The following is a 576716-nucleotide window of genomic DNA, read 5'->3' as shown; positions in this document are numbered from 1 at the left end:
GTGTATCCTTCACACAAGTTCCCTCAGTGATAACAGGGTATAGAAGTATAGAACAATATTGAAGCCAAAATTCTGACAGGGGAATATGCTTAAAAAATAGAGATTTACATTAGGTCTATTGACTACTCCCTACTGTGGGAGCTTAAGTGAGGTGAGCATGACATTGCAGAGGAAGTCAAGGAAACTGCAGGGGTGTAGCAGGAAGGAGGGGCAGTGTGATGTTGAACACAGTTTGATGATTCAGATAAGGCATTAATCTTGTTGAAGCCCCCTTATTTTCTCCCAGAATATAATCACTTGTAAATTTAGGGGTCAGTATTTATCCTGTGCAAAAGGGAAAGTTCACTTCCACCGTGGCCCAATGGAGACAGTGGTGAATTCTTGACTTTGAGAAGGTTGGAATGAACAATGGGAAACTGGGCAATAGATGCCCCTCTGTTTTTCTCCCTCTGAGACATAATTCACATACCATAAAGCAGGGTCCCTGTCTTTGGGCCATGGACCACTACAGGTCTATGGCCTGTTAGGAACCAGGCTGCACAGCAGGAAGTGAACAGGAGGCAAGCCAGCAAAGCTTCATCTGTATTTACAGCCACTCCACATCACTCACAATAATGCCTGAGCTGTGCTTCCTGTCAGATCAGCAACAGCATTAGATTCTCATAGGAACGCAAATCTACTGTAAACTGTGCATGCAAGGGATTTAGGTTGCACACTCCTTATGAGAATCTAATGCCTGATGATCTGCATAGGAGCTGAGGTGGTGACGTTAGCTATGGGGAGCAGCAGAAAATACAGATTATCATTAGCAGAGAGGTTTGACTGCACACAGACCATAATAAGTCAATTGTTTGCAGACTTAGATCAAAACTGTATTAGTGAGTGGCAAGTGGCAATTAAGCTGCATCTAGTGGCAGGCATTATAGTAGCAAGTGAGTTGATGTACTTCAATTGTACAGTTGCATCTGGTGGCAGGCTTTAAGTCAGAAACTGACACTTATTTTAGTTTGTGAGTGGTCCACCCATTATTTTATTTACCACTTCCATCCATGCCTCTTTTGAGCACTGCACACTTGTCTCAGTCACAGTTTTGGTAAGCCCACAAGCTACCTCGAGCCAAAATGAGTAGAAAACAAATGTCACAGGAGAGCTTCTTTGAAAAGAGGAAAGACCCAATTATGAGATAGCAGAAGACTCTAAGACTGCCAACAAAAAGAAGGCTGCATTTAAAAGAAAATACAAGAGTCCTACTTAAATTACAGGTTTTTGGCAATAGGTAATTCACATTCTCCAAACCTGCTTTGTGTAATATGTGGTGACTGGCTAATCAAAGAAGCCATGAAACCTTCAAAATTGCTTTGCCACATGGTGATCAAGCACCCTGCATTAAACGACAAGCCTTTGGGGTTTTTCAAAAGAAAAAAAAATAAGAACACAAAGAACAGAAGCAATTATTGAAGGCTACCACTTCATCAAATGTGTCTGCACCTAGAGCATCATTTTTAGTGGCTAACCACATTGCTAAAGCTAAAAAACCCTTTACTATTGGTGAAAAGTTTATCTTTTCTTCTACTTTTTTGTTGTGAACAAAACCAAAAACATTTGTTGTGAACTTTTAGGAGAGGCTACAGTTCAAAAGGTGGCACATGTTCCTCTTTCACCTAGCATGATAACTAGATGAATTAATGAAATAGCAGAGGATATTTTTTTTTAAATGTATAATCTTTATTATATTTCTTCCATTACCATTTAGATTCCTTATACCTCCCACCCCCACCAATCATCACCTTGTTGTCCATGTCCATGAGTTCTTTTTCTTTTTTGCTTAATCCCTTTATCCTCTAACCTCCTACTTGTCACTAGCTGTCATCTGTTCTCCATCTGAGTCTGTCTTTTGCTTGTCAGTTCAGTTTGTTTGTTAGCTTCCACAGCATATGAGTGAAATCATAATATTCTCCAGGTTCACAAAGGGAAAATACTGTTGCAAAGGGAATATTTTGCTTCATTTTTAGGACTGAGAGTCAAATTCCACTGTGTAAATGTCCCATAGTTGTTTTATCCACTCACCTATTGATGGGCACTTGGGCTACTTCCATATCCTGGTGATTGTAAATAATGTTGTAATGAACATATGGATGCTTCTGTTCTTTTGAATTAGTGTTTTGGGTTCTTTCAGATATATTTCCAGGAGTTGGATTGCTGGGTCAAAAGGTAGATCCATTTTTAATTTTTTGAGCTGTATCCATACTGCTATGGCTGCAGCAGTCTGCATTTCCTCCAGCAGTGCAAAAGGGTTCCCCTTTCTCCACATCCTCACAAGCACTTGTTGTTTGTTGATTTACTGATGATAGCCATTCTGATAGGTGTGTGATGGTACCTCATTGTGGTTTTAATTTGCATTTCTCTGATGGTTAATGATGTTGAGCATCTTTTCATATGTCTATTGGCATGTGTATGTCCTCTTTGGAGAAGTGTCTGTTCAGGTCCTTTGCCCATTTCTTAATTGGATTGTTTGCTTTTTTCGTGTTGAGTTTTGTAAGTACTTTATTAATTTTGGATATTAACCACTTATCAGATGTATTGGTGAATATGTTCTCCCATTCTGTGAGTTGTCTTTTTATTTTGTTGATGATTTCCTTTGCTGTGGAAAAACTTTTTTAATTTGATGAAGTCCCATTTGTTTGTTTTTCCTTTTGTTTCCCTTTCCTGGGAGACATATCTGATAAAAATTTCTGAGCTTTCTATTCTGTTCCATTGATCTATATGTATGTTTTTATGCCAGTACCAGGCTCTTCTGATTAGTATGGCCAGGTAGAATAGTTTGCTATTAGGTAGCATGATTCTTCCAACCTTGTTTTTCATTTTCAGAATTGCTGTTGCTATGTGGGGCCTTATGTGGTTCCACATAAAGTCTTGAAATATTTGTTCTAGTTCTGTGAAATGTGTCATTGGAATCTTGATAGGAATTACGTTGAATCTGTACATTGCTTGGGGTAGTACGGACATTTTAGTAATGTTAATCCTCCCTATCCATGAAAGACACTACAAATAAAGAAAATTATAGGCTAATATCACTGATGAACATAATGCTAAAATCCTAAACAAACTATTAGCAAACCAAATATAACAATGCATCAAAAAGATCATATACCATTAGCAAGTGAGATTTATTCCAGGAATGCAAGGATGGTACAGCATTCACAAATCAATAAATGTGATTCACCACATAAATAAAATGAAGGATAAAAACCATGTGGTTATATCAATAGATGCAGGAAAAGTTTTTGATAAAATCCACCACCCATTTATGATCAAAACTCTTGGCAAGGTGGGCATAGAAGGAATATACCTAAACATAATAAAGGCCATATATGACAAACTCATTGCCAGCATCATACTCAATGGGCAAAAACTATGAGCATTCCCCTTAAGATTGGGAACAAGACAAGGAAATCTGCTTTCACCTCTATTTATTCAACATAGTACTGTATGTACTAGCCACAGACATCAGACAAGAAGAAGAAATAAAAGTCTTCCAAATTGGAAAGGAAGAAGTAAAACTGCCATTATTTGCAGATGACATGATACTGTACATAGAGAAACACAAAGATTCCACCAAGAAACTACTAAAACTGATAAATGAATTCAGCAAAGTAGCAGGGTGCAAAATTAATATTCAGAAATCAGTTACATTTTTATATGCCAATAATGAACAAAGAGAAAGGGAAATTAAAACAATTCCATTCACAGTTGATTCAAAAAGAATAAAATACCAAGGAATAAACCTAACCAGGGATATAAAAGAACCATACTCAGAAAATTATAAGACATTGAAGAAAGAAATTGAAGAATATACAAAAAAAGCGGCAGCAGAGGATATTGAGCCACAATTGTTAAAGAGGATTAATGAGTCTCCATAGTATGCAGTCAGGTTGATAAGTGTACCATTATTGACAACAAGGCAACAATACTTGTTTTTGTGTGATATATTTTTCAGGAGGATGTGCAGAGGTTATGTTATGTGCACTTTTGTTGCCAACCAACACCACAGCTGCAGAACTATTCAAGTCTTTGAGTGATCACATATCAGGAAAACTGAATAAGTCATTTTGTGTTGGTATATGCAAGGATGGAGTGGCTGCCATGACTGAATGGCTTTCTGGTTTCACTACTCGAGTCAAAGAGGTTGCTTCTGAATATGAGTCTATGCACTATGTCATACATAGAGAAATGCTGGCTAGCCAAAAAATGGCACCTGAACTTAACAACAGTTTGCAGGATGTGATTAAAATGATCAGCCACATTAAAGTACATGCCTGTAACTCATGTCTATTCATGCAGTTCTGTGAAGAGATGGAAACAGAGCACTCATGTCTTCTCTTGCACACAGAAGTGAGATGGCTTTCAAAAGGTAGATCAATTGCCAGAGTTTTTGAGTTATGGGAACCACTCCAGAGATTTCTTTTAGAAAACCGATCACCACTGACAACACATTTCAGTGACATGGAATGGGTTGCAAAACTTTCTTACTTGTGTCACATATTCTACCTGCTCAGCAAACTCAATCTGTCACTTCAGGAGAGAATGAAAACTGTTTTCAAGTTGGCAGATAAAGTGGCTTCATTCATAGCCAAACTGGAATCATGGGGGCGATGAGTGAACATTGGGATTTTTGACCTGTTTCAAACATTAGCAGAGATTTTGAAAGAGATTGAGCCAGGACCTTCTTTCTCCCAGCTGCTACATGATCACCTACCTGAGCTTTAAAAAGAGTTTGAGCATTACTTCCACCACAAAAGACCCTGAACTGGGAAGGAATGGATACACAACCCATTTGTGAATAAGCCAGGTGAATTGACTTTGTGCATGCTAGAAGAGGATCAACTGCTTGAGATCATAAATGATGGTGGTCATAAAAGTATGTTTGAGACAACTTCAGATCTCCATATGTTCTGAATTAAAGTCAAGGAGGAATATCCTGAGATTGCACAAAAGCACTGAAAAGCCTGCTTCCATTTCCAACATCCTATCTTATTGTGAAACAGGGTTTCCTGCAGTGATAGTAACCACTGCAGATTATGGAGTAGACTGGACATAAGTAATACACTTTGAGTGTCACTGTCTCACATTATCCCCAGATGGGACTGTCTAGTTGCAGGAAAATGAGCTCAGGGGTCCCTCTGGTTCTTCATTATGGTGAGCTATATAATTATTTCATTATATAGTACAATGTAATAGTAATAGAAATAAAGTGTATAATAAATGTAATGTGCTTGAGTCATCCCAAAAGCCTCCTTCCACCATCTGTGGAAAAATTGTCTTTCATGAAACCAGTTCCTGGTGCCAAAAAGATTGGAGATTGCTGCCATAAGATTTTGTATAGTTTTGAAGTACACAATTCAAAGGTTCTTAGTATAGACTCAGAGCCATGTAACCATTACCACTATATAAATCCAGAATATTTTCATCACTTCAAGGAGAAACATTATACTCATTTGCAGTCATTCCCCATTCCTCTGCCTCTGGCTTATTCCCAGCCTCTGACAACCTGTTTTATCTCTCTGGATTTATCTAATTTGTCTATTACTGACATTTCATGTAAATGCAATCATACAACATGTGACCCTTTGTGTCTGGATTCTTTCACTCAACATAATGTTTTTGAGGTTCTTCCATGTTGTAGCATGTATTGAATTCCTTTTAATTGCTAAATAATATTCTACTGGAAGTCTATATCATACTTTGTTTATTCATCAGTTGATAGACATTTAAAGATTGAGAGAGGAGACGGGAAAGAGAAACATCAATCAGTTGACTCTTGTAGGCGTCCTGACCAGAGACCAGACCTGCAGCCCAGCCGTATCCTCTAACTGAGAATCAAACTGTGACCTCTTGCTTTGTAGGATGATGCCTAACCAAATGACCCACACTGGTCAGGGTCAACTCATAGACATTTGGGTTGGTTTCACTTTTTTGGCTATCATGAATAATGCTGCTAGTGAACAAGTTTGCTATTTTTTAAAGTGCATGTTATTGACAGTTCATTTTAGTTGACAAATGATGATGGATAGCTGGTCAAGATCCATTTATGCTGGGCCTTACATGTGTCTGGCTGGTCCAGAGGCCACTGAGGACTGGAAGTAAGAAATAAAGGAATCTGTGTTTACTTTATTATGCATCAGGATGTAAAGAGAAAATATTTACTTGCTTGTCTCATTAGTTAAAGGTATTGCCAGCTGATTATTCATTGTCATGGCCATATCACAATTGCATTTCATAAATGTCTCCTTATGTGTAAGGTCATTTATAGTTTAACTTCAACCTAATCAGTAGCCTAGTGTTTCCCAAAATGAGTGCTGAGATGCTGTTGGGTATGGCAAGAAAATCATAGGGCACTGCAGAAATAAATAAATAAATAAATAAATAAATAATAAGTGTTTAATGTCACCCAAGGATACATTCATTGATTTGGAGAAAGAGGAAGGGAGAGAGAGACAGACAGACAGACAGACAGATATTGGTTAATTGCTACTTGTACTCGTTTCAACTAGGGATGGAAACCACAGTTTAGGTATGTGCCCTGACCAGGAATCAAACCCACAACCTTTACCTTTTTTGGTGTACAGGAGGACTCTCAAGCCAATTGAGCCACCTGGTCAGAGATACAGGAATATTTTATAATTCAAGTTCAAGGTACTCAAAACTAGATACTACTCATTAAGGATAGGTTACAGTTTCAGCATAAATAACATTCTATTAAAGTAATATCTTTGAGAAGCTGAGATTTTGGCAGTAGCTCTGATAAAAAGCAAGTGCTATATGAAAACCAATGTGGAACAGGAAGTGGGAGTGACTATGTCCAATCTGATTTAAATGTTTGAGAAGTTGTGTAGCGCTCAGCTGATACACATCCTCCAAATAAGTAATTATATTCATTTAAGAATGAAATAAAAACATGGTTTTTTTTTGGTTGTGACTTAATGGTATTTGAACTTACCAGTTTAATAAATAGAACTTTTAGGCTACTTCTTTTGGGCTCAGGGGTACCATAAAAAATTACTTAGACACAGAGGTTGCAATAAACCATGAAGTTTGGGAACCTTTGGTCTACTCCTTGCATGTGTCTCTTTAAATTGGGGTTCCCCCTCTATCTCCATTCTTTTCCCTGGAGAACTTTTCTTTATCCTCCAAGGCTCTGATAAGATGGCCCCTCTTCTCATACCCCCTCCTCTCAGAAGCCTTCCTGCTAGATGTTAACTGGTTGCTGAATCTTGAATACAAAAACAGTTCATTTGTTTTTTTCCATAAGATGACGCTATTAGCTCTTACTTGTCTTTAACTTCATTTGAAACTATTTTGTTATGTTATATTGGGACAGCTGTGCTATCAGCATGCATTTAAAAAAACATAAAAATTGGTGAATTTTTATGTAGCCATTTTAATATTGAAAGTGGAAGAATATACACATTTTCAGCATATTTTGTTTTATTATTTCGAGAAAGGTAGAAATGACTGAAATGCAAAAAAAGATTTGTGCAGTGTATGGAGAAGGTGCTGTGAATGATTGAACGTGTCAAAAGTGGTTTGTGAAGTTTCATGCTGGAGATTTCTTGATTGACGATACTTCATGGTGGGGTAGAGCAGTTGAAGTTCATAGTGATCAAACTGAGACATTAATTGAGAACAATCAATGTTATGCCACGCAGGAGATAGCCAACATACTCAAAATATCCATACCAATAAATTTATTGGTGAAAATGAAAAATGTATCTTTTATTTTATGGAAAAAAATAAAAGAATTTTTTTACCAACCCAGTAGTTCCTTCTGCTCTAATTAATGCCTACCTAGGGGCACTGTGCTGTAATCTCTCTGGATTACTCCACTTCCTCTTCCATTCAGAGTTTCACAACCACAGAGACCAGATTTTAGGACCTCTGTCCCCAGCACAGTGTCCAGCACGTTGTGAATGACTGGTTAAGTGTGGGGATGGGCTGAATGCTAATAGAAAATATTAATCAAGCTACCTACCACCTCTCCTTTAGCACTCATATTTATCACTGGAAAATTTACAGAGAAGCCATCTGAATACAAATTGTGGTCTTTCAATTTCTTGACTATAAACTCAAAGTGCATGTGACACACAAAAGTTGTGCTAGTGTAAGAACTTCATTTTAAATGATAGAGTTCATTTCTGGTTCAGCCTGAATTGGGTTTAAATGAAATAAAATTGATAACAGATGAAAGCTCAACAGGTTTCAGAATAATTATATACTTGTTATGATGTTCTCACTAATTGGAGCACTAGCTCAATGAACCTCAGCTTCTGGAACTTCTACTGGGATAACTGGCAGGCACATCTGTTTGAGACAAATCTGCATATTTGCTTGTTTGCCAAAAATGTAAAGTAGAGCCCTGAATTAGTTTCAGTTCACTTAATCACTTCCAAGCTGAGGAATCAGCTGAATATATTATAATGCTTTCCCCTACCCTAAACATGCCAAATTTCATCCACAAGTGAACATTCACAAAAGGCAACTTCAAAGCCGGCTGCCTGGAATGGTGACACACAGAGACGCATACATCCTTTGCATGTTATCTAAAAAGGAGCCAAGTGCTCGCACCAGAAGGGAGGCCGAGAATAGGAAGCTCTTTAGAAGCTCTTATTTTCAAGAGTAGGGTGAAACTTGTATTTTCCTAAAGGAAGTCTCCTTTAACTTGTATTTTATTCCCTTTGGCAATGTGTGCATTAATAGATAAATATTTGCTTCAGGTTTTCAAAAGTTGTGCTTCTAACAGAATTAAAGTTTAACCTTCATTAGTCCCAGTGGTGTTCTTTCCAAAATAACTTCTGTTACAGTACTTCAATGCCATGCTCATGTTACATTATCATGGTTCTTAAGTGATAGTAATCCTCCCATCCCTTGAATGCTGTATAAGCAAATTCAAATTATATTGTGTGTGGCAGACTCTGGTTATTTTCAAATACTCTACAAAAATAAATCTATCAATCTTCAGAGTAGTAGCCATCCTGCAGAAAGGAAACATGTTAAAAAGAAATGGCTTCTCTTCTTCAATAAAATACCAGTTGGAACAGTCTGCAATTACTCCTCTTGGCTAATATTTATGTAACTTTTATTTCAGAGCATAAGAAGTAGTGAGTTACTTTGGGTATAGAAATTCATTTGTAGGATCTCCTCACCTGCAAAGGTCCCTCCAGTGTGCTTGGCAGGGGGCCTGAAGTTCCTTCTCCCTAGGTCATTGCCTATTTCATTGAATTGAGCCATATATTAAGTATCAACTGCACCCCTACTATGTGAGACACTTTCCTAGAAACTGCATGTTTAGCAGTGAAGAAGACACAATATTTCTGCCCCTAGGAATTTATAACCTAATGAGAGACAAAGACTGAAAGTAACAATCTATAAAAATCAAGATCATTATAAAATGATAATATCCAGAGAAATGCACATTAAAACCTTAATGAGATATCACCTTACACCTGTCAGAATGGTGACCATCAATACATCAACAAACAACAAGTGTCAGTGAGGATGTGGAGAAAAAGGAATCCTAATGCACCATTGGTGAGAATGCAGTCTGGGGCAGTCACTGTGGAAACAATATGGAGTATCCTTAAAAAATTAAACATGAAACTCTCTTTCGACCCAGTGATTCCACTTCTAGGACTATACCCCAAGGATCCTGAAACACCAATACCAAAAAGTATGTGCACCCTTATGTTTATAGCAAAGCTATTTACAATAGCCAAGATTGGGAAATAGCCTGAGTGCCCATCAGTAGATGAGTGGATACAAAAGCTATAGTACATTTACACGATGGAATACTATACTGCAATAAAAAGAAGAAGCTCTTACATTTTGCAACAGCATGGATGGACCTGGAGAAAATTATGCCAAGTGAATGAAGCCAGTTAATGAAAGAAAAATACCACCTGATCTCACTTATATGTGGAATATAATGAACACAATAAACCAATGAACAAAGTAGTAATAGAAGCTTGAGATAAAACAGACAGACAGCTGTAGGAAAGGAGGTAGGGTGATGGAATGAAAGATGGTGAAGGGTTTAATCAAAGAACATTATGCACAACCCAGAGACACTGACAACAAGACGGGGATTGGCTTGGAGAGGGGAGAGGTTGGGCCTGGGTGGAGGTAGGGAAAGGGAAATGAAAGCAGGAACAACTGTAACAGCATAAAAAAATAAAAATTAAATTAAAATAAAATGTTACAGTTGAAGCAGGTTATAGGTGAGGACTAATTTATGGACACGAGTGCTGTTATTAGCAAAGGCTTGTCTGAGGATGAAGCCAAGGATGAGAAAGAGTTAGCCTTGAAGAAACCCAGGGGAAGAGCACCACAGACAAAGGGAGCAGTAAGTGCAAGGACTCCGAAGACTGATTAATGCTAATTTCTGTCCCTCCACCCCTCACCTCTGCCCTGTCTCCCACCACAGCTCCTAGGGCTTTGTTTCCTCATTCATCTTTCTTACAAGTAAATTGAACAAAGGTTCCATCTGGCAGACACCTCAGTGAGCCGAAAATGTCTGAGTGATCTAAGAAGTACTGTGTTCTCAGCCTGTGGCCTGCAAAGCACCCCCGTGGCTATGAGAAACCTAGCCGTCTCACAGTGGTTGTCAACTTCATCCTTCCTACTCCAAGGATATTTCCTTGGAGAAGAGGTAAAATGAGCACCAAGATGACTGTGGACAGGCTATCACCATCTCTCCACGAAAAACAGAACACAAAGATGGGAGGACTTTTTCTGTGGGAATGAGAATGGGCTGGTGATACTTTCCCATAAACATGAAGAATTTTCATTGTTGTTCAAGACCCAACCCAAATAACTTTCTATGACATTTTGCCCATGAACCTCATTCCCAGCCCCAGGGGCACCATTAGTCTGTGCAGTCTCTGTGCACCCAGAGAGCTTTGTACTTGCCCATCCCAGTGAACTGAAGTGCATCTGACTGTAAACCGAGATACTCATTTTGATTGTGAACCCATCTGTGTTGCTCCTTTAGCTATCTCCAGAGTGCATGCTTATTGTAAATGAATTAAAGAATGCATGGTATATGATAAATACAGCTCTATCAAAGCAATATTGGAAATGTTGGCTACAAGTCAGTAAGAGTAGCAGGGCCTGATGCACTATGACACCTGGAGGGGAGGGAGGCAACTTCTTCAGCAAAAGCCTGTTCTCAATGACATAAGGACCATCACCCACTTATGATTGTTAATCTTTTGTCCATGTAGACATTTTTACTTTCCTTTGGCTTTGGAAAATAATGTGCAGAAGGTGGAAGAACTGAGCTGTTTTTGATAAAATTATTGCATTACTTACTGGGTTATCCTGCACATCCTTTTTATTGTTGTAAAATCTTTTCAAAATGTATGTTTTGGCCTCTCCATTTTAGTAACTTACTAAGTGAAATATTCTGAACAAAGTTGAGTATCTCTTTGAAGGTTGAAGCTATTATAGTGTCTCAGACCATCATGACATCCAGAACCCTGTGCAGTTTTCTTCTGGAAAATCCACAAGAAATGCTGCCAAGTCTGCATTTAACTCAGGGCATGACCGGCACAGTACTTTTTTGAACAAATCTTAAAATAATCTGGTTTTCTTATGACCCATGTTTCCCCCTCCCAAGCCATGAACTATAAAAAATTCAGATGCGTTTATGTTTCTTGTTAACCAAGGTTTACTGTCTGCTTTCAACTTAGTGTCTCACGACATACAGGACACATTCTTTATTTGGAGCAACCCAGCAGCAAGGAGGTGAAGCTCATCACCAATGGGTGGTTGTACTCCCATTCCAGAAGAAAGACAATTCACAAACCTCTCATCTCAATTTATTTTTCTTTTGTTCCAATCAGACAATCTTCTAGCCTGATGCTATTAACAGATAGAAGTGACCTTCATAATATGGTCATATTTTTTTTAGTTGGTGTGCTCAGTAAGAAGTCTGTGGAAAAATGGATATGGAGATAGCAGGATGTATAATCTCTGCCTCCCTAGAATATGTCACAGTGATAAGTAAATGACGAATGCTGATGAGCTCTGACTGCTTTTTTAATCAAGTTCTGAATTCTGGTGTGTGTATGGTGGGGGTTGTGTTTTTCAGCTGCTGTCTAGACTATATTTTTATTATGAAACCATAGGAATGATAACAAATAATCAAAGAAATATATTGAAATGCCATCCGATGCATCACTTTACCCACCTACAATATTAACAACACGGTTTAACAAAACACTCCTGGAACACGTTTTGCCTTAATCATGTATCAGTGACAATAGTTGCCGAGAGATTCTGAAATCTCACTCCAGTCACAGGTGTGGACATGTTTTTATGAAATGAATAAACAAAATAATTCTCTTGACTAGCGACTATAGAATGGAAGTGGGGTTTATTTGATAATCATTCTATTTGGTATCATCCATATGGGAAGACAAAAGGACCTGGGCCAAACACTTATTGCCTTGGTAGTTTGTCCAGGTTGTTAACCTAAACTTTGGAAACCTGCCTCAAAGGCTTGTTGGGAGGTAAAGCTGGCCCTGGGGTCTGACCATCAAGCTTTACTTCTCATTGGTTGAATAACATTGGACAAAACACCTAACATCTCTGAGTTCCACTTTCTCATTTAATGGATATAGACAACAATGCAGTCCTCAGTGAGTAGTGGTAAGGAATTAGATTGAGATATTCCAATAAACATCACTGGAGTATAGGAAGTGTTCCTTGGGTGCAAACACTGTTCACCCTCTGAATAGGCTTGAAGAATTTCTATTCCTTATATAAGACTCAGATCAAATCACTCAAGTCAAATTGTTCAGTTCAATCAATAAATATTAAATAATGAGTTCCAGCCAAGATGGAGGCATAGGTAGAAACCCTTCATTTCCTCACACAACCAAAAGGAGGATAACAAACAATCTAAAATCAATATACAATCAGAAGTGCCAGAAAATCAAATTGCATGGAACTCTGACAACCATGAAATTAAAGAAACAGTCAAACAGAACAACTAGACTGGTAGGCAAGGTGGCAGACTGTGCAGGCAGGGCTGAGTGAAGGCAAAACTGAGACTCAGAGCTAACTGTGGACTGTGGCAGTTGCCATGGTGGGAGAAACTTCCAGTCTCACATGAGAGTGCATTGAAAAGTGGGCTAGGGCCAAGCAGGCAAGCTGCATTGTTCCCTCTCTGGCCTCAATCCCACAGGCAGTGCTACAGTGCAGCAAAGAGGGTTGCCCTGCCCTGGAAAATAAGTAGGGCCCCACCCCCTTACAACTTAACCAAAGAAATGTGGCTCAAATGAAAGAATAGAGAAAACTTCAGAAAGAGAGCTAAGTGGTGAGAAGATAGCCAGCCTATCTGATGGAGAATTTAAAGCTCTGGTAATCAAAATGCTCACCAGACTGATTGCACTTGGTAAAAATGAAAGAACAAATAAAACATACCCAAAGTGAAATAAAGCAAAATATTCAGGGAACCAAGAGTGACAGGAAAAAAAAAACTGGGACTCAAAGCAATGATTTGGAACAAAAGGGGAAAATGAACATCCAACTGGAACAGAATGAAGAAATAAGAATTCAAAAAAGTGAAGGAAGACTTATGAACTTCTGGGACAGCCTGAAATGTTCCAATATCCAAATTATAGGGGTACCAGAAGGAGAAGAACAACAGCAAGAAATTGAAAACTTATTTGAAAACATAATGAGGGTAAATTCCCCACCTGGAAAAGAAAATAGACTTCCAGGAAGTCCAGGAAGCTCAGAGATTCCCAAAGAAATTGGACCCAAAGAGGAACACACCAGGACACATCATAATTACATTAGCCAAGAAAGGTAAGGAGAGAATCTTAGAAGCAGCAAGAGAACAGGAGACAGTTACCTACACAGGAGTTCCCATAAGACTATCAGCTGATTTCTCAAAAGCAGCCTTGCAAGCAAGAAGGGGCTGGAAAGAAGTATTCCAAGTCATGAAAGGCAAGGACCTACATCCAAGATCACTCTATCCAGCAAAGCTTTCATTTAGAATGGAAAGGCAGATAAAGTGCTTCCCAGATAAAGAGCTAAAGGTGAAGGAGTTCATCATTACCAAGCCCTTACTATATGAAATGTTAAAGGGACTTATCTAAGAAAAATAAAATCAAAACTGCAAATAGTAAAATGACAACAAACTCACAACGATCAGCAAATGAACCTAAAAGAAGAGAAAAACAATGAAAACAAATCTTAAGCAAACAACTAGAACAGGAGTAGAATCAGAGAAATGAACAACACATGGAAGGATTTCAGTGGGGAGAAAGAAGGAATAGGAGAGAAAAGGTAAAAGGAAGAAAGAGCATAATTAGTAGGCATAAAATAGACAGGGAGAGGCCAAAAATAGTATAAGAAACAGAGAACTCAAAGAACTTATATGTACAACCCAGGGACATGAACTAAAGAGGGGAATGCTGGAGGGTTGGGGGTGCAGGGTGGAGGGGGGATAAAGAGGGAAAACTGTAATAGCATAATCAATAAAAAAATACTTTAACCCAAAGGCCATATATGAGAGACCTACAACCAACATCATACTCAATGGGCAAAAAACTAAAATCTTTTCCACTAAGATCAGGAACAACACAAGGCTGTCTACCTTCACCACTTCTATTCAACATAGTGTTGGAAGTTTTAGCAACAGTGATCAGACAAGAAAAGAAAACAAAAGGCATCCAAATCAGAGAGGAGGAAACAAAACTGTCACTGTTTGCAGATGAGATGATAGTATACACAGAAAATCCTATAGACTTGGCCAAAAAACTGCTCAACCTAATAAATGAATTTGGCAAAACAGCAGGATACAAAGTCAATATCCAGAAATCAAAAGCATTTTTGTATACCAACAATGAAACATCATAAGCAGAAATCAAGAAAAAAGTCCCATTTGATATAGCAAAAAGAAAAATAAAATATCTAGGAATAAACCTAACCAAAGAGGTAAAAGACCTGTGCTCAGAACACTACAGAACACTGAAGAAAGAAATCAAGGAAGACACAAACAAATGGAAACATATATTGTGTTCCTGGATTGGAAGAATTAACATCATCAAAATGTCCATACTACCCAAAGCAATTTACACATTCAATGCAATACCTATTAAAGTACCAATGGTATATTTCACAAACATAGAACAAACACTTCAAAATTTTATATGGAACCATAGATGACCCCCGAATAGCTGCTGCAATTTTGGGAAAGAAGAACAAAATAGGAGGGATCACAATACCTGATACCAAACTGTATTACAAGGGCACTATAATCAAAACAGCCTGGTACTAGCAAAAAAAAAAAAAAAAAAAAAACCAAAAAAAACCCCCACAAAAAACCAGACAGATAGACCAATGGAACAGAACACAGAGCCCAGAAATAAACCCAAGTCTCTATGGTCAATTAATTTTTGACAAAGGGGGCAGCAACATAAAATGGAGTAAAAATAGCCTCTTCAACAAATGGTGTTGGGAGAGCTGGATAGCTACATGCAAAAAAATGAACCTTGAGCACCAACTTACACCATACACAAAAATAAATTCAAGGTGGGTAAAAGATTTCAATATAAGCCATGACACTATTAAATTCCTAGAGGAGAATATGGGCATGAAAATCTCAGATATTTCATGCAGCAATATTTTCACTGATAAGTCCCCTAGAGCAAGGGACATACAGGAAAGAATAAACGAATGGGATCTCATCAAAATACAAAGCTTCTGCATGGCTAAAGCAAACAGCATTAAAATGAAAAGAGAACCAGCCATATGGGAAAATATATTTGCCAATGATACCTCAGACAAGGGTTTAATCTCCAAAATGTACAAAGAACTCACATGACTCCACTCTAAGAAGACAAGCAACCCAATTAAAAAAATGGGCAAAAGACTTGAACAGACACTTCTCCAAGGAGAACATACAGAGGGTCCAGAGATATATGAAAAGATGCTCAGTATCACTAGCCATCAGAGACATGCAACTTAAAATCACAGTGAGATACCACTTGACACCAGTCAGAATGGCCATGATAAAAACAGAAACAAACAACAAGTGTTGGAGAGGTTGTGGAGAAATGGGAACCCTAGTGCACTGTTGGTGGGATTGCAGGCTGGTGCAACCACTATGGGAAACAGTATGAAGTTTCCTCAGAAAACTGAAAATGGATCTGCCTTTTGACCCAGTAATTCCACTGCTAGGATTATATCCTAAGAACACTGAAACACCAATCCAAAAGAACCTATGCACCCCAATGTTCATATCAGCACAATTTACAATGGCCAAGTGTTGGAAGCAATCTAAATGCCCATCAGTAAATGAATGGATCAAAAAACTATGGTACATTTACACAGTGGAATTCTATGCAGCAAAAAGAAAAAAGGAACTCCTACCCTTTGCAACAGCATGGATGGAACTGGAAGGCATTATACTAAGTGAAATAAGCCAGGTGGTGAAAGACAAATACCATATGATCTCACATTTAACAGGAAACTAATCTGCAAAAGAAACAAACAAGCAAAATATAGCCAAAGACACTGAAATCAAGAACATGCTGACAGTGACCAGAGGGGAGAGGGGAGAGAATTTCAAGGGGAAAGGGTGAACAGTTTGCAAGAACAAGTACAAAGGACAAATGGACAATAACAAAGAGGGGTGGAAATGGGAGGGTGGGAGGGGTCGGCGGGGATGGGGGTAAAAAGCACAAAAACGTACTTGAACAACAATTAAAATAAAAATGAAAAAATACTTTAAAAATGATATGAAAGTATTCTGTCAATGTTCTGTTATTAATGACAAAATTTAATAATCAAGATACTTGCTCTTCCACGGTAAACCTCTCTAAAACTGGACACAACATATGATGCAAGTCTTTTCAGGCATTGAACAATACGCAGCACTGGTGTCCACCATCTAAAATGTTGTTTCATATATTTTGTTTGCTTTCTAGTTGTTTCAGGTGGGATGATTAATCCAGTCCATTTTACTCTATTGTGACTAGAAGTTGAAGCCTGCCTGTGGTCTGTGATGAATTAGGATGTATCTATTTTTTTAAAAAATATTAGAAATATAGCTAAACAACTAATACAAGAAATAAAATGGAATTTAAAAATTACTTAGTTAGTTCTAGCCACAGCAGTCAGACAAGAAGAAGAAACAAAAGGCATCAGAATAGGAGCAAAACTGTCATTATTTGCAGATGACATGATATTGTAGAGAACCCAAAGATTTCACCAAAAAACTACTAGACCTGACAAATAGAGTCAGTAAAATAGCAGGGTACAAAATAAATATTTAGAAATCAGTTTCATTTTTATATACCAATAATGAACTATTAGATAAACTACAAAAACAATCCCATTTACAATTGCATCAAAGAATACCTAGAAATAAATTTAAGCAAGAGGTAAAGATCTGTACGTGGAAAATTATAAGACGATAAAGGAAAATATTGAGGAAAATACAAATAAACAAAAGCATATACTGTCCTCATGTGTTGGGAACCATCCTGCTTGGTTTCAGAAGCTGTACCCGCCCCTTGGCTAAGGCTGAGAAAGACACCTTGGGACCATAAGCCACTAAGGAGACAAAGCTTATCTTCCTGGCAAGGGTACCGCCTCTGCCCCATTTTCTTTCACCCTGCTTGACCTGGACAGATGACTGGTTAGCCAATGACGGGTAAGATTCCTAAAGGGAGGAATGACCTAAGAAAGGCACAGTCCTGAAGGGGCCCTCAGGGAAGGACTTGGGGTGGCGGGCGCTATAGAAAAAGGGAGTGATGGACCCTCGCCCATCAGCTTTGACATAGCCTGAGTCCTCATTCTGTTTGCAAGAAGTCTTCTAATCTCTTGGCTGCCTTACTTCCCCTGCCTGACTAAAGTCTGAAACAATGCCAGAGGGTGGTGCAGCCCTGGGCTGGAATGAGCAGTTCCCCAGGGCAATCAGGCCTAAGAAAGAATGCATAAAATCCTGTGAAACCTGCTTTGCTAAGAATGCCCTCAATTTCCTGATAAGGGTCCAAGCATGAAATGAGTTTTTCCCCCAAGTTTTATGTCCCTTTAGCTAACTGACCCTGACTCAGAATAAGCCTTCACAGTTCTTTGAATGTCATCTATTGTTTGATCCTTACTGCCTGACAATGATGAATGAAGACCTTCCTTAAGGTAATGCTCTCAGAAAAGCAATAAAAACTTGTCCAGGCAAGGATTGGGTCACTCTCTCATTCAGAGAGTGGCCATACCATCCCTTCTTCTTCATAGGACTTCTGCAGTCCATGTGAATTTGTTCATCGCATCCACAACATACAGACCCCGCTGGGTGGAGTCTGTATCACTCATGGAAACAATTAACATTATTAAAATGTCCATATCACCTAAGCCAATCTATAGATTCAATGTAATCCCTATTCAAATACCAATGCAGTTTTTCACAGAATTAGGACAAATAATCCTAAAATTTATATGGAACCAAAAAAGACCTGGAATAGCTACAGTTTAGCACACCCATGCATTTTAGATCCTTATCTTTACCTAACACATTTTATTAATTTTAACACTTTGTGAATTGTTTATTCCTGAAAAGATTTTGCCTACCAAGTTATCTATACTTAAAGCACTTTAAAAGTTTTGGCCATTGCTTTACAAACTGCAAATATTTTCATCTTTTATAATACAAGTAAACATTTTCAAAAGTAGATGTACATTACATATGCAAGACCTCTATGCTGAAATTATAACACAATGCTGGGAGTAATTTAATAGGCCTACATAAATGGAGAGATATACTATGTTCATATTTTGGAAACTCAATATTGATAAGACACCAAATCTTCCTAAATTGATCCATATGTTCAACACAGTCTTAATTTAAAAATTCCAGCAGGCTTTGTTTAAAAGGGTGGAGTAAGTAGAAACCACATTCTAATTTAAAAATCTACGTGGAAATATGAAATAATTTTTAAAAAGAGAAAGCTGAAGGACCTAAACTGCTTGTCTTACCTAAGAAAATGATGTATGGGATATACATATAGAATAGAGTCCAGAAATAGATTTATATATATATGGTCATCTGGTTTTCAACAATGGTGCCTAAGTAATCAAAAAATATAATCTTTTCAACAATGGGCACTGGTTTATCTGGATAAAAAAACACAGAGCAACCCACACCTCACACTGTATGTAAAAAGTAATTTAACATGTATTGCCACCTTGAATGTAGAAGCTAACAAAGAGGAAAAAAAAAAGGAGAAACTCTTCATGACCTTGGGGTAGACAAATATTTCTTAGACCCAAAACACTGGCAATAAAAGAAAAAAATTCAAATTTGAATCTACCAAAATTAAAAATTTCTTTTCTTCAAAGGATACCATGAAGACAATGAAAAGGCAAGCCACATACTGGGAGAATATGTTTGCAATACATACATCTGACAAGTATCTTGTACTCAGAACTCAATAAGTAGATAAATAATTCTTTTAAAAATGAGTGAAAGATTTGAATGGATACATAAAAATGTCCAATAAGCATACAAAAAAATACTCAACTTGCCTAGTTATCAGGCAAATGCAAAATAAAATCACAAGATACTACTTCACTGAAGTAAAAAACTTGACAATACCAAGTGTTAATAAAGAGGTGGAACAACTAGACCCATCATACTTTGCTGTTGGAGGATACCATCATGCAACTACTTTGGAAAACCTTGTGCCAATTTCTTACACAATTAAAAGTAGCATTGTCTATGATCCAGCAATTTTACTGCTAGTTATTAACTTTAGGGAAATGAAAACATGTTCATGAAAGGATTTGTATCTGAGTTTTAATAGCAGTTTTATTCACAATAACCCCAAATTAGAAGCAACCTAAAAATCTGTGGACAGGATAATGTACAATATATAAAAACATAAACAATGTAAGTGTACATATTACATATGCCCTCAGAAGTCTCTGAATTCTCTTTTGGCTTTCTGTCTTTGTCACTTTTTAAAAAAAGATTTTATATATTTATTTTTAGAGAGGTTAAGGGAGGGACAAAAAGAGGGAAAGAAATATCAATGTGTGGTTGCCTTTTGAGTTCCCCCTACTGGGGACCTGGCCCACATTCTGGACATATACCCTGACCAGGAATCAAACAGGTGACTCTTTGGTTTGCAGGCTGATGCTCAATCCACTGAGCTACACCAGTCAGGGCTATCTTTGTTACTTCTTATGTGACTGGTGAAAAACATGGCTTTGTGGACCCCACTTTAATAGGCAGTGGAGAGCAGGGCTTCCCATGCCAGGTAGCTGAAGTAGAATCCATGAAGGAGGAGAAACTTCCTTACTTCTCTCTATTCTACCTCCTGGAGGGTTTTCATATCTTTTCGAGAGCAAGGGAACAATCTTGCTTTAAAAATAAGTTGGTGTACAATGGAATATTATTTAGCCATAAAAAGAAATGAAGTACTTATATACACCACAACGTGGATGAATCCTGAAAATATGCCAAATGGATGAAGCTAGTCACAAAGGGCCCATATTGTACAATTCAGTTTACATGAAACAACCAGAATAAACAAAGCCATCAGGATAGAAAGTTGTTGCCAGGGGCTGAGGAGAGGTGGGAATGGGAGCTGACTGCTAACAGGTATGAGTTTCCTTTGGGGGGTAAAGAAAATGTTCTGGAATTAGATTATGGTGATGGTTGCACAACCTTGTGAATATAGCAAAAAGTTACTGAATTGTAAACTTTCAGAGGGTGAAGTTTATGGTATGTGAATTATATCTCAGTGAAAATCCAATGGATACTTTTTAGTCCTTATCTTACCTTTCTATAGTATTTGCCATTCTTAGCAGTGCTCTCTTGATTTACTTTATTCTGTTTTTCATTGTGATATGACATTCTTCTGATTTTACCTCTATTTTTCATATTGTTCCTTCTTGATTTCCATTGGAATACTCATTCCTCAAAGAAACATTGTTGGTCTTCAGATGGCTTTCATAGGCTCTGTCTCTCTTTGAACATCTCTCCTTTTTCAGTTTTAGTGATTCTCTATGTCATAACTGATTGGTATTCTATACGTCCCAACCACATTCTCCACCCTGAGCCTCACACCTTATGTCCAATTCCCCACACTCAGCTCTCCTACAAGCTCTCAATCTCAATATATGCCAAAGAATTTATATGCCTTTGCCTCAAACAAAATTTGCTAGTTCTTTTGTTTTTCCTTATCTTAAAACACTAGGGACAACTCTTGACAAATCCACTTTTCTCAGGATGGTCTTTCAGAGAGGTTGTTGGCCTCCATCAAAACTCCATGGGTACTGGCTATGGCCCAGTTCTCACAGCATCCTGCCTGGAAGAGTGTCCAGGTGGCAGAGGGGAGGGGAAGCTACCAGTCCACCATGTTACACAGTTGCAGCTACAAGGCTTGGAACGCACTACTGTTTATTTCGAGAAAGGTCCTGAGTAGTCAAAACAAAATAATTAAATGAAAAAGAATCTGGTATAATCAGGAAAATAATTTAGTTTCAGTAATAAGTAAATACCTAATATTTAGCTTTTTGAAGATGAGAATAAATATGAAGAAGGGGAAAAATTGTCCAAACAAGTGGAACTGCTTAATTCAATTTCATTCATATTGTTTCATGGACATGATTCATGGATTTCCAAACTAATCTCAGAAAAGCGCAAGTTGTCTTGTTAGGGAAATATCATCTCATCCTGATCCATTCATCATTTCAGGGTGACAGAGCAAAACCACATCTATCTAAACATAAAAGGAGTTAGAAAGACTGGCTATAGAAATAAAAATAGCAATCATAACAATGGCATAACAAAAGGAACGGTAGAAAACTATCTGGTGGTGACAGCAAATAAAGAACAACTTTGGACACACATGGGATGCTTACAAAATACAAAAGAACTGTGAGGAAGGAGGCCTGAGACAGTTATGAAAATTATCAGGAGCAGAGGAGGAAATAAATTGGAGCTCAAGGAAGTGAAAAATGAATATTGCAAAAACTGTCTTCATAAGGAGATCTCAGACCACTGAACAAAATACAGATAAATGACAGCATGTGTTCACCAAAACGGTTTTCAAAGGCTTATTTCAGATTGTGAAAGAAACACTAGAGCAAGGAAGTGGTTCCTTGCATTTGTTTTAGAAAAAGGACAGAAGGAATTAAGATCTACTTCAGATCAAAAAGTCAATGTTCTCCAGGATCTATGAAAACAACTAAATAGTGCTTAGAGATAACAAAACAATTGATGCTAAAGGAAATGCATTGTCCAGTTTCCATTTTCTTCTGACTGGGTTTTAGAGCCAAGAATTGATATGCCATTTAGAGATAGGGCTAAATATCAAATTAAATACTAGATCATGAATTTTAGTCCTGACCTTATTACAGAAGGGGTCTTTGATCTTGGCTAAATCATTTCATTTCTCTGTCTCACTGTTTTAAATCTGCGCATTGATTTGTTTGCTTATTCAGTAAGCATTTATGAAGCCCTCATTGTGCACTAGGGCTGTATGACCTAGCAGATCTTTTGCTAGGTGCTCTACACTGCTGCAGGTTACCGATGAGGGGGAGCTAATTATTTAGGCTTCATGAGAAGTGGAAAATTCCAGCTAATGTGGAGTTAATGTGGAGTGAAAGTTTCTGTGCTTTATTTGGTAGAAAAAGAATATCAGCATTAAGAAGTTATTTCCATTTTTAAAATGCATAATAAAACCTCACTGCCTTCTGTTCTTCTGAAATACAAACCTGTTAAAGGAAATTAAATAAGCTAATAAGACTAGTTAACGTTTGCTGAATACACAATAGATGCAGAGGACACCGTAAAAGTTTTGTGTTCAGTACTCAGCACCATTCTGTGAGGTTGTTATGAGCTCCTTTTTTAGATGGTAAACAGAAGCCTAAAGAGTGTAGAAACTTGATGAGTTCATGGGACTGCCCACTGAGCTTATCCATGTAGCCCACTGCTTAACCTATCCTGAGGGGGAGAGATATGAAGGACCAGAACTGACTTTCAGTAGTCCCAGAATTTGGTCCCACCAGGGAGAGAGGCAAGGTAGGCATCCTCCCATAGAGTGACTGGCTGAGGGTTGGAGTCGGGAATAACATTGAGTTGTGAGGCCTGGGAGGGAGGAACAGATCCTGAAGAGGTCCTGGAGAGTCATAACCTGGGGAGCAACTAGACCTTCCTGACACTAAACCTCAGACTCAACGCTTACTATACCAAGGCCAGGGAAAAAGCAGGGGTCACACCTCTTCCCTTCATGCCCTCTGTGATGGGCTGTTTTCTTTCAGGCTGTCAATTCTATTATAATTAATACAAGTCACAATACATGTAATAATATAAAATAATAGAATATAAATATTTGGAATATTTAAATGTATATTAACACATTCTATAGATTAATAACTTTAATAGCCACCATTTATTAATGCTTGCTATATTCAAAGCACTGTGAGACATTTAAAAGAACATGTAAAATATTACTCCATTTTAGGAACTTGCCTAATTTTAAGAATTTACCTAATAAAGTCACTAGGACAGGGATGGCAAAGCAAGGAATTGAGCCTAGTCTACACAATCCCAAAGCTTTTATTTCTTAAATTTTGCCCTTCCTCATGGTCAAGGTAAGTGGAAGGATGCATGTCATTTGCATCACAGCCCAGGAGAGACTATGTTTCAGACCTGTTGTTAGCTATTAGCATGGGGGGACAAAGAAGCAATTCCCAGAGGAAACCTAGGCTTGACTGTGTTCTGTGGTATCTGCTGTCAGGCAATGGGAATCAGCATCAGGTGTTTTTTTAGAGATACTTTAGTATACCTCAGTAAATGATTGAATATTTGGATGTTAGTGGCCCTAGAGAGAAGATGTGCTTGGGGAATCCTGACACTCCCCAAGGTGCACCTGTAACCTTGACCCCTTCCAGGAATGCCCTTGATCCTCTAGACTGTCCATGGCTGCCCCATCTCTTTTGTTACAGAGGAAAGCACCAGTGATAACTGGTATCTGAAGGATGCTCTGGTACTTCTGGGAGTTAGGAGACTCAGGCTCCAGGAAAAGGCTCCTTTCTAGTAGCTTAGTGCAAACTTGGATGAGTGATATACCCTCCCAGAGCCTCCAGTAGCTACCAGTCAGAGGAAGAAGTTGAGCCAGGGAGTCCGGAATGATATTTCAGCATGGTGAAGCCAAAAGAGTGTTAACTCTATTTATCTGCGTGTGATCTTGTACTTTTAGCTTAATTTCTCTGGGCCTTGTTTTTTTCATGGGTAAAATGGAAATAATAATTTTTACCTAATAATGTTATGGTGAAGATTAACTGCTTGCCTATCTGGTTATTTTCTGTCCTGACATCCACCTCAAGCCAGAGGCTGGGGCCTTATTCTCCATTCTCCCCTCTTCCGCACAAACCCCATTCCTAACCCCATCTCTACCAGTCTTAAGAGACTCTCACTTCTCTCCAACCTCAGGACTACTCTTTCCCTGCCCCCTTCGTTGTTTACATTGCAGCCTGAGTGATCTTTCAAAGATCGAACCCGCAATGCAGGCATGTGCCCTGACAGGGAATCAAACTGGAATCAACTTTGAATATTTTTTAACAATGTTTTAGTAGCTTCCCATTGCTCTTGAGATGGAGCCGAGACATCCCAAGCCTTCATGCCCTCTCCACCTTCATTTCTTCCCTTCCCACCCTGAACATGCTACTTCTGCCCAACAAAGGCTCTGACTCCTTAGACCTTCTGTCCTCCCTTCCATCGCAGTCTTGCTTCTGTTGAGGGCAGCTTAAAGCCCTCCTTGTGCTCTTCTGTCAGCCCTCAGCATGGAGCACGAGACCCAGGTATGGTTAGGGGCCCTCAGTGTCCCTGCCTCAGCACTCCTCACACTGTGTTATAGTTGTCTGTTTACTGGTCCACATACCCACTCCCCGATCTCTGAGTGCTGCAGACTCACGGGTGGTGTTAGGGAATATCCCCACACTTGTGACACCAATGTGTATACTCCATAAATATTTAATTGAACATGGATATAAAATGCCCAACAGAGAATAGGTGCTAAATAAATGGTAGTAATTATTCTTAATTATTCCAGCTCTAATATCTTGGGATTATCAAAAACTGCCTAATTGCATAACTGGCATTTGGTTGGCACAATCTTACTGGGATGAGCCCACAAATTTGCACCATTTGGACAGCAAAAATATATTGCAAGGGCAAAGACTTTCCATTTACAAATGGAAACATGCCCATGGTGTGACAGATGGCTGGGTCTGGGGGCTGCCTTGACAGCTAACCTGCTGTGGCTCACACTGTGCCTTGTGGAACCTGTCTGCAGATGTGATGTGCTATCTAGCAGGCCTGCTTCTGCCTATGCCCTGCTTCTTCCTTCTCTCATTTTCAATCCAATGCTTTCTGCTCAGGAGCCTTTCTTGATTACCCAGCTGACTGATACTTCTTTTTTTTTCTCCACTCTCAAAGCACCTCCCCTGGTGCTTTAATTGATACTGGCAGCTAGAGCAAAGACAATGTCTGGGTACTGAGTTCCTACTAGTTACTCTACAGTCATGAACACTCTATGTCATGTATTATTGCATGTTATCCCAACAACAACCTCTGAAGGAGGTCCCCATTTAATAAATGGGGAAACTGAGGTTCAGAGACTTGCTCAGAAGTAGCAGAGCCCTGGGTATATCTTGAGCTAAATTCCATGAACCTCAGTTCCACCACAGAATTTTATTTATTTATTGTTGTTTTATCTTACTCAGAGGTAGTAGACTTAGAAATATATATATATATATATATATATATATATATATATATTTATATGTACACATATATTTCTATATATTTATACATACATTTATACATGCATTTAATATATTTTTTCTTCACCACCTGGCTTATTTCACTTAGCATAATGTTCCCCAGATCCATCCATGCTGTTGCAAGTGTAGGAGTTCCTTCTTTCTTTCTGCTGTGTAGTATTCTATTGTGTGAATGTATACCATTTTTTTTTGATCCACTTATTTACGAATGGGCACCTATGATCTCACCTAAGTGGAACCTAATCAACAAAACAAGCCAGCAAAATATAACCAGAGACAGTGAAATTAAGAACAAACTGACAGTAACCAGAGGGGAAGTGGGAGGGGATAATGGGGGGGAAAGGGGAAAGAGTTTTCAGGGACATGTATAAAGGACACATGGACAAAACCAAAGGGAGGTAGGATCAAGGGTGGGGAGTGGGGATGGCAGGGTTGGGGGGGTGGGGGAGAATGGAGACAACCGTACTTGAACAACAATAAAAAAATAAAAAAAAGAAAAAGGAAAAAACGAAACAAAAATGTGTATATAAATCTTTAACTTTAGAGTTTTTTAAAAATACATGCATCTGAAAATAATTTAATGTAGTCAAATCCATTCTCCCCTTTTTAAATGGCTTCTGGATTTTGAGTCTTTATTTCAAAGGCCTTTCTCATTTTGGGATAATAAAACAGTCTCCCAAGAGTTCTCCTAATCTTCTTATAAAGGTTTCTTTCTTTCCTTTTTTTTTTTTTAATGTTGAAATCTGTTGGATATCTAGAGTTTATTTTGGTGTAAAGGGAAAGTTAGAGATCCAAATTATTTTTTCCCCAATACCTCTTGTTGACAGAGACATCCATCTTGTTCCCCCACTGATATGCAATGGCACCCTTGCTCCCAACTAAATACTCATTTATATGTGGATTTATTTCTGGACTCTCTCTCTTCTGTGTCTATCTCCCTATCTATCCATATGCCAGTGTACTGTACTATTAATTATTGTAGCTGTGTAACACAATTAAATCTTTGGAGGGCTAGTTCTGGTTTTTAGATTTTTTCTTGTTATTTTTGCATGTTTATTCTGCAATTTTCTTAAAACTTAACTTACACAAATGACATACATGTGTACATATTAAACACATCAATAATTTCCCTGGGGGTTCATGAGCTGCTTGTAGGTAGAGAAGATGCTGTGCTTTGCACTATCTGGTGCAGACCTGAGTCTGCTTAACTGGGCACTTGATTAAGTTTCCAAGGGGAAACTTGGCAAAAGATAATAGAGTTAGAGACCAATACACAGTTGCTTAAGACTCAAGAATATTAGAGTCAGAAGTGCTCTTAGAGATAAACTTGTCACTTGATAGTTGAGAAAACTGATTTTTTTTGGAATTTAGATGGCTTGGCTAAAACTCAGGATGAGAGCCTCAATCTTCTGTTTCTCAACTGAATCTTTTCCTGTGACACCGTGTGTTACCCTCTCTAGAATCATTAGGAGGGGATTTTTTTTGAAATAAAATGGGGGAGACATGAGTTCCTTCTAGTCCCTCCCCTTTAAACTTTCCACATAATGTCCATATTAAATAAAATGTATTGGATCTGAAATTCTGTTAAATTTCTTCTTCATTTTAAGGCCACTTAGTAAGTTAGCAAAAGTTGAAGCATAAAAATGGGACTCTAGAATGTTTTTTCTTTACCCAGATTAGTAAGGGTAACTCATACATTTCATATGAATTACACATATTCTTTTGTTTTAGCTACATAAAAACTAATTTTATTTTGAAAAGCATTTTTTATTTTATTATTTTATTTTTATTTTTAAGTATATTTTATTGATTATGCTATTACAGTTGTCCTATTTTTTTACTCTCTTTTATCCCTCTCCACCCTGCACCCCTCTCCCACCAGCATTTCCCCACTTAGTTTATGTCCATGGGTCATACATAAAGTTCTTTGGCTTTTCTATTTCCTATACTATTCTTAACCATCCCCCCCCATCTATTTTGAACCTACCAATTAAGCTTTTTATTCCCTGTACCTTTTCCCCCCTTCTCCCCCTCCCTCCTGACAAGCCTCCCTGTGATCTCCATTTCTGTGATCCTGTTCCTGTTCTAGTTGTTTGCTTAAGATTTGTTTTCATTGTTTTTCTCTTCTTTTAGGTTCATTTGCTGATCGTTGTGAGTTTGTTGTCATTTTACTATTTGCAGTTTTGATTTTATTTTTCTTAGATAAGTCCCTTTAACATTTCATATAGTAAGGGCTTGGTAATGATGAACTCCTTCACCTTTAGCTCTTTATCTGGGAAGCACTTTATCTGCCTTTCCATTCTAAATGAAAGCTTTGCTGGATAGAGTGATCTTGGATGTAGGTCCTTGCCTTTCATGACTTGGAATACTTCTTTCCAGCCCCTTCTTGCTTGCAAGGCTGCTTTTGAGAAATCAGCTGATAGTCTTATGGGAACTCCTGTGTAGGTAACTGTCTCCTGTTCTCTTGCTGCTTCTAAGATTCTCTCCTTACCTTTCTTGGCTAATGTAATTATGATGTGTCCTGGTGTGTTCCTCTTTGGGTCCAATTTCTTTGGGAATCTCTGAGCTTCCTGGACTTCCTGGAAGTCTATTTTCTTTTCCAGGTGGGGAATTTACCCTCATTATGTTTTCAAATAAGTTTTCAATTTCTTGCTGTTCTCCTGGCACCCTTACGATTTCGATGTTGGAATGTTTAAAGTTCTTCAGAGGTTCCTAAGCCTTTCCTCATTTTTTTTTTAATTCTTGTTACTTCATTCTGTTCCAGTTGAATGTTTATTTCTTTCTTCCGTGCCAAATCATTGATTTGAATCCCAGTTTCCTTCCCTTCACTGTTGGTTCCCTGTATATTTTCTTTATTTCACTTTGCATAGCCTTCACTTCTTCCTCTATTTGTGTCTGCACTCAATCATTTCTGTGAGCATCCTGATTACCAGTTTTTTCAACTCTGCATCTGATAGGCTGACTATCTCTTTGTTGCTTAGTTCTGTTTCTGGAGCTTTGATCTATTCTTTCATTTGGGTCATATTTCTTTGTCTTGGCACACCTGTTACGTTGTAAGGGGCAGAACCTTAGATATTCACCAGGGTGGGGCAATCCACATTGCTGCATTGTGGCAATGTATGTGGAGGAGGGGCGAGAGAGGGAACAATTCCACTTGCTCAGCTCTTGGCCACTTTCGGTCACTTCATTTCCCTTGCTTCCCACAGGCAAATTAGGCCCTTTTGGTGCTGATTCCCAGGTGGGTGGGTTAGTGTATGTTCTAGGACCCTGTGGGTCTCTCCAATGAACTATCCTGTGAGGCAGAGAGTTTCTCCCACCACCAAAACCCCTACAGGTGTTTATAGCCATTGGTTTTGAGGCTTTAGTTTCCTGTGCTGGAACCCTGGGTTGCAAGGTCTGTCTTGCTCCCCCATTGTTCCTTCTGGCTTATCTGCACATGAATGTAGGACCATGCAGTCCACCAGCCACCTCCTTGTCCACCCTGTCTGTCACCTTGCCATGTGTTCTCTCTGCCCCAGCTGCCTGTCTCCACCCCTCCTACCAGTCTGGATGAATGTTTCTTCTTTAACTCCTTGGTTGTTGGACTTCCAGTATGATTTTCTGGCAGTTCTGGTTGTTTTTGTTTTTAAATTTGTTGTTGTCCTTCTTTTGGCTGCATGAGAAAGCCAAGCATATCTACATACATCTCCATCTTGGCCAGAAGTCCTTATTTTTATTGTTTATGCTGTTTACAGTTGTTCCCTCTTTCTCCCTTTCTTTATCTCTGCTTTTAATTTTTTCCATTGATAAAATATCCTGAACCATCTGGAGAGAGTTTGAGCTAGGCTTCATTTCCACTTCACAGCAATTATACTTTGGGCAGCAAGGAAAGGAGAATGAAACCTCTCAGGAGTAATCGATTCCTCAGCTAACAACTGCTAGGTCTAGAGATAACATATTTTTCTCTACAGTGATGGAGCAGAAGTTTGCAAGTAGATCCCTCTGAGAGCTTGCTTGGGGGGCAAGATTTCCCAAATGCATACTCACTGTACAGAAAAAAAAATTGGAATGATATTTTCAGATAGTTAAGAGACAGATAGCTTCTAAATTAAAATTCATGAAGAATAAGTGTGCAGCTCAGAGCTTATGTTGATCTTACAGGGTTAAATTTGAATAAAAATTAATCTCTGCTTTTATGCTCATTACTTGGGATATATATATATATATTTGTGTGTGTGCATATATATGTGTGTGTGTATATATATAATTACTGTATATATATGGTAATTATTTATTTTTATTTTTATTTTTTTCCTAACCTGGGGAAGGGACTGGGCCTCTGAGCTTCACACCTTGGGACTCTCGAAAAGTTGCTGGTAGGGTCCTTCCTGGTCTCGCCTCCTTGTCTTGCAGGAAGAATGGCAAGATATGAGCAACATAAGGGGTTTCTGTGTCTGTTGGGCAAGAGTTGGGGCCTCCCTGTGAGTGTATTTATTATTTTTTATTTATGTAAAAGGCAATTTAAAATGTGCTAAAATGTAAACTAAATGTATATAGGTTTCCTTCATTTGAGCCAATTTTTGTCCATTTTTCCAAAAATACATCTTATTCCAGGAAGAAGTCAAGATACACAGGCAGAGTTAAATATATTGGATATTCCAAGATTAATCTATTCATCAAAGGTATAATTTAGAATCAAAAGGCAGATAAAGTGCTTCCTTGTTGGGGGGCTCTGCCTACAAAGCCCCACCCCCATCCACCAAGGATGAGAATAAGTCTATCAAGACATGATCTGCTTGGAGAGGAAAGGTGGCTGATCTCTCACAGAAGAAGGGCCAGGAGCTTGTTCCTCAGTGGACTTTCATTGGGTTCATTTTGCACAGGAATATAGGTAAAGCTTATCCATTGTTGTCAGGCAGTAAGGATCAAACAATAGATGACATTCAAAGAACTGTGAAGGCTTATTCTGAGTCAGGGTCAGTTAGCTAAAGGGACATAAAACTTGGGGGAAAAACTCATTTCATGCTTGGACCCTTATCAGGAAATTGAGGGCATTCTTAGCAAAGCAGGTTTCACAGGATTTTATGCATTCTTTCTTAGGCCTGATTGCCCTGGGGAACTGCTCATTCCAGCCCAGGGCTGCACCACCCTCTGGCATTGTTTCAGACTTTAGTCAGGCAGGGGAAGTAAGGCAGCCAAGAGATTAGAAGACTTCTTGCAAACAGAATGAGGACTCAGGCTATGTCAAAGCTGATGGGCGAGGGTCCATCACTCCCTTTTTCTATAGCGCCCGCCACCCCAAGTCCTTCCCTGAGGGCCCCTTCAGGACTGTGCCTTTCTTAGGTCATTCCTCCCTTTAGGAATCTTACCCGTCATTGGCTAACCAGTCATCTGTCCAGGTCAAGCAGGGTGAAAGAAAATGGGGCAGAGGCGGTACCCTTGCCAGGAAGATAAGCTTTGTCTCCTTAGTGGCTTATGGTCCCAAGGTGTCTTTCTCAGCCTTAGCTAAGTGGGGTTACAGCTTCTGAAGCCAGGCAGGGCAGTTCCCAACACTTCCTAGGTAAGATCAAGTTATATGATTTCATCATCACCAAGCCCTTATTACATGAAATGTTAAAGAGGCTTATCTAAGGAAAAGAAGAGCAAAACTATGAACAGTAAAATGACAACAGACTCACAACTATTAACAACTGAACCTAGAACAAAAACAAAAACAAGCTAAGCAAACCACTAGAACAGGTACAGAATCACAGAAATGGAGATCACATGGAGGGTCATCAGCAGTGTGGGGGCGAGGGAGAAAAGAGGAAAAGGTGCAGGGAATAAGTAGCATAAATAATAGGTAGAAAATAGACAGAGGTTAAGAATAATATAGGAAATAGTAGGTAGAAAATGGACAGGTTAAGAATAGTATAGGAAATGTAGAAACCGAAGAAGTTATATGTGCAACCCATGGACATGAACTAAAGGCATAGGAGGGGGAGTGCAAGGCAGAGGTGAGTAAAGTGGGGTGGAGGAATGGGACAACAGTAATAGCATAATCAATAAAACATTAGAAAATAAATATATTGGATATTAAATCTAGGTATTGTACATCATGGCTATTTATAAAGTGCTTTATTTTTGTCATCTGTTCTCCATATTCTCTTGTCTCTTAGTCCATGTTCTTCTGTTTCGAAAATGCTAGCTGTGGTTCCTAAATTAATTTACAAGTCTTATTTATTTATTTATCTATATTAGGCTATGGTTCTTTTTGGATATTTGATGTCATTCAAGGACTATCTATGAAATTTCATCCACTTTGCACAACCCCAAATTGTTTTTGTTCTTTGCCTGAGTGGAATATATTGTGCATCCTCTTTTATTTGTTCCCTTCTTAGACTTGGGGGCTGGAGCTCTGCAGGGGTGCCAGAGGCCTCTCCCTGAGCTGGCAAGTAAGGAGGACAATCATTCTTTCTGATCCTCTTCCCAGTCCAGGCCTAACTACTTGTTGCTGGAGCAAAACCATACTCCTTAGAGTAGCTGCTTTCATCAAACTCTAATCCACTGAAATCACTAATTTTGGATGAATATGATTTTCCTAGAGATTAAAGAATATAGTCTCCCTACTTTCTGGATGGGGAAATGAAATTCAGAGATGGTAAATGGCTTGCAGAGGACACATAAGTATTAGTAGAATAGAATGATTTAATTAGTAGAATTTTATCTCATTTTTATGACAAATTTAGAACATATAAGTGAGAAGTATAAATAATAAATCTTATAAACCAAATACTAGTGAAACTTATGAACCCTTATTATCCCTCATGATATCTTGTATATAGGTTTGCTAGGGCTGTCATAACAGGGTTACTTAAACAACAAAGATTCATTTTCTCACAGTTCTAGAGGCTAGGGGTCAAGATCATGGTGGTAGCAGGATTGGTTTCTTTGAGTCCCTTCCCCTTGGCTTGCAGACAGTTGACTTCTTGCTAGTTTTTCACATGACCTTTCCTCTGTGTACTCATCCTTGGTGTCCCTCACCAAGGAAGTGTGTCAACATTTCCTTTTCTTATAAAGATATTAGTCAAATTGGATTAGGGCCCACAGTAATAGCTGCATTTAAAATTATCACCTATTTGATGGCCTTATTTCCAAATAGTCACATTCTAAAACACTGGGTGTTGTGATTTCAAAATGTGAATTTGGGGGGACACAATTTAGCCCAAAACACACTGTGAGGTCAGGATTATTAATGCCCCTGTTAATTGATGAAAGAATGACACAGAGATGTTAAATAACTTGCTGAAAGCTGTACAGAGAATAGAGCCAAGACTTGAACACAGATAATCTGACTTCAGAAAATGTGTTGAGTCTATTGTTAAGTGCTCAGAATTCTCTTAGAAATGTTTCATAATGATGCTATTAAAATGTTAGGAATCTTCCCTAAAAGGACAATTTTTATTCATTTGCCATGACTTTTTCCAGTGCATTTGGTTCCATTTCACTGTATGGAAGAAGGTCTGGAGTCTGTGTCACCCAAGGAGTCTACAAATACAGTTGTGTCACCTGAGACATGCATGAAAAGGAATGAAAATGTAAAGAAAATATCCAAAGCAGGTACAAATTTTTCTTTTGAATACCTAGATTATTCATAGCTAATTAAATTTGATATCAAGGGTATATGAATAATTAATTTTAATCCCAAAATTTCACTGAAGATATTTGACTGCACCTTCATTTTATAAGTTTCCTATAGTGTATTATCATAAGAAATGAACATGGTTCTATAATAGTCCTATAGTCTGAAGAAAATTTCCCAAGGAAATTCAATAAAACAACCAAATGAAAGTTAAATGCTTATTAAGGAATGATTTTCTGTATTGGAAGGCTGTAGATTCCTCATCATTACTGGTCATCCTTTCATCTAAGGCACAGGTAGCAAACACAAGGCCTGTGGGCTGAATCTGACCCTCCACCTTGTTTTATCCAGCCCTGCACCTTGTTTCTACTGGCCGCAGCACTGAGCTCTCACTTAACTGGTAAGGAGTATTTACATTTATAGAGTCCTAAAATTACATTCAGCCCTTTGGAGGCAACCTCGAAGCTGATGTGGCCCCTGGTGAAAATGAGTTTGACACCTCTGAAAAAGTAAGCCTGTCAACTCCCGACTTAGTTGTAATTTTAACATATTTAGTGACAAAAATAGCTGTCCTGACTTCCAAAGATCTTCCACAGGAAAAAATGACTTTCCCAGCCACAGCTATTTCAAAATTTTCACAGTCATTGTCAAGTGGATGGGCCCCTACAAGACAATGTCAGTGAAACTGCTAAAGAAAGAGTCAAGGCCTTTTTCCTCAACTAAAAGGCGGTCCAAAATTTACCCTCTACCTAACATCTATAAGTGAAACAAGATTGAACAAATGTGCATAAATTTATGCAGCAACAACAACATTTTCAAAATATTAAAATAAAGGAGAAGCTTTTTCAGTTATAAATTTTAAATCTGTCAGTGAATAAAGCAATTCACTTATAAATGTACTAAAATTTTAATCCTTTTACTCTCCAACTTTAATGATTAAATTCAACACTCTAGTCCCCTCTTATCCATGAGGGATATGTTCCAAGACTCCCACTGGATGTCTGAATCAGCAGATAGTGCCGAACCTTATATATACTCGTTTTTTCCTATACATACATACTTGGAATTAAGTTTAATTTATAAGTCAGGTACAATAAGAGATTGACAACAGCTAATCATAAAATACAACAGCTATAGTGATATAGTATAATAAAAGTTCTGTGAATGTGCTCTCTGTCACTGAGCTGATAACTGAGGTAGCTACTAAGTGGCTAAGGAGCAGGAAGTGTCTACAGCATGGATACAATGGACAAAGGGATAATTCCCATTGCAGGCAGGATGGAGCTTGAGGATGCATGGTTTCATCGTGGTACTCAGGAGGGAGCACCATTTGAAACTTATGAATTTTTTATTTCTGGAAATTTTCTTTTCATATTTTCAGATTGCAGTTGACTGTGGGTAACCAGAACTGTAGAAAAAGCAGCCACGGACAAGGGTGGACTATATTACACAATACAATGTAATAGGAAAGCTGTCAATGGTGATAAAACAGATGTTTAATATCCTTGTTAATAATTTTATAAAATAGTTTATGAAATACACTTTTGAAATAAATCAGAGTATGAGTAAATATAATATGTATCAATCTTAATGATTAAAGTCTAGAAAAATTAATCATCATCTTTTATTGCTTTCAATCGCTGGCTTCCAGTTTTTTAAATGTATTTTATTGATTATGCTATTACAGTTGTCCCATTTCCCCCCCTTCATTCCCCTCCACCCTGCAGGCCATCTACCACCCACATTCTCCCCCTATTTTCTACCTACCATCTATGCTACTTATTCTCTGTACCTTTTCCCCCCTCTCCTCCTCTCACTCTCCTGCTGATAACCCTTCATGTGATCTCCATTTCTATGGTTCTGTTCCTGTTCTAGTTGTTTGCTTAGTTTGTTTTTGTTTTAGGTGTGGTTGTTAATTATTGTGAGTTTTCTGTCATTTTACTGTTCATATTTTTTATCTTCTTTTTCTTAGATAAGTTCCTTTAACATTTCATATAATATGGGCTTGACCTTATCTGGGAAGCACTTTATCTGCCTTTCCATTCTAAATGAAAGCTTTGTTGGATTGAGCAATCTTGGATGTAGGTCCTTGCCTTTCATGACCTGGAATACTCTTTCCAGCCCCTTTTTGCCTATAAGGTCTCTTTTGAGAAATCGGCTGACAATCTGATGGGAACTCCTTTGTAGATAACTGTCTCCTTTTCTCTTGCTGCTTCTAGGATTCTGTCCTTCATTTTAATCTTGGGTAATATAATTATGATGTGCCTTGGTGTGTTCCTCCTTGGGTCCAAGTTCTTTGGGACTCTCTGAGCTTCCTGGACTTCCTGGAATTTTATTTCCTTGTTGGAACCACCCTGCCTGGTATCAGAAGCTGTAACCCCTCCGTGGCTAAGGCTGAGTGAGAGACCTTGGGACCAGAAGCCACTAAGGAGACAAAACTTATCTCCCTGGCAGGGGTGCTGCTTCTGCTCTGTTTTCTTCACCCTGCCTGGCCCCCAGTGCTTGATCAGTTAGCCAATGACAGTTAAGATTGCTCAAGGGAGGAAGGATCTAAGACAGGCATGATCATGGGAAGGCCCCAGAGAAGGACTTGGAGGGCTATAGCATAAGGGGGTGATGGACCCTCGCCTCTTGGGTTTGACATAGCCTAAGTCCTCATTCTGTCTGTGAGAAGTCTCCTAATCTCTTAGCTTCCTTACTTCCCCTGCCTGACTTAAGCCTGAAACAATGATAGAGGGTGGTACAGCCCTGTGCTGGAAAGGGAAGGTTCCCTGGGTTATCAGGCCTAAGATAGAATGCATAAAATCCTGTGAAACCTGCTTTGCTAAGGAATGCTCTCAATTAAATGATAAGGATCCGAGCAGGAAACGAGCTTGTTTCCCAATAGACCCTAACTCAGAATAGGCCCTCAGAGTTCTTTGTATGTTAATGTTGTTTGATCCTTACTGCCTGACAATGATTAATGAGTTTTACCTGTATTCCTGTGCAAAATGAACCTAATAAAACCCCACTGAGGAAAAAGCTCTTGGCCCTTCTCCTTTGAGAGATTGGCCACCTTTCCTCCCCAAGCAGATCATGTCTTGGTAGACTTATTCTCATCCATGGTGGCCGGGGGGTGCGGGGAGGCCCTGTGGGCAGAGCCCCCCACATTTCCTTCACCAGATTGGGAAGTTCTCCTTCATTATTTGTTTAAATAACTTTTCCACTTGTTGCTCTTCCTCTTCTTCTGGTATCCTCATAATTTGGATGTTGGAACATTTAAAGATGTCCTGGAGGTTCCTAAGCCTCTCCTCATTTTTTACAATTCTTATTTCTTCATTCTTTTCTGTTTGGTTATTTCTTTCTTCCTTCTGGTCCACTCCATTGATTTGAGTCCCAGTTTCCTTCCCATCACTATTGGTTCCCTGTACATTTTCCTTTATTTCACTTAGCATAGCCTTCATTTTTTCACCTAATTTTTGACCAAATTCTACCAATTCTGTGAACATCCTGATCACCAGTGCTTTGAACTGTGCATCTGATAGGTTGGCTATCTCTTTGTCACTCAGTTGTATTTTTTCTGAAGCTTTGATTTGTTCTTTCCTTTTGGTCATTTTTTTTTGTCTTGATGTACCTGTTACACAGTGTGGGGCAGAGCCTTAGTGTTCACCATGGCAGGGCAACCCAGTCGCTGTGTTGTGATGTTGTATATGGGGCAGGGGTCCAAAAGGGAACAATGGCACTTGCTCCACTCTCTGCCAGATTTTAGTCCCTTCTGCTTCTTCCCACAAGCAAATTAAGCCCTTCTAGTGCTGATTCCTATGTGGGTGGGTTTGTGTACATTTTAGGACCCTGTGGGTCTCTTTAACAAACTCTCCTGTGAAGCTGGGAGTCTCTCCTAGCACCTCAACTCCCACAGGTGTTTTCAATTGTTGTTTTGAGGCTTTATTTCCCTGTTCTGGGACCCTGGTTGGGTGTTATGAAACACATCCAACAGTTCACCTGGTTTATCTGTGCATGAATGTGGGACCGCCTGGTTCCACAAGCCACCTTGCATGCCAAGCCCCTCTACAATCTGCTGCCTTGCTGGATCTTCTGGCTGCCACTTTGCATGTCTGGGTCTGCCAGCTGCTGCTTTGTGCACCTGGGGTCCTCCAGCCACCAGTTTTTTGTTTTTTTTTTTTGGTCATGACCCCTCTCAGCTCAGCCACCTGACTCTGCCCCTCCTACCGGTCTGGATGAATGTGTCTACTCAAGTCCTTGGTTGTCAGACTTCCATACAGTTCAATTTTCTATCAGTTCTGGTTGTTATTTTGCTTCTAAATTTTTGTTGTCCTTATTTTGGTTGTGTAAGGAGGCACAGTGTGTCTACCTATGCCTCCATCTTGGCCAGAAGTCCAGGCTTTCAGTTTTTTGAGTGAAAGAATGGTACCTTCCTACAGACTCTATCACATAAACTTAAGTTCCATAGAGTCAAATTCCTGATTTGTTTGTGAGGAATCTGAGACCCAAATGAGTGTCCTCTGTTTAAATCATGCAGCTCCTGATATATGCTAGTGCCAGGACTAAAATCCAGGTCTCTGGCCTCCCTTGTCATCCCTCAGTCCACACTTGTCTTTCTGGAAAGATGGTACTGGACAGTGGTACAGAAAAACCTTCGCTGGCACAGAGAACGTTGTAGGGTCTTTTGCCCTAGAGAACTTAAGATAGATTTACTAAGGACAGTTTTATCTAAGGTAATGATATCATCTAGGTACCTCCATTAAGCCCAAATATATTCCCCTTGTTTCTAAAATTACATTCGCTAAGATATTTACAATTCTACAACCAGGTGCAGCTTTTGTATCATGCACAGTAATTAAGTATGGAAAACAGTCTGAAAAATCCCAAAGCATGCAGGTTTTACTGCAGCTGCAAACTTGTAAATATAGTGAATGAATGCTTAAGAACAATTGCAGCTGATTAGGGAGAATGCCAGCACACTACTTTCTAAAAAGGATTTGAAGAGTAAACAAATACCTGTCTGTGTAGAAACTTCTATGGAAAATAGTAAATTTATTACATTATTAAAATGGTGCCTTCCCTGATGAAGTAATCATGGGTAGATGAGGTCTCTGCACAAAACAGGATAGGTAGTTTTACAAAAAAAAAGTATGCTCTTGGCATAAAGCACTTTAGTGCACTAGTGATCTGGGTTGGTCTGAGAGCCCTGTGGTTGGGCAGAAAATCAGAGACAGACTAGCCCTTGAAATTTCCCCTGAAGCTTGTGCAGAGTGAGATGTTTGGTAAGAATGGAGAAATCTTACCTGATTGTCCAGTTCTGTTCAAGTATTGGTGAGTGTTCACAGGTTATCTGGTGAGGGGGAGCCATGTGCAATCATGTGCCATCACTCAAATCAACAAGTTATTTGGGTTTCAAAGGAAGAACAATGATCCTGCATGGGAGTGCTGGGGATGTATCTATATAGGTGGAGTTTAAAAGATTGTCATTAAAGATAAGTCTGAAGTGTTCCACATGCAGAGCTGTGGAGATGTTGGAAGAAGGGTGGAAGGCCTTTCAAGGAGTGAACAACTTGAACAAAGGCACAGATGTGTCAAAGTGCACGTCCAAGTCAGGGACTAGGAGAGTCATGTGGAGGAGACATGTGCACCAGGAGAAGAGAGTAAGGCTGTACTGCTCTTAAATTTCCATAGTGCATCCAGTGGGGAGGCATCGGAAATGATCCCATCAGAGATGTTTCAAGTCTGGTTCATGTCATCATTGCCTTTGGTTAAGTATTTATTTTTTCTAGTATGTAGGTCTGGGTGCCATTGATTATTTCACCAAAGTATGCTTGGACTCTGCAGTAACAGAATCACACATTTCAAACCAAAACTGTACCCAAAGCAGAAATTAGTTGTCAATGTGCTTTCTACATGATCAGACCCTGTGGTCAGTCTTCTGCAGAATGTACTTCCTTTACAGTTAGATATGTGTCAAGGAGATGAAATTATTGTCTCTATATCTTGAGTCCCCCTTACATTTCGACCTGGAAACCTGAATCTGTAGTCACAGAGAACACTGTGACAGGCCTTTTGTGACTCACACTGAGATGCCTAGTTCAGTAAAAAGTTGGGTGGTATGCATGGGAGTGTATACATTTTTGATATAATGCAACTATTTTCTGCAAATAATGAAGACATGGTTCCTAGTGTCAGTGAAGGGGCAGAGGAGTGAGAGTGTTCCTCTAAGCGTTCTTCTGGTGAGCCAAAGGAAGAAGGCCTGCAGGTCTGGGAAATATGTATGTCATCCCTGCACATGGGCTGCTGACCCCCAGACAAAACATTCTATAGTTATCTCTGAGCCCCAGACACTACTGGTCTTAAATGCTTATGAGTCTTGTAGTGAGAAAAGAATTTCAAGTCCTATACTTGAGATAGATTTTTAAAAGTTTTTTCTAGACATCCTAAGTCTTATATGGATTTGTGTTGTATTCCCCTCTTCTATACCCCCCAAAAAGCATACATTGATATTCTTATTCTGTGATGGCTAATTTTATGTGTCAACTTGACTGTATTGAGGGATTCCCAGAATGCTGGTAACAGTATTTCTGGGTTCATCTGTGAGGATGTTTCTTGAGGAGATTTGATTCAGTAGACCGAGTAAAGAGATCAACCCTCACCAATGTAAGAAGGCAACAGTCAATTCTTGAGCTGGTATGTCTGTCTTCTCATGCCTTCAGATATCAGAGGTCTGGATTCTCAAACCTTTGGCTTTGAACTGGGAATTACACCATGGGCTCCCCTGCTTCTCTGGCCTTTAGACTCACACTGACTTATACCACCAGCTTTCCAGATCTCCAGCTTGCAGATGGCAGATTGTGGGACTTCTTGGGTTCCATAACTATGTAGTCGAGTCCTATAATAAATCTTCATATATATAATTGGTTCTATTTCTCTAGAGAACCCTGATTAATACACCCTCAGAACTTCAGAATGGGACTTTATTTGGTAATAGGATCACTGAAGGTATAATTAGTTAAGATGAAGTGATACTGGAGAAAGGTGGGCCCTAATCCAATATGACTGTTGTCCTTATAAGAAGAGGAAATTTTAGCCCTGGCTGGCATAGCTCAGTGGATTGAGCACAGGCTGTGAACCAAAGCATCGCAGGTTTGATTCCTAGTCAGGGCACATGCCTGGGTTGCAGGTCATGGCCCCTAGCAACCGTACATTGATGTTTCTTTCTCTCTCTCTTTCTCCCTCCCTTCTCTCTCTAAAAATAAATAAATAAAATCTTAAAATAAAAAAATGCAGAAGTTACACTCTCACTGGTGTAGCTCAGAAAAAAAAAGAAGAGAAAACTTGGAGACACATGTGCACACATACAAAGAGTATTATGTGAAGATGAAGACAGAGATGAGAATGATGCTTCTATGAGCCATGAAATGCCAAAGGTGTATAGCAACCTTTAGGAGTTAGGTGAGAAGCATGGAACAGATTCTTCTTCACAACCCTCAGAAGGAACTAACCATACTGGCACTTTGATTTTGAACAGTTAGATTCTGGAACTGTGAGAAATCACAATTCTGTTGTTTAAACCACTTGGTTTGTGGTTCTTTAGTATGGCTGCCCTAGCAAACTAATCCAGGTCTCCACAACTGAGGAGACCCATACCAGAGAAAGCAGCCTCCACAGCAAAGGGTGTGTCTTGAAAAGAGGTTGCTGGAGAGTGGTGGTTATTTTTCCAAAGTCTTCAAAGGTTTTTCCCGTAATCACTTATAGGATTGCTGCCTTCTCTTTGTGGAATGTCTCCCAGTTACATTTTATCCAAATGCCAAAATTCTCTGTCTTATGGAGAGAGAGTTCGGCTAACAATCAAAGTCTGAACTATGATATATTTTTGGCTATTGTTTAATTTTCTGCTGCTGGTGAGAATCTGAAAATTTCCTCAGGTTTTCTAAACTAGAGCAGTAACCTTGAACTAATTAAAATGTTCACACTAGTTTATTTTTATTTAAACTGTTATTCATTGCAGATTTAACATATGAAATATTTTATTTCAAGTACTGTGAAGTACTATGGAAAATGCAAAGTTAAATAAAATAAGATTCCTGTCTTCAAATTAGTCTATAACAGAAAATACGAACTGTGAATCCATAATTAGAAAACAACAGTGTGGTGATTTCTGGGAAGAGGGTGTTGTAAGGAGACTAAATGGTAATGGAAAAAATACAATAAAGATTAAATCTAACTACTGCCAACCTTCTCCAAATTTTAAATTGATAAGGGCAATTTTATTTCTAGTAATGGTGGGCTAGTTTTTTATGGAAATAGTAAGTTATACTGGATAAAATGTTTTTGAAATGATACCTTAAAAGCATTAAAGAGAGGACAAAGTAGTGGAGAATTGTAAGGTAAGATTTGAGAGTAAGTGGAACACTGGACAAGGAAACATTTCATTTGTGAAGGTTTGGATTATATTCCTTGGATTTATCCTGGAACCATGAGCTGTGAGATACAGCTATGTAGAGACTACAAGGGGATACTAATCTAGAACGGAGCAATTAATAATAAGATGAAGAAGCTAAGATATATGGAGAAAGAGAAACCAAGTCCTGGAAACATTTTTGGAGCCCTAGATCAAATTGTGCCTAAAGTGAATGTTCAGTTACACAAGGCAATAAATCTCCTCTTTTACTTAAGTTAGTTTTATTTCCCTTATAGTGGAAAAATCCTGATATAGGAGCCACCTCTGTGATGGAGATAGTCAGGTTATGATTTGAATGGGTTGTTTTTTAAGGATAATGTCTAAAGTGAGACACCTGTCTGAGGAACACCTACATTCACAGTTAGCCTAGGAAAAAAGTCAGATGCTGTACTCAGAGACCAGGCTCCCTGAGAGGAGAACCAGGAGAATATGGCTTCTCCAGACTTAAAGGAGAAGAGAGAGATAGCAGTGTAAACTCATGCAGAACTTAAGGACAGTGAGTACTAAAATAGAAAATTGAGTTTGAGGACAGAGTGCTATTGATGACATCTGGGAGAGCCTTTGCAGGGGAGCTGTGTGGACAGAAATCTGACTTAGGAATACACCTGTGGAAATAAGTGGAAAAATAAACCAACCCAACTTTGTTTCATTAAGTCATAGAAAGATGGGACAGAGTGGTGAAGGGTACCAGCTATTGTATGGGTAGGCAGAGTTGAGGAAGTCAAAGATTGTAAGGAAGTTTTAAAAGAAGAAGACAGACTAAAACATTCTTTTATATGTAAGGGAAAGATCAGAGATGCAACATAGAATAATTTATTGGAGAAAATTCTAGAAATGGCTAAAGGAAATGAAACTGAAGAAAAGGAAAAATAAAGGAAGCCAAAATGAGAAGAGAAAGATGGACTAAGAAGCCATGAAAGGGCCACTATGGTCATCAAATTGGGGAAAGAACTGGTAGGAATGTATATGACGGAAATAGTAACTATAAGGATATTCATAAATGCATAGTAAATTCTCAATAAATGTAAAATAAAATACTTTTAGAGAAGAAAAGAGGAATGAACTATTACTTGCAGCCCCACTGTTCTTTTAACCCTCACCTGAGGATATGTTTATTGATTTAGAGAGAAAAGAAGGGAGAGAGAAAAAGAGAAACATTGGTATGAGAGGAACACTGATCAGTTGCCTTCTGTATAAACCCTTACCAGGAATCAGACCTGGAACCTAGGTATGTGCCCTGCACATACCTGACAATGCTCCAAGCAACTGAGCTACCTGGCCAGGGCAAGTCCCACTGTTTCTGACAATGGAAGAAAGGGCCTTGTGGAGCTCTGGGCAGCTGAAAGGGACTGATTTGCATGTCCTCAGGCTTCTGATCACTTTCAAAAGCCTGAGGAGACAGCCTTTTTCCCCCCAAGGTATCTTTGTAGGCAAGATCATGCTTAATCTTCTTGAAATTGTTTCTACTTCTACTAGTGTGCTTTGAGAGAGATGCTTAATATCACCTCCTTGTAATGGCTGCCATTGGCTGCATTTCTTTTCTATGTTCACTGGAACTTAAAATAATTCCACTGTCAGAACTAACTTGGACCTTTGTTCTGATAGGACACCCTCAAAGGGGAGGTCTGCCTCAGTGATTAAATGTAGGCCAACCTTGGCCAATCAACTTGGGTGGGGTAAAGGCAATAAGGACACTATTTCAAAATTCAGTCCCATGGGCAAAGTAAGAAGTCCTACTCAGATTGCAAGATTCACATTCAAGGAAGAGCTTATTTTTCCTGAGACAAGTAACAACCACTATCCATGTGCCACCTTCTGTGACACATGCTGTTTTCAGAAATGCATTAGGGTATGAGCTTTGCAGAATGTTTCTATCTACATCTAAAGTAATGTTAGTGTTTGTGTTTGAGCATCTAACTATGCAGTAAGTTTATATATATATATATTAGTTGTTTTAAAATTGTGCTTGGAGAAACCCCTTTGGGAGCTACCCCTTTGGGAGTGGGGAGAGGTGAGGTGTGAAGAACCTGGGGAAAGGGCTCTGTTGTTTCAAATAGAATTTTATTTAAACAAAAGTCTCCAAGAAATAAAAAAAAAAAAGAAAACCACTATTTTAAATCAACCAAAGCCTATTACCAAGCATATTGTTGGTAATTAGCAAGCAGACTTTTGAAAGGGAAGTTATTATCCTGGTCTGTAAATAAGAGCCGGTGGGTGGTAATAACTTAACAATGTTAATCCCACTAAAATAAACTGGTTTTCTTTACAATGTAAAACCTTAGTGAAAAACCAAAAGCCATTTTTTTCCATATGTCAAAATTCTACTCCTTTTTAGAAGATATTTTTTATCTGTAAGGCTTTGCATGAAACATATCTCTTCCAACAGCATACTCCAGATCAGCACCACTCCCACTGCCATCATCATTCATTTCTTCCTTCCTCATCCTTCTGTAGCATTTGTTACTAACAGTATTATACTTCAGGTTTCAGTAGACCCTACATTAGTTTTACTTGTGTGTGTGTTTGTTTTTTCCACAGTACTGTGGGCCTCTGGAGGGTTCTCATTCATTTTCATATTCCCCATTGCATCTAGGTATCAAGACTTGTGGAGAAGAAATCCTAGATGTTCATTTTCCTAAATTGCTGAGAGGTGGGTTTGTTGGGGATTATACTGCGACTAAGCACAGATTGACATAGCCCATACATTTGCACTAGGTCACTGCAGGTTAAATTTCTCAGTCATGCATTTTTATAGCAGTTGGTGTTAATCATCTATATATTCTCTTAGACTCTGAGTGTCAATGGGAAGAAACCATGTAGGTCTTGTTTAATGCGGTACCACTACCAAAAGGCAAGGGCCTGGGACATTATAGATGGAGGTCCTTTTATCCAGTGGAATGTGACGGGGTAGGCTATCATGTGACACAAACATGTTTATCTAGACTGCCCTATAAATAATTTTGCTTAGACCTAGCAGACCATAGATTGGACACTCCTAGTACGGAGTGCTTGGGAAGAACTTTGGGGCAATGAGTTTTCAGTATTAATTGAGGAAGTTCAGATCAAGTTTAGGAACATCAAATCCTAGGGCAGGACTAGTCCCACAGTATCTTTCCAAATCCAGAACCATTCCCGCATCTGGCAGCTTTTCAGATGCTGATTTGGTTCCCCAATAAGTTCCTAATTAAAAAGGGAGGGTCCCCTCTTTGTCAGGTATTATGTTTACTCCTCTCACACAAATCAGTGCTATATAGATTGGCTGATGCAATCCACTATTCAAATTGTTGATCAATGAGAGGTGCTTGAAAGAAGCAAGATGGAGTGAACTGGATGTAGGCTTTGGGGTATCCAACCTGCATCCTGCAGACCTCATGCATCCCAGGATGGCTGTGAATGTGGTCCAACACAACACTGTAACTTTACTTAAAACATCATGAAATTTTTTTTGTTGATTATGTGTTGTGATATATTTAATGTGTGGCCTAAGACAATTCTTCTTCCAGTGTTACCCAATGACACCAAGGTTGAATACCCCTACAGTGTAAACTTGAGCTCTGCCACTTCTAATCTGCTTGGTCTTGACCAAGTTGTTGAACCCTTAGGTGTTTCAGCTTCACTTTTTGTGAAATGGTTAAAATAGTATCTTCCCTTTAGGGCTACAATAAAGAAGAAATTTAATAATGTAAATAGAACTTCATTCTCTATCTGCATTCTCTTTCCTTCCTCCCAACTTGTCATTTATTGGCTGGTATTAAGGATTCTTAAAGGAGCAGATACAGGACTTGGAAGATGGTGGCGTGGCAGGAGGAAGCAGATTCCTCTTTCCCCTGCACATGGGAGAAAATCTGACCAATCTATGGAGAAACAGAGCAAAGGCCAACCATTTCACAACATTTATGAAAATTAGAGATAAAAAATTATAGCAGACACTGAAAAACCAGATGGTAAGGAGACTGCTTCAGGATAATAAGGGCCCAGAGATCAGCGCAGGGACCAGGGAGGTTGCAGGCCCCAGACCTGATACTCCTGGGTCTGCCTCAGGGCACTGGGAAGAGAGCTGGGTCAACCGCTCCCTCCCCAGCCAAACAAGGATGGAGCAGCACTGGAGGGCCTCCTTGCTAGAAGGCACAGAGAGGGGAGTGAGGACTGAGAGACAATCACACAGGGGCTGTGAGCACCCACACATAGCCCTGGGAAGAGTGTGTGCCCCAGCCTGGGAGACCAAGGGTGGCCTGGCTGTGTGCCTGCACCCACACCCTCAACCTGGAGAGAGTGTGGTTTTGTGGAAGACCCAGATGCCAGAGCCCTGAACACGGAAAAGGCATGGGCTCTCCACAGTACACCCGGTGCCCACAGTGGAGAAATCGGGGAAGTGCGTGCCCCGCAGGATCCCCAGAGCTCACACCGTGAACCCAGAAAAAGCAAGGGTGCTCTGTGGGATCCTGGAGCCCAGCGATGAACTTGGGGGAAGTGCGTACCACTTCCGGATCCTGGGGGCTCAAGCAGTGAACTTGGGGGCGGTGGAAGTGTGTGCCCCCTGGGATCCCCGGAGATCACACTGTAAACCCGGAAAAGGCGAGGGAGCTCCACACGACCTCGGAGTCCACGGCATTGAGCTCCAGAGAGCTTAGGAGAACCCAGACCCACACCCAGGTCCCTGAGGAGAGGCACCTGACTGGCTCAGGGGAGACCACGAATTTAGCTCTGGGGACAGTACACCAGAGACTGACTGAGGTCTGACTGGGAAGGGAGGAAAGCAATTCCAATCACCCCTCAGCCTGCTGAAGCCAGCAAGACCAGAAAAACTGGTTTGGCCGGTTAGAAATCAACAAGAGAGTTTTTTTTTGTTTGATTGTTTGATTTTTATATTTTTTAAAGTAATTTTTATTTTTAAATTCTTATTATTTTTATATCTCTCAATTGGTTATGCTTCTCTTTCTTTCACTCTATTGTTATTCCTTCCTTTCCAAATTTATCTACTCTTCATTGCATCTTCTGCTTTGTTTCCTTTTTTTGAACCTGCAAGTTATTGCATATTTGTATTACTTTTTTTCATTATTCTTATATTTTTTATTTTAATAGTATTTTGGCATTCCTCTTCTTTCTGTATAGTCTGCTTCGCTTGGCTGGTTATACTGTATCGCTTGATAGGTTTTCCCTGTTATGTCATTCATAGTGTATTGATAATTTACTGTCCTTCAGTTGTGTCCCATTAGCACACTACTCAAGGTCCTATAATCCTTATTCTGGTTATCTAGATCTCATAGATTCTGCCATATGATTGTTTCTCTAATATTACTGTAAATAAGACCTATTCCCTACAATTGTAAATGCTGCACAACACCCATCCCAGGTCTCAGCTCACTTCACGGTTTCCTGCACTCTATTACTGTAGTGGTTAATTCTATTCTTTCACACACTACACCTACTTACTATTCTTTACTCTCACCCTGCCTCAGAATCTGACCTCCCACAGCCTCACTGCTTTCTAGATCCAACTCACAATCCTTTCCTCCCCAATAAGAGTATTATCTTCTTTCCATCCTTTATAAAAAGTGGCTAGTGGGGTGGAAGATCATGGTTAACACAATACATATCCAAAGGATCTCCTATCTCTTCTCTACTGGCTGATACTGTAAATATCATAGAATACTCTCTTGCTGTCCTAAACCATTTTGCCTTACCCCTCCAACTGATCACAAAAAAGAGTAGGGGGAAGCTGTGAACACCAGGATACCCTAAAGAGACTGCACCACTGAATCTCACAGGTATTCTACCACAGAAGTTCACACCATAAACCCAGGGAACTAGAACAGATCAACTTAAGAAACAGGGGCTAACAAGAAGAGTCTCACAAACAATGAGAAGACAAAGAAACAATCCCCAAATGAAGGGAAAGGAGGAAGCCTCAGAAAGAATGCTAAATGAAATAGAGGCAACTCAACTGTCAGATATTGAGTTCAAAGAAATGATTATCAGGAAGCTCAATGAGCTCACAATGAGCTACCAGAAACTAGAGGGAAGCTACAACGATCTCACTGCAAACCATATAAACATGAAAAAGGAAATAGAAACTATCAACAAGGGCCAAGAGGAAATGAAGAATATAATTTCTGAACTGAAGAACACGGTAGAAGGAATGAAAAGCAGCATCGTGAATGAAGCAGAAGATCAGATCAGCGAATTGGAGAACAAAGTAGAAAAAAAAACACCCAGAAAGAGCAAGAAAAGGAAAAGAGGCTCAGAAAGAATGAAGAGGGATTAAGAGAAATGCAAGACAATATGAAACATAATAATATTCGTATAATAGGGATACCAGAAGGAGAAGAAGAAGAGTAAGGGATAGAAAACCTATTTGAAAAAGTAATGATGGAAAATTTCCCTAATTTGATGAGAGAAAAAGTCACACAAATCCAGGAAACACAGAGCGTCCCAATCAAGAGGAACCCAAAGAGGCCCACTTCAAGACATATCATAATTAAAATGGCAAAATTTCAAGACAAACAGAGAATCTTAAAAGCAGCAAGGGAGAAACAGGAAGTAACATACAAGGGAGCCCCAATAAGGGTGGCAGCTAATTTCTCAATGGAAATGCCCCAAGGCAGAAGAGAATGGCAAGAAATATTCCAAGTAATGAGAACCAGAGGCCTGCAACCATGACTACTTTGCCCAGCAAGGCTCTCAATTAAGATAGAAGGCCAAATAAGGAGCTTCCCAGACAAGAGAAATCTAAAAGAATACACCTTCACCAAACCAGCTCTGCAAGAGATGCTAAAGAGACTGCTTTAAGGAAAGGAAGGAAAAGAGAGAGAGAGAGGAACACAGGTACAAAAATGGCAATGGATAATACCTATCAATAGTAACCTTAAATGTAAATGGATTAAATATTCCAATCCAAAGACAGAATAGCTGAATGGATAAGAAAGCATGACCCACACATATGCTGCCTTCAAGAGACCAGCCTCAGAACACAAGACCTACACAGGCTGAGAGTGAAAGGCTGGAAACAAATTTTCCAAGCAAATGGACAGGAAAAAAAAGCCGGGGTAGCAATATTCATATCAGACAAAACAGACTTCCAAAAAAGGGCCATAGAAAGAGGGCCAAAAGGTCACTACATCATACTCAAGGGAAGAATCCATCAAGAAGACATAAGCGTAGTAAATACATATATATGTACCAAACAAAAGAGCACCCAAATACACAAAGAAAATCTTGGAGGACTTCAAGAAAGATATTTACAGCAACACAATTACAGTAGGGGATTTAATACTCCACTGTCAAAAATGGACAGATCTTCCAAACAAAATATCAACAAAGATATTGTGGCATTGAACAATACTCTAGATGAAATGAGCTTCACTGATATATAGAGAGCCCTCCATCCCAAACAAGCTAAATACACATTCTTTTCAAATGCACACTGGACATTTTCAAAGATAGAGCACATAATAGGATACAAAGCAAGCCTCAACAAATTCAAAGAAATTGAAATCATACCAAGCATTTTTTTGGATCACAAGGGACAGAAACTAGAAACCAACCACAAGGAAAAAAACCTGAAACACTCAAACTCATGGAGACTGAATATCATGCTATTAAACAATGAATGGGTCAAGAATAAAATTAGGCAAGAAATCCAAAAGTTCCTGGAAACAAATGAAAATGAACTCACAACAACCCCAAACTTATGGGACACAGCAAAGGCAGTCCTGAAAGGGAAGTTCATAGCGATACCGGCCTACCTAAAAAAGATAGAAACATTTCAAACAAACAACCTCACACCACACCTACAAGAACTTGAGGAACAACAAAAAAGAGAGCCCAGAGAAAGTAGAAGATAGGAAATAACCAGGATCAGAGCAGAATTCAATGACATGGAGACAAAAAGCACAATTCTAAGGATCAATGAATCCAGGAGCTGGTTCTTTGAAAAAATATACAAAATTGACAAGCTTTTAAGCAGGCTCATCAGGAAAAAAAAAAATAAGAGAAAGGATCCAAATAAACACAATCAGAATTGAAAGAGGAGAGATTACAAGTGACACCACAGAAATACAAAGGATTGTAAGAAATTACTGTGAAAACTGTATGCCAAGAAATTTGAAAACCTAGGTGAAATGGACAAATTTCTACAAAACTATAACCTTCAAAAACTGAGTAAAGAAGAAGCAGAAAGCCTGAGCAGACCAATAACAGCCGATGAAATTGAACCAGTAATCAAATAACTCTCAACACACAAAAGTCTGGGACTAGATGGTTTCACAGGAGAATTCTACAAAGCATTTAAGGAAGAGCTAACCTCTATCCTTCACAGACTATTCCAAAAAATCCAGAATGATGGAAGGCTTGCAAACTCTTTTTATGAGGCCAGCATCATCCTAATCCCAAAACCAGATAAAGACAAAACAAAGAAAGGAAACTTCAGGCCAATATCGCTGATCAACATAGATGCTAAAATCCTCAACAAAATATTGGCAAACTGCATCCAACAATACATTAAAAAGATTATACACCATGAACAAGTGGGATTCATTCCAGGGATGCAAGGATGGTTCAATATTCGCAAGTCAGTAAATGTAATACATCACATAAACAAAAGCAAAGACAAAAACCACATGATCATATCAGTAGATGCAGAAAAATCATTTGATAAGGTACAGCATCCATTTATGATAAAAACACTCAGTAAAGTGGGAATAGAGGAAGCATTCCTCAACATAATAAAGGCCATATATGAGAGACCTACAGCCAACATCATACTCAATGGGCAAAAACTAAAATCTTTTCCACTAAGATCAGGAACAAGATAAGGTTATCCACTTTCACCACTTCTATTCAATATAGTTTTGGAGGTTTTAGCCACAGCGATCAGACAAGGAAAGGAAATAAAAGTTATCCAAATCAGAAAGGAGGAAACAAAACTGTCATTGTTTGCAGATGACATGATAGTGTACACAGAAAATCCTATAGACTTGGCCAAAAAATTGCTCAACGTAATAAACAAATTTGGCAAAACAGTGGGATAAAATGTCAATATCCCAAAATCAAAGGCATTTTTGTATACCAACAATGAAACATCAGAAGCAGAAATCAAGAAAAATTTCTATTCAACATAGCAAAAAGAAAAATAAAATACCTAGGAATAAATCTAAGTAAGGATGTAAAAGACCTGTATGCAGAAAACTACACAACACTGAAGAAAGAAATCAAGGAAGACACAAACAAATGGAAACATATACCATGTTCATGAATTGGAAGAATTAACATCATCAAAATGTCCATACTACCCAAAGCAATTTACACATTCAAAGCAATACCTATTAAAGTACCAATGGCTTAATTCACAGACATAGAACAAACACCTCAAAATTTTATATGGAACCATAAATGACCCCGAATAGCTGCTGCAATTTTGAGAAAGAAAAGCAAAGTAGGAGGGATCACAATACCTCATACCAAACTGTATTACAAGGGCACTATAATCAGAACAGCCTGGTACTGGCATAAAAACCAGCACATGGACCAATGGAAGAGAACAGAGAGCCCAGAAATAAACCCAAGCCTCTACGGTTAACTAAAATTTGACAAAGGGGGCAGCAGCATAAAATGGAGTAAAAATAGCCTCTTTGACAAATGGTGTTGGGAGAATTGGACAGCTACATGCAAAAAAAATGAACCTTGAGCACCAACTTACACCATACACAAAAATAAATTCAAGGTGGGTAAAAGATTTCAATATAAGCCATGACACTATTAAATTCCTAGAGGAGAATATGGGCATGAAAATCTCAGATATTTCATGCAGCAACATTTTTACTGATATGTTCCCCAGAGCAAGGGACATAAAGGAAAGAATAAACGAATGGGATCTCATCAAAATAAAAAGCTTCTGCACAGATAAAGAAAACAGTATTAAAATAAAAAGAGAACCAACTGTATAGGCAAACATATTTGCCAATGATACCTCAGACAAAGGTTTAATCTCTAAAATATATAAAGAACTTACACGACTCCACGCTAAGAAGACAAGCAACCCAATTAAAAAATGGGCAAGGGACTTGAACAGACAATTCTCCAAGGAGGACATAGAGAGGGGCCAGAGACACAATGAAAAGATGCTCAATATCACTAGCTATCAGAGAGATGCAAATTAAAACCAGAATGAGATACCACTTCACACCAGTCAGAATGGCCATTATAAACAAAGCAACAAACAAGTGTTGGAGAGGTTGTGGAGAAAAGGGGACCTTAGTGCACTATTGGTGGGATTGCAGACTGGTACAACCACTATTGAAAACAGTATGGAATTTCCTTGGAAAACTAAAAATGGATCCGCCTTTTGACCCAGCAATTCCACTGCTAGGATTATATCCTAAGAACCCTGAAACACCAATTCAAAAGAACCTATGCACCCCAATGTTCATAGCAGCACAATTGACAATAGCCAAGTGCTGGAAGCAACCTAGGTGTCCATCAGTAAATGAATGGATTAAAAAACTATGGTACATTTACACAGTGGAATTCCATGCAGCAGAAAGAAAGGAGCCCTACTCTTTGCAACAGCATGGATGGAACTGGAAAGCATTATGCTAAGCGAAATAAGCCAGGTGGTGAAAGACAAATACCATATGATCTCACCTTTAACAGGAACCTAATCAACAAAACAAAGAAACAAGCAAAATATAACTAAAGACACTGAAATAGAAAACAGGCTGACAGTGTTCAGAGGGGTGAAGGGAGGGAATTTGAGGGGAATTTCAGGGGAAAAGAGGAAAGGTTTGCAGGAACAAGTATAAAGGACACATGAACAAAAACTAGGGGTGGGTGGAAATGGGAGGGAGGTAGGGAGGGCTGGGTGGGTGTGCTGGGATGGGAGTAAAACATAGAAAATTTTACTTGAACAATAATTAAAATAAAATTTTAAAAATAAATAAATCAATTAATTAATTAATTTAGGGAAATTAAGTAGTAATAAAATTTTTGCCAACAGTAGCAATTTTTTTTAAGTCAGGTCAAATAATGCCCTGCAATGTCATAAGAGGTACAGGTGCTATATTTTGGACTGCTGACCCCAAAATGTTTCAAACAAGATTCATGTAAATGTTTTTCCTTTACTCTACTCCATTCCTATAGCTTATATGTTTCAGTATCTCTGGATGATTTCATGAAGCCACTTGGCAAATAGCAGCTGCTTTACTCTATTTTTAAATTGACTCACACAATAATTTTAAACAGAACTGGATATTCAATGATATTTTTGGATATATATTCAAATTAGACTTAAGAAAATAAATGCTCATTATTGCCATTTTCCATACAAACCAAAGTTGGAAGAAATACCAGTGAGGAAGAAAAACATGAGCATAGAGTTGGAAACCTAGTGGCGTACTGTGGGCTTTGTGTGTGGCTAATTTCTGATGATAAAATATGCAGAGGAATTTCAGAAATAAAACTGCACAGCATTTCATGGGAGGAATCCTAAAATATTAATATAATATTTTTGTGACAGCATCTGACCTTTTATCAGAATAAAGCTTCCTTCCTATCTTATCAAATTTCTTCATCTTCAGCATCGCCAGACCTGGCTTATTGATGCCTAAACTCAACCTATAATTCTGTGCTTCCCAGTAACTTTTATGCTTGACTTTCTGCAGGCACCACACCACTTGGTAGAGTAGGGGGTAGTCTAGATACACTGAATGTAGGGATGGGGCAGGTCAAGAGGGATAGCACAAAAAGGACACAAAATAATCAATGTCTGGTTCACCTGTCTCTCTTTCCCTTGATCCCTCATTCTCAAACCATCACCACCAAGTGTGTTTCATTGATATGTGTTATATGCTGAATTGAGTTCTCCTCAAATTTATATGTTAAATTCCTAATCCCAAGTACCTCAGAATATGACTGTATTTGGAAATAAGATTTTTAAAGAGGTTATTAAGTTAAAATAAGGTCATTAGGGGGGACATTAATTTAATATAAGAAAGGGTATTTGGACCCAAAAAGAGACATCAGAGATGGATTCACACAGAGGAAATACCATGTGAGGACATAAGGAGAAGGTGGCCATCTACAAGCCAAGGAGAGCTGCCTCAGAAGGCTCAGAAGAAACGAAATCCACTGGCACCTTTATGTCAGATTCCAAAACTGTGAGACAATAAGCTTCTGCTCTTGAAGCCACCCAGCTGTACTTTGCTATGGAAGCTGTAGAAAACTAACACAGTGTGTTTAATCTAATCTTACTATAATATTTAATATTTTGTCCTATTTTTTCTATTAAACAGCTTTTAAGCAGTTTGTTCTAATCTAGTTCTCATGGACCCAGTCCATTACAAGCATAAATGGCAGCATATGCAAAGACACAGATATAACAGCCAGCAGGTTCAAGAAACTACAGTAGCTCAGTCTAAGACATCTCTGTCATAAGGTGAACCAGGGCAACCCCAAAGCCCTTAAGTGTGCAAGAGCCACTACAGACCACAGAGAGTCTGCAGCATTCAGTTAGTAATAATGTTTCCCCTGGATTCACACTAGCACAGTTTATGCCAATTGCATATATACACATTTTCAGTTACTGTTTTGAAAGGTGTTATGACCTGAGGTATTTCATTAGGAAAATTTATTGAATTTAGTAATGTCTTTACATTTTTATGTTAGAACAAATTCAAAATAAGAAATATCCACATGACTTCAATACTAGAGCAATTACCACAATATACACTCTTACAAATACACACTAATTAGTTCACAAATGTAGTTCAATAATGAGAAGCCAGAGATGCCCTAATCCTGAATGAGATGCATAGAGAGAGTGGAAGATCTACATTAAGAAAGCAGTCAATAGGTCATCTGAATTATGTGTAGATGGTGAATAATTGTAAAATAAAATGATAAAGCTTGCTGAGGGTCTTGTCTTGGCCAGATACTTGGACCAAGTGAGTGGAGGCTTAGATATTATAAATAGTAATTAATTCTCTATATTCATAGACCAATATATGCAATTCAGGAATATCTATAAAGGACACGTGGACAAAACCAATGCAGGGTAGGGATCAAGGGTGGGAAGTGGGGATGGCTGAGGTGGGGGGGAATGGTGGGGGGAAAATGGAGACAACTGTACTTAGACAACAATAAAAAAGGGTAAAAAACAAACACATAAAAGTAAATTAATATGTTTCTAAAATGTAAAGGGTAGGTATTAGAAGGAAAACATTAAAAGTTCAAAGTGAAAAAGAACAAAAAAATATAACAAATGGAGGACACAAAGCAAAATGTCCAGGATAGGACTGACCATACACTTTTTCACAGAAAAAGTTATTAAATTTAATTACTTACTTAAAATAGGAACACTAGAAAAAAAGCAAGTGATGAAGAATTCACAGTACACAGAACAGTTAAATGCATTGAAGGATTATACTGAATCAATGATAAAAATGACCAGGAATAAAAATATTAATAGCAGATAAAATAATTGATTAAATGGGACAAAGATATTTTACACTAACAAAAAAGATTCAATTCAGCAATAAGATAATACACCTAAAAACAAAACTTCATAATAAACTGTTCAAAATATTATGACAAAATATAAAATCCACAATAGATCTACCTGTCTCATAAACCAAGTTATTCATGTAAACTAAAATTAGGAAAGGTATAAAGTAGTTGAATAATATGACACATTTGACCTTGCAAAGTGAAGGGTATGAAAATATGCCACCTCAAAATATGCCTATGGCATGTATGTTATTTTGATCTAAAGATCATTGAGAACCAGCGAGTGACAAAAAAACTATTCTAAATATAGTTTTATATTTATATATTTATATATTTATATAAATATATTTATATATTTATATTACAGTCTATATGCCTGTCTTTATACCAGTATCATACTCTTGATTACCAGCTAATGCAACAACACAAGAAAAGGAAATAAAAGGTAGTCTGATTGACAAATGTCTTAGTTCAGGATGCTATAATAGAATACCATAGAGTGAGTATTCTAGCTTATAAACAACAGAAATTTATTTCTCACAGTTCTGGAGGCTGAAAGTCTGAGTTTAGGGTATAGCATGGTCATGTTCTGGTGAAAGCCCTCTTTCAAGTTGCAGAGGTCTGGCTGTCTTATCATTGTATTTTCACATGGCTAAAAGAGAGTTAAAGCACTCTTTATTGTCTCTTATACAAGGACATTAATCCCATTCATGAGGACTCCATCCTCATGACTTAATTAGCCCTCAGCACAATGGTGGTTCTCTTGGGCAGGGATCTGAGCAGGTATCTCTCCTTCCCATTGTTGACAGGAAACCCCAAAGGTATTGCAACTTCCACACCACGATGTGCCTAGTACTTGAATCAGAGATGATTACTAGGTTCACCTCCATGCAGCATGAAAAAGTGTGGCCAGCCTGGGGCTGACCAAACAGCACCTGCTCTGCCCCAAAGTCAGGTGAATCAAAAGCAGATCCTCGAAGGAGTACCCCACTTAGGCCCATGTATGTAGCAGGGAAGTGGAGAAGGGGTCAGAATCCTGGATGTTCAGTAATATTTGAATTTTAGATTGAATTTTTAGTATATCTCATGCCATATTTGGGACACACTTATACTTGAAAATGAGTCATTGTTTATATGAAATTCAAATGTATCTGGCCATGCTGTTTAATTTTTTTTTATTTTTGCTAAATATGGCAACCTTACACCTGGACACCAAGAGTTGGGGAAGTGGACCATAAAGAACAGATCCTAGATACACCATGGTTTTGGTAGGAAAGACTTGTCCCACTGGTTGTGATTTTTTTCAGCCCCTTGCCCAGGAGACCACTGTAGTTGGCGGCCCCTGCTCCACTGTAACCTTGTGTGATGAAAAGGTGGTGATCAGTAATGCTATGTTGGAGGAGATGCAACAGGGACTCTTGTTGAATGTACTACTAAGGTACTGGAAAAATATGACATAGAGAAGGATATTGTGACCCATATTAAGAAGGAGTTTGACAAGAAGTATAACCCCACCTGCCTCTGGATTGTAGGGAGGAACTTTGGTAGTTAAACCATGAAACATGACACATGAAACCAAATAGTTCATCTACTTCTGCTTGGGCCAAGTGGCCATTCTTTTGTTCAAATATGGTTAAAAGTGGACTGTACCACACACCCAGTGATCCATCCAAAAATAAAGATTGCATCCTAAATTCCAAATACCAGAGACTGAAATCTTCAGCCTTGCCTAAAGGAACACCTTGATCTTGAACCTTTATTTTGTTGTTTTGTACAGCACATTATACTTATTTGTTGTGGTTATAAAACAGTTAGCAAAACAGTTTATGTTTGTATATATTTTCTATTTCATATCTCTCTGCTCTATGTTTTTCCCCCTCAAAATCCATCCTTTTCCCCCAAAAATAAATCTTTTGGAGGAAAAAAAACAGATCCTGAGGAGGCAGGGAGGCTTGTGAGCCAATGCCTCAAGCTTCTGGCCCACACTCCACTGATGTCACTTAGAAAATACAAATTCAAATATAAAATTATTAATACTTTTAAAATGGAAGCCACAGAGCATTAATCTTAAAAATGGGGCCCTTCTGAGTATGGGATCCTGAGCAACTGCCTAGGTAACATGAGCAGGAAGCCTAGAAAATGAGCTCATTAAGCACTGTTTTTTGCCTTAAGCTAGGATGAGTTCATTTCTACTTGCTCACAAGAGGATTCTAATTAATATACCAATATTTATATTTTCAAATCAAAAGGCCAAATTTATGCATTTATAGTAGCAATGGAACTTGTAAGATACACAGTTTCATGATCATTTTTATTCTCTTCTCTACAGAAAATATTTCTCTCTAAGTAACCTAGAATTGTACTGTACTCAAGAAACTCTGAAAAATTCTTATTTTTCCTCATTCCTTTTCTAATCTCCAGGCAGAATATCATCCTCCTGTCTTGACATTAAAAAAGGTCACTATTAATTAAAACAAGTTTATCAAGTTATATTTGTATTACCTTCTTGAAAATTTTTTCATGTGATTTGAAAGGTTCTCTTCCTACTCTTTTCAGTAACAAATGATCTTTTAAGGTAATTTTTCTATTTTTATTTCACCATCAAATCCTAAGGGTACACACTAGTTAGGTGTACATCACTCTTGCACAAAATTTCATTTAAAGGAATTTGCAATTGGCAATCCTGCCTCCCCCATAGTTCATCTCACCAGAAATAACTATTTGAATCAAATAGGAAAAAATTGGGTTGAATTCATTTGTCACACAGACTTACAATGTTAGGTGTCAAATTCTGCAATAAACCAAGGGGAATTTTTCCCAGTTCACTAGCCAAGGGAATAGCATTATTTACTATTTAATAATTGTCCTTTCATTGCTTATATCCACTTTTAAGATGGATTTCCAGACTGTTGAAATCAATATACCCCCTTCAAATTTAGAAGGGAGTTCAATATCTGAGCCTTACTCATCACATGGAAATAATGACAGCAGAGGGTGATTAGAAAGTGGAGAAGGAGGGAGAAGCTCTCCACTTCCTTGATTCAATTCCCTGAGGCCTAAGAATTGATATTAAAATAACAAGAAAATAATGCCATGAATTTATAAAATTAATAAACTATCTCCAATAAATTTAATAGTTCTATTTTTAAGATTAACGAAATTTGTGAATAACATGAAAACAACAGATGTTCTCATTTGGAACTCTATTAATGTATCAAATATATTAACAACTTTTAAAAATTTACTTGCAAAATTATGACACTAAATGGTACTATTAGTCATAGAAGCATCCTGAAAGGACCATGGCTATACCACCAAAACAATTGGATGACTCATTAATTTGGAGAAAAAAAAACACTGTGCTTTTTGATATACTATTTTTGGTCATTGTTCAGTTTTTTATCAAGAATATTCACAATATCCACTTCATCATCATTCTCAAATATTCATTTGTGTGTATTATCCCTCTGTTCCCATTTCCACCTGGCTAGACAACCTCATTAACTCACTAACATTTTCCCTTGTTTTTCACTTACCAGGAATGGTTAAAACACAACACTGAGCAAGTCCAGCTTTACTTGAAAAAAAGAGAAGACCTATATCTTAATCAGCTCTGGCTACTATAACAAAATTCCATAGACTGTGTGGAACACAGTCATGGAACAATCATTTATGTCTCACCATTTCAAAGGGTGGCAAGTTCAAGATCAAGGTGTTGGGATCCAAGATGGCAGCAGAGTAGGTAGATCTTACACATACCTCCTCCCAAGACCAAGCTGGAATTACAACTAAAATATAGAACAATCATCCTGAATAACCAATTGAAGACTAGATGATCAGAAGTCTTATCACCAAGGACTTACAGAAGAAACCACATGGAAACTGATAGGCAAGGTAGAGACATGAAAAGGGCAGCCCCACTCTTGTGGGTGTTAGGTGAAATGTTGAAGGGATGTGTCAGCTGAAAAGGTTACCCTTGAGGAGCTGGGGTCTCAACCCCACACTGGACTCCCCAGCCAAGAACACCAGAGCTGGAAAAAGGCACCCCCATAACATTTGCCGTGTCAATCATCAAAGATTCTATCTGCCAGAAATAGAGGCATCCTCTTAAAGGACCAGTGCACAAAATCTTATTTGCAGTCACTCACCCTGGGCCCTGGTGAAAGAAAGGCAGAGTAAACTGAAGTTGCCTGAGAAGAGTCTAGGATTTATGTCTCTGGGTAGAGAGCTGGGGGAACAGCCACAATGATCCCTGTGCTGAACCATTCTTCTTTACTGCAGATGCCATCTTTCTTGAGTGGAGCTCTCCCCTTCATGTGACATGAGCCTGGGGGAATGCTCCACCCTTTGGACTCCCTGCCAACCCATGCTGCTAATCTCTCCAGACTGCTGAGGAGTCAGCTGTCTGGGCTGGAATGTAGAATTCTGGACAAACTCGGGAGATATCAGCAATTGAATGGTGTGGCTTTTGGGTAGGCACCCCTCCCCCTGCTTTCCTGTGGAGTTGGCTGGTGCCTCCCACTCACAGGAGATCCAGTAGCCCCACCTTTCTGGCCCCCACCAGCTTCCATCTCCCAACTCCTGGTGGTAATGCCCCGTCAAGGTCTGGGCAGAATCCAAGAAAGACTGAGTTGTGTGGCTCTTGGATCAGGTCATTTCTCCTGCCCCACTCCACCCCACATACCTGACTAGTGCAGAGTGTTCCCTTCAAACAGCCAAATCATGGCATATTTGGGCCTGGTGGACTCTGCTGACTTTACCCTGATGACTCCCTGAGGCTTTGCTCCACCACAAAGGTATGTGAGCACTCAGTGGATGGCATCTAGACTTGGTATACCCTGGGACATTTGCTGAGTAGCTTCAGACCCAGCACTGGCATTGAGTTTAAAATTGTATTAATCTGGTGAACACCACTTGCTCCTACCTGGTGACTCAATGAACACCTACCTCTTGCAACTCAAGTATTGCCAGAGGCTCTTACAATGACTGGGCTTATAGAGAGCCAGAGATAGAGGCAGATCTCAGAGTGCCTTGGAATTTTTGTTGACCTGCACCCAGGCCAGGTGCTGGTAAAAGCCAGCCTTAGTGTGCAGAGCTTGATCCTTCTTGCACAAACCCAGGCCCAGATGAGGCAGTCACAAACTGTACATTGGTCTGTAGCTTCAAACAGGTTGTCAGGGGCTAGTCACAAGCGGCGTCTGATATTGGCCTGAACCAGAGTCCCTCCCCAAAGGGCCCAGAACCAGCACACCCAGTGGCCAGCTTCAGACAACAGAGAGGGATCCAATTACTTTTTATAAGTGGCACACCCAAAGGGAGATATCAGCAGACATCATATTTTGTTGAGGCAAATTCCATTTCATGCGTTCAGCACCTTCACAGTAACTTACACATGGTGGTTGAGGTCGATCCTCAGAATCAGCCAGCCAATAGAAATCAAGATTCAATTACAACAGGTGGGCCCAGAAAATCCACATAAGAAATATTCCTGGAGCACCCAGCTCATATGATCAAGGAGATGCACCACTGGGTCCCACAAGACACCTACTATAAGTCCACCCTACCAAGACAGAAAGTCATAAGAAATCTACCTTATACATAGACACATACAGAAAACAGCAGCCAAAATGGGTGAAAAAGAAACATGCACCAAGTGAAGGAACAGGAGAAATCTCCAGAAAAAGAGCTAAATAAAATAGAGGCAAGCAATTTAACAAACACAGAGTTCAAAAAAATGCATGATTAAGAAATTTAGTGATAATGTCAACAAAAAAAAAGAACGAACATAATAAAAGACATAGAAACCATAAAAAGAACCAGTCAGAAATAAAGAATACAATATCTGAAATGAAGCATACACTGGGAAAAATAAACAGTAGGTTGAATAAAGCAAAGAATCAAATAAGCATTTTGGAAGAGAAGGTAGCAAAAAACACCCAATTATAACAGCAAAAAGAAAATAAGAATTAAACAAAAAGTGAGGATAGTTTAAGGGACCTTTGTGAAAACATAAAGGATAACAACATCTGCATTACAAGGGTACCAGAAGAAGAAGAGAAAGCAAGGGACTGAGAACTTATTTGAAGAAAAAATGACTGAAAACTTCCCTAACTAGATGAGAGAAAAAGACACACAAGCTGAAGAAGTGCAGAGGCTCCCAAACAAGATGAACTCAAAGAGGCCCAAACCAAGACTCATTATAATTAAATTGGTAAAGATTAAAGACAGAGAGAGTCTTAAGAACATTAACAGAAAGACAGTTATTTATCAACAAGGGAACTCCATATGACTGTCAGCTGATTTCTCAACAGAAACAATTCAAGCGAGAAGGGATTGGCATGAAATATTCAAAGTGCTGCAATGCAAGGACCTACAACAAAGACTGTTTTATCAAGCCAGGTTATCATTTAAAATTAAAGAACTAAAGAGCCTCACAGACAAGAAAAAGTTGAAGGGCTTTATTATTACCAAACCAGTATTATGAGAAATGTTAAAGTGTGTTCTTTTAGAAGAGGGAGGAAGAGGAGAAAAAGGAGGAGAAGGAAGAGAAGAAGAAGAAGGAAGGAGAGAAAGAGGAGGAAGAAGAGGATGAAGAAGTAAAAGGAGAAGGAGGAGGAAGCACAGGAGCATAGTTATAAAATTAGAATAGCAGTAAATATGTATACCTGTCAATAATCACTTTAAATGTAAATGGCTTAAGTGCTCCAATCAAAAGACTTAGGGTCACTGAATGGATAGGAAAACAATACCCATATATATGCTGTCTACAAGAGACCCAGAACAAAACAAAAGATATACACAGACTGAAAGTAAAGGAATGGGGAAAGATACTTCATGAAAATAAAAAAAGAAAAGCTGGGATAGCAATACTTAGATAAAATAAACTTCAAAACAAAGACCATAACAAGAGACAAAGGACACTGCATAATTCTAAAAGGATTAATCCAACAAGAGGATATATCCTTTGTAAAAATTTATGCATCCATCATAGGGGCACCTACATATGTAAAGCAAATCTTCATGGACATAAAGGGAGAGACTGATTTGGGAAGATGGCAGTGAGGTAGGAGAGAGCTGAGCCCAGTTCCCCCTGTGCCCAGCTGGAACACATAGCTGATCTTCTGAGGAACAGAGTGAACAGCCAACAGAAAATCCCAGCTTATATGAACTTTGGAGGCCAAAAATTGTAGAGGACATTGAAAACAGACAGTGAGGAAATTATGTTGGGACAGTAAGATCCCTGGGATCTACGCAGGGACCTTGGCTGCTGCGGCCCCTGGCCCAGTACCTGCTGCAGGATAGAGGGAGGAGAGTTATATTGCCAGATCCCTCTCCTACTAGAGCAAGGAGGGTAGCCCAGCACCAGGAGGGACCTGAATGCTGGAAGTCACTGGGGGGAATAGAGATGAAGTGGGAGACACACAGAGATGGTATACATCCGCTGGGACTATGGGCACTGGCATCAGAGAAATTGGCGAGTTGGGCAACACCTGGAAAAGGAAAGCATTGGGCCATGTTGGACCCTAACTCAGATAGTGTCCAGACTGGTTAGAAAGTTGGGCTGTGTGAAAAGCCATGCAATTGTTAAGAACAGCAGGCAGCTGCTTTGTAAGGAACCCTTGAGCAGTGGCTGGCACAACCTGAGGGTGATTTCAGCTGTGTGTGCCCAGAGACTGAGTGGCTGAGTGGAACAGTGTGCCTGAGCTTGACTTGTGCTGTGTGCCCAGAAACTGAGTGACTGATTTTAGCCCAGCAGCTCTCAGAGGAACTAGGCCGGAGACTGGGCAACTGTGAATATTGCAACCCAGACTTGGGCCCCATGCTCTGAAAACCATAGGAAGGGAGAAAAGCAAAGCCCAGCCCCACTCTTCCTGGGGCATCCAGGAACACCAGCATAACTTGCTGAACAAGTTTAAAGTCAGCAGGAGGCTTATTTTTTTCTTTCCTCTCTCTTTTTTTCCTTTTTTTTTCTTCCCCCAAGTGAGACAATAAGACGTGGAGTTATCAACGGTCCAGAGACAGATCCAAAGGGGATGAACAAGGCTAATATAGGAGACCGTTCTGTGTGGGGTGGGCCCAGCTCCCACTCAGAGATGCACAGGATACATGCCCATGGATAGGTTCTCCTGTGGGAAATCAGGCCTGCATTGTACCTAGACTGCTATGAGACTTGCTTTAGCTAAAACTCCTTCACCCTGAATTGAGACAGCAAGTGCTTACTGTAACTTCCTAAAATCCATGCTAAACCTTCCAAGGATGAATGTAACCAGTTCAACCACTTTTCCCTTTGCATTTGCAAATATCCTTCTTCTGCATTTGCAAATATCCTTCTGTGATGTGATTAGAGGCATCATTTCCTTTGTTTGCTGTAAAAGGTAACCACCTAAAGTGAACCTGTGCATAGTAAATGAGGACCATCATGTAACAAGCCCAGAAAAAAAATAAAGGCCTATAAGACAAGGGCCAAGCCTTTTTCTCCTCTTGAGAGAGAAGCCATTTTGTCCCTTTTCCTCCACCGGACTTGGTAGTCCATGTGAATTTCTTGTGCCTCACCTACAATGTGGCAGACCCCATGAGCCTGGGTCCACATCAGGCTAACCCCCAAAATTGAGAAACTGAGACAAATGTCACTTTGCTATCCCATAGAGCTAGCATTTTATTGTTTATGTGTATTATTATTTTTCACTATTTTTACTTCTTTTATTTTTTGTTTTTAATTTCTCTTCCTTGTGTTTAGTTTTCCTCATTTTATTTCTCTGTTTAATTGCATTGTTGGACTGTTTTCTTTATTCTCTCTTTACTGTTATTTTAATTTTCCTTCTTTCACTTCACTCAGTTCCAGTAACACACAACTCTTGATCAGGTACTTTCTATTCTGGTTATCCAAATCATATATTTCTCATCATATTAATGTTGTTCCAGTACTATTGTAAATAATTATTGTTCCATACAAGTGTACACAGCAACACTCCATGATCTTAGCCCACTTCACTTTATTCCTGAGCATTATTATTGTTATGGTTAACTTTACTCTCTCTCATGCTACACCTACTTTATATCTTTTACTCACACTATATCTCATCATCTAACCTTGCACAAGTGCTTTGTTTTCTGGATTAAGCTCACAATCTTCCTCCCTTCTAATAAGAGTCTTATCTCTCACCTTTATAAAAAGTGGCTAGTTGGGTGAAATTTCCTAGTTAATGATATACTTATCCAAAGAATCTCCTATCGCTTCTCTACTTGCTGGTACTTTAAATCCCATAAAACAGTCTCCTGCTGTCTGAATCCATTTTCCTACCCCCTGCCACTGATCACATACAAGAATAGTTGGGAGCTGTAAATATCAGTATTCCTGCAGGAAGAGAGAAACCACCAACAAAGGAACAACCAAAAGGTAAAATCCCAAGTACACCAAGAGAGCCCACACAAACAGAAAATGAAGGGAAAACCTAGAGCATCCAGACAAGGAGATCAAAAAGACCACACCACTGAACCCCATAGAAATCCTACCATAGAAGTTCACCCTACAAAGACACCTAGCAAAGTGAAACATCAGGAAGTGCAGAAACAAACAAGAAGAGTCACCTAAAATGGGGAAACAAAAAAGAGAACATGCAATCAAAAGGAATGGAAGACTCCCCACTAAAAGAGCTAAAGGAAATGGAGGTAAGCAAACTATCAGATATAGAATTCAAAATAATGGTTATAAAGATGCTCAAGGACAACACAGACAACTACAAGGAACTGAGTGAGAACTACAACAGTATGAAAAATGAAATAGAAACAATAAACAAAAACCATGAAGAAATAAACAATAAAATCTCATAAATAAAAAGCACATTAGAATGAATTATAAGCAGGCTGGATGAAACAGAGGACTGAATGAGTGAGTTGGAGGACAAAGTAGAAAAAAACACCCAGAAAGAGCAGGAAAAGGAAGAGACTTCAGAAAGGAGGAACAGGTGGTAAGGGAGCTGCAAGACAACATGAAATGTAATAATATCCATATAATATTATTATAGGGATACCAGAAGGAGAAGAAGAGCAAGGGATAGAAAATCTGTTTGAAAAAGTAATGATGGATGGAACTGGAGACTGTTACGCTAAATGAAATAAGCCAGGCAGTGAGGGACAAACACCATATGATCTCACATTTAACGGAAATATAATCAACAAAAGAAAAAAGCAAACAAAACATAATCAGAATCATTGAAATTAAGAACAATCTAACAATAGCCAGAGGGGAGGGGGAGGGAACAGTGGGGAGAAGGGATTTCAGGAAATACTATAAATGACACATGGACAAAACCAAGGGGGAGGGTTGAAGCAAAAGAGGGAGGTGGGTTTGGAGGAGGTGGGGGGAGGGGTGGGGAGAAAATACAGACAACTGTAACTAAATAACAATAAAATAATTTAAATTAAATAATAAATAAATAAATAAATAAGTAAATAAACAGTCATAATGGAAAACTTCCTTAACTTGATGAGAGAAAAAGTCACACAAACCCAGGAAACACAGAAAGTCCCAATCAGAGGAACCCAAAGAGGTCCACCTCAAGACACATCATAATTAAAATGGCAAAATCAGAAGACAAAGAGAGAACCTTAAAGGTAGCAAGGGAGAAACATGAAGTAACATACAAGAGAACTCCAATAAGACTAGCAGCTGACTTCTCAATGGAAACACTCCAAGCCAGAAGATAATGGCAAGAAATATTGCAAGTATTGAATATTCCAAGGGCCTGCAACAAAGACTACTCTATCCAGCAAGGCTATCAATTAAAATGGAAAGCCAAATAAGGAGCTTCCCAGACAAAGGAAGCCTCAAAGATTATACCTCCTCCAACCAGCTCTGCAAACGATGCTAAAGGGTCTGCTTTAAGAACAGGAACAAAAACAGTGAGAGTGAGAGGAATGCAGGTATGAAAAATGGCAATGAATAAGTACCTATCAATAATAACCTTAAACATAAATGGATTAAATGTCCCAAGCAAAAGACATAGAATAGCTGAATGGATAAGAAAGCATGCCATACATATGCTGCCTACAAGAGACCCACCTCAGAACAAAAGACCTACAAAGGCTGAAAGTGAAAGGCTGGAAACAAATATTCCAAGCAAATGGACAGGAGAAAAAAAGCCGGGGTAGCAATACTTATATTACACAAAATAGACTTCAAAAAAAGGGCCATACAAAGAGACCCAGAAGGTCACTTCATAATACTCAAGGGAAGAATCCATCAAGAAAACATAAATATAGTAAATACATACATATGTACCCAACATAAGAGCACCCAAATACACAAAGAAAATCTTGGAGGATTTCAAGAAAGATATTCACAGCAACACAATTATAGTAGGGGATGTCAACACCCGACTGTCAAAAATGGATAGATCTTCCAACAAAATATCAACAAAGATATTGTGGCATTGAACAATGCCCTAGATGAAATTGACTTAATTGATATATACAGAACCTTTCATCCCAAAGTAGAAAAATACACATTCTTTTCAATGCACATGGAACATTTTGAAAGATACACCACATAATAGGACACAAAGCAAGCCTCAAAAACAAAATGTAAGAAAACTGAAATCATACCAAGCATTTTCTCAGACCACAAGGGACTGAAACTAGAAACCAATATCAAGGAAAAAAATTAAAAAACACTCAAACTCATGGAGACTGAATATCATGCTATTAAACAATGAATGGGTCAAGAATGAGTTCAAGGAAGAAATCAAAAAGTTTCTGGAAACAAATGAAAATGAACTCACAACAACCCCAAACCAACGAGACACAGCAAAGGCAGTCTTGAGGGGGAAGTTCATAGCGATACAGGCCTATCTAAAAAAAAAATAAGTAGAAACATTTCAAATAAACAACCTCACCCTACACCTACACGAACTTGAAGAACAACAACAAAGAGAGCCAAGAGCAAGTAGCAGGAAGGAAATAACCAGGATCAGAGCAGAATTCAATTGCATGGAGACAAAAAGCACAATTCTAAGGATCAATGAATCCAGGATCTGGTTCTTTGAAAATATATACAAAATCCACAAGCCTTTAAGCAGACTCATCAAGAAAAAAGGAAAGAGGATCCAAATAAACACAATCAGAATTGAAAGAGGAGAGATTACAAGTGACACCACAGAAATACAAAGGATTGTAAGAAATCACTGTGAAAACTGTATGCCAAGAAATTTGAAAATCTAGGTGAAATGGACAAATTTCTAGAAAAATATAACCTTTGAAAACTGAGTAAAGAAGAAGCAGAAAGCCTGAACAGGCCAATAACAGCTGACAAAATTGAACCAGTAATAAAAATACTCCCAACTCACAAAAGCTCTGGATCAGACAGTTTCACCATATTTGGGAGAATTCTACAAAGCATTTCAGGAAGAGCTAACTCCTATCCTTCACAGACTATTACAAAAATCCCAAGAAGATGAAAGATCCCCAAACTCTTTTTATGAAGCCAGCATCATCCTAATCCCAAAACCAGATAAAGACAAAACAAAGAAAACTTCAGGCCAATATCGCTGATGAACATTGATGCTAAAATCCTCAAAAAAATATTGGCAAACCGCATCCAGTAATACATTAAAAGATCATACACCATGACCAAGTGAGATTCATCCCAGCAATGCACAGTGATACAATATTTGCAAATCAATAAACATAATACATCACATAAACAAAAGCAAACACAAAAGTCACATGATCATATCAATAGATGCAGAAAAAGCATTTGATAAGGTACAGCATCCGTTTATGATAAAAAACACTCAGGAAAGTTGGAATAGAGGGAGCATTCCTCAACATAATAAAGGCCATATATGAGAGACCTATAGCCAACATCATACTCAATGGACAAAAACTAAAAATTTTCCCACTAAGATCAGAAACAAGACAAGGCTGTCTACTTTCACCACTTCTATTCAACATAGTATTGGAAGTCCTAGCCACTGCAAGCAGACAAGAAATGGAAATAAAAGTTATCCAAATCAGAAAGGAGGAAACAAAACTTTCATTGTTTGCAGATGATATGATAGTGTATATAGAACATCCTATAGACTCCACCAAAAAAGTACTAGTCCTAATAAGTGAATTTGGCAAAACAGCAGGTGATACAGTCAATATCCAGAAGTGAAAGGCATTTTTATATACCAAAAATGAAATGTCAGAAACAGAAATCAGGAAAAAATCCAATTTTATATAGCAAGAAGAAAAATAAAAAAACTTAAGATAAACCTAACCAAGGAAGTAAAAGACCTGTATGCAGAAAACTACACAACACTGAAGAGAGAAATCAAGGAAGATACAAACAAATGGAACCATATGCCGTGTTCAGGGATTGGAAGAATTAACATCATCAAAATGTTCATACTATCCAAAACAATTTATAGATTCAATGCAATACCTATTAAAGTACCAAGGGCATATTTAACAAATATAGAACAAACACTTCAAAAATTTATATGGAACCATAAACAACCCTGGATAGCTGCTGCAATTTTGAAAAAGAGCAAAGTAGGAGGGATCACAATACTTGATATCAAACTGTACTACAGGGCCACTGAAATCAAAACAGCCTGGTACTGGCATAAGAACAGACACATGGACCAATGGAACAGAACAGAGAGCCCAGAAATAAACCCAAGTCTCTATCATGAATTAATATTCAACAAAGGGGGCAGAAGCATAAAATCAAGCAAAAATAGCCTCTTCATCAAATGGTGTTGGGAGATCTGGACAGCTACATGCAAAAAGAATGAAACTTAATCACCAACTTCCACCATACACAAAAATAAATTCAAGGTGGATAAAAGACTTAAATATAAGTCATGACACCATCAAAGTCCTTCAGGAGAACATAGTCAGGAAAATCTCAGATATTCCACACAGCAATGTGTTCACTGATATGTGCCCTAGAGAAAGGAACATAAGGAAAGAAAAAAACCATGGGAACTCATCAAAATAAAAAAAACTTCTGCACAGCTAAAGAAAACAGCATTAAAATGAAAAGAGAACCAACTGTATGGGAAAATATATTTGCCAACGATACCTCAGACAATGGTTTGATCTCCAAAATATATAATGAACTCACATGACTCCACTCTAAGAAGACAAGAAATCCAATTAAAAAATGGGCAGGGGACTTGAACAGACACTTCTTCAAGGAGGACATAAAGAGGGTCCAGAGACAAATGAAAAGATGCTATCACTAGCTATCAGTTTGAAATGCAAATTAAAAACACAATGAGATACCACTTCACACCAGTCAGAATGGCCATCATAAACAAAGCAACAAACAACAAGTGTTGGAAAGGTTGTGGAGAAAAAGGAACCCTAGTGCACTGTTCATAGGATTGAAGACTGGTGCAGCCACTATGGAAAACAGTATAGAACTTCCTCAGAAAACTAAAAATGGATCTGCCTTTTGACCCAGCAATTCCACTGCTAGGATTATATCCTAAGAATCCTGAAACACCAATCCAAAAGAACCTATTCACCCCAATCTTCATGGCAGCACAATTTACAATAGCCAAGTACTGGAAGCAACCTAAGTGCCCATCAGTAAATGAATGGATCAAAAACTATGGTACATTTACACAGTGGAATTCCATGCAGCAAAAAGAAAGAAGGAGCTCCTACCCTTTGTAACAGCATGAATGGAACTGGAAAGCATTATGCTAAGTGAAATAAGTCAGGCAGTTAAAGACAAATACCTTATGAACTTACCTTTAACTGGAATCTAATCAACAAAAAAAAACCCAAGCAAACAAAATATAACCAAAGGCATTGAAATTAAGAATAAACTGACAGTAACCAGAGGGGAGAGGGGGAGAGGGAGGGAATAATGGTGGGGAAAGGATGAAGGGTTTAAGGAACAACTATGAAGGACACATGGACAAAAACAAGGTGGGATGGAAACGGGGGGAAGGTGGGGTGGCTGGGTGGTGGAGAGGGGTGAGGGGAAAGGCAGAAAATTGTACCTCAATAACAATAAAATTCAAAAGTAAAATTTCAAAAAAGGGACAGACTGACCATAATGCAATCATCGAGTGTGACTTTAACACCCCAGTAACATTAATGAATAGACTTTCTAGACAGATAATCAACATTGAAACAGTAGCCTCAGATGAAACACTAGATCAGATTAATTTACTTGATATCTTCAGAGCATTTCATCCCAAAGCAACAGAATATATATTCTTTTTAAGTGCACATGGAACATTCCCTAGGATAGACCACATGTTACGACACAAAACAAGTCTCAATAAATTTAAGAAGATTGAACTTATTTTAAGCATTTTCTCTGACCATACTGGTATAAAACTAGAAATCAACCACAAGAAAAAAAAGCGAAAACCAAACAAAGACATTGAGACTAAATATCATGTTACTAGCTCTTGTTGTGGCTCAGTTGGTTGCAGCATCATCCTGTAACCTAAAGTTGAGGGTTTGATTTTTGATCAGAGCACATAATCTAGGTTGCAAGTTTGATCCCTAGTTTGGGTGCATACAGTCCTCAGTCCAGTCATGTAGAGGAGACAACCAATCAATGTTTCTCACTCACATCAATGTTTCTCTCCCTTCCTTTCTCTCTAAAAGAAATGAAAAAAAATGTCCTCAGGTGAGGATTTAATTTTTTTTAAATAAGATGTTACTAAACAATAATGGGTTAACAATTAGATGAAGAAAGCCTCCAAAAGATACCTAGAAAGAAATGAAAATGAAAACACAATAACCCCAAATCTATGGAACACAGCGAAAGCAGTCCTAAGAGGGACACTCACAGCATTATAGACCTACCTCAAGAAACAAGAAAAATGTCAAATAAATAATCACATTTTATTCTTTAAGGAAAGAGAAATAGAACAACAACAACACAAACACGCAAAAAAAAAAAAAAAAGCCAAAAGCAAGTGGAAGAAAAAATAATAAAGATCAGAGCAGAAATAAACAAAATAGTGTCTAAAAATAAAACAATACAAAGACTCAATGAAACTAACATTTGGTCTTTGAAAAGATGAATAACATTGAAAAACCTTTATCCAAACTTGTCAATAAAAAAGGAGAGAGAACCAGAATAAATAAAATCAGAAGTGAAAGAGGAGAAGCACAACTGAACCCTATGAAATACAAAAGACTGTAAGAACATACTACAAACAGCTACATGTCATCAATTTGACAAATCTGGAAGAAATAGATAAATTCTTAGAAACATATAATCTTCCAAAACTGAATAAAGATGAATCAGAAAATTTGAATAAAGAGATTACAAGTAGTGAAATTGAAGCAATAATAAGAAAAAAACTTCAAACAAAAATGTTAGATCAGATAGCTTCACAAGTGAATTTTACCATTCAAAAAAAAAAATTAACACCTATCCTTAAACTACTCCAAAAAATTCAAGAGGAGGGAAGCCTCCCAAGCTCATTTTATGAGCCTTGCATTATCCTAATTCCTAAATTAGATAAAGATACTACAAAAGATGAAAATTATAGGTCAGTATCCCTGATGAACATAGATACTAAAATATTCAACAAAACATTAGCAAACCAGATGCACCAATACATTAAAAGGATCATACAGCATGATCAAGTGGGATTTATTACAGAGATACAAGGTTTGTACAATATTTGCAAATCAGTAAATGTGATTAATCACATCAACAAAATGAATAATAAAAATCACATGGTCATATCAATAGATGCCAAAAAGCATTTAATAAAATACAACACATATTTACAATAAAAAAAAACTCTGAGCAAAGTGGTAATAGAAAGAACATACTTCTAAAATCAAGGCCATATATGACAAACCCACAGCCACCATCACAGTCAATGGGCAAAAACTAAAAGTGTTTCCCTTAAGATTAGGAAAAAGACAGGGATGCCCACTTTCACCACTCTTATTCAACATAGTACTGAAAGTTCTAACCGCATCAAACAAGGAAACATTCAAATGGGAAAAGAAGAAGCAAAACTGTCACTATTTGCAGATAACATACTATATATAGAGAACAATATAATTCCACCTAAAAGCTATTAGAACTGATAAATGAATTCTTTAAAGTAGCAGGATATAAAATAAATATTCAGAAATGAAAATAAATATTCAGTCTCATTTTTATACACCAATAGTGAACTATCAGAAAGGTAAACTAAAAGAACAATCCAATTTACAACTACATAAAAAATCACCTAGGAATAAATTTAACCAAGTATATAAAAGAACTGTACTAGGAAGATTATAAAACACTGAAGAAATTGAAAAAAGATACACATGAGTGGAAGCATATACTAGACTCATGAAGAAGAAGAATTAACATAATTAAAATGTTCATACCACCCAAATCAATCTATAAATTTAATACAATTCCAGTCAAGACACCAATGGCATATTTCATGGAACTAGAACAAATATTCCAAAAATTTATATGAAACCATAAAGTCTCAAGGCCCAATAGTCACAGCAATCTTGAGAAAGAAGAATGAAATTGGAGGAATCATTCTATCTGATATCAAATTGTACTACAAGGACATAGTAATCAAAAACAACTTGGTACTGGCACGGAATCATATAGATCAATGGAACATAATAGAAAGTCCAGAAATAAACCCATGCCTTTATGGTCAGTTAATATTTCACAAAAGAGGTAAGAACATACAATGAGGTAAGGATAGTCTATTCAATAAATGATGTTGGGACAATTGGACAGATATGTGTAAAAAAATGAAATTAGACAACCTTCTTACACTATACAACACTCAAAATGGAGTAAAGCCTTAAATGTAAGACTCAAAACCTTAAAAATTCTTGAAGAAAATATAGTCAGTAAAATCTCGAATAGTCCTCTTACCTCTAGATTTTCTGATATATGCCCTCAGGTAAGGGAACCAAAAGAAAAAAATAAACAAATGGCACTATATCAGACTAAAAGTTTTGCAAAGCAAAGGGAAGCGTCAACAAAATGAAAAGACAACCAAATGAATGGGAGAACATATTCACCAATGATACATCTGATAAGCGATTATTCAAAATTTACAAGGAATTTATACAACTCAATGCCAAAAAACAAATAATCCAATTACAAAATGAGCAAAGGACATGAATAGACACTTCTCTAAAGAGGACAAACAGCCCTGGTGGGTGTGGCTTAGTGGATTGAGTGCACCTGCCTGCAAACCAAAGGGTTGCCAATTCAATTCCCAGTCAGGGCACATACCTGGGTTGAAGGCCAGGTCCCCATGGGTGGGTGGGCAACAGGCAACCACACATTAATTTATCTCTCCCTTTCTTTCTCCCTCTTTTCTCCCTCCCTTCCTCTCTCTAAAAAAATAAATAAATAAATAAATCTTTAAAAAATAAAAATAAAAACCATAAAAATAAAAAGGACATACAGTTGGCCAACAGGCATATGAAAAGATGCTCAACATAATTAATCAATAGAGAAATGTAAATTAAAACCTCAATAAGTTGTCACCTCACATCTGTCAGAATGGCTATTATAAATCAGTCAACAAATGAGTGCTAGTAAGGAAGACAGGAAAGGGAACCCTTGAGCACTGTTAGTGAAAATGCAGATCAATGCAGCCACTTTGGAAAACAGAATGGAGTTTCCTCAGAAAATTAAAAATGAAAGTGCCTTATTACCCAACATTTCCACTCTGGGAATATATTCAAAGACACCACACTGATTGGTAAGGATATATACAACCCTACATTCATTGCAGTATATTTACAATGGCCAAGATTTGGAAGCAGCTAAAGTACCCATCAGTAGATGAGTCAGTAAAATAAAATTGTGGTACATTTACACAATGGAATACTAATCATCTACGAAAAAAAGAAAATCTTACCTTTTGCAACAGCATGGGTGGACCTGGACAGTATTATGCTAACTAAAATAATCTAGTCAGAGAAAGGCAAATATCATATGACTGTACTTATATGTGGAATCTAGTGAACAAAATAAACAAACAAACAAAATAAAAACAGACTCATAGAGAGCAGGCTGACACTTGTTAGAAGTGAGGGTGGTTGTGGGGCTAAGTGAAAATGGTGAAGGGATTAAGCAAAAATAAATAAATAACTCATAGACACACACAATAGTATAGCAATTACCAGTGGGAAAGGGGATTGGAAGGAGGTAGGAAAGAGTAAAGGAGGGATAAAGGATGATGAAAGGAGACTTTGGGTCATGAAAACACAATACAGTATACACATGATGTGTGGTGTATGATGTATACAAATGGTGTATTATAGAATTATACACCAGAAACCTATATAATTATATTAACTGATGTTACCCCAATATGTTAGTAAATAAAGATCAAGGTGCTCATTGATTTGATTTCTAGTGAAATCCCTCTTCTTGTTTCCAAAAAGCCACCTTCTCTTCATATCCTCGCATGGAGGAAAAATTCCTTCTTTTCCTCTTCCTATAAGAAAATTAATCCCATCATGGGACTCCACCCTCATGACCTCATCTAACACTAATTACCTCTCAAAGGTCTCACCTCCTAACACCATCACATGGGGGGGTAAGGTTTCAACATATGGATTTCGAGGGGACCCAGCCATTCAATCCATAACAACTTTTAACATGCTGAAATGGCCAAGTGAATAAAATATGTAGGTGTAAATCAAAATGCACAAGAAATAGGTTTTCAATAAAAAAAATAAAAATTGATTGATTTGTATACTCATTAAGATGAATAGATTCTATTAGAAAATACCAAGAATTATCCAAAATAGGAGACCTTGTCTAATAGGGAACCAATGGCATGCGTAAGAAATAAAGACTAAGCTCCAACACACAATTACCGGTAAATCCTTCCTTCCAAAAACTTTCTAAGATATTTTTGATTAGATATTTACCTTTCTTTATGAGCTTCAATGATTTAAATATACAAACTCATGTAGTTTAGTGGTTATTTAATTAGGATCTACTCCAATTTGAAAAAACTAAGTGTAGAGTAAAATTTATACTATCATAATGAGTCCATAGAAACCCAAGTCTAAATGTGAGAAAGAAATGATTTAAACTGCTTAATAGGTAAGAATTTTTAAAGCAATGGAGCAGCAATAGAGTGGAATAGAAGCAAGATACAGGGTTTCCCTGCCTGGGGAGCTTTTGAAGCACCTGAACAAAGCAATTGTAGAAATTTCTCCAGAATGATTTCATGAATTTCAGCCAGTCATGATAGCACATGTCTTCTTTGCCATTGGGGATCTTGAACATCCTATGCATGATGCAAACTATCAGCTTGATATGATGATTGAGCATAAAATCTTCCCAGTTTATTCTTCAGTAAGAACTGAAATAAAGTCTAAAAATTACATTGTGTTGTTTTCCATACCCAAATAGCAGTCTTTATTTTCACATGAGTGGTTCTTGGGTTTATTTCTAATTTTATCTACATTTTCCAGCCACTTGGAACAGAACTATCCAAGTCTGTAAATAGGAGATATTAAAATACATTATTTGTATTTTGTGTTTAATATTTTTGGAACTTTATAAAATTTGTTCTTGGCTTGGAGATTTCACTAATATTCTAAAATGAGTTACTTTCTAATTTATTTTTTTCCTAAAATTAAAACACTTTATTGTCACCAAAATGCTCTGTGTTAAGTCTCCACACTTCAATACCACAATATATTTTCTGAAGGGCTGCAACTGCTCTTTTTTTTTTCTACCAGTTTTTTATTTTATTTTAATAATTGTTCAAGTAAAATTTCCTATGTTTTCCTCCTATCCCAGCGCACCAACCATCCCTCCTCCTCCCTCCCATTTCCACACCCCCTAGATTTTGTCCATGTGTCCTTTATATTTATTCCTGTAAACCCTTCCAAATCTCCCTGAAATTCCCTCCCCTCTCCCCTCTGGTCACTGTCAGCCTATCCTCTATTTAAGTGTCTTTGGTTATATTTTGCTTGTTTCTTTGTTTTGTTGTTTAGGTTCCTGTTAAAGGTTAGATCATATGGTATTTCTCTTTCACTACCTGGCTTATTTTGCTTAGCATGATGCTTTCCAGCTCCATCCACGCTGTTGCAAAGAGTAGGAGCTCCTTCTTTATTTCTGCTGCACAGAATTCCATTGTGTAAATGTATCATAGTTTTTTAATCCATTCATTTACTGATGGGCACCTAGGTTGCTTCCAGCACTTGGCTATTGTCAATTGTGCTGCTATGAACATTGGGGTGCAAAGGTTCTTTTGAATTGGTGTTTCAGGGTTCTTAGGATATAATCCTAGCAGTGGAATTGCTGGGTCAAAAGGCAGATCCATTTTTAGTTTTCAGAGGAAATTCCATACTGTTTTCCATAGTGGCTGTACCAGTCTGAAGTCCCACCAACAGTGCACTAGGGTTCCCTTTTCTCTACAACCTCTCCAACACTTGTTTGTTGCTTTGTTTATAATGGCCATTCTGACTGGTGTGAAGTGGTATCTCATTGTGGTTTAATTTGCATCTTTCTGATAGCTAGCAATGTTGAACATCTTTTCATGTGTCTCTGGCCCCTCTCTATGTCCTCCTTGGAGAATTGTCTGTTCAAGTCCCTTGCCCACTTTTTAATTGGGTTGCTTGTCTTCTTAGAGTGGAGTCATGTAAGTTCTTTATATATTTTGGAGATTAACCCCTTCTCTGAGGTACCATTGGCAAATGTTTTCCCATATAGTTGGTTCTCTTTTCATTTTAATGCTGTTTTCTTTAGCTGTGCAGAAGCTTTTTATTTTGATGAGATCCCATTTGTTTATTCTTTCCTTTATGTCCCTTGCTGTAGGGGACATGTCAGTAAAAATGTTGCTGCTTGAAATATCTGAGATTTTCTTGCCTATGTTCCCCTCTAGGACTTTAATGGTGTCATGACTTATATTTAAATCTTTTACCCACCTTGAATTTATTTTTGTGTAAGATGTGAGTTGGTGCTCCAGTTTCATTGTTTTGCACATAGCTGTCCAATTCTCCCAACACCATTTGTTGAAGAGGCTATTTTTACTCCATTTTATGCTGCTGCCCCCTTTGTCAAATATTAATTGACCATAGAGGCTTGGGTTTATTTCTGGGCTCTCTGTTCTCTTCCATTGGTCCATGTGCCTGTTTTCATGCCAGTACCAGGCTGTTTTGATTACAGTGGCCTTGTAATATAGTTTATTATCAGGTATTATGATCCATCCTACTTTGTTCTTCTTTCCCAAAAATGCAGCAGCTATTCAGGATCATTTATGGTTCCATATAAAATTTTGAAGTGTTTGTTCTATGTCTGTGAATTAAGCCATTGGTACTTTAATAGGTATTGCTTTGAAAGTGTAAATTGCTTTGGGTAGTATGGACATTTTGATGATGTTAATTCTTCCAATCTGTGAACATGGTATATGTTTCCATTTGTTTGTGTCTTCCCTGATTTCTTTCTTCAGTGTTGTGTAGTTTTCTGCATACAGGTCTTTTACCTCTTTGGTTAGGTTTCTTCCTAGGTATTTTATTTTTCTTGTTGCTATATCAAATGGGCTTATTTCTTTATTTCTGCTTCTGCTGTTTGGTGTACAGAAATGTCTTTGATTTCTGGATATTGCCTTGTATCCTGCTGTTTTTCCAAATTCGTTTATTAGAGGAGCAGTGTTTTGGCTAAGTCTATAGGATTTTCTATGTACACTATCATGTCATCTGCAAACAGTGACAGTTTTGTTTCCTCCTTTCTGATTTGAATAAATTTTATTTCTTTTTCTTGTCTGATCACTGTGGCTAAAACTTTCAGTACTATATTGAATAGAAGTGGTGCAAGTGGACATCCTTGTCTTGTTCCTGGTCTTAATGGAAAAGATTTTAGTTTTTACCCATTGAGTATGATGTTGGCTGTAGGTCTCTCATATATGGCCTTTATTATGTTGAGGAATGCTCCCTCTATTCCCACTTTGCTGAATGTTTTTATCATAAATGGATGCTGTACCTTATCAAATGTTTTTTCTGCATCTATTGATATGATCACGTGATTTTTGTGTTTGCTTTTGTTTATGTGGTGTAATACATTTACTGATTTGTGAATATTGAGCCATTCTCTCATCCCTGGGATGAATCCCACTTGTTCATGGTGTATGATCTTTTTAACGTATTACTGGATGTGGTTTGCCAATATTTTGTTGAGGATTTTAGTATCTATGTTCATCAGCGATATTGGCCTGGAGTTTTCTTTCTTTGTTGTGTCTTCATCTGGTTTTGGGATTAGGATGATGCTGGCCTCATAAAAAGAGTTTGGGAGTCTTTCATCTTTTTGGACTTTTTGAAATAGTCTGTGTAGGATAGGGGTTAGCTCTTCCTTAAATGCTTTGTAGAATTCTCCTGTGAAAGGATCTGGTCCAGGGCTTTTGTGTACTGGGAGTTTTTTGATTACTGGTTCAATTTCATCAGCTGTTATTGGTCTGTTCAGACTTTCTGCTTCTTCTTCATTCAGTTTTGGAAGATTATATTATTCTAAAAATTTGTCCATTTCACCTAGGTTTTCAAATTTCTTGGCATATAGTTTTCACAGTGATTTCTTACAATCCTTTTTATTTCTGTGGTATAAGTTGTAATGTCCCCTCTTTCATTTCTGATTGTATTTATTTGGGTCTTCTCTCTTCTTTTCTTGATGAGTCTGTTTAAAGGCTTGTCAACTTTGTTTATCTTTTCAAAGAACCAGCTCCTGGATTCATTGATCCTTAGAATTGTATTTTTAGTGTCTATGTCATTGAGTTCTGCTCTGATCTTGGTTATGTCCTTCCTTCTACTTACTCTGGGCTCTCTTTTTTGTTGTTCCTCGAGTTCTTGTAGATGTAAGGTTAGGTTGTTTGTTTGAAATGTTTCTATTTTTTTAATATCCTGTATCACTATGAACTTTCCTCTCAGGACTGCCTTTGCTGTGTTCCGTTGGCTTGGGAATGTTGTGAGTTCATTTTCATTTGTTTCCAGAAACTTTTTGATTTCTTCCCTAATTTCATTCTTAATGCATCCATTGTTTAATAGCACTCTATTTAATCTCCATTATTGAGTGTTTTGGATTTTTTTCCTTGTGGCTGGTTTCTAGTTTCTGTCCCTTGTGATCCAAAAAAATGCTTGGTATGATTTCAATTTTCTTGAATTTGTTGAGGCTTGCTTTGTATCCTATCATGTGCTCTATCTTTGAAAATGTTCCATGTGCATTTGAAAAGAATGTGTATTTAGCTTGTTTGGGATGGAGGGCTCTCTATATATCAGTGAAGCTCATTTCATCTAGGGTATTGTTTAATGCCACAATATCTTTGTTGATATTTTGTTTGGAAGATCTTTCCATTTTTGACAGTGGAGTATTAAAATTCCCTACTGTAATTGTGTTGCTGTAAATATCTTTCTTGAAGTCCTCCAAGATTTTCTTTGTGTATTTGGGTGCTCTTTTGTTGGGTACATATATATGTATTTACTACGCTTATGTCTTCTTGATGGATTCTTCCCTTGAGTATGATGTAGTGACCTTTTGGCCCTCTTTCTATGGCCCTTTTTTGGAAGTCTGTTTTGTCTGATATGAATATTGCTACCCCGGCTTTTTTTTCCTGTCCATTTGCTTGGAAAATTTGTTTCCAGCCTTTCACTCTCAGCCTGTGTAGGTCTTGTGTTCTGAGGCTGGTCTCTTGAAGGCAGCATATGTGTGGGTCATGCTTTCTTATCCATTCAGCTATTCTGTCTTTGGATTGGAATATTTAATCCATTTACATTTAAGGTTACTATTGATAGGTATTATCCATTGCCATTTTTGTACCTGTGTTCCTCTCTCTCTCTCTTTTCCTTCCTTTCCTTAAAGCAGTCTCTTTAGCATCTCTTGCAGAGCTGGTTTGGTGAAGGTGTATTCTTTTAGATTTCTCTTGTCTGGGAAGCTCCTTATTTGGCCTTCTATCTTAATTGAGAGCCTTGCTGGGCAAAGTAGTCATGGTTGCAGGCCTCTGGTTCTCATTACTTGGAATATTTCTTGCCATTCTCTTCTGCCTTGGGGCATTTCCATTGAGAAATTAGCTGCCACCCTTATTGGGGCTCCCTTGTATGTTACTTCCTGTTTCTCCCTTGCTGCTTTTAAGATTCTCTGTTTGTCTTGAAATTTTGCCATTTTAATTATGATATGTCTTGAAGTGGGCCTCTTTGGGTTCCTCTTGATTGGGACGCTCTGTGTTTCCTGGATTTGTGTGACTTTTTCTCTCATCAAATTAGGGAAATTTTCCATCATTACTTTTTCAAATAGGTTTTCTATCCCTTACTCTTCTTCTTCTCCTTCTGGTATCCCTATTATACGAATATTATTATGTTTCATATTGTCTTGCATTTCTCTTAATCCCTCTTCATTCTTTCTGAGCCTCTTTTCCTTTTCTTGCTCTTTCTGGGTGTTTTTTTTTCTACTTTGTTCTCCAATTCGCTGATCTGATCTTCTGCTTCATTCACGATGCTGCTTTTCATTCCTTCTACTGTGTTCTTCAGTTCAGAAATTATATTCTTTTTTTTTTTGAAGATTTTTTTATTTTTTAAAGAGGGAAGGGAGTGAGAGAGTGAGAGAGAGAGTGAGAGAGTGAGAGAGAGAGAGAGAAACAAACATCAATGTGCGGTTGCTGGGGGTCGTGGACTGTAACCCAGGCATGTACCCTGACTGGGAATCGAACCTGCGACACTTTAGTTCGCAGTCCGCACTCAAGAAATTATATTCTTCATTTCCTCTTGGCCCTTGTTGGTAGTTTCTATTTCCTTTTTCATGTTTATATGGTTTGCAGTGAGATCGTTGTAGCTTCCCTCTAGTTTCTGGTAGCTCATTGTGAGCTCATTGAGCTTCCTGATAATCATTTCTTTGAACTCAATATCTGACAGTTGAGTTGCCTCTATTTCATTTAGCATTCTTTCTGAGGCTTCCTCCTTTCCCTTCATTTGGGGATTGTTTCTTTGTCTTCTCATTGTTTGTGAGACTCTTCTTGTTAGCCCCTGTTTCTTAAGTTGATCTGTTCTAGTTCCCTGGGTTTATGGTGTGAACTTCTGTGGTAGAATACCTGTGAGATTCAGTGGTGCAGTCTCTTTAGGGTATCCTGGTGTTCACAGCTTCCCCCTACTCTTTTTTGTGATCAGTTGGAGGGGTAAGGCAAAATGGTTTAGGACAGCAAGAGAGTATTCTATGATATTTACAGTATCAGCCAGTAGAGAAGAGATAGGAGATCCTTTGGATATGTATTGTGTTAACCATGATCTTCCACCCCACTAGCCACTTTTTATAAAGGATGGAAAGAAGATAATACTCTTATTGGGGAGGAAAGGATTGTGAGTTGGATCTAGAAAGCAGTGAGGCTGTGGGAGGTCAGATTCTGAGGTAGGGTGAGAGTAAAGAATAGTAAACAGGTGTAGTGTGTGAGAGAATAGAATTAACCACTACAGTAATAGAGTTCGGGAAACCGTGAAGTGAGCTGAGATGTGGGAGGGTTGTTGTGTGGCATTTAGAATTGTGTGAAATAGGTCTTATTTACAGTAGTATTAGAGCAACAATCATATGGTAGAATCTATGAGATCTAGATAACCAGAATAGGGAGTATAGGACCTTGAGTAGTGTGCTAGTGGGACACAATGAAAGACAGTAAATTAGTAATACACTATGAAAGAGATATCAGGGGAAACCTGTGAAATGATACAATATAACCAGACTAGCAAAGCAGACTACACATAAAAAAGAGGAATACAAAAATACTATTAAAATAAAAGATGTAAAAATAATGAAAAAAATGAAAATAATACAAATATGTAATAACTTGCAGGTTCTCTGTAATAGCAGGGTGGAATTTGTCTCATTGTCACAGCTGTTGTGATTTTCCTTCTTTGGTCCCAACTGTGGTCTTTTCACTGTTCCAGGGGTTTTTTTTGGGGGGGGAGGGGTCTTGAGGTATTAAAAAAAGGCAGACGAAGGAAGGGAAAAGATAAAATTGGAGGAAAGAAAGGAAGAAGGAATAAAACAAGAAAGAAGGAAAGAGGAAAAAAGAATTGAAAGAGAATAAAATAAGAAGAATAAAATAATTAAAAATTATTAAAAAAATAAACGTAGAAGAAAATTAAATGCCTTTTGGTTTCAAAGTGGCCAAACCGGTTTTTCTGGTTTTGCTGGCTTTAGCAGGCTGACGGGTGATTGGTATGGCTTTTCTTTCTTCCTGATCTGTACCCAGTTAGCCTCGAGAACTGTCCAGGGAGCTATCCTGGCACCTCCCCACTGCCTGCGCCTTGGGTGTGGGATCCAGGCTTTTCCCCAGGGTTACCGCTGTGGGCTGGGGTGTGGGGGTGCGCTTGCGCACGTGCTTTGGCCAGGCTGCCTCACCCTTCCCAGTGGTATGGGGGTGCGCAGGGTCTTCTGCACAAGCACAACCTTCTGCGAAACTTCAGGATTGCTGCCTGGCTGTGTGGCAGGGAGGCTGGAGCGATTGCTATACGAGAATTCCCCCAGCAGTGTCTGTCTTTTCACTTTTTCTTTTTGAGAAATTCCTCCTACTCAAGCATGCTGCTCCATACAGTGGCCTGGCCTCTTCCTCAGCCCAACTCTCCCACCAGACCAGTGACTATGGGGGTCAGGGCCATCACGCAACTCTCAACTCTGCCAGTGTCCACAGACTCCAAGGGTGCTCACAGCCCCTGTGTGTTTGCTAGCAACCAGGTTTCTCCCCCTGCAGCTCTGACCTTGTTTGGCTGGGGAAGGAAGTAGTTTTCCTGGCTCAATCCCAAGGACTCTGTGGCAAACCTGCCAGTGGGCACTGGGCCTGGGGTTGCAGACCCCCTGGACCTCATGCTGGTCCCTGGGACCTTATTGTCCTGAAGCACTCTCCTTACTGTCTGGTTTTTGGTTCCGCTACAATTTTTGGTCTCTTATTTTCATATGTTCAGGTCCTGTGGGTTGTTTGTTCTTTTACTCCATAGATGGCTAGGATTTTCTCCAGTGTGTAGGGGCAAGTGGGATCTGCTCCCTCCTACCCTGACACCATCTTCCTCCATCCTTTATTTTTTTTTAAAAACAGGTTTAACACTTGAATCCTCTATCTCAGAAATTAACAAACACTTCAGTTTTTTAACAACTGCCCATAGTTGCAATACTCACAAGAAAGTATTAATCACAGAAGTGAGTATTAATCACTTCTGTAAAAATGTTGTGTATCTAATTAGGTTCAGTTAAAAGGGAATACAATTTCAGATTTGGGGATAGAGGGCTCTTACAAGTTTCAAGGGACTGAATTGTATCCTCTCAAAAATTCGTGTATTGAAGTTTTAACCCCCAATGTGATGGTAGTTGAAGAGCGAGACTTTCTGAGGTAATTTCATTTAGGTGAGGTCATCAGGGTGGAGTTCTCAAGCTCCGGATTAGTGACCTTATAAGAAGAGACCAGAGAGCCTGCTTTCTTCTTTCTCTTGCTATGACTGAGGAAAGGCCCTGTGAGCCCGCACTGAAGAGGCAGCCATCTGCGAGCCGGGAAGTGGATTCCAACCAGGAACTGAGTCTGTCAGCAGATTGATCTTGGACTTTCCATCTTCCAGAACTCTGAGAAATAAGCATCTGTTGTCCAAGCCACCTAGCTTATGGTATTTTCTTAAAAAGCAACATGAGCAAATGAAGACAAAAATACTCACTTATAATGATCATATTTTAGAGCATTCCACAGTTCCAAGCTTTCTGAACTTTAAGGCAGGGAAAGAATTCAGTCCATGTAAAAAACAGACTTTATTCCTTATTATTACAAACCTAAATGTGGATCCATCTGTCTGCGCTGTCATATTTTTAACCCTGTTATTAAAATAAAAACATAAATCTGCAATTTGGGATTGAAATTTCTCTGTGATCTATGTGTCTGGCCCTCTGTGAGGCACTGGGCATACAATGGTTAACGAGATATATGTGGTCCCTGATGTCATTGCACTTATACACTTGTTGGGGAAATAAGAACACATACAATTATAAACACAAATGTTCTGAAGTCAGAGGAATAGGGTGTTGTGAGAGCTCCAGGAGTTCCTGGAAGGAGTGTAAAGAGAAGCAGAGACTACAGGTGATCAGGAGTAGGAAAGGTGGAAGGGGAAGGAAGAGTTCAGGCAGAGAGCTGTTTGAGAAACTGAAAGAATTTTTTTGTGCTTACAACACATAGTCAAGAAAGAGTGTTGTGAGAGATGAGCCTGTGTTACCCACACCTAGACTAGGCAGGTTATGTTAGCAACAGGAGTTTGAAGTTTACTTTAAGGGCACTGATGAACCACTGAAATTTACTAACAACCTGATCATAGTTGCATTTTAGAAAGATTGTTCTGGTTTCTGTGTGAAATAGATTGGATTAAGAAAAGAAAAGAGATAATGATACCCAAGACCTGGAAAAGCTGTACCAATCCAGGAAAGAGATGACAGAACTGGGAAGAATTTAGAGATATTTATAAGTAGACTCACTTTGGTAATTGACTAGATGTTGGATGGAGGTGCAGAGAAGGGAGGGTCAGGGAAGATATGTATATGTCCATCACATGCTTTCCAGCTATCACATGCTGAAGAGATAGATCAAAGTAGAAGGGCAAGATATTTACTGGACTTTTTCATAAAAAGAGACCTTGGTGAGAGCCATCCTAATTCTATGGTGGCAAGACTGAAGTGGTCTGAGGAGTAAATGAAGATAAAGAAATGAAGTTAATTGGGAGGGTCATTCTTTATTGGAGTACTATTTACTGAAACACACCATTGCCTACCTGCCATAGAGTACATAGTTGAGAGAGAATGATGTGGAAGAATACCAGAATATCATGTTTCCATTCTGCTGGGAAGATGGACTTCTAGAATGGGTATTCTGTGGATTGATGATGTTTCTCCCAGTATTTTGATAGGTTGGGGAGAAATTGGCTGAATTCTTGATAACCCTTCACTTCTGTCATTCCAATCCTATTATGCAGGATCAGAGAGTGGCCCAACTAAGCAAATACTTACCAGAAGCCAAGAATTAATTATTATTGCCTCAAATTAATTTGAAAATATAAAGATAGGTCCTGATGAAATGTCTAGTCAATCAGTTCTCTTGGCCTGATTCCATGTTTTCTTCTGGCTTCCCCAAAGAGGTAGTAATACTATTTGCTCAGAGAAATCTGAAGACATTCTCAACCAACAGTCATTTCTGCACCTAATAGTTTCTGTTCTTTTAAGACTGGAAAGGGTGGTTCTGAAGGAAGTTGCCAAGGGAATGAGACTTGGTTAAATTTCTTGGGAAGAAGTAAAGTTATTGCCTCCAACATGGCCACTTTTTGCCTCACCTACTTTCTCTACTTGCTTAGTCCAGAGCTTGTTGGACAGTCCCACCCCTCTCTCTAACTCATGGGTCCTGCTGAGCTTCCTTTGTAGCATGTGTATTCCTCCTCTGGCCTGACAGTCTGGAGGCTTATCTTTCTAAGCCCCAGGCTCACTAATTCAGCGTGATTGCTCTCACCCTATTAAGAATAGCCTTGCTCTCTGCTCTTGATGCTGTGATGTTGGCATGGCTCTTTCTGACCCAGTTTTGATTCCACTCCTTTCAGGACACTGCCTTTTCCCAGACCTTCCTTCTCCATGACCAGTCTGCATACCCTGCTGCATAGACTGTGGATATTCTGGAGAGCTTGACAACTGGCATGATTCAGGTCTGATTATTTAAGAAGAGAGAAAGTGATTTAATTCACTTCTTATCTTTTTGTTTACAGTTTTTTTAACTCACTCTATAATCATATTGGAAAATCCCTGACATTGCAGTTCCCTGTATTTTTGAAAGGTCTCTGCAAGATACTTTAAAACCACCCAGGAAGTTGAAGTCTTGTGGGGGTAGGGGAAGATAGGCCACTGAACTCAAGTAAAAGTCAGTTTCAAGAGAGATATAAGTCCATTTAATAGTTTAAGGTGAGAAATGATACAGATGTGAGGTAGAACAGGTGGTATAGATTTGAGACATTTCAATGATACAATCAATAAGGCCGAGTGACAGATTGGATATTGGGAAGAAATGGATGGGGATTATTCAAGATAACACTGAGATTTTTAGCTTGATGTTCTATTTACCATGATGTTTAATGAGTGGAGAGAAACTGAACAATAATGAGTTTAGTTCGTTATATGTTGAATGTCAGGTGCTTGTAGAATGTTTGCCTAGTGAAGTCTGGTAAACATTCAAAGGTATATGAGTGGAGTTACATAGACAGTTGAAGGCTAAGGATGAGCTCAACAAATCTATTTAGTTTTCTTTATTGTTTTACTTATTTTTTGTTCCTGTGTTTCTAAATAGTAAAGTAAACCAATTTGTGACAGTTTTTAAAGATTGGAATAACATATAATTTTAAGAAGGAACATAAAATGAGGAATTCTTAGAGTAGAACTGGCAGTGAAGAAGAGAAATGTAAAGATTAAAAAAACTCAAATATAAGAATTTAAAACCCCAGAGTCTTTAGCATACAACATCAAATGCAGCATTAAATGCAGCCAGAAAAGTCACGTTGTGGGAAGAATAAAAAGGCCATTGAACTCAGGAACAAAACACTTATTTATATTTTTAAGAGTGAATTCAGAAGCTGTAACATCTGCTATTTATTACAGTCACAGCCACTGTGCCAGCTGATTTCTGTACAACACACATATACACACAATACATATGTACACACAGTATACACACACGTTTCCTTTTACATATTGCTTGAGGTAGGCCTCTGGTTTTCATATGACCCAATGCAAAGAGAGAAACATTCAGTCACAGTATTCTTAAGCTAGAAATGTATATGGGTTATAACTATCTTTAGAACTAATACCTGAAAGATATTTCTTCTGTGGGCTCTTATAATGAGGGCATCATGCAACCATAAAGAACAAGATTCTTGATAACACTCATAGAACAAATTTAACAATAAGTGAGCTCACATAGATTTTTAGAAGTCATTTAAAATAGACCAGTGGCATACTGCCAAAGGCAGTACATTTAAAACAATTGCTATGGGGAGGGTAATGAAATCCAGATTTATAAGCCATCTGGTTTCAACAAAAATAAAAACTATAATATAGACCTAGAAAGATCACAAATGGTTGCCCATTGGCTATGTCTGGTCAGTAGATATTGTTTTTAGCATGTAGAATTTAAACACTGAATTATTGAAAAAATAACTATGAGGAGATTTATATAAAAATCCTTATTTTATTTATTTTATTTTTTTCCTCTCTTGAGCATTAAAAGACCTAGAACATAGGCCTGCCTTCTTGTATGGCACCCACTGGGTAGCTGTCTCTTTAGATGGGTAATGTGCTCTTTAGTTTGCCACAGTATTCACGCATTTATATTAATTGCCTGAGCCCTGTAGATATGAAATTTGTGACCTCTACTACAGAGGAAGGTAAAGACAGCATGCTGTTCAGGAAACCCTTAATTTGTGGCATTCATTACACTTTTAGATGATTATTGTATGTCACAGTATAAGGTTGTATACTGTGACAAAAATTTGGAACACAGATGGGACACCTACAGACATTTTTAGAGTAGAGCCATACTTCAATAGCTAACTGCACTTGAGTTAAGGCTGATATCTTTTTATGCACTTGAAAAAATTGCACCTGAATGTAATGTCACATTCTCTTTTTACCCAGAAGTGGGAAGAAGAAGGCTTAGCATGCAGGGTAAAAGTTCCTCAGAAAATTGTTCTGAATTCCCACTGACACATAAAAAAATTGTTAAAAATCCAAATGTTTGGCACTGGCTGGCATGGCTCAATTGGTTGGGTGTTGTCCGGCAAAACAAAAAATTACCGGGAATTACCTGATTCCCGGTCAGGGCACACGCCTGGGTTGAGGGCCTGGTCCCCAGTTGGGGCGCATGCAAGAGACAACCAATGTTTTCTATACCAGTGTTTCTCTCCCTCTCCTTTTCCTTCTATTCTTCTCTCTCTAAATAATAAATAAAATCTTTAAAAAAGAAGTCCAAATGTCTAGATATGATAATTTAGCCTTAAATACATTAAAGTTGGTGTACCAAAAGAATCATAATTTTGAGTAATGCTATTTACTAATGAGACTTCCAATTAAACAAACTATATCCTGGATAATCAAATACAATCACTTGCTACATATATTTAAGTGTTGCTTAAATTTTGAAGAATATTTACATTTATGATCTAGATACATACATCGTAATCTACTTGGTCAAAGGATAAATAGCTGGTGGTTAGGTTGTCTGTAAAGGCTTCACCTAGTTCATATCAGTAGAATAATTTCACTGGCACAAAGAATGTTTCTTTCCAATATATGAAATGGGCAGGAAGAAAGACGGTGCATCCAATTCATCAAAAATAATTATCAAGTCATTAAGGTGCAAGTTAAAGAGAAGGAGTAAGAGCAGAACACATTCTTATTTCACCCACTGTTCTAAAATCTGGGGAAATAGTTACTCTTTCTTCCTTTTTTGCTCTTTTTTTTAATGCTACATAGCTAAAGCAATAGAAGTGGCTTTGTAGTGTCCTAGAGAAAGAAAAGAGTGTTGAGGAGGGAAAGTCAAGAATCACCACACTAAATATGAGAAGAGAAGGAAGTACCACTGAGAGAGGAAAGAGAGAACCAGAAAGGGAGAAACAATTGGGAATATACCCCTAAGTTTTAAGGTAGAAACATCCAACAGCATCAAATGCAGCAAAAAGGCAAGTAATAGGGAGAATAAAAAGGCCATTGACCTTGGGGACAAGCAATTTATTTATATTTTTGAGCGTGAACTCTGTTATTTATTACAGTTAAAACCACTGCACCAGGTGATTTCTGTATAGCAGCTCTGCCTTCACCATAACCACCAACCTTTAGATGAGAATGAGCTTCCAATAGTTTAATTAATTTGTCTTTGGTAATATTCATTTCTTCATGCCATTAAAACTATTTGATGTAATCCCTACTCTGAAGTAATTCACACTCTCATCTTTCTATTTTTGAATGAGTAATCTAAATTTTCAAATTCTTAATTCAAAAGACTAGAACAAAAGGTAAGGGGAGAACAAAAGGAAAGGGACGACAGGAGGAGGAGCAAGGAGAGAGACAAAAATCTAGGTTTTAGATTTTGTCTTGGTCTATTTCAGCATGTTGATGGATAGCATGATAATGGTTACAGGAAAGACATGAAAAAGAAGGGACAGTAGGTTGAAGTGATGTCCTTCAAATAAAGTAAAAAGTACCATAATTGAATTAAAAAACACAGGTGGGAATTTAAGCCTTGGGAAAAGATGTAGGAATATCTTTCTGAGACAGTGGAAAGGATGGTTGTAAATACACATAGATTTTGATTTTTCAGGGTGAGGGCCAGAAGTTGTTTATCAGTTTGTCTGGGAGATAGAATGGTAGCAAGGGCATCTCTTATGTAAGGGTTGGGATAGAACAAGGCACTAGTCAGGTATGGTCATATATAGAGAATGTTAAGGGAATTGCCTGGAAATGGGTAGGATTTTAAAGACAGCACTGATTCAATTAAATTCTTTAGGTGATTGTTGGTTTTTGATTCTCCTATTCAAATGAAATCCTGTTGCATGTAGTAGGTAAGTTATGCCTTTGACATTGTTGATTAATCACACATGGTTTCTTTGCAAGAAGCCTCAGCCATCCTGGTTTTTGGTATGCATGTGGAGATGGCCATTTCTCACTGCCTCTCTTTTTAGTTGTTACTTTGATTATTTGGAAAACACATCCTTTTCCTCAAGTCTCACCAGACTCAATCACTTTTTGTGAAGTAGCTCTAGGAATGAATTCTTCAGAGAAACTTTCAGTTGCTCCCTTGCATGATTATATCTTTTCCAAAGGCCTGTCAAATAAATTCAGTTCACACCTAGCATTGTTGCCAATTTTCTACTCACTGATCAACTGGTGTGTCAGACAAGACTGTTCTCTGGTAGCTGCATATTTAGCTAGAGCCAATTCTTCTTCCTTTCAATATTTTTTGCTCATTATACCATTACTTGCTTGGTATTCTAATGTACTACTGTATTTTTGTTTATGCTTTACCAAGATACTTGTTTCTTTGTTGTTTACTTTGAAAATGAAGTTTTAATAATTAATATTGTTATTAAATGAAATAAAGCTACTTTTAAAGTATTATTTTTAACCATGATAGGGCGTTTCATGATAAGGATGTACCATAGTTTATTTCTTATTATTTGTTTTTTAGTTATTTTTACTTTTTCCTGTTATAAATATCTTTGTACATACATTTTAGGATATTTATTTGATCTAGTAGCTTCAATATTTTTGCAGTTGATTTTTGGGTGATTTTATTTCTCTTTTAAGAGAAGTAATAGAAATATATACACATATCTCTTAGCCTACTTCCTTATGGATTAAAATTTCTCTCTTTCCCCTTCCTTCTCTCTCACATTTAGAATGAAATTTAGGAAATATTTTCTTGTCTCAGGTGATAGTAATACATTATTTTTATAGTTGTATTTTTTACAGTTATATTTTTATATGCTCTGATTTTGGGGTAAGAGCTAAGAGATGTCCATAGTGGTGAGCTGATTATTCTAAAACTGTCTATTTCCTATAGATTTAAAAGTGTCATAAACTAAATTCATTTACCTAACATGCACAGATTCATTTCTGGATTGGTTAATACACACTTTTAAAAAATACTTTATATATCTATTTTTAGAGAGAGGGGAGCGGAGGGAGAGAAACATCAACGTGAGAGAGAAACATCAATCTTTTGTCTCTCAGTGACCTTTTGCTTTGAGAAATGTTGCCCAACCAACTGAGCCACACAGGTCAGGCCTTGTTAATACATTCTTGTGCTTGGTAGTACACACTTATGTCACTTATAATAGGTTGGGAAGACAAAGTTTTATCAATAATTTTATTTAAAACCAAATAATTCTTCCTATAATTATAATAATTATACATTTTATAATGATTTTGTTAGGTTTAATAAAATATCTTTGTGGCTTTGTTTGGAGTTGTGTTTATAGATTAATTAGGGGAAAACTGCATTGCTTATCAAATTAAGTTTTCTAATTCAGGAATATGGTGTGTTTTTCTTTTTAAAAATATTTCCCCTTAAGTATAAATTTTATTTTTTCAGATCACAATAACAATACCTACTCATTGTAGAGAACATGAGAAAATACAGTCAAATAGCCATTTCTTTTCTTCCTCATTTTTGGACCTCAAGTAGACAGAGTTGAGCTAATCATACACCTTCTTGAGCTTATTGTACAGCACTGGTCCTTCAAATGCTCCTTTAAAAGTCAGAAAGGGTTACTTGTTATGACAAATACCCCCAAGTGTCAGCAGCTCAACCATGTAGAAATTTATATGTTGTTCATGTTCACTTTGTCTCAGCCAGAGTCGGGTGGGAAGCCTGCTCTGTCCAGTCATTCTAAGACTCAGGCTCCTTCCATGGTGCAGCTCCCTCCCCAACCCAGGCCCTATAAGGCTATATTAAACTCCCCAGAATAGTGTATACAGATCTCTACTTTTGCTTTTACCACCAAATAATATAATAATTAGTGTAGGATAATAATTCTGGACTTGTTTCCCTGCTTGACTGTATTTTTTTCAGAAAAAAGTGTGTTTTGTTAGTATTTATAACCGCATTAACATGCATGTCAAATGGTTGTAATTAAAAAAATTGTTAAAATCACAATGTAAAAAATATAATGTTTACCAAAAAGACTAGAAAGAAGTATATCAAAATAGTGAGCTTCAAATATTTTTACATAACAAGTGTTACTATTATAGTCAGAAAAAAGAATACTAATAAATTACTCTAAAAAAGAAGCAAGTAAATTCCTGACTTTTTTCATTTCTTTGTTCCAACAGTTTTCTTTATCTGTTCCTATTTGTTATCTATTATAGTTTCTACATATATAGTGGAACTCATCTATAGTTTCTTTTTAATATTTTATAAAGTAAGCTTTTTATAACCCAGTAGAACAAAAAAAAATAGAACACTTTAAGAAAAACAATTACATAGAACATAAATCCTAATTTGTAGAAAAATCAGACACAGAGACACATCATTTCCTTAAAACATTGTGTTCATTGATATTTTACCCTTTTATTAATTTTAAACAAATTATTTGTATTTTTAAGCTTCTTTGTTATCTAAAACATCTCTTTGCTTTTATAGTGGGTCTAAAGAAACATTCTTAGCATTTTTCAGAAATAAAATAAGTTCATGAAACATATCCTGGAAATCTGTGTAATTTAAATTTATTTCAGATTTGACAGATCTTAGCTCTGTTAATTTTAAAGTTTAATAACATTGCCTTGAGACTATGCCCATGAATATGGCTTTCTCCTCCTATCTCCTCATCTTAAACCCACAATATCCTGCTCTCTTCCTAGATTTGGAAAGAATCAGGAACTCAGACTTCTGTTAAAATGACCACAGTGTACTTTATTTAATGATTTTGGTAGCTTGTGTTGCAATAAAATAAAAAAAAATCTACAAAATCCAAATATATAAAATTTCAAGTTTTCTTTTGTTTTTTAAAAGTTTTACAAGAAAAATCATGTAACCAAGGAAAATTGTTCATTATGAAGCACTACTTTCCACTTCATTTCATCACAAATTGCAACTTACTTAACAGACCAAAATAACTATGGTACTCAAATACTCCACACACTGTGCTTTTAACTAGAGCACATGGGACCACGGCTCTGAGGCAATGGCCTCCAGCCAGTGAAGACACTCTTACAGTCTGAATGCTAAAGGAATGTTTGTATACATGGAGTTTGAATATATATATTTACAGGAAGAAAAAGAAAATTAATAACTAGTTTGCTTCTTCATTTTGAATAAAATTCCAAATACATTTGTACAATGGTCACAAAGTAAAAGCACAAGAACTTCCAAGGTAATCATTCGGGTCCAGGCACTGTGCTCACACTGGGGGAAATGTCACACTGGTCCCTAATCACACATACAGGGGGTCTCTCAGACCTGATTTCTGTAATGGTCCCGGGAGAAAGAGCACAGGAATGGCGATCAGAATGTCATGCAGAGAGCTGACCTCAGGGAACTGAGAAATGATTGGTCCATTCTCTTCAGTTTGCTGTTCATCTGCCACCTGTTGCATTTTCTTTTTTCAGAGATAGGTTTCAAATAAAAAAATAAACAGGGAAAGGAGCACAAAATGTTTAAGGCAAATTAAGCAAATGTAGAGCAGCTTCTCCTGGTGTTGAGTGGAAATGAGGATTTTACCTCATATCCAACTTAGAAACAAACAAACAAAATGAAGTGCAACCTCCTGAGGATGAGTTGCTTATGTCATATACAAATTTTTGAAAATTGCTTTGCACCAAGTATTCTTTTTGGAATTTTAAATGAAAAACTTGTTGTTTACAAAGTGCACGGTTTCATGTTTCTAAATTAACAGTAGCTGAGGTAGTTAGATGTGAAACTTATTTACTTAAAATAACTGGAGAATGAAGGGCAAACATCAGTAGCAAAAATCCTTGTCATCTGAAAGCAGGTTTATACTGTGCAGTGGTATAATGCTGAGCAAAATGCTTCTATTTTCCTATTAGATATTACTAATTAACCTAGAACAGAAGTCGTAGTAATATTTGTTTCCAATTTGCTTGGTAGGGTGTCAGTACAAACGAATCTGTATCTCCAGTAATTTTGTTTGTAACTCATGCTTTCAGCATTTCTGCTTTGAAGCTATAACATAAAAGGGCATTAGCAATCATTATTATTAATTTCTGATCTAAACTGTAAGAATATTGAATAAAAACTGAAAAACAATATCCATAGGAAGGACGATTTTGTTCCTACTTTTATAATATTTTTGTCTTAGCCCTAAATTCTATGTACTATTTGGTTTCAAAGTGGGAGGGAGACTCTGGCTCATTGGTTACCCTCCTTGTTCTGAGAAAGGGAAAAACCTATTTGCATATTCATTATCATCTCTCTTTCTCCATGCTACTGAGCTGTCTGGTAACTGAGAAGAAAAGCAGAAACAATTTGGCAGAGGCAAAGTTCTCACCTGAGGTCCTGACTCTTCTGCCTGCCCCCTTGTCTAAAGAGAGGCTTGACCAAAAGAGCAGTTGACCAAAAGCTTCATTTTTAGCTATCTCATGCCCTCTAGATATGAAAGGAGTTATGTAACAACAATGTGGCTATAAGGAAGTTGGGAGATGTTCTTTTTCAGCAAGAGAATTGTCCATGGGTTTTTACCACTTGTTTGTGGCATAGAATGTTAACTGGAAGGAGCCATGAAAGTTGACAACAATTAAAAAGCATCACACACATGATGATTATATAATGACTGGTCCATAGCAGCATAATCACATTTATCTTTGCTAAAACATAGTTTTCTAAGAGTCTCTGGTTTTCAGAGAAAACTGTAGAGATTTTCATGTGGGCTGGAAAACCTTAAAAAGAGTAAAAAAACACGGGGCACTCAAATTTCCTTTTCCCCAGTATTAGGTATGTAATTTACATCTAATAACATACAGCCCCCCCCCTCGTTTTTTTCTCTAGAATTTAGATTCTACCATTTCAAAGAGTTGTCCAGCTCTGATACTGTTAGATTCTGTTTTGCACTTTTGTTGTAAAATCTCCCAATGACATGTTCTTCGCACTAATTGGATCCAGTCCACCTGAAAAGCTGCCACACCTGTTCTTGTTCCCAGGCTCCCTTGTCTAGTCACTTTCAGTTTTCTCATGTAAAATCAAAGGAAAGACATGGGTATTTCCCTTCATAACATCAAGGATATTCTGCTGCACTTTTAATTGGGAAAGTATTGATGACAGTAACTGGAAAAAAAAGTCAGAGAAGGCCACATTATTTCGATTCACTTCTATACTCACATTTGGAGTCTAAAAAAGGATATTTATCTAAGTCTGGTGTGGTGACATAAACTTTTATTAGTGGATAGATAACTGCCTAGGTTAAATTCATGCTTCAGAATGCTTAATACCATGCATTAGAAGTGTTTAATCAATCTGAAATTTTGATATACCACTGGCAACTAGATTCTGGAATCCAGAAGAGATTATGTAGAAAGTGTACATTGTGTCAGCTCGAGGCACAATGTAGTTTTTCAACCCTCTTGACAAGATAACCTTTCTGAAACTTTATTTTCAAGAACATGCAAATTTGTTTTGCAAAGGAATATAATTATTTTGCAAAGGAATATCATTATTAAATAAGGACACAATGATAGTATTTATGTACAACTTTACTTTATGAAATCACATCATTAAAACATTATGTGTATTGTTAGTATAGTTCATGGGTGTATTCTTACTTTATAATACTGCCTCCATGACTCAAAAAATAACAAATCATGTTATTTAGCACTAGTTCTTATCAGGACCAAGTACTTAAGTAAAAGAAAACATGTTACATTGGGAGGAAATTGTCCAGGATGGCCTCTGCAGTGGTTCCCCAACCCTTTGTCCTTTAGCTGTGCTCCTAGCTATTCCGTGTAAGTACATGTGTATATCAATGTGTAGCTGCAGCCCTGTGTAAGCACTCCTCTGATATATTTAAAAGATTTATAATCTGGAAAATGAATCAAATCAGGAGTTCCAGACAGAAATAAGGCTTTACATTCTTTAAAAGGATTGTAAAGGGAGAGATGTGTCATCTTAGGGATGAAAGAGAATCTTGCTGTAAACAACACAAAAATCCAATCTAAATAATATCTTTAAATTTTTTTTCCTCATTATGGTGGGTTCCATAACACCATTTGGCAATCACTAGTACTGAAGCAGGGTACCATGCACACATTCTGAAAAATGTAGCATGGAATTGAGCATGCAAACTCCTTAGGTGTCAGAAGGAGCCAAGTTTTCTGGACATGTGTAATTAAATATTTTGTAAAAATCAGTTTGGCTAAGAGGAAAATAGTCATTCTATACAAAGCTTCTCAGTGTTTGTATGAAAGAAGTCAAAGTTCTCACTTAAAAGCTGATAATTAAAAAGAACTCTACATAGACCTTTGAAGAAAAAATTTCACTTTCATTAAGTGATCAAAATAATCATATTCTTTGCTTGGCGAGTTATTGCTGTTGTGTTCCTAAGCTGCCTCCACCTTGTCCACCACAGCCTGGTTTCAGGGCATGCACAGTTCTTCTTTGTGCTAACACTAGTTATCAAGGGTCAAAGCACTTTGAGAACTCTAAGTACTGTTCACACCACCCTTATGAGGTAGGTAGATAAATATTATCTCTGTTTTACATATGGGAAAATGAAGTGGAATAGATAATTGCCTATTATCTAATGTGAGTTTCTGAGACTGACCAAGGATGAGGACTTGAGTGCTCAGACCCCCGACCCTGTGTTCTGGTCCCTGGACTACACCCCTCCATGCCTTGGTCTCCAGAAACGAATCTGTTCCAGAGAGTAAAGGATACTGTGTCATAGAATATATTTAAGCATATTTAAAACAGTCATATATTCAACACAGGGCCTTTTGGTTTTTTATTAAACCATAAATTTCATCCAATTATCAAATAATAAAAGGTAACTAGAAAAAAGCCCTAATGTTTTATAGTTGGCAATTGATTGTCTCTTTGTTGCCAGTTTACCTAAACATTGGACTAAACATCCTGTCAATAATATGAAGGCATAAATGATTTGGAAAAGGATTTAGTGAAGGAAAATTCTCAAGGAAAAAGCAAAACAAAGCCAAATTGAATTTGGGAGTAGCAGCTTTGCCGTCCTGGAGGCTTTCACGGGTTGTGACTAGTGAACAGGCCTGCCCTCCAAAGGGGAATTTCCAAAGCATGGCAATTAGCATAGAGCCATGACACCCAGGAGCTGGAGCCCTTTGGTATAGGAGGTGGAGTACCCATTTGATTTCTGGGAAACTTCTGTATCTCCTGGGAGGAATGACCCAGTGAGGAAAGGAACTGTCTACCTCCTGAAGTCATTCTAAGTTGGCACTAAATGTAGGATTTGACACATCCAAAACACTTCCTAAGAACCCACAAACGTTTCGACTTTCTCTGGCAATGCCCTCATGATCTTTGCATAACTGAATACCTTCCAGTGCTCTGCGTGTCTGCTTGGTGCCAATGCCTCGAGACAAGTTCTGCAACATAATCACCCTTAAGAGAAAATTGGACTTAAACTCTTGGCAGTTGTTCTGCCCAGCTTCAGAACAGTAAGTGAGGTAAGCACACAATATGAGTAAATACATGTGTTCACCCATCCAGAGCCAAATCTAATGAAACAAGGAAGAGCTGCCCACAAATAATCATAATCTCAAGCATCCTTTCTGGAAAGTGAATTTCCCTTTGATATCAGCTTTTTCTTTTTTCTGTGACTATAAAGAAAACACTAATTTTCCAATACATGATAACCAGTTGATCTTTGGCTATCAGAATGACATCAACCAATCAAATAAAAAAATGTATTTTTTTTAATTTGGGAAAAAAAGATTTTTCTTTTCTTGATACTATACAATTCACCATGAAGTAACTGCATCAAGCAATTTAGACCATTTTTATGCTTAAAGGTATACGCAATCCTTAAAACTTGCCCTGGCTGGTGTGGCTCAATGTATTGAGTGCTGGCCTGTGAACCAAAGAATTGCCGGTTTGATTCCCAGTCAGGGCACTTGACTGGCTTTCAGGCCAGGTCCCCAATAGGTGGCTCAGGAGAGGCAACCACACATTGATGCTTCTCTCTCTCTTTTTCTCTTTTTCTTCCCCTCTCTCTAAAAATAGATAAATCAAATCTTTTAGAAAAAGAAATCCTTAAAATTAAAACTTTCATTTGAAGAATAAAGGTTGACAAATTTATATTTCCTTTGAACAAGTCTGTCAGACTTTGTGAATGATTAAGAGTATGCCTGGGGCAGAGGGATAATTATAAATATGAAGGGTGGAAAAGGGCTGAATGAAAAGATTCCTTGCCAGGAAGGAGCTGAGTGGCAAGCCTCCAGACCTGTTGCTCTGAAGGAAGTTTGTGGTGTAATCAGGTCTGAACACACATAGGACAGCCTCTCCAAATTCTCGTACTCATGTGTTTGTAGAAAGTAAGTAAAAATCAAGTAGCATTTTCTCTGCATTATTTCTTTCTCTTTGCACAACAAAGAGATTTTATTTAGCAGTAGAATATCACCAGCAACAGATTACTGTCCAAGAAAGTTAAATTCATTACCTACAACACCTGAGTATCTTCTGCCTCTCTAGATAACACCAGACAACCAGATGAAAAACTGTATTATTCAAACACCTATATTTTCCCAAATATCCAGATGTATGACATCACAAAGACCAAATTTACTCCTGGAGTGGCCTACTTCTTCACTTTTCATTGGGATATTTGCATTCATGAGACACTTCAGTTTGGTGAAGATGGTTTATCAATCATCTGGAGAATTCAGGTGTTAAAAGCCCCCAATGAGAGGAAATTTAGTCATGAGGACAATCAGAGCTTTAGGGCTGTCAATGGTCTAGCAGTTTTGTCTACATTGAAAAATTACTTAATTGTCCACTTTTTTTCACTTCCATTATTGTGAAAATCGTTCTCACAAGAATTATTTTTCTAATTTGGGAATCAGTGCAAAGGCTAGATAATGACAGAATCAAGATCTAAGACATGTTTAAATGATTCAGTTAATACTTGTAAACCTAGTTTAGTGAATATGAACACAGTGGTTTTTGTAATGTGATGATATATTTACAATGGAATCATGGGCAAAGCCGTGGCAACCCTGAATGTCCTTGTTGTTAAAATGAGTGATAATTCAATGGTTCATGTACTACAAGCAAGAGTACTTACACTACCTTAAAGTATTGTATGCTATAACCAATCAGAAGCTATTGGCATGCAGAGCTTTTGGCAACACGGGGGCCAGTGACCAAGGAGAAGTGTCATGGGGTAAAGCTCCTTTAAGGACAGTGTCTCAGACATGAAACAGATGACGTCTCCTCTATCTTTCCACTTCAGGCATGCCCTGGCCTTTCATAAATTGACACATCTGTTGTTATAGTTATAAGACAACAGGGGCTACCTTGAACTTCTGCTCCATAAAAAGGCAAATATTCCTGACAATGCAATAACAGTTTTCCTCTTCAATCACTACACCCAGGGCTCTACATTAATAGAAAATTTCTGTCCAACACTACTTATAGTCACTCTTACTCATAAGCCTTGTAGAAGACTATTGTTTATTGCTCCTGTGTCTCCACAGTCAATCAACTCTGTATATTAGAGTATCTTTGTGCCTATTTTGGCTTTGGAGTTCAGGAAACTAATGTTTTCTTCAACTTACTAATTTCCATTGCTTTGCAATTAAAAATAAGTTACATGATGGTAGGCCACTTTTTTACCATTAATTTTTAGTGCTTGTGCCAAGAGCTAGTTCTGAAAATGACTTGCCAGAGGAGGGGATGCAGCATAATACTGTGGCCTAAAACTGGGACTACTGCTCAATAGTTCTTGGTACATCTTGGAGTTAACCACCAAGATGATCACTTAGGAAGGAGAAGCATTTCTGAAACACAAGGAAAATGATCCCTGCTTCTTCTTTTTATTTTTCTATTAGAGTGCATGTTGGATACATCTGATGACTTTTACTCATTCATCTACAGTTAACTCCAGAAACGGTCATAGCAAAATCGATTAGAGAACTTTGTAACAACATATAGGTGCTTGACTTTGTTCCAAACTCTGAAACTATAACATGAAATCAATTCATTCTTACCTTGCAGCTCAAAGCTGTCTTTAAAAAACAGAGAAGCAAGAGGGAAAGAACCACGATTTTTAATTGGGACCTCTGTTTAGTATAAGTGAGTTAATAATGTGAAATTGGTGATTTTAGACCTTGCAACCAAGGTTTTGCAAAGGTCTAAGAGGTGACAGGAGAACCAATTCCACATACAAATGCTTCTGTTTGAAACTGGCAATGTCATCATCTAGGAAGGCAGGAATCAAATTATTCAATTGCTATATCTGTACAGATTTTACTTCTGAAATTCAATTTTTATGAATTTGTTATTACAATGTTGATAATGGTGCTCTCAAGAAATGAAGTAAGGGCAGTGGCTATCCTCAGATCAATCATTAAACAAATGCAATACCATTTTTTTTGCTTTCAATCACAAGTAAATTTGTATTCATTTATAGTGAGTCCCTCTGACCCAGTACTCATTTTCTGAGCTATTCAAGCCCCCAAGAATCCACTGATGCTTTTTTCCTTTTTTTTCAAAAGCAGTGCTTACTGGCAACAGCAAATGAAGTGGATGAATATTCAGAGCATGAATGATGAGGAAGCAGGTAGCACGAATTCGTGAGTGCGCTACTTCAAAGGGGTCTTTCTCTTCAGGCCTGGGCACATCACCTCATGACACAGAACGAAGTGCTCCTTTCCACTAATTGCTTAATTTTCCCTTGCTGTAGCTGGGCTACAAAATTACAAGTCAAGAATTTGCAAGATTCAAGGGTCTGTTGAATTAATTAATGCAAATCACCTTCAGTAAAGCTTGAAAGTTCCGAGATGGTTCTGTAAGAAAAGAAGGGAATCAATGGCATCAGCAGTATGCTACAGTTTGTGACAGTCCAGGCTTGCCGTGTGAGTGTGGCTGTCTGGGTCCCTTTATCCCTTCTCAAGGCAGGAGAGATTTCTTTCTTTTCATGCAACACCAAGCCATTCAGAGCAAAGAAAATGTTTCACCCCAGCGTTTCACAAAGTACTTCAGAGATCCATTTCCTTCTCTATGCACAATACAGTAGAAGGGTTAATAAGGGAAGTGGACTATTTTAGTTCTTTGAAAGAAGGATATAAAGTGACAATTCTTTGACTAGCTGATAGACCTCCTTTGGTTACAGGAGGATGTGCTATTGCTCCCAACTTGAAAAGAATAAGAACACACAGTGGGCCAGACAGAAAGCCACAGGTCGCAGGCTAATTGCTAAGTTAATGCAACAGCACCAAACACACCCAAACAAAAGTGCTCATTTTCCAGAATCACAATGGATTGAAATGCCCATGTTGATTAAGACATGTTCTATTGGTTTTTAATCAAAGAGGAATTTCTTAAAATAACAGAAACCTGAAATATATTTTCAGCACACTTAGGGGTGTTTTAGAATGTACTGATAATGAATTAATTTGAAATAATTAAGTGTTGATTTGATACAACTTCATACCATAATGCATTTAGAACAGTAAGATTAAATTAGCTTAAATTCAACATCTCTATTTGTTAATATTTGTAGCACTTAAATAAGAATTTGATTAGTCCCATTTTAATGCAAATCAAGCAGTGGAGAGAGAAGGGGACCACCAGCTTAATTTTGCAGATGAGTGTGTAATAAAAACACGAAAGCTTACATTTTCTGAAACTCTAATAACAGAGTAAGTGAAAGTTTTCAATAATAGCACAAGAGAAAATTTGTGTTGGCACTGTGCTGGTAATATTTGCTTATCAAGTTGACTAATCAGTTTTGATGTTAATCTCTTTTGTTAAACATGATCTTTGTTCTACAGACATTGCATGAGAAACTATGCTCTTCTTGTCCAGTGCAATGGCTAAAACAGCAGTCAATGATCAGGGTAATGGGGGCATAAACCTAAAAATTGTGCCTTTATGATTAAACATGATTAAGTCAACTGTTTTATTGATACCTATTGGGACTCACCAAAGAATTCTTTGAATTCTTTGGAACTTGTAAAAATTTATATGCTTCTATGTCTCTCATTCCTTTTACTCCATAGAGGACCTATGGGTTTATACATTCCCTGACCAGAATTATTTTACTTAGAAAAAATTAGTTATGCAAGCCAATAGTTATCTCTAAACAATGAACTCCTTAGCAATGTGGGAATCCAATCACTGTGGGCCACACTTCAGAGAGCCTAGGATTGGATATAATGGCATCATCAGTATCCACACAGGGTAGGTCCGATTGTCCTAACTTCTGAAGGTAATGCTGCACAGGGTTGCTCTTCAGGGCATCCAAAGAGTGGCTTTAGCACAACCTCTCAGGTTGCAATAATTGAGGTTAATGTCTGGAAATTTGTTATTCCTAAATAAGTAGTATGCTGGAGAACTATTGTATAGGCTAATGAAGGATGTTTCCTGAAGGACAGAGAAGTAGCCTATTAAAAAATTCTTCAGACATTTTAGAGGCATCTAATTTCATGCTTCTTCTTAAAAGAAATTCTCAGGAATATCCCCAAAGTTTGACCAGAGTTGATTGTTTTGAGTCAAAGGTTATGTGCCAAAAGAGTATTTTAGCTTTTTCATTGCTTTGTGATCTTGATTTAAAAAATATTTAGTGTTGGAGTGGCATTAAAAGAAATTATAAAATTAATTTTCTCTTTATAAGCATTGTTTATTTATCTTTGACTTACATCATTACCTCATGTTTGTTACTGTGCATGGCAATTATTCATTGGGAGGTTTACATAATACAATCTTAGAAGTGCTTATGTTTCTTTACTGCTGTAATATAGGATTAAATATAGGTAGTAAAAAGACAAGCAGTGTGGTAGAGCAGAAAAGAGGTAGTGTTAAAGTCAGAAGAGTCTTAGTTTGCTACCAATAGCCAGGTGTGGGCTGCTGGAATGTGAGATTCCTTTTGCACTTGACCATTTATTGCCCAGCATGAATCATATAGGTGATGCTTTTTGAATGAATGATTGAAGAAGTCCTGATTATAAACATTCCCTGAACTCTTTAAAGCTCAGTTGTTTCATTTATAACAGTATGTGGAAGTAACACTTGAGTCTCTTTTAGATGCTATATTCTATAGAAATTGGTGACTTCTAACAATATAACTTCATAAAGATCTACTTAACTCTTATCAAAGTAGGAAGATAGATGATTACTAAGATTTTAAATACATTAAATTCAGATTAATGACCATCAGGGTTGAGAAAATTTTTGGTTTATTATTGGCTACCTTTTTTTTAAAGATTTTATTTATTTTTTAGAGAAGGAAGGGAAGGAGAAAGAGAGAGAGAAACACCAATGTGTGGTTGCTGGGGGTCATGGCCTGCAACCCAGGCATGTACCCTGATTGGGAATCAAAGCTGCGACACTTTGGTTCACAGCCCGTGCTCAGTCCACTGAGCTACGCCAGCCAGGGCTTATTGGCTACCTTTTTAGCATCAGTTCAAACAACAACACACACCGTTTACTATACAATATCATTAAATGGGTTATAACTCTGCCTTCCTATAGAATGCAGACATGTTACATCTAACGTGAGGAGGGAGATGAAACATTAATTATTTTATAATCAGTTCAACAAATATTTGCCAAATATTTACTATATTCTTTGCATCTAAACTTTCAATCTAAGGTAAGGTTCCTAGATTTATATGATGGGTCAAGCTAGTGAGTGGTATAATAATACTATTATATTTTGTGACCTGGAAAATACCAAATGAATAAAATCTAGGGAAAAATTACAGCAGTAGAATAAAACAATGACATTTTAAAGATTTGTTGATCTATCTTTCCTTTCTCTCTCTCTCTCTCTCATCAGGATGTCAAAGGAAGTAGTGAGACTTAGTTATCTTTTAGTCTGTCTCATCAGATGACAGTAGCATCCATGTATAGAATATAAGTGAAGAACCATCAAGTTAATTTATATTTGTTACTTACTTTAGTGTAGAGCAGGGCTGTGAAGGGTGACAGCTGACTAGGATGGAGGAGTAGGATTGATTTACCTACTATGTATTAGGGAGTTGAAGTAAAATTCAGTTACAGGTGGTAGATACTTTCATTTCTCATCAATGACTTTTTTTTTATTTTCAACATTTCATTTTGAAAGGCATCTTTGACTTTTAAATGAAATTTTCTTTGAAAAATGTGGTCTTCAGGCCATAATTTTGTTTTCCCTGAAATCTTGACAAATCAGAAATAGATTTTGGTAGGAAAGTATTCTTTGGTCTTCTAAAAGGATTTGCAATTATTGAAAGTTATTACAAGTTGTGTTCAACTCTTATCTCCACTGTTTCCTAGCTGTGGGACCTCTGGTCATTTATTAATATCTCTGAGCTTAAGTTTTGTCATCTGCAAATTGTACTTTGCTCATAGATGGTTGTGAGGGTTAAGTCAGATCACATACATAAAGCTCTTTAGTGCAGCACCGGGCATATGATCCACTCTTCATCATGGAAAGCTACTCATATGGGGAACTGAACTGTAAAAAAAATTGAAGAGAAAAAAAATAACGAAAGCAAAAATTTGATTTAGTCAGTGTTCCTGACATATTGTATCCATAAAATGTCTTAGCTAAACAATTAGAAATTTCAGGGACACTATACCATCCCTTATTTAGCAGGACTTTGGCCACAGAACATTGGCTCAAGTTTTTTACATTTCTGGGCTAGATCACTGGATACAATAAAACAAAATCTGATTTTTTTCCTTTTGGAATCTAGAGAAAGCTTCAGGTGGATGGTGAAACAATATGATGCCTCATACACTCAAGTGAGAGTTTCTGAACCCCTATTTCTATGGACAAATGGCTCACTGCTACTTCTGCTTGGCTTTCTGCTGTCAGAGCAGGTTGGATGTGAGCTAGCCTAATTGCTACAATTAGCAAAATTAAATGGCTCATTGTGTTTTTATGTAATTCTACCCACATTTCACAGAGTTTTACTTTTGAATGAGTAATTATGCTGTTCAGGCTGTTGACACAGGTCCATATTGAGACTTCCCACATGCCCATTTTTAGGTGGCATCTGGACATTTTTAGGTGGCACCCTGTCCATAGAGAGTCTGCTGTGGACAATGCAGTTGGCCTGAGTGAGGAGAGGAAATGCAGCTGACTGTATCATTTCACAGCCTGATACAGGTAAGGGCCAGAGATTTGAAAATGGCGGTGGGGGATAAGGGGTGTTATGAGTCACAGACTGGCTAAAGAAATAATTTTGATTGTTCTCAATGTGACATTGGATTGCTGAAGATAAACAAATAAGAGTTGATCTGCGTCCATCACTGAAATTATAGAAACAACCACTTCAGTCCTGCTGTGTTTTCACCATGCTTGTCAACCATGCTCCAAACTCTATTTCTGAAAGGCAGTCTGAGCTATCTTTAAAAAGGCTCTAAGGAACTCTCCTCAGAAACATAAAAATGCAGGCATCTCATCCAAGCTTTGTATAGAAACAGCAATGGCTAATGGCAAAGATGTGTGAGTATGCAGGGGAGCACACATTTAGTCTGGAAAATGGCTCATTAGAAAAATATCTCTGGATTCTTGTCTAACTTGTGTTAGAGCTTCTTTCTACTCAATGGCATTTGGTACATTTAAAGGCAAATGTGTAGCCTTACATAATCCTGGTAAGGGCACCAGAGGTTTTCTTTGCTCAATTCAATCAGTTCAGAGAAAGAACTTTGAAATGACTCAAAACCATTCTTTTCAGCTGCTTAAAACATCAGATCCTTAAGAAGTGATAAAGCTCATTCAAGCTAAAAGTGCTAGCTTGTGTCTAGGTATTTCCATCTAAAGTTCACAGGTGTGTTGCTGTCTTGTAGACAGGCACTATATGCTTGGGCTGATGTTGAAAAATGAAGAGGGAAAACTTTTTGTCTAAAAGTTCATGTGTTAGTAACATAACAATTTATATGCATAAAAGAAGAGCATATACTTCACCCTTTTTGTCTGTTACTTTATGGTGTGCGTGTGTGTGATATACGACATATATGCAGATATATGATTATTTTTTAAAAACCATCGAGATTTCAATTTTTCTTATTGACTTTTAAATGCTCAGTACTATCACTTCATTTATTCATAGATCAAAATAAATTGGGCATTTAGAAATTAAGCATAAATACTTCACTCTACTTTTATCTTCAGATTACTTTTACATTTTATATTTCCCTAATACTTGAACTGCATATTCTTTTCATGTCAGTAAAAATTTATATTTGTTGAGTTCACAGCATTATTATAAATGAATAATAACTCGGTGTCTGCAAAGTCAACATTACTGAACTAGAAAATATATAGTTAAGTGGGACAATGTAAATGTGTGAAGAGAATTTAAAGGACATAGTCATTTGGGGGGACCAAACTTTGACTTATATAAAAATTGTTTTTTTCCTTCCACACAAATGCTTGAAATCTGTGTGGTTAAGATATACATGTGCTTTAATCTTAAATATGGTTTCATTTAGAAATGCTAATTTGAAAGTGAAAAAGTGAAAGCAATTTATATTTTCTTTTAGAAAATTTCATGGTCTCATGCAAAAAGTGAGTACTAAGATTAAAGAATCTAGTAAACTCATACACAGGAAGCTGGAACTCACAACATTTCCAGTTTTTATGCAAACCATGGCTTCTTCCTTTTAGATTCCCCAGTTCCTCCCTGTGGGGGGTTTAATGGCAGATTGAAAATGAAAGCTTAGGAAGAACTAAAATATAAATACAAATATCAAACTTTGTTCCTTTATACATTGACAATGTCTCTTTAAATCCTAATACTTTAAACTCTCTGTTATCTGTGTATCTAGAAACTATTGAGTTGTCATCACTACACAGCCAGATGGCAATGCTTTCTAAGTCATGGAAGTAAGTAAATTATGATTAACCATGGAAGTAAGGTTTTTTTTGTTCTTATAATCATGAGAAAGTTTGTGATTCATTATATATAGTACATGTCATTTCCTTAACAAGAATTTTGACTGAAACATAACCTTCAAGTATGTTGGATAACAGAGTATTTATAGTATTTGGGAAATCATTAAAAAATTCAAACTTCTTACACCCTCCTGACTGCATTCTCACCTCCAAGACAAAGCGCAGCACATAGTTTTTATTATTCACATAGCACTTATTTTGACTCTTAACATGCTCAATGAGGGATGAAGTTGAGAAATGATTTAGGACTTACATGTTTGAAGAGTGATGGGGTCTGTAGCATTTGTGTTGATTGACACTATTATACTCTTATTGGCTATTTGCTCATGAAATTCAAAGGTACAGTTCAAATGAGCAATTCAGTTTCCAAAGATCATCAATTAAAAGTTGTCTCAGAAATAATAAAGCTAGTAACTCATGGTTATGCACAAAAGTGAAGAATTTGCCAATATAATAATTTTTTTCTTTCTATAATGGGGGTAGAATGTTTTCATCAATTGCTGACAAGAGGAGTATCTTCCTGGGCCTTTACTGGTGACTAGGTAATCTTTTCACATCCGAACAAAAGATATATTGATTTTACTGAAAATATCTTGCTTGGAGGATCAAATCATGGCGTAATAGGAAAGTATATTTACAGATAAAAATTGTCTATTTTTTAAACATCACTTTGGGGCTTTGTACCAAAAGAAGTCCTAGGTTGAGTGCTCTGTCATTTCCTGTGGATGTCATCATGGGGACAGCAGTCTCTGTGTGACACACCCATTAGAAGTGGTGGCTCTAGAACTTGACTATTTTAGGTTAAATGGATAGTCCCAACAACTGGATAATTAAGTTAAACTGACTTTTTCCCTTTTTTTAGAGACTTGACTAATATTTAATATATCAGTTGGGTTAATATAAAAACCAGGGAAGAAAATTTAAGACATCTTCCACTGTAGTCAGGTTTGTCATAATGGATAGATGAAAGTAATCATTTACATCTTTGACTTCCTGGGAAACAATGGCCAGTCTTGACAAGCCCTTTCTAATTAAGCTGATTCTTTCATCACTTGATATTCTGATAGCACCCCTGGCCAGGTTCCTGGGGGCACCGACATGGCAAAGTAGGGTGATCTTGCAAGAGACAAGTGTTCTCAATCTGCAGAGGCTGGCTGATAGAATTTGTGGACCAGTTTCTGACACCCCACGTAATTATGATGCTTAAAGTATTTTAAATGATTCCAGGTCTATAAAAAAAGTGATGATGCCTATATGTATACCCTATATTTTTTATTATAAAAATATTGAGATAATCCATGAGTTATTCCACTCTGCACCAACTATAAAAAAATACTATCAAAGTTTGACCGGCACTTTTAATGCAACAAAAAGCACCATGACCGAGGACACTGGAAACAGAAAGCGGGGAACATTTACTTGCTGCGCGGAGGTATTTAAAACCAGAAGCTTGTTGTACGAGTACAACTTTACAAATGACTCAAATACAGATCTTAGCTGGATCTAGTAATAAGCCCTCAATCAGTCCAGAAGGGTTTTCTCATAGCACATTCACTGTATTTGTCAGCTCATACTTACTAAACAGTGTCCCAAAGCCTCTAAAAGATACATCACTTTGACCTTGAATTGGTGGTGGTGGGGGAGTCTGTACACAGTGGAGAACTTGATTGTTCATTCTAGCTTCTGCTTCGTGGGGCTCATGCCACTCATTCTCAGTTATCCATGTCAGTTCCATGATTGGATGGTGTTTGGCACTAGAAAGATGAGGCATAGCGTGTTCTGGAATTGAGCCTACCGGTGATCACACAGAGCCACGCATTCTGTGACCTGAAACATCCAGTTACAGCCTGGTCTTCTCCCGCTGATCTGTTCTTATATTCCCATGTCAGCTGCACTGGCTGAGAAATCAGATGCTCATTTTGCCTTTTTTCCCACTTCCTCTTCCTGTACTTACTAAATTTTTTGCAGTTCAATACTGAATCATGATTACCATTTAATTTACATCTCTAAGTTATTGAGCTCATTGGTCTTGCCAAAAGCCATACATGTGCTGCATAGGATTTCTGTCATAAAAGATGTTCTCAACTGAAATTTTAAAACAAAAAACCAATCCTGAAATGTGTTGAAAATGAACCATGCCATCAATTCTAATACACATGTAAACACACAAATTTGCTGTCCACTGGACAGGCTTTTCACACGTGGTATTGGTTTCCAAATGAGAATGGTTTAGGAATTCTTATCTAAGCAGTACTACTTTTTTCCTGGAGTCTTGAGGGATATATTCTCTCTTTGTTTGTATATTCCTGTGAGAATCAGAGCTTTGCATCAAGAACACTCACCTAAGCTATTTTGACAAAGGACTGGTGTGTGTGTGTGTGTGTTAGTGTATGCATATGTGTGTGCATGTGTGTATGTGTGTATAACTAAGGATATTCTTATGCAAACATCAGTTAATTTCATCAAAACACCCTACTGATAAGAGGCAACATTTTCCATAATCATAGGACCCTCTGGTGGATGCGCTGAAAGACAGTGCAGAAGTTGGTAGCAACAAGGAGTCCCTACTAAGCTGGCATATTCCCTCCAGGTGGAGGAGACTGTAGGGCTGCTGTTTTTAAAGAAGACCAGCAGGGGGCAGTCCGCTGGTGGAGGGTCAGACAGTAATCACTAGGATGGTCAGCCTATGAGTCTGACAGCTTATCTCCCTACACTAGAATAGAGTTTCATCATTGCCATAGCCCTGCCATCACCCCTTTATCTGGCGGTTGTGGCTCCTCCAAGTCTTTTTGTTTTACAGAGTGGTTTCATACTCCAACCGCTCCTGAGTAAGAGCATCATCTTTGTACTGCAGCCTTGGAGGAGACGGGGAACATTCAAAGGCTAAAATGGCCTTTCGGAGGCTTCGGTCCAAAACATGTCTCTCCCATGCTGGGTACCTATTCCTAAACAGGTCAATTTTAATGACAGATTCTTCAATCCGTGGTGGGCGAGATGATGGGGTGGATGGAGCTGTGGGTCTCACCTGAAAGACAGGCACACACCCATCCCGCTCTGCAAATTTCTGGTCGCGGTCACTGACAACACTGCGGTTGTTGGAGATTGACCGCAGAGTACTTGTGGCCACTTCTGGAGGCAGAGTGAAGGCAGTGACTGGGTCCTCACAAGCACAACTTGGTGACTGCCCGAATCTGGGTCCATTGGGATGAAAGAAGGCATAATACATTAGCATAAAAACAACACCAGTTAAAAAGCTGCTGAACACCACACACAGCGCTGGGATGGCAAATGCATCTGCAATCTGGGGAGCCTTGTAGAGGTACCAGAGGGCACTCAAGGCTGTATTTTCCAAAAGGATCACAAAATAGTAAATGAAGAGCCTGCAGCGTGTCCTGCCTTCCTTGACGTTGAACCAGCTGAAGATGTAAATGATCCCCACCACCATGTCGAACACGATCTCCTCCCATTTGGTGATACAGAATTCTGTCTCACAGTGAACAATCCAGAAGGTCATGATGCACCAGTGAAGGACGATGAAGATCCCAAAGTACAGCTGGAAAACCGAGGCAAAAAGGGCAAAGGTGATGACCCTGGCAGCAATAGTGAAGAAGTGCCAGCAGAACTGGATGACAACAGCCATGTAGCTGATGGGCTTCTTGTCATCTCGAGAGTCCCGGAGGGCCTTCTGGTACGAGGCCAAGGCCCAAGCCAAAGACACAAGGGAAGCTGCTGCTGTGAAACCTACAAAGGCAAACAGGAAGACATTCTGTCAAAAGTGACATGCGGTATGTCTTCAAGAAATATAATCATGTGGGCTGGGGGCTTGAGACAGGCTAGCTTTCATCTCAGCAAAACTCATAATTTCTTTGCATTTTAGCTGGACTAAACACTTAGGTGGAGCTACTAGTATCTGTCCTTTATGAGGCACAACCATATGGAGCTAAAGGAAATACTATTCAATGCCATCATGGGGTGTGGGATCTGGAAACAGAGTGAGGTTTAACTTTCCGTGTATTTGAGCCTATCTAAGGCTCAGGAGGTAGTCTTGTGTAGTGAGAATATAATTGTGGAATGGAAGTTCTACATATTACCTGAATGACTTTGGACAATTGTTTAATCTGGTGTCCTTTACAAAGTGGGTAATCTCTAAGGCTCCCTGCCAGCTCTGAGAGTCTGTGATCAAAAGGCATGAATAATGCCAGGAAACTTGAGGGGCTAGCTGGTTTACCTTTCTGCTTCTAAACAAGAAAGTTGACTGCTTCCTAAAATAAGAAAAAGAATCCACAGAACCTCCTTTGTAGTGTTTCCTGTGATATCTGGTGTGGAGTCTGTCCTAACATAATCTGACACTCTTCCCACAGCCTTACCCTTTTTTTTTGAGAAAACAAAAAAATATGTGCTCACTCTCATCTCTTATTTGCTTATAAATTAAAGATTGTACATAAATCACTTCTCAACCACTTAGTATTGACCAGCCCATTTGGTTAGTATTCCTCCTTAAAAGTATGTTCCCAAAATTTTAAAATCATTTGTATTTTTTCCTTTCACTCTTGCTCCATTTACCTAATTTAAAACATTGTCTCTATGGTCCAGACGTCCACAGGGCTCACTAAAAACACACTGGCCTCTTTCAGGAGAGCACTTGTTTGGGGAATTCCAATTTGTCACTTAAATGTTATAGTAATTTGCATTTGCAGCATCCACTTAATGAGTTATACCAAAACTTACCTATACTACAAATGGTTTTTTGTGTTCTAAAGTCCTGCTGGTTTTTCTTCAGCAGATTCTGTTACTGATCATAACCAGGCCAACTTATAGTCTTTTTCCCTCTATGGAAATAATAGAAAGGGGATTGCCAAGAACTTGTAATAGAATTTATACTTTCCTTTTCATATTTTGTTAGAGAAAAGCTGTTGTCTATGGTCCTTGAAAAATCAATTTAAAAATGACTCTTATTGGAAAGAGCCACACTAACTGATAGAAAAAAACATTCAGTCTCAATAATCACTTCTTACACATTCTCCTTGAGTAAGACGAACTCCAAAAAATAGTTGTCAGTAAAGGAAATACTTTCCAACATCCACTTCTCATACCTATTCCTAATAAAGCCAGTAAAATGTTTATATATTGTGCTGGAATCTCAGCTCTTTTTTTTCTGGTCAGCACAAAAAAATCTTTATTGCCACAACTTTCAGGAAGTTGCCAATATTTTTAGGTCAGTTACAGACTAATACACAAAGGAGTTTATGTTACTGTAATTTCTATGCGATGGAAACACCTACATCAGTTAAAAAGCAAGTTCACAAGTGAAGAGAGAGGGAAGGAGGAAATGCTTACAAAAGAAGAAAGAAGGTGAGAGGATGAGAAATAAAAGGTGATGCAATAATGACTGTATGAACTATACACTTATTACCAGTTTAGAATATAAGAACAAAAGTTGTGTCATTTTAATTTCAACACCTTTGTGTTGCATAGAAAGTGCCCATGACCTCGTTTCTTATCAATACCATTAGCTATGGTCCGGATTGCTTTTGAACAGATTGTGCTCTCCCCTTGTGTTTAAACTGTTCACGGAATGCTGCTTCTCCACATGCCCGCATCCTTTAGGGAGAGGCTTAAGCACGGCGCCACCTTCAGGAAAATTATGGCATTGGCCGTCAGGCTTAAAAAACAACCAGCCAGTGGACTTCATTAGGGCTGTAAAATCAGGGTACCAGATTGTTAATGTTATTAATGGCTCTTTGTCAAAGCAGTGAAAAAGAATTAAAACAATTTTACATACACAGCACCATAAAATTATCTGTTGTCAGATTTAAAAGAACTGGAAATTAGCTTAGTTCAGATTCCCCTGTAATTTTCATACCTCTTATTAATTCAGCTTTTTTTCACACTCAAGGAACTTGTTCAGACACTATTCTGGCAGTAGAAAAATGAAAATTTTCTATCAGCTTTGTTTTCTAAGTATCTTACAATTTAAGAAGGCTGAATCAAAGGCAAATTTCATGCCCATCATGACCATTTCCTTCATGAATTCTCTGCTTTTGCAACAATTATAATTTCCCTTGTTCATTTGATTAGAATTTTCTTTATCATCTCTTTAGCAATTAGTTTTTAAAAGACAAATATATGCCTACACAGAAAATATGGGGCCATTTCAGAGTTACTCCTCATTACAGATTTATACCTGCCATGAAATGATTAGTTATTTTGCTTTTTACACAGTAATATCAGCTTGATTGTTTCAAATGCCAAGAAAGATTCCCTCAGCAAGGCACCACAGTATTACTGCAATAGAATTCTCAGGAACTTCTAATGCAAAGTGGCTTAGTGTTTAAACATAGAACTCTAAATACTTTTTTACGTAACAATGTATATTTTATATTTTTATTTGAAAACAATTTGTATGTTGAAATCCTACCTCCTAAAGGTGATGATGATATTAGTAGTAGCTGGATATTTTGGGAGGTGGTTAGGTTATGAGGGTAGGGCCCTCACAAATGGGATTAGTGCCCTTATAAAAGAGGCTCCAAGAGATTCTTAGCCCCTTCACTACTTGAGGACATAGGAAGAAGTCTTGGCTATGAACAAGGAAACAGGTCCTCACTGGAATGTGACTATGCTGGTGACTTAATCTTGGACTTGTAGCCTCCAGAAATGTGAGAAATAAACTTCTGTTGTTTATAAGCCACTCAGTCTGTTGTATTTTGTTACAGCTGCCTGGCAATGGCCCTTACCCTAAAAAAATATCAATGTCTTTTTCCTATGAATAGGGATACTTTAGATAACCACAAAAATTTATCTTTAGTCAGTTTAACATTGATGCAATAGTGTTTTTTTTTCTAATCCACCATCAATGTTTCAGTTTCATCTATTATCCTTAACCATATCTATTACAGGATTTTCTTTTCTGGTGCAGAATCAAGTCTAGAATCAGCAATTGTATTTAGCTCTCTTATTAATTTAGTTTTCTTTAATCTGGAATATTTCCATGGACTTTCTTTGCCTTTTATGACATTGACATATTTGAAGAGAACAATACCTCAAAAAAAGAGTTCCCTGTTTTGGATTTGTCTGTTGTTTTGTCATGGTTAGATACAGGTTCTGCATTCCAAGTTGAAATATGTAAGTGACACTAAACAATACTTTCCTTCCCACATTATTAGAATTCTAAAATATAAAGATTCTTTTGGTAGTCCCAAGAAATATGTAATGTGTTTGTCAGTTCTTTCTTTCAAAAAAGATGAATAGCATATCATTCATGAAAACTTTACTCAAGTCTACAAAAAACAGCTATGGAGGATTCAATGGAATTATAGTATTTATTAAAATGTTTAAATAGATTATAAGACCTCAACTTGGTGCCATGATGTCATTTTATAGAATGGAAACTGAGTCCTTAATGGTATGTGTAGTAGGTATGCTATTTGTGGAATTCATTTACTGATTAATGTATTTATAAGACTATGATAGAATATAATGGATAGAGATGCTGTTTGGTATAAATTCAAGGAGAAGAAAATGTAGTAGTAGGCAAAAAGTTCAATGCTCAGTTATAATTTCCTTACTGAGGAGAAGAAACACAGAAATTTATCCATCTGGTATAAAATTTATAAATAAGATGTTATAGTGTATAAGTTTTAAATTATTGATAAACTTAACTGAATGAAAATTATTTCAAGACAAATAATATTCAGAACAAAGAAACTGATTTAAAAATAATGGCAAAAAATTTCCTTCTAATATTTTGTAAAGTTATATTAAGCCAAGGGTTCTCAAAATACTTTCCTTGAATTACCTCATTGAGAAGGTAAAAGAGAGAGAAATTCTGTTGTCAAATAAGTATGTGAAATGCTATAAGTTTTCATCTTTGGAATTGAAAATCACTTCTAGCCAATTAAGATTTTGGAAATCCTACAGTTAAAGGAAATAAAGACAACTAGTTGGAAAAAAAAACCAAAACAAAACCTGAGTCTTACTTTGAAAGGTTAAGTGATTTAGCTTCCTTCCTATCCCTCACCCCCTTCCAAAGCTAACCCTCCAGCTTCCTGGAGGAAGGACCCTTCCTGTCAGCCAACTCTTCTCTGAATATTCCAGCTCTTCCTCTCCAAGAGCTCCTTCCTAATGCTTATGAATCTGTAACAAGCCTCCATTTCATCCCATAGAACACCCTTCACTAGGTTTATCTCTTTTCCTTTTTTCAGACTTGTCTGTTTTCTGTTTTCCTCCCATTTTTTGTTTCTTGCTTCCCCATTTTTATCTGCTTATCCTTGAGATATTGGCACTGCTGGTGAGGCTGTCCCTGGTCCCCTTGCCATCTCAGCCTCTCTCTGAGGGATTCCCCATAGTCCCATTCCTTGACCTCTTTCTTCCAGCTCGGTAAACGCCTATTCCTACCACCAAATGTGTCTCACTATTTACTTGAGACCTCACAAGCCTACAGTCTATGTGTGCTTGATGTACACGTGCTTCAATATTTGTAATCTAGCTCTAGATGACATTTGCTTCTTTTTGAAAGAAGATAATTCTTCTCCCCTTATGTTCCCTGTTGTTAGTGTAATACCTTTCTCAGAAAAAGAGGAAATATGAATTTCCAGATCAGCTGCCAGAGTTCTAAGGAGATGTTTTATGAGATCTTACTCAAATATCATTTGGCAAAACCACTCAAACCCAAAGCTTGAGAATGTGTGCCATTTTGGTGCATTGCATCTGAAAAGGTCCAGTATAAACTGCTGTGGTATAAAAACCATTTTCAGCTGAAAGAGTTTGAGTTTCTGAAATTTCTTGTCTGTCTAAATGTAGAGCCTCCCCATCAAAAAACTTAATTGTTATAAACCCCCTCCCTCAGAGCCCCTCTAATCTTTTCTGTGAGAGAAGTTGGTACCACTTCTGAACATGGTCACAAGATGATCACATCTCCTGTCTATTTTCCTAAAAGTCCTGTATATTTCCCAAAAATCATTTGTTTGTCCATAAATACCTTACTTTCCTACTTCTAAAAGTTATTTGTTCTCCTGGAAGCACTCCTTTTCACCCCCTATTAAGAGAGTATATAATCCCCTAATTCTAACTACCTCCTTGAGTCACATTTCTTTGTGAACTTCTGTGCCGTACATATGTAATTGCATAGGCAATTTACATAATTATATGTAAATTTGTCCATGTTATTTGCATACCTTTAAGTACTAAACCTTAGAGTATACAGGAAAAGTTTTTTTTCCCAGAAAACTTCTGCCACCGAATTGAGTCCTCTTGTTCCAGGTGGTTTTGTTTTCTCACTGAACTACAGAACAAACAATTGATCTGACTTGGAATAAAACAACTCAATGACCACAGAGTCTTTATGACAGTTTATTCCATTATTCTGAGCTAATATATATTAGCTCAGAATAATGGAATATTAGCTCAGAATATATATATTACAGGTCATATATATATATAGATATATACAGGTTTTATATCTATATATATAGATATATAAAGACTGGTAAGGGATATAACATCTTTGGAAATAGTATACAAAAATTTTTATTTAAAAATTTCGAAACTAGGAGGGGGTTACATTTAGCTTCTTATATCTATGCATTTGATTCATTATAAACACTGCTTAGTAACTCAGACTAGTTTTTCAGAGGAAGACTAAGATATTTGTCCATTTTAAATAAAGATTTTTCAGAATTAGGGTTACAAGTCTAATACTAGTTAATCAGCTAACTAGTATTTCAAAGGGAATGGACAAAAATTGATAGCATGAGTTCATGTGAACAGGAAAGTTTTGAGATTCTTTTCTTTTTTTCTCTGTGCTTCTTTTGGATGTCTTTTCCCATTAGGGTATTTCTCTCCATGTCTTTTACTTGCTTCCCTTTCTTTTCTCCTATCTGTTGGTCTCTCCTCCTCCCCTGCTTTGCCTCTACTCTACCATTCACTCTGTCTTTTCCCCTATTTACTGCTCTCATTGAACATAAATGGATTATTTTTAAAAAATATTTGTATTAATGAAATAACATTTGGCATTGCCTGACTCTAACCTCATAACTGTTCCTAAAACTCAAACTCAAAATGAGGAAGGAAGTTACTTTAAATTTAAATGGCCCATTATGACTGACTACTCTTCTCCTTCCTCTGCTCTGAATTCTGTGGCTTTGCTCCAAATTCAGATTTTGTTTACCAGGCTTCCCACAGCTGCCATTAAGAGGGCTCATCATCACTCACTTTTGTTTTTCATCACAAGTAACTTTTTTCCTATAATCTTCCTCTAATTTGGATCCAAATGCAATCAATGAGAGATGCAGGGAATTCTTTATATTTTATTTAGGATCATAGAAAGCAGCTTAGAGTATTGTTGATGGGGCTATGGGAGAGGGTGGTGGGAAAAAGTCTATCATCTCAACTTAAACATTATTTTCTCTTGGAAATAATGGGTGAGGGGTTAATATGTTTCATTTTGTGCTTGTTTAGTTATTGTGTTTGTCACTACATTGGACCTTTAGGTAAGAATAAGTAGTCGCTTTATTTACCTTTACATCCTGTAGTGCCTTGAATAGTACCTGGTAGAATTGGTACTTATAAAGAAAAAAAGGGAGGAAGGAAGGAAGTGTAACAGAGTACAGCAAGCCTCCCCCCCATGGGAGGATTTGTAACAGGGTCCAGGACTTGGGTGTCCAAGAAAATATAGGATATCCCCCTCCCCACAAGGTGGGCCGCTATGGGGGATGGGATGGTTATTTTGCATATCAATGAGTCTAGCTAGGGAGATACCAGTGACTTTGACCCATTACTAACTGGGAGGTAACTCCCCCTGGTTATAGCACCTGCATGAGAGTTTGGAGATGGTTCTCTCCACACAATGGTGTAACAGGGTGCAGTGGGGAGGGGCAAATAGGGATTTGTAATGGGGTCCAGAACTCACTGTCCAGGAAATACTAGAAAAAAAAATATATATAAGATGTCCTCACCCCCACAAGCCTGAGCTGGGGGATGGGACACATGGAGCAGGGCCATTGAGAGTTATTTTGAATAGCAACAGTTTTGCAGATAACCTCTAGGATGGTCATTTAACATGTCTATAACCTTTAACTGGTTTCATAGATATGTTAAACAGCTGTGGCCATACTTTGAGCCAGGGTAATGGGAGTGACTTCAACCCATGATATAATTGGGAGGCAACTCCCCCTGGTTACAGTGCCTGTGTAAGAGCTTGGAGATGATTGGCTTCACACCACAGGGCCACACCTGCCAGGACTTATTATGGCAGACCAGTAAAGCTGGAAAAATATGGAAATACTGGCAGGTATGGCCAGTTGTGGGGGGAGTCAGAAATGGTGCAGCAGAGTAAGATTGGCGCTGGGATTTAAACCCAGGTGCGCAGCCATTCGGCATCCTCTCGGGACCACGTGGCTTGGGCAGAGAAGAACCAAGGATTTCCATTTCTTTTTTTCTGAGATTTCTCCCCCCCTCCACCCCAGACTGGGCAGAGGGGGAAGGAAGGACTGTGAGTTTGTGCGTATTCTAAAGGACTTTGGGATCTCAATGGAGACATTAAGTTATTACTCTTAAGTTTGTATAACTCTTTAAATAAATAACGCTTTTTCCTTTTCACCAATCTCTGGCAGTGAGAGATGTCTTTCCCTGGCAGTGGGTAAGACAAACCTAGTTCAGGGTGGGGGACCCTGGGAGCAGAAAGAGGGGGGTCCATTCAGTAATAGTATATCATTCACCCCTTCCCCCAGGTCTGTTCTGTAACAAGGGCCCATGCTTGCCCAGACGTACTATGGCAGTCAAGAAAGGCTGAAAATATGGAAGTGCTAGCAGGTGTAGCCGATTGTGGGAGGAGTTAGAAATGAAGTTACTGGAGGAAGATCTGTGCCGGGATTTAAACCTAGGCACTGACAGCCATGTGGGAGCTAACCATGTGGTTTTGGGAGCAGAGAGGGAGCTTCCTTGATTGCTTGGCTTAGGAAGCAGGAAAGCAAGATGTAGCAGCCATGCAAGGCTCACTCTTAGCGGTTTGAAAGAATGGAGAGAGACAATGCCAGACCATGTGGGAAGAAAAGGGGTGAAAGGACTCTAGCTGGTGGGCCATGAGAAGGTGCTATGTGGTTTTGGATTAAGAGCTGGAGATTGTGGCAACATAGCTGATAGTGCTGGGAATTGCAGGTGGGCTGTCCAGCTGAGCACAGATTACTGGGAGGAACTAAGGGTCTAGCTGAGCTATGGACTTCTATTTCTTTTCCTGAGATAAGGTACCCCTGACTGGCTTGTCTGGCCTGACTGGGCAAAGGGGGAAAGGAAGGACTGTGTGTTTGTGAGTGTTTTAAGGAACTTTGAGATTTTTTAATGGCGGCATTCCTCTGGTCCTATATAACTTTTGAGTAAATAGTTCCTTTCCTTTTCCAAACTCTGACATTGAGAGCCACAGTTCTTAACACCTGGCAGTGGGCAAAGAACTCACAGTGACAGAAGGACCCCTGGGGGAGGGAGCTTGTTTTGGTGACAGTATCTTGGTCTCCCTACAGTTCCTTTCAGTAACAGAAGGAAGGATGGGTATTTTAAATACAGACTCAGAACCACAGAAAGAATGAGAGATTTTAAAAAATTGTACAATTCTTCACTGCTCTCCTATTCTACTTCTTGGCAATTTCAGTCTGAACTACAAGTGCTGAAACACTGTGAAATAAAATCTGTATTCTTTTTATATTGTTTGTGGTCTGGGTGTAAATAAGAATTACTGGAAATACCCCGAGAATGCTTTATAGGATTTATAGTCTGCTTCCCTAGATGTATGAAGGGAAGATGTATTAAGGGAATTAAACCAAGTACTCTAATTCTTTGATTCTTCAACAAACAAAATTAGCCCATCTCTTTCCTTCTCCAGCTGAAAAGTATAATCACAGCCCTCTCCTGTACCAGGCAAGCCAGTGGTCACAATCTCAGGGAAATACCTGGCCACTGGCCTATGTTCACAACCAAACTGCAGCTGGTGAGAAAAAGCTTTGTTTTAACTTCACTTATTGTCATGTAAAATATCATATATATAAAAAAGCAGGTAGAATAATACAATAGATATACCCTTCATGCAGAATCAACTAAAGCACAAGTGGCAAACACAAGGCCTGTGGGCTGAATCCGGCCCTCCACCTTGTTTTATCAGGCTTGGAACATTGTTTTTACATGGCAGCAGTGCCAAGCTCTTGCTTAACTGTTAAGGAGTAGTTACATTTATACAGTCCTAAAATTACATTCAGACCTTTGAAGGCAAGTGAGAACTGATGTGGCCCCTGGTGAAAATGAGTTTGACACCCCTGAACTTCAGGCTCTTAACTGAATTCTAAATCCATCATCACAAGGGAAGCATGACTTTTGGCCAGCAGGGGGACACCTCTAATAGATCCTTGGATCCACTCCCTGAATCTTTATGCGTTTACCCTTCCCTGAATGTTCCTTCCTCTGTACTGACAAACAGAAGAACTGTGTTGAAAGCTGACTTGCTAACAGCTGTTACATGGGCACATCTTTGGTAGCCTGACCTTGTAACTCTCTGAGTTGCCTAGAACAACTCTGGCTCATGCTGTTGTGCCTCCCTGTGCTCCAGTCAGATTGTTGTCTCTCCATTCCTCATGTGCTAAATGAGACCACATTTCCCAGAGACAGGAGATGCTGTGTTCTCCCTTGAAAAATAACCTGATTGCTGTTAATCCCTACTCATCCTTATCCTTCAGTTTTCAGAATAAGCATCTTTCCTTTCCTTAGGGAAGCCTGCCCTAGCCTCTAATCTAAATCCAATCACCCTGCTGTAAGTGCCACAAAGGCCTGTGTTCACCTATTCTTGACAGCACACCCGGGCATACCCACCATAGTCATCTACTTGTGCACGTGCTGATGGACATGTCTCCCCATTTTTTGGCTGACCTTGTGCCCAGGCATCTGTCAGTCTGCTTGTGTAGACTGACAGTTTCTGAAAGGAGTACGTTTGTCCTCAGTTGCTGAATCTCACATTGTCTCTGTATCTGATCATCATCTTGCAAACATCTTGACTCCTCTGCCTTTCACCACATTGCTGTCTTGTCTGTCAATTTCAACATTTTTGGAGGAAATTTAAAGTATATTCTCACTGATAACTTGAGAATGGATGATCTACAATATAACCCTTTTCAGCTATGGAGGTGAGATTATGATATGATCATTCATAACATATACAGTCTATTCATCACAAACATGATAATTTTTCCCTTAAAGTTACAGTCCCTAAACAAACAAACAATGAACAAACCACTGAATTTTAGATGACAATATAATATTGATTTATCTTTTTCACATTTCTTATTTTTTATTTCAATATTTAAAATATTCACAGATGAAGTATTATATTCACTGGCATCTCCATGCAAGAGGTACTAAACAAAGCATATAGGTATTCCACAATTACAGAATTATATATATGTAACTATGTAAATGTCTACCTCCTAGAATTTATCTAGAAAAATACACTAACACACACAGACTGTTGAGAGTTTCACTGGATTAATTTCCATAAAAAGTGAATAGCAAGATGGAGGAATAGGTGGATACACCGTACCTCCTCGCACAACCAAGAACAGAACAACAATAATTTACAACAATGATTTGCAGTCATAACATCAGAACTGTCAGAGGATTTATCTAAATGGAAGTCGGACAGCCAAGAAGTTGAAGTAGACCCGTACATCCAGAATGGTAGGGGATGACGAGCCAAGCGGGCGCGGGGCTGGTGCGGGTCGGCGGCGTGCGTAGGTCGGGGGAAGTTTGGCGCAGGATCGGTGCGATAGCCATCCGGGGCGCAAGAGTGCAGCGGTGATCCCTGAGTACGCAAGCAGCGGCTGGGGGAATCAGTGGGGCAGCGATTGTGGACCAGGGCAGAGCTCACGGCCCAGAAGCCCAGGGAAGTGTCTGACTCCAGGAGAATGGAACTGTCGCCATTGATCCCTCCTGTCCCCACTCCCTCCCCCGCCCCCACCCCCACATATAACGTCACAATCTAGCGACTGGGGCGCCTAGCCCCGGTGAACACCTAAGGCTCCGCCCCCCACCATAACAAGAGCGACCAGACTGGAGAAAAAAAAAAAATAAATAAAATAATAGGAGAGATAGGGAAAGACATAAGATATGTTTCTAGCAGAACAGATCAGTCCCCCAGGACTCATCCTTTTGAGTGACCAAGAAATAGCCAATCTATCAGATGCACAGTTCAAAACACTGGTGATCAGGAAGCTCACGGAATTGGTTGATTTTGGATGCAAATTACATGAAAAAATGCAGGTTACCATAAAAGAGATGCAGGAAGATATACGGAGGAGAGCCAATAGTGAAAGGAAGGAATCTGAGTCTCAAAACAATACAGTGGACCAGAAGGAAGATAGAATCAACCAAGCAGGAAAGCATGATGAAATAAGAATTAAAAAAATCGAAGAAAAGCTTAAGACCATCGAGGACACCTTTAAACGTTCCAACATCCGAATTATAGGGGCACCAGAAGGGGAGGACCAACAAGTGGAAAAGTTATTTGAACAAATAATAAAGGAGAACTTCCCCATTCTGGCAAAGGGAACAGTCTTCCAAGAAATCCAAGGGGCGCAGAGAGCCCCAAAGAAGTTGGACCCAAGAAGAAACACACCAAGGCACATCATAATTACATTAGTCAAGGTAAAAACGAAGGAGAGAATCCTAGAAGCAGCAAGAGGTAAGGGGACAGTCACCTACAAAGGAGTTCCCATCAGACTGTCAGCTGATTTCTCCAAAGAGACCTTACAGGCAAGAAGGGGCTGGAAAGAAATATTCCAAGTCATGAAAGACAAGGACCTACATCCCAGATTGCTCTATCCAGCAAAGCTCTCATTTAGAATGGAAGAGAAGATAAAGTGCTTTTCAGATAAGGTCAAATTAAATGTAAAGGAGTTCATCATCACCAAGCCCTTACTTTATGAAATGCTAAAGGGACTTATCTAAGAAAAGAAGATAAAGAAAAGACATGTATAGTAAAAGGACAGCAAACTCACAATTATAACAACCACACCTAAAGCAAAACCAAAAGAAACTAAGTAAACAACTAGAATAGGAACAGAACCACAGAAATGGAGGGCACATGGAGGGCTAGCAGTAGGGGGGGGATGAAGAGAGAGGGGGAAAAGGTATAGAGAATAAGTAGCATAGAATGTAGGTTGAAAATAGATAGGGGGAGGGTAAGGATAGTATGGGAAATGTAGAAGCTAAAGAACTCATAAGTATGACACATGGACATGAACTAAAGGGGGGGAACGTGGGTGGGAGAGGGGGTACAGGGTGGAGGGGAGTGAAGGGGGAAATGGGACAACTGTAATAGCATAATCAATAAAATATATTTAAAAAAAGTTGATCTGCATAACAATTATAACTATGTAAAATTTATATATGCAAAGAAAGAGTTTAAACAAATAAAATTAGGGGATTAAAAAAAAAAGAGTAAAACCTCATCAGAAAAGCCCCCCTGCTGAGTACATTAAAGAGCTGGTACTTTACCAGTGATTCCACTTCTGAGAATTTATCTGAAGAATCCCAAACACTAATTCAAAAGGACATATGTATCCTGATATTCATTGCAGCATTATTTACAATAGCCAAGATCTGGAAGCAGCTCAAGTGTCCATCAGCAGATGATTGGTACATTTATAAAATAGACTACTACTTGGCCATTAATAGAAAATCACCTTTGTGACAGCATGAATGGACCTGGAGAACATTATGCTAAGTGAAATAAGCCAGCCAGAGAAAGACAAGCACCATATGATTTCACCTATATGTGGAATTTAATAAACAAAATGGACTAACAAGCAAAATAGTGATAGATTCATAGATAGAGTGCAGGCTGACAGGTGTAGGGGTGGTGCTGGTTGGGAGAGGTGAAGGGATTGAGCAAAAAAGAAAAAAAAAGGAAAAAAAAAACTGATAGAGATACAGTGTGGTGATTGCCAGGGGGTGGGAGTTGGATGAGAGTAGAGGGTGGAAAAAGTGATGAACAGGAACTTGACTTGGGTCGATGAACATACAACACAGTGTACAGAAGATGTGATGTAGAATTGTGCACCTGAAACCTGTAAAAAATTTTTTAATCAGTGTCACCCAAATATGAGGGGCAAACTAAAAAACCGAGAATTTATTTATAAAAAATTGTGTGTTTATTCTTACATGTTTAAACTTCAGTCACCTTCAAAGTACTCTTCATTTGATGTAATACATCTATGGAGACATTTTTACCACTGCTCAAAGCAGTTTTTGAACTCATCGATTTTGATGCCTTTTTGTGCTTCTACTGTTTTTTGTTTCACCTCTTCCACTGGCAAAATGTTTCCCTTTGAGGACATTTTTCATGCAGGGAAAAAAGAATAAAAACATCACTCTGGGTGAGGTTGGGTGAATAGGGAAGGAGGGGCATGGGGGCCATGTCATTGTTGTTCAAAAACTGCTGAACACTCAGTGGGGTGTGGGCAGGTGTTCTTGTATATCACCCATCATGAAATGGGCAAACGTGTTGAAAGAGTCTTCAAAAAAAATTTACTGAAGCTGAATGCAGCCTCTCACAACAAAGCCAGATGGTACACTGATACAGATGGGTTCCTAGAACACTCACCTAGTAGGAGAAGCCTGCACTACAAGGGGACTGCCCTCCAGAAGATAATTTCCATTTTGGGGGATCCCTTCTAGTAAATTCAATAAAAAAGGGAAAAATCCTTTACAGTTTCAAAAGTGAATTTGAAGCTCATACTCATAGACAAAAGAAGGAACAAGCATTTGTTGGGCCCTTGTTTTGTGCAGTGATGTGCTAGGTACCTATATCCTTTACCCAATTTAAATTTCATGATAATACTGGAAGGGCAAGTACTATTTTGCACTCAGGGAAACAGACCCAGACAGAGATTAAATAACTTGCCTGAGCTCACATAATTAGCAAGAAGGGCAGGTATCATATTGTATAAATTCACAATTTTGTACACCACAATAATAGATTGGTATGGTTACCCCCAACAACAACTGGGGAGGTGAGTTCTTGGATCTCCCACAATCTAAACTTAGGGGATGACAACATGGGGTGTTGCAGTAGTGCCATCTCCTCAGTATCTGACCCCCAAGAGGCACCCACCTCCTTCAGGCTCAGGGCAACTGTAATTGTTCCCAGGCCAAAGGATCCCATTTGAAATTATTTTCACAAAGTGGATCAGAAGCACAAGATCCTGGGAGTAAAGTCATGCTCTTCACTCCTTCATATTTTCTGAACAAAAACAACCCTCCTAGTTTTATTGGATTTTTGCATAAAGAAAAATACTGCCTAATTATAAAATGAATATTGAGAACCAGGATTGTTTTCTATTTTTTTCAGCATGTTTAGAGCTTGTCTCTTAGTTATAGAAGTAAAAGCAGTAACTCTACTTGGCTGGCCTCATGTTGAATTTAGCCAGTCAAAAGAATGTAACAACTGAAAAAAATGTAAACCCTTCTACACTCACATCTTTGTTGAATGTGGTGAAGGTAAGGACAGTAAGACAAGCTCCAATGTGTCCAAAATGTTCTAAAACTTCATGCATTGAAACCATTTTATTGGTTTTAAACCTTGTAATAGTTCTGACTAAAGGTATTTAAATGCTTTAATATGTTTAGTTTGGGCAGGGATATACATTCTTTTGGTAAGCCATTCTTAGGATTTCAACATCTTTGCAAGGCAAATTGTAAGGCTGCTAAGGTGTTAATAGAAAAATGCTGAATTGAAATGAAAAAAAATGTTTTGATACAAATGTAGTTGAAGAAAATTGTTGGGAGAAGCAAACAATCACTACTCCTTCTAGCAAATGTGGGAAATAATTTCCTTCCTGTTGGGAACCACCCAGTCTGGTTTCAGAAGCTGTAACCCCCCCCCCCCCCCCATGGCTAAAGCTGAGTGAGAGACTTTGGGACCATAAGCCACTGAGGAGACAAAGCTTATCTCCCTGGTGGGAGCGCTGCTTCTGCTCCTTTTACTTCATCCATAACTGGCCCCCAATGCTTGATTGGTTAGCCAATGACAGGTAAGATTCCCCAAGGGGGGAATGACCTAAGACAAGCAAATCATGGGGAGGCCCCAGGGAAGGACTTGGGGGGCTATAGCAAAAGGGGGTGATGGACCCTCACCCCTTGGTTTTGACATAGCCTGAATCCTCATTCTGTCTGCAAGAAGTCTTCTAATCTCTTGGCTGCCTTACTTCCCCTGCCTGACTTAAGCCTGAAACAATGACAGAGGGCAATACAGCCCTGTGCTGGAAAGGGTGGGTTCCCTGGGTGATCAGGCCTAAGAAAGAATAAGTAAAATCCTGTGAAACCTGCTTTGCTAAGAATGCTCTCAATTAAATGATAAGGGTCCAAGCAAGAAGTGAGTTTGTTTCCCAAAGTTTTGTAGCCCTTTAGCTAACAGACCCTGACTCAGAATAAGCCCTCATTGTTCTTTGTATGTTATCTATTGTTTGATCCTTACTGCCTGACAATGAGTGATGAACTTCACCTGTATTCCTGTGCCAATTAAAATCCAATAAATACCTGTCAAGGCAAGGGTCGGGGCATTCTCCTTTGAGAGAGTGGCCAGGCCACTCCGAGGCACCCTCCCCTTGAGAGAATAGCTGTGCTGCCCCTTTTCCTCCACAGGACTCGGTAGTCTGTGTGAGTTTATCTCATATCTCATCCATAACACTGTGGACACTGTAGTCCGGTGTCCACATCACCTTCCTGTAACTTTTTTGGGGTTGTGATCTGTTTAAAAATCAGGAATTTATTGTTGTAGCCCTTTGGCTGCGGTCCCTGTGTGCCCTGACAGCACCATGCGTGTCAGCCAATGTCAGTCAGGATGGGCAATTATTGAACTGCCAGATTCTAAATGAATTAAATGGGTAAGTACATGCTGCTTTGGGGGGAAATTTTATTATTTTTAGATCTTCATTAAAATTATCCAAGAAGACAAGCATTTTGTGTGGGGGACATTGAAAACACCTAATATTTTTTTCTAGAAAAAAATTCTGCATGTAGAGAAAGTTGGAAAGCCACCATTCTTTGTAAAAAGTTACAAATTGCATGATTAAATTTATAATGAAAATAAAATAATGATAGAAATTACTACTCAAAAGGCATATGTTAAGTAACTGGAGTTGCTCAATAGAATTAAATTTTCCTTTAGGATAAGTTCATTTCCTATACCTTTTTTTTAGCATCACACTATTTTTTCTTAAAAATTTTCTCTTTTGGATGGTAAGGGGTGTAGTGGTTGAAAATGAAAAGAAATAAGAGGTAAACAGAGACAGACAAGCAGATAGAACTTGTGTCTTTCTCTCTCCTGTCAGAGAGGGACATAGCTCAACATGTATCAAACACTGCTATGTTACTGAATTTTTCACATTTCCCATCTCATTTATTTCTCACACTATCACTTCTTTGATTTAAATACTTTGTCCATTTTATAGATGAGGAAATAGAGGCTTAGACAGCTGAAGAAATCTTACCCAGATGATGGCTAACTTTTTCTGTAAAGGGCCAGATAGTTAATAGTTTAGGCTTTGCAGACTGTGAGGGTCTCTGCCACGAGCTTTTAGCTTTGCTGTTGTAGCAAGAAAGCAGCCACGGACAATACTTACACTGGTGAAAAAATAGGCAGGGGGCTGAATTTGACCCATGGGCCTTAGTTTCCTGACCCTCAGCTAACCTGTGGGCACATTTTTAACAAGTAGCAGAGATAGGATTTATATCCACATTTTTCTGACTGTAAGTCCTTACACTTTTCCCTAAATTCATTGAAACATTTTAGTCCAATGATGAAACCTGGTAACTTTGGGAACACTTTGTTTGTGGTGCGATGGCTGTCTGAATTAAAGCTCAGAGGCTCTGTGACTTAACAACCAAATGAACAAACAAAACTAGAGGAAACTTCTTGGTGTCAGTGTATCGTATACAAGGTTAAAGAATGAGCAGAAAGAAAAGAATAAAGAAAAGAAGGTTGGCTCTTTGCACCTTAAGTTTTCTAATAGGAACACAAATGCCACACTTCAAAAAACTTTTTGGTCATTTCCAGGAAAGCAGGTCAGCATTTGCAAAGTGAAGGGCAGGAGGACTCACAGGTGCAGGCTGGTCTCCTTCAGGCTTTATTTTGTCTCTGAGGGGGAAAGGGCGACCACTTACAGCTAGCTGGGCTCCCAACCACACCAGCAGAGCATCTGAGACAGAATCTTTAGTTGTTTCTCCTTTCTTATGTTCCCAAGGTACCTTTGCTACCTGCCATGCATATGAATTTGATGGCCCACAAGTCAGATATCAACTGCTAGCATCACCAGTATTGACTATTAGTGGCCTATTTAGGGAGGTCTGTAAATTAAGGCACCTATGGGATTGTGACAGAGTCTGGGTCACCAGAGTTTATAATCAAGTGTTAACTCTAATGAGAACTACTTCTGGTCACCCACATTCAGAGTTACTCATGCTTAGAGGACTTGAAAGTGAACTCAGAAGATGGGAAATGGGGATCAACGGTGGTCGAGGTAAATAAAACTAAGGTGAGGAAGGAATGTTTGGGGTATAGGGTGTGTGGCATGGGGTGGAGGCAGAGCCAAGGATCTGTGGGGTGGTGCCAGTGTGTGATGTTCATAATTATACAAAGAGGCATAAATATTTTGTGCTTATGGACACTGACAGCCAAAGCCCCTTTCTGGTAGGAAAGTTGAGAATCAGCTTAAATGAGGCTCTGCCTACTGTGGAGAGAGGGAGACAGAAAGAATGCCCATGATGGGAGTGTTTCCAAAGGATAGTCCATGGAGGGAAGGCGAGGCCCTGGTCATTTGTGCAGACATGTGGCTGGCACTGGACCAGGAGCTTGCTTCTGGAAGGCTCAAACTCAGGTCCTCCCCTCTATCTCTCCCTCAGTTCCTTCCTCTTACAAACATTTTCTGAACATCTATTAATTGCCAGGTGCTGAGGACACCAACACAGTTCCCTAAAGGAACTGCAAGTTGGTGTGGCGGACAGACATCTATTTGGAGCATGCAGATTTCCAACCTGGTGAGCAGAGTATAGGGGAGAGAGAAAGAGGTCTGGTGCTGAGGTTCCACCTAAGAGAGAAAGGCAGCCCAGGAGGAGATGGCACATGCAAATCTTGCAGGTATGGCTGAGGCTGGAGTGGGGAGTAGAGGGAAGAAGACAGCTGGCCAGAAGACAGGATATGATATACACCAGAACAGGACTTGGACTTGGGCCTTATCATGGAGGTAATGGCACCTACAGTAGCCTCAGGGCAAGGTGTATGAACCCTTAGGTGGCAGGCTGAGGTGAGGGGAGAGGGGATGATCCAGGCAGAGGTGGGAGGCTTTGCAATACATCCAGGGGACATAGCGATGAGGAGAGGGAACTTCATACCTACCAGCTGTATGACTCTGGGCAACTAACTTGACTTTACCTATTTGTCACAGGTTTGAGGAAGAATCAATGAAATAATGTCTATTAAAGTTTTTTTTTTTAATCACTTCCCAGCCTTTTGGCTAAGATCAAGTGTCAAGTATTTTTGGAGGAGAAAGCTTTCTATATAAATATTAGTCATCTGAAACTGTAGCTTTCTTCGTAATTTTGCCCACTTTGCCCCAACCCTCCCCCAGCTCTTTTATGCTTCACTTAAAGGAAGTTTTACTGGAGAAGGTTGGCTTTAATAGATTAAGAGCAGAGGAAAAATTGAATAAGAGGTACAGATATTAAAGACATTCTCTTTATAGGTACTAAAGAACTTCTTTTGACAGGATACTATTTCTAAAACTCACTTTAAAGTAGGGGGGGAAATAGTTCACATTATTTACGTAGATGGACTAGGTACTTCATTTTATTTGGATTAAAGCCTGATAAAAAAAGAGGCCATTCAACTGGAAAGAAGGGAAGGCAGAGAAATGGTTTCAGAGTTTGCAGGAAATCATGAGGCACATACAGGTTTTGGTGGCCCAGTTATGGGAAATCCCAGGTGACAGGGACAGTGTTAGTCCATAGCATTTTCCTGAATTGTATACAAGAAAGGAGGGTTCGTGGAGGAGGGTATGGCTCAATCTAGGGCACAGGTAACCTCGAACCCTAGTACCTCCAGGCCCCAGATGGGTCCCACCTATGGCTGGAAAGAAGTCAGTGAAGGGCTGGGGGAAAGGGCTCTGGTTGGAGAAAGACAGCCTGGGGGAAGGGAATGGCTGCCCTTATGCCATGTTGAGGTCCTTGGGAAGGGAAACAGACATTTATCTTCTTTGATTGCTTATTTTTCCTCACTTTATTCCTCAGTTTCTGGCAGGAATGGATGCCCTTTAAAAATATCTTGCTTTTTACAAGATGTAGCTTTCTGTAAGAATCTTTAGTGTTTAATTGTTTGCCTGGTGTGTGGGGTTCAAGGAGAGCAGCAAGAGGCCTTTTTGGGGGGTGTTGGAACCTCCAGCTTCTGCCTGATTTTCCAGTTCTTGCCCTTTGGGTTGCCTTATTTTCACTCTGTCAATAAAAAGAATGTAGCTTGCTGCAGGGACCATGTAATAATGCAGCAATAAATTGTGCTTTCAAGCTTGGCAATGCCTTTCTAGGTGATTTACAAAAAATGATTCAATACCCTGAGGACATGGATTTGTAGCATTATCTATTCTTATGGTTGAACTGGCTCAGAGAAAGCTCACCCTGTGAGAAGGATCCCAAGGTCTCACACATGTCCCAAAGGCAGGCCAGGTTCAGCCTTCTCAGCCACTCCTCCCCTCACTCTCTCTGCCTTCTGCTGGGACCTTTCCCCTCTCATCTTTCAGGGGTCTCTTGGCATACTCCTTCTACACAACTGTCTCTGTGCTTTTGAGAAAGGAAAGATGAGTGTATTTTGGAGAGGAAAGGCTATGAGAGCATCTGATAATACCATGAAGATTGCCTTGCAGGGGAGAGTAACTAGCTGCTCTTTATCTGGGAGCAGAGGGAGCAGCAGCAGATTCCAAGCTGAGACTACCCAGTATTTAAAATCAGAAGGTGGGGGATGGGGATAAGGAGGTGGATTCCCCTCCAGCCCTGCAGGCCTTTGAGCAATTTGATGACTCTGCATTCCCACCTGTCCCAGTGATTAGTACTCAGCCTCCTACCTGGCCTTCTGGTCTTTATCTTCACTTTGTTGTTAACTTGAATTGTCTGCAGAGCATATCTGAATAAATTCCCCCCAGCTGATAACCCTTTAAGGGCTTCCTGTTGCTCCACAGGATGAATAAGGTACCATGTGCTTCCAAAGCCAGCCCTGTTTAAACCCTCTGGTTCTCCCTCACTTTCTGCCTCTCCCTCACTTTCTGCCTCACCTTCTGAGCCTCTTCCTCTCTTTTGCTTAGGCTGCTGTGTCCCCTTCCTCCAGCCCACATGGAGGACTCCTGCACATGCCTCTGCACCCAGGGGCCCATCTCACTGGCTTCTGGCTCCTATATTGCTGATTACAATATAATCAGCGCCTCCTGAGGCCATAGCACTCCACTGCCTTGTTGCAGCCTCTCACTGCTGGGAACTAGCCAGTGTGCTTCCCCTGCAACTTGCTCCTCCCCCACCCTCCTTCTGACACCCAGTGTAAGACACGAAGGAAAGAACCATGCTTGAATTTCATCACAGGTGAGTAGGCTTGACTCTTAACTCCTAGGACTAAATGCCAGGAGTAGGAGAGAGCGGTTGTGAACTTCTTTGTAAACTGTAAAGAGTTCTTACAAATATTAGGCATTATGGCTATTGTTTAAAGAATAAAACCCAAAGGAAAGAACCTCACAGTCTGGATTACTGAGGAACATTGTGAAATTTCTTTTCATAAGTCTGTGGGTGTGAGAGATGCCTTCCTTTCCAAAGGGATAGACCATCAAACCTGTCAAGGGTCCTGCTGGTCCAGGAGTCTTAAATGACAAATGGCTTGCACTTTGGAAGTCCTCAAACACGTGTGATAACAGCTTCCCAGCCAGCCCTCTTATCGAGGGATACTGATACCAATTCAACCATCCTTTCTAGTATAACCTTACTTTAGAAATAAAAAAGCCCTTCACCAGCTCAGCTCCACTAGTTCTCTATGTGTCATGTGTGATTATGGCAAGGTTCCTCATCACACCTGATCCTAAGGATAAAGGGAGTTGCCTTTTAGCTAGTCTGTCGTGTTTTTAGGTGGTCTCTCAGTTACTAAATATGTGAACCACAAAATCTGTTTGGGAAGACATTTACTTTAAATGACCTATATCATTGCTAGTTTGGAAGGATTATAAGGAATACTAAAAAATCATTAAAAAATTAACTCAGTTCAGGAATTACTCCTGGAAGTCACAATTAAGTTTTGGTTTTGATAGAGTTCAGGACATGCTACCCCAAAATATGCCACGCTGGCACAATGAACATTTCAAGCTGAAAGTTTGAGAAACAGCAGGTTCTGGAAGGATTTTCTGACTTTCCCCTGAAACAGGTCATAAGACCCTGATGTGAGAAGTACCCTCCCTATACCTGGAGGGAAGGAGCATCCTTACCTCTAAGAGGAACTCTGAAAGGAATCTGAACAAACAGGTCTTGTCAAGCCCTCCCCCAACCCAGAACCTGCCCCAGTTTACTACACTGGCCTCAGAATTCCCCACAATTTTCCTATCTTCATCAGACTTCATACAAAAACACTCAGATTCATCTGCTTTCTCGGGTCTTCATTTTCTTATGAAGGCTTGTGCATCACAGAAAATTTATTTTAAATATACTCGTATGCTTTACTCTTATGAATTTGTCTATTGCTACAGGGCCCCCAGCCAAGAATTTAGAAGGATAGGAGGAAAATATATTTTTCATTTCCTCTAGCTCTTATAGTCAGCTTTTCAAAGCAACAGAGTAAGTGGTTATGAAGGTCACTAATAGCAAATGAGGACCTGTGTCCACCTGATGGTCACCATACTGTCTCTAGTGAGAACCTCAAAGACCTGTTCAGAATCTGCCCTGTCTTAAACATTTCAGGAAAGGTACAGAGGCACAGCTCCTGGAACTGTTCAAATGACTAGGAAATGGTGATGAAGGAAAGAGATAAATTTTCTCAATCTAGATATTATTTGCTATGTATGTATGAGTAAATTGAGTTAAATAATATGAATAGACACTCAGCTATATCATCTTCATCCTCCCAACATTAAATAATTAAGTTGGCTTCAAGTCCACTTTATGTCTCCTCCTTTCATTTACAAAATAGAGGGTAGCTTTATTTTAAAAATCACCCCAAACAGGCAAATACACTAATGCCCAGTTCCAAGTAGTTTGTAGTCTGAATTTGGAACACCTTTGGAGACCCAGAAAAATAAGTAGTTGTCAGGATGGGCAGGGCAGGAGAAAATGGTGGCCGAACTACAACCCAGAAATGATGGCTGACGTCAACCCAGGGAGCCGAAAAGGCGGGCTTTGACAAAATGGATATCTGCACGGCAACCTGAGCCCAAAGAGAACCACCAATAATATATTGCCGCTTTGTTCAAAAGGGACCAATCCCCAGCTCCCACAGGGAGAGCTAACCCAAAATAAAACCCTGCCATATTCCCTGTTTGGGTGCGACTTCCTCCACCCCACCGTGTGCAGACCAGGGAACCTCACCCAGGTGCGCAAACCCCAATAAAGCTCTATACTGCCTAACTTTGTGGTTGATTAGCATTTATTCTTCGGCGGAGCCTAAGAAAAGCTTTCAGTAGTAATCATACTTCTTGTGCTTTTTAGGTTCCTTCACACTCACTTGTTCAATTCCACAAACATTTGCTGGGCACCTTCCTAGACTATCTTGGCTCTACCACTGGGCTATGGTGGGGACGCTCAGGGAGACCCTCATCCTCCAAGTCTCTTGAAACTTCTGTTTTTTTGACACATACCTGGGTCTAGACATCCATCATATTTCCCCCCACTCACTTCTCTGTATATCTGCCTGAGCCATGTCCTTTGGAAGACCTATCTTGCCCTCCTCTCATTGTTGGTCAGAATTACCTCTTTTGTGCTCCTGTAGAACCCCATGTACACCTCAATTTTAACTTTCTAGCTATTTATTAGCCTTTCTCTTTCTGTGAAATTCATGAAAGTAGGGACTGAACTCTGTTCTTGCTATGCTCCCAGAGACTCAAAAAATGCCTGCACACTTGAAAATTACTTGACAAATTACACTGAAATGAACTGAACTAAATTTGGAGAAGTTCTAAACTGAAGTATTGCTTAGATGTCATTCTTGCCTATAAGAAAGAGATACAAATTGCCTGGATCTGGGACTATTTATTAGTGTCCTGGGGCTGAACCATCCCTCAGGGACAGAGTGTATAACACACATATCACCAAGATTTTAATGTGCATTCCTTCCTTGACCAAGATATGTTCCTACTGGGATGGAAGTAAATTAAATGCATGACATCACCAGGTGTAAAGGTTTTTCAATTAGGATGTTGTACCCTAGCAAAATAAAAGAACAGTAATTTTCCAAGACAGAATTTTAAATGGAAATGACCAACTCCAGGTTTAAGGATCCCACCACATCTAAAATTGACCAGAATGAATTACTTCAAGCTTTTTAAATACAAAGAGGGGTGATTTTGATTGTAGTAAGGGAAATTTAAGTCTGAGTTTAAAAAAAAATCTCTGGGATTATACATGTCTCAGAATTTTTCTATCAGTACAATACAAGGAATGGTAAAATTTGGAGATTCTGATATACAAGAAGTCCAATGTCCATGAAAGTTATATAATCACTCCAAAGGAAATAGTCACCATTCAGTTCTGAATAGCAAACTTCTAAAAAAAATACTTTAAGCAGGTAATTATAAAATAAACATATCTAAGTTAATGATTAATAAAAATATTAAGAAAAAAGAATTAACACCACAGCCTTAGGCTAATATTATTCTAAGTGAATATAAATTGAAATTTTGTCTGAGCTCACAGGACACTAAAGTTAAATTAGTAAATAAATTAAATAAATAAGTTAAATAATTATCACTCTGGGATAAAAGCAAGTAGTACTTGTCCTGGTAGAATATTGTAAAAGTAGTGAATGAGGATAGTCACTGCACTTTTCATGGGATAAGAGCTCATTCAAAGACTATTATTTCAATTACAAACTATTCCAAAAACCTAAGCCAGTTTACATAAAGAGTAGGTCTGTTATACATGTAGCTTTCTTCTCAGGAATGAGACATCATAACGGCAGGATGCATCTATAATCAGAATCAAACAAGGCATGGAACAGGCTTTTATCAGCTATTAATAGGAAAAGGGGAAATCAATCATGAACAGGTAAAGGACTGGTGTGCATGTAAAATGGTCTCTACATTGCAAAAAAAAAGATGAGATTTTAAACAAAATCAGTGTTGTCTGCAGGATGTATGTTTGAGTGTTGGCGTTCCTGGGATCAAACAAGTTCTTGATAAGTCATGGAGAGAATGCAGGGAGACATGAAGACATTGCTGCTGCTGGGTAGTGATTGAACAAGGCATTGAAGGATAGGCCTATTGTACGTATCTGACATGCAGTGGTTCCTTCTCTTTGCGGCCTTGAGTGGAAACACTTGGGGCTATTCTTTTCAACATAAGTTTGGAAGTTCCAAACAGAGTCATTAAGCAAGAAAATAAAAAGGCAACTAAATTGGAAAGGAAGGAGTAAACTTATCTCTGTTCATATATAACATAATATTATATACAGAAAACACTAAAGATTCCACAAAAAATTTGTGAGAACTAATAAACAAATCGAGCAAAGGTGAAGGATACAAAATCAACACACAAAAATCAGTTGCCTTACTACACACTTAATTTTCTCTCTGAATAATCCAGAGAGGAAATTAAGAAAACAATTCCTTTATAGTAGCTTGAAAAAGAATAAAATACTTAGGTATAAACCAGCCATGGAGGTAAATGACTTCTACACTGAAAACTACAAAGAAATTAAAGATGCAAATAAATGAAAACACATCCATGTTCATGGATTGAAAAACATTTTTTTTGGCATTAGTCCAAATTTAATAATATTGTTTAGTCATTTTTTGGTTGCTATTCTTGTGATTGTTTTCTATATTTGGGGTTTATCAGATATGCATAAACATTTAAATTAATATTTTGGAACAAAAAGTTTGAGGTTGTTTGTGTTACAATATATATAACATGTTTCTTGAAGGACCACCTGGATTTGATGGATTACCAGGTTTGAAGGGGAGACTTGGTGACACCAGACCACCTGTAACCAGGAGTACAATGATGAAGGGCTTTATTTTCACCTGAAAAATTCAGACCACAGAAATTTCTTTCCATCTAGAAGGAACAGAGCCACACTCTATAGTGTGTTTTCTCTTCTTTTTGTTTAAGGAAATTTATGAGCTCGTTGATAAGACATGGGTAATGTCCCAGTCCCAGTTCCCAGTTACTTTGTTCCAAATACAGATTGTAAATTTTTATGTTATGGAGTACTCCTCTCTTGGAGCTAAGTATAAACAACCTTGGGTATCTTACAATATTTTTTAAAGAGGGCAAACAAAACATTGGTATAATGTGTAAATTTCATTCTGGAATGTGCCCTTTTTAATTAAAGTATATTTGACATACAATGTTATGTTAGTTTCAAGTATATAACATAGTAAGATTTCAATTTTATACACCTTACAAAGTGATCACCACAAAAAGTTCACTATCCATTCTTCACCGTACAAAGTTATCATAATATTATTGACTGTATTCCCTATGTTGTACTTTATATCCCTGTGACCTATTTATGTTGGAACTATAAGTTTGTACCTATTAATTCCCATTAACTTTTTGCCCATATCTCCATTGCCCAACCCTCAGGCAACTATCAGTTTTTCTGTACCAGTGAGTCTGTTTGCTTTGTTCATGTGTTTAGTTTTTTAAGATTCAACACACAAGTGAAATGATATAGTATTTGTTTTTCTCTGACTTATTTCACTAAGCATAATACTCTCTAGGCCTACCCATGTTGTCACAAATGGTAAGATTTAATTCTTTTTCATGGCTCAGTAGAGATACCCACACAAATCCACGTCTGCCTTTTCCATTCGCCTATTGATGAACACTTAGGTTGTTTCTGTGCTTTGGTTACCGTAAATAATGCTGCAGTGAATATAGGGGTACTTGTATCTTTTCAAATTTATGTTTTGTTTTCTTCAGATAAGCACCCAGAAGTAGAATTGCTGGATTCTTTTTTTTTTTTTGCCTCTTTTGTCAGTTGTTATAGACTGTGTTTTAAAGTCTATATTGCCTGATATAAGTATTGCTATCTCAACTTTTTTGTTTGTTTCCATATTCATAAAATATATTTTCCCTCTGTTTAAGTCTGTGTGTGTCTTTAAATCTGGAGATTCTTGGAAACAGCATATGTAAGGGTCTTGATTTTTTATCCTTCAGTTACCCTATGTTTATTCAATGGAGCACTTAGTTTACATTTAAAGTGATTATTGCTAGGTATATATTTATTGTTTTTTAATTGTTTTTATACTAGATTTATAAGTGGTTAATCAACTATCTTTACTATATGTTTGCTTTTATTAGTGAGGTTTTTGTCTTCCATATATTTTTTTTCTAGTTTTTGTCTTTTCCACTTAAAGAATTTCCTTTAACATTTGTTGTAATGCTAGTTTAGTAGTGATGAACTCCTTTAGCTTTTGCTTGTCTGGGCAAATCTTGATCTCTCCTTCAATTCTTAATGCTAACCCTGCTGGGTAGAGTACTATTGATTATAGGGTTTTTTTTTCTTTCATTATGTGGAATATATCATGACACTTCCTTCTGGTCTGCAAAATTTCTGTTGAAAAGTCAGCTCATAGTTTTATTGGCATTTGCATATATGTAACTAATTTTTTTTTTTTGCTGCTTACAAGGTTCCCTCTTTATCTTTCACTTTAAAAATTTAATTATGTGTCTTGCTTTGGGTCTCTTTGGATTTACCTGCACTTCCTGGACTGGGATGCCTGTTTCCTTCCCAGGTTAGGGAACTTTTCAGCCATTATTTCTTCACATAAATTTTCTGTCCCTTTTTCTTTCTTTTCTCCTTCTGGGACCCCTATCATTCAAATGTTAGTATGCCTAATGTTGTTCCAAAGGCTCCTTATGCTATCCTCATTCTTTTTAATTCTTTTTTTTGTTGTGATTTTCCAAATGTGTGATTTCCACTATCCTGTCTTTCTGATTGCTGATCCATTATTCTGTATCATCTAATCTGCTATGAAGTCTCTTCAGTGTACTTTTCATTTCAGTTTTTACATTCTCCAGTTCTAATAGGTCCTTTTAAAAATATTTTTTAAAATCTTTCTGTTGAAGTTCCCACTGAATTTACTCATTTGTATGAAGAATTTGATGAACATCTTTATGTCTATTACTTTGGACTCTAGTAGACAGTTTACCTCAGTTTCATTTAGTTCTTTTTCTGGGTTTTTATCCCCCTCTTTTTGAACATATTCTTTTCTCTCCTCATTTTGCCTCTTTGTTTCTATGTATTAGGTATGTCAGCCTAATCTCTTTGTTTTGAAAAAGTACTCTTATTTAGAAAGTGTCCAATGGGGCCCAGTGGTGGAACCCCTTTTGTCAGGTGCTCCAGAAGTATTTCCTAGGTGGACTAGAGTGGCATCCTGTTGTGGCAAGGACACAACTTCTATGAACACATTGGCAAGCAAGGCTGGTCCCTGGCCTGCTGGTTGTGAGGCCTGGACATGACTGTTGTAGGCTCATGGTTGTGCAAGACAGACCTTTGGTGTGGCTGGCTGCAAGGCCCAGCCATACTATTGCAAACACACTGCTGTGTCCTGGTGCTGACAGAGGTCACCCACTGGGTGTAGCAGGACAGGAGCCACTTTGGAGGGGTGCTGGCCTCCAAAGGACTCACCCTTTGAAGGACTCACACTTTCTGCTTTCAAAACTTACCATAAAACTATAGTAATCAAGAGTGTGTTAATGGCATAGAGACAGATAAACAATGGAATAAAGAGCCCAGAATTAACCCTCACATATATAGTCAAGTGACTTTTGACAAGGATATCAAAGCCATTCCATAAAGAAAAGGTAGTTTTTCAACAAATGGTGCTGAGAAACCTGGATATTCACATGCAAAAGAATGAAGCTGGATCCTTACCTTACACCATGTTAAAAAAATAGCTAAAAGGGATTAAAGACTTATAAGTAAGAGCTTAAAAACACAGAAATGTAAAACTATAAAATCAGCAAAACTTTCAGAAGAAAGCATAGGAGAAAAACTATGACACTGAATTTGGCAATAATTTCTTGGATATGATACCAAAGCACAGACCAAGAAAAAAATAGATAAACCTGACTTGATCAAAACTCAGAATTTTTGTACATCAAAGGATACTATCAACAGAGTGAAAGGCAACATATGGAATGGGGGAAAATATTTGCAAATAATGTATCTGAACATGTAAAGAACTCCTACAACTCAACAACACAAAATCAAATAACCCAATTAAAATATTGGCAAAGGTCCTGAAAACACATTTTTCTAAAGAAGATGTACAGATGACCCATGAGAACATGAAGAGCTACTCAACATTACTTATTATTAGAGAAATGCAAATCCAAACCACTGTGAGATACTACTTCGCAATATTAGGATGGCTATTAACACACACATACAGACAGAACAACAAAACAGAAAATAATAAGTGTTAGTGAAACTGTGGAGAAATAGGACCATTTGTACACTGTTGGTGGGAATGTTAAATGGTATAGCCACTGTGGAAAACAGTATGGCAATTCCTCAAAAACTTAAACATAGAATTACCATATAATCCAGTAATTTTACTTCAGGGAATATACCCATAAGTGTTAAAAGCAGGTTCTCAAACAGACATTTGTACAACAATGTTCATAGCAGTATTATTTACAATAGTCAAAAGGAGTAAATAACCTAAATGTCTATCAGTGGTCTTAAAAAGGAAGGGAATTCTGACATATGCTACAACATAGATGATCCTTGTGGACATTATATTAAAAGAAATAGACCTGTCACAAAAGGGTAAATATTATGTTATTTCACTTATATTAGGTACCTAGATTAGTCTAATTCATAGACACAGAAAGTACAGGGGTGGTTTCCAGGGGATGAAGGAGGAAGAATGGGAATGATTGTTTAATGGGTACAGAGTTTCAGTTTGGGAAGATGAAAAAGTTCTGGGGATTGATGATAGTGATGGTTGCACAACAACATGAATGTACTTAATGCCACTGAACCAAACAAGTACTTAAAAATGGTTAAGGTAACAAATTTTGCTTTGTGTATTTTATCACAACAAAAACATTTAGGTGTTTTTCCTAGTTAAACTCAATAGTGCAGAAATTACATATTAATACTGTATATCAAATTTGGCACCAAATATATTTAGATTTCTTTTTTAAAATTTTATTTTAATTGTTAAAGTACAGTTTTCTGCCTTTTACTCTCATCCCAGCCCACCCTCCAAGCCCTCCCAACCTCTCTCCCATTTCCACCCCCACTTGTTTTTGTCCATGTGTCCTTTATACTTGTTCCTGCAAACCCCTCCCCTTTTCCCCTGAAATTCCCACCCTTCTCCCCTCTGGTCGCTGTCAGCCTATTCTCTATTTCAGTGTCTTTGGTTATATTTTGCTTGTTTGTTTTGTTGATTAGGTTCCTGTTAAAGGTGAGATCATATGGTATTTGTCTTTCACTGCCTAGCTTATTTCACTAAGCATATCAGTAAATGAATGGATCAAAAAACTATGGAGCATTTACACATTGGAATTCTATGCAGCAGAAAGAAAGGAGCTCCTACCCTTTGTGACAGCATGGATGGAACTGGAAAGCATTATATTTAGATTTCTTAAACATCGAAATTTGTTGCTTTAGATTGACAGATCCTTCCAATCAACCACGCTCCAGAATTCCCTACTGTATTACACTTTGACTGTTTCACTTAACTCATTACCTGCCAGGGCTTCATAAATATTTGCAGTTCCATGTTGTTTCTCTCCTATCTCTTTCAGCTTGCTAGGACACTTCTGTTGGGTGGATAGCTATTCTTAGTTACTTGTAGGAATGTGTGATTAAATTGGAAGAGGCTGGATATTGGACCTCAGTTTAGACCTAGATTTGAATGCTAGTTCTGCCTTCATAAGCCTTATGGCAAGTGGAACTTCAGTTTTCTTACTTGTATAATAGGGTTAAGACATTAATTTTGTAGGGTTGTAAGAGAGTTAGATGGGATTGTAAATATAGAAGCATGTAATATGTGTGCCTGTTGGTCATCAGTGGTTCAGCAAATGTTGCTTTCCTTCTTATCTTTGTCTCCAAAAATGATTAGTCTTCTTTTGAAAGGGAATGATGACCGCCATGCAATTTTCATAGATGAGTGGTGAGAGAGGATGGGGAGAGTGGTTTTGGTAGTTTGTATAAGGGTCTTCTGTAAAAAGCTAAACTGAAATATCCTAGAGTACAAAGACTGGTTGTCTTTGTCTTTTATCTATAGGTCTAACATGTTGCTTAATAAATGTGTAGAGAACAATGATTGAATATTGTCAATATGGTAAAATAAGCATAACAATGGAATTCACTTAGCTTTGATGACAATTTTCAGGAGAAAAAAATAGGTGAGCTTGCCTTTGGGAATAGAATGTGACTTTCAATGCTGGTGAAGATAATACCTTACACTTGCCAAATCTGGAGAAAAATTAAAACTAGAAAATGGGAAACTTGAGGCTTATGAGCTTACTATTCATTTTTTCTTTCTTGATGCAATGTTCTCATTTCTTTAAGGGTTTTTTTTTTCCACCCAATTTGCAGGAGCAGTTGCTTTTCCCAGAACTTCTGACCAATTTGCTCCTAAACCTGCCCCTCCTCCCTGCAGCACAGAGCACCCCAGGTAACATATTTTGGGCAGAGTAGCCTTTCCTCTCATCCTTACTCTCAAACTTCTACAGAAGTTAGATGGAAGAAATGAAAGAAGAAAATGAATGTCATCAAATTGTTGACACTGGCTATTATTTTTCTTCCCTCTTACTTTCAAGAGATATGCATGCTTTGTTTCATATAGAAAGGAGGAAGGAAAACCTAAACATTGATAAATGCATAAAGTGAAGAAGAAACTCTAGGCTCCTTCCTGAATTCCAGCTGTATTCCAAACAAAACACAACAAAATTAGACAGGAGAAGTGTGAGCTAAAGCCCGAGCAACAGCTGGCGTGGATATGTAGTTCACCACTGTGTAAATAAATAATTAGAGACTAAATTAGCATTATTAGTGCATGATAGCTTTCCCTGCCAACCTGCTGCAACTGGTTGCTTTGAATTCACCCCATCATCCTTCCAAGTCTCAGCTCCTTGGCCTGATGGATCCCAGGGGCCATCTCACAATAGGCCACTGCACATCTGGAAGTAGGCTCTCTCTGTTTAACTGACTATACTTTTGAACACTTTTTAAGTCCTTAATTTGTAAATTATCAAATATAATACCAGAAGAGATATTTTACCAGTCATTATCTTTGTCAAAAATGGAGACTTCTGGAGCTGAAAATTCTGTTTCCAGAGTCCCAAGGACTAACCAAAGTATGTCACGTGGTAGGCAGGAAATACTTTTCAAAAGACAGGGAGAATGATATTGAGAGAAAGTTACTTTAATTCAAGGAACATGTTAACCCATTTCTTTAGTAAATTTCTGCATTAGTGGAGTTTAAATAACAATAATGACTCCTTGATATCAAGTAATATAATAGTATTTTCAAAGTGTATCTTTATACATTATCTTTGACTATAGTTTGATGTTTTTCACATTTAGTGAAAAACACTAGTTTAACTTTGATGCCTATATTTTCTATTTTTAAATTTTATTTTAATCATTGTTCAAGTACAGTTTGCTCCCATTTACTCCCATTCTAGCCCACCCACCCAACCCTCCCTACTTCCCTCCCATTACCCCCCACCCCTAGTTTTTGTCCATGTGTCCTTTAAATTTGTTCCTGTAAACCCTACCCATTCCCCCCTGAAATTCCGTCTTCCCTCCCCTCTGGTCACTGTCAGTCTGTCCCCTATTTCAGTGTCTTTGGTTATATTTTGCTTGTTTCTTTGTTTTGTTGTTTAGGTTCCTGTTAAAGGTGATATCATGTGGTATTTGTCTTTCACTGCCTGGCTTGTTTCGCTTAGCATAATGCTTTCCAGTTCCATCCATGCTGTTGCAAAGGGTACGAGCTCCTTCTTTCTTTCTGCTGCATAGAATTCCATTGTGTAAATGTACCATAGTTTTTTGATCCATTCATTTACTGATGGGCATCTAGGTTGCTTCCAACACCTAGCTATTGTCAATTGTGCTGCTATGAACATCGGGGTGCAAAGGTTCTTTTGGATTGGTGTTTCAGGGTTCTTACAATATAGTCCCAGCAGTGGAATTGCAGGGTCAAAAGGCAGATCCACTTTTAGTTTTCTGAGGAAGTTCCATACTGCTTTCCATAGTGGCTGTACCAGTCTGCAGTCCCACCAACACTGCACTAGGGTCCCCTTTTCTCCGCAACCTCTCCAACACTTGTTGTTTGTTGTTTTGTTTATGATGGCCATTCTGACTGGTGTGAAGTGGTATCTCATTGTGGTTTTAATCTGCATCTTTCTGATAGCTAGCAATATTGAACATCGTTTCATGTGTCTTTGGATTTTCTGTATGTCCTCTTTGGAGAAGTGTCTGTACAAGTCCTTTGCCCATTTTTTAATTGGGTTACTTGTCTTCTTAGAGTGGAGTCGTGTAAGTTCTTTATATATTTTGGAGATTAAACCCTTGTCTGAGGTATCATTGGCAAATATGTTTTGCCATACAGGTGGTTCTCTTTTTATTTTAACACTGTTTTCTTTAGCTGTGCAAAAGCTTTTTATTTTGATGAGGTCCCATTTGTTTATTCTTTCCTTTATGTCCCTTGCTCTAGGAGACATGTCAGTAAAAAAGTTTCTTTGTGAAATATCTGAGATTTTCCTGCCTACGTTCTCTTCTAGGAATTTAATGGTGTCACGTTTTATATTTAAGTCTTTTATCCACCTTGAATTTATTTTTGTATAAGGTGTAAGTTGGTGCTCGAGTTTCATTTTTTTTTGCACGTAGCTGTCCAGTTCTCCCAACACCATTTGTTGAAGAGGCTATTTTTATTCCATTTTATGTTGCTGCTTCCTTTGTCAAATTTTAATTGACCATAGAGACTTGGGTTTATTTTTCGGCTCTCTGTTCTGTTCTGTTGGTCTATGTGTCTGTTTTTATGCCAGTACCAGGCTGTTTTGATTACAGTGGCCTTGTAGTATAGTTTAGTGTCAGGTATTGTGACCCCTCCTACTTTACTCTTCTTTCTCAAAATTGCAGCAGCTATTCGGGGTCGTTTATGGTTCCATATAAATTGCTGAAGTGTTTGTTCTACGTCTGTGAAATAAGCCATTGGTACTTTAATAGGTATTGCTTTGAATGTGTAAATTGCTTTTGGTAGTATGGACATTTTTCATAATATTAATTCTTCCAATCCACGAACATGGTATATGTTTTCATTTGTTTGTGTCTTCCTTGATTTCTTTCCTCAGTGTTATGTACTTTTCTGAATACAGGTCTTTTACCTCTTTGTTTAGGTTTATTCCTAGATATTTTATTTTTCTTTTTGCTATTTCAAATGGGATTTTTTTTTCTTGATTTCTGCTTCTGCTGTTTCATTGTTGGTGTACAAAAATGCCTTTGATTTCTGGATATTGACTTTGTATTCCGCGGTCTTGCCAAATTCATTTATTCGGTCAAGCAGTTTTTTGGCCAAGTCTATAGGATTTCCTATGTACACTATCATGTCATCTGCAAACAGTGACAGTTTTGTTTCCTCCTTTCCAATTTGGATGCCTTTTATTTCTTTTTCTTGTCTGATTGCCTTGGCTAAAACTTCCAGTACTATATTGAATAGAAGTGGTGAAAGTGGGCATCCTTGTCTTGTTCCTGATCTTAGTGGAAAAGATTTTAATTTTTGCCCATTGAGTATAATGTTGGCTGTAGGTTTCTCATATATGGCCTTTATTATGTTGAGGAATGCTCCCTCTATTCCCACTTTGCTGAGTATTTTTATCATAAATGGGTGCTGTACCTTATCAAATGCTTTTTCTGCATCTATTGATGTGATCATGTCGTTTTTGTCTTTGCTTTTGTTTATGTGATATATTACATTTACTGACTTGCGAATATTGTACCATCCTTGCATCCCTGGAATGAATCCCACTTGGTCACGGTGTATGATCTTCTTAGTGTACTGTTGGATGTGGTTTGCCAGTATCTTGTTGAGGATTTTAGCTTCAATGTTCATCAGCGATATTGGCCTGAAGTTTTCTTTCTTTGCTGTGTGTTTATCTGGTTTTGGAATTAGGATGATGTTGGCCTCATAAAAAGAGTTTGGGAGTATTCCATCTTTTTGGACTTTGTGGAATAGTCTGTGAAGGATAAGTGTTAGCTCTTCCTTAAATGTTTTGTAGAATTCTCCTGTGAAACCATCTGTCCAGGACTTTTGTGTGCTGGGAGTTTTTTGATTACTGCTTCAATTTCTTTTGCTGTTATTGGTTTGTTCAGGCTTTCTGCTTCTTTTTTTATTGAGTTTTGGAAGATTATATTTTTCTAGAAATTTGCCCATTTCATCTAGGTTTTCAAATTTCTTGGCATACACTTCTTCATAGTAATTTCTTAGAATCCTTTGTATTTCTGTGGTATCTGTTGTAATCTCCCCTCTTTCATTTCTGATTGTGTTTATTTGGGTTTTCTCTATTGTTTTCTTGATGAGTCTGCTTAAAGGCTTGCCAATTTTGTTTATCTTTTCAATGAACCAGCTCTTGGATTCATTGATCCTTAGAATTGTGCTTTTAGTCTCTATGTCATTTAATTCTGCTCTGATCTTGGTTATTTCCTTCCTTCTGCTTGCTCTAGGCTGTCTTTGTTGTTGTTCCCCGAGTTCTTGTAGATGTAGGGTTAGGTTGTTTGCCTGAAATATTTCTAACTTTTTTAGGTGGGCCTGTATCTCTATGAACTTCCCTCTCAGGACTGCCTTGGCTGTGCCCATAAGTTTTGGGTTGTTGTGAGTTCATTTTCATTTGTTTCCAGAAACCTTTTGATTTCTTCCATAATATCATTCTTGACCCAGTCATTGTTTAATAGCATGCTATTTAATTTCCATGAAATTGAGTGTTTTGGGTTTTTTTTCTTGGGGTTGGTTTCTAGCTTCAGTCCCTTGTGATCAGAGAAAATGCTTGGTGTGATTTCAATATTTTTGAAATTGTTGAGGCTTGTTTTGTGTCCTATCATGTGGTCAGTCTTTGAAAATGTTCCATGTACATCTGAAGAAAATGTGTATTTAGCTTCTTTGGGATGGAGGGTTCTCTATATATCAGTAAAGCCCATTTCATCTAGGGTATTGTTCAATGCCACAATATCTTTGTTGATACTTTGTTTGGAAGATCTGTCCATTTTTGATAGTGGGGTGTTAAAATCCTCCACAATAATTGTGTTGCTGTCAATATCTTTCTTGAAGTCCTCTAAGATTTTCTTTATGTATTTGGGTGCTCCTATGTTGGGTGCATATATATTTACAATATTTATGTCTTCTTGGTGGATTCTTCCCTTGAGTATTATGGAATGACCTTCTGGGTCTCTCTTTATGGTCCTTTTTTGGAAGTCTATTTTGTCAGATATGAGTATTGCTATCCCGGCTTTTTTTTCCTGTCCATTTGCTTGGAAAATTTGTTTCCAGCCCTTCACTTTCAGCCTGTTCAGATCTTTTATCCTGACGTGGGTTTCTTGTAGGCAGCATATGTGTCTATGTCTTTTGATTGGAGCATTTAATCCATTTACATTTAAGGTTATTATTGATAGGTACTTATTCATTGCCTTTTATGTACATGTGTTACTCTCTCACTCTCTCTTTTCCTTTCTTTCCTTAAAGCAGTCCCTTTAGCATCTCTTGCAGAGCTGGTTTGGTGGAGGTGTATTCTTTTAGCCTTCTTTTGTCTGAGAAGCTTCTTATTTGGCCTTCTATCTTGATTGAGAGCCTTGCTGGGTAAAGTAGTCGTGGTTGCATGCCTTTGGTTCTCATTACTTGGATTATTTCTTGCCATCCTCTTCTGGCTTGGAGTGTTTCCATTGAGAAGTCAGCTGCTAGCCTTATTGGGGCTCCCTTGTATGTTACTTCCTATTTCTCCCTTGCTGCCTTTAAGATTCTCTCTTTGTCTTGAAATTTTGCCATTTTATTTGTGATGTGTCTTGAAGTGGGTCTCTTTGGGTTCCTCTTGATTGGGACTCTCTTGTGTTTCCTGGATTTGTGTGACTTTTTCCTCTCATCAAATTAGGGAAGTTTTCCATCATTACTTTTTCAAATAGGTTTTCTATCCCTTGTTCTTCTTCTTCTTCTCCTTCTGGTATCCCGATTATATGGATATTATTACGTTTCATATTGTCTTGCATTTCTCTTAATTCTTCTTCATTCTTTCTGAGCCTCTTTTCCTTTTCTTGCTCTTTCTGGGTGTTTTTTTCTACTTTGTTCTCTAGCTCGCTGATCAGATCTTCTGCTTCATTGATCCTGCCTTTCATTCTTTCTACTGTGTTCTTCAGTTCAGAATTGTATTCTTCATTTCCTCTCGGCCCTTGTTGATAGTTTCTATTTCCTTTTTCATGTTTATATGGTTTGCAGTGAGATCGTTGTAGCTTCCCTGTAGTTTCTGGTAGCTCATTGTGAGCTCATTGAGCTTCCTGACAATCATTGCTTTGAACTCAATATCTGATCGTTGAATTGCCTCTATTTCATTTAGCATTCTTTCTGAGGCTTCCTCCTTTCCTTTCATTTGGGGATTGTTTCTTTGTCTTCCCATTGTTTGTGAGACTCTTTTTGTTCCCCTCAGCTTCTTATACTGATCTGTTGTAGTTCCCTGTGTTTATGTTGTGAACTTCTTTAGTAGAATAGCAGTGAGTTTCAGTGGTGCAGTTTCCTTGATCTCCCAAGCTCACTGGTCTTGGGCTGTCGTTTAAGTTGGCTTTGTGTTTGCCTTTGGGTTTTGATTGTTATTGAGTCTTTCTTTGGTGGTTCCTTCCCACCAGCTGGTTAAATGAGGGTCACTCTGTCCACCACCTCCTGTATTTTGTTGTGCTGGTGAGGGCAGGTTGTGTTGAAGCTGGTTCTTCTGTGTGTATAAGGTTTGAAGAATTCTTGTTCAGTTGTTTGTATTGGGTACTGTCTCTACTGTTTAGTTGTATTTCCAGATAGGTCCTGGATTGAGGTTTGTGTGGTTACTACTCCCTCCTTCACCACCTTCTGTTGTTATCTGTTAGTGGTTCCTTTGTTGTTGGGTTTCCTCTTCCAGTGGGTATCCTGGTGTTCACCTCCTCCACCTATTCTTTTTTGTCATCAGTTGGAAGGGGAAGGCAAAATGGTTAAGACAGCAAGAGAGAATTCTATGCTATTTACAGTAGTAGCAAGTAGGGAAGAGATAGGAGATACTTTGACTATGTATAGTGTTAACCGTGATCTTCCACCCAGCTAGCTGATTTTTAGAAAGGATGGAAAGAAGATAAGACTCTTGTTGGGGAAGGAAGGATTGTGACTTGGATCTATAAAGCAGGGAGGATGTGGGAGGTCAGATTCTGGGGTAAGGTGAGAGTAAAGGATAGTAAATACGTGTAGTGTGAGAGAGAATAGAGTTGACCACTACAGTAGTAGAGTTCAGGAAACTTTGAAATGGGCTAAGATCTGGGGTGAGCGGGATTGTTGTGAAGTAATTACAATTGCATGGAACAGCAGTTATTTACAATAGTATTATGGTGGCAATCATATGACAGAATCTATGAGATCTAGGTAACAAGAATAGGGAGTACAGAACCTTGAGTAGTGTGCTAATGGGACACAGGTGAGTTAAAGGACAGTAGATTAGCAATACAGTATGGAAAGAGATATCAGGGGAAAGCTGTCAGGTCATACAACATATCCAGCCTAGCAAAGCAGACTATACAAAAAGAAGAGGGATATAAAAATACTATTAAAAAGATGTAGGAATACTGGAAAAATAATAATAATACAAATATGCAATAACTTGCAGGTTCTCTGTAATAGCAGAGTGAAATTTATCTCACTGTCCCAGCTGTTGTGATGCCCCTTCTTTGGGTTCAACTTTGGTCAACTTTTCACAGATCCAGGATTTTGTCTCACTTGTAGGTATTCAGAAAAAATTTTAAAAAGTAAAAATAGAAAAGGCAGATGAAGGAAGGAAGAAGAGATAAAATTGGAGGACAGGAAGGAGGAAGGAATAAAACAAGAAATCAGGTAAGAGAGGAAAATGAAATCAAAAGAGAATAAAAACAATAAAAATTAAAAAATTAAAAATTGTTATAAAATAGAATCAAATTAAAAAGTCTGTTGGTTTCAAAGTGGCCAGAATGGTTTTTCTGCTCTTGCTGGCTGAGGCAGGCTGAAGGATGATTGGTTTGGCTTTTCTTCCTTGGCCAGCAGAGCTCGCACTGGCTCCTCAGCCTTGCGCCCTGGGTGTGGGAATCAGGTCTTTCCCCAGGGTTACTGCTGTGGACTGGGGTGCGGGGATGCTCTCCCTGCACTCGCGCCCATGTGCCCGTGTGCCCACGGCTGGGTAGCAGGAGGCTGGAGCCACTGATCACTTTAGGAGAATTCCCCAAACAGTGTGTCTATTCACTCCTTCCTCTTGAGAAATTCCTCCTGCTCAAGCCTGCTGCTCCCTACAGTGGCCTGGCTTCTCCCACTGCCAAATGCTCCAGCCAGACCGGTGACCCTGGGGGTCCAGGTCCTCTGCGCGACTCAGCCCCTCCGGTGTCCACAGCCTCCAAAGGTGCTCACAGCCCGGGTGTGTTTGCCAGCACCTAGATTCCTCCCAGAGCCGCTCAGACCTTGTTTGGCTGAGGAGGGAGCAGTTGACCCTGCTCTGTCCCAAGGACCCTATGGCAAACCCAGTAGTGGGCCCCGGGCCTGGGGCTGCAGCCCTGGGACCACACGCTGGTCCCTGGGACCCTACCCTGTTGCAGAACTCTTCTTAGGGTCTGGTCTTTGGTCTTTCGGTTCTGCCACAATCCTTGGTCCCCTATTTTCAAAAATGCTGAAGTATGTTGATTTCTTGCCTCTCTACTCCATAGATTGGTCAGGATTTTCTCCCCTGAGCAGAGGAAAGCCAAATCTGCTCCTTCCTACTCCGACACCATCTTAGCCCTGATGCCTATATTTTCTATAAGATCTGGAAGTCAGTTAACACGCCTTTGGTACCAGAAGGGGAAGAGGTAGAGCAACAGATTGAAAATGTATTTGAACAAGTAATAAAGGAGAACTTCCCCATTCTGGCAAAGGAAATAGACTTCTGGGAAATACAGGAAGCTCAGAGAGCCCCAAAGAAGTTGGACCCAAGAAGAAACACATGAAGGCACATCATAATTACATTAGTGAAGGTAAAAATGGAGAGAATCCTAGAAGCAACAAGAGATAAGGGGACTGTAACCTACAAAGGAGTTCCCATCAGACTGTCAGCTGATTTCTCCAAAGAGACCTTACAGGGAAGAAGGGGCTGGAAAGAAATATTCCAAGTCATGAAAGACAAGGATCTATATCCCAGATTGCTCTATCCAGCAAAGCTCTCATTTAGAATGGAAGGGCAGATAAAGTGCTTCTCAGATAAGGTCAAGTTAAAGGAGTTCATCATCACCAAGCCCTTATTTTATTAAATGTTAAAGGGACTTATCTAAGAAAAGAAGATGAAGAAAAAACATGTATAGTAAAAGGACAGCAAACTCACAATTATTAGCAAACACACCTAAAGCAAAACCAAAAGAAACTAAGCAAACAACTAGAACAGGAAGAGAACCACAGGAATGGAGATCACATGGAGGGTTAGCAACAGGGGAGTGGGAGGAGGAGAGAGGGGGAAAAGGTACAGAGGATGAGTAGCATAGAGTGTAGGTTGAAAATAGATAGGGGGAGGGTAAGGATAGTATGGGAAATGTAGAAGCTAAAGAACATAAGTATGACACATGGACATGAACTAAAGGGGGGAATGTGGGTGGGAAAGGGTGTATAGGGTGGAGGGGAGTGAAGGGGGGAAAATGGGACAACTGTAATAGCATAATCAATAAAATATATTAAAAAAACCAAAAAAACACCCCTTCTGAATTCTGAAGATACTTACTAAAGTTACCTTGTATAAGCAGGAGATGACCAAAATAAAAAAAAAAAAAAAAACAGGATAGCATTTTATCTTATGTTTGATTCACATGCCAGCAGATGGATTTGTGGAGGCTTTATTTATGGTAATTGAAGACCTCTTTCTCAAACTTGAAACTTTACTCTTCAATAGTTTCAGTTGCATTAGTTCAAATCAGAGTCTCCAAGGCATATTACCTGGGTGTGAATCCTGGTGCTGTGAGGTTAAGCAAGTCAGTCACGGTGACTCAATTTCCTTATTCAGCCAATCTTCATGCACTGACACTTGTAAGTATCAATGCTAGGGGTGTAGTGGTGAGCAGAGCCCCAAATGCCTTTATTCTTTTAGAATTGACATTTTATGGAGGGAGGAAAAAAATGCCTGTAAGGGTGAACATGCTCTGTGGAAAATCAGCAAGGAGGGAGGGCAGGGGAAGTGGGGGAATAGGAACAATGGATGGGCAAGCCCCCTTAGGATGGCATTTGACAGAGTCCCTAGAGAAGTCAGAGATGAGCCCTGTGGAGAGACTGTCACAGACAGAGGAAGAGGTCATTGCAAAGTCCTGGGCTGGGACCAACTTATATATTAGAGGAACATGGATGAGGTCAGCAAGACAGGTTATGTCAACCATGGAGCTCAGCTCAAAATAAAAAGTTGGGGTACTGACAGAGGGCAACCTGCAGTCACCAATCTCCCAGAAAATGATAGACCCCAGGAGACAGCGACCTCTGCTCCAGGGCATGCTCCAGACCTGGAAGAGGGCTGGTGCCAGAGCCTGTGAGATGCTGAGGGCACATGGACACCCCAGGATCCACATGCCCTGTCCAGGTTCCCACTGGGAGTGGAAGGTGATAGGATCTGTTGATTCAAGGGGTCCACTTGACAGGGGTACAGTTGCTGTTGCCCAAGAGCTCATCCCCCTGCAGCCTGGGTCCAGCGGGCAGCTGTGTCCAGCCCTTAGGCTCATGGAAAATTAATTTCCAATATTATCCAGAATTAGATATTTAATATTTTGAGGTATACTCATAATATGTATGACATATAGTCAAATACAAAATTACATTCAAAGCCAAATAGACTGCTTTCTGGGATTTAGCTTTCTGCTTTAGTTTTTAAGGAGAATAACTGACCCAGAATTGCCTGTAATTGCAGGTTTCATAATAAAAATATGCATAACTTATGTGAGAAGTACTCTGTGGCCTTGAAAAATTATTGCTAATGCCCCTAAGTTTTACATGAATAATCTGAGGCTCAGGAGGCTGCTTGTCTTAAGTCTACTGACCACTCATCCTTTGGTGGGGTCAGAGCCAGAATTTCAGCTCAGGTCTCTGGCTGGCTCCAAGGCTGATACTTTTTAAAAACTACAATATGTGTTTTTTTTTGGCTGTTGTTTAAAGAGATATTCATGTCATCATTTCCAGATCTAGGAACTAGTTGAGGTGCTGAATAAGAGATGGTGATTCTGTTTGGTGTGAAAAGGTTTCCAGAGTCTTAACCTTTATTCATTAAACATTCAAGCCTGGAAGGTCCTTCTTAACCTGAACAGCTCCATCCACTTTTGGCCCTTATTACTGTTACCATATATCAAATTCTTGCTATCACCCTGGGTTCCCTACAGAATGTATTATCAACCCCCTCCAGCAAGAATCAAGATTCTATAGGGCCAGCAGGGAAGCAAGCCTTCAGTGAGCAACTGAATTAATTGTAAGCAAACATTTGAGTTTATATCCTCAAGTTAATTTGACCACAATGTTTTGCCTGAAGCACTTTTTCTAAAATATTTCTCATATGGGGATTTTGAGGCATATGAACATATGCATTTGATAAAGAACTTGTTTTACTGTGAATGGGCTAATACAAAGTTTAGTAACATATAGAGTGTTTGGGAAACACAAGAGATTAACAACACAGTGAGGCAAGAGATCAATACAGTCTTTGTTTTATCCCTCTCTGAATGAAAAAATGAGAATTGTATGAGTGGGTGGTGCAATTGGGTAAAGGGCACAGTCACTTCTATCATCTGTTTCTGTAAGCTCAGCACAGATGTAGGTTGAATTTTCATTATATTGTTTCTTATCTAATAATAATAAAACCCACATGATTTATTATGAGTTTCTCATGTACCAGACTTTTCTAAAAGATTTATAAACTATAGGTCTTTTAATTCTTGCCATAACTCTATGAGGTAGGTACTATTACCTATTTTTTGGATGAGAAGACTGAATCTTACTACGTGCTTCAATAAACTGTTTCTTTTTTGACACAGCCCCATATTTGGCTTTTTATACTTTCCCCTATACCAGTGTGGCTGGAAACTGCAAACATCATTTACCTGCTGAGGTTCATGGGAAGCAATGGACCTCCTATGGGAAGGTGAGAAGAAAGTGATAAACAGAAAATGGAAAAATCACCCTGTTTCTGGCAGGGGCAGATGACTGCAGACTGTTGCTGTAGTTGCTAGCACTTCTAGTATCACTGGGAGATGAGTATCAACTCCTGCAGAGGCACTACTAACAAAAACCCAGGCCTCCTGGAGCCTAAGGAGTGTGGGCTCACATGAGTGTTACCTCTTTCTAGGATATATGGCTATCCGTACTTTCTGAGGCTGGGAGACCACCAACCTTTTCATTTTTGCTCCTTGAGCTCCCAGATTCTATCTCTTAATTCCCTAATTTAAATAACTTTCTGTTTGGGATACTTAGAAGGGTTATGTTTTCCCAGATGATCCAGTATCATATCCATTTAGCCTATATAATCTTCCCAAGTTCACTTCTCAGAGTCTGAGTGTGGATAGATATTACCTTTTTGCTAGTCTCAAAGAACTGTTGTTGGCATATTCATCATTGTCCTGCTGCTGAGGATGTCATCAGTTATAGTACTCAGATTCATAAGGCCCCTATATCAACAGGACTTCAGATGTTATAGCTACACATTTGATGACACCATGTGGAATATCTAAAATCCAACTGAATATCACTATATCATCTTTAAGGCTTCAGGAGGAAAAAGTGCAGAATTCCATAGAATTTAAAGATATTTTAAGACATAAATATATATATCTTTACATATATATGTATTCTATATAGAGAGAGAATATACATATATACATATATACATATATATGTATGCAAACTCTCTCTCTCTCTTTCTCTCTCTCTCTCTATATATATAGAGAGAGATATATATATATATATAGAGAGAGAGAGAGAGAGAGATCAGAAGAACGGAAAAGTGCAGATTGTGATTAACTGATCAACCTGAGTGGGAGTTGCAGACTTTTGATAAACACATGGACTGAAGAACCAGGCAATGCATTTATCTTGAATTCATGGATTTGGGCCAAGTGGTACTTCTTTTGAGTTAGGATATTGCTGATGTAGCAGTTGTAAATGGGACTCAGTGAGTCCCCTCAGCACTGCCAAGAATAATATAGTGTCTCATTAAGATCTATTCAGTTAGCTGGAATGGCAAATGTCTTCCCTAATGAATGAGATTCCTTCAAGCTGGATTAAGTATAACAATGGTTAAGAGAGGTAGAACTGTAGAATTAGTATTTTGTGGTTAAGAAGAATTATGTGCCCACTTAGTATTTAATGGACTTGAAATTTTTAAGAAAATCTGGCCTATTAGAAAGATGAGCTAATAGAAGAGAAAACTTAATAAACTTTTAGAATACACAGCAATAGAAAACATCTAAACTAAAACACACAGAGAAAAAATGGCTGAAAAACAAATAAGCAAACATACCTGAGCCTCAATGGCCTATGAAACAATAGATAGCTGTTTATCAAATGTGTAACTGGTGCGTCAGAAAGGTGGGGGAGAAAATATTAGAAAGTATAATCACTGAAAATTTTTCAAATTTAATTAAACTGTAAGCCCAAAAGTTCAACAAACCATAGGCAGGATACACACACACACACACACCCCATATATATTCCTCAAAGCACTTCATAGTCAAGTTGCTGAAAAGCTGTAATAGAGAAAAACACCTTAAAAGCAATGAGAGGCAAAAGACAAGTTATATCCACAGGAACAGAGACAAGAAAGACTGCTGACATTAGAAACAACACAATCAATCAAGAAAGACACAAACAAATGGAAACATATACCATGTTCATGGATTGGAAGAATTAACATCATCAAAATGTCCATACTACCCAAAGCAATTTACACATTCAAAGCAATACCTATTAAAGTACCAATGGCATATTTCACAGACATAGAACAAAAACTTCAAAAATTTGTATGGAACCATAAATGGTCCCAAATAGCTGCTGCAATTTTGAGAAAGAAGAACAAAGTAGGAGGGATCACAATACCTGATACCAAACTGTATTACAAGTCCACTGAAATCAAAACAGCCTGGTACTGGCATACAAACAGGCACACAGACCAAAAGAACAGAACAGAGAGCCCAGAAATAAATCCAAGTCTCTATGGTCAATTACTATTTGACAAAGGGGGCAGCAACATAAAATGCAGTGAAAATAACCTCTTCAACAAATGGTGTTGGGAGATCTGGACAGCTACATGCAAAAAATGAAACTTGAGCACCAACTTATATCATACACAAAAATAAATTCAAGGTGGATAAAAGACTTAAATATAAACCATGACACCATTAAAGTCCTAGAGGAGAACATAGGCAGGAAAATCTCAGATATCCCACACAGCAATATTTTCACTGATATGTCCCCTAGAGCAAGGGACATAAAGAAAGAATAAACAAATAGAATCTCATCAAAATAAAAAGCTTCTGCATGGCTAAAGTAAACAGCATTAAAATAATAAGATAACAAACCATATGAGAAAATATATTTGCCAATGATACCTCAGACAAGGGTTTAATTTCCAAAATATATAAAGAACTCACATGACTCCACTCTAAGAAGACAAGCAACCCAATTAAAAAAATGGGTAAAGGACTTGAACAGACACTTGTCCAAGGAGGACATAGAGAGGGGCCAGAGACACATGAAAAGATGTTCAATATTGCTAGCTATCAGAGAGATGCAAATTAAAACCACAATGAAATACCACTTCACACTAGGCAGAATGGCCATCATAAACAAAGCAACAAACAACAAGTGTTGGAGAGGATGTGGAGAAAAGAGAACCCTAGTGCATTGTTGGTGGGACTGCAGACTGGTACAGCCACTATGGAAAACAGTATGGAATTTCCTCAGAAAGCTAAAAATGGATCTGCCTTTTGACCCAGCAATTCCACTGCTGGGACTATATCCTAAGAACACTGAAACACCAATCCAAAAGAACCTATGCACCCCAATGTTCATAGCAGCACAATTGACAATAGCCAAGTGCAGGAAGCAACCTAGGTGCCCATCAGCAAATGAATGGATCAAAAAAACTGTGGTACATTTACACAATGGAATTCTATACAGCAGAAAGAAAGAAGGAGCTCCTACCCTTTGCAACAGCATGGATGGAACTGGAAAGCATTATGCTAAGTGAAATAGCCAGGTGGTGAAAAACAAATAGCATATGATCTCATCTTTAACAGGAACCTAATCAATAAGACAAACAAACAAGCAAAATATAACCAAAGACACTGAAATTGAGAACAGGCTGACAGTGACCAGAGGGGAGAGGGGGGGGAATTTCAAGGGAAAGGGGAAAGGTTTGCACGAACAAGTATAAAGGACACATGGACAATAACAAGGCGAGGGTGGAAACAGGAGGGTGGTTGGTTTGGCTGGGGTTGGGTGCAATGGTGGGGAGAAAATGCAGACAACTGTAATTGAACAACAGTAAAGTAATTTAAAAAAAAGAAGCAACACAATCAGGAAGATAATGGAACAGCATTTTTAAAGTACTTAAAGAAAAAATAAAATACCCGAAAAACTAGAACTCTGTATCTAGAGAAAATGTTCTTCCAAAATTAAGGCAAAATAAAGATATTTCAAACACATAAAAGCTGAGAGAATTTGTTACCACTAGACTTGCACTATAAGAAATGTTAAAGAAATATTAGGATGTAGACTAATAATATCAGATGAACTCTTGGATCTATACAAAGTAGTGAACAATGATAGAAATGGTAAATATTTGGGTAAATGTAAAAAACTTCACATTTTAAATTTATGTGAAGAAATTGACCATTTAGGCAAAAATGATTGTTATATATTGTGGGGTTTATAACACCTGTAGAAGTAAATGTATGATGACAGTAACAAAGACTAGGAGGGATAAATAGAAGTGCACCATTGTAAGGTTTTTATACATACAGCGGTATAAAGTTATTTGAAGGTAGAGGGTGATAAATGAAAAATGCATAGATAGGCAACTTAATGTGTAATTGATTCTGGCTAGATAACAGATTATTGTATTTCTAAGTAACGTATTGCTAGAAATTATTTGAAAAATTTTGAATGTAAGATCAATGAAATACTTAAAAAGAAATGAAATATATTTAGTGCATAGTTCTAGTTTAAAATATTTGATGCATCATCATTATTGGTATTCTTTTCTTTTTTAAAAAATGTTAGATTGAAGTTGGAGAAGTTAACTGAGTTACCTAAAGTAACATGATATGAAGAGCCAAGACTTCATCATTACATTCCTAGTTATATTTTTTATTTATTTTTTAAAGATTTTATCTATTTTTTTAGAGAGGGTAAAACAGAAAGAGAGAGAGAGAAACATCAAGATGTGGTTGCCTCTCACATGCCCCCCACTGGGGATATGACTGCAACCCAGGCATATACTCCAGACTGGGAATTGAACCAGTGACCTTTTGGTTCACAGGCCAGCACTCAATCCACTGAGCCACACCAACTAGGGCTCCTAGTTTTATTTTTAAACATAACTCTCCATGTTTGTTTTATTTTGCAAACTATATCCACATCTTTATTATAAATGTTGTTCTTAACAGGTTGTAAATACTTGAAACCCTTCTTGTGGGAAAGTCAATAACTAGTTTTTGAGAGAGTAATATTGTTACTGTTCAGTTATATCTTTTAAAAAATTAATAGATTTTATTTTCTTGAGCAGTTTTAGGTTTATATAAAAATAACATGGAAAATACAAGGAGTTCCCATAAACAAACCCACCCTGCACCCCAGTTTTCCCTCATTATTTATATCTTGAGTAGTATGGATATCTGTTCCTATTGATGAACCAGTATTGATATATTACTGAAGTTCACAGTTTACTTTTGGTGTTGTACATTCTATTATTTGTAATAAGTGTACAATAATATGTACCCATCACTGCAGTCTCAGACAAAATAGTTTCTCTGCTCTAAAAATTCCCTCTTTTCTGCTTATTTATCACCCCCATCCCTGGCACCACTGATATTATTATTATCATCACAGTTTTGCCTTTTCTAGAATGTCATGTGTTTAGGACAACACAGTGTATAGCCCTTTGAGATTGGTTTCTATCACCTAGCAATATGCATTGAACTTTCCTCCTTGTCTTTTCTTTCTTTTTAATTATATTTTATTGATTATGCTATTACAATTGTCCCAGTTTTCTCCCTTTGCTGCCCTCCACCCAACACCCCCCCATTCTCTCAGGCAATCCACACACCATTATTCATGTCCATGGGTCGTGCATATAAGTTCTTTGGCTACCCCATGTCCTATACTCTATATCCCCATGAATATTCTGTAACTACAATTTGTACTCCTTAATTCCCTCACATCTTCACCCAGTCCCCTAAACCTCTCCCATCTGGCAATCATCAAAATGCTCACTGTATCCATGATTTTGTCTCTGTTCTTGTTTGCTTAGTTTGTTTTTTAGATTCAGTTTTTGATAGATATGTATTTTTTCCATTTTATTGTTCATAGTTCTGATCTTCTTTTCTTAAATAAGCCCCTTTAACATTTCATATAATTGGTGATGATGAACTCCTTTAGTTTTTTCTTGTCTGAGAAGTTCTTTATCTGCCCTTCAATTCTAAATATTATCTTGGCTGTAGGTCCCGGCTTTTCATGACTTTGAATATTTCTTGCCAACCCCTTCTAGCCTACAAAGTTTCTTTTGAGAAATCAAACCAATGGGAAGTCTTATGGGAACTCCCCTGTAGGTAACTAACTGCTTTCTCTTGCTATTTTTAAGATTCTTTCTTTATCTTTAACCTTTGGCATTTTAATTATGATGTATCTTGGAGTGGGCCTCTTTGCATCCATTTTCATAGGACTGTCTTTGCTTCCTGGACTTGGATGTCTATTTCCCTCACCAAATTAGGGAAGTTTTCTTTCATTATTTTTTCCAATAGATTTCCAATGCCTTGCTGTTTCTCTTCTCCTTCTGGCACCCCTATGATGCAATTGTTAGAATGCTTGAAGTTGTCTGCTTACACTATTCTGTTTTTTTTTTAATTCTTTTTTCTTCTTGTTGTTCTGATTGGTTCTGATTTGCTTCCTTAGGTTCTGAATCACTGATTCAATTCTTGACTTCATGCACTCTATTGTTTTTCCCTTGTAAATTGTTCTTTATTTCAATTAGTGTATCCTTTGCTTCTGACTGGATCTTTTTTATGCTGTTGAGGTCCTCACTAAGTTCCTTGAGCATCCTTATAACTGGTGTTTTGAACTCTGTATCTGATAAATTGATGATCTTTATTTGATTTAGTTCTGTTTTTGGAGTTTTGATCTGTTCTTTCATTTGGGTCATGTTTCTTTGTCTCCTCATTTTGTCAGACTGCTTGTGTCTCTTTCTATGTGTTAGGTAGAGTTGCTATGACTCCCTGTCTTGCCAGTGTGGCCTAATGTAGAAGGTGTCTTGTAGGGTCCTGTGGCACAGCCTCCCCTGTTACTCAGGTGGGGAACTCAAGATATGCTCTTCATGTGGGCTGAGTACACCCTCCTCTTGTACTTGAACCTTGGTTGCTGTTGGAAGATCAATCAGAAGGATTTACCCAGGCCAGTCAGCTGCAAGAATTGGCTGTGACCACTGACCACTAACCTCTGCCCTCTGTGGAGGATCAGCTTTTCAGGGTCAGGGTAGTGGTTCTCTATCATGGTCTGTAGCTGTCCACTGGGTATTCAGGCCCTCAGAGTTCCCAGGTGGTACAGGCCAAGTTCAGGCCTCACCTGTGTTTTACCCAGGGCCATGCTACCTGAGCTATAAAGTAGTCTGAGATGGCTGCTTTTTCTGCTGGGCTTGGAGATTCCCTGGTGAAGCCAAGGTGTTACTCTAGGCTGGCTGCTGCTAGTGCCATGCCTTGGGCCACTTAACAAGAGGAGCATGGGATTGGGGGTCCACTGAGGCCAGCTGTTGCTTATTTGAAATGATTTAGGAAATTGTGAAGAATGAACCAACACCAGCCATTCATATGAAAAAGCCACTGTTAAGAGCTGTAAGTTGGGTGGGATGGAACCTCAGGGGATCTCCAGGGTAGGGCAAACAGTGTTAGCCAAATTGACGGAGTCTCCAACATGGCACCCACCTGCTAGCTCTGGCTCTGTGGAAGGGTTCAGAAAATGGACAATGATATCTTTCTACCTTTCTGTCTGGGAGAAAGTTGCCTCCCAGTTTGTCTTGATGCCAGACACTTCAGTTCCTCCCTATGTGCCACTGGTACCTTTCAAGCTACTATCCCGCCACTGGAGCTCAGAGGGAGTGAGTTTGAGTAAGTCCATGTAGGTTTCTTTAAGAGGAACTGCTTGGGACTCCAGAAGTTTTTTCTACTGACCCAATCCCTACTGGTTGTTGCAGCCAGGATTTATGGGGACTTATCTTCCTGGCAGTGGAACCCTGGGTTGAGGGGCCTGGTGTGGGGCTGATACTCCTCATTTCCAAGATACACCTTCAAATTTTCAATCCACCACATGTGGATGTAGGACCAGCCTGTTCTACATCTCCACCCCTCCTGCCAGTCTGTATGGATGTGTTTTTTTTTTTAATTTCATAGTTGTCAGACTTCCATTTAATTTGGTTTCTGACATTTCTGTGTGATGGTTGTTCTCTAATTAAGCTATAATTTTGATGTGGTTGTGCAAGGAGGTGACCCATGTTTACCTATGCTGCCATCTTGACTGGAAGTCTCTCCTCTTTGTCTTTTCATAGCTTGATAGGTTATTTCTTTTTAGCATTTAATAATATTATACTATACGGTTGTACCACAGTTTGTTTGTCAAAGGATATCTTGTCTACTTCCAAATTTTGGCAACTATAAATAAAACTGCTATAGTATGGAGATACCTCAAAAAATTTAAAATGGATCTGCCTTTTGACCCAGCAATCCCACTTCTGGAAATATATCCAAAGGAACCCAAAATACTAATTCAAAAGAACATTAGTTCCCCTATGTTCATTGCAGTGTTATTTATAATTGCCAAGATATGAAAGTAGCCCAAGTGTCCTTCAGTAGATGAGTGGATAAAACAACTATGTGACATTTACACAGTGGAATACTACTTGGCTACAAAAAAGAAAATTTTACCCTTTGTCACAGTATGGATGGACCTAGAGAAAATGATACTAAGCAAAGTAAGCCAGTCAGAAAAACACAGACACCACAGTATTTCACTTATGTGTTAAATCTAATGAACACACTGAAATCCAATGGAAAATAGAGAAAAGCTTATAGATAGAGAGCAGGATGGCAGATAACAGTGGTGGCAGAGTAGGGGTGGTTAGAGGATAGAGAGCCTGAGCAGAAAGGAAAAAGACTCATAGACATGGACTACAATATGGTGATTACTGGGGGGAGGATATACAAGAGAACTAAATGGTAGTGGACAAAATACAATAAAAAGTTTTTAAAAATAAAGCTGCTATAAACATTCATGTTCAGATTTTTGTGTGGACATAAAGTTTCAATCTATTTGGGTGAATATCTAGGAATATAAGTGCTTGATCATTTGATAGGACTATATTTAGCTTTGTAATGAATTACCAAGCTATCCTTCAAAGTGATTGTACAACTTTTCAATCCTTCAGCAATGAATGTGAGTTCCTGCTGCTGCATATCGTTGCCAACATTTGGTGTTGTCAGTCTGTATTTTAGCCATTCTAACAGGTATGTAGCAGTAACTCAATGTTTTACATGACGCTTAAAATGTTATTTACTGACATGTTACAAATCATGTGATAGGTTCATATTTCTGAGTTAACTCAGCTTAGTAACTCTGTTTCCCCTCTTAGAGACAGGATTCTTATAAAAAGAGGAGTGGAATTCAAAGGAAAGATCCAAGGACCTTGAACTAGTAGGGTTGTGCTTAGTGAGAGCTGTGGTTACTTGGTCTTGAAGAAAAGGAGTGTGATGAGGCAGGTAGATGGTCACTTGAAAATGCCTTTTCTCTCTGTTCAGGCTAGCCTGGCGCAGATCTTCCTAGCCAGATGGGTTTGTATACAGTTAGAAAATAGACATACCCCTCTTTTTTCTGCACAAGCTCTGGCAAGCTCTGACCTGTTTGCTCACTTTGATTACTCTAAGGTAAAATGGTATCCATTTCAAGACCAAGACAGAGGTTTATTTTTCCTACCTCTGCACTCCTTCTGCTTAGCTTATGGGGCCCACAGTAGCCACGAGTCCCGTCCTTGTGTCCCAGGGGCTGGCTAACTGTCCATGTGGAGGGAAACCACAGGGAATACAGGAGCCAATGGGAAAAGAAATAGTTTTTGCAGCTTTAACTAATAAGTTATAAACATTCTGGCTGTCTTGTTTCACCCCACAAAAGCAAACACTCATGGATTAAACGAGTGCAGATATAATCTCTAATTGTTATTCTATTAAGGCTTCTCAGCTTTGTTCAGATTCTGTTGTTGGTTGGTAAACATTACTATGTCATACACACTGGGAAGTATATCATGGGGGTTGCACATGGTAGAGGAGAGTCCTTGGAGTTTTTCTCGGGGCCCTCCCATTGGCTTAAAGGGCTGAAGAGACTTTCTCATCCTCTAGTCTTGAACACCATTTCAGCTCTGCCTTGTCATCCTTCTGAATCCATTTTCTTAAGGCTAAGTAAACCCTTTGTTTGCTTATATTGATCCTTGTGTACACACTGTAATTTTGTTTAATGAACTAGAAATGTATTTATCTCTTGCAGAGTTCCTTTTCTATTTCTTCTTCCACACAGCCATCTCCACAGTTTTCTTTCCTGATTTTCCAGTTCTGTATCAATTTTTCTCTTTTTCTTTCCTCTTCTCTCCACCTCAGTGGGAAGGGTGTATTTGTTCATTACCTTCATTTGGCATTTTCCTTCATTTGTTGATTCACATGTTTATTGAACAAGCATTGGACTTCTGCTTTATACAAGGCAGTGTGTTAGGTTCTAACAGCACACAAGGCTGATGTCAATTCTTGACCTCACAAGGCTTGCCAGCTAGTGGAGAGGACCAAAGGGTTGAATTAATGATGACAATGAAAAGTGCTTCTGTGGGCAAAAGTAGTGCTCCAAGGGCACAGAGAGTAGTGTCTACAGTTCCCAACTGGAACTGGGGATGATCTAGGAAAGGCTTCCTGGAGAAGAAAATGACTAAGCTGATACCCAAAAGATGAGGAGGGATAGATAGGCAGAAAGGAGACATGTACCAGGGAAAGGGAACTGCATGTGGGCCAGTGAGGAAACAAGAATATTAAGGATCTGAAAGAAGTTTAATGTGGCCAGATCAGGGGCTGCAGAAGAGTCTTGAGTACAGAACTACAGGGCCCAGAGTGTAGAGTATAGGAAACAATGCTACTTGGGCTTTACCTTGAGAAGTATGGAAAGCCATTGAAGGACTTTTAGTATGGCTGTGACATGATTGTGTTTATGTTTTAGAAAGACTTACTATGGAGGGTAGATTTAAGTGGAACAAGAACATTTAAGAAGGTGGTTCAGTAATCTAGGAAAGAGAAATACAAGCTAGAATAAATACAGAAGGATGGAGAGAAGGTGACAGATTCCGGAGATACTGAAAATGAACTGGTGCCCTTGGTGATTCATGTGCTATTATGTGAGACAGAAGAATCAAGTATATTACCTGTAACTTTGCTTGTACCACAGTTTATGTATCCATTCAGCAAACTGAAGGATATCTTGGATTTTTCCAAGTTTTGATGTGTAGTTTTTTTTGTGGACATAAGTTTTTCAACTCATTTGGGTAAATATGTAGGAGTGCGGTTACTGGATTATTCACTAAGAGTTTAGTTTTGTGAAAAACTGCCAAACTATCTTCCAAACTGGCTGCATGTACCATTTTGCATTTTCACCAGCAATGAATGAGAGTTCCTATTGCTCCAAATCTTCATTAACATTTTGATGCTGTCAGTGTTCTAGTGTCCTGGGTTTTGGCTGTTTTAATAGATGTGTGGTGGTATCTCACTATATGCTAATTTTGATTTGCATTTCCCTGATGACATATGATGTGGAACATATTTTAATATTATTATCTGTATGTCTTCTTTGGTGAGGTGTCTATTAGTTTCTTTCACCTATTTTTAATCAGTTTGTTTATTTTGCTGTTATTGAGTTTTGAGTTCTTCATGTGTTTTGGATAATAATCCTTTATCATATATGTGTCTTATCAGATATCTTATTTTGGTCTGTTGCTTGTCTTCTTATTCTCTTGACATATTTTCACAGAGCAGACATTTTAAATTTTAATGAAGTCCAGCTTATCAATTATTTCTTTCATTGGTCATGGCTTTTATATTGAAGACACAGTTTCAAGAGAAAGAGGAGTTCAATTATGTGCTCGTCAGATGTGAATCCCATTTGGATATTCATGAGGAAAGGTCCCCTTTGGACATCAAGTTGGATATAGCACACTGAGCTCAGGAGAAAGGCTAGCTCACCAGGGTCTCTTCTCCTTGCCTTCTTCCCAAGAACTTGCACACCTGGATGGAAGCTTAATTCCTTCTAAAGGCACTATAATCCATGTCACTCTTTCTTGGAGGCTGCCTAATGCTGCCATTAATAACCTCCTCTTTAAAACTAGAAAGACAGCCTATAGAGACAGGAAAAAGTTTCTGTTCCTGGCATTCTGGAATACACTTTTAGTCTCTGCCATTCAGGAGGTAAAAGAGTTTTACATGCACTGTTTTCAGAGGAGATGCTTATTTTTACACTAAGAGAGTCTTGGCTTTGGACTCCTAAATAGGGTCTGGGAAATCTGATTTTTAGTGGCAAGATGTGTGGGAGAGAGAAATGGCTTAAATTATATTCTCAAGAGGTTTTGGCTCAGAAAATCCTGTTGGATTGACCATAGATTTTAAACCACAAAAAAGGAAGATGCAGCATGTGAGAAGGCAGAAAAACACTGTAGAACATCCATAATGGATTAGTGCTTTACTTTCTGCCCTGGTTGGGTTGCTCAGTTGGTTGAAGAATCATCCCATACACCAAAAGTTTGCAGGTTTGATCCCCAGTAAGGCCACATGCCTGGATGTGGGTTTGATCCCCTGTTGGGGCAGGTGCTGGAGGTACCCCCCCCCCCCCCATCTCTCTCTTTTTCCTTTCCCTGCGTGAGGATTAAAAAAAAACACTTGGAGAAGAGACCATACCCCATGGTAGCCACAGTGAAGTGCACATGGCCATATGATGGCTAGACCCTGGTTTGCACTGAGTTCCTCAGCCTCTGAAGCTGTCAGTGGAGAGAGCCACTCAGCTCCTGGCTTAGATCAATTAATAACAAATGCTTAGAAATGAAGTGGTAGGAGATTCTCTTACTAACTATCTGAACAGCTATCTCCTCCCCAAAGCTGGACAATAGTAAGTATTAACCCTAGAAACTGGGATAATCCTGAATTTGACTTAATGTTTATCTCAAATAGACCAAGCTGTAAAACAAGAGTGTTACACTGAAGGTGTGGGATTAAGATTTTTTCTTATTTCTTTTTTTCCCCTGCTTTCTGTGTAAATCAAAGCTCTGGAGCAAGTGAAAATGTGGGGAATAAAGTTCCATTCTGCACAACTGATATAGAATGTAAGATTTTTCATCTTTTGTACAAGTCCGTGTGTCACTTCTGGAACATGAAACTCTTCCTTTAGTTCCTACAAGTCCATACTGTCCAATGACAGCATCCTTTCCTTAACTTTGCCTGGGACATTCTGTCCAATATCAACCCACATCATTCCCTGACAGCATTTCTATCTATTCCAATACATTTCAATGCTTTTGTTGGCCTTTTCTTACTGCCTCAAGCCTCATGACTTTTTTGCCTCCTTGCCACAAAAATCTGTCTCCTAATAGCAACCACAAAGTAATAACCTTATTGTTACATTATACTGCTCTGTTTTCAAAAGCTTAGAATTGGCATGCTCCTCTTTGTCTTTCTCTTTCAATGACCCTAATTCAGTCTTTAAATATGCGGACCCAACCAATTTACGTAGTAACATTCTCATCTCATTTATTTCCCTATCTTGCTTGGCTCCCAAGGTCAGATATTTTATCTTGCCTTTATTAAGATTCAAGGCTTTCTTAGCATCTTGCTGTGCCCAATTTGTCATCATTGCATATCACTCATTCTCATTTCTCCTCCTAGGCTATAGATCATAGCCAAAGAAAATGCTGTGATTTTCTAGCCTGATCTGTTACACATCCTATTAACTTGGAAGAGGTATGCATTTCTGCTCATCATTTCCATCTCTCATGTCTTTTTATTTCCTTAGAAGACCACAATGACCTTCTAAACTGGCATATGACCTAAAATAGCTTTTTAAAATCTATTTTCACATAATTTTAAATTAACATACAGAAGTTTTCAGCAAAAGTTTAAATAGTTAAAATATATATTTCCTGGACTATTATAATGTTTTTATTTAAAAATGAAAGTGTTGTATCACTCCTATAAATATACCCCTTGTAATAGAAATAACATAACATGGTAATTAAAACTTGGCATTATCACTTAAACTGAGTACACTATCCATTTCAGAAATCTACCAACAAAGACTTTCTTTGTTAACAGATAGATTTCACATTATTCCTTTTATTTCTTGAATTTATATTTTATTCTTCTTTCTCCAAATTTTATTCTAATGCACTTTTATGCTTAATGTCATTTATTTATCACTCTATCAGACTTATATACTTTCTTTATTCATTTATATTTACTCTAACCACAGGACTCTATGCATTAACACATTTTTTTTTCTGGAGTGGATTAGCATGAAAATAATTATTAGTATAGACTTAATCAAAACATCATAAATATATGGCAGAGTTTGAAAAATATTTATTCAGCAAATATCTTAATTAGACATGTTTTAATTACACTGATAGGTTATTTGCCACATACCCATGAAAGGAACTGGTGAATTGTTTTCTTTGTTTTGTGTCCTTGGACATTTATACCTGGACAATGTATGGAATGGATGAGAGATCTGTCTACTTTTGAGGAACTGAGGGAAGGGAGGCTGTGAGCAGGAGTGAACAGAGAACAGCAAGATGTTCCAACCCATAGGTGCTTTGTCTGGGAAGCCATGAAGAAGTAGAGATCTGGAAATCAATTTCATTCAAACACTCTGTGCCTTGTTGCTCCCCAGGTTCTTGGCATCCCAATTTGAAGACCAATGTCCTGAATTCTCTCCTCTCCTCAAGCCCCAGTTTTCAGGCAGTGAAGAAAAGGGTTAAATGAGATCCCTGATACTGCAAAACATGTAACTTCCCTCCTAATTTCTCCCCCCCCACCACTTTTGGAAGAGTATCTTTGCTTGTAAGTTTAATTTACTCCTTCCCATAAATGCTGTTTTTTTCATGTTCTTAATTGCATCCTTTCCCCCACTACCATCGTTAACTTCTTTCTTTCCCATGTTTTTCCTCCTGCCAATAAACTTGCCAGTCTTTTCTGTTTGCATTTTTTTGTTTTGTTTACATTTTTTTAAGTTAACTAAAAAAATATTGATCTTGATGCCTACTCAATTATGCAGGTTATTTCCATTCTATTTGTGGCTACATTTCTAGAATTGTGTATTCAACTTAATATGTATAATTTCTCACAATATTTTATCTCCTACCCTCAACCTGCAATGATTGACACACTCCTTCCTAGAATTTTTTCCGCTGTTCTCCATTCTTTTAAATACATTGATTTATATTCTCTAGATTTTCTACCTCTCACATGCCAACTAGTCTGTCTCATTTTCCTGTTTCTCCACACAGAGCATGTCCTGGGAACTCCAAGTCTACCTTCTCCTTCCAAGAGGTTTATTAAACCCTGCTCAATATTAGGGTTCTCCCCTGACTCAGGATTTCTAACTTAGAAAGTCCGTCTCTTGCTCTGAAGTTCAGTTAACATATTTTAAAAATTTTCCTCTGAGACTTTATCTGTGACCCACTTAGAAATGCATTATTTAGTTCCCAGATATTTCCACTTGGTCTTCACTGACAACACAAGAGTAAGGAACTCAGCTTAGCTTTTAAATTCTCCACAATTTTGATCAAATTATTTTAGACCCCTATTTCCTGTTGCTGCTGGCAGCAGAAACCCTATTTCCAGTCTAACTTAATGTTCCAAACTGCTCTCTGAACCTCTGAATATTACTTTAGGCCTTTCTGAAATTCTCTTTAAGGCTATTCTATTTCTTAGTTTAGAAAAACATTGTAGTTGAAATTATGGAAATGTAATAAGGAGTGATGATTCTGGGGAAAAGACAGAGCCTAACGAGTGATCACATAAGTGTCCAGAGTTTGGGTTCCTAACTATATAACCCATTTGTTCCCAAGCGATGCAGAATATCATGACTTGTGAATGAATGATGAATGTCTGTTGTTATTTGAATGAATAACTCTATGGTCAGTTCCCACTCATGTTCATTTGCTCTGAGAATTTGAGTAAATTCCTCATGTTTTCTGAGTTTCTTTTGAACAGGGCTAATAATGATTCATTTACAAAATGTCGAGGGTAGGAAGATCTCATATCTGCAAAGGTTTGTATATATAAAATTAGTAATAGCATAGCATGAAGTTTCATAGAATGTTATTATAGTATTTAATCTCAGAGAACAAATATATCTAACTGAAGCCAGTTAAATAGTAAAGAATAAGACATTATTTTTGAAAACCCAAAATACATTCAATGAAAATTATTAGGGAGCAAATTTAATGCAAACAATTCCACTTTATTGTAACCCTTTGAATATATATTGTACTTCTTTCTCAGTTCAAAAAACTTAAATAATTTTTTTTACAAAATCAACATAACCATCCAGTAAAATCTACTGGTTAGTAAATGAATCATAGAATAATACTTTTCTACATATGTTTGTACATGTTGATAATTTCTAATGAGATTATACTAGTTAAAATGCTATCCTTTTCTTGCTTTGAGTAGCATTTTGACCTTTAGAGAGATCATTCCAGAATCTTATTCCTTCCTTTGTACTGCTGATGAACAGTGGTTGAGAACACTGACTCTGTTACTGACTTCTGCCTTATGTCACACATGGGCTGGTCTAGAGTGAGCACCATTGTCAGTGGACCTCACACTAGAGTGTTTGAACTCACTCTGTCCTTGGGAGACTTGCGAAAATGTAGTTTCCAAGGCTCTACTCTTTGCCACGGAACCAGAGTGGATACACCAAAGTCATCTAAAATCTGCCTTTTTTAAAAAAAAAGCACTCTATGTAAGGTCAGAGCTCATTAAAATTTATAAATTATTGGTCTGAAACAAGATACTCCATATTCTCAGGTATGGAGTTTCTTTGTACATAGTAGAATTTGCTTACTTGCCTATACCCCCGGGCATTAGATATAGTATGGTCTATTTAATAGTGCTCTCTGTGTCTGACTGCCATTTTACATTACTTTTGTATTAAATTTTGGGAATGGAAGTTACTATTATATTCTTTATTCTATCACTAGACATAATCCTTACCTACTGTCTTCATATATGTGTATTTTGAGTATCATTTATTATGTTTTACATGTTTTTATAGGTTCTCAGGTTATTGCTTTTAGTTGTATAAATTGTGTGTATATTTTCCCTCCCTGACCAGATTTTAAGCTCCCTGAAGACAGAGAGACTGGTTCATTTCTTTACTATTCTGCAACAGTCCCTGGCTCAGAACTCTCAGGCCAACAGTTCAACATTAAATGCATTCTAACTGACTGATTTTCTGCATATACACATTAAATTTTAGAAGAACAAGTATGTCCTGGGAGCTCTATGGTAATGCTGTGACTGGATATCTCTGTGTAGATTACCTAACAGGATACATGGATATAGCATCATATGCATGGCTCATTTGGTACCCCATGAGGATGAAGGCACCATTTCAGTATAACCTTATTAGCATCCAAGAGGGATTTGTGATTAATTAAAAATGTTAGTGATCATCAGTGCCTTAGAGCAGGGAAGATGGTTATTCAGTATCTGCTCTAATTATAATGTAAGTGCCCAAAATTGCCTATATTCTCATCACCTTAAAGTATAAATTCCAGGAACATCTTAGAATAATAGATGGCATTTCACTTAAGCCAATTAGCATTTTATAAAACCCAAGAATAATGTAGCTTCTTTCTTTAAAGAGTGAGATTGAGCATCTTTTCATATGTCTATTGGCCATCTGTATGTCCTCTTTGGAGAAGTGTCATCAGGTCCTTTGCCCTTTAAAAATTTTTTTTTTATGTTGAGTTTTGAAAATTCTTAACACCACAGTGATATATCATCTCACACTTGTCAGAATGGCTATCATCAATAAATCAGCGAACAACAAACACTGGTGAGGATGTGAAGAAAGAGGAACCCTTCTGCACTGCTGGTGGGAATGCAGATTGGCGCAGCCACTGTGAAAAGCAGTATGGAGATATCTCAAAAAATTAAAAATGGATCTGCCTTTTGAGCCAGCTATCCACCTTCTGGGAATATATCTGAAGGAACCCAAAACACTAATTCAAAAGAACATAAGCACCCACATGTTCATTGCAGTGTTTACAGTCACCAAGATATGGAAGCAGCCCAAGTGTCCACCAGTAGATGAGTGGATAAAACAACTATGGGACATGAACACAAATGGAATACTACTTGGCTGTAAAAAGGAATCAAATTTTACCTTTGTGACAATATGGCTGGACCTGGAGAACATTATGTAAGCAAAATGAGCCAGTCAGAAAAACACAGATAACACACGATTTTACTCATTTGTTGCATCTAATGAACAAACTGAACTAACAAGCAAAACAGAGACAGAATCATAGATAGAGGACAGGATGGCAGCTAAGTGTGGTGGGAGGTAGGGGGTGGACAGATTGAGCCAAAAGGAAAAAGGGCTCATGGACATGGACAACAGTGTGGTGATTACTTGGGGGAGGAGATATAAGGGGACTAAATGGTAATGATAAATACAATAAAAATTAAAAAAATAAAAGCACTAATCATAAAAAGAAATTTATATTATTTTAAAAATATTAAGATGGTAGTGTGTATATGTGTGTGTATGTGTAGTGTTTATACAAGAGTGTGAACACTTAGCAAGGGCACCTGATTTTTAGTTATGATGAAGAGAGAGCATATTCCCCTATTATGTACTGACCAGTGGACAGCATTTATTTACAATGATATAAATTGAGATACAACCCAATATAAGGTTTCATACCCTTTTGGTAGCTTCTTATTAATGGTCAGAAAATTAGTAGGTCTGTTTGTGTTGAAATGCCAGTTTTTAACTTAATATTTAAATGAAATTTTACTGAAGGCAATTATTAGAAGCAGCCACATGAAATGTTTCACTACCCTTGTGTATTAAAAATGCCTTCTATGTGATATGGATCTGAAGTTTCTTTTAGAACTTAGGCAAGGTGGTACTTTGATTCCTTGGGGAAACTGGCACACTTATTTCTTTATGAAAATAGAAACTGCATAATTGACTGTGTCTGCCTTTTTGTTTGGTTGCCAAAAATCTTGGAGCTAAATTTAAAGCTGAGCTATGCCAATTATGTAGGTTTAACAGCTGAATATTTATGTTCTGTTATCACCTAGACTTGAGATTCTACTCTAATTATTTTTCAGATGCCCCCACCTGGAATTCTTCATGTAGAGTTAATATATTAATAAAATAAATAAAATGGGGATGTTACTTTGTGATTTAGGAGGCAGGATACTGAACAAGTGATAGAACCTCAATTTTCATCTGCAAAAGAAGCACAATAATACTTTACTTCACAGGATGACTGTGCAGATTAAATTAGGTCAGGTCAATTGTAAGGAACAATACAAGTGTTATTTTTTTTTAGAGAAGGTCCAACTTTAAAATCTAAGCTATATTTACTCTGAGGATTCAGACATGTCACTAGAGTATGTGGGGCAGGACAAGCAAGACTGAAGGATAAGAAGTATCCTAGAAAGGAACCCATCCTCAGTAAAGAGAGCATTAAGGTGAGCTCAATCATTGTCTAAGATCAATGGATCAATATCAGTGGGTAGAATGATTTTATTTATAGTATGCTAGCCCTTTCATGCTATACTTATGCCAGGGCCCTGGGGAGAGAAAGTATAAAACTTAGAAGAGCTGTCTCACTGAAATTTCTGTAAGATACTGAGAATGTAAGGTAACTCTTTTTTTTAGCCAAAGAATAGTGTAAAGCATAAATCTACCCTTGCTGCCTCCATTACCTCACCTCCTATTTTTGTTTCAACCACTTCAATTTTCTTAGTTGATAGGCCAAATTGACCTCAGCTCTTCTACAGAAATGACTTTGATAAAGTTCAACAAAGACTGTTTAAGAGCAAAATCCAAGGTCTCTCTGGAATATGGCAGTGTTCATCACTTCCTCTTAGAAATGCTCTTCTTTTGACTTGTGGGACACTATCCTATCACCTCCTGGCCATTTCTCCTTTCCCCTTGCACATCTGTCTGCTACAGCCTGCACTCCAGTTCTGGGGAGAAAAGGAGTCAGCCCTTACACTTGTTTTCTTTCCACTAGAGATACTTTAGGATTGCATGTATCCTGTTTGACAAGTAATATGTACTAGTATACTCAAAATAACAATGTAGGTTAATTTTTACCTTTAAAAATAGAATATATTCACATCTACAGACCACAGTTGCATTTTGAGATGACTTTTTGAACAGGAGAAAAAAGAAACCAGCATATGAAGAACTGCACCTAAATCTAGATAGACCCCACTCAGCATTTACAGACACATATGTAAATATCACTGTTATACAGGAAAAACACTGAAAGCCATCCATCCAATCCATTGCTGGCTATCCTACCACCTACAATGTGATGACTCTAAATCTGTGTTACCATTCAAGAAGTTTGTCCTGGTATCTAGACTAACACTTCCAATAAGATTATAATACTTGAGCATTTTCCAAGAACTTAAACAAACTCAAACTTATTATCTTTCCCCTTAAATATGTTTCTCCTTTTAGATTAATAGACCTACTTGAGGTTATCCTAGATTCACTCTTTTACTGTACAAAGCTGCTTTTATTTCTGTGCCATGCCTTAAAAATCTGTCCCTTCCTCTCAATCAGTGAGGATCAAATCCCATGCAGGGTTTGTTACAACATAAATTGCTAGGTCCTATTCTCAGAGTTTTTGATTCAGTGTGTCTGGGGTAGAGCCAAGAATTTGCCTTTCTAACAGGTTCCTGAGTGATCTGATGCTGCTGATTGGGGCAAGGATAGGGTAAGAGGGGGCAAATCATGCTTTGGGAATTACTGGCTTAAGTCTCTACTAGCAGTACCTTAAGTTTGTCTCTAATCCTTTATCAATTATCTTTGGTAATGGTCTATTAACTCTCTCTTTCCCCATCGTTCAAAACTCCAGTGCATCCCCTATATTAGTGTTGTCCAATAGAACTTTCTGTGATGATAGAAATGTATATTCTTCTGTTTAGTATAGTCACCATTAGTTATATGTGGCTATTGAGCACTTGAAATGGGCTACTACACCTGAAGAACTGAATTTTAATTATTTAATTTACAGTGTAGGTAGTGACTACTGTATTGAATAGAGCAATTCCATACTTTTCCAAGACAAGAATCCATTCATATTTCTTCTTTGTTTAAAATGTTCTGATGGCTCCGCATTGTCCACAGACTAAAGATGGATTGTAGTGTAGTCCATGTTCAGCTTTCAAATCAGGTAGGCCTGATTCAAATATTGGCTCCATGACTTAATAGCTATGTTGTTTCAGGTGAGTTAAGCTTTGATTCTCAGTTCTCTTGTCTGTTAATAATCAATAAGTGGAACCTATTATTATTATAATGAAAAACTAATAATCCTGATAGTAACAATAATAATTGTTATTCCAAACTCCTTTGTAAGGCATATAACTCCCTTTACAATATGGAGATGTCTTGCTTTCTAACTTTGATTTTTGTCTTGTATCTTAAGTTCCTTGCTTTCTAAAAATAACTTTTGTTTTCCCCCAAATACTGTCATCTAATTCATGCTCTTGTTCCTTTGGTTGTGTCTGTTTTTTGCTGGTCTACCTTGGTAAACACAGCTTTTCTTTTTATATTAAGCCCAAGGGGTTACCTCATCTATGAAATCCTTCTGCTTTCCCCTGTCTCCTTTATTGTTTGAACAATGTACATTCTATCACAGCATCTATCACCTTTCATGACATTTCTCTGTCCACCTATATCTGCTCCTCCTAGACTGTGTTTATGGAAAGCAAAGCCATTTTTTCATTTTTGTATTCCCAAGGACTATAATCACAGATTATAGTCACTAAATCCCTATTTCTTGAGTGAATGATGGGCCAGGTCCTATGAAAATGTAGGTTTCAATAGTTCCTTGAGCCATAGAAAACTGTTCAAGTCAGATTTGAGATTTGTTCCTGGGTAGCCATGTGATTTTAGTAAGCTAACTCACTTCTCTGACTTTTTCCAGTGAGCGGTTGGAGTAGAGGCTCTCAAGAGTGTGTTCAGCTTTAACACATTCAACCCCCAGTGTCCTTTACACAGACTTTTTATTTTAAAGTGCTGCTGTATTTCACTGACATATAATATACCTTTTGGTCCCAAGAAAAAGAAATGTTGAGTTTTCTGAATAAGAATATGAATTTAAAATTATTGCTTATAATTTTTCTTATTTTAGCTAAAGTATATATCTCAAACATTTACAGAAATTTTAAACACTGAAAATAAGAATTCAAAATCAAACCTGAAATGCAAGGACACAGTAAAATATAGGATGTGTTTAGGAAATAGAAAGTATGCTGGATGTGTCAGACACTGGCTATAAGTGAGAGGAGAAGACAAAGAAAAGTTTGGAAACCTAGGCTGAGCATACTGCAAAGGGGCTGTTTGTCAATAGACAATAGAGAACTATAGGAACATCAACCCAGTTATAGCGTTTTGGATTAATCATATCAGGGAAGATAAAGATGACAAAGAATTTTCAACATTGAGTCCTGGAGTTATAGACTAAGATCCTGAACTAATATGCTGATAAAATTGAAAGCAAGTTAAGAAGACAAATATTGTAATGAGTAAATATTCTATTTGTGGATACTGATTAAATATGGGGAGAGATAAAGATGATGAAAAATGATCCCTTATTTTAATGCCTGAATACCGAGAAGGGGAGAGATACATACCCAGGAATGCAAAAAATAAGAAATTTGAGAGGGATGGCAGGAGTTTAGTTTTGTATATATTGACTTTGAGATGATAATGGTTGTTTTACAAGAATGCATAGTAGAAATCTGAAAATTAAAAAGGCCAGCCTAAAGGTGAAACTTAAGACTGAGCATTTAAAAAGGTTAACAAAAGAATTTAAGCAGAAAATCTTGAGTTGAACATCAAGTAGAATCCAGATAAATTAGATTTGAGTAGGACCTCAGAGCTCAGCTAGTTTAACTTTCTCCTTTTATAGATGAAGAAATTTAAGGCTGGAGCCTTCAAGGAAGGCTTAAAGGACTTACTCATATCCTTATATTATTACTTACTTACCTATAAATAAAGAAGGGATTTGAAGCTACTTTTTTGTGTTATTTATTTATTTATCCTCACCCAAGGACATTTTTCATTGCTTTTAGAGAGAGAGGAAAGGAGAGGAGAGATGGAGAGTGAGAAACATCAATGTAACAGAAATATTGTTTGGTTGTCTCTCCTAGGCTCCCCAATAGGAATTAGAACCTGCAACCTGGGAATGGAACCAGCAGCTTTTCTATGCACAGGATGATGTTCCAACCAATACAGCCACACCAGACAGGGCTTGAAGCTACTTTTTAATAGATAAATTATAAAGTGATTTTGTTCCTGCCAGGAAAATATTTTGTCATTAGTTTTTTATTTCAGCAGGAAAAAATATTTTCTGAAAGGCATACTTTCTTGGTTATCTAAAGGTTTTGTTTTTAAAAATAAGGCTAGTTTTTGGTCCCAGATGAAATATAAAATGAAATTAGTGCTTAGAGATGGGGATAAAACTCAAGACAAAAACTAAATGTTCCAGAAATAGATTATTTTATTCTTCTATTTGTTTTCAAATACTCAAGGCTGTAATGTGATCACTCAAAGGTAAGAAAAAAAATGGAGCTAACACTCAGTAAGTCTTGAATTGTTAACAAAACAATGTAATGATGCATTCATCACTCTGGCTGGACATCTTAGATTAAGAATTAGTTTACATAATTATTAGACTAGTGGGCATTACATTAATAGAAACTTCATATTTGTACACTATTCCTCCAGTCTGGAATCCTTAACTGTCATCTGAGATGGAAACCAGAAATCCCATCTGATTTCTTTACTTCTCACTTTTTAGAAATAAAAAACTTGGAAAAACATGTCAGAACATAAAAACAAAGAAAAAAACTATAAAGGCAGTAAGTCTGATTATGATAGTTAAAAGTTTTCACATGGTACAAGTCACCATAACCAAGTTAAAAAAAAATATATATATATATATACAGAAAAAAATACTCATTACATGGACCATTAGGAGTTAATATTCTTAATAGTCAAAATGCAATTACAAAGCAACAAGCAACAGAAAATTACCTCTAGAGAAAAACAATCAAATACATGGATAGATATTTTTCAAAGGAAAGATAAAAATTGGGGGACTTGGAAGATGGCCACATGGTAGGAGGGAGCAGATTCCTCTTTTCCCTACACACAGAAGAAAAACTGACCAATGTACGAAGAAACAGAGCAAAAGGCCAACCATATCACAACATTTATGAAAATTGGAGATCAAAAATTATAGCGGACATTGAAAAACCAGATGGTAAGGAGACTGCTTCAGGATAATAGGGGCCCAGAGATCAGCACGGGGACCAGGGAAGTTGCAGCCCCCAGGCCTGGTGCTCTAGGGTCTGCCTCAGGGCACTGGGGAGAGAGCTGGGTCAACCGCTCCCTCCCTGGCCAAACAAGGATTTAGCAGCACCAGGGGAGGCCTCATTGCCAGAAGGCACAGAGAGGGGAGTGAGGACTGAGAGACAATCACACAGGGGCTGTGAGCACCCACACATAGCTCTGGGAAGAGTGTGCGCCCCAGGCTGTGCGACCAAGGACACCCTGGTCGTACGCCTGCACCCCCAACCAGGAGATAGTGTGGTTTTGTGGAAGACCCAGACCCCACAGCCCTGAACATGGAAAAGGTCCTGTCACTCTCGGGGATCCCTGGTGCTCAGGCCTTGAACTCAGGGGGAAGTGCATGCCCCCTAGGGATCCCAAGTGCTCAGGCTGTGAACTTGGGAGAAGTGCACACCCTTGAGATCCCCAGAGCTCACACCGTGAACCCGGAAAAGGTGCAGGAGCTCCGTGGGATACCGGAGTCTGTGGCGGTGAGCTCTGGAGGGCATGCTTAGCAGCACCGAGTCCCACACACAGGGCCCTGAGGAGAGGCACCTGACTGGCTCTGGGGAAACCATGCCACTAGCCCTGGGGACAGTACACCAGAGACTGACTGAGTTCTGACTGGGAAGGGAGGAAAGAGATTCCAATCACCCCTCAGCCTGCTGAAGCCAGCAAGACCAGAAAAACTGGTTTGGCCAGTTAGAAACCAACAAGAGGGGTTTTTTTTTGTTTGTTTGTTTGATTTTTATCTTTTTTAAAGTAACTTTTTATTTTTTAATTCTTATTATTTTTATATCTCTCAATTGGTTATGCTTCTCTTTCTTTCACTCTAGTTTTATTCCTTCCTTTCCAAATTTGTCTCTTCTTCATTCCATCTTCTGCTTTTTTCCCTTTTTTTGAACCTGCAAGTTGATGCATATTTGTATTACCTTTTTTCATTATTCTTACATTTTTTATTTTAATAGTATTTTGGTATTCCTCTTCTTTCTGTATAGTCTGCTTTGCTTGGCTGGTTGTACTGTATCATTTGATAGGTTTCCCCTGTTATCTCATTCACAGTGTATTGATAATTTACTGTCCTTTATTTGTGTTCCATTAGTACCCTATCCAAGGTTCTATACTCCCTATTCTTGTTATCTAGAGCTCGTGGATTCTGCCATATGGTTGTTGCTCTAATATTACTGTAAATAAGGCCTATTCCATACAATTGTAAATGCCACACAACACCCCTCCCAGTTGTCAGCTCACTCACGGTTTCCCGAACTCTATTACTGTAGTGGTTAACTCTATTCTCGCACACACTACACCTGTTTACTATTCTTTACTCTCACCCTGCCTCAGAATCTGACCTCCCACAGCCTCACTGCTTTCTAGATCCAACTCACAATCCTTTCCTCCCCAATAAGAGTCTTATCTTTTTTCCATCCTTTATAAAAAGTGACTAGTGGGGTGGAAGGTCATGGTTAACATAATACATATCCACAGGATCTCCTATCTCTTCTCTACTGGCTGATACTGTAAATATCATAGAATACTCTCTTGCTGTCCTAAAGCATTTTGCCTTACCTCTCCAACTGATCACAGAAAAGAGTAGGGGGAAGCTGTGAACACCAGGATACCCTAAAGAGACTGCACCACTGAATCTCACAGGTATTCTACCACAGAAGTTCACACCATAAACCCAGGGAACTAGAACAGATCAACTTAAGAAACAGAGGCTAATAAGAAGAGTCTCATGAACAATGAGAAGACAAAGAAACAATCCCCAAATGAAGGGAAAGGAGGAAGCCTCAGAAAGAATGCTAAATGAAATGGAGGCAATTCAACGATCAGATATTGAGTTCAAGGAAATGATTACCAGGAAGCTAAATGAGCTCACAATGAGCTACCAGAAACTACAGGGAAGCTACAATGAACTCACTGAAATCTACATCAACATAAAAAAGGAAATAGAAACTCTCAACAAGGGCCAACAGGAAATGAAGAATACAATTTCTGAACTGAAGAACACAGCAGAAGGAATGAAAAGCAGGATCAATGAAGCAGAAGATCAGATCAGTGAATTGGAGAACAAAATAGAAAAAAACACCCAGAAAGAGCAAGAAAAGGAAAAGAGGCTCAGAAAGAATGAAGAGGGATTAAGAGAAATGCAAGACAAGATGAAACATAATAATATCTGTATAATAGGGATACCAGAAGGAGAAGAATAAGAACAAGGGATAGAAAACCTGTTTGAGAAAGTTATGATGGAAAAGTTTCCTAATATGATGAGAGAAAAAGTTACATAAATCCAAGAAACACAGAGCGTCCCAATCAAGAGGAACCCAAAGAGGCCCACCTGAAGACACATCATAATTAAAATGGCAAAATTTCAAGACAAACAGAGAATCTTAAAGGCAGCAAGGGAGAAATAGGAAGTAACATACAAGGGAGCCCCAATAAGGCTAGCAGCTGACTTCTCAATGAAAACACTTCAAGCCAGAGGAGAATGGCAAGAAATATTCCAAGTAATGAGAATCAGAGGCCTGCAACCAAGGCTACATTGCCCAGCAAGGCTCTCAATCAAGATAGTGTGACAGGACATAGCTGAGCAGTAGCCATTCTTAGGTAGGAGCTGACCAGCAGCCATTCCCAGACAGTAGCCATTCCCAGATAAGCAGTTATCTCAAGGTCATACACTAATCCCCGTTTTAGCAGCTGCACTCCTTCCCCTCCTCCTTCTGCCTGTGAAATAAGCATATAAGGAAACTCCAGCTTGAGCTCAATGCCCAGAATTTGGATTTTTTTTATCTCCTCTGGGTCCGCACGTGTGAATAACCCCACTTCGCAAACTCTGAGGCCATCTGAGTTGTCTTTTACGTAACAATACAAGGCCAAATAAGAAGCTTCCAAGACAAAAGAAGTCTAAAAGAATACATCACCAAACCAGCTCTGCAAGAGATGCTAAAGGGACTGCTTTAAGGAAAGGAAGGAAGAGAGAGAGATAGAGAGAGAAACACAAGTATGAAAATGGCAATGAATAAGTACCTATCAATAATAACTTTAAACATAAATGGATTAAATGCTCCAATCAAAGACATAGAATAGCTGATTGGATAAGAAGGCATGACCCACACATATGCTGCCTACAAGAGACCCACCTCAGGATAAAAGACCTATACAGGCTGAAGGTGAAGGGCTGGAAACAAATGTTCTAAGCAAATGGATAGGGAAAAAAAGCCAGGGTAGCAATACTCATGTCAGAAAAATAGATTTCCAAAAAAGGGCCATAAAGAGAGACCCAGAAGGTCACTACATAATACTCAAGGGAAGAATCAACCAAGAAGACCCAAACATTGTAAATATATATGCACCCAACATAGGAGCACCCAAATACATAAAGAAAATCTTACAGGACTTCAAGAAAGACATTGACAGCAACACACTTATACTAAAGGATTTTAACACCCCACTGTAAAAAATGGACAGATCTTCCAATCAAAATATCAACAAAGATATTGTGGCATTGAACAATTCCCTAGATGAAATGGACTTAACTGATATATACAGAGAACTCCATCCAAAAGAAGCAAAATACATATTCTTTTCAAATGTACATGGAACATTTTCAAAAAGAGACCACATGATAGGACACAAAGCAAGCCTCAACAAATCCAAGAAAATTGAAATCATACCAAGCATTTTCTCCGATTACAAGGGACTGAAACTAGAAACCAACCCCAGGGAAAAAAACCCAAAGCACTCAAAATCATGGAGATTAAATAGAGTGCTATTAAACAATGAATGGGTCAAGAATTAAATTAGGGAAGAAATCAAAAGGTTTCTCGAAACAAATGAAAATGAACTCACAACAACCCAAAAAATGGGACACAGCGAAGACAGTCCTGAGAGGGAAGTTCATAGCAATCAGGCCTATCTAAAAAAGATAGAAACATTTCAAACAAACAACCTAACGTTATGTCTACAAGAACTTGAGGAACAACAAAAAAGAGCCCAGAGCAAGTAGAAGGAAGGACATAACCAAGATCAGGGCAGAACTCAATGACATAGAGACTAAAGCACAATTCTAAGGATCAATGAATCCAGGAGCTGGTTCTTTGAAAAGATAAACAAAATTGACAAGCCTTTAAGCAGACTCATCAAGAAAAAAAGGGAGAAGACCCAAATAAACACAATTAGAAATGAAAGAGGAGAGATTACAACTGATACCACAGAAATACAAAGGATTGTAAGAAATTACTATGAAGAACTGTATGCCAAGAAATTTGAAAACCTAGGTGAAATGGAAAAATTTCTAGGAAAACATAATCTTCCAAAACTCAATGAAGAAGAAGAAGAAAGCCTGAACAGACCAATAATAGCAAATGAAATTGAAGGAGTAATCAAAAAACTCCCAGCACACAAAAATCCTGGACAGATGGTTTCACAGGAGAATTCTACAAAGCATTTAAGGAAGAGCTAACCCTTATCCTTCACAGACTATTCCACAAAGTCCAAAAAGATGGAAGACTCTCTAACTCTTTTTATGAGGCCAGCATCATCCTAATCCCAAAACCAGATAAAGACACAACAAAGAATGAAAACTTTAGGCCAATATCGCTGATGAACATACAAGCTAAAATTCTCAACAAAATATTGGCAAACCACATCCAACAGTACATTAAAAAGATCATACACCATGACCAAGTGGGATTTTTTTCCAGGGATGCAAGGATGGTACAATATTCGCAAATCAGTAAATGTAATACATCACATAAACAAAAGCAAACACAAAAATCACATGATCATATCAGTAGATGCAGAAAAAGCATTTGATAAGGTACACCACCCATTTATCATAAAAACACTCAGCAAAGTGGGAATAGAGGGAGCATTCCTCAACATAGTAATGGCCATATACGAGAGACCTACAGCCAACATCATACTCAATGGGCAAAAACTAAAATCTTTTCCACTAAGATCAGGAATGAGACAAGGCTGTTCACTTTCACCACTTCTGTTCAATATAGTACTGAAAGTTTTAGCCACAGCAATCAGACAAGAAAAAGAAATAAAAGGCATCCAAATTGGAAAGGAGGAAACAAAACTGTCACTGTTTGCAGATGACATGATAGTGTATGTAGAAAATTCTATAGACTCCACAAAAAACCTGCTCAACCTAATAAACGAATTTGGAAAACATCAGGATATAAAGTCAATATCCAGAAATCAAAGGCATTTTTGTATACCAACAATGAAACAGCAGAAGTGGAAATCAAGAAAAAAATCCCATTTGATATAGCAACAAGAAAATGAAAATACCTAGGAATAAACCTAACCAAAGAGGTAAAAGACCTATATGCAGAAAACTACATAACACTGAAGAAAGCAATCAAGGAAGACACAAACAAATGGAAACATAAACTGTGTTCATGGATTGAAAGAATTAATATCATCAAAATGTCCATACTACCCAAAGCAATTTACACATTCACTGCAATACCTATTAAAGTACCAATGGCTTATTTCACAGACATAGAACAAACACTTCAAAAGTTTGTATGCAAACATAAATGACCCCAAATAGCTGCTGCAATTTTGAGAAAGAAGAACAAAGTAGGAGGGATCACAATACCTGATACTAAACTATATTACAAGGCCACTGTAATCAAAACAGCCTGGTACTGGCATACAAACAGGCACACAGACCAACAGAACAGAACAGAGAGCCCAGAAATAAACCCAAGTCTCTATGGTCAATTACTATTTGACAAAGGGGGCAGCAATATAAAATGCAGTAAAAATAGCCTCTTCAACAAATGATGTTGGGAGATCTGGACAGCTACGTGCAAAAAAAATGAAACTAGAGCACCAACTTATATCATACACAAAAATAAATTCAAGGTGGATAAAAGACTTAAATATAAACCATGATACCATTAAAGTCCTAGAGGAGAACCTAGGTAAAAAAATCTGAGACATTTCACACAGAAACATTTTTACTGACATGTCCCCTACAGCAAGGGACATAAAGGAAAGAATAAACAAATGGGATCTCATCAAAATAAAAAGCTTCTGCATGGCTAAAGCAAACAGTATTAAAATAAAAAGAGAACCACCTGTATGGGGAAACATATTTGCCAACAATACCTCAGAGAAGGGTTTAATCTCCATAACATAAAAACAACTGACATGACTCCTTTCTAAGAAGACAACAACCCAATTAAAAAATGGACAAAGGACTTGAACAGACACTTCTCCAAGGAGGACATAGAGAGGGGCCAAAGACATGTGAAAAGATGTTCAATATTGCTAGCTATCAGAGAGATGCAAATTAAAACTGCAGTGAGATACCACTTCACACCAGTCAGAATGGCCATCATATACAAAGCAACAAACACAAGTATTGGAGAGGTTGTGGAGAAAAGAGGATGCTAGTGCACTGTTGGTGGGACTGCAGACTGGTACAACCACTATGGAAAACATTATAGAACTTCCTCAGAAAACTAAAAATAGATCTGCCTTTTGACCCAGCAATTCCACTGCTGGGACTATATCCTAAGAACCCTGAAACACCAGTCCAAAAGAACTTATGCACCCCAATGTTCATAGCAGCACAATTGACAATAGCCAAGTGCTGGAAGCAACCTAGGTGCCCATCAGCAAATGAATGGATCAAAAAACTATGGTACATTTACACAATGGAATTCTATGCAGCAGAAAGAAAGAAGGAGCTCCTATACTTTGCAACAGCATGGATGGAGCTGGAAAGCATTATACTAAGTGAAATAAGCCAGGCAGTGAAAGAGAAATACCATATGATCTCGCCTTTAACAAGAATCTAAACAACAAAACAAAGAAACAAGCAAAATATTGTCAAAGACACTGAAATAGGGGCCAGGCTGACAGTGACCAGAGGGGAGGGAATTTCAGGGGAGAATGGGAAGGGTTTACAGGAACAAATATTAAGGATACATGGACAAAAACTAGAGGGGGGTGGAAATGGGAGGGAGGTGGGGAGGGCTGCGTGGGTGGGCTGGAATGGGAGGAAAGGGCAGTAAACTGTACCTGAACAATGATTAAAATAAAATAAAATAAAAAGAAAGATAAAAATTGCCCAGGAGCATCTAATCTTAATACAGTCATGAACCGTATAACATTTTGGTCAATGACAGGCAGTGTATATGATGGTAGTCCTATGAAATTATAATGGATCTAAAAAATTCCTATTGCCTCATGAACATCAATCAGAACCACCATGTCATTCTGAAAAGCAGTACTCACATTTTTGTAGTGATGCTGGTTTAAACAAGCCTACTACCTGTCATTTAAGGTATAGCACATACAATTATGTATAGTACATAATACTTACTAATGATATTAAATGACTATGTTACTGGTTTATGTATTTAAATAATATACTTCTTAACCATTATTTTAGACTGTACTCTTTCTATTTATAAAAAATAAAGTTTGCTGTAAAACACCATGATGTGTTATGCTGGCAGCAGTCTCATACATCTGGTGTTTACCATGTCTCTTGCTTGCACCATTTCTCATGTGCTCAATTTAACCTTGTGTTGTTTTATACAGTAACATGTAGTACAGGTTTGTAGCCTATAAGCAATAAGACATCCCAGGTAGCCTAGGTGTGTAGTAGGCTATACCATTAGGTTTGTGTAAATGCATTCTATGATTTTCACACAACAAAATCACCCAACAACCCATTTCTCAGACTTTATACTTGTTGTCATGCAGTACATAACTGTATTAATCAAGAAATACAAGACGTCTTCACTCATTGCCATATTCTTGTCCAATAGTTTTAAGCCAGCAATACTTGCCTGTTTTTGGCAAAGATTAAGAATAATGATGATATCTAGTGCTGGGGAAACTGGCATTCTGGGGGTGTAAATGTTGTTTAGAAAATTTGGCAATTTGAATTATAATCTTAATAAATGTGCAAACTCTTCATGATAGGCAGACTTCTAATAGCCCCCAATTTTCCTGCCTCCATGTGTACATATCTGTATAATACCATCCCCTTGGGTGAGGATGGGACTGTGAATATGATGTGTATATAGCATACCTGTGATTAGGCTAGAGTATATGACAAAAGTAAAGAGATTTACTTTACTGCAGTTGCAATGAAGGTTGCCTATCAGTTGACTTTGAGTTAATCAATTTGGCCTTGAAGAAAGAAATCGTGCTGTGAAGTTGTCCACATGGCAGAGAATGGTGGGTGGCCTCTAGCAGATTAAGGTCAGTCCTACAACTACAAGAAACTTAATTCTGCCAACAGCATTGAGGTTGGAAAGGGCCCTGTACCCCAGGTGAGACTGTAGTCTAGGCTGACACCTTGAATGAAGCCTGCTGAGACCCAGAGCAGAGAATCCACTAAGCCCTGCCAAGACCCCTAACCCACAGAAACTAAGATAATAAATGTGTATTGTTTGAAGCTGCAAAGTTCATGGTAGTTTGTTTCACAACAATAGAAAAGTAATACATACTGTGAGTAACTGAGTCTAACCTTAGGAATTTATGCTGAGGTAATAACCAGAGATCCAAACAAGAATATATGTGCACGGATGCTTATTTTAGCATTATTTATTGGTGAAAGACTAGAGATATCTTAAAAATCTAACAATAGTGGATCAATTAAGTACATTCTGGGAGAGTTCTTGCTCATTTTTCATCAAATGTCTTCCAAGTACATTTTTTATAGCCATAGTGCATTGTCGAAATCAGAAAATTTATATTGGTTTAATACTATTAATCTAGGTGCAGTGGCTTTATTTTATTTAGTATCTGATATTAACAAAGACATTTTCTGTATATATTGAAGTGATCATCTGGTTAGTCTTCTTCTCCCTGGATAAATTTCACTTAGTCATTGTGTGTAATCCTTATTGATTTGCTGGTATTGTGTTAGAGAGCTCTGTGTTTATACCATATGAGACATTATTCTACAGTTTTCTTGTGATATCTTTGTTTGGCTTTAATGTTAGGGTAATACTATCCTGATAAAATGAGTTCAGAGTAGGACCTTTGCCTCTTGTTTCTTGAAAGCATTTGTGTAGTGTTGGTATTACATTGTTCTCAAATGTCATTGGCGAATCCATCAAAACGTTTCCTTTTGTTTGTGGGAAGACTTTAAAATATTATTTTTTAAATTTGAGGTAAAATTGGTATACAACATTATATAAACTTCAGGTCTACAACATTATAATTCAATATTTATATAGAGCTAACTCATTTTTTTATGTGAAGTTGTGAGAAGAATTAGAAAATGGCTCCAGATTCCTGTTCCATAATTTACATGCTCTGCGCTTGGGTGCTGAGGGGGAATCTGTGAGTCCGATGGGATGCCATTCCTGTGACTAGGTCATGTATAGAAAAGGCAAAGGTAAAGGGATATTGACTCAGTTGATTTAGAGCTGAAGTCTCTAGTTAGTTGAGTTAGAGTTTTAAAAGAGTAAACATGAATTAATTATGAAAGCCCTTAAAAGAGGGACTGAACCTATATTGTAGAGAACTTCTTTTGCCAGCCTTAAAGAATTGAGCTTCCACTTGTGAGAGAAGCTGGACAGAACCACGTGGTAGAGGACTTTAAAATGCTTCTAGGGACTAAAGGAAACTTCTAGCTGAAACTGGGGTTCTCAGTCACACAGTAGCAAGAAAACAAATTCTTCCAACAATCTTAATGAGCTGGGAAACATATGTTTTTCTCAGCGAAGCCTCCAGATGAAAACACAGCCTAGCTGCCACCTTGACTGCAGCCTTGTGAGACTCTGAGCAGAGAAGCCAGCTCAACTGTACCCAGACTCCTGACCAACATCAACAGAGGTGATTAAGGTGTGTTGTTTTAAGATGACACTTTTGTGGTAATTTGCTACACAGCAATATAAAATGAACATACTTGGTATATAAATATATTCAGGTTTGCTATTTCTTCTTGAGAAAGATTTACTAATTTGCGACTGGTTAAAAATTTTTCCATTTCATTTAAGTTGTCCAATTTTTTTTGTCATAAACTATTCAAAATACTTCCTTACAATCTCTGGTATGGTCTGTACCAATATCCTCTCTTTTATTCCTGATTTTGGCAATTTGTATAATCTCTTCTCATTGTTAGTCTTGACTTATCAATTTTGGTGGTATTTCAAAGACCAACATCTGGGTTAATTAATTTTTTGTGTGTATTTCCATTTTCTATTTCATTGATATCTCCTTTGATCTTTATTATTTACTTCTTTCTGCTTACCATATTTTACTGTGTACATACACACTTTTTGCCCAAATTTTTGAGGGGAAAATGAGGATGTGCATTATAATTGGTATAATGATTACATACCATGGGTATAATAATGGCTGTAATAATTACATGTATAATGCACATATAAATGTGGCTGGCATTATACATGGCAAAATATAACAATTTCATTTTATTTTTCTAGCTTCTAAAAGTAGAAGCTTAGATTACAGAATTCAGGTATTTTTCTAATACAAATATCTAATTTATATTATATATTAATATTACATATTAGATATTACATATATATTATGTTATATATTATATAATAATATAAAACTTCAAACTTCCCTCTACTGCTTTAGATGCATCTCATAAGCTTTGACATGCTGTGTTTTGATTTTCATTCAAGGTATTATCTAAGTTCTTTTATAATTTTTTCTTTAACATAGGTTGTGTGGAAGTGTGCTACTGAATTTCTAAACATTTTGAGATTTCCTGCATTTTGTTGTTAATTTCTAGTTTAATTAAACTCTGATTGAATGTATTTTATTTAATTCCAACCCATTTATGATAAGTTTATTGGGATTTGTTTATGGTCTATCATCTAGTCCATTATGGAAATGCTCCACATGCACTTGAAATGAATATGGATTCTACTGTTTGGGGTGCAGTATTTTATATATTGAGCTAGGTTAAGTTAGTTCAAGTCTTATATTATTAATTTGCTATCTAGTTTTTTCTATCAGTTATTTCTATTAGAAAAGTGTTGCAGTCTTCAACTATAATTATTGAATTTCATTTCTCTTTCCAGTTAGGTCAATTTTGGGATTTTTTTGTTTCTTTTTACTTGCAAATACATTAATAATTGTTATATTTCCTGAATTAACCTGTCCTTTTTTCATTATGGAATATCCCTTTTAATGTCAGGAATATTTCTTTGCCTTAAAGACTTTTCTTGTCTGACGCTAATATAGCCACTCTCAAATGGTTAGTATTCATGTGGTCTAGTTTTTTCATCTTTATATGTTAGCTTATTTGTACAATATGTTTGCATCTAAAGGGTGCCTCTTACAGACAGATTTTAGTTGGATCTTGATCTTTTGTTCAGTCTACCGATCTCTTCCCTCTGAATAAAGCAGCTACTCCATTAGGATTTAATGTATTTATTGGCATGATTGGATTTCTCCCTGCCATTTTAGTATTTGTTTTCTATTTCTTGTATATTTTTTATTCTTGTTTCTTCTACATTACCCCTTTTTTTGTGTTAAACACATATTTTTTATTGTTAATTTCTCTATTGACTTTTTGAATATTTCTTGAGGTTTTTTTTTACTCTAAGGAATGATATATGCATATTTAACTTATTAGAGTTTATCTCAGGTTTATGCTGACTTAATTCAGGTAAAATATAGCAACTGTGCTAACAATATAACTTCATTTCTCTCCTCCTCTTTTGTGTTATTATAGTTATATATGCATATATTAAATATAGTTATATATTATTTACATATTAAATATGGTTATATATTTTGTGTCTGTTACATACTGAACAATAAAAATTTATAGTAATTTAAAAGTATATTTATATAAACTTCCAGCCAAGATAGAGGCGTAGGTAGACACACTGTGCCTCCTTGCACAGCCAAAATAAGGACAACAACAATTTAGTTACAAAATAACAACCAGAACTGACAGAAAATTGAGCTGTATGGATGTCAGGCAACCAAGGAGTTAAAATAGACACATTCATCCAGACCGGTAGGAAGGGTGGAGTCGAGCTGCTGGGCACAGAGGGGTCATGGCACAAAAAGTTGTGGCACCGGGTACACAAAGCATCCCAGGGCCCAAGACCGCAGCGGGTAGATCCTGGGTACATAGGTGGTGTCTGGCAGACCCTGGGGAACAGGGTGGCAACAGGCAGACCCATTGAGGTAGCAATTATGAGGTGGCAATTGTGAAGCAAGGCACTGCATGCAAGGCAGCTCGCTGACCAGGCAGTCCCACATTTGTGTGCAGATAAACCAGGCAAAATTGTGGACCAAGACAGACAGCACAACCCAGGGTCCCAGTGCTGGGAAATAGAACCTTGAGGCACTGATTGAAAACACCTGTGGTGGTTAAGGTGCTGGAAAATACTCCCAACCTCACAGGAGAGCTCATTGGAGAGACCCATGAAGTCCTAGAATGTGCACAAGCTCACCCACCAAGAATTAGCACCAGAAAGGCCCAGTTTGCTTGGGGGAAGTGGCAGAAGGGACTGAAATCCAACAGAGAGCAGAGCAAATGCCACTGTTCCCTCTCGGACCCTGCCCCCACATACAATGTTACAAACCAGTGATGTAAGTTGCCCCACCCTGGTGAACACCTAAGGCTTCGCCCCTCATACGTAACAGGTGCAACCAGACCAAAAAAAAAAAAAAAATGGCCCAAACAGAAGAACAGGTCAAAGCTCCACCACAAGTAGAACTAAGTGACCAAGAGATAGCCAACCTATCAGATGCACAGTTCAAAGCACTGGTGATCAGGATACTCACAGAATTGGTTGATTTTGGGTGCAAATTAGATTAAAAAAATGAAGGCTACAGTAAGTGAAATGAAGGAAAATGCACAGGAAACCAATAGTGATGGGAAGAAAACTGGGATTCAAATCAATGGAGTGGACCAGAAGGAAGAAAGAAATAACCAAAGAGAAAAGAATGAATAAATAAGAATTTAAAAAAATGAGTAAGTAGAGGCTTATAGGAATCTCCAGGACATCTTTAAACATTCCAACATCCAAATTATAGGGGTACCAGAAGTGGAAGAGGAAAAGCAACAAGTGGAAAAGTTATTTAAACAAATAATGAAGGAGAACTTCCCCAATCTGGAAAAGGAAATAGACTTCCAGGAAGCCCAGGAAGCTCAGAAAGTCCCAAAGAAGTTGGACCCAAGGAGGAACACACCAAGGCACATTGTAACTACATTACCCAACATTAAAATTAAGGAGAGACTCCTAGAAGCAGGAAGAGATAAGGAGACAGTAGTGTACAAAGGAATTCCCATCAGACTGTCAGCTGATTTCTCAAAAGAGACCTTACAGGCAACAAGGGGCTGGAAAGAAGTATTCCAAGTCATGAAAGGCAAGGACCTACATCCAAGATTGCTCTATCCAGCAAAGCTTTCATTTAGAATGGAAGGGCAGATAAAGTGCTTTCCAGATAAGGCCAAGTTAAAGGAGTTCATCACCACCAAGCCCTTATTTCATGAAATGTTAAAGGGATTTACCTAAGAAAAAGAAGATAAAAAACATGTATAGTAAAATGACAGCAAACTCACAATTATTAACAACCACACTTAAAACAAAAACAAAAACAAACTAAGCAAACAACTAGAACAGGAGCAGAAACACAGAAATGGAGATCACATGGAGGGTTATCAGCAGGGGAGTGGGAGGAGGAGAGAGGGGGGAAAGGTACAGAGAATAAGTAGCATAGAAGGTAGGTAGAAAATGGACAGGGGGAGCTAAGAATAGTATGGAAAATGTAGAAGCTAAAGAACTTATGACCCATGGACATGAACTAAAGCGGGGAATGTGGGTGGGAGAGGGTGCGCAGGGTGGAGGAGAATGAAGGTGGGGGAAATAGGACAACTGTAATAGCATAATCAATAAAATATATTTTTAAAAGTATATTTGTAAAGATATCAAGAGTTTTAATTTACCTACCATATTTACTATTTTCAGTGCTCTTTATCTCTCCCTATGAATTTTTGTTTCTTCTTGGAACATTACATTAAGCATTAATAGCTTCCTTTAGTACTATTTATAGGTCAGGTCTGCTAGTAATGCATTCTCTTGTTGATATTTATAATTTTATTTTTCAATTATAGTTTACATTTAATATCACTTTGTCTTAGTTTCCAGTGAATAATATAGTCATTAGATAATCATATACTTTACAAAATATTCTCCCCAATATTTCCAGTACCACCTGGTACCATACATAGTTGTTACAATATTACTGACTATATTCCCTATGCTGTACTTTATATCCCTGTGACTATTTTGTAACTACCAATTTGTACTTCTTGAACCCATCACCTTTTCCACCTAATCTCCAAACCCTCTCCTCCAACAACAATTATTCTGTTCTCTATATCTATGAGTTTGTTTGAATTTTGCTTGTTTGTTTATTTTGTTCTTTAGATTCCACATATAAGTGAAATCATATGGCATTTGTGTTTCTCTGACTCACTTATTTTACTTAGCATAATACCCTCTAGATCCATCCATGCCGTTACAAATGATAAGATTTCATTCTTGTTTATGGCTGAGTAATATTCCATTATGCATATGTACAACTTGCATTCTCTTTGTTTTTTGTTTACCAGGGAATGTGTTTATTTGCTTCATTTTTTGAAGAATAGTTATTATTTTATTTTTGGATGCTGAATTTTTGACTGATAAGTTATTTTTTAAAATAAATCCTTGATATGTCATTCTACCGCCTTCTGGCCTTCACTGTTTAGTAATAAATCAGTTAGAAATAATATTATTTCACTGTACATAATGAGTCATTAATGCTATGAGCAAGACACAATGTGCATATTTTGGCTCTGGCCTCTTTCTATTTCATGAAAGAAAGCTTCAGCAAATTAGTTTGACTACTTACATTTCAGTTGGTTGTTGTTGTGTAGGCCATACGGAGTCCCAAAAGAGAACAATAAATAAAATATGCTAGTTAGCAAGCCCGTCTACTGGAGCCTCTTCCCCAAATCACAGTCTCTTCACTGATTAAAAGTATTGCATTTATGAGCTAGATGTTACACAGGTGAGTAGATTTGGGTTTAATTAATCAAATTCTGGCACCATGGATTGGAATGCTGTCCCATACACCAAAAGGTTGTAGTTTTGACCCTCTACCAGGGCACATACCTAGGTTGCATGTTTGATCCCTGGTTGGGCCTCATACAGGATGCAGCCCATCAATGTTCCTCTCTCACATTAAAGTTTTTCTCTCTCTCCTTCTCTCTCCCCCTTCCTCTTTCTCTAAAATCAATAAACATCTTTGGGTGAGGATTGAAAATCCTTTCAGTCAGTGGCTTGTAAAGAAATGTTTAGATTTTCAAGACCAAATTTTATTTTACACAAAATGGTTTTCAACCCATTGATTGTGTATTGGACACACTGCATCGCATTCTCTGGCTAGAAGTCCAGGTATATGAGAAGGTGAGCACTTTATTGACTCATTCTTTTTCCAGAACAGTGACTATTTTATATGAATAAAAAGAAGTTGAATAAATTGTCTGGCCATGCCAGACATTTGAATAGGAACAGATAAAGCACAGAAAAAGAAACCAATTTCTTCCAAACTAAAAATACACTGAAAAAAGGAAGAAATTGAAAAATTGTACAAACTTGCCTGTTCCTGCTTTTACTGCTCTTTTTAGCAAAATTGACAGGCAGCTTGTCTGCCAGGGATTTTGTAACCATAGCTGACTCAATCTCAGTAGTGAGGGTGGCTGGTTGGTGTCATTCACTTGTTGACTAATATCCTACCAAGAGTTTTTGGCGCACAGGCAAGCACCATATACTGTGAGAGGTTGATGTTACCCTCTTTCAAAATAAGGAATTTAATATACTGAGCCTCAAAGTAGAGTTGAGAAAGTCTCAAAGTCCCCAGTCTTAGACTCCTAATTCTTCAACTAGGAAAAAAAAACATAAAAATGTAAGGAGTGTCTTGGCCATCTCTTAAAATCCCACAGGTTAGAAAAGGTCTCAGAAAATATATATCTTGCCTGAATTTCATTGCAAGCTGCAAAATGACTGCTGGTGATGAGCATTTTCTTTTCTGTACAGGGAGACCTGTGAGGTTGTCTTTTAGAAAGGAGAGGCTGGATACTATTTCACAGCACTCAAACTCTCAATGAGAGAATAATGATAATGGTAGATAGTGAGACTAATATATCAGTGAAGAAGTGTCAAAAGCCTTCCAGTGAAGTCTTTGCCACCATTCCCTGCTGTAACCCTTGTTCATTCTGTCTTTATTTTTGCCTTGACCAACCTTCTTGGAAAACTATCTGCGTTTGCTAATTTCACTTCCTCTCCTCTCCGCCCATAACAAGAACACAGAGGGTAAGAGAACATAATTTATCTTCCATGATTTCAAACTTGGAATGATGCACAGATTTGGCTGTCACTGTGCATCTGATGTAGATCATATCTTCTTTCTACATAAAATGATTTCTAATATTTTCTGTGTTCTCTGGCTTTTTAACTAGTAGTACATTACTAGATTTTATTTTTATTGTCTCATAATTGGCAGAACACAGGTTCTGTTCAGAAAAATTGTCCACATAGGTCTCCATCTATATATTCTTATCGTTAGGAGTTTTATTCTCTATTTCAACCTGTGCTTTATGTTTTTTTCTAATCAAATAGGCTATACATATTTTAAAAATTGGGTGAATATAACACTAAGTCTCTTCTCTGGGGTTAATGGAAAATAGAATTTATCCTATCCACTTTTTCACAACAGAAGGACTGGGGTTTGTTGACAATAAACATGGAAATGGGTAGTACAATATAATTTTCTGTATGAGTCTGCCTTTTGGAGACTCATTGTCCTTCACTTTGTAGGTGTTAACTGATCAAGCAGGTGGCTATTTCCTTGGATAGTTGGAGAAATCTTTTCCAGAAGTTGCTACCTGGCAAAAGGCTTGGTTGTCATTGAATAAGGTATTAGTTTGATGGGGTTACTCAAAGCCACTGTCCCCACAACTTTATTGCACAAGCTCATTGCAATGGAATTACTACTACTAATCCCCTGAAATTGGTGAGTTAAAGTATATTTGTTTCCCTCCAGATCTTGGAAGATCTCCCACTGCCAAAGTTCTGGAGGAACTGCTGAGCTTGCCAAGGTCAGGCCTCATCAACTCACTGTGGCATCCACACATGAGTCTCAGTGGGTCAGGTATCTCCCCATGATGGATAAGATGGAATTTAGCATACCTTTTGTCTGTATTCACAGGAATAAAGCTGTAGATTTGGGGTGGGGGTGGTGAGCCAGGCACTAGGATGTGGGGAGACAGGAGGACCAAGTTCAGAAATACTGAGCTTGCAGGCTCAGGACAATAATCTGCTGGCTCACTGGAGATTGCTCAGCCTTTTACACAGAAATGTTTCAGAGCCCCAGAAAACATAAGGAGAATTTCCTCTAGAAGATTTCCTCAGGCATGCAAATGGACGTCTTTCCTATAGGGCACTTGGGCTAGCATTGCAGACACAAGGATGGCAGCCTATTTAGCAAATCTTGGTATTGAGCGCCTGCACCGGTGAATAAGAATACTTGGAATAATGTTGTTACTACTCTTAGTGTGGGAACAGTTACTCTTGTAATTGCTTTTCTCTTTTTATCAAAGGCTTTAGTGTGTGTTGGGAGAGGAACAGACCATGTCTTTGGGTTTGACTAGGGGCAATCATGCCTAATCATCAGGCTAAGTTCTAACCTTCCTTGCCAGCTAACACATGCTCTGAGAAGACACTTTTTTTATGTTTATTGTCCAAAACATTCACCCTAGAAGATGCCATTTCATATGAAAAGTTGAATCCATGATTTCTAGGGTGTTTATTTAAAGGAGGAAATATTTAGCAAGCCTTCCTTCTTAGTTCAGTGAGGGTCTCACATTAAAAAAGCAGATATATTCATAGAGTCATTTTATATAAATTAAATGTGTATAAAAGAATCAGAATATAGCACTTTCTATAATTTGCTTCTTCTATTCCACTAAATATTTGGTTGACCAAAAAGTCTGGTTAGTTTTTTCCATAAAATAAAAGACACATTTTTAATTTTCCCTAATAACTTATTGATTTGGATATTCTGAGTATGTTGGCTATTTTCTGCTACTGGCTTCTGGTGGGTAGAGGTGAGTGGTGCTGCTAAACATCTTCCAAAACAGAAGACAGCCCCGCAGCAAAGAATTATTTGGCCAAAATATCAATAGTACTAAGAAATTTCACAAACCACTTTTGACTCATTTGATTAAGCAGAGCACTTTTTCCATACACTTCTCCATGCACAAATCTTTTTTTTTGCTTTTCTGTTGCATTTTTACCTTTCTTGAAATAATAAAGCATAATATGCTGAAAATGTGTGTTTTCTTCCAACTTCAATATTAAAATAACTGTACACAAATTCCCCAATTTTGATACATTTTTTTAAAATGCATGTTGATATGATAGCTAATATGACAATACAACCTAACAAAATTGTTTTGAATGAATAGTTAAAGACAACTAAGCACTACCAGAGCCATCACACAGAAAAACTAAAAAACTTTATGGCCAACCCAATATTATATTTAAAAAAATTATCCATATTAATATAGCTGTCATTTATTCATTTTCATGGCAGTATAGGACTCCATGATATATTTATATCACAATTTTTATTTTCCCAATTTATCAAAGAATATTTAGGTTCCTTTGTCATAATTACAGAGGATGCTGACATGAATAATATTGGACTTATCTTCTGCTTTATGTGCAAGAATTTCTCTAATGTATATGCATAAGAGTGAAATTGCTGAGCCATTGGGCTGTATGCATATTAAACTTTAATAGGTAGTACAGCAGCACATACCATTATGTGCTGCCACTACCACTACGAAAGTGGTAGTATGATGTACGTTCCCACTTGCACATATGAGAGTGCCCATCACTCTACATACTCACCAACATTTGATACTGTGTAGCTCAAATTTCTAAAATGTTTGAGTGTCTTTTGCAATGTTTATTTTTAATTTGTGTTTTCTCTTCTGTGAAATGTCCAAATGATTTATATTTTTATTGGTTTATAGGCATTCTTTCTGTATCCAGGTTATTATTAATACTTTGTTAATTATTTTTTTGCAAATATTTACTGCTTGTCTACTTGTCTTATTCTTTTTCTGTGGTCTTTTCATGAAAAAAAGGTTATTCATTTTAATGTAATTAAATTTATGCATCATTTTCTTTATGGTTTATTTCAAAGAGGTTTTCTTCATATATTTTCTTCTAAAGGTTTTAAAATTTTGCTTTTTATAGTTTTTCCTTCATTTGAATTGCTCTTATGTTATAAGGTAGGAGTCTATTTTAATTTTTCATGCATATATTTAATCCCCAAATCAGAAAGTACACTTCTTTTCTCACTGTTATGAGATACCAGTCTGTCATGAATTAGGTATGTATATTCAGAGTGGGGCAAAAGTAGGTTTACTGTTGTGAGTATGCAAAACAGAATTTACTCATATTAATATTATTTATAATTATTGTATTATTTTCCATGTGAACAATGGTAAACCTACTTTTGCCCCATCCTGCATTCATGGGTCTAGTTCTTGGTTATCTCTTTTATTTTATTAAGTTCTTCATTTATACCTGCAGCAAGCTTTCAGCTTTAGTTGCCAGCATTATTTTCAGTCTTTTTGTCTGGCTCTGTTTTGACTATACTTGTGCCTTTGTTTTTTCTGTATAAATTTTATTTTATTTTATCCTTACTTAAGGACACTTTTTTTTCATTGCTTTAAGAGAGAGAGGAGGGGGGAGAGAGAAGGAAAGAAAGAAAATCAATGTGAGGGAGGAACATTGATTGGCTGCCTCCTGTAGGTTCCCCAAACAGGGATAGAACCTGCAACCCAGACATGTGCTCTGACTGGGGATCGAACCTGTGAACTTTCATTGTGTGGGACAATGCTCCAACCAACTGAACCACACCAGCCAGGGCTCTCCTGTATAAATTTTAGAGTTAGCTTTTATACATACAAAATCCAACAGGATGGTTGATTAAAACGATAGTATATCTCTATATCGGTATGGAGAAAGGTATCAAATCTTTCCACATGGAGTTCTCTTTAATTGTTGTCATTTAATATTTTTGAAATCAGATCCTTAATTTTTAGATAAAATTCTTAGAATTATTTTAACTCTGTTTCTGGGTATAATATACTTTTTTCTGCTTTGAATATATACATTTTTGAGAATTTCACTTCCTATAGTTGCTGAAGGAAAATATATTAGAATTATTTTATGTTTCTCATGTATTCATCAATTTTCCTAGACTATGAAAAACTCTAATAATTTGCCCATAGATTTTTAAAAAGGTGAATGATCATAATTTGCAATTATATACTGTTGTTTTTTCTCAATCTTATATCTCTTGTTCTTTTGGAATTAAAAAAAGGATCAATCATCAAACATGATCTTTGCTGTGAAAGCTTTTCTTTTCATCACCATTGATAAATTTTATCAATGATTTTTCTGCTTCTATTGAAATGGACTGCTACTCAATCATAGAAAAGATGAAATATTGCTATTTGTGGCAACCTGGATGGATCTTGAGAGTATTATGCTAAATGAAATAAGTCAAACAAAAAAGGACAAAAACTATGTGATTTTACTTATGAGGGCTATAAAACAGAAACCAGCCTACAAACCAAATAACAAAGGAACAACTCATAGATACAGACAACAGAAATGTGGTTATAGAAGGAAAGGGAGGGAGCCAGAAGACACAGGATAAAGGAAGTAAAATTTATGGTAACAAATGCAGACTACAATTCAGATGGTGAGCACATAATATAGTATACAGATGTTATATAATGTTGTATACCTGGAGTTTGTAAAATATTGTTAGCTAATGTTACTCCATTAAATTTAATTTAAACAAATATTGATTTTACAATACGGTATGTACTTCTTCATTTTTTGCCTAATTAATCTATTATTTATTGAGAACTGTGTTAAAAGTCTGCTTTGATGCTGGCTTGTTAATTTGTCTTATTTTTGAAAATCTGGCATTAACTATTTTTAGTATACTATTAAATACCTATAAATTTAAAACTATTGACTAGGTTATTTATTTATTTATAATCATAATTATCTCTATTGCCATGTGTTTTACTTTAAAGCTTCTATTTTTTCTGATAATTGAATAATTATACCAGCAACATATATATTTTTTATATTTTTACCTTTAATATTTTTGTGTTGTTAAATTCTAAGAGTGTCTTTTGTTTTGTTTGTAGAAAGAGTGTGAAATTTAAGACTTTAAAGTACTAAGTGTAGTTTTTTTTACAATCATTGTTATTTTCAATATACTTATATTTATCTCTACCATATAATTTATGCTTTATATTTGCCATATTCCTTTTTATGCCTATAAAAGCATAGTGCATTTATTGGATTTTTATCCAGAATTTTTTCTCCATCAATGTTCAGCACCCTGATGTGAAAGGGAGAGTACCATTGCTACAAAGAAGGGCAAAAGGAGACTGGGAATTGAAAATAATGTTCTTCTAAGAGAAATACCTGTGTTCATTTATTCAGCTATGAACTTCAGGCATCCTTTTTTTAAAAAAAATACATTTCTTTATTGTTGTTCAAGTACAGTTGTCTCCATTTTCCCTGCATTATTCTTTCAGTCTCTGATTTTCTGCTTTACTGGCCACATTTGATTGATTAACATCTCTCCCATAATTCTGCTTGCTGTTAGTTTGGGAAATATTTATATTTTTTAAGAGCTGATATCCTTAGAAATCTTAACATACATATTTCCCCAAAAGTCTAAATCAAAATCTTTCCCCTCCACTCAAGCAATTACTATACTATAAATTCTTTTAATTCTGATCACCCTGTCCCGATTTACATGTTATTATTTTTCTAGGATTTTAATCTATCTCAAAATCTAAAATCCCCTACATTACACATTTATGTTTTATTGTAACTCCAACATAGTTTGCTTATATTTACCTACACAGTGATGCCTTCTTCAACCATTGTCATCATTCCTTCATGCATCTTACATTTCATTTGTGAAATAATTTTTTAAACTATTTTTTCTCTTTTTTAATTGCTGTTCAAGTACAGTTGTCTCCATTTTTCTCCTACTACTCCCCCGCCACTCCAGCCATCCCTACTTCTCACCTTCAATCCTACCCCCTTTGGCTTTGTCCATGTGTCCTTTATACACATTTCTTGATAACCCTCTCCCCTCCTCCCCCTGTTAGTCCCTTATTCCCTCCCACCTTCCCTCTGGTTACTGTCAGTTTGTTCTTAATTTCAATGTCTTTGGTTATATTTTGCTTGCTTGTTTGTTTTGTTGATTAGGTTCCACTTATAGGTGAGATTATGTGGTATTTGTCTTTCACAAACTGGCTTATTTCACTTAGCATAATGCTCTCCAGTTCCATCCATGCTGTTGCAAAGGGTAGGAGCTCCTTCTTTCTTTTTGCTGTGTAGTATTCCATTATGTAAGTGTGCATCGTTTTTGATCCACTCATTTACCCATGGGCACTTACGTTGCTTCTAACACTTGGCTCTTGTAAATTGTGCTGCTGTGAACACTGGGGTGCATAGGTTCTTTTGGGTTGGTGTTTCAGGGTTCTTAGGATATAATCCCAGCAGTTGAAGTGCCAGGTAAAAAGGCAGATCCATTTTCAGTTTTCTGAGGAAATTCCATACTGTTTTCCCCAGTAGCTGCGCCAGTCTGCATTCTCACCAACAGTGCACTAGGGTTCCCTTTTCTTACATCCTCTGCAACACTTGTTGTTTGTTGCTTTGTTTATGATGGCCATTCTCACTGGTGTAACATGGTATCTCATTGTGGTTTTAATCTGCATCTCTCTGATGGCTATTGAAGCTGAGCATCTTTTCATATGTCTCTGGGCCCTCTGTATGTCCTCCTTAGAGAAGTGTCTGTTCAGGTTTTTTGCCCATTTTTTTACTTGGGTTGTTTGTCTTCCTGGAGTGGATTCATGTGAGTTCTTCATATAATTTAGAGATCAAACCCTTGTCTGAGGTATCATTGACAAATATGTTTTTCCATATAGTTGGTTCTGTTTTCATTTTACTACAGTTTTCTTTAGCAATGCAGAAGCTTTTTAATTTGGTGATGTCCCATTTTGTTTATCTTTTCCTTTATGTCCCTTGCTCTAGGGGACATATCAGTGAAGATATTGCAGCATGGAATGTCTGAGATTTCCCTGCCTATGTTTTCCTGAAGGATTTTTATGGTGTCATGGCATATATTTAAGTCTTTTATCCATCTTGAATATATTTTTGAGTATGTGGTTAAGTTGGTGGTTGAATTACATTTCCTTGCATGTAGTTGTCCAGATCTCCCAACACCATTTGTCGAAGAGGCTATTTTTACTGCATTTTATGTTGCTTCCCCCTTTGTCAAATATTAATTGACCATCAAGATTTGGGTTTATTTCTGGGCTCTTTTTTCTGTTCCATTGATCTATGTGTCAGTTCTTATGCCAGTACCAGGCTGTTTTGATTACTATAACCTTGTAATATAGTTTAATATCAGGTATTGTGATCCCTCCTACTTTGTTCTTCTTTCTCAAAATTGCTGCAGCTATTCAGGGCCATTTATGGTTCCATATAAATTTTTGAAATGTTTGTTCTACATCTGTGAAATGTGTCATTGGTATTTTAATAGGGATTGCATTGAAACTATAAATAGCTTTGGGTATTGTGGATATTTTGATGTTAATGCTTCCAATCCATGAACACAGTACATGGTTCCATTTGTGTCTTCCTAAATTTCTTTTTTCACTGTTGTGTAGTTTTCTAAGTACAGGTCTTTCACCTCCTTGGTTAGGTTTATTCCTAGGTACTTTATTTTTCTTGTTGCTACATCAAATGGGATTTTTTTCCTGATTTCTGTTTCTGACATTTCATTGCTGGTGTACAAAAATATCTTTGTTTCTGAATATTGACTTTGTATCCCACTCTTTTGCCAAATTCACTTATTGGTTGAGTAGTTTTTTGGTGGACTCTGTATGGTTTTCTATGTATACTATCATGTCATCTGCAAACAATGAGAGTTTTGCTTCCTCCTTTCCAATTTAGATATGTGTTATTTCTTTTTCTTGTCTGATCGCTCTGGGTGGGACTTCCAATACTATGTTGAATAGATGTGGTGAAAGTGGACATCCTTGTATTGTCCCTGATCTTAGTGGGAAAGCCTTTGGTTTTTGCCCATTGTGTATGATTTTGGCTATAGATTTCTCATATATGACCTTTATTATGTGGGTCCCTATGCACCCACTTTGCTGAGTGTTTTTATCATAAATGGGTGCCATACCTTATTAAATATTTTTTCTGCATCTATTGCTATGATCATGTGATTTATGTCTTTCCTTTGGTTTATGTGATGTTTTACATTTTTTGATTTGCAAATATTGTATCATCCTTGCACCCCTGGGATGAATCCCACTTCATCACAATGTGTGATCTTTTTAATGTGTTGCTGCATAGGGTTTGCCAATATTCTGTTAAGGATTTTAACGTCTATGTTCATCAGCAATATTGGCCTGTAGTTTACTTTCTTTGTTCTGTCTTTATCTGGTTTTGGGATTAGGGTGTTGCTGGCTTCATAAAAGAGCTTGGGAGTCTTTACTTTTCTTGGATTTTATGGAATAGTCTGTGAAGGATTGGGGTTAGCTCTTCCTTACATGGTTTGTAAAATTCTCCTGTGAAACCATCTGTCCAGAGCTTTTGTGTGATGGGAGTTTTTTGATTACTGCTTTGATTTCACCAGCTGTTATGAGTACGTTCAGGCTTTCTGTTTCTTCTTCATTCAGATTTGAGAGATTATATTTTCTAGAAATTTGTCCATTTCACCTAGGTTTTCAAATTTCTTGGCATATAGTTCTTCATGGTAAATTCTTGTATTTCTTTGTATTTCTGTGGTATCACTTGTAATCTCTCCTCTTCCATTTCTGAATTTGTTTATTTGGGTCCTCTCTCTTTTTTTCTTGATGAGTCTGCTTAAAGGCTTATCAATTTTGTTTATCTTTACAAAGAACCAGCTCCTGGATTTATTTATCCTTAGAATTGTGCTTTTAGTCTCTATGTCATTGAATTCTGCTCTGATATTGGTTATTTCCTTCCTTCTACTTGCTCTGGGCTGTCTTTGTTGTTGTTCCTGCAGTTCTTGTAGATGTAGAGTTAGGATGCTTATTTGAAATGTTTCTATCTTTTTTAGGTAGGCCTGTATCACTATGAATTTCCCTCTCAGGACTGCCTTCACCGTGTCCCATAAGTTTTGTGTTTTTGTGAGTTTATTTTCATTTATTTCCAGAAATTTTTGATTTCTTCCATGATCTCATTTTAATGCATTGATTGTTTAATAGCATGTCATCCAATCTCCATGAATTTGAATGTTTTGGGGTTTTTTCCTTAGGGTTGGTTTCTAGTTTCAGTCCCTTGTAGTCAGAGAAAATGCTTGGTATGATTTAAATTTTCTTGAGTTTGTTGAGGCTTGTTTTGTGTCCTATCATGTGGTCCATCTTTGAAAATGTTCCATGTGCATTTGAAAAGAATGTATGTTTTTGCTTCTTTGGGATGTAGGGTTCTATACATATCAGTTAAGTCCAGTCGATCTAGAACATTGTGGAATGTCTCAATATCCTTGTTGATATTTTGTTTGGAAGATCTGTCCATTTTTGACAGTGGGGTGTTAAAATCCTGTAGTATAAGTGTGTTGCTGTCTATATCTTTCTTGAAGATTTTCCTCTAAGATTTTCCTTATATATTTGGGTGCTCCTATTTTGGGTGCATATATGTTTATAATGTTTATGTCTTCTTGATGGATTCTTCCCTTGAGTATTATGAAGTGTACTTCTGTGTCTCTTTATGGTCTTTGTCTTGAAATCTATTTTGTCTGACATGAGTATTGCTACTCTGGCTTTTTTTTCCTGTCAATTTGGTTGGAAATTTTTTCTTGCCTTTCACTTTCAGTCTGTGTAGGTCTTTTTTTCTGAGGTGGGTCTCTTGTAGGCAGCATATGTGAGGGTCATGTTTTTTTTTAATCCATTCAGCTATTCTATGTCTTTTGATTGGGACATTTAGTTTATTTACATTTAAGGTTATTATTGATAGGTACTTTTTCATTGCCATTTTACTTCCTCCATACCTGTGTTCCTCTCTCTTTCACTGTTTTTCTTCCTTTTCTTAAGGCAGTCCCTTTAGTATATCTTGCAAAGCTGCTTTGGTGGACCTGTATTATTTGAGCCTTGTTTTGTCTGGAAAGCTCCTTATTTGGCCTTCCATTTTAATTGAGAGACTTGCTGGATAGAGTAGTCTTGGTTGCAGGCCTTTGTTTTTCATTACTTGGAATATTTCTTGCCATTCCCTTCTGGCTTGTAGTGTTTCTTTCTTTTTTTTTTTTTCTTTCAATTATCTTAGCAAAGGCAGCGGGGAGGCAGAAAATTATACATCATTTAAACTAGTATTGATGTTTAAATTAATGTGAAAGGAGATTACAAATGTCTTTTAATTTCTATACAGTAGTGAATCTATTTTATATTTTTAGTAACTGGAGGCAGGCTCTGTGTGTGTGCAATAGAGATCTGTTCCTTGTAGTGTTTCTGTTGAGTAGTCAGTTGCTAGCTTTTCTTTGTATGTTACTTCCTATTTTTCCTTTGCTGCCTTTAAGATTTGCTCCCTTTGTCTTTAATATTTGGCATTTTAATTATAATGTATCTTGGAGTGGGCCTCTTTGATTTCCTTGATTGAGACCCTCTCTGCTTCCTGGATTTGTGTGGCTTTTTCTCTCATCAAATTAGGGAAATTTTCTATCATTACTTTTTCAAACAGACTTTCTATCCCTTGCTCCTCTTCTCCTTCTGGTATCTCTGTTATATAGATATTATTCCATTTCATGTTGTCCTGCATTTCCCTTAACCTCTCTTCATTGTTTTAGAGTCTCTTTTTTCATTTCTTGCTCTTTCTGGGAGTTTTTTTTCTACCTTGTTCTCCAGCTCGCTGATTCAGTCCTCTGTTTCTTCTAGCCTGCTTTTTATTCCTTCTACTGTGTTCTCGAATTAAGAAATTGTATTCTTATTTCCTCTTGGCTCTTGTTGATATTTTCTATGTTCTTTTTCATGCTGGTGGAATTCACAGGAAGTTCCTTGTAGCATCCCTGTGGTTTTTGGTAATTCTTACTGAGCTCATTGAGCTTCCTTATAACTGTTATTTTGAACTCAGTATTTAATAGTTGACTTGCTTCTATTTCATTTAGCATTCTTTCTGAGGATTCCTCCTTTCCTTCATTTGGGGATGGTTTCTTCATCTTATTATTTGTGAGACTCTTTTTGTTTGCCTCTGCTTCTTAAATTGATCTGTTTTGACTCCCTGAGTTTGTGGTATGAAGTTCTATGGTAGGAGACCTGTGAGGTTCAGTGGTGTAGTCTCCTTGATATATTGAACTTGATGCTATTTGGACACCCTTTATGCCATTTATGTTGGCTCTGTGGATGTAATTGGGTTTTGATTGTTCTTGGGTCACCCATTGGTGGGTCCTTCACTCCAGCTGGTTGACTGCAGATTGCTCTGCCCACCACATCTTGTATGCGGTTGTGCAGCTGCTGCCAGAACAAAACCACAAAGCCCAGGGAACAAACCCACATCTGCAAAAATATCTACCCCACTGAATCTCACCATTAATAGCAAATGAATCAGTATTAATAAGGGTGTAGAGAGATTAAGACAAGAAAGATAAGAAAGTAGAGAAAAAAGCTATAGTATAAAATCTAGTGACAATATGCACAAACTTTCTGGGCAAGAAATACATGTTAAAAAGTTATGCAAGAAAGAAAATATTGCTAATCATGGAGAAGACCACAGTGGATTTTGTCTTGGTAACCTCTAGTATTTACCACTGGTTTTTCTTTCTGGATCCACCTCTGGTGATGTCAGATACTGACCTTAGGCAACCTTCTCTGAGACTACCAGGGATCTACTGTCTGTGGCTGTCTCCTTCAGTTGTCAATCTAGTCATTCTGCACTCAGCAGTGAGGCTTAAGCCCCATAGGGTGACGTAGAATCCCTTCTGGTTTGGGGGCTATTGTTTCTCCTCAGGCTGCTGCTACTTGGAGGGGAGTGGTCTGCCTGAGTGGGATAGCTGCTGCTGTAAGGGTGATGACTCAGCACTGGGATTTGGGTGGCTACTCTCTCAGTTCTCTCCCCAAAGCTCCCATCCCCAGTCTCTCCTCTAGCATCTTTAGTTTGCTCTGTCCCCTCTTTGCCAGGGATTTACTGTCTGTGGTTCACTCCTTCAGTTGTTAATCCAGTTGCTCTGCACTCATAGTTAGGCTTAAACACCACAAAGCTGGGCCAGAGTATCTTCTGGGGTCGGGGATGTTGTTACCCACTGTTGTGAAATAATTTTCGTTCTACTTGAAGTTTCACCTTTAGTGAAGGTCTGTTGGTATTAACTTTTCTGTTTTGTTGTTATGAAAGTTCTTCATTAAGTCCCCATTATTGAGACACACTTTCACTGAATATACAAACTTCTAGGTTGGCAGTTGTTTTTTTCTCTTCACACTTTGGAGATATTCTAATATTATCTGGCTTCCATTTCTGTTCTTGAGAGCTCAGCTGTCAGTCTAAAATGAACTTTGTAAATAATTTGTCATTGTTACCCTCTCCCTAGCCTATAGCTACTTATACTCTTCTATGTTTGTTTCTTTGGTATCTTGGAGCTTCACTGTTGTTTCTATTTGGGGATTTGTTTTTATTCATTCTGCTTCAAAATTAATTATTAGGCTTCTTGAATATCAAGATTGACATATTTAATCTATTTTGGAAAATTTCAGTCATTATCTCTTCACATATTTTCTACCCTTACTTTTCTCTAGTTTTTTTTTTCTTTTGGAACTGCAATTAGATATATGGTAACCCCTTTTTATACTCCATCTACTACAGATTTTATCATCAAAAATGTTTCCTATCTCTTTGTCTCTTTATGCTGCATTTCTTCAAATTTCTTTCCCATTTTACCACTTACTTTTTTTTTTTGACTATCTAATCTGCTGCTTAAGCCATCCATTGAAATTTTCACATTAAATTTTATTAATGTTGCACTTGTACATATTCTATTTGGCTCTTCTCTACCTGATTGCCTCTTGTTTCTGCACATTGCTTTAATTTCTTTGACAATATTAAAAGTACTTATTTTGTATTTTGAGTCTGATAATTTCAATAGTTGCTCACTTTTCAGGACTGTTTCTGAGGACTTCTGGTTCTCACTCATGGTGGCTTATTTCCTTTATGTTTAGAGAAATTTGGCTGGAAGTGAGCTTATGTTCCCTGGGCCTTTACATGGGGCCTTTGTTATTTGAGGCATTAATTTAAAGTGTATTTGTGTTTCTTTATGGGAAGTGTTTGGAGGAAAAAAATTAATTCACCCCACTTTTAATTAAATTTTTGGCTTGAGGATTTTTATCCCATAGGTAATGAATTTAAGACAAACATTCATATCAGAGTTAGCAGGTGGTTGGAATTTCTTATAGGAGACATTTTATTCTTACTTGATTTTCCACTCAAAGTCTAGGCTGAACCATGCCAGTTCCCCTATGCCAGATCATTTCCTCCATTTTCCACATCCTCTCTGCTCTGGTTTTCTTACACTCTGCAGTTCTGGCTGTGTATGGGGATCTCTGATTGGCCCTCTTCACTACTTGGTCTCATTAAAAGTCAGGATCTCTGCAACTGGAAAGGAGCAGATGTTCTTAGACTAAAAACTGGCTTCCTACTCACTGCTCTGGATCATGCTTTCCTGTTGTTTGTAGCCTCTCTTGTGCTTATATTCCTGCCAACTCAGATATGCCTCAGTATTTTAAAATATAGTTTATACAACATTTTATGAGTTTTTGCCAAGAGGATTTTCTTTACTGATTCCTTCTTCAAATTGATTTGGTTAGTTCATTTCTTGGCACCTTCTTTGATAAGCTTCTTTCTATTTTATCTTCCCTTTGTGTTTTGCCTCCTATTTCCATTGTTTATTCATCTTTAGGTCAGTAAGGAGCTTGTTCTGAGTTACTGTTCACTGAACATGCAAGGCTATTTTGGTGCTTTGTTTTAGATGTTCCTCTTTAATTGAGTTCAGACCTAAGTTAACTTTTTAAATCTGGTAATGAGCCCCTAGCGTCCCATTCACTGAGTCATTCTGGATTCAACTTCTCTTTCTCTTCAGCTGCTCTGACTATCACACCTCTCATGATTACATCCAGGGTCTCTTCAGTTTTAACTCATTCATCTTGTATGTCTGCTCTTCCTTAGTTTCTTTAAAGGAGAGCCCATAATTCTTCATATTACTGCTTCTTTGCTCTTTGTAACTTACTTAACATTTCCTTTTAAAAATTTCTCATTCCTATTGCAGACACATCTAAATCACCAATCAGGCCTGTCAGTAAACAACATACAAAACAGTTCTTAGTTATGAATTTTTAATAAACATTGACCCATTATTTGTTAACTTTGGGTATATTCTATGTGCTTTATTCACTGTATATCATTTACCCAATTTAATCCTCCCAACTATCCCAAGAAGCAGGTATTATTTAAAATCCCCATTTTGTAGATGAAGAAGTTGAACCCCATACAGATTAACTAACATGATTACATCTTATTTAATAGTTTAGATGGATTTGATCTACACAGCCTTCCAATAAATAAAACAATGTGTGTAGTAATTGGCATTGTCTGTGTCACATAGTAGGTGCCCAACAAGTATTTGTTCTCCTAGTGATAGTTTCATATTCTCAGATCCATATGATTTGGGTGGACTAGTAGGATTTCTTTATGTTAAGGCTCTAAAATGACCACATAGGTAGCTGGGAACCTAATTACAAAAGGGAAGCTTTGAATGTATGTAATAAACCCTGGAGACTAGATCAGGATTTCTAGACCATCAGCTGTGCTGCTATTTAATCCCGATTCAAAAATCACACATAAACTTCTAAATCTGATTTGGGCTAGAAATCACCCTCCTTAATATAGCAGATTGAATAAGCTGCTTGCTAAAATCATTTCTTGACTCAGGTTGGATATCGGCACGCTGCTACCAATAGCTTCATGCACAACTTACCTCCTTTACAATTTTTTTTTTACTATGGAGAACATGTATTCAATCTTCAATCTGTATGTTGAATTCTGAGCAGAAACAGCATATCCCAAACTTTTGTAACATAGATTTCTTTTCCTTTTTTAGGAAACTAGATATGGCAGAAATAGAAATGAGAGTAATGAAAAATTCCGAGCATGGAAGCATGTGTCTGGGAGCACTTTCAGAGTGCACAGACCCTGGCTCAGATGATCTAGCAGCTTGAAGGGTGCATAGAAATAAGCCCAACACCTTTACTTTACAGAGCAGGAACTGGAGGCTTGGAGAAAAGAAGTGATTTGCATGGTGGTCATCCCTGAGAAACCCTGTGCATGTTGTCACAGGAGCATAGGACCGAGCCATTTTTTCTTTTATGTGTGTGTGGTTTAGAACAGAGAACACTTATTTGACTCAGTTGTTTTTATAAACAGCTTCACAAAAGAATGTGACTTCGTTACAAACTGTGTATTATTCCTATTTGTGATATGAGGATGGTGATATCCTTATTTTTAAAATTTGCCCTGCAGGATGAAGATCTACAAGAGATAGAGGATTTAGCCCAAAAAATGGAGATTCAGTTCAGCTAGTTTTCTGATCATGTGATTGTGAATGACAATCTGCAAGGTGCAAATGCCCAGTTGTCTGCAGTTCAGAAGGCTTAGTAGGTGCCTCAGTGGGGGCCAGAAACATGGATTTTCTCTGATGCTGTCTTAATGAGGCCTCCTGCTTAATGCTGAAGTTTTAACAATGATCTCAATTACAGAGACCTGCTCGCAACACCTGCTGCAATCTAAAATAGCAGTATTTGGTCTATTATAATGTATGCAACTTTAAAAGGGCTGCAGCTTATCATATAAATGTACTTTTAAAAAATATTTATTTTATGATTATCTAAAGTTGACTATTTGGCTTTTAGTGAAAAAATGTTTTTATATATCATATAAAGCAGTGGTAGGAATATGAACAATATTAAGGACCAGGCCATTTCATGTACATGGCAAAAAATTGTGAATGTGTGAAGCTGGAGGTCATAATACTATGGGGACAAAAGTCTTATTTGAATTGTAAGGAAAAGAGTGGCACAGGAAGACAAAATATCTTTCCAAAGTAATGGAAAAAGACTTCTGAGGTCAAGTTTGAGCACATCTCAGGAATTTTCCAGGATAAACTCCAACTTTTATACACTACCATTCTAATTTGGCTGTGGTAAATATAGGCTTCTGATCATCAACTTGTCAAATAGATTTATTTTTAAATCTCTCTTTACTTAAAAGGACATCTGCAGACTATTTTTAGCAGAGCTGTAATATCAGTGACACTCTCATTTCTTGATTGCAGCAAAAAAGGACTGTCAAGGGTTAAATTTTGGCTGGCTAAATTATTGTTATTAAAAATAGAGGCACTGTGCCCTGGCTGGAGTGGCTTAGTGGATTGAGCACCAGCCTGGAAACCAAAGGGTCTCAGATTCGATTCCCAGTCAGGGCACATGCCTGGATTGCAGGCCAGGTCCCCAGTAGGGGGTGCACAAGAGGCAAACACACATTGACATATCTTTTCCTCTCTCTCTCTCTTCCCCTCTGTTTAAAAATAAGTAAATAAAATCTTTAAAAAATAGAGGCACTGTGAAGTAAAGCACCTAGGCACTCTGTGGGAATGAAGAACCTGCTCATTTGTCTTAATAAGAAAATGTTTCTGATTGAATCTATTATATGGTTCATTAAAAACCCAATCCATAAAATGGCTTGTAAATTAAAGATGAACAGAGATAATAGATTTGCATGTGTAAGAAAAACTGTGTACTTGATAAATATGTAGCATTTGACAAAATTATGCTGCAATAAAAAGTGATTTGTAATAGGGCAGCTTGTTTTTGGCAGCTCAGTGTGAAAATAATTTCACAAAATGTTATTGTAGAATGTCCTCAAACAGAATACTAGTAGCACTTTGAGGATCAGCTGGAAGGTTCAGGAGCAGATAGCTTATCTCTAAGTATGAATTGTAAGTGGATTAAAAAGTTAGGACACCTGCTAGGTCTAGCCATTGGCAAAACTATGAAGTGAGCAACATTTGTCTTGGAACTTTTTTTCCTTCTCCAATCACATGCCAGAGTCTTTATGTTACTTTGTAACCCACACTTAGAGGACTCTCAGAGTTCAAGAAAATGCCCTAAACTTCCTCTCATTGTGAATGCTTTTCTCTATTGTACTCTATTCTATTGTACTCTGTCCAGGGCACAACAGGTAATAATGAGTTGGTAATTCAAAGTAATCTTAGTTAATGTGTCATCAAGCCAATACACTAACCCTATATATGGAATGAATGTTTTAGCCAGATAAAAGTGCACACATCTTCTGAAAGTCCTGAACACGTGGCACTCAAGCTAGGATTGGTCCTCATTCAGGTAGACTGATGGGGACATGTTTTGACCAGCTGAAACTTCTGGTACTATTGCGTGTGTGAATAGCCCTGTGTTCAAAAGTAAGAACATTCCTTAGACTTTTAGAAGTGTCCATAAGCATGGTTAAGGGTGTGTGTAGTAAACTCATTGCTTTTTGTGGTATAAGGAGTTATATGATAGGCTGCAGAGTGAACTCTACTTTGTATGTCAGGAGAGGGAAAGCTGGCCATGTAGTAATCTTGCCCGCATACTGTTTTTGAAACCAGGCAAGGACAGCTCTGGGGCTTAAATAAGCAGGCACAATGTAACTGTGCAAAATATTTTCAAATTAAACTCTCCTTCAATTGAACAAATAAAAAGCAGTTAAGTAGAAACACAGTGGGGTTAATCTTCACCATGCTGAGTGGGTGGATATCTCATTACCATAAGCAGATTTACACATGTAAGTCCAATACATCTTCAGGAGACTCTTTGCAAACATTGTATGGTGAATAATAATACAACTAAAATCTTAGGACTGTTTGTTCTGAGCACATAATGAAGTGTAGCTTTTGTCTTCACATCACCAAGCCCACAATGGAATCATGGCTTGTATGCTATGATTGAATTTTACCCAATTAACTAATATCTAAACAATCTTGAATTTGCTCATATGTGTGTATGTAAGTATATATATGTAAATTATAGACAAAAGTTTAGTATTAAGCACAAACAACCAAAATGATGGGTTTCAAATTCACATTAAGTTCTTTCATGAGAATTTTTTTCTTGAATCTCTTTTCTTTATTTCCTCCTTTCTTTCCTTTCTCTTCCTTTCTCCCTCCCTCCCTCCCTCCCTCCCTCTCTCTTTTCTTCCTTTCCTTTCCTTTCCTTTCCTTTCCTTTCCTTTCCTTTCCTTTCCTTTCCTTTCCTTTCCTTTCCTTTCCTTTCCTTTCCTTTCTTTCTTTCAGTACATCATCCGTATATTGTATTGTATATTTGCCAAACCCCAAGTCAAGTCTCTTTCCATCACAATTTATCCCAGCATTTAATTTTTGCCCAGTGGTAGGATTATTCAAATAAATACAAAGTTAAACTAGGAAGACTTCCTTCACAGCTGACTCAGTTATGTTACAAGTTTTAGAGAACAGAGAAAAAATATACTTCAGTTCACTGTTAAATGTATTTAATGTATATATAATTGATCATATTTCACATTACTTATATATCTTTTAAAGTAAGGTATTTTTAAAACAAAGCACATTATCTTGAATTAGAGTTTTCCTTGGTGATAGTCAAGTACTTAAAGAACTAGACTTGATTTTTATCACTACCTTCTACTTTTCATTTAAGAAACATTTATTGACTGCCTTCTCTACATCAAACAATTAGCACCCTTCTCTTCTTTTCAATCCTTTTGATTGGGCTTGTCTTTCCAAAGGATTTCATTTCTTTAGGGGACATGTTTTTCTCTTTGGAGGGATGGCAATGCCTTTTTCTCGGGGGGGGGGCAGAATACAAACTTATAGAAACTCAGATTTCTCTTCAGTTACAAATAACTATCAATAGAACCATGAGAAGGGAGACTTTACTTAAATCAGTAGTCTTAAAGATAACAGTATATAAAAGTAAATAAACTCAAGTTAATGATTTGCTATTATTGTCTGTTCCTATTTTAACCACCATTTAGTCAGAGTTATAATAAAAGAACTCCTAGATTCTATAAGCAGATAACTGTGAAATGACTTCATTTAGTGGATTCAGTACAGACACCATTAATAAAAAAATCTGCTATGGTGTGTTATAATTCCAAGACAATGCTTGTTAGTTAATTAATAGATATCACCTATAAGTGGAACCTAATGAACAAACCAAACAAATGAGCAAAATAGAACCAGAGACATGGAAACAAGGAAATGACTGACAATGACTAGAGGGGAGGGGAGATAAGAGAGGAAAGAAAGGGAAGAGCCAAGTTAAAGAGCAAGTAAAAATGACCCATGGGCATGGACAAGAGAGTGGGGATTGACTGTGGGAGTGGGGAGGGGGTGAAGGAGGGGAGTGCTGGGGAGGGGTTCAAGGGAGAGAAAGGGGGGAAAATTGGGACAACTGTAATAAAACAACAATAACAATTAAAAAAAGAAATTATAAATCAATTACATTTATAGATACTTAGCTCTTTTCTTCTATGATATATTTTTGTTTCAGTCTTTTGGATGGGAAAAAATAATTCTTGGATTGGGAAAAAACACTACTACTCTGAGGAAAGTACCATATAAAATTATAAAATAAATTTGTATTGTGAATTTAAACATTAAAATGTTCTATAAACTAAAAAAGCAATGTTTCTTCAAGAGCCAGTTTGTCTTCTTGAAGACTGCACTCAGAGGGCAGGCAGTGAACAGTAACTTAATGGTGATGAGGAAGAAAGAAAGGTATATGAGGAATCTATCTTGTTGTGAGATGCCTTGGGTAAACCACAGAAAGACCCACATTGAACCATGTGTTCCATGATTGTCTTTTTCTTTGCCTTTCTCTGATATTAGGAGGGAGATAAAGTCAAAGAGAAAAAGAGGTTAGATTTTAGAGAGCCAAGTATGGCCTTTTCATGGAAAAGTTGATCAAAATAAAATCAAGGGAGTCAAATAAGAAAGCTTCCTGGAAGAAAGGGGAACAATAAGGATGTGACTAATGCAATTTCTCTGATAAATGAAATTTTCTGAGAACTTCAGATTTCCTCCCACAAATGTGTTTTAAAATTCATAAAACAATATAGAAATGTATGTTCAACTACCCTCCACTTAGTTTACCCTAAATATTACTGTCAATGCCCATGAAGCTTTCCCATACTGTCCCTCTCCCCCCACCCCACCATTATTGGCCTTTTTCTAATTGGAGATAAAGCCAGATTGGATACCAGGATAATACAAGGACTAGATGGTTTATGACAGCTCAGGGGCAAAAAAAAAAAATGCATGTATAGAGTATTTACTTTGTGTCAGGTGTGTTTTAAGAGCATTACAAATATTTAATCTTCCCCAGAGACCTAGGAAGTAGGTACTATAGTTGTTCTCATTTTACAGATGAGAAAACTGAGGCACAGAGAGGTTAAAATAGTTGTCCTAAGTCATACAGCAAACAAATGATGGAGCTAGGATTCCAACCCTTGCAGCCTGGCCCTTGGGCTTATGCTGTCATACGCTATACTTTGCAAAGACAACCCTCTTCCTGTACTCACTACCCACCACACACATATACAAGTCAATGTTTAGATTGCAGTTAGCCTGCTTTCAAATAAAATCTAGCCCTTATAACCATAGAGAGATGGCATTTTAAGTGGTCGAAAAAGCTAATGATACCATCCATAATATTACATGGGAATTAGATTAACCATCAATGGGTTTGCTTTCCCAGTCCATGAAGAAAGAATCAGATACCAGAATAGTTCAATTGGGCAACCCCAAGAAATGCATCTTCACTAATAATGGTGGGTTTTCCTTGAGTAGTTTGTTAGCTTCTCCAAGAATACCATTAAAGAAAGATATCAAAGGGAGTATAAGATGATGAAGAAAGTATAATACAAAATGCATTTATGCTAAGAACTGAAATGTATAATTCCAGATTACTGTATGTGGCAATAGTATTAAAAACTTTCAGAGTTGAAAAGTTACATGCACAATCTATACACTAGATGTTTTTGAAAATGCCAACAAAGGATTCACTTTAACAGTATAGACGCAGGCATGCACCTTCATACTCAAAATAGTAGATACAACAGGAGGAGCCCTCAAGCTAAAAATATAACCTACATTCCTGAAATCGCAGCATGTCAAGATAATTGATATTTAGTTGTGGTTATTGATGTTATCAAATACTGGCACTTAAGAGCATTTTGAGCTTTGACTCTGAATTCTTTTCAACTTGAAGTGAATTTGTATTCAATCTATATGTAAAATTACAAAGCCTAATGATGTCTTAGGGATTAAAGAAATTCTGTCAGTTAAAACCACTAAAAACTTCTTTTTATGTATATAATGCCAACAGAGGCCCTTAGACGTTCTTTCTCTCTCCTGATAACATTTGGCTTCATCTCAGGGAGAAGACTAAACTTCATTGTGAACAAACCTAACTACTTCTCCACTGAATCAATGTCCAGTCACTTTCACTATATTTGTTTTATACACCTTTATGAGTACTTTTTAAATAAAATTTTTATTTTTGAGGTAATTGTATGTTCACATGCGGTTGTAACAAATACTACACAGAGATCCCACATGTCCTTTACTCAGTGTCCCCCAATGGTAACAGCTTACAAAACTATATGTAGTTCAAAATCATAACATTGATACAATCAAGATGTGCAACAATTTCATTGACATTAGTTTCCCTCATATTGTCCTGTTATGGTTATACCCTCTTTCCTCTGTCTCTACCCCCTCCTTGACTGCAGGCCACTACTACTCTGTCCTTCATTTGAATGATCTTGGCAATTCAAGGATGTTATGTAAATAGGATTATATGTTTGTTTAGCCATTCATGTGTTGAAGGAAATCTGGGTTTTTGAGTATTTTGAAGAAAGCTATTATAAACATCTGTATATAGCTTTTCATATGAATATATATTTTCCTTTCTCTAGGATAAATGCTCAGGGAGTGCAATTACTGGGTATAGAATTAACATAATTCATTTTTTAAGAAATTGCAAAACTGTTTTTCAGAGTGACTGTACCATTTTAATTCCCGCCAGCAATATATATGGGATCCAGTTTCTTGTTATTCTTACCAGCATTTGGTGTAATCACTACTGTTTATTTTATCATTCTGATAGGCATATAGTAATATTTCATGGCGGTTTTAATTTATATTTACATAACGGCTAATGATGTTGAACTTTTCATGTGCTTATTTGCTGTTTATATATCTCTTTGTCAAAATGCTATTCATGTCTTTGCCTGTGACTTAGTTGGATTGTTTTTAATGTTGAGTTTTGAATTCCTAGATCCTAGCTCTTTGTCAGATATGTGGTTTGCAAATATCTTCTCCCAAACTTTAGCTTTTCTTTTTATTCCCTTAACAAGGTCTCCCACAAAGCAAAAGTTTTTACTTTTTATGAAATCTAATTTATTAATTTTTTTATGGATTTGCTTTTGGTGTTAGGTCTAAAAATTTTTTGCCTACCTCTAGATCTCAAAGATGTTCATCTGTATTTTTTCTAAAGGTTTTTATATTTTGCATTATACATTGAAGTCTGTGGTTTATTGTGCGTTAATTTTTATATAAGTTTTAACTTAAGTTTATTTTTTTCCCTTTGGATGTTTAGCTCCTACAGCACCATTTAGTGAAAAGGCTACTTTTACTATATTGAATTTCTTTTGCTCCTTTGGCAAAAATTAGTTGGACCTATAGGTGTGTCTATTCTTTAAGAGTTCCATTGTTCTATGTACCATCCCTCCATTAATATCACACAGTCTTGATTGCTGTGGTTGTATAAATACATCTTAAATCTTCTTAGACTGACTTCTCCCATTTTATACTTAATTTTCAAAAATTGTTTGAGCTATCCCAGTTTGTTTGCTTTTATGTATAAATTATACAATAATCTAGCTTTTATCTTTTATTTTGTATTCAACTATAATTTATTGAGGACCTGTTTCAGTGACAGGCAGTATTATAAGCACAGATGATAGAGCAGTGGATAAAAGATATGGTTTCTGCCCTCATGAAGATTACAATCTAAAAATACTATTTAAGTATTGGTTTGATGTGAACTGCATATTCATAACACTTTATATCAGAAGTCATTTACAGGTTGAAATTAAGGGGCTAATTATACACAAAAGTATGGTGCAAAAATTGAACCTGCTAAATTTATTTCAAATTTATAGGTGCATAGGACTGGTGATATCTGACTTAAAAGCAGAAATCCATATGGGTATGACTGATGATTTTTAAAGGAGCAAATTTGGTAAGTCAAAAAAAAATGACATAATTGCCTGAAAAAGCTGCTTCAACTTTATTTGCATCAGTGGAAGGACAGTGTATATCTAGAAACAATCTTGTTGGGATTTTGATAGGAATTTTATTAAACCCATATATCAACTTGGAAAGAACTGACATTTTTACAATGGTGAATTTTAAAACCAATGAACATGGTGTATCTCTCCATTTATTCAGATCCTCTTTTCTTTCTTTCATCAGTGTTTTGTGATTTTCAGTATCCAAGTCCTGTACATGTTTTGTTACATTTTCACTGAGGGAGGAGGGCTGCTCTATTACTGCATGTGGAGGTGGAGGTCCAGGCTCCACTGTGTTATCTACTGATATGAACAGGGATTAAGAGGGTGAAACTGATTACTGCCTGGTGGGGAAAAAAGTCCAGGTTTCCTACTCATCTTTTCTAATACCAGTGTGATGGAGTTTGGGGCAACTTGTTATAGCCTAATGAAGAAAGAAGTCTAGGTTCCCCATTTAGCCTTGATGGTGTGAATAGAGTGGGATGGGAGTATTACTTCTGGTGCTTGGCTGGAGTAGAGCAGTTACTGCTTAAAAGCTTTCTGTCTTGCCAGGATACCTTAGTCTTGAAGTTTTAGCTAGAGATAGCATTTCCAGCTTGCCAGGCTTAAATTTTGGGATATATGGGGCACAAAGAAAACTCAGGGAACTCATTGCTGTGTTGTTCATTGTATACCAAGGTTCCTATTGAGTCTCACTTAATTTCTATACGTTTCAGAGCATTCTAATATTTCACTCATCATATATTTTATATATGATGTACAGGGTGGTTGTACTTTGTAAGAATAGGGATGTATCTACCCAGAAGTGGAAGTCCTACAAACATTTTTAAGGCATAGTAAGTTATATAAACCACATCCAGTTTTCATAGGCAGAAAAAATTATACAATGCTCTATTTGTCTCAATAAAATTAAGTTCACACAAATGATGATCTACACTTAGAGACTGCCAATGGCAGCCCTGTTATGAGAATCTGAGTATTGGTTTTTCAATGAGCTCATCTGCAGAATTGAGATAATGATGCTATGCTACAAGAGAAGGGACTATACCTCTTATTCACCATTATGAACTTGGAACATACTAAGGGCTTAATAAACATTTTTGGGAGGAATAAACAAATGACGTCTCTGGGATGATATGACCATTAAGAAGGTAGAGACTTTTGGAGATAAGACATTTGTTCAAGAATATTTGTTTAAGAGAGCCTATGTAGTTGGGAATAACTAAGTCCTTCTAAAATTGAATACAGACAATTTCAAAGAGCTTATCACACAGAGTGTGTATGACAAACCTTTCTATCATATTAATTTAATAAAGAAGTGGAGAGAATTTCCACCTTGTGTTACATTTTCTTATAACCAAAATTTTAACTTATGGTTAAGAATAGATTTTAATTAATCACATAAAAATACATCAACTTTTATATGCTTGCTATGTCCAACCACAAATACATTAAACACATCCTTTTATTAACCGTTCTTGTAATAATCCTCTAATATACTTTTATTATGAGCACATATCTTCCAGCAATTGACTATCTATTCCATATACAGTGGAGAATTGTTTACAGCTATTTTAAAGTAAGTACTGAACATTAAATTCAACAATACTGCTATTATCTAAATACATGTTTATATGAATGCAAAATGTAGTATTTCAGTAATAATCTAAAAGACCATTACTAACAATGACCATATTTTATATGGAGCACTGACCTAATTTGCTTTTACTACCTGGAAATTCTGGTAAATGAGTTGCTGGGAATGGCAACTGTAGGCAGTGGTAGGAAATTATTATTCCACAAGTGTTATTACATCATCTATGCATTTACAGAAAGCCAGTCAATATTAAAAAGTCAATTTATCTGTATGATAGAGGCACACTATTCTTTTGTCTACAGATACTAAGGCTTTTGGACAAAAAGAGAGTGTATCCAACTGCCCAACTTTTTGACACATTTGTGTTGGTTTCATGATTGGGGAATGGAAAAATATCATCTGATGTCACACTGATATTATTCTAAATATCAGACTCTTTTTTAGTTTTTGATCCATGTTTAACTTTTCTGGTATGATTATTTGTTTACTCATTCATTCATTCACTCATTCATTTATTCAGCAATTTTACTTATTTCTGGGAAATTGAAGAAGAGTAATACACAATTTTTCCTTTAAGCATATACAGGTTTAATAAGGAAGATATAAATGTAAATAAATAATTAAAATATGATTTACTAAGTTTGATGGCAAATGTAAGGGTAGGCTCTTTGGTGCTTTTAATAGAGCACCAAACTCAGTCTCTGTGCTTTTGTGTACACTATTGAGAGAGAAAGAGAGACAGAGGGAGACGGAGAGAGACAGAGACAAGTTACCTGAGCAGAGTCTTAAATACTGAAGGAAAAGCTAGCCAGGCAAAGATGAAGGGAAGAAAAGAAATTAAATTAAGATTATGGAAGCAAAATAAATTCTGCAGTTGGCCCTACCTGTATCTAACTTTGAAAAGTTATGTTGTTTTTAACCAAATCATAGACTTCTATTGCTGTGTTTATGAACAAATGTCTTTCTTACAGAAGTCTTTGTTTATGTTTATACCCCCCAGAGATAGTTTCAATCACCTATTTATTATTTATCCAGAGAACTCAAAGGAGTTTGGTATTGCTGAGAAATCAAGAGGGATGTAAAATGTGATGGGAGGTGGGGTGGGGGTGGAGGGCGCAGAATACTGAGGGCCTCTGTGCTAGATTGAAAGTTTTAAGCAGCTGAGGTTACCCAATTACATTTAATTTTTAGCTTGGTCACTCTGATGTTTCTGTGCAAAGTACTTCTACAGAAGCCTTGAACAGCATAATGGCTATTGCAGAGGATCAGCAGAGAGCTATATAGCTCAAACTAGAAAGCAGCAGAGTGGATTGAGGAGAGAGAGTGGGCTTGAGAGATATTTAAGAGATGGAGTAATCAGATGTTTGAATATGATATTCAGTTGTTTCAATATGATGAGAGGAGAAGGAGATAATCATCCCAGATTTCTGGTGTTGATGAGTAACAGGGTGGCATGAATATATATAGACAATGCAGAAAGATGTACTTTTAGGTTTAGACATGGTGAATTAGAGGTGTCTCCAAGATACAGTTTGAGATGTTAAAGGAAACAGAGGCTCTGGACTGAAGGTCTCCATCTGATTATTATCAGCTTTAAGGTAGTAGTTACAGTACAATCAATACCATGAGAGAGGCTAGTAGAGAGTGAACAGAATGAAATGAACAATTGGGCAGGCACAGATTGTAAGGAAGGTTAAATTCCCAAAGAGTCAGAAATCAACCTATAAGTAAGCATGTGGATTCCAGAATTGTCATTGATGCTGCCCTCTGTGACTGTTTGAAATCACAGATGACCTAACTTTGGGCTAGAATCTTAGTTACTCTAGATATGAGCTTACTGTATGCCTCCAGAGGCCAGCCAAGTAACTTGAATCAGAGGCTGCTTGGTTGTTAAACAATAAATGGTTAGCTACTGAGGACTCCTGGGTTGATTTAAAGACAATTGGGGGTATCTAAGTGGTCTTCATTACAGAATACAGGTGGACATTGACAGAACTTCCAGTTTCATGAGAATTAAGACGTTCAGATTTTTGTGTAAAATATTTCACTTGTTAAATCTTGGCTGTTAATTAAAATTTAAAACACTCTGCAGAGACCAAGGGGAAAATAAAAATGCCTGTTGTCTACCTACACTTGGTGCTTTCTGAAATAGGCAACTTTGGTTGAAATGACAGAATAATATCGTGGGTCAGGAAGTTGTGAAGGCCCATACATGGGGAGTGCATTTCATCACTAAGTCCTAATATGTGTCAGGTTTAAGAGCTTTAATGGTGAATGAAAGTAAAAAATCCTGAAAAATGAATTACATATTAGGAGCTTTTTTCCCCTCTGTGATTTTTACTTTTGTGATATTGACATATGATTAAAATAAGCCTCAGTGTTTATGGTAGAAGAACCTTGCCAGTGCTTGCTGCTGGTGTCAGAATAGTTGGTCTTTAGCTTTGCCACTTATTTGATGCCACATATTTGGTTCTGCAACTATTAGAAACAGACCTTAGAAAACAGACTTTAGAAAGGTCCTTGATTTCTTTGTGTTTCTGTTTTACTGCCTGTAAAATGTACATAATTATAATACCGACTTGCAGAATTGTCGTGAGAATAAACTGAGAGGATGTGTATGAAGTGTTAAGCCCATGTTCTGGCTTATGTTACCTATGAAAGCAGTTAGCTGTAATAATGATTATGATGTCCAACTTGGCAACTTGCCCATGTGTCTAAAGCAAGTGATTTTATAAGGCTTACAGAATCTAAATGTGACTCTAGATCATGCAAATGTGAGCACCCATTTAGGAGGCAATCCTATGTGTTTGAAAGCTGTACTCTAAAGAAATTGATTCCTGGATACAGGGCAATGCCCTGAAGTGATTCTAAGCAGGTGCAAAATCAAATTAATTGCCAATCAGTTGCATATGCTAATACAAATAAGATCCCTCAAGCTGAGCTCCTGGGAGGCCACAGATGTGTATTTTGGATCCTGTAGGGTTTGGGGGTTGCTTTCAACAACAGAGCTGCTTGGGAGAAAAGAGGTTTGCTCCCATTACCACAAGCTAACACCTCTTGTCTTTCAAGTGAACTGAATAACAGAAAAATCTCTTCCTGACTCCCTGTGGTGAGGTGTTACAGTTGACATCATGAGGCAGAACTTGTGATTTTGATTGGATCTGACAACAATTATGCATGTCAAAAAGTCTGTCTTATGATATAAAGCATTTTTTACTTCAGTGGGTATTAATTAAGCATTTCCTATGCACCAAGTGCTGAGCCAGATGCTGGGTATGAGAGCAAAATGGACAAATTCTCGCTCTTCCTGGAGTTTATAGTCTAATGAAGTCAGGCTGTTAAGCAAGAAATAGTGTAAGTTCAGGCTCCTAGTATAGCACATAGAAGGAACACTTAGCTTAGCTTAATCTGAAGAATAAACAGTGGCTTCCCAAAGGCAGTGATGTAAAAAACTGATGTTTAAACTTCAGTAGCAGAGTAAGCCAAAGAAAGGTGATGAAAACCCCAAGATGAATAGAAACAAGTGTTTATTACAGGACAAAGTTAAGTAAAGCATCTTTTGACCTTGCTGGTCACTGTTTCTTAATTATATGTCAAGATTAGGTTTTAGGATAATTTTCAAGGTATAAATTGTTGCTGATTTAATAGATTATATTATTAAAATACATAGTGAGTTGGTGCATTGTCTTGGAGTTATAGCCATTTTAAATGAGCATGTTATCTATCAGTTTCATAGATCTCAAAGATATTTGTATGTGCATCAATGTTGCAGATAGATAACTCACCTCCTCCTGTTCATCTCTCTCCCTCTCATTGCCACTTCTCATTTAGCTCTTGTTAACTTTTACTGAATCACTGCAATATTGTCTTCACTGATTTCCTTATGTTAAGTTTTATTTTTCCCTATTTCAATTCCTCTTATTGTTACAGGGTGCAGCCAAGAGGGGGGACCCCAAATGGGCATTTGAAATGGGGTCCAGAACTCAAGGTGTCCAGGAAATTTTAAGATGTCTCCGCCCCTTCCCCCACAGGTGTGAGTTGGGGGAAGGGGCACACAGATCAAGAACATTCAGGGCAGCTTTGCAGCTAATCCATGGCATGGTCATTTAACATACCTATAGCCTTTGGTTGGTCACTTAGATATGCTAAATAGCTATGGCCATGCTCTAGGCCAGGGGGATGGAAAGGGACCTCCCCCCAAGATGGGACTGGGGGGCAGGTCCCCCGAGTTACAGCGCCTGCATGGGAGCTCAGAGAAGATTGGCTCCATGACATGGGGTCACACCTGCCCAGACCCACGATAGCAACCAGAAAAGCTGGAGAAGACAGCAGATTAAGGGCAAGTGTGCCTGAGTGTAGGAGGAGTCAGAAATGGGGCTGCAGAGGAAGATTGCAGGGATTTAAAACCCAAACACAGCAGCCATTGAGGGAGAACCATGTGGCCTTGACAGAGTGGAGACTCCCGCAGCCCTGAGGGAGACAACCATGTGGCTTTGGCAGAGTGGGGACTCCCCCTTCCCACAGCTTTGTGGGGAAAAGCATGTGGTTTTGGCTAAGTGGGGACTCCCGTGGCCCTGGGAGATAGGACCATGTGCCTTTGCTAGAGTGGGGACCCCCACAGCTTTAGAAAGGGGAACCACCACCTGGTTTTAGCAGAGATCCCAGCAACTCAGCTGAGGGTGCCAGGAACCCAGGGAGGTCTCCCAGTTGAGATGGAGTACTAACTGGGAATAACCAGAGGGCTGCCTGAGCCATGGACTTCTATTTCCTTTCCTGAGATATGGTACTCTGGACTGGGCAAAGGAGGAAGGAAGGAAGGACTGTGTCTGTTTGTGGGTATTTTAAGGGACTTTGGGATTTTGGTAAAGACATTAGGTCACTACTTTAAGTTTGTATAGCATTAAATAAACATTTCCTTTCCTTTTCACAAATCTCTGGCATTGAGAGACGTCTTTCCTCTGGCGGCAGATATGACGGACCTGGGGGCTTTTTTTTCAATCATAGTATATCGTCTCAGGCCCCCCTTGTTTGTTCTGTAACATTATGCTTTGCTATAAGATTAAATTTCCCAAGATACAAATTATTCTATCACTTCTGTGCTTATAGTTTTTCATGGCATTACCACAGACTAAGATGTTAGTAATGAACCATTTAGCACAGTGTTCAGAGCCTTTCATGTGATTATAGCCAACCTTCTCAGCTGCTCTTGTATGACTGCTCTTTGGGCAGCATCATAGACTGCTTATTGAACTGTTTTCCCATTTCGTTAGTTTTGTTCATAACATCTTTCAGTTTCGAGTGAACTTCCCTAGTCTATACGTGTTAAAATACATGCTCATGGACCAGCTCATGCTCCATTGACTCTGAAATCCTCCCCCAAACTTTGTTACTCTTACTGTTGTATTTTCCCCTTCCTTTAAATTCTCAGTGCTATAGCCACATACACAGTACTGTGTGCATACCTCTTATATTGCTCTTGTGAAATTATGCCTTATTAGTGGAAGATGTATATGTACTCTGATGTACTCAAGGTAAGGGACAATATTCCTCAACTTTGCATTTTTTTAAAGATTTTATTTATTTATTTTTAGAGAGGGAAGGGAGGGAGAGAGAGAGAGAGAGAGAAATATCAATGTGTGGTTGCTGGGGGCCGTGGCCTGCAACCCACGCACGTGCTCTGACTGGGAATCGAACTTGCGATGCTTTGGTTCGCAGCCCGTGCTCAATCCACTGAGCTATGCCAGCCAGGGCTAACTTTGCATTTTTTATACCTAGTATAGGTGATTAATATTTATTGAAATCTATTGATTATTACCTAGTACATTTTTTTCATTGCTAATTTTATTTGAGTTGAAAACAAGTTGATTTTATGTCTTGTATTTGGTATGGTCTCAATTTATAGGACCATTAATTTTTTATCTTGTATATGTACAACACTTACAGTTTTTAAACTATTCCATGTTTATTATTTTATTTAATGCCCTAAGGCACATGGGATACAAATACATGTATCAATACAGCATATTTCTTGGTACAAGCCCAGAAAGGTGGAAAGGCTCTCTGGAGCTCACTGAGTTAGCAAGGAACAGAGGTGGGATTGGAACCAAGTCCTTTTTGTTCCAGGCCTGGCTGTTTACTACCTGCAACTCTTCTCTAGTGTGTCTTCTTTTCCTTCTAAAAACCCAATTAAATGTAAATACTGTTACTGAAATCAGTATTTTCTCACTATACACAGATGTCAGTTAAGACTGAACATGGTTCATGCAGTAAGTAGAGAGGAGAAATTGCAATTACCTGTGTAGCTAGTGAAGTGCCAGTCTGAAACCCAGATGATTAGCCCAAATTATTATGCCTATTTTGGCAGTCTAAATTTGTTAAATGACTGCATTACCTAATTTTCTATGGATAATGTTGCACATAGACATGCTGCCTATTGAGCAGGAGAGAGAGAGAGTGCTGTGTGTGCAGATGGTCTGGGTATTCTCTCTTGGTAGCACTATTCTTTGTTGCTATTGTGCTAGGCTTCAGAAAGAAGTGATCAGTAGCACTGATATTTGCAGGCTATCACTGAGGCCCACTGGTTGGATCGGACATTTCTTTCTTTCTTTCTTTCTTTGTTTCTTTTTTTTACAGATCTGCCTCCATCAGGTAAGCTGTATGGTAAAGTAGGAAGATCCCTGGACTTAAATTTCAAGGATAGGTTTTAATTTTTTATCTTTCTCCACCATTAATTGCTTTGTGACCTTGAGCAATGGTTTGCGGCTACCAGAGGGTTGGCTCTCTTACCTGTAAATAAAGTTATGATAAGAATCAGATAAGATACTTTATGGAAAATCACTTTAAAACTTTAAAGCACTTCCCTAAAGTGAGGCGTTATTACTATGAGAAGAGGGAAATAAAGCAAGGTTTTAATTCAATTGCATTAGAAAGTTTGAATTACAGATCTAATTAACTTATCTGTTAGTATTTTCTGGGGGGGTGGGGGGCGTATTTTAGAAAGCCAAGACAGCATAGAGCTTACTAGATTATTCAGAAGTATTACTTATAAATACTTTATTTCTCAACTTTATTAATTAGGTTTAATAATTGAACCACAAGGGATGATGAGAAGTAACCTTCACAATCTATTAAGATAATGAACTATAAAAGAAAAATGTATCTTAACATACTATCCGAACAACAACAGCAAAAAAATATAAATAAATTTCTGGACTTTTCTTGCTCTAGACCAGAAAGATAACATTGCCTCTTTTTGTGCAAAGTATTTTAAAATTGTGAGAGTTTGGCTTAGTTTATTAATTTTTTTGCAGTCTTAGAATGATTTAATCTAAAGAACAACAACAGAAAATCTAAAACAAAAACCAAACCATACCAAAATAAATTCAAAAAAAGGGCTTTATTTATGGAAGTTTTTGACTAAAAATACCAAAGTTTTTTATTTACCTTATTGGGGGATTCTTATTTCATAAATCAAGTAGCAAGAATCTCACTCTAACTTTCAAAGGACTTTGCGTTGCTGTTATTGTGTTTATTGTAAGAGCTGGATTAGGAGGAAGAAATGAAAAGAAGAAACTGATGAAAAATAGGAATATTTCTAAAATCTTCTCCATTCTACTCCTCCAATTCTCTTAAGCATTCTGAGCAAGCAACAATAACTAATCCAAACCAAAAGAACAAAAAAAAATCTTTCTTTAAACTTTGCATAATGGGAAGAATAGTCACTTACAGAGTTAAATGGGAAGCTGGACATTGTTGAAGAACAAATTAGACAGTTACTAATTTGTTAAGTAGAAGGACACTAACTAGGTCTCAGGAGATTATTTTATTGATTTATTATCTACTTAAGAATGTATCATTCCCTTTAGAAAATTTGGCTGTTTGTTGAAAATAGTCTAAGGGGACCAGGACAGAATAAGAGTGACAAGTTAGACCAATTTCTAAGGCTATTGCTAAGAATCCAGAAAAAGTTATTCAGATCTGAATGATGGAAGTGGAGGGAGTAAGACACAATTGAATTTGGAATCTACTTTTAGTTAAAGCTATCAGGATTTACTGATGGGAGGGATTTGGATGGGAAAAATACAATGGAGTAGGGGATAGAAGAAAGGTTTTTAGTTTGAACTGGGGAAATGAATTTGCTACTAAATGAGATGGGAAATATGAAAAATAACAGGTTTGGGGAAAAAGGTCAGGAGCTCATGTTAGGTTTGAAATGCTGTTGCTACTGATTGCTTTTGGCTAAAGTCCTCTCTGGGCATTGTCTTCTCAAGGCACGCTGCCTTGATTCCATGAGTGTTGCCTGGATCCAACCCAATGGCTACTTGAGGTGGGGACAGTAGACCTCTTTCATTTGTCTTAATGAGAAACCACTGGAAGCCTCCTGGGATTGGCTCAGGCCTCTATGGCAACTACATCACCATTTAGCTCATCTCTTGGCCCAGTCTTGTTCCCTTACCCCTCACAGCATCACTCTTGTGAGCACCCCTCAAAAAACTTTCAGCATCCAAATCTCAGTCTGTGTTCAGGGGACTCACATTAAGACACCTTCTGTGGCTCCAAAAAATAAAAACTATGGTTTTCTTTTTGGTGTAGCTGATCCCACTCAGAGTTGCTCAGCAGCTGCTCTGCAAATAACCATAATGATTATCTCCCCAACTAGATTATACTAGGCCCAGCAGTACATTATACTTATTTCTATACTTTGCTCCTAAAAGATGCTGGATATTGAATGTTTGTTATGTGGTTAACAGATAACTGTGATGTCCCTGAACAGAAACTGGTATAAAACAAGAGATTTAAGGTGAAAAGAAATGCTTTTAAATTAAATTCAGATACATCTTTCTTTCTTTCTGATTCTTATATATGAGTAAAGTCATAATATCCTAGAGCTATTACTTTCTTGAAATTTTTAATATTATTTATTTATTTTTAGACAGAGGAAAAGGGAGGGAGAGAGGAAGAGAAACATTGGAGTGTTGTTGTCGCTCATGTGCCCCCTACTGGGGACCTGGCCAGCAACCCTGATGCCCTGATTGGGAATCAAACTGGTGAACTTTTGGTTCATAGACTGGAGCTCAGTCTACTTAACCACACCAGCCAGGGCTGCTTTCTTCAATTTGTGTGCTACGATTTTATTAGCATGATGATCGGTGTGCAATTAATTGGTTTTTGTCCCCAGACCTCTACATTTGGATCTGTATTCTATCCAAAATCTGAAAATAGAAAAATCGAGTCAACTGTAAGCAACTGTTTTTGTCTACATTGTACCAGAGAACATCAGATTTGACTGTGAACTGAATTAACCAACTTATGAAAGGTTTGGCCATTTAGACAGCCTGTGAAAAAAATAAGAGGAACATTTCTCATAAAATCATGTGCTGAGCACAAAATGGACTGCAAGACATCATCTGGTCGACTCTCAAAAGCTTGTGCAACTCCTGAAAGCTGTATTAGGGAAAAAGGAAACCAGAGTTCACTGAGTGTTTATTGCATACCAGTAACATTGTAGGGGCTCTTGCATTAGTCTTGCTACAACCCTCAGTCGCAGTGGTTCTCAGCCTTAGCTGCACACTGAATCACCTAGGGAATTTTAGAATCTCTGATGTCTGGGTCTTATCCCTCAGAGATTCTGATGGAGTTGGTTTGGGCTGTGGTCTGAGCACCAGGATATTTTAAAATTTAAAACCTCTATAGATATAGAGAAGAGACTGATGGGTGTTGGGGTCTGGGTGAAAAAGGTGAAGGGATTAAGAAGTACAAATTGGTGGATACCAAATAGACATAAGGATGTAAAGTGCAACTTCATAAGGAATATAGCCAATAATATTGTAATAACTATGTATTGTATGTTACAAGGTGGGTAGTGGAAATGTTGGGGGGAACAGTTTATAAAATATATGATTGTCTAATCACTATGTTGTATGCCTAAAACTAATACAAAATAATATTGAAAACAAACTGTAATTAAAAAATAAAACAAAATAAAAACTTCTGCAATGATCCTAATATGCAGATCAGTTTGAGAATCCTTGCTTTGTCAGGTAAAATATGTATTCTGAGCTAAAAATAATTGGATGAAAGCCTCTGGCCAGATACAATATAACTAAAATCAATTGATGGAAGCAAGTTGCCTGATATGACTGGGCCTCTGTACCCTGGACATCATCCCCTTCCTGTCATCCCCATCGTGATCCTCCAGCCGTGGTATGAGCCAGCCGCCAATTAACCAAGCTCTTCTCTCTGCCCAGTAAAATTTGTCCCAGATCACTTTCAGCGTATTAAAGTCAACCAAGTTTCCATCAATAAATAGATCTAACCAAATAATTTCCACTCAGATCCTTGAGTACTCTGTAGTCCCTATAATCCTAGCATGTGAGATAGTGGAGTGAGCTATGGTTCATACCAGTTAAGAAATTAGCAGAGTAACCAAGAGGGGAGGAATTCAATTCAAACACACAGCCAAAATATCTTTGAAAGAGATTCTGAAGCTTCCTATGTTAACCCAGAAGCTCCTTTTATACAAACCTAAATGAAATAAATAACAACCATCCTTCAAATAGTCTAAGTTAGGAGCCTTCATAGCTTCCTCTTTCCACACTCTGTAGATTCATTTCTGTGGACTTTTCTCATTGGCCCGGTTTTCCAGACCTTTAATCACTCTCAGAGCATTCCTCTGGAGAGGTCTCCTAATTCTACATGTTCATTTAACTTGCAGGGTTCCAGACCAGGACTTTAATTACAAATTTCACAGTGATGGCGGGAGTGGAATCATAATAACTTCATATTGCTTAGTGTTATGCTTCTTCCTAAGGAAACATTACTTTGTTTTGTTGTGGTACCTTTAGGTCCATATTACTCTAAGCCAGCAATTTTCAACCTTTCTCATCTCACGGCACACATAAGCTAATTACTAAAATTCTGTGGCATACCCCAAAATATGTTTTTTGCTGATGTGACAAAAAATAGGTATAATTTTGATTCATTCACATTGGGTAGCTATTGTATTAGTTGTTGTCATTTTTTAATTTGACAGTCTAAGGGAAAAGATGTTAGTGCTCCTTAGTAAATAGTCAGGTATTGCATGTTTTAAAAATTCTTGCTGCACAGTGGTTGAAAATCACTGGTCTAAGTGATGAGGTTGTAATCATTTTTATAAGTGTGATTATTACTAACGATAATAATGGCTTCCATTTACTATATGGCTATATGCCAAGTACTGCACTAGAGGATTTTGAAGAAGGAAAGCATTTAATTGTCATGAATTAATGAGAATTAATTCTCATGAAATGACTTTGAATATAAGCCTTATGTCCAAGGTTAGTTTTTAACTTGCAGGGCCATGATCAAGTCTAGATCTCTGACTCCATAATCTATGTGTTTTCACTGCATATCCACTGTCTTTAAAACAATTTTCTGATGACAGACTTCTGGCCAAGATGGAGACATAGGTAGAGACATATTGTGCCTTCTTGTACAACCAAAAGAAGGACGACAAATTAAAAACAAACAAACAAACCCCAGAACTCACAGAAAATCAAACTGTATGGAAGTCTGACAACCAAGGAGTTAAAGAAGAAATATTCATCCAGACCAGTACGAGGGGCTTAGATGGGCAGCCAGGGCAGAAAGGACTCATGGCAAAGCTGTGACTGGAGGACCGGGGCGGGCAAGGTGGTAGCTGGTGGTGGACTGGGTGGTGCCACATTTGTGTGCAGATACACAGCGGGGGCTGGGGGACAACTGGGGAGTGAGACAGATCATGCAGCCCAGGGTCCCAGTACTGGTAAATATAGCCTCAAACCTCTGACTGAAAACACCTGTAGGGATTGAGGCGGCAGGAGAAACTCCCAGCCTCACAGGAGAGTTTGTTGGAGAGACCCACTGCATCCTAGAAATACACAAACCCATCCACCCAGGAGTCAGCACCAGAAGGGCCGAATTTATTGTGGGTAGTGGGGGAAATGACTGAAAACTGGCAGAGAGCTGAGCAAGTGGCACTGCTCCCTCTCAAACACCTCTCCCACATATAGCATCACAATGCAGTGACGTGGGTTGCTCCACTCTGGTAAACACCTGAGGATCTGCCCCTTACTACAAAACAGGTACACTCTGACAAAAAAAAAAAAAAAAAGGCCCAAATGAAAGAACAGATGAAAGCTCCAGAAAAAATATAGCTAAACTATGAAGAGATAGCCAACCTATCAGATGCACAGTTCAAAACACTGGTAATCAGGATGCTCACAGAATTGGTTGAATGAGGTTGCAAATTAGATGGAAAAATGAAGGCTATGAAAAATAAAATAAAGGAAAATGTACAGGGAACCGACAGTGAAGGGAAGGAAACCAGGGCTCAAATCAATGGTTTGGAGCAGAAGGAAGAAATATACATTCAACCAGAACAGAATGAAGAAACAAAAATTCAAAAAAATAAGGAGAGGCATAGGAACCTCCAGGACAACTTTAAACATTCCAGCTTCTGAATCATAGGGGTGCCAGAAGGAGAAGAGGAAGAGCAAGAAATTGAAAAGTTATTTGAACAAATAATGAAGGAGAACTTCCCCAATCTGGCAAAGGAAATAGACTTCTGGGAAGTCCAGGAAGCTCAGAGAGTCCCAAAGAAGTTGGACCCAAGGAGAAACACACCTAGGCACATCATAATCACATTAGCCAAGATACATAAGGAGAAAATCTTAAAAGCAGCAAGAGAAAGGGAGAGAGTTACCTACAAAAAAGTTCCCACAAGACTTTCAGCTGGTTTCTCAAAAGAAACCTTGTAGGTAAGAAGGGGCTGGAGAGAAGAATTCCAAGTCATGAAAGGCAAGGACCTACATCCAAGATTACTCTATCCAGCAAAGCTATCACTTAGAATGAAAGGGCAGATAAAGTGCTTCTCAGATAAGGTCAAGTTAAAGGAGTTCATCATCACCAAGCCATTATTATATGAAATGTTAAAAGGATTTATCTAAGAGAAAGAAGATTGAAATATGAACAGTAAAATGACAACAGACTCACAACTATTAACAACCAAACCTAAAACAAAAACAAAAACAAACTAAGCAAACAACTAGAACATGAACAGGCTCACAGAAATGGAGATCACATGGAGGGTTATCAGCAGGGGAGTAGGAGGGAGAGAGAGGGGGAAAAGATACAGAGAACAAGTAGGTAGAAAACAGACAGGGGGAAGTTAAGAATAGTATGGTAAATGTAGAAGCCAACGAACTTATATGTATGACCCATGGAAATGAACTAAAGGGGTGGAATGTAGGTGGGAGGGGGTGTGCAGGGCAGAGGGAAATAAAGGGTGGAAAATGGAATAACTGTAATAGCATAATCAATAAAACATATTAAAAACAATTTTCTAATCAAATATTCTTTGAAGATTAGAAAATGAAAATGCTATAGACAGGGAATTTTTCTGTAACAGTACCCTTTGAAGGAATGTAGTGTTTTCCAAATACAAAAGAGGATACTGCTTTCCCATGATAATAAATCGTTCATGAATATTTAGATTTTTTTCTTCTTCATCCACAGATTTAGCACCTGGCCTATAGTAGAAATTTGATAAATTCTTGCTGAATGCAAGGTAAGACTGAAGAATCTGTTTCTTTTCTCATATAACATGAAGGTAACTCAGCTGTTCCACATGTAGCTTCTGATATAATCATGAGTTTTGAAAACTGCAATTTTTGACAGATTTATACATTCTTTTTTTTCCCATCCCCACTCTTGCCATGCGTAGACCTGGCCCTCCCCTATATTGATGTGGTACCCACTGACCTCCCTATCTCACACAAAGATAACAGGGCAATCAGAAAATCTGAAGAGTTAAACTTTGCTTTTATACCCTACCTAAATAATCTGAGATAAAATGGACTTTGAAAAGATGGTACATTTGTTGTTTGGATTTCTTTGTTAAGCTGTCTTTAAGATTTCAGTTCTTAGCCCTGGCTGGTGTAGCTCAGTGGATTGAGCGTGGGCTGGGAACCAAAGTGTCCCAGGTTCGATTCCCAGTCAGGGCACATGCCTGGGTTGCAGGCCATAACCCCCAGCAACTGCACATTGATGTTTCTGTTTCCCTCCCTCCCTCCCTCCCTCTCCCCCCTCCCCCTCCCTCCCTCCCTCCCTCTCTAAAAATAAATAAAATCTTTAAAAAAAAAAAAAAAAAGATTTCAGTTCTTTCTTCTGCCTGATCACAGACTATTGTTAGCTATGGAAGATGAGCTCTGCCTCTTTTGACAGAACTAAAGATTCTGAACAAGCAGCAAGGAGAGGAGATGTGTGAAGCTATCCTACACATATAGGCTCCTATCCTGGAGGCACTTAAATACATTACTTTCTAGCACCTACCTTGACATGGCTAGAAAAAATATGATTAATACTGGAGATGCTGAGGAAGACATCCACAATGTGTTTACCCCCTTCCCAGCATTCTTATTAGATTTTTGATTCAAGATAGGTTTAAAAATTAGGTAACTCTAGACAAAACAGTGAACCTTGTTGTGCTGTATTAGTACTTAAATAAGAAGTACAGTATATTTGTGGTCAGCAGCCTCTAAGATGGTCCCTAGTGACTCTCACCTCCTGGCCTTCATGCACTTGGGTAAGGCTCTATTCTTGAGCAAGGGCTGGACTTAATGAATAGAATACAGCACATCCGAGATCAGGTTATAAGAAAACTGTGACTTCATCTTGGGTGCTCTCTTACACAACAGATGAGACTGCAGCCACAGCCTACAGCTTTACTATAAGCTCATGAGACACCTTGAGACAGAGGAACTCAGCATAGTCATATCCTGATTCCTGTACTGCAGTAGCTATAGGATAATAAACATTTGTTGTTTTATGCTTCTAAGTTTTGGGATAATTTATTGAATGACAATAAAAAATTAATATGATATTAAAGATGCAAAAGCTTTCCCTCTACTAAACTCCAACTTTGTTTTCTGTCCTTTGTCCTTTGTGACAAAATTTTCTTGTGACATTCACCAGATTTCAACTTGTGTTATAAGTATGTGTCATTTCTCCTGTTTGTCTATAAAATTCTGGAGAACAGAAACTCACTGCTATAGATTGTTGAATTCCTCCAGGTCCCAGAAATGAGCCTCATATATTGCAAATACTGGATAAATATCTGATTAGTAAGTATGTGAATAAATCTTGCCTTTGAGGACCAAGATACAGCTGAGTAGCTTGATGTTTGACAAGACTTCTATTTGATCTGCTAACCATTCCCTTGATTTCTCATGTAGCTTAATGTATGAATAACTGACTTTCAAGCATAATCTCTTCTGAGATTTCTACTGTAGAAGACACAGTGAAAGCTTGGGTAAATGATGTGGCTCCATTATTTCTTTCTGATGTGGGGAATGTACAACATGCCATCACAAATCAAAACATAATTTGTATTTCTATTATGCAAAGGACATGGTTTATGTAAAAATGAGTAATCACTTGAATGTATAAAGAAAATGAGCTTGTTTTCATCAGCAATGCATGAAAATGTTACTAATAAGCAGTAAAGTAATATTTTCACATGAAAATTTATGCTCATATTCTTGTCCCATATTAGCTTGTTATTCTTATCTTTTAACATAAACATAGTGGCACAGGAAGGACAAGAGGATCACCAAGATCAGCTTGGAGAAGTGGGAACTGTAGGCCTGGGACACACTGATGTTCCTTGTGTAACAAAACATGCCACTCTGGTTATTATACAAAGTGATAGGAATTAGACTGAGTTTTGAAGGACTTAAACAGGGTTTTAAAATTGTTTATAGTAAAGGACATTTAAAGGGTGCCCTTTTGCTGCCATCGCAAAAGGAATTAATAGAAGAAAGAATCTTTAATTAAGCCTATCAGGGGAAAGTGAAGATATGTCATTGGCATATAATCAATATAGCAACTGACTTCTTCATTTTCATTTCTTGTCACATAAAGTGGAAACAGTCAGTAAAGCACTGTCTTATATATGACTATAAATATATGTGATTTTTGTAGTAAATGTTAGTAACAAAAGGAGCTGCAAATGACAATAAAATTACCCAGGGTGAAGCTAATTTTAGTTGTCTCTGACTCCCACCCACCAGCATAAACCATCACTGTCAGTGACTTCGTTATCTTACTCAGATGTGAGGGTAGTTCTGCTGGTGGCTTTACTTACTTTACATCAAAGCCACATTGAACAGTTTCAGAAATTTATTCTTTGGCTCAGAGGATACCTTAAAGGACAAATGATTCTCCTCTCTCAGTTGTTCATCAGAAATGGCAGAAAATCATTTAGTTTAGCCAACTTCAGTTAGGGTCTTTAAGAGCTGTGTGTGCATGGTGGGAATAGAAGTGTGAGGGCCTTTCCTGAGTCTTCTCATGTCCTCAACACAGGTTGTTTTTCCTCAGCCAAGAGCCTCCAATTTAAATCAGGCTGACTAGCAAGAAGGTACTCAATGACTCTGGTTTCAATTGTTTCAAATATTGTTTCATAAATGAATTTTTTGAGGACTTAAAAGATTTCAATTTTATCTGTGACATATGGCCTCTTGTGACTGAAGGAAGGAGACAATATGCATTAGGTGAGCAAAGGATACCTGGTACAAATGTAAATAAATGAATGTTGGGCCAGGAGTCAGGACCCTGAATATTAGTCTTGGCTCTGCCATTATAATTTCATGGATTTTGCATTTTTTACAATAAAAGAGGTCATTATTCCCCATTTCCTTATTTGAGAACTCTGAACTGGGATCACAGTTTATAGGATGACAACTTAGGAGCTGTAAAGGACTTTGGAAATCATGTAGTTGCCCTTTCCTCTCTCAAATTTGTAGAGAAGTGAATTCTCATTTTCATGGTTGATCAATGGATGCCTGAATTTGATAGAGCGCATGTTCAGGGCTTAACTCATAAACCACCAATATTTGCTTCTGTTTCTTTTCTTTTTTCTCTTAGTGACTAGTCAAGTGATGTATGCAGACCTGGCCAGTGTGACTCAGTTGGTTGCTCAGTTGGAGTATCATCCTGTGCACTGAAAGTTGAGAGTTCAATTCCCAGTCATGGCACATACCTAGATTGTGGGTTCAGTTCCTTGTTGGGGTGGGTATGAGAGGCAACAGATCAATGTTTCTCTCTCACATCAATGTTTCTCTTTATCTTTCTCTCTGCCTTCCTCTCTCTCTAAGATTGATCAGTGTATCCTCAGGCAAGGATAAAAAAGAGAGCGAGTTGCATATGCGTAACTCCACATAAATTAGCATCTACTCTGCTATTGCTAGCCATAGGATTCATAGTTTCCTACAGTCTGGAGCCATACAAAAATATTCAACTGCTTTAAAGAGGTTGGAATGTGATTCAATGTTTCCCTGAGTAGTCTCCCTCTGATTTGGGGAAGGCTCATTGTGAATCTCCTTAGACAAGTATTTTCTGGGCTCTTCATAGAAGTCACTTTTGTGTCCATGAATTGACAGGATAGGCTGTCTTGTCACTATCCTTCATAAATAAATGCAGCCTGGGAGTCATCAGGCATGTCTAGGCCTGGGGGCCCTGGGCATCCACTGTAATCAATCATTACTGCACCTGGGCCATTTCCCCACACTAGTGATGGGGTGACAATATCAAATTGCACTTCACTTGGCTTAAAGACAGACACTGACTGTCAGGGGAAGGGAGGAGAATGCTGATTCACTTCATGAGGTTGACCTCATTCCCCCATGACCAAAGGGCTTGGATCTTCAGCTTTTAGCCTGGTTTTCCATTTTGTTTTTTGGGCATCAGTGTCAGATAAGCATGTGGTCAACAGACCAAGAACTAGCAGAAACATTCCAAATTCACATCCTTTTTTGATTGTCTGCACGTGATCCTGAGTCCCTGGATTTAACAATTTTTCTTGGAAGAATTCTATTTTGGAAAATCACTTAGTGCTTTTCTATTATTCTGGGCATAAAATTGAGGAATAATAATAGTAAAAAAAATCAAAGTTCACACTTATGGGTCATGAATTATGTACCATGCTCTATGTAAACACTTTATATATTATGACATTAGTTCTCACAAGAATTTTATCAGGTGGGATCATTTATAATCTTCACATTACACATCAGGAAAGTGAAGGGAGAATAATTATGTCGCTTGCCCAACAATGCAGAGCTCGATAGTGGTGGACTCAGTTTCAGGTCCCTGTGGCCCTTCTCCAAGGTCTAGCTCCTTAACCAACACCCAGGACACAAGAAACTTGAAGCCTACTTGGGGATGGCATTCAAGAAACTTCCAGTCTCAGTAGGGCTGCAAATAACTAACATTAGTATGAGACAAAATTAAATAATTGTTAAATAGTGGTTAAAGTGCTACTGATATGGGAGCACAAGAGAGAAAAAGCTGGTATCCATCAGGGTGCTGCTGGCTGAGGCAGCGGATGCACCAAGATGGGGATGTGCTGTATCTCAGCAAGGGCAGTGCTGGGCAGGCCAGGAGCACATGCTCCAGGGAGGCCTAACATGGGAGAATAGCTGGGAATGCAGTTTGGAACAAAGTCATGAATGAGTTTGAATCCAAATAAATTATGTGGATTTTTATCCTTCAGACAACAAGTACCAACTTTAAATTTTAGAGCAAAGTGTTATGATCTGCTCTGTATTTTAGGGAAGCAACTTTGATGTCAGTAGGTAGATTAAGCTGGGAGGCCTGTCAAGGCCCAGGTGAGAGGTGGGGGAGGTTCAAGTAGATCAGGGACAGGTGGGGGATAGGAAAATGTGAGGAGAAATGGAGACATAGAAGTGAAAGGCCTGGTGCCAGCTTACACATGTGGGGGGAAGGTATTGGTTACTAGCATAGGTGTTAGAGAGGCTGCAGGATCCTCCAGGGAAGACAAAGTAACCCAGGGAAGGACAGGTTGTGGGAGGTGTTTCAGAGCTGAGGATTGTAACCCCAGTTCAGACTCTGTGTATGAGAGTCTTTCAGATCAACTATGTGAAAATTCCCAAGGTGTGGGCTTGGAGCCTAGGGAGAGATCAGGGCTGGAGTCATTATTGCAGAAATGCTTGGTGGACCCCCACCATGGGTAGATGTTGAGGGAGGTGGTAGACAAGCGCAGGAGGATGAGGACAGGATCACAAGCACCTTCCCCAAGGACACATGTAAGCAACAGAGGGAAATTTTCCCATCTTCATTTCCAAGGCCATACTTACTTTTTTAAAGGCAAGTGATAGAAATCAACTAGCCATGGCAAACAGAAATAAAACAATTCTCCAGCATCTCCTGGCTGCAGTCAGACTGCTCAACACAATTTATTTCAAACAGATGTGTTTCAGTGTGGCTGGGAGCAGTCAATTAAAGAGATTAAAGGCAGAAAGCCACTGCAGCAAAAGTATTTAAATGTTAGTTTCTTCTGCAGCTGTGCTTTCTCCACTTTTCAGCAATCAGAATTTTGTTACCCTCTGTTATTTCCAGCTCTTGGAATTGAAGGGAAGGTATTTTTTTCCTCTTATTTTTTAACATCCTAGGGTCATAAATTTCCATTATTTTCAGTATTTATATTATGTACATCATCAAAGCATAGTAGTACTTAATGTAGTTTAAATTACTTTGGCATGTCTAAAGGACTCATCTCTCTATCTCCAATTTATAGATGAGCAAGTCAAAGTTGAAGATTTTCCTAAAATTAAATAATGTGGATTAGGCTGCTTCAAAAAACATTGATTCATGTTCCATTGACCTCTCTAGACAAATCTCATTTCAATATCTGCTCTTGTTGATTTATGACACTTGAAAACTGAGAGACTTAAAACTAGAAGGTACTGTGCAGATCCCTTTCCACCTCTTCTTTTTACTGATGGAACTTCATTCTAGCTAATGACTTACCCAAAGTCCTGTGGTCAGAAATTTCCAGACATCACTAGTAAATGCTCACAGCTCCCATAGTTTAAGTATCTTTTCATTCTGCCCGCAGGCGCAGTCCCACTCCTTAGGGTAAACTTCTCTTGGGCAGAAAGGATTTAAAAAATTGTAGCAGGCAGGTCACTTGAGATGGCTGCAGTTCTGAGATGTATTTCTGACACAGCTTTAACACATAGCTTCAACCTTATTCCTGAGAGCAGGTCTCCAGCAGCCCAGCTTTGGTAACTGAATGTCTGTGTCATTTCTATGCCTCAGAGACTCTCTTCATCCTATGCCTAGTATCTTAATCCCTCCTGGACACCAGAAACTGATATCAATTCCCTACTGATGCCACAGCTCTATCATTAGGCTATAGCCAGTGCCTGGGGCCCTGAGCTATGGGTCAGGAGCTTGGACTGCTTGCTTCCTGGCTGCCAAACTTTGCCTACCTGGCAGAAGACCTCTGGGATCTCTCCTGACCATTGTGTCTGGAAGCACCTCTACCTGAGGCTCTGGAATTCCAGCCTTCTTGTGGCTGTGCTTGCTCCTTCAGGGCCTGTACCACCTAACAGGGAGGTGCTGTTCCTGGGTTCTGCCCCCAGATCTAGTCTTTTTTATCCTGAGATTTTTAGACAGAATTAGTGAGGAGCAAAAAGCCAGGATTCCTAACTTCTGAGCCAGTATTTTTTTTTCATTGAATCATGCTTTCTGTTTCATTTCCTGTTTGACCTGAGTCTACCACTTACTAGAGTGTGAATTTAGGCAAAAATTTCTACTTCTCTTAGAATTACTTTCATTAGATGAGATGTCAGGATGATAATATTAACTTCCAAAGGTCACCAGATGTTTTAAATGAGATATAAGAATTTGTGGTATATACTTGGACTTCAAAAATGTTTGATCTCAATTAAGAGCTATGGCTTTTACTACTCATTTTTTTTACTACCAATTACCTGCATTTTCCTTGTGCTAAATAATTAACAAGGAGTTTGCAGCAAGGCTAAGTACTACATTTGTGGATATGCTTTGGTGTAGCAATACTGATCCAGCTCTAAGGTGGTTTGTTACTGATTGATGCCTTCACTTACTACACCATTATTCTGGCTAAGGATGGACATGTTTTTGAATGTTGGTATCGACCCTCAGGTTAGCTACACATGGGCACTGAAAAATATAACTTGAGATGGAATCAATTGGCCCTATTTTTAAGACTACACCAAAGCCTTGGGTTATTTTGTCTTTCATGAAATAATGGGCATGATGATACTTCTCTACAAAAATGTAAAAGCAAAAATACTTTATAGAACAAAATCAAAGGAGACCTTTTGACTGAAATATTTAGCAGAAAAAAGCAGCCTGCTCAGTGCTTGATCTCCTTAGGAACTTCTAGGAGGTTCTCTAGCACCTGACATTCAACATGTTATCTTACTTAGATGAACCAAAGTTTAACTTTGCTGTTAATGTTCCTTATGTATTTATTATAGTACTAATTAAATAAATTTTACAAATCACTTTTGTCCAAATTTCATGACTCCAGCCAGATGTCCTACACCAGAGGCTGAGGAGGAAAAGAGACATCTCATTGCTAAGCCCAGGGTTAACTCATCAATTGAAAGTTAGTTAAAATTTTGCTAAGCAAAATAAGCCAGGCAGTAAAAGACAAATACCATATGATCTCACCTTTAACAGGAACCTAAACAACAAAACAAAGAAACAAGCAAAATATAACCAAAGACACTGAAATAGAGGACAGGCTGACAGTGACCAGAGGGGAGAGAAGAGGGAATTTCAGAGGAGAATGGGAAGGATTTACAGGAACAAATTTAAAGGACACATGGACAAAAAGTAGGGGGAGGGTGGTAATGGGAGGGAAGTGGGAGGGATGGGTGGGTGGGCTGGAATGGGAGTAAAAAGGGGGAAAACTGTACTTGAACAATGATTAAAAAAAAGAAAGAAAGTTAGTTAAAACTGTAAAATCTAGGTGTGTTTTAAGATGGTTCAGAATCACATGGCCTTGATGATATTCTCTGCTCTGTGGTTTGGATGCTGGTCAGTCCTGCATGCCTGCTTCCACTATTCATGTTCTCCCCCTAGCAGAGGCACCCAGAACATACCACCTAACTGGCAGCTTTAAAATTATTATTGTAGAATTACTCCTATACTTGGATTAAGAGTATACTTTTGAATCCAACTCCTTGTCCAGATGCCCTGGAAGTAAACATATTCTAAAATTAAGGAAATTTAGGAATTGAAGAGCATCGAGAGTGTGAGTTGTCAGTAGACTGTAGATGCCTCACTGAGCTAGCTAATCAGGGCCTGCTGAGTCCTTCTCAGAGACCAATGTCATACAAGTCATAAGTTGTAATCTCTTTCTTAATTTGTTGTGTATAACTAATAAAATCTGGGAATCAAAGAGGTAATGACATGTTGACATCACTCAATTCTCCTTATCATAAAAATAGTGGTGAGATTTTTGAAATATCAGGAGGCAAATCATAAAGCCCGCTAGCTGTTATCCTGATGACAGTTGACATCATAACTATAATTTAAGCCTTTTCAGGGAGCAAATCCCAATGTGGGCAGCGGGTTTGGCTGTCTACTGTTATTAGATTTCATTGTCCTCTCTCTTGCTTCTCTCTTGGCTGGCCCATCCAGGCTGTCAGGACTAATTCTTTGCTACAAATGTCTAATCTGACCATTATAATACTGATGGCCTGACTTCAAAAGAAGAGGAAAGGGTTTCTCTGTGAGCCCACAGAGTGTTAGGAGAACTGATGTTACGAGTATTTAAGGCAAACATCTCTTTATTCTCCACAAGCAGAGAAACACTTTAAAAGAAATGTTTAAATCACCTGGTATATTAAGGCATCACGTTCTTGCACAAATTTTAACAGACATTTTTTTCCATTGTGGAGAGATGGAGATTTGAGGAAGATGTCAAATCACATAAAGCGGAAGCACACCACAGCATGAAAGATGTAAGCCGTATTTGTCTTTTTGTGAGGCAGCAAGCCAAGCAGGCATTAATATACCTCTTGAGTGAAGTGGATCCAAACACAGTTTATGCCTCTGCCATCATGGGCAGGTGAATGCCTTGTAAGACTTATCCTCCTTCTCGCTGCTCCGTAGATATCAACTTCCTTTTTTTCATTTACAAAGCAGCCAGCAAGACAGGCAGAAAACCAGAATGATATATATTAAGGATTTTGGTTAAATTCTTACTATTGAGAAATGGGATATGTTTGGATGGAGCCATTCAAGCATGTGAAATGTAGACCTTGTTATGTATTGGTAAAAAAATTAAGATAACAATAGTAGGATTAGGGAGATAAATGGACACAAAAACATTTCCATAGTTAACATAGAAATGGATGTTTGTTTACTTGATGTTTCTTTAGATTGGAAGCTCTTGGGGAACAACTCTACTTCTGCCTCCAAACACACAAAACAGACACAAGGCACCAAGGTTTGCAGCTCACCATATTTGCTAAATACAACTTCACGTTAATTTTTCTGGTCCTTTGATACGGACCCTGGCTTGTTGGGGTCCATGTCATTATGGATGGAATATGAGAAAAATTCACACGGGCTACCAAGTCCTGTGGAGGTAAAGGGACGGCATAGCTCTTCTCTCAAGGGGAGCAAAAGCCTTGGCCCTTGCTCCCATGAGCTTTTATTGTCTTACTGGGCACATTACAAGAAGGTCCTCATTCACTATGCACAGTTTCGCTTTAGGTGGTTACCTCTTACAGAAAACAAGGGAGCCAATGCTGCTAATCACTTCACAGAAGAGGGATATTTGAAAATGAAAAGGCAAAAGTAGTTGGACTGGTTACACCGATCCTTGGAAGGTTTAGCATGGTTTTTAGGAAGTTGCTTTGCAGTAAATGTCCTCAATTCAGGGTGAGGGAGTTTTAGCAAAAAGCAAGACTCACAGCGGCCTAGGTACATTGCAGGCCTGATTCCCCATGGGAAAACCTATCATGGGAGTGGCTCCTGTGCATCTCCCAGTGGGAGCTGAGCCCATGCCACATAGAGTGGCCTCCCACAGTCCCTAATTAAGCAACAAAAGGTTTATGCTCTATCTATCTCTCTATGTATCTATGTATCTAGTTATCATCTATCTATCTTCTATTTCTACACACACACACATATTACTTAAGCTTTTTAATGTTAAAATATGAATAGAAACAGTGTTAATATTTTGAAATAATATAAAGGTACTATAAGACAGAATTAAAGGTAGCTAAATATATATATAAATTTGTACACATAGTGCATATATACACACACTTATATACATGCAAACATATATTCACATACGTTCTCTTTCAGAAACTATTCCTAGCTCTGCTCTCTGATCTTCTCTTTCCCCAAAGCTGTATAGCAGGCGGGTCAAAGGCACCAGGGGTCCCAGAAGAGGAGTCATAAAGGGTGATATTGACATCAAGCTGGAAGGAGTGCACTGATGTGCCCTGGGCTTGCTATGAACTTCTAAGATGTGCTACTTGTCAGGTCTCAGCCGTGACACCACAAAGCTTTTCACTGGGTAAAAACCAGGGTTTTTAAATACATGGAGGTACTTACTAAATGTTTACTAAATGAATGAGGTAGAGAAGCAGGGGAAGGGAAAGAGAAAAAGAAAGTTGGTGGGGAATGGCTAGGTAGAAACTCTGAGAGTCTGGTTTGATCCCTCAGGTAATTGGTAATGTTAAACTCTCAAACAGCAACTTGTTTGCCAGTTTTGAGTATACAGACTTGCCAAATTAATACATGGTGATGAGACAAATGGAAATACAACCTTTTAATTACTCAATTGCTGGTTGTGAAGTGATGGCTGGCTGCCAAAAGGCTAAAGCGTGTCTGCAATAGGATGACATTTGGCTAAAGGAAAGCCTATTTTTTACTTGTCCTTCAATTGTTTAGAGTTTGAAAAAGTTACTTCCAATTTACTTATCTTACTTAAATTATAAATTGTTGCCACATAAGGAGCCTACAGAAAAAGTGAAAAATTGTTAAAAACTTGGGGGAACTATTTTAAAGCCCAAGTATTAGGTCACTTTCAACCTAAAGGCAACATTTGCAAAGTTAATGGAAACTGCAGTTCAAAAGTATGTATAGAAATCTTCAAATGCCTAAAGCTGATGTGAGATGTAATTTTTAAAAATAAAAAAATTAACTACAGATGAAGCTGATAATAAATACATAACATTCTAATATTAAAATGATGTTAGATAGATTCTGTAAGGATACCATATGGCATTCTGTGGAGAACCAGCGAACCAGGACCTCAGTATCAGGGAAGCCTCTAGCTGCCAACAGTGTTTGAGGATAAACGCCAAGCCTGGCCTGCCTTGCTTTTTCCAAAACTGATTTGTGATGCTCCTGACCTTGGGCTGAGTTGGCAAGAGTCTGTGTTCCTGACTATGGTAGCCCGACTCTAGCTGGTGGGTCTGGCCTTCCTTCCCTTTTACTGCATTTCTCTGCCAGGTCATCTCTGTTCATCTGCCTCTGGTATAATAACCTGAAGCTGGACCCTGTTTTCTTCCCTTGCTGGAAACTTCAGTTTGAAGGTCATTATCTTGAATGAGACCTTGACTCTGCTTACCACATTGAAGCAGACAAGCAGATGGTACCAGCTGTCTTCCCCTATGATATATCAAGGTCTGCATTTTCACAATGAAAATTAAAAGCAACACTTTGTAATGAATGCCTGTAATCATTTTGAACACAAGCAGAGGACATTCATACTCAGAAGATTCGGTTTATGGCTGCGCCAGTCTGGTGGGGGAGGAGCTCTGCCTGGCCTCCAGGGTGTGGTAGTCCCAGTTTTTAAGAAGCACTTCCCTGCAGGCACTAAGAGAGTGACATGGTTCCTCTTTTGGGCCCACAGTGGCAAATGGGAAACCATCCTACCCCAAGATTCTTCAAGTAATATTTCTAAGACCTACATGCACAGTGGTGCATGGTCTAAGGGACTGGAATCATTGGAGAAGGGTTTCTGGTGAAAGGCAGCCAGGGCACCTGGACAGGGCCAACCAACCTCCACTCCCCACGTGGGTGTGTGCCACAGTGCAGTGGTTCTCAAAGTGCAGCCAGGAGGCCCCTGGGGTTCCTGACACTCTTGCAGGGGGTCTTTGAGGTAAAAACTGTTTTCAAAACACTGCTTAGATTATTTTCCAGCCTTCTCATGGAGTTTTTTAGAGGCTACATGATGATATTGCAATGGAATGAATACAAAGCAAGACATAAGAATATTCTATTAATCAGACATTAAAGAGATGTGCAAAAATGGAAAACAATGTCACTTTCATTATGTCTCTTTTGTTTTGAATAATAAAGTTATTTTTCATAAGACAATTTTTATTAATAGGTAATATTAATTTAAAATTAATAAATTAATATTTAAAAATCATCTCAGTTTTAATTTCTAAGATGGTAAATACTGCTATATATAGCCAACAGAAGCAGTGGCCTGTAGGGTCCTCAATAACTCTAGAGACTATGGAGGGGTCCTGATCACGCAAAGGTTGCAGATGGCTGCCCTACTGGGAAATACAAGGGCTTTGGAGTCAAATAGACCCAGGCTCGAATCCTGACTTGTTCTAAGTACCTAGGACCTTGGCAAGTTTCCCTGTGCTTTAGTTTACTCATCTTTGGAAGGACAGTAAAACTAATCCCCAGGGATACCCTGCAGATTAGGTCAGACACAGCGTGGGAAGCAGTGGTAGCTAGCATGTTCTCCACTTCTGTGCCCACAGTGGCCCCTTAGTTCCCTCAGCTGCTGACTGGGGAGGGGAGTGACCTCATTTACCCCTTTGTCCTCAGCCTCATGCAAGAAGAGGCTGCTTTCAGTGAACTTCAAGGAACTAATTCACTCCTATGGACTCCTTCTTTCCTTTTTGTCCTCTCCTGAAGATTGATAATAATTAAAATGCCTCCTGCTCACTGTGTGCTTTGGGATACCAGATGGCAGGAGATGGGCCATTTCATTCACAAGGGGAGGTGCCTAAGGATGGCCACAATAACTGCCAGTGCAGCTGGTATGTCTTTCCAGTTACAGGTGGAACAAGGGGAGTGCTCAGTGTCTGACCTACTTATCTGCAATAAGTAGGGAGCCCACACAAATCATGCTCCCTGTGTATCTCCAGTTGGTGGCTGGCCCTCGGCTGCTCCTTGAAGATCTATGCTTTCCCTGGGGCAGGTACCAGGACTGACCTAATCAAGTACCATATGTATATGAGAAGGTGTGGGAAGCTGTGAGCCTCTCAGCTGGGTGCTAGATGTGTGAGGTTGAATGGATGCATCACCCACTTGTCGTTTCTCCCATTGTCTGTCTTTAAGACTATGATCTTAAGGCCTTTGTCCAGGTGATTCCATGCAGTACTTAGGCCTTCACTAGCCATCTGGGAGACAGAATCTTACAACACCCTCACAACCCAGCACAGCACATAGACAGGCAAACATGGGAACACAACATTGAACAGAAACAAAAAACAAAGCATGATTACTCAAGATTTTGAAAACAATATGTAAATATGCCCAAATCTAGGTCATTCAGGAAGCCACTGTTCATTTAGCTGGTAAAATTCTAGATCTTTCCATTCAGTGATGGAATATTAACCTATCAGGATTTGGATTAGACCATGGATTTGGCAGCATGGGGAGAACCTGACTTGACCATGGATTCTCACGCTGTTTTACTGACAACGTCTGCGTCTACCCCGCTCTGACCTCCTCTGTCCCACTCAGTGGGTTTTTTCCTCTTGCCTGGTCCCAGGACCTCAAAAAGAAAATGATCCCATAGGGACTGTGAGTGCTTCATGGTTCTTGTTTCATTAAGACATTCCTCCAAGGGTGTTGTTTTAGTGACCGTGTGCCTTCTTACTTCCATCAGGCTATACCAGAATGATCAAGGCGGGGAGACAGAAAGGGGCACTATGTTTATAAGGCCCCAAGGTGGTTATTACATAGCTTGAATTTAAGAATCATTGTATAATAATCATTACATATTTCAATAGTGTGACCTTGATTTAAAGGAAGTTTCAAGAGCACACTTGCCTGAGTCTATGGTTGGGGTCTTATTTGAGTGTTTTCACTGAAGATTCCAGAAGACTGTATAGCTGATAACCAGAACTAGGAAAGAATGAATGGTTTGGGGGTACAGTGAGTTGCAACTCAGTTATGAACAGGGAGGGCACTGGAAATTGAAAATGGGGGATACATGGATGGTCCATTTCTGAACTAGATTCTTTTGGTATTTCCTAGAGAGTGGCAATATTTAGCCAGATCACTTCTAGGAAAGGGAAAGTAAGATGGAGGAGAGTGAATCTAAGGAGTGGGAGGAAATTTGAGGCAGCCTGTCACAGGCTAGAGAATTTTAGGTCTACCAAAGTTCTATGCAACTCCTGTTGGGTTCCTTAGGATCTAAAACCCGTCATTTGGAAAGCTGACCTACATGTTGGCTGCATTCTCTGAAATGATGTTTTCTTCATTGTTTATAGGTATTTGAAACCTCCAATATGTCTGAATTATGCCATGAAGACAAAGGTACAGATGAAGTCTGATCTGTCTTAGAGTGTGAGTTTTTATGAGAGTAGCAGATACTTAGCATATTGGGGACAGTGGAGAAAACTCAGCAGGGTAGCAGCAAACTGGAGACATTGAAGCTCCTTGATCCCCCTCCCAGAGCCCCTGGCAGGCTGGGCTGCCCTGTCTTGGTAGCTTGTGCTCTACAGCCTCCTGGAGTCTCTCTGTGGGGCTTTCCCTCTCTCTTCTGTTCTTGTTCTCACTGTGCTCACCCAGCCCTCTGCCCAGGGAGAAGTCACAATTGCCTGTCTGACCTGGGCTGGTTAACAGCTGAGCTCTGCTCTCCTCAATGGCTTGACTGGTAAGAGTACCCATGTTAGGAAACTGTGAAAACAGTGTCCTGTTCAAGGACAACTGAGATTACATATTTGAATTCCTGTCTGTATTCTTATTTAAAACCTCAAGGTCTCCAGTGTATTTCTTCTACACATTTTGTGGTTGGGGATGGGAATAGGGGCATGACAGAAATAGCAAGAGACATTTAATAAAATCAGGTAAAAATCAAGATAACACAGACTATTCTGCTGACATGGTGAACATGTAACTTCTGCGCTGTCATTAGGAAGAAGTTAACTCACAAGCCTATTGTTTAGCTACTGGCTTGTTCCAGAAAAAGTGGCTATAAATGCCACTTATAATTTAGGCTGAATTACATTTTTTTTCTTTTGGTTCTGTCTGCCTCCTTTCACGTCAGACATCCATCCTTTGTACATATAGACAATAATGGCAAGAAAGTGCTAGGTCCGGAGAGTTTGAAGTGGCTACCATATAGTCCAGTCAAGATGTATGTTGTGGGAAATCTAAACTCCCTGGAGTAAAGTCAGGGGCAGAAGACAGACTCCAACCCCATTCTGAATAAATCTCTTTCCTTGAGGTAAACCAAGACAATGTAATAACTTACTTATCCTAGAAGATCTTTGTCGGTGGTAGACAGAAAACAAGAAACAGAGTATTTTTGTACACTAAAATATTGCCATGATGCATAATAAAGTTTTAATATTATAAAACTTAGCAGACAAATAAGCTTTTATAGAAAACTATTGCCATTTCTGTAAAGCTCCCAATGCACCAAAACATTATTTTTTTCAGATCATAATATTTGAAGACAACAAGAACCTTAAAATCTCTCCTGTGAAAGGATCACCCTGGTTGCCCTCCCAATAAACTTGCCAAATTTTTATTTGACTAAAAATTTAAATATGTCTTCATATTCCATCAAGCCCTATTTCCTTGCAGCCCAGTCTTTTCACTCATTTATAATTACTTCTTGTCTCTAGCTGATGGTTATGAATCTGATGCTGGATTTTTTTTTCAGGTCTCTGTTTTGAAGATGAAGGCCCAGAGAGGTGAAATGATTTACCTAAGGCCACAGAGCCAATTAATGCCCAAGCAAAGATTAACACCCCACCTGCCATTACTTCCACTGAGTGTTCTTTCATTGCAGGATGCTGCCTTGCCTTATTTTTTTAATCTAAGCAACAAATAACAAATCAATTCTGATATATTTTTCCATAGTATGCTATTTTGTCTGATATGGAAATTTGTAAAGACATAAAACTATATCTGCAGAATGACAGCACAGACCAAATCTAACCAATGTCTCAATGAGGAACTTCAGCTACTGAGACGTTTTTATTTGCTTCCTAATTTGGCTGAGTGGGGGAAGGGAAGAGGTGTCACAGCCTACAGAGGTCATCCTTACTTCCCTTTCAGCAGCTGCTCTGGTGTAGAGTGGCTGGCTGCACTGTGAGTGGGTGTGGGGTTGCATCAGTCCTGGGAGCCTTTTGCTTCTGGAAGCCTCTTTTGGAAAGAAAGAGGTTTCAAGGAGGGAGAGAAAGTTCTATTTCTCCTATCCTTTCAAACTATGCATACACCTGCTGGGATATCAAGAGTCTTTATACATAAATATGAGTTTTCTATCTGTAATCATGTTACTTGAAAGGACTAAAGAGGTTTTCACTAAAACTGAGAGATAGTTTGGGTTGGCCCAATTTCAGTTGATGCTGCAAGGTGCATATGGGCTTCCCAAAAGAAAATAACCCCAAGAGTGGTAGTTCAGAGCCCATTGGGGGAGTTCACACTCTCAGGGGTTTGAGCCCTTTGGGTGTTGTTGCTTGGGATGAGTAGCGGCCAGGCCCACTCATCCTACATAGAATCGACTAAATTGGATCAGCTGCATCAGAATATCAAGAGCTGGGCCAATGCTGCAGGGTTTTTTGGGACAGGATATGAGGCCTGGAGACCTGTCAGAGGCTTAGTTGAAAATTAGTTGATTGTGATATGGGACTTAAAATGCACAACTTCTTGGGAGTGTGTGTGTGTGTGTGTGTGTGTGTGCATGTCTAGGAGTCTGTGTGTACATCTATGAATGTATGTCCATGTATCCTTGTGTGAACACATGTGTGGTGAGGTGGAATAGCAGGAAGGAGTTTCTAGGCAATAAAAGATAGTTCTGCTTCATGAACAGCACAGCTCTGATAACGGCAAAGTGACAGCCCACTCACTGTATAGTATTGATTACAGTTGTTCCTGACGGCGCCCATCAACCACCTCTTACTTTCAGGTCACAAGTTTCCAAACCCAGCCAGCCCACCACGGACAGATGATTTTTGCAGCTTCAGTGTCCTGCTCAGGGACAGGAGGGGAAAGCTTGATGAGTACAGCTGAGGAGGGCTCTGGCTTTCTTTGCACTGTTTCCTGAAAACCTTTCCACTGAGGTTACATAATGGAGACAAGAGTTATTGTGACAAAAAAAGTTTAAATAAGACTAACATTATTTGTGACATGTGGTGTCTGGTGAAGAATTTAAGTGAATGTCAACACAATTCAGCTCTTATAAATTTTCAATTGCAATAAAGAGAATAATTGAAGAAAAGGTTAATTTTCTTCTGAATTATCTAGAATATTGCTTGGTTTCTTACCTTACATCTGCAGACATAGAATTAGATGAGCCAGTTGTAGTAAAATGGTGGGGAAATATCAGTCCTTAAGCAAAAAGACAGAATTTGAAAATTAACCTACATTTTCTTGATCTTATACTGTTTTATGGGTGTAATATACAAACTGCTCTCTGAAAATAAAAGGGTGACAATAATTACTATTAGGTGTTAGAAAATATATTCGAAGAGTGTTCCTAATAGGTTTTGTACTTAAAAATGACATGAGTACAACTCAGTCACTGCAACAGTTGCAGAATCCAAAATAAATATATAAACCTCTTGAAAGCACAGTTTTAGTTATTAAAGTATTGCTAAGCCTCATTAATTTATTTTTTAAAAAAACATGACTGGGTGGGAATGTGAACAGAGGAACATACATTCAGCATATATTTTTCTTCAAAGAAGCCACAAGCAAACATTGTCAGTTCTGCTTCAGTCTCCCATTCTAACATCAATATTCAAGAATGAGGAATGAAGAAATACAGGGGGAGCCCTGACCCGGTGGATCAGTTGGTTGGAGCATTGTTCCATGCACCAAAAATTGTAGGTTCGATCTCCAGTCTGGGTGCATACATGAGGCAACCAATTGATGTTTCTCTTTCACATAAATGTCTCTTTCTTTCTCTCTGCCTTTCCTTCTAAAAATCAATAAACATATCCTCAAGTGAGGCTTTAAAAAAAGAAATACAGGGGAGATGTTGGCCTAATGTACAACTGGAAAGTAGGGGAAAGCTTTCATTAGGCTTCTACCACTGGACTGTCTTTGTTGTCTCCAACCTCTCTTGGGTTCTGGTGATGGCATTTCTTTACTTCAGTCAAGTGATGCTCTCAAACTGACTCCCAATTGTCATGAATTTTCCACTACATTGAGTTCATCTCTTGCAATAGTCCTTTCCCTCGCTCATTATCATAACAAAACTTTTGCAGGGTGTCTGCCTAACCCAAGTGATAAACCAGAGAAAATAAGGTATAGATTTGCTGTTGTGGATTTTCCCCAGCCAAAGAACACATGCATTTTCAAAAAGGGCCTTGCATCCCATAAAAATTGAGTAAATTGAGTAGTATAAAAAATTGTCAACACTATTTTCAGGGGGAAAATATTTTGTGAAGGGCAGTTTTCTCCCACTGTCCCTTAAATCTTACGTCCAGGATGACTACACTGTTGCAAGCTTCCCACCTAGACCTGAGGTCACAGGATGGACCCAGCTATTTACAGAACCTCCTCACTGCATCTTTATCCTCTTCTCTTGTTTCTTCAATGTATCGATCCTGCTCATTCTGCTGAGTGACTGTATTAGAGCAGTGAGGTCCAGGCTACTCTCCCCTCAAAAACCTTCCCTGGTTGCTAATTACCTGCCACATAAATTCTGTCTTCTGGACATGCTGTTGCCTGGGTCCATCCTGCCATCCTGGCCTCTAGTTTGGTTACATCTGGCACAGAGTCTGTGCTCTTGTGCCATCACAATGCAAGGGAGTGATATGGCTGCTTTAATCTTCTATCTGGACCACTAAACCTTGCTCTATGTCAGCAATAAGGCTGTTTCACTTTCTTATCATTCATGTGTTCACTGGAGTAGCACTTTTAATTTCCTTTAAGAATATTTTCTGCCCTGGCTGGTGTGGCTCAGTGGATTGAGTGTCAGCCTATGAATCAAATTTGTTAAAAAACCGGTTTCCGATCTAGGGCACGTGCCTGGGTTCCAGGCCAGGTCCCCAGTGAGGGGTGTGTGAGAGGCAGCTGCACATTGATGTTTCTCTCCATCTCTTTTTCCCTTTCTTCCCTCTCTAAAAATAAATAAGCAAAATCTTAAAAGAAAAAGAATGCTTTATTTGCATTCACAACTTGGTTAACTGGTCAAGAGACCTAGCTTTTAGCCTACCTCAGCTTTTGATATGTCTTCCTCATTAAGCTTAATCATTTTTAGTTTTTGATTTAAAGTGAGATACATGTGATTTTTCTTTTTACTTCAGCATTCAGAGATCAGGCCGAATGACAATATTGTTGTGCCTCAGGAAACAGGGAGGCCCAGGGAGTAGGGAGAGACTGAGGAATGGCCAATCGGTGGAGCAGTCAGAACACATACAATACTTATCAGTTAAGTTCACTGTCTTATATGAGCATGGCTTATGGTATCCCAAAATGATTACAATAATAACATCAAAGATCACTGGTCACAGCTTGCTGTAACAAATATAATAATAATAATATGTTTGAAATATTGTGAGAAATACTGAAATGCGATACAGAGACACAAAGTGAGCAAATACTGTTGGCAAATGGTGCCGATAGAATTTCTTCATGCAGGGAGGCCACACATCTGCAATCTGTTAAAGAAACCACACTATCTGTGAAGTACCAAAAAATGAGATATGCTTGTATTTTGTTATAGTAGCTCAAATGGACTGAGACCATTTGCTGCCTTTTTAAAACCTCACTGGGCCAGAAATGAATTGTTCTTTACATAAGACAGAAGAAAGTCCAGGTGATGACTACGGAATTACTCAGGTAGGTTCACAGGTACAATTAATCTCAAGATTTGAGAAAAAAGAGAAAATTCTAGTTTTCATTTGTTTACCTAGAAAAGGGAGGCACCTCTTTTTTATGGTTCATGCCTTAAGATGGTTCAATCTCTTTAAAAGGAATGTGTATCATGGTCAACCCAGGGTCAATGCTTTGTATATTTAGTTGAAACCAGCATGCCGACTTCCAACCATGACTTCCTTGCCAGAGACAGTGCCATCTGCAGTGGGGTTGATGGCTGTGGAGGGCAGAGGAAGCTAACTGCTCCAAGGCTTCTATGCATCACAGAATAAAATATTTTCTGTATTTTTATTGTTCAAAGTTTCAAACAAAACAGAAATAGAAAGACTAATCTAATAAACCTCTGTATATTCACCACATAATTTCATTTGTTACCTTGCCTTCCTTCCTTTCTTTTTTTTTTCCTTAAGAAGTAGATTGCATGCATTTGTCATTCCATCTTGACCTCAGAAGAAAAACAAGATCAGTTATGCTTTAGAAATGCTACATTTTGGAATTTTCTACTCTATTCATTAAGGTGTTATATAACTTGATTACATTTTTGTTCTTTTTGAGAGAGGAAGTGGAGATGTGTCTTCATAATGCTTCATTTTAGGAGACATATAGTATTTTGTCCCACTTTCTGTGATGCTAAGACAGTCTGATCTCTGCATTATGAAGTCTTTCATCAATATTTTACCACATGACTTTATCCATTAATGAGCATTGATGCACTTATTATTTTCTTTGGAGTTTCAAAATGATGATTTTTCTTATTCTGTCATTCTTTCCAGATTTATTCACTGAAGTTCTTTTTGAACAGGGGCTTCCCATTCCTTATTTTTAATTGGCAACTTTTGGAGTAAGCAGTTGGCATCTTAGCTATTTCCAAAGCGTTTAATCTTTTTTTCCCTTTTGTGCTTCTAAAAATAATTGTGCCTAGCAATTCAAATGTAAAGCATTTCAATCAATTGTATTCATTATTTTAAACCTAATGAACAAACTGAACTAACAAGCAAAATACAGACTCATAGAGAGCATGATGACAGCTAAGTGGGGGGAGGTTAAGGGATGGAGGGATTGAGCAAAAAGGAAAAAGGACTCATGGACATGGATAACAGTGTGGTAATTGTTGAGGGGAAAGAGCATAAGGGGACTAAATAGTAATGGAAAAATACAATAAAAATTTAAAAAATATATAAATTATAAAAATTATACCATTTTACATTGTTATGTACTACCATTAAAATGTAGCACTGTAAAACAAAAATTAAAAAAATAAAATTGTTCCATCTTTGTCAATGGAATTCAATGTCATCTTTGGTTCCCTTTCAATATGACCTATGAAATGAGACTCTGGTAGCATTTTTTGCTTTCCCAGACAAGATATTCCAGGTTCATCTTATATATTTCCTCCCCTGGGCTGAGAATCAGATTTTCCTCCAAAGAATTCCATTTCAGTAGGGAATGGTATTTAGACTTGACAGCCAGGGCTCTTGGTGTAGTAACTGCAGTTTTTCATTTCTTCTATTCCTTTTTAGTGGACATATACAGGAAACATATATTTGAAAAAATCAGGAGCTCATACTATTGTGTTAAATATGAACTGAAAATAGTGGCTTTTTAGTTATCTTTTTCCATTTTATACTCACAAACATTTTCTTTACACCAATAATCTTGGTTCCTAACAACATTGATGGAATTATTATTTTCATCATTATGACCATATATAGGATAGTTTAAAAAATGATTGGCACTAATGTTACAATTATAAACTTGACTCCTTAGGGTTCAGATTCCTCTGCAGCTCTATTTTTCTTTAGAATGCAATCCACTAAGTTAGCTTAGCCAAAATACTGTTTTAAAGACATTTAAAATAAATATTTTCTTTGTAGTTATTAACATGTTATTAACTTGACCTAATAGGTAGATTCATTTGTATACTTATCTATTTTTTTTAGTGTTTTTATGTTATTTCATGTTATTTCCCAAATCAAATCTACAGGCTGGGGTAAATAGGTTTAAAGTTGTTTTTATGGAAAATAATATAATAATTAATAAATAAAAATAAAAGAAAAAACTTGTGTCTTATGAACTCACAACTGTAAACACACTTTGCCCCACTCTGTATATAACAAAGTATAGTCTGAGAAGTATCCTTTCATTCGTCTTTCCCAACCTAGTCTTTCCTATTTTCATTAATTTTGGTTTTTCCTTCTAGTGTTTTCTTTGCAAAAGTGAGACAGAAAGAGACAGACAGACAGACAGACAGAAATTTTTCCTTACATAAAGGGCTATATACTATAAATACTTCTTTAAAAATTTATTTTTTAACAATATATCTTGGGAATTTCTCTAATTAGAACATAGATTTTTTTTCTTTTCTGTTTAAAGCTGAATTATACTTCATTATGTAGCTATATCCTAACTTGTTCAACCAAGGTCTTATTGATGGACATTTGGGCTGATTTTAATTTTTGTTATTTTAAGTTATGCTGTAATGAATAAACTTGTTAAATACTTCATATTTTGGATGTATAACTAAGAAGTGGGGTTGCTGGGTCAAGGACAAGTGCAAGGATAACCTTTGTTAGGTATTGTTCAGTCCCAGTGTGTAGAGTTGTAATGTATCATTCTGCACCCATCCACAATGCGTGAGGGCTCCTGTTTTTCCACAGCTGCCCCAGCAGAGAAAATTGTCAAACATTTAAATTTTTTGTCAGTGTCATAGGGAAATAATGATATTTCAGTGGGGTTCCTCTTACTGTAAGGGAGGCAAACCATTTTTACATGTTTCATGTGTCAACAGAGAATGTTGTCAAACTTAGGTTTTTTTTTTTTAAAGAGTAAAGCACTTACTCAAATTTCCCATGTAACTTGCCAATGTGAGAGGTCAAAGGTATTTTTAGGTTTAAAATTTTGGTAGCAGGAAAATAAAAATATGAGAATGACTTTCAAATTCTTTTTTTCCTCTAAAACATAATGAGGGCTAATTAAATCTCTCCGAGCCAACTTATGGTCATGGTCACCACCATGGCCCTGGAGAAGCAACCAGCTTCAGGTGGTTTGGGGCCAGAAGATAGTAAATGGAGAATAAAGCAAGGAAAGAGCAAAACAACACTTTACAAATTACTACAGGAGAAAGTGATTCAAACACTAAGCCTAGGTGCACAGCAATGAGCTTTAGTAAAAAACAAAAATTCTTGTCCCCATTCCCACAACTTAAACTTATTCAAACATGGATTCTAATGCAAGAAGAAAGTTCCAAAGACTCAGTACTCTAGGTGTTTATAATATAAGGATCTCCTCTATGTTAAGGAAAATTTAAATTGATGTAAACTACAATATATGAAGATGGAACAAAAATGCGGTGCTTACTTTGTGAAAATCCTTTTCAGAATTCTCTAATGTAGCAGCAAATGATACAGGACAAAAACTAATTTCTTTTTGACATTAAAATTATATTTATTGTCCCTGCCAGTGTGGCTCAGTTAGTTGGATGTCGTCCCATACAACAAATGTTTGCAGGTTCCATTCTTGGTCAGGCCACATGCCTGGGTTGCAGGTTTGGTGCCCACTTGGGGCACATAAAGAAGGCAGCCAGTTGATGTTTCTCTCTCGTGTTGATGTTTCTCTCTCTCTCTCTCTCTCTACCGTCCCCTCTCTCTAAATTAAAAAAAATATTTATTATTAAGGTTTTATATTGCCAACCATACACTTTAGACCAAAATAGACAAATGATACCAATAACCTAACTCCCTCCTTTTATTTTTTATTGGTGTGATTTATAAAAACATCTCTAGAAGCTTAAGGCCAAGAAGTTAACTAAAAAAAGGAGTAGATAGATTTTCTTATTGCTTTTAAATATACCTCACCCTGAAGCCTCCACATACTCATGAATGAGCTGTTAAATTTATCTCTTGACCTATGGGCAACCTTACTGGAAACATAACCAGAGGCCTGTTTATGTTTGTCAAAACTCATTATCTCCCTTAGCATGTTTCCCTAGGATAAAAGGTTCCAGCTTGAACACCACAATTAGGACATAGAAACCAGCTCTTGGCAGGGACTTTGACTGTAAGTCTTGGGCCAGAGAGAAAGAGAAATATTAGATTTATGGGTTCTAGCAGGTACCAGAAACCTGACAACATGGACAATGTTTGCACGTAACCAAGCAGAGGTGAGAGTGGATTACCAGGGTCTTAAAGATAGGCTTACAACTTCACTTTGTGTTAGCATATGTTTAATGAACACCAGGACTAGAAGGACCTGGCAAACCAGAGGCACTCAATAAATATTTGTTAAGTGTGTAAATGATTATGAAACCCTGGAGTAAACTTCTATAGGAGACAGAATCTAGCACTGATTATTTTTCTCATATGTATGCTGTGTTTATATTCCTTCTTTACTACTTGCTAATTGATTTATTCCTTTTCTCTTGAAATTTTATATTAAAATGCACTTCTTCCAATATATTTTTTATGATGGCTTCCATGAGCTATACAGTATCCATTAATCACTATGTAGTCTTCATCTTATATTGTTCTTTATTTTAAAGGGTCAATTTTATAATAATCTCAACATTATTTAAATTCTGAGTAAGTGTGACTTGGAAATGACATACTAGCAGCAAGAAATCATTTTCCATCAGTATGAAGATTTTATTACTTCACTAGTACTGCCATAATAAAGTATTGCAAACTGAGTGGCTTAAACAACATAAATTTATTGTCTCACAGTTATGGAGACTAGAAGTCAAATATTAAGATGTCATTGGGCCATGTTCCTTCTGAAGGACCTGCTCCAGGCTTCTCTCCTGATAGCTCCCTGGCTTGTGCTACAAAATTCCAGTCTTCACGTGGTGTTTGCTCTGTGTTTGTGTCTGTGTCCAAGTCTCTGCTTTTTAAAAGTAGAAAAGTAATATTGGATTAGGACCTACCCAGTGACCTCATCTTAACTAATTACATCTGCAAAAATATTATTTTTAAACAAGGTCATGTCATGGAATACTGGGGGTTTAGATTTCAATATATACATTTTTGGGTGTCACAATTCAACCCGTAAGAGAGATCTTTGTGGTGAAATCATCAATGGAAATAAATTATTGCTATTAAATGCATGAGTGCAATCCTAGGCTAATAGATCTTAATAATATAGAATTAATAAAACCCATTATTCTCCATTCTCTTCTGAGGTAGATGTGGCTGAGGAAGCCTACCAATATGGAAAATTTAAGAGTAAAACATTTCTTTTATTTTTAATTCCAGAAGAAGGCTTTTGAGAGAGTTCTAATAAGAATAAGAGATATATATTTGGTCTTAAAGCAAATTATCTTATTAAGATGCCTGAACATATATTAAAATTTGCAAGGCAACATATGGGTTAGTGTTAAATGACAACCTTCTGATCCTACAATGAAAACAAGGCAAATCTTGACATTTTGTCATCATGGGAATTTAAAAGTAAGGAGTGAAACAAGTCAGTCACAGAAAAACAGATACCATATGATTTCACTTATATGAGGAATTGAAAGAACAAAATAAGTGGACAAACAAGACTGAAACACATTCATATATAGAGAGAACAGACTGATGGTTGCCAGAGGGAGGGAAGTTGGGGGACTGAGTAAAAAAGATGAAAGGATTAAGAAGCGCAAATTAGTAGTTACAAAATGTTCATAGGGACATAAAGTGCAGCACAGGGAATATAGTCAATAATATTGTAATAACTGTGTATGGTATCAGATGAATATTTGAAATATTGGGGCAATCACTTTGTCAAGTATATGATTGCCTAGCCACTATGCTGTACACCTGAAGCCAATACAAAATAATGTTGAATGTAAACTGCAATTGAAAAATAAAATTTACAAATAGGAAAAAATTAGGTTGAGAAAAATTAAAACATAAGTAAATAAAAGTAAGGAGAGACTGACTTCCTAAATGGCAGAGGTAGGAGCTCAGAACAGCCTCCCTCCAGTGAAATAACTTTTTAAATGCTAAAAATTATTTAAAAAAACTCAAAGTCTTCAAAAATTGTTCTAAGGCACTACATCAAATGAAGAAGCATCTATTCAAGAAAATCAACTAAATTTCTGTAAAAACAGGAAGATGCTCTTATATTTGAGCCACAATGTATTCACATTCACTTTTCCCTTCCTCTAGCTGAGTGGGACAGAAGGGCTATTCTGGGTGGGTGTAGCCAAGAAGCTGCAGCTTCCTCTCCTCCTGTCTCTTAGTCTAGAGCTATAGTTTCACCCTAGAAGGGGCAGGCTGTTGGCATCATCCCCCAGCTTCCAGCATTGTATTACAGAAGCTCTATTCCAGATGGGTACAGCCATGAAGATGGGGCTCTCTTTCCCCACCAATCTCCCATGTGTAGAGATGAAGCTCTAATCCAGATACGGCTGGCTGAAAATACAGTGCTCTGCTCTCCCATGCCCCATAGGACAGAAGTTCTATGCTGGGAGGGTCAAGTAGGCTAGGGTTTACTATTGCTAACCAGAACTCCCAATATTAGAGCAGGGGTATTGTTTTGAGTCAAGTAGGTTGCTGACCCCTGCTCCAGCTCTGGTGAATGCAGTGGCATGGAGGATGTGGTTAGGGGGTGTGAAAAGTTGACATACATAGGAGGAGCCATGATAGCCATGCAAGAGGAACTGCGTTGTATGTCTTGCTCCTTGAACTACACAAAATAACCTTTGGACTGGGCCACAGCAACAGTGTCTTATAAACAGTTATTTGTAAAGCCAACAGGAAAAACAAACATCCTGACCACAGGGACTAATGATTATGGGCATTCTTTCAGAAAATAGAATAAGTAACCAGCTTTGAGAAGAGCCTTTCTGGCCTTAGAGCAGCCTCAGGACTAACAATGTTCTGTTTCTTCAAAGGGGTACAACTTTAATAAGAGCAGATTGTGGGCATCTATGCCATAGAGTATCGGCAGACACAATAGAACAATCAGGTAGTAATTAGTGGAGTCAAATAACCAGGTATGATACCAATAGAGACAGTCCAAGTAGAAGCTTAAGGGAGAGGTCAGGGGAAGAGACAAAGAGGACTCAACACAAATACACTGAAACGGCAAGTTAAGATGAAGATTTGAAGTTTCTGTGACTTCATATGGTATTTTATGTAACAAATTATATTCTTAATAAAATATTGACTAAATGGTACATGTTAGAGCTGATGTTTTTAGAAGGGAGGGACTAGAATATACAATACATGCTATAATGAAGTTTTTTTCCCCTAGTAAATAATTGAAAAATTGTTTAAAAACAAAATGAAGTAAATGTGTTAGAAGAGCCAACCCTATCAATTTAAAATGAAGTACATTAATTTCACTTGTTTGTACTTTTACCTCTTATTGTGAACTACTGGTATCCAGAGGGTTTTTAAAATTATTTACTAGTTGCATTTTTATCTTTTTTTGCTACTATATCCCATAATATATTAAAACCAAATTGTCATAGAATCAACCTGAGTGAAATCATCTTCACTTCCACTGCAGCATTAATGGATAGGACTTCAACAGTACAGAAACCTCTTATTGAATCAGCAATTTAAAAAGTGGACACACATATTGCAAAGATGTCAATCTGCCTGGCCATTATTTAAATGAATGCCTTTTTGTTCACCTTATACAGGCCATTAGATGGGATTTTTACAAAAAGGCTTTAATCAGTGCTTTTGTGAGGTGTGCTAATTGGCTACTAGAGACAAGCAGCCAGGAGAAAAATCAGAGCCATAACTCCCTTTGGAGGAAGTGTCAGGCTTCCCTGCATCATGTTTGAAGGTCATGCATGGATTGGACTCTCTGGGGCTGGCTCACAGGAGGCCCAGTGGACTTGAAACCTTGGAATGTAGTATATACCCTAATCCCAGGAAATGGTCCCTATGGATTTAAACATTACTAAATTTGGCATTATGGAGGTTTCAGCTCATGTTGGTGATTACTTGCTCTTCCTTAGTCCTACAAAATGGATAAGCATTTTGATATCTTGACATATCATTAGGCATGGGTGTATTTCTTTTCAGATAGTAGTTGCTCTGTTTTCAGAGCCATTTTAAATCTGCTTAGGACAAAATGGTTTAAAAGAATTTTAAAGTACTATGCATATGCAACATCTAAGCAACTGATAGAGAAAAGCATAGGCAACACACAGAATTTGAAGGCATAATTATATTTTTGTTTCTATCACATTCACAACTATTTCTTCTTTGGATTCTTTTTGTTGGTACAATGGAATGCCTCTCCTCTTGGTTCCTTCTAAGGGGTTAGGCACAATATGCACAAGTGAGGTTATCTACTTTCTAAATGTCAGACTAAAGATGGACGAATTTTTTAACAAATATGCCAAGATGTATACATCAAAGATCAACATTGATTTTTCAAAGCAATTTTCTTAAGAGGTTGTTCTATGTCCTCTTTTTTGTGATGCTACTTTGCTTAACATCCTCTGGAGCTGGCTTATTTCATTCTCTTACTCAGCAAGTATTTAATGAGTACTTATTATGTAGTCTCTAGAAACTACAGGAACAAAGACAAATAAAACAAAATTCTTGACTTTAATAAGCATACTGCTTAGAGAGGAAGGGAAAAGTAAGGTACATGTCAGTGGATGTATGTTCCAAGTTCTACTGAGGGTCAGGGACTGGTTCACAGTGAGCAGGTAATGTCTGAACACACTCTTAGTGGATTTTGCTAGATTAAAGTAGAAAGGGGTCAGGGTTCAGCCTGGTAAATAGTAAATGAAAATCCACATAGAGTGTTGAAATATTTTCTAGCCTTTAAGTAGGCTGTGGTTCTCAAATAGGTTTTGAAGGTGAATGCAGAAAGGTTTGGCCAGACAGCAGGCAGGGCTTCTGACAGAAAGGCTTTCAGTCAGTAACCCCTATCTCTTTCTTTATAATCACAATTTCTGATGGAAACCATATTGTATTGCAAATTTAGAGCATCCTCCTTTACTAAACCTAATTCTGTAATATTTAAACATTTTTCCAAAAAATCATACTGTCAAAAAAAAAAGATATACTATGTTGTATTAACGACACTCAAAATGGTCATCAGTCACGATGGCAATTTTCAAAGAGGAGTTCTAATGTATTGTTAGCCATGAGTAAGCCTATCCATGAAATCTGTTTTAGAGGTACAAATTATTTGAAATCTGTACACTAGGTATATTTTATAAAGCATCAGATATTACCTTTTATTTAATGTTTTATTGTTTATGCTATTATAGTTGTCCCAATTTTCTCCCCTTTATCCCCCTTGACCCAACCTACCCCCCAACTTTCATGGTTAACCCCCGCACTATTGTCCATATCCATAGGTCCTTCATATATGTTCCTTGTCTAATTCCTTTGCCTTCTTTCAACCATTCCCCACCTCCCTCTCCCCTTTTACAGCTGTCATTCTATTCCATGAAGAATCAAACTTTACCTTATAAACATACTTCATGTGGGCTGATAGATGCTTTCACAGGCATATTGCAGTCACTCTCTGCTATTGGCTTCAATTTGTTTACTTGACAGCCTATATTTACTGTCATTATACCTAATTCTCTGTTTGCTAATTTATAGGTAAATGTTTTTCATGGTGTTTTGCTGCCTCAGTATTTTCAGGAATCTTCCTCCAGTCAGAATAAACTTAATTCTTTTAGTCATTCTATCCAATGGTTCAGTTAAAAACAAAGACACAAACAAAAAACAAAACCCAAAAAGTACAGGGTCCTCATATAGGATTTTCATTTTTCATTCTATCTTTTGGCTTTGATTTGCTTCCTTGGTAAAAATATTTCAGCAGTTCAAATGGGAAGTCACAAGGCTACTATTTCTACAACTTCTGTGTTCTGACCCTACAGTCACTCTTAATCTAACCATGATCTGACAAGCTATACACAGCCAAATAGCCAATGTAAAATAACTAACACACTTGATACCCTATGTAGTTTTCCCAGTGTACAGTTACCTATCCTCCAGAAAAGTGGAAAAATATTTCCTTTGGATGCTTTTGCTTATGCTTTTTTCTGTTTGAAGGAATATCTGACTCACTCACTTTTCTGAACTTAGTCCATGACTTCCTGTCCTCAACCTCACCAGGCAGTGTCAGGAATGTAGAACAATTTGTTATTCCTGAAACATGCCTCACACCCTGTGCTTTGACATGTGCTGTTTCCTCCTCTTAAAAAATTCTCCCCTCCAATGCTACATTTTCTGTAGTCACATTCTGCAAGACTAAAATAACACAAAGGTGATTTGCAGTAGGAATTTGTAGATCAGGGCTCAGAATTCTCACTTGACTCCTGCCCTCATTAATATGTGAAAATATAAGACAGTGTGAAACAGTTTATGGGGAAGTATAGCTTGTGGTAAAGTGGAATGGGTGCATGTGCTGTCTCTGCAACCAGATCAACTGAATTCAAATCCTGGTTCTGTCCTTCTTTCTTCCAAGGATCTTAGACACATTATTTTTAAGCACCTGTTTCCTTCTATTTATTTATTTACTTAATCGTCATGCGAACATATTTTTTTCATTGTTTTTAGAGAGAAAGAAAGGGAAAGAAGAAGGGAGAGAGAGAAACATCAATTGTTGCTTCTTCTACATGCCCAGATCTGGGATTATACACACCCTGACTGGGGATAGAACCCACAACCTAGGTATGTGCCCTGAGTGGAAACTGAATCCATAACCTTTCAGTTACTAGACAAGGTTCCAAACAACCAAGCCATAACAGTCAGAGCCCTTTTAAATGAAGTTGGAATAATAAAGTACTTACTAAATAAAGTACTTACTAACATAATAAAGTACTTACTAAAGTAATAAAGTACTTACTAAAATAAAGAATTTTAAAGGCCACTGGGAGGGTTAAATGAAATTAATAAAGTAACAATTAGATCATTATTCTAATTATTAAGAAAATAGAAATCATTTTAGAAATGTTAACTATTTCATACTTATGATCTCAGCAAATTCCAAATTATAGTACCAATTCACCTAAAAAAATAACCTCAAGCAAAACTTCCTACTCTTTCAAATGCTTGAAATGCCTAAACTAAGAGGGTCTCAGTGGTTCTCCTTACAGTTGATTAAGAGATTTACTCTCCTTTTCCTTGTCCCTCTTAAACAGTTCCTGTAGCTCTCTGCTGTATGTACTGAGGATCAGAAAATGTGCCAGAAGCTTGAGATATGTAAAAAATCTTCTTCAGGTGAGAGCTGTGATTAGGTAGATTGCAGGCTGGGTGAAGCAATTGCTTTCAGTCTGTTTAGGCTTGAGCATTTGCACACTAATTTATCCACTCAGCATTTGCCTTGTGGTGCATACATGTACTTATCTGACTTTCTCCACCATGCAGCCTATCCACTGGAATATTTGAGGAGTTAATAAGACCAGGTACTTGAAATATTGAGTGATAAAAAAGAGATGCTAGAAAGTATCAAGTATTAATAAATGGAACTTCCCTCTACAATAGAAGCTGATTGAGCTTGGTATTAGTTGGGCATTCACCCAACTTTCTATAACAAAGCCAATTTTTAATAGATGGTTTTCCTACCTTTGGGATGCTATAAGTGTCAATGGAATCAATACCTAATTGAAATCTTCAGAATCAAAGTTCTGACCTTCCAAATGCCCTCCCTTTCTCCTTCCTTTAATGGCTCTACTGATGTTCTCTTGGCAACATTAAGAATCACCTGATTACCTTTATTGCTATTAACTCTAAAACAAACCACCTCAGCCATATCAGCCAAAATACATCACCCCTCAATAACTCATTATCAGATTTTATTCTGCTTCTCAAAATCTAGTAACTAGCATTTTATTCTTTAGGATATATGCACTCTGCTTTTAAAAAGTGGTTATCTGAAAATAAATGCTGGCACTTTCTTTGTATAACAGTGTCATGTTCAAAGTGTTCTTGTTTTAGGTCAATGACCACTTTTATTCATTACTACATATTCCTGTTGGAATAGAGTTAAATGCAAGTTATACATTGAGTTCTTTTACTAAAATATCAAACCTCAGCATCAGACACTTAATTGTCTTTCTTGGTCATTTAAAATAATAAAAGTTGACAAAGGCATGTCTAATTATAATGTCGTAAGACAAAAAGAATAACTCGTTCCTTTACTAGTGGTGTTTGGAATTTGCATAATATTTGATTTTTTTGGAGGAGCTTTATGGCAGAAACATAGCATAACTGAAGACAGAGGTCATTTTCAGACCTTGATATGACCTTTCCCCTTAGGCCTCTTGATAGCCTTCTAGGTTAAAACTCAGCTCCCCATTTGGAAAATGGAAACAAGGGTACAGATTCCATGTGTGGAGAGAGAAAGAGGCATGATAGAGGTGGGAATGCTTTGGTCAAGTGATGCCATACAACTGTGTTATTATGAGAAGTTCTACTTAATTTGAAAACAGTAAACATCCACAAAGAAGTCATTTTAGAAATTAAGACACTTTATTATTGCTTCTAAATTATTTTCCTTTGCCTTGTCAATAATAAAAATAAAAAAGTATCTCAGTTAAGTGCAACAAGCAAAGGAAAATAATTTGGAATCAATAATAATATAATAAAATATCAAAGCTGAGATCTGAAGTACATCATATTCAAAGTAACTTTAATTGTTTTCTTTTTGAAATGAAAATAATTACCTTTTTGCAGCATGTTAATGAACTTGGAATTTTAAATATCTGGCTATAATGTTAACTATACATGTATGTATATATTGCCAAGTCTCTTTGTATTGGGTGTTCAACACATTAGTATTTAATTTATTTGTAGATGTGAAATAGTTTTAAAAGATAATTTTTACTTTAATATTAATCCACAAAATGATGACAGAGAAGTAGTAATATTTTTCTACTGAAATATACATAATTTTACTTATTTTGAATTTTTGATTTAGAGATGGCCTACTTTGATTCTTTCATTAAATGCATTAGTCACATGTTCAGTATTCTGTTGAGGGCCTATCATGTTAATACACAGTAGGTGCGAAGCACAAAGCACTTGGTAGAGGTACCAAAGATACAGCCATGAACTCAATATAGGGAAGTCCTAGAAACACATGGGTAGGTTGTTAGAAACTTGCATTCTCCTTTAGATTATTTAGTGGATAAAGCTTACTTTCTCTGTTTGCATGTGGATTTAAACCTTACCAAGTGTTCCACAGTAAGCCACTTGCTAGTACTCTGAAAAAAATTGAAAACATTAAAAATAATTGGCAATGAATGAAATGAGAAAAATGCAGCCACTGAAAGTTCACATAAATTATGTTTTTGTTACTACCTGGATGTCTATGAGTTATGCATATATGTTCCCTGGCTAATCCCTTCATCTCCTTTCATCTAGTACCCCCTTCCTCTCTCCTCTGACAGCTGTCAGTCTGTTCCATGTGTCCATGCTCCTGTCTGTATTTTGTTCATTAGATTCCACATATAAGTTAGATTGTATGATATTTGTCTTTCTCTGACTCCTTGTTCTTCCAACATTTAGAATAAACTTGATTTCTCCATAATTTTCATTATGATGAGAATGGCTTGTACTCTTTTATATGTTTTCACAAACAGTTTGCAAATTTTTCTTATTCTTGTACTGAATGAACTCTTACTGAAAGGGAGTGGGTAAGAAAAGTGGCCAAATCACCTTCAAGGTAGTCTCTTGATGACATCAGTCTTTTGATTTTGCTTACCAAGACATCATAACACATTTGGTGCCCCGCGTTTCTCCCCTTAAATGTGTGCTTAAATTTGAATTTCATTATTACTTAAGGATGCTTGACATGATTGAGAGAACTGGATGCTACCAGATTCCCTCAGCCGGGCTCTCATCAGAACCAGCAGAGCTGGAAGGTGGCAGACAGTTCTACTCAGGACTAGAGCCTTCCCTTTAAAACATGCTCTGTATTTAATTATGTTAGTGAGAACATTAAGAGGAAGCACATGCATTTTTTTTTAGTTAATATCAAGTTCTAGGCCTTCCACTCAGTGCCTCATATGAGTTTATGTTATAATAAAGTGTTCACAGTGCTCATTATAGTATTTAAAGCACTTTCCCATTTCAGAGGGAATAAATCAGGCTTGCCGGAGCTTAAGACATTTGCCCCAGTTTTCAGATCTTGGTGCTCAACTTGAGAGCCTGGGTGGTAGATTGTCCCACAGGCCCCATAAGGGGTGCTGCCCGAGTACCACCAGGGGATGTGCAGGCAGCCCTACTCTCAGGATGGAGACTAAGGAGCCAGTCAGGGTCAACAAAAGCGTGTACTGATTCAGATGACATTGGAGCCTGAAACAAAATAAGAAAACACCAACCCAGGTCTATCTATTCTCATTTGATGTACAAATTCAAATGAGTATGAGTGAACACCAGAGCCTGGGAAGTTTGCTACAATGTTCCTGAGCACATTTGTAATAATCAAATTTCCTATCTGTGTTCTGAGAAATTAAGTAGGAACTAACAACCAGCATAGGATTTGGCCCACAGTAGGCACTCTATAAACACTTGCAGAAAAAAATGAGGAAAGAGGATATTCCTGTCTCTTGATTTTGTAAACCAAAAGGGAGTACTTCCTATCCGTATGGTGGATAGCCCAGTCCTGAAAAGCATAGATACTTTCTTGGTAATTTGGGGGAAAATATAAAGCACCTGACAGCATTTGATAACCTGAAATAATTAGATGCCTCTTGAGTTCATTATACTGCTATTTTATATTCAGAGAAGCTCCAAATGACAAGTTGACAGAAGTGTGGAGTGTTGGTGTCAGATAGCACCTCTGACTCCCACACTGTGAGCCCCATTGCTGATTTAGCAATATCATACCTTATACAGGCCCTCCAAAATTCTGCTCAACCAATAGCAACCCCCTATACAGGGGTTCACCTGGAATAATAAAATAACTTATTCTGTTAATCAAATTGGGGTGGATGATTAAATGGTACTACAGGTTTTTTTTGGTTTTGCATGATGAAAAGAAAGTATTTACCCAACATGACTTATTCAGTAATATTGTATTTCACGTGATGAACATAGAGTTGGATAATTTCAAGCTGCAAGGAAATATGGTGACCATTTAGCACATTAATGTGACATGATAGTTACTTAACTAGTTTTTAGGAGACTCAAGACTTGAATCCACTGCTCCACTCCATTTATTTGCCATATTCTTCTAAATAAATTTTTATTGTCTATGTGGAGTTCCAAGAAGAATAATAAAATACCTTCAACTTAAGAGATTGAATCTTACGGATTGTCTATGAAGCTCCTCCCTCCTTTCACCTCATCCTCACGGGCAACAACTTTCCTGCATTTCAAGTTAATCATTCTCTTGTTTTTTTTCCATAGCAGCTTATCTCTCTTCATTTGCAATGTTTCTTTTATTATAACAGCCAAATGCACAAATGTTCCCTGAAGCACGATGGATATTTGATAGCTCTAATATAAGATCAGAATTTTAAAGGCATAAAAATAGCCAATTAGGCTTCCAGATCAATCTTGTACTTGCACCCATGAGTCAACTAACTCCCTTGGCTTGAAATGACACTGTTGCTTCTGACCATTAAGAACTTGCTTTTTGGCATTTCCACATCCTTTGATAATGTAAATTTATAAAAATAATAAGCTCCTTTGGGGGATTCTATTTCTCTAAACTCATTGTACTATTTCATATACCACTTATTTTAATGTACTATTGTTTTAAAACCAGATAACAATAACAGAGCAGACCTCTTCTCTTTCCAAGTATTAGAGCTGCTTACTGGGGACAAACAAAAACAGTTGTACTCAAATGTGTTCACTTTTAATTTCTATCCCCTAATGAAGACAATATCTGATTGGTATCACAGCAACATGTTGCCTTGAGCATCAAATAGGTATTACTCACACATAATCTCACTCACACATTCTCTTTATAAGTGTTAGGAGAGGTGTGATCTTCTCTTAGAACTTATTAAATTTAAAAAAAGGCTGAAGGAAATCTAATTAGTGTTTCCAGAAGTGCCTTTCTGGGGTCTGATGATATCAGATTACTGTTTCATATTTATTTCCTGTATCCTCCGAGTACAGGTGCAGAATGTAGACATGCTGTCAAGCATCAGGTGGAAAATTAAGGCAACACCAGGGCATGCAGGCACATGAATTCATTGATTCTGGTGTTTATCTTTGACTTGTGATATTTCAGGTTGTTGAGTTTTCCCTGTTCCTTCCTTTCCCATCTGTTCTATTCTCCCTTTTTTTTTAAAATATTTTATTTATTTATTTTTAGAGAGGGAAGGGAGGGAGGAAGAGAGAGAGAGAGAGAGAGAGAGAGAGGGAGAGAGACATCAATGTGTGGTTGCTGGGGGTCATGGCCTGCAGCCCAGGCATGTGCCCTGACTGGGAATCAAACCTGTGACACTTTGGTTCCCAGCCCGCGCTCAATCCACTGAGCTATGCCAGCCAGGGCTATTCTTCCTTTCTTGAGGGAAGAAGCAGTGATGTGTTCCTAACTAACTCCCTGGGTTTACTTAGTGATAAGGTTGATATCTTGGTTATAAATGGTCTGCTCTTTGTTTGCACTGAACCATCAGAGTTAAATATTTCCCATATGGTAGAAGAGAATGCCTCTGGAGTACTTGCCATAAACTGGGTGTGATACAGGGCATTGACCTTCACATAGTCTTAAAATGTTCTTGCTGAGATGTCTGCTCTATGAGGTAGGGCTTACTTTCCCCATCTCCCTGATAAACAAACAAATAAACAAACAACCACAGATGCAGAGAGGTAGATAATTTGCCACAGGTCAAAGTTATGTGGTGGAACCTAGATTCTCAGGAAGGTCTCTTAACTCTGAACTTTCTCTCCATTATGCTCCTTGAGAAGGTGATCTATATCACTGTTATTAGGTATTATGACTTTAAATATTATGTTATAGTTTGAGAGTCTGTGCCTATAACCCCAGGTGTGTTTGTGTTTTTGTGTGTGTATGAGAGAGAGAGAGAGAGAGAGGGAGATGGATCAGTTGCCTTCTTGTACACATCCTGACCAGGAATCACATCTGCAGCCTGGGTATGTGCCCTTACCGGCAATTGAACCCATGAACTTTCGTTTCCAAGAAAACACTCCAACCAACTGGACCACATTGGCCAGGATGAAAACACACTCTTAACATATAATCCAACAATTACATTCCTTGGTATTTATGAAAATGAATTGAAAACTTATGTCCACAGAAAAACCTGCACATGAATATTTATAACAGTTTTATTTGTAATTACCCAAACTACAAAAGGAACTAAGAAGTCCTTTGGATGTGAATGGATAAATAAACTGTGGTGCATTTATTCAATGAAATGTTATTCAGTGTTAAAAACAAATGAGCTCTTGAGCCATGAGAAGACATAGAGGATTCTTGAATACGTATTAAGTGAAAGAAGCCAGTTTGAAAAGGCTACACTGTATGATTTCAACCATATGACATTCTGGAAAAAGCAAAAGTATGGTGTAGAAAAGATCAGTTGTTGCCAGAGGTTGGGGAGAGAGTGACATAAACTGAGGAAGCAAAGAGAATTTTTAGTGCAGTGAAACTAGTCTGTATGATACTCTGTATCATAATAGTGGCTATATGTCAGTATAAATTAGTCTAAACCCATAGAATGTACAACACAAAGAGTGAACTCCGATGTAAACTATAAATCTGGGCTGATAATAATGTGTTGAATTTAGGTTTGTCAGTTGTAACAAATATACTATCTGGTAAATAAAGGGGAAGGCTAAGCATGTGTGGGGGCAGAAAGTAAATGGGAAATCATTATACCTTCCACTCAACTGTGCCATTAATTTAAAATTGCTCTACATAATAAAGTCTATTTAAAAAAAACAAAGAAGTGCTGGCCATCGATTTTAGAAATCCTATACTTTCCTGAGACTGTATAAAACGTCTCAACAATTATAAATGCTGAGCATTTGGAAAAAAAATAATTGTAATGTCTAAGGAAGAAAAGATAATGTTCTTAAAACTTTAACAAACATGCTTAACTTTTTTCTCATAAATGTATATTCTTTCAAAAAAGATCAAGGCTAAAAATACTTTGTGCTAAAAATGCAGGGCAGTGAACAGAGCAAAGTCCAAGTGTCATTTGCTGGAAGGTTTCTGAGGTTTCAAATCCCTCTGGGACAATGGTGAGTTTAAGAGACAAAAGCCCACCAAATACAGCGGGCATTGGTTCTGGAAGGCTTGAGTAACCTGAGGCCAGACAGAGAACTCTCTGGGAGATCAAGTTAATATTTAACTTCAAGGCTAAATAAATTCAAATCGGTCTCCATCCATTTTTTAAAAAATTAACTTGAAACCTCATTTCTTAGAAAGCTTAGAAACATGCTGAGGGTGCTCTTCTTGTTCTCCATTCAAGACAGGAAGGAAGGAAGCAAGAAGATGACACAGGTGGACTACTGAGCCTCCTACTGCCAGACAGAAGGTTTAGGTTCTTTACATTGTTTATTTTATTTGATTCTAACACAGCACCACAGTTTAGATCATTGAATTCTTCCAGTCAGAGAAGTTAATGTTCTGTGTGGTTAAGTAATACATTTCAGGCTACAAAGTGAGTAGAAACACAAAAGATAATTTATGAAAAATGTCTTCACTTTGAGGTTATTTACAGATGGGATGAAGCCTGGAACATTAGACTCTGGTCCCACTTCTACCTGTTCCTGGTGGTGTCACCTCTGTTAACTCACACTAACCTTTGTTAACTATTAGCGTGGCCCAGTTTGTTTCTATCCTGCAACTTGGATTCTTGGCTACTGCACTCATTTTATTCTTGCCGTTACAGTCTAGAAATTATATCCTTGCTACAACTATTTTTTTCCTCCTCTAATTTGCATTATTTCCTTCTTTCCTAAGTTTTCCATTGACATGTTCTGGTGTGTGTCACAGTGAGGTCACAATTGTCAAATCCATTAACTGGTCCTTCACAGGGATTTCTTTAGAAACAGCTGCCTTTGCTGGCTAGCTCACTGTGCTCTTCTGATCTTCCCACATTGCTCTTTTCCTTTCTGCTTCACTGGCTTTTCTTCCATTCTAGACCCTTAAAAGATGGTATCCCTTGTGATTCTGTCTTTGGTCTTCTTTATGTCTACTGAGCTTTCCCTCAGGAGATCTCTTCTATTTTTAGTGTTTATACTTTCAACTTAACACATGCTAAAGTGTTTATGAAGGCTTTCACATCCACTCCTGATCGGGTTGGGTTTCTTTCTTCTTTAGGTATCTACTGTCATCTGGTCTTCTCCTGTCACATGTACCCATGACAACATTTGCACTTACTCTTTCATATGTTGTTGCCTATTACAAGGCTGGAAGCTCTTCAGGAGTAAGCTGTCTTAGTCACCTTCATTTTTCTAGTATCCAAATCAGTACATTCTATGGATTGGTACTTGCTACATGTTTATTCAGTAAATAAGGTAATGATTAATGAAGATTTCTTTCAGGTTCTAATTAAGACATCACAGTCTGCTGTTGTTTCTGAACCTCATGAACAAAGGGCGATTTTTGAGGACCCTCAACCATCAGGATCAAGTTCATGTTGTGCCCATTCTGCTTCTTGGAGTAGGCAGTGTTATTACCTACATGCCTCATGCTGTGACTTCCTCCTTCAAGGCCCTGCAGATCTGCTTCCCAAGTATTTCTACATTTCAACTCATTTGACTCATTCTGTAAGGTCCAATATTTCTTTCATAAAATTCCTAGCATCTTTAAATTTGAAATAAATATCTCTTTTGGTGTTCATAATACATTTCAAAATGAAATTTACTTTAAATTATTTTTGTAGCTGATTCAATTTTTTATGTTGATTTTTAAAATCTGTGCATTTATTTATTGTCACTTAGTCCCCAAGCCTGTGTTAAAAATACTTGTCTCTTATTTACATCACTGGAAGTACCTGCCTTCATAGATGCCTACATGTAACAAACTCTTACATTTTAGTTCTATAATGAGAACTTCATACCCTATGGAATTGTCTAAGTGTTCAAATAGATAATATTGTAGACGTTGAGAAAGTTTTGGACTTCTGGAGTCTCCTTAGTTTCACAGACTCTTAGACTTTTTCTACAGCTGAGTGGAAAGCTGTGGAAATTGAGGATTATAATGAAAATGCTGACAAAACCTTAGGCAGGCAGTGTGCTCAGCAGGCCTTGTCCTTCAGCAATCAGCAGCTCATTGTGAGCTGTGAGGAGTGAATCTCCATGTGGTTTTATTCTAAGGAACGTTTACATACCAATTGAATCAGTTGCTTTTTTCTCCTTCTATGTACATCTGGTTCTGACAGTATGCAGGGCTCTAGATATATTGCATACATATACATTCCATGCATGAGCAATACATTGAAAAAATGCCTTTCTTGAATCATTCACCAGGAAATAATTCCAGTTCTTTATTCTTGTGGAGTCATCAAAAAAACATTAGCTTACATGTCTAAGGAATGCTTTAAAACTCAGTTTAACTACAATCTGCTTAATAAATGCAAAATATACTTTTAGAACAAAAGGTACAGTTTAGGATGGCCAAAGTTTTTCTACACAGAATAGGTTTAGTACTTTCATAGTGAAAAGTATTTAAGTAGTGGTGGGAACTTTTCTCATGAACACACCCAACCAGAATTAGGTTGGAAAATGCTAATGACTTAACTGTTTGTGGATTTCTAGAACAAAAGCTGTTTAGGAAAATACCACAGTAAGCCATTTTTGAATTTTTTACTAAGTTGGCCTCATGTTGCCCCTGTTCAGTGAGCATTTTGATTACTATTCACAGTAGTTATTTTTAGTGTTTAGAAATAATAATTACAGCATGTCGGCATTCAGTCAAAGTGAATACCTGCCCTGAGTTTGGGCTAAAGGTCAGGTAAACAGAAAATAGATGTGGCTTCTGTTTCCTGGAAGGAGCAAGTGCTGAAAAATCGTGAATCTGGGGAAGTTGGATGTTGACAAAGAAAGAAGCCATGAGAATGGCAAAGAAGCAAGGAGTGTTTGGGGACAGTCTCCACTACAGGCAGTCCTTTATGCGTGTTTTGTTTGGAGAAGGGTCACACCAACCACTCTGCACCTTTTACCAGGTCTCTCCTCTCCATAGCCATGTGTGTGCAATTAGTCACATTATCTGTTCACTCACACCCTATGCCTGAATATGCCTCTGTGCTCACTCACATCTCCAGGAAAGGAGAGCAAGGGAGGGAGGAGGAATACTGAGTGGAAAAATACCAAGATGCGTGCTTGATTATTGGAGATAATTAAGTAGAACCTAAAAATAGTCAGGCTCTTATTTCATATTATGTTCAAAATGATTCAAATTCAAAACTATTCACAGCTGTGCTGAGGGCTGATCTACCATACAAAGTTGATTTCAAGCACTTGAATCAGTGATAAGCAAATGAAGCTTCTCTCTGCTCTTCTGAGGGTAACTTGGGGTAGTACCATTACTCAGAGACTATTGAATGTGAAATGAGCAGATCAATAACATCATTACACTATGAAACTTCATTGTTTATTCTGCCAATACTTTTCAATAGGGTAGAGCAATGTGGCCAATACACCGTATCAGTTTTTTTTTAATTTTTAATTTTAATTGTTGTTGCAGTACAATTTTCTATACACCATATCAGTTTTGTAAATCTCTCCTTACAGAGTTGTTGATGGTGATGAGTTTTTAAAACTCAACTCCATTTATGTGTTGGTTAAGCAGACTGGTGGTTTACTATTTTATTGATTTATTAATTGATAATCTCAAGTACTGAATAATGTAAAAACACAGGCTGAAAAAAAAAACACAGGAAAAATAGGTGGTGCTTCTTTTAAAGCAGATATGCAAAGATTTACCCTGCTACTTGAGAGGTATTTCAAGTATGAGAAATGAATCTTATTATGTGCTTATTATTAACAACACCATGGCTTTGAGGCCATTATTATCACTAGCACTGTTGAACAGATATAGGTATGGACCAAACCAAACCAATGGCTTCATCTTTTTGGTTTTATGTTGCTATCTTTTCCTTATAATACATGACAAAATGTTAGGGTTTGTTTATGACCCATTTCAAAGGCTGTCTTGTTTGTGAAAACTTCCCAGATTTTTCCAACATTCCCTGACATCCTCCTCATTTGAAATGAATGGCATTTCTACTTTCCTTGTATCATTTTCCATAAGAGATCATTCTGTGTCACCAAAGAATCTTAACACAGCCACCAATAAGAAATAGCACAGTGAGTTATGACAATTATTTTTTGGTTTCTCTTTCCTATTAAATTAAATTCTCTGAGAGCAGGGACTATTTCTTTTTTTAAAATCAATCACACCTGCATAAGACTTTGTCATATAGCAAGCATTCATTCTTCCCATCATTCAACAAATACTCATTGATGGGCTTCTAGGGGCCAAGGGCAGAGTGCTAGCATCATCACTAGCATCGCCATTGCCTGTGCACCTCTACTAAATTTGTTAGCACTTGGGAAGGAGGAGAGGCTGTCTTTGTTTCATTCCCAGCAGAGCTTTGCACAAAATGCTATTGGAGAAATTTAATATATTTATAAAGCCAAAAGAAATCAGTACTATGTAATGGAGAGGCTACAGTTTCATATTTTTTGTATGGTTAAGCTCTTTATAAGTTTCCTTTAGTCAGATTTTTTCATGAGTTTTGAGAAATTTATGTCTGCTTTCCTTATACTTTGGTTCAAATCAAAAGTCTCTGGTGAAGCAGTTCTTAACATTTTGTTTTACCAGTAATGATGTGCTGCTGCTTAATAGAATAGATTTAATAAAATTTGTAAAGCTGGATACAATGAAGTTACAAGGGAAGAAATTAGGGCACTTTTTAAATTAAGCCCTTCATATTCAAATAAGTATGAAGAGTTCCTTCCCAATTTCAGGAAATTTGCCTCAACCTCAGTCCTTGTCATGCACATTGCCTTCACTGACTTACTGTTCATCTGAACCAGAAACATGAGCCATTGCATGATGTTTCTCAAGAAATGTATTTTAAAACTGCCAGTTTGATATTACGGATCAAAAGCCTTTGCACCTGATTTGCCCTGAATCTTGTAATTTGACTTTTAGGTATTTATCTTTGAAAAATAATCAAGACTATCTGCAAAAATTTAGTTCTTACTGTGTTTACATTAGGATTATTTATTATAGCAAATATAGATGATATCTTTTAATTTAAAAAACAGGGACTTAATAGAAAAGAAAAGGATAATCCTTATGTTGGTATATTATGTAATCATTAGAAAGAATGTGGAATTATATATATTGTCATGAGCATATGTTCTTCCTGTGCTGTCAAAAAGTTATAAAATAGTATCCATATTATAATTTTAATTTAACATAGTATATACTAAAACATGAAAGAAGTGTTTAACAGTAAGCAATAAAATACATATAGTCCTTAGTCACATTTTAGTGGCAAGATTCTTATTAGTTCTGAGTGGCAGGAAGGTAATTTTTATTTTCTCCTTTTGCATATTGGTGTTTTCTACTTTATCTTCAATTGCAGGTGTAAAAAGAATGAAAAGTTAGTATTTAAAATATTCCCAATATGTAGGAGTGTTAAAAATACAGTATTTTGGGGAGAACTTTTACTGCAGTGAGCCCCATTCCCAGTTAGAGGGTAGACTCTGCAGTTGAATGTAGGTAATGAAGGTGGAAGTGATCAGATTCATGTGTGAGGTAGAGCAACGGGCTAGATGGCTGTTGAGGTCCCTTCCAACACAGAGTCTGTGATTCAGTCAGAACTACCCTGTGATGGACTGTTAAGCAGTGGTTGTGTGGCCCCTTCATGTAGGAGGGTGTGCTAGATACGTCCTTAGGACTCCTTTCACTTTTATAGTATCTCCTCTAGGAAATGGGGCAGCTCATTTTGGAATACACCCAGATAAATTAGGTGTTTCTAAATATGTTTTGTCACATTGTTTATAATGTCACATAAACTTTAAAAATAAAAGTGAACTTTTTAAAGACAAATTTTGCAAAGCTTCACACACCATTATGCACATAATAGACAATAAATGTGTTAATTGACTAATGAAAATAGCATCCACAGAGTAGACAGATCTAAAGGGATGTGGGACACCATCCCACTCACAGAATGCTACCCAGGCTTGTGCCTTTCCTCCCTGGCAGAAATCCAGAGGTGGAGCCAGGCCTATTCAGAGAGGAAGCATTTGGCAGAGGTGGAAGGTCTTGGGGCTGAAGGTAGATGGGTTTCTTCTCTAACCTGAGGCATGTAAAAAGTAGCTGGATGTGGCTCTACCTGTTTTACTACGAAGTTGAACAGCTCTAAATCCAATGATTTAGATATTGAAAGTCCTCATCAGGATGTGACAAATGAGGTGGTTTTCACACTTCAGGGATGTCTCAGTGACCTTAGTTAGCTGGGGACAGTGTTCGCCAGGTGTATGAGGACAGCCCCCTTAACATCTGACCTCCCCATCAGTCTCATAGGATGCAAAACAGCAAAAGAACAATTAGGAAATTCTTTTAGTCCTCTTTCCTTTCTCTTACAAATTATTCACAATAAACTGTTGGCAAAAGGAGTAACATGTGGGGATTATATTATTTTTTATCCTAACCTTTGGTTTCTGATGTCAAAACCAGAAAGCCATAGGGAAAATATGTTCTGTATCACTCCTAATGTGGTCAGATGGGGGATACAAAGATCACTAGGATCAATACAAGTTATAAAGCACAAGATAAGGAATAAACTCACTAGGTTGATCTTATTGCTGCCATTTTTTAATAAGGAAGGTGGGCAGAAAGCTGTATGTATTAAAAGACTAAAGTATGGAGCTACCCAACAATAAACAACAATGACACAACCTCCAGCACATGAAAACCAGCTCAGGCAATGCCATAGAAATCCTTTTTCATTTTGAAAATAAACTTACCTTCAGAAGGAGTTTCCAAATTCAACCCTCCTCTGATAGAGGGTCCCACTGACAAAGGAATCAGCTTATAAATTAAGTTGCTATGAATTACGAGAACAGATTTTTCCCCACTCTAGGAAAAGAAAAATAAATGTGATAGAATGTAGTCTGATATATATTTTTATACATCTTTTGGTAAAGATTCTTGGGATTTATATGTAAAAATACAACTTGTGCAATTAATACCAATAATCAGTGGTATTAAAACTGTAGAGAATTTACAAATAGCTCTGAATTAAAATATCTAAAATATTCTTATTTAGCAGATAAAAAGTGGTCCTATGTCTGCAAGTCATTTTCATATATGTTTATGTCTAAAGTTATTTTTTAGGCTAGAAAGAAAATTGCTTTTTTAGCCCACTTTTACCATCTACTGCTCTATGAAGGACACTCTGTGAAAACCAATAAGAAAATCAAACAAGAAATATGACATTTAAAATCTGATGGTTACAAATTATATTCTTATGGAACTTGATCTATGCCTAAAATATTATTAGTTGTGAAAATCTTTTCTTAGCTCTCCCTACTTACTGAATAATCAAATCAGAGACACAGCCTAGTGCTGGAAGCTGACAGGTTCAGTGCAGAATTGTTCAAGTATAATTGTTTCTCAGTTTGTACTGTTCCAGGAAGGACAATTTGGTTCTTGTTCTGAGTTGAACAATCAGGGAAGAGTGGAACCTTGAACATGAACATCCAGTTCTTTTCATGCCCCTGTCACCTTAGACATAACTGTTCCTTTTCTTTGCATCTGTAGTTTCCCTAGGAATATCCAACTGTGGTGTATAAGAAACACTGAAGGAGGTCCAACTGTACATGTATAGGTAAGATGGCACAGTAGATAAGACAATACCTCCTATAGCACTCTATGGTTACAGAGTTTTCAGTTTGCCACTTGTTATGGTTTTCCAATCCAATCCCATATTGCCACCAGAAGCGTGGGAGTGAGGGTGAGTGCAGGAAGGAAAGAGAGATAGAGGGAGGCATAAAGGAGAAAGAAAGACTGTGCCTGGTCAGCAGAAATATGCAATGGCACTCCTGGGTGTCTCCATGCAGAGGACATGTCTACAGGAAGATGTGGTCTAACACCTAACAGTCCTATTTTCAAATATCTCAAACCCATCCAAACCCTTTAATTGTATCTAAATGGTGAAGGCATAGATAAAAAGATAAATGTCCACCTTCTATAGACAGAAGGTACTTTACTTGGCCTTTTGTATCACCCTGAGAATCTTTAAAATCAACAGGCTGGACTAAAGGGTTTCTAAAGCCACTTTTAGTTTTGTATGTTCTCTGAACGTTCACTTTTGGTTTCGTAGACCAAATCCCCCACAGTTGGCAGAGAAGATGCTGACTCATTTACAAACAACGATCCACAGGCTTTCCCTAGCAACACAGCATTGCTCAGTGCTTTGCCCCATGTGCTCCAAGAACATTCTCCATGGAGCAGCCAGGGGATGCTGTGCAGAACCATGACATACCATGTAACCTTCATAAAAAGTGTGTGTAAACCACAGTGCAGGATGCATTTAATAGTCACCTGGCTCTGACAGCCAGGTGTGCACACCATGCAGTGGAGCCATCATGCAGAAACAGACCTTTCTTGTAAAGGAACTATCTAGAAAAAAAATCAGACCTTTATTAGATGCAAGTAGTTGCCAACCTATCAACCCAAATGTTCCCATCTTTTTCTGATGGCTCTAGTTCACTTCCAATCTCCACCTTTATTTATCATTAATGGAAAATCTCATCCTACACTCTTAAGCGTATTTAGCTGTCATGTGCAGAATGATTTACAAATAAATGCTTTCCCACAAGAAGGCATTGCTGGGCAGGAAAACAGACCTACTTCTATTCTGATTTCTTTGTATTCTAAAACCTCATGTGTTGCCCTGGCTGATAGCTAAGTTGGTTAGATAGTCATCCTATGCACCAAAATGTTACGGGTTTGATCCCCAGTTGAGGCTCCCATGGGAGGCAACTGATCAATGATTCCTTCTCACATTGTGTTTGTCTCTCTCCCTTCTTTTTTCTCTAAAAATCAATTAAAAAGCAAAACCAAGAGTGAGGTCTGGACCCCCAAGTCTATAGCACACCTGATGCAAACGTGAGCTTAGCAGGTAAGTTGGGGAATAATTAGTGTCAGGAAAGAGCTGCAATTCTAAGAAACACAGATTCTGATACCTGTGTTGGGTGAATAATCTGATAAAACCTAAGGACTACCCTTTTTTATTTTTTCTATAAGACTTCAAATAAAATTCTCAAACTGAAAGGGCAATCTCATTTTCTTAGATCCTCTCTTACCTTTCCTCCTCTATCTCCATCATCTTTAGGATAAAAGTTCTGTATAATGTCCTAATTCATTTAGAAAACCAGTAGAGACAGTAATCTTGGACCATAGGAAGGCAGTTGGCAACCCTCCACAATTGGACTTGGATTTTCCTTTTTCAGAGAGTTTTCTCTTTTTAATCATACTAAGGAGTGACCATATTGTTCTGGAGATAAGTACAGGACACTTTGACAGAGATTTTTGTTTGATGTTGCCTTTTGAGTTGTATGCTTATTTACAGACCATTTCCTAATGCACATACCTGGCCCTGTGAGTTTACTGGGTGTTTAGTTTGTGACCTCTACATTTGGGAAACTGGGCCCTAGAGAGATTGTCTTGCACAAGGTGTCAAAGCAGGGAATGACATAACCAAAGCCAGAACCTCCCTATACAGCTTTCACTGCTGAACAGAATCACTCGCAACTAATTTATAAGCCTTGCCTTCTCCCTGCTTTTCTCTTCCGTTTCTGTTCAAATATGCCACTTTCTCTTCCTTCCAATTTGCTTTCTAACATTTGAGAATCCTACACATCTCTTTGACCCTTTTCTCAACATCTTAGATCAAAGCTACTTTAGCAAAGAGCCAGGCTTAAGACAGGAATTCATACATAAATGGGTCACTGGCTACCAGGACACCCTCCATCTTTCTTTTCTTATAATATGCCTCCAACACCCCTACCCCTGGTTAAAGCATTCAGCCTAAGCTAATGTGCTCCTTGTTATAAAAATTTATAGGGATGTTGTAGAGATTCCCCAGACCAACCAGATCAAGTCTCAAGTTACAGCATGGCCCAGAACATGACAGCAACATGTATGTGCATAGAGGAAGTCACAGCAAGGCTCTGCTGAGATTGAAGCAAAGCGAGCACATTAGAATACGTCAACTGTTTAATAACATCTATTTAGTTATAGGATTGTCAAATTACCTGGAAACTCCTTTAAAAAATGGTTATCTATCCATCATCCATCTACCCATTTATTCGCCTATATACCCACTTATCTGTCTAATCCTTTGCTTCTAAAAAAGATTTGAGCAGCCAACTCTAAGGAAACATCAGAGCAAATCTGATATAAATGGAACAGTCTTACTGACGAGATAATCAAATGATACAGCAAAACATTAAAATATTAATCTGATAATAATATTCATGTTATAAAACTTAGTAGTTATAAATGATTGTTAAATATTGATTTTTATGTGACCTTTTAAAAAAATATTAAAGTAATCCTCTATCATTTTCTTTGAATATCTCTCCATTTCTTAAAGTCAAAATAAAATGTTATAAATTACCCTAATATTCATATATATGATGTGATATATATTATATATATGTACATTAATTAGAGAGAGAAAGAAAGGACTATGGCTCCTTTTCAGTTTTTTTTTATATTACTCTAGCATACAAACCAAAAAGCCTCAGTTGACTGTAATACCATATTGACCAAGTGTAAAGATCATAAAATTTATATTTCCTACTCAGAGGGCAACTTGAGAGCAAAAAATGTCTTTGTATAAATTAGTCCTAACAAGTGATGGTGAAGAAGAAAATATGCATCATTTACAAATTCAGTGACAAACAGCAAGCATATAACAGGAAGTGCCATTGCCTGTGTCAACAAAAGGCATTAGCACAGTTCTTGGATTGTGACAAAAGTAGCTAGTCAGTCTTTCCCCAAATTCAGAAACCAAATTGCAAGCCCTTACCTTGGAGGGCCTGTAAGCTATGAGTCTGTACGATAATGCAGAGCTGCAGGACCAGCTGTGGAGCACTTTCCAGAAAGGTGGCGAGCAAATGCAGCATACTCACATCTGCATATTCATACACCATTTTCCAGTAAAATCTCCATCTGTCCTTCTCCCCACTCTGCCGGCTTCGAATACCTAGGTATATTGTGTGGAAATATCTAGAAGGGAAACATGAAGAATAAGAAAGAGATAAGTGATAATTTATCATTTAAACACCAGGGCTATTTTTCTTTTCTGCAAGCCACCATATACAAACACACAAGAAACAGTTACTCTAGTGCCTTACATTAAGGGCCAAAGTTAACTGTTTAAGAGTTGCCTCATTCTTAAATGTTCACTTTGAGAAGTAACTGCAATTTTAGTATTCATTAAAGGCATTGCATTGAATTGCAATTTGAAGAGTGAGGTGAAATGTGTTAGAAGCTCAGGTGTAGAAGAGATGTGCTACTTTGAAAATCTACACACATACTCTCTTGTCAGTTTCTCTATGTGCTCAACAGTGTTCAGAAGGTGGATTTCTCTCAGGGCACAAATCAAGTCTGAAGTACTAGAATATATGTGCTTGTACACCCTCCTTATGTCTTTAAAAAAAACCTTATTATTGAAAATTTCAAACATACTCAAAATGAGAAAAAATAGTACATTGAGTGCACTAAACCTTTCATCCAGGTTAAGTAATTATCAATACATTGCCAAGCTCTTTTCATTCATATTTTTGCTCCCTGCCACTGGATTATTTTGGAGCAAACCCCAGGCACCAACATATTATTTCATCTATAAATATTTTATTAAAACAATTTACAAACATAAATTCAATGCCATTATTATACTTATAAGTAATGATAATTTTTAATATTATCAAATACACAGTGTTCATATTTTCCTGATGATCATTTTTTTACAGTTTGTTTGAAATACTATCCAAACAATGCCCACACATGATGAGTATTTGATAAGTATCTTAAGTTTTTCTACATCATGAATACCCCTTCCATTTCTTTTTCATTTCTTGTATATTTTTTATTGTCTTGATTTTGATGACTGTATACTTGTAGTATGGTTAATATCTGTTCTTCATGTTTTCTTCAACCAGGTAGTTAGTGCTAGGATTTTGATCATATTCAAGTTTGGCCATTTTTAGCAGGCAATGTTGAGGACTTCCTTGAGGAGTACTTGCTTGAGAAGTCACTAATGTTCTCTTTCATGGTATCATATCATGATATCATATGGTGGCCCACTGATCACCTTATCCTAGATCCACTCACTCATTAGGGATTGAAAAATGCTAATATTCTAAGGGTATTACCCTTATTTTCCATTGGTGAGAATACTTCTGCAGCCCTTATGTCAATATCTTTACAGTATGTTTGGTTCTCTGAAGCTTATTTTCTAGTAGGTCCTCTAAAAAGGTACATAGGGCTGCTATTCTCTGAGTTCTTGCATATTTATAAGAGTTCATGGTTGGTGTGGCTCAGTGGATTGAACACTGGCCTGTGAGCCAGGGGGTCACTGGTTCAACTCCCAATCAAGGCACATGCCTAGGTTTTGGGCCAGGTCCCCAGTTCGGGGGGGATTTGAGGGACAACCACACATTGAGGTTTATTGCCCTCTCATTCTCCTTTTCCCTCTGTCTAAAAATAAATAAATAAAATCTTAAAAAAAGAGTTCATGGTTATCCATCTTGCCTTGGGTGAAGATTAGGTTTCTTTTGCTATACAGACCTTATGAAGTCTCACAATTTCAGTTGGAGATTTGTGCACAGTTCTAGAATCTGTGAAAGAACTGGACTTACCTAAAGCAAAGACTCTTAGATGCTGAGAGAGAGAAGAATGATACTTGGAAAAGGGAGAAAACTATACTTGAACAATGATTGAAATAAAACTTAAAAAAAAAGAATGATACTTGGGATACAAGAAGGAAGTGCAAGAGCAGGAAAGCCTGGGCACTCTTTCCACTGGAGGGTCAGGTTGTATGGCTGTAAAATCCATGCATATGCCATGCAAAACAGAAGATCTGCAATTTATTTATTTGGGCACATTAAATCTGCTACTTCATTGTTTCCTAGCAAAAAAGTGTTGTTATAGAAAAGTCTGATAAAAATCTTATATTCCTTCTTTAATAAGCTACTTGCTCTTTTTGCTTGAATGTCCAGAGAATATCTTGCTTCTTTTAAAGACCTACAGTTTTTTGAGAATGTAACTCGACATTGGCTGTGCTGCATCCAGTTTCTCAGGAATGTGTTAGGCCTCTTCTTCATTCTGTAGTTTCAAGTTTCAATGTGTAGTTTCAAGTGGTCTTGAACTACAGGATTTAGTAATTCTTTTCTAATCCATTGCTTTGGTTTTCTTCTTTAGGGTCTCCTATTTATATATGTTCTATCTTCTTTGTCTTCTACATCTCTTAGCTTCTCTGAATCCTTTTAATCTCAAGTTGATTTTCATATAAAATTTTTTCCTCCTTTTCCATCTTCTATTTATCTTTGAATTATGTATGATGTTTGACTAGTGTCACATCCTTTTAGTTGAATTTTCATTTCTGAACTAATTTTTTAACAGATTACAATTCTATATTGAGTTATAGTACCTTGTAAAATGTTATGTTTTCAAATCATTTCCTTTCTGATTTTTTCTAATTATGCTAATTCTCTTAATTTCTTTCAGCTTATTTTGAAATATTTGGCTTATGGTTTTATCTGTTTTCTACAAGTGTTTATTTGGTATGCCTTTATTATCTGCAGGAAGATCAGTATTTTAATTCTCTTCCTCATAACAATTTTGAGCTTTTTCTTGTTTTAAAAAGTGCTTAATTTAATTTTCATGTACTTTTAGGAGGGCAGAGTGTGCTAAGATACCTTTACTGGCATCAAAGCTTCGGAGTTCTTCCTCCATTGTCCTCATGAAATGATAAAAACAACACTACTTGTTAACTTTCTGAGATCAAGGGCCTCTGTTCACCTCTCCCTTCCTCCCATTTCACTGCCTGTGGTTGTCTTTATCTCATTCAATTTGGAATATAGTCCTTGCAGATTCTTCTTAATGTGGAGGTTTGTTGTGGAAGGCTCTTCGGTTTGTTGGGAATGACTCTGCTCCAGTAACATTAACCCTTATTGCATTACAGTCCCCTTGGACTCACTCTTGCATTGGATCCCTGAGAATATCCTTCCAGTCTCTCTTGGTCCTCTAATTTTGCTCACTACACTTTCCAGAGAGTGCCTGTTAGGTTCTCCTCATCTCAACGCCTTCCCTCTGCTTCTTCCTGCATAGTTGCTGATATCACATGATTCTTATAAGCTGTCACTAATTTCTTCTTACATAATTAGGGGGCTATTTCAGCACTATGTTTTATTGTAGTTATTTTCCATGATTCTTCAGTTTTTCTCTGTTTATTTTAATGGGATAATTTTGGTAGATTCAAAAATGATGCTGCCATTGCCATTATATTTACAAAACAGTAGCATTTTAAAACACAAAAAAAGATTTAATCATTCTTTTGAGTCTTTGATTGCTGTCTATCACTTAAAAGATGAAGTGTACTACAGTGCAGTTTACAGGGACTTTCATGAACAAATTCCTGTGTTCTTATATCCACAGCTGCAGCTTGTTCTGCCCAGAGCACACTGCTGGTGTTTCCTTTCTTATACTCCTGTGCCTTTTCCCAAGCTCATTCTTTTCTGGGAATAGCCTCAGAAGAGCCTTTCCTGCTTCTCTGACTGGCAAACTTCTTTTTGAACTGATACTATTTATTCAGTCATCATCAATAATCACTCACTCTTCTATGCAGATACCTCTCTATCTGTTTGTATTAATTTCCTAGGACTGCTTTAAAAAAGTAGCACAAGTTGGTAGCTTTAACAACAGAAATCTGTTGTCTCCCAGTTCTGGAGGCTAGATGTCTGAAATCAAAGTGTCGGCAGGCTCGCTTTCTTCTAAGGATTGTGAAGGAGATGCTATTACATGTCTGTCTCCTAGCCTCTGGTGGTTTGCTGGCAATCTTTGGCATTACTCGGACTGTGGATGAATCACCTTAATCTCAGCTTTTGTCTCTGTTTTCTCTGTGTCAGTTTGTGTCCAAATTTTTGCTTTCTATAAACCCACAGTCATAATGGATTAAGACCCCTCTACCCTGAGATCTCTTTTTATCTTGATCATCTGCAAAGATCCTATTCTGTTTCCAAGTAAGGTCACACTCACAGATACAGAGCATTTAGACTTCAACATCTTCTATGGGGACACAATTCAACTTATAATTCTCTTCCATTAGCTCCCATGCATGCATAGGTCTCTTGGAATGCTTTCCTTTGGACTCCATGAAAGAACACGATTTCCACTGGCAGCACAACTCTCACCTGAGGTCCAAACATGTGTGTCCATTTGCTTACCCATATATCCCCATGCTTTCCAGATTTCCCACATGTATATGAAAACAAACATATTCAAAGAAACTTATCACTGTCTTTCTAAATTGTCCTGTCTCCTATACTGGTAATCCATATCAGCATTTATTTAGTTACATAAGCTACAAGACTAGGGAGTATGCTAGGTTCTTATCCCTCCACATTTGATGAAAGATTATATTTAGAAACTTTTATGTTTTTAATATGGTTTTCCCTTCTCTTTCTAAAGCCTGATTCTTTGGGTTTCTGTTTTGTTTCTGTAGCTTAGTACTCCAGTCTGACCTTAGGCTTAACATATTTCCGCCTTAGCATTTCTTTCTATGCAGGGCCAAGATAACAATACTGATTTACATAGGTTGATCTGAGAATTAATAGCATAAAAATGAAGGACTTAGCATGGAGCCTAGTAAATAGCAGACAGTCAATAAAAGTTTCTACTACTAATCAACTCTGAACCCTTTAAAGGCCCCATCCCATTATTTCTAGATGCATAAATTGAATTCAATATCTCCCATTGTAAAAAGCTCAGTGACTCCCCAGTGCCAAGATGTGCATAAACTCAAACAATGCAAATATAGAGCTTTAATGCTTTTAATTTACCCCTTTAAACCTAACCTTTGGTCTCTATTGCCTGTATATGCCTCATGTCCCCATAATATTAAAGCACTTGCTGCCCCTTGGCTGTGAATTCACACCTCCTAACTTTGTTCCATCAGTTATCTTGCTCAGAGAGAGTGCCTCTCCATACTCTTTATTACCCTGTAATTTCTACCATTTTCTGACTCAATTATCACCTTTCCCTCATTCTTTTTTTCTACCCAGGTAGAACTGCCATCCCATTGTCTGTGCCTAAACTATCTTTATTTAGACTTTGACGAGGGTAAAATATCATTATTTTTGTACTCATTCATTTGTGCATTCATTTCACATCCTAGAATATAAACTCTTGGGGAGAAAAGAATATCATTTGTGGGACTTCCAGCCAAGATGGAGGTGTAGATAGATATACTTTGCCTTCTCGCACAACCAAAAGAAGGACAACAAATGTAAAAACAACACCCCCCTAGAATTGCCAGAAAATTGAACTGTATGGAAGTCCAACAACCAAAGAATTAAAGAAGAGACATTCATCCAGACCAGTAGGAGAGGTGGGGATGGGCAGCTGGGGTGGAGAGGACTCATGGAAAAATGGCAGCTGGCAGAGTGGGTGGTCCCACAAATGTGTGCAGATGAACCAGGAGGAACAACTAGGGAGCCAAACAGGCTGCACAACCCAGAGTTCCAATAGGGGGAAATAAAGCCTCAAAACCTCTGACTGAAGAAACATGTGGATGGTGAGGTAGCAGAATGAACTCCCAGCCTCACAGGAGAGTTCGTTGGTGAGATCTACAGGGTCCTAGAACCCACAACCGCCCCCCCCCCACAACCTCTGGGGAATCAGCACCAGAAGGACCCAATTTGCTTGTGAGTAGTGGAGGAAGTGACTGGAAGCTGATTGAGAGCTGAGTAAGCTGCACTGTTCCCTCTTGGACCCCTCTTCCAAATACAGTGCCACAGCACAGCAAAATGGTTGCCCATCCTGGTGAACACCTAAGGCTCCACCCCTTACCACGTAATAGGCATGCCAGGACAAAAAAAAATATGGCCCAAATGAAAGAACATATTGAAGTTCCAGAAAAAATACAAGCAAGCAATGAAGAGATAGCTAACCTAACAGATGCATCACTTCTTGGCCTTTTGGCTAAGATCAAGTGTAATGCAGAGTTACACTTGAGACGCAGAGTTCAAAACACTGGTAATCAGGATGCTCACAGAAATGGTTGAATATGGTCATAAAGTAGAGGAAAGCGTGAATGCTATGAAGGGTGAAATGAAGGAAAATGCATAGGGAACCAATAGTGAAGGGAAGGAAACCAGGAATCAAATCAATGGTTTGGAGGAGGAGGAAGAAATAATCATTCAACCAGAACAGAATGAAGAAACAACAATTCAAAATATGAAGAGAGGCTTAGGAATCTCCAGGACAACTTGAAACATTCCAACATCTGAATCATAGGGGTGCCAGAAGGAGAAGAAGAAGAGCAATAAATGAAAAACTTATTTTTAAAAAGATTTTATTTATTTTTAGAGAGGGAAGGGAAGGAGATAGATAGAGAGAACCATCAATGTGTGGTTGCTGGGGGTTATAGCCTGCAACCCAGGCATGTACCCTGGCTGGGAATTGAACCTGCGACACTTTGGTTCACAGCCCATGCTCAATCCACTGAACTACGCCAGCCAGGGCTTCAAAAACTTATTTGAACAAATAATGAAGGAGAACTTCCCCAATCTCGCAAGGGAAATAGACTTCCAGGAAGTCCAGGAAGCTCAGAGAGTCCCAAAGAAGTTGGACCCAAGGAATCACACACCAAGGCACATCATAATTACATTACCCAAGATTAAAGATGAGGAAAGAATCTTAAAAGCATCAAGAGAAAAGGAGAGAGTTACCTAAAAAGGAGTTCCTATAAGACTTTCAGCTGACTTCTCAAAAGAAATCTTGCAGGCGAGAAGGGGCTGGAAAGAAGTATTCCAGGTCATGAAAGGCAAGCACCTACATCCAAGACTACTTTATCCAGCAAAACTATTATTTAGAATGAAAAGACAGATAAAATGCTTCCCAGATAAGGTCAAGTTAAAGAAGTTCATCATCACTAAGACCTTATATGAGATGTTAAAGGAACTTATCTAGGAAAAAAGATAAAAAATATGAACAGTGAAATGAGAACAAATTCACAACTATTAATGACCAAAGCTAAAAAACAAACAAACAACCCAAACTAAACTAAACAAACAACTAGAACAGATACAGAATCACAGAAATGGAGATCACATGGAGGGTTATCAGCGAGGAGTGGGAGAGGGGAGAATGGGGGAAAAGGTACAGGGAAGAAAAAGCATAAATGTTAGGTATAAAATAGACAGGGGGAGATTAAGAATAGTATAGGAAATGGAGAAGCCAAAGAACTTATATGTATTACCCATGGACATGAACTAAGGTGGGGGAATGCTGATGGGAGGGGTGGTGTAGGAGGAGGGGAATAAAGGGGAGAAAAAGATAGGACAACTGTAATAGCTTAATCAATAAAATATATTTAAAAAAAGAAAAAGAAGGAATGTCTTGGTAACCCAAGTCCAGCTCAGTTTCTGATGTTGAATAGGCATTCAATTAACTTATGTTGTTTTGTTCACTTAATAAACATATTAAGCACACATAATATTTGCAATCCTGTATTGATTTCTAAGGGAAATGAGAAGTCCCTGGAGGAGTTTTGAGTAGAAGAATGAGGAATCTGATTTGCATTTTAACAAAATGAGTTATTGTGTGGAAAACAGGACAGAGGAGCAAGGAGAGAGTAGAGACATTGTTTGGAAGGCTATTGCAATGTTCTGGGTGAGGAGATGGTGGCTTTGATTAAGCTGCCAGTAGTATTGGTGGTGAGAAAGTGTCATATTTGCATATATTGTGAAGAGAATGTTGACAGCCTTTTCATGTTGATTAAAAATTTAATGAATTAATGCTTAACTTCTTTGAGATTTTCACAGAAATTTTAAATTCAGGATTCCTATGGCATTACAAAGAGAGTAGCCTCTCACTAATGCCTCCTGAGCTATATTATTTCTAGTTTTCACCTGCTAAGAGATTGTGCATACCTTCAGCTCTGCTGCCAAAGGCTAGAAGGCTACAATCTGTACTCCCAGGTCTGTGGTTGGCAGGGGCTTGAACTCTTCCAGTGCAATGAAACATTTGTTTTGGTAGCACCAGGAGATCACAGATAACCTGATAGGTTTCTTCCCAAGGAATAAAACAACAAATATTTGGCCTCAAAAGTTTCACATAAGAAACCAAATCAATTCTTCCAATAATGCACCTATAGAGTTTAAACACTTATAAACCAAGGGTGGCAAGAAAATCTATTTCCAAGTCCTGAGTGAGTTTTTGTTTGTTTTAATTGTGGTAAAATACACAAATAAGATAACATTTACCATCTTTAACATTGTAAGTGGGCAATTCAGTAGTGTTAAGTAAGGTAGGATAGTAAGAAGCTAGGAAAGTTCTTTGGCAAGTGGAATCGGACAACTGAGACAGATAGCTGAACAAATTGGCAGACCAATTTACATCCAGATACAGAAGTTCATCTTCCTAGAAATAACATCCAGGCCTCTGTTGTATTTCAGCTCCAGGCCCAGAAAAGCAGCAAAAGCAGGAAGTGACACCAGGACCAGCTGCAATCACTAAGGACCCCCACGCCCAGTACTGACCAATCAGTGGAGACCACCACCCTGAAAGCGTATGCCTGGACAGCTGATGACTATTCTGCTGAAAACTCCCCTGAGACCTCTCCTATGATTCCTGCATGAGAAAGATAAAAGCCTTAATCAAAGGACCCAGGGTGCCTCTTCTCCCTCTGGGGAGTAGCTGTGCCATTCCCCTTCCACTCTTCTCTCTTCTCTGCCCCCACAGACACACATGTCTTAAACTATAAAGGACCCTGAGACTTCCAATCATGGGAGCAATGGGCAGCTTGTCCAAGGCCAATTTCTTGAACCTGTCCCCAAGGCTCCCTTTTCTCTGACTTCCCTTTGAGTTAAGGCAGCCCAGCATAAGCTCTTCTATTGCATCTTTTATGTTAAGCCCTTCCTTGTTTACTGACCTGAGATTTAATAAACATACACTCATAGTCATCTGGACTCATGTTGTGACATCTTTCCTATGTGAAGTCAAGACCCACACACTACCAGCTGACCCTAGGCAAGACCCACTTAGGGCCAGACCCCCTGACTGGTAACATTAAATACATTCACTTTGTTGTGCAAAAATCACCACCATCCATTGCTAGGACTTTTCATCTTGCAAAGTGAAACTCTGTACCATTAAACAGTTCCCCACTCCCTCTCCTTCCAATCCTTGGCAATCCCATCCTTCCATTTTCTATCTCTCAATTGATGATTCTAGGTGTAAGTGGAATCACACAGTATTTATTTTTTGTGACTTTTTTTAAAACTTAGAATAATGTCCTCAAGTTTCATCCATGTTGTATGTTGGAATTTCATTCTGAATTCACTCATTTTTGGAGTTTCAAAATGGCTGAATCTTTGTTTCGGAGGAAACTGCCCATCCTGACCCAGGGGACATGAACACTGTGTCCTATGGTTGAGGGACTCAGCATGAATGCTTTTAGAGCAAAGCATGGGGAAAGAAAAATCCATGGACTTCTGTGGAACACAGTGACTCCTTAATAAGTCCTGCTGACAAATGTTGAAACAGGAAAATATTCACCATTAAAAATCCATCCAGTAGGCAGGAAGCCCCACCACTAGGGAGCAGGGGCAGGAGTGATATGTGAGTAGTGTCAGGCTGGTGTACTGGTCAAACTTTTGTTCTTTTAAAATAACTATAGACAAAGAACACTTACAAACAATTCTCTACAGATAAGCTACAATGATATACAGTACAGCTTTATTTATAATATAAAAAGTGGTTAAAACTCAAATGTCCAACAATAGGGTTTTAAACAAAATATAGTGCATTAATTTAGTGTATGTTGTAAAGGTAAAATGCATGTTAAAACAGAATATACAAAGTATTCAGTCAATACTTTGAAACATATATGTGTGTATGTGTATGTGTGTGAGTACAGAATAAAGATTAGAAAGTTTAATAATAAAATATTAAAGTGATCTTTGAGTAAAATTATAGATTATTGATTTATTATTTTTGAAATTCATCAACAATGCTGTAATGAACTTTTATATAAAGTGTCGATGTAGCTTCAATATTTTAAATCTTTTGAGATATACTGCAAAATTGTTCTTTAGAAAGACTAGGCGAATTGGCAATGTCTGAGTGTCCTTATTTTCTTAAATTCATTATATATTATCATTAAAAAATCTTTGTCAATTTTATGAGCAAAAATAACATTTCAATTAGTGATCATTTCTACTGCAGTTTTACATTTGTTAATTTCTATTGACAACTATTTATTATTTTGTGATTTGCTTGGAAGTTTTCAATTTTAATGTTAATTTTTAAGGTCCTGATTATCAAATTATGTAGGCCATTGTAACCAAATCATTGACAAATTCCCACAGCATATCTCATACTATAATATTATAGCCTACATTCAGGACATACTGACATTGGGAGGGACTTAAGGATCAGTGGTCTGAGTTGTATGGCTGAGAAATGGCAACTGGACCAAGTTCCCAGACATTCTGATGCCAAGTATTGTGCCACAGTGGCTTATTACATTTGCCCAGATCTAAGTATCCTGGAAATACATATATATATATATATATATATATATATGCATATATATTTATTTAATAAAAGATTATATATATAATCTTCTATTAATTTATTAATATAATCTTCTATTAATTATTTCATTAAAATGAAATGATTAAAAATAAGATGAGATGAGGTACATATTAAGTAGTCAATAAATATTAGATGTCATTAGAAATAAGTTATTTTAACTTTTTAAAGAGTAAAATAGGGAAAACCGGTGATACCTTAAACTCTGGATTTTCTTTTCAGCTCTTTTGGACCCAAGCCATCTTGAGACTGAAATATGTATGTATGACACCTTAGAGAACTCAAAGTCTATGAACATTTGTCTATCTACCTATCTATCTATCTATCATCTATCATCATCTATCCATTCACCCACCCAACCATCCATTTCTGTTATCCTTTCAAAAAGAAACCAAATGAAACAAAAAAATTAACCACTCTTTGCAGAAAATGTATTGATAATCATCAATGTGATAGTATTAATTATTACATGTTAATATTCCAAATGTGTTTGGAAAAGTATCAGAGTGAGAATCAGCTTGGTAATCAACAGCAAAAGCCAGTGCTGTTTCTTATTGGGTATGAAAGGTGTTGTCTCTGAATGGCCTTCACATTTTATTCTGACAAAAGAAGCCTCGTCATTTCAGGAGAGACAAAAACAAGAGGATACAGAGAAAGCAAAGTGACACAAGTCTTTGATCTGACTGACACTTTTTTTATTTTTTAAGATTTTATTTATTTACTTTTAGAGAGAGGGGAAGGGAGGGAGAAAGAAAGGGAGAGAAACATGGATCGATTGCTTCTCATTGTCTCTTGTATGTATGTACGCACCACTGGGGCCTGAACCTGCAACCTGGGCATGTGCCCTGACCAGGAATCAAACCTGCTTTGCAGGATGATGCTTCAACCAACTGAGATATGCCAGTTAGGGCAACACTCCACTTTCTTGTTCCTTGAGTCAAAGGATACCATCATTCTTTATGTATATTGATGAGTTCTCAAAAGTTGCTCCTTGAGCACAGGCCAGCTCTGACAGGGAGAAAGTTTCTGAAATATGACCTACCACACTGCCTTTGCTTCTCTTTCATTCCCTGAGGACCATACAGAGCAAATTTAATCCATCTTTTCCATACAGTCTGTCAAATATTAGAAGACAACTCAGATTTCCCAGTGATTTCTGTTTTCCTCCCTTTCCTGCTGAAAGTCCTAGTGTCCTCAGCTTCTCAGTCATTCTTTCCTTAAGTCCCCTGACCACTCTGGTCACCTTGTGAACATGCTTCAATTTCTCCTTCATGACATTTGAAATTTTAATTACTTCTAAAAAAGTATGGATTTATGTTATATCTTCCCTCACTGTTAGCCAAGGCTTTTCTCTTCTATAACTGTCTTGGATCACACTTATAGGTCAACATTCCCATTATGCTTTCTTTGCCAGTTTTAACCTATGTATGTAAAATTGGTTTGTACATTTCCTTTGGGTTCCATCACTTTCATTCATTTGATGAATAATATTTGAAAACCTGATTCTGAGAACGATGAAAGTCTATTTTTGTTTTCCCATCATGTTATGGCACAGAGCAATGACAACAGAGAAGGTAAAGGGTGCTGCCAAAGCTGCTGCTGTACAATTAAGGCCAGAAAGTCACTGAACAATAGAATTGCCTTCTTGCTTGAAGAAATTTGGACACTTGAAATCCTTAGAATAATTTTATCTGGCTATTTAAAAATTCTAAACTTACCCAATGCACTTGTGTAAGTGCATATGCATATACACATACATGCACACACACACACACACACACACTCACACATACTATATATATGTAATTTCCCTTGGCCTGAAATATATTTTGCACATTCATGTTATTTTTTCTTAGAATAATCTGCCCTCTTTTCTTCAAGATAACTTCTATTTGTGGTTTACAATTTTACTAATAAATCTCAGTTCAGAAGAATTCCCTTTGTTATCCTCCAACCAAGCAACATTTCTTGCACCTGGCTTTGTGCATTACCTGCAATACTGCAGGTATCTCACTGTGTTGGATTCATTGCTTATATGATGGCTTCCATTCTGGGCCCTCCCAGGCTGACCTTTTCCTACACATCATTGGAGATATATCACTTAGTTATATTAATTTTTTGTTCATGCAGGAATTAACCAAACGTGTGTTGAATAAAAATGGGAAAAAAATCTCAAATGTGTTCCTTCATAATTTTTTTATGAAGTCAATAAATATCTTACATGATATCAAATCTGTTTCCAGTTGGAAGCACACAGTGGTTTATGCTATTTAACTAAATTAGCACCATTATGAGGTATCAGGATAGTTTTCTATTTTCTCAAAATCAGCAGTAATGAACATCAGGAGTGTCATGCCCTATCCATTAACTTAGTTATGAGGAAATGTCAGATTTGTTTTTTCTCAAGTTTGTGCTCTGAAAAATGGTGAAAATAAAGAGGGTTTACAATGACAACTGGCTTTTTTCCCATCTTGTCAACGTATGAATTGTTTATGACATTTTGGTCATATTATTTTTAACTTATTTTTCATCTGCTGCTAGAAGGGAGAGTTGAAACAGAAGAGAATCAATGAATATGACCATAAACATTATTAAGTGTCACACATGTTTTCATTTATTCCTCATAACATGGTAAGAAAAATGTGCCCCAGGTCAGTGTGGAATGAAAACATAAATTTGTGCTTCAATATCATATCTTTTCCTCTTTGCCATTGCTACCTCCTATGCAGGTGGTGCCAACATCTGCCTGCCAGTTGTAAAGCAAACCCCTGAGAGAAGCCCACAGGTCTCCAGCTTTTGTTCACCATTTGACAACTGTCATGCAATTCCACTCTGTGCTTACACAGAGCATATGGTAAGAGGTGTGATTTCAGGGAGATCTGGTTTTGTAATAATTTACTTCTCAAAACAGGAAATTTTGTCCATGTTGACAAAAAGCCCAAATGGTTCTTAACTAACTAGCAGTAGCAACTGTCCTAGAGACAAACCATTCATACAGAAAGCAAAAGAAGACTGATATTTGTCACTCAATTTTAACAAATGGGGAAGGATGTTGGATTGTTCATAGAAGCTAGATTCTATTATGTTTTTTATGTAATAAACTGCATAGGGATTGAGAAATAAATACTGAGAAATAGACCCATGAGTTCCTTCTCTATAGAAGTCTAGAAGAGCATGAATAAGGGCTCTGCTCCACTAAAAAGTAGTGGTATTCCTGGAAAAGAAGCAAAAATGTCAAATTTACTATTTTATAGAGGTGTTTTTAAATTATTTTTTAATAGCTACAAGGCCAAGAGTCTTGGAGTTATATCCTATATTAAGCACCCTTGGGCTTTAGCTGAGTTTCAAAAAGAGAAGACATTTTAAAAATGAAATATTAGTATATTTTATAAGGAACTGCAATCCCCTTGGTAGGACTGACAATGATGAGCTTAAGGTGAGGCCTCAGGTCTGGAACTGAACACCAGGAGACAGAGAGGCCCCCTGACCAGGACTGAAAGTATAAGATCATTTAGAATCATGAGAGTGGCAGAAGAAACTTGAGAGGCTCTGAATTCTACGCTTGGTCATAGACAAATGCATGTAACATTAAGCTCTGGTATTTGCTCTTCCTCATTGTGACTGCCTTTGCACATTTGCTTAATTGATCTGACAAATCCCACAAATGCTTTCATTGTGCTCTGTCCAACCCACCAGTGAAGTCTGGAAACTCAGAATGCTTGTCAGAGATACAGTGCTGTGTACTCCAGTCACCAAGAAGGGGACAGCTTGGTCCATATGACACCACAAGTCAGCTTTTGACTGGTTCTTCTCAATAATCTATTGGATATAGAGACAAGGAATTCCTGGTTGTAGGCTACCCTCCTATTCTAATCCACATCCTTTTCATTGCATTATGACCTCGTGTCTACCCGAATACTGGGGGAGAGGAAGACAGCTGATGTCTGGAAAAATGACTGTTTGTACACTTGAAGACAAAAGCTAAGCAGTCTTGATTTCTGGGGATTTGTGTCATTGTTATTTCACTGGAAAATATTGTCTCCCCTCTGATTCCTACAGTCATGTAGCTTCTGAGCCCAGTTTCCTTATCTGAAGGTAGAGGAAACCCTCCCTCCCTCACAGGCTGTTTAAATGAGAAGATGAGTTTCACAGGCATGTGCGGCTCATGATAGGAATGTTGATTTGCACCAAGTTTATTGTGTTTCAGAGTCATCTATAATGCTGTTTTTTTTTTCCCTAATAACTAAAGGTGGTTTTATGGCTTTAGCTCTTCTCATTTTCTTTAGGCATTTTATTCTAAGGAGTCTTGTGATCATGTTGGATTTAACCTTTGCCTGATTTTCCAGAGAGGCAGTTGGAGATCACCACTCTATTGAGAAACAAGGCACTTTCTAAATGTCCTGAATATTGAAGGGATCCAGGTTGGGGTTTGAGTGGGTAGCAAAGGCCAGGGGTCTCACTAAGGTTTTTCTTCTTAGGAGTCTACTTTGCTGTGTTGATGACAGACAAGTATCTATGAAGAAGGCATAGGTGAACAAGGCAGTTTAGAGTAATGAAAAGCCTGTTCTTTTTAGATATTCTGACAGATGTCAAGAAGGATTCAGAAAAAGCCATATTTACAGTTAAAAAATTAGCATAATTACAATATACTCATAATTAAAAAGAATATCATTTAAGAAGGAAAAATGTTTCAAAGCTTTGCCACCAAAGATGAAGTAGGCCCTGAGCATTAGAGAGCAGTGATTTAAATACATAGCTCCTATTAGTGGTAGTGGGGCATGTTCCTGATAAAAACTCACTCTGAAATGTCGATGTGTTCCACCTTCTCCTCCAAGGTAAACACATTCAGAAGACATTTGCCATCATTACTGTATGGCTGATTCATTTTCTGATAGGGTCATTCTTATTATTTATTGCCTTGGGAAGCATGTTAATGGATGATGCAGTTTTTCTTACATTGTGAAAGGTCACATATTTTGTCAACATAATCTCATTCTAACAATTTCTTGATGTTGAAATTTCTTCAGAATTATTATTGAAGATGTACAATACAAACTCCCACGCATAACCCAATGCCTAAACATACATACAAAATCAGTCCAATGATTTTCTGAAGACTTAAATTTCATTTAAATTCTTAACTACTTTTCATCAATATTTTCCAGGTGCAAAGAGCAACCTGAGCTAAAGTCACAGCCTCCCACATTACCAACTTCATACCTAAACATAACATGGCAAAAGAAATCAACTTAGGAGGAAAATTCCTTAAGAGGATATTTATTATGTCAAGTATTATATAGCTAGTATGTGTTTAATCTAAAATATGAGATCATCTTTACATTATTTGTAGGGAAATAAGATATATAAAATTCATGTTTTAGATAGTCCACATTTATAAGTACTTCAGTCCTTAAATAATGTTTAATTAAATTTTATCCACTGAAATATCAATAGTTGAATCTGAAATCATTAATAGCTATGAGAATATTATGCACAAATATTCTAATTATTTTTACTATCTGTAAAAATGCAGAGTAAAAATCTGTGTAGAACAGTTTTAAAGAAACAATGTCAATAAACAGTGATTTCAGCAGCGGTATTTTCTTCTGTTGCCTGGCTACAAACGATGCTTCACATTCTATTTGCATATAACATTCATGCTATGTATCTACAGTGGGCACTGATAAAGTAAAAAAAATGTATGGTTTGTCATCTTAAGAAAAAGGTTTGTATGTATGAAACAACAACAACTTGTTTTTATCTCAGGTGTCTGCTGTCTCCATTTAAATTGAATAACACACATTTTGGCCTGTATTACTATAGCGAAAAACTTTCCTAGTGACAATTGTTTTAAAATTAGATTCTATTTCCCACTTATCATCTAAAAGGGCAAAATGTGTATTAAGATGGAAAGAATGAATTGAGTGACCTTATATTTGACACAAGCATTAGAGGGTCACAGCTGAGGACAGTCTGGGCTGCTCCTCACTCAGAGAGGAACGGAGTGAGCTGTTACCCCACACTACAGGGCTGCCTCCTCATACTGCCCTCCTTTTAGCTGTCACAGCAGCCTGGGAGTGCCACCTCTCACCAAGAAGCCCCCCAAAACTCCCAAACCAATGACCGTGTTTGCAGTGCACCTCTCATATGCATGTTATGAATATTTGCGGTAAGTAAAGAGAGACAGGAGAACATATTCAGGAGCTCCTAAGAAATCCTTGAATGGGACAAGAACCTGAACACCTTTTCCTTTTTTACCATACTTTTATTTTTTTTCCCCAAGGACAACACTCCTTCTAAAACACTTCTAATGAGGCTTTGGTTTTCTGTACACATATTTGACCCAGGAGCTGGATTTCTGTTACCTCTATCTCCTGCTCAGATAATTAGAATAAATTTGGGTCCTCAGAGAAAAATAGTAGTCTAATAGCTATATATTATGGTTTGTAAATAGCATTTCAAGCTTATACAAAGTAAAACCATACTTAGTTGGCATCTTGTATTTGAGAAAAGCATCTTTTTTATTAATTGTTATTCTTCTGTGGAAATAAAATCTATCTACAAGATATGCTTATTTTTTGGTTTAATTTTCCTATATAAGTCTGTCTCATAAAGATACTTATTACATAAATAGGTACTCTATGTATTTCCTCAAGACTAGGAAGTAGTAGAGTTTTTTAATCCACAAAATAATTTACTCTGTAATGCGTAGTGTGGCAAAGGTCTCTTCTGACAATTTGGTAAGTTCAGCTGAAGCAGGTAAGAAAATGATTGAACTTGAAAGGATATTCTTTATTTATTTTTAACCTGGTACCTAGCAACTGGTACCTAGCATGTAAAGAGAGGGAGAGAAAAAACATTTCTTCCTGAAATATTGTTTTCTTAAGAGTTCTAAAATACTAATATTTTTATAGTAAAATATGTGTTAAAGTGGAGAAGAATGGATTGGAGCAAATATAGCTGTGACTCCTATTTGACATAATATTGATGCAGTATCACTTAAATTCAGGCCTTCAAATAATTGAGACCACTGGTAAAAATTATTAACCATATTAAAAAAACAGGTAAATAGAATATTTGTTCTTATTACTCAGGAGATTGTGAATGCGATTGAATCAGAACCTCTATCCTAAGCCTTGTTGGATTGATTGTATGACAAAGGAGGAAAGTTCCAAGTGTGTGTGCGTGTGTCCATGTCTGTGTGTTGAGTAGTGCTTTATTCTTTTTTAAGGACAAGATATTGCCTTGCAGCTTTTAATGCTCAACTTTAGAGCCTATGGGAATTTATAGTTCTAAAAGTTAACTGAAATATCCATAGGCATGGGGCATTTGACCCATCACATCTATTCTGTGGCAAAGTGGAGAGGGAGGAGGGTATAAGGAGGTGGTCCTCAGGAACCTCATTAGTTCATGGTGTGCTGTATTTCTGGCTGGCTTTTGGTCCCGTCTGAAGTGTCCACCAGTAGTTATATGTTACAGAGTTCAAGTTCACCAGCACCACTGAATGCTTAGAGCTGTTCAGGTCTAAATGCAATCATTCTGCATTCTTTTTAAGACACTTTATCACTGGTTAGATTATTGTTTTATTATAATGTTATTATTTATTTATTCACTTATCCATTCTAGGAGAAAAAGAGATGCAATTTGTGTGTCTTCAGAATCTTGGCAGAATTAGGCAACATAAAATATGGTGCTGTGGAAAGATGGGGAACAAAAGAACTGGAGATCTGGATGGACCAGGTCTAGAGTATTTGAGTGCTTGTGAGTAGGAGAGCTTTGTCATGAGCAGGAGTTCCCCGTCCCTTTGCATCATGAGCTTGGCAGTTTTTGCTATCACAGAGGCCATCAATGGCACCCTGTGTAGCAAGACGCTGAGATGAGAATTGTAAATGTTGGCCTCCTACAAGCATACAATGTTGTAAATGTTATCACTGTTTCACCTAAAGCACCTAATTTCTGAGAATGGATTGCTGAAGGGCTCCATGGGCCAGAGTTTTAGAGGTTATGTGTCAGTTCAGCAGGAAGAAAGCACATGAGCTTCCTGTGCTACAGTAAGTGTGTGACCTATAACTAGCTTGTTCCCCAGGGGGTAATGTAGTGGCTTTTGGAGGTGAGTCCAGGAAAGGATGAAGACCTTTCTCTATCATTATAAACATAATAATTTTGTTATCCTATTTGTTCAGCAATCTGTGTCCTCAACTGCTTTCATATCCCAGGGAAAATTGTCATACTACAATTGGCTGTAAGAAGCTGGCAAACGTGATGTGCAAAAGTAATGTGCTAAATGTGGCAGGGGTCTGATGCAGAATCCAAACAATCTAACCTTATGTAGAGTCCAGTTCATGAAGGCCACAATCAAAGCTTCTGTGACCACCTACAAAGCTGGTAACTATAGAGATTGTTCCCTAGGAATTGTGCCTATGAACAAAACATTCACTTTTCCCAAGGAAAGTCCCCTTCACCTAATATGATGAATTCCTTTACTCATTCATTCATTCAGCAAGTATTTAATGAACACTTATTTGGAGATAGGCACTCCTCAGCCCTGGGAATGCAGCAGGGAATGAAATATGTACTTACATACTAGTGGAAGAAGACAAGCAATTGGCAAGGTAAACAAATACAAGATAAAATATGTCAACTCATGCTAAATGACAAGAAAATATAAGGGCAGAAGGAAGATAATTGTCAATTTAGACATACAGCCAAAGAAATTCACTGGACAGGTGAAATCTGGGTTAAATTCCAAAGGAGGGGGAGAAGGAAGCCGTCTTTGCTTAAAATCTGAGGAAGAACATTCTAGACTGAAAGAATAGGAGGTACAAGATGCTGAGGTGGGTGTGTGCTCATCAGTTCCAGGAGCATTAGGTAGAGAAATCTGAGGAAAGAAGTAGTAATAGAAAATAATATCAGAGAGGAAATGGGAGAGTCTGATCATAAAGGGCCTGGTGGTCATTGTATGAAACATACAAGTGAGAGAGAAAGTGATTTGTGGGTTTGCACAGGTGAGGGACATGATGTGGTTAACTTGTCATGGACACTGACAGCTGTGCTGAGTATAGAATGAAAGGAAGCAAGTATAGATTCAGCAGTTACTGTGACAATCTTGGAAGTGATGATGGTGGTTGGGACCTGGATAGTAGCAGTACACTACTAGGTAGATTCTGAGTATTTACTTGGGAGTTAGGGTCAATGGGACTAAATGTCAGGTCAGAATTGGATGTAAGAGAAAGAGACAATGTTGATTCTGAGATATTTGATTGAGCTACTTGAAAAATGGAGTTGCCATTTCCTGAGATGAGGAAACTGGAATGAGCAGATTAGCAGATGATGATGAGCCACAGACAACCTTCTTGAATATTTGCTTGGAGATTCAGATCCAGTATAAGGGTGATTTGGGAAGCATTTTAGTATGTAAAGCTACAAGATAAGATGGGATCACTCCTACTTACACTGAAATTGTGCCAACTTTAATACGCTTGATGAGCAGCCTCACCAGGTATGGGTGTGATGCCCAATAAGAGAGAGGTTTTCCTTCAAAAGCCTTCATATCTAAATGTATCAGGTAACTCCAGAGGCAGGGAATTCAAATTCTCTTGGGGAAGTGTAAATGCTTAGGAGGTCCTGTCCTTTCCCAAGGCCTGGAGTCAGGAAATAAGACTACCAAAGGGGTACCATGGTTGTCTAAAATGGCATAAGGGTTATTTCAAACTCCTGGGAGAAAGGTGAACAGTATGGATTTGAAATGAATGTGATGATAAAGTTTCCATGATGTCTAAACCTAGATACAACTATAGTCTCCTTTTCTCAGTGACTATGTTGGCAAAAACCACACAGTTATCTTCAGAAACTTCTTCCTTGTAAAGTAGCCAGAAATGGCCAGCCTGTCCCTTAACTTGAAAGAAAGGAGAGGAAACTAGAAATGCAGAGAATCCAGGGCACCTTCCTGGCGAGTGTGAACCCATAGCCCCTTGTCATGAATGCTCTGGTACATGCTGAGGGTTTTCTCTTAACCCATATGCAGGGCAGCTTGGAAACCTAAAGAATTCATGTCCTGGGTCTGTCCTTTGTCAGCTGCCTCACATGATGTAATTCTGAAGTGTGCTCTCTATTCCCTGTCAGGCTGGAGTCCCAGCTGCCCACAAGGGTAACCTACTCATTAACACACACACTTTGACTGCCTTCCCTGCCTTGTTCCACTTCCTAGTCTCTACTAGTGCTTCTTGGAGTTGCCCTTAAATAAACCACTTACATTCAAGCCCTCCCCTTAGTTACATTACACCACAGGTACACAGCAGTATCCAAATGATGTATTTTCTTTCCCTGGGCATAAAGCTTCCAAAATTATTACTGACATTATATAAGTTTCATGCTCAATAACTGAAAAAATGGGTCCCAATTTTCCTATTATGGTTTAATTCCCTGCTCATTTCTCCAGAATAATAGCCAATGCAACAAGCATTCATTTGAATTGTTCATGTGCTTTTTAGTCTTGACTTTCACTAGATTTTAAGTCCCTCAAGGTGGTTATTCTATGATACATATTTTCTTCCTTACATTGTTCCTAATTCATCAGTCTACAAGTCAGTTCATTAGTTTATACTTAAAGTTGTTCATGTTATATATATGAGTTTAAAGTTCATAATTCATATATGTAGTCAAGAATTAACATCATCACCCCAGACACATCATATACCATACAGGTCCAGCTGAAAATGTATCTTTGTTTGCTGGCAATTGACAATTATGTATGCAATTAAATATAAAAATTTTAAATCTATTCTCTGGTTTCATATTCGAGCATTCTGCTACACAGATCTTCCTCTGGTACCATAACATGTTTTACTATCCATGAGCCCCTCTGAGCCAATTTTCTTTAAAATCACAAAATAAATCAAAAGAGAATTGGGCATGTATACTCATTCTTTCAGGATATAATTTGAGCTGTTCTGGTAATTTATGAACTGAAGTTGTTTGCTGTGCTTTGGACACAATTCAACAACATCAGTGGTCAGTATGACTTGATTTTGTGTTTTATACCATAGATGACAATCAAAATGATTTCATGCTTTATTTAGAGGATGGCTTTGAGAAAAATAATACTAGTAAACTCTAGCATGTTCTTATAGCCTTTTCCCAAACATCTTTTGTGGTTTGTGGAAATGTGTTCATTATGATGTGTTAAATATTAAAACCAGTGTAAAATTTAATTGAAATTTATAGGGCAGCTTTTCTTAATTTTTGGTCTATCACATAAGTTTTAGTGTGTTGCAAAAATGACAGAGGACTGTATATATCCTTCTTTTGTTTCACCATTGCCCAGATTTTAAATTAAACTTGCTGACACTTAAAAAAAGTGTTATGGCACTTAGACATGAAATTCCAACCTTGGTTTGAATGATAGCTGAAGGGCAGTCCATGGAACTAGCCCAAGGCAGGTATGCCAGTGCATGTGAGCAGTTTCAAGATTGGCTTTGGCCGTTCTTGGAATGAATGCACATGATCAAGTAAAGGGAATTAATAGTAAGTTTCTGCCTAAAATACACCGGTACTGGATAAAATGCTTCATATACATTTTCTTCGTCTTCTCTGACACTTTATGAAGGTGGTATTATTTATACCCTTTGACCTATTAGGAAACTTTGCCATTAAGAGGCTTTGGTCATTTGGGGAGGTTGCACAACTAGTGAGCAGTTGAAGTGATCATGGACACTATGTTTGTCAGCCCCCCAAATCCATGCTATCTAGACACAACCAAACCCACTTTCATAGCATCTTAAGTTATTAAACAACCTCAGGTTTCCAGTGTAGGAAAATGTGTCAACTATGCATGCCATTTGTGTAGTATAAGACTAAATTGCCACTTGGTCTTATATTAAAATGTTATTTGGGTTAGAACTAATTAGGTCCCTTAATATGGAGCTGAACCTGATTATGTTAATACTGTGTGGTTCAGAGCAGCCTTTGAAGTGTGAGTTTCCAGAAGGTAGGGCTGGGATTCCTATCATGGGTCCTAACACCAAGCAGTCTGCTTGTCAATAACTGCATGAGAGAGTTATATTTATTCATTGATTAACATCGCCACAAACAAGTATGATTTTTCTTGAGCATTTTTTAAATTGTGCATATAAATTCAAAGTATCCAAAAATCAAACCCCAAATTTTGACATGGTTGAGAAGTCCCAGACTTCAAGTGTTAAGGAGTGATTCTGCTTGACTCCCCTCGCTGCATTGTGTCCTGCCTCCCAGTCTCCAGTCCAACTCTAGCCTTTGCTGAGTTCACTGGCTTTTGCCCAAGGGTAACTGGATAACACCTTGCTGCAACTGCAGCCTTTTCTTATACTCTCTGTCCCAGGACAGCTCATCCTTAGGACTACAAGTGACCAAGGAGGATCACAGAAATAATTGGATAAAATCTCTCCTCTTCCTTTTTTGGGCCTGCCCAGCTTCAGTGGTTCACAGGTGGCCAACTGACAACAGCACCCTGGGTTGATGGACCTACCTTTATTGTCCCCCATTTCTGCTCCCTGGGACCACATAACCAAATAAACCACATGCAAATTCCTTCTTGTCTCAGGTTCTGTTTTCTTGTAGATACAGGCTAAGACATTTACCACAAATTAATTTAGAGCTTAATATTTTTCATCAAGGATTGTTTGGGAGGAGGGACTACATAAGTGACAGTTGCCCAGATCAATGTTGAAAATTTTAAAACAAAATTTAGGAGAGCAATCAGCACTTTTAAAAACAGATCCTTTTCATTTTTAAGAGCAGATCTCACTCAAATCCATCTGACTCTCCATTTTCATAATGCCTGATAAAATTCTTACATTTTTTAAACTTATTGCTCAATTAACTTTGTCATACAGGGCATGCCAAACCACCTATTTAGTAATCACTTTGTGTTTCTTAGCAGCTCAGGCAAGAGACAATACAGGAGATACACAGTTCATAGCAAAACGAACACACTTCATGTTGAGTATGGCAGCAGGGTAATCAAACATTACATGTTTGATTTTTTTATAACACAGTGAGGAAAACACCCTACATTTCCTGTCAAGAATAAGAAAACTACTTATCCTGTTCTCAGAAGGACCACAGTTTCAGAGCTGAGAAAAGCTACCAAAAGTTCTCCCTTTAGAAAATCTTTATTCAAAGTATTTCAATAAAGTTTTTAGATTATATAAAGTTTTCAGAACCATCCCCATTCACATCTACCTATTTATTAAAATAGCCGTTTACTTTACCATTATCCCTCCAACCACCTACAAATTCTCTCTCTCTCTCATCCCCTCTCCTTTTCCCTCACTGCCTTCCATTAGCTTCTGTTTTTCTACAAATCATATTTAATATGATATGCCCTTCCTAGATGTTTTTATTCTTCCCCAGCATCAACTGGCAATGAAATGTAAGAAAATATGGCCTGGTGAATTTCTGAACAGCCTTTATTACACATTTAAGGACTACAATTGCTAGTTGAAAAACATGACCTTGATTCATGAAATATCATAAAGGAATATTAAACTACATGCAAACCCTCTTAAGGTGAAAAAAGAGAGTATAGGAACCAGTCAAACAAAACCCTGAATTTGATAAATGGGGTATTCTAATTCAAGAGTGCAGCTTGGGTTCCAGAAACCACATGTTGACATTTCTAAAAACTATAATTTCTTTTCTGTTAAAAGTCAAATTGTGGTGGTAAGAGACATTAAATCCTGTCTCAGTGATGAGACCATATCAGCTCCCCATTTGCTATTTCTCACTGAATTCATGAGTGGATGGCAGTTATATATACAGAGATTGACATGATGTAACTGCACCACATAGAATACATCAGACCAACAAAATGTAAAGCATGTATTCATAAAATGTGTTAACATTTCCACCCCAAACAATTGCAAATTTAGGATCATTTGCTTTATGGAGTTCAACTATGAAATCAGTATGTTCACTAGTTGATTTATTTAATAATAGAATGAATGTTCATTGTGAACTTAATTTACAGGGTGAGGAAAAAGTCAGTTTACAGTTGTGAGTATGTGAAATAGTTTATCCTTGTATTATTATTCATTAGTTATTGTATTATTTTCCATATGAACAACTGTAAATCTACTTTTGCCTACTACTGTGTACGCATCCCTGTGCCAGCCACTCAGAGATCCAGAAAAGACTAATAAAGAGTTCTTGACCTCATGGTTTTTATAATCAAGTAATGGAGAACTAATTTTAGAAATCAAGTATTTAAATATATTCCAAATATATCTTTCTCCTTTCACCTCTAGTCCCCTCATTCTCTTCTTCTCATAGGTAATCATTAAAATGTAGTTGATATGCATTATTTTAATGGACATTTGTTCTTAAAAAGTTTTCATTTAGAAATAATTGTAAACTCATATAGAAATCAAAACAATAGTGTGCTTCCCTCAGTAATAACATCTTATATAACCATAGTACAACTATCAAACCAGGACAATGACGTTGTCATTGGCGTAACACTACTAACTAAGCTGTAGATCTTATTTTGTCTTTCATCAGTATTTATAGGCACTCTTTCTTTTTTTCTTGGTGTATAGTTTTTTAAATCACATGTATAGATTCATCTAATAAACACCACGGTCAGGATACAAATCATTTCAAATAAATTTCCTTGTGCTACCATTTATAGTTGTACTGAAAACAAGCCCTAACCCTGGCAACCACCGATCTGTTCTCCATCACTATACTTTTGACATTTTGATATGTTATGTAAAAGAGAATAATACAGTGTTTAACATATTGAGATTGGATTTTTTTTCACTCAGCATAACACCCTTGAGACCCACGTAAGTTGTGACTTATATTAACCATTAATTTTTTTTCTTGCTGACTAGTAACCCACTGTATACATGTACCACAATTTGTTTATCCATTTACCCTTCTTGAAGGGCATTTGGATGTCTCTAGGTTTTGGTGATTATGAATATAGCTGCTATAAATACTCAAATACAGAATTTTGTGGGAATGTAAGTTTTCTTTCTCTAGAATAAATAAGTGGGATTGCTGGTCATATGTTTAACATTCTAAGACACTGGCCTTCATTCTCTTTGCATGTATTTGCTTATTAAATGGTATTGTGTTAAAAAATATTTTATTTTCTTTTTCATCCAGTGCCATGTTTTTAAGATTCATATGTAATTGCTATGTGTCTATCTAATTCACATAAAGGTTATTAAACTGCTGCATAGTATTGAGAAGAAGCTCTTTACTTCAAATAATCCTATGCTAAGTCACTTTATAAATCAAATAATTCTTTGAAAAATGAATTCACCCAATAAATCATTTATTTAGTGAATTTATGTTTCTACTTATTGGGGTTTTTAAATATAATGTGTACATCTATTGCTTCTGGGTTTGTTTCATGTCTTTTACTTATTGATGAAAATGTTATCAGGTACTAACAGCAGCTTCCTAAGTTAAGAGCCAGGTCATGCATACAGTAGATTCCCTACATTGTCTAAGAACACCTCAAGATTCATAGCAGCAGAGCTCATTACCCATGCATGAGGCAGCTCCATAGGCCCAGGCTCTTTCTATAGATTGTTTTCAAACTAAAAACAGCTGACTTTGGCATTATTGGTCCCAGTCCTATGGCTGAATAACCCAGGAACAACATGAAGTTATCCAGGAGCAGTATTATCATAAACAAATGGCTTAGAAAAATTAGCAACAGTCTTCAAGTACATGATTTCCACACAAGACTAGAAGTCACATATCCTCAGTCCTTCAGACATACAAAAATTCATTTTGTGGTGTAGCTTTCTCATATAGAAAGGGATAATTTAGAAAAGGATAATTGTAGGAAAAGCCTGCAGGTTATTTAAATACCTCTACCTATACCAATCCATATTTTAGGCTATGAGTCATCAGTTGCTTTATTAAAAATATCTAAAAATTCTGGAAGTCTCAGATATAGGAGCCTGGTATTTTTGGTGATTACAGGGTTGATATTGAAGGGAGAGGCTCAGGAGTATTGCTACAAGTTTGATTAAGTCAAGTGTGAGTGTGCATCAGAATCACCTGGAGGTCAGGTTAAAACATAAAGTGCTGAGACCTCCCTGAAGAGTTTCTGATATATTAGAGATACAGAAAAAGTCTATGCTGCTGGATGATGTTTAGAATCTTTCCTGTGTACGGAGTGGGACCAGGACCAAGCCCTGAGATCACAATTATGCCTGATTAATATGTATGCCTGTTCCAGTCCTCCTGATTCAATTTGTATCCTCCAGAATCAAAAAGGACCTCCAGAAATGTATTTGTGAAATAATTTACACGATATTTTCTTCACCTACATAGTCATGTCACAGCAATTACCTAACACTTGAGTTTTAACATTCTTGGCCACCAATTTTTTTCCCTCAGCCAGTCATCTATTCTCAAGTAATGCTCTCTATGCTCATATTAGGGTTAAATATATTTTATTCTTTTTTGTTTCTTTCTTTATTAAAATTGTACAATGAGTGATGTCAGCAACATGGCCAACTGGGAAGCCCCAAGTCCTTGTTCCCTAAAGGAAATATTAAATAAACAATAAATATTGGGTAAAATAACATGATAGGAGCTCTGAAAATCAAGTAAAGATTTATAGCACCGAAGTGAACTTACAATCAAGAAAAAGCCACATTAAAAACAGTAGGAGATTTCATGGCAATTTTATTCACCCTTGCCTCACCCTCTCCCCAGCACTATGCAGCATGGTTTGGGGAAAGTAACATCTTGGCCTGAAGGTTCCTTCCACAGACCAGAGAAAACAGAGCAGACAAAATCTGCAATGTTCTAACCTGTTTGGGTGTAGCCTGATCAATTAGTCTCTATGTCACTTAAAAGGGAGCTCAAAAAGCTAAAAGCAACAGAGCTTAGATTTCAGGCTAGCAGAAGCATGGATGGCAGTAGTTGTGGCTGGAAAAACTAAAAGGGGACTATAGACCCACGTACACCTTCAGCAAGAAATTACTGTTTCAGGAATATAATAAAACATGTAAATCTCTGAGCAGAAGCAGGGGCGAGACTCCTAGGGAAGTAAAGACATTTGAAAGCAGTCATGCGTATAGCAGAATCATGAAAAGCACACACACACAAGCCCAAGGAAGATGCATAATCAGAAAAGGCCTGAGATGATGTTAAACCTTCTTATTGGGTTGATTAGTGAAGATCTCTGATTAGTAGCTCTTGCATGGAGCCAGTCTGTAAAAACTAGGAGAGGTGGATTTTTTTTTTAAATGCCAACCATTTAACAAAAATCACAAGGCATAGAAAGAAACAAAAAAGCATGCCCCATCCAAAGGGACACACTTAATCTCTAGAAATCATCCATGAAAAAAATAGGCAATGGGCTTACTAGATAAAGACTTAAAAACAACTGTTTTATTTATGTTCAAAGAGCTAAAAGAAAACATAGACAAAGAACTAAAGAAAATCAGAAAAAATTATACATGAAAAAATGAGAATATCAATAAAGAGAAGGGACTAGCTAAAGAACATGTATGAATGCCTCACTGACATGGACAACAGTATGGGAATTAACTGTGGGAGTGAGGGGTGGGATAGGCAGAGGAGGGCAAAGAGGGAAAATTGGGACAACTGTAATAAAAGTAACAATAAAAGTATTAATAAAAATGTTTAATTTTTCAAAATGTTTGATAAATAAAAAAATTATAAAACTAGACCAAATAGAAATTTCAAAGCTGAAAAATACATTAAATTAAATGAAAAATTCACTACAGAAATTCAATAGCAGACTCAAATAGGTAGAAGAAAGAACTGCAACCTTAAAATGAGGCCATTTGAAATGATCAAGTCTAAGAACTAAAAACAAACAAAAAAATGAAAGAAAAGTTGAATCTGAGTCATATGATGTTATCAAGTGGACCATCATATGTGTTATGGAAATCCTAGAAAAAGAAGAATGAGAAAGAAACACAGAAAATACTTGAAGAAATGATGGCTGAAAACCTTCCAAATTTTACTACACACACTCACACACAAACACACAAATACAAGAAACTCAACAAACTCCAATAAGGACAAGAACAAATGAACTCACACTGTGACACATTATAATCATACTGTCAAAAGTCAAAGACAAAAAGAACATCTTGAAGTGGAAAGAAAATATCCTCAATAAGATATTCAGTAGATTTTTCAGAAGAAATGTTGCAAACCAGAAGGCAGTGAAATAATATATTTAATACACTGATGGTACCTGCTTTTGCCAATTCTATTCAACATAGTGTTGAAAGTCCTAGTCAGAGAAATAAGGCAAGAAAAAAAAATAAACAACACTTAAATTATAAAGAAAGAAAATTATCTTTATTTGCAGATGACATGATATTAAATATAGAAAACCCTAAAGAACTAATTATTTATTAGGCCTAATAAATTCAACATAGGTACATGATTCAAAATCAACATGCAGAAATGAGTTGTATTTCTGTACACCAATAATGAACAAACTGAAGAGAAAATTAAGAAATAATTCCACTTAAAATACCATAAAAATAACAAAATACTTAGAAATCAATTTAACCAAAGACGTAAAGGACTTGCACACTGGAAACTACAAAACATTGCTGAAAGAAATTAAATAAGATAAACATAAATGGAAAGACATTCATGCTCCTAGGTTGGAGGATTTAATATTGTTAAGATGTTAATACTACCCAAAGTTATTTAAAAATTCAATTTAATTTTTATTAAAATTTTAATGATGTTCTTTTGTAAAAATATAAAAATTAATCCTAAAATTTATATAATTTAAAGGGATCTTAAATAGCTAAAACAATTGTGAAAAAGAAAAAAAGTTGGTGATATCACACTTCTGGATTTCAAGACTTACCACATATTACAATAATCAGAACAGTGGAGTATACTATGTATAGACAGATACATAGACCAATGGAATAGAATTGGGAGCCCAGAAAAAAAAACAAATGTTGCATATATGGTCAATTGATCATCAGTGAGGGTGGGAAAACCATTTGGTGGAGATAAGAGAGTATTTTTAACAAATGCTGTTGGAAAAAGTGAATACCTACATACAAAAAAAAATGAAGTTCAACCCTTACTTTATAACATATATAAAATTACCTCAAAATAGATTAAAGAACTAAATATTAAAAATTAAAACTAAAATACTCCTAGAAGAAAACAAAGAGGAAAATCTGCATGATGTTGAATGTAGTAGATTTCTTAGATATAATACCAAAAGCACAGGCAACAAAAGAAATGATAGAAAACTTCATCAGAATTAAAACATTTTGTACACCAAAGGATACTATAAACAGAATGAATAGCCAACCCATAAAACACAAGCAAATATTTACAACTCATTTATCTGACAAGAAATTAATATTTAAACTATATAAATTCTAAAATTCAATGATAAAAAATAAACAACTTGATTAAAAAATGAGAAACTTGAATAGATATTTATCCAAAGAAGATGTACAAATGGCCAATAAGCACATGAAAATATGCTCATAATCACTAATAAGGGAAATGCAAATCAGAGCTAAAGATACCATTTCATACTCATTAGGATGGCTATTATTTAAAAAATAAAAACAAAAATAACAAAATACTTAGAAATAAATCTAATTATTTTGGGGGATAATAACAAATGGTAAAGAATAGATATACATATTTTGGGGGTAATAACAAGCGGTGAAGATGTGGAGAAACTGGAATCTTTGTACATTGAGGTTGGGAATGTAAAATGGCACAGCTGCTGTGGAAAACAGTATGACAGTTTCTCAAGAAATTAAGAATAGTACTACACTATGATCCAGTATTTCCACTTCTGGGTATATCCCCAATATAGTTGAATGCAGAGACCCAAACACATATTTGCTCAACAATGTTCATAGCATCATTATTTACAATAGCCAAAATTAAAAGCAACCCAAGTGCCCCAGCGATTTTTGATCTGAATCAAAGATGATGATAATGACAATGATATTTATGATAGTATACCTTAAAATCCTTTTACATGCATTCTTTTATTTCATAGTGGAATTAACTCTGTGAATTAATTATTTTCCCCATTTTCTAGATGGAGCCTGTGGCTTGGTGAGGTTAAAAGGAAACCAGAAAGTGGTAGAGGTTATATTTAAACCAAACCTCCATGCTCTATGTCAAATATCTTCTATTATGTTATGTTGCCTTATATACTGGGGTGAGTGTGCCTTTCATGGCTAAAAATGGGCCTAGATATGGAAACACAAAGCAATATTCTTGATGATAAAATAAGAGAACTTATTTTAGTGAGTAGGTTGATAAAAGCCTTACTGTTTTATAATTATACTTTGTATAAAATGTTGGGGAACTGTAATGCATTTTATAGAAATAGCAAGGGAAAGAGATCCTGTAAAAAGTCCAGATAGTGCATACTAGTAAACAGGAATTAAATCTTCACAATCCCTGATTGCTAAGTTAAGATGCGTCAAATGTAATTATATTTATTTATTTTTTATTAGGTGCACTACTTTTACTGCTTAAATTTAGTCCATGTACAATAGTTATGTAGACTCTATAGGCTAGTTTGGGATTGTAGACCCTTCTGTCCCTCAAGTCTTTCCTTGTGTTTTCTTTCTCCCTGATTTTAAATACATCAACTATGAATTCTACCATCTTGGGGCAGGAGTAGGAGCAAAGGTATGGGAAAGTTTAGTAATCCAACTTTTCTGATAGAAGAGAAAGTATTATACTGTTAAATCAGAATTATTTGAAGATTCACACAAATTAATTGAGGATCCTGATACAAGCACTGGAGAGAGTACTGTGAATAAGAGGATCAGAAACTATTATCTCAGGTGTCTATGAGGTTGTGGGGGAGGACTATGAATGAGATAATTTCAAAGAGTAATAATTTCTATGAAGAAAATAAAGCAAGTATGTATGTACAACTGCTGGTAGATACAATGGACTGAGTAGTTAAGAAATAATTCTCTTTAGAGGAGATATTGGAGTTGAAATCTGAATAAAATGGTAGTGCTAGCCCTGGAAACACTCAGGAAAGGGAGCTGTAGACAAGTAAATGGAAGTGCAAAGGCCCAAAGGTAAGCATAGGCTTGACAAGTTCAAAGAGTAGAAAGAAGACCATTTGATAGGATTATCATGAAAGGAGATGAGCCCAGAGAGGGAGTTGGGACAGGCCAGGCAAGTCTGAGAAGCCTCACTAGGTGACTGGCTTTGGTTCTTTGTACATTGTGAACCCATCTAAGTGTTATTGTGAGGAGACTGAACTGTGGGGAGTACAGGTAGAAGCTACTGTGCTCTTTAGATAAGAGTTGATAGTGAAGCTTCCTTAGTTACGATGTAACTGTTCCAATAACATTGCAGGCCTTCTACTTGAAGCCTAGACTTTAAAAATACTCAGTCCAAGAGAGGTTCTGGTTAAGGAGAAGCATAGGTAAATATGGTACTCAAATTCTCCCACAACCATATCAAAATTACAACTAAACTACAGAAAAATCATCATTCAGAACTGCCTGAAACCAGCTGAAGAGAAATCCTACAACTGATGATATACAGAAGGAGCCACATTGAGACAGATAGGAGGACTGGAGACATGGAATGAGCTGGTCCTACACCCATGTGTAGTGGATAAAAATCAAGAGGGTTGTCTAGACTATGAGGGTCCCCTTTGAAGAGTATGGGGTCAGAGCCCAGGGTTCTAGTGCTGGGAAGAGAAGTTCTCACAATTCTGTCTTTAAAAACCAGTCAGGATTGTGGCTGAGTGAGATAAATGCCTTCTGGAGTCTCAGGCATTCCTCTTAAAGGGTCCATGCACAAACTTAGTTGGCGTTACTCACCTGAGTGCCAGCTCTGGGGCAGAAGCTTGAAGGGCACCAAGGACATATGAGGAGGCACTGATGTGTCTAACATCAGGGTGAGAGCTGGAGGGGCAGCTTTCTGCCAGGCAAAAGTGCTGGAAGAGGGCATTGTTTCTAGTGTGAGCATTGTCCCCACAGAGCTGGCAGGCAGGTGCCATATATGAGTCTCTATCAACTGGGCCAACAGTGTTGGCCCCTCCCTGGTGATTCCCTGAGACCCCATTTCACAACTTGTAAGCCCATTCAAGCTGTTTCCAGTGATTTTTCCATACCAAGGGCCTGCCTTAGCTCATGCTTGATTTTTCTAAAATCTTTCAAACAAGCAGCATCTGGCCTTGGTGCCACAAACATCTCCCCAAGTGGCCCCATTTCCAGGAACTAGTGGCAGCCAGCATTGGTTCACAGCTGAGCATCTCCTGGGCACCTCCAAGCTCAGCACAAGTGGAAGCCATCAACAGATTGCTTTGTAGCTCAAACCAGGTGGTCCTGGGCAGGACATGGGTGGCAGTTGACCTTGGCCTTCACCTTATGAAAAGCCCCACAGCCATCTCCACAAGCGACATATTCAAGGGGTGGACTCAGTGGATACTAGAGCCTGCTGAAGTATATCTTGCTTTGTAGGGTCAGCCTCATGCGCAGGTGATTCTCCACAATGGTCACAGCCAGTTCTCACAGCAAATGTGCTTAGGGGTAAATTCTTCCCATTGATGAGCAAAAGTAATCAAGGCTCCTCTACAACAGAAGGGTGCATACAGCCCATGTGAAGTGAGGGTGCACCAGGAGTGCTCAGTTTAGGTGACCAAAGAGGCTGTGCCACTGGACCCCACAGAAGTACCCACTGTATACTGCTACTCTACCAAGCTTGAGAGAAGTAGCTGCCAAAATAAGACAAAATTACACATCCCAAATGAAATAACAGAGTAAAAATTCAGAAAAAGAACTATACAAAATGGAGACAAGCAATCAACCAGATGCAGAGTTCAATACACTGGTTACAAGGATCCTTAATGATCTCAATGATAACTTCAACAAAGAGAAAGGAAACATGAAAATGAAGATAGAAAACATAAAAAAATCAGTCAGAAATAGAGAAACAATAACTGAAATGAAGACTAAATTAGAGAGGATCAACAGTAGATTAGATACAGCAGAGGATTAAATCAGCAATTTGGAAGATAAGGTAGCAGAAAACACCCAGTTAGAACAGTAAAAAGAAAAAAAAATTCCTCCAAATGAGGATAGTTTAAAGGACCTCTGGGACAACTGTAAACATACCAACATTTGAATTATGAGGTTGCCAGAAGAAAAAGAGAGAGAGCATGGAATTAAAAACTTATATTAAAAAAATGACAGAGAACTTCCCTAACCTGGTGAAGAAAATAGACATACAAGTCCACGATGTTCAGAGACTCCCAAATGAGATGAACCCAAAGAGGCCTACACCAAGATACATCATAATTAAAATCCCAAAGTTTAAAGATAAAGAGAGAATCTTAAAAGTAGTAAGAGAAAAGCAGTTAGTTATTTATAAGGGAACTCCCATAAGACTGTCAGCTCATTTCTCAACACAGATTTACAGGTTAGAGGGATTGGCAAGAAATATTCAAAGTGATGAAAAGCAAGGACCTGCAACTAAGATTACTCTACACAGCAAAGCCAACATTTAGAATTGAAGGACAGATCAAGAGCTTCCCAGACAAGAAAAAGGTAAAGGAGTTCATCACCATAAACCAGTATTGCAATAAATGTTAAAGGGTCTTCTTTAAGATGGAAGAGGGGTTGTGGGAATGGGTGAAAAAAGTGAAGGGATTAAGAAGTAAAAATTGTCTTGGTGGGTGTGGCTTAGTTGGTTGCAGTATCTCTGTAACTGAAAGGTTGCAGGTTTCATAGTCAGAGCACATGCCTAGGTTGTGGATTCAGTCATTGGTCTGGTCACATGACCCCTGGTCTAAGCATGTACAGGAGGTAACCAATGATGGTTCTTTCTTTCATTGATGTTTCTTTCTCTCCCTCTCTTTCTTCCTTCCTCTCTAAGAGAAATGAAAAAAATGTCCTCAGGTGAGTATAAAAAATGAAGTAAAGATTGGTAGTTATAGAATAGTCATGGGAATATAGGTACAGCATAGGGAATATAGTCAATAATATTGTAATAACTATGTATAGTGTCAGAGGAATACTACATTTCCTGAGGTGAAAACTGAGTTATACAATGTGCAATCACTAGTGTGTATACCTGAAACCAATAGAGTATTATACGTTAACTGAAAGTGAAAAATAAAAAATTATTTAAAGTGAAAAACTTCAATCCATAGAAATTGGAATGTGAACATTTCTGAGTTGCTTGACAACATCAGCACTCTATACTAGCATTTTGATCATGAAGCTGTATCTCATTTTCTGCTGCTAATGCTAACCATATGAGTTTGGCAATTGGCATGTTATTTCTTGTGGCTGAAAGGTCAGGCAGACTTATTTTTGTCCATTTCAAGTGTCACAGAAGTCAAAGTTATTATAAGGAACATTCATTTTTAATCCAGTATTTTGCTGAGTTGTATATCACATACTGTTCTTTTTAAAAAAATTTATTTTAATCATTGTTCAAATACAGTTTTCTCCTTTTTACTCCCAATCCAGCCCCCCTCCTACCCCTCCCCACTTCCCTCCCATTACCACCCTCCCCTTACTTAAAGGACCATGTGTCCTTTAAGTTTGTTCCTGTGAACCCTTCCCACTGTCCCCTGAAATTCCCTCTACTCTCTTCTGTGGTCACTGTCAGCCTGTCCTCTATTTCAGTGTCTTTGGTTATATTTTGCTTGTTTCTTTGTTTTGTTGTTTAGGTTCCTGTTAAAGGTGAGATCATATGGTATTTGTCTTTCACTGTCTGGCTTGTTTCACTTAGCATAATGTTTTCCAGCTCCATCCACGCTGTTGCAAAGGGTAGGAGCTCCTTCTTTCTTTCTGTTGCATAGAATTCCATTGTGTAAATGTACCATAGTTTTTTCATCCATTCATTTACTGATGGGCATCTTGGTTGCTTCCAGCATCTAGCTATTGTAAATTGTGCTGCTATGAACATTGGGATGCATAGGTTCTTTTGGATTGGTGCTTTGGTATTCTTAGGATAGAGTCCCAGCAGTGGAATTGCAGGGTCAAAAGGCAGATCAATATTTAGTTTTCTGAGGAAGTTCCATACTGCTTTCCATAGTGGTTGTACCAGTCTGCAGTCCCACCAACAGTGCACTAGGGACCCCCTTTCTCCACAGCCTCTCCAACTCTTGTTGTTTGTTGCTTTGTTTATGATGGCCATTCTGACTGGTGTGAAGTGGTATCTCAGTGTGGTTTTAATTTGCATCTCTCTGATAGCTGGCGATATTGAACATCGTTTCATGTGTCTTTGAATTTTCTGTATGTCCTCCTTGGAGAAGTGTCTTTCCCCACTAAGTCCTTTGCCCACTTTTTAATTGGATTCCTTGTCTTCTTAGAGTTGCAGTTGTGTAAGTTCTTTATATATTTTGGAGATTAAACCCTTGTCTGAGGTATCATTGGAAAATATGTTTTCCCATACAGTTGGTTCTCTTTTAGTTTTGATACTGTTTTCTTTAGCTGTGCAGAAGCTTTTAAATTTGATGAGGTCCCATTTGTTTATTCTTTCCTTTATGTCCCTTGCTCTAGGGGACAAGTCAGTAAAAAAGTTTCTTCGTGAAATATCTGAGATATTCCTACCTATGTTCTCCTCTAGGACTTTAATGGTGTCATGTTTTATATTTGTCTTTTATCCACCTTGAATTTATTTTTGTATATGGTGTAAGTTGGTGCTCTAGTTTCATTTTTTTGCACGTGGCTGTCCAGTTCTCCCAACACCATTTGTTGAAGAGGCTGTTTTTACTCCATTTTATGTTGCTGCCTCCTTTGTCAAATATTAATTGACCATAGAGACTTGGGTTTATTTCTGGGCTCTCTATTCTGTTCCATTGGTCTATGTGCCTGTTTTTATGCCAGTACCAGGCTGTTTTGATTACAGTGGCCTTGTAATACAGTTTAATATCAGGTATTGTGATCCCTCCTACTTTGTTCTTCTTTCTTAAAATTGCAGCAGCTATTCGGGGTCGTTTATAATTCCATATAAATTTTTGAAGTGTTTGTTCTATGTCTGTGAAATATGCCGTTGGTACTTTAATAGGAATTGCATTGAATCTGTAAATTGGTTTGGGTAGTATGGACATTTTGATGATATTAATTCTTCCAATCCATGAACATAGTATATGTTTCCATTTGTTTGTGTCTTCCTTGATTTCTTTCCTGAATGTTATATAGTTTTCTCAATACAGGTCTTTTACCTCTTTGGTTAGGTTTATTCCTAGATATTTTATTTTTCTTTTTGCTATTTCAAATGGGAGTTTTTCCTTGATCTCTGCTTCTTCTGTTTCATTGTTGGCGTACAGAAATGCCTTTGATTTCTGGATTGACTTTGTATCCCGTGGTCTTGCCAAATTCATTTATTAGGTCAAGCAGTTTTTTTTTTTTTGATAGAGTCTATAGGATTTTCTATGTATACTATCATGTCATCTGCAAACAGTGACAGTTTTGTTTCCTTCTTTCCAATTTGGATGCCTTTTATTTCTTTTTCCTGTCTGATTGCTGTGGCTAAAACTTCCAGTACTATATTGTATAGAAATGGTGAAAGAGGACAGCCTTGTCTTGTTCCTGATCTTAGTGGAAAAGATTTTAATTTTTGCCCATTGAGTATGATGTTGGGTGTAGGTCTCTCATATATGGCCTTTATTATGTTGAGGAATGCTCCCTCTATTCCCACTTTGCCGAGTGTTTTTATCATGAATGGGTGCTGTACCTTATCAAATGCTTTTTCTGCATCTATTGATATAATCATGTGGTTTTTGTCTTTGCTTTTGTTTATGTGATGTATTACATTTACTGATTTGTGAATATTGAACCATCCTTGCATCCCTGGAATGAATCCCACTTGGTCATGGTGTATGATCTTTTTAATGTATTGTTGGATGTGGTTTGCCAGTATTTTGTTGAGGATTTTAGCATCAATGTTCATCAGTGATATTGGCTGAGGTTTTCTTTCTTTGTTGTGTCTTTATCTGGTTTTGGAATTAGGATGATGTTGGCCTCATAAAAAGAGTTTGGGAGACTCCCATATTTTTGGATTTTTTGGAATAGTCTGTGAAGGATAGGGGTTAGCTCTTCCTTAAATGCTTTGTAGAATTCTCCTGTGAAAGCATCTGGACGAGGGCTTTTGTGTGTTGGGAGTTTTTTGATTACTGCTTCAATTTCTTTTGCTGTTATTGGTTTGTTCAGGCTTTCTGCTCCTTTTCATTGAGTTTAGGAAGATTATATTTTTATAGAAAGTTGTCCATTTCACCTAGGTTTTCAAATTTCTTGGCATACAGTTCTTTGTAGTAATTTCTTACAATCCTTTGTATTTCTGTGGTATCTGTTGTAATCTCTCCTCTTTCAATTCTGATTGTGTTTATTTGGGTCTTCTCTCTTTTTTTCTTGATGAGTCTGCTTAAAGGCTTGTCGATTTTGTTTATCTTTTCAAAGAACCAGCTCTTGGATTCATCGATCCTTAGAATTGTGCTTTTAGTGTCTATGTCATTTAATTCTGCTCTGATCTTGGTTATTTCCTTCCTTCTGCTTGCTCTGGGCTGCCTTTGTTGTTGTTCCTTGAGTTCTTGTAGACATAGGGTTAGGATGTTTGTTTGAAATGTTTCTAACTTTTTTAGGTGGGCCTGTATTGCTATGAACTTCCCTCTCAGGACTGCCTTGGCTGTGTCCCATCGGTTTGGGGTTGTTGTGAGTTTGTTTTCATTTGTTTCCAGAAACCTTTTGATTTCTTCCCTCATATCATTCTTGACCCAGTCATTGTTTAGTAGCATGCTATTTAATCTCCATGAATTTGAGTGTTTTGGGCTTTTTTCTTTGGGGTTGGTTTCTAGCTTCAGTCCCTTGTGGTCTGAGAAAATGCTTGGTATGATTTCAATTTTCTTGAAATTCTTGAGGCTTTTTTTCTGTCCTGTCATGTGGTCTATCTTTGAGAATGTTCCATGTACATTTGAAAAGAATGTATATTTAGCTTCTTTTTGATGGAGGGCTCTGTGTATATCAGTAAAGTCCATTTCATCAAGGGTATTGTTCAATGCCACAATATCTTTGTTGATATTTTGTTTGGAAGATCTGTCCATTTTTGATAGTGGGGTGTTAAAATCTCCAACTGTAATTGTGTTACTGTCCATATCTTTCTCGAAGTCCTCTAAGATTTTCTTTATGTATTTGGGTGCTCCTATGTTGGGTCCATATATATTTACAATATTTATGTCTTCTTGGTGGATTCTTCCCTTGAGTATTATGAAATGACCTTCTGGGTCTCTCTTTATGGACCTTTTTTGGAAGTCTATTTTGTCTGATGTGAATATTGCTACCCCGGCTTTTTTTTCCTGTCCATTTGCTTGGAAGATTTGTTTCCAGCCCTTCACTTTCAGCCTGTGTAGGTCTTTTATCCTGAGGTGGGTCTCTTGTAGACAGCAGATATGTGGGTCATTTTTTCTTATCCATTCAGCTATTCTATGTCTTTTGATTGGAGCATTTAATCCATTTACATTTAAGGTTATTATTGATAGGTACTTATTCATTGTCTTTTATGTATGTGTGTTCCTCTCTCTCTCTCTTTTCTTTCCCTTCCTTAAAGCAGTCCCTTTAGAATCTCTTGCAGAGCTGGTTTGGTCGAGGTGTATTCTTTTAGACTTCTTTTGTCTGGGAAGCTTCTTATTTGGCCTTCTATCTTGATTGAGAGCCTTGCTGATTATAGTAGCCTTGGTTGCAGACCTCTGGTTCTCATTACCTGGAGTATTTCTTGCCATTCTCTTCTGGCTTGAAGTGTTTCCATTGAGAAGTCAGCTGTTAGCCTTATTGGGGCTTCCTTGTATGTTACTTCCTATTTCTCCCTTGCTGCCTTTAAGATTCTCTGTTTGTCTTGAAATTTTGCCATTTTAATTATGATGTGTCTTGAGGTGGGCCTCTTTGGGTTCCTCTTGATTGGGACGCTCTGTGTTTCCTGGATTTGTGTGACTTTTTCTGTCATCAAATTAGGGAGGTTCTCCTTCATTACTTTTTCAACTAGGTTTTCAATCCATTGCTCTTCTTCTTCTCCTTCTGGTATCCCTATTATCCGGATATTATTAAGTTTCATATTGTCTTGCATTTCTCTTAATCCCTCTTCATTCTTTCTGAGCCTCTTTTCCTTTTCTTGCTCTTTCTGGATGTTGTTTTCTACTTTGTCCTCCAGCTTGCTAATCCGATCTTCTGCTTCATTGATCCTGCTTTTCATTCCTTCTACTGTGTTCTTCAGTTCAGAAATTTTATTCCTCATTTCCTCTTTACCTTTGTTGAGAGTTTCTATTTCCTTTTTCAAGTTTATATAGTTTGCAGTGAGATTGATGTAGTTTCCCTCTAATTTCTGATAGCTCATTGTGAGTTCATTGAATTTCCTGATAATATCGTTTTGAACTCACTATCTGATAGTTGAGTTGCCTCTATTTCATTTAGCATTTTTCCTGAGGCTTCCTTGTTTACCTTCAATTGGGGGTTGTTTCTTTGTTTTCTCTTTGTTTGTGGGTTTCTTCTTGTTCCTTAAATTGATCTGTTCTGATTCCCTGTAATTATGGTGTGAACTTCTGTGGTTGAATATTTGTGAGATTCAGTGGTGCAATCTCCTTCGTGTATCCTGGTGTTCACACCTTCCCCCTACTCTTTTTTTGTGATCAGTTGGAGGAGTAAGGTGAAACGGTTTAAGACAGCAAGACAGTATACTATGATATTTACATTAGCAGCCAGTAGAGAAGAGATGGGTTATCCTTTGGCTCCTTATAGTGTTAACTGTGATCCTCCACCCCACTATCCACATTTTAGAAAGGATGGAAAGAGTTTGAGACTCTTATTGGGGACAAGAGGATTGTTAGTTGGATCCAGAAAGCTGTGAGGCTGTGGGAGGTCAGATTCTAAGGTAGGGTTGGATCAAAGATTAGTATATAGGGGTAGTGTGTAAAAGAATAGAGAGAACCCCCACAATAGTATAGTTCATAAAACTGCAAAGTGGGCTGAGATCAGGTAGGGGTATTGAGTAGTATTTACAATTGTATGGACTAGGTCTTATTGACAGTAATAGTAAAGTGACAGTCTTGTGGCAGAATCGATGAGATCTAGATGACAAGAATAAAGAGTATAGAACCTTGAGAGGTGTATTAATGAAACACAGGTGAAGGATAGTAACTTATCAACATATTGTGACTGAGATACCAGGGGGAATCTATCAAATGACAGTATAACTAGCCAAGCAAAGAAGATTATACAGAAAGAAAAAGAATATCACAATATTATTAAAATTAAAAATGTCGGAAAAGTGAGAAAAAGATAATACAAAGTTACAGTAACTTTCAAGCTTAAAAAAAAGGAAAGAAAAGCAGAAGATGGAGTGCAGGAGAGATAAATTTGGAGTGGAAAGAATAATATTAGGATAAATGGAAGAGAATCATAAGGGATTGCAAGGTATAAAAATAAGAATTGAAAAATAAAATGTCACTTAAAACACAAGATAAAGTCAATCAACCAACAACAGCCACAAAAACCAAACCAAACCAAACCAAACCAAACAAAATAATAAAAAAAAAAACCTCTTGTTGATTCCTAACTGGCCAGACCAGTTTTTCTGATCTTGCTGGCTTCAGCTGGCTGAGAGACCTTTGAAATGCTTCTCTCTCTTCCCAGCCAGATCTCAGCAAGTCTGTCAGGTACCCTGGGCACTCCAGAGCACACTCGCTCTCTGGAGCTCACTGCCACATTCTTCCAGACTCCAGGGTCCCTGCAGGGTTTCAGCTCTATGATCTCAGGAGGCACCCATGTCATTTTGGGATTCACTGAGCCCTCCCTGGGAATCGTAAAAGGGCACGCCCCTCCCCCAAACTTTTGAGATTCGAGCTCTAGGATCGTCCTAAGCACAGCGCCGCGACCCTTCCGCACGAGCAGAGCCCTTCCTGGCTCTATTTTCCACCGATCTGCACTCTGACCGGGCTCAGGGTGTTGGTGCACTTCCCAGCCGCCCCTGGTTGTGTCGGCTGGAGGCCCTCACTTCTCCCAGGACTCTGGGCTGGTGTTCATAGTCCCTGGGTGATATTTTCTCAGTCCAACTGGCCAATCTGTTCCTTCAAGCAACCCATTTTCCCCTGGAGTTGCTCAACCCCCATATTTGGGGGAGGGAGCAGCGACTCCCCTCTCCCGGTAGCCCTGAGGCAGACCCGGGAGCACCCCTATTCCCCGCGCTGATCCCCGGGTCCCTTTTGTCCCGAAGCAGTCTCCTTACCATCTGGTTTTTCAGTGATCGCAATACTTTTGATGTCCTGCTTTCAAAAGTGATTCAGTAACCTAGTCCACTTGCTCTGTTTCTCCACCAATCCGCGGGTTTCCCTCCTCTTCACAGAAGCCAAGAAACACGCTGCTTAGAGTGAAGCCACCATCTTCCCTCCTAAATACTGTTCTTTATGAATAAAGAATGGTAATGAAATTTGAGGCAATCATTGAAAAGATACAGTGCTACACTTATATTTATTAAAGGACACCAATACTATTTGATTTCAAGGTCTCATTCATGAATGGCTCTGGCAAAGTATAACCTTGAAGCAATTTAAACTTACAATGATCTTAATTATTATGTAGTGGGAATGCTTAATTCTAACTCCAGTTTGACTTCTGTGCCATGTCTAGCAATGAATTAATATTGTTTGTTGGGGCGGGGGGGGGGGGAAGAAACTGCCTAAAATATAGCATTTGAGCAGTTTGTGTATATTACATGTAGGCGCTGATTTCCTTTCATACTTTTGACTTGGAGGACTACAAAGAGGCCTCCAAAGCAAGATATGGATTTTTAGCATATATTATAAACACTTTATTTTTCTAAATTGAGAAAAACAACTAGAAACTTCAATAAAATGGCCTTAACATAAAGTTCACTTGTAGTCATTCTGTGTACAGGGTTTTTATTATTGCCCTGTTCCCCTCATTTAGGTACCAGCTGATTTTAAGCTTTCATTTCTGGACAAGCTATTCAAAACCTTTTGGTCAGAAATGATCAGATATGTTTCTTACATGTTTTGGAATGAATTTAACTAACTGTATTTCTTTTTCTGGGGTTACTGGCATCCTAGTTCTTGTCTTGCTTCTTGTAAAACAATTCAAACATGGAGAAGCAAGTGACATGAACTTCCTCATTGATCCTGAAAACATCTTGTGCAACAGCCCCATACTGAGCCATTGGCCATATTTATTTTCTGGACTCATTAGGCCACTTTGTCCTTGAAGATTCAAATTAAACAGGCTTAGGTGTGAGTGTAATTTTACAGCTTATGTCCATAATCCAAATCAACCTAACTTTCACAACTTTCAAAATCAGTTGAGAATAACATTGTGTGATTTATTTTAGGATCCAGAGAAAGTTGTTTTATAAATCTTAAATAATACATATCTTTTTGGCTATTGTGAGAATTGGGGTTAATGCATGTTAAGCACCCGTGACAGGGCCCGAGATAGTAAGTATTAAACAAATGGTGGTCATTGTTATAACAAATATCCCCATCCAGGTGTATATACTTTCCTGCCTGGGCAATTGCAGGGTACCCCTAACAGGTCTGCCTGCCTCTAGTTTTTTTCACTTTATTTCTCATCTTAAATAGCACTCATATTGGGTCATTCTGCAACTCAGACATATTTGGCAGTTTCTGCTGACTACAGGATCAAGTCCAAAATACAGCATGGGACAAAAGCAGGCTTACAAGTTGTGAATATAGGAAACACAGAATTTATTCCAGTACTATTATTCATCAATTATTGTGTTATTTTTCCACATGAACCTACTTTTGACACACTGTTTATTTGGTTGGCTTTCAAAATCACAAGCTACACAATCCATACTTCATCCCTGTCTCTACTGTAATCCATGACACATTCATGTTTCTGATTTGAAAATTTATCATATTCTACCCTGTATAATAGTTTTTCCCTTGTGAACAAGCCTTATCTCCCCAACTATACATGAATTTCTTAGAGGTGAATTACCATGTCTGTTCTTTAAAAAAATTTCCACATAGAATCTATTTGTATAGTTCCTCTTATATAGGAAGTTTCTAAAAAAAAAAACAACCTGTTCCTAACAATAATAATATTGTAGGGCAGGAAGACAGGCAATTATGAATAACAAAGATAAGGAATGGGGGCAATATTTTAGTAACTGGTGCTTTTGTATTTTCTCATTTTGTCTTGAATGTTTCTAAAATTAATCGAAAAGAAAAAATATTTAACATTGACATAAGAACAATTTACATAAAGCTTTTTGGATAAAGTCTTCAAAACTCTACAGGTTTTAACACATTTTATTTATTTTCAAATTCAAAGGAAAAAAATTTTATCTTAAAGAAAACCGAAATCACCACAGAATAAATTTCTTACTTATGGCTGCACAGTAAATTAGTGGGAGATTAGGGATCAGAATCAGATCTTTCTACCTCACTGTCTGGATACTCAAAACAGAGAGATTAATGGAAGTAATTCTTGGGGTCAGGATGTCCTGGGAATAGATTCAAAGGTTAGTTCAGTTTATATAATGAAACCTAATCCATCAATTCAAAATACATATATAGACAGTGTACTGAAAACATATTCTTCTGTTTTTGGTTTTTGATATAGTATAGTCATACTAACATCTTTCAAAAGGACTACTCTTTGGCTGCTAGCCAAAATATAGCTCAAATAATGCCTCATAGGGTTTTATTTAGCTTTTTTTCAAATATCTTTAATGTGTATTTATTTATCATCTATTTTGTGATATCTAAATTTTATGGTATGTAAAAATGTGGCAACATATTTTGAGAGATACATAAAGGAAACAGAAGATTCATTTTGACTCTCAAGAATCTTTTATTTCCATTGAAGATATGATATATATCAGTCACTGACTCAATAGGATCATGTGCTGAGAAAGGTGGTAAGATATTCATATAGGAGGCCAAATGAAAGGCTTTTAAAGTTTGATATGGTAAAGGAAGGCTTCATGAGGTTGTGAAAGGTAGAGGGAAAAGAACAGTTTTTTTTTTTTTTGAAGTTCTCTTGAGTTTGAATCCTGGTGCTAACCATTAATAGCTATGTGATCTTAGAAAACTTATTTCCTACTCCCTAGTCTCATCCTCCTCCATTGTAAATCAGTGATAAACATAATCCACTTCACTGAGATATTGCATTCTAACACAAGGTTTGACATATAGCAAGAAGTCAATATGTGGTAGTTTTCTCCTAAATTGAAGTAAGCCATAGTAAAATGTGGTGGAGTTGGAGGGGTAGGAATTACAGGTTGGTAGAACACAGAGCAAACTTTCAAGGACAGGGGAAAATAGCATATCTGGGACTTTCAGCCAAGATGGAGATGTAGGTAGACACACTGTGCCTCCTCACACACCCAAAAAGGAAAACAACAAATTTAAAAACAAAAAAAAAAACAACCAGAACAGACAGAAAATGAACCTGTATGAAAGTCCAACAACCAAGGAGTTAAAGAAGAAACATTCATCCAGACCAGTAGGAGGGGCAGAAATGGGAAGCTTGGGTAGAGAGGACTCACGTCAAGGTTGTGGGTGGAGGAGCAGATGAGGCAGCAGCTGGCAGAGCGGATGGTCTCACATTTGCATGCAGATAAACTGGGAGGAATAACCCAGGAGCAAGATACCATGCAACCCAGAGCTCCACTGAGGAAAAATAAAACCTCAAAATCTCTGACTGAAAAATCCTGTGAGGGTTGAGGTGGAAGGAGAAACTCCCAGCCTCACAGGAGAGTTCATTGGTGAGACCCACAGGGTTCTTGTGGCTTACACAAAGCCACTTGCCCCAGAATAAGCACCAGAAGGGCCCAATTGCTTGTGGGTAGCAGTGGGAGTGACTGAAGCAAGTGGCATTGTTCCCCCTCAGACCACTCCCTGACATAAGTACCACAACATAGTGATGTGTATTGCCCTGCCCTAGCAAATACCCAGGACTCTGCCCCTTATTTCATAACAGGTGCCCTGAGACAAACAAAATGGCCCAAATGGAAGAACAGATCAAAGCTCCAGAAAAAAATACAACTAAGCAATGAAGAGACAGCTAACCTAACAGATGCAGAATTCAAAACACTGGTAATCAGGATGCTCACAGAAATGGTTGAGTATGGTTGCAAAATAGAGGAAAGAGTGGAGACTATGAAAGGTGAAATAAAGGAAAATGTACAGGGAACCAACAGTGAAGGGAAGGAAACCAGGACTCAAATCAATGGTTTGGAGCAGAAGGAAGAAATAAACATTCAACTAGAACAGAATAAATAAACAAGAATTTGAAAAACAAGAAGAGGATTAGGAACCTCCAGGACATCTTTAAATGTTCCAACATTTAAATAATAGGGCTGCCAGAAGAAGAGTAGGAACAGGAAATCAAAAATTTATTTGAAAAAATAATGAAGGAAAACTTCCCCAATCTCACAAAGGAAATAGACTTCCAGGAAGTCCAGGAAGCTCAGAGAGTCCCAAAGAAGTTGGACCCAAGGAATCACACACCAAGGCACATCATAATTACATTACCCAAGATTAAAGATGAGGGAAGAATTTTAAAAGCATCAAGAAAAGGAGAGAGTTACCTAAAAAGGAGTTCCCATAAGACTGTCAGCTGACTTCTCAAAATAAATCTTGCAGGCAAGAAGGGCCTCGAAAGAAGTATTTTAAGTCATGAAAGGTAAGCACCTACATCCAAGATTACTCTATCCAGTAAAGCTTTCATTTAGAATGGAAGGGCAGATAAAGTGCTTCCCAGATAAGGTCAAGTGAAAGGAGTTCATCATCACCAAGCCCTTATTATATGAGATGTTAAAGGGACTTATCTAAGAAAAAGAAGATAAAAAATATGAACAGTAAAATGACAATAAACTCACAACTATTAACAACTGAAGCTAAAAAAACAAAAAAACCCAAACTAAACAAACAACTAGAACAGGAACAGAACAACAGAAATGGAGATCACATGGAGGGTTATCAGCAGAAGAATGGGACAAGGAGAGAGGGGGAAAAGGTACAGGGACTAAGAAGCATAAATGTGAGGAATAAAATAGACAGGGGGAGGTTCAGAATAGTATGGGAAATGGAGAAGCCAAAGAACTTATATGTACAAATCATGGACATGAACTAAAGGAGAGGAATGAGGGTGGGAGATAGGGGGTGCGGGGGGGATAAAGGGGACAAAATGGGACAACTGTAATAGCATAATCAACAAAGTATATTTAAAAAAAGAAAAAGAAAAATATATATCCCCCCACACAAATAAAAATAACATATCTGTAAATAATGAATATCTTTATTTTGCTACAGAACAATGGCCAATAAAAATGGAGAGAGAGGAGTGGTAATATAAGGACCTTGGAGAATTTGGATTTGTAAATAGCAGGGGATACATTAGACTATTCTATAGGATCTGAGCTCTTAAAGAGGAAACCTTTCTATATTAAGGTATAACTGAAAGCTCATATTTTTAACTGTTGTGTTTTGTCTCAGTTTGAGGTAGCTTGTTTTTCCTAGATTCTTTTATATCTCAAGAGTCCATGAAGGAGAATTGCTGCAAAAATGGAAAAATAGATTTGTCCACACAAATTAAGCAATGAATGCAGATGAGAGCAGGTAAAAACATATATTTGTAATTTTAAAAGGAGGTGGAATAAGTTGATAAGCTAGATAAAGAGAGAAGGAAATATATTTGAGAGATATTTAAATGTTGTCATGTCTAAGTGATAGTTTGGTTATAGGGGAGGATAGGAGAGAGGAGAAGTATCCAGAATGACTCCTGGGTATGTTCAAAACTGGAGGAATGACACTGCATTTCAGTAAAGAAAGAATTCTAGTTGGAAAATAAGCTAGCAAGTAGAGTTGAATTTTAAACATTGAGACTGAGAAGCCTTTGAGCTATCCAAGTGAAGTCAGGCAGGCATTCTGTAGTTGCACTTGGATGAAGAGCAGTGGTTCCCAAACAGGGGATATTTTCCCACCTCTCCTTACCTGTCATTACCTGGGGACATTTGTCAATGTCTGGAGGAGTTTTTGTTCGCACACACAAATGGGAGGAGTATCACTGGTATCTAGTGGCTACAGGCCAAGGATGCTGCTAAATATTTTACATCAGCCACCATCCTCTACCCCCTAGACCAAAAAGTTATGTGGCCCCAAATGCCAACAGTGCTGAGGTTGTTGGATCTTTGGGAGGAAAAAGGAAGAAGGAAATCCTTCTTAAGAATACTTGCAGTATGATTCCATCTACACAAAATTAAAAAACATCCTAAATTAAGTAATAAATTTCTTAGTGATAAAATTATGTGGCAAAACTATAAACATGAGTGTAAGAATAAAGCACACAAAATTTAGAATAATGGTTACCACTAATTAGAAGGGCACAAAAGGTATGGGATTGGGGAAAGTCAAGAAGGGATTCAAAGATTATGAAAAGATATATGTATTTTTAATATGTGGTGGCTTAACAAATGGAAGCTGAATTATTATGCTTTATACCATTTACCTAGTTGATAAATATTATTTTTTTCTTTTCAACACAATAAGAAGCACATAAAAAAATCTAATGGTTAGGTAAGGAAAGATGAGTGTACAAGGAAGATGTAGAATAACAAGAAGAGTAAAATAGAGTGTGATGTCACAGAATCTAAGGTCACTGTCAACAGTATCAAATGCATCTGAAAAGCCAAGAAAATAAGGATGAAAAAGTTTTCTTTGATTTCAGTATCATGGAACTCACTGATGATATCAGAACAGTTTCAGTGAAGTAATTGAGTGAGATATATGGCGTAGAAAGTCAAGGTTAGAAAATGGAACCAATGAGTACAGACAACACTTTCAAGAAGTTATGCTATACAGACTAGAGAGAGATTTGAATTGCTAGAGATTAAACAGGTTATTGAAGAAAGGTTTTGCTTTATTTATTTTAATGAGAGAGATGAATTGGCTTAAAGCTAGAGAGAAAGCATCTTATTGAAAGAGAGATTTTGGATCTACAAAATAGAGAAAAGGGTACTTGGTGGTTTAGGTTTTATGACAAAGCAAGAGAAAGCAATGATCAGACACAAAGCCAGGTGGAAGGATTGGTCCTAGGTAGAAGGAAGGTAAGCTCCTCTCTTTATCAATGGAGAAGAAAGTAAGTGGAGGTAAATATGGAGACTTAATGGAAGGAAGCTAAGGGATTCCAAGTTTTCTTTTTTTCTCTGAAAAAAAAAAAGGATGTTTGGAGAAGATAAAGAGGTGGATGTCTGAAGAATGTGGAGAAGGTTTGAAATAGTCCTTTTGGAAAGAGAGAGTAGGTAAATCAAAGGGTTACCAGGTAATGTTGGGGACAGAATGGGGTGGGCAATAATACATTTCTAATGGCACCAATCTGTTTTCATGTTGGAATCATTGTGGCAGTACTAGGTGGTGCTCAGCTGCTCTGGTTCAGCTGAAGAGCTAGGTTTATCCAGGATTGGGACTTTGCCGGATGCATGTGACAGGAAAAGAAAGCGTCTTGGGAGTTTAGGATCCTGGTAAGAGTATTACGGCAAAGTGAAGAAAAGAGAAGACTGTCAGTCCTTTTATTCAAAGCAGCTGTGGCTACCTTAAATTTAGAGAGAGACACGCAAGTCAACAACTATGGTAGGGGACTGATCTGAAAGACACAAAGAAGGATGTGTCTTGTGCCAGTAAAGGGGTCACATCTGACTTTGTAGAAGGGGTTAACATTGAGTCTTGATAAATGAATTGTTTTTTATTATATAGGCAGGCTACCAAAATAAGGCAGAATGGAATCAGGTAAGGTTCAGTGGTGATGGAAAAGAAGGATATCCTCCCCCAAAATAACTAGGATTTTAGGCAGACATAATGTAACTTAACTAATGTACTCAAAATTTAAAATCCTCCCCCAAATTCTACATTTGTGAGAGGAAGTACAACCACTATAAGTTTTCCTAGCATTTGTACAAAAAGCAGAACACTCCTCCTTCCTCTACATTTTCACCAAACAACCAATTTCTACCACTTGGAGCTACTGACCCCAAATTTGCACACTGGTTCAGTGCCAGTTGGCTATTTTTTTAATTTTAATTTTAATTTTTTAAAATTATTTTATTGTTCAATTACAGTTGTCTACATTCCCCACCCCACCACTATTTTTTTATTTTATAGTGAGTGACCTAAACTATACTGAACTCAAATCTCTCCCGTCATTCCAGGTAGTTAGGTAAAGACTTGGTAAGTACATTAATTCCTGCATATTATCAGGGCAATTTCTGAAAGGGTGAGGTACTAAAATTATACAGAAGGCAAGCAAGTGGTTTGGCTTTTGTTTCTCACTACAACTATTCATTGTTTGAACCTACTGTTAATTCTGTTGTTTTTCCCTGTTAAAAAAAATGTTTTTCAATGGCTATTTTTTCAGGTCAGTGTATAATAAACTTTTCCACTCTGCCTAGCCTGATATAACCCATTGCCCTGCACTGGCTTCTTGAGTCTTAAGCCTGTGCATTATGCAGAAGGTGGCACAAGAAGATTAAGTGCAGAAATTAGAGAGGACAGAGGGATCAGTCAGGTTCACCTTTCTAGAAAGAAATTGGGACACAAGTCATAATAACTTCTATTAAGCCTCACATTTATTTTACTTCTCCCATTAACGTTACCTTCTTCTCTTGTTCACACTGCTTTGCTGAGTGGTATCAATTGTGGGTCACACAATCATATTAACATGAATTTTGTTTCTACTGTTGCCTAACTGGGAAAACAAGGGGAAATCATTCAATTTTCCTGAGAAGCTTTTCTTTATCTTTAAAATAAAAGTAATAAATTTTAGAATAAAATAATTTTAGCCCAATGTAGGCCCTCAATAGTTTGTTGTATTATATTGTGTGCTTTAAAACACTTACCATGAATTTCAGTTAGTGTGGTTATGTTGTATTATGCAGCAGACTATCAGCTCCTTAAGAAAAGGGATCCCAGTTTAGTCATCTTTGTGCAGCACATATTATAGTTCCTTGCCCATTAATTTATGTAAATTAGAGAATGATTATTTTTACATTTTCCCTTATAACAGAATGGCCTTTACAAGCATGGCAAATGATTTCAGTGTACTGACCTTTTCACATCCAACAGTACATTCATCTTACGAGTAACATATTTGATATATGAAATGAATTTAGATACTTATACTTTGTGATATTTTATGTTTATAGTTAAGGAATGATGTTTTTGATTTTATGTAGTAAAACTATTTAAAATTCACCAAAGAATCACAAATTGCAAAATATACTTTAATTCAGAGTATCAAGTATAAACTTCAGACTGTAGGTATTACTTTTCTTTTGAAAATTTCTTAGGTTAAAAAACAGAAAAAAAATAGGTAATGTAAGAGTGTTTTTGATCTGGCACAATAATACATTTTCCCAGTATATTTCTCTTTTCTCTCTAACTCTGTAAAATGGCATGTCACAGCGACCTTAATAGTTTTCCACAGAAAAAAATTAGATGCAGAGAGAGAAAACTGCCACAAGAGAAAAAAAAAACTAAACAAAAGTCAATTTACAGTTTCTTGGGAGGCACTGATTTTCTGTTTTGACAATATGTACTGTACTAGAACAGTTATCCTACAATTTTAATATTGAAACCAAATTTTATTATTCCCAAATGTTCTTTCTTATTGTAGATCTATATTGTCCTATTTGTCATATCTGATAACAGAGAAAGTTATAACAACTCTTTTCCCACAGAGTGGGAAGTGCTGTCTTGTATAAAATAGTGATGTTGAGGTCAGGTGTCAGACAGGAACAGATACGTTCATTACCAGAGAAAGTCTGTGTGTATGTGTGTGTTCTCCATTTCAGACTGTAAGTTATTTCAAGCCAGTAACCATCTGTATTCATTTTTGCATCCCAGGAGTCCAGGCCAATGCTCACCACGTAGTAGGTTCTCAAAAAATATTTCCAGATGGAAAGCATAAATGCCATTTCCCTGTTCTGAGATTTCTCCTTTCATAAAAAGGCAAAATTGTACTTTAGCTACTCGCTGGTTTGGGGCCTTGCAGTGGTTTTTGTTTGAGGTTGGAACAAACTGCTAAAGGGAACAGAGGAGAGGCACTGAGGTCAAATTATTTTGTTTATGTAATCACAGCTTCCCGGACTTTTTCCAGTTCATAGTAGGTGTTCAACAAACACTTGTTGATATGAATAGAAAAAATTAATTGGACTTTTACTTTACCTGAGAATAAACATTTATTGATCAAGAAATTTATAATGTTACTTTTGACTTCAGTAGTCTGAGAATTATCTGTTATTTATGTGTCAATTTGTCATGATTAAATACGATGAAAGAGATGGAACACTGATTCAAGCTAGTCAGAGTAACGTTTTAGGAAGATGTTTACAAAATAGAAGATCATTGTATCTGTCTCCTAGCTCCAAACCTAAAATGTTTCAATATCAGCAGAGATAAAAACCCAAGCCAAATACTGACTCAACTTAGCATCAGGCCAACTTTATACTGGTTGTAGTGTGTCCCTGACAGTTAGTGCTAGTAAATGGGATTACTACACAGTCCCTGTGAATAACTTACATCCTGGTACTAAATTTTCAGGAAATGGTTTTCTGTCTGGTTTTTTTTTTTTTTTTTTTTTGATTCTTTTATTGTGACAAAAGACATCTTCCTCTGGCTCAGGGTTCTATTCTGAAGTCAGTCTCTGGGACTCTGCTCATTCTCGTGGGCCTCTGCCACCAATCACGTTTATACTGCTGAGTGATTTCCGTAATGTTTTCTCGACATCATGATTTTCTTGACTCCTGATGCACGGGCCGTGCACAGTAGTATCTGTCACCTACAGCAGTGGAGTGACCTCCAGATATTGAGTCTTTCATCACTGCCTGAACTGAGAATGAATGAGACCAATGTCTGTCACCATTAAGGGTTGGAAAGCTAGGGATGACTTTCAATGAACTCTGAGCTGAAAGCTCTGCAGTACCATCTCTTATCCATAAAGATATCAGAGCCAATATTGTATTGACAGGAAACACTACATAATATGAATCCTGATTTCTCAGATGTGTTATGAACTTTTTTCTAACAAAAATGAAATGATTGGGGAATGTTTTAATTCACCAAAGTCTTGTTCGAAGAACTTAGACTAAAACCCTGGACTCAAGAGAAAATAAATCTGAGGTTAGAAAAATGGTATCTGATTGGGGAAAAGGAATTGGGTTTTTACTTGTTTATCTATGCTCAATGTGTTGGGTACATTTAGTTGCAAAACAGACTAATTCCATGCTACTTTAGGTGTAATTGTTTTAACCACTCATCATCTATGATAGTACACCAAGTAATTCAGATAAATATTTGAATTACTGACTCCTGGCTCATTTCTCAGAAATGAACAAGCTAAAAATTATCTCAATTTTTTTATTCCTAGTTTGTAATTTTCCAGAACAGATGTCTTCATATACTTTGAAATAAAAGAGATTTTTGTTATTTTAGCAGGTAGTGGAGGTGGTAGGAGTGGTGGGGGTGCATGTGTATTTGGGGGAAGAATAGTGGGAGAGAAATGATAAAGACTAACTGGAACATTAAGGAAATACAATCAATCCAGAGTGTCTATGGGAGGAGTTGGGGCTATGGAAGTTTCCTACGCATTCACAAGAGCATACCAGAACTCTACAGAAAGAGCTCTATGCTTATAATAAAGCTCTATGGTTCTAATTTCCCCTTCCTTTAATTTCTTCTTCCCTTGGATAAATGCCTCTCCATCTTGGCATGCCAGGCAGGGTGGCTTGCCGTGTCTGCCCACAGTGGTTTGCAACATTTTCTTCTTCCTGAATAAATCTTTGTGGGAACAAAACACCTAGACAATACTAATTCTCAGTCAGCAAAGTAAAAATTCATGTTTAAACACAGTGAATTAATTGTGTTTATTCTCTTTTGGTATTGCACAATTCTGTATAATACAGGAACAGTAATTATTTTATTATGGAAGAATCTGGAACAACAAGGTCACAAATATTTTTCTAAGGGTGGTCTTAGAATGGCCATACAAGCAACTACTTTGTAGACAAAGAAACTAAGGGCCAATAAGATGAATGAGAGCAAAGCACCCTAGAACTAGAATTCAGATTTCTGCCCCCATGTATGTAGACATTTACATGCCCACACATTTGTAACCCTCTGTTTTGGGGGAATTATGTTAAAGTTTGTTGACAAAACACTAGTAAATCAAACGCTTACTGTTCTGAACTCTTTCACTCTGTGACTGAATTGGCAAGGACAGCTTGTCTTATGGGAAAGTGTCTCAGAAGAGAAAGGATATAGAAAGGAGAGGAAAAATGTAAAATGATGTGAGCAAAGATAGGATGTAAGTGATTCTTGAGTTTTTGTTGTAGGATTTGGATAAGTGATTCTTACAGTTTAAAATATTTTAATGTAATAAGCAGCTGCTGAAATGAACAAAATTCTGGAGGACTCTGATGAGTTATGTGCAGAGCATTAGCCATCACTAATTCAAGCCTTCCTGAAACAATTATTTCATGGGAGGTATGGTTACAGATTTAATTGACCAAGTGCCTCTCACATGTCAGGAAAGAAAGATAGGTCCTTAACTATTATAAGCAAATTTAATCAATCACGTGCTATTTTTAACAAAGGCTACAAAGTCATCTCTACACTCTCTCCACACCTCTAGCAGTTTTATTTTTTAAGCCATAGAAAGTAAATGTTTATTAAAAGCTTCCTGGCCAGCTATTCCTTTCAATTAGCAGTCCACTTAAGATCTGATATCATTCTGTTATTCCCTTAAGAATCATTTTAGCTGCAATCTACACTTAATATTGAATTTGTATCAGAGAAATTCATTAGGTACAAAGATTATAAGAATTTCCTTACACTTCCATTCTTTTAATTCAGTCTGAACCACTGTACCTCTGAGTCATATCAAATACACTTGGGGGTTGAGGTAGAGAACAGGTGGACTAGAGCAGGACCAGAGGACGGCACAAAGTGATGAAAGAGGAACTGGGTAATCAGACAGGTTAGCTGCCAGACAGGGATGAGGTGGAGCAGGAACAGAGGAAGGGACGAAGGAAGACAGGAAGGAATAACATATTAAAATGTGCTAGCTACAACACAGGGCAGCTGAGGATTTTTAAAAACATTTTTATTATATTTTTTCATTATCATTCAGTCCCCTTATGTGCCCTTGCTCCCCTGCAATCACCCCACTGTTGTTCATGTCCATGAGTCCTTTATCCTTTTTGCTCAGTGCCTCCAATCCCTAACCTTCTCCTGTCCTTAGCTGTCATCCTGCTTTCTATCTATGAATCTGTCTCTCTTATTCTTATCAGTTCAGTTTGTTCATTAGATTCCACATATGATTGAAATCATATGGTATTTGTCTTTTTCTCACTGGCTTATTTCACTTAATGTAATGTTCTCCAGGTCCACCCATACTGTCGTAAAGGGTAAAACTTTCTTCTTTTTTATGGCTGAGTAGTATTCCATTATGCAAATGTCCCCTAGTTGTTTTATCCACTCATCTACTGATGGAAACTAGAGCTGCTTCCATATCTTGCTAATTGAATATAACACTCCAATGAGCACAGGGGTGCTTATGTTCTTTCAAATTAGTGTTTTGGGTTCTTCAGATATATTCCCAGAAGCCAGAATACTGGGTCAAAAGGCAGATTCATTTTTAATTTTTTGAGGTATCTCCATACTGCTTTCCACAATGGCTGCACTAATCTGCATTCCCACCAATAGTGCAAAAGCGCTCCTTTTCTCTACATCCTCACCAGCACTTGTTATTTGTTGATTTATTGATGATAGCTATTCTGAGGGGGTATGAGATGGTATCTCATGGTGGTTTTATTTGTCTTTCTCTGATGATTAGTGACACTGAGCATTTTTTCATATGTCTGTTGACCATCTGTACATCTTTGGAGAAGTGTCTGTTAAAGTCCCTTGCCCATTTTTAATCAGGTCGTTTGTTTTTTGGTGTTGAGTTTTGTAAGTTCTTTGTAAATTTTGGAAATTAACTCCTTATCAGATGTATCAGCAAATGTGTTCTCCAATTCTGTGGGTTGTCTTTTTATTTTATTGATGTTTTCCTTTGCTATGCAATCTATAGATTCAATGCAATTCCTATCAAGACTCCAATGACGTGTTTTACAGAACTAGAACAAATATTTCAAAAATGTATGTGGAACCACAGAAGGCCCTACATAGTAACAACAATCCTGAGAAAGAAAAACAAAGTTGGAGGAATCATGCTACCTAATAACAAACTATACTAAAGGCCATAATAATCAAAACAGCATGGTACTGGAAAAAAAAAAGACCCATAGATCAATAGAGCAGAAGAGAGAGCCCAGAAATAAATCCACACCTTCATAGTCAATTAATATTTGACACAGGAAGGAAGCACATACAATGGGTTAAATACAGCTTATTCAATAATGGTTTGGGGAAATTGGACAGATATATGCAGAAAAATGAAACTAGACCACCATACACAAGAATAAATTCAAAGTGGATTAAGGACTTAAGTGTTATATGTAAAACCATAAAAGTCATAGAAGAAAACATAGGCAGTAAAATCTTGGATGTTGCTCATAGCAATATTTTATCTGATGTATCCCCCCAGGCAAGGGAAACAAAAATAAATAAATAAACAAATGAGACTACATCAAACAAAAAAGTTTTTGCAGCTGAGTTTTTGTAAATCATCTTTGTAAACCAAAATTAATGTGATTTCTTTTTAAGTACATCTCTGAATGATAGATTTGCTTAGCAGAGTTTCAGTTTTAAATTGATTTGTGCTGTAACAAACTTTGAAATAGAGGTTTAACTAGACAAGTTATACCTTTAATTCTGAAACAAAGGGATGTGTTATGTCCTCAGCACTACCCCACAACAGGGATTGTGGGCCCAGCAGCACAGTATGGTCTTGGTGAGGCTAGAGCTTACATGTGACTGTTCTTTTCTTCACAGCCTGAGATGTGCTACTGCTACTGGTCATAAGAGCAAGTACAGGGAAAATGTGGTGTTTGGGTGGGGAACTTCCCTCAATAGACTTTTTAAAAAATTACTTTATTGTTGTTCAATTACAGTTGTCTGCATTTCCCTCCCACTACTCCCCCCAACCCCAGCCAAACGCACCTCTCTCCCTTGCTTCCACCCTCCCCCTTGGTTTTATCCATGTGTCCTTTATAGTAGTTCCTGAAAACCCTTCTCCCACTCAATAGATTTTTAAAACTAAGAAGAGGTACATGCGAACATGTATTAGAAGTTGGAAAATAGTAAGAGATATTATTGGACATTATTGTTATGATAAACCATCATAAAATGGTTTATCTGAACCATAAGCAATGCTTATGTTTTAAAGACTCCATTAATTCAAATAACCAGTTAGAAAAACTTCTTTACTTCCTAGTTAATTGTCTGGTTTTATATGGCTATAAGCCAAGGTCTAAAATCTCAAGATGGCAAAGACTTCATGAAGCTCAGTGACTCTTTGTGTATGTATTTCAAATAAGTCTAACCATGAGGGACCATCCAATATTTAATATCTTCAGACATGCTACAGTGTTTCTGTGTTAAGGCTTTTTACATAGTGAAGAGTATTAAAAAATGGAAAGTGTATTAAAAACTCTAGTGTTTGTCTAAGTTACTAAAGTCATGGGTAGCCACTTTCTCCTCTTAGTAGAATATTGGTTAAGCACATCCTGGGGACTTTCTGGACTGAAGGTCATAATGAGGTGGTTTTGTAGAATAAGTGGTTCTAATTTGAATGGGCTCTAGGTCCTTCCTGGGAATGGCACAACCAAGGGTATAGTCACCAGCAGCAGAGCTGTCCAGAAAGTCTCTTTTGGAGACTAGGTTAGTTATCTTTGCAAAGCTCTATTTATTTATTCAGCAATAGTGCTTAGAAAATGATCCCCACTGACACTGACCAACACTGGACAGGAAACTCAACTATTTATTGCATTTCCAGAAATCCCATCAGAGTCGTTGGACTGTAAATTCCTGACATTTAGCACCTGGGTTACTCATCTCTGCATCTTTGAAGCCCAGTACAGTGCTAGGTACACAGCATCTGGCCATGAATGAGTGCTAAAGCTAACTGCTAATGAAGTTAGTACCTGTTGTTTCAAATAGGTCTCCCTGTCCCATTTCACAGGCATGAAGTTAATGCATTGCTCTAACCTGGAATTGCTCTTTTACCAGAACCTTAGAAAAATGAATTTTTAGTCTTAATGATTGCTAGTGATAAAAACGATGCCATATAATCACCTAGTCCAGGAATGGCAAATGCATGGCATTTATGCTCCCAACTACTGTCCTCTTATGTCCCTGCAGTTAACACTGATGGTCCATCAAGATATTCCTTCCAGGTAGTCCTCTTGAACCTCAGAGCCTTCTCCACCCTGGTATAGCATTGCAGAAGAACCTGTCTTCTGCCCTATCTAGTTTAGATTTACCACTTTATGGATGGAAAAACTGAGGTCTGGACTATTAGATGACTCTCTCAACAGTTAGGTAGGGACAGAGGGGATTAGCTTCCAGACTTCGGCAGGTTGTTACCCACTGTGTTCTCTCTCTCACTTTTTCTGTCAAATAATTTTTGTTGTTATTGTTACCATTTGGGGGAGGGAAGGAAGAATAGGAACATAAAGATAATAGAAAAGGAAAACTTTATAAAGTAAATTTTCTTCTCTAATAATGAGCAAAATGAAGGCTAACTGACTTAAAAATTATTAATAGAAAAAATGGAAGCTTGAAATTGTTTATTTTTAACTATGCCTTAATATCACTTCATAAGTACAACCCTAGATGCATACTTGCTGTCATATAAAATATTAATATGGAACAATTTATATATTAATTTTTACCATGCCCACAGTATCTTAATAATAATAATAATAATAATAAAAAGTAGTAGGAGGAGGGGGACTTTAAAGGCAAACTTCTTAACACTAAAAAAAAAATATTATGGTCAAAATGTCTACTCCTTAAAAAAATTCCACTTCAATATCTTATCAGAAATACCAAGCAATCCTCCAGTAAACTTTTTGTAATAAACACAGTAAAGGCAAATTTGGCCATCAAAGGCGTTTGTCAGCATGGCAGTCTCCCAAGGATACGAATGTCAGAACAAATGGTGCCACCTGCTGTTCTTCAAGGTCAGTGCCCTAGAGATTGTGAGCATGGGGCAGAAAGGGCTGGCCAGGATATCTTTAGCCCAAAGAAGACCTTTTAGAACTAACAGGTCTTCTGGGGTTAGAACCTACATGCCTGGGGTTGAATTACCTCTGGTACAGGGAATAACATCCATGACCTAAATTCAGGGCATTTATCTGACAGCTTTTGGAACAAGGTTGGCTCATAATTTCACTCACATTTTAAAATCTTAATTGTTATAATAATTGGGTTTGCCAAGTTTACCAGTCAGCCAAGAACTAGAAGAATTTTAACCAAAGGATGGAATTTCCATGTGGTGTTGGCTAAATCCTGAAATTGCTTCCACTACTGCTGCTGTTTTTCCTCCTTGGATTCATTTATGTGGGGACTGAGAATATTCGGAACTCACTTATAAATCACAAGTTAACGTCATTATTGTGATTCTCACTGACAAGGCTTGTTCTATACATTGGAAAGACAGAAAAATGTAGACATCCAGGGTTTAAATGACTAGGCCAGAATTATTCCTAATTCTGAAGAAAAACAGAGCAAAACACCTCATTTCAATTCCAAGTAGACTTTTTGCATTGATTGTTTTCCCAGAGGACTGTGGTTCTCAATTAGGAACCCCAAGGATCAGGAGATCTAACTGATGATCTTTCCCTAGTCAAACTATAGAAACAGCATAGCTATAGAAACCTTCAAATTACTTTTTACTGGTTTGCAGGCCAGCACTCAATCCACTGAGCCACACCAGCCAGAGCAATAACAACATTATTTTAATGTGAGAGAGCACATACAAGTTTTAGCAGAATGGGCTCTGGGGTTGGATTTCCAAATTTCAAATCCCAGATCTGTCATAGATTAGATGTGTGATCTTTGGCAAGGTTATTATCCATTCTAAGCCTTAGTTTTCTTATCTGTAAAATGTAGAAGATAAAACTGCACATTTTATAGTTTATTGTGAGCCTCAAATAAAATAGTGTATATAAATAATTTTGTGTAGTACCTAACACATGTTAAAAACTCAATAAATTTTAGCTCTTGTAGTGTTGTTACTGTTAGGTTAAAATTGAAAGAACTAAAGTTTCTAATTTTTTGTTTTCAAAGGAACTTTTCAAAAAACAGAATAAAGGGTGAATAATTTAGTGGAAGGGGCACTGGTAGTCTTGCTCTGCCATGGCTCACTAAGTTTGGACAAATTGCTTGCTCTCTCTGAGCCTCAATCCATGAAATAAGGTTAAAACTATAATTTGGATTGATTCTGTGTCTGCTTACCAAGGCACATTGATTAATTCAACAAGCATTTATGGGGAATCCCTTAGGCTCTTAGGTTGAGTTCCCCAGAAGCAAACTCTGATCTGGGGGTTCATGAGAAAGAGTTTATTCTGGGATACCCAGGAAAAACTTAGGAAGGGATGGGGAAGTGGAACACAGAAGAAAAGAAGGTCAAGTGAAGAGCCACAGAGGTCAGCTTAGGGTCAATTCTGCAAAGGGCACTAGGGATGATGTAAATCACCAGCAGCATCATGTCCATCAGGGGCCAGAGGACTAGGGTATTTATACCTCTATACAAATTGGTCATATTTAATGTAGTCCACACTCATGTAAATTCTGAGGAACTGTCTGCTCTATACATGAGGCAGCAAAGCAAATTCTGACTACCTGAGGGCAGCCCCTTGGCAAAAAGATGCAAGTGTTGGCTTTCACAGGAGAAAAAACACACAAGGATCTGATGTGCCTGAACTTAAAAAAAGGAATCCAAAGGGACAAGGGTAAGGTATTGACACATCCGCAAGGTAGAGCTTTTCTCTCTCTTAATGGCACTTACAATGGGGTGAGGGGAAGTGACAAGTAGCTACACAATTAGAAAAGGGTAAATACACAAAGGGTACTGAGGACCACGGAAGTAATGGTCTTAATTCAGCCTCTGGTTGCAGGGAAGAGCTTAGGGAGGACTTTCAGGAGCAAATGAAGAAAGAGAAAGAATTAGATAGGCAAAATAGAGAGGTGGTGAAAAGTGAACATGGTCCAACCAGCAAAAGAGAACGTGGCATGCAACGGATTAAAATAAGCCCAATATATAGTAGTCCTCCCTATCCACAGAAAATATGTGCCAGGACCTTCAGTAGATGCCTGAAACTGTGTATATTAACAAAACCCTAAATAATATACTGTTTTTTCCTATACATATATACCTATGATGAAGTTTAATTTATAAATTAGGCATAGTAAAAGATTAACAGCAATGACCGATAATAAAATAGAATGATTTTAACAATTACTGTAATAAAAATGGCATGAATATGGTCTTTCTGAAAGTACCATATTGTACTGTATGGACAGCATGGAGAGGCTGGACAAAATGATTTGCATACCAAGCAGGACATAGATGGACAGCACAAGGCTTCATCTCACTACTCAGAACAGTGCACAATTTAGTATTTATGAATTGTTTGTTTCTAAAATTTTTCATTTAGTATTTTTGAATTGTACTTGACTATGGGTAACTGAAATTGTGAAAAGGGAAACCATATAAAGGGGACTACAGTAGCCAAACTGAAGGAGAAAGGAATGGCTGACAATTAGGCTGGAGGGTGAGAAGTGGCTGAACTGTGAAGTGGTGAAGTGAGTCACATGAGTTCATTTGTAGGGTCTTAGGGTCATACTCAGCTTGTGTAGAGACAAGTATCAGCTGAGAAGATCCAAATTTCTTAATTTCCAGTGAGATGATAACTTGTAAACTGGATCCTATTTTCCTCCTAACATCTATGAATTATAGAGAAAGAAGTTACTTGGGATACATGATCCTTTTCAAAGAATTGAAGCTAGGTAGATTTAAATTCTTTATAACTTTTGCATGCTGAAAGGTGAAGGAAAATCATATACAGGCTAAAGCAACTAAAAATCTCCCTATAATTTTGCTTGAAAAAACAAACATAAGAAGACTTTTCGTGGTGATTATGTTAATAATGTTATGGATTTTCCTCATTTTGTGGTCCAGAGTAGTCTTCCATCTCCCAAATTAAACCTGTAGATTCTCATTTATATTTGCTCTGTAACAGCCTGTTCTAGCACAATTTAATTTTATGGTCAAATGATGATAATTATTTCAAAAAGCTTTTAGTCATGAGCCTCTTGTGATTTTTAGTTGCAAAGGTAGCCACTTCTAAACCAGTTCTGTGTTTTTTAGATACAGATACAATAAAGATTTTGCCTGTTCCCACTAAATTTTTTTTATAAGAAAAATCAAATATTTCCACCTGAAAATAGGATGTCACCTTTGGATATTTCTATTGGAACAGATTATTAAACTATTTCCTTAACTAAACTAGCTAGTTAAGGGTAATGCCAATAATTCAAATCTTGTCAAACTACAATAAAACTTTTGTCTTTTTTAAGGTTCATTACGTGCCACTTCTAAGTAATAAGTTTGATGTTTGTTTCATTTATTTATATAAGCAATTACAATATTATAATTACTTTCCATATTCTACAAGTTGATAGAAAGCTCCAAAATGTGATTATATCTGCTACTCCAGAGATCCCTATTTTAGGATCACAGTTTAGCACTTTTGGTGGGATTTTTAACAGTAAATCTTTAAATAGTCAAAACTACACATACTTGAAGGTATTATTATTAGTTTTGAGTGTGGATACCAATATTCCTCTGTTGGGTTTTGGTGGAACAATTCTATCATCAATGTAACTAACACCCATCAGGAATTCTCTGCAGAAATTTCATGAGTACCTTTTCTATAATAAATGTAGATTTTGTTTTACTGTTTTGGAGTTAATTTAAATCTTTCTGATAAATCTCTAATCACTGGAATTCAAAGCCAGCTACAGTCTAGGTTTCTTCCTGTCATCTTCAACTTAGAGGTGGAATAAAGGCAAAGACCTAAGACCCATATTGCTGTGGTTGTTACAGGGAAATCATTTAGTCTAGTCCCTTAGGATAGTTTTGCATTTAGATCCCTTAAATAAGACAGAGCATTTGATTATTTCTTCTTAAAAAACTTCACATGACAACAGTTGTTTGGTTACATTATTGTCCTTTCTTTCTCTGCATTTATAGCATTTTAATTGTATTTTAATCTTGTGCTTTATATAAAGCATGCATAATTCCTATGGTGGATAGAATGCATGGAAATAAAAAGTGTTATTATGCATTTCCCAGTCTGTTAGTGCTTTGGTAGATTCCCTAATTCACTCTTCAAAATAAAATTGCTATATACATTGTGTTCTTTTTACAACATTACTATCATGAATAGGAGGACTATTTTGGAGTAGGATAAACAGTAATTGAAAAGAAGCAACAACATTGATTTGTATAAGCTTAGTGTCCAGCTCATCAGAAGATGCTAATAGAGCAGTAATTTTCAACCAAAGTGCTAGAAGAATTTTTAGAACTTGCAAAACCTGACTATTTAGACAGGGGAACTGTCCTCTTTTTTCTCACACTGTCAAATAAAAAAATGACAACCATCAAAATGCTCTCCATATTCATGATTGTCTCTGTTCTTATTTGGTTAGTTTGTTTTTTAGATTCAGTTGATGATAGAAATATGTTTATTACCATTTTATTGTTCATAGTTTTCATCACCTTCTTTTTCTTAAATAAATCCCTTAACATTTCATATGATAATGGTGTGGTGATGATGAACTCCTTTAGTTTTTTCTTGTCTGGGAAGCTCTTTATCTGCTCTTTGATTCTAAATGATAGCTTTGCTGGTTAAAGCAATCTTGGCTGTAGGTCCTGCTTTTCATGACTTTGAATATTTCTTGCCAATCCCTTCTAGCTTGCAAAGTATCTTTTGAGAAATCATCTGACAGTCTTATGGGAACTCTTTTGTAGGTAATTGTCTGCTTTTCTCTTGCTGCTTTTAAGATTCTCTATCTTTAGCCTTTGGCATTTTAATTATGATGTGTGTTAGTGTGCTCCTCTTTGCATCCATCTTATTTGGGATTCTCTCTGCTTCCTAGACTTGCAGGTGTATTTCCTTCACCAAATTAGGGAAGTTTTCTTTCATTATTCTTTCAAACAGATTTCAAATTTCTTGCTCTTCCTCTTTTCCTTCTGTCACCCTTATGATGTGAATGTTGGAATGCTTGAATTTGTCTCAGAGGCTCCTTACACTATTGTAGTTTTTTTGGATTCTTTTTTCTTCTTGTTCTGATTAGTTGTTTGGTTGTTTTTTCCTTCCTTGTGTTCCAAATCATTGATTTGATCCTCAGATTCATCCTCTCTACTGTTGTTTCCCTGTAAATTATTCTTTATTTCAATTAGTGTATCCTTTGTTTCTGACTGTATCTTATTTTATGCTGTTGAGGTCCTCACTAAGATCCTTGAATATCCTTATAAACAATGTTTTGAACTCTGCATCTGATAGATTGCTCTCCATTTTGTTTAGTTGTTTTTCTGGAGCTTTGTTCTAGTCTTTCATTTGGGCCAAGACAGAGACAGAATTATAGATATAGAGAGCATTTTGATGGTTACCAGATGAGAGGAGGGTGTGGAGGCATAGGTCAAGAGGTAGTGCACAAATATAATTAGTTTTCTCCATACTTTCTACATTTTACCTGAGACAGTTTGTAGTCATGGCTATACAAAGCAGCAAAGATAATTTTCTGTAATATGTTTATTGAAAATTATAGTAAATAATTATATACACATGCAGTTGTAAAAATAATACAGAGAGATCCTTTGTACTTGCCACTCTATTTTCCCTAATAGGAACATTTTGAAAGCTATAGTATATCTCAATTAGAACACTGACATGTATCAATTTACCAATCTTTTTTTAAGAGATTTTATTTATTTTTAGAGAGAGGGGAAGGGAAGGAGAAAGAGAGGGATAGAAACATAAATGCGTGGTTGCCTCTCATGTGCCGCCCTCCCCACTGGGGACCAAGCCTACAACCTAGGCATGTGCCCTAGACTAGGAATTGAACTGGTGACCCTCTGATTTGCAGTTCCACACTCAATCCACTGAGCTATGATAGCCAGGGCTGCAATTTACCAATCTTATTTACAGCCCCAGTTTTGCTTGAGCTTATTTATGTGTTTGTATTAAGTTCTATACAATTTTATCACCTGTGTAGGTTTATGTACGCACCACCACAGTCAAGTAGTGAGCAGTTCTATTACTACAGAGACCCATTTTTCAATTCATTATATATTTTTTAAATATATTTTTTGATTGTGCTATTATAGTTGTCCCAATTTTTCCCCTTGCCCCCTCCACCCAGTATCCCCATTCCCTCCAGCAATCCCCCCTTTAGCTCATGTCCATGGGTTGTGCATATAAGTTTTTTGGTTACTCCATTACCTATTCTGTTCTTAATGTCCCCCTGTCTATTTTGTACCTATCAATTTGTGCTTCTTAATCCCTGCACCTTTCTCCCCATTTCCCCCTTTCCTCCTCCCAACTTATATTTCTCCAAATGATCTCCATATTCATGATTCTGTCTCTGTTCTTGTTTGCTTAGTTTGCTATTTGGATTCAATTATTGATAATTGTGAATGTATTGCCATTTTAGTATTCATTGCTTTCATCTTCTTTTTCTTATGTAATTCCCAATAGCATTTCATATAATAATGGCTTGGTGATGATGAACTCCTTTAGTTTTATCTTGTCTGGGAAGCACTTTATCTGCCCTTCCATTCAAATGATAGCTTTGCTGTATAGAGTAATCTTGGTTGTAGGTCCTTGCTTTTCATCACTTTGAGTATTTCCTGTCAGTCCCTTCTTGCCTACAAAGTATCTTTTGAGAAATCAGCTGATAGTCGCATGGGAAATCCTTCATAGGTAATTGTCTGCTTTTCTCTTGCTGTTTTTAAGATTCTCTCTTTATCTTTAACCTTTGGCATTTTAATTATGATGTGTCTTGGTGTGGTCCTCTTTGTGTCCATCTTGTTTCTGATTCTCTGTGCTCCCAGGACTTGTATGTCTATTTCCTTCACTAAATTAGGGAAGTTTCTTTTCATTATTCTTTCAAATAGATTTGAAATTTCTTGCTCTTCCTCTTCTCTTTCTGGTACCCCTATGATTCAGATGCTGGTAAGTTCAAAGATGTCCCAGAGGTTCCTAAGCCTGTACTCATTTTTGAATTCTTTTTTCTTTCTGCTCTTCTGATTGAATGCTTTTTCCTTCCTTGTGTTCCAAATTGTTGTCTTGATTCTTGGCTTCATCCTCTCCACTGTTGGTTCCCTGTAGATTTTTCTTTATTTTCCTTAATTCAACCTTCATTTCTGCCTTGTTATTTTTATGCCATTGAAGTACCTAATTACTGGAGCAACCTGATAACCAGTGTTCTGAACTGTGCATCTGTTAGGCTGCTTATGTTGTTTTTTTATAACAACATCCACTTTCCTTCCATGTCACCCTCCCACTCCCATTCCAAACTCTTGGCAACTCTTAAATCTGCCCTCTTGTTGTCATATCAAATATGTTAGCTGCAAAAATCAAAGAGTATGTAACATTTTGTGGCTGGTTTCTTCACTCAGTATTATTTTCTGGGGATTCGCCCAAACTGTTGTACCAATAGTTCATTCTTCTATTTCTGAGTACCATTCATGATGAATGTATTAGTTTTCTATCATAAACTTGGTGGCTTAAACCATCACAAATATATTATCTTATGGCTCTGTAGGTCAAAGTCTTATATTGTTGTCCTTGGTGAAAATTAGGTCTTGACAGGACTGGGTTAGTTTCTGGAGGCTCCTTGACTCTTCCTGCTTCTAGGGGTGGCCAACACTCATGGTTTCTGATTGCCTATATCCATCTTCAAAGCCAGCAAGAACTGGTAAGATTTTCCTCACATCATATGAATGCAACCTTCTCTTCACCTCTCTCTTCCATTTCTGAAGACACTTCCAATTAAATTAAGCCCATCCACAAAATCCCAGGTACTCTCCTCATCCCAAGGTCATGTGATTAGCAATCTTAATTCCATCTGCAACTCTAATTTACCTTTGTCACATGAGCTAACTTTTTAACAGCTTATGAAGATTAGGATATGGACAACTTTGAGGGACCATTATTGTGCTCATTACAAATGTATATACCACAGTTCATTTATCCGTTCACTTGTTGAAGACTACCTGGGCTGATTCTAGTTTTCAGTTCTTCCAAATAAAGCTCCCATGAACATTCAGATATAGGATTTTGTGTGAACACAAGTTTTCATTGCTGTAGTATAAATGCTCAAATTTGAAATAGCTAGATTGTATGGTGATGACATTTTTAGTTTTATAAGAAACTGTCAAGCTATTTCCCAGAGTGGTTGTACCATTTCACATTTCTACCAGCAATATATTAGTAATCCAGTTTTCCCATATCCTTGCCAGCAGTAGTTGGTATTATCACTATTTTTAATTTTAGCCATTTTGATTGGCATGTAATGATATCTCATGTCATTGTTAATCATATTGAACATCTTTTCATGTGTTTATTTGTCATCTATATATCCTCTTTAGTAAAATGTCTCTTTGTCTTTTGCCCAATTTCTAATTAGATCATTTGTTTTTTATTTGTTGAATTTTGAGCATTTTAAAAATATCTTCTACATACTAATTCTTTGTTGAACATGTGGTTTGCAGATAATTTTTCCTGTCAGTAGCTTAACTTTTTATTCCCTGTTAACAGGGTCTACTGTAGACCAAAAGTTTTTCATTTTTGATGTAGTCCAATTTTCCTTTTGTGGACCATGCTTTTAGTATTAAATCTATGAACTTATTGTATACTCTTAGATTCCAAAGACTTTCTCTTATTTATCCTAAAAATTTTAGATTTATATTTTATGTTTAAGTCTGTGATCCATGTAGAGTTAATTTGTGTATAAATTGTGATGTTTAAATTGAGGTTCATATGCCCAGTTGCTCCAGTCACTTATTTAGTAATTTGAGAAAATGTGGACTTTGCATGTAGAAGTCCAGTTACCCCAGTAGCAATTACCCCTGTTCCAAGGCTATCTTTCCTTCTTGAATTGCCTTTACATATTTGTTGAAATCAGCTGAGCACAATTGTGTGTATCCACGATCTTTTATACCATATCATGTTTCCTTATATGTCTTTCTATGCTGTTTTATGAGCTGGTTTTCTTAGTTTCAGTTAGTTATATTTGATCTCCTTCAATGTGTCTCTGATACTGGAGAGTTAAATGGCTATCCAGAAGGGATTGCACTTCTGGAAACATGTTTTAAGAACCCCAAAACACCAACCAGAAAAAAATATGCACTCCTATGTTCATAGCAGCATTACTTACAATAGCCAAGGTCTGAAAACAGCCCAAGCACATATCAGGACATGAGTGAATAAAAAGGATGTGGTATATTTACACAATGGAATAACATAGCTGTAAAAAACAAAGAACTCTTCCCTTTGCTACATACAGCATGGATGGACCCAGAGGTTATTATGTGAAGCAGAATAAGCCAGTCACAGAAAGAGAAATACCACATGATCTCACTCACATGTGGAATTTAATGAACAAAATAAACTGATGAACAAAATAAAACCAGAGGCATAGGTACATAGAACAATAGACTGACAGATCTCAGAGGGGAGGTGGGTTGGGGGAAACTGGAAGAGATTAGCTGAAGAACATGCATACATATATGCATAGCCCATGGACACAGACAACAATGTGGTGAAAGCCAGGGTCGGGGGCAGAGGCTGGTTGGAGGGGAAGAAATGGGGGTCATCTGTAATAGTGTCAACAATAAAAAAGAGAAATGCTGAGTAACAAAGCATAAATTACCTTAATAAGCATTTCCTTAAATGAAACCAGTCTATCATCCTTTTCATGTTTATAAACCATGTAAAATTTATCTGTCATATGCATAGCTTTCTGACAAAAAGGCACATAGCTTTTCTTTGTTATTGTTTAGGTGCAGGTAAATATACTCCACTTTAAATAAACTGTGGCATCTAAAGTTTGCTTTTTCCAAGCATTATCTAGATCTCATCTTGTTCTCTCTTCCATTGGAAGAGAGAACAAGATGAGCTTTCTGCCATTCATTTATACTTTAGAGCTTTGATATCTATTTTAGATAGGAAAAAGTGTGTGTGTGTGTGTGTGTGTGTGTGTGTTTAACTGAGGGGAGCATACTAAGATACTTCATGAACCAATAACAAGATTTTTTTCCTTCAGGTATTTGAGAAAGATGGGTTGGAAAGGAGGGTTATTGGAATCTTATTAGGCTTATTTCCCTGACATCACCAGTATTATTCCTAACATTTAAATAGTGATGTGTTTGTTATTAAGTAACTTTATAAAATATTTAAAATTTAATCCTCATGGTCATTGTGACATATTATCGTTACCAATTTAGAAAGGTAAAGTCTGTAGGTGACATACTCATGGCACATATTAACTTAATTTGAAAGTAAGAGATGAAACACTCCATAGCCTTCCTTTCCCTAGAACAATGAAATGTTCAGGAATCCTTACCCAACTCAGGATGCTCCTTCTAGAACAACACCGTTCAATGGCACTTTCTGCAATGATAGAAATGTGTTATATCTGTGCTCCAAGATGGCAGTCACAAACCACATGTACCTATTGAATACTTGAAATGTGGTTAATGCTAGGAGGAATTGAATTTTAATATTAATTAATTAATATTTATATTTGAGTAGCTATATATGGCTAGTGGCTGCTGAATAGGACAGTAAATTCTAAACATTCCCTCTCTGTTTCTATCATCTTTCAGCCTCCCTCTAGTTTTACTTCCTTCAATATGTTGCTTAGAGTCTATTATCTATCATTTTGATTGCTCATTTGTCAATAATTTTAACTCCCTTCCTTTGTTGTTCTTTGTAACACTTACTGTCACTTGGTTCAACTGAAATGCCTACTTCACTTTTTATATGCCTGAGTTGTAACCCATTCCTGGAAGTCACTCTATCAATATGTTGGTGTCTACGAATTTATGGTTCTTCAACCTGAATGGAGCCATGCATACACTAGACCAGGGATGTCAAACTCATTGTCACTGGGGGCCACATCAGCCTCACAGTTGCCTTCAAAGGGCTAAGTGTAGAGCTCCTTGCCCCTAGTTAAGGAGTAGTTACATTTACACAGTACTAAAATTACATTCGGCTCTTGGAAGGCAACCATGAGGCTGATGTGGCCCCCAGTGAAAATGAGTTTGACACCTCTGCACTAGACAGCACTACTGTGCTTCCTACTCACTCTCTATCACCTTCTCTAGACAGGCCTCACCCTCTAGTCTAAGGGATCTCCTTTAGCTCATGATTTCAATGACTGTCTGTGAGTTGATACCTAAATCTGTATCTCTGGCACAAATCTCTCTCTCAGAGTCCTAGAAGACAAATGTACCATATCTGGAACTGTATCCAGCCTCTTCCTTTATCCACAGAGCTGCTTCCTCCTATGTTCCCAATCTCAGTGGATTGTACCACTTGACATTCAGTGCACACCACAGAATTTTAAACATCATACTGACTCTCCCTAGTTTTCATTTTTATATCAAATCTCTAAATTCTCTAAATATTCAACTACATGTCTTTCAATGTGTTCCATCTTTTCTTCCTACTTTTACTATAGTGCAGATCACAATAATTCCTCCACTTCTGTGCTCTCAATCAGATCAACTTACTAGATTATCTTTAGACATTATCTTTCTAAAAGACAAAAACATGTCCTTGACTAAAGTCCTCAGTGATCTTCATTACTCTCAGAATCATGTTCCAATTCTAAACTCTTTAGCACCCAATTCTGCCTTCTCTCTCCAGTCTCACTGTTTGCTTCTCCCTCAGGTTTTAACTTTTAACATGTATAATGTATATGTATTATACATATGCACATACAGAGGATGAGGAGAAGATGATAAAACAAATGTATTGATATATTAAACTTGGTGACTTTAGGGTAAAGGGTATATGAAATCTGTGTATTATGCTTGCAACTTTTTGTACACTTTAAATTATTTTACAAAAAAAAGTTAAAGTTCTGAGAGTTTTGATTTCCATTTTTATAATGGTTGTCGAGCAAATGTGAGAGATTCTGTTCTCATTATTTTTGGTATATTAGAGGTAAAATTAAAAGGTGTTATAGAAAATCTTATAGTAAAAATATTTTGTTTAAAAATTGCTCAGTAAAGGCTAGAAAAATAGACTATAAATATAATCAATCATATGTAATGTTTAGAATTCTGAGTGTATATAAAATAATATTATCAATGGATAATGGAATGGTTGATGGAATTTGACATGATTTTATTTTCTTTATTCTTATTGTTTATGTTTTCTAATTTAATAAAACAAAACCTATATATTGGTTAATAAAATTGAAAATAAATCTAATGGTGTATTAACAACAAATAAAAAAAGAAAAAAAAGCAAACAGGTTCCATCTATCATAACCTTGGCTGACAAGGTCTGGGAGTAAAGCACATTTAGACAGAGTCTACCTTAGGAGCATCTCAGGTTACTTGATTGTCTACATACTTAAAGTGTCTAATTATGTCTTTTTTAGAGAGACAAATATTCACAAAAATGGTATAGGTTTAAAAATTATGACAATTTTCCAAGTCCCCTTTCCTTATTTTCATACCTTTTCCAATAAAGCAACCCTAGCCTTTGCTTTGTAAGGATGTGGTTTTGTATTGCAATAGGTCATGATCAGATTATATGACAGGCACTTTATGCCAAATCTCGAAAACTTCTAAATTTTGGATCTTGTATGCCAATATTCTAGGCTTCTTGAAGACAGGGACCTTGTCCATTTCAACCTCTGTTGAATACCCAGCACACATAAAATATTTATTAGAATATTTAAATAAATATTTTATGCAGAAATAACACCATTCTAACTTATCTTGCCTAAACTGCACATTTTGTCTCCTAATTTGATTGTCAATTTTAATTTAGGATTAGATCTTGGTTTTAGCTAATAAAATTTTAGTTAAATATTATTCATTCATCAAATGTGATGCTTCCACTCTGCATTTGGAGCCCCTCATAAGTATGTTTTCCAAGCACCTGAAACCTGTTCTTGTAACTGCATTTACTGGACACTATTGCACTGGCCTCTTTACTTAACTGCACCAACCCCCCAGGCCCAACCCAGAAGAACATAAGCTTCCTGAAACATTTATTTTCATGTCTAGAATGCTGTGTGGTCCAGATAAATTTTCAAAGAGTATTTTCCATTTGTTGATAAGTTGAATTTGACATCCTTATTTTCAAATGAAGAAATAGAGATCTTAGGTGGTTAAACATCTGTTTCAGGATCACACAGCTAAAAATCTGCAGATAATAAGTGTTGGAGAGGTTCTGGAGAAAAGGGATCCTTAGTGCACTTGGTGGGATTGTAGATTGGTACAACCACTATGGAAAACAGTATGGAACTTCCTCAGAAAACTAAAAATGGATCTGTCTTTTGACCCAGCAATTCCACTGCTAGGATTATATCCTAAGAACCCTGAAACACCAATCCAAAAAAACTTATGCACCCCAGTGTTCATAGCAGCACAATTTACAATAGCCAAGTGCTGGAAGCAACCTAGATGTCCATCAGTAAATGAATGGATCAAAAAACTATGGTACATTTACACAATGGAATTCTATGCAGCAGAAAGAAAGAAAGAGCTCTTACCCTTTGCAACAGCTTGGATGGAACTGGAAATCATTATGCTAAGTGAAATAAGCCAGGCAGTGAAAGACAAATGCCATATGGTCTCACTTTTAACAGGAATCGAATCAATAAAACAAACAAACAAGCAAAATATAACCAAAGACACTGAAAGAACAGGCTGACAGTGTCCAGAGGGGAGGGAATATCAGGGGAATGGGGGAAGGGTTTGAAGGTACTAGTATAAAGGACATATGGACAATAACAAGGTGGGGTGGAGGTGGGAGGGAGGTGGGGAAGGCTGGGCAGGTGGGCTGGGGTGAGGGTAAAGGGCAGAAAACTGTATTTGAACAACAATTAAAATAAATGAAAAATAAAAATATATAAAATATAAAAATATCTGCAGACAATAATAAGAACCCAGACTTCCTCATTAATACTCATTGCTCTTTCTTTTTAAATATAATCCTGTTGTTTATTTTGAACACCTACATGTGTGCATAAACACATAAATGTTTTGGTCTATAACAAAAGCTGCAGTCAGTATGACAATTACAATTTTATTTCAGCAGTCCTGCTTGATTTTATAAATCTTAAGGTTTCCTCTGATCCTGCCTAGTCTTAAGCAGTTTCTAAATATCTAAAACTATTACTTCTATCTTCTGATATCAACAGGAGCTCAACTCTGACCTTTTATGTATGCATAATTGACTCATTATTATTTATTAACTCTCTAAATTTGCACTGAAACTGGATTCCAATAAGTGTCTGTGTGGTATCTACATTTGTTCTCTTGATAAGGGAAAAATAATAATGATAAATTAGGCAGACAGATAAAGGAGCAAAAGGTCTTCATAAATGAGATGACTTGTTTAAAATTTTAACAGATTATGACAGAAGTCATTAGCCACTGCCCAATATCCAATCCACTTTTTTGTAAAGATTTATTTATTTATTTTTAGAGAGGGAAGGGAAAGAGAGAGAGAGAGAGAGAGAGAGAGAGAGAGAGAGAGAGAAACATTGATGTGCGGTTGCTGGAGGTCGTGGCCTGCAACCCAGGCATGTGCCCTGACTGGGAATCGAAACTGCGACACTTTGGTTTGCAGCCCGTGCTCAATCCACTGAGCTACGCCTGCCAGGGCCCAATCCACTCTTTTTAAAAAATAATAGGATGCCACATTTTAGCCAGTCACATGGACATTCAGCTAAAGACTCCATTTTGTTGTGTCCCTAAAAACCAAAACTGAGGGTGGCTATGTGACTAGTTTCTAAACACTGGAATGAAAATGTAAGTAATATGTGCAATATCTGGATCATTCCCTTAATGGGAAAGAATATGCCCCACAATTCTCTCTTTTTCCTTCTGCTGGTTGGAATCCTGGTATGTTGGTGGGACATCGAGCAGTCATTTTCAACACAAGATTGAGGATGTGTGACAAGGATGTCAGGGCAGCAAGATATAAGGAGTCTCAATCCCTGACAATTGTCTAGGCCCATGAGCCCTGGACCATTTATCTTTGTTTTGTATGAGAGAGAAATAAACTTGTATGTTATGTATATCACCATTATTTTGAATTTCTCTGTTACAGCAGACAAAGTGATAGCCTATGAAATACAATCTTCATTTAAAGCTATTAAATTAAAATCTAACTAGATTTATAGATAATATATTTTATTATTTATGTAAAATAATAAAAATAGAATACTCATTAACAAAAACTACTTGAACATAAAGTGAATACATATAGTCAATAAATGTATTTCATTTATAAGCTATCAGGAATAGATAGGTTATTAGTATTTATACTCTACTGAATATTTTAATTATATTTTTGGCAATGATCTTGGGAAACAAAATTCTAACCTAGAAGAAACTTTAAATCCAGTGAGTACCATGCAAACACACCCTGTAAATCAATAGGTAACTTCTTATCTCAATGATCCTATTTTACACACACACTGCTCTTTACCCCTGATTTCCTATCACTGTTTCACACAGACCCCTACTCTAGCTAAACTGAATTATTGCAGTCTGATATAAGAATCACTTAATATTTTGTGGTTATTTCTTTGTCCATGAGACCAGCACATATTAGATGCTCAATTGATATGTATAGAAAGAATGTTAAACATTTTCTTCACCATGGAATACATACCCTCTACATCCAAAGGTCTGTCTTATCAAAACTAAAGTACCAACCACAAGTTAAATTTCTTCCAAGAAACAGTACTTGATGCCCGTAGCTGGAAAAGACCTCTTTTTCTAACTTCTCATAACACCTTCTATGTGTTTCTCTCATCATTTATTACTATTTTCTATCAAAGAAATTCATGTTTATCTCCTCTTCCCCCACATGTAGAGCTTGAAAGCAATGGAAGGAAAGAACACATGCCAGAATCACTTCTCCATTTTTATATGGCCAGCATAGTGACACATGTATTATATAGTATTTAACATGGGCATCACATATCATATAGTATAAAATACATATATTTTGCAGGCATATTTTAATCATAAATTTTCTAAGTGATTTTGTTGATTAGGCAGGGGAAAAGAATAATAAGCAGTAAGAAAATAAGAAAGATATTAATTCAATACTATTGCACTGACTTCTTAAGGAAGGAGCAAAAAGATAATGGATTAAATGAAGTTCATTATGAAAATGTGGTTAGGTTACATTTTCAATGGGTTTTGCATAAATTCCCTCACTGATATCCTGAGGGCTTTTTTCTCCTTATGACACTGAGAGAAAAGGAGAAACAAAGGTTGCAAATATTTCACTTATTAGGCAACCAGAGCAGAGCTAGTAGTAAAAGTGGCAGAAGAATGCTAAGGAATGCTAGAACAATAAAATTTTCAAATCCTTAGAAACTAGGTAAATAGATTGAATATGAGCATAAAAACAAGGGGGAACAAGGGGCCAAGAATATACCATTTCAAAGCTGTGGAGGTAAGGAATCATCAATGAATTGGTGTGCTTGATGCCTTCTATCAAGGATCACTAGTCATCAGATGTCATCCCAGCAGTTTCTAATTGGAGAGATGTGTGTTGAAGGCTCTTCTAGAGCCCCACACCCTCATACAATCTAATTAGTCCAGGTAAAAGTGCCACTCCTGAGCCAAGATAGAGATTAGTGTATGTACTGGGGAGGTGGAAGGGATATGGATATCTTAGAGTGATAATAACTGAAAGAAAAACATATACTTGACCAACATAGGAGTAGTTAGTTTGAATTTGGCATTAAGGTGGGACTGCAGGGAATGCCTTTCTCTGTTCAAGAGGTCCTTAGGGAAGATGAGTTTTAAATTAAGTCTTATGAAGATAGCAGAGAAGGCCTAGAAGGGAATCCTAGATCAGTAAGCAAACTATAAGAAATGAGCAATTCATGAGGAAGAAGACTATTGATTGGTATTGTGAAATGAGTAATAAGAAATAAAATTGAAGACATATAAGGTAAGCTGAAATAAGGCTTTGAAGATTCTATGTGGGTCCAAATATTCATATTTCTGTTTCCTAGGGTCTTGGGTATGGGGAATTTTAATGAGTTAATATTTTAAAAAAATCAAACTTAAATGTTGATGGGACATTTACATAGTTAATCCAATGATAGCTAAAATGCATAGCTTAAATTCAGACATAAAAAAATTCAAGAATGGCCCTAGGTGGTGTGGTTCTGTGGGTTGAGTACCTGTCTGCAAACTGAAAGGTTGGTGGTTCAATTCCTGGTCAGGGCACATGTCTAGGTTGTAGGCCAGGCCCCCATTCGGGGGCATGAGAGAGGCAACTGATTGGTGTTTCTCTTACATATTAATGTTTCTCTTCCTTTCTTTCTCCCTCCCTTCCCTTCTCTCTAAAAAATAAATTAAATGTTTTTTAAAAATCAAGAATGGATTGATATTTTTCCTGAGTGTTTTATTTCACAATTGTTGGTCTAGGTTGTCATATCAAGTTGATTATGACAGAATAAGTCAAATCAGCATCTTAAGCTCAGATTTCTCATTCAACCTTATAAGTGCCCATCTATATAAAGAAACACACAAACAAAAATAGTTTACATTTAGTACCTGAAAGATTTTAGAAAAACTGCCCCAAATATTATATTCTCCTAAAAAATATATGAAGTCCTTTCAGTTTCTTCCTAATATGGAAAGAAAAATCTGTAACTTTACTAGAATACTATAATTTTAATAAACAAAGCATATGACGTATTTGTTTTAATAACATACAAACTGTTTCTCAGATTTTAAGCACATATAAGGATAAAATTTATATGACTTGTTTTACATTTTCTTCCCCAGAACGTATCCTGTTAATCATGCCCCCCAAAGAGAGAATTTCTTCTTTTTATTGTATTTTTTCCCATTACCATTTAGTACACTTGTGCCCCTTTCCCCCACACTGTTGTCTATGAGTCATTTTTCCTTTTATGCTCAATCCCTCTACCCTCTAACCTCCCCCATTTAGCTATCATCCTGCTCTCATTTCTTATAGTAATTTTATCTTACACAAACTATTAAAAATTATTACAGTTCAATACTTATAATTTCACTTTGTTTCTTCTTCTTATAAAAAAACTTCTGTTAAGTTATTTGGATTTAAAATACAACAAAAAAGATACAACAAAAAAGATACTCGATGACACTAATTAACATGTTCTATGACCATGATAGAATTGACTAGAAATCAATAACAGAAAATAGGCAAATCTCAGAACACATGGAAACTAAACAACACACTGCTAAATAATTTATAGGTCAAAGAGGAAGTTTCAAAGAAAAGAAAAAATACATAGAACAGAATGAAAATAAAACATTTCAAAGTATATAGGATATGGTTGAAGCAACATTAAGGGGTAAATTTATAGCATGAAATCCTCACATTAGAAAAGAAAAAGAGGCACAAATAAATAATTTCTGCTTTCACCTTAAGAATCTACAAAAAGAAGAGTAATACGAGCCTAAAGCAAGCAGGAGAAAGGATATATTAATGATTATAGCTGATATCAATGAAATTGAAAATAGAAAAACAATAAAATCAATGAAATAGAGTTGAATTTCTTGAAAAGATTGTTAAAATAAACAAATCCCTACAAAGTCTGATAAGAAAAAGAGAGAGAAGGCACAAATTACCGTTATTAGGAATGAACACAGTAATGACTTAGAGACCTCACAGACACCAAATGGATAGGAGGGAATGGTGTGATTCTATTTATATAAATCCAACAAATTAGATGAAATGGGCCACTTCTTTGACAAACATAAACTATTATAACTTATTTATATGAAATAGATGGCTTGAATAACCCTAACTATGAAAACAATTGAATTCATAATAGCTGGTTTCATTGGAAATTTTAAAGAATTAATGTCAATTCTATATAATCTTTCAAAATATAGAAGAGGAGGGAACACTTTATAAAGCTACCATTTTATAAAGCTACCATTACCTTGATGCCCAAACTACAGACACAACACACACACACACACACACAAGAAATGCTACATGCTAATATCGCTCCAAAAAATAGACTCAAAAATACTTTAAAAATTATTGACAGAGTTAAATGATACATATAAAATTATATACCATGATAAATGGTGTTTATTTCAGAGATGCAAGATTATTTCAGTCTTTAAAAATCTATCAATATAACCTACCTTAACTGACTAAGGAACCAGAAACACATGATCATATCAAATGATGTACAGAAAATAATTGACAAATTTTAACATCTATTTATGATATTTTTTTAAATCCTCAGAAATAGAAATAAAGAACTTTTTCTGCTTGATAAGGAGCATCTATAAAAAATTCTATTTGTTACTATTTGCAGATGACATGATCATCTACATAGAAAAATCTCAAAGATACATTCTCCCCAAAGAAACCCATTTCCAGTACTAATAGTTGATTTCAACAAGGTCACAATATACAGGATAATATGTAAGACTCAATTGTAATCCTGTATATTATAAATAAACACCTGGAGAATAAAACTAACATCATTACCTCTTGCAATCATTAAAAATGAAATACTTAGATATAAATCTAATACGATATATAGAATTGTATGTTGAAAACTATGAAATGCTGGTAATAGAAATGAGTCCAAATAAATTGAGAGGTATACTGTGTTGTTAAATTGAGAGACTCAGCATAGTGAAGATGTCAATTTTTCAACATTAACATATAGTTTAAGAAAACGTCTGTAAAATTCTCAGAAAAATTGTTTGCAGACATAGTGAAGATTTTTCTAAAATTTATATGGGAAAGCAAAGGAACTAAAATAGCTAAAACAATTTTTTAAAATATTTTCTTTTTTTAAGAGCTTTGATTCTTTTTTTTAAGATTTTTAAAAGTTATTTTTAGAGAGGGAAGGGAGGGAGAAAGAGAGAGAGAAACATCAATGTGTGGTTGCTGGGGGCCATGGCCAGCAACCCAGGCATGTGCCCTGACTGGGAATTGAACCTGCGACACTTTGGTTTGCAGCCTGAGCTCACTCCACTGAGCTATGCCAGCCAGGGCTAGCTAAAACAATTTTGATAAGAACAGCCCTCACTAGTGTGGCTCAGGTGGATATGCATCGTCCTGCAAAGCAAAAGGTTGTTGGTTTGATTCCTGGTCAGGTCACCTGCGTGGGTTGAGGGTTTCGTCCCCAGTTGGGGCACATACAAGATGGAACCAATACATGTTTGTCCCTTACATCAATGTTTCTCTCTCCCTATCTTTCTCCTTCCCTTCCTCTCTCTCTAAAAATAAATAATTCAACCTTGTAAAAAAATTTCATTAGAAGAATAAAGTGAGAGAAACCAGTTTACTCAATTTCAAGACTAATTATACAGTTATAGTAATCAAGAACTCTGTGAAGAGGAAAAGACACACAGGGCAATGGAACAATATAGAACTTAAAAATAGATCCACACAAATATGCCCAAACTGGTTTTTTACAATTATACAAAAGCAATTCAATGGAGGAAAGATAATCTTTTCAACAAATGGTGCTGGAACAATTGGATATCTAGAGGTAAAATCCAAAACAAAAGCAAAAACACAAACAAAACTCAACCTGAACATCAAATTTTATATGCAGACTAACACCAAATGAATTCTGGTCTTAAGTGTAAAACATAAGATGATAATTTTTTAAGTGTAAAGCGTAAGAGGAATAAATATAGAAAATATTTAGAAAAACACAAGAAATCTTCAGGGTACAGAGCCAGGCAAAAAGTTCTTATATTACACTGAAAGCATGAGCTAGCTATAAAGGAAGATCAATAGATTATGTGAATATTAAAAAATTTTACTCTGAAAAGACCTTGTTAAGAGGATGGAAATCAAGCTATGTTCTAAAAGAAAATATTTACAAATCACCTATCTAACAAAGACCTAGTATCTAGAACATATAACAAACTTTGCAAACTTAGCAATATTAAAAGAAAACAATTCAATTGGAAATTGGGCAGAAATATGAGGAGACTTTTTACCAAAGAGGATATACAGATGGCAAATAAGCACATAAAAAGATTTTCCACATCATTTGCCATTAGGGAATTGCAAATTAAAACCACAATGAAATATCACTAAACACTTAACTGAATGGTTAAAATTTAAAAAAAAAATTAAAAAGCAACACCACCACATGCTACTGAGGATGCAAAGAAACTGGATGGCCACTCTGGAAAATAATTTGACAGTTTCTTTTTTTTTAAGATTTTATTAATTTATTTTTAGAGAGAAGAGAAGGGTGGGAGAAAGAGAAGGAGAGAAGCATTTATATGTGGGAAACATCAACTGATTGCCTCTCACACATGCTCCAACTGAGGACTGAACCTGCAACTCAGGCTGTGCCCTGACTGAGAATCAAACTGGTGACCTTTTGCTTTGCAGAACCAATGCCCAACCAACTGAGCCACACTGGCCAGGACTAATTTGACAGTTAAACTTATAAAGTTAAACATACAACTTCCATATGACCCAGAAATTGCACTCTTGGGGATTTATTTTGGGGAGATAAAAATTTATGTTTATACAAATGTGTGTAAATGTTTATAGCAGCTTTACATAACATTAAAAAATTGGACACCACATGGATGCCTTTAAACAGGTGAATGGTAAACAAACTGTTGGGTACATCTATGCCTTGTAATACTACTCAGCAATAAAAAAGTACAACCTGTTGATACAAGGAACAACTTGGATGAATCTCCAGATAACTGCACTCACTGAAAAAAAGCCAATGCTAAAAGTTTGCATACTGTATGATTCCATTTATATGACATTCATGAAACGAGAAGAGATTAGTGGTTGCTAGGGCTTAAATTGGGGGTGAGAGTAGACAGAAGTTGTGTAGCAGTGAAAAGGCAACCTGAGGGTCCCTATGTCAATGTTAATACCTGGCTGGGATATTGTGCTCAAGTTTTTCAAGATGTTACCCTTGAGGGAAACTGGGTAACAGGTACAACAATCTATCCTATGTTATTTCTTCCAACTGCTTGTTAATCTATAATTTTCTCAAAATAAAATTTAAATTATTAAATACAATACATAGCAGTATAAATTCATTACTATTTGGTACACTAGGAGGGTGAGACTAAAATTATTCTTATATGTTAAAAATAATATCTAGTTTCATTCCAAAAAGTAGCTGAGGATCCACTGTAGAAGGTCCTATTTTGAAGTTTTTAACCATAAGATTTTTAAGGTCACTAAATAAATTTTACACCCCTTAATTTTCTTGGCAACACCTTTAACTATTATTTTTTAGCTATGGCAAAATAGCAAACCCTAAAATTAAGTTACCAGGCATAGCAATCTTCACAAGCAACAGGCTCTTTGTTGAGTTCTTCAAAGCTGAGTTTCAGTCTTGGTGTGAGGCTGAGTACCAAATGTCCCCCTGGTGGGGACACAATGCTCCACAATTGACAGAATTTGCCATAATCTTCTGAGAATAGAGTTGTAAAGGACATTTTGTGCAAAGAAGATTCAGTCAGGTTCTAACAGTAAGGCAGTTACTTTTTTTCCTGCTAGCTTGGATGATTGCTCAGACAAAGCCTCTTTCAACAGTTTAGTTGGCAGGATTTTTGCAACAATACACCTCTCTTCAACAGGGCTTCAAAATCCCACAGGCAAAGCCCCTCAGGAATGGCATTCTGTGTAAGGCCCGTGGAAGGACAGGGGTAGGAGAGGAGGGTGGATTGGCTGTGCCCCTCTCCCAGATGGTGAGCAACCTGTTAGTTTGCAAAGAAAGCCTTCTGGGAAGCCAGCTGTATCTAGCTGTGTTAGTACAGCAGCACCTGGTGAGGACAGAGCACATTCCAGCATCCATTTCCACCATCACCCCTCTCTCATTAGGTAAAAGGTTTTCTTCATCTTTGGGTTCCCTGACAGGAATGTTAAAGGCTCTTAGGAAAAGTTGAAGTGTCTTGCATATTGAGGACTAGTATTTGGAGGTTCCTAAGGCCTATTTTCACCAGCACTTCAGGCTTATGAGATGCATCTGATATGCAATCTCATAAGCAAATGCAAATGCCCTTAGATCTAAATTGGTTTTCTAAATATGGCCTGGAAACTCAGCCCAACTGCAAGGTTGCCCTTTTGAAATTTCCAGTGACCAGAACCTGATTGCTGTCAGTGGAAATTAGGTTCTTAAATAGGATCACAAGGAAAGCATTCCATGGACCCACACATGGGATATTGATGATGTACAATTAAGGGGGTTCCCCTCCTTCCTTCCCAATGTCCCATCTCCATCTGTCTCACCATGGAAAAAGTCCAACCTTGTCCTTAGTAAGGCCAAATCAAAGTCAGTGTCCAGAGTTTATGTTTCATATTAAAGAAAAGTCCAGTCCATCATCTGGCTAGCTTAACATGTGTTTCCAGGTATAGTTCACTGCTGCGCTCCAGTATTCAGACTCCCACCTGGAGGGCACGGACCATGTGGCTTCTATGGTCATGGAGAGAACAGGTGTGTGTACCATGTGCAAGTGCTTGTCACAAGCAAGAGAGAGAGAGCCTTTTTGTTCCCCTGGGGTTATAACCAGGAACTTGGGTTTGGACAGCCCAAGTGCTTTCTCAAAGTGACCAATCAACTTCCCATTTCTTCTGGCTGGATAGGGTCCATCCCACAGTTAGACTGACAGACCTCTGTGATCTAGCACCTCTTCTTGCACCCCTTAACAATCTCAGAAGGGGTAAGGTAGGAGTATTAATTCCCTTGGTGGAGCAATGCTATAATCCCCTGGGGTGTGAAGCTGTAGTTTCCTGGCCAGCAAGCAGGCTTCTGCTTCTCAGTATATTAAGCTCAATTTCTAGTTTCCTTCCCTTTCTTTCCTTTATCAATATCTAGCTAAACATTAATGGTAACGTAATCATTTGGTATATAGATGTATACTATTTTTTGATTTTTAAAAAATATAAATTGGTTAAAATTATTGGTTAATAATTTGGTGATTTGTTCTTGTATTTTTTAATTTAAAATGCTTTCTAGGTTATTGGAGTTTTGTTTTCCAGGAAATATTTGAGATATCTCAAATTGTCATTTAAATTTCCTACCTCAAAATATATTTTTTCTCTTCTGTACTTCAATGGTCTACAAAAATACAAGATTGGAGAGCCTTTAACTGACTAGATTTTGTTAGTTTCCACATATTACAGATATGGAAAGAACTAGAACTAATATACCTTAGAAATAATTTATAAAGCATGAGGAAAAAAACAGAGAATCTAAAAAATGAAAAACAATGTAAATCAAGAAGTATCACAAATCTATGCAGTATTTTTGGAAGTGTGGATAAAAAGAGGGCCACATATTAAACCTGATGAAGTCAGGAGAGTCCTGTATGGTGGCCTTATAAACTCAGAGACCAAAGTAACCACACAGGATGGTCTGAAATTAACTTTCTAATTAAAAGCAGTTCATGGAAGGTGGTAATGTCATAGGGTAGAGTTTTTCCCTAACAAAAGTGAATCTTCACCTTAACTGAACCTGTGTGTTGTCTTTTTGCATCTAAGATAACATACCTGATAACATGCCTTTGGAATGTGAAAGTAATTTCCTTTTTTCTGGACCCCTCAAAGCACAGCCACTTCACCAGACCAGAGACCACAAATCCCCTTGTTGTTATTGAGATCATGTTAATTGTTAACTGTTAACTGTTAACTCTCCTATACCCACAAGTGTAAAAGAAGTATGTGTTCATTCATTTTACTTTTTATCCAATCCCAGAGGTTCCCTCCCTCCCCTAGGCTTTCTCCTGCCTCTCTAACCTGTCACCAGCAGATTTCATGTAACCCCCTTACACTCCCTCCTTTGATCGTAATGCATAAAATAAAGTGCAAAACTGCATTTTCTCAATCCATTGAGATTTTGCTTCCCAGCAATTGTCGGTTTGGCTCAAATAAACTCATAAAAATTCTAACAGGTTTAGATGTTTCTTACCTTGACAGAAGTAAATAACCTAGGGTAAATGACTTTCTTGACTAAGACATAATTTAAGGATGGCATTTTTGGAGGGCATTAATTTGGTCCTAAGCAAAAATCTATATCAGGCCATTTCATGTATCTTTTGGGGGGACTTAGACCCTTTAACATTAGCCTATAAATACTTTTAAATTCTGGTATTTTGAAGAAAGGCTGTCTTATTTGATGGATGGTGTATATTGACAAGGAGAAATTTTTTGAGATGTGAACTGAATTATAGTGGATGGATAGTGAGAGAGACAGAACTGTTAGTCTGTTAGTGGCTATGGGCCAGAAAACAAGAGACTGTTCATATTCCTTCTCCATCTTTTGGAACTTCAGATTAATTTCTAGGTGGCTATTTCTGCAGAGTATATACGCAGGCACCCTCCACTCCAGGAGCCTCTGTCTCTTGTTCACATGTGGTCTTTCCAGACTGCTGCACACAGCCAATCCATCCAGTGGACATTTCTTTATTCAAATTCTGTGCTTATCCCAGAGCTAATTCACTTAATTCACCTTCCCCCACCCCTTTGCCTATAGGTAATGTAAATTCTACCAGGCAGCTTGGCTTACATCTCTCTTCCCTCATCTCTCTACTTGAAGTATAAAAATGATTGCAAACTGTGAGACAACAGACATGTTGTCTTTCCTATCAAGCCATGCTGCTGGTGGTTTAGACTCCATGCCTCTGAATCAGTCTCCTCCTCTTCCTTCTTCTAGCAGTGGCCTAATAAATCCTTTCTTTTAAGAAGGCTTTTTGTCATTGAAATTAAAATGTTTTGTTTAATACTACTAATCATATGTAAGGAAGTTCCCTATCATATATGTTCACTGAAGGAATAAATTCAAAGGCCGTGTGATCCCAGGAAAAGAGGACAGGGAAGAACCTCCCAGATGGCATCAGCTTTCAGCTGAAGGCACATTGCCAGAAAGGCTTGCAGATCTGTTTCCTGGACAACACTGGCTGCTGGCCTCATTCCCAGGGACCCATTCCAACACTGCTGTCAGAGGGCTCTCCCCACCAAGAATGCTCACTTCTGCCTCCCTTTGGGCTCCCACCCAAAACACAGTCCTCACAATCCCATATCCCTGTGAAGCCAGGACACATGGCCTATGAAGCCAGGACACATCCTCTGTGCTTCCAAAGCAAAAGGGCTGTCACTTGCTGCAATGCCTTTGAATGATATCTGTTCTGAGCATTCACAATAGGGATAATAAATGCAGCCAAATGTCCAGTGACAGTCCTGAAGACTAAGCACCTCCTCTAAGTTGTCTTCTCTCTCTTTCCATTTTTATAAATTCTGTGCCTTCTTTCACAGCCCAACTCCAGCCTTCCTATCTCCTGATTTTCCCAGTCTTACTATGGTGTGATTCCTTTTCCTATTTCTGTCATTTTATTTTCAGAACCAGAACCTGTCATTTCACAATTGTTTTAAAACAGGATACCCTGGGGAAAAAAATCTTCTTTATTTTGCATTGAAACTTCTTGACAAAACCCATGACTTTTTTTTTTTTACTTATGAGAATAAGAATGTGATTATTACTGCCAGGCAATGCACTGCAGGAGGTTCTGTGCAGCCTCCTCAGAAGACAGACTTATACATGCAATGGGTGAAGAATCAATAATGTCAGCAGAATTCCTGTGAGCCTCCTCATGTTTCTATTAGAAAATAAATACATGCTTGTTTCTCAGTGTCCTGAATGAGGTAATGTCAACTATCTTGAGTAATGTAAGTAAGACAGGTATGATAGGCTAACATCAAGGACAGCTGTTGCATGGGTGACAAAAGGTTCAGAGCAATTACCCCCATGGGCCTATAAATCTTGGCTATAGCTAGGCAAAGCCATCTGCATGCTCCCCAAGACCAAGTGAACTATATGAGCTTGGAGATTTGAATTACCTGTGATGAAGAGGTGGAAGCAATGAGTGTAATGTGAAAATACGGGATAAAAGGACAGAAAAGCTTGTTGAGTGGTTTCCCTTTCTCTTTCATTTCAATTAAAAGGAATCAGCAAGCCTAGCTCTAAATAAACTATTTATACATTGCTTCATTTTCTTGTCTCTCTCTCTCTTTCTCTCTCACTCACACACACCTCCAACTAAACTAATTGAATTCTTCATTTACTCACTCAAAACTGTGTGCACTATATTTTTAAATCTTATTTTTATTATTTACACTATTACACATGTCCCCACTTTCCCCCAGCTTTGCCCACCTCCACCCAGCCCTTGCCCCTTTTCTCTTCAAGCCATGACCACATTGTTCTCTGTTACCACATTTTTAATGAAATAATTTTTTTCCTATTCAAGTTCTAACATTAGGGATTTCCTACCTCCCATCTTAAATCTCGAGAGTCTCTTTTCTTTCTTCTCCTTACTCACATGAATTCCTTTACAGAAGCATAAATGGTGTTAATGTTTCTGAGCAGCCAATAATTTTGTAGAATAAGAGAATTAATTTTACTTCATGGCTGTGTGTGCCTATTTGATGTACTACTTAATTATGGCAACCCAACTCAGCTGAGATAAGAGAACCAGGGGGGGAAAAAGTGGGAGATGTGTTCAAAGAGGGAGCCAGGAGCCATGGGACTTTCCAACCACTGTACATACTTGGACTGCTACTCTGAGGGAGGTGGGTTGTGATCTGACTTGTGTTTTAACAGGATTAATCACACTGCTTTGAAAATAGCTGGGAGGTTGGGGGGTTGGCAAAACAAGAAATTGTAGTGACTTAGATATGAGTACCATTTGAATTAGTAGCAGAGGGTTGGATTCTGGATTTATTATAAAGATGCAATTAACTGGACTCCATAATGGATTGGTTCTGGTTTGTAAGCGAAAGAGTTAAGGCTGATGCAATAGTTGTAAAATATGTCCACACAATCTTTGACAATCTCAGATCAGAAGACAGGACTAATTCCCTTCCCCTGAGTGTGGGTTGGATTAGTGACTTGCTTCAAATGAATAGAAAGCTGTGGAAGTGATGTGTGACTCACAAGACTAGGGCATAGAGGCACTGTGGTTTCCTTATTAGGCTCACTCTCTCTAAAGCACTGGTTTCTAGAGGAAGCCAGCTACCATGTTATGTGGGCAATCAAGCAGCCTGAGGGAGAGCCTGTATAGTGAGGAACTAAACCTTCTGCCAAAAGCCAGTGAGGAAATGAGGCTTCTTGTCAACAACTGTATGAATTGAGCCATCCTGCATGTGGATCCTCCAGCCCCAGGGAAGATTTTGGAAGATGTAGCCCTGCCTGACACGATGTCAGTAACCAACTGAGAGCCCAAGACACTCAGCTAAGGTGCTCCTGAATTTCTAACCCATAGAATTGCAAAAAATAAATATTTGTTTTTTAAAAAAATCAAACTATTGAATCATTAAAATTTAATAAAACAACATTTATAAATACTAATGAGGGTTCAAATTAAATAATATAGTAGTAAATTCATTGCTATAATTCCCATATTTTTTCACTTGATAAATGAGAAAATATTAGCCATAAAGAAACTCAAATGTCCATGTTACTAAATGGCCAATAATTTTGCAGAAGGTAATCAATTCAGCTAATGAGTATGTACAGCTATTTGACATGCTACTTATTTTGACCAGCAAACCCCGCTGAGATAAGAGCATGATTATGTAGAGCAAACCAATATCATCAAAAACCAATTTTTTTCCAAAATTAAGAATATTTTTAAAAAATTTTAAAGAAACTCTTTACTCAACTTCTACAGAGAGAAAAACTAAAACCCCCAAAAGTTCTATGATTTTTCCAGAGGCAAAGAACAATTTTATTTTTCTGTTGGTACTTATACTCAGTTGAAACCTGAGCCATTATGAATCACGAGTCTCCTCTGGATGGTAGAACACACAGTCAACCATCTAGTTCATTTTAAGAAAACCATTAATTCAAATTTAGAATAAAATCTTCTCAGACCAATCTAGAACTTTTAATTAGGAGAGTTTGCTGTGATGGTCAACAGGGAGTAGATGAATATTTTGTTCAAACCTAAATGTATTATAATAATTTCATGTAAATAATAGTAATTATTTAGTTCTGTTTTTCCAAAATTTTACTAATTTAAATAAAGTCATCAACACTTCCTATCATCATTTTGGCCTTTGAATAATTTTTATTTTCATATCTAAAACAATATTTTCCAAGAAATCCCAAATATTTTACTAGTTAAAACTGATGGTAATTCTGTTAAGAATGATTATGGATGGTCATGCCACAGAAAAGAGCTAACATACTTATACATTAAAAATACTTACACATATATATTGAAAATGGAAATAAGCAAAGTGTAGATTTACACTCTGCTTCCCATTTATATGTTCTCATTTTCAATGTCATGAAAAAAATTAAGGGGTCTAGATAGTGCACATGACTACAGGGCTCAAGGAAGAAAACTTTCTACTCATGTAATAAAGCATTTATTCATGTTATTAAACAATGAATGGGTTAACAATGAAATCAAGGAAGTAATCAAAAGTTACCTGAAGATAAGTGAAAATGAACACACAACAATTTCAAGTCTACGGGACACAGTGAAAGCAGTCCTGAGAGGAAAGTTGATAGTATTACAGTTCTACCTCAAGAAGAGAAAAAAATCTCAAATAAACAACCTAACCCTATACCTAAACCAGGAAAAGAATGACAAATACAGCCTGGAATAAGTAGAAGGAAGGAAATACTGAAGATTAGAGTGAAAATAAATGACATAGAAACTAAAAAAAATTACAAAAGATTAGTGAAACCAAGAGCTTGTTCTTTGAAAAGATGAACAGAATTGATGAACCTTTAACCAGAGTCATCAAGAAAAAAAGAGGGGACCCACATAAAGAAAATCAGAAGTGAAGAAAAGAATTAAAAATTGACACAACAGAAATACAAAGGATTGTGAGAATATACTATGAACAACTTACTATGTACCAACAAACTGGACAACCTCAGTGAAATGGATAAATTCCTAGAAACATACAATTTTCAAATACTGATCAAGAAGAATCATGAAATTTGAATAGACCAATTACAACCATTGAAATCAAAGCAGTAATCAAAGAAGTCACAGCAATCAGAAGTCCTAGACTAGATGGCTTTCACAGGGGAATTTTATAAAACATTCAAAGAACTAAAACCTATCCTCAAATTATTCCAAAAAATATAAGAGGAGGGAAAACTCTCAAGCTCTTTTTATGGGGCCAGCATTATCCTAATACCAAAACCAGATAAAGACACTACAAAGAAAGAAAATTATAGGCCCATATCTGTGACAAACATAGATGCTAAAATCTCCAACAAAATATTAGTAAACCAGATCCAACAATACATTAAAATTATCATACACCATAATCAAGTAGGATTTATTTTGGACATGCAACGTTGGTACAATATTTGCAAATCAATGAACATGATATATCACATAAACAAAATGAAAGATAAAAATCACATGATCATATCAACGGATGCTGAAAAAGCATTTTATAAAATCCAGCACACAGTTATGACAAAAACTCTCAGTAAAGTGGGAATAGAGGGATTATAACTCAATATAATAAAGGACATATATGACAAATCCACAGCCAACATCATACTCAATGGGCAAAAACTAAAAGTGTTTCTCTTAAGAGCAGGCACAAGACAGGGATATCCACTTTCACCAGTCTTATTCATAGTACTAGAAGTCCTAGCCACAGCAATCAGGCAAGAAAAAGAAATATAAGGCAGATAAATTAGAAAAAAGGAAGTAAAACTGTCATTATTTGCAGATGACATGATATTGTATATAGAAAACTAAAGACTTCTGAACAACTCCTAGAGCTAATAAGTGAATTCAGCAAAGTGGCAGGATATAAAATTAATATTCAGAAATCAGTGGTATTTTTAAGCACCAATCAGAAAGAGAAATTAAGAAAAAAACATTATTGCAACCAAAAAATAAGGTACCTAGGAATAAATTTAATCAAAAGTGTAAAAGACCTACATTTTTTAAAAAGATTTTATTTATTTATTTTTAGAGAGGGAAAGGAAGGAGAAAGAGGAAGAGAGAGAAACATCAATGTGTGGTTGCTAGGGGTCATGGCCTGCAACCCAGGCATGTACCCTGACTGGGAATCGAAACTGCGACACTAAAAGACCTACATTTGAAAATTATAAGATACTGAAGAAAAATATTGAGAAAGCACTGTGTTCACAGATAGTAATAATCAACATCATTAAAATGTCCATACTACCCAAAGCAATCAGTGCAGTTTCTATTAAAATGCCAATGGCATATTTCACAGAACTAGAACAAACTTTCCCCCAAATTTATATGGAACCACAAAAGACCTGAATATCTCAGCAATCCTGAGAAAGAAGAACAAAGTGGGAAGAATCATGCTACCTGATATCAAACTATCTACAAAGCTATAGTAATCAAAACAACATGATACTGACACAAAACAGGCATATATGTCAATGGAACAGAATAGAGAGAACAAAAATAAACTCATGCCTTTATGATCAGTTAATATTTGAAGACAAGAACATACAATGGGGTAAAGACAATTTCTTCAATAAGTGATGTTGGGAAAATTACACAGATAAATGCAAAAAGGGAAACTAGACCATAAACTTACATCATATACAAGAATAAACTCAAAATAGATTAAAGACTTAAATGTAAGCTGTAAAACCATAAAAATCCTGGAAGAAACATAGGCAGTAAAATTTCAGACATTTCTTGCAGCAATATTTTTTCAATATATCTCTTTGGGCAAGAAAAACAAAGGAAAAATAAACAAATGGGGCTACATCAAACTAAAAAGCTTTTGCAGAGCAAAAGAAATCATCCACAAAACTAAAAAGGGAACCCAATCAATGAGAGGACATATTTGCCAATGATATATTTAATAAGGGGTTAATTTCTAAAATATATAAAGACCTTATATACTTTCGGCCAAGATGGAGGTGTAGGTAGACACACTGCACCTCCTTGCACAACCAAAATAAGGAAAACAACATTTAGAAACAAAAAACAACCAATACGAACAGAAAATTGAACTGTAATGAAGTCTGACAACCAAGGAGTTAAAGTAGACATATTAATCCAGACTGGTAGGAGGGGCAGAGTCAGGCAGCTAGGTGGAGAGGGGTCTTGGCAAGGCGGCAGCTGGTAGACCCAGTGAGGCTGTGGATTGTGGAGGGGCATGGCACACAAGGCGGCTGGCGGACCAGGCATTTCCACATTCGTGCACAAATAAACCAGGTGAAATTGGGGAGCAAGACAGACAGCGTAATCCAGGGTCCCAGCACAGGAAAATAAAGCCTCAAAACATCAACTGAAAACACCTGTGGGGGTTGAGGTGCCAAGAGAAACTCCCAGCCTCACAGGAGAGTTCATAGGAGAGACCCACAGGGACCTAGAACATACACAAAGCCACCCATATGGGAATCAGCACCAGAAGGGTCCAATTTGCTTGGTGGAAGCAGGGGAAGTGACTGAAATCTGGCAGAGAGCAGAGCAAGTGCCATTGTTCTCTCTCAGACCCCCACATACAGCATCACAACCCAGCAACTGGGTTGCTCCACCCCAGTGACCACCTAAGGTTCTGCCCCTCACTATGTAACAGGTGCATCAAGACAAAAAAAAATGATCCAAATGAAAGAACAGATCAAAACTCCAGAAAAAATACAACTAAGCAATGAAGAGATAGCCAACCTATCAGATGCACAGTTCAAAACACTGGTAATCAGAATGCTCAAAGAATTGGTTGAATTTGGTTGCAAATTAGATAAAAAAATGAAGGGTACAATAAGTGAAATGAAGAAAAATGCACAGGGAACCAATAGTGATGGGAAGGAAACTGGGACTCAAATCAATGGAGTGGACCAGTAGGAAGAAAGAAACATCCAATCAGAGAAGAATGAAGAAATAAGAATTCAAAAAAATGAGGAGAGGCTTAGGAACCTCCAGGACATCTTTAAAAGTTCTAAAATTTGAATTATAGGGGTACCAGAAAGAGAAGAGGAAAAGCAACAAGTGGAAAACTTATTTGAACAAATAATAAAGGAGAACTTCCCCATTCTGGCAAAGGAAATACACTTCCAGGAAGTCCAGGAAGCTCAGAGAGTCCCAAAGAAGTTGGACCCAAGGAGGAACACACCGAGGCACATCATAATTACATTAGCCAAGGTAAAAATGAAGGAGAGAATTCTAGAAGCAGCAAGAGACAAGGAGACAGTAACCTACAAAGGAGTTCCCATAGGACTGTCAGCTGATTTCTCAAAAGAGACCTTACAGGCAAGAAGGGGCTGGCAAGAAGTATTCCAAGTCATGAAAGGCAAGGACCTACATCCAAAATTGGTCTATCCAGCAAAGCTTTCATTTAGAATGGAAGGGCAGATAAAGTGCTTCTCAGATCAGGTCAAGTTAAAGGAGTTCATCATCACCAAGCCGTTATTATAATGAGATGTTAAAGGGACTTATCTAAGAAAAAGAAGATAAAAAACCTGTACAGTAAAATGACAGCAAACTCACAATTATTAACAACCACACCTAAAACAAAACCAAAAACAAACTAAGCAAGTAACTAGAGCAGGAACAGAATCACAGAAATGGAGATCACATGGAGGGTTATCAGCAGGGGAGTGGGAGGAAGAGAGAGGGGGAAAAGGTACAGAGAATAAGTAGTATAGATGGTAGGGAGAAAATAGACAGGGGGAGGGTAAGAAGAGTATAGGAAGTGTAGAAGCTAAAGAATGTATATATATGACACATGAACATGAACTAAAGTGGGGGAATGTGGATGAAAGGGGGTATGCTGGCTGGAGGGGAGTGAAGGGGTGAAAATTGGACAACTGTAATAGCATAATTAATAAAATATATTTTAAAAATAAAGACCTTACACAACTCACCAGGAAGACAAATAATCCAATTAAAAATTAGGACAACTGTAATAGAACAAAAAATAATAATAATAATTAAAAAATGGGCAAAGAACCTGAATATGCATTACTCTGAAGAAGATATACAGATGGAAAAGAGACCCACGAAAGAAATGCTCAACATCAATAATCATCAGAGAGATGCAAATTAAAACCACAGTAAAATATCTACTCACACCTGTCAGAATGGCTACTGTTGATTGATTAATATCAATCCAAATAAGTGTTGGCAGGGTGTAAAGAAAACGGAACACTTGTATACTATTGGTGGGAATGCAGACTGGTACAACCACTGTGGAAAACAGTTTGGAGGTTCCTCAAAAAATTAAATATGAAACTGACTTTTGACCCAGAAATTCTACTTCTGGGATAGATCCAAAGAAACCTGAAGCACTAATTTGAAAGAATATATGCACTCCTATGTTCATTTCAGCATTAGTGACAATTGCCAAGATATGGAAGCAACCCTAGTCCCCAACAGTAGATGAGTAGATAACAAAGCTGTGGTACATTTACATGGTGGAATATTATTATGTGGCTGTAAATAAGAAGGAAATCTTACCTTTTGTGACAGCATAGATGGACCTGGGGATTATTATGAAATAAGGTAAGAAAAAGGTAAATACCACATGATCTCACTCATATGTGGAATCTAATGAAATAAAAAGCTGACGCAAAATAGAAATAGAGTCATGAATGCATGGAACAGACTGACAGCTGTCTTAGGAGAGAGGGGACCAAGGGCTGGATGAAAGAAGGTGAAGAGATTAGGCATATATATATATATATGCTTTTTGGCATTGTGAGAGGCTGCGTTCATACTCAGTGAATTTTTTTTTGAAGGCTCAACACATTTACCCATTTCATGATGGGTGATTTACAAGTGTACCTGCCCACACTGCACTGAGTGTTCAGCAGTTTTTCACCCGAAACAGCATGACCCCTGTGCCTCACCCTCCTTATTCACCCTATCTCTCCCTGAGCCACTTTTTTTTTGTTTCTCCTGGATGAAAAAAGCCCTCAAAGGGAAACATTTTGCCAATATAGAAGAGGTGAAACAAAAATGGTAGAAGTACTAAAAGGCATCAAAATTGATGAGTTTAAAAATTGTTTTGAGCAGTGGAAAAAGTCTTGATAGGTGTATTACATCAAATAGAGAGTACTTTGAAGATGACTGAAGTTTAAATATGTAAAAATAAATACACAATTTTTTAATAAGTAATTTCTTGGTTTTTTGAGTCTCCCATTGTGTAACCCATAGACACAGACTGTGTTGTGATAGTCAGAGGGAAAGGGAGGTGGGGATAGGTGGAGCTGGGAAAAGGGGGTTAGAAATAGGGATGGAAAGAGACTTTGCTTGAGGCAACAGGCGCACAATGGAGTGTGCTGACAATATTTAATTAAGTTGTATATTTGAAACCTGTATGGTGTTGTGAACCAGTATCACCCCAATAAATTCAATAAAAACATAATGTGGTTCTACAAACTGATTAATGGCAGGAAGTTAACCAAACATTTGTGTTTAAGTAACAGAAAACCATACGTTTATATAAGAGCTTACCTTGCTGGTTTGCCTATTTGCACATTTACTCAACCTCAGAAATACTCTCAGTCTATGTCTGATATTGCAGTACACACCTAGGAAATTCTCTTTGTGCCAGAAGGAAAGAGAAACAATGACTAATGATTATAAAAACACTTTGGTGACCTCTTAGACTCAAAATACACCATTAGATCAGGGATATTGGAATACTTTTCTGCACTTTCTTGACACAAACAATAAAATGGCTTTATTTTTATATTAAAATTGGGCAATCCTCTCACAAGGTGGCTTGTGTTTGAATGAAACACAAACATACATTAAAAAGACAAAGAGAAATGACTTAGCCATCATTAATGATACTGTTATCTTTAGAAACCTGATGCACCTCTTCAAAATCAACAGAAGCTTTGTTAACTCTTCACCTTATGCTCACATTTGTGAAAAGACAGACACATGGCTTTAATCTGCAAAAAAGTACTGCTGCTTGCAACTATTCCACCCATATTTAGTAATTTCTGTGTCACCTCTGAAATGGTAAATCTCTCAGGAAGCAGTATCACCAGCAATTGGCATCCCACTGGAGAAAATGAGTCACTTTATGATGAAGACTTGCTTACACTGAGCGATGGGGTTGAGAGGAAGAACTGTCCCCAGCCTACCAACAGCATTTGAAGAGGTAGCCCCATCAGAAAGTAAAGTCTCTCAGGCAGTGGCAGGCTTGAACCAGTGAAACATGACAGTTGGGTTGAAGGAATATTTGGTCTACTGAACTACATATTTTTCTACCCTTCTTCTGCTATATCAAAATATATAACAGGTCCCCTTCAGCAGCTGGCCCACTTAAAGAGTAAGCAGAAGGACATATTACAATTGAAACAGCTTCGGTGAGAGTACACCCAGTGGGTAGCTACAGACCATGTCAGAGCACCACCACCATGCCCCTGCACAGCTGATCCTCCACAGAGGGCAGAAGGTGGTAGTCAGTGGTCATAGCTAGTCCCTGCAGCTGATTGGCCTGGGTAAATCCCTTCCATTGACCTGCCAATATTAATTAAGGCTCAACTACAAGAGGAGGGCGTACTCAGCCTACATGAAGGGCTTACCTTGAGTACCCAGCTTGGGTGATAGGGGAGGCTGTGCCACTGGACCCTACAGGACATCTGCTACATTAGACCAAGCTACCAAGACAGTGACTCATAGCAACTTTACCTAACACATAGAAACAAACACAAGGAGGCTGCCAAAACAAGGAAACAAAAAACATGGCCCAAATGAAAGAAGAGATCAAAACTCAAAAAAAAAAAAAAAAAGAGCTAAATGAAATGGAGGTAAGCTATCTATCAGATGCAGAGTTCAAACCTCTGGTTATAAGGATGCAAAAGAATGAGGATAGTATAAACAGTATGTAAGACAACTTCAAATGGTCCAACATTCTAGTCATAGAGTTGCCAGAAGAAGAAGAGAAAGAGGAAGAAAGTGGAAATCTGTTTGAAAGAATAGTGAAAAAATCTTCTCTAATTTGGTGAAGGAAATAGACATTTGAGTCCAGAAAACACGTAGAGTCCCAAACAAGATGGATGCCAAGAGGTCCACACAAAGACACATAATTATTAAAATCTCAAAGGGTTAAATATAGAGAATCTTAAAAACAACAAGAGAAGTTAGTTACCTACAGAAAAGTTCTCATAAGACTCAGCTGATTTCCAAAAGAAACTTTGTAGGCTAGAAGGGATTGGCAAGAAATGTTCAAAGTCATGTAAAGCAGGAACATACAGCCAAGAGTGCTCTACCCAGCAAAGCTATCATTTAGAATCCAAGAGGAGCTAAAGAGCTTCCCAGGCAAGAAAAAACTAAAGGAGTTCACCATCACCAAACCATTTTTATATGAAATGTTAAAGGGACTTATTTAAGAAAAAGAAGATCAGGACTATGAAAAATAAAATGGCAATATATATGTATCTATCAAAAATTGAATCAAAGAATCAAACTAAGCAAACCAGAAAAACAGAGATAGAATCATGGATATGGAATGCATTTTGATGGTTGTCAGATGGGAAGGGTTTGTGGGGGAATGGATTAAGAGATGAGGAGATTAAGAAGTACAAATAGATAGCCACAGTATAGCCATGGAGATGTAAAACACAGTATAGGAAATGGAGTATCCAAAGAATTTATATGCATGACCCATGGCCATGAACAATGGTGGGGGGAGGGGGTGGGGAGGTGCTGGGTAGAGGGTTGGCAAGAGGGGAAAATCAGGACAACTGAAATAGCATAATCAATAAAATATAATTAAAATTTTTTTAAACTGTAAAAAAAAAATAAAAGGCTGCAGCTATGGGCAATGCGATTAGCATCTTCATCACAGCAATGTACCAGCTCATACATCATGTCCCATGCAGAGTGTTTTGGTGAGATGTCAAATCATCTAGGTGACTCAACCCCCTACAGTGGAGACTTCATGCACTGCAACTTCTGGCTTTTCCCAAAACTAAAATCACCTTTGAAAGGGAAGAGATTTCAGACCCTCGATAAGATTCAGGAAAATACGACAGGGCAGCTAAGGGCAATTGGGAGAACTGTGTGAGGTCCCAAGGTGTTTATTTTGAAGGGGACTAAGGTGTCATTTTCCTATGTACAATGTTTCTTGTATCTTCTTCAATAAAGGCCTTTTTTCATATTACATGGATACCTTCTGGACAGACCTCATATATACAATGTTTTTTTCAGTACATATCTACTTATGATAAAGTTTAACTTATAAACTATGCACAATGAGAGATTAACAACAATACAATAGAACAAATATAACAATATACTATAATAAAATTATGTGAATGTGGTCTTTCTCTCAAAATCACTTGTACTGTACTCACCTTTCTTTCTTCTTGTAATAATTTGAAATGACACAATGCCTACATGACAAGATGAAATGAGATTAATGACATAGGCACTGTGTCATAGCATTAGGCTACTCTCAGTGTTACTTGAACACAAGCACTGTGAGGCCACAGCAGTTGATCTGGTAATGGTGATTTCAACTAAGTAATAGGCAGAGAGCATACGTGTATGCATTGTGGGTATGATGGAAAAACAAATGATTTACCCCCTGGGAGGGGTGGAGCAGGGCTGGTTGAGATTTCATCATGCTACTCAAAACATTGAGCAATTAAACTTAAGAATTGTTCCTTTCTAAAAGTTTTCACTTCATATTTTTGGACCCTGGTCCAACTGACAGGTTGACAGTTGTTAACTGCAACTATGGGAAGCAAAACTGTGGATAAATGGGGTGGGGAGGGGTACTGTATTAGCAGCACTGTTAAGGGAGATTTGGAAGAATTTATATATAAATGAGCCATCAAAATGTTAACATGAACAATCTTTAACATTATAACAGGATGAAGTAGAATCAAGGATTCCTATCTATCTGGAGAAGGATACCTTAGAAAAGCTGGCCCAGCTAGATGGCTCTGGCCAATAGTCCTCTGAAATGGATGAGGTATTTTGTGGGGACTTTTGGCAAAGGAAAAGTAATTCACATATTCACCTAGGGTCAACCCTATACAGCAGCTGATGTAGACTAATTTGTATAAACTAGATAAGCTTGGGATTCACTCAATAAACCAGTAGACATGAAATTTTCTTAGCTGTGCAAATTGCTCAAGGAGAGAGACACATAGGAGTAAAAGCAATATCCTGTTGAAATACCAAAAGCTATTTTATGGCAGAATATCAATGCTGTAGATCTAGATTCTGTGCTGGGGGATATATTTCCATAATGACCAGGTTATAAAGAAAGATCCTTGGGTCTAACATAACTAAGATCCTTTTCAGACATCATCTAGTGTTATTGCACTCAAACCAACAATGCTGTTTATATTGCTGAGCCCCAAATAAATACATGTATTATACAGTATCTTGGAGGAGTAAAGATTTAAATTTTATTTCCCTATGTAATTAAAAATCAAATTTCATTATTATATTTCTTTTTTAAATATTTGTGAATCACTCTTTACACTTATTAATATAAAATCTATTTAGACTATTACCTATAATAATAGCAAATAAAATAGCCTTATAATAATGTTATATTTTAAAATCATATGCCTTAAAACTATTTTAGATATTTTATTCTAAGTATCTATTAATAAGATAAAAATGATAAATACTTTCAAAGTTAAAATGATTTTCTTCTAAACTAAATCATCTCTATCTTTCAAATATTTTGTATAGACATTCCATTTTATAGAAAAGATTTCTGCAAAGTACATAAACTTATCAAATTTAAAATAAGATTGTAGAATTCTAGTATTCTAATTTTCCCTAGGACACAAGATATAATTCTAGATTAGTTGTAATACATGAGTCCTATTTTTTATCCCAAGCACACAACAAAGGAGCTTGTTCTCACTGCAATAGGCACTTGTAAAGGGCTGAATGTGTCCCCTCACAAATTCCTATGTTAAAACCCTAATTCCCAGTACCTCAGAATGTGACAGAATTTGAAGCTAGGGCCAGTTGAAATTCATTAAGTTAAAATGAGGTCTTTAGGTTGAGCCCTAATCTTATATGACTGGTGTTCTTATAAGAAGTGGAAACTATGACTCAGACACACACAGAGGGAAGACCATGTGAAGACACAAAGAGAAGGCAGCCATCTGTAAGCCAAGGAGTGAGGCCTCAGAAGCAACCAGTGCTGCTGACATCTTGACCTTGAACTTTCAGCCTCAAGAACCGTGAGAAATCTACTAACAAAGGCATGACAATACACACACACACACACACACACACACACACCCCGATCTTTTCCAGACACCATATTACCTTCATTCTATCTTGTTCTTGTTACACTTGTGGGAAAAAACTAAGTCAATAGACATTGTAATGCCTTCTCCCATTGAGTGTGATTGCATGTCATACACCTTGGAGACAAGCTGAGGCATTATAGGCAGTTTTTTGTTGTTGCTGAAATTCAGTTAACTGGCCCAGAGGGAAGTGGTATTATTTATCAGAGTTTATGTCCAATAGTTTTACTATCTCCAGACATGATTAATTGAGAAAAGTAAGTCATTCCACAGCTAATTAAAATTTACTCTAAAACATAGTTCTTGGAATTCTGTTTTAAAGGACAGAATAATTATCTGTTCACCATAATGGCAGCTACACATAGCCATTTCATCTGCAGTCAATTTTAAGGGAATGAGAATGTTTAAGCATTTGTTGTGTTTGCTGATTTAAGCACGACTTGGGGGTAGTGGAGCCAGAAACCAGGAAGGGGCAGTTTGACACCAATTTATGAAGGTGTGGAAGACAGATTCAGTGAGAGATCCTGGGGGCAGAGCTGAGGATGGCAGATGAACAATTAGCTAAAATCTGGTATGAAGTGCCAAGACCCTGTCAGAGATACTCTAAGGCTGCAATTTAGGAAGCAGGCTTCAATCTAAAACTAGGGATTGTCATGAGCTCTGTGGCAAATGGAAGGCCCATACATTCTATTGAGTCTTTCCCTTCACGGCTGCTGTTGTTAATGAGCTATTCCAGTACACAATGGCTTTACCTGGCAGCACCTTTAAAGCACTATACACAAAGTTCTAAAGTTCATTTGCTATCCAATTGCTTGTTAATCTTGGGTACAGACTTACTCTAAACCTTTTTTTAAAAATTGTTGTTCAAGTATAGTTGTCTCCATTTCTCCCTCCCCCATCTACTCTCTCCCAGCCTACTGACCCCCACCTCCCACCCTCAATCCTACCCCACTTTGGTTTTGTCCATGGGTCCTTTATACATGTTCCTTGATGACCCTTCACCTTCTTTCCCCATTATCTCCCTCCCCACTCCCTTCTGGTTACTGTCAATTTATTCTTTATTTCAAAGTCTCTGGTTCTGTTTTGCTTGCTTGTTTGTTATGTTAATTAGGTTCCACTTATAGGTTGGATCATATGATATTTGTCTTTTAGCACCTTGCTTATTTCACTTAGCATAATGCTCTCCAATTCCATCCATGCTGTTGTGAAGGGTAGGAGCTCCTTCTTTCTTTCTGCTGCATAGTGTTCCATGGTGTAAAAATGTACCATAATTTTTGATCCACTCATTTGCTGATAGACACTTAGGTTGCTTCCAGCGCTTGGCTGATGTAACTTGTGCTGCTATGAACATTAGGGTGCATAGATTCTTTTGAATTGGTGTTTCAGGCTTCTTAGGGTATAATCCCAGGAGTAGAATTGCCAGGTCAAAAGGCAGTTCCATTTTTAAAAAAATCTCCTACCCTTTGCAACAGCATGGATGGAACTGGAAAGCATTATGCTAAGCGAAATAAGCCAGGTGGTGAAAGACAAATACCATATGATCTCACCTTTAACAGGAACCTAAACAACAAAACAAAGAAACATGCAAAATATCACCAAAGACACTGAAATAGAGAACAGGCTGACAGTGTCTAGAGGGGAGAGGGGAGGGAATTTCAGGGGAATTTCAGGGGAAAAGGGGAAGGGTTTACAGGAACAAGTATAAAGGGCTGGTGGGCAGTTCCATTTTTAATTTTGGGGGAAGTTCCATACTGTTTTCCCAAGTAGCTTCACCAGTCTGCATTTTCACCAACAGTGTACTAGGGTTCCCTTTGCTTCACATCATTGTTAGCACTTGTTTTTTGTTGATTTGTTTATGATGGCCATTCTGACAGTTCTGACTGGTGTGAAGTGGTACCTCATTATGGTTTTAATTTGCATCTCCCTGATAGCTAGTGATCCTGAGCATCTTTTCATATGTCTCTGGGCCCTCTGTATGTTGTCCTTTTAAATCTTTTTGTTTAATATCAAAAGATTTCAATTGTGTACTTGCTCTAATAGTGGTGGTACTTGACCTATTGTTGTATGAAGACGGCCCTTGCCACTTTTGTAGCTGCTTCTCTTGTGCAGAACGGCATAATTTCTTATTTCTTACTCTGTTGACAGTTGTTTCTCTTATGGTCTATTTCCAGCCAAACACCTCTGTAACAAAGGCTCTACCCCATTCCCTGCCACCACCATGCTTACACACAAAACAGAAAATTCTCAATGAACATTTGTCTTCAGAGAGAGAATATACAAATGGATAATAGCTAGAGGACTTTTTAAAAGTAGAACTTTGACTCACAACCTGCAGCAATACTGCCCAGGATACCAGCCCTGTTTCTACAATAAACAACCCAGGAAGCCAGTGGCTGTAAGTCAGATTTGTAGGAAGCCAGATTGCTCTCTAGTGACAATCCAGGAAGCTAAACAACAATTTCTGTAATAATCAGTCCCAAATGGCCAGAACTTGATTAATAACTTACAGCTTCTCTATTCTGTTCCTGCTTCCAATTTAGGACCAACCAAAGAGAGGCCAATGGACTCCTTTACCAACTCCTGACTTCACCACTTCTCTTCTTCCTCAGGTACAGCTTCCCCACACCAACAGCCTTCAGTCAAGGCACATGTGCTGAAAGCCTTCCCTTTTTTGCACTATAAAACTTTCCTCTCCTCTGTCTACCTTTGAGTCTACCAAAATGCAAGTAACATGACTGACCCCCTTGCAAGATCAAAACAGTCTTTGCTTTTCTCATTTAGATGGTCTTCATTTATTTCTACTTTCCTTCTCTGATTTTTCTTTATTGCTACTTCTTGGAGCCATTAAAACAAGAAACCATTAACCGTGGCTGGGTGACTCAGTTGGTTGAAGCTTTGCCCTATTCACCAAAAGGTTGCCTGTTCAATTCCCAGTTAGGGTACATACCTAGGTTGTGGGTTCAATTCCCATTTGGGGCTCATATGGAAGGCAACTGATCAATGTTTCTCTCTCATGTCCATGTATCTGTCTCAGTCCCTCTTGTCTGTCTGTCTGTCTGTCTGTCTCTCTCTCCCTTTCTACCTCTCTAAAATCAATAAGCATATCCTTAGATGTGATTTTTCTTTAAAAAGAAGCCATCAAAGTTACATATACTTAGCTTTGCCTCCCATGAATTTATTTCCCTTTAGGGTTAAAATTTACTTTATTTAGTAATAGTTGCTACTGCTTTCCAACTCCCTCATTCCCTTAGTTTTATATTTATTAATGATTAACTTTGAGACATTATGTTCTCTTAAACTAGGAAGGAAACAGTGAAAAAGAGGAGACTTCACAGGTCAAGAATACAGGACCAAATTATTTTCTATATGGGAGGGATGAGAAAGACGAATTACAAGTCAAAGATGGCTGTGATGTAGTTTGAAGCCTGATGACAGGGAATATGGTCATGCTTTTAAAAGCAAAAAGTGGCAATCTGGTGGAAGGGCCATGTAGTAGAGAGTTCTAGCTGTCCACCAAGGTGCATGCTCTCTATTCTTCCTAAGCATACAAATAGAACTCATATCTAAACTTTGCTTGTTCTTAGGTATGATCAGAGGATGATGTTCTGATTTATGGAATTGAGCAGAAGTAATATGGGTTACTTTGGGCCAAAAACTTTAAGGCCAAAATCTACTCCCTCTTCATTCCCTGTTCCTGGTTGAGATGGCCATGTGCATAGTGTCTTGGAAGTCATGTGTTGAAGGAGGAGTAAGTGGCCTTGTGAAGAGAACCATCAGCAAAATGGAGCACCTATCCTGATCTTTTATCTGTTCCACACTCTACCACTCTGAAAAATTTTGAGACTTCTTATTAATACAGTTTAGCATGCCTTATCTAATGTAGGTATGCTTGAATCATATATTCTCAGAAGAGTAAACTCAAACAATGTTATCTGGGTACCTATAATGCTGCAGACATTTTGTTAGATCCAAAGAATATAAACCTGGATAACACATGGTGCCTCCTTCGAGAAGCTCACATGGAGATGATCACATAGGCAAGCAATACAATATGATTAACAACCCACAGAGCTGGCCCAAAGAACTAAGGATATTTATGGAAAAACACCTAACTCTTGTGAGAGTGAATAAGGCTCCAAGATTGAAAATATTTGGGCTGCCACTTGAAGGATGATGAGGTTTGCCAAGTGGCCAAGATCTCAGGAGGAGTAATAACAGAAACTAGAAATTAAGGTAAATGGAATGAGTCCTAAGCTAGTGTGGCAAGGCACAGATTAGGGACCTGCATAGATGCCAGGTGGACTTTAGACGTGATTTAATCCAACATTTATCTGATGCTCAACACTCCTCTACAGTCTCCCAAGCATGTGGCCTCATCCTTCCCAAGGAACAACCTGAGTGCAGTGAACTCACTGCTGCAAAAAGGGCCCATCCTTTGTAGAGCACACCTATGTGTAAGATATTCTTGTTTATAATGAGTTAGAGAAAAGAGCTAGTGACATAGTGAGAATGATTAATTCATGTTGGCCAATTGTTATTAGTATAAGGTAAAGATAATGACAGCAATGCCAAAGACTCCCAAATTATACTTCCCCCAAAAGCAGGATGGTTGTGCCTCATACTTACAGGGTTGTTGTGGGGATTAATGATTTAATGCTGGTTGAATCAATTAGCACAGTTCTAGGCACATTGAAAGGGCTCAACAAATGCTGTTGTTGCTATTGATATTATTATTACAATTGATTGTTGTATGTGCAAGTATTGCTTCCCTAATTAGATCATTTACTTTTTAAAAAGCAGGGATCATATGCTGAAATTATATTTTCTTTTGTTATTATTTTACTAAATTTATTGGGGTGACATTAGTTAATAAAAGTATATAGGTTTCAAGTGTACAATACATAATATATCATCGTATATTGCATTGTGTGTTTACCACCCAAAGTCAAATCTCCTTTCATCACAATATATTTGATCCTCTTTATCATTTACTACCTCCCCCCAACCCCTTCTACCTCTGGTAATGACCATACTGGTGTCTGTGTCTATGAGTTTTTGTTTGTAATTTATTTTTTTAACTAAACGCAGTACCATTGATTTTTTTAAAGCCAGCAGCTCTTTATTTGGACACCAGCCCAGCTCCCACAGAAGAATGGGATTGAGCAGAGGGCACCCAGAAATAAGCATGGGGTTGGGGTGCGAGAGGTAAGCAGAGCCACCTCGCCAGGGACACTCTGGTCTCCCAGGTGGATGCAGGGCCCTGTCCAGGGAGGAAAGGGCTAACATTCTTTTTATTTCCTATGCCACTAAGGATGGGGATTAACTTTTGGTAGGTATGTAATAAATTAAAAAACCTGATTATATGATATGTAGGAGGTGGGAAGGTGGGGAAGGATGGCGGTGAAAGATAGAAAACTGTACTTGAACAACAATAAAATTCAAAAGTATTTAATAAAAAAAAGAAATTGTCGATGCCACCTATTAACATATCTATGATAGCACAGTTAGAAGTATCAACATCAGTTACAGACTGCCCTTCTTTATGGTGCTACATTTCTTCAACATTTTACCTTGAGGCTACCATTGCTATTATTGTACTTATTTACTTTAAGATAAAAATAAATTCTTTTTAAAACTATTATCTTATAAAGTTCTCATTGCTAGATCTCAATTAAAATGCTAAAAATGTGACATGCTTTTTTTTTCTTAAAATGAAAATTAGTGGTTCTAAATTTGTGGAGAATCTGGTTACTCCCTCCATTCACTTTAATCTCACAAAGGTAAGAGTATAATGTTCTCATGATGACAAAATCAATAGACCCATGTACTGTTCTGACAATGTCTTTTCATAAGTATATATTATTAATTATTTGATGTAATGAACATCCAGTTTAGGGAAAAGCCAAACAGCACTACTTTTCTTTTTCCAGTTAATCTCTCAATATCACATTTCCATTCATTTCCATACCTCTTTTATTCCTCAGTCAGAATTTTTTTCTACGTTAATATTATTTAAAAAAATAAATAATGTTGTCTCAGTTTATACATAACTATAAACTATTCAGCTGGTCAACAAATGTTTTATGAGACCCCTTTTCTTCCTGTGGAGCACTTACATGTATAGTAAAAGAAATAATGCCACATGAAGCACAAGTGCACAAGTAGTGTATCTTCCCAAGTTCACAAAGTGGTAAAAATTTCATATTTTGTCAATTATAAAGTTATTATAGTCAGTTTAAAAATATTGAAAATGTATTACAAAAATAGACAAAATAGATAAAAAGAATAAAATCTATGAGCCTACAACCTTTGTAAGAGATTGGTTATGATTTATGCCTGAAATCTCTTAGTTATGTAGCAGCTAATTGTATCTATCTTATCTGTCATCTATCTATCTATCATCTATCTATCTATCTATCTATCATCTACTGTTAGAAATATGTCTCTTTATTAAGTCACTTTGGGAATGGTTTGTTTCAGTAGCTAGCATGCAATCTCCAAACTAATACAGGTTCTCTGTCCTAGAGACTGTTGTTTAAGTTTTTCTGGGTCTCAATTCTTGAACTGTAAAGTAAGGATAATAATACCACACCACTCTATAGGATTGTTGTGAAAAGCAAAATAAACATTATATGTAGATGTTATTTGTAACCTGTACAATGTCATATAAATGTTGCTTATTGACATTGGACTTCTTGTGTGGTCCAATTTTATTTATTTTACTTGTAATACCTGATAGACACAAAAACCTACCATACAGTAACATACACATTATCATTCTTTGTTTGAATAATCCCAATTATATTTTATTTTTGTCTGAGCCTCTAAATTAGCCTTAATGATCTTTAGCTTCTCTACCTTTTCTTTTCTTTATTCACTTGCTATTCTAACCATCCTCATGTTCTGGTTATACAGAAACCTATGAGTTCCTCCCTCCCAACTCCCATCAGAGTTCTCCATCTTCCTTTCTTCCAGTAGTTATTAAAATATTATCCCCTCTTTGAGAATTTAATGCATGATGGGAGAAGATATAGCAAATGCATTTTGACAATCATTGTTATTGCATATAGCAGTAGCATATAGGCAAAACGGAGTTTGGCCCTGCAAGAGATACATGAATAATTCATGTTGAAGCAATTGTAGACTTCACGTGACAAAATTTCCTAGTCCTTATTTCCTGACATGCTGGAGAATACCCAGTAGAGATAACAATTTGCTAATTGTTTGTAAGGTGATGGATCTCACATTCAGAATATTTTTCCTATATTGGTCATAGAACTGACAGGACCACCAAGATTGAGGCTCTGGAATATAATAGATCTGTCAATACTGAAGTCCTATTTGCTGGAATCCATGACATGAAGGATGCAGGGTGGAAACTGGCTGACAGTAAAATGTACAGGTGTCCAATGGTGTTCCTGTATCTGAGTAAAATGAGTGGTCAAAAAATGCTTCAAAGCCATAATTTAAGATAATACAGATGGTATGTGGATTTCTGGGAAACAGCTGCAGCAGGTGGAACCATCTGGAAACTAGCAGAAGAGACTTTTTTGAGGGGGAAGACTGGAATTCTTCACATATATCACCAGGTGTTAAAACTACATCTTCAGAAGCAAACAAAAATTATGTATGTTATGTATGTGTGTGTCTATACTATATATTACATACACACCTATATAGATGTGTGCATGCATGTGTAATACATACATTGTCTCTATATTCTGTATAGATAGAATCACACAGAAGAATGATGAATAATGATCATACTCATGCATCACAATTTGCAGACTAGTTAATTGTTTATGTAAGAGTTTCTCCCTTGTAGACCAAGAATATATCTTCCTTGTAGACCATGCAAATATCTTCTATTTACATGGTTTCTAGCTAAAATTACACATATACAAATTCAGTTTTATATACTAAGTACTAATTGTGGCTGAAAGTTTGACTTAATAATACACCTTAAGGACAAAACACAGCTGTAAATAAATATACTGGTTGTTCAAATTACACCAAAGGTATTAGCCAGAGGGCATTTGTTTACCCACTTATTTATTTATACATCAAATATTTATTGAGGGCCTGTATTTTTGCACATACTTCTAGGCAAAGTCTCTGCTCTTATGGAGCTTGTGCTATGGAAAGAAGAAAACACAATAAACAAATAACCATAAAATCTGCCAGTTGCTGATCAAGGCAAATAAAAAATACAAAGTAGGGTAAAGGGAACTGAGGATGACATAGGGATGCGGTGTTAGATCCAAATAAAGTAAGGAAGTGAGCTGGAATGACATATCAGGAGTCCAGCGAGGAGAACAGTAACTTTAAAGGTCATGAGATCAAAACATGCATAGTATGATCTTGTAACAAAAAAAGACCAGAATAATAAGAGTGAGAGGACCAAGGGAGAGGATAATAAAAGATGGCAAGTGAGGTGGGGAGGCAGATCGTGTAGAGCCCAGAGTGCTATGCCTCAACCATAGTGCATGCTCTAAATGGCTGAAAGTAGCATGTTCTTATGAAACAACTCAGATGGAGCTGCTCTGGCTTTCAATACATTGATAAATATTAATTTCCTAATTTTAATCAAGAAAATGAGATGTGGCCCTAATGGGCCTTTGGCATATTCCTGCACACCTAAGTGTGGCTTGGTGATTGTACTTAGATGTTTGTTAAAGCTTAGCACTACAGTTCAGTTCCTTAGTACTTCCATACCCCTGAAAACTACAGCAACTAAAGAAATGGAGGACCACTGAGGCTTCAGACCCACTTTGGAATGAAGTGTTGAGTCAGTGCATCAGACAGAGAATTTCAACAAGCTGAAGCCTTGGCTTAAGACAAAGGAAGAACACAACTGGCAGTGGAGGAAGTTACACATTACCAGGTAGAAAAACATCAATTCTCTAACATGGCATCTATGTCGAGAAGCTAGCTACTTATGTCAAATAACTCAAGAAGAAAACATCCAATGATGGTTTGGAAGGCAAAAGGGAGAAATTTATGATCCTAAACATTTAGAGCACAATTCAATGGAAAATGGTGAGGATTAGAGACAGAATATTTATTAACTGCTTTGCCATCTTTGGGTTAAAAGATGCTATATAAATAGCATTACAATGATTGAATATGCATTATTTATATTTGCATAACATTTTAGTTTCAAAATCATAATTATCTATTTTTGTATTTATGTTGGCCTTTATCCCTTGCAAAGCATGTCTGCTTACTAAATCTGACTGATCCTAAGGAGGCAAGCTGGTTGAGAAGAAGGACATCAGGTCATGTAAAGGGGGCATGGTGGGACAGGGTACAGAGGGCTGCCCTCAGTATCACCTTGTGATGGGTTATATTTTCCACAGTGATATGGGGGGGCACAATATTGCCCACCCCCTGTGTTTTCCTATAGAAAAACACTGTCCTTCCCCCATTGTACTTTGTACTGCTGAAGAATTTAAGCAGGAAAAATAACAAATAATTTTTAGTTTTAAAAAGATTATTCCAGGGTTAGGATAGACTGAAGTGGTAAGACTCATGGGATGAAGAGCAGGGGTGGTCAGAGGGATTGATAGGAAATCAGGTAAAAAGGTAGATGCTGCAGGGTTTAGAAACTGATTCTGTGAGGCACCTGTGGGGAAGAGAGAACCCTAAAAAGGTATGGTACACCTGGGTTTCTACTTTGGTGAGAAAGGAATTAATCTCAATTATGATCTAGCTTCTTGGATCACAGTGATCCAAAATCTTTTGGTGTATCCATCCAGCCCATGAGATGCCCTTTTGCCCATGGAGGTTTTCTTGATCCCATATCTTGATCAGTGTGGACTTTGAGGTGTGACAGAATTGAATTCTAATGACAGCTCTACCACTGTCTTAGTCAGCTTGGGCTGCTACAAAAAATACTGCAGATTGGGCAGCTTAAACAACAGAAGTTTATTTCTCACAGTTTTGCAGGCTGAGAAATGCAAGATCAAGGTACCAGCAGATTCGGTTCCTGGCAGGACTCTCTCCCTGGCTTGCAGGTGGCTTTCTTCTTTCCATCTGCTCAGATGGTCTTTCTTGGTGAATGTGTGGTCTTGGAGAAAATGCGGGTCTGTTTTGCTTTCCTTAAAAGGAAACTAATTCCATTATGAGGGCTCTACCTTCAGGACCCCATCTAAACCTAATCATCTCCCAAAGGCTCCCACCTCCTTATACCATCACACTGGGGGACTGGGTGTCAATATATGAATCTGGGGGGGGCACAAATATTCAGTACATAACAAATTATTAAACTATTTGGACTCGAGTAAGTTACCAAACCTCTCTGATCCTGTTTCCTCCCCATGAATTTATGGGAAAATAGTATTTCACATACTTTCTGCATGAATTAATTTTGGCAATTTGTATGAAAGACTTGTTCAGAGAAGATGCTTAATAAATGTCTGTTTCATTTTACTGAATATGTTTTATTAATTTATCAATATCCTCTCTATTTATTAGTGTCCATACTATATTTACATGTATATCTTCCATTAATATTATTCAAAGTTACACTCATTTTGAAATTTATATAAAGTAGTTTTCAGATGATATTTGGCAAATGTTGGTTTTGACTTTCTTCATTTAAGTTCCCCAACATAATGCTTTCATGATCTCTCATTTTATTAAAACTAATACATACTTTGTATGAATATACTACTTTTTTCTTTAGCCAAGTGTTCTCTTCTTGGAAAGAACTTATTATTATTATCAAAGATGACTCATATTCATCCTGGCTGGTGTAACTCAGTGGAGTAAGTGTGGGACTGCAAACCAAAGGGTCACCAGTTCAATACCCAGTCAGGGCACATGCCTAGGTTGTGAGCCTGGTTCCCAGCTGGGGGCACGTGAGAGCAACCACACATTGATGCTTCTCTACCTCTCTTTCTGCTTCCCTTCCCCTCTCTCTAAAAATAAATAAACAAAATCTTTAAAAAATAAGATGACTCATATTCTAAAAGAGTAACCCCTTTAGCTTATGAATGACCAAAACCTATTTTTAAATTCCTTGCATTTCCTATCCCTCCTGGAAAGTCTATCTGATATTTATCAAAGGAAATCTGCTCAGCTGCCTGTTTCCAAATCTCCATTAATTTCAAATTAATTTTATTTCAAAGAAAGCTTGAAGCTTTATCTTGCATGTTTTACATGAGCCTAGAGAATGAATTTGAAAGGTTACCAAAAGCCTCCCTTCCATCAGTTTTGAAAATCTTGACAGTTTTGCTTCTATTACTCTTCAGAAAATGAAGGATTGGCTTAGTTGCAAAGGAACTCAAAATAGAAGCTCTTTATGCTAAACCTTGTTGGAGAAATACATACACCTGTGAAAGGAAAGCAATTCCTTTAGCATCGTAGAAAGAACCAAACCTAAGTGTCCCTGACATTAGAAAACATATTTTAGGTTATTTTGAGTCATAGAATTTAAGAGCCAGTTAGATATATTTATGGTTAGGCCTATATGTAGTTACACCTAGAATGATGGACCTTTGAACAACTTTAAGGTCATGTGGATAGAACCACTCATTTTCAATGGAAAATTAAGGGAAATTAAGTTCCAGAGAAATTAAATAATTTTCCAAAGTCACATAATCAGTAATTGCCAGAAGTAGAACCTAGGTACATGACTACTTCCAGTCTCTTCTCCTGTCCTGTCTATATTTTCCTCTCCTTTTTTCCTTTAATATAATATGGTTTTCCTAAAATCTCACTTCCGTGGGTATGATGATAGAAATATTAGCCAGCCTTTTTCATGCCTTTCAGAGAAATAAGTTTAATATCTCTAAGGCAAAATGCACCATTATTATTTATTTACTAATTTAATTGAGGTCACAGTAAGTGATGGAATGGAAATGAAATACCATGAACAGTTTTAGAAGCAAATTGTAAAAGAGATATAGCCTGAATCCCTGGTAAACTCTGATTCTGTCTGGGAAATTGTCTGAAGTATGGACATAAAGAAAACAATAGGAACACATTTATCCTTATATTCTGTAAGTATTCATTGAGCACCAACCATTTAGCCTAGTAGAGGAAATAGACAGTAAAGGAGATAAGTAAATATAGAGAATCATAGATATTGGTAAGTGCTAAATAGAACATATAAAGAAGGAATGGTAATAGAAGTTTCATATATCAGTTGCAGGTATGTGTCTTGGGTGAAATTTTAAACAGGATGGCTAGGCCAGGCCTCACTGAGATGCTATTTGAAAGAAGTGAAGAAAATTAGGTTCAATTAATCTTACAAGAATTTCTCATTTCTAAGTGAAGTCTATTAGAATTCAAAAATATTACCATTAATTAGTATATGCTTTCAAATTCTATACTAAAAATGCCATAAAAATGAGCAGACTGGTAGATCAATAGGACTGATAATTTACAACATTACAGTGCAATAGCCTTGGAAGAAATAAATCACCTCCTTCAACTCTCAATGTGTTTCACTATCACATGCATCAAATGAGGGTTCCCACTCACTCAAGGTTTCTGGGTTTCCTCAGAGCATGGGTGTATCTGAGGGGCTCTGGATGGCAGGAGGGGCAAGGCCTGGACTCAGATATACCTGAGAACAGCCCCATCTGACCATTTATCTGATAGCTCTGTAACCTTGAGCAGAATTCACTAATTCTCTGTACCCCAGGACCGTCATGCACAACAGGGTAGTAAGGACTAAATCAATTAATATGTTAGTAGTTACCATTCATATAATTTTATTAAATGCTAGATATAAGGTTAAGCCTTTTATACATATAATCTAACTTAATGAAAGCAGATATTATCATCAGCTCAGAAACATGGATGCTAAGGTTTAAAACTTTTAGTTTTCTTTAAAAAAAATGAAAACAAAAGTCCTGAACCCAGCATCATAGATCCAAAGCCCCCAGGGAGGTTCATTACTAGTCTGCATCCCCTGCCCAGGTATTTGCTCTAGGGGTGCAGGTGCCGTTAAAGGATATGAAGCTCATAGAGTGCTTGATCAACATTAACTTCATCTTCTCCCACCTCATGCACTGTGTTGTAGGATATGGCAACTTAAAAAATCTCAGACACTTTCCAAATGTGACAGTACCCCTATGAGCAGGCCATAACACACCTGCTGAACTAACCTCTTCCCACAGGCTGGAAAGTACCCACCACTAAAAATGAGAATAGCCATGCCATTAATCTGAGGTGAGCCCTCTCCTCATTGATGTGTATGTACAGTTTAGCCAGTAAAAGAATGCTTGGGCTTAGTGAGGTAATCAGTGCTATGTGTGTTCAATGTTTGGGACACTTCTCCTTATAATCTAGCAAAATAATGGAGATAAATTGTAGCAATATCTATAGTGACCCAAAACATGCCTGCCAAATCCAGAGTGAAAGGGTTAGGAGAGCTGTAGAGTTCCTGAAATTCAGCTAGAAGCAAGCATTCTGATAAGGGAAAAATAAATGTAAGGTGTTCCCATATAATAAGATGGAGAAAAGGTGGAAAAAGAGAAAGTGGGAAGGAAAAAAGGAGGAGACAGTGGGAGAGTGAGAGTGAGGAATAAAGAGGAAGGGGCTTGGAGTATTTAGCCACATACCATACCTTTCTTTCCCCCAGTGCCTTACACTTCAGGTACAGGAGATCCCCAGGAAAACCTTCAAATGCAGCCTGAAACCTTGGGCTCCTCATGTAAATTATTTTCTTCTCCCAAGAATCCAGGTGAAAGCTATCAGTAATTTTAGGCAAGGGTTCATCAACCACATTCTGTATCCCTTTCCTATACAGCCAAGATCTGGAAGCAATGTAAGTGTCCGTAATGGAATAATACTGAGTCATCAAAAATTGAAATCTTGCCATTTGTGGCAACATGGATTGACCTAGAGGATATTATGTTAACTGGAATAAGTCAGATGGACAAAAACAAATACAATATGATTTCACTTTCATCTGGAATCTAAAAGAGAAAATTAATAATAAACAAAATGGAAACAAAGTCATAGAACAAATTATGGTTGACAGAAAGAAAGGGGCTTGGGGGAGCTGGGTAAAAAAGGTGAAGAGTTTAAAGTGCAAATTGCCAGCTACAAAAACAGTCATGGGGATATAAGATACAGTACAGTGAATATAGTCAATAATACTGTAATAATGATATATGCTGTCAGATGGGTTCTAGACTCATTGGGGTAACCACTTTATAAGTTATACAAATGTCTAATCATTATGTTGTATGACTGAAACTAATATTATATTGTATGTCAAATATAATTGGAAAATAAAAAAAATTAAAAACATATACAGGCAAGCTACATATGAGGAGACAAATTAACACTTGGGTGTTACATCTACTCTGGGTGAAGGCCCTTTTTAAAAAGGTGTGTGTATGTCTCCCTAATTGGAATGAAGAGAAACTTATCTCTCTGTGTTCCAAATAAAGCCCAAGTATTGTAAGGGGATTTCTTCACGGGCAAAAATTGCAGTAGAATTTTATATACACAGATCATTTTGTCCCAGGAAAAGTAACGATAGGGGTTGGAGAGCCTTGCTCCCCTGATCCAAGTGTAGCCAGCAGTCTGGTCACTCAGCAGAGGCAGTGTCTCTGTGGTCAGCCCACCAAGGTCACACCAGCCACAGGGATTCAGGTCTCGGGTAAGCATTGACTACATGGCAGGTGACATAGAGGTTCCTAGTGCACTGTGACTGAGTCTTTCTTTTCTGTCCTGAAATTTCAGTCTCATTGTGATGAAGACATTCAATTCACCACCTGGCCAAAAGTATGTACTTTTCTTAAATTTGGGCAGATCCTAAAACCAATCTGTTTTCCCACGGCCCCCTGGTTGCTGCACTCTACTAGCCCACCCACTCTCTGATCTTTGAAGTTTGTGGTTTACACAGGACAGCAAGGAATTGATAAGCACTCTAGGGGCCAATTCCCTGTAACAGCGCGGATGTGATCATTAAAATGATAAAATATAAATGATCACTAATGAACTATTAAATTAAGTTTGTTATCAACTTAATAAACAATAAAACTCACTTAAATAATAATAATTGCTTAATATGGAGTATTTACTCATTACCAGACATGGGGCTAAATAAGTGTTTTACCTGCTTTTTTCTCATTTCACATATCCACAGCTCTGAGAGGGAGAACATGGTACTAGACTTACTTTGGATTTGACATACTTGAGACATAGCTGTTAGGTGCCTTGCAGGAGGTCACCAGTTCCGGACACTGTGCTGGGATTTAAACCAGGTCAGTCTACTTCTGTTCAGAGCTTGTGGCCTGAACTATTTCACTAACCATATGCATTTGTACTGCTTCAGTCAGTGCCCATTGGTAGCAGGAAGAAGGCTGGTGGCCAATGGAAGGCACACCTCAGAGGAGAGAACAGAGTTTATGTGTAAGGAAACAAGGATGAACTCAGAAGCATTTCAAAAGCCAGAGAGAGTCAAAGAAAACACCAGAATGCAAAAATCAATAATTTTCCTCTTTCTAAGTCCTATAAATGTTTTCCCTTTACTTGAAAGTGAATAGTTATTCTATCAGTCCAACAATAAAGTTTAAAAGGGAAACCCATATGTATATGATATATACATATAAAATATATATAAATAATGTTAATTCTATACATATTGCATAAAAGTTTAAGTTTTTTCCACTAGAAGAACAGTTAGGGGCTGCTACAGGATGTTTAATATGTCCTGCAGAGGAGTGGCCAGGAGCATTTTCAAATTCTCATAAGCAGGAATTTATTCTCCTATGATTCTCTTCCCCATTCTCTTTCTCTTTTCCATTTTTCCTCTTTCTGAATTGCTCTTTACTTACTGTCTCCTCTACTGTCCTCTCTTTCTTGCTGTTTAAAATACCTAACCCTCTCTTTTTTTTTTTAGAAATATTTATTTTTAGCCCTGGCTGGCGTAGCTCAGTGGATTGAGCGTGGGCTGTGAACCAAAGCATCACAGGTTTGATTCCCAGTCAGGGCACATGCCTGGGTTGCAGGCCACAGCCCCCAGCAACCTCACATTGATGTTTTTCTCTCTCTCTTTCTCCGTCCCTTCCCTTTCTAAAAACAAATAAATAACATCTTTAAAAAATTTTATAAAAAAAGAAATATTTATTTTTATATATTAAATTATGAATATACATTGATTAAATAAACTCTTTTGATGGTGTTCTTTATTTTACAACTTGTGAGTTGATGGTCTCCTCTTATTCTTAAGAAAGCCCTAGGAAGCTTAAAGTAGTAATATATAGGCTTTAATTTGACCCATGCCATTGGATCAATTTCCTACTTATGTTATGTAATCATCCCAACCAGTCATGGGAACATAACAGTCACTACAGAACTATCTCAGAGGTGAAATTTCTGTCCTTGGTGCAGGTGACTCCAACATTCCAGCCTAAATGTCTTCTCTGAGCTTTAAGCTCAAATACCTTTAGTGTTCAACAGGTATCTCATACTCAGCTCATCATCTCCGCCTCTAAAAACCCATTTCTCCTTTGGAATTCTCACTTCAGTGGATTAAATTATCTTTCATCTAGCTGTGCAAGATAAAAATCTCAAACTGTCTTAAATTCTTCCCTTAATTCAACTCTAACATTCCCTCAGTCACCAACTTCTGCTGATATAATTTTCTAGATATTTCTCGAATTACCACCTGCTCTCCATCTCAACCTGCACAGCCCTGGTTCTCAATTTTTCACACAGGTTGCATGGCCTCATAATTCACCCTCTACCAACATGAAGCTCCATGAAGTCTTTGCCCAATTTTGTTAAATTTGCTTTTGGGATACTTTACTGGTCCCTGTCCTGCTCAGGTCATCCTCCAACTTCCATAACCTCCTGACCCTTTTATGCTCCACCTAGGCACAACCCCTCCAGGAAACCACCACTTCTCTGTCCACCTGCTCCATAAGATCAGGGCATTCTGGTCACACCTCTATCACTTTACCTCTCTCTCTCTACTGTAATTACCTGACTACATGTCTCTCTTACCATTTGCCTGTAAGCTTGCTAAGGACAGAAAACATACCCTTCATACACTTTCTATCTCCAGTCCCTAGAATTTTACCTGGCTATAATAAAATTCATTTTTTTATATCTCTGGCTCCCACTACAGGTGATTTGTCTATTACAGCCCAGGTAACTCATGACTTCACAAACAGAGCCACTCAGTCTCTTGAGGTTAAATATCTCCTATTCAGGTAGTCTTTGCTTAGTGATTTACTTTAATGTTTAATTATAAATCTTATACATATATAGGTGTGCATATTATTATTATTAACTAACATCACTTTTTAAATGTAGTCACTTATTCTTTATGTACTAATTGCTTTCTTTATGCTTAACACTATAAGTGCTAACAATCCGAAATAAAACACCTAGTCTCTGCCCTCATGATGTTTTCAAGAAAGTATCTATTTATTAATTTGGTAAAAATAAAAAGTTTTGGGGATATATGCTGGAAATCTGGAGGAAATGATCAGGGTAGCTAATAAATTATAGGTAGCTAATTTGAAAAATGCTACATGCATTAATGCTCTTTATGTACTAGGCACTGTTGCAACTACTTTGCATATTTTCTTCTTAGTTCTTACTCTTGGCTCTTAGAAGTAAAATAACTTGCTTAATGTCACACAGCTGATAAAATTTAAAACCAGATCTTTCAGGTTTCAAAATGCAGCCCCTTCACGATCTAGAAATAGAAACAAAAACATATGTGTGGATCACAGTTTGTTGTAAAAGCCAATGCATGCAACAGTAGAGACATATAGGTATCTAATGGGAATGTTTCATTTATATGCAAGACAATTGTGCAGATTAATTAAATACCCATTAGTTTTACTTGTTTTTAGCTTAACTCCTTATACTGGCTGTGGCAACACTAGTTCTTTCATGGCATTCAGAAGCTCAATGTGGCTGTCATCTACGACATTGGTTAATAGAAAATATACAGCATTACTATGGAAATACATAGTAAAATCTTTCAGTACTGGGGGCCCGTGGGAAGAAATAGTAAGAGGAGTTCTTGGTAGTGAGAACATTTGTAACCATAAAAAAGGCAGTTGAAAGTTATGGGAACACTTTGCATCTGGCCTCCATTTCCCAGAGCAGGGGCCACAGCATGACTGATGGGATGACAAGGTGCCAGAATGTGAAATGACTGGCTGATTTTAGGTAGCAAGTGATTCCTAGGTTCATGGGAACAAGTTTGGCACATGCCTTCTCCATCCCTCAGTACAATCCAAAGCCCTACTCAATGCCTTTCTAGCACCAGGAGCAAGATTGTCTAGGAGCATTGTTGGTATTGATGCTGTCTTTATCAAATTGTAAACATTCATTTCTTTTTTTCTTTATTTTTAGTTGTACTTTACACACAAAATTATATGAGTTTCAGGTGTACAACATAGAGATTCAACATTTATATATCTTATAAAATAATCACCATTAATAGGTATTGTAACCATCTGTCACTGTGAAGAGCTATGATGCTATTATTGACTATATTCCCTATGCTGTACATTATATCCAAATGACTTATTTTATTTTATTTTTAGTGTGTTTTAATTAAATTTATTGGGGTGAAATTGATTAAGATAATATAGGTTTCAAGTGTACATTTCTATGATACAACACACAAAGTCAAATCATCTATGTACCACATCTTTTTTATCCAATCCTCTATCAAAGAACACTTTGGTGTCTCCATGTCTTGGCCACTGTGAATAATGTTACAAACAATATAGGGGTACATATATCTATGTAAATAAATGTTTTCAAGTTTTTTGGGTAGATACCCAGAAGAGGGATTGCTAGGTCATATGGTAACTCTGTCCTTAATTTTTTGAGGCACTACCATACTGTTTTCCATAGTGGCTGTATCAATCTACATTCCCACCAGCACTGAATGAGGGTTCCTTTTTCTCCACAACCTCCCCAACACTTGTTATTACTTGTAGTGTTGATAAGTAACATCCCAGTGACTTACTTTATATTGGAAAGTTTGTATTTCTTAATCTCCTTTTTTTTCTGCCTGTTCTCCCACCATGAACATTTCTTTTTACTTAAAAAATATCTGGAAAGGTACTAAAAAAGGGACATTTATAAATTTTTGCCTGTAAAAAGAAAGGCACTTAAAGTTTGTTTTTTATCCTATACTTTTTGAACTTCTATAAACCTAATCCATGACAACTGTATGTAATTGAGATGATTGTGACAATTATAATAGGATTACGTACACTGATTATTTGGTTGGAATAAGCAGTTCCAGTGTGTTTAAAATTCTTTCAGGCCCATTCTCACAGGCACTGTACAAGTGAATAACAACATTTCATATTTGAAAAGGAAGGCAAGGGCCATGACAGCAGAAAAATCATACCTTTCTCTCTCTCTCTCTCTCTCTCTCTCTCTCTGTCTCTGGTAAAGCACAGACAGAAGTAAGAAAGAGCAAAGATAACTCAAGTGAAAAATTTAATTTATATCAATTTCACAACTTCAGCACAGGAAGTTCTTCCACATGTTAAAGAGATAAATAAGACCAAACAGAAGTGGTAGAGGAAAGAAAAGGTGTACAAGAGAACATGACATAACATTTGAGAGAGCCTCACCAGACACAACACTGTGTCACAAACACAATAACCCTCTATCCTCCTGGCTTTGATCTTGCTGAATAAAAAGTGACTTGCTGCCTGCATTAAAGTTCATCATAAATCTTTGAGATAAACCTCTTGGAACAAGATGCAGTCTATGCAGGGTCCAAGAACAAATTCTATGGAACTGCACCAGCCTTTTATTTTTCATAATGGTTAGCTTGAAAAGTTTAAGAGGTTAAATATTGTTCTGTTGGTATATTAAATGTTGCTATAAAAGTAAACAGTAAAAATTGAATATGGAAGTTACCAAAAATGTATGCTTCTCGACCATCTATGTGATAAATGTTATGAACCCCAGGAAAACAACATGGTGGTATGTTACCACTGCTTTGCATTTGGCTTCCATAGAGGACAGACATTTAGTGCTAACTTTACTAACAGTGAGCTGAGAAAGGAATAGAATATTTATTTACATAGGAAGGAAAAGTGTAGAATAGCAAGTAAAATTTTCAGATCGCCCTAAAACTCAATTTTTTGCAAATTGCTTCTGCACACAGAACACTTCACAATGTGGTTAAAATCAGGCAGATTTACTGACTTATGGTTTTCCCTCTCCCCTGTGCTTTTGTGTATAACACTGTACTTGCTCTGGTTTTAGGAAACCTATAGAACAGATTAACTTTCTCCTGGATATCTTCTACCTGAGTTTAGGGCAGGCTGGAGGCCTTATCTCACTCAGTCTCAGCTCTTTCTGATTTTGACTCTCATTCTCTACTCCATCCTCTGCCTCAGATCCTCTACCTGGACATGGAAATGAGTGAAATCCCAGCTCATTGCTTATATCATCTCAGAGATTTTGAAAGGTGTCTCTTTCTTCCAAGAAGGCTTTCCCATACACCAACTAATAAGTAATCAATACAACACACTTTCTGGCACAAACAATACATGTTCTTACTTACATAGGGCCCCTGAGGCAGCTCATCTTTGGAATGACCCTATTTGATGGGGACAAATTCTCAGCACTTTATGCATAAGACTGTGGACTGACAAATGTTATAAATGTCAGATTATTATTTGCAGCAATGCCTGATTTTCCATCTGGGGCAAAGTAGGTCCCATTGTGCAGTCTCTCATGCTGTGTAGCCCTTCAGCAGACACTTAAATGTCTGCATTGTTCCAGGCTTAGGCAGTTAGGGTACAATAATAAAACAAAAATAGTCCCTGCCTTTTGGGGTACATGGTTGAGATTCTTTCGTCTAGGAAAAAAAAAAACCAGGAAAATCAAAGGCAAATTGTTTATACAATTATACATCTGCATTTTTTTTTTGAATAGGAAATTTCAACAGACTTTCTCAACTTGATGTAAAAAATCTAGTTGAGAAAAAGGCGTCACGGACCAATTTGCTTTTCTTACTCTTAGTGCACAGTTCTGTTGCTCTAAACAGCTCTTTTTCAGCCCACAGGACGTACTGAACTCAGCTGGGGAAATTTTCTACAAATGCACACAATTTGAATCTATTGGAAGAGGAATGAAATATTCACAAAATTTTATCCATTCTAATGTAGGGCAAATATACCTGGAAGGAAACTGATACTTCTACATATATACAAAACCTCTGATACTCATGGGATTGCCAGCGAGTATAATATGCTGTGAAAAAAATCATTCTTACAACCAATAATGACAAACAGAACAGGATATGATATAAAACTGACTAGATATTGAAGCAAGGCAGGCTTAAGAATGAGAAAGCTAATATATTTGTTTTACAGACTGATAAACTACCTTGACATGTTTTCTTACTGGAGGCTCAAACTAAACATTCGTGAAGTCCCTAAAGGAAAAAAGGAATGCTACCCTCATTACTGTATTTGAGAAAGGATATAAGGGGCAAAAGTACTAGAACAATGTCTTCATGCTCATTCTGATCTTCCTAAGTGACTGCATTAAAATCAAACAAAGGATAATGAACTTTCTTCATGCTTAGAGATTTACAGTTTGATTTTTTTAAATTTTGTGGATTTTTTTCTTTACTAAAACCATTAATAAAAAATAGGCACTTACTATCTCCCAAGGTATATGGTTTTACAGAACTCCTTCTTTTCTAGCTCTATAACTAATTGTCTCACTCAATTGTATTTATGCCTTAAAAAGGCTAATAGGTTGACAGTGACAGCAAAGATAGTATTCCATACAAATGTTGCAGAAGAGCCAGCTGCCACTTATGTGCAATTTGATATTCAACATCCCCTTTAGGATTCAGTAGCTGAAAGCTGTCTCTGACTCCATTTATCTTAACCTTAAATGGATATGTGTTATTTTCAGAGGTCTGGACAACACCGGATAATGATAAAACTGGTGGACTTGTGGGAGCAGGTAACAAAAAAGGATCCCATCTATAATTAGACCCTTACTGAGAGCTATACCTAATCCTATTCTGATAATTTTTGAGGGTATATCTGGTTCCTCGTTGGAACCTCAGCACTGCTACAGTGTGTTCAATAAATATTGTGGAATCTATGAATATACTGTTCTCCCAGAAATAAGGATGAATTATGATGACCACAAACAATGGCAAAATGCCAATTTGTTGTCAAAGTGCATAATAACAAAGTTTGCATTGCTTTAAGGCAAAGATCATGTATTATATGAACTATTCAAAAAAGGATAGCCTCATATGTACTATCTTATCTTTACTTCTATTTTAATTGAGCATTCTAAAATTGGCATTTTTAGTTGATATTAGTTATTTTTTTCCATTTCAAAAAAGAGGATCACAAACCAGAGGGTATAACACAAGACTCTATGGGCTGGGTCCCTGCAAGGTAAGCCTAGACACCCTCACATGACTCAGGGATCTCCTCCAGTGCTCTCAGGGAAGAGGTTCTTATAAAGCTCTAAATTAGACATCCAAAGATATAATATCATGGCACCTGGAGCCAGAATGTGAAAAAGCAAATAAAAAAGAAGAGATGGATAATCTGTTTTTGTAGACATTTCTCAGGATCTGTGCATTTCTTTATAATAAATAGTTTGTACTTCTTAAATATCTACAATAACTTTCTAGTCAAACCACTGGAAACCTAAGATGCGTTCTCGGAAAGAATTATAAAATTTTAAAAGGATTTTAGAAAATGTATATTAGCAAATGTCATTAAGATATTAGTGGATGAGAAAGGACTCATGCAACTTGCTCATGCTATAAAAAAGACATACTTAACTTTTCAGATAATTTTCTAGAAGACATTTAAAAAGTATTAATGAGTAATTCCTCAGTAATTGAAGTTTTTTGTTTCCCAGGCACTTTCTTACACAGTAGGATACCTCAAATAAAATGCTACTGCTTATTAATGTATAATTCTATATACAAATGAAATTAGTCAATATAGATATAAAGTAAGAATAAAAAAACTGGACACATTAATTTTACAGAATACTAACTCTAAATAGGACACTTAATTTGATGTGGCTACATCATTGGCTGATTTCAAACAAAGTCTTTTTCACTTTTCTGAAAGTCTTTGTGGAAATTTTTGATACATCTCCAGCTGATGCTTAGTACAGTGGAGATCCCAGACAGTTGGAAAGAACATTATTATTGATAGAAGTCAGGAAAGTTCAAAATTTAAAATTCAGTTTAAAATTCAAATGGCAATTTGAAATTGTCAACCCGTAAACCATGTGAGCAGCATTGTGAACACAGGAATGCCTCCTGGGTGGATAGGACTATGCCTGAGAGCCAGGAATTCAGAGACCCAGCTTGGAGGTCACATGAGGTCAGGCCTGGGCAGCCACTTTGACCATGTATAACCTTAGTTGACAAAGCCTGTCTATGAAGAGAAGAATGATGTAGCAACAAACAACAACAAAAGAGACATTAAAGCCCATGAGGCTCCACTCAAAAGGGCAATGTTACTTCTAATGAGTTACTCCTGAATTTCAGATCTAGTTTTTCATGAATAATGATTATATTCATGTTCTTGAATAGAGTGACATAACCCTTTCATTGGCTTGAGTGGGTTTCATTTTGTTATAACTAAACAGTTGCTCACCAGAATATGAACTTCATGAAAGCAAGGACATGGCCTGTTTTGATCATGACTTAAAAACCATACTTAGCAATCACCAAAGATGGTTTAATGCATTGATGAAGTAGAGAGAAATGTAATACTCCAGAGGAATCCGGGAAGTAAAGATGGTGAGGAAAAAAGTGGAGCAAGGCATTGAATACTGGATAGGACTTAAACTAGAAGAGAAGAGGAAGAAGTCTTAGGCAGATTAGAGCACCAGCAAAGTTTCATAATTGGATTTAACCAACATTTAGTGTGTTCCTATGCTCCAGCAATTGTGCTAAGTGATTTCACAGACATAATTAACAGAGTAGGTTATAAATAAATGCCTCAACCAGTCCTCAAAAATACAGTCACCCTTTCTTTATGTCTCCACTGAGACATGATAGTGAAGTGGAATATGGAAAGGAGTGACTTACAAATCAGTCTGAAATCATATTTCTCTAGACCACCTACTCTGAGACTCCAGCCTGCCTACCTTGGTGATTGCAGTGCTTTATATAAATTTCAAATTGATAGGGGCAGAAGACAATCTCAGAAAAGCAGAGGAAAAGGAAATAAAGAGTTTAACTTATGTGAAGGAATATTAAGTTTGGAAATATGCTGATACATATATCTACTTGTATAAAAATGTTTAAATTATTCACATGCAAATTTCTCTATGAAACATGCAAAAAAACAAGGATAAATGAGGCAGAGTGACTATATGAGTACTTTGAGAAGTAGAAAAGTTCTCTATAAACACAAGGCACTATTATACAATTATTATTGATATACTATATCAGTATTATTTTGATATACAATTATTGTATTATTATTTTGATATACAATGAAACATTCATCACTGAATGAAGAACATGGAGGGAAAGGCTATTTGTAATGCAATTTGATTTTCAAACTTGGATGACACATCTACTAACTCTGAGCTATGATGCTAGTAGAAACAATCACATATAAGTATAAATGTAAAATAAAATAAATTAGAATTACAGAACAGAGGATAAATGCTCTTTAGGGGATAAATCAGCTATTTAGAAAGCAGATATAGCATTGTATGCCTATGAAAGGGAAGATAAAAGTATTAAAAACTTAAAGATTAAAAATATTGGGCTTCATGTGAAAGATGACACATGTTCTAGGAGGATGCTTTCAGGATCTCCGTTGGATCTTTAGTTGGGGTAAATAAGAATAAATAGAATAACATAAGTACTTCCATTCTGGTTACCTAAAGGGTAGCCCAGTAGAACTGTGTGACTCATAAGAGAGTAAGTAAAGCACTGTGCTTATAATTGTGAATGCAGGAGAAGAAATGAGATCTTTACTCAGGAGGACAATGCAAAGGGGATGGAAGCATAAAGGTGACAGAAGATCTCAGTACCATCTCCTCACGTGTTTAGTAACATTTCTATTATAATAGAATATGGAAGTTAGAATAGGAGGACCTATGTTTCCATTTGATGGTATTGCTTTTGGCTGTATGGGCTCAAAAAGCCATTTCCTTTCTCTAGTAAAATTATGATAGTAGTGGCTCTTGCTCTATGCAAGAAATTGTGAAAATCAAAAGAGCTAATGTTTGTAAAATTACTTTCAAGACTGGTGTTATATAAAATCCATCACTAAAAATATTTATTTGAGGAGTCCTAGGGCAAGGTTGGGGCTGGGCAGTTTGGCAAGTGACAGAAAAGGGGTCACTTTCCCAGATAATTCTAGGAGAGTGTCTACCTCATAGCTCCTTACTCAGACCTCTATGGCCCCTTTTCTATTTGGAGGCACATTTTTCACTTTCAGAAATTCCCCTACTATTCATATTAACCCAATTTCTTCTCTTTGGCTTAAACATATTTGGGGAGAAGAATGAGGAGGAAGAAAAGAGATCAATAATTGGGATGATTTCCCATTGCTCTTGTCTCCCAAGAATGCCCCTGCCTTTCCCTCTTATTCCTGGCTTGAATTTTATGTGACTTTTCTCCAGACAAGATGTCTTCTCTCTCCCTGCAGGTCTGCACTCAGTTCACCACAAAGGATCTCCTTGTAGACATCCAGAGCCCAGTGAATACACAGGAATCTCAGTGATGCCCTGGGAGGTGGACTGTGGCAACTCTGGTCATTTGAATGTTACAAATGAGGAAGTTTGGGAAATAAAAGGTTGAGTGATTGATTCAAAACACCACTCTGAGTCACTCACTGATGAAGCTGTAAATGGAATCCAAATCTTCTCAATCTGGAGTCGAAATTCAGTGAAGTCTTTTTTTCCTGAAACCTCCCAGAATTCTCAATGCTCTCAATGGTCTTTGGAGGAATTTGTTTTATACATCTTAGATTGAGGAACAAAGGAAAATTTATATGCCCACTATTAATTTTATCCTTGATGGGTAGAAGAAACCCTTTCAAGGTATTAGAGGGAAGAAATCTTCTGTTCCATAAGCTGCAAACTCCAAAGCTAATCAGTCGACTTGATTTTTCAGCAGGACATTTTTTCATTTTTTTTTCTCCAAATAAATGTGTTCTGGCTGCTGACATGCTGGGAAAACCACACCCATGTTCTTTTGTGAAAAACTATTTTCCTATTTCTCCCTAATCTCCATGTTGCCTTAATGATCTGCTTCAGATTGCATCCATTGCTACTCAGGCATCATGCAATAGGAGATTCTCATTCACACCAACCCTGCTCTGAGTCCTCACTCATTTCTTCACTGCAGCAGTATATGCTGGACACTTTTAGGTGCTAGAGTACTAAGGACACCACTATACACAAAGTAATCACAATTCCCAAATAAAAATATAAAATATAGAAGGTATCAAAGGGAGAAAAGGGAGTAAGTTTTGAAATGTGTGGTGTGTGTCTGTGTGTACATATCTGTGTAAGCTCACATGTGAACTATTTTAGATAGGGTGGTGAGGAATGATGAGGGTGAGTGGACACCAGAAAAATTGAAGGAGTAAGCCACATGAATAGTGGTGTTTCAGGCGAGAGAGTAGGAAAAGTCAAACTCCTGCATTGAAAGCATGCTGGTGCCAGTAGAGAACAGATGGTGGACAGTGAGGCTGGGGAATGACAAGGGGGGCCATAGTAATGGGAATGTCTAGATGTTCAACCAACTGAACCATGCAGGTCAAAGTTCATATGCTTATTTGCTGTATACACTTCCTCTTTGGTGCGATGTCTGTTAAAGTCTTCGGTCCAATTTTAGTTGGGTTGCTTTTTTATTTTTTATTTTTAAGTTTTCAGAGTTCTTTGTATGTTTTGAGTTCTATTTTTACACTTTTAAAAATAATCTTCATGGTCCTCACTACTGGGGGTATTAATAATTGTGGTCTTTCTGGTTGACTCATGAAAAATAACTGGAAGAAGAGATAGAATCTCTTTAATTCAGCCCAAAGTTGTGTGCACAGAGACCATGTGTCAGGCCCTGTAGCACATGCTAGAGACAGGAGCATAACCCAACCTTAAGGGTCTTATAGCTTAAAGGGGAGGCACAAACATATGCAAACTCATTGAAATGTTGTAAGTGCAATGACCGAGATGAAGCAAGATCCATTGGCTCACAGAATTATTGTGCATAATTATCCTGGTGGTGCCAGAAATGGGGAGAGGCCATTAGGTCAAGTGTGAATAGGAAGTACTTTGGGGAAATGGGTTGCAAGTGGTGCTGCTTTTGGGAGTTTCTTTGAAGTGCCAGCTACTGTGCAATCTCTTTGAAGGAGGCCACTTTTGAAAGGTACAGGATGGAATGGGAACATGGGTAGAAAAGTTGTAGTAGGGATATAGGGAAAATTATAGTATGCTAGGAGGAGTCACAGCTAGATATACAAATTTGGTAATTTTCCAAATTGTTGAAGAAATGGGGATGGATGGGTTTCTAAAAGAGAACACCCAGCATAAGAAGAGTTCAGGGAAGAATGTTAGAAGAACTATCCACATGTAGAGGCAAAAGAAGGAAGAAGAGAACAATGAAAATCATGGAAACATGCAGGAGCAGAGAGCACAGACTTCAACGACAGTGCAGCAAAATGCACAAAGACACACCCTGATGCTTAGGGGCTGGCAGTCAGAGTAAAGATGCAGTCAGAGTAAAGATGCTGCTTGGTTTTCAAGGAACAAGAGGCATTTCTAAATTGCTCTGGGCTGCAGGCAGTATGTCTTTTGCATATAAAATATCACATGGTAGAGCATAGAGTTTATTGATATTGATCTGTTGCCTTCCTTTTCTATCTGAACACAGTGTGAGCTATCACCCATGACCACACAAGATACTTTGGGTATAAAATGATGTGAATTCATAGCATCTCTACCTGACATGAAGCAAAAGCTAATAGGCTTTTCAAGCTTCCACATCCTAAGAATATATTGATATTTCAAATATCACTGTAAAAATAAATTCTATAATTGTGAAGAACAAAGAACATTAAAATGGAGCCCAAATTACATTTTTCATATGGGTTAATATAAAAATAAAACATGATATATAACCATTGAAACCGAAAGAAAATGCATTCACTCAAATGCATAAATAAATAGTAGAGTAGAAGAGAAATGCATAGATTTGAAGTCAAACAGATTTAGGATTGAGTTAAAACTCCACCATTTACTTACTATCTATATGAACCTAGATAAATTATTCAAGTTCTTTGATCCTCATTTATTCATTCTTAAAATGGAATCAGGATAGCTTTGTTGCCAACATAATTGGACAATATTTAAGGTTTCAATTTATGTTTTTATTTGTCCTTGTATGTGACAGACTGCTGACTGAGCTCCAGCACTAATTCTCTCCTTCTTCTTCTAATAATAGAAACACCCCTTCAGCTAGATATTTAGCTGAGCTCATGGCAGTCAGCTCCTGACCATGTCTTCCCTGTCTTGCATCTAGGTCTGCCCATATTTAGTTCAGGGCAAACTGAGTGAGCAGAAGTGGTGTGTGTAACTCCAGGTCATCACCTGAACCATGCTTGCCCCAAATTCTGCTTTCTGATCCCTGCTGGCTGGAAGATGATGCACCTGAGCCAGCGGCCTTGGAATCAGAAATAGAAGCCACATCTTGAGGATAGTACCACTGACCTCCTGATGCACAACTGTACCTTTGGCTGGATGACCTACATATTTTTAGATTTTTTAAAAAGATTTTATTTATTTATTTTTAGAGAGGGAAGGGAGGGAGAAAGAGAGAGAGAGAGAGAGAGAGAGAAATATCAATGTGCGGATGCTGGGGGCTGTGGCCTGCAACCCAGGCATGTGCCCTGACTGGGAATCGAACCTGTGACGCTTTGGTTCGCAGCCCGCACTCAATCCACTGAGCTATGCCAGCCAGGGTATATTTTTAGATGTTTTATGAAAGAGAGAGAGTAGAGATAAATTTTATTTAAGCTACTGTATTTTGTGGTTGTTTTCCTGCTGGTTAATTCTCATGTACATCTTTGCTCCCCCCAAATCATGCTACTTCATTGTATCATTGCCTCAGAGGCATTATATGATGATGAATTTTTCCTTTGTTTTCCAAAGGCTTAATTCCTTAAACCTTGAAAAAATTTTGGAGGAAGAAAAATAACAGGAAGGAATTCTTTGGAAGAAAAAAGGGTGTCTTAAAAAACCAAGTAAATAAGCTTCTTGATCCTTTCTCCTCACTGTCAGCCAAGACTGAAAACTATTGCTTCCGGGCTGGAAGGAGGAAAAGAATGAGAGTTCCAGCAGCTAAGATCATGCCATTAGGGCCTGGTTTTCTTGTGGCCCTTGGGGCAGGAAATGAGATCCTATAGTATCCTGCCTAAAGAAGATTCAATGTATAGAGTGTGGCCATGAACAGTGTAGTTTGCTGGATTTGTAAGAACACTTCAGACCATGAAAAGGGAAGTTTTAGTAGACTCTCATGTCAAACAATTACCCAGGGCCAGAGACCCATGTTACCCTGCTCCAGGGCTTAACTGATACTCAAGAGCTTGAACTGAACAGCACCTTGAGGGTGAAAGAGGAGGAGGCACAGAGAATGACAGGTTAATTTTCCACCAGCCCAGAAGCATGAGGATGTCAGTGCTATAAATCAGGTAGATTTCTGGAAAAGAAAGTGATTCTTTCTCTTACATTTGAGTTTTTGGGCTAAGATTTTTATATACTACATCTGTATAAAATAAATAAACAAATAAAACATGCATCCCACAGTGTTCATTCCCTTTGCCCTTCACATAAATCACAGTGGCAACTCTGTGCCAAATCCTCTGCTAATGACCAAGCTAAATTGGTTGAGACACACGCTCTTGTCCTCTACTGAAAGAACTCTTCTCAGTGAAGGAGAGCAAAATGGATGCAGAGTTTTCTATAAAGTGATGTGGACTTAGAGAAGGAAAAAAGCTACCTCTGCCTTGGAAAGCTGAAGAAGACTTCAACTCAGAGTGATATTGACTTAGACCTTGAAGAAGACTAATGCAGCTAAAAGGGACAAAAATAGAGAATGCATTCTCATCCTGATTATACACTTTTCAACCATAAGTAGGAAATAGGTTATCATTAAGATGGTTTTGAAGAGTGTCATCACTAAAGAAGCAGTGAAAACAAAGGAACTGAAAACGGCTTCAGGAAGAGAGAGGGAAGGGTAGATAGGTACCTGCAGGGTGGATTGGTTTCCCAACAACCCTTACTCTCCTCTGTGAAAACCTGATTTTGTTTATGCTTTAAAGAAGTAGAAAATTTCCACCTAGGAAGTAGAGAAGGACAGATGCAACCAGGAAGTTAGGGAAAGAGCCTGGTGTTCTGGGAATGGTGAGAAGTTGTGGAGGAGCTGGGGCCAGAGATGAGGAAGGATGGAGAGATAGGTTGGAAGCAGTTGTACATCATGGGTCCATCCAGGGTAAACCATGGGTATTGCAGATTGTAGCCAATCCCTGCTGGTCATCCATAACATGAGGACACGGTTTGTGAGTCAGGGAGTTAGCACTGACAGGGAGTCCCTCCACCCAAACCCAGCTCCTTGTGCCAGCCACTTGGTTACCTTTCCTCTGTAGGAGCAAACTCAGGTGATTCCCTTCCCATCTGCATTTATACCAATTTCCAGCCTCATCTGGATTGTACTGGAGTTGTGTTGAATAGATTATTACATGAGTTAATATAAAGTGCTCCTTTGTGTGGCCTGGGAGACACAAGGACAGAAATCACTGGAAATCCAGGCCAGGGGTGGAGTGTCTGCAGTCCCATAGGGCTCTCCTACACTGACATTTCCTATGCAAAGAGAAGGAGAAGGGGAAAAACAGCAAAGCATTAAGTTCCCACTTTCTGTTTAGCTTGTACCCCTCCCCTTTTATTTCTGCCTACACCTGGGCAGATATAAACACATGTGCATGTCCCTGCACATGCCAGACTCATGGTGCCCTGGAAAGGCCACCCTAAGTTTATAGACGGGGAGCACTTTTTTAAGTGTAAACCAGGTGTGATGCCTACACTGGCTAAGCAGGCCTGGAGGGAGAGAAGCCTTGGGGTTTGAAATAGCCAGACCACAATGTTATGCCAGGAGACCTGCGCTGGCTTACCACAGAGCCAAACTCTATATGAAAAATCATAGCCTGAAGCTCAGTCAGAGGCAATTTAATTAAAGCAAGTTGGTTATCTAGGCTCAATTTGTAACTTGGCAACCAGCAGCAATGTGCTTTTTTGACGGATTCTTTGTCTTCTGCCATCCAGGATCAGGCTGTGGATTGGTTTGGCTCTCTTTTCCCTTTCTATTGCTGTGGCAGCATTTTGTGCCAAGTTTTGCTTTCAGGTTCTTAAAAGAAAAAACATGGACAGTATGTAGGTAAAGGAGAAGGGAGGTAGGGAGGTTGGGAGATAGTTGGTGTTGTGGGGAAAGTGATGTGCTTATAAATGTACCTATAAATGACTCGACAAATAAAAATGAACATTTATTAAGTGTGATCTTTTTACTATAATTAAGAGCTAAAATATACATATTCTGCTTACCACATACAAATACTGTCCTAAGCACTCTATCTTCTTTACCTGATACATCATAACCTATATTCTCAGGATCCACATTTTACCATTGAGGCAACTATAGTGGATTAAATAGTGACCTCCCAAAATCCATGCCCATCAGAAACTTCAGAATGTAACCTTATTTGGTTATAGGGTCTTTGAAGATATGATTAAAGGATTGAGATGAGAGTATGCTGGATTAGGGTGGCTCCTAAATCCAATAACTGGTAACATTAAAAGGAGTAGACTCACAGAGATATGAAGGAAAGGCCACATGAAGATAGAGGCAGAGATTGGAGTTATACATCTATAGGCCAAGGAGTACCAAGGATTGCTTGCTACCACCAGAAACCAGGAGAGAAGGATGAAACAGACTCTCCCTCCCAGTCTCCTGAAGGAACCAAACCAACCTGATGATACCTTAATTTCAGACTTCTGGCTGCCTGAACAGAAAATAAAATTCTATTGTTTTAAGCCACCCAGTTATGGCAGCAGCAGGAAACTAATACAGCAACTAAATCCTTCCTTGCCCAAGGACACACAGGTGATATAGTATAGAGCCTGTGTTCCCAATTACTGTGCTGTGCTTCCCCCATAGCCAAAGAGGTCCGTGGGTCCTGAGAAGTTCCCCAGCCACCACACCTGGCTTTCCCTGTGCTTTTAATGCACATGATTATTGCATTCTTGGTGCAAAACCATTCAATATTCCCCATTTGCTACAATATTCCTGTGTTTGCTTCACTAGCTACCAGATTACAATGCCTGTTAAAATAAATATGCTTCAATTACCTTAAAATCACTCAACATCACCAGTGTTCCTATGGATATAAAACTACTGGAATGATACAAATTTTAACAGGAATTTGAATTCAGAAGTAATAAGGTTTTTTGATATGGGTACTGTGGAGTGATTTCAGTAGAAGGCACTAAAAAATGTCTGGTTCAGACTGAAAACATGGGAGTTCAGAAGTAGTCTTAAGACAGCCCACAATGGTATTTAATTTGGATTGACCTGAAAATCTGTGCCTCTTGTTTTACCATTTTAGTTCAAAATTTATGTTTGTTTTTAATAAAACAAGTATTTTTAAAGGTAGTTAGAAATGTACTAGGATGGAAAACAAAGTTTTTTAAAATCTGACTCTGTACTTTGCATTGCTTTAAATGCAATAAAAATAGTGTGTGTGTGTGTGTGTGTGTGTGTGTGTGTGTGTGTGTCTAGAAGAATATCCAAATCTACAGGTTGGCTGCGAGTTTGACAGATTTTCAGGTCCGAGGGGCTCCAGGTTGTTAAAATTATACCAGTGTGAAACCGAAACCTGCATCTCTGTGGGTAATGAGGCTTCTCTAGACCTGGCCCATGGGGATTACATTTTGTGAATACCTTCCTTGACCACAATTTCCTAAATCTTGTGCAATATTATTAATATGAAGTCCAAATATTAATTTGGACTTCAAGGGAATCCACAATGGCATAGACTGTGGTACTCACCCATCAACTCCTTCTAGCTCTGACATACATTTTCTGGATTTCCCATTTAGGACCATTTTTCTTTTCAATTTTTTTTCTTTCATCTTTAAATTTACAAATATAATAAGCACAACTCTGAAATACTGTCTTTTGCTCTGGCATATTTTCATAGTTTATTCAGAGTGTTTGCTCTGAATAAAGAGTAGGTATACTCTTGCTGTATTTTCTTAACCCAATATTGAAGGACAGTGTGTCAGTGGGGTTAAGGAGGCAAGGGGCTAAAGCAAATGTGGAAAAAACTCAACTTCACAATTCTGCAGCTTTGTCTTAAAGTCATAGTTTAGGCATTTGCACAATATGTAGGTAAAGGGGACATTTTCCACCACAAATAAGCTCTATGACTGGGAAATCAAGTCTATGTTGCTGTGGCAATTGTCATGGCTCTTGGCCACATAATTAGATGTGCTCTGCAGGTATGGCATGTCCATAGCTCAAAGAATCCACTTCCTTCCAGAGCCTGTGGAGGGTGTATAGGCATGAGGGCATGCTTACTGAGCTACCTGAAAGTGTGCCGTCCATAGCCTGGCCAGTAATTCTGGATGGTGGAAAAAAGGCTGAGCTGGATCAGATTCTTCCGTGGGAAATTGGGAATGGGATAAGAGATTAAGTTAGTGGCAGGACAGAAACCAGCAGACATAAAGGAATGTAGAAGAATTTCATTCATGGTAGAATACTGGAGTAAAATTCCATAAACTGAGATCAATGAACATGCTCTACTTCCCGCCCATTTGGAGGCCAAGTCTGTGAGACATCTGTTTCCTTAAAATGAATTTCCCTTTCCAAATGAGTGACTTTAATTAATTCCAGTCAACTGCCTAGACTAAAACACAGAGTGAAAAGTGACTAAGAGACAGAGCTTTTTCCCACACCATTGGCCCAGCCCTCCAAGTACCTACTTCCACTCTCACAGAGGCACTGTTCCTCCTTCCTGTTTTTGCCCACCCAAGAGTTGGCAGAGAAGACATAGGTGGACATAACCTGAAAAGGATGCAGGCATCAAAAGGGCTGTGAGGAACAAAGGATCACACAGAACCAGAACAAAAAGAGCAGGAGAGATCAAGATACACAAAGCAGAGAGAAGCCCATGAAGGTGCACCTGCTGTGGATGGCTCATTGGCACACACTGGTTGATTCCTGCGATGATGGCTCATTTTCTGTGTCAACTTGAGTGTGCCAACAAGTGCCCAGATTAAACCTGATTTCTGAGTGTCTGTGATGGTGTTTCAGATGAGATTAGCATTTGAATCAGTGAACTCAGAGAAGTGGTTTTCTCTTCCCAGTGTGAGTGGAAATCATCCAACCTGTTTAGAGCTCGAATATAACAAATAGGCAAAAAAAGTGGAAAGTTGCTTCTTTTTGCTTCCTGCTTACATACTTGAATTGGTCATTGGTATTCACCTTCTCTTGGCCTGAGATTTACACCATTGGTTATGCTAGACTCAGGGGAAGTCTTTAGACAGGGACTGGAACTTACACCACCAGCATTCTGGGGTCTCCAGCTTGTAGATGGCAGATCATAGGGCTTGTCAAATTCCATGATTACATGAGCCAATTTGTCTTCCCATATGTATCTTACTAGTTCTGTTTCTCTGAAGGACCCTAACTAATATAATCCCTTATCTTCTCATTGAAAATGCCCACAAATGAGATGGGAGGCATAGAAGATGAAACAATGCTCCATCCTGAAATTTTGATATAACATTATTATTATTTTTAATTACCTCATGACTAATTTTTAAATATGGATTTTACATTTAACAAAATCCTATGATGAGAAAATTCAGGGCTTCTACATGATTCTCTGTATGTTCATAAAGATAAAAAAAACTTGCTTATTCATCTGATATTTCCATATAAGCCCGATGAACACCAAACCTATAAGGCACTGACCACAATTTTCATTTTTCTCCTTTTTGATATCTAGGGGTAAAGTAATAAAGTGATTGTGGAGTATAATTCATCTTTACATGCTTGGCAAATTATTGGCAGGATACTGGGAGAAGCACAATTTCAAGGCAGTGAACATACAGCATGCTCCACATTCCAAACCATGGCTGGCAGCTGGGTGCTAATGGGCTCTTTCCAGAGGTGCACCCAGCTAATGGCCTCTTCCTGGCACTAAGTCAAGCATCGCTGATGACCAGCAAGTAGTCTGCCCACACCAAAATTGAGAATTCCACTTTTATATTTGAATAGAGCTATCCAGGGGTCCCTCCATTTGGCCACAAGAGGCAGATGACTAGGATGTACAACATAATAGGCAATGAGTTTTGAGAGGCAGGATGTGATCTTTGGTGAGTAATAACAAGATGAGAAGGGGTTCAATCTCTAACCCACAGTGCCTTGTCAGGAAGATATAAAACTGGAAAGGACAAGTATCTTTGTTTTATGGATATCAGTCTGATACTGATGTCAATATCAAAGAAGTGTTTATGAAACCTCCAGTTAGACTAAATGGATATGAGATGATAATTGGCCCCAGGGTTGAAAATCTGCATATGAATATATTGAAGTTAAGTATCTCTAGCTCTCTCAGCTCCCTGTTCCTCACTACACTGACTGGTGGGGAATCTTTCACATTCCTTCAGTCAGGGTAGAGTGTATAAGGGTTGGTAAGCACTTGGCTCTGCAGGTAGAGTTCCCACTGTAGACCCTGTGTCATGTCCTGTATTCTTTACACTTGGCTTTGCCCAGATGGCACTAGAAGTCTAAAAAACAGGCTCAGGAGATCACACCCATCTGCCAAGATTAAGGATCACAAGATTCACAATTCTTTTGCCAAAAAGTACAAATTGCTATGATTGATTAATCACCCTCAGTGTGAGCTCTGCAGTGGTCAGATAGGGAAGGATGGAAGTGAGGGGTAGAGGTAAACAAAGCAAAACCAAAGTGACTAAAAAGAACAGTGTAATTTAAATCAGTGCTTCCTTCAAAGCTCAATGAAATGGGAGAGGGAAGATAGTCTCTTATGATAAGCAGTGATAGCTTTTTTCCCATCACACTAAAACAGTGTGTATAAAATGAGCATTTTCATCATCATGTCCAACTTTACTCATGGTGTTCTTCCATCCCTAATTTACAGATAAGTTAACCAGGTGTGAATAAGGAATGGTTTCAATTTAATACTCTGGTTTTTTCCTCATCCTGTGATGTGAAAATTCTTGCCTGTAACCCTCAATATTTTAATTTGAGTTCATGTAACAGAAAACTAGATTTCAGTGCTATAATTATCATCTTAAATTAGGTAAACCAATCAGTCAACAATACAATCCTTAGAACTGGAAGAAACCTTATCATCATCAATTTCAAAGTCTTCATTTTATTTTATTTCATTTCATTTTTATTTATTGATTTTAGAGAAAAAGAGGGAGAGAGAGAGAGTGAAAGAGAGACAGATCAATTGATTTGTTGGTGTACCTGTTTATGCATTCATTGGTTGATTCTTCTTTGTGTCCTGACAGGGGATTGAACTCACAACCTTGGCTATCTGGACAATGCTTTATCTAAGTGAGCTGCCCCACCAGGGTTCAAAGTCTTCATTTTAAGGAGGAGGAAACTGAGGCCTAAAGAGTTCAGGCAACATGTCATCTTCCTATTTTTTTAACTTAAAAAATTTTATTAAATGTATTGGGGTGACATTGGCTTTGTCATCCCAAATTATATAGATTTCAGGAATACAATTTTACCATATATCGCCTGTATATTGTATTGTGTGTTTGTCATCCCAAATCAAGTTTTCTTCCATCCCCATCCATCCATCTGTCTCTTAAGTAAAATCATTCTTGTCAGACATGATCAGACTGGGCTGTGTCAGAAGGAGAGACTAAGAAGGGACTGAAGGCACTTCTTGAGGCTCCACAGGACTAGACAGTATGTGCTTCGGCAGAGACATCGTTGCCAGTCCAAGGAACAAGGAGATAAAGGTAACCAACAGTTTGAGCTTTTCATAAAAGCATTGTTTCCTATTAAAAGGTTGTCTTCTGTTCTGAGTTTGTCATTGCTACTATTTAGATTAAAGTATCTTTCCCCAAACAGAATAATGGCTACCATAGTTGTAATTTAAAAAATGTCTTTCTAGGAGAAATAAAATAATTGATTTCCCTCCCTAATTTTTTCCAGCAATGATTTTTTCTAATTGCTCTATTTACTGCTCTATCATATCTAAAATTATGGGAAACCAGTGCCTTAAGCCATAGCAACTCACTGAAAATTTCTAAATCAGAGAATAGCATGAACAGAGAAGTAATTTGGGAAAATTAATTGTTCTTCAGTGGATAGTATCAACTTTAGTGAGAATGAAAATGGAATCAGGAAGCCTGCCTAGAAAACAACTGCACCACAGTCAGCTTAGAGTAAGAGGAATGAGCTAGCGGGAAGTGGAGGGTGGGGGGTAGGGCAGCCAAGGCTGAAACAAAGAGAACAGGAAAGTGGAAGCAAGATGCTAAGATTTTAAGAAGATTTTAAGCTCAGGTACTCAAAGGGAAATAATTTACATTATTTCCCTTTACAGGGACCAGAAAAATTTGGAAAAGTTAGAGGGGAATAACCTGATTAATTTGGCAATAGCTATATTTGGTTTGAGGGTATAGAAGATGCATAACAGAGAGTATCCAACTAGGGAATGTGGCAAAGCAGGATTAAGATTCTGTAGGAAAGCCAAGGGAATCAAATGGGAAACCCACAAAAATGTAGTAGCCACAAGAATGGAGAGAACAGAGACACACACAGGACTAAGGGCTGGGGAGGGTAATTCATGCTTTATAGAGAGAAGGATCAGCAGACAGTGATGCAGACAGAAGATGAGCCCAACAGAGAGAAGAAACTCAAGAGGAAAGAAGAGTTTAAATAGGAAGGAAAGAGTGTTCAGTTTCTTTATTTCTGCTTCCCCCTCTACCCTCCTTCTTTCCCTCCCTCTTTCCATCCTTTTCTTCATCTACCAGTTCCTTTATCCATCTAACTATTGAGCATTTGCTATAATCCAGACTCAGAATTTAGCCTTGGAGAAGTCAAATATTATAGTCTAGGTTTGGAGAAGGAAACTATCAGGTTTTAGTGAAGGCTACAGTGCAAAGTAAAGAATGTACCTTACCTCCACCAGCTCAGGGTTCCCCAGCTTCTTCTGTCTCTTATTATGCTCTTTTTCTTTACACCCTGGTCCTGCCCAGAAGCATTAGTCAGAGTGCTGAGCCAAAATGAACAAAATGTGGGCTGCAAATACTGTCAGCCCCTTCAGGATGAAGGACAGGCTTCCATTGCTGCATACGTTACAGGCAGAGTAAATTTAAGCAAGGACCACGAAGATCCTTATCCTGGGCAGGTCTGCTTGCTTTGGGAACCAGCAAGTCTGACAGCATGCTTCCAGTCTGGGAAAGCAGCCGCTGCTCTGCTCCTTTGCAAAGACCTTATTCAGTTCTTTAGAAAAAAATGCTTTAATGATAATATATAGAAATTTCTGATTGAAGTGAAGTGATCCTTCTTGAACCAAACAGCAACCAAATGGATGAGAGCCCTAATGATCAGGTTTCTTTAGAGACAACACTTACTTTTAATAAATTCTTGGATTCAGAATCACAGTTTGGAGAAAGAACTAAAAATGTGTCTACACACACACGCATACACATGTGTGCATATAACATGCACAAATACATTTTGACATTCAATGAAACAAAATGAAAAAAATACAACATGGAAAGCTATGAAGAATACAGACATGGTGCTACTATATAAAAACCAACATGAGGAGGTCTACATTCAGTTTGATTTAATCTCCTCATTTTGTAGATGAGGGTGAAGGTATTGAATTCTTTAAGTTGTTATATATTTTAAGCAAGTTCTTTAATTAAATTGTAAACAATAACATTATATTGATTTTTTTCTTTCAGGGATTTTAACTATTGGATTTAATTATTCCATTTAAATTTCACACATGGGCCCAAGGCTCCTGAGAAATGAGAGCACTGTTAATAAATCAAATAAATGATACATAATAAATAAGAGACATTTGGAAATGACTTTTTGTTCAAAGTTCGCTTTCTTCAAAAGTTACCATTTCCTGTAGGTTCACCATCTTTAATTGAAAAGTAGTTATTTTTTTGTGACACAGTATTTGTAGCAAATTGAATTGAATGGCTCTGTTGTAAAATTTGCTGTACTCAAAGATATGTATGCCTCTGTCTCCTGTCCTTCACTTCCTTGATTCCTACATGAGGGCATTCTAAAAAGAGTAACAGTATTATGTGCTATAAATGAATGTAAAAACTGCACATAGATATATAGTGGGGATGGAGGGGAAGATAGTGCTGGTAGCTTTTTAGGAAGTAGTACAGGTCACACTGGATGATTTACTGGACATCAGGAGTTATAAGGATGAGGAAGGAATCTAGAAGAATCCTTAAGAAATTAATTGGGAAGATGTATTTTTCACCCAATAGAATGTGTCTCATTCCAGTGCTGCTGCCATTCCTTCATGAGTAGAAAATCATTTCACTGGCCACAAGCTATTTGAAAGCCCTTCTTTATCATTTTTGTAATTTCACATTTAACAAAATTTCTCCTTTAATGCTCAGTCTCTCTACTGGGTGTACACTTCCTCTCTTCAATAAATTAATGCAAAACTCCTGTATATCTGAGAAAAGTTTTATATTCCAGTTTTAATTTTGAAATTTCTTAAATCACATTTCTTGCTTTTTCTGTCTCATTTTATTTGTATATAAAAATGATATTAACTTCCCCTCATCAGGGTATGTTGTGATTCTTGGTTATATTTTGAAGGACTTTTTAAAATACTGCTTCATTGATGGTGTTGGCCCAAGCATCCATGTGGATGGATCACGGTCGCTGGCAGATGCGGAGTGTGGCCTTGGCAGAGGGCAGAGTAATCTGGTTCATAGAGAGACCTGGGTCCTAAGACTGGCCTTTTTTACTCTTACCAACTCTTGTCACTAAATGGCTCCCTTACTGCTTCATCTTATACAAAAGAAAACAAACTGCATGACTTTAAAAAAGCAAATAAACTAAAACCTTTGAGACATTGTAACAATACATTTGAGGTGGAGTATCTAGCTTTACTTTCTGTTTGGTGCCTGCTTCTTACATTCTCTAGAAAACAATGTCAATTGTCAGCACCATACAGTATAATATTGTTTATTCAAAACGACTAGGCACTGGCTGGAATGATTTTGCTGTACATATGTTGATGTGGGCATTTGCTAAGAATGGGATGATTTCATGCCCAAATCAGCCTTCGGCTCTGGAGTCTAGCAGCTAGCATTGTGGGTCACTGCTAAACCTACCATCTGTCTCCATAGAAAGAGAATGGTCCCATATACCTTTCCAGGAGCAGAATATCGTTAGTGGAACCATGTGTCACAGCATGATGATGGGGTCAATGATAACAGTGATCCTATTACACAGCGCATTTTAGGCCATAGGAAATGAAAAAAGGGCTAGCAGGCAAAGAACACCAAATAGTTCATTTTATAACTTCTGCCACCTAAAGTACAATTTATAAATATTAGAGTTGTGCTATACAATGTATGTGCTTATATATAAATAATTATGTAACTTGTTGAGTTAGTCACTATTTTTTAAATAAAATGTATACCGTGAATTGAAACATTATACCTTACCAAAAAAAAACACAAAACAAATGCACAAACAAAAAAAAAAAAACAGCCAAATGAGAAAGTGAAAGAGTCATTCAAGCTTGTAAAATCTGGAGTATGCCTAGTCACACAGCATGACTTTATGTTGCATCAAATATTAAATGAGACAGATGCGTTCACTTAAATAGACTAAGGGAAGAGCAGGGTAAGATCAACAACAGTGAAGGGTGTAGTAGGTTTATATCATGTTTTATTCTAAATATTTATAATGTACTAAGTTTTAAAAATATTTTTAATTTATTGATGAGAGAGAGAGAGTAGAGAGTGAGAGAGGTTTGTTGTTCCACTTATTTATTTATTCATGGGTTGCTTCTTGTATGTGCTCTGACCAGGGATCAAACCCTGCAACCTTGGTGTATCAGGATGATGCTCTAACCAATTGAGTACCTGGCCAGAACTATCATGTACTAAGTTATAAAATTATTTAATTCACTAGTGTGATAATAGCTTATATTAAAGTCATGATATATATTAATCTTAATATCATATATGATATTTAATCATAATCAGAAAATACCAATTTCCTTATTTTTTAAAAAAAGTGAACTTACAGCCCCACAGTTTTTCTGAAATCATATACAGTAAATGCTATTGTTTGAAACCAATGCTTCTGCAGAATGAGAGATTCCATAAAGCAACATTAGATAATCTAATCTAGCATTTTCCAAAATGTCTACCAGGAAATAATAAGTCTCTATGATTCTCTGTAAGAAAAATAATGTGTGGTTAAGTACCTTTAGGAAGTGCAACATAGAATAATATATCATATCTCAGTGACTCTCAAATGCACTTGAGAAGTAACACTTGTGTTTGTTTAACCCAGTACTTTCTTTTCTAGCCTATTCTCTTTGCCTCCAATACTGAACATTAAAATTTCATGAAACTAGAGTTCCTTATAGCACACTTTGATAAGTGTTATTTTAAAATAACTTGATAGCCCAAATTGACTGTGGAGAGTCAAGAATGATCAAATGACACAACTGAGAGTGAACACAGTCAGTCATACAACACAATCATTGAGTCTGTTTTGCAGACTCATAAGAGCCAAGTATCTTTTTTAGTTTTCTCTGTCAATATATTAGTTTGAAAATTCTAGAACTGGCATTATGAAAATTTTATATATTTTCTTATAGAAATATAAACTTACTTTCAGGACACACATAAGATTATCCATATTCTTTTTTGAAGATTATCTATCTAAGATTTGCTGAATTGGACTCAGTTAATGGGAACTAGTTTTAGAAGGTAAGAAATGTAGTATTGCTGGGCATATGAAGTCTGAATGAAAATGAAAAGAAATGGGATACTTAGTATTTGAGGGAAAAAAAACAGAATAAAATCTTAGAGCAAGAAGGTGACAGTAAAGAGGGGAGAGAGAGGAGGAAAAATTATGAGTATGAAGCAGAAAAATTTATATAAAATCAGTGAAGCAATGTTTTTTCTATTTTACTAAATATAATGTAAGTTTAAATAATTTTTACCTGCAAGTTTAATCATTTTATTAGAGTTGTCTCTCTTCATTGATTTCTTTTCTTTTCTACTGGCAGGCATGAATATCTTGCACAGGAGTAAAAAAAAAAATTGGTGGAAGAATAAGCAGCTTAATCTTATCATGTCCTACACCGAAACTATGTTCTCAGACTGCCAAGTCCATTACCCTCCAAAGACAGGGAATAATATATGTCCACGTGCCCATTGCAGAAATCTAGCTTTCATGCTGAATGTCTTTTTCTCTGTTAGCCCTGCATTACATAAACTAACAGCTCAAGCAACTGTTCAAAGAGGTTTGGACTGAAGGTGAACAACTATGTTTTTCATTGTAATTACTTCAAAGAATTTAGAAGAATTTCAGCTATTGAATTCTCTAGAAATGCACTGAAGTAATTTTATCTACTTTCCAGAAATGCTGAATAAAAGAAATGCCATAATTTACTTTACAAATTTTTAAATATTCTTACATTACATCACTTCTTTAATGTGTGAAATACCTTGACTGCCGTTTGGACTGTAACCTGCAAGAAGGGAGTACTATGCCTCCATCTTCTCAATTTCCACCGTATCTCACTTATTACTAGTCACAAAATGACATTTAAATACTTTTAGATACTTTTAAATACAAATAGATGAGTTAATAACATTAATACAAAATCAGAGTACAGTGAAGTCCTCCATGGGAGCCAATATTGCACCTTGGCTGTCACTGTTAATCCTTGCAATAATCATAGCCATAAACACGTATGTTTAGTGGACATGCCTTGGCCTTGTTTGCTCAGTCTTATCTGTGGTAACAACATCACAGTTTTTGAGTAACTAAGTATGCCTCTTATTGTATGCAGTCTCGCTCTCAGTAAGGTACACTGTCCTCTCCTTGTCAAGAGCAGAGCATGAGACACAAGTTTAGCCAATCAGGTGCTCTTTGCTAGTAATTTTTAAAAATTTAATCTTTATTTTGTTTTCTTTTTTCCATCACCATTTGGTTCCTTTATACCTTGCCTCTCTCTAGCAATCACCACACTGTTGTTCATATCCATAAGTCCTTCTTCCTTTTTGTTCAATCCTTCCACCTCCTAACCTCCCCCACCCCAATAGCTGTCATCTACTCTCCATCTATGAGTGTGTCTCTGTTTTGCTTGTTAGTTCAGCCTTTGAACCATGTGGTGATGATTTAACCTCCTAATGTTGCCCTAAAGGGACAGTCCTCTATATCCACTACTTTGATCCCTGAAGCTGCCTGGCTCTAGCCCTTTCTATGGCACGAATGATCTTATATTTCTCATAAAAAGAAAAAGTCCCCCTCCTTAACAGAAAATCATCCAGAATCAGGTAAATCAAATAGACAGAGAATCATAATGTGCTTTTGAACCAGACTTCTTTATATATACATATGTAGTAAAGCTTTCAGTCATTAAATAAATAATGCAATAAAGATGCACCAGGGATTTTGTGCTGGGAGTAGAATGGTGACAAGACAAAGTTGAGCCTTTGTAGATTTTTCACTAAAGGAGACAGAAATAAGTATGTAAACAAGTGAATAAAATACATATAGATTGCTATTATTGTTGTGTAGGGAATTAACAAAGTTCCATGACAAGTAATATTAATGATCTACTTTAGATTAAGTTATCAGAGAAGGCTCTCTAAGGTGAACAAAAGTATCCTCACTAGAACTAATATAGAGTGTACCATATGCAAGCCACTGCATTAAGTACTTTACATTTAAGTTTTATAACAGTCCTATAAGTTAAAAACTTTTTATTTTAAATGTTATGATTAAAGAATATAATTGAGATTCAGTAACTAGTACAAGATCAACTAGTTAGTAAGCAGTAAAGCTAGAACCAGATGTTGGAGCAGAGGATAGAGGTCTTAGTCTTTGGGGAAAAAGATGGCAAGACCTATTGGAGAGAGAGCCCAAACCAAACTGACTATAATTTAAGAGTAAAAATTGTGGAGTTCATTGGAAGACTCTGGTGTGGTGGGGCATGGGAGTTCATGGAGTTTTGCCCAGTCACATTGTAACCTTCCCCATCTCCCCAAGAGCTGAGATTGATAAGTATTAGCTCAGGAATTGCAGGTTTCAGTACATAAAGCTAGCTGGTGCTGCAGCCACAGACGCTGCTATATTTTTTTAAAAAATCATTTTTTATCCCAAGAAAAGTAAATATTTATAATCACCTTTGTTGGGAACTGCCCTTCTTGGTTTCAGAAGCCATAATCCCCCATGGCTAGGCTGGAGAGACTTTGGGACCTTAAGCCACTAGAGAGACAAAGCTTATTCTTCTGTCAGGAGCACTGCCTCTGCCCACTTCACCCTGCCTGGTCCCCAGTGCATGACTGGTTAGCCAATGACAGGTAAGATTCCTCAAGGGAGGGATGACCTAAGACAGGCATGGTCATGAGGGGGCCCTCAGGAAGGACTTAGGGCGCTATGGAGAAAGGGGGTGATGGGCCCTCACCCCTCAGCTTTGGCCTAGCCTGAGTCCTCATTCTGTCTGCAAGGAGTCTCCTAATCTCTTGGCTGCCTTACGTCCCCTGCTCAACCTAAGCCTGAAATAATGCTGGAGGTGGGTGCAGCCCTGCGCTGGAGAGGGCGGTTTCCCTGGGGGATCAGGCCTAAGAAAGAATGCATAAAATCCTGTGAAACCTGCTTTGCTAATACCCTCAATTTAAATGATAAGGGCCCAAGCATGAAATAAGTTTGTTTTCCCAAAGTTTTATGACCCTTTAGCTATTTGATACTGACTCAAAATAGGCCCTCAGAGTTCTCTGAATGTTATCTATTTGATCATTACTGACTGACAGCGGTTGATGAGCTTTCCGTATATATACCCTGTATTCCTATGCAAATTGAATCCAATAAAAGTCTGTCCACACAAAGGTTGAGACGCTCTCCCCTTGAGAGAGTGGCCTTGCCATCCCTTTTCCTCCACAGGACTCAGTAGTCCATGTCTCGTCTCAGCCATAACAACATGGATACTGTGAGTCGGAGTCCGCATCATGTCACACCTTCACTGGCATTGCCGTACTTGTATAGGATGTTTAATGTCCAATAAGATTCACACGTTCCCTTTTCCTTGTGGCATTTAACTGAATATTTTGAGAGTATTGCTTTCACAATACTCAATGACTTGTTTCTTCTATTCATTTGATTATACTGCTCTGGGCACATACTCCAGTATTTTATGGGAATTCATACACCAGCCTTCTTTTTGAGAATTCTTAATTTCAGCAATACCTATTGCTTGCATGTTAACTTTAAGATTCTAGTTTCTATAATTATTAGGAACCTTACAAGGACCTACTTTAAAATGTTGCTATATAAGGCTGTAAGGAGGTTCATTAACCTTTTACCTCATAACACATGTACCAAGTGCCAATCATGTGCTAGCCATGGGGCAATGTGAGGAGAATATTAAGAAGAAAATAGGGTCTAGGCCTTCAAGAGCTCATGGTCTAAGGTAGACATATGTAAAAAATGCATAAGAGAAACAAAAAAAGAAACTTTCAATTCTCTTTCCTTAAAGCTTCCTACACATACACACATACACACATATATTTTATCTCTATTTCTATACCTTTGTTATCAAAGCAAATAAATAATGAAGGTAATAAGAAAGCAAACATTTATGGAGTAACTTACATACTTATAAGTCTCAGTTAGGCTTCTTTTTAATTTTTTTTTAATATTTAAAAAATGTTTATTGACTTTAAAAGAGAGGAAGGGTGTGAGGGAGAGAGAAACATTGACATGAGAGAGAAATGCCGATTGAGTGCCTCCCATATGTGTCCTGGGTGGGGATCAAACCTAAAAAATAGGCATGTGCCCTGACCTGGAATCAAACCCCCAAAATTTGCTGTAAAGGACAATGCTCCAACCAACTGAACCACACCAGCCAGGGCCATGTTTGGCTTCTTAAAAAAATATTTATTTTAGTGGAAGTGAATACATGGTTAGCTTTGAGAATGGGTGAAGAGAGATTTTTGGTTTGCAAGGCCTGGGGTCTGTGTCTCTTTCTGATTTATCAGAAATTGACTGAGGAGACAGCATCATTCATTATGCAGAGAAATGCACAAATCCTTTTCAGAGTCACCAAAACAATGGCCATATTTTGGTTTTTGGATCCTCTTGGCAGGCAGATTCATTTTGAGAAAGGCTGAACAGACTGAAACCACTAAGCGCCACTTCCTCCACTCCATGTTCTCTGCAGAGCAGAGCAGTTACACTGGAGCTGTGTGATCCAAGCCATGGTGAGCTCTTGCCAGGAAAGAATTGCTACTCTCAGCAGGAGCTATAAACATCCAGAGTAAAGAGGGAAGAGCTATTCTGAATGAGAAAAGAACAAAGATCCATGGCAGGACCATGAATGAATCAGCTATCATTTACTGTTCAAAGATCTAGTGAACAACAATGCTTTTGAAAGGTACCTTAAGCACTACTGCCATTTCCTGTAATTACTTCAAGATGAACGGAACTGAGCAACTGATTGTCTGGGGAACCGCTTACAGATGTCCAAATTTGGCAAGAGGCACAGGACTCCCCTCTTTGCAGGGCTCATGCCAGAATAAAGGCCTTTGTTGAAAGAAAAAAAATTGCTTCTAGAGTGTGATGAGAGGTGGATCTTACTGAACATAGAGGTGTTTGGGATGCCTGCTTTTGTGTGTATTTCAGATGTGAGAACAATTCCTGCAGAATGCTAATATCTCCTCAATAAAACCAAGTAATGATGTTGAGTGGGAAGAGGAATGCTCCTTTTTGCAGAAATGTAACAACATTTCGGAAATTGTGGAATAATTATCTTTGCTTATTCAAATTTTGGCTACTTCAAAGAATATGATAACTTGTTCTAAAGGTCCCTTGTGACTAAAAACTGAAATGTTCTGTGTGAAGGTTTATATCATGAAGGCAAACAACATCTATGGACCCACAAATATTGTAACTATTTTAAAATCAGTTTTCAAAAGAGATGTAAAATCTTCCTACTCTTATATCTTAAAAGGCATTGGTTGCAATAAATTTGATACCAGTACTATCATAGGGCTGATACTAGGAATGTTACTTTTTAAACTTTATTCTTCTGGTGATTTTTTGTTTATTTTCATCACTTAAAATCTTTGGAGAACAAATACATATGAGCTGGTTCTCAGACTCTTTTGATATGTGGATAACTCCCATTTAAATTTTAGGTTATCTTACCTCATACTATGTTCCATGAAAAGTTTAGTTTCTTGACAAAAGCAAACTGAAAGTCCTCTTCTGGTGGAAAATTTCCTTTGGTTTTAAAGGATAATAATAACCACATATCACATGACATAATTTAGTAACTTATAAAAATTAGCTTTTATAACCCAAATGTAAATTCAAATCTTAGCTCTACCATTTTAGAACTATGTGACATTATGTGGATAATTATATTCTTGGCTTTAGATTTCTTATTTCTAAAGTAAGAAACATAATAAGTAGCTTACTGGTTCTTATGAGGTGTAAATGAGAATGTTTGTTGATTGCTGACCCACAGTCCCCATTCTCCATCTCCTATTACCTTTTGAGAGAGAAAAACTTGGAAATGTCTATTGAAAAATAAAGACAGAGAATCATGGTAAAAGTTAGAAAAGATCATCTGTTATTATTTTCATTTTATTTTTAATCATTTAAGTACTGAATAGAACAGAGTCTTCTTGTGTGATTATCTTTGCTCCCATAACTTTCCCCCTCATCAGATGTAATTACTGTTCTAATATTTGTGTTTATGATTTCATTGTCTTTGCAAAAATAGTCTTCTTAGACTCTATTACCTATGTTAGATTTATCTATCATCTATCTATCCATCCATGTATCCATCCATCTATCCATCTATCCACCCATCTTTCCTGATTTAGCCTTTTGTGCCTTTAATCTCTATTAAAAAAGTATTGCTCCTATATAGCTTGTATCTAGAATCCATTTATTTATAGCTGTACATGATTTAACTTTATTTCTGGGCAATAGTCCATCATTTGGATATACCACAAAAGGACAAGGGTGTTTCTAGATTATAAACTCAGGAAAGAAATGCTTGATTAGAGAGCATTCAAATGTAAAGTTTTACAACAAATTATTTTCTTGTATGGTAATATCAATTTATACTTCCACTGGTAGTATGCAGCAGATCTTATGGCTTCAATTGTCTCCAGTGCTTGCTATTGCTAAATTTCTTAATTTTCTTCCAGTTTAGAGGATACACAATGGTGTCAACTGGTAGCTTTCACTTGGTAATGTAATTTAGCATATTTTCATGTGGTTATTAACCATTCATTTACCTGTTCTGTCAAAGGACTATCCATGTCTTTTGTGAATAGTCTTTTGAACTTTTTTTTGCCAAAGATATTTATTTATTTGCAGTTCTAATGCTTTCTTGCTTGTATGTATGGCACATGTTTCACATTGAGGCTTATTCTTCCCTTATCATTGAAGTAATTTTATCAAGAGACATTTTTAATTTCAATGTTGTTGAACTCAACAGGCTTTTATGGCTAACACTTTTTATGCCTTGTTTAAAACTCATCAACTTTTACTATCTTGTTTAAAAATATCTTTCCCTACCCTGAGTTTATAATAATATTCTACAACATAGACATCTAAAAATATTGCTTTTAATATTTAAGTCTTTAATACATGTGGAATTTATTGTTTATATTGTGTGAAGTAAGATCCCACTTCAAACAATTGACTCAGCACCACTTGTTGAATAATTAGCTCTCTCCAGTTATTACACAGGCCAATCTATAGGTCTGGACCCACAAATATATAGGTCTGGATCTGTGCTCTCAACTCTCTTTCATAGTCTAGAACAAAATATACTGCACTTCCCTGATTATTATACCTTTATTTTACACTTCCTTGATTATTATAGCTTTACTGTAAATCTTGATATCAGGTAGAGAATGTGCCATTTTTAACTACTTCTTCAGGAGAGTTTTGGTTATACCTGCCCCTATGTCTTTCTATATATATTTTAGAGTACCTTTCAATTCCTTGTGAAAGTACTTTATAGATTGTGATTTGATTTTCCTTGATAAATCTGTGGTTAACTGATAATATATGATGTTTACTCTTTCTTTTTATGAAAACAGTATGCATCTCCATTAAATTAGTTCCCCCTTAAAATGTTTTTAAAAGTCTATCAAAATTTTCCACTAAAGTCTTACTATTATTTTTGTTATGTATATTTTTCTTTAGTAGGTTATGTGTTTAGATCCTCCTGTAAATGGTATTTCTGGTGGGTAGGAATGAGGATAGTTTCCAATGTAGACAATCAAGCCATTTACAAACAAAACAAAACAAAACAAAAAAACCAAAACAGCTTAGTTTCTTCCTGTTCAATCAACATAATTATTTTTCTTGTTTTATTGCATTAGTCATTGCTTCAAAAACAATCCTGAACAACAAAAAAAAAGCATTAGTGAGCATTTTTATCTAGCCCTTGATTTTTAAAGGAAATACTCCTGAGGACTGTCATTTAAGATGGCAGTGTAAATAATAAGAGCTTGCCTCCTTACAAAACCACATCAAAATTATAATTAAACTACAGAACAACCATTATTCAGAACTACCAGAAATTGAGCTAAATGAAAGCCTTACAATGATGTAGTTAAAGAAGAAACGACATCTAGACAGGTAGGGAAGGTAAAAATGTAGAAAGGGCTGGTCCCACATCCACGTGTGGCAGATAAAAATCAAGAGGGATATCTTAGGAGTGAAGGGTCCCAGTCCCACACAAGGCCTCCCAGCCCAGGGTTCCAGTGCCACAAGATAAGTCCCTAAAACTTCTGGCTAATAAACCCAGGAGAGATTGAGGCTGTGGAAGACAAACTGCTAGAGTCAAAGACATTTCCTCTTAAAGGGCTCACACACAGACTTATTTAGACTCATTTTCTCTGAGCTTCAGTGCTGGGGAAGCAGCTTGAAAAGCACCAGAAGTATATAGGAAGGAACTGAAGTGTTTGGCATCAGGGTAAGAGCTACAGAGCATCTTTCTTTCAGACAGAAGCCATTGTTCCTTTTCTGAGCCTGCCCTCCACAGAGTGGGAAAGTGGGCACCATGTATGAAATGCCATCAACCTGGCTCACACAGCTTTTCTGACCCTGGTGATTCCCTAAGGTTCTGCCTCACCCAACTGTCCAGCCTAACCAAGCTATTTCCAGTTGCTTTTCCATAAAAATGGCTTGTCTTATCTCATACTTCAGGTTTTCCTAAATTCCCTCAAACAAACATCATCTGACCTCAGCAAGCCTTGTGCCTCTCATTAAGTGGCCCCAGGCCTGACACTAGAAGCAGCTCGTCTTGGTTCACAGCTTGGATTCGCTTGGGTACCTTCAAGCCCAGCACAAGCAGTAGACAACTACAGGTCACTTTGTAGCTTATGCTGGGTGGCCATGAGGAAAACACAGGTGATGGATGATCTTGGTCTGCACCTTCTGTGAGGACCTAGAGCCTGCACACCCAGTAGACAACTGCAAACCACATCAGAGCACCCCTACCCCACCACCTCCACAAGTGATACACTCAAGGGGAAGACTCAGAAGATACCAGAGCCCTGCTGAAAAGATTCCTGTTCTGTGGAGTGGGTCCCTGCATAGCTAATCCTCCATGGTGGTCAGAAGTTGGTGGTCAGTGGTCATAACCAGTCCTTCCAGCTGATTGGTCTGGGTAAATCCCTTCCATTTATCTGCCAACAGAAATCAAAGTTCAACTACAGAGTAGAGTGTTTATAGCCCACATGGTAGGCACACCTCAAGTACCCAGCTTGCATGATAGGGAAGCCTGTTCCACTAGACCCTATAGGATACTTAGTATATTAGTCCACTTTTCCAAGTCAGGGAGTCATAGCAACTCTACTTAATCCATAGACACAAACACAGGGATGCTGCCAAAATGAGGAGAAAATGAAACATGGCCCAAATGAAAGAACATAACAGAACTCCAGAAAAAGAACTAAACAAAATGGAGACAAGCAATCTATTGCACTACATGCAGAATTCAAAACACTGGTTACAAGGATGCTCAGTGAATTTAGGGAAGAGTATATGACTCAAAGAGAACTTCAACAGCATAAAAAAGGTCATGGAAACCATAAAAAAGACCAGTCATAAATGAATGATACACTAACTGAAGAACAATTTACAGGGAATCAACAGTAAAGTGGATTAAGCCAAGAATCAAATCAATAATTCAGAATATAAGGAAGCAAAAAACATCAAATCAGAACAAGAAGAAAAAAGAATCCATAAAAAGCAAGGATAGTGTAAGGAACCTTTGGGACAACTTCAAGCATACCAACATTCACTTTATGGGGCTGCTGGAAGGAGAAGAAAGCAAGCAAGAAATTGAAAACCTATTTGGGAAAAATAATGGCAGAAAAATTCCCTAACTTGGTGAAGGAAATTGTCATATAGGTTCAGGAAGTGCAGAGAGTCCCAAACAATATGAACCCAAGGGGACCCACACCAAGACCCATCATAATTAAAATGCCAAAGGTTAAAGACAAAGAGAGAATCTTTAAAACAGCAAGAGAAAAGCAGTTAGTTACCTATAAGGGAGCTCCCATAAGATTGTCAGCTGATTTCTCAAAAGAAACTTTGTAGGCTAGAGGGATTGGCAGGAAATATTCAAAGTGATGAAAAGCAAGGACCTGTAACCAAGGTTACTCTACACAGCAAAACTATCACTCAGAATCGAAGGACAGATAAAGAGCTTTTCAGACAAGAAAAAGCTAAAGGAGTTCATCATCACCAAACCAGTATTACATGAAATGTTAAAGGGTCTTCTTTAAGAAGATAAAAATTAATAAATAATAAAGTGGCAATAAATACATATATATTAGTAATTGAATCTGAAAAACCAAAATAAATGAACAAGCAGAAACAGAATCATAGATACAGAGAATGTTTTTGTTGGTTTCCAGATGGGTGGGGCTTGGAGGAATGGGTGAAAAAGGTGAAGAGATTAAGAAGTACAAATCAGTTGTTGCAGAACAGTCAAGGGGAAGTGAAGTACAACATAGGGAATACAGTATCGTCCATGGGTCAATGGTGTGGGGATTGCCTAATTGAGTGGGTGGGTCTGGGTAAAGGAGACAAAGAGGAAAAGTTGGGACAACTGTAATAGAATAAACAATAACATATAATTTAATTTAAAAAGAAAATACTTCTAATGTCTCACTACAAGAACATTTGCTATATGTTTTGGTAGATAACCATTACCAGTTAAAGGAGGAATGTTCTTACCCTAGTTTTCAAGACTTTATATTTTTAAATTGCGGTTATGTGTTGAATTTTATTAATTTTTCTTCATCTAATAAGATCATTATGTAGGTTTTAGCCTCTTCATTTGTTATTTTGGTGAATTACATTTGTAGATTTTCTAATGATAAACTAGTCTTGCATTCTTAAGATGAATCCAGTTTGATCATGTTTGAATTCAGTTTGCTTGCATTTTGTATAGTAATTTTATATTAGTATCCATAAATGAGATTGGTCAATAATTATTTTTCACACTGATTTTGTCCAGTTGAATTATCATATAGCGAATTAGGGAGTGCTCCCTTTTTGCTATTCTTTGGGAAAAATTTAAAACTGAAATAATTCTGACTTGTTTAATCTAGAAGAAGCTTTTTATGTTTTATGTACCTGAGGAACTTCATTGGGCTAGATCAAATTACATAGTGTATAATTGTTTGGGCAAGTTATAACCGTAAGAGTAAGTACTAAGGGGTTCTCTTTCCTGTATTAAGACGTAAGTGAGAACTTTTGATCAATCTCATGTTGATAGGCTACTCTTCACTTGTTGAATGAAGAGTAGGAGAAAAATAAATAACCGTGGCCTAAGCTTTAAGAATTGTTTTTATAGCATACTCTAATTCTGAGTCAGTTTAAGAGGCTAACGATGTTAGTTAAAGATGTTAGAATTCACAATATAGAAAATATTGACTGGCAGTATAATCACATTTTACTATCCTATGTTGCTAAAGAATCATATCCTAAAAAATAATTTCTGGTATATTTTCTTCATTTCTATACAGTTCTAAAACAGATATATTTTGTAAATCAAAATTCTTTCTGACATCACAATAGATAATATTCAATAAGTGATTTTTTTTGCCACTAGTCACAGATATAAGCCTGAACTTTCTTTACAAATTGGTATGGGAAGATAGCTTCTGTTCTCCTTACTTCAACCCAAGATTACCTGCAGAGAAGTAGGGAACATCAGGGTAAGTGCAACCCTGCCCATTCTCTTCCCCAGACCTGGGAATTACACTGCAGATTACCATGGTCATTACAGAGATGCAAACCCCCAAGTTCAATAAAACTGAGGAACTTGCCTAGGTGATATGATGATTGTTTTAAAATAGAAAACCACCACACCACAGTATATTTTGATGATGTCTACGTGCTTGTATGAATATGATGGGTGATAGCTGAGGATGCTGGAAAAATTTTATTTATTCATTACCAACATATATCAAATGATTACTATAGTCAAGGCATTGCACTATTATGTAGGAAACATTAATAAAATATTCCATTAAGCATTTATTAAATACCTTTAAGTATAAGGTACTACATTAAAATTGTGAAAATTATGAAAATAGCTTCATTGCCTTAGAAAACCTTAGAAACAATATTACCCTCAACATGTTCACAATTTGGCATTTTTATTCACACTATGCACACCAGAACTTGTTAAAAAATTGCTGAATAATATTTAGTTACTTAATTTTCTGTTTTACTTTGAGCTAATGCTGTATTAATGAGCTTTTATTGACTCAACTTTGTTTACTCACTCAGCCAATGAATGTGTAATAGTAGCCTGCATGAAAAAGACCTTGTATCCAGGGAAAATGTGTGACATTGTTACATGGAAAGTCTTCTTGTGGCCTGATTTCACCATTGAATTAAAGGTAGGAGTTGGAGAGATGAATAAACTTCAATTAATATGACCCCTATCAGAAAGTGACTCTATCAAAATGTGTTTAAAATACCCCTTCTTGCCACATCATGCAGAATACACAATGTTAGAAAAGACAGTTTAAATCAAGGGGTACAGAAGACTGCAAGCCACTTAAAGTGGCCTTGTGGTTGTGAGAACTGCAAAGCTGGGAAAAGACAGCAGGTGTTCCAGGGTGACATGCAGGACAGGAAGCCAGCAGTATGCAGGGTAATATGAGAAATACAAATCTCAGTAGGAATCAATTGTCAATGACTCCCTAAAGATGCAAAGATAAAGAACTATGTCTTCATACTAACAAAGATTTTGGTATAAGAAAATGATAACACTCAACTCCAACTTTGGAATCAAGAATGGGGTAAGATGCAAAAAAAATCAGCAAAAATTGAAAATAGTTTTCATCAATTTCTATTCAGAAAGAACTAGACATTTTCTACCCAAACTTTATTGTATATTCCTTATTGTTCTGTTTGTATTTTTATATTTACTTAATATGTAATGCATAATAAATTATTATTGTACAATATATAATCAATATTACAAAGTATATTGTAATGTTTCAATATTCTTTGATGAAGCTGATACAAAAACTGATCAATTTGATCAACAGACTTGCTCAGAATAGAGAAAAACTAGGAGTGTATTACCCCTTAGAAAATGTGCTTCAAGATTTACTTCTGTTTAAATTTCATAAAGAGCATCTAGATTAGCCTCTGAATTTTTAAAGCCAAAACAATATGGCAATAAAGAATACTTGTGGAAGAACTATCTTTCCTTGTGCACAGTTGAAACCTATAGGTTTATATTTGAGCTAGACTCAACTATGAATGGTGTCATTTGATGTCAGTGAAAGAGGAAGCATATTTTTTCCAGCTTTACTGAGATAAAATTGATATATTACCACAAACTCTATTAAAGATAGAAAACTGATGTCCAAATTCTTTCATGTGGAAGTACCCAATAGAACTGTCCTAGTGGTTCACTAGCCAGTGTGGCTCACTGGATTGAGCACTGGCCTGAAAGCCAAAAGGCCACCGGTTCAATTCCCAGTCAGGGCACATGCCTGGGTTGCAGGCCAGGTCTCCAGTTGGGAGTGTGCTAGAGGTAACCACACATTGATGTTTCTCTCCCTCTCTTTCTCTCTCTCTTTCTCTAAAAATAAATAAACAAAATCTTAAAAAAAAACTGTCCTAGTGGCAATTATTAAAATAGAGAGTTATTTTAAAAATTAAAATATATAGTAACATATTATGATAAAGAACCAACTTGGGATGAAAATATTAGTACTCTCTTCCTACTCTGGAGCATTCCTGGTAGACATCTGTCAAAGAAGTTATATTCCAAACCTTGACCTATACAATAAAATCTTGATCTGTGCAATGTTCGTTTTGACAAGGCACTTGGCTTAATAAACCTAATTAACTAATTTTAATCCCAAATCAAATGTGGAGGGACAGTCAAATATTCCCCTTCTTTGAAATGTATATGTAATAAAATGGTGATACTTAAAACTTCAGAATAAATACAGACATACTGTGAATGATATCTGGATGTTTTAGGACCTTCTAATGAAGATGTCTTTCTGAACAACTAATAAGTTAGGAACCCAATTTTAACCTCTCAAGAATTTTTAGTTTTTCTTCTTTGTAAAATTATAAACCTGCCACTTCATTTGTGAGAGAATTAAAATATACAAAGGCTCTAATGAGTACCATAGAAAATAATTTAATTTCACCACATTAGTTAATTTGATCACATCAGTGTCTGCCAGATTTGTCAAAGAAATATCAACTATAAGACCAGAACAAAAGAACTGAGGAGGTGAAGTCATAAGACTCTAGAAGAGATGATACCACTTTTTCTTGACCTGGTCCCCAATATAAGTTCATTGTTCAACCTTTTCGCAAATCACTGGGTCTTTCTATAACTATGTCTGTAAAAGACAATTGCTACCAAAGATTCTGTAATCTTGAATCTAAAATTCTTGGATTTATGTCTAGGGGAAAAATGTGGACTTAAAGGCAGAAAAAGGCATGGGTTTTGGCACTGGATTTCCCATTAAATCTTACTTGGCAGGTCTACCAGGAACCAAAGTCACACACAGACTTTTCTGGGAAGAGTCTGCTGAGGCTAAAGGGTGCCACTGGGAGGGCTATGTGTTGTGAGGTGAAGACAGGAGGAAAGAAAGGCTCCTGACCTGGGGAGCAGAAGTAGCATCTGTGTGCAGCAAGACATGCCAATATTCACCCTCAAAGCCATATGCACAACTCTGGGCCACCCTGGACCTTGAAGTGAACTGGGTTTCTCCATTCACATATCTGCTGAACACACCACAACAGGTACATGAAAGAATTTTGCAAAACTTTACAGGTAGGATTGCTATTCTTTACCACACATGCCCTCTCCTGCAAATCTACTTTTAAAAGATGTTTTAAGAGGACTGGATAGAGGCTGCATATAGTAGTTTTTAATTTTTAAATTAAAAATTTTTCAAAGATAGTTCACACTCAATGCCATTCTATACCAATTTCAGATGCACAGCACAGTGGTTAGACAACCATACACTCCAGAGTACATCTACTTGGCTCCACACACAGTCATCATGCCACTGTTGACCACATTACAGAATAGTCATGGAGGCTTGGATTGCAGCATGGGGAATGTGGTGAATAGTACACAGGGGAATTTTTAAGAGCACAGGGGCTGGAGCCCAAGTATGGGTTCAAATTCCAGATCTACCACTATCTAGCATGAGCCCCTAAATAAATACTAGCAGATGAACTAACCTCTCTGGGTTCAGTCTGCTCATCTGTTAAATGGGAATTGAGGGAAATACCTAGAGTGGTTTTGAGAATCCAGTGTGTGAACACATGGAAAGCCCTGAGCACAGTATCTGCACATAGGAAGTGCTAGGTGAGGGGGTAAAAATAAAAAAAAAATTCATGGACACTGATCTTTTTTCCTGCCATTTTTCTCTCTCCTTGGTGTGTTCTGAGAAACTTCTTCCCCAAATTAAAAATATCTAAGTTGAAAAAGAGTTTAACTGATAATTGCTGTTTATAATCAGAGCCATAGCCTCACATTCTTTGCCCAAGAATATAATCCTGTGCTTCTTTTTCTGAATTTCTTATTTCTAGTTTGCTGACATCAAGCACATTTGTTTATTTATTCCAGAATAAATAAACTTTCAGCATGGGCCTTTCAGCATGAAACTAGAATTGAAGAAACATTCCCTACTTCTGAATTTGAATCCCATTACCGTATTTTTCGGACTGTAAGACACATTGGACCATAACACACACCTAGGTTTTAGAGGAGGAAAAAAGGAAAAAAAAATTGAAGCAAAAAATGTGGTAAAATGTTTAAGAACATAAATAACATAGGCTGCTACCACTCTCACAGTGAGCCAGGTAAGCCACATTGGACTATAAGGTGCACCTGACCAGGACCATTCACTTTAGAGAACTGAGTAACATTAGATCTGGAATTTACTGGAGTGGATTGACTTTCCAGAATTTATCCAATGGTTACTGCAGGACCTTGACTAGAAACCTGGCTGTCTGTGAGCAAAGAGTAGATCTTTTTGGAAGATATTAATTTAAAATGAGAGGAAAAAGAAAAAAAAAGAAAGAACAAGAAAACTAATGGCAGTGCCCATAGGTTATGAATAAGGCAGAACTCTCTTTATTTCATCCTCTCCATCCAATTTGTAATGTGTATCTGTCCACCAGAGGATCATATACTTAGTAGCTGGGAACTGACAAAAGAACAGCATGTCTACCCATATGTATCAGCACAGACCAAGCTTGTGTGTGTTGGGGGGATAATGAGGTGTCCTTGGGTCATAAGATTCCTTTCATGAATCAAAACAAACCACAGCAATGAGCAACTTTGCTCCACTTAATCACCATTACCTAATATAACATAATTAGAAATGTTCTCCTTTAGTAGTTAAGAGATATATTGGCAAAAAATTTTCATTATATCTCTGCAACTATGTACTATGTATTATGTCACAGTACATGCTGAGATGGTTTCATGAACTTGAGTTTCTTCAACTACAAACAGCAGTTGGGCTATAGGATCTCTATAGACTACAGGCTTCTATCATTCTGCTAAAGAAAGAAGGTGGCAGGAAGTGTGTGGGTCATTACGATTATCAGTACATTTATGAACTCTTTTCCCAAAACAGTTTTGATCAGTGGAGTTGAGGAAGAAGAGGCAGGGGGCAAAGGAACTTGGGGCCTGAGCAGGATGGGGGTGCAGGTGAGATCTAGACATCAGGATTGACCTCACTGGTTTGCTTTGAGCTAATCACATTGCAGATGTGAAATTGGTTTGTTCTTTCCTTCCTCTTCTTCTTCCTTTACTTAGCTTCCTTTCCTTGTGTGGCCTGACCCACTTTATGGGATAAACAGAGATTAAGTTCCCATGTACTGAGCATTCCATAGTGGTAAGAGACTGTGTGTGTGTGTTGGGTGGCAGAAAATTTGTGTTTGCAGGAGAATGAAGGAAACAATAGAGGAAGGAGCAGAGATGAATATAACAATGACGAGATAATAATAATGACAGCTGCTATGGCAGAACTCAGAGTATAGTGGAGGTGAAAAATGTCACACATAAAATAAAAACCCCTCACACAATAATCTAATTCCACCCAGGGGAAGAGCATTAATTAGGGCCAGGGAGACCACTGAGAAAAAGTATGGAGACAGAAAATGCAAGATTTATGCTGCATTCCAAAGAAGAGGAGGCTTGCTCAGGAAGGGGAGGGCTAGGCCACTGACACTTGTGCTCCACTGGGTCAGTGCACAAGTGGCCCACCAGTGGGAGCAGCGGGGGTGTTGGGCAGCTACCTGCCAAGTTGAGGTCAAGCCCACAGCCTCTGCTTGCCCTGTCCCAGGACCCCTGCATGCTAGATGTTAAGTTATATCTAACAAACTCAAATTATAACTGCAAAAAAAAATGCTGTCCTTACCACTGAGAAAGGGATAGCTGAGAATGTGCATGGTAAAGTACCAAGTTGTAAACAGCTTTGCCTCTTCTCCCCTGCTTAGATGACTTCAAAAAAAAAAAAAAGGCAAGTTTTAACATGGCTTTGGAATTTAGGGAGTATGAAATTTTTCTTTCAAGCCTCTATTTCTAGTTGAAATACCATGAAGTTCACAGGACTCAGATAGCTGCATTTTCTTGATAAAGCAGACTATTTCTATGGGGCTGGATGGCATTCTAGTACATGTTTGTTATTCTGTTGAAAAGACAGAATCCCATTTCTTTCTTGTGGAAATGGTTTGTAATGCTTTGTCTTGGTTTCTTAGTATAATTTACCAAATTCTTTCTGTGATAATTACATGGAATTTCCTTCACCACTTTCAAGCTAAAATCTTTACTCCTGACCATGAAGAAAAAGCAGTCTCCAAAACTATATTTTTCATCAGAAATTGACCTTTTTCCAAAGTCATAAATATGTCAAAAATAAAATATGCACCAAATGAATGGTGCAGCTTTTTTGCAACCATACTCATGGTTTATCTGGTACTTTCTCAAAGGCTGGGATTTTCTTTATCATTGTTGTAGGCTTGTCCTACTCTCATCTCTGCCTCATAGCAGACACACAGTGAAATACATATGAATAAAACACCCTGCATCATTATTGTATGTTGTGGATCAGGAAACTCCACAGACTTCATATACTATTTTTATGGCCATAAGAATACATGCCACATAAAGTTCTCATCATGAGGTGCTCCACAGACAAATCATTTACTACTTGAACATCTGCATCTGATATTTTATCAAACACATAAATTTTATTGTGGGTTTACAACTTTCTTAAATTGTTTTTAAAAAGCTACATTACAAAAGAATAGAAATTAAACAGGGTTGAGTTCTCTTTGTCAAGTTTTCATTAATAATTAACTTTTCAAAAGAAGTTAGAAGCCCAAGGAGATAATCCTGTGCTTCTTTTTCTGAATTTCTTATTTCTAGTTTGCTGACATCAAGCACATTTGTTTATTTATTCTAGAATAAATAAACCTTCAGCATGGGCCTTTCAGCATGAAACTAGAATTGAAGAAACATTCCCTACTTCTGAATTTGAATCTCATTACCATATATTTTGGACTGTAAGATGTACTGGACCATAAGACTCACTTAGGTTTTAGAGGAGAAAAATAGGTAAAAAAATTTGAAGCAAAAAATGTGGTAAAATGTTTAAGAACATAAATAACATAGGCTGCTACCACTCTCACAGAGAGCCAAGTAAGCTACATTTGGACAATAAGGTGCACTCACCTTTCCTCCCAAATTTAGGGCAGGGAAGTGCATCTTATAGTCTGAAGAATATGGTATATAAAAAATGCGTGCTCTGCAATCTAAATACAAAACAAAATGAAGTGTCTGAAAATGTGTTGTATATGTTGTATGACATGAAAATTTTAAAACACAATCAACTAGGAGGAAAGTGTTTTTGATCCTTGAAAAGATAAAACAACAAAAAATGCTGGGCTAATAATCTTCTTTATTCCAAATAAAAAAAGTTTTTGCTGTCTATGTTTTAGTAAATACAAGAAAGCATAGAATCAAATGGGTGTCCTCCACTTTCCCAGCTGTGCTAGCATTAATCAGCACACTCTGGAAAGCCTTCCAGAGAATGTTCTTCATAGTTAGTAGGGCAGCAACTAGAGAATCGAGTTACACATCCCACACATGATCCCAGCGATGCCTAACTAGGCCCCCAGCATCCACCCAACCAGCCTTTCAGCCCATCTCCAATGTAGCCCTGGTGGGAAGTATCTCAGAAACTTTCAATTTACCTTTGAAAACACCGATAGTCTTGCTGATATGTTCTTATTAACTACCATTTCGTCATCTCTGAGACTATTAGAAACTAAGTGTGGGAGATGCCCTTGTACATTTTTATCAAGTATTCCCAGCAATGAGAAGTTGTAGGCATGAAAGTCCAGCTTAAAACATACTTTCCAGGAGACACCCCACTTCACATTCTGATCTCTCTCTACAACCTGTGCCCTCAGAGACTGATATCATTCAGTTTCAAATACCACTTCATGTTGTGATTTGTTCAAAAACTGTGAATTTATTTTATGTGCATAGCCTTTTCAGTGAATCAAAGGCTCCAGAAAGGCAGGGAACTTTCTGTCACTTAAAATAATGCCACACCTCTTCATAGTGCCTAGGGAAGTATTCTGTACACAAATGTCAAATGAGTGATCATTAAGACAGATTTTTGGATCAGCGAGTGGGGAACCCTTTTACAAGTTATTCCCCCCAGCTCAGTGGATCTCAGTTTTGGCTACACATTCAAGTTAACTAGAGAACTTAAAAACTACAGATGAACTGTAGTTTTCTACTAGAACTTAAGTTCTAGAACTTAAGTTCTAGTAGAAAACTACTAGAGAACTTAAAAACCCTCACCAAAGGTTGTGAGTTAACTAGTCTGGGTATGACCTGCACAATGGGATTTTCTACTTCCCCAAGTGGTCTGTCTCTGGCCAAGGCTGAGATTCAGAGCTCCAGGTGGGCCCTTTCTCAAACTTCCCTGTGACGAATAACCTTGAAGCATACTAACTGTACAGATTACCAAGCCTATCCCATTGACTTCATTCAGTGGGTCTGAGGTGGAGTCAACCATACATAATCTGAAACACTCCTTGTAGTAATTTTTATCATCAGAATATTTGGAAAGAAAATTTGAAAATGGCTAATGGTTCTCCTGAAAGTAATGAGGAGCACTACTGCCAACTAACATTCATTAGCACTACAGTATTTTCATCCCACTTCCAAGCCCCTTTTCCCTAGTGAATGCAGACATGAGGTGTGCTAAGATACAATTTGTGCAGCAGAGAAGGCAGGAAAAGGGAGGACAGCATGGAATAATAGTCCAAAGCCAAGTTTAAGCTTTTGGAAGCAAGGGCAAGACTTGGCAGGCATTCGTGTCTGCTTATTACTACAGACAATGAACCACAGCTGGTGCCAACTGTGACATGCACACTACATTTTTTTAATCAAAAGTGCTGGTAGCTAGTCTATGCCAAGTTCCTTGCCCCACACTTGCTAAACCTGCAATTGTAACAAGCACTCAGTGAAGTGTTCTCATTAGTCATTTCAAGTGCCTACAACTTCAGGGTGGCCTTCCAGCTGTGGCTGGATTCAAGGCCCTCACTAAAGGTCTGGGAAGGTGAGTGACTGAGCTGCTTTGCAAACTTTGGAAATCATCATCTCTCTAATGACTGCTTTATTGGACATTGTAAAAAAAAGTGGCATTTGTGCCCTGACTGGGTGGCTCAGTTGCTTGGAGTGTTGTCCCATCCTGTACAACTAAACTAAAAGGTTGCAGGTTCCATGTCTGGTCAGGGCACATACCTAGGTTCCGTGTTCCATCTCTGGTTGGAGCACTGGTAGGGGAGGCAACTGACTGATATTTCTCTCTCAAATCGATGTTCCTCTCCCTCTCTCTCTCTCTCTCTCTCTCCCCCTCTGCCCCCCCCCTCCCCCACCCCTTCCTCTCTCTTTAGAATCAGTAAACATATCTTCAGGTGAGGATTAAAAAATTGTGTTTTCATCTGACTTTTGAAACAATCTCACATTTTTCTTCAAGTCTTCATCAGTGATGATACATTTTAGTTTTCCTGTCCTTTGCTTATAAGTAAAATTAAATCTTACCTAACAGAAGGCACTCTTATACCTCAAAAAGGTTTCTGGTGTGCAGAGATCCTAGGGCAGGGCCTTGGAGTAGCAGGGGTCCCTAGACCAGTGGCCTTCAACCATAAATACTGATCTTTTCTAGGTGAGCAGTGATGACAAACTTGGGAAGCACTGTCTACATAGCCTTACCCATAAGAAAATGCTGAGCAGTAAACATAATATGCATGAGAAACATGAATATTATACCTTTGGTAAATCTTGATATGTTAATTGTTGATCTGGAATCATTTTAAAGGCATGGAAGATGTATTCAAAATTGTGAAGGGTCCCCTTGAGGAGGGCATCCTTTCAGGGTATCACTCTAGTCTAGAAAGCACATTGTTTAGTCCTTTCCTATAAATGTCCTCAGGCAACTGCTAATGTCCCTTGGTCACCATCCCACTCTGGGTCTATAAATCATTTCACTCCTTGTAAGGCCTCGTGCCAGTTGGCTTTAATGACATATCGAACTTCTGGTCCCTCATGCCCCTGGCTGATTATATATTCACTAGCTTTTAAAAGGCAAGTCCAAGCTATTGAGTATTCTTCAAATTTGGAACCAATTCCCTAGTTAGGATTTTGTCCTTATTAGAATCTGAATAGTTGTTGGCACCAGTTCCTTCCTCTTCACACTATTTGCCTAAGTGAGAAAATGTTTTAAGCAGTGACTGTTCTTTAGTGCAGAAAACACTGAACAACACTAATATCAAAGCATCCATTTTGTACATACGAAATTGTCTCAGTTTTAGCAAGCAGAGAATGATGCTTCTTTTTAAGATTAAGAGTACAACTGATTTAATAACACATTTCCCAAACAACATAAATAGACACTTTATTTGGACAACAGGATATTGATTAGAAGCTGTCTCTTCCTATAAATGTTTGACTATGTACAACAAGATGCTGTACAAACTTAATAGGAATCCATGGACAATTTCAGTACCTTGCTAGAGCCATTAGAATTAGTGTTCATTTGGCCATGCAGTCATCTCTTATTTTACAGGCCACTGGAAAATTCCAGAAACAGATCTAAAGTTGCATCCTTATACCTCATAATTATGAAGCTCTCTTTCTCTCGCAAGTATTACAGCAGATTAAAAGTTGAAGATGGATGGAGGAGGAGGCTTCCCACTGTACAGCAGCTATGTAATCCTGGTGAATTATAAAAATTCTCTGGGTCTCAATTTTCTCATAAATGCTACAAGAAAGTTGACATATTTTAAATTACTCTGGGGTCTAGAGAATACAGGAATATGTAAATATAACATACTGTTCTGATTACTAGTCAGTTAAACTAAGTTTGTATTATACTAGCATAGGCTCAGTCACCACACAAATTGTTGACATAGGAATGTCCCAATGATGTGACAATTTTTCAGATGCATTGTCTTCTCAATTGAACTGCAGCCACAAATATCTTTGGATGCCTTTATTTGCCTGTACTATCCTAGGCTCTGCAGAAACACATTTACAAAACAGAGAAAGTAGTGATTGATCTTGATTTTTTCAAGACTTTCACCTAGGAGATATAAAGTCAGTTTTATTCATTTGGTTTATTTTTAGATTCACATTTGTTTCATTATCTGGGCTGGAGCAAATAGTTATCTTAAAAAAAAAAGCAAACAGTAGCAGAAACAACAAAACCCCTGAAGAGATTCATGCGATGTGCTGCTCAAAAGAAATGCTACTCAAATAAACAGCACCTCATTCTTAGCTAATACAAAGTAAAAGGGCATTTTAGTGAGATTCAGCTGGTCTACACTGTTAACCAGGATCCAATACTGGTACAGCTAAAAGCAACTGTTTATAGACATTTAGTTTGTCTTGATTTGTTACCTTATCTTTAACATGTTCAGCAGTTATTAAAACATGGAAAACATTATTGTTTCTGCTGCCTCAGAAGCCAAGGAAGAGGAGACTCTGGTGCCTCCAGGAAGGGGAGGCTACAAATGTGTCTTTCCCTTATAACTTTTGTAAACAAGGTTTTCTTTTTTTTAATAGTAAAAACCATGCTAAATCATACTACTGTGTCAACATATTATTGCAAATCTAAATCAGAGAACGATTTCATTTATTGAATACATATAATAATTTTTAACTTCTAAAATGGTCAGAGAAGCTTTGATCACTTCTATTTCCAACAATATTTTACTGATATCATTTTTACAATTAATGTTCTTGTTAAATAGATGAAACACAAACTTTTGTATTGCCTAAAAGATCTACCAAAAGCTCTGAATACTTCACAATAATTATAATAATTTTTCTGGCTACTTTTGTCCTCACTATCTCTTATAGGAACTAGCCACACAGTATTATCTAACTGTTGTGAACTGATGCAGTGAAGCAGTTTGGAGGTGAGGATTCTGGGCTGTCAGCACATTTGAAAAGTTCCCCAACTTGCCAGCTATGTGGCCTCAGAAAAGTAACCTAAACTTTTTTTAATCCTCATCTGATATGTTTATTGATTTTAGAGATAGAGGAAGGGATGGAGACAGAAAGAAGTAAGAGGAAGGGAGGGAGGGAGAGAGTGAGAGGGAGGGAGAGAGGGAAAATCATTGTGAGAGGAAAACATTGATTGCAACCTAGGTGTGTGCTCTGACCTGGGATTGAACCTGCAACATTTTGGTGAATGGGACAATGCTCCAACCAACTGAGCCACCCAGTCAGGGTAGGAAAGTAACTTAACTTTTTTAAGCCTGAGCTTCTTCATCTAACAATGGAGATGATAGCACCTACTTCAGAAAGATATTGAGAGGATTAGAGGGCAATGCAGGTACAGTACTTAGTACAATATATGTCACATAGTAAGCTTGGGGAAAACATTAGTGGTTAATACCACGCATCTATTTTACATATAATCCAACACTAAATCAGCCATTGATCTCATTGGAGGACCTTCTGCTTGCCTATTTTCTCCCACGTTAGTGGTACAAAGCCATAATCAGGAGAGCTGGGGTACTCAGGAAGCATCCGATTAAGAGTCCAAAGACTTTGTGCCCTCATCCTTAACTGATTAACTGAAACTATACCGGTTGGTAAAAGTAGGTTTTCACAGTTGTGAGTACATGAAAAACAGTTTACTCTCATATTATTATTTATTTATTAGTAATAATTATTAATTATTCTGTTATTCACTATTATTATTAACCTACTTTTACCCACCCTGTATATGCAGGCCACTAATGTCTCTGAGGTTTTGCATCCTTATTTTCACAATGGGAGCAATACCTATAGGGGGGTTGGTGGTAAAGATGAAATGAAATGACCATATGTAAAAGTATTTTTTAAATTGTACAGCATCTATAAGATCCTAATTATTGTTAATGGGTGTGTTAAATAAAAGGAAATAATGATGAATTGATGATGATAACTACTAATTATTTAGTGTTTAACATGAGACAGACACAGTTAAGCACTTTAGATGCATCATCTCCTGTCCCTAAGTGTAATCTGAGATCATGTGAAGGGAATTTTGCAGTTTGGCAACCTATGAATAGCAGAATTGCTGATTTTAACTTCTTTTCCTTTACTTTACTATTATTTTAAAAATTCTGACCGAGTCCATTGTGGTTTGGGAAATGTCTTTGACCTTCTGTCATTGTGCTATTATTACCTCTAACTTTGTAATAAACCATTTTATAATGCTACATTAACATGTAAGAAGTAGAACTACAATGACATTTATTACCTTACTCTTGATGTCTACATTAAGATAAGTTTTTAATAGCTTCTTTATACGTGAGATGAATACGTTCTTCACTTTTAAAATTGCTTTACATAACCTTTCTAACTGCAGGAAGCTCAGATGTTTATAACTGGTTTAAATCCTAGACTATCAATTTGTTAAATTTAAAGTCAAATTACATTTTCTATAGAATCAGAATATGTACTTTTTACTATAAAACAGAGAGGTTGAGATAGCTTTGTTATATTTGTCCTGGTGTTATATAAAAGGACTCTGGGCCACCACCTAATTTTATGAGGTTGCGTATTATTTAACTATAGGGGTGCCATTCACATAGTAATATTTATTTATTATGACAAATTTCTGACAGAAGCGTATTTTTTTCTACAATTTTCTAGGATATGAGTATAATTTTTCTAACAAAATTATTATTTTATAAAAATTCCCCAACTGATGACAAGTGTATATTCAAAAGTTGAACCCACTGCTCAATTTAAATATTTAAAGGTACCCATATGAGCTGCTGTCTATATAAATATGTGTATTTATATAACATATACAATAAAAGTATTTATATATTTATAACTTTGGTGACTTAGACCCTAAATAATTTAACCCTCATTATCACTTTTAAGTTGTTCTTTATTATTATTATTTTTAGAGGTTTTATTATTATTTTGTATTGTTGACACTATTACAGATGTTCCCCATTTTTTCCCCTTTGCCCACCTCCACCCAGCCCCAACTCCACCTCTGTTGGCCTTCACCACACTGTTGTCTGTGATTTTTGATCATGTATACAATATTCTATAAAAAGGTTATTGATGGTCAGGAAGCTGTGTTTTAGATTTCATGTCAAACTAAAAGTTATTGATGGAGCATAGGTGAGAGTTAACCTTATGACCAGTCATTACTTTGATAAAATCACTGTCAGGATAGCAGCGATAGCGACACCCACGGTGACCCAACCCAGCTGATATGTGTGAGCAGAAAATTTCTACTCTTTATACTTTGGCTGCTATATTGAAATCAATGGCAACCATGTTAGAGACGTTCCAATACTTCCTGAAAAGCAGAGGAATACTAGAACCTGATACTGTTAGGCAAGACATTTGATTTTCATGAAACATGACTTTTTGGGCCAGTGTAGATACTTTTAGGTTTTTCTGACTATCTCAGAGTTCTTAGGACCACTAAAAATTAAGCAAAGCTTTACTGAAAATCTCTTGCTATACTTTAGAACGGGGGTGTTATTCATACAACTTTATTTTTAAAAATTTTGCTAAAGCCAGTGCTTTGGTGTTGAACAAGTTCCATTTTAAAATATAAAGCTCCTAAGGAACTTATTTTATCCATTCATTTAATTACATTAAAGTTATCATAAAGTGAATGTCTACTGTCCACAAAGTAACAAAAATCCAATTATTGCAAGAAGCTCATTAATAATTGTGGCTAAGGATACTTCTTAATATATGTTATTAATACATCAGCAATGCATTACCTAAGATAAAAGTATGTAGACAGACCCAATTAAAGCATCACAAAACAAAAGAAAATCAGATTATAAATATATGAAAATGAGATGACAGTTGAACTGAATCATCAAGAGTGTAGCAGCTTTAAACAGTGCCACTCTCTTAGCACCTGAAACTGCACATTGACTACCAGGTCTAGGACTCTCCCTACTGACAATTATAACCAACAGAATATAAAAAGGGAATATGGATTGTTGTTCCCTCCACATGTCTTTTTTCTATTCAGGGTTATGTTGCTTGGTACTTATCTTGCAGCCATCAATCATACCAGGAATGGCTTAGATGAGACAGCCTAGAAGTCTACTATTGATCCTACTCCAGAGATGTTCTCTGCCAACCCTTCTTCCAGTGTCTAATCATGTAACAGTCATTGCATGGCTGCCTAGGAAGCACCAAAGAGAGGGCCACACTTCTTTCCTTTCATTTTATGCTGTCTTAAAGAGACTAACTCATTTTCCATTTTTCTAATTCATTCTTGTTTTGTTTTTAAAATAGAAGTTTAGATATTAACCTTTTTTCCTGATTCTTTTATTCAACAAATTCAATTGTTTCCTAATTTTTTCTAGCCCTTAAATTACTTAAGTAAATAATGTCTTTATATACATACCCATTTGCTTTTGCAAATCCATAATGTGGTTGAGTTTCTAATGTTGAAGAAAATCATGTAATGTTTTTAAGATGCTTGATTATGAGCTTTGAAAACACTAAATCAAAGTCCTTAGTGAAAGCACTACCATATATTCACGTGGAGTTACTATATTTACTATAAGGAGTAACAGAGAAACTGGCTCTTATTAAGACATCACCATGTTTTAGGCACTACTCTGTCCTCCAAGCAGCCTAAGAAGGCCTTCTGGGGCCCAGAGAGGGAAAACACTTTGCATCAGATGGCGCAATCAGCAAGTGGCAAAGCCCAATGAAAGCTTGGGTCTCTTTAGAACTAATACCTGGTCCCTCTACCTCATCTGCTGCTTCCCTGATGTCTCAGGCGGCAGCTTTAGGACATCATCCTCAACTCTGAGAGAGAAGTGATTCTCTGCAACAGGGTCTGAACAAACTCCAGCTATGTCCTTTGGGGCCATAAAGCAGTGAATGGCAAGCCAACCACTCTGCTGAGTCATGGCAAAGATTTATAAAACCATAGATTCTTAAGCCACATGTTCAGAGATTGTGATTGGGTAGGTTTGGGGGTGTGGCTTGAGTTTTGGTAGTGATAAACCATAAAAACACCTGAATGTTGTTTCCATGGGTAACCTTGTTTAGAAACTAGGGTCAGAATCTTAAATAACAGTCTTCATATATTTGTTTGTATACTCAAAGAATTTTGAAAACTAGATATGTCCTCTAACATTTAAAAGTGAAAAATCTAAACCTTTTCATTATGTTTTAAAAGTTGCAAAATTTATGCCATTTTAAATTTTACTTGTTATGTCCTTTTAAACATTTGCAAAGGAGTCTAACTGAGCAATCTGATAGCCAAAATTGTCCACTTAAAATATGTAAATGTTATTCTTTTTTTTTAAGAATTTATTTATTTATTTTTAGAGGGGGAAGGGAGGGGGGGAGAGAGAGAGACAGAGAAACACCAATGTGCGGTTGCTGGGGGTTCTGGCCTACAACCCAGGAATGTACCCTGGCTGGGAAAAATATGTAAATGTTCTTCTTTAATTCAGACATTTTTTAGAAGGGGGGACCAAAAATGGAATTTATTTATAAAAAATTGTATATTTGCTCTTAAATGTTTAAACTTCAGTCACCTTTAAAGTACTCTCCATTTGAAGCAATACACTTATTGAGATTCTTTTCCACTGGTCAAAATAGTTTTTGAACTTGTTGATTTTGATGCCTTTTAATCCTTCTGCTGTTTTTTTTTTACCTCTTCCACATTAGCAAAATATTTCCCTTTGTGGACCTTTTTCAAGAAGAAAACAAAAAAAGAAAAAGAAAAAAATCCTGCTAGGGTGAGATTGGGTGAATATGGAGGGTGGAGCATGGGGGTCATGGTGTTTTGGTCAAAAACTGCTGAACACTAAGGACAGTGTAGGCAAGAGCACTTGTAAGTCACTCATCATGAAATGTGCAAACGTGTTGAAAGAGTCCAGAAAAATTTACTGAAGCTGAACACGGCCTCTCACAGCAACACCACCTGCTACATGATACAGATGGGTCCCTAGAACACTCACCTAGGTGTGAGAAGCCTGTATTACAAGGGGCCGATCCTCCAGAAGATAATTTCAGTTTTGGGGGGTCTCCTCCATATAATAGTTTTGATAGATAATTATTACCATTAAGACTCAAATTGGATGGAAAATGCATCTAGAAATGAGACGGATAATGCTTTTTTCTCAATTAGTTCATGTACTTGTATATGAAAATATATTGCTAGAATTGGCAAGTGTCAATATTAACTCTGTTTCTCCCTTCCTTTTATATATTTAAGAACTAAAATATTTTATTCACCTAAATAGATGGGGCATTGAAGTAGTTTTCTTATAGTGACCTACTTGATTCATTGATTCCTTCCAAGTTGTATATCCCAAATCACATAGTCATTTGTCATAAAATATAATTTCTAATCACCTATCACCAAACAACTTCCTTAGGGCCTCCTTCAATTTTTTTTGAAAGCAAAAATTGGAACTCAGCTAGTTATATAAGGATTTGTTAGCCATTATTGTTACCCATTTATTAGCATCACTGATTTTTTTCAACAACAGTATTCAAACTATTACTTTGACACCTGGAAGGTATATAAGCCCTATAGCTATGAACCATATTAGGGTTCCAAGTGAATGTGTGCTTTTTCCTAAGGTTGAAAAACCTGACCATGAATGGGGTAATAGAAAAGGAGAGATGTGTAGATTAATGTTAGGACAATACAGAGGGAAACAGATGATCTGAGAACTCTCTGAGCACATGTGCTGTTGAAAAACACCATGTGTCTCCAAAGGTACGTTTATGTCTTTAGAATGACTGTTGCCTTAAAGTCTGCCGAGACTCTCTATAACAGACTGGTGCCCATGGGGTGGCTAAGGAAAGAACATCAATGGCATCAGACAGTTTTGATATATAGGCCTAAGGTACCCAATCCTGATTTTCAGTGAGGAGAAGGGACACTCACTTGCCTTGTTTCTGAGGTCCTCAAAGTAGGTCAGCCCTGAGACTCTACATAGCATCCGAAGGAGGAGAGATTTCTCTGAAGCAGCCAGAGAGAGTGGACCGACACCTCACAGTCATCAAGGTTTATGGGGAGCTGACTAAAAATATTCCAGGAACTGCAGGGCTGGATGATCTGTCATTTCAGTGACTGCTGGGGGCACCAAACTGTCACTTTGTTCAGTTGCAGAACAGCCAGATCATTCAAGGGGCATTAAGAAGCTGTTCTTTCTTTGAAACATCAGAAAATTTGACCTGGCATTGAGTTACTTTGTTACTCTGAAAGAAGGCATCAGCTGACCTTGAGACAGGTGAGTGCTTCGGGGTGTTAGGGCCCAGACTGAGAGGTAGCTGGAGGGCAGGGAGACCTGACCAGGGAGCTCTGTAACCCGGGACTCAATGTCTGAGGAGGCCCCACAGGGAAGAGGATGCAAAGCCAGCAAGGAGTCTGGAGAGGCCTTGTGTTCTCAGCCTTATTGTTTGAGTTCGGAGAGTGGTAAGTGAAGTGGCCAGAGGTCCTGACAAGAAGCACAGCATCTGTCCTTCAGTGATGTCATACTCAGAGACTCCAAATGCCACAGGGGCACTGCTCAGCAGCAACTCGATGGCTGGGGCTCAGATGACCTGAAGAAGCCTTCCCTGAGATTCTGGGAAAGTCCCACAGAGAGCTCCAGTCTTTTCCTGGATCTCTTGGGTTCTGCATTGCTTCAGGTCTTTTCTAGCCTGTGGACTCCTGCTTCTGCAGACAAGTGGGTTTGTTGGTCATTACAGGAGAGAACACGAATACCTCGATCCTGTGGCCATAGTCAGAAAGGGAAACACAAGTGCATGGACCCCAGAAGTGCTGATTAGGGGCCTACAGTGGGACTCTGGGCCAGTCTTGCAACATCATTGAAGATGGGCCTTGATAAGAGAACCAAGCCTCAGATGGGGTGCAGGTTGGACACAGTGGAACTGTCACATGTGGGAAGTCTCCCAGCAGTTGTCACAGTAGGAGAAAGCAAGAAAATGCATGTGGAGTTGGTGAAAAGACCCCGGATGGGAAGTGATTGGAGAGAAAGCTAATAACCATGTGAAACAAAAAAACAACAAAAAAAAATCATGTATAGAAGACATGAAAAGGAAACAAAAAGTGTAAAAATTTAAAAAAAAATTTTGTAAGACCAATCATTGTAGAATGATTAGAGTTAAGAAGGAGAAAAAGAAGCATCAATAAATCATGGAATTTGCCTCAGGCAGCACAGTTTGGTAGTTTATGGGGGGAGTGGCAATGTACTTCTAAATCAGTCTAATACATTCAGGCTTTTTTCATCCCAAGAGTTCTCTAGAGTCTCCTTTGATAAAATCACTCCCATTCACATCGAATCCTTTCACTGCACAAAGAGAAAAGGAGAAGGATAAAAGTCCTGGCTAGGGTGGCTCAGATGTTTGGAACTTCATTCGGTAACTAAAAAGTTGTGGGTTTAATTCCCGGTCAGGGCACATACCTATCTATGTTCTGGGTTTGATCCCCAATCCCCAGTCCAGGTGCCTGTGAGAGGCAACCAGTGATGTTTCTCTCTCACACTGATGTTTCTCCCTCTCCCTTCTTTTGCCTCTCTGTCTAAAGGCAATGAAAAAATGTCATCTTGCAGAGGATTAAAAAAATGATGAAAGAAGGTGAAGGTGAGATAAAGAATGGCCTCTGTGGGGTGGGGTGGGGACAGCCTCACACCCCCCAGCCTCTCTCTGGGCTGCATAGCCTGTTCCAGCCATGCTCAGGGATTTGAAGCTCCCCAGTGCCATTACCACAGCCCCTCTAAGCCCAGGACCACTCTCCTGAGGGCTCCCAATCCAACTGTAGTTTTCCTGTATCAAGTGAGGCATCCTACAAAAAGGTTAATGAGTTTTCATTTGTTCTCACCCCATTTGTCCCCACAAATGTTACTAGAATAAAGACTCCATGAAAGATGAACAGAGCATTTACTGCATTCTTTTACATATGCACAATTTACTTGCATGACACCACTTGTTATGCTTCTTTATGGCTGATAACAGAAAAATCTAGAATTCTCTCATGGTCTGCTTTAGTAATCCAAGAATTTTCAATTATTCACATGGTTCTTATTTTATATTAATTTCGATCCAGTGTGAAAACTTTGGATTTTCCTTTCAATCTACTCTGCTTTATTTTTTTCTTTCTAAATGCACAACATACAAGTTTATAAAAATTCAATAAACAAAGCATATATATTAATTTTAAATAGTTGATGAAACTACAAATTATTCAAAATTGCCCCAAATTTTGGTACATAGTATCAACATCACTATTTTTAAATATTTTGATGAGAAAAGCAAAAAAAAATCCCAAAACCCATATACAATTCCTAACTTAACTTAGAGGGCTTACACTACAATTCTGACTATAATTCAGTCAGAAGAGGGCTTTTGACTATGATTCTTTGTGGAATAGAGTGCATGGAAATTTCAACAAAGAAGGTAAGAAGCTTTGCAAGAATTATATTTAAAAAAAAAAACTGGAAATGGAAGCACCACCCAATCCTAAGTGTCAGAATGTATGTCTACATAATGGTCGAGTGACTTAGTAACAATTCACTTGGACATTAAAGTCAAATTCTTTTAATAAATATTTGTGAAAAGAACGGGCATCTCCATAGAAAGCAGATCATGGTCCTTGGTGAAAGTTGGTCCTGGATAGTAGAAGGTCAAAAGTCAAAAGGTCAAATGTCAGACATTTAGTTTCATATAAAACTTCAGTGACAAAATCAGTATGTATAAATTTTATAACCACTAAAAACATACAGAAAGTTGGCCACTAATACGATCCTTCCTATGAGCTACTTTCAAGGATGGTCACGGGTTTTTGGAGTATAGAGGAGTAATCCAAATAGATGGCAAAGCCAGTGACTAGAGGAGAGGTGGAGGATAGTTACAAATGTCAGAGTATTGAAGACTCATTGGAACTCAGGAAGCAGGACACAGAGGGGATGCTTGAAAGCAAGGACAGAGGGGATTTTCTCATACAGCTATTGACTAAGACAAACTCCATTACAAACCTTAGAAAAAAACAGAGAAGCCCTTAGGAAAGACCAAAGAAACTCCTTCTCCTTTTACTTCTATAGGGCTTTTTTAAGGGACAGACATTTAAATAACAGCTGATTTAGATCCTGAAACCCTATTTTCCCATCTCAGTAAACTGGAATCCTTTTACTGACAAACGAAAAGGTTGATATTATCATTAAGTCTAATCTTTATAAGATTAAGTGCTGGTAGATAGAGGGAAAAAGTTAATGCTGTATTACATTATTTCAAAGATTGAAAAGTCTCCATTTTTAATATCTTCAAAAATGTTAATTCTCAGATTGGTCAAAATTGCACATTGCATCTCTGTTTCCATAAAACTGGAGTTCTGGATTCTGGCATTCAGTTCTATGTGCTCTTGGTCCAGAACACAAGCTACTTTAAAAATGTTCAAAGGCTCTGTCCTTATGTTTTAGCCTATCACCTGCTGTCTTTCAAAAATTTTTTTACATACATGTTTATTCTCTTATTTTTATCTAAGCCTACAATAAAGTGTGTCCTATACTTAAATGATCATAAACATCAGGTGAATTCTTCAACTATGTATTTAGAGGCCCATTCCCTGAACATTCCATTCACTAGTACTGTGGACTGCCCAGGAATCTGGATTTGTAAAGTGTGCTGGGGTGAATTTAGAGAAAGTTTTGGAAACATTGAAATAAAGAATTGTTGGATTAAACAAGGATGACTTTTTCTAACTCATACTTTTTGAAAAAAAGCTTCTTTTCCTGTGACCATTTGGTAAAGCAATGTTCTTCTTTTATTTCAAGTATTTGAAGCCCAGTAATTATTTCCTCTAGATCACTAGACAGAAAATTATAGTTGGTGAGAAAAATTATAGTTGCCTGAGAGTTGATTCTTGCTCTGAGCTCAGCCATTCCATTCCAGGCCTCCACTTCCACTCCCATATCCTTGAGAAAAGGAAAATGCACAAGCAGCCACGGAGAGCAAACCTGTGCAGTTTCCATTGATAACCAGTCCATAAAAAGTCATTTCAAAAGTTTCCAAATATAGACACAGATCAAAGTCAATCTGTTTCTGGTAGATCTGGAACCTAGAGGTAAGCAATACATTTTCTTTAAGTTTGTTTCTCTGGACTAGAGAGTCAACAATTTTTTCCAGAGCTGGAATTTTAGTCTTGGTTCATGAATACCTTTCTGACTAATGAAACCAAAAGTCTTTAAGGAATAAGAAATATATTTTAATTTGTTGATTATGACAGAAGTGGCTGCTATAAGGTTTTTAAGTTGTGTGAATACCATTTCTAGTTCCCTTTTCTTTACCCAATATGAAATTCAAACTAATGCAAACTCAGCACAGATCGTGTTAGTATAAAATGGTGGCTGTAAGGAGACTTTCTAATGAACAGGAAACATGCATCCTTGTTAATACAAATACTCATATGTTGGCTGTGCCTTGGGAGACATTTCCAAAAAAGCTTCAGAACATTTGCATCTTTGACAAAAGTTTTTAAAAAAGATTGTCAGCTTAGAGCTTACAGCTTTTCAGATGCTGCTGCTCTCTTTTACTAGGTCTGTAACTAGATATACTCATTCTCAGGGGAAAAAGCTAAAATAAAAAAAAATTAACTTGAATAGAGGTCACAATTCTACTGAAATGAAAATTAACTCAACAATTTGGGAGTTAGGGACCTACCAGAGCAGAGGTTGTAGTCCAAGATTCCAACCCTGTGTATCTAAACCTGTACCTTGAATTATATTTGTGTGTTTTAATTTCTAGTTCCCAATCAAGATGACAGAGGTATTTGTGTATTCTATAACCTAGTACAGAGCTGGTACTCCATATCCTTTAGTTGAATAAATAACAACTGACATTAATTGAACACTTACTATGAGCCAGAGTCTTTGTTAAAGAATTTAACTTGCATTATAAAATTTATCCCTCCCAACAGTTCTATAACTAGCTTTTATTATTATCACTATTGCCATTTTTTGGATGGAGAAACTAAGGCTAAGTAAATTTAAGTAACATGCCCAACCTCACACAATCACTAAACACTGTCACTTCCTTGTCACCTATCTAGGAAGAGGTGGAACAAGGATTTAAACCTTAGTAATTTGACTCTAGAGTCAAGACTCTTTACTCTTTTATATATCAACTTACTTGAGAAATATCAGAAATTCAGTGTCTGCATTTTTTTGAAAAAATATTCAAAAAATACTCTGTGATGAGGGTTGATGAGGTTGAATCTGTTGAACTACTGAACTGTCTTGGAAAGGGTGCACTCCCAACTTGGGGTCTTATTCTTACTATTTGGCTTCTTTTAATAACAAAAGATTACATTGGACAAATTGTGGACTATTAAAAGTTCTAAGAGTTGTGAGGTTGCTTTTTTTAAGAAAAAATGAGTACTTTATTTAAATAAATTCAATGCCTACCATTAGAAAATAAAACTAAGATTAAATCAAAGCAAACTGATTTTGTGATTAAGGCTAGAACTGTAAGACAATAAACACACTATTTCTCATGAAATACTATTAAACAACTTTACAAGGAATTTAGTGCAAGAGGTGTTCTATAAATTTAATTATAGTTGTAACTTAAATATACAGTCCTGTATGTTTCTATAAATGCAGACCTAAGTGTATACTTCAATATCTGTATTTCTGAAACAAAATTAATAGCATTCCTTTAACAAATTACTTCCACACTTTTAAGAAAATTATATGGTACCAGGAATATCATGTTGCTGTGAATTTGTCTTTCTTGGAAAGAAATTTCCAAGTGGAGAAAATTTAATCTTTAAATGTGTGAAAGAGATGGTTTTAATAATTAATTTGAACTTAAAAAGAAAGGAAATTTTTATAGGAAGGAAGGAAAAAAGAAAGGAAGGAAGAAAGAAAGAAAAGGAGACCTGGATATGCTTCATAGGACCTCCTTGCAACATGTGATTCATCATATTATTTTTAACACTGGGAAATGTGGTCATATTTATCTCCATGTCTCTGAGCCCAGCATAGCTCTTGATCTCTATATGTGCAGAATAAATCAACATACAAAATACAAAATTACTCAGGATCTGAGAAAATACAAAATATCCCAAACAAAGACAAAATAGAAAATAACAGCCTTGAGGTCTAGGTGTTTTTGCTGAACAGAAGTTTTAAAAGTGTACTTAAGTTGCATGTACCAGTTAAAACAAGATCTTGTCAGCCTAGATGGTCAGCCTAGATTTATGAGAAAAGGACACTACTGAGCTCAGCTCACATTTCAAACAAGTCACTAAAGCTCCTTAATAATGTTGGCTCTTGCTCTGAAAACTTTCAGAATTCCAAAATTTAATCAAACAACTTCAGTATATAATTTCTCTCACTGTTTAGTTTTTCCACTTGTTTTCTAATATCTTTATTCATTTTGGCTGCTATAAGAAAACATCAAAGACTGGGTAGTATTTAAATAGCAGAAATTTATTTCTCATAGTTCTGGATGATGAAAGTCTTAGATCAGGATGCTGGTAGGTTTGACTCTCTTTTGGTTCACATGCAAACATCTAACTGTGTCCTTACGTGGCCAAAGGGGCCAGGAAGCTCTCTGGACTCTTTTATAAAACACTAATACTGTTCTTGAGGATTCCACCATAATGACTTAAACACCTCCTCAAAGGCCCACCTATACATACCATGACCTTTAGAAGCCAGTATTTTAACATATGAATCTGGCAGGGGTGGGAGACAAACATTTAGACCATACCAACTATGTTTCCTTAGTTCCATCACTATCACCACCATCTTTTGTTCCTGGATATGGAGCTTCTTCCATGGGACAAGAGACCCTTTGTATCATGACATGGGTGTGATGCAGGCAGGCTAGATTCCTGCAGAGAAACACTGTGGCAAGGATTCAAATTCATTTTGTTAAGTTATAGTAAGTCACTGTCTCAACCACTAGTCCTGGGTTGAAATCGAGAATATCAAATTCATGAATGCTGAGAGTTCCTGTATTATACTGTGCATAACACATACATATTAGACCTAAACAAACATTCTCTATGGATTAGGAACTGTGTTATATGAATGCCAATCTTAAAAAGAAAAAATAAGGCATAACTAAGAGTGGCTTATCTCTCAGTAATTACTTCTTTAGTAATCATAGCTCATATAATTGCTTGTTCCCTAGATACTGACCACTTATTTGATGACTACATAATTACTGATTACAAATATAACAGTCTATTATCTCATTGCTATTATTATTTTAATCTAGGGAGCAAAATTTCTTTCAAGAAAAGACATTATGAAGCACATTTGAGGTTCAAAATATATGCACTGTATATTAAAAAAATTCAAAGTTGATTACCCCAGATGGATCACTCCTACTTAGAGTTTTAAAACCAAATCCTGTTTTCAAATTTTTACTAATATTATCATCTCTTTGGCTTACTTAAGCACTTCGTTAACACAAATGGAGTCCAGCTATCTGCAGGAATCAGAAGACCTTTTAAACCTGAAATATTATTTCCCTGCCTTTTAGGAAAAACATGAATTAGCAATTTTGTTATGCAGATCAAGTTTGGGCTTATACTGATATTTGATATTATCCTGAGAGGTGAAACAGTCCATTGCCAGCAAGGGTGGAAAAATGAAATTATTGAGTTTGCAGTTTGCTTTTATCACACTCCTTGGGGGTACACTGGATGTCTGGAACCTTAGAGAAACCCTTTACTGATGTAAATATGAAACTCTTCTTCTCAAAAAACATAAATAGTTTATAAAGTACCAACTATTTTTGGTGAGCAATTTCATGCTTTGGTTCCAACTAACAATCTCATTGGCTTTTTGAGCCTAAGAAGTTCACAGGAACTTAACAATGACTTGGTTGCTTTAAGGCCTCAGGAGGGCAAAGATGCAGGAGAGTTTACAGTCAATTATCCTCCCTGTGTGGAATCAAACTCTTATACTCTCTTCTGGGAAATTTTTACTGTCTGTTAATGAGTTAAAAATCTGTAATTTCAGCTACAGCCATGATTCATGTAGTTCTCTACAGGACTACATAGTTTATCTGGGCACTTTTTACCTAACCATGGAAAGGAATGACAGACCCTTAAGAGTCCAGAGTTTTTGAATCCCAAATAATGCTTAAATATTTACAAATGATATTCAACAAAAGTTCAACTAGTTTCTTTCTTTTTTTTTAAATTTTATTTATTTTTATTTTTAGAGAGGGACAGGAGGGGGGGGAGAGAGAGAGAGAGAGAGAGAGAGAGAGAGAGAGAGAGAGAGAGAAACATCAATGTGTGGTTGCTGGGGGTTATGGCCTGCAACCCAGGAATGTACCCTGGCTGGGAATCGAACCTGGGACACTTTGGTTCCCAGCCCGCGCTCAATCCACTGAGCTACGCCAGCCAGGGCAGTTTCTTTCTTATTGCTCTAATTATTACACTACTAGGTATGCTGGCTAGAAGACCTTTCATTAGCTTACAAATTGTCCTACAATTATTAAAAGGTCATTCAAATTGTGGTTGTTTTTTGTTTGTGTCCATCAGAAAACCCAGCAGATAACAAAAATAGAATCATGAAAGGGAGAACTTGTACACTGAATGTATAAATAAGACAAGGGAAGAATAAAGCAGTAGAAGGTGACCTTTCAATAGGGATTATTGCCTTAATGTCACTAAGTAGACATGGTATTTCTAAACTCATATCAATACTGAAAAAAATTATTCTAAGTCACTTACAAGGTGATACATGGACTTTGGTTTGAGATGGTTTTGCAAATGAAGCTGCCTTGAGCAGTAAAAACAGGATCCCCATATTTCTCTAACACCTTTTCATTAAGCCAAGCTATTGAAACATGAATTTGCTTTGTGTCACTGCTTAACAACAGTGTCTTAGGGTCACCTCATATGCAAAAATCATTTGTGTTTTTTAAGAATTTTAAATTACATTTCAAATGGTATATGACTATAAGATTATGTAAAGTCTAACTAAAAATTGGCATTCATTATTGAATATTAAGATAACTGGTATTTATTCCTTTTCAGAGTTAATGCAATACAGTAGCATATTACCATGCTGTAGCTAATAATGATTTAGCCCTGAAAAAGGAAAAATTAAAATATTGCTAAGAAAAATGATTTCTATTATCTAAATACAACACATATCCTGATTAATAGACTTCAGGTTAATGCTAGAGAAATATTGTTTTGGAGATTTAGAAGTGAGTGATGTTTACCATCACTGAGATAATCATCATTATTTAATATGTACTCAAGAATGAGACCTAGCCTACCCCAGAGATTTATGAGTTGTGTGTTCCCTAAAAAGCACCAATGTAATTGTATAAACACACTGAACAGATACACATGAATATGGAAGAGAACAGCAGGAAATAACACAATTTTTATTGTGAAATCAATGTTTGTAAGTGTCCAGAAATATGTAAGTAATATTCTGAGAGCAGAGAGCTTTAAGAGACCATGATTCCTATAATCAGGTGAAGCCCAAGGGCAAAATAGCACAAATTGTTGTCAGTAAGATGGTTGCAACAACAAAAACAGAGATTTTCAATTCTCAAAATATTTGTGAGACATCTAGTTTCAGCTTGGGATGATGAAAATGTCATTCCCATTCTTTTTTTTTTTTTTTTAAGATTTTATTTATTTATTTTTAGAGAGGGAAGGGAGGGAGACAGAGAGAGAGAGAGAGAGAGAGAGAGAGAGAGAGAGAGAGAGAGAAACATCAATGTGCGTCTGCTGGGGGTCATGGCCTGCAACCCAGGAATGTACCCTGGCTGGGAATCGAACCTGGGACACTTTGGTTCCCAGCCCGCGCTCAATCCACTGAGCTATGCCAGCCAGGGCGTCATTCCCATTCTTAACAAAGAAAAGACTGAACACCAAAATAACTTTTGTTAAGCCTATGAGAAAACCATGGGTGGAGAGCAACCAACAAAAGATGAAATCTTGGGAAAGAAACATATGCATAGGACAATAGAACCCAAGCCTTTGTTTACCTGAAGCAGAGACTGCTGGACACCAAAAAAAGCCACTAAAAGGAGCCAGCTAATAATATTGATAACAAATTACTAAAGACTGGATGTGGGCTATCAAAAGGTTAATGTTCCTGCAGATGGAGAATAGGAAGACTCACACTCTCTTCCAGGATTCCCATCCATGAACCTTACCAGGCACTCAAGCAGGTTGGTTGAGAATTCTGAGAAACCTTCCTTGATGGAGCTGAGGGGGGGGGGGGGGGGGGGGGGGAACAACAACTATCTAAAGGTGTACATAGCTAACAAAGACTCAAATTACAAGGTAAAACTAATAGAACTGAAAAGAGAGTTAGAGAAATCCACAACCACAATTGAGACTTTATAACACTCCTCTCTCAGTAATTGATAGAAAGTGTAGGCAGAAAATAAGCAGAGACATAGATATGAACAACAGTATCTGCCAACTTGACTTAACTGACATTTATAGAACATTCTGCCCAACAAAATGCATTAATAAACATTTTTTCTCAAGTACACATGATGTATTCACCACAGTAGGGCCATATTCTGGGGCATAAAACAAACCTTGAAAAATGTAGAAGAATAAAATTACCAGAAGTATGTTCTCAGGTCATAATGAGATTAAACTCTAAATTAATAAAAAATATGTAATACACCAAGCATTTGCAAATTAAATAGCACACCAGAAATTAAATATACCATAGAGCAAAAAGGAAGCATTGGGAAAATTTTTTACACATTTTGAATTAAATAAAATATACATTATGAAAAATTTGTAGGGTACAGTTAAAGCAGCACTTATAGGTTTGTCGCATTTAGGCTTACAATAAATAAGAACGAAGATCACACATTATTAACCTAAGCTCCTACCAAAAGAAACCAGAGAAAAAAGATTAATTTAAACCAAAAGCAAGCAGGAAAAAGACAATAATACTATTTATTTATTTATTAAATATTTACTAGAACAGAAATAAATGAAACTGAAAATAGAAAAATGATAAGAAAATCCATGGAAACAAATGATGGTTCTTAGAAAAAATCAATAAAATAGATAAAACCTTAACCACACTGAATAAGAAAAATGCAAATTACCAACATTGAAAATGAGAAAGGGAATTTCAATATTGACTTTATAGATAGTAAAAGGATAATGATAGGATATTATAAACAATGTTATCATTATAACTTTGACAACTGAGGTGAAATTTATGAATTCCTTAAAGATATAAACTACTAAAAGTCATTCAAGGTAAAATAGTAATGTGAATATTCCTATACCTATTAAAGGAATGAATTGTAGTTTAAAATATTCCAAAAAGAAATCTGGTCTTAGATAGCTTCACTGGTCTAGAATTAATAAGTGAGTTTAGCTAGGTCCTAGGGTATAAGATCAACGTACTGAAGTAAGTTCTATTCCTAAATGGCATCAATGAGCAACTGGAATTTAAAAATGAAACAAACAATCAAACAAATATCACCATTCATAATAGCAACAGAGTGAGCACATAATCAAGCATGTCTGAGAAGAAAACATGTGCAGTGTTTATATGTTGAAAATTACAAAACCACATTAAAAAATTTAAACTCTTGAATAAAAGAAAGACATGATATTCATGTGTTGGGAAAGTCAATATTGTTAACATCTCAGTTTTTCCCAAATTGATCTATAACTCTACACAAACCCAATCAAAATTCCAGAACACTTTTTATAGATATTGATAAGATGATTCTAAAATTCACATGAAAGACAAAGGACCTAGAATGCCAACCAACAATTATGAAGAAGAACAAAATTGAAGGACTCACATTACACAATTTCATAACTTCATAAATTTATAGGAATCAAAACTGTATGGTGTTGATGAAACCATAGACACATAGATCTGTGAAACAGAAGAGAGCCCAGAAATAGATGCACATGAATGTAAACAAGTGATTTTTGACAAAAATGAAAAAGTAATTCAATGGAGAAATTAAAATATTTTCAAGAAATAGAAAAATTAGATATTGATATGCAAAAATTAAACCTCAATGTTTATCTCACATCATGCAAAGAGTAACTAAGGATTATAAAAATAATAAAACTATAAAACTTCTAGGAGAAAATATAGAAAAATATTTGTGATCTTTATTTTTGCAAAGAATTTTAGAAATATACCAAAAACACAATTTGTAAAAAGAATACATTGATAAATTGGACTTCATCAAACTTACTGTCTTTGCTCTGTGAAACAATCTCTTATGGGAACAAAAAAACTAGCCAGACTAGAAGAAAATATTTGCCATTCATAGACCCGATAAGAAATTCTTTCCAAAATACATAAAGAACCCTCAAGCTTGAAAAATAAGAAAACAAACAACTTGATAAAAAATTTGCAAAAGTTCTGAATAAACACATCTCACCAAAAAAGAATTATGGATGGCAAATAAACATTTAAAAATCTCAACATCAATAGTTGTTTAGGAAATGTGACTTAAAACCACAAAGAGACACAACTACACATCCATTAGAATAGACAGACAAACAAGAAAACTGGCAATACCAAATGCAGGTGAGGATGTGAAACAACTGTTACTCTCGTATATTACTGGTGGGAATTTATGAGAACATTATGGCTACATTGGAAAATCATTTGGAGTCCCCTATAAAGTTTAATATACACCCTTAACTCAGTGGCTTGGTCACTGTCCCACAGACCAAAGGGTCACCAGTGCAATTCCCAGTCAGGACACATGCCTGGGTTGTGGGCCAAGTTCCCCACTAGGGGTATGTGAGAGGCATCTGATCAATGTTTCTCTGGCATACTGATGTTTCTTTCCCTCTTTTTCACCCTCCTTTCTCCTCTCTATAAAATTAAATATGTTTAATTAAAAGAATAAAAAGTTTAATATACATTCATCACACAATTCAGCAACACCACTCCTAGGTGCTTATTCAAAAGAGTTGAAAATGTACATTGATGCAAAAACCTACTAGGAGCTTTATTAATAATTGCAGCTTTATTCACAATTGTCCCAAACTAAAAACAACTCACATGTCCTTCAATAAGTGAATGAATAAACTGTGGTACATCTGTCCATACAATGGAATACTATTTGGCAATAAGATGCAATGAGCAATTGATTCATGCACCAACAGGGATTAATCTTAAACACATTTTTCTAAATGAAAAAAGTTAGAACCAAACAGCCACATATGGTATTTTTAAATTTATGTTAAATTCTGGAAAAAGCCTACTATAGGAACAGAAAAGTGATCAGTCATGACCAGATTGGAGTAAAGGAAGTGGTTGGCTACAAACAGCCAGCATTATGGAATCTTCAGATTTAATGGAACATCATGTATGATATTGTTGTAGTAGATATGTGGCTCTCTGAGTTTATATAAAACCTTAGAACTGTATACAACAAAGAGTAAATTATACTCTGTTTAAATGAAAAAGAAAAGTCAACCAGGATGTGGGAGGAATCCACGATATAATCTAGACCATGACAAATGACTCTAATCATATTACATAACCATTCTGAGGGGTAGGGGAAAACAGTTGCTGATCTAAGCAATTTTGGAAAATAGGATTTTGACAAGATATTGTGAGGCTAACAACGGTAAACACTGTATAGAGGCACTGTATTCCAGTTAGTAAATTTGTTCCTCACAGGGTCCAGGGTAACCACTCTGAAATGACTTTACATATACACTAGGGCTAAATAAGTAAGGAAATATATTGTACAAAATTAGAGTCAGGGTCTTGATTTTGGAGAATGAAGCTACAAATAAGCAAAGGGAAATGCCGGAATGAGCCCTGTGGCATTGAACTGGAGTTTAACCTACCAGGATGAACTCATGTTTATTTTAACAAATGATAGATAGATAATAGATAGATTAGATAGATAGATAGATAGATGATAGATAGATACAGATAATTGTATATACACGCCTTAGTATATGTACATGTATTTCCTATCTAGAAAAAGGGCCTAGAAGCAGTGATCCCAAGCAGCAATCAACACATCTAGTGCCCCAGATTTGGGATTCCAAATAACATGCTCCAGTAAAAAGGAGTCAGGCTCCTTGGAGAATCTGTTGATTATAGGGACAGAGAAAATATTAGATGAACCTGGAGCATCTTGTTGTGCTAAAAAGTAAGATGCAAAAGTGCATATGCAAAAGGCACAGTGGCTAGTTGACAAAAGCTGCCAAAGGCCAAAACTGGAAAATTTTAGCAATAAAAAAATGATAGCTCTGAATTCTAACACAAAAAGTAAAATAAATACTCATGAGTCATACACATATAAGTAAGTGATCAAATAAACAAATGGAGGAGAAAGGACAAGTCTTCCATGCAGAAGGATTGCAATCAACAAGTGTAAAAAAATTAGAGAAAAAAAATCACCATTATATCACTATGGCATTAATTGCTACAGGCAAAAATCTATGAATGAATGCTAAAACTAGTAAGTGCAACTTTGAGGAAAAACAGAATATTTGCATAGTGTTGAAATATCTCTTCCAAAATATTAATTGTTGTGGTTGTTTTAACATCTAACCACAACATATCTGACATTCCTCCATCCAGGGGGCAGACCTTAAATTCCCTTCACTTGAGAATGGGCTGGTCTTAGCTACTTGCTTACAAAGAATATAGTGTGTAAAAGGGAAATAGTAACTTACAATGGAGGAAGAGACCGGGCAATACTTAAAAAGTATTAAAATTATAAAACAAAGTAAAGATAGGTGAAGGAATTTTGAGAGATTGGAGGAGGCTAAGGAAGAATGCAAACAATTTGCAGTATCCTTGATTGGATCCTGAAATAGAAAAAAGACATTGTTGGAAAAACTTGGAAAATCTGAATCAAGTCTGTAGTATACTTAATAGCATTGGCATTAATTATCAATTAATTTCACTAATTAGTTATACCATATTAATTATATTAATATCAATATTTAATTTTGAGAGTTGTAGCATGGTTATATAAGGAGTTAGCAGTGGGGAAGTTTAGGTGGAGGGCATACAGCAAGATGTGCTCTGTTTTCTCTGCAACTCTTCTGTATGTCTAAAATTATTTTTAAATAAAAATTTAAATAAGTATTTATAAGTCACTCAATAAAGTTCTGACTCACATTGTATGGAGCCTGAAAATTTCACAGAAGTGGAGTGTGTCTTTAGATGTAAGAAGAATGTACAGAACATCAACTGGTGTATACAGCATTAAACAAGGATTGAGTCTGCAGGTGTCTGCTAAGGACATTTAACCTGTGGCTCATCACGCTGTATGTGGAAGATATAATACTGAACCATGTACAGTGCCAGCCTTGAAGAAATAATCAATTTTAGGTGCTCAAGATCAATAAAAAAATACTTTCAATTTAATATAATGTGATGGAAATCAGCAGAAGGGAGAAATTAATTCCATCTGAGGGAGCTCAAAAAGGACTCATGAGGAGAAGACTTTCAAGCTGGTGTGTCTTAAATTACCCAGTGAATCCAGAAATTCTCATCTTCTCACTGCTCTCATTGCTTTAATGTACACCTCACCTTCTCTAACTAGTCCATCTCAGAGTCCTCCTTGTTTTACCATTCAGCTGCCTCTCTTTTTATCTTTCTTGTCTTCTCTATCCCCCAAATTGCTGTCCTTATCTCTTGCTGCCACAGATGCAGTAGGCCCCTCACAGGTTTACCTGCCTCTCACCCTGCACACCGCCACTCAGGTAACCCTTCTAAAATAGACATGAATTATTCCTCAGTTATTCCATAAAGGTTTATCAAATGCCTACTATGTATCAGGTAGTAAGCCCTGAGAATGCTTAGAATGTATCAATAAAAACCCCAACAAATGTTGTGGAAGAATAGAGGAAGGAAGACAGAAAAGAAGGAAAGGGGGTGAGGGTGAAGAAATATCTATGTAAAAGAAGAATATAAAATGCAGACACGCAGGAAAGAAGGTATAGTGGTTTATGAAAACGTCTTCAGAGTGACCCATGTATAGGAGGCACATAGGGTGCGGGGAGGTGACACTGTTGAAGAGTTTAAGGCCATAAGGAGATACAAAGGGAAACAATAATTTTAAACCAAACTAATTTTCACAAAGAATGATCTGGAGAATAAAGATGCTCTTTTGTCAATGAAGCCTAAGTAATAGAAAAAGCCACAGGAAGGATGATAACTAAATCCCCTTGGAATTGCTAATTTACTCTCCTGAAACATGTTAGGAACTTGCATCTATTCATAGAAGATCTGCCGATAGGTCTCAGGCCAAATTTACTTTAAGGTTTTTATTCAATGGGTTCATCAATCAATTTACATCAAATGTTGGCATCATTCATCAATTTTACTCTTTAGTAAGTATGCTTAGATCTGTGTCAGGTAGCATCTCATTATTAGAGAGAAAAATAATCTTTGTTTTATAGACAAGAAAGCTTGGAGAGGGAAAAACAGCTACATAAAAATACATAATATTTTCATACAAGTATACACACTCATACTAAAAGAATGACTCACAGACTCCTTTAGCCCAATTGTCTCTCCTGAGTATAACAGCTTAAATGATTTGTAGGGAATGAGTTACCTTTTAAAAAAGGTAGGCAGGTAGCTTTCATTAGAGCTACAGAATCTGCATATTCATTTCCCTTGCCAAAGACTTTGATATACTAACTTCATATTCATCCAGTTCATGCTCATTCACATAATGTGTATTCACATACCACTCCATGCAGCCATGCTGACACAGATAATTGTTGATGGATTAATGGTCAGCAAATACTGAAATATGTGATGCCATCAGCGCTCTTTATAAAATACCTTTGACTTATGAATCCTTTCAACTCTCCAATCTAAAATGATTTAGTTCACTTGAACCAGTATTTATTTCAAATATAAAGGTTTATAATCCATGTGTTGATGTCAAGATATAGCTCATTATGTATATAATTATAGTAATATTATGTTTAAACATCACTGCACAAAAAGAATGACTAATGACTACAATAAAATTCTTCTAGAAGCATACTGGATAATTCTAATTTTTGCTAGAAGAGGAAGCAGCCCTTCTATAAAGGCTTCTAAAAATTTCTAATTTTCATTGAAATGAAAATATGATTATTTACATTACTTATAATTTTTATTATAATAAAATTATAATAAGCATATTAATGGAAATAACACAAATGACTAACAAAAAAGGGTAAAGCTGAGATGCTTCCTACTATATTCCATTACACCAGCCACATTTGACTTTTTACTACAATCTATTCCATACTATTGGAAGCATCCAAGAAGCCAAAGCTAAGCTATAGTATTACCTAGGCAATAAAAATAGACTTGCACATTTTCTAGTGAAAAATGTAGAGAATAAATGCCTTATTTCAAGCTAATCATGCCTTTGATGATTGAGTCTGAATGTAAAACTGAAACTTATTTTCACAGTGTTTACAAAAAGTTGATTAATAAACCATATTCTTAAAAAGCCATTCATTTTTAGCCTAGAATATTTCCTAATGATCGGCAGCACAGAAGAGATGCAGTGAATTGGTAAAAATCTACAGATGAACAGCAGTATGAAATGTGAGAGATGTTCTGTTTTGGGGGCAACCAATATCCCTCTTAATAAAATTTGAGAATTTTAGAACTGAAATGGATTTTTAGATGTCTCACATATCAGCACTGACATTCAGCAGGCACACACTCAGTGCAAGATGAGTGAGTAATGAACAGATGGGGTGTCCTAATGCTCCTGCCATTGGACAGAGTAGTATTTAAACCATCTCAGGAAAATTAACCTCTTAAGTTTCTAAGGTAGATAGATATTCCAAGTGCTGTTTGGTAATTTAATTCACAGTTTCTATTGTCAGGATTTTTCCTACTAACAAACTCTAATATTCCATTACCCACACCAATCTCTGATTCTATTATTTCTTGCTATTCTGCTGCATTTAAGCTCACTTTCTCTTCTCCACTTTCCAAGGAAAATAAACAGCAACAACAACAACAACAACAACAAAACAGGTTATCACTATTCTTCTTTCCCCAGTGCTCACATAAATCACTTTACCTCGTCACATTCCACTAACAATAAGCAAAAAATGAGCATTCTGAATTCTTAGAAGGGTAGGATTGGATTATCCGTGGGGAAAGCTGAGGCAGTTGGAGCCATGGTAATAACCAATAGCCTGAAGCAAGAGTGACTATATAGCAGTGGCTGTTTTCATACTTGCAGACCCAGAACTGTAAGAGATGACATAGTTCTTCAAGGTTTTGTATTTACTAGTCTTTATGTTGTATAAGAGGAAATGAAGGTCAAAAGAAGTTGTATTGATTTTCTAAGGTCACATGACTAGTTAGTGTCCAGCTAAGAGTAGCAACCTGGTTTTCTGATGGTCAGCAGGGCTCTGTTCTCTATCCCAGGACATACCCCTTGATAGGACATTTTACCAGGAGAAGAAATTATATTGCTAAGGTTAGCAGATCTTTTTTAGTAATAATTATTATTACAGAGGATGCTTTAAAATATGACCGGCATTGCATTAAATGCTTGAGGTTCAATATCTTTTCTAACCTTCACAACAAGTTAATGAATTAGGTGATATTACCATTTCCATTTTGCAAATGTGGGCATTGAGGCATTGAGTTTAAGTTGTTAGGTCAAGATCACATAGTAATTGGTATAGCTTGTCCTTAAAACTGACCCAAATATATCATTTAACACCTCTCAGCTATTATTTAGTGAAGACAATGAGGGAATTAACTCAAAGGCCATTCAGTTTGTGAAATAAATGCAAGGAATAACTTTTTGTGCTTTGTTGCAATTTTCCTGGAGGAACTCCAATAACTCTTACCTCCACATCCTATTATATGCCCCAAAGCATAAGAATGTGTGCAACCTCAGAAAGTCAGAGAGCAATGCAAAAATTGATGATGGTGGGATTTGTTTTAATTCTTGATAAGACAAATTTCAGAGTCCTTCCGTAGGGCAGGGTGTGTCTATAGGTGAGCCAACACTGGTTCTTGGCTGCCTCTGGAGCTCTGGCCAATGGGATTTGAGGGGAAGAAACTAGAGTTGAGCAGGAAAGCTGTGGACATTACATTTTTAAAAAATCTTCTTTTAGCCTTGACCAGTATGGCTCAGTTGGTTGAGCATTGTCCCTCAAAGTGAAAGATTGTTGGTTTGATTACCTATCAGGGCACATGCCTGGGTTGTGGGTTTGATCCCCACCCAGTTGGGGTATATGTGAAAGGCAACTGATTGATATTTTTTACCCTCTTTTTCTCCCTCCCTTCCCATCTCTCTAAAAAAAATACATAAATAAAATCTTTAAAAAATCTGCTTTCAAGAGATTAATAATAATATAAGAAATGCAAAACAAATTAGAACAATCTCAAAGCCCATGAGAGCCATGCTATAAAACCAAACCCTCTTAGAAAGAAGCAATGTGACATATGTAATCTCAGAACAATGAAATCTCTTCAGTTGGTGTTAGTGAAGACTATGTATAAGAAATGACAAAGAAGCTATATCTTTTCCCAGCAGGAGGAAATTTGCCAGGGCTCATGGACCTGCTCACTGAGATGCTCAGAGCTAACTCAAGTTAGGGAGAATACCTTTCAAAGCCAGTAAGAGATCTAAGCCTCAAGAGTACATCTAATAAAAAAGAGATTCAGAGGCAGGCACAGATTCTCTGCTGATATTCTTATGCTCTGCCATGCTCAGGTTCCTCCTGAAAAGTTGACTGCACTTGAATTGAGATGGCCCCTGGGTGGGAACCACACACTTAACTGATAAGGTGTCCTCACAAATATAAGTCAATCAAGGAGAAGTATGTTGTCTTGTAATTATGAAGGGTAGACCATTGACATTTATGTACTTAACATTTCTGCATGTGGTTATGTGAAAATTATTGCATGGTTATATCTGTTATTTTGTAATTTATCTGTGCACATTTGCCATGTGCACAGTGAGATTAATGTTTGCATATAGATGTGAGTTTGCCAGGGAGTTAGATAACTGATCAACACTCCCACAGTTCAACCTATCACCCTCACTTTTGGCTCATGATTCAATTCATCAGACCACTGTTTGTAAAAAAAAAATAAAAGAACAAAATAGAAAATAGCCATCCAGGGGAAGAAAATTTTAATAAGTATGAAAAGTATACCAAGGTATGTCATGAGGCTTATGAACAGGAAACACATGATTCTCAATAGAAATGGGTCAGATCAAAATCAGAAGCCTGACCATATTTGAACATTTAGATATTTACAAAGATCTAGAGAAATGACCCTAGTGAATATCTGGTGCCTACCAAAAATCGAATAGATTGTTCCAAATGGCTTCTTGCAGTGCCTCAAACCTGACAGGCAATAAGAATTAACTGGAAGGCTTTCCTACATATGCATGTGCTCACATTCTCACACACCAGCCCCCAGACCATGAGTGGAGTCTCTAAGTGCATGGTGGAGTAGAGGACTCTGCATTCAGATATCTCTTCTACATGCAGTGGCTGAGGGACTCAGCACAGGATGCAGAGAAGGCAGAGCTGGATCCTTTTTGAGCCCTTTAGTCATGAAGGGACCTAATTTATCTTGTGATGCTAATTCTCAACTCAGGATGCTGTATTTATAGAATATACAGTTCTGAGCTCCTTGAAAAATGATGCAATGTAAGCATTATTGTCCAGATATAAATATTAGTGGCTGTGAACAATTTGTTCCTTGGTTTTGACAATATAATCTGCATTTTGTCACAGACCACCTGCATTCTCTATGATTTACATATTAGGTAACTTAGAAAGAGGATGTGGGCTTATCTCAAGCTTTAGACAGGTGTTTCAACTTCATATCTATCAAGTACAGAGGGAAAAAACTCACATTTTATTTATATTAGATATTTCATTCTATAGAATGTGAAGTAACTATTAAGTGACTAAATCTATTTCCCCTAAATACAGTAACTAGTAGAAAAGGGCCCTACACCCTCAAACATCTAAATATGCTCCTTCCATAAAACTTATGGACCACTCACATAACTGGTATATGTTTATTTTATTTATTTGCTATTTGTTTTAAATTTTTGCATACATTGGTATATTCTTTCTTATCTACAAGTGACTCAAGAGCAGATCACTTTTTATAAGGAGAGCCTAAAATAAAACTCAATCAAGCATAATATGTTTTTTCTAATTTGATAGTGCTGATGTTGCTTGGGGCCTCTCTTTGCATCATATAGGTCTAGGTATTAGGAAAGCTGAAATTCTGAATAGGATGCTTTCTTCATGGACTCAGCATCTGGACATAACCCTGAACATACTAAAATGATTATAGAACACTTCTGGAACCATTGAATAACAAAGCACACATCTTGATTATTTCAGCAGGAAGTTTTAATTATAAAAATGGACATAAAAATTAGTTAATTTGCTGGTCAATTAGCTACATCTTTTATCCATGATTCCAGGCCTTTGGAAACCAGAGCTTATATTATTCATATATCATGTATAAACTACCTAAATTTACTCCATAGCAACTAAAATATTGGATACAAAACTGCTTTTTGACAAAGCCATTTTTAATAAAGCTTTGAATTACAAAACCTATGCTTCTAAAAGAAGTGTCTTAAAAGCCTCTTCAACCATCAGATGAAAAATTTGGCTTTAAAATCTAATTGTTCATCATCTCCTGGGTTTCCTGACAGATCTTATATAGATGATAATAATGTTCAAAATCCTATCTTTGTATGTATTCTGAGCCAAATGCAACAGGATTTCATTTCTTATTATTTTGAATGATATCATTTAACATTAATGTGTTTGTGCATACACAATTCTGGTCTGCTGATAAAATTGTTTTCTTCCAGATTACCATCAAAGACATACTGCCTTGGGCACATCTTTCTGATTGTCTTTTCATCTGGGAAGGAACCTAAAACTCCTAATGGGGTTTGGAGAACAACCTGAGACAAATAGGCCATGATGTGGGACAGCTGGAGGGGTCAGTCATGCTGTGTTGCAGGCCATTTCTGTGGTAGATGTTTCTGGCAGTGCTGAATCAGTTCCATTTTAAACCTTGTGAATGATAAACCACCCCTGAATTATCTTTAACTGGTGTGCAATTATCCTGTCAACTGGGAGAGACTAGTGATACTCACTACTCCAAACATCTGATAAACAGAGTTAAGAGTTCAAAGCCCCAAACCTTCAGACTTTTATCTATGTGCTGCCCAACACCTATGACAAGGAGCCCTTCAGTCATGGATGGAGAATAATAGAAATTAACCTAAAACTACAGGATGGTTGCTGTGTGTTTTTTTCTGGAAAAAAAGTTCAATTATCTATTCATCAAACATTACTAAATATCATATGCCAAGCACTGAACAATAAAAAATATGGAGGGTGTGGCTTCTATCCTTTTACTATAATGTAAGCAGTAATCCTTATGTTCTTCTGAAGGAGTTTAATGCAGGATGCAAAGAGACTGGCTTTCTCCTTGTATGTGGATGTGAGATCCATTTGTACCATTGGTTTTTCTGTAAATAGACACTGATGTATAAAAGCCAGGTGAATTGACATTTTAGAATGAAGGGTTTATGCAAGAAATCTAGAAGATATTTTTTCAGACCTTTTCTAATATGAAAAATGAAAATTATGATTAGATTAAATATCCTCATCTTAATTGGTGGCATTACTTTACAAGACAAGCATGTTTGAGAAAAGCTATGGTGCCAGCCCTATAATTATATGTTAGTTCAACAAGCATTTTTAAAAATTTTATTTTAATCATTGTTCAAGTACAGTTTTCTCCCTTTTACTCCCATTCCAGCCCACCCACCCAACCCTCCCTTCTCCCCTTCCATTACCACCCTCCAACAAGCATTTTTAAAAATGTGCCTGACAATGTGCTAGGCAATGGGTTGCAGAGATGAGGGCGACTGCAATAAAAAATAGCTCCTTTGTGAGGAGACCAGAAAAAGTGTCAGAAGAACAATGAAGAAGGGCAGTCCAAGAAAGGAGAGCAGCACAATTAAAGGCATAAAGCACAAAACAATGTCACATGATTTAAAGCCATACATAATTCAGCCCTGGTTGGTGTAGCTCAGTGGACTGAGCTCGGGCTGTGAACCAAAGTGTCGCAGGTTCGATTCCCAGTCAGGGTACATGCCTAGGTTGCAGGCCACGGCCCCCAGCAACTGCACATTGATGTTTTTCTCTCTCTCTCTTTCTCCCTCCCTTCCCTCCTTAAATAAAATAAATAAATAAATAAATTAAATAAAGCCATACATAATTCTATATTGACAGGGCATGAAATACAAGACAATGGAGGAAGGGGAATATTTAGAAATTAGGCTAGAAAAGTAAGGAGGAGAGGTCATACTGATAACAACAGCAACAACCTCACACATTTATTGAGCCCATGTAACATGCCAGGAATTGATCTTAGCATGGATGCATTAACCCATCAGATCTTTGCCACACTGCTGGTGGGGAGGAAACTGTCAGCCAGGAGCACTGGGGAAGCAGAGCAGGACAGCTGCAAGGGCTGGACTCTGTGGCACTTCAAAGCCCAAGGCCTAGTAGATATGAAGGGAGCACTCACAGTAACCCAAGTAACAAAAGTATTTGCTCCAGCTGCAAATGGTTTGGAAGCAACACTGACATCTTCCCTGTGTCATGATGAACACATGCATTTCACCAAGGAAAAATGAAGAAAACAATCACATTATACTCCGAAACCAAACCAAACCAACCAACCACAAAAACAAAAAACAGGGTCAATATGTCTAGCTCCAGCTCCCCAAGCAAATGAAGCCTTGAACAGTTCCCACAAATGGCTGAAACCTGAAGAAAAGCCATTTTATCCCTGGCTTTCCATTGCTGATGTTTGAAAATGTGTTATGGACTTTGTGGATATGTTAATCACATGAGGAAATGACTATTTTCTTTATGAACAGACTAACTGTAAACTTGATGAATTTAATAACATTGTATGTATGTTTTAAATATCTGTACTATTCTAAATTTGAGTCACTCCCTTGTATTTCTACATGTTAGTTTCTTTCTTTTTCTAAGTGCTTTTGACTCTGAGTTGTTTTATTTTTTAGTGTAAGAAAGGGGAAATTTTTAAATTATATATATTGAATATATATGTCTCTATATATATGTCTCTATATTCAATATATGTGTATATATATATCAATTTTATTTGTATGAAGAAACTAAAAGATACAAATTGTAAAAATTGTTGCCCATTTGGAGTAAAGGAGCAACTGTTTGGGTGGAACAAGTGTGTAAGTAAGAGTTTTCACATTCATTTGATTTTTAAACCATGGAAATATATTACCTATTTTAAAGTAAAGTAAAAAATGTAAATCCTATAAGGTAGCATACTATTATTATTTTTATTATCTCTATTTTAGAGATGAGGAAGCTGAGGAAGAAAAAAAGTAATTGTTGAAAGCCCTTATCCTATAAGTGAAGGGAAATATCAAAGAATTTTAATGACTGGACATTGTATGTTACAAAGATCCCTGTTGGGACAAAGGGGAGAATAAAATGGAAGAGTTGGAAATGGAGACAAGGGCAGCCAGAGAGCGATGGCAGTGGTTAACATGAGGGATGGTAGGAATCTGATCTTGGGAAAGTATCTCAGGGGCATTAGAAAGTGACAAACTGAACTTGTTACCCAATTGGCAGATGAAGCAAAGGAAGAGTGTGGTGCAGTTCCTGGGTCTGCAGCTTAAGAGTGAATGGATTGCAGTGTCCCAAAACTGAGATAGAAGAAGAAGAAAAAAAGCACAATGCAACATTCAGATGGAGATTTCATAGATACAGAGAGCAGACTGATAGTTGCCAGAGAGGAGCAGGCTGAGGGACTGGGTGAAAAAGTAAAGAAATTAAGAAGTACAAATTGGTAGTTACAAAATAGTTATGGGGTGTAAAGCACAGCATAGAGAATATTGTCAATAATATTTTAATAACTATGGATGGTGCTACCTGGGTACTGGACATATTAGGGGGAACACTTTATAAAATATATGACTATCTAACCACCATGCTGTATACCTGAAACTAACACATAGTAATATTGAATATGACCTGCAATTGAATAATTAAAAAATAAAAATAAGAGATGAACTAAAGGTAGTTTTCAGTCATATTAGGCAACTTTGCAGAGGTACAAGCCAGAGGTGGAAATAAAGAACAGGGACATTTAAAGAGATGACTAGATAAAAAGTCATAGTGACCTTGATAAGCAGGTAAAAGGATAGAGTACATCAATAAAGTAAGCCCTATTGTCCCATTTTTTAGGTGGACCTACGAAGACCCCAAGCTCTTCAAGAGACTTTCAAAAGGTCGATTGCTAAGTATGAGATGCAGGATTCAAACCCAGGTTTGCCTGGGCCCAAGCCCCATTTTCTTCTCTTCTTCCCACTCTGCCTTCCATCAGATGTTATAACAGATGCTTGTTGGAATACATTTTCTATCAAATGCCTCACAAATAAAATTCAACATTATCTCCTTACAAATGTTCTTTATTCAGAAATGCATTTTTATTTTTCCATCATAACCGTTATAATCATCTTTGTTTCCTGAGCTCTTTTTACTGTATAGTGTATATGGGTATAAGTATTTATTGGGTTGACCAAAAAATTTGCTTTCTTTCTGTAAGATGGCTCTAGTAATGCTTAGTTATCTTTAAGTTCATTGAAAACAATTTTTGTTAGATTGTATTGTGACAGATGTCATAGCAATGTGCATTTTTTAAAAACTTACCAAAAATTGTAAATTTTTATGTATACATTTAATGTTGAAGTTGGAAGAAAATAAGTAACATTCTTGGCATGTTATGCCTTATTACTTCAAGAAAGGTAAAAGCACAACTGAAACGCAAAAAAAAAAGATTTGTGCAGTGTATGGAGAAGGTGCTGTGACTGATCAAACATGTCAAAAGAGGTTTGCGAAGTTTTCTACTGGAGATTTTTCACTAGATGATGCTCTACAGTTGGGCAGACCAGCTGAGGTTGATAGCAATCAAATCGAGACATTAATTGAGAACAGTCAATGTTATACCATGCAGGAGATAACTGACATATTCAAAATATCCAAATCAATAAAGTTATTGGTAAAAATGAAAAATGTGTCTTTTAATTTTTGGAAAAAATGAAAAGGACTTTTGGGCTAACCCAATAGATCCATTTTCTGCCCTTATCTGAAGAAAGAAATCTAATCTATGAAGTAAATATATCACTTACTCCCACTAAACATTAATTTCTAGAAGATAAATAATCTGATCCCAAAAAGTACCACAAAAGAACTGACAGAAATTATTATCTAACAGTGTCAGCAGGCAGAAAGTTGACTGCTTAAGAAGGGTTGGCAAGACACTTGACCTCTCTAACCCTAAGTTTTCTTGTCTATAAACCACAAATGATAAAGCTATCTTACACACTTGTGTGGAGACTGTATGAAAAGAAAAAGAAAGAAGGGTTGTGAGACTTTGACCTTCTGCAATCTGACAGGAAAACTATGAGCTATATGTCTCACCCTTGGCCAGATACCATGCACTTGCTAATATCCAGAAAGTCAGGGGAAGATTTCAGTTTAGAAACTCAGATTTTGGGGGGAAACACTGCTACCCAAGTGCTCTGTTTTCTGTTGACTGAAATGTTTCCACAGAACCCATCACCATGGTCTCTTTGCCTTCCAGATTAAAATGAGTGCAACCAGTACATATGGAAGGTGATGAATGCATATACTTGATGAGTATCTGCAGCAATTTCCTATTGTTACTGTAACAAATTGCACAAACTTAGTGGCTTAAAGTAATACAACTTGATTTTCTTACAGTTCTGTAGGTGAATAGTATGAAACAGATCTCAATGAGCTCAAATCAAGGTGGCAGCAGTGTTGGGTGCCTTCAGGAGGCTCCAGGGAAGAATCTGTTTTCCAGTCTTTGCCATCCACCTTCCTTGATTCATCTTCAAATCAGCTATGTTGAATCTCTCTGATTCTCATCTGTAGTCACATCTCTGTTTACCTGTCTTTTTGTGCTTCCCTATTCCACTTTTAAGGACTCTTGTGATTATACTGGACCCACCTGGATACTCTAGACTAGTTACCGTACTTTAAAGTCAGCTAAGAACATTGTCAGCTGCAGGTGGGGCAGGGGCGGGGGGAGGAATCAACAGTATGCCTTCTCCCTACTCCCTACAACAGTATCTTACATACCTGACTAGTTCATCATTTATAATCCAAGAATGGTATGTTTGGAATATGTTGTAAACTTTTGGTTGAAGTAAATAAATAAGAATATGAATATGCACTTAGAAGAGGGCAGCTATTGCCTGTTTTGTTAAAGATAAGTTACTTTCATAACTCAACATGTCTGTAATACTATAAAGTGGCAGATTAATAAAAGTTGAACTAGGGTCAAGAGGATGCTGGGTCACACTGACTATTCTTACAAGGATCAGTATTGATTTAGGAGGAGAGTAAGAACTCCCTACATCCAATGTCTCTTTTTTATATGGGATTTCTTGGTTATATAAATATTGTTATCCAAGGTCCAAAACTTAATTTCCAAATATTAGATAGTTGCATTGTGGATCTATAAATTTTTAATATCACTTTATCAGAAATCAATAAATTTTAGCTTGATGAAAAAAGGAAAATGAATAATTTTTCACACTAGTGTTTCTGAGCACAAAGGGGAAAGAATGTGCCAGTCCCAAGTGCCCATTCAGTCATTACAGTTTTGTAAAAGGACCAACCCTGATGCTGGATTCCTGTCCACCTGGTATTATGTTAGAAATGGGACATAAAACATAGAGGGCCTTGTGAAAGCAACAAATCAGTGCCTCTCTGTAACCCTGGATTGAAGGTTTTCATACTTGTTTGGCATTCACCTTTTGAATTCAATCTTCACAAAGAGATGAAACCACTGATGGGCATTATTGCCTTTTTGCCTGCCCCTGTCCTGGTCTTCCTCCTTGCAACTCCAGTCCAAACAGGCTGTTTAGAGACCACCACTGGCAGAAAGGTTCAAAGAGCTATGGATCTTTTCCCAGGGCCAAGGTTGTGGGGAACAAGATGAATTTTATATTTAAACTATACATAACACATTAGAAAATGGTAATAGGTATAAGAGCTTTGAATTATGTCAGTACTTCAAAAAGCACATGTTAAAAACCTGACTCTTACTCTTCAGAATTTAGTATGTAACATGTGTCCTAAAAGAATAAAAACTAGGTAAAAAATACTTTTAAAGGAACATGATTTTTTAAAAAACGTATTTGTTTCTGAAATGTTCATTGAGAAGCAGTCCATCAAATGTGAAGTGGATTTTCCCTATGCCTGCAGTCTGCTAAAACTGTTCCACAGGACCAGAGTTAATCAGTTAATTAGATCCAGACAGACTGGTAGATTCACAGAGTTCAAAGTATAAGAGTACACACCAGTTAATTGACATGTCCTTATTTGTAAAATAAAGGTAAAAGTTTTGGAGCTTCTTGCTTATGTGAATGAAGATAGTATGACCACCAATGAAAAGCTGAGAAGGTGATTTGGGAAATTTACAAAAGTATAAGAATGATCTGAAAGAATTTTTACTACAATTTTGACAGAAGATACATTGAAGAGGCATATGAGTAAAAAAAAAAAAACAGAGCAAACAAAAACACAGGGTGTGTAGACAACAGGGTACCAGTTTTTCCCACCATGAGGATCAGTGCCATTCATTTTAATAACCTTAGAGCAGTATTTCCAGGGTGATTTTCCTGACTCTAAAATAAAACACAAGAAAGAAGGAAAATGTACAGATGTAGGAAAATGAGTGTATGAAAAAGCTATAATAAAGTGATAACTGAGAGGCTTTTCATGTAATTTATTTTTTAATGTATTTGTCTTAAGTATATGTTATTGATTATGCTATTACAGTTGGCTCATTTTTCCTCTCCTTTATTCCCTTTTGCCCTGTACCCTCCCTCCTACCACCATTCCCCTCCTTTAGTTCATGTCCATGAGTCATACATACAAATTCTTTGGGTTCTTCATTTCCCATACTATTCTTAACCTTCCCCTGTCTATTTTGTACCTACCATTTATGCTTCTCATTCCCTGTACCTTCTCCCCCTTTCTCCCCCTTCCCCTCTCTGCTGATAACCCTCTATGTGTTCTCTGTTTCTGTGATTCTTCTCTTGTTCTAGTTGTTTGCTTACTTTGTTTTCATTTTTGTTTTTTGGGTTCCACTGTTGATAGTTGTGAGTTTGTAGTCATTTTACTGTTCATATTTTTTATTTTCTTCTTTTTCTTTTTTTTTAATTTTAATCATTGTTCAAGTACAGTTTTCTCCCACATTTTCTTCTTTTTCTTAGATAAGTCCCTGTAACATTTCATGTAATAAGGGCTTGGTGATGATAAATTCCTTTAACTTGACCTTATCTGGGAAGCACTTTATCTGCCCTTACATTCTAAATGAGAGTTTTGATGGATAGAGTAATCTTAGATGTAGGTCCTTGCCTTTCATGACTTCAAATACTTTCTAACCTCTTCTTGCCTACAAGGTCTCTTTTGAGAAATCATCAGATAGCCTTATGGGAACTCCTTTGTGGGTAACTATCTCCTTTTCTCTTGCTGCTTTTAAGATTCTTTCCTTATCTTTAATCTTGGGTAGCTTAAGATGATGTGTCTTGGTGTGTACTTCATTGGGCCCAATTTTTGGGGGACTCTGAGCTTCCTGGAAGTCTATTTCCTTTGCCAATTAGAGAAGTTCTTCATAATGTTTTCAAATAAGTTTTCAGTTTCTTGTTCTTCCTCATCTCCTTCTGGCATGCCTATGATTCTGATATTGGAACATTTAAAGATGTCCTGAAGGTTACTAAATCTCTCATTTTTTGAATTTCTGTTTCTTCATTCTGTTCTGGTTAAATGTTTATTTCTTCCTGCTGCTCCAAACTGTTGATATGAGTCCCAGTTTCCTTCACTTCACTGTTGGTTCCCTGTACACTTTCTTTTATTTCACTTTTTATAGCCTTCACTTTTTCCTCCATTTTGTGGCCATGCTCAACCAATTCTGTGAGTATCCCGATTACCAGTGTTTTGAACAGTGCATCTGATAGGTTGGCTATCCTTCATTGCTTAGTTGTATTTTTTCTGGACCTTTCATCTGTTCTTTCATTTGGACCATTTTTTTTTTTTTTTTGGTCTCAACTCACCTGTTACATAGTAATGGGAGGAGCCTTAGGTATTCACCAGGGTGGGGCAACCCACATTGCTGCCTTGTGGCACTTTACGGTGGGGAAGGGTCCAAGAGGGAACTATGTCATTTGTTCAGCTCTCCACCAACTTTCAGCCACTTCCTTCACTACCCAGAAGCAAATTGGTCCCTTCTGGTGCTGATTCCTGGGTGGGTGGGCTTGCGTACCTTCTATTTCGTGTACCCTGTGGGCCTTTCCTATGAGGCTGGGAGTTATCCTGCTGTCACAACCCCCGCAGGTTTTTTCAGTGAGAAGTTTTGAGGCTTCCTTTCCCTACACTGGAACCCTGGGTTGTGTGGTCTCCCTTGATCCCCACTAGTTCCTCCTGGTTTATCTGCATGCAAATGTGGGACTGCCCAGTCCAAAATCCACCACCTGGCCAGGTCCATCAGTCTCAGCCTTGCTATGAATCCACTCTGCCTGGCTGCTCATCTCTGCCCATCCTTCCAGTCTGGATGAATGCTTCTTCTTTAACTCCTAGGTTATTGGACTTCCATACAGTTCAATTTAATGCCAGTTCTGTTTGTTTTTTTGTTTTTAAGTGTGTTGTTGTCCTTCTTTTGGTTGTGTGAGGAGGCATAGTACATCTACCTACACCTCCATCTTGGCTGGAAGTGGCAAGTGTTCCCCAATTTTCATGGCTGGATTGTATTCTACTGTAATATTATATTCTTTTCCAAAGTATCTACACTTATAATAAAATGACAAAGTTCTTTTCTTTCTTGATTTATCAGCTTCATTTTACAATTGGTCACTCCCTCTTCCTTGACATTCCATTTTAAGTGGCTTCCAGATATCATACCCCCCCCCCGATTGTTCTTCTACTTCCCTGGACACCCCTTCTGGCTTCTATGGTGGCTCACACCTCTGGCCCCATGTCTTGATTCTCTAGATATTAGAGCCCTAAAAGCTCAGCCACCGGGCCTCTTCTCTTTACATTCCATGCTCATTTCCTTGGTAATTATATCCTCTGTATGACTCTAAAATCCATCTGTAAGCTTGTGACTCCCAAACATATTAATATATGTTCAATGTGGATACTATACTAGTTAGTATAACAGTAGCTTTTATAATGAATAAACAACCAAATATCAATGGCTTAATGAAACAAAAGTTTATTTCTTGCTTCCCAAGTTTAAAATAAACATTACTAATTGTCAGGGGGCCTTAGACCTGGTTCTTCAGGGACCAAGACTTTTTCATCTTGTGGTTCTGTCTTCTATTAGAAGTACTCTAAGGATAGGGAAGGAGACTGGAGTACCATGCTTGTGAGGTTTACATAAGCTATGCCTAGCCGTGATGCATATCACTTTTGTTCCCATTTGCAGACTAGAAAAAAGCCACAAAGCCAAATTATTAATACAACAAGTACAGAACACCTTGTATTACTTCTCAAAAAACTCATTTCCCCCCCAGAGTCTTCCTTATCACATTAAGTGACAGCTTTATTTGTCCAGTTGCTCAGGCCAACACAGTGTCATTCCTGATTCTTATCTCTTTTTCTCTCATCCCTCATCCAGTCCATTAAAAAAACCCTGTTGACTCTACCTTCAAAATAATACAGAATCAGATCCCTGGTGGCCAGTTTGCCACTTCTATCCCAGTATGAACTTCCTTAAGATTATGGCAAAAAAATTTAAACTTCTATCCTTGCCTTCTTGCAATCAATTCTCAACATTTCGCTTAAATGAACCTTTCAAAATGTAAATCTGATCAAGACTGCTAAAAACCCTTTGATGTCTAAAAGTCTCTCAAAGCAAAAGACCATCTTTGCTCTGGACCAAGAGGTGGTACTGAATTTGGACCCCAGTATTCTTGCTCTTCACTCCCTCCTCACTCTGATTCAGACATATTGACCTTCCTGCTGCCCTTGAACTTTTTGGGCAAGGCCTGCCTTAGATCCCTCTGCCTGCATATCCCCCAGATGTCACATAGCTCACTAAAATGCCATCTTTTCATGCAGTTTTAAATCATCTCTCCACCCCACCCAGAAGTCTCTTTGCCATTCTCTGCTTTATTTTTTCTGCAGAGCACTTATCATCATCATACATATTATGTACTTTTCTTATTAATATATTTAATTCTGTTCCCTTCTGTTAGAATGTGAGATCCATAAAGGAAGAGACAGGTTTATTTGTTTGTTTGTGTTTGTTGCTATATTTACAGAGCTGGGATAGTGTTTGACAGATAGTAGGTGCTTAAAACATATTTTTAAAATTAATACATGAAACATTCATCTTTGAATACTCAGACTAGATGCCTGTTCTGATGCCAACCAGCCAGTCTCCTCATGCTCTATCAGCACAATGATGGTGCTGGAATTTCTGTACAGATTCAGGGTGCAATTACCCCTGAGTATCACCACAGTGCCATGAGTCATGACAAAAGAGGAAAGAAACTTCTATGGCTAAACAGAACAGAAGCAGTTGGACTGGTTGATTACTGCCAATGCAACAATAACTGGGCCAGATTTTGGGCAACACTAGCACTATTACTTCCTCCTTCCCCAACTCATTTGCTTGATAAAGACAGCCAAATCCACAGACTTTGTAGTATGTCCATGTTTTTCCTTCTCCCCATTAATTTTGTTCTAAGTTGTGCTACTAGTCATTTCTGAATATGGCACACTTGACCCTGAGTGGGAAAGAAATACAAAATACAAACATAAAAAGTATCCCCACTCATTTTACTTGTACTTTAGTTACTTTTTCTCAGGCTATATAAGCATTGACATTCTATTTTTTCAAAAATTTATTTGACTCTCAACTGCCTTTCAGATGAAGAGATAAAGATTTAAGTCAGTTTGACTTAAAAGGCCTCTTTGCTGACATTGTTTATGACACCAAAATTAATTATAGATGTTTAGAATTTAGTGAATATTTTTAGATTATTTTCAGTTTTTGGCTTTTTAAAAACATATTTCATGATATTTTCAAATTGAGTACTACCAAAATTTTATCTAAACTAGTCAGGCAAAAATATCTTATTGGTGGTACTGATGATTAATGTTTTATAACATTGATGAAATTAAAAATATATAATTGTCATGAATACTAATGGTGCATAATATGCATGAAGGTCATTACATGGTCAAGGAAAGATCTTAAAATAGCTGGCATTCTGATTAGCCTTGATTCCTCTTTTGTCTTCATGTGCATGGATTCATTAATACACCTCTAATATGTCATTAGTCTCACGTTGAGAGGATCTTACAAATCAGCAGTCTAATTTTGAATAAAGACTAGTGAAGCAACTTTCGCTCTCCATCTATAAAGGAACTTTTGGGAAAAACAGGAATATTGAATTTTCATTGCCTCACCTTTTATGGGATCTGACCATCCTACTTCCTCTGCAACATGCCATAATTTTACAGATTTTTGCCTTCTGCCATAAAATGATCACTCTGCCTCCATGTGAATTCAAAGAACAACCAGTCCTGATGGACAATGAAGAGGTAAGAGTGAGTCAGGAAACTGTCTCTGGGAATTGGAAGTAGAATTCACTACTTTCTGGTATGAAAAAATGGCACTTATTTTCAAGTTGAGCACTAAGGAATACATATATGAAATTTTGTTAGGAGGTTTAGAAGAAAACAAAATAACTTTTAAAATTGGTATGTTACTTATATATGAATGAGATTCAACTCAGTCTTATCCATTTGCTCTCTGTCTCTCAGTAATCTTTAAATAAAGTGTGTGTTAGAAAATCACCCATGCTCTCCTTTCCGCTTTCTTTGGAGTCTAGTTATTTCAGGGACTGGTCCTGTGGGTGTCTGTTTTGCCCATATGACTACCTTCAGGGCAAAAACTTTCCTAAACATTTCCTGAGGACTAATATATTCAGGATATTGGGCTGGTGGCTTTGGAGAAGCCCTAGATAAAAAGCTTTGCTTTCTGTCCTCAAGGTATTTGTATTCTATTTTTTTAAGGATCCACAGATAAAATATGAATTATTAGCTTGTTAGAGGCTGGATCTCTGTAAATGGGAGTTATTTCCATTCAAGGGGTATTTTCCCCATCATAGCATCCTGCTCACCATCATAGGGGAAGAGTTTCAGGGGAAGAGAGATGGAGAAACAGGAATGGGTCCCAATGCCTATGGAATGCAGGAAGAGCATGAGGAGCAGTGAGGACTCAGGAGGACACCTGTATGCCTGCCAGTGATGCTGCAAGCTCAGCATGAGCTCCTGTGGGACTGGCCTGGGGCATGGCCTGAATAGAAGAGAGAATGTAGGCCTCAGTGTGGGTCACAGAAAAGGGCTAAGTATTTACATGTGTGTGAGGGGTCGTGTACCTGCACTCACACTCAAATATACTTGCAGACTATAGTGAGCTAGACACTTAGGTGATGTTCTCATTCTATTTTAAAGAGTACTTACATGGTATTTATAATACTGCTAATTATTTAATATGATTAACTGAGCTATGGAATGAAAAGATACAGAGTCCATAGGGGTAAATTAAGAATACAGCCAAACCTCTGTTCTCGAATGTCTTTGTTCTAAAAAATTTGGTTCTTGACCAAGTTGGTGAGGGAAAAAATGTCTTGGATGAATTAAGTTTGAGAACTGAGTTTCCACTGTATTTAGAAGTCTATGTTGAAGTGAAATTCTATTTGGAACCATGGCAGTCACCTACAAAACCTGAGCTACTCCTTTGCCACTTACTTGCTCCTGTATTTTCTCTCTCCTTCCAGACACAGGATCTCCATTGTCTCTCCCTGCAGCTTCTACTTAAACATAGCCTCTTTTCATGGAGGATCTGAATGTCACTCACATATACATGCAAATGACTAACAATAAGTTTTCTCTTCTCAGGGTTATCTGCATGTTAACAGAGATTAGAGCTTTAAGTTTAAAGAATTAATCTTTAGAAGTTCCAGAAGATATATATATATATATATATATATATATATATATATATATATATATATATATGTATATATATATATGGACTGGATTTATTTTAGAGAGGGGGCATTGCCACATTGCTGAAATTACAACATAAAATCTCTTGCCTGGTGACAAGGCCAGGCCCTATGAATCCTAGCTCTTCTGTACATTGTAACATCAGCAGAAAATGTAAAGCATTATACAACATTATATACTTGTATAATATGTATTTTATAATACTTTAGGTTATTATATTTTTAAATTGTTCAGAGATACATATTATTGGTTCAGATATTCTGCAGAGTATAGCTTAGAATAACCATTTTGTATGGACAGAGGTAATACAATTTTCTTATTAGAAAAAAAACTCTTAGTGTAGATTTTAGACACTGGTACGTTAGAATATTAAAAGGACACAAGTAGTCCAATTTTGCATATTAATGACCTGAATTGCACTCTTGAGACCTCACTGACGAATGTGCTTTCTGTGCATCTAACTTGCTTTCAAGGAGGGACTTTCAGGTTGTACTGGAAAGAACAATGATTCTGAAATCAGACTCAGGTTTGAATACTGGCTTTGAAAATGATGATCATAACAATATTATTTATTCAGTGATTTCTATGCACCAAGCTTTAAGTAAAGCATTTATATACACTGTTTTATTTAATCCTTACAACATATCTATAAAAAAGATATTATCTTCCTTTTAGAGATAAAGAAGTGATTTTTTTAATCCTTAGCCAAGGACACTCTTTCACTGCTTTTAGAGAAAGAGGAACGTGGAGAGAGAGAGGGAGAGAGAGAGGAGGAATAGAAAGAGACAGAGACAGAGACAGAGAGAAGATGTGAGAAAGAAACATTGATTTGTTACCTTCTTGTAGGCACCCCAATCAGGGATTGAACCTACAACCTGGGCATGTGCCCTGACTGTAAATCAAACCTGTGACCTTTTTGTCTACAGGACAATGCTCCAACCAACTGGGCCACATTGGCCAGGGCAGAAGTTGTGACTTTAAGAATTTAAGAAACTCAGTTTATTCAGCTACTAAGTAATGGAAGTAATATTAATATTTATGTCACTATGATGCCAAGGATCACCAGCTTCTCCGTGGACTCACTTACTGTAATAGTTACTTTTTGCTGTCCTGCCCAGTTCTCAGCATGATGCTAGGTACTGTGGATACAAAGGCATATAATGGCATGGTTTATATCCTTAAAGCCTTTGCGGTTTCTTCAAGGAACCTGGGTATACACTCCTGTGACTACAGTAGACTGTGATGAAAGTCATGGGAGGATAAGAAAAAATGGTTTTCTGAGGCTCAGAGGATAATGCTCACAAGCAGACTTTGGAGGGCTTCCTAGAAGAGGTGATGCTCATCATGAGCTCTAAAGGACAGGTAAAAGTTATTTAGACAAGGAAGACAAATTGGTAAGGGGAAGATCATGTGAAAATATCTTTTCAGAGTCTTGAAACTATGTGGTACTGTTGCCAACTCTCTCAGATCAAAGATCTATGGTGGGTAGAAGAGCAGAAGGTGAGACTGGAGGGAGAGCAGAAGTCAGGTTATGAAAGAATTCATCTGAAAAACAAAAGAGACAGCAGGACTTTAAGGAGGGGCTGATGGGAACACACTAGTTTTTAAGACTTCCAAATGTTTAATTTTGCTGAGTTCCATTTTCTTACCTATACATGGAGAAAAGGATTTATCAATGATTAAATAAATCAATACATGCAAAGCAGTAGGTGGCATTTCCCCAGAGCAATTGCTTAGTGACCAATAAGGAAGATCCAGGGGCTTCTAAACACTGTCCAAATATTAACCCATCTGATCTTCACTGCAGCCTAAAGAAGTAGTAACTCCTATCCATCCACATGTAATCAATGAAAACAGGTGGAGGGAGCTTTGCACACTGCTTACCTGCCTTTTTTTTTTGCCTCTTGAGATGGTGGCTGTAAAGGGCCAAGTACTGCCCAGCCAGAGCTGGTGCTCAGTGACTCCAGGCCCCACTTGGGACCTCAGGGATAATCCTCACCATAATGTGAGAAGAAAATCAACCAACTCATTGCACCAAAAAAAGAGAAAAGTTGTTTATATATTTGAATTAGTGTAAGCCTGTATTTTATAATCCAGGAAATATCTACACATTAAATAAATGTTTTTTAAAACAGAAACAAAATGTCCAGTTTTATTGCATCTGCATTGTACCCATGACTGTAAAAAGAGTGATGCTGCTTCTGTGCACTCATGAATTCTCCAGCCTATGTGTGTACACAGCATGAGGAGTGCTGGCTGTGACGAGCTCCAGGTGTTGGCAAGATCCTCTGAAAGGAAGCAATCACCTCTAACATGAAAAATTGGAACACAAGTCCTGCTTGAATTAAGGAAGCTATTACACCACTTGCTGGTCACTGACCTGTATCCAGAAAACACTGTCACCTTTCTGTTAAATTGCCAATATGGTGTTAAAAAACTGCATCCACTAAGATGTAGCATATGGTATCTTCCAACTTTAGTGTGTGGGTCTTCATTATGGAGTTTAATTTATTCATTCAGGAACATTTAATGAAATCCCAGTTATATGAGAAACTGTGGTAAGTGCTAGAAATACAAAGATAAATATACCTCAGTTACTACCCTCAAGAAACTCAGACAAGTGAACAAAAAATTAGGTTGAACCATATGACATTGCTCTTTTTAAAGGCAATGGATTTCAAATCTTGGCAATTTCATGTAGTTCAAACTAACATGATGATGACAATGATGATAGTGATAAAAATGCATATTAACAGGGAATTATGCAAATGGTGAGTGAGGCACGTGAACTTCCCTGAGAGGATTAAGGAAGGCTCTGTAAGGAACTATATTTTGCCAGATGAGCATACCGTGCATAATCATCTTTGAACTTACTCTAGACTTTCTCATTGCCAATGGCTGCATTAAGCAACCTTTCTGAAATCTCAGTCCCACTGACTGACCATCACATCTTTTTCTTCTGGTTCAGAATTCCGACACCAACCATATCAGAACTTTGAATCCATTGATGCTAAGCCTTCTTCACTGTCTCTCACCCTCTCAGCCCTCATCTCCAGTTTATATTGCATATAAACCAATTTCAACATTCCTTACATTGCATTCATACTGCTGCTTTGTTCTCACTTGGAAAATCTCACATCCTCATTAAGTCAAACTTCCCATCTACTTCAGATTTCACCCAGGAGCTGAATATAGCTGGAGTGAAAACACAACTACAAAGGTGGTCTCACTTTACATCCATGACTACAACCTTACTGCTTCTAGACAATATCTTATTTCCCTTGTCCAATTATTTGATACATTCTTAGACAGCTATTATAGGACTTCTCTTTTTCACTCAAACCCATAACACCTCCTTCATATACTTACTCTTATCAAAGGATTTCATTTAAGAAGCAATCAGAGAAGAACCATATCGACCACCACACCTTCTCACCAACTATATCACCACCTGAATCCATCAGCAATGTTAGGTAGTCTGGTACCACAGATGACTTAGCATGGGAGGTCTCTCAAGCCAATCCCCCCTATTGTGCCCTAGATCCCATCCCTTCACCCTCATCTTCAGTTTCCTTGTCTTCTGTATTATTCCTATCAGCTACTATTTTTCCCATCTTAAAAAACAGACAAAATCTTATTTTGCCTATTTTTGAAGCTGACCTTTGCATCAAAAATCTATACTTGATTCTATTTTGTTTCCTTTCTTATGTTCTCTTTTAATTTCAGGTTTCAGGCTCTCATTCTTACCATTCACTTAAACTACTCATTTAAAGGACAACATGACTTCTCCAACCTTTGCTCAAAAAATATCTTTTCATGGTATTAAAATTGCATTTTACCCCAAAACTTCCTCATATCCCTTTCTTCTTTCTGTTACTATAACATATATTTCCTTGTAGCATAAAATATGTTTGCATATATCTATTTATCTATTTAATTTTGTTTATTATTTGTCTTTTTTCTTTCCCACTGGAATATAAGCTCTATGAAGGCTGGGATCTTTGCTTTGTTCACTGATAAATCTCAAGTGCTTTGAAGTTTATGGTATATAGTAGACATTTAATACATATTCATACATTAAAAGGATACTCCTCAAAATGTTTTGAGGTATATATGTTTTCCTCATATTTTTACAAGGATGAGCATAACATTAAGAGTTGAAATAATGTTCTAAGTTACTAAAGAAGATCAGATCTCATCTTGTCTTCTTTAAATGACACTACATTCCTGTATTATTATTTCTTTAATCCAAAGAGAAAACAATTCCTTCAATGTAAGAAACATTACTACAAAAGTTATATACTTCTACTGTTGTATAACTAAGGAAACTCCATGTTTATTCATAAACATTCCAAAGAAGTTTTAGAACTATACAGACCAAGTCAGGGAACTACATCACAAGGGTTAGGTAAAACATAGAAAGCAATGCAAGGGTTGGAAAACATAGGTTTATAGGTGTGAGTACATGAAACAGAGTTTATTCTTGTATTATTGTTTATTTATTAATTATTATATTGTTAATACAACTGCAAACCTACTTTTGCCCACCCCTATATATTATCACTACTACAGTAAAAGAAGGTGAGCACAAATCTTCCACATAGTGGTTATATAAGTTATTATACACCATATGATTGCATATTGAACAGGCATTGAAATATTTATTAAAGAGCTTATAAATTGGGGGGAAATGCTTATGATGATAAATGAAAAATATAACGACAGAAAGGACTATTCACAGTGGAATCAGGATCATACAATAACTGTGAAAAATAATTTGATTTTATGTGGTATAACTATAGATGATTTTTAAATTTAGTTTTACTTTTCTTTATTCTTAAATTTACTACTAATAAGTGTACAATAAATTTTAAATAAGATGCATTCCAGTTTTTCTTTATATTTTCCTAAATTTGATGTGACTTCCACACCATTTATGGACAATTTAACAATTTTCCTTTCTCTCATGCATTGAACAGCTAAGCATTTTCAGCAGCTTCTTGCATAATCACTTACAAAAAGAGTAATCTAAAGGGTCATTTCTGGGACTCGGGTGCTCTCTGCCAACTAAGAAATATTCACAGAAAACTTCAGGTCAGATTAGGTCTTGGTTTATATATACCCTGTGACATATAAGGGCTTCTCCCTCCTTTGCCTGCACTAAAATCTGTTGAAATGATGATCTTGGCTTCTCTAAGACAGTAACAAGAGGAATGACTCTTGAGTAGATTTAAAGCAGTCAAAGCAGATGCCTTTGCCTAGCTCTGTTCTTCCTCCTTATTATTTTTAGCTCAGTGGTCTCAGCAGTCCATGGTTATATCCTGGATTTAGTTTGGTATTATCAAAGGTGTATGATTAGGACAGTGATGCCAAGGAGACATTTCTGAGTGACATGACTCCAACTTGGTGCTCTTGTAAATGAGCTCTGCCTGTGGGACTCCTAACACAAATTCTTCTCTTGGTAGACTGAGGCATATGGCAGCCATTCTAGTGATGACTGCTGCCCTTCCAGCTGTGCGACCTTCACATAGGACCACAAGTGATAGAATTCAAAAGCTGTATGCATCTTAGTGGCTGACAGGAAGGAGGACAAAAAATATACCAGCTATGAGTTGGTAAATCTACATTCCACACCAGAGCTATCTGAAATAGCTAAATCTCAGATGACTACATGCAAGAAATGTTAAGAATTTCCCAATTATCATTCATTTTTGTTTGGATCATACTAATTTTCTATATAATTCTAATTTCACAATGACTACATAAGTTTCCCTTGTAAGTTTCTTCTACTTCTATTTTTAAACCATCCATAAATATCTGTATAAATAATGTAGGACATGAATCAATGCTTAGTCAACAGATTAAAAAATTGTTAAAGTTCAAGACTTGCCCAAAGTCACACAATGTAGATGGTATTTTGTTCTAGAATTCCATAGGATGCCTGGGCCATGAAAAGTTGTTGTGGGCCATGAAAAGTTATTACTGTCTGCTCCTCTAGCTAGAGGAGCAGACAGTAATATCCACAGTAGGGTTGGCAGAGGTGATCAATGATGAAATGGTCAACACAAATGTGATGGGAATAGCATTAATTGATACCAGATAGAGAACCAAAAGCTGGAGTGAGAAAGTTCCCTCAAGGTACAGACTGCAGAAAAGAGAACTCAGTATCCTGATAAGTCAGCATAAATCTGGATACTATCAATGAAAAAAAGACCCAGTACAGCACCAAGGAATGAGACAGTCAAAGGGTAAGAATCAAGTTGTGGATTAGGTAGTATTTTGCCTTAATTCTTCTTGTTTTTATTTCCCTGTAAATTAGGCAGAACCTACCTTTTAAATGGAATGTATCTGAAGGCTTTCTAGGAAAACCCACTGGGTTTGGAAAAGACCAAATGTGGGGAAAGAACTTAAGAAATGAATCTTGTATCATATTGTGACATTCTGAAAGTTCAAGTAAAGCCAGCAATAAACCTAACATTTTCAATTTCAAGATCAGTGAATAGCCAAGAGATCACTTAGCTAAATGGTAAAGGGATGATTTAATTTTTCAGCTCCCCACACAGTAGGGAGTTAAGACAACAGAACAATGAATTATCTGCAGGAACAGCATGCACCTTAAAACACAATGAAAAATGATTACATATATTCACTGAGCACCAATTCACAACATGATGTAATGGACCCCTGTGAAAACCTGCTTTATATTTTATGATTTGCTATTGCATTTGGAACTCTAGATATTCAGTTCAGCTTCCTTGTTAGCAGTCTTCTTACAGACTCATTTACCTCAGAAGTTCCTGCAGACAGGCTGTTGATGTAGCCCCTAGCCTTGTGTACCATGGGGATCTTCCTGTGGATGTAATAAGATTTTGACTCCCTGAACACTTAGGGTATGCATTCCTTTTCCTGTCTCTTCATTTCTTTAAGGACTTTTAAACTTTTATTAAAGTTTAAACTTATATCATTATTTTTAAAGTTAAATAGTATTGAGATTTACATTGGAAAAAGGTTACCCATGTTCCATTCTTTTTTAACTTTGATGCCCAAGACCATATCCCAGAGACAAATACTTTCAACCCTTTCAGGTATTACTGCAAGCATTTATCTACAGTGTTATGTCTCTATTTGTTGCCCTGTGAATTTTACTCATGTTTACAGAACTAACTACCTATTAAGGTAAAGATATAACTAATATCCCTCTTCACTTCTGCTTCCCCTTATTGTCTCATATTATGTTGATGTGATGTAATATTCATCTGTTCTTAAGTGACTACATACTCTTACAGATATGTGTACATTTATTTAAATTAAAAATTGTCTCATTTTTTATTTGTTTTCTTATATACTAATTGCTAATCTTTTCCCAAATGTTCCAATAGAGTTGCCAAAATTCAAGCAAGATATTTTTCCACATGTACAAAAACGAAAGCAAACAGTCTACCCCATGTATTCTCCACGGAGCTTCCCCTTCCACAATCACAAACATAACTCTCAGCTCCAGTCAAAATTGGCTGCTCCTAAAGGCCACTCTTCTCTGTCTAAAGCATAGTTTCTTATATTTAATGTATTGTCATTATGGGGTTATTCTTCTTTTGTCTGAATACATCTTCCAGCAGCTTTTTAAGATAGGTTGTATGAAAGGCAATTTTTTAAGTGTGTGAGTCCTTGCATGTCTGAAAGTGTCTTTAAAAAAGGTTTAATGTATTTATTTTTAGAGAGGGGGAAATGGAGAAAAAGCAGGAGAGAAACATCAATGTGTGGTTGCCTCTCGTGTGCCACCTAATGGGGACCTGGCTGACAACCCAGGCATGTGCCCTTGACTGGAATTGAATTCAATCCACTGAGCCACAGCAGCCAGGGCTGAAAGTGTCTTTATTCTGCTCCTATACTTGATAGATAAACAGCTGAACATAGGGTTTTATATGGAAAGTCATATTCCCCTCAGAATTTTAAGGTGTATCTCCACTGTTTTCTATTACCTAATGTTGGTATAAGGGTTGACAGCTATGTGTTGTGATTTTTTTTTTACTTTATTTTTATTGTTGACACAGTATGTCCCCATTCCCCTCCCCCATTTACCCACTGTTATCTACTCCCCACCCTCCTTTTCCTCTGGCTATCACCACACTCTTGTCTATGTCTGTTTTGTATATATATTTATGTTTATATATGTATCTGTATATGTGTGTGTATATATGTATATATATTTGCTTTTGCCTAATCCCTTCACCTTCTTTCATCTAGCCCCCAAACTCCTTCCCCTCTAGCAGCTCTCAGTCTGTTCCATGTCTCTCTGTTTCTATTTTGTTCATCAGTTTATTTTATCATTAGATTCCACATGTAAGTGAGATCATATGGTCTTTCTCTCATTGGCTTGTTTCACTTAGCATAATAGTTTCCACATCCATCCATGCTGTTGCAGAAGATAAGATTTCCTTCTTTTTTATGGCCACATAGTATTCCATTGTTAACACTTTTAAGACTTATGCTTTATCTTTGTTATTCTGACAGTTTTCAATGGTTAGTATGGGTAGACATGTGCTTTTTTTTTAATTAGACTGGGTATTTGATGGTTTCTTTTAATTTAGAGCTTTATATTATTTTCATTTTATATGCTATATTTTAAATGATACTCTCCTTATGTTTTTATGACTTTTTTACTCTTTTTTGAATTTTAGATAGTTATGTTAAACTTTTTGGATCATTTAAGACTTTTATATTTTTTGTTTGTCTTCACTTTCTAGAAGATTTATTGACTTCTTCCAAACCTTAAAAATATTCTTCCTGTCTATCTTATTTCAAATTTATAAGAGGTGTTCATTGTTTTATGATGTTCCTCTTATTATAATAGCCACATATTTTATAGATCAGCATGCAGTATTGTATTCATTCTTTGTTTTCATTCTTACACCTTAAAACCTACTCTCCACTGGACCTGCTGACCCAAGTCAATGCTCTCTGGATTGATTTTTCTAGAAAATTAATTTCTGGTCTGCAGAAATTGTGAGAAAGAAAAGTCATTTGTCTGCATGGAGTAGAGGAGGGAGCTCCTCAAATTGCTCAGGACACCCATGTGTTTAATCTGCCATGTGTACACAGATGTCTTCTTGCTTAGTCCTCAGGCTCTATACCAGTGACATTTTCTGACTGCACAAATGTAAATTTTATAATGATCCTTCCCAATCAATATGTACCCCCAAATCTCCACTTAATCAACCTATATTTGTACATCAATAAATAAATTGCTTTTAATGAATTATAGCTACTTTCTACTAAAACATTTTAAGTGAATTGAGGCAATTTGCAGGTGCTAATAACCTAATAACGAGAATATGTTTCTTATCTCTAGTAAAGTGTAGTGTCTTGATGAATAGGCCTTTGGCACTAGTATATATGCAGTAAAAGTTTTTCAGAGGATTTTGCCCAGTATCATGAAAATTGAAAGGATGCTATGAGGCCTGAGGCCTGAGGCCTAAGGCAAGCCAAAGGAATCTGGTTAAACAGTGCCTACCAAATGTTATATGTAGCTTGATGGAATCTAATATCTGATGTCATGGATATTAAGTACATTTTCTAAGTAATCTTTAATTTTTTAAATAGAAAAAGATCTCTAAATATTTAGAAATATTAACTCTTACTGAGTTTTAAGAGTGTAATACGTATGATATACACACACAAAAAATCACAAGAATAATATAAAACATTTCATACAACTTTCTAAAAATTTAATTTATATAGTAACCCAAAAACCATGACTTGAATCAATAATATTTAAAATATTAAAATATTTTAAGAATTACAATAAATATACCTCTTGAAATAATTACTAAAATAGTAAAAGAATTGAAAAATAGATTTGCAAATTCAAAAGTATGTTAAAACCAAAAAGAAAATGCTACTAACCTTTCTGTGTATATAGGGAGAGGAATTCAATCTTTGTTCCTGTCATTAAGAGCCCTAACTGCGATCAATGGGCCATATGTTCTCTAATCTGGGCCTAGAGCTGTAAAAATTGTCAATAGAAACTATGTTGGGAGATCAAGGGCAATGAGTTTATCAATGTGTTTACCCTTCTTGGGAATACACTCTCATCAAACTACACTCTGAGCCGACATACTTTGTCAATTCCCCAATATCTTTGAATTGTCTCTATGCCTAACATCTTCATGAATTAACAAGTCTGACTTTCCTTTTCCAAGTGGATTTGCATCAACTTAAGCACTGAATTTATTAGTTAGTGACAAAGGAAATATTTGATTTGTCTGCAGCAAGGACTTGATCTTTATTTCCATGCTCAGAAGGATAATGGAGCTGGGCACTTAAAAGTTGGTTAATATTTGGCATCAAAACAAGGCTTTCAAAGAGGGGTAACTTATTTGTCTGAGCATGATGCCTTTGTATTGGAATTCATGGTATGTTCTCAGGGTTCACCATCTACAGTTAAGCATGAAAAAACAAGAAATTCCAACTGATCCACACCTCAAGTCTTTTATTTTTATCATTAAGTGGATATATATCTATGAAGGCAGTTCTAGCAACAGCAGTGCTAACTGCTAACTTCCTCCTGGTTTTCCTTCTCTCTGGAAGGCTGAGGTGTTGGTAAATATGCTTTTTGAAGGCCCATAGGTCACAGGATAGTCTTTGAATATTTTCTCCCATTAAGGGTCCAGTGCTTTGAGAAATAATTGGATCTTTCTCCCTCATATATTCCTTTGGAGGGAAAACTAGAAGATAAAACCATTGAAAATGTCAATATTTTTAAATGTTGTTCCAGGAAAAGTTTTTCTATAGTTCACTTGGACCAAGAGTAAACACAAACAACCCATCCCTTTTAACATTTAGAGGCCCTTGAAAAGTCAATTTGGTGCTACAATTTATGTGGTAACTGAAGTAACTAAAGTCAACTCTAGTGTGGACTTTGAGCCTTGTTCAATCTAAACCAAGGAAGTATACTAAAGTCAAGCGTGAGTCTAGGTTCTTCCGAGGGAGTATGTGAACATTCCAGATCAAAAGACATCCTCTGGAATAGAAACTATTCCCTCTAACTCTTCACCATGGGAATCCCAAAGCCTTGGGTTCATACTTATGAAGAGTATGTACCATATTCTAAGTTAGGTCCTCCAGTTACCATGTATCATTCTAACACTATAGATCTGAGTAAGAATCTCTTCACAGTGAGCTCACTTGCCTAGGGTAAATCTAGCTAAGAAATGAGTTGGAATTAGATCTCAGTGTCTCAGTCCTCAATGTTCTGTGATCCCTTCAGTTCTCTGATAAATGTCACTCTTCATTTTGATCCAATTGCTAAACTGACAGCACTTACTGCAATATAAGTCAGTTGACTTTCTCCTTCAATTTGTAATCAATAATCTAGATGATTCCAACTTTACAAATGATTGGTATTAGTAACTTTTTTCAGTTTTTGTTGGGTTGAATACCAGTGCTGGATTTAGTTTATAATTTAAGTTACATAAAAGCTAGAAAGAATCAATTAAAAAGTGCTTTACACTGTACAAATATTAAGAATTTAAGAATATAAATGACTGACCATTTATCATTCCTTGAAGACAAAATAGATTTTCTTCACAGCTTTTGCAATATTTCCTTAATTTTTGCCTCATTAAATGTTCTGTATAAAACCTGTTATTTTTCTGTAAAGATAAGTGATACATAATGGACATCTTATCATTTTCCAGTCAGACCTTAAAACTCTCTGGAGATTCCTTTAAAATTATGCAACTCAACACCAGGAAGACAAACAATCCAAATAAAAGTGGCAAAGGACCTGAACAGACACCTCTCCAAAGGGGACATACAGATGGTCAACAGACATATGGAAAAATGCTTGATATCACTAATCGTCAGGCACATGTAAAATTAAACCACCATGAGATATGACCTCACACCCCTCAGAATGGCTGTCATCAATAAACCAACAAACTATAAGTGCTGCCAAGGATGCAAAGAAAAGGGAACCTTAGTGCATTGTTGGAGGAATGCAGACTGGTGCAGCCGCTGTGGAAAAGAGTATGGAGTTTCCTCAAAAAACTAAAAATGGAACTACTGTTTGATCTATCAATAGTACTTCTGGGGCTATATCTTAATCTCAAAAAACCAATTTGAAAGAATATATGCACCCTATGATCATTGCTGCATTATTTATAATAGCCAAGATCTGGAAACAGCTGTAGTGCCCATCAATAGATGAGTGGATAAAAAAGCTGTGGTAAGTTAACACAGTGGAATCCTATACAGCCATAACAAAGAAGAAACTTTTACCTTTTGTGACAGCATGGAGATTGACCTGGAGATTATTATGCCAATAAACCAGTCAGAAAAAGGCAAATGCCATAAGATCTCACTTATATGTGGAACCTAATGAACAAAATAAACTGAAAAACAAAATAGGAACTAAGGCGTGGTCACATGGAACAGACTGAGAGCTGTCAGAAGGGTGTAGTGGGTGGGGAACTAAATGAAAGAAGGGGAAGTAATTATCCAGTGAACATATATACATAACTGATAGACACTGACAACAATGTGGTGATGGCCAGAAGGAAGGGGGATCTGGGGAATGAGGGGAGGTGGGCAAAGGAGTTGGGGGTGGGGACATTGTAATAGTGTAAACATCACCAAAAACTAGAAAAAAATTACTCACTTTAAACTGACTATAGATGCATAAAAGATAAGAAAATGATTAAAGTTACTGCTCCCTTATCCCCTGGTGAATCTGGGCTTTAGGGTCTTTCATAAATATAGCACTTGTTGAAAGCACCTCATTCTGTTAATATTCTCTTTTCTCAGGAAGTTTTCTAGCTAAGGTTAATTCAAAACTACATTTTTCTATTGTAAGGATAGAAATTATTTTCATTTAAGTAGTCTTTGCTGCTACTAGAAGACATATGAAATAAGATGGGCAATTTGCCATCATATCAGGAACCTTAGAATTTTTCATATTTTGACCCACCAATTATATACTCTGCTAATTTAATTTAAACAAGTAAAATGCACACAAAAATTACTTAAAAACTCTTAATTGTATTTTCATTGTAAAAATAACAAAAATAATAGAGGAAAGGTTAAATAAATTATAAGTTCACAATGAAAATTAATATGGCATTAAATATTTTTGAGAATCATTTAATGATGAGAAAATAAATGCTCATAATGAAATGTTAGGTAAAAATAAGATACAAAACCATTTAAAGCATGATTCTAATTTTATCTGTGCATTGGTCTCTTTGTTTCTGCAGTTCAACCAAAATACATGGAAATATTGATAGTGTAGGGCATAAAGTGATACATTTCAAATTTTCTTTTTTATATCTTTCTAAATTTTTACAAGAAAATATCTTATTTTTATACCTACTGAAAGCAATATATAAATGTTTAAGCATGCTTTATATGATCGTTATTTTTTGTCCTATAGCTAGATATCTGTATTAGGAAAGACAGCACAATGACTAGAATTGTATGTGTGGCTTTTGCCTGATTGTTTTATGGTCATGTCACATGTTAGACGACAAGGAGAGACACGACTTTGCGGTGTGATTGACTGCATGTCTTTTGAATCGGATAATGTGGATGATAGAAATTCACCTTGCATTCATGTCATTTTCCCCTCAGTCTCAGGTTCTTTTACTGTCAGATTGGGTATTAGACATGTCAGGCACTTTCTTTTCAATATACTTGTGAATTTTACTTTGCAAGCCAGAAATTTAGTTATAAATCCCAGATATAATAACATAGTGCTATTTTTTAATCATTAAATGCTGATGTGTGAGATAGGCTGCTGCTAGGCAGTCTGAGTGAGATGTGGGGATTACCCAGAGCACAAGAGATGAAGATGATGATGATGATGATGATGATGATGATGATGATGATAAAAGACAAAGCCTGGTGCAGACAAAAAGTGCTAATATAATACTATTATTAAAGTTCTTTTAAATACTGAATGCATGTTTGATAATTACTAAATCAAACACTTATTTTCAACCAATCATATTTTGGCAAAATATCTGTTCCTTAGAGAGCTGAAATGTGATAAGGAGGGAAATATTAGCTATCTCATTTATAGATGTAAACTTAGACGAAGCATCCATGCATTCTCCATTCATCCATCTGTTCTTTTATTCTTACTTTTATTTTGTTCTTTCTAACAATGACTTTGGCACCTAATATGCACAAGACTTTGTGGAAATCTCTATGAAGAAGACCATCCTCTTCCTATGCATCTCACAGTTTATTGGAGTATAAAAGCACACAATCAGTAGTCACATGTGGTAAGATACTTACAAAGGGCTGTGCAAATCCAGGAGATTAAACATTCAATTGTTTGATAATACCTGAACTGGGATTTCCAGGATGACAAGTAGTTTGCTGAGCAGAAAAGGAGAAGAGATAGAGAGCATATTCTATGCAGAGAGCATGCCAAGTGTAGGGCTAAGCAGCAGGAAGATGCATGTCCTGCTCAAGGAATAGTGGCTGTCATGATGAGGCTATGGTACAAGGGCACCGGCAGGGGTAGTGTGAATTGGGTTTAGAAATGGGAGAGTTATGAAGGATCACATACAACTCACTGAATGAGTGATATCTTTATACAGGTCATTCTCTAATTGTTGTACAGTCAAATTATATTTTACCTACATAGTTGGAATGGCTAAATCTAACCCTCTGTTAATAACCTTTTCTTCTTCAGCAACTTGTAAAACATACCAGCATTAGTCTGCTGTAAATTTGCTGTGTTTGACTTATAAGCACAGACTTGGATGTGAACTGAACCAAACCAAGAAGAAAAAGAAATGGCAAAGAGTGTTTGAGTACAGTTACAAAAAGTATTTGATGATGAAACTATTGCTGTGATTAATTTAAAGACTGTTACATAAGGCAAAGACAATTTTAGTAAATAACCCATGAAATGCTATTTATATCATCTTAAAGATGTAAAGAATAATGAATTATATTGTTCCACATTTTACAGATGAAAAAAACTGAGGCTTAATACTGACTTGTCCAGGAATATACAGCCAGGGTTAGAATGACTAGTCCTGGATCTGAATATCTGGGTTCCCAGGGCAGGTTCTTCCAATTGCACTATGGTATACTATTGGAAAAGCAGGCATTTTTATGATAAACAACAGGTCAATATGGTTTTGCTTTATGTGGAATTATTACCAATAAATATGTAAGGTTCCCAGTATGGATTTTGATAGGCAAGCCTCCCTATACCTAGCACCACATGTGCTATAAAAGGTGCCAATACATTGTACCATAAGGAAGCATCTGTTTCTGCATAGGTTGCAAAGAACTAGGATCAAATACAACTGCTGGCTATTGTATTCCAGTCTGCGGGCTGCTGCCAGGTTATGGCCTCAGCCAAGTTATAAACACTCCAAAAGGCAGATGTTGTGGTATCTTCTGAAATGCTCTTTCCATTTGATGATCATAAAGAGAATGATCATCCTGTTAGTTATCAAAAACATTCCCCATGTTGCTGAGAAACCCTGAGGAACATTATTTAATGTCTAAATTTCAACTTTGTCTCAATTCCAAAGGCTCCCCACTACCCCATCCAGGTCCATCTTTATCTTCCTTTCTCCTGTTCACCTACTTGTGTGTATTAAGCGTCTCAGATGCATCATCTCTGTGCTCCTGCCCCTTTCCCCCCGCCATTCCTACTTCCCTGCATTTTCTCCTTCTTCATGGGTTTGGGGGAAGCTCTCTGTAACAATATTACAATTTCCCCATCACTACCTCTTCAACCTAGGGAATCCAAATGAAAAAGAGACCTTGTTGACTGAGATAAGTTAAGGGAATAATTAGATGATTCAGTGGGTAATCTGAATACTTGGATGGTCAAGCATGCTATGAAGCAGTCACAGAAACTTGAAGGATAGAAACTTGAATGTCTCAAACACAGCCAGCAAATTTCCCCTGACTGAGACCCTGGGCAAGGTACACGGTCCATTGTAAAAATAAATTATAAATGTGCTGAAAGGCAAAACTAAATTGTACTATGTTTTAAAAGTAAAAACAAAAAACAAAAACAAAGAAAACATTAAAGCATTTCTGGAGCAATTTTTTTTAATGTCATCTAATTAGGGCATGAGAGAATTTGTCTTATTTGTACTTGTGTTTTCAATATTATATTCATTCTCAAGATTTTAAGAGTTAATAGTAGAAAAGAAAATTATTACAAAGGAAAGCCAGTTTTCTGATAAGGACTCTTTCTGTGACAAAGCCAAGAAATTCTATAACTCATCTTTGAAAAATAAATCACCAAATTTAATGTAGCTGCAAATAATCTTAATTTCCTTTTAAGCTAATTGACCACTTCATGGGTCTGGGTTTGAGTTTTAATTGTGAAAGGAAATCAAGGAAACAAGAGTGGTTTATAAATTGTGTTAATAGTACAACCCTTTTTATACTTTTTTGTGGTTAATATTGTCAACAAATTTTTAAAAGATTTTATTTATTTATTTTTAGACAGGGAAGGGAGGGGGAAAGAGAGGGAGAAAGAAACATCAATGTGCAGTTGCTCGGGGTCATGGCCTGCATGCAACCCAGGCATGTACCCTGACTGGGAATAGAACCTGAAACATTTTGGTTCACAGCCCATGCTCAATACACTCAGCTACACCAGCCAGGGCTAATATTGTCAAAATTTAAAACATAAAGACAAAAGTGAAATGTTTCATTTCATCCTGACCCTTATAATTCATTTATTACCCATTAAAGCACTAAGGGTCCTACATTCCTGTGTAATCTGTTCTGGGGCATTAAAAAAAAGAAAGAAAATAATAAATTATTTTCAAGAAAAATAATAAATTATAACCCTTTATATAAATAAATTAAATAGAATTCAATGTTCTTTGTTGGGGTCAGGGAGAACAGAGGCCAGAATCTAAATATTTTATGCTGTCATGTATTTTATATCATTTGACCTGATGATTTAACAATGACTTAAAAAAGACAGCTCTACATCGCATGCCAGGACTAAACATGTGACACAATTGTCATCAAGGAGATAGGGATGGATCCACTTCCTGGTCAACCTAAGCTATGGTAATTCTTAATAAAAGGAAAGCTATAAACCTCTATGAAATGTTTCCTTCTTAGAACTAAACCTCTTAAAATTTGTATATTCAAAATTTTATACTTATGAAAACACTTGAACCTTTAGTGTTCGTGCATTAATGCTGTAACATAGAGATGTGTGCCCATCACCCAACCCCCCTCTTTCTTTTAACTGGTGAGAGAAATGAAGAATAAGAGTCCAAGGCCAGCAAAAGTCCTAGCCCCTGGCCCCCTACTTACAGTCCTGTCCTCCAAAGTCAAAGACAGCTATGACTCCACAAAGGACACAAGTCTTGGCTCACAAATGTAGAGACTTTAATTTTCTTTTTTTTAAAAAAGATTTATTTATTTATTTTTAGAGAGGGAAGGGAGAGAGAAAGAGAGAAAGAGAAACATCAATGTGCGGTTGCTGGGGGCTGTGGCCTGCAACCCAGACACGTGCCCTGACTGGGAATCGAACATGCGACACTTTGGTTCGCAGCCTGTACTCAATCCACTGAGCTACGCCAGCCAGGGCTTTAATTTTCTTAATTTATGTAATTTATGTTATATTTTTCCCTTTGGGAACAATTTCATATTTATGGCAGGAAATTATAAAATTTACAAAATATGACCAAAGTACCAAAGCCTGAAAGACATGTGGTTTTACTTCTTGCCCATCAGAGGTAATTTACTGACCAGTCCACATGTTCACAGAGATTCTTCTGAAGTCTTGGTGTCAATACTCTAATAAACACTACATTCTAAGCCAAACACACAGGTTTAGAAGAACAGGAAAGGGACAAGCAGTCAACAAGCTTCCTGCCTCCCCCGAAAAGGGGTTTCACAGCACTGGGCCAAGTCCCTTCATCTTGAATCACAGCATCCAAGTCTTAAATAAACCACATGCTCTGCTCTTGATGTACTGGAAATGATTTAGTTTGTTATTTAAGAGTTTGTTGAATTTGTAAAGCATGTAAATTAGAATCTGAATGATGAGGTTCAGCATAAAATAGGATGTTCCTCATAATTAAAAGATGAAAGAGGTTATGAGATCTCTTCTCTACAGGTCTTTAAAAATAGGAGAGCTATTTCTCTCTTTCACTGTTCTCAGCTCCATCTTGAAGTTGGTCTAGCTAACCTCTCCCAATCTTAGCTATTTTATGACCAGTGATTTTCCAAATAAAGCTTCAGTTTCTTCTTTTGAAATGAAAACAGATGTTAATTGAAACTGTACAATATAAAATGAAGCAGATGTGAACTTTTTCTTATATACCTGCTTATCACATTTACTAGAACATGTGCTAAAAATAGATTTTTGACTTTAGAGATTCTTAGAACTTATTTGAATAATAAGCACAAATATGTTTAATACTGTAACTTAGCAAATCATATTGCACTGGACTTCAATAAAGTACCTGGATTATTTTCAAAAACAGCATTTTATTCAATTGGGCACAGTGTGGCTTTTCAACTTTTGTGGAAGGATTGTCTCTAAATTGCAACATCTGCTGCTGTCCAAGAAAGGTTCAGCATGGGTAGAAGCAGCTGTGTCCTCTCGCAGAGAGGACAGTCCTATCAGAGGGACAGCACAATTGCCAGCATTCTCTCTTCTACTAGATACCAGTCCTACCTTTTGTTCACACTGTCCACTCCTCATTCTCTCTAAAGATTTTTCATCTTGAGAAATTAAAATGCAAAGAGATCTTCACTGAAGATATTTAGGGTCTTGACCCAAACAAGAGCAAAAATATAAGCCTATATTTTCCTCCAGAATCATGCTGTCTAATATGGTAGCCACTAGTGGCTATTGACATGTAAGTTAATTAAAATTAAAATTTCACTTTCTCAGTCACAGTTGCTACATTTCAAGTGCTCACATATTAGACAGCACACATACAGAACATATCCATCACTGCAGAAAGTTCCACAGTGGAAAGTGCTACTCGAGAAAATAAGGTACCTCGTAATAGAATGGTATTTGTCATATTGTAAACTACCATAATTTGCACCTCATTGTAATCATTATATACCATTTATGTGGTTTCAGAAAGTCTACACCCACTTCCTGGAAACCAGAAGTTCATATTTCTCATCCCCAACTCTATACTGTCCTTCCTGTCTGTTGTCTCTGCAAAGTTTATAGGAGCTGTTTAGGAGGGCTTCTAGGGAAAGTCTTGACTTTTCCTTGGGAATTTCAATGTTGTTTTTGGAGTAGATAAGGAATGCATATCACAGACCTCCTAGAACACTAGTTGTGGGGTCACTTTGTAGAACATATTGGGTATAACAAAAATAGTGTTGCCTTAGATCACATTTCATCCTCTGTGGTGACTCAGGTTACAATGTCATTTCATTGTTCATTTACAAAGCATAAACTTTATTTCACCACTTACCCAACCAGTAAAAATAAACCTGAGGTAATATCTATATTACTACGTGAACCTAAAAGAATTTTTCTAAATATAAATGAGTGATAATGCCTTTGTTTCACATGTAGATGTGCTTCCAATAATAAAATGCTTCAAATCTCTTCATGAGACTACTGAAATGAACTGACCAATCTGTAAGTACTAATTTTACACTTATTGCACACAAAATTTATGTGATGGAAAGACATAAATAGATGGTCCTGTTCCTATGGACTTCATAAGGGAAATGTACCTTCATGAGCATACATATAATTAGAAGAGTTTATTTCAAAATCCAGACTTTTCAAATGCTTCAGGTTCTTAAATAGCAAACAAAACATCTTAAGTTAAAGTATATATGCATAGCAACTAACTGAATAGTTGCTAAAATATTGATTATTTTGATGAGCTATAGATATAATCCCACATTTTATATAATCAATCAGCCAAACAAAACAGCCAATGAACATTCTGTACATGCCAAATATTGCTGGGAGGAGGAGTGCTACAAGATGGATCTAAAACATGACAGTAGCTAAACCTGTTAATTAAATTTTTTAAAAGATTGTTAAATGGTAATTGTGGTGCCAGAAATTATAAATATATAAAAATTAAATGTATTCTGTTCAGGAAAAACCTAGAATTAAATGTATTCTGTTCAGAAAAAATTCTGAAGCATTAAAAATGACTTCATGGACAAAGTAGTATGTCTTCAAAGGAGAAGAGGAAGTAGGATGGATGGTGGTAGAGAGCATGAATGGACTAAGATGCAAAAAATGGTCTAAGGAGTGGCCATAAGAATCAGTGGATGTGTTCTGTGAAGATGAGGCGAGGCCAATCTAATTAAAACTAAGCATGTGTGTTGGGGGCATACAAAATAATGTTAACAGCCAGGGCAGCCTAGCCACCAAGGGTCATAACTGTTTGGATGATATAAATCCATATACTTTATTTGATGCAGGGAAGAACTCCCAAACAAGCACTATGGGAACCATACTTCACATACAGAACCTTTCCCTCTATTGTCCTGTTTTTGCTTTTATAATCCTCCCCCAAAAATGTTGGATTAGATGCCAAAATCTAAATATACAGAGATTTCATAGAAAAATCTGGCTTTCCTAATTCATTTGAAAAAATGAAAGATCTGAAAACACTAGGCCAAAATCCATCATGGCAATGATTGCCTAGAGCTGAATAGCTGCAAACATCACTCTTTAAATGGGTATTTCCTGGGTTTTTACCACTGTTTCCAGTTGAACTTGTGCTGTTGTTTTTCTTATCATGGCATTAATAGAGAAGTAATTTTTTTCTTTTAACTTGGTCTTTATCAAATCAGGAAAATGCACCAAGACCAACAGGTGTTGGTTTGTAAGAAAAATGGAATAAAGAATAATTCTTTATGGACTTAAAGAATATTACTATATATATAATACTCAAAGACCACTACTTGGCCTTCTTTACTCATGTGCATTACCATATGTATGTGGTTGTATAACTCCTGTTGAAGATTACTGACCAGAAGAAATGAATGAATGTTATTTCATAAAGAATAATTCAGTAAGTAATATGATGAGATATATTAGAAATGAAAGAAGATGATACAGTGAAAAAACCAGCCAACAGGTTGTTGCAATAATTCAGTGCTGGAGATTGAGGAACTGAACTGGGAAAAAGAGTAGTGAAAAGGTAAAAGAAAAATGTCCACCTGGTATGAATTGACTATGATAATCTATTAGAGATAAAAATCAGGTCAAAAATCACTCCAGCAAAAATATTATACAGGCTTTTTTTTTTCCACTAAGGCTTAAGTTCCTACACAACAATGTTCTATTTTGCCTTAGAAATTCTCACAATGCAGAGTGTACTGTCCTGCCCAGAGAAGGATGCCAAACTTATTTGTAAAATTGAATGATAAGGTAAAGAACATGGATCATGTGCATAAATTACTTTGAGACAGTCCTGCCCTGCTACTCTTTCATAGTATGATTGTATAGTCATAGTATGACTAGGATATCTCCCAACCCTAGGGAATGTGTTTTATATCTGCAAATGCCATAGGTGACCTCTATGGTCTTTTAAATTGAAAATTCCAGTCTCTTCTGTGCCATTTCCTTCTTTGATTAATGATTCCTATACTGTTCCTGGTGTGAACAAAATACAGTTCTTACATTGCAAAGATATTAGCTCTTTTGAGAAAAATAAAATATATTAAATAATTTTTTACATTGTTCAATCATCATTAAGAGGTAAAACGACCTTGTAGACTACAGGGCAGTGCCTATTAAAGCCAAACATATACATGCTTTATTACTCAGCAAATCTACTCCCAGTCAATGGCCCAAGGGAAATGTGCTCATATGTTCATCAAAAGGCATGCATAAGAATGATCACAGTAGAACTTTCTGTAATAGCCCAAATTGGAAATGAAGTCCCAAACATCCAGCATTATTTGAATATGTTAAATTTGTAAGATGAAATACTATACAGCAATGGGAATAAAAGAACCATAAAAACACAGAAAAGGAATAAATTTCCTTAGTTTAATGTTGAATGAAAGAAGTCAGAGAAAAATGAACATTTACTGTATGATTCCATTCATGTTACCTTCATAAATAGGCAAAACTAATCCAGAGTCTTAGAAGTCATGCTAGCAGTCTCCCTTGAAAGATGGTGCAGGAGTGGGGAGAAAAGGGGCTATAGGTTTTACTTCTTCCTCCTTGTGCAGGTTACATGGGTGGGCTCATTCAGTGATTATTCACTGAGCTGCATTTCATTGTGCATATTTGTGCATGGATGTTATACTTCATACATGTATGAAGTATCTGCAATAAATACTTATTTTAAAAAAAACAGAAAATGTAATCCAAAAGTTTCTACTGTAAGTTCAGAAGATTCATAGATTTACTTACCAAAATTGGGACTTCAAAAGAAAAAAAATTTTATTGAATACTAAGAATTAGGTCTTTACAGGTCCCACTCTCCAAATCTAAATTGTAAAAAAAAAATCCATCTATGATACACTTGAAATAAAAAGTATTGAAATATACTTGAGTAAATATATTTAAATTAATATTTTTAAATGTGGGAAATTTTTCATTTTGAATAAGCTCTTGGCCTGAATGTGACTCTGAGGCTCAGAGGCCTGCCCTTCAGGAGGACCAGCAAGAGGGCCAACTAGATCAGTGACAACCTCCTGAGTGCTAAGTGGGACCCAGGAAAGGGAGGGATTGGGAACAGGGTGAATGGACCCTACATAAGGACAAGGAGGTAGGAGGGATAGGAATCAGTTAGCAGTCTGTACAGAGCACTGTGCACTCCATCACTTCCATATCCAAGAGATTGGCAACTTCTCCTACTTTCAGGAAAAACAGAAAAAGGATAAGGCTGAGAGTCAGCTTCAGTAACATGAAATTCTCAAATTAGAACAGCAGGCAGACAGGAGACAATGTCCTGTGGAGAATAATGGGGAGCCAGCGTGGGGTGGGAGAATGGGATTAGTGGGGAAGAAAATCGTTTGTTAACAGTTCTCCAGAAGCAAAGCAGGGAGAGTCACCAGAGTGAGGACAAGACCAGAGTGGAGGTGGAAGGAAACAGGACAGCCAGGCTCAGGGTTCTGCTTATTATTCTGGAGGATGGGGTGATAGAGCCTGGGAATCATCTCAGAAAGGCCCTGGGCTAATAAAGTGGGGCTGTGGTGGGCATGTCTATTCTCTTAGCACTGCTGGCTTTTTTCCTTGGAGGCCCAGCCTCAGCTATTCTTATAGCTGAGTGATTCAAAGCCAAATTTAGTCAAACTCATTTTCTTTTCTGGAAGCTCATAATTGTGATGCAGGGATTTGGATCTATAGCAAGATGTTCTGGGGACTATTACTGACAGACTAGGAGGAAGTGGACCAGAAAAGACCAGTCCACTGAGGGAGAAAGAAGCAAAAGCAGCAAGAGAAGCAGCAAGGAGAACCCAAGCCAACCCAGGCACGAAGAATAATGAGAACTGAACCATAGCTGCTCAAGTCCCCAAACTGGGTTCCCCTAGCCTTCCTGGGCATTCCCCTCCTTTGATTATGCCAGTTGCAGTGTTTCTATTTTGTGTGACCCAGCATACCTTAAGACAGAGTAGGTTTGGGGATCTCATGGAGATTGAGGGTATGAAGATGGGAGAAGAAGAGAAATCAGGTGCCCCACTGGATGAGTGAGGCCTCTAGTAGTAGCAAAGCAGTGACAATAGGGAGGTGATTCAAGGGGGGGGACAAGAGACAGTGAAAGGGGAGGAACAGCCCTGCAGAGGGATGGAGAAAGGGGACTGGAGGCAGAGTGGAGGAGAAAGGGCAATCCTGGAACACCTGGACTGCCAGGCAGGACAATCCATAGTGCCAAATTAAAAAATTCACCAATGAACATCTGCAGTTCATCTGAAAGGTCCCCCAATTGGCCTTAGGAGCTTAGCTTAATTTTTCTCTTTGATGGAGATTACTTTCATATAAATAGGTCAAAGTGCGTGGACAGGAGCCCTTTGTGAGGAAAGCTGAGGTCCCTACTGAAGCACATACTGGACAGCACTTTGATCTGATACAGGCAAATGACAAGCACCCTCTTCAATTAGGGAGCTGCTGCCACAACACTCAGCTGATACACAGCACTGTATGTTTCTGAATACACACTTTTATGTATTTCAACGTGACAGAGAGAGAGAGAGAGAGGTAAACCCACAGAGCATGAATTTTCCAGTGCATCCATACTGCTGTAATATCAGTAATCTTCAGTGCACTTGGTGAAAACAGGTGGAGGAGAATGACCAGCACAGAGGTGCAGGGTGGAGAGATTGGGAATGTATGCCCTAATCCTTGACATGAGGCCATTCATTGAACTAAGATCTTCTGATGCTGGTGTGTGCAGCCCCAGCCACAGGAATGGACATCTTACAAACAAAATGAAGACATCTCCTTATCACACATGAACTCATACTCTGAAGCTTAATAACAGTTTGTGAACAAAATAGTGCCCCCAGATACAATTTTTTATAGACTTTTACTAAGATCACATTTGTAAATTTTTACTTTCTTTTCTAAGACTTGATATGGACTCCAGGATTTGAAAGTAATAATTATTTATTGGAGTCTGTGGATGAAAAACAACTTTGAGATAATCACAGAGGAAAAGATACTCTGTCAAGAGGCCACCAACCCAGAATAAATGAGAGTTTTCATCCTAGAAAAAGAATTCACCTAGTAAAATGGTCTAAAGAAGGAATATTTTCTTCTCAGTAAGACCTTCCCAATTTTTGCTGGCTTAAAAAATCAACTGTTAGCTAATTGAAGTGGGAAAGAATCAATGATTTGTAAATACATTAACTTCAATCACTCATAATTTGGTAAATTAGGGGCATGAGCTTAATAGAGTACATATTTAATTAAGGAAAAATGTTTTATTATAGTTTTTATTAATGATGATGACAGAAAGAATAGCTAACCATTTCTGAGTAGTCTTTCTATGCTGGGTACACTTTAAATATATCACCTCATGAAATGCTCACACAAACCACTGGAGATTCAGCTATGGTTATTCATATTTTGCAAACAAGGAATTCAATGTGTTAGTTCAGCATTTTCTCAAAGAAGATAACTCTTAAAATCACCTTTAACAGAAACCTAAACAACAAAACAAAGAAACAAGCAAAATATAGTCAAAGACACTGAAATAGAGGACAGGTGACAGTGACCAGAGGGGAGAGGGAAGGGAATTTCAGGGGAGAATTGGAAGGGTTTACAGGAACAAATATAAAGGACACATGGACAAAAACTAGGGGGGTGGAAATGGGAGGGAAGTGAGGAGGGATGAGTGGGTGGGCTGGAATGGGAGTAAAGGACAGAAAAAATGTACTTGAACAATGATTAAAGTAAAATTTAAAAAAAAAACAAAAAAAGTACAAAATGATTTTTCAACTTCTGACTAAAAAAAAGTATTCGCTTTAATGTTAGGTTTATGTTTGTTAGGATCTTCACTTGGACAACACAGCATTGATACAAGTATGTTCTCCTCTGAGTAATCTGTTTTAGTAGAATCTTGTTTCAGGTAGGGTTCAAAAGTACTTAAATAGCACTTCTGACTTTCCTTACTACAAGTCCTTTCTCATCCACATATTGGACCCTTCAGGACAGAGATGGAATCAGCATTACTGTCTTCTTTTCACAGAAGATGGAACACTGTTTAAAATCAGACAGCAGTGTGGGGATCAGAATTGGGGTGTCCAGAATCCTGTCCCATTATGAAAAATAAATACAAAGAGGTACCATTTACCCTTCTTCCCTCTACTGTGCAATAGTACCTATTGACTAAATGGATAAGCAGAAGGTAAGCCTCATTTCATAACTGAAAACACTGACAGTTACATTTAATTAGATGCAACACCTTTGCTTTGGTGGAGCTTAGCATCAATTCTTAGATTCAATGTTGTAGAAATATCTAGATACTCTTTAGCTCTCATTATAATTTTAATCAATTTCTAGAGCACCTAAAAAAGGCTTTATTTTTATCTACTATATCTTTTTTTTTCCTAGATGATTCTCTGAATATTTTCCTGTGTCTTAACATTAGGAACTTTCCTCATCTACTCCACCACCCACCGTTGCCAAGATTCTTTTTCTTACTCACCCTCCTGCCCAGCACACACTCTTGGCTGCACAATATTGGATGGCAAAAAGAGGATGAATTCTGAGGTCTATAGATGATCTGAAAGTCTTATTGCATCCATTGACTGCATTCAATTCCTTGCCATCATATCTTTTTAACTAACTTATTAACAGCTAATAAACTGGCCTAAATAAGATAAATGTCAATAAAGGAATAATTAATGAGGTGACCCTAAAACAAAAAAGGCATCTTTCTCACTGAAGAGCCATATACAGAAAGCTGTTTTGGAACTAGCACCTCTCCTTTGTAGTCATTTCAGGACAACAACATACTGGCAGGGTTTTAAAGAGTTAAGATTTTGGCTAAAGATCTTGCCCACATGGGAAATTATAAATTAAACATTCAAAAACAGACAGTCTTTCAGCGTACCAAACATGCTTTTAGTACAAATAATAGCATTGTGTGAGTTCTCTATATTAGATATTTTAAATACTCTATTCAAAGTATTCTTTCATTCTGAGGTTGGCTCTCACTTCTATAATTTTCTGTGGAGTATCTATGTCTCATCATTTTTAGCTTTAGATTATTAGGTTACTTGGATTATTTTTGGTAGTTTTATATTTTATTTCTCCAATAAAACATAATAACTCTTAAAGGGTTTGAAAAAATTGCTTGTCTTTGCATTCTTCTTTAGTTTAGCTAAATGCCTTGCCCCGGCCAGGTGGCTCAGTTTTTTGGAGCATCATCCCATACACCAAAAGATTCTGGGTTTGATCCCTGGTCGGGGCAACTATGAGTAGCAACCAATTCATGTTTCTCACTTATATCAGTGGATGTTTCTCTCTCTCTCACTCTCTCTCTTGTTTTCTCTCTTTTTCTCGCTCTCTCTCAAAACAATAAACATATTATCAGGTGAGGATTAAAAATAATAATAATTTAACTAAGTGCCTTGATTAGAGTAGGTGCTCAAAATATAATTTGATTGGACAATAATGGATAACTGAAGCAATCAATGGAAAATTTTAAGATCTCTAGGCAGAGGCTAAAAGGCTTGGAAAGAATTTCAGAAATTCTCCTGCTTATCTCCTTTTTCTCCCCACTTCTTTCTTCTTTCCCTACCAATTCATCCTCAAAGTCCCCTAGGTTCTTTTGGACTTAATATAAATCCTTTCAATTTTTTTTGTCTAGCAGATTCTTTGTATATCTTAACAAGAGCTGACATGAGAATCAGCCTTAAAGATTACTAAACAAAAGATGCTCCAGGACCTAAAAACTGTTTTTTTGCAGAAATGTCTAGCATTATCTTTTCTCCTGTGGTGAAGGCCACTTAAAACTGTAATACATAGGGGAAGCCCAAGGGTACTTTTAAAAACTATTTTAAGAACAAAATTGTTTAAACTTGCTAAAATGATTTAATAAGTTTTCTCATTTCATTGTATAACTTCCATTTTGAAATCCGAATCACCAATTAAAGAAACAATCAATTTGTTAGGGCACTTTAGATTTATCCACAGTAAAAAGAGAACATACAATTCATTTAATATCAGGGAACAAAAATTATCAGGACCTATAGATTTGAATTACTCTAATTATTATTGTTGTATCACTGGCAACCTTTCTGATAACTCAACTAGTAAAGGCTTTGAGACTGTTCTTGAAAGCATTCATATTACATTAAATATACTACTAACTCCACCAAAAAACTGCTTGAGCTAATAAATGAATTTGGCAAAATAGTGGGATACAAAGTCAATATCCAGAAACCAAAGGCATTTCTGTACACCAACAATGAAACAGCAGAAGCAAAGATGAAGGAAAAAATCCCATTTGAAATAGCAAAAAGAAAAATAAAATATCTAGGAATAGATCTAACCAAAGAGGTAAAAGACCTGTATTCAGAAAACTACATAACACTGAAGAAAGAAAAACAAAGACACAAACAAATGGAAACATATACCATGTTCATGGATTGGAAGAATTAATATCATCAAAATGTCCATACTAACCAAAGCAATTTACACATTCAATGCAATTCCTATTAAAGTACCAATGGCATATTTCACAGACATAGAACAAACACTTCAAAAATTTATATGGAATCATAAACGACCCCGAGTAGCTGCTGCAATTTTGAGAAAGAAGAGTAAAGTAGGAGGGATCACAATACCCGACACTAAACTATACTACAAGGCCACTGTAATCAAAACAGCCTGGTACTGGCATAAAAACAGGCACATAGACCAATGGGACAGAACAGAGAGCCCAGAAATAAGCCCAAGTCTCTATGATCAATTAATATTTGACAAAGGAGGCAGCAACATAAAATGGAGTAAAGCTAGCCTCTTCAACAAACGGTGTTGGGAGAATTGGACAGCCACATGCAAAAAAAATGAAACTTGAGCACCAACTTACACCATATACAAAAATAAATTCAAGGTGGATAAAAGACTTAAAGTCCTAGAGGAGAACACCATTAAAGTCCTAGAGGAGAACGTAGGTAGGAAAATCTCAGATATTTCACAAAGAAACTTTTTTACTGACTTGTCCCCTAGAGCAAGGGACATAAAGGAAAGAATAAACAAATGGGACCTCATCAAAATTAAAAGCTTCTGCACAGCTAAAGAAAACAGTATCAAAATTAAAAGAGAACCAACTGTATGGGAAAACATATTTGCCAATGATACCTCAGACAAGGGTTTAATCTCCAAAATATATAAAGAACTTACACGACTGCACTCTAAGAAGACAAGGAATCCAATTAAAAAGTGGGCAAAGGACTTGAACAGACACTTCCCTAAGGAGGATATACAGAAAATCCAAAGACACATGAAACGATGTTCAATATTGCTAGCTATCAGAGAGATGCAAATTAAAAACACACTGAGATACCACTTCACACCAGTCAGAATGGCCATCATAAACAAAGCAACAAACAACAAGTGTTGGAGAGGTTGTGGAGAAAAGGGGACCCTAGTGCACTGTTGGTGGGACTGCAGACTGGTACAACCATTATGGAAAGCAGTATGGAACTTCCTCAGAACACTAAAACTGGATCTGCCTTTTGACCCTGGAATTCCACTGCTGGGACTCTATCCTAAGAACACTAAAACACCAATCCAAAAGAACCTATTCACCCCAATGTTCATAGCAGCACAATTTACAATAGCTAGATGCTGGAAGCAACCAAGATGCCCATCAGTAAATGAATGGATCAAAAAACTATGGTACATTTACACAATGGAATTCTATGCAGCAGAAAGAAAGAAGGTGCTCCTACCCTTTGCAACAGCTTGGATGGAGCTGGAAAGCATTATGCTAAGCGAAACAAGCCAGGCAGTGAAAGACAAATACCACATGATCTCACCTTTAACAGGAACCTAAACAACAAAACAAAGAAACAAGCAAAATATAACCAAAGACACTGAAATAGAGGACGGGCTGACAGTGACCACAGGGGAGAGTAGAGGGAATTTCAGGAGACATTGGGAAGGGTTCACGGGAACAAACCTAAAGGACACATGATCAAAAACTAGGGGGAGGGTAGTAATGGGAGGGAAGTGGGGAGGGGTGGGAGGGGGGCTGGACTGGGAGTAAAAAGGAGAAAACTGTATTTGAACAATGACTAAAATAAAATAAAAAAAAATATATACTATTAACTCACAAATGACCACTTGGAATTTTCATATGAATAATATTTTGCTGGTATCAGAAAGAAAATTAAAGAGCATGGTCTTTATTTTGAATGTATGCATTCATAGAAAACCTCAAAGCAGGAAACTGAGGAGATACTTGAAGGATAATTTATTCATCTCTAATCCATAAGAGATAGTCAAGTGAATATTTAAATTTTTTAATTTTTCTCTCAAAAGAAAGAAGCTACATCTGTCACTCCCCACACAATTCCCTACTCATCTCAGGCATATCCAATAATATGCCCCAATTATAAAATAACAGAGTGCAATTACATTGTGATTTGTTTACAGGTGATGTAAACTTTTGAGCATGATGAAAGAAAATTGAGGAGAAAAGTAAAATAAAAGATTTATATCCAATCTCTTCTTTGAAAAGTCTTCTCCTGTCCTAGGACAGAGGAGAATCAGCACCAACAGGCAGGAGTATATGCGTGGACCTGCCCAGTAGGTCTAGGATCAGGGAGGTACCGAAAGCAGAGCACATGATTGGACTCCTTTCTCTGGCTCAACCAACCTTCTTCCTTTATTTCGACTTTAAGTTTGCAAAAAGGAGTCACCAAAGAATTGAAAGCTGATGTTATTAGGTATAATAGGATAAATGACAAAACTTCAGCTGTGACTTCACTCTCCTGTTCTCTGAAAACTCAACTGTACAACTGATATATCTGCCCTTGGCTTCCCCTCACCAGGTCGCTTAGACTATGGTGGCTACAGAAAGCTATGGTGTCATCAAACTGTACTTCTTGTTTTTAATTGAAAGGCAATAGTTAACATCACAGGTGGAAAAATTGAAGCTATTGGCTCAGACAACATTTTTAGAGGGTCTTCAGATTTAAATATTCATAAAATATTAAACAAATATTTTTGCATACCTACAATATACCAAGTGCTATTATCAACTACAGAGGTATTATAAGATAGTGGTTAAAGAGCATGGGATTGAGACTAGTGTTTTTGAAAGTGTGCATCATAATTGATTTGCACAATTTAGTATATTATTACCATCATAAAAATATATTCTATTTCATATATATAGATGAATATATTTGACTCAATCTGGCTTGTATCACACAAAGTGTAAGCAATTTCATGAAATTTTTGTTTCAAATATATGCATATGTGTGTGTAGATACATGTATGTATATATCTCCATTTATCATGTCTATGTGTACTGATTCACCATATAAAATATATTTCTTACCATGAGTGTATAAAAAAATAAAAGAATAAACAAAATGAAACTGTTCTAGACCCCTGCCATTACAGTTCAGATAGTTTCTCCACCTACATGCTTTGTACCTTCAAAACTCTCTGTACCTCATAGTGTTCATCTAGTATTTGGCCTTGGATTGTGAGAATTACATGAGTTGAATTACCTAAAGTGTTTAATGTGGTACATATGTATATGCTATTTTTACAAAAAGTGTGAACCAATTTTACAAAATTTGCTTCATTTGGTACAACAAATAGCCAAGACAGGGCTAGAGATAATATTACCCCACCTACAAATGAGGAAACTCAGAGATTGTAACATCATTGAAGTATGCAGCTAGTAAAAGGCGGAGAAAGCCAGTGACATTCTATCACACACCATTGCCTCTCCACCACGTATTTAAGAAATACCCATAAATATAGAGCACACTACCATGCTGGGAGGGAGGGAGGGAGGGATGGAGGGAGGGAGGGAGGAAGGAAGGAAGGAAGGAAGGAAGGAAGGAAGGAAGGAAGGAAGGAGGGAAGGAAGGAAGGGAGAAAGATAACATTCTGATTGTCTTTTCCTCTGCCTTCTTTTCTGTTCTTTCATACGTTTTACATGAAAGTAACATTTGCATTGAATATATATTTTTCTTTAAAAATTTTATTTCCATTACTTTTTACAAAGTACACACTGGCTATAGTCCTCTACACAAACAAACACAAATAGCTTCCCATAGCTGCAGAAACATTTTTGCTAAATCAAACTAATTTTCCAAGATTAAGTAAAAGAAATGTCAAATTCCAAATGGCATCCACCAATCTAATGTTTACTCACTTTCTCTTCTAGAAATCAGAAGAATTGATCTGGACACCTCAGGTGATCTGGGCAAGTAATCTGGACAGCTCCATTTTTCACAGAAAATCTGAATATGTAAAAACTGTCAATATATTTTAGCACTGTGGGGAAAGCATTTTTTTCTGTAGTCAGTTGTTATAAAGTCTCATTTTCCTTTCAAATGTATTAATTAAAGAAACTTATAAAATCATTTTAGAGAAAAATTCTGTCCAAATTGAAAAATATTCCAAAACATCTAGAAGGTTGAATTTGGAAGTCTCACATCTCTGAGCTATTGTCAACTCACTTACTTTCTGAGCAATGCGTAACTGAAAAGTTCCAACAATATTAACATTGCTGCATCTTCCAGAATGTCAAACTTTATATATATCCATTATTTGTGATTAAATATTCAGATAAAATTAAGTGCAACGTAATTATCCCTATCCATCACTTCTTTTTAATTGATTACAGTTACTGAGCAGAGCAAACATCATCCATTACTTATCAAAATATCTAATTCAAGACTTTTGACAACTTTGGCTAGTAAACACATTCTCAGTTTCCCTATGCCCTAGAGTGTTAACTTATTCAGCAATCTTCAGTATCAACCACTACAAGAATCAGTCATTCTCTGTTTATTTACAGACACAAGACACCTCAGATTCATGATTCATATTCACAGACCATCCTTTCACCCTAATTCACTACACCTGCCATTGAACTCCATCAGATGACAAGTTCATTTCCAATAAAAATGAATTTGTTGAATTTTATAGGCACTGTATGTGTGTGCCTTGGGCAGATTTCTATGCCCTATGTATTGAAATGTGTTCCTCCACACTTCTGTGCAAGACAAAAATGCACACCTGCTATTTTCGGGTCTCAGAACAGCAGATTGAATGAGAGCAGTTTAATAAGTTGTACTTTCATCCTTTGCACTTACCCTTATGGTGGATTTTTTAAAAAGTATCTCTTGCCTATTCCATTATCTCCTTTTCCATAAACCATGGCTTTTTCCAATATTTTCCCCATTTTTATGATTACATATTTAGAGACATGGAAGGAGCCAGGCAGATAAGACACTCTTGTTCAGACAGAAATGTATTTCTGTCTTTCCTCTCACTTCACTTCACAAGGGCCAGCATTCATCTTTCAAGGACCAGCCTGGTCACTTAGTCACTTCTCATCCACGTGCCTAACCCCATTCCAGCCAGGACCAAGCCCAACTCTTTATCATATGCTTTCAGCCAACCTCACCAATCCTCAACAACTTCCCAACCAGTTACACAGAAAGCTGGGCACAGCTGGGGCACCTTCCTTTTTCCTTGACTTCAGTCTCTTTCCCAATCTTCTTACTATGGTTTTATTCTGGTAACATCCTAGATGCATCACTCCCACATTATGCTTGTGTTTTCCCATTCAAGGTGAGGGCTTCTCATGGAGTAGGTACACTGTCCATTACCACAAGCCAACACCTCATTGAAGTTAATGGTCTAACACCTCAATTTCTGACAAATGGTTCTAATACAGATGTTAATATGTCCTAGATTTAGGTATATCTAGATTTGAAGGTCAGATGTGCCTTGGGCGAGCCATTTAATTTTTCTTTCAATGTTTTGTAAAATGGGAAAATAATAGTGCTTAACTTATATTGTGGGGTTATGAGAACGAAAGGATATCATCTATACAAAGCAGAGTACCTGGTGCACAGTAAGAGCTCAGTGTATTGAAGTCATTATTATCTGTCTCTGCCATCATACTCTGCCTATCCCAGAGAACGTCCAGTTTCTTGGACATACATATGGCCCAACTGATGACATGGTGGTGCCATGCCACTTGGGCCTCATGTTTTACCTACTGGAAGAAACTGTTCTGTCAGAGAAGAATCATGACTCTGGAAAGTCATCTCCAGAATGACTTTCAGGAAGCTATATGCAAGGCTAAACATTATCAACACTCACACTGCCACCAATATCAGAAAGATGTACCAAAATCTTTACAAATCTCCCTTTGAAAAGCATCCTAGTCATGTACATGAGTTATTTACTTTTTAAGATTTTATTTATTTATTTTTAGAGAGAGGGGAAGGGAAGGAGAGAGAGGGAGAGAAACATCAGTGTGTGGTTTCCTGTCACATGCCCCTGCCACTGGGGACCTGGCCTGCAACCTAGGCATGTGCCCTGACTGAGAATTGAACCAGTGACCCTTTGGTTCACAGCGTGCACTCAGTTCACTGAGCTATACCAGCCAGGGCTACATGAATTAGTTAACTCAACTACATTCAGAGGAAGCTGAAGGGAGACATCTGATGTAGCTGAAGTGGCCCAAGCTTCAAGGTAAGAGAGTTCATCTAGGAAGACAAAGGATCTGGAACTTGAAAGAAAAGATCAAGATAAAAAAGAAATTATTTCCCAAGTAATTAAATGGTATGTGTTCCACTTTGCAAAAAAGCAGTTATACAAATGTATCTTCTTTGTTCAAAGAAAGTAGAGAAACCCTGTTAGAACGTGTTTAGAATACTAAGGAGCTCCAGGAAATGGTCTTAAGTAGAGAAAATAAAAACTCTCCAGTTGTTGTTTTTGGAAATCGCCAAAGCAGGGCTTCTCAAACTTAATATGCATACAATTCACCTGGAGATCCTGTTAAAATGAGAGTTCTGATTCTAATCCATTAGATTTGAAGTATGACCCAAGGGTCTCCATTTCTAACAAGCAGGTGAGGACCAGACTTTGTGTACCAAGGCCCTCAGTCACAATGACAGTGCAAACTATAGGAGAATTAGTTATGTCCAGATTGTCAGACACTAACTTGAACTTCCCTTTACTGAGAAAACTTGTGTGACTACACACCCTTGCATACACAGATATGCAGTACAAGTTTTATGAACTCTCTTAGACAATGGGAGTTGTTCTTGCTCATCTAGTTGTTCATTCTTGCAGGACTGGAGTCTAGAAACACTGTCTAGAGCAAAGCCAGAAACAATAAGCACAGGCATGGCAAACTGAGGCTCAAACTGAGGGACTCATGGGAGATAATAAGAAACTGGAAGACCCCCAGCCCAGCTGTCCACTCCAGGTAATTCTACCTCTGTGTTGGGCAGCATCTGCCTCATGTCAGTGGCCTCATCTGTCTCCTTCACAACTGCTCCCCCATCTGCCAGGGCACTGGCACACAGCAAGCATAATTCAGTTTGTTGAAAGAATGGAGCACATGTTCCCTATACTGCTTCCTTCATCAGTGACTACTGCCTCCTGTCCTTCCTTGAACATCATCAATGAAAGTGTTCCACAAGGTCATGAAGAGTGAAAGCCCCTGGACTACTTCACGTTTCCCAGTCTGTTCCCTCCTCTTTGCAGTGTATTCCCTAGGGAGCTTTAATGCATCACTCTTGCAAAGGCCCTGAACTTGTGCACTCCTGTCCTTTTCTCAACAGCCCTGGCAAAACCCCAAGGAAGACTAAACTTCTTTACAGCCTATATCCACTCACTCAAATTAAAATCCAAAGTCTTTACCATGGCCAACAAGACCCTGCAGTGTGGCCCCCTCCTACCTCTCCTTCAGCCCCTTCTTCCATCGGTTCCCTGTGCTCCTGCCACACTGGCCCCTTTTCTTTTGTCAGTACCCAGGTGTGATACAGCTACCTGGATGCTTCTGTCTCAGGCATCTGCTTAGCTGACTCCCTCACTTCCTTCAGTTCTTTGCTCAAAACTTGTCTTATTGGGAACACTCTACCTAACCACCCCATATAAAATAGAACCCTTCTTCCTGTTTTATTTTTCTTCATAGCACATATCATCTGACATATCACATACTTATTAGCTTTTTTGATTACTATCTATGTTTACTACCTGGAATGGAAGTTGCCATATAGTTGGTGCCAATAATAGTACCTGAATAAAAAAATGCTGATTGAATGCTGATGAATGTCTAAATAAATACTTTTGAAAATCTGAAAGTTGCAGAGAAAAATCAGAAATCAGAACTGTACTTGAACAATGATTAAAATCAAATCAAATTAAATTAAAATAAAAAAAAGAAATCAGGTAGATTAGTAATGCTCCAAAATCAAGGTCATCAGACTCAGCTGGGTTCCCTAACCCTTAATCTTACCTGATTTTTCTACTCAGGTTATTTTTCTACTCTTTAAGTCACCATGTTAAATGTAATATCTTCAAACATGAAAGTCCTGCTCTAAGCACACACCCACCCTTTCACAGCAAATGCCTTTGTCTCCTAATCCACAGAGAAAGTACAGGTACCCGGTGGCTGGCAGCCCCTGAATCTGCACAAGTCCCATTCTCGGTCCCCCACTTGAGAAAGACCATTTTGTCCTGTACCCTGGGCACCATTACTATGTGTCTCAGAAATCTGACATCTGAGATCAAACTTGGTCTCACTTATCATTGATACCTCACTCTCTGTCCATTCCACCATATTCTTCCCAACCATATTCAAACATGTTTCAGACGCTCTCATTTAATATATAAAAATGAGGCATAGAAGAGGAGAAGCAGAAGAGGCAAAAAAAAATAAAACATAAAAGTTTCCCACTTCCTGTCCAGCCCCACTTCCATCCTCACAGTCAATCTTTTTTAGTGTTGCCTACACTCACCTTCCCACTTCCTGACCTCTGGTCCAGTGCTCTACCCACAGAAATCTGGCTTCTGCCTACCATGCTTTTGCAAAACTGCTCTTGCTTGGGTCACTAATGATCAATCACTATGTTAGTACAATCATGCGCCACAAAAGGGGATTTCAATCAATGAAGGACTACATAAATGATAGTGGTCCCAAAAGATGGAGCTGAAAAGTTCCTATCACTTAGTGATGTCATAGCCACCTTAGCACAATGTGTGTTCACATGTTTGTGGTGATGCTAGTGCAAACAAACCTACTGCTCTGCTAGTCATATAAAAGTATAGCACATGTAATTATATAAGGTATATAATATTTGATAACAATAATAAACAACCATGTTACTGGTTTATGTATTTACTATACTATACCTTTTATCATTATTTTACAGTGTACTCTTCCTTATTATTTTTTTTAAGCCTGCTGTTAAGCAGTATGCCTTGTTCCCCTGGTAGAAGCCTCACACCTCTCCTGCTTACCTCATCTTTTGATTTCATCATGTGTCTTGGGCTTGATTTGATCTTGTGTTGTATATAGTAAAATGCAGTACAGGTTCATAGCATAGGCCATACCATATAGGCTAGGTGTGTAGGAGGCTATGCCATCTAGGTTTTTGTGAGTATAATGTTCCCACAATGACAAAATCGACTAATGATGCATTTCTCAGCATGTATCCCTGTTTTTAAGAGACACATGAGTAAATCCAATGCACAGCTTGCCATCGAGTAAAGTGTTAAAATCTACATAACTGAGGTCAAACTATTGCAGTCCGTGAAGAGATCAGTTTGTAAAACTGAAATCTTGCTCCAGGAACTAGCACAGAGCACCAGGCAGTTTACCTCCTGGCTTCAGACTTGCAAGAGTGTTTGAAAGGATATGAAGATTTTTTTTAAATTGGAATCTGCCCAGAAGGGAGAAGTCTCTTGAGGACATCACTTCTTTATCTTGGAAAATTCTTTTCTTGACTCACATTATAGGCTCTCAGAATATACTGTGGATAACCAGCTTTGGAACTAGAAGGGAAAAATGGTTTTCTTTTAAAACTAAGATCTTTGGTTTATCTCTCTATTTCAAACTTCAACAAGTAGTCATTCATCCTTTCTCAAATTTTGCTAAAAATATTTTTTTTCTTGCTGTAAGGTCAATATTTTCCTATTTTGACTGAAAAATCTCCTGTATTCAACTGGAATGTAAGAATATTTGTAGAAACTTCCAGTTTACTTGGTTGTTGTTGATGAAGGATTCTGAGCTTATAGCTATATGAGCCTTTAAACAAAAGTTTGGTGTACATTTCCCCCAAACTTCAGTTCTTAATCTACCCTCATGGCTGAGTACCTGTGTTTCAATCAACATTCTGAGTAATAGTGCTACTGCAGGAATAACATGTGATGCCACTTGCATTCTGATTACCTGTGCCATTTGTTTTTTTGGAGAGATTTCTCCCACAAGATTTTTCCCAAAAGAGAAGTTAGGAATCTATTTGCTGCACAGGTCAAACATAAAGAGTTGCAACCTCAGGGATTGTTGTATGTTTGGTTTGATTCTCAGGCAGAGGAAATCCCAGGGTCACATCACCAGATGTGTGTTTTGTTTTCTTTTTCAATTTGATAAGTTTTAAATAAGTTAAAAGTATATACAGTATATAAAAGTATAAGTATATACAGACACTCTTGTTCTTACTTCATCTTTATGAGTAAAATGCCCTCTTAAAATGCAGTCATTTAATCCCATCAGCTAAGGCTTGCCTCTGAAACAGACTTGACTAAATCTTTCAAGCAATGAAGTGCAAATGTCATTCTTGGCTGAAGCAAGGTCAGCAGCCTGTGTTTGTCTTCAGTTACCACTCCCTGACAATGCTCCTAGGTGCAGAACTCTAACCAGGGAATTTCCAGGAGGACACTGACTCTGCTCTAAGGGTCAGACACTTAAACTGAAGTGACTGACATCAATAGGTTTTAACACATTTTCTTTTCAGAGCATCCTAGCTGCCTCATAATAGAATGGTTTGAAGGTAGAGAAATTCTGAGTTTCCTAACCAGTTTCTTGCATTCTTCTGTGTTTCTGTAGCACTCCCTACACCCTATTAATATAGGATTAATTTTATTGCACTGTTCTGACTGGTTTTCTAATCTGTGTAGCCAACTGGATAAAATTTCCCTGAGCCTGAGAAACCATGTTCTGTTCATCTCTGAATACTCTTTATTTTTCAAAAAGATTCCTGTTAAGATTTTTGAAAACAGCAAATTATTACTTTGGTTTGTATGCTTTAAGGAAAAGACATCATATAATTCAAAGTATATTGGAATTCTATAATTGTGGCTAATTTGGTGAAGCACTTGATTGATACATGTTATTTAACTGAACGAGTAAATGTCTAGAAAATACTTTTTATGAGATTTCAATGGTGAAACCCAAAAGTCAATTTAGCTTTAATTTACAGTGTTTGTTTGTTTAGCAGTAATGGACCTACAACTGAAAATCTCTACCCTCTGTTACCAAAACACAATTTTACTTTTGAAATGTATCTATTGAATCCATTTTAGCTGGCTTAAATAAAGATTCATTACAAGGTATTAGCTAATTTGAAGAATTTCTGGGGCAATCAAGGAGCCAAGCCTGGATGCTCTGTGTCCATGACCAATGCAGCTGGACAGTGAGGCACCACATCCTGAGATTTCACTTCCAGCAACCCTGTTGTAACTACCACCTACTGTTCAGCATGTAGGGACTACAGGTAGAAGGCATTACAATATCTATCACAGTTTCCTCATAACAAAACATTTCCAGGCATAGAGCCATCACCTTACATTGCCTACTTCATCATTCCAAATGCAACTTTCAGCCAGAACCTGGGCTCTCAAGCTGCATGAAAGGATAGAGCACTTCTTACTCCATCTCTCACTCTTTCCTTTCCTCTCTTCATCCCTCCCTTCTTCATTCCTTTTTTTTAAGCTTTCCAGTTTCTATCACATAAGACACATGAGCAGGAAACTAGAGTGAGTGTTTGGTGAGCCAATTTTATAATATCTGCTATAGAAACAAAGGGATAAAAAAATCTCAGTCTCTGCAGACAGTATCTACTTCATGGGTACAACCTGTAACATAACACCAGACCCTCCATTTGCTTTCAAGAGACATTAGGAAGATTTGATATATTGAGAAAAATGCAAACAAAACTGGAAAATAAAGATGAATTCCTTTAAGTGAACTTAATCTTTTTGTGTGCTGATATATTTTTCTTTTAACTGTCTGTACATGTTCTTTGCCTATTTTTAAGTGGCTCTTGGCCATTTTTTCTTATTGATGAAAAATTTCATGTTAGGAGAAATCAGCCTTCATTATATGTAATATGCGTAGCAGAGATGTTTATCCAATATGTTATGTGTCTTTAGACAGATTGTGGCCTGTGTGTGTGTGAAAGAATGTCGCCATATTAATGGGAATACCAATGTATTTGTAAAGACATGAAAACCAGAAAATTAATATTGGTAAGCAAATTGTATTTTTTATAGCTCTCATACCTGACTGGTAGCCTTTGAAAAAAACCTGTTAAATTGGATTTCTTTATTGGATCACATCAGGTGTATTTATTTCTCCCATTAATAACATCATCCAGAAAAATGGCTTCAGGTTGAAATTTATGACTTATAAGTGAAGACTAACTTCATAGGATTAGCAGAGGCTAGCTGCTGCCATGAATAGCTGCCAAGCCTGTGGTAGGACCTTATTACATATTTCTAATGAATTGTTGAATGTAATATTGCAAGCATGGATAGATGAATTATTGAATTATTGAAGACAATGATGGTAATCCTGTATTCCATTTAGAAACCTTAATCTAGCTTTCTAGTTAAAAAATAAAGTTATTGAAAACATTTTGGGTAGTGTCTGTCTCAGAGAAGAAAACAATAAAACCACAGTCAAATTTCCATGTTATCCAATGCTGAATACTCTTCTGAAGCTTAACATTTATTCTGATGCTATAGACTTAGAAGAAATTGTCATAAAAATACATTTAGCTTTAAAAGTTGTGAGAATGCTTAGAGAAAAAAGAGCTAACCAGAACTAATACAAGGATATACCATATCACAACCACTGCTACCAATAATAATGTCATTAATAGCAGGCCTTAAATCTTAGAGGAGTCCTGGTTTTCAGAAACAAGTTGGAAGGAACAGGTAAGGGTGGAGCAATCACAGCACCTTTGCCCTGGGTCCAGGAGGAAGGTGGTGTGCTCTGCTGGAACAAGTGACTAGGGAGAAACAACACAGAAACAGAGACTCTGCTCACTTCCCAGAAACAGCTGAGGAGAGCACACAGTGATCTACATACCTGGCAGTGACAGCAATTAAATGCATAACTGAGGAGTAGAGGAGAAGGGATCACATTTAGAGAAAGCATTGTGGCCAGTATGGGGAAGGTGGACCCAGCATTCTCAGCCAGGCAGGGGTAAGTCAGAGGAATCATTTGTAAACCATGTACAAATTAAGATGACAACGTTGAGGAAGCAGAAGGAAGATAAGACATGTAAGAACCCATCTGGTTTTATGGATAGTGGCAAAAAGTAGACTTTTAAGTGTTGCTACAAATGAAGGGACTTTATGTTGGCATGTGGACAGGTAAAAATGATGTGATTACTCTGCCAGTTGTTTTCATCCCATCAGAATTGTTGTATAAAATGTAGGTTTAGTGTCTAATAAAATGGTGGAAATTGTATCTTTTGCTCACTCTTACTCCACAAGATAAAAATGGGACAACCTAGAGTAGTATTGGATTTGCCAAAAAGTTTGTTTTTTCCATAAGATGACTCCAGTAGCACTTGCTTGTCTTTAACTTTATTTAAAACAACTTTGTTAGATTGTGATAGCTGTCATACCAACATGCACTAAAAAAACTTACCAAAATTGGTGAAATTTTGTGTAGCCATTTTAATATTGAAGATGGAAGAAAATAAGCAACATTTGCACCATATTATGCTTTATTACTTTAAGAAAGGTAATAACACAACTGAAACACACACACAAAAAAGATTTGTGCAGTGTATGGAGAAAGTGCTGTGACTGATTGAACATGTTGAAAGTGGCGTGTGAAGTTCCATGCTGGAGATTTTTTGCAGAACAATGCTCCATGATTGGGTAGACCAGTTAAAATTGAGAACAACAATCAACATTATAGCACATGGGAGATAGCCAACATCAAAATATACAAATCAGTAAAGTTACTGATGAAAATGAAAAATATGTCTTTCATTCGACGGAAAAAACTAAGTGGACTTTTTGTAAATAAATCATGGCTGTCATCAAGAAGCCCCAGGGGAGTTTCCCTGTGGGATGAACACTAGTGGAGTGGATTATGCAAAGATAAATTTCTCAGGCTGCGTCTGAGAGGGGGCAGCAATTCAGTAGGACCAAAGATTCTACTTTTTAAGGGCCAGGTTCATCCTGGATTTGGGATGGAAGAGCCAGCTGCTCTTAAAATGGTCAAAAATGGAACTGACAGGCAAACTTAGATTATGCGGTATCCTTGCACACTAGAAGCTCTGAAGTACTGTTGCCTGTGCTCTGTGATCAAGGTCAGTCCGGACTCTGCAGAAAGCCAGTTCTTCTACCCTCTGGCATGATATAAACCATAAAATTCAACAGGGAGGGAACCAGGCATGCTACCAGGGGATGTTTTGAGCATCATATGCTCTTTTAATCCATGGATTAAATACACAAGTAAAATAGAACACATAAAATTAGGAATGTACTGAAGTCTTTCAATGGAAAGAAAATAAAGTCCTCTAAGAATCTGCTGATTTTCATTTCATCACCAAATATATATTAAGTGATAACAACATGCTAGGTATCATATTATACTGGGGACACTGCAGTGAACAAATCAAAGTTTCTGCTCTCACAAAACACACATTCCAGAATTTACAAATGAAACTAACCAGCGTGAGTCTGATAAAACCATGCATCAATCTGAATAACTGTATTTAAAATGAGCAAGAGTATTATTGAAGATATGCATGCCAGTATGTAAATATCTTCCAAGTGGTTTCCCAAAGGTGTCTTACACTCACCTGATCCACAGCCTGCCTGGCCCTTTTCTCCCCTCCTTCCAGTGCATCTTCCTCTCACTTCCCTAGGAGGCCCTCATGTGACCACATGTGAAGCCTCCAGTGATGGGGGTTTAATTAATTGTTTCTTATACAGAAAAAAAAAAGCACTTTGCTACAAGTCACAGCATTTAGACCAGAGTTCATGTGAACCATATTGCTTTTTGCACCATTATTGTTAATTCAGTGGATTTCGGAGCTTTCATGTCTATAGATTATTTAAACATGCTTCTTCCTTTCAAACACAGAAAAAGTGATTTTTAACATTTCTCTGTTAATCCCCCCTAAAAAAGTGCCCACAAACTACCCATTCATAAATCACCCCATTTACATCAACAGACGTAGATTTATAGTCACAACAGAGAACTACAAGTCTCAATTCCTTTCATGCTAAGGTCTCAAATACATAGAATGGCTGATTTTGTTTAATGAATTTAGTAAAGTTTTAGTGTCCTTCTCAGTCAGATAGCTTTACTAGAATTGTCATTACTCATCATGTACAATTTCAGTTTCACAAATTGGACACAATTTTAAAACCCAAAAAGCTGGAGATATGGAGACCAATTTAGGAACATGTATTGAAACAAATATTGATGCATAATGCAGACACCTGACAGATACCCAAGTTTTTATGTAATACAGAAGGAATATGAAAATTACCAGATTATATAGTTTAGGCTAAAAGGTATTCATGTTTATTTTCTTTGTTGTTTTAGTTGAACAGATGAGAAAAAAATCAAGTCATTATCTGCTTTTAAGAATTACAAAAATAATTCAGATCAATCTCGACTAATACCAACAATTCAAATAACGATTCTGACATGACCTTTTAAAAGGTAGAGAAACAAATTTTCCACCATTCGATTGTGTGCAATTTCCATTCAAGTCTATTGGCAGCAAAGCCAGAGCTGAGCAGAAGTGCATGAATCAGGCTGCAGCTACCCTGGGGCAATTGTTCAAGTCTGTGGCAGAACTCCACAGTATTTCAGAGGGGAGTGTGTGTGTGTGTGTGATACATTTTTTTTTCCAAAAAAGGAAGTATTTACCTCATGGTTACATTTAAAAAATAATAACTGAGCAAGTTTATAATCCATGTAAATCACTAATTACAAAGATACATTAAGTAATTTTACTCCAACAGGTTTTTTTCACCCATGTGAAACCAGACAACTAGTACCAGAAATCAATGACTAGATGCCTACCAGAGTAATTTCATAAAACTGTTTAAATGCATCACTGGAATAATTATAGTATTTTACTATCATTTAAATTTTTACTATTTTACCCATTTTTCATTTAAGAATAATTACTTGATTTGTGCAATAAAGCACAGATTCTAATCAGTAAAATGCTCAAAATTTTAGCTTATCTATAAGTTGGACAAATTCATGGTATCTTAACTGTTTCTAGAATAACATTTTACACCCTGGTTCACTAACTTTGTACCCTCAAATTGGGCATTTGGCATATATTAGGTACTCAAAAGTCATTAAGCATGGGAATGAAACAGTACAGCCACTTTATAAGATAATTTGGCAGTTTCTTACAAAACTAAACATACTCTTCTTATAAGATCCAGTAATCCTGCTCCTTGGTCTATATCCAAATAAACTGCAAACTTACATCCACACAAAACCTGCACACAAATGTCTATAGGAGCTTTATTCAAACGTGTCTAAACTTAGAAGTAACTCAGGGGTCCTTCATTAGGTGAATAGGTTACTGTGGTACATCCAGACACTGCAATACTATTCAGTGCAAAAAACAAATGAGCTATCAAGACACAAAAACAAATGGAAGAACCCTAAATGCATATTGCTAAGTGAAAGAAGCCAATCTGAAAAGGTTACATACTATATGATTCCAAGTACAAAGGCAAAACTAAGGAAAGAGTAAAAAGATCAGAGCTTGCCATTGGGAAGGAAAGGGATGAATTAAGTGGAAAACAGGGGATTTTTGGTAAAACTCTTCTGGATCACACTATAATGGTAGATAAACATCATTATACATTTATCAAAATCCATAGAATTTATAACACAAAGAGCTTTAATGTAAAGTATGGTCTTTAGTTAATGATAATATATCAGTATTAATCTATAAATTATATCAAATGTGCCACACTAATATATGAGGTCAGTAACAGGGAAAACTGGAAATGAGAGGATTTATATGAGAACTATGTATATTACATTCAATTTTTCTGTAAATCTAAAACTGCCCCCCCCCCCAGAATAATAAAGCCTACTGATTTAAAAATTGAGTAGTATGGACACTGTGATGATGTTAATTCTTCCAATCCATGAACATGGTATATGTTTCCATTTGTTTGTGTCTTCCTTAATTTCTTTCTTCAGTGTTGTACAGTGCTCTGAATACAGGTCTTTTACCTCCTTGGATCAAAAAACCATGGTTCATTTACATAGTGGAATTCTACGCAGAAGAAAGAAAGAAGAAGCTCCTACCCTTTGCGACAGCATGGATGGAACTGGAGAGCATTATGCTAAGTGAAATAAGCCAGGTGATGAAAGACAAATACCATATGATCTCACCACTAACAGGAACCTAATCAACAAAACGAACAAGCAAGCAAAGTACAGCCAAAGACACTAAAATTGAGAACAGGCTGACAGTGATCAGAAGGGAGAGGGGAGGGGATAATGGGGGAAAAGGGTGAAGGGTTTACAGGAACAATTATAAAGGACATGTGGACAATAACAAGGGGGGTAGAAATGGGGGAGGGAGGCAGGGAGGGCTGGGGTGGTGGGGTGGGGTGGGGGGGAATGCAGAAAACTCTACTTGAACAACAACAAAAATAAAAAGTAAAAAAAATTAATAAAACATAAAAATAAAATACATAAATAAAAATTGAAAAAATGTATAAAGTTGTTAAAGGAAGATGTACTGAAATAAAAGAGGAATCTTTACTGAGCCAAGGATCAAAGGAGCATTCACCATATCCTAATGACTTGAAGGGCCTGCCTATTCTAGGAATGCTCCCTCACCTATAGAGGTCTTTTCCAGGTTGTAGTGCACCTACCTACAAAGAGGATGGAAGTTCATTTCCTAAAGTAAAAAAGGCAAATCCTGTTGTTAGCTAAAACAGCATCCAGAGGGAAGGAAATCAAGGAAAGGGGGGCACTGAGTTTATAAGCAAATATCTTTTAGCCTCAACAAGAAACCCATATATGAATAGCAGTCAGTCACCTTTGACTCAGGAGGTTAATCAGCAGGCTCATTACCAGGAATCCCTAATTAACTTCTGTGAGGGGAATTTCCCAGCTAACTGGTATTGACTATAACAGCAAACACTTCTTTCCACACACACATCTGTTAATACACTATTGTACAAGTTCAGGGTGGTTATTATGGAGTTGTCACAGGCCCATTAATTATCCACTATACTGTATTTAGCTTCACTCGGGTAAATCTTTTTTTTAATTATTCAGCCTGCACTTACAGAGCATCCTTATTCAACATGCTCCCAACTCTGTTTATACTTATGCCTTTCCCAATAGCTCATTAAAGTTTTTAACCAGTACTATCAGAATCTTTAGTGAGAACCAGCCAAGCCCACTAAAAGTGCTTTTATTTCATTTCCTCATAACATAGCATTTTAAATTTCCAAATATTTTTCAAGTCCCCCTGACACTTCTTCTTTTCTCTGTCTCTAAAGCATGCAGGAGGCTTCCTTCTCCATTATTTCCAGACTGTGAGTCTCTTCCCCACTGCTACCACACAACTGAGAATACATTTCTGAAGGTGTTCCCTGAGTCTCTGTTCACCAACAGAGTCAAGTCCAGAATCTGGAGGAAAGCACCAAGGTTCTGGTTGGTTTGGTCCTAAACTCACAACTTGCCTGCTGACATTCTTTCCCTCACTATTTCCACTTCAGTCCTTTACAGAACACAGCTTAAAGTATCTCTGTCCCTATTCTTTCTGCTTGAAAGTCTCTTAGGTCCCACTGACATGTTACTCCCTCCTGCAACCTTCCAGACAGATGTCCCCCATCCCTCCCCTCCCCTCCCAAACAATTTGGTTCCTGCCACTGTTGATGATGCTTGGCCCTCTGAGATATAAACAGGTATAAGTGAGAAACAGGGGGTGCATTTCATGAACCTTGGTGGGCTCAGAACCCGCAAACAGTGAATGTTTGATAAATATTTATTACATAAATGAATGAAGGCATTTTCACTCCAGACTCTCTGAGTTTAATTAATCATCTCTCATTTTTCCAGCATATCCTAATCCACATAATCACATGATCAGGTGAATACATAGAAGGAAATCATGAGAAAAAATAACAGCAGTATAGATATGCATGTTTCTTTTAGCATATAACTTGGGATAAAATATCCAGTAAATCAGAACCCATTTAACATTTGGAAATTACTCAGACTCTCTGACAAAACTATACTTTGCAAAGATGCCATTGAATTAAAAAGAAAAATATTACATGTTTTTCATTGAATACCACCAAAAAAAGTTATAAAAAGACTGCAGTTGGGAAGCCCTTCTAAAGCAAATCATACCCACTTTGGGGGAATATCTTTTAAATAGGCACAGGGCAATTTTTTTTAAGATTTTATTTATTTATTTTTAGAGAGGGAAGGGAGGAGCTAGAGAGAGAAACATCAATGTGCGGTTGCCGGGGGTTATGGCCTGCAACCCAGGCATGTACCCTGGCTGGGAATCGAACCTGCGAAACTTTGGTTCATAGCCCGCACTCAATCCACTGAGCTACGCCAGCCAGGGCTGGGGCAATTCTTTTGACTTTTAGATTTGAACATTTAGAAGATTATGATTCTAAACATTTGAATTGTGTGCATTTAAGAATGAATATTTTAGCTGTGCCTGATTCAGAAAATTTTGAATTGTGTGCATTTAAGAAGGAATTTTCTAGCAATTGAATATCCTGGACTATCTCAGAGTTGATTCTCTAAGATAGGTCTTAGGAATTGAATTTCAATTTATGTTATGTAGATATAAATCCTGCTGGTCTCAAGAGGGAAAGATGTGACTGAAAGAGGGGCTCTGCCTTGCATGCTTGTGGATGAATTCTTAATTCATAAACAGATGTGGGGTAGAATGATAGTATATGCAAAGCATGACTGCATGCAAACTGAGGATATAAATATGGGTTAATTATACACTATTCATATGGGAGTGGAGCCTACTTAATATTCTTTAGTGTCATGAATTCCCAATGGAAATAACATGCATTTTATCAGTAGGTATCAAAAGAAAGTGATACATTATGGATAAAATTAATCCATAATTTTTGCATTTGAAGTTTGGTGTAAAATATCAGTCCTCTGAGTAGTTTATCAGAAATGTAGCCCAGGTCAATAAAACACAAATATTGTTACCCAAGTAGATATTCAATGAGGTATATAAAAAGAGCTAATATGCCCCATTGACATACCATGTTTCAATGAATTATAGATTTGGAAGGGCCTTTAGATTATAGGATGTCTCCCACCACCATTTTATAGTTGAGAAGCTACAGTGGATTCTGACCTCCCTTTGTAAGGTGCGCCTCTCCCTTTCCTGGTAGTCAGAGGAAAACCCCATCATTGGTCTTAACCAATTCCCATTGATGTCACAGTAAAATTTTACTCATTGCAGTTTTCAGCACAGGTGCCATCTGAAAGGTCAGGAATTGCTTCTCCAGGTGATTCTCTTAGATTTCTTGTAGAAGACAAAGTGGGAAAGGCCCAAGATTTGGAAGCTGAAGTCATGAATGTGAGTGCAGACACTTGCTGCTTAATAGCTGTGTGAACTTGGGCAAGTCTCCTACCTTCTCTGAACCTCAGTCATTTCATCTTCAAATAGTAACAAAAATGTATCTACCTTGAGAGGAAGACTGGATAGATTAGTATGAGTGAATGTGCTTGGCTAACTACAATGACACTTACAAAGATTTAGTCTTTATTGTCATCATTAAGTAGTATTTATTAAACCACCAAATAAGCTCAGTATGCCATTAGGCCTTAAGCAAAGCAGGAAACAGGGAAAAAAAGGGCTGTACTCACATTGAGGGTTTTATCTTTCAGAGTCCATTTTTACCAGTAGGTAATCTTATGTGCAAAATTCATCGAGTCAACCTGCCTCAGCAGTGAAACTACTCACTGTTCTTTCCCTGGTAATTTCTAGGAAAGTCTTATACTTAGTGCTTTGAAAGAATTTACTTTGGATTTCTGTAGGGGACTGGTTTGTTTTGGTCTGGCGAATGTGACTCAGCTCTGTATGAAAAACCTACAGAATCGAGGTGGTAGGCAGGAGCCAGACCTTGAAACCGACTTTTCTCATGGGAATCAGGCCTAGAAAATGCATACAGACTGTTATGGCTTGCTCTTGCTAAAACTCCATCACCCTGGTCTAAAACAACAAATGTGTATTGTCTATCTTCAAGGTAATTTCCAAAGCCTGTGTGCATTTTCCCAAGGACAGAGCTAATCAGCATGCCACCTTTCCTCTCTGCATGTTCTTTTCATTTTCTTGATTGTACCTAAAATGTAGACAATAATATTCTATGTAATAGCTAATAAATTCCTCTTTCATGTAAGACCCGAAAAAAACAATAAAAGCTGTATAGGCAAGGGTCAGGGCGCTCTCCTCTTGAGGGAGTAGCCCTGCTATCCCCTTTTTCTCCACAGGATTGTTGTAGCCTGGGCATTTATTCTAGTCTTCAATCACAACAGGTATACTCTGCTGGCTGGAGTCCACCACAGATTTCCCTCTTCCTCCTTCTGAGGAACTGAGCTCTAACATTATCTAGGGCAGCTCTGTCCAACAGAAAAATAATGTAATCCATATATAAAATTTTAATTTTCTGGTAGTCACATTTAAAAAGTAAAAAAAAAAAGCAAAATTAATTTTAATAATATATTTTACTTAACCCAATATATCCAAAATATGATTAGTTCAACATGTAATTAATATAAAAATTATCAGAAAGGTATTTATCATCCTCCCCTTTTTTCCCTAACATAAGTCCTCAAAGTCCCCTAGGTATTTCACACTTACCACACTTCAACTGAAAATAGCCACATTTCTAATGCTCAGTAGCTATGTGTAGCTAACAGCTACCATACTGAAAAACCATGCAGGCCAAGAGACTATCAGGATGACCATGCCTACTGATAGAGCAAATATAAAAATTAACTTAATAACTCTCCATGGAAACACTTAAGAAGACTAAAGGAAATAATCACATCCTAGCACATAGATGGGGGAAGAGCCCTTGCAACAAAAGTGACAGCATAGCAACACCAGCTGTCGTACAAAAGGGAAATTAGAAAACTATTACTTTGAAAAGAAACACTTCTGGGAAGGTCATCTTCTTCTATTTTCTTTAACACAAAATAAGAAAACTACACAGATATATATTTTATAAGGTATCTTTTTATTATCTCTTTATTCTATAATACAAACACAGACATATTTTGTGTTTAATATTAATATTTCTCACTTAGGAGGATAAATGATACAGTACGATTTCAGGATGAACCATCACATTTTTTCCCATGGTATATAGTCTGCCTTCTTGGCTTTATGGGTTACTGTGAGGAGCTGAATTGCATGGAGCAGGGTAGGCATTAAAAATCCTCCCATATTATTTTATAAAATATATCCTGCAAATACTTGATGAGGGTCTGCTTTGCAGACCTAGAGGCCTAGTAACATTTTTTTTCTATTCCTCCCTTAGTTCCTCTTTCCCAATGTAGATACAGAGGCTCCTTGATCTGTCAGACTAAAGGCAAGGTGAGGGATGTTCAGCTGCCTGACCTGCCTCACTAACCCTCACAGCCAGTGGTAGAATGGCCTTGATGCATCCTCATGGCAGCTTCTTTTATCAGGAAAACATGAATGAGGATGCCACAACCAGCCCAGCTCCACCTCTCTGAGAAAAGTCTTCAATCCTTAAGTCTTGGTAAGAGCTGCCAGCCCTACAGTACTCCTTTCATTCTCTATCTTTGGTGTCTGGTTAATCTGAACCTGATACTTTCTTTAGTGCCCACCTACACTGAAAAGGTCTGGTCTTCCTCTCACCACCAACTTTCTACACAATCCTAATTTACAGAATGATCAAGGTCTGAGTACAGTGTAAAAATGTGAAGTGAACAGTTGACATGGTGGGTTATCTTCCTACAGATCAGTTGTGAACAATAAAAGTATAAAGTCATAGATTTTTAATTTAAAAATTACTAAAATCTTCCATTTTCTTCACCAATGGAAAATGTCATAGTTTTCCTTATAGTATTGTCTATAAGAAGATTCCTTTGTGTGTATGTGTGTCTACCTGCTGCAGTTTTTAAGCACCAGCCCTTGCACCATACTGGGTGAGCTAACTTTGGTGAAAAAGCCAGTTAAAATGACAGGATCAGCCATATTTTCCATTAATGTCCAGATCAATAAGCCTATCTTCACTGTTGCAGCTGAAAGGGATTGTTCCCTCTTCTATAGCAGCATAGATGATACTCTGCTTCTCAAACTTTAATATTTGTCTTTTATATGCTGGTAATGTCCTCACTAATTTTATTGACCATCCTTATAACCAGTGTTTTGAACTCTGCGTCTGATTGATTGCTTATCTCCATTTTGTTTAGTTCTTTTTTCTGGTGTTTTAATCTGTTCTTTCAATTGGGCCATGTTCCTTTGTCTCCCCATTTTGGCTACCTCTCTTTGTTTATTTCTATGGATTAGGTAGAGTTTCTATGACTCCCTGTCTTGGTAGTGTGGCTTGATGTAATAGGTGTCCGGTAGGGTCCAGTGGCACAACCTCTCCTATCACTCAAGCTGGGTACTCAAAGCTTGCCCTTCATGTAGGCTAAATATACCCTCCTCTTGTAATTGAGCCTTAGTTGCCATTGGCAAGTCAATGGGAGGGATTTACCCTGGCCAATGAGCTGCAAGAACTTGCTGTGACCGCCTAACACCAACCTCCACCCTCCACAGAGGATCAGCTGTGCAGGGGCAGGGTGGTGGTGCTCTGAAGTGGTCTGTAGCTTTCTGATAGGAGGTGTACAATCTCTCAGGTTTCCTAGGTGGTACAGACTAAGGTCATCTCCCACTTGTATTTTGCTTCAGGCCACTCTGCCTGGGCTATAAAGTAATCTGAGATGGCTGCTACTTGTGTTGGGCTTACAGATTCTCAGGTGAAGCCAAGATGTGAATCTAGGCTGGCTGCTGCTAGTGCCAGGCCTGGGACCACTTAGCAAGATGTATGGGGGCTGGGTGCTCACTGAGATCAGCGGTTGCTTGTTTGAAAAGATTTAGGAAGTTGTGAAGCATGATCCAAGATTAGCCATTCATATGGAAATGTCTGTTAATAGCTTGGGTAGGCCCATAAGTTTGGTGGGAAAGAGTCTCAGGGTATCTCAAGGGCAGGACAGTGTTAGCAAGGTTGATGGAGTCTCAGATATGGCACCTGCCTGACGGCTCTGTGGCTCTGTGGGGGGAGCAGTCAGAAATGAAGGATTCACTAATTGAAATAAAGAACAATTTACAGTGAATCAACAGTAGAGTAGATGAGAATCAGATCAATGATTTGGAACCTAATGAAGCAAAAAATAACCAGTCAGAACAAGGAGGAAAAATAATTCAAAAAGTAAGGATAGTATAAGCAGCCTTGGGGATAACTTCAAGTGTTCCAACATTTGCATCATAGGGGTGCCAGAAGGAGACTAGAAAGAGGAAGAAAGTGGAAATTCATTTGAAAAAATAATGAAAGAAATCTTCTCTAATTTGGTGAAGGACATAGACATACAAGGCCAGGAAGCACAGAGAGTCCCAAACAAGATGAAAGCAAAAAGGCCTACTCCAAGACACACCATAATTAAAATGTCAAAGGTTAAAGATAGAGAGAGAGTCTTAAAAGCAGCAAGAGAAAAGAAGTTAGTTACCTACATGGGAGTTCCCACAATACTGTCAGCTGATTTCTCCAAAGAAACTTTGCAGGCTAGAAGGGATTGGCAAGAAGTATTCAAAGTGATGAAAAGCAAGGATCTACACCCTAGATTACTCTATCCAGCAAAGCTATCATTTAAAATGGAAGGGCAGATAAAGTGCTTCCTAGACAAGGTAAATCTTAAGGAGCTCATCATCACCAAATCATTATTATAAGTAATGTTGAAAAGACATTTAAGATAAAGAAGATCAAAGCTATGAACATTAAAATGGCAATAAATGCATAATTGTCAACAATTAAATCTAAAAAACAAACTAAGCAAACAAGCAGAACAAAAACAGAATCATCGATATGGAGAACATTAAAATGGTGGCCAGTGGTGACAGGAGTCTGGAGGAATGGGGGAAAAGGTGAAGGGATTAAGAAGTAAAAATTGGTAGTCAAAGAATACGCAGAGGGATGTTAAGAGCAAGTATAAGAAATGAAGTTGCCAAAGAACTTATTCACATGACCCATGGACATGAACAAAGGAGGTGGGATCACTGGAGGGAGTAAGGGGTGCTGGGTGGAGAGCGGCAAAGGGGGAAAATTGGAACAACTGTAATAGAGCGGCAAAGGGGGAAGATTGGGACAACTGTAATAGCATAGTCAATAAAAATAATAAAATAAAATAAAATAAAAATTTTAAAATCTACAGGCTGGCAAAAAAAAAGATTTTAATATGTGTACTAATCTCTTAGGGATTGTGTTCAAATGCAAGTTGTGATTCAATAGGTTTGGGGTGGTCCTGAGAATCTGAATTTATGAGAAACATCCAGGAGATGCTAATACAGATGGATGCACATCTTTCTTTGAGTTGTAAAGCAATAGCTCCACTATTAGTATGTCATCACAGACAGATTTGTGGGTGTGAACATGACTTGCCTCCTTTCCTAGACAGTGAGAGCATATTCTTTTTAAAACATGTTCCTTACTATGATTTTAAGCTGATGTGTTCTGGAATGTACAATGAACAGATTGTCATTGATCACTTATTTTTTTTGTCATGCTTTCTCAGCAACTGATTAGAGTAACCAAACAGTAATTTAGACAGTGAGCTACTAATAAATTTGCACATATCAACAGTAGTTGAGTAAGCACCTGCCTTCAATCAAAGCCCTTTGCCCTTTCTGCAGTGGAATGAGAACATGACCTCCAGTTTTAGGCCTTACTGTCAATATCTGACTGGGTGGAAATTATATAATCAGAACATAAATGAAACAAATTTCCCTTTAGTTTTACATCTTGAAGCAGGGGCATCAAGATTTGTTTTTGTGAAGGCCTTGAATTCAGATTCTTAGCTATATTTATTGTACTATTAACAAGGTTGTTTTTAGCCCTCACTTGGATTCCCATTTATGATGACATGCCTTATTTGGCCTTGCTCCTCTGACCTCTGACTTCTTGCCTCCTTTTGATCTGTATGATAACCCAGGACTCTCAGGTCAAACACCCTCAGACTGCAGACCCCACTGGTGGCCTAATATCAAGTTGATCCCATAAACTGACCATTATTACTGCAACTTAAGTCATGCTTTCTTTGCTCCTAGAACAAAACCATCTAATGAAAGCTTGGCCTGGCTATTGAAGTCATGCTTTATGCTTTGCTGTGATTGGTTTTATAATGGGGTCAAAACTATTATTCCACTCCTATACAAAAGATTGCAAATCACTCTCTAATTATGGGATAAAACTCTCCATTTTTGTTAGTTTCTTTAGTGGCTAAATTTTTCCAGCTAATAAATGCATGCCTGTCTACAACACCCCAATCTTCTATTAGTATATCAGAGAATGGGACTCACAGACTGCAGGGTATCTAGACATGCTTCCTCAATAAAAACTTCAGATCCCCCCTTACTCATTTAATTTAAAAATCTTTTAAAGCAGGTAGATATTGTATTTTAAAATAATTATAATTATTGATTACTTTTCAGAAGTACAAACACAGCTAATATTTATGCTATCATTAGGGTAGTGTTATGCTACATGCTCCTGTCTAGAACTCAATTTTTCAAACTGTAGGCCATCATTAAATCAGGAGAATTCCCATAGGACATCTGTGACTGTTACTCTTAATAGTAGTACATCCCCTGGAAAAATGAAATCCTATGGTGCATACTTCCTAATTTATGTTATAATAACAAACTTAAGTATTGTAAATCGCTTTAGAGAGTCTTCTGGAACTGACCTATATTTTAAAAAATGACTGTTATTAGTTTTACTTTTGTAAAACAGGAAATGAATTGAGTAGTCAAAAATTTATCCTGCATTCTTAAAGGATCATTTCCTCACTGTTATGTTGTATTGATACAGTGGTTATGCCATGTGAACTAATATGGGAACCATTTAGTTACTGTTACTGCTAAAAAAACTACCTTTGTTTCAATTATTGACTCTATGCTACTGAAAAAAGACATGAAAAGTAAAGAATTCAGCCCCAAACTAATATTATTATTCATGACTATTATCTAAGCTACAAAAAAGAATAAAGCCTGCTTTTTACATGGATGAAATCTCTCAGATTGGTGGTTCAGAAGGGTGACTTTGTCCTTCTTAAATGGAATGTACTTGATGGGAAGTCAAATCAAAGTCATCTCAAGTCTTTTAGTCTCTAACTCACTATAGATCCTACTTTTTTCTATATATGTGTGATTTTCCATTTGATTAATCCTACCCAGCTCACACACTGCCAACTGCTCTGTTTATATAAAGGATTCCCCAGACAGGAAAATAGGGCAAATGCATACATTAAACAATAAAAGTAGAACTGATTCTAACAGCCTACTTATGAATCATGAAGATGAGAAAATAGTTGACATGCTGAAGATCATTTTAAAATAAATACTTTCTTTTTCAATTTAAAAATCTAAAATGTTGTCATGAGGTTGAAAATTGTTCAGCTTAGGACAGATCTCTAATATCCTAGAGATCCAAGCAATTCTCACCAAGAAAGGGTAATGTTTCATTCACTTTTTCTAGCTGAGTGTAACATATCCCAATTCTTTAACAAGTACAGCCCTGGATACAGGATTTTTGTAAGGAGTTCAAATTTGATTTCTAGCATATTAGATCAGTGACAGTGTGCACAAGCTTTTAATTTCAAAGCAACTCTGGCTCTGACAACAGCCTTCTCATTGACATAATGGATAGTTCTTTTTAAGCCTGTGAAGCATTGTTTCCAGTTGCTAATCATAGCAACCCAGATGTGCATATCTTACTACATGAAGTATAGACTGCAATTTTGGTTTCTCAGTCTATATAGTATATGTCTTAGAATTTGTGAAATGTAAACTTTTACCATCATCTTCAAATACCTATGGTTTTGTCAAGATGATTTCATTATATTATATCTAAAATTCAAAATGACACAAAATAAAATGCATTATACACATAGGGTAAGATTCTTTCTTCATTTATAAATAATGCCAGCTCCTGGGGATTAGATACCAATATCACCAAATCTGAAAAATCCTTTGTAGATTTCCTTTCGACTTACATAGATAGAAGAATGGTGTAACAGTAGCCTTAGAAAAACACATACAGACTTTCTGGTTTATATACTCTGGAACTGGGCAAACAAAAATAATTTACATTAAGATTGGAATCAGAATTTAGAGCTGCAAAAACTCTTGGATATTATTATTATTTTTTGACCAATCATATCACACAGATAAAAAAAATAAGAACCAGAAGAAGGAAACCAAAAGAAGATCTAAATTGTGTGGGGCCCTAAAAGCTGTGCTACTTCATCTTCCATGTCGTTACATATAAGTCAGCGTATTTAGGTGACCTATCTGGGGTCTGAATTGCAGAGCTTCCAAATCATCTCTTCTGACTCCTCATTTAGTCTGGTTCCCTATAGGACAGCTGCCTCTTTAAATAAGATCCATCAGTGATATTCTAACTATGATGCTTTTCCTTAATTTTAGGGTTAGGAAAGACTACTCCTTGCCTCAGGGGAATATCTGGACTGATTTGTCTCCATTTTAACCCTTCATTAATTTCCCTTGCAATCAGTAATCTGTACCAGTCCTCTACATATACTAGACATAGAATTAATGTTTTGTGGGGTTGGGGGTAATAGTTGGAGCTACAATACAAACTTTCTTTGAGTAGATAAACACAAGTACCCAGAATACCAAAAATCACTCTGTACATAAGCATATTCTCAGACAATCAAGTATAGGTAGGAATTAAGGAAAAAAATATCTATCCACAAGCTTCCCGCCTCTGGCATTTCTATCAGCAAAATCAGGAATGCCAATTAGGTTTCTAGATGCATCTCTCTCAGAAGCTAACTGGTATTTTGTAAAATTTAGTCTCACTTCCCTAATACTAGTAAATCTAAAAAAAAGAAGAGTTGGGTGGTCTGTCATATCCTTTCTAGATAACATTGCACCTTTTCTGATTCACTGTATCATAAGAAACTCAAGAAGCAACCAAGCAGCATGTTCAGGTACACTCCCATAAAGAAAAATGAATAATGCCTGGGCTTCATTGACGGATCAGTAAATATTCATTGGGCATGTATTCCTACATGTGTATGTTCCCCACCCACTAGAATAATGTGTTGAGGACTTGCCATGGTCCTCCCTTCTGATCAGCCATGCTAACAGTTACAAAGACACGATTATTTAGCTGGAAGGAAGTCACTTAGTGTGGTCATCAGAATGATGCAATGCCTTTCAAAAGAGTATTTTCTGTGGAGAATTACCAGATGTATTTTCCCCTGAAATCCATCTATATATTACAACTATTTTATAAGATTACATCTGGTAAGCAATTTCTCATGACTAGCACCATGCTGTACCTTAGATTTGATAATTCCTGGTTTTGCTTCCATGGGCCTAGTTAGTGTGCCAAATTCTAAAGCAAGTAAAAGAAATGTGCTAGTCTGGTTAGCCAGCAAGTCCACATAAAGGGGCTCATTCTAGTTATGTTACTCAGTGACTGGTACAATTTAAATTCATAGATAGACTATTTTATTCAAACTATAAAATATGAAACATGTTTAATAGCAGGTTGTGTACTTGGATATTCAGACATTAAGGAATTTTCTGTGAGTGACTGAGCGAAGACATTCAAAGCCACTTACCCAAAGATTGGTGAACACTGTTCAAAACTGATAGCCTACATTTGTATAAATACTGCTTTCAGCTGCTCTGTGGAGGTATTGTACAATCTGTTGTGAAGCAAAGAGTGTGAATGGAAAAAAATATAACCTTTGTACTTGTTAATTCCAAAGATATTGATATAGATTTATGCATAAATTATTCCAGCTCATACAGAAACCCAAATCAATTCTCAGAGGACTGTCTGATTGCAGGTGGATTTATATCTTAGTTAAGTCTCTGACTTAACTACCAAGCCCAGCACTCAGGGATATTGCACAGATTTTTGATAATCCACTCATGATACTGGGTCCATAAACCAATGAATAGATTTCAAAATGACATGACTCTAGTATTTCAAACAAACTGCTACTGCTTCATCTCTGAAAAAAACAAAGGTTAGTCCACTATGTTTGGAGCAGCACATAAAATGGAAGCTGTCAAAATCTCAGGGCTAGAGATGATCTTGTTGAACCTTCATTCAAAGTGATATGATATTAAAGTCTCTTCTGAAATTATGCCTACAACTTTCCAAACAATACTTAGACACCTCAGTGATAGGGAACTCACTGCTTCTGAGTAATCTTAACTGACCTTGGGATCCCACTGACCACTTAAAAAATTCAACCTTACATTAACCCAAAATATCTTCCTGTAACTCCCATCCATGGTGTCCCAGAGCCTCCAGAAAAGTCCATTGCCTTTTCTACACCACAATCTTTCAGTACTTTCTAGAGAGCTCTCAAGGTTTTAGTCTCTTCTTTTACCTAATCATCTTGAGTCTCATCAACCTTATTTCATTTTGCTTTTTTCCCTCCCACATCTGTATTGAATTCTAGTTTAGAATCTGAACACAACTATATGACATAAAGAGGAAAATATTTAAAATTTAAAATTCTCTGTCTCAGTTTCCTCATATGCAAAATAAAAGTGTTACTCAAAGATTATTCTGAGGAACAAATAAAAAACACATGGGAGCCCTCTGAAAATTGGAAAGTGTTACAAAAATATAAGAAATAAGTTTCTAAATATCAGGAAACCTAAATTTCAATAAGGTAAAGACAACAGTATCCTAAAAACTCTTCAAAAATATAGCACAAAACAAACATTTGCCAACAGTTTACCTTAGTATAAATACAATTAAAAATTTCAACCAATCTATTTTTCTGGAGGAAAAAAAACTTTTGGGGGCCTATTATGTATCCCAAATTCATCTAAATTCAATCCTTTTAAAATCAATAAATTTTCATGAATTAAAGAGATATGACTCAGGTAGAGAGGAATTGATGGCACATCCTCTGAAATTCTCAACTTTTTGCCATTGCTTTGGGAAAAACATCTTAACACCTTATTACAGTCTTTCCCTTATAACCTTCAATGGAATGGTTCCTCAATACCTTTGGAATAAAATCTAAAAACTTTTCATTGTCCAGCCCAACTAATTCTCTACCTGCATCTCTAGCTCTTATCTCTCACCCACTCTCTATTCAAAACATTCTTAACCTGTCTTGTTCTTTCTTGCTCCTCTGCCTTCATGATAGGTATCCAAGGCTTTATAGCCAATGCCCATCTTTATTTGGATAGTAGATTTACTCACCCTTCAAACCTTTGCTCAAATATCCACTTCTCTAGAGCCTCACCTGAGCCACTTAGGTGATTTGTGTTTCCTGTTTCTATCATAGTGCTTATTTCTTTGTATTGAAATTGCTTGTTTACTTTTCTGTCTTCCTCATTAGACAGTAGATTCCTTGAAAGAAAATATATATTTTATTCATCTTGGGATAATCAGTAACTAGCACAGAGCCTTACATAGACTTGGTGCTCAATATATGATGACTGAATAAATTAATACGCAGTAGAGGGAACAAAAACATATAGAAAATGAACATTCGATAAAGTCAGAAAAAGATGCCAATATTCCCTCATCTATATAAGAATTCAGAACTCAGAATTAATAAAGCCCATTTTCAGTAGTTGAAGGAGTAATCTATATGTTCTCTATTTTCCTATCCATTTATCATCTCTAGAACCTCTTCATCATTTGCAAAGCACTTTTCTATTCTTCACATACATCATACCATTTAATCATTAATGCCACTACAAGATCATGTTACTCAGCTGGGATTTAGTATAACAACCTTCGTATGTCCAAATGGTGTAGTAAGAGCACTGGTTTAGAGTTGGGCAATCCAAGCTCAGGTCCCTGTTCTGCCATTTAACTGCTAGTGTGTAATTAGAAAGATCTTCTAACTTGTCCAAACAGCAGCTTCCTTTCCCACTTCACCATCTTTACTGAAGGTAAATTGTCATTTTTATACATTATTGTCCTTATTATCCACACTGGCATTTGGAGGTAGCTAATTGAGCCAGAAAGAACATACACTTTAGGATAAGACAAACTAGCTACATTGCATAATAGTTGAGTGATATTGTGTCAGTAATTTAATTTTTCTAAACAAGTTTCTCATATAGAGAGATACTAATGATTTTCTCTTAAATTATTGTAAAACTTAGATGAAATAAATATAAAAACATTTGTAGGTTTTTTAAGTGCCATATAAAACTTTTATTATAATTTTGGGGGGCCAGGTTTAAGAATGGCTTAAAGCAATGTTTCTCAATGTGCTTTGGGTGCCATATCAAGTACAAGTTATTGACAACTGCACACTAGCTTATTAAAGGCTCCGAGAAGTCCTACTGTGGAGAGATCTGTTTAACCCTGCTTATCCTGTCTTTTTACCAACATATTTGAACATGGAACACATGCTAATACCTTGTGAGATGTCAAGCATCAGAAGATCAGGAAAAGAGGTTTTTCTCGCCTATGACTCTCATGATAGACATTCAGAACCAAAAAATGAACTAAGAAAAATAGAAAATACTCACTTTACCATTCCTTAACTTATTATTTTCAATGTTATTTGCTGTAAAAAACAACTAAATATATACACACACATACAGGAGACATTCAAGTAGGATTTTAAGAGTAAGTCATAATGTCTGAAGGAAGAAGATATCTAGATATAATTTATCATGGGTATGAAGACAAAAGACTGTCCTGATTAAGCTTTTGTGATTCCCACAGGCTGAACCACACTCTTAAGTAACTCCTCGAATCATGTGAAATGAACAAAAAATAAAAATTATTTCTTAATCATTCACAGGCACAGTTTCTTTAAAGGCATAATTACTCTTTTCACATGGTAGCAAATTACTTCATTATTTCAAATGGCCCTTTCTTAGCACTAACTCTTGTGACTTTAAAAGCTGCCATTAATTCCCCATCAGTGCATTGTAATTAAAGTGAATATGTATCATTGCTTTCAGCAGTTATATTTGTAATAAATATATAAATACTTGCAAATCTGTGAAAAATGTTTGAGATATATATTTCTGAACAATCAAACACTTTGATGTTATTTCAAAGGATTTTATCTACAGAAAGCTTTTAGAATCTGGTCCTTACCTAAAATTACTAGCATTTCATGCATATACAGTGAAGACTTACCAACTTGACTAAAACCTATTCTACTGATCTTAGAAAAAAGCATGTTAAAACATAAATAATGACTTCTGAGCTTTGAACCATTCAGTTCACTTTTATTTCTGCAACATCTGTGTAAAACTGAAAAGTTAGAAGAGGCAGAGGGGTGCTCCTAATTTAAGAAATCATAGAGTCCTGTGTGACCACGTTTCTCTAAGGTCTGAATCAGGTCATAATTTCCTTCTGCCTTCAACCTTAAGCCTTCCATTCCTCCTCTCCTTCAATAGCTTTTCTGTATGGCCAGTTGACCCAGTGTCTGTCATCTCATTGATGTGTTTAGGCCCTTTTCTTACTTCTTTTCCACTTTCCACATTTTATGTCTTGGGATAGTAAACACCATTTTTAATTGGGAAAATGTTTGATGTAGAAGGCTTAGAAAATATAACTATAATTAAAACGGCTTCCTCAGTTCACAGAATTTGATAGCAGATTTCTTATAAAGTGTCAATCTGTAGAAAAATGGATAGTTATTCAGATAATAGAATTATGAAGGGTTTGCATTATATACATAAATCTAGAATGTTAAAAGTGATTGAACATGATTCCCAAAGCCTGCATAAAGCTTGGAAAAGTTACCAAAAGCAATGTTAAGTTTCATTTACCACATTATCAGCTTAAATCTGCTAATCATAAGCATTTGAGCCTCTAATTTCAGTAATTAAATCAAGCATTTTAGTTTTTCATCAGTCTTGAAGAGCATTAAGTTGTTTGAGTCTTCGCAATAGTCAACCATGGGAAACACAGCTATCACATTTAACTGACATTTTATTAAAGTCCTTTGAGTCTAAGGTATGGAGGTTTCCATCATCAGTTTGTCTGACTGCATATTATATACCACATTTGCAGGAAGTATCTGCTTAAAAATGAAAGTTTGACAATCTGAAAGACCATTGTCTATGCCAATGCTTACCCTGCTTTACAAAGCAATGTTCCTAAGAAAGGTTGCAAAATAATCTAATCACTAACTTGCTCTTTTTAATGAAAACACTAGTGTTCACCACAAACAAAAAAAGTGTTTTCAGTTCTGTTCTACAAATTCTCTGAGTTGTTTCTACCTCAGCATAGCTAATGACTATTAACTTATCACAAAGTTATCACTTATTACAAAAATAACTACAAATGGAATTGAAAGGGACACTGGCATACAGTGCACTTGCTAGGAAGTTTCCTCATTTTACTTTTACTATATACCAAAGTCATTTTAAACAAAAAAGCTCTGGGATATTAGCATCTAAATCCTTTAATACAAAGAAGTTTTGTAGATGTAATTTAGCAACACATTCCTGAGCAAACTGTTCTATTATATTCCTACATCCAGACAGTACCGTTCAAATGATAATTCCCTCTGCCCAAGGAGTTTATCTTTGTATTCCAGTTTGAAAGTGGAAATAATATCTGTGTAAAGAGACTTGGTAGAGAACATGACAAATAGCAAAGCAGTCAATGAAGATGCCAAGTATGATGAAAGTTTACAGGATACACCACCCCTTTTCCAAGGGTTCTTAGTTATACAAAAAATTAGATATGGGGAATATTCCAAGACAATCAAAAAGTGCATCACAACAATAAGTGTGGGCCCCATAAAATGTACTTACTCATTTTTGAGATTTAAATAAATATACAGGTATTCTCCAAAAAAGACAAGCCATGGCCCTACTAAGCTCTTTACTTGGATCACAGAACTTCTCTAGCAGTGATATTAAAATGTGGGCACTTTTCAGCAGCAACAACTCACACCTAACTAGAATTAGCAATTTTTCTCAGGGGAAAAAAGAAGCCATCCAAACTTCAACATACACTTCAACTCAACATAACAAAAAAAGGATTTCTAGAAAATGTGACAGGAATCCTCTCCTACTAACTGAAACAATATCATTAAAAATGAGAGCGGGGAGTGTTGTAACAGATAGAGATGCTCCTAAAGCAGAGTGGGAAGAGAGAGGGATGAGGAGGTCATAACCACTTTGATGTCTTTCATTTGTTTCTCACTTCCCTCCCATCCTAGGTTGTGATCACAAATTTTAAACATGCAAAACACAGAAAGAAAAAAAAATTAAAAGAGTGTGATGGGGGTTACTACCACAGAAACTCTAAGCGATTTTAGTGCAAGGGTAAAGCAGTGGGGATGTAGTAGCAGCAGCAAACCTCCCTCTTCCTCCACCCCTTGATACGGTACCTCCAGATTTGCCCGAGCTGCAAGATGTGGATGAGTGACTGCAGGAGCCAGATGCAGAAGGAGCAGGAGGCAGACCTGTGTTTGCTGCTGGCCCCGCTGCTGTTGCTGTTGGGAGCGGTGATGTTGCTCTTGCTGGCGCTGGATGCTTGCCTCTGCGGCGTGGAAGGACGAACCTCACCTACTGCGGCCGCAGACCCACTACTAACCATGGTCTTGCAATCCGCTCCAGGCTGCGGGCAGCTAGAGGCAGCGGCTGCTGTGGCGCTGTCCTCAGTGCTGAAATCGTGCACAAACCAGCGGAAGCTGAACACTTGCACGGAGAGAGAGCCTAGCACCACGAAGAAGAGCGTGAGTCCGAACCACCAGCGCTGGCCACGCAAGTAGTAGTCCACGGCGAGCCAGATGTCTGTACCCACGTCCGCGAAGTACACAGCTACGGCGGCCAGGATCCAGAGGCAGTCCCACAGCGAGTAGCGCCGTTGCTCCCTGCCGAGGCGCAGGCACAGCGCCGCCGTGCCCGCCCCGCCGCCGCCGGGACCACCAACGCCGCCGCCGGGGCCGCCAGAGACCCCCGAGCCGCCGCCCGAACCACCACTCCCCGCGCAGCAGCAGCAGCAGCGTGAACAACCGCTGCCGTCTGGGCAGCAGCCGCCCCCAGCCGCCTCCTCGTCCTCAGCTCCCGACCCCGACGGCAAGCCCGGAGCTAAACCCTGCACTGAGCCCGAGTGGTCCGAATTCTGCAGCGGAGTGAACGCCACGTCGCTGCTCTTCTTCATTTTCAGCCTCCCGTCTGACTTAGCGGCCATGATGCCTCCAAACCGGAGGAGAGCCCTCCTTTATCTGACACCTTTTCCCCGCTGTCTCCTCCTCCCGCCACCTCCTCGTTTCGCCTCAGCTTCCTTCCCTGGTGGCGCCGCTCCCCGCCTCCTGCACCTGCACTGGCTTGCCCGCCGCCTGCCGCCCTCCGCCGCCCGCCCGGCTGAGCGCTGGGCCCGGCTAGCGGCGCGACTGGGGCCGGCAGGAGCGCCGCCTGGCTGCCTGCGAGGAGCCAAGCTTCTCTCGACGCCCTACGCGCGCCGCTGCCCACCGCCCGCGCTCTTCGCGGTTCAGACCTCGCGGCTGCTGCCGGAGACGCCGGCGCCGCCAGCAGCAGGAGCAGCAGCGGCCGCCCCGGCGCTCCTTGGACCTGCACATTCCTCTCCTCCCCTCGCGAGTGCTCCCTCCTCCCGCTTCCTCTCCGCCACCAGCTGACTCGGAGGGAAAGGATGACCTCATCCCTTCTCTTCCAGCTGCCGCCGCTCCCACCCCGGCTCGGGAGGGGCGAGGGAAGAGGAGGGCCCCGGAGGAGGGGCTGGGACCGTGAAGCGCGGCTGGGTGAGGGTGGAGTGATACGCGGTCTCGGGGGTCTGGAGGAGCGGCCGAGGGGTGGCAGGGAAAACAGTCAGTCGAGCGCCCCAGCTCGCGGTATTTTGGAGAACAGTGGGCGAATCTGACCGACCAAGCGGGGAGGGATAGCAGGGCGCGGAGAGGAGGGGTCCGGGCGTCCAGCTTTAGCAAGGGTCGAAGAAGAGTGGCACCTGTGGGTGTGGCGGAGGCGTGGGCTAGGAAGGCTCAGGCCTCCTTGTATTCAGTTTTACTCTGCGGGTACCTGAAAGGGGTGGGGCTGCTTCTAGGGCCGGCGAGGGTTGGAAGACTGGGTTTATCTCACACGCCGAGACCCGGACAGCTGGTAGAGGCAGTGGGTGTGCCCAGCTGTAGGGAGCTAGGGAGGAAGAAGGTGTGCCGGGCGGGAAAACGCAGAGCAGTGCGTAGCCTAGGCGCCTGCGGGCTGCGGAGGGCGGGCGGATCCGCCGGGACCCCGGTGCCGGGAGCCCGCCCACCTTGGGTGGGAGCCCACCGCCCAGCGGCTCTGGGCTTCTCGGACGAAGCCGGCGCCCTACTTCCGGGAGGTGAGGAGGCCGCTCTGGCGCCCTCCGCGGCCCAGCCCCACTCCGCCTGGCGGGTACATTTCACACGCTCTTCACGGAGGAGAAGCAGCCCAGCGCGGTGGAGCTTTGGAGCCAGGGAGCCTGGCCGCGGCCCTTGGCCCCACTTCCTGCTGGTGGGATGCAGAACTGCAGCTTCAGCCCGAAGCTGGGAGGCGGGGCGGGACCCGCTAGCCGTGGGAAAGTACCTGCGGGCCGGCGGAGAGAGGGGCTGAGGCAGGAAGCTGCTGCCACCTCCCCACTACAAAACATTAATTACCTTCTCTTAAAGCTACAGGAGTTGCAGACTTGATGTGTGGTCCCACAACTCCCGAAATGACTCCAATAAGTTAAATCGCCATCACAGTGGTTCACCAAATTTGATATAAAGAGAATGTAAAATATTTTGCTGCTTGAAAATATTCTTAAATACCCAATACGTATAAGATCCTTATCTTTTTTTATAAGAAAACTTAGGTTTTTATTTGTCTCACTTAACTATTGCAATGTGAGAGTAAGGGAGTGTAATTCTTAAATTATACTGTGACTCGCATAATTTAAGACCAGAAGGAAGTGAGGTAACACGTGTTACACTGCCACTAAGAGCACCAGTTGTGGTCTAAATCTGGAGAAAACCATAACACCCTCCCCCTTCCCTGTTGTACACACCAGGCTCAGTTCGAGCTAGTGTATGTGCCATTCTTAATTGGTAGCATTCTGAAGTAGAAGTGCATAAATTTCTCTGCATGTAGAAATAGCCACCCCAGACATTTTGTGCTACAGCAAATAACATTGTTTTAGCACCAACCTGGACAAGAGCAATTTGCCCCGCCCCTGGATGTATCATTTATTCTGAGACTGATGCTCTTGGTACTGCCTTACTTGCCCTTCTCCTGATAGTGCGGCAGAAGGGTGTTGAGCCCCAGAGCTCACTAACGTTTCATGTCAAGTACAAATCCACTATTTCTAGAAAAAAAAGGCATGGCCAAATGGTGAATGAGAGTCGATGCAGTATCACTCAGCCAGGCAACAAGTCTATTTTTAAATCCAGCTTTAAAATTAGACCCTCTTGGACTAGGAAAATCCTTTTAGGAAAAAACACCCTGGTTCTGTTTCCCCAAGGTCCAAATCTAAGATTCCATCTCCAAGGCACCACAGCAGACCTTATTTTGTGCCAAACCAATGGGGAGGGCAATGATCTCTTAGGCAACTGGGTCCCAAGGGGTAGAACATATTATAGGTCTAATGCAGTGCCTTAATTTGCAATCAGGTGTGAGCAGATCCTGCAGAGTATCTGAGATTCTGAAGGCCTGAACTGACTGAAGTTTGATTTAGAGCTGGGATATTTCTTATTCAATCATATTTTCTGCACCTAGCACAGTGCCCACACAGACTATTTGCTCAATAATTTATAGTTGAATGAACACATGGATTTTGAGAAAGAAGATTCCACAAGAGTAAGAATGCTATGTTCTGTACTAATGTTCCTATGAAAACAGGAATTATGAAACTCTAACAAGGAAATAACTAGTAGTGGTTTCCTCATTAACATTTATTCAAAACAGATTGGACTTTTTAAAGTATTTCTCTGAACCGTCCCTGGAAGTTAGTGGAAGGAGTAGACAAGCAGGATGTTAGAGGAGGAGCATTCACATCCAGACTCTGCTTCCTACTGGCCCCACCACAATCTGGAAAAATTGCCTAATACACAGGATTAATATGAGGATTAAATGATATAATGCATATTTTTGAGCTTTGTATACAATATTCTTCTCAAGAGTCTCTAATCCCATAAGTCTATTATTCACATCTCAGGATAAAGATTTTCATATCACCTGCTGTCACAATCACTGCACCTGACATAATGGTTAAGGGCCCACAGTTCATACATAGCCAGAGATGTCCTTGGACATTTTATTTAACCTTCCCAGCCCTCAGATTTATCATTCATAAAATAATATTAGAAATCTTTAGCACCTGATGTTGTTGCCAGCAATAAATAAAACGAGGCACATACTGTTTGACATTGTCTCCAGCACATTTAAACACTCAATAAACAACATCTGTTGATATTCTACATGTTTCTTCCACCCCCTCATGTTTTCTGGTTTAATCTAAAACTTTATGTTTAGCTAGCACACTCTCCCTAAAGTGAGAGTTCCTCAAAGCAGTCCTTGGACCCCACTCCAGCAGAATCAGTTGTTTTTTATTACAGATTCCTTGCCTATTGCTACTGTATTCTCTCCTTCAATGACCTTCTCTTTCATTCTATCTCAGAGGTTCATTCCATTGTCTTAACCTGAATCGTATTATTACTCAATAGCTTCACACTCTCAATTTCAAATATCCCACTCTCTGATGAATCCCTTTGAAATGGTTAGCTCACTCCCTCAAATACCCTTGGACTCAATCCTACCTCATCTTCATGTCTCTTAACCCTTCTTTGTTCTCACTTTTCTCCTTGCACAGTTTAAATTCCATGGTTAACCACAGTTAGCACTCCCTGTAACACATCTTTTCTGTCCTCTCTCTTACCTGACAAAACTCCAGCTCTGCATAATCTCTGCTCTTCACCAACTTTGGTTGTGTGGCTGGGGAAAGGGCCAAGGCTGCTGACTATGCTCCTTTTAGGTCCACAACCACAAACCTGAAAGGGAGCCTAGGGCTGCTCAGCAATTACTCCATGTCTTTCTAGTCCATTATTTTTTCTTTGCTTATTTTCCCTTCTCAAATTTTAAACACTTCCTTCCCCATCCTTATTCTTAGCTAATGACTCTGCTTCCCATTTCACTGAGGGAAAGGAAGCTCTCAACACCTCCCCCTGCCCACCAGCATTTGTACTCATACACTCAGCCTCCTGCCTCAAGGGGACTCTGCTTGTCTACCAGTTCTCATTCCTTCTTATTTCTGAAGAGCACATTCAACACTAATTTCCAGTCACAATCATCAATTTTCCCTCTTTGCTGGATTATCCCAATTAGTATACAAACATGCTCTTATTTATCCACTAGTTAAAAAACAAAGCAAAACAAAACTTTTCTCATTCCAATTCCCTTTCTAGCCACCACTGCATTCCTCTGAAACCTTGTAGAACAAATTTCCTCTAGAGTTGCCTGATCTGAATTTCTTCAATTCCTCTTGAATGTACTCAGATGAACTAACTATGCTCCACTGAAACTGCTCTTAGCAAGTCTTCAGCCACCGATCTCCACTTCACTAAACACCAGCATTCTCATCTTATTTAAACTCTAAAGGGTTTAGCAGCATTTTACCTAGTTGATCCCTCACTGCTCCTTGAAACATGTTTCTTCACTTAGTTTTTGGCATACCACTCACTCTTGGTTCTTTCCCTGTCTCAAAGCCTGCTTCTTTGCTAATTCTGGGTACTTTGCTAACTCTTTTTCATATTCTCTATTTTTAAATAGGCTCAGTTCTCAATTTTTTTCTATGTATTCTCACTCCCTCAATAACTTCATGAAATCTTATGTTTAAAAATGCCACCTATATGCTGATGACTCTCATATTTATTTCTTCAGGACAGATATGTCTCCTGAACCCCAGAATAAACCTAACTACTTTCTCAACATCTATACTTGGAGGTCTAATAGACATGTCAAATTTAAATAGTCTGAAATTAAACTTGAGGTCTTCTCCCCATCCCCTCCAAATCTGCTCTTCCTCATTTCAATAAAAAGCAACTCTGTTCTTTTAGTTTCTCAACTCATTAAAAGAGATGGAGTTATTCTTGACCAATTCTTTCACTTAGACCCTATATCTAACCAGCCTGAAAATACTTTTGGCTCTACGTTAAAATTTTTTTTTTAATTTCTAACCATTCTCCCTGATACTACTCTGATTTGATTCACAATATCTCCCACCAGGATTCTTCTTTTTTAATTGGTATTCCTATTTTCACTCTTGCACTCCTACAGTCAACACAGTCATCAGAGTGATCCTTCAGAAAAGCAAGACAGGTGCTATCCATCTACTCATATCAAGGCTGGCTACAAAATTTATTTATGCAAGATGATAATGCAGGACCTTGACTAGGGACAAGGAAGTCAATTGCTCTTCCCATGAACTTGCCCAACCCATAATAGATGAGGAATCCCTAATAGATTGCAGCCTTCACACTGAGACATGCTTAGTAGCTGGATCTTGTGTGGGTAAGGAGTCCCTGCTGAATACCCCTGATGCTACCATTTTAAAGAGCAGAGGGCCACTACCTTGCCTCACACTGAAATGCCATGGGATACATACCTGATCCTAACACTCCACATGTCTGTGCTCAGTCCCCTAATGGGGATGGAGGAAAACAGTGAAAATAAAACAGGGGTGAGAGTGTAGAGAGGGAGGCCAGGCAGGGCTAGAGCACCAGGGGGAGGTGAATGGGCAGCAGAGAATCCATGCTAGGCAGACAGGGAGGTAGAAGGCAGGACCACTTGTGAGCTGAAGCTCCAAGTTTTTGACACATCTTCCATTGTCTCATAGGACTTCACTTACAAAACACAAATAAAAGATTAAAAGATAGCAATTGCAGCATATTAAAGCTTGAGGTACTTCGAAGTAAGCATGGAACCCTGTGCACCTCCACAGGTCAAACACCCATGAAGCCATCTCTGACTCAATTATCCAACATCTTTTCATCTTGCACTATATAAGGAGGAAAGTTTTCATATTGGCATGCAAGGCCCAGTACAATCTGGTTCTTGGGCAACAGGTTTCCTCTGACCCTATTTCCTACCACTCACCCTCTCTTTTCTTCTGCTCCAGCAACACTAGTCTCCTTATGATTTCTTTTTTTTTAATTTTAAAAAAATTTTTAAAGATTTTATTTATTTTTTATAGAAGGAAGGGAGGGAGAAAGAGAGACAGAGAGAGAAACAGCAATGTGTGGTTGCTGGGGGTCATGGCCTGCAACCCAGGCATGTACCCTGATTGGGAATTGAACCTGCGACACTTTGGTTCGCAGCCCGCACTCAATCCACTGAGCTACGCCAGCCAGGGTTCCTTATGATTTCTTACACATAAGAAAGGCTGCTGTCCAGGGTCTTTGGGATGCTCTTCTCCATATATCCACAGGACTTGTTTATTTTCTTCAATCTTCACTTCAGATCATTCTTTGTGTCACCCTTAACCTTCAGCTTAGTCTTCTTCATTTTGAGTAGAGACCCTCTCATCACCTTATGTATATACTTAACTCCTGCATCTGGGTCAGAAAAAAGAAGCTTCACTCTTTGCCTGTATACCTGATGTTCTTACTCAAGTCTGTGGCTAACACAGGGGAAAAAATAACCTCCCCATTGTTCAGAGAGTTCATACACTTCCAACTAAGCTCTGAGTTAATCCAGTACACTGCCACACAGAAGCAGCATCCTAATATACACTAATGTTAACAGGTACCAAAAAGATTCGTGTCACTTGAGTTTGGAGGATGGAAAGCAGAGTTTGTTAGGGCCCCCCAGGGTATGTTTTTATTTTCTTACAATCTAAATTTAGAAAGGAATAGGTGGACTCAGGGGAGAAGTAGGGAGTGCAAAAGAGTCAATATTAATCATTTTAACTCAGTCGAATTGACCCTGAAAAGTGGAGGTGAAATAAATGATTAAGTACTCCACTTGTGGAATGTTATGGACTGAATATTTGTGTCCTCCTAGTCTATAGTCTAAGGCCTTGTGGTTATCCATATTTATACTCTTCTGTTATATATTTTTTCACTAATAAAAGCTCCTCTTAAAAATATTTTTATAAAGTACCCTTATGTTGTCAATGTAACTGAGTATAACAGAGACAGTTGCCTTGTAAAGAAACAGTGGTATATGTCCCAGAACCTTTCTCTGAAGTCCACCCAGAAAACTAGCAAATGTCACATTTTTCACTTAAAGTGTCAGCCATAATTCTGAGAAGTTTGTAAGACTCCAGATATTTGAAATTAGCATAGGACTGAAACTTTTCTCAGAGTTGAGAGAAGCCCATCATGTTGGAGAGCTTTGCTCTTGATTATTGGTCAGCGACCCTCTCCTGTGTGCCAGGACACACTTCACTGCACAATACCAGATTCAGGGAAGTGTTCTCCCTTCTACACACATGCAGACCCACTCTTCCTCACCTCAGCCCAAGACCCATTTTCATAACTTACTCCTATCCATTCTTCAGGATTTCATTTAAATGACTAGAATAACACACAGCTTTCTCATGTAAAAAATATGAAATAAAAAGTTTACATCCAAGAAGAGATAAAATTATGTCATACCCTATATTTTTTAAAAAAACATTTGCCATGTTAAGACCTCATGACATGTTTATGAAAAAACTCAGACAAACATCCTATCAAAATTAAACAACAACAACAAAAATGTTAAACCCTGACTGCTGTGGCTCAGAAGGTTTAGCACCATCTCACAAACAGAAAGTTCACTGGTTAAATTCTGGTCAGGGCAATGCCTGGGTTGCAGGCCAGGACCTGGTTGGGAGCATGTGAGAAGCAGTCAATGTTTCTCTCACACATTGATGCTTCTCTACCTCTCTTTCTCCCTGCCTTCCCTACTCTAAAAATAAATAAATCCTTTATTTTAAAAAAGTCAAACAAGGCTTTGAGACTTTGAAAAATGCAAATCAAAATTCTTGTGGGATAAGTTAAAAAGATTAATGCCCCACCCAAATGTAGAGAATCTTGAAGTATTTAAAAGAGTGACATGACTATTTTTTATTTCATATACTATTTATTTTTATTTTATTGACTTTATTGGGGTGACATTTGTTCATAAAACTATACATGTTTCAGTGTACAACTCAACAAAACAAAATCTGCATACTGCATAGTGTGCCCATCACCCAAAGTCTCTTTCTGCCCCCTTTAATCCCCCTTTGCCCACCTCCACGTACCCCTACCCCTCTGGCTATCACAACACTGCTGTCTTTGCCTATGTTTTATATATATATGTAAATTATAGATATAATTTATATTATAAAAATATATTAAATTATATATGTATCATTTTTACTTAATGCCTTCATTTTCTTTCATCCAGGCCCCCATCCTCCTCCCCTCTGATAGCTGTCAATCTGTTCCATGTGTCCATGCTTCTGTTTCTATTTTGTTTGTTAATGTATTTTGTTCATTAGATACCATGACGTCATATGGTATTTATCTTTCTCTGACTGGCTTATATCACTTAGTATAATACTCTTCAGGTCCATCCATGCTCTTGCAAAAGATAAGACTTCCCTTTTTTATGGCTAAGTAGTATTCCATTGTATAAATGTACCACAGCTGTTTTTATCCCCATATCTAAATAACATTGCAGAGAACATAAAGTCACATATACTATTTCAAAGCAGTGTCTTGGGTCTCTGGATATATTCCCAGAAGTGGGATCACTGGGTCAAAAGGCAGTTCCATTTTTAATTTTTTTGAGGAAACTTTATACTATTTTCCACAGTGGCTATACCAGTCAGTGAGGGTTCCTTTCCCTTCATAACTTCACCAAGACATTTGTTGGTTTATTGATTATAGCCATTCTGATAGGTATGAGGCAATATCACATTGTGGTTTTATTTTCATTTCTCTGATAATTAGTGTCATTGAGCATTTTTTCATGTATCTGTTTTTCTTCTGTATATCCTCTTTGGAGAACTGTTTATTTGGGTCTTTTTCAATTTCTTTATTTTTTAAGCCTTACCAAAGGATATGTTTATTGATTTGAGAGAGAGAGAAAGGGAGGGAGGGAGAGAGAGAGAGAGACTTCAATGTAAGAGAGAAACATCAATCAATTTTCCCCCATATGCACCTTGATCAGGTATCAAACTTGCAACCTAGGTATGTAACCTGACCTGTGGGAATAAAACCCACAACCTTTTGGTGTATGGAACAATGTTTCAAGCAACTGAGCCACCAGCCAGGGCCCTTGCCTATTTCTTAACTGGTTATTTGTCTTCTTGGTGTTGAGTTGTATAAATTCTTTATATATCAAGTCTGTCCAGAAGGCACCCAGCATTGTAATATGAAAAATAGATACATTTACTTGAAGAAGATACAAGATATAAGAAACATTGCACATAAGACAATGACACCTCAGTCTCCTTCTAAGTAGATACCTTGGGACCTCATACTGTTCTCCCAGTTGCCATCAGCTGCCCCGTCATATTTTCATGAATCTCATTGATGGTATGAAATCTCTTCCCTTTCAGAGATGATTTTAGTTTTAGGAAAAGCCAGAAGTCACAGGGCACCAAATCTGGGCTGTAAGAGGGCTGAGTCACCTGGATGATTTGATGTTTTGCCAAAAAACTCTGCACAAGATGTGATGCATGAGTGAGCAACTTGTCCTGGTGAAGCTGCCAATTAATTGCCAGTTGCCCATAGCTGCAGTATTCTGAATCATCCAAATAGTTTCTGTGGAGGAATGTTCAAGCTTAATGCAAAATTTGATGCAGATTCATTGCTGTACTTGCTCAGTCATTTTTTTATTGTTCTTCAAGTTCAGTTGTCTCCACATTCACCCACCCCTGCTCCCATCCCACCCATCCCTACTTCCCACCCTCGATATTACCCCTCTTTAGCTTTGTCCATGTGTCATTTATGAATGCAACAGCCACACAATAAATGTGCTCACCCAACAGCATTTACTATCCCCACTGACTAGTACAGTGAAGTTGTCATTGTTCACACATGCACATTCCAGTCCACTCTCCTTGGCTACTGAGTTGCATCCATTGATGCAAACCATTCTCATTATATTAACAATGGTTGGACTTTTTCAGAACAGACTTAGTATTTAGAAATTAAACTCTTTATCAGATATATAAGTGGCAAGTATGTTCTCCCAAAATAAAAGGTTTCCCTTTTATTTTGTCTATGGTTTCTTTTGCTGTGCAAGAGCTTTTTAATTTGATGTAGTCCCATTTGCTTATTTTTCCCATTTATTTCTCTTGCCCAAGGAGATATATTGGCAAAAATATTGCTATGAAAAATGTCCAAGATTTTATTACCTGTTTTCTTCTAGGACTTTTATGGATCCATGCATACATTTAAGTCTTTAATGCATTGAATTTATTCTTGTGTATGCTGTAAGTCAATGGTCTAATTATCTGTCCAATTTTTTTCAACACTATGTATTGAATAGACTGTTTTTACCCCATTGCATATTTTTGCCCCCTTTGTCAAATACTAATTGGCCATAAAGATATGGTTTTATTTCTGTGCTTTCTATTCTGTTTTATTGATTTATATGCCTATTCTTGTGCCAATACCATACTATTTTGCTTCCTATGACTTTGTAGTACAGTTTGAAATCAGGTAGTACAATACCCCCAATTTTGTTTTATTTTCTCAAGATTGCTGAGGCTATTTGAGGTCTTTTGTGGTTTCATATACATTTTTTGGAGTATTTGTTTTAAATATGTGAGATATGACATTGGTATTTTAATAAAAATTATGTTGAATCTGTAGATTGGCTTGGATAGTATGGACATTTTAATGATGTTGATTTTTCCTATTCTTGAACACAGCTTATTTGCATCTTCCTCAATTTCTTTCTTCAGCACCTTATAATTTTCCAATACAGGTCCTTTATCTCCTTCATAGGTACCTTATTTTCTCTTTTTGAAAATTCATTATCAGTGTATAAAAGTGCCAGCCATTTCTGAATGTTAATTTTGTGTCCTCCTAGTTTTCCAAATTTATTTATTAGATCTAGTTTTTGGTGGAGGCTTTGGGGTTTTTGTATATATAACATCATGCCATTTGTGAGTGACAGTTTTACTTCTTCCTTTCCAATTTATGTGTTTTCTATTTCTTCTTCTTGCCTGATTGCTATGTCTAGGACTTCCAGTTCTTATGTTCAATAAAAATGGTGAAAGTGGACATCCCTGTGTGGTTCTTGCTCTTAGGGGAAATGCTTATAGCTTTTATTCATTGAGTATGATGCTGACTGTGGGTTTGTCATATATGGATGTTATTATAATGAGTTATGATCCCTTAAGAGAATTTTTATCAGAAATGGTTGCTGGATTTATCAAATGTTTTTTCTTCATCTATTGATATGATCATGTGGGATTTTATCCTTCATTTTATTGTATGATGTATTATGTTTATTGATTTGCAAATATTGTACCAAACTTGCACCCCCAGAATATATCATTGATCATATTGTATGATCTTTCCAATGTATTGCCGGATGCAGTTTGCTAATATTTTGTTGAATATATTAGCATTTATGTTTATTAGGGATATTGGCTTATAATATTCTTTTTTGTAGTGTCTTTATCTGGTTTTAGAGTTGAGATAATGCTGGCTGTGTAAAAACAGCCTGGAAGGCTTCTCTCCTCTTGAATTTTTCAAATGGTTTGAGAAGGATAGGTGTTAGCTCTTCTCTGAATGTTTTATAAAATTTGCCTGTAAAGCTGTCCAGTCCACAACTTTTGTTTGCTGGGAGTTTTTTTTATTACTGCTTCAATTTCATTAGTTATAATTGGTCTATTCAAATTTTTTCATTCTTCCTAGTTCAGTTTTGGAAGATTATATATGTTTCTAGGAATTTATCCATTTTGCCCCGGTTGTCAAATTCATTGGCATATAGTTGTTCATAGTATTTTCTTAAAATCCTTTTTTATTTGTTTATGGTCAAGTGTTACTTCTTTTCTGTCATTTCTGATTTTATTTATTTGGGTCCTATTAACCTGTTAAAATGTGTGTCAATCTTGTTTATCTTGCTGAACCTGTTAAAATGTTTGTCAATCTTGTTTATCTTTACAAAGAACCAGCTCTTGGTTTTATTGATCAGTTCTATTTTTTTAGTCTTCATGTCATTTATTTTTGCTCTGATCTTTATTATTTTCTTCCTTATACTTAGTCAGGTCTTTGTTTGTTGTTCTTTTTTAATTTTTAAAAAAACTTTGGATGAATTTTTATTTATTTTTAATTTAATTTTTAAGTATTTTTATTGATTATACTATTACAGTTTTCCCAATTTCCCCCCCTTTCCCCTTCTCTGCCCTGCCCCCTCAACCCTCCAGCATTCCCCCACCCTTAGCTTATGTCCATGGATTGCACATATAAATTCTTTGAGTCCTCTGTTTCCTATACCATTTTTTATCTCTCCCCATCCATTTCATGCCTGCTAATTATGCTTCTTTTTCCCTGGACCTTTCCCTCCTATTTCTCCCTCCCCCTGCCCCTGAAATCCCTCCAAGTGATGTCCATTTCTCTGATTCTATTTCTGTTCTGGTTGTTTGCTTAGTTTTTGTTTCCCTTTTCTTTTAGGTTCATTTGTTGATAACTGTGCATTTGTTGTCATTTTACTATTCATAGTTTTTTATCTTTTTTTTCTTAGATAAGTCCCTTTAACATTTCATATAATAATGGCTTGGTGATGATGAACTCCTTTAACTTGACCTTATCTGAGAAGCACTTTATCTGCCCTTACATTCTAAATGAAAGCTTTGCTGGATAGAGTAGTCTTGGATGTAGGTCCTTGTCATTCATGACTTCAGATACTTTCTAACCCTTTCTTGCCTGAAAGGTCTCTTTTGAGAAATCATCTGATAGCTTTATGGGAGCTCCTTTGTAGGTAATTGTCTCCTTTTCTCTTGCTGCTTTAATGATTCACTCCTTATCTTTAATCTTGGGTAGCTTAATGATGATGTGTCTTGTTGTGTTCCTCTTTGGGTCCAACTTCTCTGGGACTCTCTGGGCTTCCTGGAATTCCTGGAAGTCTATTTCCTTTGCCAGATTGAGGAAGTTTCCCTTCATTATGTTTTCAAATAAGTTTTCGATTTCTTTCTATTGTTTTTCTCCTTCTGGCACCCCTATAATTTGGACATTGGAACATTTCAGGTTGTCCCAGAAGTTTGTAAGTCTCTCTTCACTGTTTTGAAATCTTGTTTCTTCATTCTGTTTTGGTTGGATGTTCATTTTTTTCCCAAATTGTTGCTTTGAGTCCTGGTTTCCTTCCTGTCACTGTTGGTTCCCTGAATATTTTGCTTTATTTCATTTTGGGTATCTTTTCATTTTTTTTTCATTTTTTTGACCAAGCTCAATCAGTCTGTGAGCATTTTGATTACCAGGATTGTAAACTCTCCATCAGATAGGTTGGCTATCTCCTCGTCACTTAGTTTTCTTTCTGAAGTTTTGCTCTGTTCTTTCATTTGGGCCTTATTTCTTTGTCTTGGTGCACTTGTTAGATTGCAAGGTGTGGAGTCTTAGGTATTCACCTGGGCAGGGCAACTCTCCTTGCTGTGCTGTGGCACTGCCTGTGGGGGAGGGGCCAGAGAAGGAACAATGCAGCTTGCCTTCTCATATCTAGTCCACTTTCCAGTGAACTCTTGTGTTAGACTGGGAGTTTCTCCCACAGAGGTGACCACTGTAGTCCAGTCAGCTCTGAGTCTCAGTTTTTTCTTCAGCCAGCCCCGCCTTTGTGGTCTGCCACCTCATCTCTGTTTTTCTGAGCCAGCCCTGCTCCTGCAATTCACCACCTTGCCTGCACATCTTCCCTGTGGGTTACTGCTCAGGTCTGGTTGATTTGTTCTTTAATTTTTTGGTTGTTGGAGGTCCATGCAAATTGATTTTCTGGCTTTTCTGTTGTTTACCAGAAAAAATGGTACCAACCAGAAAAGGAGATTTGTTGTTATTCTCCTTTCAGTTGTGTGAGGAAGTGAAGGGTTTCCACCTACGTCTCCATCTTGGTCGGAACTTGTTCTTTTTTTTTAGTTCTTTTAGGTATAGGGTTAGATATCTTTTATTTGAGATTTTTTTCTTCTTGAGGTACACCTGTAATGCTATGAACTTCCTTCCAAGGAGTGCTTTCACTGTGTCTCATAGATTTGAAGGTGCTGTGTACTTATTTTCATTTGTCTCCAGGTAACTTTTGATTCCTTCTTTGATCTTATTGTTAAACCATTCGCTGTTGATAACACAAACTGGCCTCCAAGTGTTTGAATGCTTTTCAGTTTTTTTCATTGTAATCAATTTCTAGTTTTATACCTTGTGGTCATAAGTGATGCTTGATATTATTTCAATTTTGGGGGGGTTATTAAGACTTTTTTGTGTTCTTACTTATGGTCTATCTTTGTGAATGTTCCATGTGCACTTGAGAAGAATGTTGGCCCTTTCGTGGGCAGAGTTAACTCTTCAGGCTGGTTGACTATAAGTATTAACTTTGACCACTGTGTATGAGTTGCTGTGCAGAGGCTGCCCCTAGAGGCAGAGTTGTTATCAGGAGGGTCTGGTGCCTGCTGAACTCCCACTTTGGTTGTGCCATTTGAGTGGTTAGTTGGTTAGCATTCTGGTGTGATGTGAACCCCATTGCTGGTTGTGTTACTTCTGGGTCAACCTGGGCAGGGTTCAGGTACACATTGACATCAGACATGTGTAACCAGACTTGGGTTACCTTTCTGGAGCTACCCTGCTATTCACTGTTTGTGTCTGAATCTACTGGTTCTGGGTGGGCATGGGAGAGACCAGTCTCTGTACAAGGGTTGGCTTCCTCCAGCTTAGAGCTGGGGGCAGTTCTATAAAAGGTCTGAGGGTCCATGAGCTTTACCTCCACCTGTAAGCTTCTTCCTCTCCCCACAAGTTTGTCTGTTGTTCCTCCAAAACCTTCCGAAGAAACACTCTAGAGTGGTCCCAGACTTGCTGCCACCCACAGACCCTTCTACAGGTTGAAAGCTCATAGGGAAAGGTGACTGGGTTTGGGAAGACAGGATTAGTGGACCCCCTACTTGGGGGTTGTGCAGTCAGGCACTCAATGAGGGGAAAGTGGCCCCTACTCTAGAGACATAACACTTAGTCTTTGCCAGAGTCTCCAATTCTAGCTCCTCCAAGAGGCATGTACCACAGGTTCAGGTCAGATGCAGCTAACCATTCCTTCTGCAGGAGCAAGGCAGGGCAGAGCCACCAGGACTCTGGAACAAGTTCAAAAGTGTCTCCTATTGGGGGTGGTGCCATTCCAACCTGCAAGAGATGGCTGAGCATTTTGTCCCAGCACCAGACAATAGCCTCCATGGGAGACATACTTCAAATTTCCCAGCTCCTAAAAACACTTCTTTCTCCCCATGAATTGAGTTAACCGGGTAAGACATCTAGGTGTTGGGGAGGCATATCTAAGCAGTATTCCATTGGGGGTGGTGGTAAGGAGCGCATAAGAAGGGGGTAGGCACTTCTTCTCCTTCCCAGGCAAGTGCCTTCAATGTGCACAGAAGATGGCAGTTCTGAGCAGCTCTTAGATCCCACCCTCATGGGACTGAGCTCAGGGTGGTGGATAGGGGGAACCCATGTTGCCAGAAAGGTAGGTCAAATGAGTCTCCTATAGAGTGAATAGTTTGGTTTGAGCTCACAGGGGAGATAGAAGTGCCCTCCTTACAATGTGGCTATCCCTTCCCACATATCCACCCTTCTTATCAGTCTCTATCTGGCTTCTTCTATAACTTCTTGGTTATAATATTTCAGTTCAGCTAGTCTTCAACAGGTTATTAAGGTTGATTGCTCTGTAATTTAGATATAAATTCAGTTTGGTGCTGAGAGCAGATGAGCATAGCTTTCACCTGCTCTACAGCCATCTTGGGTCTCTTATTTTTATTTCAGTATGACCATTCTGGTAGCAACATGGAGAATTATAGGAAAATCTTATATACTTATAGCCATGTATAAACTCTGTACCCAGAGCCTAACATAGTGTCTGGCATATTAACAGGCATTTGATAAATATTCTGAAAAAAGTTTTCTCAGATGAATAGTCTGCACTTCTTTTGAGAACAATTAGAATTATAACAGTGGCTTTCAGAAGGCTAAAGCCCCAAAACATAGAAATTCTAAAATGCTGAAAAAAATGAATAAAAAAAGCTATTAAGCAAAACTTAGAGCAGTACAGGAAATTTAAAGTTTGGAAGTAATTAGAGAAGGTGTAGATGAGCACTAAGGGATACAAGTAGCAAAAATGATCATTACAGGATTTTGAAGGGTTGAATTGCCCCCAATTAATTTAATTTCCAAATTGGTATAGCGACACAAGCTGAACCAAAGAAAATAAACCAGAATGCAATTTAGGGTCTAAAATAACATGTCTCAAAAGATGGGAACACAGGTTTCTATTTGATGTAGGAAGAAGAGGGAGTGCTGGCTTTCTTTCTATAATTCATAATAGCCTCCAACAGCTAAGCACATTTTGTTTCTGAAGTATGTTAGTGAGTCATTTAGGTCTTAAAATGCATTTTTCTGTAAGAAAAGAAAATGATCAATGGTGATTGAGTCCCCAAGTCAGCCAGTAAAAACCTGTTTAACCCTGACATAGTTGAAATGTACTTTGCAATGAAAGGCAGAAAATACATCATTTCCATTCAAACACTTGGGAAATTTTTTAAATTACTATAGCATTGAATAAGAAAGTTTTATTTACATTAGATGCTGGTACGTGACAGGGAAGTAGGAGGGTTAAAAAGCATGTAACCCCCCTCAGAAGGAGCTTAATTTCTCCCCTCACCTTCCACCCTGAGTATGACCCGCACTTGTTAATAACTTGCTGCAAAAGAATAGATATTTGGAAGGAAGGCAGAATGATTTTCCAGTAGGGAAACATTCCAGTGAAGAAACCAGCAAACATTTCTTTGGCTGGGCCATGTAAGTTAGCATTGACAGTGATAAATCACATTGATGACAAGTAACCCTAATAATATGGGATGGGGACACTTTCCTCCTATGATCTTTTCCCCCAAACCTACAGCCCCAGTCTAAACAAGAGGAAAACATCAGACAATACCAATTGAGTCGCATTATTTAAAATAACTGACCAGTATTTCTCCATACCACCAAGGTCAAAGAAAGAATAAAAGTCTGAGAAACTGTCATGAGAAGATAAAGCTAAGGAAATATGATGAGTAAATGTAATGTGGTATCCTCGATGGGGTCCTAGAATAGACGTTAGTGGATAAAACAGCACAATTTAAATAGATTCCAAAGTTTGCTTGAAGGTAACATAAATGTTAACAAAGGGAGAAACTGAGTGAGAGGTGTATGCAAGAACTCCCAGTGCCAAATTTGTGACATTTCTGTAAATCTAAAACTATTCTAAAATTAAGTTTATTTAAAAAATTGAAAAATGGTACTTTGAAAAGATTGATGAAATCGCTAAAGTTAAAAGCAAGACTGGTCAATATCAGGTGTGAAGAAGGAGATATCACTTCAAATTCTACAGACACCAAAAGGATAACAAAGCACAAAACAACCATATGGCCCAGCAATTTGCAGTCCTGGGCATTTATTCCAGATAAATGAAAATTTATGTTTACACAAAAAGAAATGTCCATGACAGCTTCATTCAAAATTGCTAAAAAGTGGAAATGATTTATACATATTTTGGTGGGTAAATGGTTAAACAAACTGTGGTACATCTGCACCATAGAATACCACTCAGCAATTAAAAGAAACAAACTAGGAATATGTTTAACTTTAGGGCTTTAGAGAATAACTAATAAAATTCATATAAGACAAGAGTGGCAAAATAAGAAATTAATGGGGAAAAATTTTGTGAGGGATCAGCTGGAATTTAGAAAAGGGCTAGGAGAAGAAATGAAAAAAATAAGAATATTATCATGAAGAGCTGACATTGCAATATTGAGGAAGATGAAGCAAAGAAGGTGAGTCAGCAAGGTGTGGCTCTACCAGCCAGGCACCTGCTCAGGTGTTAAGGGTGTGCCAGACACAACCTAACCTCAGGGAAAGTCTTCACCTCTCTGCTCCTTTATAGGAAGGAATGGTACAAGTCATGGATCTTCTGAGCATGAGTTTATTACTTCAGGTGTGCACACATATGTGGGAGGGCAGAGACCCTGGGTGAGAAATGTATTCAAACTGCAAGTTGGCAGGTAACTAACTCCCACTAGATCAAGTTTGCTAGCAGAAAAGCATGGCTGAAGAGAGCAAGTCTGGGTGGAAAGGGCTAGAGCCAAAGTAGCAGCAGTAGGCACCATTTCACTCATGTAAACAAGCTCTATCATAAGGGCACCTTTACAGGCACTTCCCCCCACAATGTAATGGCTTAAACACTGTTTTTCCCCAAATTAACATACATTTTGAACCTCAGAATGTGATCTTGTTGGAAAATAGGGTCTTTGCAGATGTAACTATGGTAAAGAATGAGATTAAATCATCCTGGAGTGTGTCTCTGGGCCCTCTGTATGTCCTCCTTGGAGAAGTGTCTGTTCAAGTCCTTTGCCCATTTTTTAATTGGGTTGTTTGTCTTCCTGGAGTGGAGTTGTGTGATTTCTTAATATATTTTTGAGACTAAACCCTTGTCCGAGGTATCATTGGGAAATGTGTTTTCCCATATGGTTGGTTTTCTTTTTATTTTAATGCTGTTTTCTTTAGCCATGCAGAAGCTTTTAATTTTGATGAGATCCTATTTGTTTATTCTTTCTTTTATACTCCTTGCTCTAGGGGATATATCAGTGAAAATATTGCTGTGTGGAATATCTGGAAAAAAAATCATCCTGGATTAGCATGGACCTAAATCCAATGAGAATGTCTTACTGAAACAAAAGAAGGCAGAGAGGTTTGGGAAAAGTTGATGTAAAGACAAAGGCAGAGATTGGAGTGATGTAGGCACAGCCCAGGACCACCAGGAGTACTTAGAGAGGAAAGAAAGGATCTTCCCCTAGAGCCTTCTGAGGGAGCATGGCACTGCCAATACCCTGATTTCAGACTCCTGTCCTCCAGCATTATGAGACTTTCTGGTACTTTAAGCTACCCAGATTGTGGTAAAATTGTTATGGTGGCCACAGAAAAGTAATATACACATCCACCAAAAATGTGCAGGGAAGAGGTTATAATGTAGTAAGTAGATTACTACCTGCCCTTTGGAACTCATTGTGGATTTGTTTCATTCTACCATTTTTGTGATGGGTCAGAACTTGAAATTAATTCTCTTTTAGCCTCTTGCATTTATTAGTCCACAGAGCTGTTTTGTTGATGTACATTTGACCAAACATATTTTCCCTGTTTATAAAGTAATGACAAGGTTGGGAAAAAGAAGGAAGGAATACAGTAAATAGCATAAAAAAACAATTATTTTGCTAAAAGGAGGGGCATGAGTGTGTGTGTATGTGGATGTGTTGCAATTCAGTGTCACTGTACCCAAACTACAGCTCAAACAATCAAATTAGAACTAAAGTGACTTCTTATTACATAGGAATGGAAGATACATTTTTATAGCAAACCATATTACTTAACATACTGTCTTTATTTATCTAGTACTAAACCTTTTCTAATCTATTTTCTAGGTCATTTAAGGTTGGTAAAATGTTTTTAAATGAAGTAATCCCTACTTCTATTTTATAGAATGATAAGAAATCACATCATTATTGGAAACAAGTTTGTATAAAAATAATATGTGTGATAGAGGTTGGTGATCAACTAAAGAGAAATATTATTGTCTGTATTTAATACCTTTATAAACTTTGTTTGTATATTCTTAAGGATATCTTTCTCTCTTCTCTCCCTCTCTCTCTCTCTCTGCTTCTCTGTTTTCTTTTTGTAGCTCCAGATAATTCGATGAACATATTTGCAATGTTTTTCTAGCTCAGTGAGAGTAATAATTTATTTTGAAATTTTGTCTTCTCATGGTCCTAAATGCCAAGTAAAACTATTTCTGAACTCAAACAATATTTTCACTTGTAGAAAAGTTACTGTTAAAATAAATACAGAGCACTTTTAATAAAAAACACAAAAGTAAAATTTTAATACAGCAATACCAATGGTTTTTGAAGAAGATACTCACTTTGAAATAAGCAACTAAGTTGAATCTGTCTCTGATTTATGATTTAATAAAAATATAAATCAATTGAATCAAATTCAACAGAGCCAGTCTCCTTAAATTCTCTTTCTGTGTTTTGAGGTCTGTCAGTATTGTGCATTATTCTGAAAATACCGAAACTTAGGTTTCATAATCAAGAAGTATGATAATGAGACTAAAAGGTCCTTGCACTGGGAGCCAGAAAGACTGGATTCTAGCTGCTGTTATACCAGAATCCCCTGTATTGTGGCAGTGGCATTTGAGGATCCTGGTTAAAATAGGAAGAAATGAATACAAGTTCTGGGGCACAGATACACAGAAGGTTTTGTGTTATCATGTTTCTACCCAGCATCATAGGGGCAATGTTTTGATGGTCCCAGACATCACTCATGCAAGTATTTTGGCCATCGCTTACATGCCAGAAATACCATCTTCCAGCACAATACTTTTGATCCTTTCCAAGGTTTATTTTTTGCCCTCCTTGCTCTGGCCTCCCATCCTCACAGCAACCCACATCTCATAACCAGAAGATGGAGCACTATTATGAGAAACTGCAAGTGTAACTTTTACTGCCAAGTCTGCCTTGAAAGTCCCATCCCACACTCTTCTTGTGAGATCTTGACATCATATACCCAGACCACAGAAATGTTTATAATGGATCTGGGCTTTATTTCACACTTTGTAACTAAGGGATGTTGCACTAGACATTTTATCCCTTGATTTCCCCATACTCAACATCGAAGAGTCATATAAAGCCCAAACATATAAAGATGAAGCACATGACTTGCAACAAAGGAAGGGTACAGGTCAATAGTTAGTCCTATTTAATAAAGAAGGAAATATAGAAAAGTGAAAAGCTAAACTGGGCCTGGTAATAAAGAACAAAGGGAATAAGTACTAACAAAATCATCTGTTGTCCCCATATCATAAAACCATATCATAAAGTTCAGATCACCACCAATTCTTTATTAGTCCCCTCTCCATTACTTGGTCAACTTGAGACATGTCCTCTGACCTTGTGGGTCTTACTCTCTTTATGTGACCATATGGAAGTACACTCAGTGTTTTGTGGACCCTGTGCTTCACAGTTATGTAACACCTACTCCAGGAGGATTCTCTGGGAAACCAGAAAAACTTCAGTAGCTCTGCCTTCCAGAGTCTATTATTTCTAGAGACAGGCATCTATCTTATTGACCATAAGCTGCTATTCATGCATAGAGTGTAGATATCAAGTACCAAAAGTGGTCTGAATTTTTTAAATTGATTACTTCATTAATTTAATGAACATTGACCACACACTTTCTAGTGTCTAGAATTGTGATTTGTCTAGCAGTCTGGAAGAAATGAGCATGGTGGTGCCTTAAGTGAGCCTGGATATTGAAGTCCAGCTGACTACAATTTCATGCTAGATGGGAATTCTGAATGCTTATCCTTGGGACAGTGGTTTCTCTAAACAACACTCTTTGAGCCTCAACAACTAAAAATAAATTTCAGACATTATGTTCTTTTTTTTTGATGGCTGTGAAACTGCTTTAAAATTAGAGACAGTATCAGCAATATGGACAGTAACTTTATATATATATATAAATATATAAGTTTGTCTATAATATATATATATATTTATAGACAATAAACATGGCATCTGGAAGATGAGCATAAAAAGTGGAGAAGATGTGAATTATTTCTTCAAAAGCTTTTAGTTCCTAAACAGACATAAATACTAGTGATATATTATGAAAAATATGTTAGTGATTCATATAAGATAGAATAAAGATGCAAAGTCACATACACTAAAACTTCTGGAATCAGAGATGGCTTTGCAAAGGAGATAATGTTTGAGGAGGATTTCTAAAGAATTAGTAAGGATTCATAAAAAATATCTGCATTCCATATAGAGCAAGTAGAATTTCTAAGAATAAAAAGGCATGAAACTATGTAATATATTTACTAAACTATATACAATTAAATTTCACAAAAAGTAAGTATGTAAGGACAAGATAATTTTCAAAACTATGACTCTAAATGGAATATACTCAAAATGGTTAGTGAAAAAAGAGCCCTTTGAAATCTAAAAAAATATTTTTATCTTAAACTAATACCTAACCTTAACCCTGATTTTAACTTTACCTCGACTCAAATTTTATTGCTAATTCTAACACTAACCTTAACACTAACATCTACTTATAATCCTAATCCTAATACTAACACTAACCCTAAACCTAACTCAAACCTAACCTTGATCCTAACCCCTAATCCCAACCCTAACACTAACCTAAAATGTAACCCTAATCCAAGCCATCACTAAAATCTTGTGTTGTAATATAAAAGTTTCTGGTATCGATGTGAGCAAATTCTTTCCACAGCATTTGATCCCTCTACCCTTAATTTATCACTTGATTGGTTCCTGGAGCTTCAAAGGATCACAGAGAGCAGTACCCTAAGTGCTCCCCCTCCCCCTCTCTGTCTCCTCTTCCTGAATCATTTCTGCAGCAGGAGCTCTTTTTGAAGTCTGAGGGAAAATTGGGCCCTGGTCCAAAGGCTGCTGAACTACTGTTTCCTAATTAAGTTTCCAAGTTCCTTGGGAAAGTGTATTCGTGTATGCCTCAGAAAATGTGAAAGTGTGGAAGGCAGTGGATATGTAAACTCCCTATTGTTTATCTTAATAAAATTGGAAGTAATTGAAAAACCCAGTGGCTTTGCATTTCAACTTAACTTCTTCATAGTTTAGATGTGAATTTAAACTATTTTTAATTATTATGATAAAAGATATGACTAAACAAAATTAAAATGAGTAATGATGAAATAGTTCTCTTTTCTTTCAATATTTATATTTTCTCTCATACTGCACTTTCAAAAAAATCATGCAAAGAAAAACACCCAGCATCACTCAGACAGAATATAATAGGTATTTAATGTTTAAGTGTTTCTGTTGCTTCCAAAATATATGTTATAGATAAATTGTGGAAATATAAAAAAAACACTTGTCAGGAAGACTAAAGATGTGACAATCTTTTACATAAACAATCTCAGGAGAATTTGAATTCAATTTATTAAACTAAGTGTCATGACAAATTTTTTAAGGTGACAATAAACAGACATTAGTAAAACATCCAACAAAATAAATAGATAACATTTTAGACAACAGGAAAAACTTGAGGAACTGCATAAATAAGTAAAATGTGCAGAGGATTAATGTAAAGAATTAAATTAAATAATATAAAAAGACTAGCAAAAGAATTTCTCTACTCAAATGCAGTTTTTATTTTCTAAATTTGCAAAGGTTAGGTCTAATTGCTTCACATAGGAATAAGAACCAAGAAAATGTTAAAGAACTCTCAGAAAGTAGATTTAAATGAGAAATTTGGTTCACTTAAACTTGCTACAGAAAAATAGTGGATATTGTGTAAACTGTCCACCCATTACAACCTCTCCAAGGATTTGAAGTTCCATGGAGTTACATAGTAAATGTCACATTATATATTCAACAAAAACATGTTTTTTTTTAAAAAATAGGCAATTTATAAACAAAATTGGCATGTGCTTCATTCACAGAGAGTCCATTTCTGCTTGAGCCATGGATATCATTAAATCCAAGGACATGGGGGTGAGTCAGACTTGGTTCTTTGCAAGATAAGATCAGGTTTCTTGCTTTCAGAACTTGGAAGAAGTCAATTGAGTTCTCTGAATCAAGGAAGTGGAGAGTTTACAGCTTTTTCATAGGTGATAGATATGATATAAGAAGTACTTCGTGGAGGAGAAGAGGATCTGTCAAGGAGTGGGGTGAGGGAAATTGAGACCCGTCACTGCTATCACTCTACCATCAACAGAGGGAAGATAAACATAGCTCCTGAATCTTGTGTTGCACTTGAATTTTTAAAATAACCCTGTTGGTAATGGGTAATCAAAATTAGCTGAAGCCCTTGAGCTTCCTGGTTATACCTAAGTGTTCTTGCCAATTCATTCTTGGGGATAGTTATGTTTCTAAATGTGTTGAAAATATAGATACAAAGATAAGTAAGAGGTGAGGAATGTAGAAAAGAACAGTGATCCTCACTTAGAAACAATGGATCAATCATCACCAGCTAGCTGCTAATCAGAGTCCCCTGGACTACCAGTGTAGAACTTCTCCCTCTTAGTGACCAATGAAAGGGTATGTCAAATCTTAAAATAGAATTTGTCTATGGTTGTGATTTTCCAATATGTAAATAAGTTAGATAAAAACAGTGAGTGTGAATAGAAGGAGATGGTAGCTGAGTAGGTAGAAGCTGAACCCACTAGCTTATACTCCCAGAACACTTATCCAGGTGATCTTCCAATGACTGACCTGAACAATCAATGCACAATTAATGGCATGGTTTTTATCAGCCAAGGAGTAGAGAGGATGTTTTGCATTGTCCAGAAAGAGATTTTATAAGCTGAGGGGAAAATGCCCTGTGCAAGGCACTTGTAGCAAAGGAGGTAAAAGCCAGAAAAATGCAGTTTAGTGGCTGTCTCCCCTCCTGCAGTGGGGTCCTGGTCCCACACAGGGAAAACACCAACCCAAATTGGGGGAGAATAGGAAGGATACATAAAGTCTGGGAGACTTACACCATACACACACACCGAGTTAATAGCACATCCATAGCTGCAATGCCATCTAAGAGGGTTCCAGAGAGAAACAATCTAAAACTGTTGGAGGTACTGGCAGGCTGTATTCCTCCCAGACCAAGAGAAGCTTTGCACTGTTTGGGGAAGTGGAATGCATAGAAAGAACTGGTGCAGGGCTTGATGCTTGAACTGGTGCAGGGCTCTGCAGATCAGTGAGGGGGCCACACTTTTAAAAGAGAAGCTGAGGAAGGACTTGAGACTTGGCAAACAACACTGCTTGCATGTGCACATGCATGCAGTGGCTCTGCCAACAAAGAAACCAGAGTGAAAATGCAGTTTGTTACCACTGCGTCCAGTGGCACAGGAAGAGCAGAAAGTGGGATTCAACCTAGCACAGCAGGTGAGAGAGTTGAGAGTTTGGGCCTGAGTATCCTATGAGAGTGGCAGGCTGGGGACTGGATGGCTACAACCTGAACTCCAGAGATTCATTACAGCCAGGCAGGTCCCCTCACAGACGTGAATGCCCACCCTCCATCTGTGGGACTGCAGGCTCTGCAGATCAGTGATGCCAGGCTCAGGAGTCCCCTGCTAAACACATATCTGCAGGGCAAAGAAGGAAAAGCTCTGAAAAGGCTGTTTCTGAACTTCTGTCAGACACTATGAACTACCCTGGTTCCTCTGGCCCTGATCCATTTAAACCAGGAGAGCGGAGATATAAGAGACA

General features: G+C 37.4%; 1 protein-coding gene and 1 pseudogene across 2 annotated transcripts; one reads left to right on the top strand and one right to left on the bottom strand.

Annotated features, from left to right (window-relative positions):
* The first annotated feature begins 56671 nt into the window (after window positions 1–56671).
* LOC114514794 lies at window positions 56672–57202 on the top strand (annotated as a pseudogene).
* A 42956-nt stretch (window positions 57203–100158) lies between these two features.
* Window positions 100159–551594, bottom strand: XKR4 (XK related 4). Of its 2 annotated transcripts, XR_004904345.1 has the most exons (4): window positions 550660–551594; window positions 281417–281616; window positions 108582–110744; window positions 100159–100902 (listed from the first exon to the last, which is right to left on the bottom strand). XR_004904345.1 is itself a non-coding variant. In XM_028533925.2 (3 exons), the coding sequence occupies exons 1-3, from the start codon at window positions 551463–551465 to the stop codon at window positions 109798–109800; spliced, it is 1953 nt and encodes a 650-aa protein (XP_028389726.1). In that variant the 5' UTR covers window positions 551466–551594; the 3' UTR covers window positions 108402–109797. The 2 variants fall into 2 exon arrangements, 1 of the variants encoding a protein (XP_028389726.1); XM_028533925.2 differs by lacking the exon at window positions 100159–100902 and having other exon boundaries at window positions 108402–110744.
* Between the last annotated feature and the right edge of the window lie 25122 nt (window positions 551595–576716).

This window comes from Phyllostomus discolor, chromosome 7 (assembly GCF_004126475.2).
Source record: "Phyllostomus discolor isolate MPI-MPIP mPhyDis1 chromosome 7, mPhyDis1.pri.v3, whole genome shotgun sequence".
Lineage (NCBI taxonomy): Eukaryota > Metazoa > Chordata > Mammalia > Chiroptera > Phyllostomidae > Phyllostomus > Phyllostomus discolor.
Note: the sequence above shows the minus strand (reverse complement) of the source record. Positions and strands in the feature narration are given on the sequence as shown.

Excerpts from the sequence above, each read along its gene's own strand:
- XKR4 (XM_028533925.2), bottom strand. The coding sequence starts at position 551,465 with ATGGCCGCTAAGTCAGACGGGAGGCTGAAAATGAAGAAGAGCAGCGAC. Across the intron at positions 281,617-550,659 it reads CAGCTCGGGCAAATCTGGAG|ATATTTCCACACAATATACC; the intron begins GTACCGTATCAA and ends TTTCCCTTCTAG. Across the intron at positions 110,745-281,416 it reads TAGCTTACAGGCCCTCCAAG|GTTTCACAGCAGCAGCTTCC; the intron begins GTAAGGGCTTGC and ends TTGCCTTTGTAG.